This window comes from Scyliorhinus canicula, chromosome 6, assembly GCF_902713615.1.
Source record: "Scyliorhinus canicula chromosome 6, sScyCan1.1, whole genome shotgun sequence".
Lineage (NCBI taxonomy): Eukaryota > Metazoa > Chordata > Chondrichthyes > Carcharhiniformes > Scyliorhinidae > Scyliorhinus > Scyliorhinus canicula.
The window spans coordinates 35,367,044-35,806,512 of NC_052151.1; the positions used below are offsets into that span (position 1 = coordinate 35,367,044).

The window sequence follows — 439,469 nt, forward strand, 5'->3', positions numbered from 1 at the left end:
CTGCCCGATGGAAGAAGTTGGAAGAGTGAGTAAGCCGGGTGGGAGAGGTCTTTGATTATGCTGCCCGCTTTCCCCAGGCAGCGGGAGGTGTAGATGGAGTCCATGGATGGGAGGCAGGTTCGTGTGATGGACTGGGTGGTATTCACGACTCTCTGAAGTTTCTTGCGGTCCTGGCCCGAGCAGTTGCTATACCAGGCTGTGATGCAACCAGATAGGATGCTTTCTATGGTGCATCTGTAAAAGTTGGTAAGGGTTAATGTGGACATGCCGAATTTCCTTAGTTTCCTGAGGAAGTATAGGCGCTGTTGTGCTTTCTTGGTGGTAGCATCGATGTGGGTGGACCAGGACAAATTTTTGGAGATGTGCACCCCTAGGAATTTGAAACTGCTAACCATCTCCACCTCAGCCCCGTTGATGCTGACAGGGGTGTGTACAGTACTTTGCTTCCTGAAGTCAATGACCAGCTCTTTAGTTTTGCTGGCATTGAGGGAGAGATTGTTGTCGCTGCACCACTCCACTAGGTTCTCTATTTCCCTCCTGTATTCTGACTCATCATTATTCGAGATCCGGCCCACTATGGTCGTATCGCCAGCAAACTTGTAGATGGTGTTGGAACCAAATTTTGCCACGCAGTCGTGTGTGTACAGGGAGTAGAGTAGGGGGGTAAGTACGCAGCCTTGCGTGGCACCGGTATTGAGGACTATTGTGGAGGTGTTGTTGTTCATTCTTATTGATTGTGGTCTGTTGGTCAGAAAATCGAGGCTCCAGTTGCAGAGTGGGGAGCCAAGTTCTAGGTTTGGGAGCTTTGATATGAGCTTGGCTGGGCTTATGGTGTTGAAGGCGGAGCTGTAATCAATAAATAGGAATCTGATGTAGGAGTCCTTGTTTCCGAGATGCTCTAGGGCAGAGTGTAGGGCCAGAGAAATGGCGTCTGCTGTGGACCGTTGCGACAGTATGCACATTCAGTGGATCAAGGCGTTCTGGGAGTATGGAGGTGATGCACTTCATGATCAACCTCTTGACTGTAGTCAGGGCCACCAGGCAGTAGTCAATAGAGAGGGGCCTAGTCGAAAACTGGCTGCATTTTATTCAGCCTCAGACTGCTGAGTGCTGACAAATAGTGGGGAGATCCCATCTCCGCCCAGGGGCTGGTTTAGCACAGTGGGCTAAACAGCTGGCTTGTAATGCAGAACAAGGTCAGTAGCGCGTGTTCAATTCCCGTACCGGCCTCCCTGAACAGGTGCTGGAATGTGGCGACTAGGGGCTTTTCACAGTAACTTCATTGAAGCCTACTTGTGACAATAAGCGATTATTATTACTAACTGTTATGGGCCAGGATTTAGAGAACCCCAAAGTGTATCATGGAGTTCACTTGACCCACAACTTTTAATAGATTGTGGTATGATGAGCACATGGTCCACTCTACTGGTGTGGTAGAGCAGAAATGGAAAAGTATTTTTTAAAGCAAAACAATGTTTATTCTATGAACTCAAGTTAACCTTTTTCAAACATGCAGTGAACATCTTAGCAACCATCAATTCAAATACAACCAGCAAAGAATACAACACTAAGTAATCCTTAATAACTTCCCAAACAACATCCAGAAGACAAAAGAAACACCTTTCAACAGAAGCACATTAGGTTTACATTCACTACTGAGAACATTTACATTTCTGAATTCACCAAATGATCAAGAGATAGTCTTTTGATGGCAGAGAAAAAAGCAGTACACCTGCTTGGTCTGACTCCAACACTGAAAACGAAACTAAAACTCACCCTGCAGCAAACAGCCTAAAACGAAAGTAAAAAGCTGACAGACAGCCCAGCTCCACCCACACTCTGACATCGCTGATGTTTCTTCAGCAGGTCCATCAGTGGAGCAATCACGCTACAAAACGTTTGCACAAATGTTCGATCAAATCCACTCATGCCACAAAATCGCATTATTTCCCTTCGTCTTGAGGTACTGAAAACTCCTCAATAACTGTTGGTTTCACATCCCATGGGACCATTCGACCCTGTCTGATTGTATGGCCAAGGAAAGTGACTTGGGCTTTTCCAAATTCACTTTTGGCTAGGTTTACCACCAGATTCACCTCCTGAAATCGATCGAATCACCCCATCAGATGCTTTAAATGTTCTTTCCATGCCTGGCTGAAAATTACCAGATTGTCGATGTATACCGCACAATTGGGTAATCCTGAAACAACTTTGTTAGTTATCCGTTGAAATGTGGCTGGGGTGTTTTTCATGCCAAATGGCATAACTTTGAATTGGTATATACCTTCCATAGTCCACACACAACCGTTGGGTACCATTTGGTTTTGGTACCATCACTATGGGTGAGCTCCATTGACTGCAACCCACTTCAATTATGCCATTTTTCAGCATACTCGCAATCTCTTTGTTAACCTGTGCCAATTTTAAAGGGTTAAGTCTGTATGGATGTCCCATCGGTTCATCCCGGGGAACAGGGATGGGGATTTAGGTGGTGGCAAAGGGCGGGCATCAGCAAATTGAGGGACCTGTTTATTGGCGGGAGGTTTGCGGGCCTGGGGGAACTGGAAGATAAATTTGGGCTTCCCCAAGGGAACATGTTCAGATACTTGCAGGTAAAGGCGTTTGCTAGGCAACAGGTAGAGGGATTCCCTATGCTGCCCTCGCAGGGGACGATGGACAGAGTGCTTTCGGGGGTGTGGGTCGGAGAGGGGAAGGTGTCTGACATCTATACGGTAATGCAGGAGGTGGAGGAGGCGTCAGTGGAGGAGCTGAAGGCTAAATGGGAGGAGGAACTTGGGGAGCAGATAGAGGACGGGACTTGGGCGGATGCCTTGGAGAGAGTCAACTCTTCCTCCTCATGTGCGAGGCTTAGTCTCATCCAATTTAAGGTGCTGCACTGGGCCCACATGTCCGGGACTAGGATGAGTAGGTTCTTTGGGGGTGAGGACAGGTGCACCAGATGTTCGGGGAGTCCAGCGAACCACGCCCATATGTTCTGGACATGCCCAGCACTGGAAGAATTCTGGAAGGGGGTGGCGGGGACGGTGTCGAGGGTGGTTGGATCCAGGGTCAAACCAGGATGGGGACTCGCGATTTTTGGAGTTGCGGTAGAACCGGGAGTGCAGGAGGTGAAAGAGGCCGGTGTCCTGGCCTTTGCGTCCCTAGTAGCCCGTTGAAGGATTCTGCTACAGTGGAAGGATGCGAGGCCCCCAAGCGTGGAGACATGGATCAGTGACATGGCGGGATTTATAAAATTGGAAAGGGTCAAATTTGCCCTGATAGGATCAATACAAGGGTTCTATAAACGATGGCAGCCTTTTCTGGACTTCCTGGCTCAAAGATAGGTATCTTCGTCAATAGCAGCAACCCAGGGGGGGGGGGGGGGGGGGTGTTCCATATTGTAGGGTCTATTCTGTAACTTTATATTGTGTTAATTTGCGTTGTTGTTAAAATGCTGTGTTGTTCATGGAGGTGGGGCGAATGTTTATGATTGTTAAGATTATTGTTATTTTTGGTATTTTACTATGGTGCGTTATTGTTGTATAAATTCAACATTTTTCAATAAAAATTATTTCAAAAAAAAAAGTCTGTATGGATGTTTGATTTGAACAGCATTTCCCACCAAGCCTTCGACTATGATGCTCTTTCTCACTATCCTCATCACTATCAACCAACTGTACATAGCCCTTTATGTCTGCCAATTTTAACTGACTGTCTTGTTTCATGGCCATTTTCTGAAGTTCAAGCTCTCTCTTTTTATCTTTTTTCCTGATCTGTATCACCCTTTCTCTTTCTTTTTGTTCTGCTGGGGCTATTCTTTCTTTTCTCCTTTCTTCTCTCTCCCTTTCTTTTTCCTCTCTCTGTTTCTTTTTCCTCTCTATCACTTTCTCTCTCTCTTTCTTTTTCCTCTCTATCTCTTTCGTAATCAAGCTGCTTTAATTCTTTCTCATGTTCCATTTGTTTAATTTGTAACTCAATTTTTGCCATTTCAGATGTGTCAAACTGTATCTCAGGCAACTTTAAATGCTTAGCCACCGCCATAATTACCTCATCTTTTCGCCTTTTGTCAGGTAATGTTAACTGCAATGTTTTTGCCAAATCTAACAGTCTGCTTTTAGTCTCTGTCCGTAAGGTACGGCGTTTAACCGTCCCCACATCTAAAAACTTCTGAGCCTCTGAAAGAGCCATTGTCCACAACACACTCCCTACTTAAACTAGAATAGCACACCTGAAAAGCAACCACAATATGCTCACCCCTCACTGTCTTTAAGTTCCCTAAGCCAATCCAATAGATAGACTTTTATCCCCCTCAAGCCCCCAATTTGTTATGGGCAGGATTTAGAGAACCCCAAAGTGTATCATGGAGTTCACCTGACCCACAACTTTTAATAGATTGTGGTATGGGGAGCCCCCCCCCCTCCCAAAGAATACAACACTAAGTAACTTCCCACACAACATCCAGAAGTCAAAAGAAACACCTTTTAACAGAAGCACATTAGGTTTACATTCACAACTGAGAACATTTATAATTCTGAATTCACCAAATGATCAAAAGATAGTCTTTTGATGGCAGAGAGAAGGATGATTCAGCAACCTGCTAAAACAAGCATTGAAGTCCAAAGATCGAGGGTGGCATAGTTGTTAGCACAGCTCCCTCACAGCGCGGGGGACCTGGGTTCAATTCCAGCCTTGGGTGACTGTGTGGAGTTTGTACATTCTCTCCGCATCTGCGTGGGTTTCCTCCGGGTGCCCCAGTTTCCTCTCACAGTCCAAAGATGTCCAGGTTAGGTGGATTGGCCATGCTAAATTGTCCCTTGTGTTCAAAGATGTGCTGGTTAGGTGGATTGGCCGTGCTAAATTGTCCCTTGTGTCCCAAGATGTGCCGGTTAGGTGGATTGGAAGTGCTAAATTGTCCCTTGTGTCCAAAGATGTCCAGGTTAGGTGGATTGGAAGTGCTAAATTGTCCCTTGTGTCCAAAGATGTGCCGGTTAGGTGGATTGGAAGTGCTAAATTGTCCCTTGTGTCCAAAGATGTCCAGGTTAGGTGGATTGGAAGTGCTAAATTGTCCCTTGTGTCCAAAGATGTGCTGGTTAGGTGGGTTATGAGGAAAGGGCAGTGGGCCTAGGAATTAATTTTCCGAGAAAATTTACCATCCCAAGGAAACGGAAGACCGCCTTTTTGTCCTCTGGGGTCTTCATGGCGTTGATTGTCAGCGCCAGGTTGCACACCCTGCTGTGAAATGTGGTCACCCAGAAACTTGATAGCGGACCGACCAAATGAGCATTTGGCCCTGTTGAGCTGGAGGCCGTTTTCATGTATCCTCTGGGAAACCTGTTTGAGGCGAGCGATGTGATCCTTGGGCGTTGTGGACCAGATGATCACGTCGTCCACATGAACTCGCACCCCCTCGATGCCCTCCATCATTTGCTCTATTATGCGATGAAATACTTCGGAAGCTGATATGATACCAAAAGGCATGCGGTTGTAGCAATACCTGCCAAACGGAGTATTAAATGTGCACAGCTTCCGACTGGACTCGCCCAGCTGTATCTGCCAGAACCCACTGGAGGCATCCAGCTTGGTAAAGAATTTGGCATGAGCCATCTCACAGGTTAACTCTTCACACTTTGGGATCGGGTAGTGCTCGTGCATGATGTTGCGATTCAGGTCTTTGGGATCAATGCAAATGCGGAGTTCACCAGAGGGCTTCCTGACGCGGACCGTGGAGCTGACCCAGTCTGCTGGGTCTGTGACCTTTGAGATGATACCCTGGTCTTGGAGCTCTCGTAGCTGCGATTTCAGACGATCCTTGAGAGAAGCCGGCACCCGGCGCGGTGCATGGATGACTGGGATGGCGTTCGGTTTGAGCAATATCTTGTAACGATATGGGAGCGTGCTCATTCCATCAAACACGTTGTGGTATTACGTGAGAATGTCGTCTATCTCAGCCTGGAGATTTACATTGGGCGAGGCAGTCGCCGGTGTCGAGGACATGGCTTGGACGCGTTAGACCATATTTAGGAGTTTGAAAGGCGGTTTGCAGGCGCGGTGGAGGCCAGCTCGCGTGTGGTGATGATGCCCACCCAAGTATGGCGACTCGAGGCAGTCAGCATCGGGGTCCGTTGGGCTGTCGGGATCTGAATCCTGCATGCCTTGTTGTACGCAGCAGACATGTCTGCGCTGCAGCTGGGATCGCTGACTGTTGCTCGGTGGAGTGGACCTGCATAAGGCCGCGTAATGCCCAGGCTTTCCACACTGTGGGCATTGCCTTCCTTTGGCTGGATATTGCCGCTTTAAATGGGCGGAGCCACAATTTGGACACGTCATGACGCTGACGTCAGCGCGTTCCATGCGCCATCGTGCATGCGCAGTGCAGTCGGCCGACGTTCGCACATGCGCATTAGGGTCTTCGGCCTTATTGTCCACCCGGTCGTGGCACGCATGTGTAGGGACCCGGGAAAAGCGCGCAAAAAGACCACTCTCCTCGATGCTCAGGCCTTGCATTTTTGCGATGGCCTGCACCCTTTCTGCTTCATGGGAGACTAGTTTTGCATTTTCTGCCGCCCTGAAGCGGGAGTAACAATTCCTGGCATGCTCATGGACAACACATGTTTCGATGGCGATGGAGAGGGTCAGCTGTTTGATTTTGAGGAGCTGCTTCCGCAGGGAGTCGGACTGGACCCCGAAAACGATCTGATCCTGGATCATGGAATCAGCCGTCGAGTCATAATTACATGACTGCCCTAGGATGCGGAGATGGGTCAAGAAGGACTGAAAAGGTTCATCCTTACCCTGAAGCCTCTGTTGGAAGATGTACCGTTTAAAGCTCTCATTCACCTCAATGTCGCAGTGGCTGTCGAATTTCAGCAGAACCGTCTTGAACTTTGTCTTGTCTTCGACATCGGCAAATGTGAGCGAGTTGTAGATGTGGATGGCGTAGTCCCCCGCAGTCGACAGGAACAGCGCGATATTTCGGGCATCCGATGCTGCCTCGAGGTCGGAGGCCTCGATACAGAGGAGGAACTTCTGTTTGAAGACTTTCCAGTTGGCGCCGAGGTTGCCGGAGATCCGGAGTTGCGGGGGAGGTTGGATCTTTTCCATGCCGCTGGATGGCTGCGTGCTGGTTGTTGCAGATTCACTCGAGGTAGGTTCGTTAGAATTAATAGTTCCCTGGTACCATGACGTGTTATGTGAGTTGGTTCAAGGTTGACTGCAACTGGATGCAGTGAAACTAGAAACAGGCTTCCGACATAGGATATGGTCCAACTCTGTTTTATAGAACTAGCTGATTGCTGTACATAATCTACTGTGGGTTGACACTCTATTAACCTAACTGATAACCTCCTACTGGCTTGACCAGACTAGCTCTCTACCACATGGAGATGGTGCTCACTGGCTTGTGCACTCTAACTATCTCTATAGCTGTGTCCTGTGAGAGGGAGAGTCTTAATGCCCTGTGTGCTTTATAGTGGCGGTGTCCTATCTGGTGATTGGTTGTTCTGTGTCGTGTGTGTTCATTGGTTATCATGTGTGTCAATCACTGCCCGTCTGCATCTCATTATATACATGAGTGGATATTATGACAGGCACCATGCCTGCTGGGACACCCGAGCAGCAGCCTGGTCCATCCAGGCCCGGTCGCCCCAGAAGACAGTTGCCAGCGGGGACCCTTGCCGCAGAGCGGGTATCACAGCAGGCAGCCTCTACTGCTGCTATACCATCTGGGGATCCACCAAGACATAGTATTAGGGCCCATAAGGCCAGAAAAATAGACAGCAGTAAAGTTGGCATATGAGCAGGGCACAGTATAGAGATAGGGGCTGGGGCACAAACCTGTTTATATTTGTTCACATTAAATGCCTGTGCACAATGTTACAACCTGCCTCAGTGCTCTGTCAGAAGGGTGTGTGGGGTGGGCTGGTCTGGGCTGGCCATGGCTGTTCAATATTTCAACATTTTCCCTTCTCTTAAAAAAAATACAAATGCATCAATGTTTCTCAATCTCACCAGCTCTGTGTCAAAAAGTCAAATATTGAGCACCAAATAAAGACAAGAAACAGTAACTGTGACAAAAAGTTAAATAGCTGGAGTGGCAATTCTCCATTTTGTATGACACACTCCAGGATAGAGTGTTGGCCTGGTTATGACCAGGATGGGAGGGGGGGGCTGCATAATTTATCTCACCCCACGACTCGACAGGTCGCACCATTAGCTTAAAAGTTAAATTCACTCACCAAAATGGCCAATTACTTACCCTTGCTGCTCTGAGACCAAGAATAAAAGAGACTTTAAGCAGGCTTCTTTCAATAAGCTCAAAATTATTCATTTATTATACAATAAATCTTTTTTTAAACAAGTTGCAAGAACTGGTGCACACAAAATTCTACTCTGGAAGTATAACTATCTAACCCTTTTTTAAAATACTCCAGCACGCAAATGAACATTCACACGCACAAACCAGGAACAAACAGGTGGGGGGGGGGGGGGGGGGGGGGGCTCTCTGCAGAGATCCACTTTGGAGGATAGGCAATAAAACAAAGGATAAAGTTCAAAGGGTTTTGACATTGTCAATCTGGAGTGCCCATGTGTGATGACAGACCGCTGGTCTCATAGGAGCTGGTTTAGCACAGGGCTAAATCGCTGGCTTTGAAAGCAGACCAAGGCAGGCCAGCAGCGCGGTTTAATTCCCGTACCAGCCTCCCCGAACAGGCGCCGGAATGTGGCGACTAGGGGCTTTTCACAGTAACTTCATTTGAAGCCTACTTGTGACAATACTCAATTTTCATTCCATTAAATGTCTGGATGTTCTCACCAATGGATCTTCGGCATGGAGGAGGACATAGAGCTGGATCAATTCTTCATATCTCAGCTTTGCAAATTTCCAAACATAGACAAGTCATACTCAGATGGGGTTTCTCTGGTTGCAAGTTGGTAACTAAACACCTAATTTCAGGCAAGGCATGGAGTGAGGGAGTGATGGCAGCCTTCATTTTTGGCTTATTCCTCAAAACCGAGTTAAAAAAAACAACCGGGTAAATTGTGACAATTTAGAGATGGACAATTTGATGGATCATTAACAGGTCCATTGACCTGGGGCAGGAATTTCCAGTCCCAGAGCAAGTTGGGAGGGAATGGCCCATGGCCACACCAAAACATTCCATTCAGGCCTTCAAATTGCTTGGAGAATTTATTATTCGTACCTCTTTGACCAACAATGTGCTAAATAGGTCTGATTTCACACGATCAGCTTCCATCTGCGTGGGTAAAGCTTCCAGCCTATGCATTTACCTTACAGTGGCAACAGCGGTGGAGCAGAATGGCGGACCTTGGCGATGAATGCGAGGCACAGCATGGAGGATTAAAAGGGTGCAAAAAGAGAATGCCAGAGTCACTGACCTTACAGCAGCGGGAACCATCAGGCCCACCAACAGCGGCTTTTGGAGGTGACGTCACAATTCAGGAAGTGACACGGTCCCAATGAACATAGTCGATTGGTAAGTGAGGCCTGCAGAGTATCTTCCTACTGTATTCAAAATATAATATATTAGCTGAAATAAAGGGAGGGACTTTTGGTTACAAAATGAGTGTTTGAAATGAAGGACGGTCCCTAGATTAATTAGGTTTTCTTAAAGGAAGTAACTAGGGCAGCATGGTGGCGCAATGGGTTAGCCCTGCTGCCACACAGCGCCGAGGTCCCAGGTTCGATCCCGGATCTGGGTCACTGTCCGTGTGGAGTTTGCACATTCTCCCCGTGTTTGCATGGGTTTCGCCCCCACAACCCAAAGGTGGGCAGCATGGTAGCATTCTGGATAGCACAATTGCTTCACAGCTCCAGGGTCCCAGGTTCGATTCCTGCTTGGGTCACTGCTTGTGTGGAGTCTGCACATCCTCCCCGTGCGTGCGTGGGTTTCCTCCGGGTGCTCCGGTTCCCTCTCACAGTCCAAAGATGTGCAGGTTAGGTGGATTGTCCATGACAAATTGCCCTTAGTGTCCAAATTGCCCTTCATGTTGGGTTGGGTTACTGGGTTATGGGGATAGGGTGGAGGTGTTGACCTTGGGTAGGGTGCTCTTTCCAGGAGCCGGTGCAGACTCGATGGGCCGAATGGCCTCCTTCTGCACTGTAAATTCTATGATAATGATAATCTATGTGCAGGTTAGGTGGATTAAACACACTAAATTGCCCCTTATTTGGAAAAAAATTAATTGGGTACACTGAATTTATTTTAAAAAGGGAGTAACTAGCTTAATCTCGAGAGAAGTTAAACTAATATGCCAGGGGGGTGGGAAGCTATGCAAGGAGTCAGAGAAAGAGGGAGCAAGGACAAAAACAAAAGGTAGAAAAGTGAATTTAAAAAGTGATAGGTGGAGAAACCAAGGACAAAATTCAAACTGGGCAAAAGAGAAAAATATTTGGAGCAAGACAAACATTGTGAAAAAGACAAACTTAAAGGCATGTGCCTTAATGCAATTTGCAATAAAGCGGATGAACTAATCGCGCAGAAAGATATAAATGAGTACGATATATTGGGATTACAGAGACATGGCTGCAGGGTGACCAGGGATGGGAACTGAATGTCCCAGGGTTTTCAGTATTTAGGAAGCTCTGGCATAAAAGAAAAGGTGGTGGTGTGGCACTGCTGGTTAAAGAGGAAATTAACACAATAATAATAGCTTATTGTCACAAGTAGGCTTCAATGAAGTTACTGTGAAAAGCCCCTAGTCGCCACATTCCAGCGCCTGTTCAAGGAGGCTGGTACGGGAATTGAACCGCGCTGCTGCCTTGTTTTGCATTACAAGCCAGCTGTTTAGCCAACTGTGCTAATCCAGCTCCTTATAGTCAGAAAGGATATTAGCTCTGACAATGTGGAGTCTGTATGGGTAGAGTTGAGAAATACCAAGAGGCAAAAGACATTAGTGGGTTTCTTATACAGACCCCCAAACTGCAGAGGTGATGTTGGGAGTGGCATCAAACACAAAATTAGAGATGCATGTAATAAGGGGATCATGGGTGATTTTAATCTGCACATAGATTGGGCAAATTAAATTAGCCACAATGCCATAGAGGAGGGATTCCTGGAGTATATATGGGATAGTTTCTTGACCAATATGTGGAGGAACCAACTAGAGAGCAGGCCATCTTAGACTGAATACTGTGTAATGAGAAGGGAATCATTGCCAATCTGGCTGTACGAGACCCCTTGGGGATGAGCGACCATAACATGATAGAACTTTTTATCAAGATGGAGAGTGAAGTAACTGATTCAGAGACTAGGGTGCTGAATCTTAATAAAGGAAACTATGAAGATATAAGGTGTGAGTTGGCCTTGATAGAATGGGGAGAGTTACTTAAAGGGATGACAGTGGATAGAAAATGGCAAACATTCAAGGAACGCATGGGGGAACTGCAACAACTGTTCATTCCCGTCTCGCTCAAAAGCAAAATGGGTAAGAGGGCCAATCCATGGCTTACAAGGGAAATTAGAAATAGTATCCGATCCAAGGAAGAAGCAGACAGATTGGCCAAGAAAAATAATAGGTCTGAGGATTGGGAGCAGTTTAGAATTCAGCAAAGAAGGATCAAGGGATTGATTAAGAAGCGGAAGCTTACAGGCAACTTAAAGACTGACACTTAAGAGTTTCTATAGATATGTGAAGAGAAATAGATTTGTAAAGACAAATGTAGGCCCCCTTACAGACCGAAACAGGGGAATGCATAATAAGGGACAAAGAAATGGCTGAGCAATTGAATTCATAAAAGAGGACACAAATCAGATACCAGAAATGTTGCAGAATGAAAGGTTTAGCGAGAGGGAAGAACTGAGGGAGATTAATATTAGTGCTGGTAAAATTGAAGGTGGATAAATCCCCAGGGCCTGATAATCTGTATGCCAGAATGTTTAAGTAGATGGCTCTGGAAATAATGGATGCATTGGTGGTCATCTTCTATAGACTCTGGAACAGTCCCTGCAGATCTGCAAATCTGTTGGAATTCTTTGAAGATGTAACTAGTACAGTTGACAAGGAGGAGCCAGTTGATGTGGTATACTTGGACTTTAAGAAGGCGTTTGACATTGACCCATCTAAGAGATTATTGTGCAAAATTAAAGCGCATTGGATTGGGGAAAGTGTATTGAGATGGGTCTTTTTCAAATTGGCGGGCAGTAACTAGTGAGGTACCACAGGGATCGGTGCTGGGACCCCAGCTATTCACAATATATATTAATGATTTGGATGAGGGAACAAAATGTAACATCTCAAAGTTTGCAGATGACACCAAGTTGGTGGGAGGGTGAAGCATGATGAGGCTGCGGAGATCAGCATGATCTGGACAGGTTGGGCGAGTGGGCAAATCAATGGCAGATGCAGTATAATTTGGATAAGTGTGAGGTTATTCACTTTGGAAGCAAAAACAGGAAGGCAGATTACTACCTGAATGGTTGTAAATTGGGAGAGGGGAGTATGCAGCGGTGAGACCTGGGTGTCCTTGTGCACCAGTCGCTGAAGGTAAGCATGCAGGTGCAGCCGGCAGTAAAGAAGGCTAATGGTATGTTGGCCTTCATCGTGAGAGGTTTGGAGTACAGAAGCAGGGATATGTTGCTGCAATTGTACAGGGCATTGGTGAGGCCACCCCTAGAATATTGGGTGCAGTTTTGCTCTCCTTCTCTGAGGAAGGATGTTCTTGCTCTCGAGGGCGTGCAGCGAAGGTTTACCAGACTGATTCCAGGGATAGCAGGACTGTCATATGAGACGAGATTGACTCAGTTGGGATTGTTCTCGCTGGAGTTCAGAAGAATGAGGGGGCAATTTAGCGTGGCCAATCCACCTAACCTGCACATCTTTGGGTTGCGGTGGCGAAACCCACGCAGACACGGGGAGAATGTGCAAACTCCATGGCCACAACATTACTAGTGGACAAGAAATTTTGTGAAGACATATCGACTCCGATTGGGGACTTTATAAAATTTAATAAAACTGAGTCAATATCATCTTCCATGCTGTGAGACGTCCTTAAGGTGGTCGCCAGGGAGCAGATTATCTCCTATATTGGTGAAGATGACGAGGGCGGAGCTGCAGACGCTGGTGTACTCCATTCTTGAGGTGGACCACCAGTGCTCACTTGAAAATGAAATGAAATGAAAATCGCTGATTGTCACAAGTAGGCTTCAAATGAATTTACTATGAAAAGCACATTCTGGCGCCTGTTCAGGGAGGCTGGTACGGGAATTGAACCATGCTGCTGGCCTGCCTTGGTCTGCTTTCAAAACCAGCGATTTAGCCCAGTGTGCTAAGCCAGCCCCTGAGGGGAGAAATGGGGGGCTCAATGGAGGCCCCGATACGGGGGGAACCATCGGTTCGTCCCAGGGAGCATTGATGGCGGATTTCTGGGCTGGCACAGGGCAGGGGTTAGGAGGTTGAGGGACCTGTTTGTGGAGGGGAGGTTCGCGAGCTTGGGGGTGTTAGAGGGGAAGTTTGGGCTCCCCCCGGGGAACATGTTTAGGTACATCCAGGTGAGGGCGTTTGCCAGGCAGCAGGTGGAGGGGTTCCCCGTGCTGCCCCCACGAGGGGTGCGGGATAGGGTGCTCTCGGGGGTGTGGGTCGGAGGAGGGAGGATCTTGGACATATACCGGGTAATGCAGGAGGTAGACGAGGCCTTGGTGGAGGAACTGAAGGGGAAGTGGGAAGAGGAGCTGGGGGAGGAGATTGAGGAGGGGACGTGGGCGGATGCCCTGGAGAGAGTGAATTCCTCCTCTTCCTGTGCGAGGCTTAGCCTCATACAGTTCAAAGTGCTGCATAGGGCCCACATGACTGGGTTGAGGATGAGCAGGTTTTTCGGGGGAGAGGACAGGTGTGCTAGGTGCTCGGGGAGCCCAGCGAACCACGCCCATATGTTTTGGGCGTGCCCAGCGTTGGGGGAGTTTTGGAAGGGGGTAGCAAGGACGGTGTCGAGGGTGGTGGGATCCAGGGTCGAGCCAGGCTGGGGACTCGCAATTTTTGGGGTTGCAGTGGAGCCGGGAGTGCAGGAGGCGATAGAGGCCGGGGTTCTGGCCTTTGCGTCCCTAGTAGCCCGGCGGAGGATCTTGCTCCAATGGAAGGATGCGAGGCCCCCAAGCGTGGAGGCCTGGATCTCGGATATGGCGGGGTTCATTAAATTGGAGAGGGTGAAATTTGCCCTGAGGGGATCAGTACAAGGGTTTTTCAGGCGGTGGCAGCCTTTTCTGGACTTCTTGGCGGAACGGTAGGGAAATAGGGCGGCAGCAGCAGCAACCCCGGGGGGGGGGGGGGGGGGGGGGGGATTGGGGGGATGGGGGGGAGGGAGAACTGTGCACATGGGTCGGTGGAGGGTGCTATCTCTCTCTCTTTTTTTTTCTCTTTTGTATTTTTGTTTTTCTCTTCTTTCTTTTTCTTTGTTTTTGTTCTTTCTTTTTGTTTGAAGTTGCTCTTGAAGCTTGGGGGGTATTGTTCATGGTGGGTTACCACGGTTGTATGTCAACAAAGTTAAGATGTTTATATTTTGTATTTTGTAAAAATTTCAATAAAAATTATTTATTAAAAAAAAGCCAGCCCCTGAGATGTTGGCCAGTAGGAAAGAGCTGCAAACACAATTCGACAGCTATTATCGACAGACAGAGCAGTGGGCCAGCTGCGATGTTTGAGAGCCATGTTTTGTGAAGACAGGGAGAAGGCCAGTCACCTTTTGGTTCACCAGATTAAGTGGCAGGCGGCTTTCCGAGAAATCGCACAGGAACGCAACTCGAGCAGAAGCATGGTTTACGCCCCTCAGCAGATTAATACAGCTTTTGAATTGTTCTGTCGGGGTCTTTATATCGGAGCCTCTGGTGGAGGGGTGCGCATGACTGACTCTTTTGGGGGGCATCTTATCAATCCCAGCAGTGGAGGTGGAAAGGATCGAGGAGTTGGAATCCCCGTTGAGCCCAGATTAAATTACAAAATGCATTGTGTTGAAACACACTGGCAAAGCCCCTTGCCCGGATGGCTTTCCTATTGAATTCCATAAGAAGGTCACGGAGCAGTCGGTACCTTTAATTCTGGACATGTTTAATGATCCCTTATCGCTGATTCGTTGCCCTACATCCCCACACAGGCCTGGGTGTTCGGGAGCGGAGCGAGCGGCAGAAACATGAGGGGAGAGCCCCCCGGGGAGAAGGAGAGGAAGCCGCAAGGGACCGGAGCACAGAGTCTTACTCTATGCAGATGACCTGCTCCTTGTGGTGGTCACCACTGTTGTATTGTGTATACTGCATATGAGGGTATTACGGTAAGGCCCCTGTACTACAGGTATGGGGTAGATCCCTATCTGCTGGCTCCGCCCAGTAGGCGGAGTATAAATGTGTGGGCTCTCCGAGCTGCAGCCATTTCGGCAGCAGCTGTTGGAGGCTCCACATCTCTGCATAATAAAGCCTCGATTACACTCTACTCTCGTCTAGTTGTAATTGATAGTGCATCACTCCTCTACATCTCAAACCCATAAAGCAGCATGGACGGAATCATTGCGCTCCTGGAAGAGTTTGGCGCCTTCTCGGGCTACAAACTCAACATAAGCAAAAGCGAGATCTTCCCAGTACACCCGCAAGGGGGGTAGGGGGGAAGCACTAAAGGTGCTGCCGTTTAAACAGGTCCGACACAAATTCCGCTACCTGGTGATCCAAATAGCCCATGACTGGAAAGGGATCTACAAATGGAACCTCACCAGTCTGACAGAGGAAGTAAAAAAGGACCTGCAGAGATGGAACACACCCCTACTCTCCCTCACGGGGAGAGTCCAGACGATCAAAATGAACGTACTGCCCAGGTACCTCTCCCTACTTAGATCCATTCCGATCTACATCCCCAAGGCCTTTTTCAAAGCACTAGACAAACTAATCATGGCGTTCGTATGTGGGGGGGGTAATGTTGGATCCCAAAGAAGGTCCCACAAAAAACAAAATCAAGGGGGGGGCTAGCCCTCTCAAACCTACAATTCTACCACTGGGCGGCAACAGCCGAGCGAGTAAGGGGATGGATCAAGGAGCCAGAAGCCGAGTTGGTGTGCACGGAGGAGGCCTCTTGTGAGGGGACCTCCCTCTGGGCCCTCGCCACGGCAGCACTCCCATCCCCACCCAAACAACACTGCAGCAGCCCGGTGGTGATAGCCACCCTCCAGTCCTGGAACCCTCCAGTCCTGGAACCAACTACGGCAGCAACTTGGCCTGACCAAAATGTCAGACAAAGCTCCCATTTGCTACAACCATAGGTTCACACCAACACTGACTGATGCCACCTTCAAAAGGTGGAGGCAGGACGGGGGGACACTGACAGCCAGGGACCTATACACGGACGGCAGGATCGCAACACTGGTCGAACTGACAGAGAAATTCCAACTAGCCAGGGGGAACGAGCTAAGGTATCTGCAGCTTACAAAACTTCCTACAAAAGTATACAAGGACGTACCCACAACCGCCACGACAGACACTACTGGAAGACCTACTGGACGCAAGCATATTAGAGAGAGGAAACTGTAGCGACATGTACGGCCGACGCTGAAAGGGCCGAGACTGTACTGGACGCAACAAGAATGAAATGGGAGGAGGACCTGGGGATTGAGATAGGGTGGGGACTCTGGAGTGAAGCACTGCATAGGGTCAACTCCACCTCCACGTGCGCAAGGCTCAGCCTGACGCAACTAAAAGTGGTACATAGAGCCCACTTAACAAGAACTCGTATGATTAGGTTCTTCCCGGAGGTGGAAGACAGATGTGAACGGTGCCAAGGAGGCCCAGCCAACCACGCCCACATGTTCTGGTCTTGCCCCAGACTCGTGGAGTACTGGACAGCCTTCTTCGAGGCTATTCCAAAGTGGTGGGGGTGAGGGTGGAGCCATGCCCGATAGTGGCGGTCTTCAGGGTTTCAGACCAGCCAGATCTATTCCTGGGGAAGAGGGCGGACGCCCTTGCCTTTGCCTCCCTGACCGCCCAACATAGAATCCTGTTCGGCTGGCGGTCAGCAGCACCGCCCAGAGCTGCAGACTGGCTGTCCGACCTCTCGGAATCTCTCCAAATGGAGAAAATCAAATTCGCTATCCGAGGGTCAGACGACGGCTTCCACAGAACGTGGGAGCCATTCACCCAATTGTTCCAGGACTTGCTTGTGGCCAGTAAACAAGCAGAAGAATAGCCAGGTAGCCAAGAACCAGGGGAAAGCAGGCAAAGCATGAGAGGGTGAGATAGACCTGGAGGGGGGTGGGGGGAACAACTCAATCTAAGAGGCAGGACAGGCGAACCATGGAGGAGGGGGGGGGGGGGGGAAGGAGGGAAGAGACAGGGAACAATAGAGGAGAACCAGGGAGGTAGGTGGGGGTGGGGAGGCAGGGAAACGTTAACCAACTTGACATCCACAGGAACAGAGAATAAGGAGAATACAGGCGGAAGACGGGAGGACCGGCTGAATCAGCAGTGAACACGAGAAGACAACGGAGGCGAAATCCCTCCGGGAGAAGCGAGGGGCAACCCCGGCACCAGACCCATTCGAGGATTGCCCTCCGGAATTGTCTCGCCGGCACAAACAGATGCCTACTTATATATTTATGTATCATATCCTGTGTACATAACGGCAAATATACTCTGTTCAAAAATCCAATAAAAAACATTTATAAAAAAAAAATGGTTGTCGGTCAATAAAAGCCACCTGCTAAACGCTGTCCTTTTCCCTCCTTGGTGCTCAAACCGGAGATGATTATTTTCCTGGATGCCGAAAAGGCGTTTAATAGAATGGAGTGGGAGTATCAATTTCAGATACTTGCGGGGTTCAGATTTGGTCAGAAATGTATTTCCTGGGTTCTCTTCCTGTATCGGGCCCCCACTGCCAGTGTTTATACCAATGCTCTGATCTCCGGCTACTTCCCGTTGAACAGCGGCACGAGACAGGGGCGTCCAATGTCGCCACTGTTTGCTTTGGCAATAGAGCCACTCACTATAGCGCTGAGGTCCTCTGTTAATTGAAATGGGAAAAATCGGGGAGGAGTAGAGCATAGGGTGTCTTTTACACGATGACCTACGTCCCTATATTATGGATCCAATAACCTCCATGGACGAGATGATGAAGCTGCTTAATATGTTTGACTCCTTATCTGGTTACAAGCTGAACTTGGACAGAAGTGAATGTTTCCTGGTCAAACCCCCCCCCCCCCCCCCCCCCCCCCCCCCCCCCCCCCCCCGGGAGGAGAACCCAACCGGAGACATTACCTTACCCCCTTGCCAAGACTAGCTTTTGTTATCAGGTGGTCCGGGAGGCCACACAGGTTCAGCCCACACTTTCTTTTAACACTGGGGAGCTGAACTCAGAGATCGGGCCGCCATTTTGAAAGGGTGCCCCGATTTCTAACTGTGTTTGCCCCTCACCCATGGGCAATGTCACCCCCCCCCCCCCCACCCCCCCTCCCCCCCACACACACACACACACTCACACAAAGACACTACTACCCCACACCCCTCAAGTGAGGACATACCATTATAGGGTTCCTGGGGGACCCCCCCCTCTTCAGCCCCCCCCCCAAGCTCCCTTACTGCACCCCCTCCTTTCTAAGACCCCCACCCATCACCCACCCAACCTCCCAGAGGCTCCTACCTACCTCTCCTGCACGCCCCCACCCTTCAAATCCCCCCCCCACCCTCATTTTATGGGTATGGCGCCCCCTGCACCCTGACCTTTTGCAGTGCCACTCGGGCACCCTTGCACTGCCACCCTGGCACCCAGGCAATGCTCATGCTGGCTTGGCAGTGGCAGGGTGGCAGTGCCAAGGGGCCAGCTGGGCAAGTACACCATTAGAGGGTTGGCAGAAGGATTCTACCTAAGATGGCAGCCATTCATTTCCTTTTTTAAAGAGCTAGTCAACGTCAGCTGTTAGGGGGTTTAGTTTAGGGGTTTTTTGGGATAAATTTAATAAGCGGCGGAATTCTCCGTTCCAGCGGCTAAGTGCCGGCACCAACGGAGAATCCGAGGGTGGAACTGGATTACGACGGAAAAAATGTTGCAAACCCCTCACCAAACCTGGCTAGCACCGGCGCCACATGAACCACCCGCAGATCCCGTGGAAATCGGCCGGAGCATCGGAAGGTCCCGGGCCGCACCGGTCGTGTCAGAAAACGTGGTGCCGGCCATGCTGGAACCCTAGCCCGCCCACCCCAACCCCACAGCCCACCCCTTGTCCACTACCCCACCATTCCCCCTAGCTTTAGCAGAAGCCTCCCAGCTAGCAGCACTGATCCCGGACGAGTGTGGCAGCACTGGACATTGTACGCCACCAGCCTGCCGGCTTCTCGACCGCTGGGACCACATGTGGCTCGCGCCGTCTGGAACTCGGCCCATTGGGGGGCGGAGCATCGTGTGTGGGCCAGCTGAAGATGCGGCAACAGCCTTGCGACTGCATGCGGCACGCGTCCCAATGACGCCGATTTGGAGGGGGTGGAGCATCGCAAAAAAGCATGAAACTGCCGTCTGCCCCGTAACCAGCATCGGAAGCCATTCTCTACCCAATCGGCAATCCCGATTTCAGCGTCGGGCTACGGAGAATCCCGCCCAAGGTTTTTTGCTTGTTTGCCTCTTTCTTCTGCAGCGTATTTTTGGTTAATTGTTTTGGATGTTTTTGTTTAATATTAATGTGTTTTATTAAACATATATTTTTTTAAAAATCAGCACCTGTCAGATCTCACTCAAAGGCGAGAGTCGCCTATGGTCCTCTGGGACATTGCGACATTTACATTTATTTTGCTGTAACAAATTTGAATGGGAGATGTTCTTAACACAATACATTTTCATGCTTGGCCCTCAACAGGTCAAGTGGCCCTCCAGCCCACCCTTGATCGAAATGGATAGCTCCTTCACAGAGTAGTCACAGGCATGATGGGTAAAATGGCCTGCTCCTTTATAGTAACATCCTACAATATTTAAAGAACGCTCTCACACTTCCCTTCCAGCCAACATTAGTCACATTATAAATCTATATGGGATGAAAATTGTTAACTGCCTGGTTAATTCACTCGTGTGAAATTACCGTCCTGAGTTGTTTTGACAAGTTACTAACCTCCATTTTAAAAAGGTTGGTGCCTCAATCAAATTATGCAGATAGAAAGTTTAGATGAGAATGTTAATCAGTGTACCAATATTTTACATAACACGTTAATGGATATGCTAAAATAGTAATCAGATAGTAATCAGCAGAATCTCAAACTCTCTGCAAGAGTATCTGCTCACATTGGGTTGTTGTTTCAGGATTCGGACTGTACCGTAGCGTGTGGATTGGATTGGATTTGTTTATTGTCACGTGTACCGAGGTACAGTGAAAAGTATTGTTCTGCGTGCAGCTCAGACAGATCGTTCCATACATGAAAAAAATACATAATAGGGCAAATATAAAATGCACAAATACATAGACACAGGTACCAGGTGAAATATACAGGAGTGCAGTATTACTCAGTAGAGAAGATGTATGAAGTGATCAGATCGGTCCATAAGAGGGTCATTTAGGAGTCTGGTAACAGCAGGAAAGAAGCTTTTTTTGAATCTGTTCATGCGTGTTCTCAGACTTTTGTATCTCCTGCCCGATGGAAGAACTTGGGAGAGTGAGTAAGCCAGGTGGGAGGGGTCTTTGACTATGCTGTCCATTTTCCCAAGGCAGCAGGAGGTGTACATGGAATCAATGGATGGGAGGCAGGTTTGTGTGATGGACTGGGCTGAGTTCATGACTCTCTGAAGTTTCTTACCGTCTTGGGCCGAGCAGTTGCCACCCATACCAGGCTCTGATGCAGCCCGATAGGATGCTTTCTATGGTGCATCTGTAAAAATTGGTAAGAGTCAGTGTGGACATGCTGAATTTCCTTACTTTCCTGAGGAAATATAGGCGCAGTTGTGCTTTCTTGGTTGTAGCGTCGACATAGGTGGGCCAGGACAGATTTTTGGTGATGTGTACCCCTAGGAATTTGAAACTGCTAACCATCTCCACCTCGGCCCCGTTGATGCTGATAGGGGTGTGTACAGTACTTTGCTTCCTGAAGTCAATGACCAGCTCTTTAGTTTTGCCGGCATTGAGGGAGAGATAGTTGTCGCTGCACCACTCCACTAGGTTCTCTATCTCCCTCTTGTATTCTCACTCATCGTTGTTCAAGATCTGACCCACTATGGTCGTATCGTCAGTAAACTTGTAGATGGAGATTATTTCTCGGCCTTTTGACGAAGATGAGCGTGAGGTCGGGTGTAATGCCTGGATCTGGTATGTCTCTCTTGTGGAGACTATGAATTGGATTCAATTTGAATTGGTTTTTGCAGCAGGCAAGGAGCTGAGCTCTCGCTTTGTAACTCTGATAAAGTAACTTTAAAAAACTTGTAGATGGAGTTGGAGCCAAATTTAGCAACACAGTCGAGTGTGTATAGGGTGTATAGTAGGGGGCTATGTACGTGTGGCCTCGGTATTGAGGACTATCATGGAGGAGGTGTTGTTATTTATCCTTACTGACTGTGGTCTATGGGTCAGGAAGTTGAGGATCCAGTTGCAGAGGGAGGAGCCAAGTCCTAGGTTTTGGAGCTTTGATATGAGCTTGGCTGGGATTATGGTGTCGAAGGAGGAACTGTGGCCAATAAAGTAGGAGTCTGATGTAAGAGTCCTTGTTGTTGAGATGCTCCAGGGGTGAGTGTAGGGATAGGGAGTTAACGTCTACTGTGGACCGGTTTTTGTGGTATGCGAATTGCAGTGGATCAAGGCCTTCTGGGAGTATGGAGGTGATGTGCTTCATGACCAACCTCTTGAAGCACTTCACAATGATAGATGTCAAGGCCACCGGACGGTAGTCATTGAGGCACGTTGCCTGATTATTCTTTGGCACCAGTATGACGGTGATCTTCTTGAAGCAGGTGGGAACCTGACGGCTGGTCCGCTCAGGATCTGAGTGCATGACCAGGGACTCCGTCAGGACCAGGGCTTTCCGAGGGTTCACTTTCAAGAAGGCCGATCTGACTTTGGAAGCTATGACGGTGAGTATGGGTGTGTCCGAGGCTGCTGGGGCAGTTGACAACAGTTTGATGCTTGAGATGAGCGTAGAGGCATTAAGTTCATTGGGAAGGGGTTCGCAGCTGCTGGAGATTCTACACGGCTTTGCTTTGTAGCCCGTTATGTTGTCACTTGCCACTACTGACGAGAGTCCATGTCATTAGTGTGTGATTCTAGCTTAGTCTGGTATTGTCTTTTGGTGTCCCTGGTGGTTTTGCGAAGGTTGTACCTGGATTTCTTGTCTACATCAGGATCGCCTGTCTTGAACGCCTCAGTCCTGGCCTTCAGTAGGGAGTGAATCTCCCGATTAAGCCATGATTTCTTTGGCACACAATCTTCTACACATTTTCTGATGAACAACAAAGAACAAAAGAACAAAGAAAAGTACAGCACAGGAACAGGCCCTTCGGCACTCCAAGCCTGTGGAAGTCCGTGATGGTGGTGACATACTCGTTTAGGTTGGCCGCTGAGTTCTTAGATATGGCCCAACCGACGTAAGGCCTCCTCAAAAGAAAATCCCTCCATATCCAGGATCAACCTACTGAACCTTCTCTGGACTGCCTCCAATGTCAGTATATATTTTCTTAGATAAGGAGACCAAAACTGTGCACATTATTCCAGGTATGGTCTAACTAGAGCCTTGTACAGTTTTAGCAGGACTTCCCTAGTTTTATGCTCCATTCCATTTGAAATAAAGGCCAACATTCCATTTGACTTCTGAACTTGCACGCTAGCTTTTTGTGATGTATGCTCGGGGACCCCAAATCCCCCCTGTGCTGCAGTTTTCTGCAGTCTAGCTCCATTTAAATAATATTCCACTCCTTTATTCTTCCTCCCGAAGTGCATAACTGCACATTTTCCCACATTATATTCCATCTGCCAAATTTTTGCCCACTTACCTAAGCTGGCTAGATCCCTCTGTAGACTCTTTCTCACCATTTGCCTTCCCGCCTATTTTTGTGTCATTCGCAAACTTGGTAATTGTGCATTCTCTTCCCTCATCCAAGTCATTTATATATATTGTAAATAATTGTGGTCTCTGTACTCCACTAATCATATACTGCTATACTGCAAATTCCACACTGATCCCAACTCTGTGTCTTCTATCAGTTAGCCAATCCTCTATCCATACTCCCCCTAACACCATGGGCTCTTATCTTATTAAGTAGCCTATTGTTTGGTAATTTATCAAATGCTTTTTGGAAATATTACAGCTACTGGTTACCTTTCATCTACCCTGCTCATTACTACCTCAAAGAAATCCAGGCTGGAATTCTCTGTTCGAGAATCTGCACAAATGAGTAATGCTTACTGCCTCACTCTAATATGCAGATTTGCCAAAAACTGATCCCGCCCATTGTGGGCTGGATTCCCATTCCAACGTCTTGCGAGATTGTGTTGAATCTCGAGAGGCGTTGCGAGCCGGGTAGATGCAGGGAGCAGGGTCTCCCAGCTGTCACTAGCCATGCTGCACTGCGGCAAGATGATTTTCCTCTTCAGGCCCCCCCCAAGCCCACTTACAGCATTCCCTCCCTTCCAAGACCCCCACCCGCCACCCCACCAACCTCCCGGAGGCCCCGACTTACCTGCCCTGCACTCCCCCACCGTGGGCAGCACGGTAGCACAAGTGGTTAGCACTGTGGCTTCACAGCTCCAGGGTCCCAGGTTCTATTCCCCGCTGGGTCACTGTCTGTGCCGAGTCTGCACGTTCTCCCCGTGTCCGCGTGGGTTTCCTCCGGGTGCTCCGGTTTCCTCCCACAGTCCAAAGACGTGCGGGTTAGGTGGATTTGCCATGATAAATTGCCCCTTAGTGACCAAAAAGGTTAGGAGGGTTACGGAGTAGGGTGGAAGTGAGGGCTTAAGTGGGTAGGTGCAGACTCGATGGGCCGAATGGCCCCCTACTGCAATGTATGTTCTATGTTCAAACCCACTCTCCACTCTAATTTTATGGACATGGCTCCCCCTCGACCCCTGACCCTTGGCACTGCCACCCTGGCACCCAGACAGTGCTCCTGCCAGCTTGGCAGTGCCACCCGTGCACCTTGGTAGTGCCAGGGTGGCAGTGCCAAGATGCCAGCATTCCAGCGGGAGGGTTAGGGAGCCACCCTGAACTTATGCTGACCACCCAGGACTCTCTGAAGGCCCGGGAGACCCCCTGGGTACCGTTCCGCCTGGTCCACGTTTGTGCTGACCAGCGCCCGGCTGCAGCCTGGGGGGGCCGGAGAATCAACGCAGGCCAGTGGATCACGAGCAGGTAGGTCGTAAGTAGGTTTCCGACCGGCTTCCGCGAGCGTCATTTGGTCCCGTCCATTTTTAGTGGAGTTCTGACTCAAACGTCTCGCGAGACTTGGGCGAATCCTGCGATGTGTGGAAGCTGTTGAGAGGTCCGCTGGAGGGCTCTCCCGGGATTCTCCAGCCATGTTGTGGTCTCGCTTGAGCGCAATGCGGCAAGGGAATTGCGTCCTCAGTGTTGCCGCCGAGTCTGAATAGCATGCGATTTGGACTTCTGTTGGGGGAGTTATTCGATAAGCGAGTTTGGACATGCAAACGGGCTGAGTAATTCCTGGTCCTGTGGGCATTGTAACCGCGGAGGCTAGAATTAGCACCAAAGAGCCAGACAGCCGGAGTTGTTTTTCAGCTTTCCACTTACCACACATTCACTATAGCCACCAAGATCGCTCACAGACGTTATGCCCCCCACCCGGGTTTTGGAGTCTAAGTTGGACCCAGAGCTCCCTGAGGTGAGGTGGAACACCCTGTTAGAACCCACCTGACCTGCACACCTTTGGACACTTTGGGACAATTTATCATGGCCAATCCACCTAACCTGCACATCTTGAAATGAAATGAAATTGAAAATCGCTTATTCTCACAAGTAGGCTTCAAATTAAGTTACTGTGAAAAGTCCCTAGTCGTCACATTCCGGCGCCTGTTCGGGGAGGCTGGTACGGGAATTGAACCGTGCTGCTGGCCTGCTTAGTCTGCTTTCAAAGCCAGTGATTTAGCCCTGTGTCTGTGGGAGGAAACTGGAGCACCGGGAGGAAACCCACTCAGACACGGTGCGAACGTGCAGACTCCGCACAGTCCCCAAGGCAGGAATTGAACCCGGGTCTCTGTGAGGCTGCAGTGCTATCCACTATGCCACCATGTCACCCACTCCCCAGGGTGGGCCGCAAATTCAACCCTGTCCTCTTGAAGAGCGGCTGGGAGGTGGTGACAGACGCAGTCAACACTGCCAGCCTCACTAGGAGACGACAGCTGGTGGTCTTGAGGTATTGGGTGGGGTGGGGTGGGGGGGGGGGGGGGGGGCTGGGGGCTGGGGGCTGGTGATGCCGCTGCGCTGAGAAGGGCAAAGTAGCAGGGAGGTTTTCAAAGGCCACGGTGCAGGTATTCTTTGCTTGGGATGAGCTCTGCTGCTCCCCTGCTTCCTCTGCAGTGGGGCAGTGCTTTTGAGGTGTGCACTGGAGTGCCAACATGTGGTGGGCCCCAGACTGAGCTTGGCTGTGCCCATCCCTTTCATGAAACAACTGGGGTATGAGGGCATCCAGACGGGTGGCCTTGGTGGCCTCCCAGATGACCAGAGAGGCCTTCTGAGCAATCATCGGACACAGGCAGCACTCAGCACTGTGAGCAGCCAGGAGCCTGAGGGATGCATTTAAATCACATACTGCAGCGTTAGTGGCCAGAGCCAGGCCACCCCGATCCCGAGGGGGGGGTCACCCCAAATCCACCGGCTTGGCACCAAGTCGTACCCCATTACTGCCCTAGGCCCAGGCAGCCACCCCTCAGCAAGCCCAGTAGTTTTTGAGGCTCTGTAAGAGTTTTTTAGCCCTCCCTCTCCCCCTCCATAGCCATGGCACCCAGGGCCGACTTACACTAATTTCCACCTGCGAGACTCCTGCCTAAGAGGAACAGAGTATCACAAAGGGGTGGAACATGAACATAGAACAGTACAGCACAGAACAGGCCCATCAGCCCTCGATGTGCCAAAAGTGTCCAAGCTGCCAATTGCATTAAAATCCATGCAAATGAAGGTTGTAAACCTCGATATTGCCAGGCACAAAACAGGTTTTTTCCATCTTGCATAAATCCCCGCCCGATTCCAATACTTGCTTGCGCCATCGCAAAGTGGGGAATCCAGCCCCTGATAAATTTGTCAGGCATGATTTCCCCTTCATGGAGCAATGCTTGTTCTGCTTCATTATATTATGTATTTCTAAATGCTCTGCTATTACATCCGTTATAACGGACTCTAACATTTCCCCAATGACTCGAGGAAAGCTAACTGACGTTGGCAGTTTTCCAATCCTTTCGGACTTTTCCAGAGTTCAAGGATTCTTGGAAGATTACTACCAGTGCATCCACTATCTCTGCAGCCACTTCCTTTAATATCCTGGGATGCAGCCATCAGGTTGAGGTGACTTATCAGCCTTTAGCCCCATTACTTTGTCCTGTGTGTGAATTTGCTGTGAATCTTCAGAGATTCATGTATAATGACAGTGATGCACGATCGATTGTACAAAGACAGAGGTTGGATGCAACTGTGGCTTTATTGCAGTAAGATGTGTGGCCTCCCACAGCAGCCGGCGAACCTGTGGTACAGCTCCTACCTTACATCACCTAATACAGTTGTTTACCACATTCACCCCCTGTTAAAAATGAGTCCGGCGAGGGTGGTGGAGAGCTATATACAGTAGTGAATTTATGTACAGTGTTTTATCAGGGAAAAGAAAAAAAAATGTCCGTTGAAAGTCCAGTGCCAGTTAGAGATTCAACCGGTCTGGTGCCTTGACGTTCCACTGGGAGCGACGTAGCGGCGATATCGATGCTGGCGATGTCGATGCTGGCCTGATGTTGGATGACTCCGGACTCCGGGATGTGTCGAAATCCTCTTCATCCTCTGGCATGGGCAGGGGAAGGAGGGATGGAGTAACAGTGGTTTACCACAGACAGCTAGAGCGATGGACAAGTATAATCAGCTGGCCACAAAACCCAGTTTACGTATTTGCATGCTGTACGCACATTATTGCAAAACCAAGGCAACGGGTGTTGAATCAGAACAAATGATAGGAAATGGGAGCCAGAGTAGACAGCACGAACCTCCAGCATGGTCGCATTCAGTAAGATCATAGCTGAGCTTCCACCACTGCTACACTTTCCTTCCTGATTGCCATATCCCGAGATTCTCGTACGACCCAAACATCTGTCAGTCTCCGACTTGAATCTGTTCCATCACTGAGTATCAACACCTCACCTTGGCAGAGAATTCGAAAGGTTTGCAACCCTTTGAGCAAAGAAACTTCTCCTCATTTCAATTCTAAACAGACCACTCCTTATTTTGAGTCTGTGACCCCTAGTTCTAGACTCCCCAGCCAGTGAATAGACTGCCTCAGCAACTTTACCCTGTCAAGCCTCTTAAAACTTCTGTTTTTCATTGAAGTTGGTTCTCATTCTGAGAAACTCTAGTAAATCTGAGACTGTTCAATTGCCCCCCCTCATAGGGTATCCCCTCCGCAAACATTCGGGGAATACCCTGGAAGAAAGATACATGTTTCCTTACGTAGCACAACCAAAACCGTACAAACTACCCCATGTGCGGCTTTCAGTTATTCAGCGGTAGCAGCGAGAGCAGTAACCAGGGGGCTGTCGGGAGGGTAAGTTTCCCGCTTTAAAAACTTACCTTACAGGAGAAGTGGCCTTTGTTTTTTAACTAACTCTTTTTCTCGGAGTTGTTTCTGTTTTGTTTCAGAGCAGCAGGAAACCGGAAGTCGGCCGTGGGGATTTCTGGGAAGGTGTGTAGTACCTGTATATAAATTGGGCAGTTGCTAAACCCGAGACACTACACTTGTAGTGTCCCCCACCCTTCCACCTTCTCTAACCTAAGGGGTTGAGTGAATATCAGGTAAGCTCTTCCTTTCTTTTTCTTGTTTTGTCTAGAGGGGATGGCAGGCAAGGCAATACAACGTTCCTCCTGCAGAATGTTTGAGGTGAGGGACGCTGTCAGTGTCCCTGCTGATTTCACCTGTGGGAAGTGCACCCATCTCCAGCTCCTCAGAAACCGTGTTAGGGAACTGGAGCTGGAGTTGGATGAACTTCGGATCATTTGTGAGGCAGAGGTGGTCATAGATAGAAGCTTCAGGGATGTAGTTACTCCGAAGAATGAAGATAGATGGGTGACAATGAGAGGGGCTGGGAGGAAGCAGTCAGTACAGGGATCCCCTGTGGTTGTTCCCCTTAGTAACAAGTCTAAGATACTGGATACTGTTGCGGCCGGGGGGGGGGGGGGGGGGGGGGGCTTACCAGTGGTAAGCCATGGGGTACAGGTCTCTGGCACAGAGTCTGTCCCTGTTGCTCAGAAGGGAAGGGGGGAGAAGAGTAGAGCATTAGTCATTGGAGACTCCATAGTTAGGGGGATAGATAGGAGACCCTGTGGGAACGAGAGAGACTCGCAGTTGGTGTGTTGCCTCCCAGGTGCCAGGGTCCGTGATGTCTCGGATCGTGTTTTCGGGATCCTTAAGGGGGAGGGGGAGCAACCCCAAGTCGTGGTCCACATTGGCACTAACGACATAGGTAGGAAAAGGGATAGGGATGTAAGGCAGGAATTCAGGGAGCTAGGGGGGAAGCTTAGAGCCAGAACAAACAGAGTTATTATCTCTGGGTTGTTACCCGTGCCACGTGCTAGCGAGACGAGGAATAGGGAGAGAAAGCAGTTGAACACGTAGCTACAGGGATGGTGCAGGAAGGAGGGTTTCAGATACCTGCATAATTAAGGCTCATTCAGACCGAGGAAGCTCGCCATGTCCGATAGCCAGGCCTCCAACTTCGGGGGCTTTGAGTCCTTCCACACCAGCAGCATTCGTCGCCGGGCTACCAAGAAGCAAAGGCCCAAAACGTCGGCCTCTCTCTCCTCCTGGACTCCTGGGTCCTCCGAAACCTCAAAAATGGCCACCTCTGGACTCATCACCTCCCTTGTTTTCAGTACCCGGGACATAACATCCACGACTCCCTGCCAGTACCCCCTGACTTTTGGACATGCCCAGAACATGTGGACATGGTTCGCTGGTCCTCCCGCATATCTGGCGCACCTGTTCTCCAGTCCAAAGAATTTACTCATCCAGGCCACTGTCATGTGGGTCCGGTGGACGACCTTGAATTGGATCAGGCTGAGCCTGGCGCATGTTGCGGTCGCGTTAACCCTGCTCAACGCCTCTGCCCATAAGCCCTCTTCTATCTCACCTCCGAGCTTCTCTTCCCACTTAAGCTTCAGCTCCTCAGTCTGCGTCTCCTCAGCCCCCATAAGTTCTTTATATATATCCGACACCTCCCCTCCCCCACCCATCCACTGGACACTACCCTGTCCTGGATCCCACTGAGTGGCAGGCGTGGGAAGGATGGAAGCTGTCTGTGTAGAAAGTCCCGCACCTGCAAGTGCCTGAAATCATTCCCTCTTGCCAGCCCAAATTTCTCTTCTAACGCCCTCATGCTCGGTAAGCTCCTGTCTAGAACAGATCTCCCATCCTCTCAATCTCTGCCTTCCGCCATGCTCGGAACCCACCATCCATATTCCCCGGGGCAAACTGGTGATTGTCGCAAATTGGGGACCCAGCTGATGCTCTCACTTCCCCCCATGTGCCTTCTCCTTTGGCCCCAGATCCGCAGAGCCACCAACACTAAAGAGCTGGTGGAGTACCGTGCCAGCGGGAGCGGCAGGGGTGCCGTAACCAGGGCTGCCAAACTAGTCCCCTGCACGAAGCGGCCTCCATCCGTCCCCAAACCGACCCCGCACCCACCATCCACTTCCTTATCATCGCTATGTTAGCTGCCCAATAGTAATTACTGAAGTTTGGCAGCGCCATCCCCCCTTCCCCTCGGTTCCTCTCGAGCATCAATCTCCTCGCCCGCGGGGGCTTTCCCGCCCACACAAATCCCATAATCATTCTATTGACCTTCTTAAAAAAGGACCGCGGAATGAAAATGGGGAGACACTGGAATACGAACAGGAATCTCGGGAGGATCGTCACCTTAACCGTCTGCACTCTCCCTGCTAGTGTCAGTGGGAGCACATCCCACCTCCGGAACTCGACCCTCATTTGCTCCACCAACCGAGATAAGTTCAACTTGTGCGGACGGCCCCAGTCCACCTGTATCCCTAAGTATCTGAAACTGTCCCCGACTAACCTGAACGGCAGCCCCCTCAGCCGACCCTCCTGGCCCCTCGCCTGCACTGCAAACAACTCACTCTTTGCCATGTTCAGCTTGTACCCCGAGAACCGTCTGAATTCCCTCAGGATTCCCATGATTTCATCCATCCCAGCCACTGGATCCATGATGTATAAGAGCAGATCGTCGGCGTACAGCAAAACTCGGTGTTCCACCCCCCTCCCATACCAGCCCCTCGAAGCTCTCAGGGCAATTGCCAGTGGCTCGATTGCTAGCGCAAAGAGCAGTGGGGAGAGGGGGCTCGGTACAATCTAAAATAGTCAGATGTAGTCCTATTCGTCGTTACACTGGCCTCTGGAGCCTGGACAGCAGCCTAACCCAATCAATTACCCCCCCCCCCCCAAACCCAAATCAGCACCTCCCATAAATAGTCCCACTCACCCTGGTCGAAAGCCTTCTCAGCATCTATTGCCACAACTACCTCTACCTCCTTACTCTCCGGGGGCATCTTGATCACATTCAGCAGCCTTCTTAGGTTGGCCACTGTGGTGAATTATAAACATTAATAATGTGTCGCGTGAATTGATGGTCTCATCAGCCACCAGGTGCCTGCCCTTGACAAACCCGGTATGGTCTTCCATAATGACGCCTGGCACACAGTGCTCAATCCTAGCAGCCAAGAGTTTGGCCAGTATTTTAGCATCTACGTTGAGCAGAGAGATCGGGCTATAGGACCCACATGCCTCCGGGTCTTTGTACCGTTTCAGTATCAGGGAGATGGTGGCCTGTGACATCGTCGGGGGTAACACCCCTCTGTCTCTTGCCTTATTAAAAACCCTAACCAGCACTGGCACCACTACCTTGGAGAGTGTTTTATAGAACTCCGCTGGATACCCATTTGGCCCCGGGGCTTTACCCGATTGCATGGCCCCCAAGCCCACCAATATTTCTTCGGTCCTGATCGGGGCCCCCAACCCATCTACCAACCCCCTACCAACTTTTGGGAAGGTCAGTCCATCCAGAAAGCGTCTCATCCCCTCCCGCCCCGGCGGCCAGGGGGGGGGGGGGGGGGGGGGGTTCCGAGGTGTAAAGCTTACTGTAGAAGTCCCTGAACACCTTGTTCAGCCCTGCCGGATCCCCTACCAAGTTCCACCCCCGTCAACTACCTTTCCTATTTCCCTGGTCGCCTCTCTCTTCCTCAGTTGCTGTGCCAGCATTCTACTGGCTTTCTCCCCGTGCTCGTAAATCACACCCCTCGCCTTCCTAAGCTGCTCCACAGCCTTACCTGTGGACAACACCCCAAACTCAGTCTACAGCCTTCGTCGTTCCCTTAATAGCTCTGCCCTCGAGGTCTCCGTATATCTCCTGTCTATCTGTACGATCTCCCTTACCAGTCGGTCCATTTCTGCCCTGTCCGTCCTGTCCCTATGTACTCTGATCGAGATCAGCTCCCCTCTCACCACTGCCTTCAGCGCCTCCCAAAGCACTGCAGCTGAGACTTCCCCTGTGTCATTGACCTGCAGGTAATTTTGCATACATTTCCTCACCCTCTCACACACCGCCTCGTTCGCCAACAAGCCGACCTCGTGCCTCCATTGAGGGCGCTGAAAGCTTTCCTTGCAGACCTGCTGATCAACCCAGTTTGGGGCATGGTCCGAAATAGCGATCGCCGAATATTCTCCGTCCGTTACCCCCACTAACAAATCCCTGCTCATGATGAAAAAAATCAATTCAGGAATACACCTTACGGACATGTGAATAGAACGAAAATTCCTTCTCCGTCAGCCGACTAGCCCTCCATGGGTCAGCCCCCCCCCCCCCCCGCCCCATTTGCTCCATGAATCCCCTCAGTTCCTTTGCCATTGCCTGCACCCTACCCGTTCTTGAGCACGACCGGTCTAGGCCGGGGTCAAGGACTGTGTTAAAATCCCCTCCCATAATCAGCCTGTGCGAGTCCAGGTCAGGTATCTTCCCCAGCAATCTCTAATAAACTCCACATTATCCCAATTTGGGGCATTTACATTGACCAAAACTACCCACATCCCCTCGAGCTTGCCACTCACCATGACAAACCTGCCTCCCCCATCCGAGATTGTACTGCCCGCCTCAAATTGCACCCGTTTGTTGACCAAAATCACGACCCATCTGGTTTTAATGTTCATCCCCGAGTGGAAGACCTGGCTGATTCAGCCCTTCCTCAATCTGACCTGGTCAGCTACTTTCAGATGAGTCTCCTGAAGCATTATTACGTCCTCAGATGCGCAAACACACGCGTCCTCTTTACCGGCCCGTTTAACCCCGTAACGTTCCAAGTGATCAGCCTGGTTGGGGGGGCTCCGTGCCCCCCCCCCTCGCTGATCAGCCATCTCCTTTCTTGGGGCCGCCCCTAGCCCTTGTGTCGCACTTCCCCTGGCCCGCCTCCTGGCAGCCCCCCCGACCTCCATGTTACCAAACCCAAGTCCCTCCCTCGTTAGCAGATCAACTACCCACCTTCCCCCCCCCCCCACCCCCACCTAGCAACACCCTGTAACCTAACCCCTGCCATAAACTAGCTATGTACGCACCCCCCCCCCACCTGGCGTCCGAAGACCAGCTCACCCAGCTAGCCTGGTGACTCTTGGCTCTGGCGCCAACAAGTCTCCCACCTATTGTTTCCTCTGACACATCCCCCCCCTGCCCATCGCCACCACTTCCCCAAACCAGCTATCCTCGAGCAATTGCTTTGTAAACAAAACAAGGAACAAAGAAAACCCCAACACTAGTGCAATTCAAATAATACAATGTAAATAATAGGCACTTCCAACCACCCCGATCAGAACACAAAAAGCCCCCAGCACCAAATACATTAACTTCCTTCTTTTCCAATGAAAACTCGAATACAGAAGAAGAAGAAAAAAACAAGAAACAAGAAAAACATGTAAACATCGCTTAGTAACTTTTTAGCTGAAGTCCAAAAGTCCTCAGTTTGGAACCAGCCCTTCTCTATTGACGAAGTCCGTCATGTCCTCGGGCTCCTCAAAATAATGATGGTGTCCCTCGTGCGAGACCCAAAGGCACACCGGATATAGCAGCCCAAACTTGAACTGCTTCTTAAACAAGATCTCTTTGACTTGCCTGTAGCCTGCCCTCCTTCTGGCCACCTCCACGCTCAGGTCCTGGTAAATGCGCAAGGCCCTGTTATTCCAATTGCAGCTCCGCATGCGCTTGGCCCACTGTAGCACCCGCTCCTTGTCCAGGAACCTGTGGAACTGGACAACCATCGCTCGGGGGGGGGGAGGGGGGGGGGGGGGGGTGCCCGCTTACAGCTGCCTTGCGGGCACCTCCAATGGGCGAGGGAAGACATCATTCCCCAACAGCTTCTGGAACATACGCGGCGGCGTCCACTCCCTCAGCCCCCTCCGGGAGACCAACCATTCTCAAATTATGCCGACGGAACCTATTTTCCAGGTCCTCCGCCTTTTCCAGAAGCCTTTTTTGTTGGTCTTTCAGCCTCCCCATCTCCACCTCCAGCACCGTTTGGTGATCCTCCTGCTCCTCCAGCGCCTTCTCCAGCTTCTGGATCGTACGATCCTGAGCATCCAGCCTGTGATCCAGGCACTCGATTGATTTCTGAATCGGGTCTAAACTGTCCCGGTTCAGCGCAGTAAAGCCCTCTTGAATGACCTTCAACAGATGCTCAGTTGTTGGCTGGGCTGTCTGCACCGGGGTCTGGACATGGGCCATATTGCACTCAGCAGCAGCTTCTACACTGCCCTTGTTTGCCCACTTCTTCAACTGTTTACGATTCTTCCTGCTTCTTAATTCTATATACCTATATCTGGAGTCAGTGCCTGAGTGTCTATGCCTTCAGATCCAGCACTCAAAAGAACAAAAACGTCAGAGGAAAAGGTCCAAAAGTCCGACCGGAGTGAGAGCCACCAAATGTGCGACTTACTCCCTCGTTGCTGCCACCGGAAGTCAATAGCTTATTAGATCAAGGAGTAATTTGTCTGGTAGCCTCAACAAATAATGCCCCAATTTGGCCCATGAAAAAACCCGATGGATCTTGGCGACTGACAATCAACTACCGAGAACTTAACAAGGTCACCCCTTTAGCAGCCCCCACTGTTGCCACGAGTCCCGAGACCATGCTCAAGCAGGGAGTACAGGCAAAGTACTTCACAGTGCTGGACATCAGCAATGGCTTTTGGTCCATTCCGTGAGACATGACCTGTCAATATAAGTTCGCGTTCACATTTCAAGAGCAGCAGTATACGTGGGCATGCCTCCCGCAAGGTTTCCACAACTCCCCCTCCATTTTCCACCGACAATTCGCCAGCAGACTTTCCAATTTTCCCGCCCCAAATGCCTTATACAGTATGTGGATGACTTACTGCTACAGACGGGCACAAAGGAAGAGCATGTAAAGCTTCTTTCAGAATTACGAGGTCTTTTGCAATCCATTGGCTGCAAGGTCAACCCAAAAAAAGCCCAGACCTTAAAAGAAAAGGTCCTTTATTTAGGCACCATTATCACCCACAGGAAGAGAGAGATTGAACAGAAGCGAATTGAGTCAATAGTTAAATTGCCCCACAATGTCACTGCAGTCCGGCCATTCTTAGGATTAGTTGGATATTGTAGGAACCATGTAGATAGTTTTGCCACAAAAGCAGCCCCACTCTCAGAACTCCTTAAAAAGAACATGTGAATGGCTTCCACAGCACACAGCCATCAATTAATTAAAACGCACCCTAGGCACAGCCCCCGCTTTGCAAGTTCCAGACCCACACTCTCCCTATGCCATAGAAGTAGCGACCACCGATCGAACCCTATCAGCAGTGCTCCTGCAGGAAAGACATGACTGCTTAGGACCCGTAGCCTATGCCTCACGAATTTTGGATCTCGTAGAGCAAGGATTCACAGCCTGCGAACGGCACTTGTTTGCAGTCTTTTGGGCAGTACAGTATTTTGCATACATCACAGGCCTTAACCCAGTAACGATTCTAACCGAGCACACCCCAACGCAGCTTTTGTTAGATGGGAGCTTAAAGGACAGTTCAGTCAGCCAGATCAGAGCAGCTCGCTGGACACTGTTCTTACAAGGAAGGGACATTACAGTCAAACATACAAAGATCACATATTTCTAGCAGATAACCTTCAGTATGCAGGGTGCCAGATCATAGCAGCCCAACACCACACAGGACCCTTTATTCCAAAGTCACTGCACACACGAGCAGGCAGCAAAACGCAGAATCCCAACACCGTAGACAACATTTTAAAGATTTATGTAGACAGTTCCTCCACGATAGAAAATGGAAAGAGAATAACTGGTTGTGGAATTTATGTAGAAGACGCACAGGGACGCGCATTAGAAGAAATATTTTTTAAATTGCCCAGCCACCTAGGATCACAAGCAGCAGAACTGGCAGCCATAGCATTTGTAGTGCAGCACCCCAATTTCTTTCCAAGCCCCGCAGACATACATTCAGACAGTTTATATGTGTGCAATAGCTTGACAGAATTTCTGCCCCTGTGGGAATCTCAAGGATTCGTATCCGCTGATGGTAAACCCCAACCCTCAGCCCCATTGTTGAAACACATTCTTAGGACAGTATTATTAAAGTGAGAAGCCAGCATCGTTCCTCCCCACCCGGTAATGTAAAGGCAGCATCGTTCCTCCCCACCCGGTAATGTAAAGGCAGCATCGTTCCTCCCCACCCGGTAATGTAAAGGCAGCATCGTTCCTCCCCACCCGGTAATGTAAAGGCAGCATCGTTCCTCCCCACCCGGTAATGCAAAGGCAGCATCGTTCCTCCCCACCCGGTAATGCAAAGGCAGCATCGTTCCTCCCCACCCGGTAATGCAAAGGCAGCATCGTTCCTCCCCACCCGGTAATGTAAAGGCAGCATCGTTCCTCCCCACCCGGTAATGCAAAGGCAGCATCGTTCCTCCCCACCCGGTAATGTAAAGGCAGCATCGTTCCTCCCCACCCGGTAATATAAAGGCAGCATCGTTCCTCCCCACCCGGTAATGTAAAGGCAGCATCGTTCCTCCCCACCCGGTAATGTAAAGGCAGCATCGTTCCTCCCCACCCGGTAATGTAAAGGCAGCATCGTTCCTCCCCACCCGGTAATGTAAAGGCAGCATCGTTCCTCCCCACCCGGTAATGTAAAGGCAGCATCGTTCCTCCCCACCCGGTAATGTAAAGGCAGCATCGTTCCTCCCCACCCGGTAATGCAAAGGCAGCATCGTTCCTCCCCACCCGGTAATGTAAAGGCAGCATCGTTCCTCCCCACCCGGTAATGTAAAGGCAGCATCGTTCCTCCCCACCCAGTAATGCAAAGGCATTACTTAGCCTTAGCTAAGTCAGGATCACGCCACGTTCACTTTTGGCAACCTCCCGTACTTGAAACGATACAATCAGTCCGGGTTTCTCAGACCAATAGTGAGGATCTATCCCAGGCCCAAAAGGCAGACAACACTCAAACATGTTTTAGATGGTAACTTCGCAGCCCCCTACGACAAATGCAAGGACTCACTGACGGTAGGGGACGGTATAGTTTTGAAAAATGGAATTTATGTGGTCTGAACCCAGGACAGAAACCAGATAATTTACCAGTTTAATGATGGACACAGACATCAGGGGATAGACACCATTGCCCATTTAAGACCTTTGTGCTGGTGGCCCGATTTAAAAACCGACGTCACACATTATGTTGAGAATTGTTTAATCTGTGCATAGAACAATCCTGAAAGGTACGCCAAGAAGGGACAATTGAGACACACCTGACCTGTTAATGGCCCTTGGACAAATTTGCAACTCGACTACATTGGCCCCCTACCCCCCTTTGCAGAAATTGTTTCAAATACGTATTAGTGGCAATCGACACCTTTACAAAATGGGTAGAAGCATTTCCCTCACGGACAAACACTGCAAAGGCCACAGCTAAGATTTTGACCCAACAGATATTTACACACTGGGGACCCCCCGCAGCATTGAGTCAGACCAAGGTTCCCACTTCACCGGCAGTCATGCAAAATGTCCTAACAATTTTTGGAATCAAACATTTCACATCGCGTATCTACCCAATCTAGCGCCATTCTTGAGCGAATGAATCGCACTTTGAAAGCGACCATTAGAAAACTAGTGCAGCAGAATAATACCACATGGGACACAGTTCTCCCATTTGCCCTTATGTTTATTCGGAACACCGTTTCCAGTTCCACAGGATTTACCCCCCACACTCTCATGACCGGACGGCCCATGAAGGGAATTGAATATTTATTGAGTCTCGATTTGGCAAGCCCCACAGTCACCGCCCTCACCCACGAAAAAGCGGTCCAACAAGTCACAGAGAATATTAAAGCAGCACAGCTCGCTGCAGCTGTCCAACTAGGCGCTAGAAGGAAGCAGAATAAAGCCTGCTTTGACAAAACCATCCACCCCGTAGAGTACACAGTCAGTCAGCAAGTAATGGTTTCCCTTTACAATCCCAGTTCTTTTCTCTCCCCCAGAATTTGCAGGACCCTACTCCATTTTGGACAAAGTAAGCCCCTCTGTGTACAAGTTAACGTACCCTAATGGTAAAACTGGTTGGTTCCACATCAACCAGCTCAAAATCTATGGAACCCAATGTAGCCACTCCCACCACATCTCCCCAGTAATAGCAGATGATTCCGCCCCACCCATCGACAACCTAGTCCAACCCTCCCCCAGCCCTGACAGCACGTCCATACCCACAGACCCGATCTTGTCTCCGCCCGCAGGTACGACTTTCCACCTTGAGCTTGACTCCGACGACAGCGCCAGCCTCCCCAAATTGACCACGATCACTGACCACTGGTACAACCTCCCCGGCCCCAGTCACTCCAGCCCCGGTACCACGACCAAGACATGTTTGGCCCCCTATACCCCCTTCCACAGCCAGAGCCACTGCCACCGCCCGTCAACAGTAACTTTCCCTTCACTGCCACCGCCCCTATGCCTCATGACAAACGAACCCCTTTTTGGCACCGAGACAACTCTTGTAGACTGGTTAGACATGACGATTCGGATTCCACAACGTCCCACGCGGCCACGGCACAAAAACGGCAGACCCGAGTCTGGCAACCGGGAGATGGTGACGATTCAGATTTTGACTCTGGTTATAGTAATCCTTTTACAACGCTTTTTGATGCAGAACCCTGAGGTGTCCATATGATGAGAAAAAGACACCGCATAAGAATTACGGTATCCTACTTTCTGATGGAGCCTCCCTGTCTTTTTATTTTCCTTCTTTCTGTCTTCTGGTTTTACATGGTTTTAATTAATGTTGGCCTGACATCCAATTTCTTGATACAGTCATAGTTACTCTTCCGATGCCATTTACTGACCAATGGCCGTTAAGTGCAGCATAACGACCAGACAGACAAGTTCCAGACCAACGATCGCTACCAGACGGATGAGCCCAGCAGAAACAAAGCCACTTCTTCCACCCAGCCACGCAAGGTCCGGACAAAGGCTTTGTCCATCTGCATATAGCCAGTTGCCCTGAAGTTAAGTATAGGTTATTGTAGTTGTTAGGTGTTGCAGTGTTTTGTGTTGCATGTCGAAGTAATCCTTGTGTGTAAATAAACCATCTTTGAACTTTGAACTGACTAACTGGTTGTGTGGTCCATTGATCGATATCCGGTAAAGCCTTGTGGTGGTATCATCTGATACCTGGCGACTCGAAAGAGCATCATTATTAATTGGCAACATTAATTGGCAACTCCTGTGCCGATTGGCAACAGATTGTTGGTCTTGAACTTGGCTGTCTGGTCGTTATGCTGCAGTTGGGTTGGCATAGGCCGGGTCCAAAAGAGACTGAACACATGGCTGTGTCCCCTTTTATCCCTCTGGGATTTTGCGCTCTTTGGGGCGGTCCTTAATCTTGGACCCAATAATTCAGCAGGCTTCGATCACTGCCTTCGATTTTGGCCAATAAAGGGGCGGGTGCCTTGGTGGCTGGGCGGGTCCTTAGTGGTCATTGACCTTGGCGGTTGGGCTCACTGAGTAAAGGGAGTAGCGCTGATCAGTCTTTATCCGTATCGGTTTCTTGAGTGCAGTCCTATTATTCTGGGGAAATGGGCCATTAGAATGCAAACGATCAGGGGTTTCGATCAGGTCTAACTATCTGCTTTTCAAATACACAGAAGCTTTGTATCTGTCTGAGTCCTGGGTTGGCCATAATTCACATGGTCCTTTGCAGGTGACGATCTCAGATGGCTGCACCCCGAACAGGCGCCGGAATGTGGCGACTAGGGGCTTTTCACAGTAACATCATTTGAAGCCTACTTGTAACAATAAGCAATTTTCATTTCATTTCATTGCTTTATCTACTCCTGCTCCTACCTCTTTCTCTACTCCAGCTCCTTCTCTTACTCTGCTCCTATCTCTTTATCTACTCTGCTTCTATCACTTTATCTACTCTGCTCCTATCTCTTTATCTACTCTGCTTCTATCACTTTAACTACTCTGCTTCTATATCTTTATCTACTCTGCTCCTATCTCTTTATCTACTCTGCTTCTATCACTTTATCTACTCTGCTTCTATCACTTTATCTACTCTGCTTCTATATCTTTATCTACTCTGCTTCTATCACTTTATCTACTCTGCTCCTATATATTTATCTACTCCTGATCCTGTCTCTTTATCTACCCCTGCTCCTATATCTTTATCTACTCCTGATCCTGTCTCTTTATCTACCCCTGCTCCTATATCTTTATCTACTCCTGATCCTGTCTCTTTATCTACCCCTGCTCCTATATCTTTATCTACTCCTGATCCTGTCTCTTTATCTACCCCTGCTCCTATATCTTTATCTACTCCTGATCCTGTCTCTTTATCTACCCCTGCTCCTATATCTTTATCTACTCCTGATCCTGTCTCTTTATCTACCCCTGCTCCTATATCTTTATCTACTCCTGATCCTGTCTCTTTATCTACCCCTGCTCCTATATCTTTATCTACTCCTGATCCTGTCTCTTTATCTACCCCTGCTCCTATATCTTTATCTACTCCTGATCCTGTCTCTTTGTCTACCCCTGCTCCTATATCTTTATCTACTCTGCTCCTTTCGCTTTATCTGCTTTGCTCCTATCTCTTAATCTACTCTGCCCCTCGCTCCTTATGTACGTCTGCTCCTATCTCTTTAGCTACTCTGCTCCTATCTCTTTATTCTACTCCAGCTCCTTTCTCCTGATCTACTCTGTTCCTATCTCTTTATCTGCTCCTGCTCCTAGCTGTTTATCTATTCTGCTCCTATCTCTTAATCTACTCTGCTCCTATCTCTTTTTCTACTCCTGATGCTGTCTCTTTATCTTCTCTGCTCCTATTTTATTTGTGTTTTTATGTACACCTCTCTGCCTCACTTTACTCCTTTAAGACATTTCTAAAAATCAACCACCTTGACTCAAGTTTTGGCCATCTGCCACAATACGTTATGTGCAAGGACAAGAGGGAATGTGAAGAAGAGCTTTTTGATGCAGGGAGTAGTAATGACCTGCAACCTGCCGCTGACCTGGCTGGCGGAATGATTTCATAGGGACTGTGGATGGGCACTTGACATAAGTAAACTTGCATGGCTATCGAGTTACTGGCTGGATTGCTCTACAGAGAATTGGCATGCATTTGATGGGCTGAATGGTCCCATTAAGTGCTGTTATGACTCTATAGAATCCTGCAGTACAGAAGAGGCCCTTCAGCCCATCAAACCTGCACTAACAAAAACAATCTACTCTAATCCCACTTTCAGCACTTGGCCCATAGCCTTGAATGTTACGACATTTCAAGTGCTGACCCAAGCACTTTTTAAAGATGGTGAGATTTCCTGCCTCAACTACCCTCCCAGGCAGTGCTTTCTAGATTCCCACCACCCTCTGGGTGAAAAATGCTTTCCTCAAATCCCCTCTAAACCTCCTGCTGTTAACCTTAAAATTATGCCCAGGTTATTGACCCTTCAACTGAGGGGAACAGTGCTTTCTATCTACCATGTCAATGCCCTCATAATCTTATACACGTCAATCATGGCCCCTCTGAGCCTTCTCTGCTCCAAAGAACACAATCAAAGCCTGTCTTCATAGCTAAAATGCTCCACCTCAGGCAGCATCCTGGTGAATCTCCTCTCCACTCTCTCTAGTGCAATCACATCCTTGCTATAGTGCGGTTATCAAAACTGAACACTACTCTAGTTCTACCTCACGAAAGTCCTGTATTGTCATCTATGGGTGATAAAAATTGTGTTAGTATGTGCCTAGGATATTTTATTACATTTTAAATCATAAAAAAAAAATCTTTATTGTCACAAGTAGGCTTACATTAACACTGCAGTTAAGTTACCATGAAAATCCTCTCATCGCCACATTCGGGTACACAGAGAGGGAATTCAGAATGTCCAAATGACCTAACAGCACGTCTTTCGGGACTTGTGGGAGGAAACCACAGCACCCGGAGGAAACCCATGCAGACAGGGAGAATGTGCAGACTCCCCACAGACAGTGAGCCAAGCCGGGAATCGAACCTGGGACCATGGCGCTGTGAAGCAACAGTGCTAACTGCTGTGCCACCATACCGCCCATAAAAAATTGTTCATGGGATGTAGGCATCAACTTCAACCGAGTGTCTTCCTGGGTTATTTAAGGACAATATGGACCTGGAGTCACCTGTAGACCAGAGCAGGTAAGAATTGCAGTGAACCAGGTTGCATTTTGTGACAATCATGAAACTTTTAAATTCTGGCTTTTATTGGATGGAAATTTTACCATCCGGGATTGAGACCCTAGTCCCCTTTGACCTGTGGATTACTTGTCCAGCGACAATCCCACTCCACCACCCTAGCAATGCAGAGACCCAGACTAATGTTTTTTTTTATAAATGGTTTTTATTGAGTTTTTGAACAAAGTATATTTACAGTTATTAACACAGAATAAAATATATATATATATAGAAAATTAGAAAAAAAACTGGTAGGATATTGTGCACTAGCTCGACAACAGCAACTCTGTACAGTTAGCAATATTATTTTTAACACATAAGTAGGCACCTGTTTGTGGGGGGGGGGGGACTCTGGGGAGGTACATATACATTTGGGTGCCGGAGAAACTATGACATTAGTTCAGACTAATGTTTTGTCCTCGGTTTGAATCCCATGGCAGATGGTTACATTTGAATTCAATACAAAATCTGGAATTAAAATTTTAATGATGACCGTGAAACAGTGGCGTGCAGAGGGGGGGGCCGACGGTGCGCTGGCCCCGGGCATCGATTGGATGGGGGCAGCAGCGTGAAGAGAACGGAGCGCGCACCGCGGTCGGCCAGAGCGCGCCTGCGCACCGCGGTTGGCCAGAGCGCGCTTGCGCACCCCGGGCGGCCGGAGCGCGCCTGCGCACCGCGGTCAGCCAGAGCGCGCCTGCGCACCGCGGTCGGCCGGAGCGCGCCTGCGCACCGCGGTCGCCGCTGGTGAAGAGGCAGCTTTGCACTCGGCGGCAGGAGCGTGAACAGAAAGGGCGCGAATTCTTCTCCCGAATCAACGGCAATCAATGCCACCATGGGTGAGTTTTATTTATTCTTTATCTTTATCTTTTGATCCATTTTTAAACTCTTCTCTGCACCCTCTCTATAGCTGTCAACTTACTAAACTGTCGTGCCCAGAATTTGACATTTGGGCCAGGGGCACCCATATGGGACAGAACCAGTATTTTATGAAGATTCATCATGGCCTCTTAACTTTTGCCCTCTTACCCTTTATACTTAAAGCCCAGGGTCCTATAAATGGGAGATTCTCAGAGACAGGGGCAGCACGGTAGCATGGTGGTTAGCATAAATGCTTCACAGCTCCAGGGTCCCAGGTTCACTTCCCGGCTGGGTCACTGTCTATGCGGAGTCTGCACGTCCTCCCCGTGTTTGCGTGGGTTTCCTCCGGGTGCACCGGTTTCCTCCCACAGTCCAAAGATGTGCGGGTTAGGTGGATTGGCCATGCTAAATTGCCGGTAGTGTCCTAAAAAAGTAAGGTGGTGGTGGTGGGTGGGTGGGGGGTTGTTGGGTTACGGGTATAGGGTGGATACGTGGGTTTGAGTAGGGTGATCATTGCTCGGCACAACATCGAGGGCCGAAGGGCCTGTTCTGTGCTGTACTGTTCTATGTTCTACTTGACTGCAAGCTGCTGGAGCTCGGATCTTGAACAGAGCTTTATATCTGGATTTGGGGACCCTTTATGCACTGGCATAGTGCACAAACAGGCCCCACATGACCAGGGTTTTGTGAAGAAGGGATCTGGAAATGTGTCGACTGTGAAAATTATATTTGTGGAAATTGGGTGAAGTAATGCCGGTGTTTGATGAGACTTGGTGCTAAAGCTTTAGAGAAATGAAGATGGAATTTGATTTGAAGAAGTTCAACGTTTTGAAGGATATTGTGGCTGAAATGAATGCGATACGTGCTGAATGGGCTGACTGAGAAATGTGTGAGATATGTCTTTGTATCTGCTATGTGTAATTTATCGGTCATATTATTGCAATTTTCCTGTTAATTCATGTTTAATTTACGTTGATTTTGGTGTGATTGCTAATATAAAAGTGAAGTCTTGTATATTGGTCTTAGTTGGGTTGTTTGTAGTTTGTTTCCACAAGGGTCATAACAGTATTTCCATGACGTTGCTGCTCTTATCCTTCTCCATGGGGGTTGCAGAGGAGGGAGGCACAACTTTCGAGACATAACATCTCACCCATTGCTGCAAAGCAAAATGACTGAAGAAGAGAACAATATCCCTAGAATCCCAGCGCTAAGGGGAAATTGACTAACTCTTACAGCGCAATTTAACCTCAAGCAGCCGTCCTATACCTTAGAGATGACCTAGAGACAGCTTGGGGCCTGTCGTGAAGGTGAGTGAGTGCCTTTAAATTTGCTTACCTTTCACCGGGAGCAGGGTTTGAGGGAATATCAGGTAAGCTCTTCGTTTCCTTTTCTTCTTCTTGTTTTTTTTTAAATCTAGAGGTGATGTCAGGGAAGGCAGTACAATGCTCTTCCTGCAGAATGTTTGAGGTGAGGGACGCCGTCAGTGTCCCTGCTGATTTCATCTGTGGGAAGTGCACCCAACTCCAGCTCCTCAAAAACCGTGTTAGGGACCTGGAGCTTGAGCTGGATGAACTTCGGATCATTCGGGAGGCAGAGGGGGTCATAGATAGGAGCTTCAGGGAAGTAGTTACACCAAAGACTGGAGATAGATGGGTAACTGTAAGAGGGACTGGGAAGAAGCAGTCAGTGCAGGGACCCCCTGCGGTCGTTCCCCTGAGTAACAAGTATACCGTTTTGGATACTTGTGGGGGGGACGACTTACCAGGGGTAAGCCATGGGGTACGGGCCTCTGGCACGGAGTCTATCCCTGTTGCTCAGAAGGGAAGGGGGGAAAGGAGTAGAACATTAGTAATTGGGGACTCAATAGTCAGGGGCACAGATAGGAGATTTTGTGGGAGCGAGAGAGACTCACGTTTGGTATGTTGCCTCCCAGGTGCAAGGGTACGTGATGTCTCGGATCGTGTTTTCCGGGTCCTTAAGGGGGAGGGGGAGCAGCCCCAAGTCGTAGTCCACATTGGCACTAACGACGTAGGTAGGAAAGGGGACAAGGATGTCAGGCAGTCCTTTAGGGAGCTAGGATGGAAGCTCAGAGCGAGAACAAACAGAGTGTTATCTCTGGGTTGTTGCCCGTGCCACGTGATAGTGAGATGAGGAATAGGGAGAGAGAGCAATTAAACACGTGGCTACAGGGATGGTGCAGGCGGGAGGGATTCAGATTTCTGGATAACTGGGGCTCTTTCTGGGGAAGGTGGGACCTCTATAGACAGGATGGTCTACATCTGAACCTGAGGGGCACCAATATCCTGGGGGGGAGATTTGTTAGTGCTCTTTGGGGGGGTTTAAACTAATTCAGCAGGGGCATGGGAACCTGGATTGTAGTTTTGGGGTACGGGAGATTGAGAGTATAGAGGTCAGGAGCACAGATTTGACTTCGCAGGAGGGTGCCAGTGTTCAGGTAGGTGGTTTGAAGTGTGTCTACTTCAATGCCAGGAGTATACGAAATAAGGTAGGGGAACTGGCAGCATGGGTTGGTACCTGGGACTTCGATGTTGTGGCCATTTCAGAGACATGGATAGAGCAGGGACAGGAATGGTTGTTGCAGGTTCCGGGGTTTAGGTGTTTTAGTAAGGTCAGAGAAGGGGGCAAAAGAGGGGGAGGTGTGGTGCTGCTTGTCAAGGACAGTATTACAGTGGCGGAAAGGATGCTAGATGGGAACTCTTCTTCCGAGGTAATATGGGCTGAGGTTAGAAACAGGAAAGGAGAGGTCACCCTGTTGGGAGTTTTCTATAGGCCACCTAATAGTTCTAGGGATGTAGAGGAAAGGATGGCGAAGATGATTCTGGAAAAGAGCGAAAGTAACAGGGTAGTTGTTATGGGAGACTTTAACTTTCCAAATATTGACTGGAAAAGATATAGTTCGAGTACATTAGATGGGTCGTTCTTTGTACAATGTGTGCAGGAGGGTTTCCTGACACAATATGTTGACAGGCCAACAAGAGGCGAGGCCACATTGGATTTGGTTTTGGGTAATGAACCAGGCCAGGTGTTAGATCTGGAGGTAGGTGAGCACTTTGGAAACAGTGACCACAATTCGGTGACCTTTACGTTAGTGATGGAAAGGGATAAGTATACCCCGCAGGGCAAGAGTTATAGCTGGGGGAAGGGCAATTATGATGCCATTAGACATGACTTAGGATGTGTAGGTTGGAGAAGTAGGCTGCAAGGGTTGGGCACACTGGATATGTAGAGCTTGTTCAAGGAACAGCTATTGCATGTTCTTGATAAGTACGTACCAGTCAGGCAGGGAGGAAGGGGTCGAGCGAGGGAACCGTGGTTTACCAAAGAAGTGGAATCTCTTGTTAAGAGGAAGAAGGAGGCCTATGTGAAGATGAGGCGTGAAGTTTCAGTTGGGGCGCTTGATAGTTACAAGGAAGCGAGGAAGGATCTAAAGAGAGAGCTAAGACGAGCAAGGAGGGGACATGAGAAGTCTTTGGCAGGTAGGATCAAGGAAAACCCAAAAGCTTTCTATAGGTATGTCAGGAATAAAAGAATGACTAGGGTAAGAGTAGGGCCAGTCGAGGACAGTGGTGGGAAGTTGTGGGTGGAGGCTGAGGAGATAAGCGAGATACTAAATGAATACTTTTCGTCAGTATTCACTCAGAAAAAAGATAATATTGTGGAGGAGAATGCTGAGACCCAGGCTATTAGAATAGATGGCATTGAGGTGCGTAGGGAAGAAGTGTTGGCAATTCTGGACAAGGTGAAAATAGATAAGTCCCCGGGGCCTGATGGGATTTATCCTAGGATTCTCTGGGAAGCTAGGGAAGAGATTGCTGAGCCTTTGGCTTTGATTTTTAGGTCATCATTGGCTACAGGAATAGTGCTAGAGGACTGGAGGATAGCAAATGTGGTCCCTTTGTTCAAGAAGGGGAGTAGAGATAACCCCGGTAACTATAGGCCGGTGAGCCTAACGTCTGTGGTGGGTAAGGTCTTGGAGAGGATTATAAAAGATACGATTTATAATCATCTAGATAGGAATAATATGATTAGGGATAGTCAGCATGGTTTTGTGAAGGGTAGGTCATGCCTCACAAACCTTATCGAGTTCTTTGAGAAGGTGACTGAACAGGTAGACGAGGGTAGAGCAGTTGATGTGGTGTATATGGATTTCAGTAAAGCGTTTGATAAGGTTCCCCACGGTCGGCTATTGCAGAAAATACGGAGGCTGGGGATTGAGGGTGATTTAGAGATGTGGATCAGAAATTGGCTAGTTGAAAGAAGACAGAGAGTGGTAGTTGATGGGAAATGTTCAGAATGGAGTTCAGTTACGAGTGGCGTACCACAAGGATCTGTTCTGGGGCCGTTGCTGTTTGTCATTTTTATAAATGACCTAGAGGAGGGCGCAGAAGGATGGGTGAGTAAATTTGCAGACGACACTAAAGTCGGTGGAGTTGTAGACAGTGTGGAAGGATGTTGCAGGTTACAGAGGGACATAGACAAGCTGCAGAGCTGGGCTGAGAGGTGGCAAATGGAGTTTAATGTGGAGAAGTGTGAGGTGATTCACTTTGGAAAGAATAACAGGAATGCGGAATATTTGGCTAATGGTAAAATTCTTGGTAGTGTGGATGAGCAGAGGGATCTCGGTGTCCATGTACATAGATCCCTGAAAGTTGCCACCCAGGTTGATAGGGTTGTGAAGAAGGCCTATGGTGTGTTGGCCTTTATTGGTAGAGGGATTGAGTTCCGGAGCCATGAGGTCGTGTTGCAGTTGTACAAAGCTCTAGTACGGCCGCATTTGGAGTATTGCGCACAGTTCTGGTCGCCTCATTATAGGAAGGACGTGGAAGCTTTGGAACGGGTGCAGAGGAGATTTACCAGGATGTTGCCTGGTATGGAGGGAAAATCTTATGAGGAAAGGCTGATGGACTTGATGTTGTTTTCGTTAGAGAGAAGAAGGTTAAGAGGTGACTTAATAGAGGCGTACAAAATGATCAGAGGGTTAGATAGGGTGGACAGCGAGAGCCTTCTCCTGCGGATGGAGGTGGCTAGCACGAGGGGACATAGCCTTAAATTGAGGGGTAATAGATATAGGACAGAGGTCAGAGGTGGGTTTTTTACGCAAAGAGTGGTGAGGTCGTGGAATGCCCTACCTGCAACAGTAGTGAACTTGCCAACATTGAGGGCATTTAAAAGTTTATTGGATAAGCATATGGATGATAAGGGCATAGTGTAGGTTAGATGGCCTTTAGTTTTTTTTCCATGTCGGTGCAACATCGAGGGCCGAAGGGCCTGTACTGCGCTGTATCGTTCTATGTTCTAAAGGTAAAGAGGTCAGTGAATAGCTCTAGAACGGGTGCAACTACGTTCTCTATAGGTTTTTTGGTGATATTTAATGAAATATTTACGTGGGGCTTTGGGGCATACAATCAAGATTTGCCCCGGGCATCACAAGACCTCTGCACACCACTGCCGTGAAACCATTGTTGATTGTCGTAAAAACCCATCATGTTCACTAATGTCCTTCAGGGAAGGAAATCGACCAACTTTACACGGTCTGGTCTACACGTGACTCCAGATCCACACAGTGATGCGGTTGACTCTTAAGTACCCACCACTGAAATGGCCTAGTAAGCCACTCAGTTCAAGGGCAACTAGGGATGGCAGCGAGCAACACCCGCATCCCAAGAATGCATTAAATAAAATATGATTTAATTTGTTCTGTCACCCTGCTCTGCATTTCTCCTTCAGCTTCCACTCGCCCCCTTGTTTGTGGCTGCTCTGACCCGCCATCCTGCCCTAACCTGGCCCTCACCTTTACACAATGCGCTGTAAAGTAATACAGACCAAGAAGAGCAGCAGCAGTCGCTGAGCCTATCTAGCCAGCCAGCTCCAGAGCTCTATTCATCCTTTCTATCTAGCCACCCACCCCCAGCCAGAGCTCTATCCAGCCCCTTTATTGGATGGAAAGGGCTGGTTTAGCACAGGGCTAAATTGCTGGCTCTGAAAGCAGGCCAGCAGCACGGTTCAATTCCCATACCAGCCTCCCCGAACAGGCGCCGGAATGTGGCGACTAGGGGCTTTTCACAGTAACTTCATTTGAAGCCTACTTGTGACAATAAGCAATTTTCATCCATCCTTTCTACCCAGCCAGCCAGAGCTCGATCCATCCTTTCTATTCAACCAGCTCGACCCAGCCAAGCAGCCATGCCCAGCCAGCCAGCCAAATCCACCCTAGCCAGCCAGCGTTGCCTATCCAGCCAGCAAACCCTATCCAGTCAAGCCAGCCCTATGAGCCCTATGCAGCCAGCCAGCTGGCCCTATGCAGCGAGCCAGCCCTATCCAGCCAGTCTGCCCTAGTCAGTCCTATCCAGCCAGCCAGCCCTATCCCTTCTATCTATCCAGCCAGCCCTATCCAGCCAGTCCTATCCAGACAGTCAGCTGCAGCCAGCCAAGTCTATATCACCAGCAAGTTCCAGCTAGCCAGTCCTATCCAACCAGCCAGCCCTATCCTGCCTATCCAGCCAGCCAGCTTCAGCCATTAGCCTATCCATCCCATCTAAGAGGGAAAATCGACCATGGATATCTAAGGAAATAAGGGAGAGTATCAAATTGAAGGAAAAAGCATATAAAGCGGCAAAGATTGCTGGGAGATTAGAGGACTGGGAAATCTTTAGGGGGCAACAGAAAGCTACTAAAAAAGCCATAAAGAAGAGTAAGATAGAGTATGAGAGTAAACTTGCTCAGAATATAAAAACAGACAGTAAAAGTTTTTACAAATATATAAGACAACAAAGAGTGGCTAAGGTAAATATTGGTCCTTTAGAGGATGAGAAGGGAGTTTTAATAATGGGAAATGAGGAAATGGCTGAGGAACTGAACAGGTTTTTTGGGTCTGTCTTCACAGTGGAAGACACAAATAACATGCCAGCGACTGATAGAAATGAGGCTATGACAGGTGAGGACCTTGAGAGGATTGTTATCACTAAGGAGGGAGTGATGGGCAAGCTAATGGGGCTAAAGGTAGAAGAGTCTCCTGGCCCTGATGGAATGCATCCCAGAGTGCTAAAAGAGATGGCTAGGGAAGTTGCAGATGCACTAGTGATAATTTACCGAAATTCACTAGACTCTGGGGTGGTCCCGGTGGATTGGAAATGAGCAAACGTGACGCCACTGTTTAAAAAAGGAGGTAGGCAGAAAGCAGGAAATTATAGGCCAGTGAGCTTAACTTCGGTAGTAGGGAAGATGCTGGAATCTATCATCAAGGAAGAAATTGCGAGGCATCTGGATAGAAATTGTCCCATTGGGCAGACGCAGCATGGGTTCGTAAAGGGCAGGTCATGCCTAAATAATTTAGTGGAATTTTTTGAGGACATTACCAGTGTAGTAGATAACGGGGAGCCGATGGATGTGGTATATCTGGATTTCCAGAAAGCCTTTCACAAGGTGCCACACAAAAGGTTGCTGCATAAGATAAAGATGCATGGCATTAAGGGTAAAATAGTAGCATGGATAGAGGATTGGTTAATTAATAGAAAGCAAAGAGTTGGGATAAATGGGTGTTTCTCTGGTTGGCAATCAGTAGCTAGTGGTGTCCCTCGGGATCCGTGTTGGGCCCACAATTGTTCACAATTTACATAGATGATTTGGAGTTGGGGACCAAGGGCACTGTGTCCAAGTTTGCAGATGACACTAAGATGAGTGGTAAAGCGAAAAGTGCAGAGGATACTGGAAGTCTGCAGAGGGATTTGGATAGGTTAAGTGAATGGGCTAGGGTCTGGCAGATGGAATACAATGTTGACAAATGTGAGGTTATCCATTTTGGTAGGAATAACAGCAAACGAGATTATTATTTAAACGATAAAATATTAAAGCATGCCGCTGTTCAGAGAGACTTGGGTGCGCTAGTGCATGAGTCACAGAAGGTTGGTTTACAAGTGCAACAGGTGATTAAGAAGGCAAATGGAATTTTGTCCTTCATTGCTAGAGGGATGGAGTTTAAGACTAGGGAGGTTATGTTGCAATTGTATAAGGTGTTAGTGCGGCCACACCTGGAGTATTGTGTTCAGTTTTGGTCTCCTTACTTGAGAAAGGACGTACTGGCGCTGGAGGGTGTGCAGAGGAGATTCACTAGGTTAATCCCAGAGCTGAAGGGGTTGGATTATGAGGAGAGGTTGAGTAGACTGGGACTGTACTCGTTGGAATTTAGAAGGATGAGGGGGGATCTTATGGAAACATTTAAAATTATGAAGGGAATAGATAGGATAGATGCGGGCAGGTTGTTTCCACTGGCGGGTGACAGCAGAACTAGGGGACATAGCCTCAAAATAAGGGGAAGTAGATTTAGGACTGAGTTTAGGAGGAACTTCTTCACCCAAAGGGTTGTGAATCTATGGAATTCCTTGCCCAGTGAAGCAGTTGAGGCTCCTTCATTACATGTTTTTAAGGTAAAGATAGATAGTTTTTTGAAGAATAAAGGGATTAAGGGTTATGGTGTTCGTGCCGGAAAGTGGAGCTGAGTCCACAAAAGATCAGCCATGATCTAATTGAATGGCGGAGCAGGCTCGAGGGGCCAGATGGCCTACTCCTGCTCCTAGTTCTTATGTTTTTATGTTCTTATCTATCCAGCCAACTAGCCAGCCGAGCCTATCCAGCCTGCCCCAATCAGCGGAGTCTAGATTTAGCTTTATTGTCACATGCAACTAGGTTAGTTATTGTTCTAGGTTATTGTTCTGCATACAGTCCAGGCAGATTGTTCTGTACATGGGGCAGCACAGTTGCACAGTGGTTACCACTGTTGCTTCACAGCTCCAGGGTCCCAGGTTCGATTCCCCGCTGGGTCAATGTCTGTGTGGAGTCTGCACGTTCTCCCCCTGTGTGCGTGGGTTTCCTCTGGGTGCTCCGGTTTCCTCCCACAGTCCAAAGATGTACAGGTTAGGTGGATTGGCCATGATAAATTGTCCTTAGTCTCCGAAAAGGTTAGGTGGGATTATTGGGATACGGGGTGGATGTGTGGGCTTCAGTAGGGTGCTCTTTCCAAGGGCCGGTGGAGACTGGATGGGCCAAATGGCCTCCTTCTGCACTGTAAATTCTATGATTCTATGAAAAACATAGGGCATACGTTAAATACACAATGTAAATACATAGATACATAGTGGAAAAGATGCGTGAAGAGAAATCAGTTCAGTCATAAGAGGATCATTTAGGAATATGGTAACAGTGGGGAAGAAGCTGTTTTTGAATCTGTTCATGCCTGATCTGAGACTTTTGTACCTCCTGCCACATGGAAGAAGTTGGAAGAGTGAATAAGCCGGGTGGGAAGGGTCTTTGATTATGCTGCCCGCTTTCCCAAGGCAGCGGAAGGTGTAGATGGAGTCAATGGATGGGAGGCAGGTTTGTGTGATGGACTGGGCGGTGTTCACGACTCTCTGTAGTTTTTTTCAATCTTGGGCTGAGCAGTTGCCATACCGGGCTGAGCAGTTGCATTACCGGGCTGGGCAGTTGCCATACCGGGCTGGGCAGTTGCCATACCGGGTTGAGCAGTTGCCATACCGGGCTGAGCAGTAGCCATACCGGGCTGAGCAGTTGCCATACCGGGCTGAGCAGTTGCCATACCGGGCTGAGCAGTTGCCATACCGGGCTGAGCAGTTGCCATACCGGGCTGAGCAGTTGCCATACGGGGCTGAGCAGTTGCCATACCGGGCTGAGCAGTTGCCATACCGGGCTGGGCAGTCGCCATACCGGGCTGAGCAGTCGCCATACGGGGCTGAGCAGTCGCCATACCGGGCTGAGCAGTCGCCATACCGGGCTGAGCAGTCGCCATACCGGGCTGAGAAGTCGCCATACCGGGCTGAGCAGTTGCCATACCGGGCTGAGCAGTTGCCATGCCGGGCTGAGCAGTTGCCATGCCGGGCTGAGCAGTTGCCATACCGGGCTGAGCAGTTGCCATACCGGGCTGAGCAGTTGCCATACCGGGCTGAGCAGTTGCCATACCGGGCTGGGCAGTTGCCATACCGGGCTGAGCAGTTGCCATACCGGGCTGAGCAGTAGCCATACCGGGCTGAGCAGTTGCCATGCCGGGCTGAGCAGTTGCCATGCCGGGCTGAGCAGTAGCCATACCGGGCTGAGCAGTTGCCATGACGGGCTGAGCAGTTGCCATGCCGGGCTGAGCAGTAGCCATACCGGGCTGAGCAGTTGCCATACCGGGTGAGCAGTCGCCAGTCAGCGCGGCTGGAATCGCGGTTGCGCAATAATAGAGACCCAGCCAATGGCGAGCGGGGGGCGGGCGGAGCTGGATGTCAGCCGCCCTTCAACTCTCCGCATGGACCAATCAGCGTCCGCGCCCAGCGGGCCGTGACTAGCCAATGGGGTGTGAGGGAGGAGGCGGGACATCCGGCGAGCGCCCCGCCCCTCGGCTCCCCCGTTGATCTGGCGGCGGGGCCGGGCGAGCGCTGCTGCAGTGCAGCTGTTAGAGAGAGAGAGAGAGAGGGGGTGGGGCTGTGAGTGACAGCAGCGCCGGCTTTATAAACACACGGCCGCTCGCTGCCGCGCCGGGGTGAGCAGTGATGTGCCGGGCAGCCCGGAGGATGAGGCACAGAGGGAGCGGGGGCCATGGAGACGGCAACATGGACACCGGCAGTGTGCAGGCCTGCAGCCTCCTCCAGACCTGCTGCTGCCAATAGCCCCGGCAGCCCAGCCTGAGTCCCGGGAGCCTGACCGCCCCCCAGCAGCCCAGCCTGAGCCCCCCGGCCCCCCTCACACACACTCCGGAGACACCCAGCCCTGACCCCCCCCCCCCCCCCCCCCCCCAGCAGCCCACCCTGACCCCCCCCCCCCCCAGCAGCCCAGCCTGATCCCCCCCCCCCCCAGCAGCCCAGCCTGATCCCCCCCCCCCCCCCCTAGCAGCCCAGCCTGATTCCCCCCCCCCCCCATAGCAGCCCAGCCTGATTCCGCCCCCCCCCTCCTGGATATTTTTTGTGGGGGGTGTTTATAATCCCCCTCACCCCCCGCACACACACACACACACCCAGCCGGCGTTGAGGATGTTTGCAGTCAGGATTGTCACCGCCGACTACTACATGTCCAGCCCGGTCAAGGGTCTGGACGTCTGCTTCTCGGAATTCCGGGAGAGCGAGGTGAACAGGGTGCCGGTGGTTCGCATCTTCGGACCCACACCTGCAGGTAAGGCCCGGGGCGGGTTGACAAGGTGTTGTGAGATGTGTTAGCCTCGGGCTGGGTGGGTGGACCGCCCACCTGGCTGCCCGGCAGGCCGGCTGCCTGCGCTCTCTCATTCAGCGCTTGCCATTTTGTCAAGCCCTCGCTGCAAAGCCGCGGGCAGCCATGAAGCAAAGGGGCTGTGTGTGTGTGTGTTGTGCAACATATGGGGTATAATCGCGGTTTATATATTTGCAGACATGTATGAAATGTGCATGGCCACCCACCGTGCTAACCATGTTTGGGGAGGGGGGTTTGTTCGCGTTGTCAGAGCCTCCTCGTCTGTCTTCAACAGCCGTTTGATTTCTGCCGCAAACTATTTAACGGTCTGGACTGGACGTGGCGGGGAAGAGAGGAAGGTGCAGATCTTTGCATTTAACTGTGCGGAGAAACCCCCCCTCCCCATCGCCAACCTCTCTCGGCCCTAAATCAGTTTGTTTGAATGACCATGCCTGCGAGTTCCCTGATTGAACCGTTACAAAGAGTGTTGCACAGGCTGCCTTTTAGTTTTCAAAAATGGGAAGCTTAAAGGATAATAAAACAACAGGGGGGTGTCGTTGCCATGCCCCCCTCCCCACTTCTCTCAATAACACAAAACAAAACAGGTGTGGCACACATCTTCCTGAATTTAAAAAAAAAAATTACATACCGAAAGTGTTGACTTTTTATTTGCCATATTTACTGTAGGCAACTCATGATTTCCTGGTCAAAAACCCTGCCACGCTTATCAAATGTGGATCTGCTGCTGCAGATGTCAGTTGTACATTTACTGTTGATGAATTGAGGTGCTAATTCTCCCCTCGTAATGTTCGATCATATTTTATCGATTCCCCCCCCCCCCCCCAGGATCCTAATGAGGGGCAGTGATTCCTCCTCCTGAGGAAGGACTCTTATTTTTTTTTAATTGGAGAGACATTGAAGATGGGAACAACTTGCTGAAATCTGTACATTAGCGCTCTGCTCTGTTCTTGGCATTCTTTGCTTTCACCATGTGTATTGGACCTGAAGAAAATGTTAGCATCAGAAAACTATATCCAGCCAGTCTTACGGTCTACCTTGTGCCAAGTTGAAGTTTAGTTTATGAAATTCACAGCCACTGTTTAATTGATGGGTTGCATTCCGTTAGTGAAAGTAAATCTTTGGATCCTCCCTCCTTTAGAGAACATTTAATTATGCTGAACTTCACTATTATTCTATGCCTTTCAAATTGGTTTATAGTCTGAATAAGTGCAGTGTAAGATTACATCACATTTGGTGCATTTGTGTAAATTTCCTAAAACAGATAGTATGAAAATGTAGAATCTGAACATTGTTTCCTGACTGTAAATAGCAAAGTGAGAGTATGCTTTGGAGGTATCTTGTAATTTACATTGGTTTTAATATCTTGCTGATTATATTTGCTGTTGCTGTAATGCCATAACATTAACCTGAAAGCAGAACTTGCACAGGGTAGTTTGATGGTTCAGTGGCTAGCACTGCTGCCTCTCAATGCCCGAGACCTCGGTTCAAGTCCGGCCTTGTCTGTGGAGTTTACATGTTCTCCCTGTGTCTGCGTGGGTTTCTTCCGGGTGCTCTGGTTTCCTCCCACAGTCCAAAGATGTGCAGGTTGGGCGGATTGGCTATGCTAAGTTACCTGTTGGTGTCCAGGGATGTTCAAGTTAGTGTACGGGGATAGTGTGTGGTGGGTGAGAGTGGACCTCGGTGGAGTGCTTTTTTTGGAGGATTGGTGCAGACTCAAAAGCCCTCCAGAATTGGGGTTGACGTGTATGTCATATAAAAGTGAACTGCTAGTGTGGATGGTTGCCAAAGTAAACAACACGTGTGTCTTACACTCTGCGCACCTTTGCAACACAGCTCATGTTGCCTACTTGAACCCTTGTGCCCAAATATAAAGTGCTGGTAAGTAAAACCTGCAATTGTGGGGTGAAAAATTCCATCTGATATTGGTATAGCAAGCTGTGGTTAACCTATCCATAGAATCCCTACAGTGCAGAAGGACACCATTCGGCAACTGAGTCTGCAATCGGGTCTTCTGAAAAGCCACCCAACCTAGACCCACTCCCGTCCTATCCTGGCAACCCCAGATAACCTTCACATCTTTGGACACAAAGGGGCGATTTTAGCTTGATCATCCACCTAACAACACCTTTGGACTGTGGGAGCAAACCAGAGCACCCGGAGGAAACCCACAAAGGCAATGGGAGAATGTGCAAACTCCATACTGACCAGTCACCCAAGGCCAGAATTGAAGCTGGGTCCCGAGTGCTGTGATGCAGCTTGTGGTAGGAATTGGGTGTCCAGGCAAGTTTCTATGGCATTTCTAATTGGCAGCTAATTAGTTGCATTGTGCAGTCCTTGAGTGACTGTGGGTGAGGAATTTGAACAACTTTGTAGGAATATCATTTTTTTTTCTCAACCCTGTCAAAGAAATAAAATTTTGCCCATCAACGTCCCTTATCCAATCCTCCCACAGTCTGAACTGAGCTCTGTGTTTTTATGGACTTTTTGCTTGATGTGTATTTAGTTGTGGTTGGCCAGAAGGAGGCATGACTCAAATCGAATTGTGAATGTGCTCACTCGATACTGGTCTTGAAATATAGAAAAACTTGCAAATAGCATTTGGTAACTGCGACCTGACTGCCTAAAGTAGAGTGCAATGTAAATAGGATGCCTGGAATCAATTGATTGAATTTTCTGCTTGTGTTGCATTAGTATGAGAGGTCTTGTAACATTTTATACCTGTTTATTTTGCTCTCATTTATTTGTTGTTGAAAAGCCAATAGATAGGATTGTTCTTCATATTGGCCTTCCTTTGTCTAATCCTCCTGCTTCCCTTTCTTGAAAATTTTATTTTTGTTTATATCTTCTTCTGCCTTCCCCTAATTTTCATTTTGTTCTTAAATGTTATGACCAAGAAAGTGGTTTCCTGGACAGTGACTCTCTGACACTTTAACACGAGAGTATACACAAGTGCTTGAGAGTCTGTGTGATGTTTGTGAAAAAGAGTCCATGTCAACTACAAGACAAAGTTAGGTAGGTCAGTATTTAAGGGGATTAAAGATATATGAGATGAGACTGTATGTGTATGCAGGATAACACATTAAAGACTGTTTGGGTTAGATTGCTGTTTATGTATTGAAATTTCTTTGCAATTGTCAATTCTTGGTGAGTCTTGGCAATGAACACCAAACCCATATCATTACGACCACTCATGCAGGTTTTCAGCAAAGGTCACTGGGAGCTGAATCTTTTTGGTTGACTGTTTCTCCTTCCTAGCTTGTGGGCACTGAGACCTGTTTAGGCTCCCTATTGCTGCCATACTTGAGTACCCCTGGGATCAGTTGGGCATGAGACATACCTGGGCCTTCCTGATAAGGGCCTGGTTTAGCACATTGGCTAAACAGCTGTCTTGTAATACAGCACGGGTTCAATTTCTGTACCGGCCTCTCCGAACAGATGCCGGAATGTGGCGACTAGGGGCTTTTCACAGTAACTTCATTGAAGCCTACCTGTGACAATAAGTGATTATTATCATTATTATTTGCGGTGTCGAAATCAGGTCTGTTATATGGAATGGCACATTTCATTGCATAAGCACACTTAGCAGGCATAGTGCCAGAGAGATGGTTATGTAGTGGAACAGTAAGTTCTAAACAACATTAATTGTGGGGGAAATCTGTTCCTCAAAAAAATAACGTCATTCATGCAGCATTTCCAACAACCACCAGATGCGTTTAGAAGTGCTCTCTGTGGCCACTTGAGTGTAGTCGCTGTTGTAACATAGAAAACGCAGCAGCCAATTTTTGCACAGAAAACTTGCACAAAAAGCAATGTGATATTGACCACAATCTTTTTTTTGTAATGTTGATTTAAGGGATGAATATTACCTAGGATAATTCCACTGTGCTTCTTTGAAATAGTTCACCATCAGGCCTTGATTTAACTAATTTTCTAAAAGATAGTTCCTCTTGCAGTGCAGTTCTCTTAATGCTGCAGTGGAGTTGACCTTGATTTATTTGCTCAAGCCCCAAACTGGGACTTGTGATTCAGAGGCGAGAGTGCTACCAAGTTACGACGCGCTGTGATTGAGCAACAACTGAAACTGTCCTTGTATCAAGGCTTTAATGACCACAAAACCGTTGCTTTGCTTCCAGTTCAGCCCCTCCACTACTCCACCCTGCCATATGACTTCCGTGTATTAAAACCCTGCCTCATTTCCAGCCTTTCTTCACCCATGCCTTGTCTGAAATTTACCCCTCGCACATTCAGCTCCATTTCCACTGATCTCTCTGCCTGACCTCCTTTCTGGACCCCCATGCTAACTGTTGTCGGTGATTCTTTTCCTTTCCTGTCATTCACAGTGGGAGGTCATTCATACCAAGCTTGTGCTAGTTTTTTGAAAAAGCTATCTAATAATCCCACACCTCCTCAATAGCCCTGTGCATTTTCCCTCTTCAAGAATTGTCCTTCCTTTATATTTAAAAAAAATAGATCTTTCCTCCTCTGTTTTTTAAAATTGCTGTCGTTTCTGACCTACCTGTCCTCTTCAAAATAAATCCTTGAACAGAGTCATTGAGTTTTGATCTAATGCTTTCTCTGGGTCCGGGACGAGCATCAGTCAAATCTCTTTCGTGCTTCTCTTTTATGTTTTGAGATTGACTTGCACTACCAGCATATCCTGAAATGATGGCGTAACTCAGGGTTATAACAAAAATGAGCCCTTGTGCTCTGAATTGGATGTATGCGTCTTTCTTGCTTCTCACCACGACTACCATGTGCCTTTCCAAAATGTTTAAAAGACAGATGAGAAAATGCTTTGTAAAACTAGGTCAGTATTTACTAAGCTCCTTTATTGCGCAACAAGTGAACACACAAAACCGTGATGGTTAGAAACACACAATTCAGTTAGTAAAAACTATCAAAGAACAAAGAGAAGTACAGCACAGGAACAGGCCCTTCGGCCCTCCACGCCTGTGCCAACCATGCTGCCCGTCCAAACTAAAATCTTCTACACTTCCGGGATCCGTATCCCTCTTCCCGTCCTATTCATGTATTTGTCAAGATGCCCCTTAAAACATCACTATCGTCTCTGCTTCCACCACCTCTATCGGCAGCGCGTTCCAGGCACCCACTACCCTCTGTGTTTTTAAAAAAAAAAACTGCCTCGTACATCTCTTAACCTTGCCCCTCGCACCTTAAACCTATGCCCCCTAGTAATTGACCCCTCTACCATGGGTAAAAGTCTCTGACTATCCACCCTGTCTATGCCCCTCATAATTTTGTAAACCTCTATCAGGTCGCCCCTCAACCTCCGTTCCAGTAAGAACAAACCAACTTTATTCAACCGCTCCTCATAGCTAATGCCCTCCGTACCAGGCAACATCCTGGTAAATCTCTTCTGCACCCTCTAAAGCTTCCACATCCTTCTGGTAGTGTGGCGACCAGAATTGAACACTATACTCCAAGTGTGGCCTAACTAAGGTTCTATACAGCTGCAACATGACTTGCCAATTTTTATACTCAATGCCCCGGCCAATGAAGGCAAGCATGCCGTATGCCTTCTTGACTACGTTCTCCACCTGTGTTGTCCCTTTCAGTGACCTGTGAACCTGTACACCAAGATCTCTCTGACTGTCAATGCTCTTGAGGGTTCTACCATTCACTGTATATTCCCTACATGCATTACCTCACATTTGTCCGGATTAAACTCCCATCTGCCATCCCTCTGCCCAAGTCTCCAAACAATCTAAATCCTGCTGTATCCTCTGACAGTCCTCATCGCTATCCGCAATTCCACCAACCTTTGTGTTGTCCGCAAACTTACTGATCAGACCAGTTACATTTTTCTCCAAATCATTTATATAAACTACGAACAGCAAAGGTCCCAGCACTGATCCCTGCGGAACACCACTAGTCACAGCTACAAGACTTCTTCCCCACAGCTACAAGACTCCTCAACGACTCCCCTCGGACTGATCTGTTCCCTGTAAGAACACTATTCACGACGCCCTATGCTGCTCTTGCTCAGGTAACACTATGCTGCACTGTAACCAATCGCTGGTTGTCGATGTACCATTTGTCAATGTTCTCTGTTGATTATTCTCTTTGTGTTCTATGCATGTACTGTGTACGTTCCCTCGGCCGCAGAAAAATACTTTCACTGTACTTCAGTACATGTGACAATAAATCAAATCAAACCATTCTATCATGGCTGATCTGTTCCTCATCTGTTACCTACAATGCCGGATTGCAAAATCAGCCAGAGCATCTCCTCCCGAGAGCACATGAACTAGGAGTGGGAGTCAGCAATTCAGCCTCCCGAACCTAAACGCCCTCAGTGTGATCATGGCTGATCCCATCCTGGCCTCAACTCCACCATCCTGCCCATTCTCTATAACCCTTCAACCCATTACTAATGAAAAATCGGTCACAACCCTTTTGGAGAAGTAGTTTCTCAAATCTGTTTTAAATTTGCTACCTCTTGGCCTAAGATTATGACCTCATTTTAGAATGCCCCACAAAAGGAAACATCTGTTTCATGTCTACTATATCCATACATTTTAGCATCTTGTATACCTCAATTTGATCTCCCCTCATTCTTCTAAACTCTAGAGACTGTAGGCCCAAACTGTTTAATCTCTCCTTGTACGACAAACCCCATATCTCTGGAATCAATCTAGTGAACCTCCTCTGAACTGCCTCCAATGCCACTACATTTTTCTCAACTAAGGGGATCAAAACTGCACAATAATAAGGGGACCAAAACTGTGCACAATCTTGGTGTGAAGGTTCTGTCAAGGGCAATGCCTAGATAAAATCATGGACAGTTTTGGCATAGAAAGGAGCCACTTGGCCCATTGTGTCTGCATTGGCTGACAAACAAACCACCTAGCCTCAAGTGTTTTCTAGCATTTGGTTTGCAGCCTACAGGTTACAGCACTTGAGCTGCACATTCAGGCACCTCTTAAATGAGTTTGAGGGTTTCTGCCTCGACTACCATTTCCAGTGAGTGAGTTCCAGACCCCCACGACACTCCAGGTGAAAAGTCCCTTCCCATCCACTCTACCCAGATCTCTCAATTTTGTACATCTCAATCAAATCTCCCCTCAGCCTCCCTTGTTCTCCACAGCCTCAGTCTATCCAATCTTTCCTCAAAGCTGCATTTTTCCAGTCCTTGCAGCATCCTCGTAAATCTCCTCAGTACCAGCTCTAATGCAATTACATCCCTTCTGTGTGATAAGGTGAGCAGAACTGCGCGCTACTCAAGTTGTGGCCTAACTAATCATAGAAACCCTACAGTGCAGAAGGAGGCCATTCCGTCCATCATGTCTGTACTAGCCCTTGGAAAGAGCACCCTACTTAAGTCCACACCTTCACCCTATCTCCATAACCCAGTCACCCCACCTAACCTTTTTGATACTAAGGGGCAATTTTAGCATGGCCAATCCTCCTACCTTGCACATCTTTGGACTGTGGGAGGAAACCCAGCGGAAACCTACACAGACATGGAAAGAAAGTGCAAACTCCACACAGACGGTCACCTGAAGCTGGAATTGAATCCGGGACCCTGGAGCTGTGATCCAGCAGTGCTAACCACTGTGCCTCTGCCGTCTCTTTTTCTAAAGGATAATAGCGAACCAGATGGGTTTTTACGACAATTAACAAGGTTTCACAGTCATCATGAGGCTTTTAATTCCAGATATTTTATTGAGTTTAAATTCCATCACCTGTCAGTGGGATTTGAGCCGGGGTTGTCAGATCATTATCCTGGGTCTCTGGATTCCTAGTCCAACGACAATACCACTATGCCACCGCCTCCCTATTTATAAAGTTCCAGCATAACCTCGCTGCTCTTTTATGCCGGGGCTAACAAATGGAAATATTCCATATGCTGCCTGTTTAACCTCCTTATTGTCCTGTCCTGCTACCATCAGTGATGTGGACGTTCACTCCAAAATACCTCCATTCCACTCCACCTCTCTTTCCTCCTATTTATTGTGTAATATCTTTGCCTTCTCCAAATGTGTCACCTCACACTTCTCCATTCTTCTATTTGCCACTTTTTTGTCAACCTGACCAGTCCATTGATATCTTCCTTCTCCAACTATCCTCTTCGTTGTCAACCATGCGGCCAATTTTTGTGTTGCCTGCGAACTTTTGGATCATTCCCCCTACATTTACATCCAAATCATTCTGAATGACCTACCTCTTCAATTTCATGATCAAATATACAACAAAAAGCAGGGGACCTAGTACATTGGTTACATTTCTGGTTTTTGAGGCGTCCAACTTTTTTTATCCTTTGGGATTGTTGACAAAACGTCTTTTGTTCTCCTTGTTTTTACTTTCCAATATTCTTTCATGTCCTTTGTTGCTTTCCTAATTTCCTTTTTGATTTCAACCCCCTTTCTATATCCTTGGCCTTCTGTAGTATTGAGTTCTTGGCGTCTGACATAAGCTTTTCTTTTTCTACTTTCTTACCATGAGGCTCCTACACATAGAGGGAACTGTAGATTTGGCTGTCCCACCCTTTTTTTGTGGGGACATGTTTACAGTGAGCCCCTTGATCTCCCCTTTAAATGCATCCCACTGCCCTAACACTGATTTATCTTCAAATTTGCTAAATCACTTCTCGGGTTGATAAAATTGGTCTTTCCCCAATTTTGAATTTTAGCTCCGTTTTGTTTTTGTTTTTTTTTTTCATAATTATGTTCAAATTAACTGAATTGTGATCACTAAATACTCTCACATTGTCACTCCTTTCACCTGACCAGCTTCATTTCTTAAAACTAAATTCAGAACTGCACAGGCTCTTGTTAAACTTGCTACATATGGCCACAAACGTTCACAGTAAGAATTCTGCTCCCTCATTCCTTCCACACAAACTATTCCAGCTAATGTTGAGGTAATTAAAAACCCCTGATATTACTACCCTCCTGTTTTTGCACTTCTCACAGATTTGCCTACATAAACAAGATTAAGATTGTGTTTCAGTCTCTGGCCATCAAGGACGATGTTGACTTCCATCTCTGTTCTGGTATTGTGAATGTGGTTGTTTTTAGGCACTGTGTCTTGCAGTAGTCGGCCAGCTTTGCAATATCATTATTTACTGCGTTTTTGAGCTTGGATAGTCAGCAGCACCTGCATGTCACAGCAGATGTCATGTGTCTGGTTAAACATCCAGGATTGGGCTGGCGAGGTAGGTTGTTGAAGTAAAAGTTGTACATGATAGATGGGGGCTAAGACAGAGCCATGGAGTAGCCCATGGAGTCTGTTTCAACCAGGCGCTAGTCGTGTCATCTATATACATACCCTGAATCGTTTGTCTTGGGCACCGCTTTCAATGGAGTCAGTATCCCAGGGAGGGAGAATTCTTGATTTAAAAAAATAAATAAATTTAGAGTACCCAATTCATTTTTTCCAATTAAGGGGCAATTTAGCGTGGCCAATCCACCTAGCCTGCACATCTTTTGGGTTGTGGGGGTGAAACCCACGCAAACACGGGGAGAATGTGCAAACTCCACACGGACAGTGACCCAGAGCCGGGATCGAACCTGGGACCTCAGTGCCGTGAGGCAGCAGTGCTAACCACTGCACCACCGTGCTGCCCAAATTCTTGATATTTTGACAAATAGGCCAGTGTGCCAGACTGCATTGTACCCGGCAGTGAGGTCAAGAAAAATTTCCTCTTAAAATTCATTTTGAAAGTAATTTTCGCTGAAAGTGGTTAATACCACTGATCTCATGTGCTTCTTCCTTGCTGAAACCGCTGGAGGATGAAGCACTTGGTTAGCTTGAAATGTACTGAAGCAGGGACATTGGCCGGTAGCTTGGTAATTTTGGGCCTTTGCCAGGATTTGGGAGGCCTTTGATTTTAAGCATGGAGGTACTGCAATAATGAACAGGCTGCATGCATTCGCATTGCATGGCATAAGCAAAATAATTTGCCTACGCTCCTGCCTTTTCTATCTGAGCTCAGCCAAAGCTGTCAGTTGAGTGTCAGCAAACATGAAAGGCAGTATGTCAGACAGACTCTGCTGAGCACTAGACCCAGACACCTCCCAGTACAATGGGTGTGAGATGTTTATTGACTATTGAGGCAAATTAATAAATCACTTATTCCTTACTGAGGGAACAGAATTCAATGTTTAGCTCTCTACATCAGTATCTTCCCTGCCAAAAACATTTACCTTAAAATGCAACAGTTAAGCATTTAAGGGCGATCTTTCCAAATCCTTTGTAGGGAAAATGGTGAAGTTGTGCTGCCATTCCTCAAGATGTCGAATTTATTCTTACCACTTTACCAAAACAACTAATCAAAATCACAAACAATATTGTGGAATGCCCCTTTATTCGTTCATGGAATTTAAGTAGCATTGACCAGGCCAGCATTTATTACCCATTCCAAATTGCCCTCGAGTAGATGATGGTGGGCAGCATGGTAGCACAGTGGTTAGCACAGTTGCTTCACAGCTCCACAGTCCCAGGTTCGATTCCCAGCTTGGGTCACTGTCTGTGCGGAGTCTGCAAGTTCTCCCCGTGTCTGCGTGGGTTTCTTCCCACAGTCCAAAGATGTGCAGGTTAGGTGGATTGGCCATGATAAATTGCCCTGAGTGACCAAAAAGGTTAGGTGTGGTTTCTGGGTTATGGGGATAACAGGGATAGGGTAGAGGAGTGGGGCTTAAGTAGGGTGCTCTTTTCAAAAGCCGGTGCAGACTCGATGGGCTAAATGGCCTCCTGCACTAAATTCGATGAACTGTTGCAGGCCATGTGGTTTACGTACACCCAGAGTGATGCAAAGGAGAGAGCTCTAGGATTTTGACCTGGCAACAATGATGAACAGCAATTATAATCTCGAGTAAGGATGGTGAATTGCTTGGAAGGGGACTGGCAGGTGGTGGTGGTTTCCCTGTGTCTTCTACTCTCCTAGGTGGTAGAGGACACTGGCTTGGAAGGTGTTGTTGAAGGAGCCTTGGTGCGTTGCTGCAATGCATCTTTCTACATGCTGTACACTCTGCCACCGTGCACCAGTTGTGGTGGGACTGAATATTTAAGATGCTGTTTGGAGTGCCGCTCAAGTGGGCTGCTTTGTCTTGGATGGTGCTTTGTCTTGGGTAGCTCAAACTTTCAGTTTATTACACGTTGGTCGGACAATTGCCGTTGTCTTGACCTCCTCCTCTAACTCTGTACCGTCACCACCATCTACTCCGTACCGTCACCACCATCTACTCCATTCGCTGAACTAGAATGTGTGCAACCTCAGCATTCGTGCCAACCTGGAGCTGAGCATTTGATTCCCTATCAAAGAAAGCCTACTTCCACCTTAAACACTTCCTGCCTCCCCCCATTACCATACCCCATTTTCTGCTAAAACCTTAATCCACTCCAATGGCCGGCTTTCAATTCTCCACCTTCCAAAAATGTCAGCTCTTGAGACTGATAGCCATTTTCCATGGGACACGTGATATTTTGCCCACCTCACCAATGCTCTAAATCCATAAAATCTACAGCCACAGCATGTGTTGCATGGTTAGCACTGCTGCCTCATGGCATTGCAGACCTGCGTTCAATCCTGGCCCTGGATCACTGTCCGTGTGGTGTTTTCAGGTCGTTAACCTGAATGTATTAGCATAGCAGAATAGTCCAGGATGTTTTGCAGGAGCATTATCAAAATACGACACCGAGACAGGAGAGATTAGGGCAAATAACCAAACGCTTGGTGAAAGAGGTAGCCCTAAGGAATGTCTTAAAGGAAGAGAACCAGAGAATGCTTTGTGGAGGGAGTTCAATACTCAACTGGCAATTGAAGGCGAAGCTACCAATAATGAAGTGATTAAAATCAGTAATCCTCAAGGTGCCAGAATTGAAGTAATTGCCTGACAAAATCAAACTTGAACAATGTTTGAACTCCTCCATCCCTGGCTATGTCCTGCCCTACCGGCAGGACAAACCCACCAATGGTGTACGGTCTGGAGGGAGAGGACCTGAGAGACCTCAACAGTGACTCCAGAACAACCTATCACAGCTGATGAATCAGTGCTTTTTTATGCTGGAAGAAGCACTTAGGGTGGCAAAGACACAATGTACTCGAATGGGGACTTCAAATGTCTATTTATTGAGTGGCTCAGTAGCACCACTACAGTATTGACCAATCTGGCTGAGTTCTGGAAGACACAGCTGCTAGATTGCACTTACAGTAGGTGGTGAGGAACCAGAATGAGGGGGAAACCTAACTGACTTTACTTTTGCCAATCTACCTTTTGCAGATGCATCTGTTCATGTTGGTTTTAATAGCAATGATCACTGCTCAGTCTTTATGAAAACAAAACCCCCTCTTCACACCAGAGGATACTTTACTATCTATCATGATTTTTGGCACTACCACTGTGCTAAATGGGATCGATTCAGAATAGATCTAGCAGCTCAAAACTGAGCACCCATGAGATAATAATCTTGGCCATCAACAACAGAACTTAATCACCATCTGGAAGCTGATGGCCTGGCAAGCCCCTCAATTCTACCATTGTGATTAATCCTGGTTCAGTGAGGAATACAGGAGAGCATGGCATCAGGAGGCAGCGCAGCTTCAATACGGGATTTATGCACATTAAACACTGGAAGTGGCCTGTAATAGAGCAAAGCAATTCCGCAACCAATGGATCAGGTCAAAGCTCTGAGGCCCTGCCTCGTTCGGTCACAAATGGTGGTAGACAATTAACAGTGGTAGGAAACTCCACAAACATCAGTGATTGGGGGAAACCCTACACCCCAGTGTTTAACTGAAATAAAGGGAATTACAATGAAATGAGGACAGAGTTTGCTAAAGTGAACTGGGCGGATAGAGTAGTAGGAAATACAGTAAACAGGCAGAGCCAGACATTAAGGATGATATTCAAGACTCAGCAGAAATGTATCCCAGTAAGGAAGAAAGATTCTAAGAGGGATAAACCAATCATCACTGACCAAGGAAGTTAAAGAAAGTATCAAGTTGAAAGAAAAAGAATATAAGGAGGCAAACGCCAGTGATAGCCCCGATGATTGGGACATATTCAGAATCCATCCAAAGGAGAACTAAAAATATATGGGTAGCACAAGTGGCTAGCACTGTAACTTCACAGCGCCAGCGTCCCAGGTTCGATTTCCTGCTGGGTCACTATCTGTGCGGAGTCTGCACGTTGCGTGTGTGCGTCCATGAAACATTACCCTTGGTAACCAAAAAGGGTTGGCGGGGTTATTGGGGATAGGGTGGAAGTGAGGGCTTAAGTGGGTCGGTGTAGACTCAATGGGCCGAATGGCCTCCTTCTGCACTGTATGTTCTATGTCTATCACAAACGGGGAGAAAATAAACTAGGATGATAAACTGGGATTGCCAAATTGGGTGGGAGGGGGAGCTGTGAGGAGGATGCAGAGATCCTTCAGTGTGATTTGGACAAGTTGAATGGGTGGGCAAATGCATGGCCGATGCAGTATAATTTGGAGAAATGCGAGGTGATCCACTTTGATAGCAAAAATGAGAAGGCAGATTATTATCTGACCATAAATTATGAGGGGGGGATATGTGATGAGACCTGAGTGTTCTTGTACACCAGTCACTCGAGGTAAGCACGCGGGTACAGCAGGTGGTATGTTGGCCTTTAGAGCGAGAAGATTCGAATACAGGAGCAGGAATGTCTGCTGTAATTATGGGCCTTGGTGAGCCCATACCGGGAATATTGTGTGCAGTTTTGGTCTCCTTATCTGAGGAAGGATGTTGCTGTTCTAGAGGGAGTGCAGTGAAGGTTTACCTGACTTATTCCTGGGATGGCAGGACTGATGTATGAGGAGCGATTTGAATCTGTAAGGATTGTATTCACTGGAGTTTAGAAGAATGAGGGGGGCATCTCTTAGAAACCTATAAAATTCTAACAGGACTAGACAGGGTAGATGCAGGAAGGATGTCCCCGATGGTGGGTGTGTCTAGAATCAATGGTCAAAGTCTCTTTTCAAAAGGAGCACTTAGATATAGCACATAAGGCGAGTGGTATCAAAGGATATGGGGGAAAAGCAGGATTAGACTATTAAGTTGGATGATCAGCGATGATAATGAATGACGGAGCAGGCTCGAAGGGCCGAATGGCAGCCTCCTTTTTTTCTATGTTTCTAACTAGTGAGGGTTATAAAAACTGACAGTGAGGAGATAATTATGGAAACGAGGAAATGGCAGAGGAGTTAAACAGGTATTTTGCATCGGTCTTTACGGTGGAAGATACTTTGGACAACCCATTAATAGTAAAGAATATGGAAGAGAAAATAAATGCTGTCACCATTGCTTGAGAAGTAACATAAGACAAACTAATGGGGCTAGGCCCCCTGCCCTGATGGCTTGCATCTGAGGATCCTAAAACAAGTGGCTACAGAGATAGTGGATGCATTGGTTGCAATTTTTCAAAAATCCTTGGAATCTGGAGAATTACTGGAGGATTGGGAAACTGCCAATGTGACACCCCTATTCAAAATGCGAGGGAGACAAAAAACGTGCAGCTGTAGGCAGATTAGCCTAACATCTGGATAAAAGCAAATTACTGCGGATGCTGGAACCTGAAACGAAAGAGAAAATGCTGGAAAATCTCAGCAGGTCAGGCAGCATCTGCAGGGAGAGAAAAGGACTTTGACATAGAGTCATCGGACTCGAAACATTAGCTCTTTTCTCTCCCTACAAATGCTGTCAGACCTGCTGAGGTTTTCCTGCATTTTCTCTTTCATTAGCCTAACATCTATTGTTGGAAAAATGCTGGAATCAATTATTAAATAAGTCATAGCACATTTGGAAAATCATAATTTAATTAAACAGAGTCAGCAAAATTCATGAAAGGGAAATCGTGTCCGAGTGATTTATTAGAGTTTTTAAGGAAGTCTCAAGCAGAGTGGATAGAGGGGAACTAGTAGATTCCCGGCTGGGTCACTGTCTGTGTGGAGTCTGCACGTCCTCCCCCTGTGTGCGTGGGTTTCCTCCGGGTGCTCCGGTTTCCTCCCACAGTCCAAAGATGTGCGGGTTAGGTGGATTGGCCATGCTAAATTGCCCGTAGTGTCCTAATAAAAGTAAGGTTAAGGGGGGGGGTTGTTGGGTTACGGGTATAGGGTGGATACGTGAGTTTGAGTAGGGTGATCATGGCTCGGCACAGCATTGAGGGCCGAAGGGCCTGTTCTGTGCTGTACTGTTCTATGTTCTATGTTCTATGTGTAGTATTTGGACTTCCATGAGGCCTTCGACAAGGTACCTCACAAAAGGCTAACCCATAAGAGCTCATGATGTTGGAGGTAGTGTATTGGCATGGATAGCGAATCGGCTAATGGACAGGAAATAGCGAGTGAGGGTAAGGGGTTCATTATCAGGTTGGCGACCTGTAAATAGTAGGATCCTGCTGGGACCACAACTGTACAATATATATTAATAACTTGTTGGAGGAAGAAAGCGAGTGTATTGTAGCCACACTTGCAAACGACACAAAAATAGGTGGAAAGGCAAGTTGCAAGACGGAACAAATAGTTTGAAAAGAGATATTGATAGGTTAAGTAAGTGGGTAAAAAGTTGGCAAATTGAGTATAATATGAAATGAAAATCGCTTATCGTCACAAGTAGGCTTCAATGAAGTTACTGTGAAAAGCCCCTAGTCGCCACATTCCGGCGCCTGTTTGGGGTGGTTGGTACGGGAATTCAACCGTGCTGCTGGCCTGCCTTGGTCTGCTTTCAAAGCCACCGATTTAGTCCAGTGTGCTAAACCAGCCCCTAATGTGGGAAAATGTGAAGATATCCAGTGTTATTTAAATGGAAAGAACTGCAGAAAGCTGTAACACTGGGACTTGGGGAATCTTGTGCATGAAACACAAAGTGAGTACATAGGTGCAACAGGTAATCAGAGAGGCTAATGGAACGTTGGCCCTTATTTCAAGAGGGTTGGAATGCAAGAGTCGGGAAGTCTTGCTGCACCTGTATGTACAAGGTACTGGTGCGACCACATGAGCAGATTGGGTCCCCTTACTTAAGGGAATATATCATTTCATTGGAGGTGGTTCAAAGAGGGTTCAATAGGATTATCTCCCGCATTGAGGGGTTGTCTTAGGAGCAAAGGTTAAACCAGTTGGGACTCGACTCATTGGAGTTTAGGAGAATGAGAGGTGATCTCATTGAAACATAGAGGATTCTTGAGAGGCTGACAGGGTAAATGCTGAGAGGATGTTTCCCTCATAGTCTCAGAATAAATGGATGCCAGTTTTAAGACTGAGATGAGGAGGAATTTCTTCCCTTGAGGGTGGTAAGTCTTTGGGACTCCTTGACACAGAGAGCTGTGGGGGCAGAGTCCTTGTGTATATTTAAGGCTGAGATCGATAGATTCTTGATCAGTAAGGGAATCGAGGGTTATGGGGAAAAGGCAGGAAAGTGGACATGAGGAATCTAGGATTGGTCATGATCCTATTGAATGGCAGAGCAGGCTTGTGGGGTTGAATAGCCTACTCCTGTTCCTATTTTTTTTATGGTCTTGCAGACAGCCCTGATGCATTTTTAGCTACCTTCAGCCAAAAGCGTTGAGTGAATGATCTATCTCGGATCCACTGGTGCCTGTCTTCATTCACTCCCATGTGATATGAAGAAAGGGCTGAAGGCACTGGACAAAGGAAGGGCTATGTGCCAACGTCCCAGCTGTAGTACTGAAGACGTGTCTTCTAGAACTAGCTGTTCCATTACAACTACAAAACTGGCACCAACTGTCAGAAATGTCTAATTTTATGATTCATATATTTGGAAGTTTAACTTTTAGTTTTTTGGGAACTGAATTTTTAAATGAAAGAGGACCTGTGTTTTGAGAAACTGGTAAATACCACAAATATTTACAGTTCAATGGGTGGGAGAGTTAGGGGTGTGAAACAAAACAATGAACAACAGATTATTCTTGCTTAGCTTCATAATGGAACCTGTGATTTTCCCCATTAGACATTCACATTCATATCATGAGGTAGCATGGTGGTTAGCACAATTGCTTCACAGCTCCAGGGTCCTAGGTTCGATTCCCAGCTTGGTTCACTGTCTGTGCGGAGTCTGCACGTTCTCCCGGGTGCTCCGGTTTCCTCCCACAGTCCAAAGATGTGCAGGTTAGGTGGATTGGCCATGCTAAATTGCCCTTAGCGTTGGGTGGGGTAACTGGGTTATGGGGATAGGATGGAGGTATGGGCTTGGGTAGGGTACTCTTTCAAAGAGCCGGTGCAGACTCGATGGGCCGAATAGCCGCCTCCTGCACTGTAAATTCTATGATTTCCCCAGATCGGAGAGAGGTTTGAAATCCACTGATCTTATTGAACAAGTACAGGTCTTCAAGTATTCCTTCAGATCGTAAGTAAGGTGTGGAGCGTTGGAGGTTAGTTTTTAAATTTTCTATCTGGAACATTTTGGGTCTGGAACATTTTGGGTATGTCACATTGCTAGGAATAGGTTATGAAACCTATAGGTTGTTTTGGATGTATCTCATTTTGGTGTTCTTGCAGTGACTGGCAATCAAAGTCGGCGTGAAAGTAGCTTTAGGATGAGCGTAGAGAGAATCTACCAAGAGCTGTATATCAGTAGCAGAGGGCTATCGAAACAGAGGTTGTTTCATCAGCTACTGACAAGTGTGCTGGGGGTCATGCTTGAGCTGGTGAGAGGACCAGGGTCACAGTCATGAGGGGAGTTGGATAATTGCTTAGCTGGATGCTAGTGGAAGGACTCCAAGAAATCTTATACCTTGTAGAATAGTGGGAACTTAGAAGAAAGGCACTGGTTTGGTGCCAGGATAAGTGAACAAACCCTTGTGTAGAGGGCGACTATTGTTGGAAACAAAAGTTGAACCAGAAGTGGTAAATTGATATTTTCAGGTTTACAAATATGTTTACGAGTATGTTAAGTTAGTAGGACTTGCTTTGTTTAACTCTTATAAAGGTTTTTTACTTAAAAATGACAATTAAAAGAAAAGATAGACTTTATTAAAAATGACAATTCTTTCAGATAATTACTAGAGTTCAAATTTTATTTTAAGAGCTATTGGTCTCCTCAGAAATCTTAATGCCTCACATTGTGGAAAATTGTCCAGATATGTCCTATCCACTAAAACCAGGACAAATCCAAACCGACCAACTAATGCTCCATCAGTCTACTCTTGATCATTAGCAAAGTCATCTCCAAAAGTGCTTTCAACCAGCATTTTTACAGCAATAACTTGTTACTGATGTCCAGTTTAGATTCTGCCAGGGATGCTGAGATCCAGACCTCATTACGGCCATTGTACAAACATGGGCAAAAGAACTGCATTTGTGAGGTGAGTGTGACTGCCCTAGACATCAAGGCAGCATTTGACTAGGTAGGGCATCAAGGCATCCTGGCACAACTGGATTCCATGGGAATCATGGAAAACCTTCCACTGGTTGGACCCCTACCTAGCATAAAGGAAGATGGTTGTGTTTGCTGGAGGCCAATCATCTCAGCTCCATGACATCACTGCAGAAGTTGCTCAGAGTATGTCCCAGGCCCAACCATCTGCAGCTGTCCTGCAATGGCCTTCCCTCCACCATAACTTGGACAATATTCCGCTTGACGGTAGCACAGTGGTTAGCATTGTTGCTTCACAGTGCCAGAGTCCCAGTTCGCTTCTCGGCTTGGGTCACTGTCTTTGCGGAGTCTGCACGTTCTCCCCGTGTCTGTGTGGGTTTCCCCGGGTGCTCCGGTTTCCTCCCACAAGTCCCGAAAGACGTGCTGTTAGGTGAATTAGACATTCTGAATTCTCCCTGTGTACCCGAACATGCGCAGGAAGGTGGCGGCTATGGGATTTTCACAGTAACTTCATTGCAGTGTTAATGTAAGCCTATTTGTGACACTAATAAAGATTATTTTTGAGCTAATATGTGGCAACTGCCATTCTCACTACATAATTGCCAGGCAATCACCATCTCCAGTAAGAGAGATATAAACCATGTCCTCATGACCTTCCAAGCATACAATGTGGAAAAGTGTAAGATTATGCACTTTGGAAGGAGGAATTTAGGCATAGTCTATTTTCTAAATGGCAATGCTTAGGAAATCAGAAGCACAAAGGGACTTGTCATGATTCTCTTAAGGTTAATGTGCAGGTTCAGTCGGCAGTTAAGAAGGCAAATGCGATGTTAGCATTCATGTCAAGAGGGCTAGAATACAAGAGCGGGGATGTACTTCTGAGGCTGTATAAGGCTCTGGACAGACCCCATCTGGAGTATTGTGAGCAGTTTTGGGCCCTGTATCCAATGAAGGATGTACTGGCTTTGGAAAGGGTCCAGAGGAGGTTCACAAGAATGATCCGTGGAATGAAGAGCTTGTTGTGTGAGGAATGGTTGAGGACTCTGGGTCATTACTCTTTGGAGTTTAGAAGGATGAGGGGGGATCTTATTGAAAAATACAAGATACTGCAAGGCCTGGATAGAGTGGACGTGGAGAGAGTGTTTCCACTTGTAGGAAAAACTAGAACCAGAGGACACAATCTCAGACTAAAGGGGCGATCCTTTAAAACAGAGATGAGGAGGACTTTCTTCAGCCAGAGAGTTGTGAATCTGTGGAACTCTTTGTCGCAGAAGGCTGTGGAAGCCAAATCACTGTGTCTTTAAGACAGAGATAGATAGGTTCTTTGTTAATAAAGGGATCAGGGGTTATGGGGAGAAGGCAGGAGAGTGGGGATGAGAAACATATCAACCATGATTGAATGGCGGAGCAGACTTGATGTGCCGAGTGGCCTAATTCTGCTCCTATGTCTCATGGTCTTATTCCTATCACTGAATCTCCTATCAACATCCTAGGGGTTGCCACTGACCAGAGACTGCACTAGCCACATAAATACTGTGGCCGCAAGAACAGGGAATTCCGAGGTAGTTGGACTCCACAGATTCCTGACTCTTGTCCACCATCAAGGTACAAGTTGGGGGTGTGATGGAGTACTCTCCACTTGTGGATCTAGCAACACTCAGTAGGACAGGATGGTTCCCCTGGCTGTGGAATCTAGGTGGGGACACTGTTTCAGGATAAGGGGTTGTAGGCCATTCAGCCCCTTGAGCCTACTCCACCACTCAATAAGACCATGGCTGATCTGTGTGTGACCTCCGCTCCATATTCCACTTAAAATAATGGAGTCCCCCTTAGAATCTTGATTAACAATGGAGTCAATCTATTTCTGCCTTAAAAATATTCAATGAACCTGCCACCACCACTCTGGCAAAGAGAGTTCCAAAGGGCTATGACCCTCAGGAAAAATTTCTTTTTATCTCCGTCTCAAATGGGAGACTCCCTTATTTTAAACTAAATTAATTTAAGGATTGCGGTGAGGAGGATATTTTTTCACTCGAGGGTTGTGAATCTAGAATTCTCTACCCCCAGAGGGGTATGCTCCTTCATTGAATATATTTAAGGCTGGGATGACACAGCTTTGGTCTCTCAGGGAATCGAGGAATATGGGATGTGAATGGGAAAGTGGAGTTCAAGTTGTTGGTCAGCCATGAGTGTATTGGGCTATATGGTCTGGTCTGCTCTTCCCATTTCTTATGTTTTGTACACGTTATTTCATCATCATCTCTGTCTCCCTTGCCAGTCAAGGAGGATTTTTTTTTTCTCTAAAGCTAAGGCATTCCACATGTTAAATCTAGGAAACAGTAATAAAATAACATCGAATTATATTGAGTTTTGAATTATGGAGAAAGACTGGAAAAATAGGGACTATACTATTGACAGCAAATGGCTGAGGGGGAGATTTTGTAAACATGATGCTGAATGGTACTAATAGGGTAAATACGGCTAACTATAAACCCTGGTAACCTAGTAGTTAAAAGACTAGACTCACGACCCTGGTCAAGTTCAAATAATGGTAATGTAGGAATGGATCAGTAGCTCCTCTGCTCTGTTCTGCTATCCAATAAAATTGTAACTGATTTGTGACCTTAAACTATATCCCGTGTACCTTTTTGGTTAACACACGCACTTGTCAATCTCAGATTCAAAGTTTTTTTCCCAATTAAGGGGCATTTTAACATGACCAATCCACCTAACCTGCACATCTTTGGGTTGTGGGGGTGAAACCCAAGCAGACACGGAGAGAATGTGCAAACTCCACACGGACAGTGACCCAGTGCCGGGATTGGAACCCGGGCCCTCCGTGCCGCAGTCCCAGTGCTAACCACTGCGCCACAGGCCGCCCCTAGATTCAAAGTTAATGATTGACTGGCCTTATTGCAGTTTGCAGAAAAGAGTTCCAATCTTCTCAACAGTTGTGTTGAAGTGTTTCTGAACATCAACCCAGGAAGGTCTTCTGTAATGCCCCCAGCTCCAGGCTGTCCCAAACAGTGGAAATAAATTCTGTCTATGCTATCAATTTCCCATTGATGTCTTATGATTTGATAAATCAACTTATTCCTTAACCTTTTTAAATTCCATGGAATGCAAAAACATTGTGGCATCTCTTTTTGCCTTTAGAGTCTAGGTATCATTCTCTCAAATCTCTGCTCAAACCTTCAAACACCAGCATATCCTTCCTAATGTGGAATGCCATGAACTGCTAAAATAGCCCAGATTTGGTCTAGCCAGTGCTTTATATTGCCAAACATAACTACTCCATTATAGAAAGATAGAAACATTGAAAGTAGACTATTCAATCCTTTGCGTCTGCTCTGTCATTCAGGCTTCATGGAGAGCCTTTTGAGCCAGCCGTAGAATGCCCTACAAGACAGGGGGCGATACTTGACCTTGTTTTTGGGAAAAAATCAGGAGAGCGAAAGGGGTCATAAAAAAAAACACTGGCGGGCAAAATGAAGGAAAATCTCGAGGTGTTTTATAAGTATATTCTGGGAAAGAGTAGGGCCCTTTGTGGACCAAAGTGGCAACCTGTGGAGTGGAAGGCATGATTAAATGAAGGACAATGTAGACATCGAAAGCAGGAAGGGGGACTGTGATATAATTCAAATGATCAAACTGGGCAGCATGGTAGCATTGTGGTTAGCATAAATGCTTCACAGCTCCAGGGTCCCAGGTTCGATTCCCGGCTGGGTCACTGTCTGTGCGGAGTCTGCACGTCCTCCCCGTGTGTGCGTGGGTTTCCTCCGGGTCCTCCGGTTTCCTCCCACAGTCCAAAGATGTGCGGGTTAGGTGGATTGGCCATGCTAAATTGCCCGTAGTGTCCTAAAAAGTAAGGTTGGGGGGGTTGTTGGGTTACGGGTATAGGGTGGATACGTGGGTTTGAGTAGGGTGATCATTGCTCGGCACAACATTGAGGGCCGAAGGGCCTGTTCTGTGCTGTACTGTTCTATGTTCTATTAGAATTGAGAGGGAGGAGGTTTTAGTGTAATTAAAAATGGATAAGTCCCCAGGCCCAGATGAGATGTATCATAGGTTGCTGTGTGAGGCAAGATAAGGGATTGCAGGACCTCTGATGACTTTCAAATCTCCTCTGGCCGCAGGAGAGATGCCAGCGGACTGGAGGACAGCTCATACGACCATAAGATATGGGAGCAGAATTAGGACATTTGGCCCATTGCGTCTGCTCCACTATTTAGTCATGACTGATGTGTTTACGTAGAAACAGATATAGAAAATAGAAGCAGGATGAGGCCATTCGGCCTTTCAAGCCTGCTCCGCCATTCATTATCTCTCATCCCCCCCCCCCACCCCGCCAAATCCCTTTAGCCACAAGAGCTATATCTAATTCCTTCTAAAAAAAAAAAATTACACGACGTTTTGGCCTCCACTGCCTTCTGTGGTAGTGAATTCCACAGATTCACCACTCCCTGGGTGAAGAAGTTTCTCCTCGCCTCAGTCCTAAAATGTTGACCCCATATCCTCAAACTATGACCCCTAGTTCTGGACACTCCCACCATCGGGAACATTCTGAATCTATCCTGTCTAATCCTGTTAGAATTTTAAAATTTTCTATGCAATCTCCTCTCACTCTTCTAAACTCTAATTAATATAATCCGGAACTACTTAGTCTCTCCCATATGACAGTCCCGTCATTCCAGGAATCAGCCTGGCAAACCTTCACTGCACTCCCTTCATAGCAAGAACATCCTTCCTCAGAGAGAGTGTTCTCTTTAGAGGGAGAAAGAGAGGAGGAATATTATGAATTGTCAGGAAAAAAGGCCAGGTTGAAGCGAGTGAACAAGGTGTCAGCATAATTTGGAGGGGTAAACATCTCTGAAAAGTTAAAACCGAATATCCGTGATCTGCCTCTGAAGGGAGTGAAATGTTCTTCTATCAATGGTAACTTGGTCTGCCTGTTAGTTTTTGCGAAGAGCGAGGAGGTGTTTGGGCACTGAATATGAGAAACTAAGCTTGTTCTTGCTGCAAACTTCAAAAAAATATCCGTGTTCGTTTACATGAAATTTTAAATAAGCCACATATTGTGAACTCCAAATGAAACTCCCTGACTTCTGAAAATAATTTCTACCTTTGTCTCCACTCAGCAAGATTGGTCTCATTTCCACCCCCAACAATGGGGCTATTTAGGGCAGCACGGTGGCCTAGTGGTTAGCACAACCGCCTCACGGCGCTGAGGTCCCAGGTTCGATCCTGGCTCTGGGTCACTGTCCGTGTGGAGTTTGCACGTTCTCCCCGTGTCTGCGTGGGTTTCGCCCCCACAACCCAAAAATGTGCAGAGTAGGTGGATTGGCCACGCTAAATTGCCCCTTAATTGGAAAAAATAATTGGGTAATCTAAATTTATAAAAAAAAACAAACAATGGGGCTATTTATAATTGGATCTTAGTCAAATGAGTCTGTCAAATAGTAGAGCGTTTTGCTATTATTATGTGCAATGCAAGTAAAGGTTGCAGAAATCCTTCAAATATTTGCACGTTTTCTGAGCCAGTCTGTTCCTTATGCAAGCTTGGCTTTGAAAGCAAAAAGACCGACCACACTGCTCTTCGCGCACAATTGAATAACGTGCCTGGTGTAAATCTTTGTTTTTTTTTCTCTGTTGTAGACCCAGAGAATTTGGAGACCCAGAGAGGTGGGTTTCTCTCTGTGTTTACAACTGTTTACTTGCCCACGAGAGACAGAGTTTAGTTCTGACATGATCATGCTCCTCTCCAACAAAGGCATGGCTAAAACATCCTGTAAAAGGCTGTGGTGTAATATTTCTCAATTTTCATGGCAGTTTAAGGTGGTCTATAAGTTAAGCATTAATGGTTCTGACTTTTATAAGCTGTACTGCCTTGAACTGACAAGGTTATCGTTGAAAGTATATGGCAAGCAGGTGTGAGCACAGTGCATTTCAATTATGGGGGGAAATCAGTTCAAAGTTTGTAGCAGTCCCTCTGTAAATATACTTTAACTCCAAGTCTATAAATTGAAAACCCTCCTTTCATGACAAAATCAAACCTTGACCTTTTTTTAAAAAGTTGCCATCTTGACATCTGTTATCTAATGACTTTGTTAATGTTCATTTAACATTACAGGATAAGTGAGTTAAAGTTTGAATACAGAACACCTTGCAATTGATACAACAGCAACCATGAACCTCCTGCTGATTTTTAAAAAAAAACATGGTGGAGCTGTGGGTGGGTGTTTTTAAGGATGTGTATCCTGGCAGATATTTGAATTTAATAATCTTTATTATTGTCACAAGTAGGCTTACATTAATGCTGCAATTAAGTTATTGTGAAAATTCACTTGTATATTCAGTTATTTGTTCCCTAACCACGACTGTACTGCTATTCGCTCTGTTTAAATGGGGTGTGAGTTTGATGGATGCGATTTGATAGTGGACAAACAAGAGGAGACGTATAACAGTTAGTGAATTGTGGTCAGCAGCAGGAGTGAACTTCGGTGACTTGAGTTTCCTACTGAAGATCTAAAATCTTTGCCATGAGTCTGCGGATCGTTTTGCTAAAGCCTACTTAATGTCAACTGTAACACTTCGGCATCCTTGTTTGTCTTTCATTTTCATGTAAGACAAATACATGAAAATTAGTCTTTGAAAGTTATGTGGCTATGATTACATATCTTACCCCATGCTGTTGAAGCGGTTGAGTATTTTAGCTCTGGGAAATGATGATGACCCTTTGAGCCTGACCTGCCATTCAATTCCTCAACGCCATGTTACCACACTATCCTCCTATCCGTTGTCATTAATATTTAGAAATCTGTCAATCTCTGTCTTGAACATTCTCAGTGATTTGAGCTTCCACAGCCCTCTGGGGTGGAGAAGTCCAAAGATGGGCTGGATGGCCTTCTGCACTGTAGGAGTTCTATGGTACACCAATGGAATAACTTGACGCTAATGGGTGACCGTTTACTGATACTGATTGAAATGGTTGATATTGTACTATGGATGCAGCACATTCTATTCTTTACGCACTTGATCTCTCCACCCTGGCAAAGGAACAAACCAGCACTGCACCTTTTATCTCTCTTTACTGCACCTAATGTGTGTGCATCCTGGTGACTGGCTACCTTTTGTGCATTACCTGGGCTCCTGAGGATAACACTCTCAGTACCAAGAATTTACTGTGTGGAGAACTAAGCACAAAAGCTACACTGTTCAACTTGGAGGTACAGGGGCTGGTTTAGCTCACTCAGCTAAATCGCTGGCTTTTAAAGCAGACCAAGCAGGCCAGCAGCACGGTTCGATTCCCATACCAGCCTCCCCGGACAGGCGCCGGAATGTGGCGACTAGGGGCTTTTCACAGTAACTTCATTGAAGCCTACTCGTGACAATAAGCGATTTTCATTTCATTTTCATTTCATTTTTCAGTGTTTTGGTTCTGCCACATTTTCTTTGAGGAACATATTAGTAATATTACTATTGCTGAAAAGAGATCCATGTTGTCGAAGGTTTTTATCTTGCACTTGGGTCAAATGCAAGAATGCCAAATTTCAAACGATCACAATTTATACTACAGGAGAAAAGGGTGCTGATTGGTTGGAAAGTTGACAGTGAACAAAGCAGCTCTCCAAGCTACCAGGTACATAATGGGTGCAATAATCTAGCATATTCCTTTTTATCTACAGAGAATGATTCCTATGTATGTCACCTCTAGCATGCATAAATGAGCCACATTATGACTTGACTGAATGAAAAGCTGAAATTGGTTGTTAATGTAGCTTTTAGCACACTCTGGGTTGTTCAGAAAGTGCTGCCCATCACTGAATCACATCCAACAATGGATGTTTGATTTTGGGTTTTGCAAATGCAGGCTGGAAGCTGATATCTATTTGTAAAAGTTGGTTTCTATGTAACAATCTTCATTAGCTGCAGTTAGACCAACTCTTTAATTTGTTTATCATTTCCGGTCTTTTTCTTGGGTTAGTCAAGGAAATAAAAATTTGAAAAACCGATCGAAAGATCTTGATGCATTTTTTTGCACCAGATTTAAAAATAACTTCAATTTGTTTAAGTTAACAATCCTACTCTATAACATTTAGCATAGCTTGTTGTAATTCTCCACATTGTTAGTTACACGGAATCATCCATAAATAGCCTGAAAACATTAACACTGCTATTAGGTAATTAGCATTGTTATTGATGGAATATCCCAAACACATGCCATTCAAATAAATACTGAAACAACAGTGTCACAGAGTGCACATTAGTGTAAATTAATAGCATTTTGTTTTGTTTTTATATCTTGACATAAAAGCAAGTTGAGACTTATTCATTGGGTGCTTGTTTGTTTTTTTTAATTGTCTTTTGCAAGTCTTGTATTGAGAAATCTACAAAGGAAACTAGCTCCCACTTGTACTGTAACCCACTTGACAGGATAGAAATCAACTGGTTAATCAATAGGTGGTTTAAATATCTTAATGTTATTGTAACTTCTTACAATTACACGCTACTGCTTAATTAAAATAACTATCTCTCAGAATTGGGCCCAAAGGTGGCTGAGAGCACAAAAAGCACAGTCGTCTTGTGGTCTAATGTGCCAACAGCCTGGTTGTGTATAATGCATAAGCTTGATGGGTTCATTGGTTCACAGTTGAAACCCTAGGCATTGCACCACAAGGGAGGCAAACAAAAGGGCTGTTTTGTCTGATATGCCAGAAGTGCACATCTCCTGAGCATTGTCAAAATTGGCCTAGTGGAGTATGCCGTTTTATTTGATCACTCCCCAGAGGGAATTGGCTGTTAAAAGGGAAGTATCTAAATAGTCTAAATGCTAATTTGGGACTGGTAAATGGCACATTGCCACATTTGGATGACTTTCATTCTATGATCAGTTTAATTGATTTGTGAATCAACTTTTTCCTAGTTTCCTTATTCCTTGCAATGTCCCCTACCACAGAGGGCAGCCTGCTCCTATAACTGATTCATTTGCATGTGTATATGAGATCCAAGTTCCAGTTTATTTAAATTTTAAATTGCTATCCCGCCAGGTTCCTGAAACTGTCTCCACATACTTAATGAACAGAATAGTGGGCACCATTTTAGCTATGAAATAGTGGGCACCATTTTACCACCATGAAGCAATCTTTAAACGGACTGCTTTTCATTACTAGGGAGAAAAATAACCCCATAATCATTGCTGAACTGTTGTGTGTTCAAGTTCTTTGCTTGCAATTAGTGGGTTCTATGTACTCTTTATGCATTAGTGATAAATTAAACTTCGACATCGTCGGCTGCCTTGCTGGGAGTTGTGTAGATATGGGAAGTACTGAATGACTACACAGTTCAATAGGGAACAGTTCAATTGTGGTTGAAGAACAATAGTTTCTTGTCAATTAGACCGTCGAAGAGAATGAAGTAAATTAACATATTTTTTGTTTCAATTGATTATACCACTGTGTGTTCATTACACCAATCAAACCTTTGAGTAGGAGCAAACCATGGACCAGGAATGGTTTCCAGAAAAATGTGGGTGTTGCATTTTGAGCAGTGTCGATACCAGAAGCTTCTGCTAAAAATGGTGCATTGGGTCCCAATTCATGATTATGCGTTTAATGCCTAAGGGGATGATTACAAAACACTGCAGTTAATATTAATTTGATGAAATTGTTGCTGTTTGGATTACAGAAGTAACCTTGAATGCAGTACTGTTGAAGTTTTGCTTTTGCATTGTAGTATACATTTTTCGTTTTTAAAAATGATTTCTGCCCTATTTTCCAACTGGGCACTATCGGTCCCTGTGGGGAAATACAATTAGTAAACGGAAATTGGATCATCCCAGAGGAGCAAATTATTGATGTACCCGTACAGCTGGGATGGGCTCGTGGTTCTTGTTTCTCTATCTAGTTTGTTGCCGTGTTTGCTGTTTTTCTTTCCTCTCAGGTGCTCATGTCACAAGCTCTGACTGCGTTCTTGATCAGGAATAGGAAGGATGTGCTTTTCTTTGCTAAGAGAAAGGATATCATTGCACTTGGGATATTACATGCAGAACATCAGCAGCAAACAGTTCCGGTAAAGAGTTTAACACTGCAATGAAGTTCATGTGAAAAGCCCCAAGCTGCCATAGTCCGGCGCCTGTTCGGGTTCACTGAGGGAGAATTCAGAATTCCCAATTTACCTGACATGTCTTTCGGGATGTGTGGGAGGAAACCAGAGCACCCGGAGGAAACCCATGCAGACATGGGGAGAACATGTAGACTCCGCACAGACAGTGGCCCAAGCCGGGTCCCTGGCGCTGTGGTGCAACAGTGCTAACCACTGTGCTACCATGCTGCCCATGGAAAATGAAGCGCTCAACATGAGGCTTGAACCCACGACCCAGGTATTAAGAATCCCATGCACTACCGACTGAACCTGCCGGGCTGCCATTCGATCTGGATTGACATTTTTTTAACTTTCAATAAAAGATTACATTTTTGCAAAAATTTGAATGTCAAATATTTCGGTGATGAAGTAGTATTGTACAAAAGTAAACAAGGTGCTGAAATCTTGTACAGTAGGTTAAAAGCAATTAGAATAATTCTAGCATAATATCCATTATACTGTAACCTTTCATCCCGTAAATCTATTATTCGGAAACACCCCTAGCAAATATCCGCATCAGCTTGGATCATTTTTTGTACAATATTTCAGAAATAAAAACATAGAAAATACAGTATTTGGGAAAGTGAAATAAATTTGTTACTGTTTATAATGTTTTATGCTTCAGAAATGTTTTTATATCTAAAGTGTTTTCTGGTTCTCTGACTTGTTCTCATGGCATTCTATAATCCAGAACATTCTGCAAACCAGAAATTTCTTGGTCCCAAGCATTCCAGACCAGCGTAGCTATGGTGTAACTTTGAAAAGTAGTTTTTTTTTTAATATAAATTTAGAGTACGCAAGGGCAATTTAGCGTGGCCAATCCTGCACATCTTTGGGTTGTGGGGGCGAAACCCACTCAAACACGGGGAGAATGTGCAAACTCCACACGGACAGTGACCCAGAGCCGGGATCGATCTTAGGACCTCGGAGCCGTGAGGCAGCAATGCTACCCACTGCGCCACCATGCTGCCTCCCTTTTGAAAAGTATTTTAAAGAAGGAATAGATGTGGGAAGGGATTAGCTGGATAGCATTTCAATTCCAAGTACTGGCAGGATGGGCTGAATGACCATCTCTGCCCTGTCATTCTGTCCTGTACGAAGCATCTAAAATTGAAGACTTCCGCTTACGAAATTCAGCTGAGGGCTCAGCTCTGTTTAGTCACTATGAAAGCTAATGTCTGGCTTGGCGATTACTGCATGTTTTTTTTTATTTAAAAAAAGAACCTAATTTTTCTCCCTTATTCTGATCAGGGACTATAGACCTTTGGAATAAACATGACTTTGTCATTAGATTTCAGGCATTGTTTCATCCCAGTGAAAGACTTAGCGTGGCTGCAACTTCGGAAATCATCCATGTAACTGTTGCTAATTAGCAATCTTGTCTTTTATTGACTGCCTAGTCCTCTTTTTCATCTATTTTTGATCGCTCACCTCTATCCATATACACTCACTCTTATAGTTTTACTGTGTACTACATTCTGTAAACTTATACCAGTTCGGATTGAACACACTCTTGCTCGTGGTAATGAATTAAACAGACACCCACCTCACTGGGAGCCTCCTAAACATCGCAAACCATCTAATCTACCAGAAGCCGCCTTTGCGTACCTTGCTAACATTTTTAATAGTTGTGTTCTATGAGAAGGAAGGCCTGACACAACCCGGAACTTGCTAAACTCAATCGTTCCTTTTCACAGAATCATAGAATTTACAGTGCAGAAGGAGGCCATTCGGACCATTAAGTCTGTACCAGCCCTAGGAAAGAGCTCTCCAAAAGCACACCCTATTCCTCCTAACGCCATCCAACATTTTGGACACTAGGGGGCAATTTAGCGTGGCCAATCCATCTAACCTGTGCTTCTTTGGACTGTGGGAAGAAACCGGAGCACCACGCAGACACTGATAGAAAGTGCAAGCTCCACACAGACAGTCACCCGAGGCCAGAGTTGAACCTGGGACCCTGGGGCTGTGAAGCAACAGTGCTAACTGCTGTGCCGCTCGCCCCATAAAGATCTGAGGAAAACATGCGGAGCATTGATAACTTCATCGTGTTCGTCTCTCAATTGGAACCACGTACTTGGCAACCTCCTTCCTCCTTCCATGTATCTTGTGCCTTTGATTCTACCAGCAGCTGCCTTAGCACATCTGATTGAAACAGCGAGTCAGCAATGATATGGAAGTCCCTTATTTTAGAGGCAGAAAATATTAGATTTTCTCATCAGCTGGACTTCATTTGTTGCAGATCAATAGTAGATCATAAAAGCGATCAGTATGTGAAGCAAGCAAGCCTACCAATTTTCTAAAGTAGTTGGAGGCTTTAATGAATTTTCTGCAAAATGTTTAGTTGGATTTAAGCTTCAGGTCTGGCATGTCACAAATTCAACGAGTCTACAAATCAGCTGGAGAAACTGATGTGACAGATCAAAGGCCTTTAATGCAGCTTATCACCTGTGGCTGTGAAGATAAGACCAGTTAAATCAATAAGTAGTCATTTAAATGATGCAAAACAGATACTTTTTGAGTGATGAGACAGCAAAGTAGAGTTGATTTTAATAAGAGCGTCTAACAGCCATTCTAAGGCAGTTAAAACCTGGGAATTGGCTATTTAAATGCCTGAAGACTTATCAGAGGAATGAAAGGAGGGTTATAAGAAGAACTAGGCTTTTATTGCATGTTGTATATATGTTTAGAGCTCGGAAGGTAGGAAAGGAAAGTTCTGGAGAACACCATTCACATTTGTGATCGTTAAGATAGAGAGGTTAGAGGGCAGAAAATACCAATAAAATCTGGTATAACTGGATATTTTTAATAACAAGTCATTTTTTAAAAAATGTTGTAAATTTTAGATAAAGATGTTCCAGAGACTGTGGCTTCTAGTAAATAAACCACGCACAAGCTTCATAAACGCTACAGGTGCAAGGAATGTGCACGCAGCTGCAAATTGCTATTACTCTTCCATGTGGGTGGTGTTGAGATGAGTTCAAACAGAATGCCGTTATACATTCTGCAGCAGCCAAGTGAGTTGGATTTTCACGTCGTAAGATGCAGGGGACATTACCTTATGAGACGAGAGAAAGTAAGACTTCGACTGATTTGCCCATATGACTGGCTGCAGCTTTTATTTGGCCATGTAATGCAGCAGTTTGAAAATAGCTTGCTGGCTAATGCCCTGGAATGATTTTTGCCTTCCATAATGGCCATTTTTTGTTAGTTGGCAACACTAGATATAATAGCTGCAGTTTGAATGCATTTAAAAAAACGTAAATTAATTTCACAATTATTCACTTAAACTGCTCTTTAAGTAATATGAAAGTTACAAGTTGCTGAGGAACATCCATTTCTAGCATCTTTGGATTCATGCACCCCGGACATGAACCTATTGCGCCTTGTACCAAAATATGACTAACACAGTAGGCTGAGAATTGGAAGTGTTTAATGGAACTGTTAGGTGGGAAGATGTGTTTGCATCTCACGATAAACAACAGTGATGTGACTAAAAATACATCAAAAACTGTTGCACCTCACTGTGGGGGAAAAAAACCCCAAAATGACCTTCAAAAAGAGGAAAGAAATGACAAATTTAAAAAAAAAAGTTGAGCCATGTAGCAGACTGTTTAATGCTCTTCGAACAAAATCAAGTGTCACAACTGGTGTAGAGACCAGGCTTTACATAGATTCTGAAAAGGCGGATAAAGCAGAAAATCCCACCGTTCATATTGTGTAACTATTCATACTGCTACCTGCTAAAAATTTATCGGGAACTTGAAGCAGCCCAAGTGTCTTCATATATTTTGGCTTCACCCAAAAAAAAAGTATTGACTTCCTCACTTCATAAGAAAGTTGTACTAATTCGTCCCACGGGGTCTGGGCATTCTGGCTTAAAGCTGGTGCTGCCTCATAACCAAGCATAGGTTTCCACTTTGGTTAGTAACATCAGTAGTTTAATGGACCGATCCCCTATTTCCCAAATTAAGGACAAGGGTGGGGTTGTGCAGACAGGACTCCCTTCTGCTGCAAGAAGTTGTCTGTATTTTAAATTCACTACGTTTTTGCAAGCCTTCCAGAAAGTATTGCTCAGGCAATGGACTGTACTCATCAAAAACTTCAGTAGTGAGGGAATTGGTTGTTTTATTTTCTTAAACAATGTGAAGATGTATTTTGTGATGATAGTGGGGATTGTTAGTGGGGGAAATTTTTGAATCATTATCAAGGACTTAGCGGAACATCTAGAAAGCAGTGGCATGATCAGTCAGAGTCGACATGGATTTATGAAGGGGAAATCCAGTCGATGTGGTGTATTTGGACTTTCAGAAAGCGTTTGACAAAAGTCCCGCAGCATAGAACATAGAACAGTACAGCACAGAACAGGCCCTTCGGCCCTCGATGTTGTGCCGAGCCATGATCACCCTACTCAAACTCGCGTATCCACCCTATACCTGTAACCCAACAACCCCCCCTTAACCTTACTTTTTAGGACACTACGGGCAATTTAGCATGGCCAATCCACCTAACCCGCACGTGGGATTGGGGGAAGTGTATTGAGGTGGATAGAAAACTGGTTGGCAGAGAGGAAACAGAGTAGGAACTAATGGATCCTTTAAATTGGCAGCCAGACGGGGATCGTGCTGGGACCCCAGCTATTCACAATATATACTAATGATTTGGATGAGGGAACAAAATGTAACATCCCAAAGTTTGCAGATGATACCAAGTTGGGTGGGAGGGTGAACTGTGACGAGGATGCAGAGATCCTAAAGCATGATCTGGACAGGTTGAGCAAGTGGGCAAATCAATGGTAAATGCAGTATGATTTGGATAAGTGTGAGGCTATTCACTTTGGAAGCAAAATCAGGAAGGCAGATTACTGCCTGAATGGTTGTAAATTGGGAGAAGGGAGTGTGCAGTGGGACCTGCGTGTCCTTGTGCACCAGTCGCTGAAGGAAGCATGCAGATGCAGTAGGCGGGAAAGAAGGCTAATGGTATGTTGGCCTTCATTGCGAGAGGTGCCGAGTACAGAAGTAGAGATATGTTGCAATTATACAGTGCCTTGGTGAGGCCACATCGAGAATATTGTGTGCAGTTTTGGTCTCCTTTTTTGAGGAAGGATGTTCTTGCTCTGGAGGGAGTGCAGCGAAGGTTTACCAGACTGATTCCAGTGATGGTGGAACTGTCATACGAGGAGAGGTTGACTAGGTTGGGATTGTTCTCTCTGAGTTCAGAAGAATGAGGGGGGAATCTCATAGAGACTTATAAAATTTTAACGGGACTGGACACGGTAGATGTAGGGAAGGTGTTCCCAATGGTGGGTGTGTCCAGAACCAGGGGCCACAGTCTGAGGATTCTGGGTAAATCATTATGGACAGAGATGAGGAGACATATCTTCATCCAAAGAGTGGTGAGCCTGTGGAATTCATTACCACAGGAAGTAGTTGATGCTAAAACATTCAATATATTGGGGGGCTAGATATAGCACTTGGGGAGAATGGGATCAAAGGTTATGGGGAGAAAGCAGGATTAGGCTATTCAGTTGGGTGATTTGCCATGATCGTGATAAATAGCAGAGAAGGCTCGAAGGGCCAAAAGGCTTCCTCCTGCTCCTATCTTCTATGTGTCTATGAATGATGCTTTCATCTTCAAAACAGTTTTGGCTGTCAAACAGCTGAGGAAGCATGTTAAGCAACTCTGAGCCTGTCACATTATTTATTGGTCGAAACCAAACAATTTGGACTCGGTACCATCACTTGCTCTTGCTCATTTTGTAATAGGGTATTTACTGCCCATTGTTCTGCTCAGCGGTACAAAAATTACTTTCAGACCTTTTCCTTCTCTTCCTCATACTACCGAGCTGCCATCAAAGTTGTCACCTTGGTGGCACAGTGGTTAGCATTGCTGCCTACGGCGCTGAGGACCCAGGTTCGAATCCTGGCCCTGGGTCACTGTCCATGTGGAATTTGCACGTTCTCCCCGTGTCTGCGTGGGTTTTACCCCCACAATCCAAAAATGTGCAGGACAGGCAGATTGGCCATGCTAAATTGCCCCTTAATTGGAAAAAATAATTGGGTACTCTAAATTTAAAAAAAGTTGTCACCTTGAATTAAACACTGCTACTGTTTTATTCAGTGGGTATTCTGCTGGAAATATTGAATGAAATTCTATTCTATCTTAATGACGAGAAATACCTTTCTTTAACAAATCAATGGCAGCACGGTAGCATGGTGGTTAGCATAAATGCTTCACAGCTCCAGGGTCCCAGGTTCAGTTCCCGACTGGGTCACTGTCTGTGCGGAGTCTGCACGTCCTCCCCGTGTGTGCGTGGGTTTCCTCCGGGTGCTCCGGTTTCCTCCCACAGTCCAAAAATGTGCGGGTTAGGTGGATTGGCCATGATAAATTGCCCGTAGTGTCCTAAAAAGTAAGGTTAAGGGGGGGGGGGGGGGGGGGGTTGTTGGGTTACGGGTATAGGGTGGATACGTGGGTTTGAGTAGGGTGATCATTGCTCGGCACAACATCGAGGGCCGAAGGGCCTGTTCTGTGCTGTACTGTTCTATGTTCTAATGTCAAAGCTCATGTAACTTGTAGCAGTAAACTAATAGTGAGGTGCAAAAATTATAACTAATAGTGAGGTACAAAAATTATAGAGTAGGTAGAGTGAGTGACTTTAATTACCTAAATATAGACTGGGATAGCCGTGTAAAAGGCAGGGAGTTCAGTGTGTGTTCAAGAGAATTTCCAATAGTAACTCCTGTTTTTAAAAAAACTCGTTTGGCAAGTTTCTAGTCCAACGGGGCTACTAGACTTATTGGGGGATGAGGTGGATCAACTGTCAGTAAGAGACATTAAGAGGATAATGATCGTTTTATTGTAAGGTTTAGGCTAACTAAGAAAAGGACAAAGAACAATCCAGAGTAAGAACAACTGTGGAAAGCCAACTTCAATGGGGTCATGTAGAAGCCAGGTACTGTAGAAGCCAGGTATTTCAAATACACTTATATAGGTAAAAAGCTGTTTAAAGCATAAATATTAATTCCCAGTTTTAAAATGAAAGAAACATACAATTTCCAAACTCAGTCATGAGTTTGCAAAACACAGAAGTCTGATAAAAACATTACATTTTTTCCAAGGACAAGGGTTGAATCCATGGCAACGAGGAACGAATTGCATGATTCTCACGCCATTTCCGATTAGAGTAAATCACATCCCACGATTATAATAGCTGAAACATTTTAGACTGTGTTGCCTTGTTTTTAATAAATGGATAGTTAAAACATCAAATCAAATATAATGTATATATTTGATTCCAACATTAAAAGACAGTTTGAATTATATTTTCGGAATTATGCCTTGCATAGTATGATGAGATAACATAAGGTCTCCATTGTTGCAGACAAGCAACAATTGGAAGTAATATTACATCGTGAAGATGGACGGCTTGTTATCAAATCAAATGTGTTTGAGTCTAAATCAAACCAATTAGTATTATATTGGGGTGTGATCGGATCGCTTAAGACAGATATGAAATAGTATATCCATGGATGATTTGGCCACCATTTTAGACAGACAGAAAGGAAAGGAAAGGAGAGAGGCAGAAAGGAAGAAGAAAGAAGGAGAGAAAGATAGAAAGGAACAGCAGAGAGGTGGAGAGAGAGAGAGAGAAAGACAGAGAGCCAGAGCGAGAGACAGAAAGAGCCATAAAGTAAAGGAAGAGAATTAGAAAAGAGTTCTGTATTCATATTTCATTTTCATACTTTGACTTCAGACTTTGATTTTTAAAGTTTGTGTTCAGGCTACTGTCTCAGAAGATAATTCCTGTGATTCTTTGAAGAAAATCAAATTGTCTACAAACTACCTTTTAAATGATTTTCAAGTTGTAACCAATGAACTCCAAATAAAACAATTCTTATTTGCACCTGACGAGTTTTTAAACTTGATTTTCTACTGAGTTTCAGCAATGCTCGAGAACAACCGGTAACCCTGAATTGAATTGAATAAAAACTTCACAATCTCAAGATCCTTCAGGTCAGAATGGATCTATCTGGTCTAAATAAGTTGTGACAAACGGTAGCTGAATAATGGGCTACCTTCAAAGAAGTGTTCTTGCACATCCAAGTGTTATGGGCAGGGTTTAGAGAACCCAAAGTGTATCATGGAGTTCACCTGACGCACAACTTTTTAAATAAATTGTGATATGGGGAGCACACAACCCCCTCTACAGGTGCGGTACAGCAGAAATGGAAAGTATTTTTTTAAAGCAAAACAATGTTTATTCTATGAACTCAAGTTCACCTTTTTAAAACATAACAGTGAACATCTTAGCAACCATTAATTCAAATACAACCCCCAAAGAATACAACACTACGTAATTCTTAATAAATTCCCAAACAACATCCAGAAGACAAAAGAAACACCTTTTTAACAGATACACATCAGGTTTACATTCACTGAGAACATTTATAATTCTGAATTCACCAAATGATCAAGAGATGGTCTTTTGATGGCAGAGCGAACAGCAGTACACCTGCTTTGTGTGGCTTCAGCTCCAACACTCTGACATCACTGATAAACACATTTCTTAAAGGTACTCTCACATGACAGTTGTTTGTAGTATACATAAATGATTTGGAGGAAAATGTAACGGGTCTGATTAGTACGTTTGCGGTTGACACCAAGGTTGGTAGAGTGGCAGGTAAGTGCTGAGGATTATCAGAGGATACAGCAGGACATAGGATGGAGACTTGGGAAGAGAAATGGCAAATGGAAATTATTCCGGACAAATGTGAAGTGATGCATTTTGGCCAGTCTAACATATAAAGGGGAAATACACAGTAAATGGCAAAACCCATAGGAATATAGAACGGTAGAGATTTCAATCTTTGAAATTGGCATCACAAGTGGGCAAGGCAGTCAAGAAAGCATACGGAATGCTTGCCTTCATTGGACGGAGCATAGAGTATAAAAACTGGCAAGTATTATATAGAACCATAGTAAGGCTGCGCTTGGAATATTGCGCGCAATTCTGGTTGCCACACTACCAGAAGGATGTGGAGGCTTTGGAGAGGGTGCAGAGGAGGTTTACCAGATTTTACGTGGTCTGGAGGGTGTTGGCTATGCGGAGAGGTTGAATAGACTCGGACTTTTCAGTAGAAAGACGAGGTTGAGGTGTGACCTCATAAGAGGTCTACATGATTGAGCGGCATGGATAGAGTGGATGGGCAGGCACGCCTTGCCTGGGGAGGTGGTGGAAGCAGATACAATAATGACGTTCAAAAGGCATCTGGACAAATACGTGGCTAGGATGGGTGTAGAAGGTTAGAGCACAAGAAAGTGCTGAGGATGGGTATAGAAGGTTAGAGCACAAGGAAGTGCTGAGGATTTTGGCCAAGATTGGTATCATGACCGGTATAGGCTTGGAGGGCCAAAGGGCCTGTTCCTGTGCTGTATTGTTCTTTGTTCTAAATGTTTCATGAAATTTAATACAGTAAATCAAGAGTGTTATATCTTTTTAACCTTTTTATTGAAACTTTATTGCGTACAATGAGATTGTCATGGGCTATGGACAATGTATACATTTGTTAATCCTGATCCACAATGAATAGACAGTGATAATAGCAATCCTTGTTGAACCTGCAAGTCCACAAATTTCAAACTGGACAAACCACTGAGAAGATAGTATTGAAGAAAATAGAAACTGGCTTCCCTGAGCTTTATGGTGGCAATTGCTAACTTAACAGGTCATAGTTTGGACATTTCAGCTTTCCAGAGTACATTTAAAAAAATAAATTTAGAGTACCCAATTATTTTATTTTTATATTTTAAATATTTTTTTCCAATTTCTATTTTTAATTTTTTTTTTCCAATGAAGGGACAATTTAGCGTGGCCAATCCACCTAACCTACACATCTTTAGGTTGTGGGGGTGAAACCCATGCAGACACTGGGAGAATGTGCAAACTCCACATGGACAGTGACCCGGGGCCGGGATTCGAATCCGGCGTCGTAGTCCCAGTGCCAACCACTGTGCCACATGCCGCCTCAAGTACATATTTTCTAACTGAATGTAGAATTTATTCAATTTTGATCATCTCCACAAGAACTCTGCACTGTCTACTCTTCAAAGTACTGTTATTGATAGCTGCACCTAGGGTAGGTAGATTTGTGAAGATGGGGTTAAGTAGAGGTTTCCTTCTTGTTTGTTCCTTCATTACCCTAACCCTACTGCAGGGCCAGTCTGGCAGATACGTCATTCAGGACTGAACCAGCTTGGTCACTAGTGGTGCTGCCGAGCCACTCTTGGTATTGGACATTAAAGTCTCCCACCTAGAGTACATTCTGTGCCCTTTCCACCCTCTGGGCTTCTTTTAAAAAAAAACATTTTTTATTCTGACAAAATTTTCATTATACACAAACAACAACCACCCAAACCCTGTCTCCCCTCCCTCGACCCCTGTGGGGAAAAATATCAAACCTTGCACCAAAATACAGAGACACCCCCCCCCAATCCCTGACATTGTATCAAAAAGGGGGACCCAGAAACTAATGCGTATGGGGCAAGACCAAAACGTGTTTGCATGTTTCGCCGGCCCTCTGGAGCATCGTTCACGCCTATCCCCCACCCCTGTGAAGAAACCACTCCTACGTGCCCTGGTCAGTTGCACCCTGTACACCACCTTGAACTGGATCAAGCTTAACCTCACAAATGAGGAGGTGAAGTTGACCCTGTGAAGAGTTCGCTCCAAACTGCCCCCACCCTTCGAAGACCAAACCCAGCTCGCCCTCCCACTTCCTCTTTACCTCCTCTAACAATGTCTGCTCCATCGCCCATTCACATCCAAAATCTTATCCTCATCTAACTCTGCCAAGGACAGGACCCTGTCCAAAAGCGAAAACAACCGTTTTTGGTGAAGTTCCTTGCACCAAAAATCGGGTAGCTGAATGCATTCCTTGTCAGGAGCTGGAACCTCTGAAACAACTCGTCAAGGCTGGTGTACCTACCTTCCAGAAACATGTCCCGAAATATCTGGAAAATTCTTGCCCAGATTCAGCTTAGACCCAGAAAAGGAGCCAAACTTCTTCAGTAATTCCATTATCTCGGCCACAGTGGAGAGTGGGTCCGTGACTTACAGTAACAAATCATCTGCATATAACGACACTCTGTGCTCTTCCCTCCCCAAATGCTCTACCCCCTCCACTTGGTAGATGACCTCCGAGCAATGGCTTGTGGCTCAATTGCTAAGGCAAACAATAGCGGAGACAACAGACACCTCTGCTTTGTACCCTTCAGTTGGAAATAACCCAAGCTCAGGGCTTTAGTACACAAGTTCTCTTGGTGAGTTGGGGGGGGGGGGGGGGGGGGGGGTGGTTGCTGTGCAAAAGTCTAATCAATTAAATACATTTTGGTCCAAAGCCAAACTGCCCCAGGATCTCAAAGACGTACTCCCGACTCAACCCTATCAAATGCCTTCTCTACATTCCCTGGCTCGGTTCGGTTCCTAGGGAGGGCAACAAAACCACATTTAACAATCTCCTTATATTGGGCGACAACTGCTGGCCCTTAACAGATCCAATCTGCTCCCTGAGATCACCCCACGTAGGCAGGGCTCAAATGCATTGGCAGTACTTTACTCCACAACTTTCTGTCGGCGTTTAACAACGACATAGGCCGATACGACCCACATTTCCTGGGATTTTTGTCCTTCAGGATCAAGGAGACCAGTGCCTGTGCCAACGTGGTCAGCAACACCCCCGAGGAGACTGAATCCTAAGCATGTCCAGCAGAAGTGGGATCTGTATCTGACTCCACAACCTCCCCTGGCAATGCGTTCCAGGCACTCACCACCCCACGGACCTTAACCCATGCCCCCTGTGTGATGCTGTTTGCTTTGTGGCTGAGGATGGCTTTGAAGTGTAGTATCTCACAAAGAACATCAAGCTGTATTTCAAACAAAGCTTATTTTATTAACACAACTAACTAGATTCGAACCAACTTACTAAGCAACATATATTACAAAATATATTCGGACTATTATTCTATCTAAAGAGCTTCTGAAAACACGACGACCCTGTATCCCACCTACCCTGTATCCCACCTAATCACCTACTCCCAGAATCAAGGTATCACTTGATTCATGTGGATGCTGTTGATCTCCAGCTAGTGGTTGGAAGCATTCACATCAAATTGTTAACCCTCCTTTTACCATACAATATATATATTGAAACATCCCCCTTTCTCTGAAGTTGTTGGGAGAAAAATGCAAACACATTTACATGACCTGATTGTTATGTAAAGCTATACATTGTTTCGATGTTATTATCCAGATGTTAACGATTGTTTTTTTAATATAATGTTTACAGATTGAGTCTGTCCAGTTTCTTAGACGTGTGGACCTTCTCAGTTGTGTTTGTTCCACTGCTGCTTCCATTGTAATCGCTGCTGGAACAATGTCTTACTGATGTGCCTTTCATTTAAGTAGCTCAGTGTCTATTGTTATCTGTGGAAATGTTAGTAGAGTTGACTTCACCTTCAGAAGCGCTCTGCAGTTCCTCCTTAGGTTTCAACCCTCTTCTGTTACGATGATATATGTAATGAAGAACAAGGCTAGCAGCGTGGGTTCAATTCCCATACCGGTTGTGAGAATTTGGAATTTTCCCTCTGTATACCCGAATAGGCGCTGGAATGTGGCAACTAGGGGCTTTTCACAGTAACTTCATTGCAGCCTACTTGTGACGATAAAATATTATTATTATTATGTGCCATGCTCGACCAACCATTTGGAAGTTGTACCCATACCGCATCCCCTTGCTCTAGCTCCGCTAGATTTTTTCGCTGATCTGTCATAATAATGTTGCTGTTTCCGTCTGTTCTGCTTGATCTTTTGTATTGCATTGTTATTGTCAGGATTTGCTGTAGTTAGACACGGTAATGTGGTGTGTATTTTACGATTCATCAGCAATTGTGCTGCTTTGTATCCCGCTTCCAAGTGGTGCCGCTCTGTAGCTTAACAAAGCTACGTTTGGATTGCTTTTGGAATCCCAAACTTTTTAAAGAAGTTTCTTGTCTATATGTACCCCTTTCCCAGCCTTTCCATTGCATTATAATAAAGTGGGCTGGATGTCGTACTGTTTGGAGAACTCCGTCCAGTCGCTGCAGTCAAAACACGGTCCATTGTCACTCATGACGGTGAATGGGATGCCATGCCTCACAAACCTTCGTGGCCCTGGTGACTGCCTTTGAACTTGAGTTTGAACTTGCCTCCGGATAGTTCGAAAAGTAGTCTATGACTAAGAAATATTCATGACCTTGGAAGAAAAACAGATCAGTGCTTGCTTTTGACCATGGAGTTGTGACGATTTCATGCATTGTAAGTGTCTCCTTCTGTTGATGGACTGTTTTTTTCGGACACATATCGCACTGTGCCACGCGATTGCCAATCATTGACTCCTGCCAATACACGGACTCACAAGCTTGTCTTTTACATTTTTCTATTCCCAGATGGCCTTCACACACCTTGCTGAGGATTATGTTTCTTAAAAAAGTCGGAATAACAATACGATATTGCCTGAGCAAGAACCCATTTACACTGCTTAGTTCTGCTCGTATGTTCCAGTATTTGGAACAAGTTCCTTTTGAGCCAACCATCCCGCATGTACTTCACTCGTTGGATTGTTTCATCTTTTAGAAGTTTCTTCTTTAATGAGTTTTGACTTTTCTAGAGAGTCAGGTCGGTTTTCTTCAACGAGGGTCGCTTGAGCTTCAATGATCTGGACGATGCCCTTCGTCCCTGGATCATTTGCACATGATAGTGCATCAGTTACAACTAACTCTTTTCCTGACGTGTAGACTAACGCAAAATCGTGCCGTTGACGTTTCATAACCATTCTTTGTAGTCTTGGAGATATGTCATTCAAGTTTTGCTTTATAATGGAGACGAGAGGAAAGTGATTAGTTGCTACTGTGAATGTGGGTAACCTATAAACATAGTTATGGAATTTGTCCATTCCCGTGAGTAGACCCAAACACTCCTTTTCAATTTGCACATAGTGCTGCTCGGTTGGTATCATTGTCCTCGAGGCACATGCAACTGGTTGCTTGTATGCTGTAACAGCACTGCATCTATGCAATCTTTGCTGGTATCTGTCAAAATCTTCGTGTTACTCTTGGGATCAAAGAAGGACCGAACAGGTACTGTAGTGAGTGATTTCTTCAAATCAGACCACTCTCGATTGTGTTTCTCAGACCAAGTGAAATTTACGTTTTTTTTCTGATGAGGTTTATTAGTGCCATGGTGTGTGATGCCAAATTGGGTATTAATTTGCCCAGAAGGTTGACAACACTCAGAATTCGTAGTACAGCCTTTTGGTTGCAAGCTTTTCAGAGTCTGGCTGGACTCCTTGAGCTAATATTTGATCATGCAAGAAAATTAATCTGGAGATACCCAATTGGCTGTTTAGTCTTCGACCAAACTTTTCAATTTGCTTCATTACTTGCAGAAGTCTTGCATTATGTTCCTCTTCATTTGCTGACCAAATGATCATTTCATCAGTGTATACTCGTACACTTGCAATACCTTCAACTACCTGCTCCATAGCCCGATGAAAAACTTTGGAAGTTGAAATGATCCCGAAAGGCATTCGATTGAAGCAGTACCTTCCGTAAGGTATGTTGAACGTGCAGAGTTTCTTGCTTGCTTTAGTTGCCAAAAATCCCTGGATGCGTCTAGCTTGGTGAAGATCTTGGCATGTGACATCTCACTCGTGATTTCCTCTCTTGTTGGAATCGGGTGGTGTTTCCGCTTAATATTTTGATTCAGATCCTTGGGATCGATACAGATTCTCAGGTCGCCGTTGGCTTTCTTCACACAAACCATAGAACTGACCCAGTCAGTTGGTTCTTCCACTTTGGTGATTATCCCCAACTCCTGCATACGCTCAAGTTCTGCTTCTAAACGTTCCCTCAAAGGAGCTGGAACCCTCCTAGGTGGATGAATGACTGGTCTGGCATTCACTTTTAGCTGGATTTTATACCCAGTTGGTCGTGTTCCCATAACATGAAAAACGTGAGGAAACTTCTGTATAATGGCCTCAACCTGGTCATTGAAAATGGATGAGATCCTGTCCGAGCTGTAAATGCGTTGCACAAGTTGGAGAATCTCAAACCTGAAAAGCCAGTAGTGAAGATCGCTTTGGCTCAACGATCTTAAATTGAATCAGAACCTTTTCTTTGACCTCGACTGTTAGGTAGCAAATGTCCATTGTGGTTATCACATTGCGACTGTAATCCCGCAGCTGACGGTCATTGTCGTCAATTACTGGTGTAGTTTTTAATTTGGCTAGGTCTGTCTGATTAAATGAGATTAGAACATCGAACATAGAACAGTACAGCACAGAACAGGCCCTTCGTCCCTCGATGTTGCGCCGAGCCATGATCACCCTACTCAAACCCACGTATCCACCCTATACTCCCAACAACCCCCCCCTTAACCTTGCGTTTTAGGACACTACGGGCAATTTAGCATGGCCAATCCACCTAACCCAGTAGTGAAGATCGCTTTGGCTCAACGATCTTAAATTGAATCAGAACCTTTTCTTTGACCTCGACTGTTGGGTAGTAAATGTCCATTGTGGTTATCACATTGCGACTGTAATCCCGCAGCTGACGGTCATTGTCGTCAATTACTGGTGTAGTTTTTAAATTAGCTTTTGCTCTGGTGTCCAATTTCATTGTGGCTCCATTTATTATTAATGGAATTGTCCAATCATCATCATTTTGTACGACTGATATCTGTTTTTAAAATGTCCGCATTCATCGGAAGTTTCCTGTTACACTTTCTCTATACTTTCTACTGTTTTGACAAAGAATCTTTTAAATCAAATGCATCTTCCAGTGAATCAGGATTGATCGCTTGATTAACATGTTTGTTAATGCTTATTTTTTGTACAGCACTTCCCTTGTTCATAATGAACATCGCTTAGTTCGTTATGCGATGCATAATGATTCAATTTGTGGCACAACAAAGTTTTTCCAAGCGCAGGGCATATTTTTATTTGATGGCTGTTGCCACATTGTGTGCACGTCATGGCGCCCATGACATGTGCAAAATGGCTGCCATCTGGAGCACATTTCTTTTTTTTTGGTGCGCCACAGCAATAATGGCGTCTGCCGCATTGTTGGTTTTTGCTCTACTTTCATCTACCAACATTTCAGAAAACTGATTTCTGGCAAGTTCACTTGCTCTACACAGACTATTGCGCCTTCTAACTTTAGATCAGACTGTCTCAATAATCTTTCCTGCAACATATTCCTTTTTATTGCATAGACTATCTGATCGCGCAGAAGTGAGTCTAGGAGAATGGAAAAATTACATGTCTGCGCTTTAAGTTTCAGATCCGTGATGAAGCAGGCAAGCGTTTCACGTGCGTTTTACACTCTTGCCTGAACACATACAGTTCAATGTTTTTGTTTTGCTGCAACTGGCAGTAACTGGCTTATCGAATTTTTCAATGTCTTTACTGTATTTTTACGTTGTCCTCAAATCGGAACGAGTTGACAATTTCTCGGGCTTGCGGACCAGCCACTGTTGGAAACGGTGCTATTTTCCGCTGATTGCTGGCCGCTTCAAGGTCTTGGGCAGAGATACACAACTCAAACTGCTGCTTGAAATTGTGCCAATTAGCGTCTACTTTACCAAAGTACAAAATTGCTGTGGATTTGGAATTCCTCCATCTCACTTCGGCTAGGAAGTTCTTCGGCATTGTCAATGCAGTCAGAGCCTGGTCGAATCATTTTGAAGTTTTGTTTGGCGGAGATTTGTTTTAAACTGCTCTTCTATCGCTGAACCTTTCTTTCTGTCTTCACAACTACTCTTGGTACCATGTGATGTTCTTTGCTTTGTAAATGAGGATGGCTTCAAAGTGTAGTGTCTCACAAAGAACATCACATCCTGGTGACTGACCCCTCCACCACTATCCTTAACTTTGAGTGACATCGATCCCACACCCAACCTCTGCCTTGAGCTGTATTTACCAGACATTAGTCAAGCGAGGAGATCTTATTCCATCCAACTACACCAATTTACTCCAAACAAATTGCCCGTAAACTGGGCAGAAAGAGCCAAAACCAAGTATCCTGGCAGGAGCCAATGCGACTGCTCACCATGTTGAGTACTCCAGGGTCACTCCCTCCTGACTGTACACCACTGTGCTGCCATCTCTGGTGCGCCTGTCCTGTTGATGAACAGAATATACCCAGAGATGATGATGGAAAAGTCTGGACCATTGGTTGTGAGGTATTTTGTGAGGGGGCTGCTTTAGCTCAGTTGCCTGGACAGCACGTTTCTCTCTCACTCGCTCGTGCGGGCGTGTCTCTCTCTGGCGCTCTCTCTCGCTCTCTCGCCCTCTCCCTCTCCCTCCTCCCTCTCCCTCTCCCGCGTCTCTCTCTCTCTCTCTCTCTCTCTCTCTCTCTCTCTCTCGCGCGCGTCTCTCTCTCTCTCTCTCTTCTCGCTGCGCTCTCTCTCTCTCTCTATCTCTCTCGGCGCGAGTTCTCTCTCTATCTCTCCTCTCTCGCGCTGGTCTCTCTCTCTCTCTCTCTCTCGCGCCCCGTCACTCTCTCTCTCTCTCTCTCGCGCGCGTCTCTCTCTCTCTCGCCGCGCGCGTCTCTCTCTCTCTCTCTTGCGCGCGTCTCTCTCTCGCGCGCGTCTCTCTCTCTCTCGCGCGCGTCTCTCTCTCTCGCGCGCGTCTCTCTCTTGCCCCCTCTCTCGCGCGCGTCTCTCTCTCTCTCTCGCGCGCGTCTCTCTCTCTCTTCTCTCTCTCTCTCTCGCGCGCGTCTCTCTCTCTCTCTCGCGCGCGTCTCTCTCTCTCGCGCGGTCTCTCTCTCTCTCGCGCGCGCGCTCTCTCTCTCTGCGCGCGTCTCTCTCTCTCTCGCCGCGGCGTCCTCTCTCTCTCGCTGCGCGTCTCTCTCTCTCTCGCGCGCGCCCTCTCTCTCTCTCTAGCGTCTCTCTCTCTTCTCTCAGCGCGCGAGTCCTCTCGCTCGCGCGCGCGTCTCATCATCTCTGCGCGCGGCTCTCTCCCCTCTCTCTCTCTCGCGCCTCTCTCTCTCTCTCGCGCGCGCGTCTCTCTCTCTCGCGCGCGCGTCTCTCTCTCTCGCGCGCGCGTCTCTCTCTCTCGCGCGCGCGTCTCTCTCTCTCTCTCTCTCTCTCTCTCGCGCGCGTCTCTCTCTCTTCTCTCTCTCTCTCTCTCGCTCCGTCTCTCTCTCTCTCTCTCTATCTCTCTCTCTCGCGCGCGTCTCTCTCTCTCTCTCTCTCGCGCGCGCGTCTCTCCTCTCTCTCCTCCTCGCGCTCTGCGCGCGTCTTCTCTTCGCTGCGCGCGTCTCTCCTCTCTCCTCTCTCTCTCTCTCTCTCTCTCTCTCTCTCTCTCTCTCTCTCTCGCTCTCTCTCGCTCTCTCTCCTCTCTCTCGCTCTCTCTCGCTCTCTCTCTCTCTCTCTCTCTCTCTCTCTCTCTCTCTCTCTCTCTCTCGCGCACGCGTCTTTCTCTCTCGCTCACGCGCGCGTCTCTTCTCTTTCCCCCCCCCCCAAACAAAGTTGTTTATGGTCATCTGGGACTACAAGGATTTGACTTTGTGAGAAGATATTGGCATAGTGGCAATATCACTGGACTAGTAACCCAGAGAGCTAGGCTAATGCTGTGAGAAGACACTGGTTCAAACCCTAACATGGCAGATGGTAGAACTTGAGCTTGGTTAATAAATCTGCAATATAAAGCTAATCTCCGTAATGGTTAGCATGAAGCTATCTTTGATTCTGGTTAAAGCCATCTGGATTGGATTGGATTGGATTTGTTTATTGTCACGTGTACCGAGGTACAGTGAAAAGTATTTTTCTGCAAGCAGCTCAACAGATCATTCAGTACATGGAAGAAAAGGGAATTAAACAATTCAAGAAAATACATGAGAATACATCATAGGGCAACACAAGATATACAATGTAACTACATAAGCATTGGCATTGGTTGAAGAATACAGGATGCAGTGTTAATGAGGTCAGTCAATAAGAGGGTCATTTAGGAGTCTGGTGACAGTGGGGAAGAAGCTGTTTTTGAGTCTGTTCGTGCGTGTTCTCAGACTTCTGAATCTCCTGCCCGATGGAAGAAGTTGGAAAAGTGAGTAAGCCGGGTGGGAGGGATCCTTGATTATGCTGCCCGCTTTCCCCCGGCAGCGGGAGGTGTAGATGGAATCAATGGATGGGAGGCAGGTTCGTGTGATGGACCGGGCGGTATTCACGACACTCTGAAGTTCCTTGCGGTCCTGGGCCAAGCAGTTGCCATACCAGGCTGTGATGCAGCCCGATAGGATGCTTTCTATAGTGCATCTGTAAAAGTTGGTAAGGGTTAATGTGGACATGCCGAATTTCCTTAGTTTCCTGAGGAAGTATAGGCGCTGTTGTGCTTTCTTGGTGATAGTGTCGACGTGAGTGGACCAGGATAGATTTTTGGTGATGTGCACCCCATGGAATTTGAAACTGTTAGCCATCTCCACCTCGGCTCCGTTGATGCTGACAGGGGTGTGTACAGTACTTTGCTTCCTGAAGTCAATGACCAGCTCTTTAGTTTTGCTGGCATTGAGGGAGAGATTGTTGTCGTTACACCACTCCACTAGGTTCTCTATCTCCCTCCTGTATTCGGACTCGTCGTTATTCGAGATCCGGCCCACTATGGTCGTATCGTCAGCAAACTTGTAGATGGAGTTGGAACCAAGTTTTGCCACGCAGCCGTGTGTGTACAGGGAGTAGAGTAGGGGGCTAAGTACACAGCCTTGCGGGGCACCGGTATTGAGGACTATTGTGGAGGAGGTGTTGGTGTTCATTCTTACTGACGGTGTTCATTCTTACTGACTGTGGTCTGTTGGTCAGAAAGTCAAGGATTCAGTTGCAGAGTGGAGAGCCAAGTCCTAGGTTTTGGAGCTTTGATATGAGCTTGGTTGGGATTATGGTGTTTAAGGCGGAGCTGTAGTCAATAAATAGGAGTCTGATGTAGGAGTCCTTGTTTTCGAGATGCTCTAGGGATGAGTGTAGGGCCAGGGAAATGGCGTCTGATGTGGACCGGTTGTGACGGTATGCGAATTGAAGTGGGTCAAGGCGTTCCGGGAGTATGGAGGTGATGCGCTTCATGATCAGCCTCTCTAAGCACTTCATTACAACTGACGTCAGGGCCACCGGGCGGTAGTCATTGAGGCATGTTGCCTGGTTCTTCTTTGGTATCAGTATGATGGTGGTCTTCTTGAAGCAGGTGGGGACCTCGGAGTGAAGTAGGGATAGGTTAAAGATGTCTGTGAATACCTCTGCCAGCTGGTATGCGCAGGCTCTGAGTGCACGACCAGGGATCCCGTCCGGGCCCATCGCCTTCCGTGGGTTCACTTTCAGGAAGGCCGATCTGACTTCGGAAACTGTGATGGTGGGTATGGGTGAATTATGGGCTGCTGGGGCACTCAACAGCGGATTGTTGGTTACCTGCTCAAACCGAGCATAGAATGCATTAAGTTCATCGGGGAGGGGTGCGCTGCTGCCAGAGATACTGCTCGGCTTCGCTTTGTAGCCCGTTATGTTATTTAGTCCTTGCCACAACTGCCGAGAGTCTGTCTGTGACTCTAGCTTAGTTTGATATTCTCTCTTGGCATCTCGGATGGCTTTGCGGAGGTCGTACCTGGATTTCTTGTATAGGACAGGGTCGTCTGCCTTGAACGCCTCAGATCTGTCCTTCAGTAGGGAGTCAATCTCCCGGTTAAGCCATGGTTTCCGGTTGGGGAACGTATGTACTGCTTTCTTTGGCACGCAGTCGTCCACACATTTGCTGATGAAGTCTGTGACGGTGGTGGCATACTCATTTAAGTTAGTCGCTGAGTTCTTAAATATGGACCAATCCACTGTCTCTAAGCAGTCACGTAAGAGCTCTTCTGTGTCCTCGGACCAGCACTGCACAACCTTCTTAGCTGGATTCTCCCGCTTGAGTTTCTGCTTGTATGCCGGGAGAAGGAGCACAGTCTTATGGTCTGATTTCCCAAAGTGCGGTCGGGCGATGGAACGGTAGGCGCCCTTGATTTTTGAGTAGCAGTGGTCAAGAGTGTTGTCGCCCCTGGTGGGACAGGAGATGTGCTGGTGGAATTTTGGCAGTACACTCTTTTTTTTTTTTTTTTAATAAACAATTTTATTGAGGTAGATTTTGGCTTTATAAACAGTTACAGACATCACCAGAAAGAAAGCAAAAAAGGCAAAAATGTGCAAACATCCATGTACTTTCAATACTTCCATCGTAACATATTGCACAAGCCCGCTCCCCTCCCACCGGTACTACCCGCCATATTTTCTCTCCTACTCTACTCTACCCCCCCCCCACCCCCCTGCTGACGCTCACTCTCCCGCAAAGAAGTCAATAAATGGTTGCCACCTCCGGATGAACCCCTGCACAGATCCCCTCAAGGCGAACTTAATTTTTTCCATCCCCAGGAAACTCGACATGTCCGCAAGCCACCACTCAGTCTTCGGGGGCTTTGAGTCCCCCCACGCCAATAATATTCGTCGCCAGGCTATCAGGGAAGCAAAGGCCAACACATCGGCCTCTTTCTCCCCCTGGACGCCCGGGTCTTCCGAAACCCCAAAAATTGCCACCCCTGGACTCATCGCCACCCTTGTTTTTAGCACCTGGGACATGACCCCCGCAAATCCCTCCCAGTACCCCCTCAGCTTAGGGCATGCCCAAAACATGTGAACATGGTTCGCTGGTCCTCCCGCGCACCTAGCGCATTTGTCCTCTATCCCGAAAAATTTGCTCATCCGAGCCACCGTCATATGGGCCCGGTGAACGACCTTAAATTGGATCAGCCCGAGCCTGGCACATGTCGCGGTCGAATTTACCCTACTCAGGGCCTCTGCCCACAGCCCATCCTCCATTTCCCCTCCTAGCTCCTCCTCCCATTTAAGTTTCAGTTCCTCTGTCTGGGACCCTTCCTCCCTCATGAGCACCTTGTATATACCCGAGACTCTGCCCTCCCCTTCTTCCCTCCTAGAGACTATTCTGTCGAGGATCCCCATTGGTGGGAGGCGCGGGAAAGATGGGACCTGTCTACGAACAAAGTCCCGCAACTGTAGGTATCTAAAATCATTTCCCCTTACCAACCCAAATTTCTCCTCCAAGCTCCTCAAACTCGCGAAGCTCCCTTCCAGGAACATATCACCCACCCTTCCCGCCCCTGCTCCCCCCCCCATCCATACTGCCGGGGGCAAACCGATGGTTGTCGCAGATTGGCGCCCAGACAGACGCCCCCATCTCCCCCACATGCCTCCTCCACTGGCCCCATATCCGCAGGGTCGCCACCACTACCGGGCTGGTGGTGTACTTGGCCGGCGGCAGCGGTAGAGGAGCCGTGACCAGGGCTTCCAAGCTGGAGCCCCTGCACGAAGCCGCCTCTACCCGCTCCCAAATAGACCCCGTACCCACCATCCACTTCCTTATCATAGCGATGTTGGCCGCCCAGTAATAATTGATCAGACTCGGCAAAGCCAGCCCTCCCTCGCTGCGGTTGGCAGTACACTCTTGAGGTTGGCTTTGTTGAAGTCTCCGGCCACTATGAACAAGGCCTCTGGGTATTCTGTTTCATAGTTGTTTATGACATCTGGTTCACTAATGTCCTTTTTAGGGAGGAAATCTGCCATCCTTGCCTGGTCTGGCTTAGCCTACATGTTACTCCAGACCCACAGCAATGGGCCAGCAAGCAATTCAATTCAAGGACAATTGGGCCTGGGCAACAAATGCTGGTCGTGCCAGTGACCATACATCGCATGAAATAATTTAAAAAATGATTTGCTGAGTATGATGTTTGCTTCACTAGTACTGAAGCAGCTCTCCCAATTTTGGCACAAGCTCCCAGATGCTAATTAGGAGGACATTGCAAGATTGACGCAGCCAGGTGTGCAATTGTTATTCCTGTTGCCTAGATGGATTCATGGAATCGTAGAATTCACGGTTGTCAGTCCAGTTTTATTCTTCAGCTTTTCTGTCACGGTTTGATGACAGCTGAAGGCTGTGATTCTGGATTCAAATAGGCCATACCAGGTAAGGACAGCGGATATCCTCTGCTCCAGAACATTATTGAACCAGATGGTTTTTAAAAAATGATTTTGTAGGTTCGTGATCATTATATCAGACTAGATTTAAATTCCAGAGATATTAATGGAATATAAATTCCTGCAACTGTCTCGGGATTTGAACTTGTTCTTACCATTATGCTACAGTTATACTCCCGTCTCCCCAAGTAAGGTTTTCACAGGAAAAAGTGATCCTTGTTTTTCAGCCATGGGATCATCAGAGCCAGGCAGGGCTCGTCCTCAAAAGGATGTTTCCAGCAAGAGTGATGGGGACTTAATAATTAATTCCTACACCTCAAGGGCAGTAAATGAATAATTTGTATTCCATTCCTGTCTCCTGCTGAGATTGTGCAACTTGTCAAACCTGAAAAGGCAAACCCTGGACTTTCCACATCTTTATAACTTGGTAACAATTGGTATACAGTTCTGGGAAGTTGATATTTTTAGTTTACATTTTAATGAGGAAAGAGGGTAGGAGAAGAGAAACTTTAAACCTTCTGATGTTAAAAAATAATATTCAAATGACTGTTTCTAATTAGTGCGAATGTGAAAACTCCTAAATGGGAAGGATTAATCCCCATAGTAATCACCTTATCGCTAATCTAAAGTTTAGAAAACTTGTGGATAATTCGGAAATATTTGAAATGTGTTGAGCCTGTTTTGAAAGCTGGTGAAACTGCATTAATGTTACAGACCTGGTATGTTGGCTCAGACATACAAAAACACAAACTGATTCTCTTTTGGCAGCAATATGGGGAAGTATGATAGAAGATAATGGCAAACCTAGAAATGTGAAATGAAAATACATTCCTAGAAAAGCCCACCAGGCAGTACCTTGAGAAAAGACAAAGTTCAAGTTTGTATCTTCAGAACATTGAAGTGAAGATCAGCAGATTAATTTTTATGGCTCCTGATTTGGGAATTGAAGCAGGAGACAGAAATTTACTTCAGTATCAAACAGCATTTTTATGGTCGTGGGACAGAGGTAGGTTCTTTTTTGAAGTTGTGTGGGAACTTTTTCCTCCAATTTTATCTTTGGGCAGACTGTCTAATTAGTGCCACTTGATCAACCTGTACATGATCCAACCACAACTTTTAATCAAAATAACGTGTCTCAAAATGCAATGCATGTAGCTACAGTTTTGATCTTCTATTGACTACAAACTAGGAGCAGGAGTAGGCCTCCCGGCCCTGTGAGCCTGTTCAGCTATCCAGTAAGATCATGGATAATCTGACTTTAACCTCAATTCCACATTCCCCCCCCCCCCCCCCCCCCCCTCTCCCCCTACCCCTGGTGACCTTTCACCCCTTTCTTGTTAATCTAGAGTGCATCTACCTCTGCCATATAAACATTCTGTTTACACTACCTTTTTGAAGAAGAGTTCCAAAGAGACTCAACTCTGAGATAAAAGGATTCTCCTCATCTCAGTCTTAAATAGATGACTTCTTTTTTTAAACAGTGACCCCAACTTCCAGATTCTTCCACAAGAGGAAACATCCCCTCCACATCCACCCTGTCAAGACCCCTCAGGATCTTGTGTGTTTCAATCAAGTTGCCTCTAACTCTTTTAAAATGCAGCAGATACAAGCCTAGCCCATTCCTGGTATTGGTTTAGTAAACCTTCTCTGAACTGCTTCCAATGCATTTGCATCCTACCTTAAACACCTGTTAGTATCAAGAATTTGGAGTATCAGGTTTCTATGCATGGGTGAATGTGAGTAACAAGATGAGTGTTCTCTTTTTAGTTGTATTCCTAAATGACCTCACCTGAGAGGTTCATCGGAATTTGGTACTTTATTTTTCTGCAGCAAAGATTGCATATTTGGGCAATGCATTTTTACAGAATACAGCATGTCTGAGCATATATGTTTTCACTGTACCAGATTACTTTGCTACTCTTAAAACACTGCCGCTTTATCTGTGTTTCTGATTCTATTGTAAACTTCAATCTGCCTTTCTGCTCACTTGATTGAGTTCCTTCTACCATTTGACCAAACATGGCTTTTCTTTATCAGGCTTAAAGCCTGTGTTTCTCCTTCATGTAATCTTTTCCCTTTTGAGTCTGATTTTTTTTTTGCAAGATAAGGTGCTTTGTGATTAACGATATGAGCGACTGAGCCTTGGCAAGGGCAGCCTTTGGCTGTAAACATTTGAAAGACGAGCTGTTAATTTACCAAAATAAAAGGTTAAAGTCAGATTATCAGAGCTGGCTCATGGGGTCGGGGGGCCTACTCCTGCTCCTAGTTCGTATGTTTGTATTCAATCGAAGATTAAGACTATAGCTACATGCATTGCAATTTAGTTTTTATTCATCTGCTAAGCTAATTTTCTAACTTCCAAGTGCCATTCTGTTTCTTTTAGGCCCATGTTCCAATTTATCTGCTTTTTGTAATCTCCCTTTTACCTACCTGTGGGTAAATGTTAGTTCAATTCTCGCTGTTAGTTCAGCGTTAGCAAGACCTTGAACTAACGACCATTCCAGAACAGTTAAGAAATCCTAATTTATTTATTTTTAAAATACATTTAGAGTATCCCGTTCTTTTTTTTTCCAATTTAAGGGGCCGTTCCCTACCCCGCACATCTTTTTGGAGACACTGGGAGAATGTGTAAACTTCACACAGACAGTGACCCAGGGCTGGGAGCGAACCCGGGTCCTCAGCATCATGAGGCAGCAGTGCTAACCACTGCACCACCATGCCGCCCTGGAAATCCTAATTTAAATAGCATTTTCTTAATTTCTTCCTTTATTGAAGTTCAGGAAACTGTGGTCTGGTAAATGGTATACTAACATTTAACTTTAACTTTCCCTCAACAAGCTTTAATACTGAAAAATTATAAGTTGGTTACTGCATTTGACGACATCTAAGAGTGATAATAGTACAGTTGAGCACCTTTCAAGCAACGTGTGATAGTGAAAGCTACTGTTTGCCATATCATTAATAGATGATGAGCATGTTCATCTCTATCCTTTACCCATATTTATCCTGTGGATAATTAATTCTTACTCACTATTATTTCTCCCTAGCCATCATTCCAATCCAAAGTCTATATTCCTGATTGCATGCATTTAAATCTCTCCTTGGTAGGTACCACTGTTTGTCTATTCTAATTGCTGTTTCATTGCCTGTCTGAATGTCAGTTTCTCTATGAGTATGCGGCAGTGCCATATTAAAAAGTTATCTTTCTCTGCTGAGTTATATTAACCATTTCATGGCATGCTGTTTTTTTTCCAAGTTGCTGAACATGTTTGAGACCAGTTCTTTAGTGCTAATTTCCCTTGCCACGTTTCCACATGCCAGTGGCTTCACATGTAACAAATCACATCTCTTCATGAATCCTAGTGTTTCCCTGTCATACCACACCTACCATCTGATCTAATCTAAAGATGGGCAATATCTGTCTGGATCTCCCCCTAGATAGTCCCAATGATTTGGATAGTGACCAGGTTATTCAACACACTTTTTCTTAAGGTCATAGGCAATATGCAAACATTGCAAGAGAAAGTTAGCGATTTAATATTCCACATGTTCTTCACTTTCATAAGAATGTACATTGGTATCAGATCTATGGCTTTTGTGAATACGCCCATGTGATTTATTCCAGTTCCACCAAAAAGGTGATTTGAGTAAATCTCCTCTGGTGGAGTTTGTCTCTTTCTATCTATCTTGAATCTCAGTGGGACATCCCATTAATTAGCATTCTATCTCATCCATGGGCCCTGGAGCAATTTTACTGTTCAGTACAATATTCTCACATCTTAAACAAAAATTAAACATTCCCATATGCTTTAAGTTATTAATATTTGGTTTTTAGTTTATTTTGCAGTCCAGGTTTTTCCTCTGCATCTGTTAAATTAATCTGGATCCGGTTTCTGGGTACTTTATTAAATCGCTAATATTTGCCATCGCAGAGAATCCCGTTCTTGACCACCCTTTTTGAGAAAATAATTTGCAGGTTCTTAGCTGGTTTCCATTTGTTTCAATTCACTGTGATCATTAGTTGCTAATGCATTATCTGGGATCCCCTATTTTTGGCACTGATAGCTGCTTGAGTTCTGATCCACTTCAAAGAAATTCTGAACGTAGTATTTCCCATTCTTGTATCCCTTCTGGTACTTGGACCAATTAGAGTCACTTGCCAAATAATCATCACTTACTCGATAGTATAGGTTGTTGTATTTGTTTGAAATTTGTTATTCTTATATTTGTCTGATGAGTGCAAGAAACGCTTTGGCAACATGTGTCTCTCTCCTATTAAGCAACAGTTAACCCTTTCACAAGTGGGAACAGCTTCTCACTATCTACAGTGTGCAGACCCCCCCCCTTGATTTTAGATACAGGAAAACTATTCTAACTTCTTCAATCTATACCTTAGTTTCTCATTCCTAGGACTGTACTCGTGAATCTTTTCAGCGCTTTGTCCAATGCCTTCACATCTTTCCTGAGGTGCAGCACCCAGAGCTGGCCATAATCTCTAGCTGAGGCCTAACTTATACAAGATCAACACTAATTCCTTGCTTCTGTACTCCATGCTCCCATCAGTAAGTCTTTATGCTTTATTAATCGCACTCTCAACCTGTCCTGCTACTTTCAATCATGCACATAGGCACCCAAGTCCCTCTACTCCTGCATTCCCTTTAAAACCATACCCGTTTATTTTCAGTTCCCTCTCCATATTCTCCTACTAAAATGAATCATTTCACGTTTCTCTCCAATGAACTTCATCCGCCACCTATCCATCCATTCCACCAACCTGTCTTTTGAATTTCTTCACCGTCCTCCTCACAGTTCAAAATGTTTGAACAGTTTGTTCCTCCGGGTGCTCCGGTTTCCTCCCACAGTCCAAAGATTTGCGGGTTAGGTGGATTGGCCATGCTAAATTGCCCGTAGTGTCCTAATAAAAGTAAGGTTAAGGGGGGGTTGTTGGGTTACGGTTATAGGGTGGATACGTGGGTTTGAGTAGGGTGATCATGGCTCGGCACAACATTGAGGGCCGAAGGGCCTGTTCTGTGCTGTACCGTTCTATGTTTCCAAGTTTCATATTATCAGCAAACTTTGAAATCGTGCCCTATACATAAAGGTGTAGGTCATTAGGATACATCAGGAAAAGCAAGCGCCCAACACCAACCTCTCGGGAACTCTGATATAAACCTTTCTCCAGCCTAAATAACACTCATTAACCACTCTCCTCTGATTCCTGTCACTCAGCCTGTTTCTATGTTGCTACTGACCCTTCTCTTCCAATATAATTGGTTATCGATGAATATTAATTAGATCCTGCCGCGCATTCATCTGATTTGTTCTCCCACTGTTATACTCGCTCGACAATGCTACTTGGAGTAATCCAGAAATTGGCAGCGTTTGAGGTTCTGTTTGCTAGTTACTTTCCCAGCTCCCTAAAATCTAATAATAATCAAATCTGGCTGCAGCATCACAGCCCCCTTTCTACCTTTTGCCATTGGTATTGATTATGAATCACAACTGTCATTTCAACCTCCACCTTAGTGCTCTTTAGTCGTTCGGCAACATCCTTGACCTTGGCATCAAGGAGACAAAACATTATTCTGGCTTCACAGCTGCAGCTGAAGATTTCCTCTCTCTAATCTCCTATCACTATTGTATCCCCCCTAATACAGGTGAAAAAGTGGACTTGGCTCAGGTTGCACTCTGCAGAATAACCATCACTCTCCTCAGTATTCATTTGAATACTGGTCGGAGGGAGAATCATAGAATTTACAGTGCAGAAGGAGGCCATTCAGCCCATCGGGTCTGTACCGGCCCTTACAAAGAGCACTCTACTCGAGCCCAAGTATCTACCCTATCCCTCTAACCCCCATTTAACCTTTTTGGACACTTAGGGCAATTTAGCATGGGCAATCCGCCTAACCCGCACAACTGTGGGAGGAATCCGGAGCACCCGGAGGAAACCCACGCAGACACGGGGAGAATGTGCAGACTCCACACAGATCATTATCCAGCCGGGAATCGAACCTGGGACCCAGGAGCTGGAGCTGGGAAGCAACTGTGCTAAACACTATGCTACCGTGCTGTCCCAGAAACGTGGACTTGTTGGGGCGTGGGCTCTCATGTACTTCCTGCCTGGTTTCCCATGATTCTGCTTGGTGTTCATCTATTCTGTGTCGTGGAAATTATAATAAAGACAAATTCCTCGAGGTTCGATTTTAAGGAAATTTATTTACACAAATATAGTTGTGGAGAGAGAGTGTTCTGACTGCAAAGCCAGGCCACCGCATTCTGAGACACGATTGAAGGAAGCATATTTTTATTGTCTGAAATAACGGCTTGAAGTAAACAGCCATGTTTATATTAAATAGATCTGGGAAAGTACGCAAGATGAACAGCATGGTAGCATGGTGGTTAGCATAAATGCTTCACAGCTCCAGGGTCCCAGGTTCGATTCCCGGCTGGGTCACTGTCTGTGCGGAGTCTGCACGTCCTCCCCGTGTATGCGTGGGTTTCCTCCGGGTGCTCCGGTTTCCTCCCACAGTCCAAAGATGTGCGGGTTAGGTGGATTGGCCATGATAAATTGCCCGTAGTGTCCTAAAAAAAGTAAGGTTAAGGGGGGGTTGGTGGATACGTGGGTTTGAGTAGGGTGATCATTGTTCGGCACAACATCGAGGGCCGAAGGGCCTGTTCTGTGCTGTACTGTTCTATGTTCTATAAATGTGTCGAACGTATGTTCTTGCCCTTGGCTAAAAACAACTCAAGTACACATTTTGTTTTCTTTCGGAGGACAATGTGTTATCATAATAAGGCAGAGAACAAAATATTAAGCAATTTTTTTTTTTGTTACCTGACCTACTTATTTTCGTTCAAAAGCAGTGTTGAACTATAGTCAAGCATTTCCCAGCATGCTTCTAAGTTGGCAACTCATTAATTTCCCTTCCACAATTCCCTCCTTGTTAATCTTTTGATCAACACCTTTTAGTAAATTATCGTGTCCTCCGTGGAGAAGGGTGGTTTATAATGTAAGGGGAACGGACGTATGACAGTTCCCTGTGTGTTATGAGCCTGGTAGCAAGGAGGCAAGGCGGCTAGGGCTGTTCCCGTGTTCGTACATTAAAAGTAACTTGCGCAACATTAAAACTGTAACCATACGACAATCAAGATTACAATGGCGATTATAATCCAGAACACAATCCTCTGTCCTAACGATCCTACCATCCAAAACCAAAGTTCCATCCTGCATTTTCATGTAATCTTCTGACTTCTCTACGAATGTGATCCACCTGATTATCAATTTTCTCTGACTTATCAGGGATGTGTGCGCTACAGTCACTGCCAATCAGGGCACAAGTGCCTCCCTTTTCAGCTAACAAGAAATCAAGAGCCATTCTATTCTGCAGGGCAACCGCTCTTATACCAACCATCTCAGTTTCTATCTGGTTAACAGCTTCTGCAGTGTCATCAGCTACCTGCGCAAGGATGTCTCGTAGTTCCAGTAGTTCAATAGGCTATTCCTAATGGTGGTATCATTATTCCCAGCATTTGTGCCCATGTCATAACACTTTGTGTCGTCCTGTGATGGGAATGGTCCTACAATTGCTGAACATGATGCACATAAGGGACTATGTATCCCAAATATCAGGAGCCTTCCCAATTTTCTGGTATGGCCGCAGATAAAATAGGTGCCGTTATATTACGGTCATGTTTCCTTTACTATCAGTCATCATTAGTCTAATCGATCCCCTTCCCAGGAGCCTCCAGTAGTTTGATTTTCAACTCCTGACCAATCAAAGATGAATAGTCCTTTAGCTGTAAGGTGGAACATAGAGGGTTGCCAATTCAAGGTCTGATCACACTGACTCGTGCCTGCTGAGTGGGTCCCATATGCTTTATGATTCTTAAAGCATATACTTCCTTTTGGGACTCCAGTATAATTGGGAAGGATCAACCAGGGCGGTTGACATGTTACGTTAAACCTAGGCCACCACCATTCCTCAAACTTATTCATATCGTATCCAGCTAATCTCCAATCTAACATATTCTGTGTATCTTCACCACGTCCTGTACTATTTTGTCTTAGAGCCCATTCTGCTATCTCTTTATTGGTGAATGGGATAGGTCGCACAGGGAAGCCCTCCCCCAAGCATCTGGGAATTTGTATACAAATCCAATAACTGAATTTATTTACCCTCAGCGTGTGAGTGAGACATGTATATTAAGGTGTTAGTATGCAGTTTACCCTCACATGATGTTGGGTTAATATGATAATACATAAGAACAGTAGGGCCATCATTTTCTTCAGGTCAGCGTTTCGCTAGTACTCTCAATGTTCCGTATGATGTAGTTTACACGAGTTGCGTGGATCCCATCTGGCATTTATTTTAATTTAGTGGCTGTTCGGGTTGTTAGCAGCACTTGGTAGGGTCCATTCCACCTAGGAGAAAAAGAATCTTTGTTTAGTGCTTTCACATATACTTGATCTCCAGGTTTAAAGGGTGTGTATTTCCCTCTTTTGGCTGCATCTGAGTCTGTTGCACCTTTTCATGTTCTTTTTTCAGTGGTGTCACACAAGGCCTAGGCATATTTTAGTGATGTCTCATCTGCCCATATTGAGGCTACTGCTGCTGGAGTCATTGGTGGTTTAGTTCCAGTTGTCATGGGACTTTCCATTAATCTCTTATACGGGGTTAAACCCGTATTACGATTTCTCTGATTTCTCAGGGCATACATTACTATGGGTATGGCATCTGGCCGTAGCAGCCCATTTTGTTGACACACTTTTGTAACTGCAGTTTTAATTATTCCATCCGCCCTTTCCACTATTCCTGAGGATTGTGGCGGATATGGTATATGCAATTTCCAATCAAATCCCATGGCTTCTGTTAGGGATTTGGTCAATTTGCTAGTGAAATGAGTTCCCCTGTCACTGTTAATACCCATTGGTATCCCAAACCGAAGTATTATTTCCTTTAACAGAATATTTACCACTGTTTTAGCATCATCTCTTTTGGTTGGAAAAGCCTCTACCCACCGGGAAAATATGTCCACTATCACCGAATATTCCTTTGACAAATCATACATGTGCGGGCTACCTTTTCAGTTGTTACCATAATAACTCGAGCATACCATTGTTGACATATGGCATGTGTCATTCCTCCTTTGCCCACATGAGCATGCCCATGGGCAAGGCGACATAGTGGCAAAAGCAGACTTCTGGGGCATACTGCTGCGGGTATCTGGGTGGATCCAGATTTGATGATAGCAACCCACTTTTAGCCAAGAGTGATGCTCCTGTAGCGAGGCTTGCTCCTGTGCCTGTTTTAACTTTGGTTCAGTTATTGTGGATGGAAGTTCAACTGCAGCAGCTTGTAGTTGTGGCTGCTGTTTGAGAGCCACTTCCTTTGCTATTTTATCAGCAAATCTGTCTGCGGAAGTATGCGCGTCACACTTTAAAACGGCTATCTTGCTGGGCAGCTGAACAGCATCTAGTAAATTTATAACCAATTTAGCATGTTTAATAGGTTGGCCGGAGGAAGTTATGAATCCCCTGTTTTTCCATAATTGGCCAAAATCATGTACTACCCCAAAAGTGACCGGGAATCAGTATAAATATTGACTGTTTTATTTTTAGCTAAAATACATGCTTTAGTAAGGGCAAACTATTCGGCCGCTTGAGCAGACGTTCCCAAAGGCAGAGCAAAAGCTTCCACTATCTCGAATGGAAATACTATTGCATAGCCGGCCAGGAGGGTCATATCATTTGCTGACCCATTGGTGAAAAAGATAATGTCTGGATTTTCTAGTGGGTGACTCAATAAATCAGGTCGAGGGGTTGCGGTGGTTTCAACCAATTGTAAACAGTCATGATCATATATATATGTTCTGCTTCCGAGGGCGCGGGCAAGTGTAGCAGGGTTGACAGCTGGCGCTCTCTTGGTAAAATTGGTTTTATTTTGTACCCAGTGCATCGAGCCGCAGTAAAATGTTACGTTGCTGATGAATTAAGCAGCAACAAAACTGATTTTTCTACTATGGCTGCCGTGGCTGCTACTGCAATTTGGCATACCCTTTACCACAGCACATAGGGCCACCGAGTAATAGGCAAGGAATCTTTTCCCTCCTCAATGCTCTTGCACCAGGACCCTGTTGCAAATCCCCCTGCTTCATTCACATAAAGAGTAAAAGGCTTGCTGAAATTAGGAAGTCCCAAGGCAGGGGCGCTAATCATGGCTTGTTTCAAGTTACAAAATGCTTGCTCCCTCTCTGGGATCCAGGAAACAACTGAAGAGGCGTCCTGTAGGGTAGCCTTGCGCAGAACTGCGTCCATCTCTCTATAGTCTGGTATCCACTGCCTGCAATAGCCCACAATTCCGAGGAAGGGAAAGGTTTCCTTTTTCATGCGCAGAGTTGGAACCCTTGCTGCAGCCTGTATTCTTTCAGACCCAAGCCTCCGCTGTCCTTGCTACAGCTGAAATCCCAAATACTGAACTGTCCCCTGACAGAATTGCAGCTTGTCCATTGAGACCCTATGCCCCCTTTCTGCTAGATGTGATAATAACAAAAGGGTAGTCTGTTGACAAACTAGACCTCCCTCAGGCTATCAATAAATCGTCATCATATTGAGGGAATGTTGAGCCTGCAGACAACTGGCACCCATCCAAGTCTCTTTTAATACTGTTAATTCCGAAAGGTAAATAGATATTGACTTTCCAGGTGCAATGGTATGGACAAAAAGGCTGAGAAAGTATCCGTTGTTGGTGGTATAGAAGACCAAAAGACATTCGTGTCCGGCACCAATGGAGCAATAGTGCTAATAATTTTATTGATAACTCTGAGATCTTGCACAAACCACCAGTCGTTGGGTCTTCCTGCCTTTGGAATGGGGAGTATAGGAGTGTTACAGGGGCTTTGTGTGTTCTCTTCAGCATTCCTTGCTGTAATAGTGCATAGATCACTCCCCCTATCCCTTTTTCTGCTTCCGGTGCCAACCTGTATAGTTTTAAGCAGGGCAGGGCAACGTTCTTCTGTAACCGCACCCTATGTGCTGGGGCAGAATGTACTTTTCCAACATGATTTTTATGCTGGGCCCATAGATGTGCCAGTACCTGGGCAAGGATTGAAGGGAGTAAATGATGGCTCTCTCGGGGAGGTTGTCTTTCAAATGTAGCGGGCCATTGCTCCTCTTTCCAGGTCACTCTGCCCTCCTGGTTGCCATAAAATTCTATCAGGCAATTTTGTCCGTCTATTTCAATATAAATCCCATGTATTACTTTTTTCCTTTGGCCTCTTTGATCACTTCTCCTATTTGCTTTGCCTTAGCAGGATGTCTTACGGCCAATGTTAAATGTGGTTCTGAAGTTAAACCCATCCTAAAAAGGTCCCTCTGACTATGGGTCAACTGTACTAACATTCCTAATCCCACAACACCGAAAAATAAAAAGGAGTGATATGCAATGATGTCTGCTTTCCTAAGTGACATTGTGCTTTTAAATTGTATGCCTGCTCATCCTCATGAGCATACCAAACCGTGCAATGGGTCACTATCTTCTCTCGTCTGGACTCTATCAGGTGTTTTAATGGCTGTGCCCAAGGGGAAATCGAACCTGGAACCCTGGAGCTGTGAAGCAACTATGCTAACTACTATGCCCTGCAAACTGCGACCCAACCTGCACATCTTGGGACAACTTTGGTTAACTATGAAGGCCCTCCCTTCTCACCCTTGCCCCCTCGCCTGAGGTGTGGTGACCCTCAGGTTAAATCACCAGCAGTCAGCGCCCCCCTCCAAAAAAGATGGTGACTTTCATTTTCTAGGTTCGAGAAACAGAGGTTTTTCTCTTTGTACCAAAGAAGATTGAGTGGAGATTTGATAGTGTACAAGATCATGGCAGGAAAAACTGTTCTTACTGATGATAGGACTAGGGGCCGTTATTGGGTGCGAGATGTAGGCTGGAATATGGATGGCGGTGATGCCAGGAACCTTTTTACCCCGCGAGTGATAATGACCTGGAACTCATTGCTTATAAGTATAACGGAAGGGAGACAAAAGGAAATTGTATAGGCACTTGAGAGAAATAAATTTGGGTGGGGGTGGAATGTGACTGGCTGGATTGCTCTGCAGAACAAAATGGCTGTGTCCTGTTTCCTAATTTTATCATGGATGAGTGTATGAGAGAAGTATCCTACTTCAATACTTTTTCTATCCACCTATTGTATTTTTTGTAAGATATATAATCCATTGGTTTGTCGCTTGCCATATTTATAGTAAAATCCTTTTGAGAAATCGGGAATGAGCAAGGTTGGAGTCTGCGGGAGTGCGTTTCTAAACCTCAGTTATCAAGTGCTGTCTTTACCAGGGATATAAAGGGGTTGCTATCTCATTGAACTCCTGAATAAATTCTCGACAAAATCCCACAATTCCGAGAAAAGACTACAAAGCAGTAACTGCACAAAACCTTTAGTTCTGCCACAAATTGTACTTTGGATCAGGGGATTTTTCTCCCTGTTTGATTTTGGCTCTTAAAAAGAAGTTTGTTCCCTCCATAGGTACAGCTTTCTTTGATTTGATATCAAAATCAGCTAGGAATTTTCCCGAGAAGCAGATTATGCTAGTTTCCAATTGCACAATAATCATCAACATACTAAATCGCCTTATCAGCTTGTTAACGCGACCGCAGTGGGGAGGCATGGGAGCACAGTGGTTAGCACTACTGCCTCACAGCGCCAGGGACCCAGGTTCAATTCCAGCTTTGGATGACTATGTGGAGTTTGTACGTTCTCCCCCTGTCTGTGTGGGTTTCCTCCAGATGTTCAGGTTTCCTCCCACGGTCCAAAAATGTGCAGGTTAGCTGGATGTGCCATGCTAATTTGCCCCTTAATGTCCAATAGATTAGGTGGGGTTACGGGGATAGGGTGGGGTGTGGGCTTGGTTAGGGGGTGCTCTTTCAGAGGATCAGTGTAGACTCTATGGGCCAAATGGCATCCCTCTGCACTGTAGGGATTCTGGTGGCTATTTGCCATACACTGATGTAACAACATAAGCAAGTTATGAAATCCCTATAACAACTTTCCTTTTATATTGATGCCCACAGGACTGAAATTTATTTGATACCTGTTCTGCTCCCCACCCATATTGAGCACTGTTCGCACATGTATGAGCTCTTTATCCTGTTCCCTGCTGCCTAATTAGCATTGCACTGTTGCCAAACTGCATTCATAGTCTGCCTCGTGTTTGAAATTGCTCAAGATTGACGAGAACTTGATGACTGCCTTGCATTCCAAACAAAAAAAATGCAGGTTTGGACAGTGGCGTGTAAAGAATGTTGGTGAAAACGTGAATGTTTTCATCTCAGTTGCAGTGCTAATAATGGTCCACCCTGGGAGGCTCATCTTGGTAAAAGCATTGAATCTTGCCAGAATTTAAAAGCATACTTCAATATGCTAGGCTAAACTTTCCAGCAATATGGTGCTCATTTCCACCTTGCCAGGTGCTACCTCCTAAAGCCCCCATTTTCACCAACAGTGAGACAGAATAACTGCAAATGTTTGAAAGTACAAATGGGGCAATAGAACTGGAAAGACAACCCGATGTTTTTTTTAAAAAAAAGTCAAGCTCCCTTGAATCAAAGTTCTAATACAATCCTGTACCTGCAACCATTTTTATCCGTCTGATCTTGGGAATTGTTCAAACTAAAATGAGAAGTAGTTGTGTGACTTGAGTTCCTAACTTTTGTCAAAAAATTGTTTTCAACATTGTCACCGCTGCTGAGGCCTTGACCGGGAAACAGCTTAATCAATATCTTGTTTCGGGATGCTAGCCAAGGCCAAATTTGTGATTCGTTGATTATACTGTGCAACATAATTACGCTTCAATGTTGCAACCAGATCTGTACAAATTATCCTTGCTATTAGAAACATCAATTCAATCATGGTGAAAATCCAATGACCTTGCCTTCAATAAAATCACCGCACCTTGTCCTCCACCGTCATTGACCAGAGGTTGCACTGGATCTTATCATGGATGTGGCCATAAGATCATAGGACTTGGGGACACGAATAGGCCTTTTGGCACATCAAACCTGGTCCACCTTTCAATAACATCCTGGCCGATCTGATTGTGCCCTGAACTCCCTCATTGTGCCCTGAACTCCCTCATAGATCAAAACCTGCTTAATTCAGCCATGAATATATTAATGACCCAGTTTCCACTGTAGAAGAGAATTCCAAAGAGTAATGACCACCTGAAAGAAAAAAATCCTCCTCCTCATCTTAAATGGGAAACCCCTTAATTTTTAAAAAAAACTGTGCCCCCTAGTTCTAAAACCCCCCCCCCCCCCCCCCCCCCACCACCACCACCACGAAGACCATTTGTATGTATTTTGAAGTTGTCTCAACCTCCAACATAATTCTAGTTCCGTAAAGTGTTGTTGAAGATTGAACACAAAATCAGAGTTGATGGACTTTTCTCCTCCCACAGAAAAGCATGGTGTTGGGAAAGTTGGCTGAGAGTTTTAAAACCTAAATTTCCCTCCAGTGTTTTGTTGAAAATCAAAATGATTTGAAGCCATTTGATTCAAAATCCTTTATTTTGTCAGCATCCTGACTGCTCTGATCAGATTGTCCTGTGGCAATTTTATTTATTGTGTCATCTGCCATTGTCTTTCTAACCCTGTGCTGCTTCTGCCTGTGAGTTTTGTACTCCGGGTAATGTTTTGCGTATAATCACAGGATTACACCAGATTGCAAGTGATTTGGCGCAACTCCGGGTAGGTATTTATGCTGCACTCGAGCCTTTCTCATCTTTTCTCATATACCACATTCATGCCACTCTCTTGGCAACATTTTTTCAATAGATGGATGTTAGCTATGATGTAAAAAAAAAATAGTCTGAAGAAAACAACAATGGTCAGTTTTTATGCTTGAATTGATTAATAACAATCAATTAACAATACTTGTGAACTTTAAGCATATGCGATTTCCTTTGAGCTCCGGTGATGCCCAGGAGGCTGGACTCTGGGATGGGAGGTGATGTTGCAACACAAAATTTAAAATATTGCCCCAGTGCTCCATTCATCTTGTCATTCAGTTGGCCCCGTGCTCTTTAAACATATGCCTGCTCATTGCCTGTTTTGACCTGCTGTGTTTGTTGCTCTTGGCCACACTTTGCTAGTGTTGGATTTGGAGCAGGTTGATAAATGTGTGTCCAGACAGCTTGGAAGAGATGAAGAATCATGAAACAAACTTCTTTATGCTGTTACTGAAGTATTGTACAGCTGTCAACAGAGAACCTGAAGGGCAAATGAGACATTCCAGTTTCCTACATCACGTTCCTTGGATTTGGATTTTTGTTTATTGTCACCAAGGTACAGTGAAAAGTATTTTTCTGCGAGCAGCTCAACATATCATTAGGTACATAAAAAGGCAATACAGAAAATACATAATAGGGCAACACAAGGTATACAATGTAACTACGTAACACCAGCATCGGGTGAAGCATACAGGGGTGCAGTGTTAATGACGTCCATCCATAAGAGGGTCGTTTAGGAGTCTGGTAACAGTGGGGAAGAAGCTGCTTTTGAGTCTGTTTGTGCGTGTTCTCAGACTTTTGTATCTCCTGCCCGATGGAAGAAGTTGGAAGAGTGAGTAAGCTGGATGGGAGGGGTCTTTGATTATGTTGCCCCCTTTCCCCCGGCAGCGGGAGGTGTAGATGGAGTCAATGGATAGGAGGCAGGTTCGTGTGATGGCTGTGTTAATGCCTCTCTGAATTTTCTTGCGGTCTTGGGCTGAGCAGTTGCCATACTAGGCTGTGATGCAGCAGATAAGATGCTTTCTATGGTGTATCTGTAAAAGTTGATAAGAGAGTTAATGTGGACATGCTGAATTTCCTGAGGAAGTAAAGGCGCTGTTGTGCTTTCGTGGTGGTAGTGTCGAAGTGGGTGGACCAGGACAGATATTTGGTGATGTGTACAGCTAGGAATTTGAAACGGCTAACCATCTCCCCCTCCGCTCTATTGATGCTGACAGGGGTGTGTACAGTACTTTGCTTCCTGAAGTCAATGACCAGCTCTTTAGTTTTGCTGGCAACGAGGGATAGATTATTGTCGCTGCACCACTCCGCTAGGTTCTCCATCTCCCTCCTGTATTCGGACTCGTCGTTATTCGAGATCTGATCCACTATGGTCGTGTCGTCAGCAAACTTGCAGATGGAGTTGGAACCAAATTTTGACAGCGGTCGCGTGTGTACAGGGAGTATAGTAGGGGGCTAAGTACGCAGCCTTGCGGTATTGAGGACTATTGTGGAGGAGGTGTTGTTTATTCTTACTAATTGTGGTGATGTGCAGCACATTCCCCTCGATGCTCGTGTATCCTGTTTTGTAAAGTGCCTTTCAGTTCGCCTCCTGCAGTTATATGGTTCATGTATCCAGAGGAGATGCAAGACTGCAGACAGCAAATCTCCATTGTAGATGGTAGAACGTAGTTCCTGGAAACCACTTGTATTGAAACAAGGTTTCTTGTTTAAATGTATGTCAAATCAGGAAATGCATTCCCAACCCGAGATTTCCAGCACCGAAGTGTAACCTAAGCATGAAATGTGCGTTGCTTACAAGTTAAAATTAACACCACAATTCTGACGATGCATAATTCTCAAAAACGGATAACACTCATGGTCAATGAGATGGCTTTTCTTTTGTCTCAGTGTAGGTTTGAAGAATGCTTGAATAAATTTGCTTATGCTTTTTTTTTTGGTACAGCTCCCTGTAGCAGTGAATACCTTTTCTTTGAAATAAACCGGAATTTTTTAATACTCCGTCAATGACCTGGAAAACCTCTGAAATGTGTTGCAATATTAGTTACTTGTCTTCTGATGTTCCCTCTTCCTCTCTGTTGGAACTCACTCCTGCTCAAGCTGCATCAGCTCCTTTATTTTTCAGAACTTCGGAGGACTCCAGTACCTTCTTACTACTATCTTGGCCCACTTAGGAAAATCCTACCCTTCTGCCGATAGACACTATGCCTTAGAATAAATTCAATTGGCTTATGGAAGTTTTGAATGGCTTTAGGGAAAATCTTGCACCATACACACGTCATGGTTGAATACTTTACCTCCTCCAAAGCACTTGCAATATTGTTAATTGCCTGAACAATGTTATCGTCAAGTTTGAACCCGTGTACCACGCGGCTTTCCTTCATTGGTCTCCTTGAGTTGTACAAAATCCTGTTCAGATAGTAAACCTCAAGTCAGATAACCTCTGGATCCACAGGATAGATCGAGTATGTGGTGTTTTTTTTAGAGAGGTATTCTGCACGGGCTTCTTTGGAGAAGTCGTTGAGGTCCGAAGGATGTCCTGAGGCATTCTCCAAAAGTAAGAAAACTTGGGATGTTTTTCCAAGCATAATATTCCTTGACAGCTGGGGAAGAAATGTACTGAAAGCCACTCACATACTTTTGTTGTCATCTAAGCTTTCTTACTTAATCTCCACATGACAGGAAGATGTCGCTTACTGTAACCCCTCATTGCTCATGAATTTTGAGTGGTACACAAGTAGAGGCTTAATCTCAGTCACCTCCTGCATTGCCACAAATTCAAGTGATCCTTGGCTAGCTTGAATCCTGAGGCACTTTTCACTTTGACCATAAGACCATGAGATGTAGGAGCAGAATTAGGCCATTTGGCCTCCGTTAGTCAACCATAGTTGAGATGTTTCTCATCCACCTTCTTCCATAACCCTGATCCCCTTGTTAATAAAGAACCTATCTATCTCTGTCTTAAAGACACTCAGTGATTTGGCCTCCACAGCCTTCTGCAGCAACAAGTTCCACAGATATAACCACCCTCTGGCTGAAGAGATGTCTGCTCAACTCTGTTTTAAAGGATCGTCCCTTCAGTCTGAGTTGGGGTTCTAGTTTCTCCTACTAGTGGAAACATCCTCTCCAGATCCACTCTATCTAGGCCTCTCAGAATCCTGTAATTTTCAATAAGATCCCTCGATATCCTTCAAACTCCATCAAGTACAGACCCGCTCCTCATATGACCAGTCCCTCATTCCGGGGATCGATCTTGTGAACCACCTTTTTTTGTAATGCATTTTGGAAGGTGCAGCTGCTTCAGGCCATTACACAAACCCTCCTAGATTTTGTTTTGGATAGTAAGCATTTTAATGGGCACATTCCTTTGATTCTGGTTCTCAATCCACATGTTCAATAATTGCTCCATGTTTTCTTACAGATAATCTTCATAGCACTCCATTTGCACTTTTCACCACTTTCTTGTTCTTATTTCTGTACACAGTCATTAGTAGACACCCATGAGAACTCACTGGCTGCTGCTTCCTCATCAGTGTCGCCACGCCACAGCACTTCTCATTTTTGTTCCAAAGTAATGGTTTGTAGCCTCCTTTTTGGGAATAGTGCAGTCCTTGTCACTTAATGCATGATTACGGCCATCTTGCAGATTTTACTCCCGTTTTACAACGTCAAATTGAGAAGCAGAATAAGGCAACCCCCTGGGCAATCCAGTTACCTGTCTTCTGGGGCACTTTCCTGAATGAGGTACTGTGCTTGTTGAATACTGTCTGAAAGGCCTTCTCGAACTTTCCATGCATGTGCACAAAAACTTGTCGCCATCACACGTTTGGAAGAATTCCCTGAGCGTGTGCAGAACGTTGATCCAGCAGTTTCAAGTCTCTGGCTCCAGGCTTGTGCAGAATGTCGAGTGCACAAAGGCCGACTTGGGTGACCGAAGTGTGAACTGTGTCCATGTTTAAAAAGATTTGACAAACTTTTTTATCACGTGATAAACTGTAAACTAATAAATCAGTCATAACTTTTTAACTCCATAACACTACGCTAATTGGGAATACTTAAAACAGGATCTAGCTGCCCTCCTTGGAAGGGAAATGAGTGGGTTGTCTTCCCATTCACATCTGTAGATAGTAGAAAAGAGAGATCTTATTGTAAAGGTTTTGGGTAATCTGTCAGAAATCTTTTTGAAAGGACTATCAATGATCCTTTGTTTGTTCGGGTGCATCTTGAATAAGGGACAATACTTTCTGTTCTGGAGAAGTTGTTTGCATCCCGAGAGCTGACAGTACATGCCCTGAAGTCCAAATAGTGTTGGATTTAGTTGTTTGGTCATTTTTGAGTAATAGGCTGGAAAAGGAGAGAATGTGCAGTGCACTGCATTGAAAGAAGCCTCAGTTGGCAGCTAATGTGACTCCTTATATAGGGTAAAATTTAAATAAGCCGAATCACACAGCATATTTGGCCCATCGCTTTTGTTAGGGACCAAAGTGGCAGCCCATGTATTAAATGAGTGTGGTGAATCATAATAGCATAATTCACACTGTTATCACACATGTTGTACCATGCCTCTGTAAGCTCGGCACACGAGCAGTTGCGCGGCTCTGCCCCTAGGGGGTGGGGTGTACTGGGAATGTACCGAAGTTTGTACTGGGCTCCACCCGTGGCTCTGCCCATGACTCCTCTTTCCCCCCCCCTTAAGAAATCGTCTTAAGAAACCGTAAGGAACGACTATGGAATCAGCCCTCGAACCTGATCGACTGGAACTCGACCCACAGGATGCAGAGGTGAAAGAAATCTTTTAACATTGGCTCCGATGTTTTAAGCCCTACCTGGCTGAAGCAACCACCCCAGAAACGACGGAGGAGCAGAAACTCAGCCTGCTGCACGGAAGGGTGAACCATCGTGTATCTACTCCGTTAAATTGTACCGGCTGATAAACAGAGGCCCTGGCCCTACTCGACAAAATATACGTGAGGCCCGTCAATGAGGTCTACGCGCGCCATGTTTTTACTACTCGCCGCCAGCGCCCCACAGAATCGCTAGAAGAATTTCTAAAAGCCTTATCCCGGGACTGTAATTACCAGGCAGTAAATGCTGCTGAACATAGAGAACTTCCTGTCCGCGATGTCTTTGTTGCAGGCCTTAGATCGAATTATGTGCGCCAGTGACTGCTGGAGAAAGGGGCTCAATTTTGAAGAAACTGTTGAACTCATTACAACTATGGAGGTCTCGTTTCATAGCCTCACCTCATTTCCTGCGGACTCCGCGACCCCATCGTGGGCCCCCGACCAGCGACTGCCCCAGGCCTGCGCCGTGCGCCCGCCCAGCCACCATGCTGCCCCAGCCTGCCACTTTTGTCGCCAGTCCCAGCACGCGCGGCAGCACTGCCCGGCCCGCAATGCGACCTGCAGCAGCTGCGGGCGAAAAGGTCACTACGCCAGAGTGTGTCTGGCAAGGAAGGCCCCAGCCCCCAACCCTCCCACGGCACAAAGCAGCCGCACTCGCAGGCCCTGGAACGCTGCGGCCTATACCCCGACTCCGGGTTCCCACTCTGTCCACATCCAAGGTCACACCGTCGCGACTCTAACGATCCAAGGCGCTAGTTACTCTAATTTTCAACTATACGTTCTGCCCCACTCTTACTGGGACTCGATTTTCAGTGCAATCTCAAGAGTCTCACCCTCCGCTTCGGCGGACCTCTACCCCCACTCACTATCTGCAGCCTAGCCACGCTGCAAATCGCTTTCTCCACCACCCCCCCCCTCTACCCCCACTCACTATCTGCAGCCTAGCCACGCTGCAAATCTCTTTCTCCACCCCCCCCCCCCCCCCCCCCTCTCTACCCCCACTCACTATCTGCAGCCTAGCCACGCTGCGAATCTACCCCCCCCCCATATCTCTCTTTACCAATCTCACTCCGGACTGTAAACCCGTAGCCACTCGCAGCAGGCGGTACAGCCTACAGGACAGGGTGTTCATTCAAGCCGAGGTCTGGAGGCTCCTACGTGAGGGGATCATAGAGGCCAGTAACAGTCCCTGGAGAGCTCAGGTGGTGGTCGTCAAGACCAGGGAAAAATTCCGCACGGTCGTAGACTATAGTTAGTCTATTAATCGGTTTACGCTCCTCGACGTGTACCCCCTCCCCAGGATTGCAGACATGGTGAATCAGATAGCCCAGTATTGGATTTTCTCCACAGTGGATCTGAAGTCTGCATACCACCAGCTCCCAATCCGCCCGGAGGACCGCCACTTCACGGCGTTCGAGGCCGATGGCCGCCTCTTCCACTTCCTCCGGGTTCCCTTTGGTGTCACAAGTGGGGTCTCGGTGTTCCAACGAGCAATGGACCGAATGGTGGACCAGTACGGGCTGCGGGCCATGTTTCCGTACTTGGACAACGTCACCATCTGCGGCTGTGACCAGCAGGACCACGATGCCAACCTCAATCGATTTCTCCAGAAGGCCCAGAAGCTTAATCTCACGTACAACAAGGAGAAATGCGTTTTCCACACTACCAGACTAGCCATCCTCGGCTATGTCGTGGAAAACGGAGTCCTGGGTCCCGACCCGGACCGTATGCGCCCCCTCATAGAACTCCCTCTCCCTCATTGTCCCAGGGCCCTCAAACGGTTCTTTGGATTCTTTTCATATTATGCCCAGTGGGTCCCTCGATATGTGGACAAAGCCCGCCCACTCTTTAAGGCCACACTTTTTCCCCTGTCAGCTGAGGCCCGTCAGGCCTTCAACTGCATCAAGGAGGACATCGCCAAAGCGGCCATGCGGGCGGTGGATGAATCCGTCCCTTTCCAAGTTGAGAGCGACGCCTCAGAGGTCGCTCTTGCAGCCACATTAAATCAGGCAGGGAGACCAGTCGCATTTTTCTCCCAAACCCCCTCCGCTTCGGACCTTCGACACTCCTCAGTCGAAAAGGAAGCACAAGCCATTGTGGAGGCTATTCGTTACTGGAGGCACTACCTCGCAGGTAGAAGGTTCACCCTCATCACCGACCAAAGATCGGTTGCCTTCATGTTTGACAACTCGTAAAGGGGCAAAATTAAAAATGCTAAAATTCTGAGGTGGAGGATCGAGCTCTCCACCTACAAATACGATATTATGTATCGACCGGGGAAGCTCAACGAGCCCCCAGATGCCCTGTCCCGCGGCACGTGCGCCAGCATGCAGAGTGACCACTTAAAAGCCATCCACAATAACCTCTGCCACCAGGGGGTCACCCGGCTCGCCCACTACATTAAAGCCTGTAATCTGCCTTTCTCCACCGAGGAGGTAAAAGCTGTCACCAGGGATTGCCCGATCTGCGCGGAGTGCAAACCGCAATGTGTACTTCCTAAATGTCATCGACGAGTTCTCCGGATTCCCTTTTGCTATCCTGTGCCCCGACATGACCTCCCACACAGTCATCAGGGCCCTGCATAGTATCTTCACCCTGTTTGGTTTCCCCAGCTATGTACACAGCGACCGGGGTTCGTCCTTCATGAGCGACGAGCTGCGTCAGTACCTGCTCAACAAGGGCATCACCTCGAGCAGGACTACCAGCTATAACCCCAGGGGGAATGGGCAGGTGGAGAGGGAGAATGCGAGACCGTCCTACTGACCATCCGGTCCCGGAATCTCTCGATTCCCCATTGGCAAGAAGTCCTTCCAGACGCGCTCCACGCTATTAGGTCCCTCTTGTGTACCGCCACCAACCAGACCCCTCACGAGCGGCTCTTTACCTTTTCCTGGGGCACTACCATGGGGGTTTCGCTCCCGGCATGGTTGACTACACCGGGCCCAGTGCTCCTCAGGAAGCACGTCAGGGCACACAAAACTGACCCGCTTGTGGAAAAAGTGCTCCTACTACACTCGAACCCCCAATACGCCTTCATAGAGTTCCCTGACGACCGTCAGGACACTGTATCCCTCCGGGACCTAGCGCCTGCAGGATCAAACCCCACCACTACCACCGCCAAGGTACACCTCGCAGGGGCTGGTTTAGCTCACTGGGCTAAATCGCTGGTTTTTAAAGCAGACCAAACAGGCCAGCAGCACGGTTCGATTCCCATACCAGCCTCCCCGGACAGGCGCCGGAATGTGGCGACTCGGGGCTTTTCACATTCACTTCATTGAAGCCTACTCGTGACAATAAGCGATTTTCATTTAATTTCATTCACTACATCCCACCCAACTCGCCCTGCCCCTGCGCCTACCTGTTCGCTACATGTGTTCCGCGCGCCCGCACTCTCAAGCTCCCAGCGCCCCCAGTCGAACCAGACGGGTACGAAGCTCGGACAGAATCACCCCCGGAGTCCGCCATCGTACCCCGACCGACCGTGATCATCCAGCCACCAGAAGAGACTGTAACCCCGATGCTCCGCCGATCACAACGGACAACTCGACCACCGGACAGGCTCAATCTGTAAACCATCACCCTCGCCGGACTTGATTTTTTTTTTTTACAGGGGGTGAATGTGGTGAATCATAATAGCATAATTCACACTGTTATCACACATGTTGTACCATGCCTCTGTAAGCTCGGCACACGAGCAGATGCGTGGCTCTTCCCCTGGGGGAGGTGTACTGGGAATGTACGGAAGTTTGTACTGGGCTCCACCCTTGGCTCCGCCCATGACTCCTCCCCCCCCACTGGTTGTATACAGCTTGGCAGTCGGAGCCTGCCTGCCAGTTCATCTGGAGTTCATCTCTTCACAGGCAGGCTCTGTTGTAAGACGATTAAAACCACTGTTCATTTCTAACCACGTGTCACGTGAATTGATGGTCTCATCAATGAGTTCTTTACATCTGTGTTTGCTATGGAGAAGGATAATGCAGGTATAATTATGTAAGTGGTATAATTGAACAAACTAGCATTGAGAAGAAGAAGGTGTTAGTGGTTTTAGCAGGATTGAAGGTTGATAAATCTGCAGGCTCAGACTTGTCCTAGGCTGCTAGCCAAGACTACAGGGGCTCTGACATTAATTTTTAAATCCTCTCTGGCCACAGGAGGGGTGCCAGAGAACTGGAGGACAGCAGGGATTGGTGCTGAGTCCCTTGCTGTTTGTCGTGTGCATTAATGGTCTAGATGGGAATGCGGGTGGTATGATGAGTAAATTTGCAGATTACACAAATTGGTTGTGTGATTAATGGCGAGGAGCAAAGCCTTGGATTACAAGGTGATGTAAATGGGTTGGTTAGATGGGCAGAACAGTGGCAAATTGAAGCTGATGCATTTTGGGAGGACTAACAAGGCAAGGAAATAGACAGAAAGGTAGCATGCTCGGACATAGAGAGGACCAGAGGGACCTTGGGTGCATTTCCATTGGTCCCTCAAGACAGCAGGATAAGGTGGTTAAGAAGGCATATGGGATACTGAAGGAAATAGATAGGATAGATGCGGGCAGGTTGTTTCCACTGGCGAGTGAAAGCAGAACTAGGGGGCATAGCCTCAAAATAAGGGGAAGTAGATTTAGGACTGAGATTAGGAGGAGCTTCTTCACCCAAAGGGTTGTGAATCTATGGAATTCCTTGCCCAGTGAAGCAGTAGAGGCTCCTTCATTAAATATTTTTAAGGTAAAGATAGATAGTTTTTTGAAGAATAAAGGGATTAAGGGTTATGGTGTTCGGGCCGGAAAGTGGAGCTGAGTCCACAAAAGATCAGCCATGATCTCATTGAATGGCGGAGCAGGCTTGAGGGGGCAGATGGCCTACTCCTGCTCCTAGTTCTTATGTTCTTATACTTGCCTTGATTAATTGAGACATAGAATATAAGAGCAAGGAGGTTATGATGGAGTTGCATAAAATGCTGATTCAGCCACAGCTAGAGTACTGTGTGCAGTTCTGGTCACCACAGTATAGGAAGAAAGTGATTGCACCAGGAGATTCACCAGGATGTTGCCTGGGCCTGAGAGTTTCAGTTATGAAGAGAGCCTGGTTAGGCTGAGGTTGTTCTCCTTGGACTGGACAAACCTAAGGGAGACCTGACTCGGGTGCACAAAACCATGAAGGACATAAAAAAGGTAGATAAGACGGAACTTCCCCTTCGTTGAGGGGTCAATAACCAGCAGGATTTAAGGTAAGGAGCAGGAGATTGAAGGGATTTGAGGGAAAGCTTTTTTTTTTACCCCGAGGGTGATGGGAATCTGGAACTCCCTGCAAGAAAGGGTGGTGGAGGTGGGAACCCTCAACATTCAAGAAGCATTTAAATGAGCACTGAAACGCTACAGCACTACAAGGCCGTAGACCAAGTGTTGGAAAATGAGATTAGAATATATAGGTGCTGGACTCTGTAAGTTACATTTCACAATACTTGTGGGTAAGGTGAAGGAGGATTTGGGAAAATGAGATGTCTCCCTTTGTCGCTGGGTGCAGGCAGTCAAAATGAATATTTTGCTGCGGTTTTTGTTTTTGTTCCAGTGAGTACCCATGCAGACGCTCCCAAGAACGTGCAAATTCCGCACAGACAGTCACCAAGCGTGAATCGAACCTGGGACCCTGGCGCTGTGAAGCAACAGTGCTAACCACGGTGCTAAGGTGCTCCAAAGGGGCGACGGTCGGCGGGCTTGGCTCTTCGAATTTGTTGTACTATTACTGGGCGGCAAACACTGTGTGGGCTGGAGTAAAGAGACTGAGGCTTTGTCGGTGCGGATGGAGGCAGGGTTCTGCAAGGGGTCGGGACTGTGGACGCTAGCAACGGTGCCACTGCTGCTCGCGTTCGCCCCTGGGGAAGTATTCTGGGAATCTGATTGTGGTCGTCACACTGAAGATTTGGGGGCAATTTTGACAGCGCTGAAGGCAGGGTCAAAGATCAGATAAATCATGGGTTTGAGCCAGTGAGGATGGATGTGAGGTTCTGATGATGGGAGGAGAAGGGAGTAAAAGAGATGAAGGATCTGTTTCTGGAAGGGAGATTCACAAGTTTGGAGGAGCTGGGAGTGAAGGAGGGCTTTAGGTATATGCAGGTGCAGAATTTAGCAAGAAAGGCTTTCACAACTCTTCCAGTGGCACTATCCTCGTTGGAAAAGGTGCTATTGGTGTGGGGCGGGTTGGAGAGTGGGGTCATTTCAGCGATCTACAGTAGGGTCATAGAACAGACAGTGCAGAAGAGGCCATTCGGCCCATCGAGTCTGCACCGACCCACTTAAGCCCTCACTTCCACACTATCCCTGTAACCCAATAACCCCTCCTAACCTTTTGGACACTGAAAAGGCAATTTAGGATGGCCAATCCACCCAACCTGCCCGTCTTTGGACTGTGGGAGGAAACCGGAGCACCCGGAGGAAACCCACGCACACACGGGGAGAACATGCAGACTCCGCACAGACAGTGACCCAGCGGGGAATCGAACCCTGGACCCTGGCGCTGTGAAGCACAGTGCTAGCCAGTTGTGCTACCATGCTGCCCTAAAGGAGGAGGACAAGGAGTCTATGGAAGGAATTTTTTTTAATTTAGAGTACCCAATTCATTTTGTCCAATTAAGGGGCAATTTTAGCGTGGCCAATCCACCTAGCTTGCACATTTTTGGGTTGTGGGGGCGAACCCCACGCAAACACGGGGAGGTGTATGGAAGGAATTAAGGCCAAGTGGCAGGAGCTGCAAATGGGAGCGGGGCAGACGTTTTAGCCTTTACCTCATTGATTGCTCTCAGGTGGGTTCTGTTGAGGTGGAGGTCAGCTTCTCCCCCTAGTGCCTCGGTGTGGCTGGGGGACCTGCTGAAGTCCCTATACTTGGAAAGGGTTAAATTTGCTCGAAGATGGGCAGATGAGTGGTTCCACCAGAGATGGAGTTTGTTCATTTTACATTCTGGAGACCTGGTTGCTGTCGAGGGGAGTGGGGGACTACTGTTGATGTAAAAATGTTACAATTTTGAATAAAAATATTTTTCAAAAATAAAAGAGGTGCTTGATGGCTGACAGGATGGGCGGAAGGGCCTCTTTCCGTGCTGTATAACTGACTGACTTTTCATGAAGTTGATCAGATTTGACGGAAGTTTTAATTGATTGCATGTTATGCTATGTCAAGCCAATCTGAGCTGGTAACTAGTTATAAGATAAAACACCTACCCAGATTCTTGACATTTCTGTAAGGTACAAGAGTAAAACAGATGCACGGTGCTAGCCATGATCATCATAGTTTGATGTTTACTTGAAACCTGTAGTTGTACTTCGTCAACATTTTGGCTTGATTTTTTTTTTCTTCGTGTCCATTTTATGTTTCCAAGAAACTTTGGAAACTGCTTTGAGATGAATAATACTCACCCTTGAAATTTTTCATCAACATTGAGTCAATTTGTTGGATCTTTTTAATTAAAATGGAAGCCCTGAGTTTCCTACTTATGTCCTGGAGCTCAGTGTTTGTGTTCACTAAGCAAGGATGAACTTTTATCTGTCATATGAACCCTTGAGAGTTTGACGACAACAATGTAGTCTAGACAGATCTCTGATTCCTTCAGGGCTTGGGGTACAGGTGGAGCCTGCAGAGATCATCCTATTCTGTGGGAGGATGATTCCATTTCAAAACATAATTAGTTGAAAAGCAGTGCACCAAACTATAATGAGTCAGTCCCAGCTTTTGGGAGTAAGGATTTCAATAATCACCATGCGTCTCAGCTTCGATTCCCGGCTTGGGTCACCGTCTGTGCAGAGTCTGCACGTTCTCCCTGTGTCTGCGTTGGTTTCCTCCCACAAGTCCCAAAAGACGTGCTGAGGTAATTTGGACATTCTGAATTCTCCCTCTGTACCCGAACAGCGCCTATACTTCCTCAGTAAACTAAGGAAATTTGGCATGTCCACATTGATTCTTACCAAATTTTACAGATGCGCCATAGAAAGCATCCTATCTGGCTGCACCACAGCCTGGTATGGCAACTGCTCAGCCCAAGACTGCAAGAAACTTTTGAGAGTTGTGAACACAGCCCAGTCCATCACACGCCTCCCGTACATTGACTCCATCTAAACCTAGCACTGCCTGGGGAAAACGGGCAGCATAATCAAAGACCCCTCCCACCTGGCTTACTCACTCTCCCAACTTCTATCGGGCAGGAGATACAGAAGTCTGAGAACACGTACAAACAGATCCAAAAACAGCTTCTTCCCCACTGTTACCAGACTCCTAAACTATCCTCTTATGGTTTGACCTGATTAATACAACCCCCCTGAAACCAAGGAGAAAATGCTTGAAAATCTCAGCAGCTCTGGCAGCATCTGTAGGAAGAGAAAAGAGCTAACGTTTCGAGTCCAGATGGCCATTTGTCAAAGCTGAAAAGATATAGAAAGTAGGAAATATTTATACTGTGGTGTGAGAGAATGAAAGATGAGTCATAGCCACAGAATCCAAGGGAACACATTGCCAATAGCCACAGAAACGAAGGGAAAAGATTGCTGATGGCAGTCCCCCAGAGAGAACAAAAGGTGCGAAAGACCAAACCGCAGAGAAACTAACATCAGAGGATGAACTGTGACAGATGTAGATGTGGGGGGAGGGGGAAGCAAAAGGGAGAAAAGGTAAGGAATGGGGTTGGGGGGGTTTGAATATATATAAAGAAAGACAAGAAAGAAAGAAATGGTAAGAGACAGTTAAAATGAAATGGGATAAAAACAAAGGGGTCGGGATGGGGTAGAGCTAATCATCTGAAGTTGTTGAATTCGATGTTGAGACGTAAGGCTGGAGCGTGCCTAACCGGAAGATGAGATGTTGTTCCTCCAGTTTGCGTTGAGCTTCACTGGAACATTGCAGCAGGCCAAGGACAGGCGTGGGAGCAGGGTCTTTTGTTAAAATGGCAAGCAACAGAAAGGTCAAGGTCCTGAATGCACAGAGGCCAAAGGTGCTCAGCAAAGTGATCACCCAGTCTGCGCTTAGTCTCTTCGATTATTGGTAGCAGCGAATGCAATAGACCAAATTGGAAGAGGTGCAAGTGAAACACTGTTTAACCTGGAATGAGTGTTTTAGGCCTGGGAAATTAAGCATGGAAGACTTAACGGTGCAGGTGTTACAACTTCAGTGCTTGCATGGGAAGGTGCCAGAGGTGATGGGAGAAGTACTGGGTATGGTGGAGGAGTGGACTAGATCATCTCGGAGGGAACGATTTCCGCGGAATGCTGACAGGGAGTGAAGGGAAGATGCGTTTGGTGGTGGCAACACACCGGAGTTTGTGAAAATGCGGAGGATTATGCTTTGAATACAGAGGCTGGTGGGAAGAAATGTGAGAACAAGGTGGACTCTATCCTTGTTCTGGGAGGGGGCGAGTTTAATGGCCTGGAAGATGGACGTACACTGAGGGCCCTCAACAACTGTAGGTGGGAAATCACGGTTGAGGAAGAAGGAACATATTTTCAAAGCATCATTTTGGAAAGTGGTATCAGCGGAACAAATGCGACGGAGGCGAAGGAGTTGAGAGAAAGGGATGGAGTCCTTACAGGGTGTAGGGTGCGAAGATCTGTAGTACAGATAGCTGTTGGAGTCAGTGAGCTTGTAATGGATATTAGTAGATAGTCTATTGCCGGAAATGGGGACAGAACGGTCAAGGGATGGAAGGAAAGTGTCTGAGATGGACCAGGTGAAAGTGATGGAGGGGTGGAAACTGGAAGCGAAGTTGATGAATCTTTCCAGGTGTGGACAAGAACATGAAGCGGCACCAAAATAGTTATCAATGTATCGGTAAAGGAGTTGTGGCTGGGGACCTGGGTAGGTCTGGAATAAGGAATGCTCCACAAGCCCCATAAAAAGGCAAGCGCAGCTTAGACCCATGTGGGTGCCCATTGCTCCACCTTTGATTTGGAGAAAATGGGATGAGTTAAAGGAGATGTTGTTGAGAGACTTCTCCTTTAACTCATCCCATTCGATGTGGCTGATCATCCAACTCAGTAACTTATTCCAACTTTCCCTCCCATTATTGTTGACTGCTTTACCTCGAGGGCTATATTGGACGGACACTGAACACCATTGCAGCAGCCGATAAGGCAGCTATGGGTGTCTCCCCAGGACACCCTCCTAGTACCCTCTGGCCCCAGCCGAACCATCAACCGGATGGGTGCTTCAACTCAATCCGTGCCATTTTATTTGCTGGGTTGTGTGTGTGTGTGGGGAGTGCCGTATTCATAGCGGCTGCAGCTTGTCGTCAATCCTGACCCTGGTTGAATCCGCCACCGTTTTTTTTTTGGAATCGATTGTGTTCCACGTGGTGCCGTTGCTAGCCCATTAATGGTGATGAATTCCTCCGGGACCGGTGCCAATTTTGCTGTCATAGAAGTCCATCGAAACTGTCCCGGAGTCAACACTTAGTCTGTGAAATGGAGAATCCTGCCCAGTGTTTTTGCCTCAACTGCTTCCTGTCGATAGCAAGTTCTACAGGCTCACCACTCCCTGGGTGAAGACATTTCTCTTCATCTCCGTGCGAAATAGTCTACCCTGTGTCCTCCGACTGTGACCCCTGATTCTGGACTCCCCCAACATCAGGAACACCCTTCTTGCATCTACCCTGCTTAGCCCCGTTAGAATTTCATAGGTTTCTATGAGATCACCCCCCCTCCTCGTTCTTCCAAACAACAACAAATATAATTCTAATTGACTCCATCTCTGTGACCACTGTCACTTTGGCAAAAGGGCACTTTGATTTTTGAGGGAGCTTTGCTATTAATCTGCCCCTTGTCTTCCCTTGTGGATGTCTAATGCTTCACAGTTATTATTGCTGTCCATAAAGTGGATATTTGGGCATTTATCCACTGCAATACGGTATCTAGTTTATTTCATTACCTCTTCACATTCTGATTGAATACAGGCAACTTCTCTAGGAAACTGATTTCATTTCTGGTTCCTACTCTTCATTTTATTTTTGGTGATTTCTGTGCTTATCGAGGTGAGGTGTGCAAAGTGCAACGCTTTATTCCATCAAATATTCTCAGTAGCTTCCAATTTTTGGACCAGATATAGCACTGCTGTTAAATAAACTATAAAATAAACCTCCCTTTACTTTTCCCCGACAGCGTGTTTCAATTGCAGAAGAGACTGTTGTACCTATGCGGTATTTTTCCACTTCTCTCACCTGACTTCCTGTGGTTTGAATGTGGTTACCAGTCAATGCTAAATTAGGTTGTTTATTGTGCATGACCAACGAAGATTGTCCACACTGGTTTCAAGTATGGCCTTTATAACCAGACAATAAGAGAGACTTCAGTCAGTCTCTGTTCATTTGGAAACTGGGCCCCAAAAGGAAGCCCAGTAGACCATCTTGCCCCTTGTTCAATGAAATACACAGTCAAAAATCCTCTGGCATTTGGCTGTAACCATACATGAGCATAAACCTGCCTAATTTTTGAAACAATTATTTTAGAAGGGGTTATGCCTTCATACATCAGTCCTCTTTAGTTTGAAATGGGATCTGTCATTTGAAGCAAGTTGTGACTTGGCTTTTAATGTATTTTATAAGCCATAGCAAGTTCTTGCTCGCATACCTTTTAAACAAAGGATTCTTTTAAAAAATATTTTTTTAAATACATTTTAAAATAAAGTTAGAGTACCCAAATTATTTTTTTTTTCCAATTAAGGGGCAATTTAGCGTGGCCAATCCACATGACCTGCACATCTTTGGGTTGTGGGAGTGAAACCCACGCAGACACGGGGAGAATGTGCAAACTCCACACCAGCAGTGACCCAGAGCCGGGATTCGAACCCGGGTCCTCAGCGCTATAGTCCCAGTGCTAACCACTGTGCCACATACCGCCCCCAGAATTCTTATTAATGGAAGCACCGTGTCGCTGGGAGAAATCCTTGTTTTGCCTCTTCTATTCTCGAGGAGGGAACTTTGAGCTAATTGAAGCACAAGTTAGTCATATTGTTTTGATTAAATGATTAGGAATAACTTTTTAAATTTCAATTAAATAACTTTTAAATTTGCCAGATCAAGAGGGATGAATACTCTGTTTTAAAAAAAATCTAATTAAATAGTACACGGGGATTGGATTTAATCTGACACAAAAGCATCTCGCGAAAGTTTAATTTCAAAGGTTTAATTTAAAGGAATAATTCATGGCAGCACAGCTCCAAGGTGTGGTCTGCTCCTCTTGCTCCATGTGGCAGGCTGGGGACAGTTCCAGTCCCCAAGGTCAGCGTGTCTGCAGGAAGTGTCTCCAGTTGCAGCTCCTGGAAGCTCAAGTTTCAGAGCTGGAGACACTGTGGAGCATCCGTGAGTTGGAGAGCATTGTGGATAGCACGTATAGAGAGGTTGTCACACCGCAGGCTCAGACTCCGCAGGAAGGGAATGGGTGACCACCAGACAGAGCAAGAGAATGAGGCAGGTAGTGCAGGAATCTCCTGTGGGCATTCCCCTGCAGATCAGATACCGTTTGGATACTGTTGAGGGGAATGCCGCAAACAAGACTCCAATATGGTGTGTTGCCTCCCTGGTGCTAGGGAGGCAACTCCGTGCATCCCAGAGTGCTAAAAGAGATGGCTAGGGAAATTGCAGATGCACTAGTGATAATTTATCAAAATTCACTAGACTCTGGGGTGGTCCCGGCAGATTGGAAATTAGCAAACGTGACGCCACTGTTTAAAAAAGGATGTAGGCAGAAAGCGGGTAATTATAGGCCAGTTAGCTTAACTTCGGTAATAGGGAAGATGCTGGAATCTATCATCAAGGAAGAAATAGCGAGGCATCTGGATAGAAATTGTCCCATTGGGCAGACGCAGCATGGGTTCGTAAAGGGCAGGTCATGCCTAACTAATTTAGTGGAATTTTTTGAGGACATTACCACTGCAGTAGATAACAGGGAGCCAATGGATGTGGTATATCTGGATTTCCAGAAAGCCTTTGACAAGCTGCTACACAAAAGGTTGCTGCATAAGATAAAGATGCATGGCATTAAGGGTAAAGTAGTAGCATGGATAGAGGATTGGTTAATTAATAGAAAGCAAAGAGTGGGGATTAATAGGCGTTTCTCTGGTTGGCTCCAATCAGCAGCTAGTGGTGTCCCTCAGGGATCAGTGTTGGGTCCACAATTGTTCACAATTTGCATTGATGATTTGGAGTTGGGGACCAAGGGCAATGTGTCCAAGTTTGTAGATGACACTAAGATAAGTGGTAAAGCGAAAAGTGCAGAGGATACTGGAAGTCTGCAGAGGGATTTGGATAGGTTAAGTGAATGGGCTAGGGTCTGGCAGATGGAATACAATGTTGACAAATGTGAGGTTATCCATTTTGGTAGGATAACAGCAAAAGGGATTATTATTTAAATTATAAAATATTAAAGCATGCCGCTGTGCAGAGAGACCTGGGTGTGCTCGTGCATGAGTCGCAAAAAGTTGGTTTACAGGTGCAACAGGTGATTAAGAAGGCAAATGGAATTTTGTCCATTGCTAGAGGGATGGAGTTTAAGACCACGGAGATAATGCTGCAATTGTATACGGTGTTAGTGAGGCCACACCTGGAGTATTGTGTTTAGTTTTGATCTCCTTACCTGAGAAAGGACGTACTGGCGCTGGAGGGTGTGCAGAGGAGATTCACGAGGTTAATCCCAGAGCTGAATGGGGTTGGATTATGAGGAGAGGTTGAGTAGACTGGGACTGTACTCGTTGGAATTTAGAAGGATGAGGGGGGATCTTCTAGAAACGTATAAAATTATGAAGGGAATAGATAGGATAGATGCGGGCAGGTTGTTCCACTGGTGGGTGAAAGCAGAACTTGGGGGACATAGCCTCAAAATAAGGGGAAGTAGATTTAGGACTGAGTTTAGGAGGAACTTCTTCACCCAAAGGGTTGTGAATCTATGGAATTCCCTGCCCAGTGAAGCAGTTGAAGCTCCTTCATTTTAAGATAAAGATAGTTTTTTTGAAGAATAAAGGGATTAAGGGTTATGGTGTTCGGGCCGGAAAGTGGAGCTGAGTCCACAAAAGATCAGCCATGATATCATTGAATGGTGGAACAGACTTGAGGGGCCAAATGGCCTATTCCTGCTCCTAGTTCCTATGTTCCAGGATATTGTCGACTCCTCAACATGGCTCTCAATCTGGCACTCATAAGGCATTACAGCTGATGACTGCTGATATTAAAATGATTGACAATAAACCTGGCTTATTGGTGTAGAATATCAGTGCTCATGTATTTAAACTACAGAATACTAGTACGGTTCGATGAATTGGTGATGGAAATTTTACTGTCGAAAATGTAACTTCCTCAGAGAGGCTGACTTGCAAAATTAACTATGTGGTTAGTCCGAAATCCTGGAAGATCTGGAGACCTGAGGCCAGAGGGAAAGTGCCCGGGTTGTCAATTTTCCAGTAGAGGTGGAGGATACACTCCCTATTAAATTGTTTAAGAGCTGGCTACCATGTTTTTTTAAGCTGGGCGTATAAGTTAAAAAGGATGCATCATTGAGGCCTCGAGACAATCCACATCCCTGGCCCATAATGTTTTGTTTTCATACCTTTGGCGATCACAGAGTATTGGAAGCAGTGAGGTGTAATGGGGCCTTGCTCTCGGGGTAGGGCGGTCTCTTTTCGCCCAAGATTTCTCGGCGACGATGCAATGGAAGTGCAGAGGCTTCATTGAGGTTGGAAAATGACTCCAGACTGCCAGAGTTAATTATGTCCTGCTTTATCCTGCTACATGGAGGGTGGTATCTGATAATTCTGTATAGACATTTGCCACTCCAGCTAATACTTCGAGTTTTGTGAACTCTGTGGAAGGCAATAATAAGCTACAGTTCACTAAACTCTGGACTCTGTTCCTTGTCATTATACTTCCTCCCTAATATGATGTTGTTTATTATGCTACAGGGTATGTGTTGATAATTGAGCACTGCAATGAATGTTTTATCCTTAAGAATATCCGGGAATTCCAACTGTTTTGAATGGAAAACACACCTCTGCATACTCCTTCTAGCGAAGGGGTACACGGTGTAGGTGGTATGGTATTTTCTTATCTGTGCCTTTATGATGGTGGTCTATGCTTTATGGTCTCCTTGCCTTAATCATGATAAATATGAGTAGTGTAACTGCTGGGAGATTGGCGAGTGGTTAGTCCTAATGGGTGGGATTAGAATGTGGGAAGAGCACTCCGTAATACTGCTGTGGCGTACCGTATCTTGTTTTTGAGGGGAATGACTCTGGAATGATGTAATGATGGAAAGTTTGTTGGGATATCCCTACAGGTATGAGGTGAGGAATACCCCCTTAGAGTTGGCGGATTTAAACTTTGGATTTAAAGAATCGTGGTTCTTGCAAGGGTACAATTATGTATCATTGGTGCCTCTGGTATAATTGGAGTTGGGGGAAGTATGCCTTGCACCTGCTTTTGGTGGACGAATTACCAGTAACCAGAAATATCCCTACCCAACAGGCAAGGGCCTAAGCATCGGTTTGCGAGGAGGTGGGGTATTTGGATGTGTGGAGAACACTGAATCTTAAGGACAAAGATAAAAGCGAATTACTGCGGATGCTGGAATCTGAAACCAAAGGGAAAATGCTGGGAAAATCTCAGCAGGTCTGGCAGCATCTGGAGGGAGAAAAAAGAGCTAACGTTTCGAGTCCAGATGGACCTTGGCCAAAGCTTTGACATTGACAAAGGGTCATTGGGACTCAAAACGTTAGCTCTTTTCTCTCCCTACAGATGCTGCCAGACCTGCTGAGATTTCTCTTTGGTTAAGGATGAAGAATCCACTTTCTTTTCTGCTCCCCATCAGTGCCATACCAGAATTGACTGTGTCTTCACGCCATAAACAATCCTACACTGAGTGACTTCCTGCTCTATAGGTAGTATTGTTATTTCCGACCATGCTCATGTTTCCAGGAATTTCTATTCCACCCCCGGTATCCTTGCTCAGGATTGATTGATTTGATTTATTGTCAGATCTACTGAAGTACAGTGGAAGTATTTTTCTGCGGCTAAGGGAACGTACACAGTATGTACATAATAGACAGAAAAAGAATACTCGCCAGAGTACATTGACAAATGGTACATCGAAAAACAATGATTGGTTACAGTGCGGAACAAGGGGCCAAACAAAGCAAATACATGAGCAAGAGCAACATAGGGCGTCGTGAATAGTGTTCTTACAGGAAACAGATCAGTCCGAGGAAGATTTAAGACTGCATTTCATCACTTCTACTCGGCCAATGAACTCCCTCTGTAGCTCCTCTATCCTGTTCGAAGCCTATGAGGCTTGTATGAAGTGGCTAGTCATTTCATATACGCCCAACAAAAGGCATAAAATGCTGGAGCGACAGTTTCAGTTGGAAGTAAAATTGGCTGAAGCAGAGCGGGAGTATCGCAGGAACCCTAACCGTTTGATGGTGAAAGAAGTTAATGTAATTCAAATGGCGCTAGATGCCATGATTACTTAACATGCTGGGAGGAGTTTAAAGTTTTCCAAACAAAAGTTGTATGAGTTTAGGAATGGAGTAGATAGCTGGCTTTTCGTATCTTATGAATGTATAAGGGTTATGGGCAGGACAGTGGAGTCAAGGCCAGGATGAGATCAGCCATGATTGATTGGCGGAGCAGACTCTATGGGTCAAATGGCCTAATTCTGCTCCGATATCTTTTGAACTAGGAAGAGAGCTGACTCTAGGGCTATTCCCTCTGTGCTAGACTCCAAGCGTAATAGTGTGTTTAAAACGGAAGATATCAACAAGATATTTAAAGGTTTCTTCATATAAAATAGACCAATCTGGGCATGAATTATGGAACGTTTCTTCTCCCTTAAACTTCCAACAATCTCTGAAGACCAAAGGAATGCTCCCATTTCTAGAGGGGAAGTGGCTCTTTCCCTGAGGGAGCTTCAATCTGGAGTAAGACTCTAGGGCCCGATGGTTTTGGATGTGAATTTTGTAAGGAATTTAAAGACTTGTTAGTGGATCCACTGATTGGCAAGGCCAGTCACTCATTTGAAGCTGGTCTGTCGGCGCAGATGGTCTGAAGTAAATATTTCCTTAATTCTGAAGGCAGGCAAGAACCCTGGTGTGTGCATTCTATAGGCTAATCTCGATCCTGAATGTAGATTTGAAATTGTTTCCCAAAGTATTAGCGCAGCACCTAAAAGGAATTCTCACTATGATCATCTAGGGCAATCATAATGGCTGACATTCGTCTGACAATGTCATTTGGGTCTTTCAAAAGTAGGCGTTAGATGGGTTGGTGATTTCATGGAAAGATTTTGATGGGGAATAGAATTATTTATTTAATACCCTGCTGAAGTTCTGGTTTGGTGGGGAGTTTGTTAAGTGGATACAAGTGTATAAAAGCCCATTGGTGGCAGTGCTTGCTAGCGGTTATAAAAGCCCATTGGTGGCAGTGCTTGCTAGCGGTTATAAAAGCCCATTGGTGGCAGTGCTTGCTAGCGGTTATAGCGGTTATAAAAGCCCATTGGTGGCAGTGCTTGCTAGCGGTTATCGATCTAATTTTTGTCTCCAGCAAGGGACTAGGCAGGGTTGCCCGTTATCCCCTTATTATTAGCAATACCTATTGAGCCTCTGGCTGGGGCAATTAGACAATTGTTTTGGGCGGCACAGTGTAGGGATGCAGCATACGATTACGCTATACGTGGGTGGTGTGTTGCTATTTGTATCTAAGCCAAGTGTTTCTATTCCACTATTATTCATGTTGGATTTGGATTTATTGTCACGTGTACCGAGGTACAGTGACAAATATTGTTCTATGTACAGTCCAGATAGTTTGTTCCATACGTGCAAAACAGGACATACAATAGATACACAAGGTAAATAGATAGACATCGGGTGAAGCATACAGTGTAGAGCTACTCCATACAGAAGGTGTGTGGAGAGATCAATTCAGTCCATAAGAGGGGTCATTCAGGAGTCTGGTAACAGCGGGGAAGAAGCTGTTTTTGAATCTGTTCGTGAGTGTTCTCAGACTGTTGACCGTTTCGATCCCAACAGCGTCGCCAATACCGTTGCTAATATTAATGATGATGGTGAATCTCAAATCTTCCCTTATATTGATCAAATGACCACACAACCAGTTAGTTAGTTCAAAAGATGGTTTATTTACATACACAAGAGTTATGTTGTTGACATGCAACCACAATATCTACTATGAGTTAAACTACATCTATCAGCTACAATAACCTACACTTAACTTCAGGGCAACCGGCACTGTGCAAATGGATAAGGCCTTTATCTGGATCTCACTTGGCTGGTTCGAAGGAAGTGGCTCTGTCTCTGCTGGGCTCATCTGTCAGGTAGCAATCGTTGGTCTTGAACTTGGCTGGCTGTTCCTGCTGCAATTGGGTGGCACAGGCCGGATCCAAAAGAGACAGAACACATGGCTGCACTCTCTATTATCCCCCTGGGATTTTGCGCTCTTTGGGGCGGTCCTTAACATCGGACCCAATAGTTCGACAGGGCTCTGATCTCTGTCTTCGATTTCTGCCAATAACGGGGTGGGTGCCTTGGTAGCTGGGCGGGTCCTTAGAGGTAATTGACCTTGGCAGTTGTGCTTTCTGAGTAAAGGGAGTGGTGCCGATCAGTCTGTGGCTGTACCGGCTGCTTGATTGGAGTTCTATCGTCCTGGGAAAATGGGCCATTGAAATGCAAACGAGCGGCGGTTTCGATCAGGCCTGGTTACCTGTGTTTCAAATACACAGGCTCTGTATCTCTCTGAATCCTGGGTTGGCCATAATTCCCATGGTCCTTTGCAGGTGGCCAACTTAGATGACTACAAGACTTTTGCATCTCCTGCCCGATGGAAAAGGTTGGAAGACAGAATAACCGGGTGGGAGGAGGTCTGTGATTATGCTGTCCACATTCCCAAGGCAACAGGAGGTACAGAGAGATGGTGGGTAGATTAAGCTTTTTCTTGGGTTCATAGAATCATAGAATCCTTACAGTGCAGAAGGAGAGGAGGCAATTTGGCCCATCTGGTCTGCAACGACCTTCTGAAAGAGCACCCTAACCAATCCTCTTTCCTATCCTTGTAACCATACTGATGAACAATTTAGCATATCCAGTCCACCCAATCTGCACATTTTTGGACTGAAGGAGGAAACTGGTGCACCCGGAGGAAACCCATGCAGACACAGGAAGAACGTGCAAACTCCACACAGTTGCCTGAGGTTGTAATCGTACTCTGGTCACTGATGCGATGAGGCAGCAGAGCTAACCACTCACCCCCAAAATGTAGTTATCAACAGGAAATTTCAGAGGGCGAGAAGTTGGTTGGGGGCGGGGGGGGGGGGGGGGGGGGGGGGTGTGTGCTGGTAGTGTGCTGGAAATACGTGCAGCATAACTGTCACTGAGCCACTCACTGGCGGAGGAGGCTCCACAAATGATGAAGGAGCCCAGCACGTCAATGCGAAGGACAAAGCTGAAGCATTCACAATAATCTTCAGCCAGAAGTGCCAAGTGGATGATCCATCGCAATCTCCTCCAGGGCCAGTCTTCAGCCATCTCGATTCACCCTACGTGAAATCAAGAAGTAGCTGAAGGTACTGGATACTGCAAAGGCCATTGGCCCTGACAACATTTTGGCAACAATACTGAAAGCTTGTACTCCAGAACTTTCCGCCCCTAGCCAATCTGTTCCAGTACAGCTGCAACATCGGCATCAACCTGGCAATGTGAAAAATTGCCCAGGTATGTCCCGTACACAGAAAGCAAGACAAATCCAACCCAGCCAATCACCACCCTATCAGTGGACACTCCGTCATCAGCAAAGTGATTGAAGTGAATATCAACAGTGCTATCAAGCGGCACTTACTCAACAATAACCTGCACACTGATGCTCAGTTTGGGTTCCGCCAGGGCCACTCAGCTCCTGACCTCATTACAGCCTTGGTTCAAACATGGACAAAAGAGATGAATTTCAGAGTGACTGTCCTTGACATCAAGGCAGCATTTGATAGAGTATGGCATCAAGGAGCCATCACAAAACTAAGCCAGTGGGAACCTGGGGAGAAAACTTGTGGTTGGAGTCCTATCTCGCACAGGGACCAGTTTAGCTTACTTGGCTAGACAGGTGGTTCGTGATGCAGAGCAAGGCCAGGAACGCGGTTTCAATTCCTGTACCAGTTGAGATTATTCTCAATCTGATCCTCAGTTTAAATCACCACCAGTCAGCTCTCCCCTTAAATGGGGAAAGCACTCTATGATCATCTGGGACTAGGTACTTTTCGTTTACCTAGCACAAAGGAAGATGGTTATGGTTGTTGGAGGTTAGTTATCTCAGTCCCAGGACATCACTGCAGGAATTGCACAGGGTAGTGTACCAGGCCCAACCCATCTTCCTGATTCCCCAAAGCCTTTCCACACTAATGGAGTTCCTAACTTGCATAATCTGTTCAAAATAGGATGCGTTCTAAATCGGATGCATTCTGAAACATGTGGGACCTCTATCTCAAATATTTGGAAGTCTTACAACACCAGGTTAAAGTCCAACAGGTTTGTTTCAAACACGAGCTTTCGGAGCACGGCTCCTTCTTCAGGAGCCGTGCTCCGAAAGCTCGTGTTTGAAACAAACCTGTTGGACTTTAACCTGGTGTTGTAAGACTTCTTACTGTGCTCACCCCAGTCCAACGCCGGCATCTCCACATCAAATATTTGGGTTCCACAATGTCTGAATTGCTCTTACTGGGACTAAAGGAATCGAGGGATATGGGAGAAGGCAGGGCCAGGGTATTGAATTGATCAGTCATAACCATACTGAATGGCAGAGCAGGCTCGAAAGGCTGAATAGCCTCCTATTATCTATGTGAGGTTTTCCATCCGTTATACAGCACTGTCTTGAACTCGCTACACATGAAGGGGTGCATGATGATACTATGTTCTCATGGCTTTATCTTGTCTGCCACCCCCCCCCCCCCCCCCCCCCCCCCCCCACACACACACACACACAACCTTCTTGCTTATCCTTTTACTGGTTTTCCTTGTATAAATTGGGGCACTGAGTCTGATTATTAAGCTGCCTTGTTTTTTCTGTATTCGGGTATTGAGAAGCATTTATGCCGTACTGTATCAGGTTTCAGGGTTTGTTGCATTACTTGTAAAAATGAAGAAATGCTCATAAAAATATATTTTAAAAGATGTTTTAATCTTTGGACTGTGATCCAATGTAGGTCAGCATGCACAGTGTTGTTTGGTGAATGCGAGTTTGAGCGAGTTGGGCAAAAAGCTGGAAAAAGTGGTTTGGGTGAACTCCAGTTCAGAAAGGGTGCCGGAGGTGAGGCTGGCCAGGATGTGTCGACGATGATTTCAGAAGCAAATGAGCTGAGGCAGAGATGGAGTTGGTTACTAAAGCAGATTTGTGACCGTACAAGGATCGAATTGAGCCCTTTTAGAACAGATGAATTTGCTCCTTCCTGTTCTAAAAAACTAATTTTGGAGATCTAAACCTGCTGACTGAATGCGTAAGAGGTAGAGGTGTTGCTTTCAAACCCTCAACGTTGGATGACAAGAGTTTCTGCATTTAGTTTAGACCCTTGCAGATACCATTGTTGAAAGGTATTGGCTATTTTAGGTATACACTGATTCTTAACTGACTCAAAACTCTATGGAAAATTTATCATGGTGTTTAACACCTTGCCTTGTGGTTTGAAGAAAACAAGAGTTTTGCTACTATTTACTGGCCAAAAGCCGTTGCAGCTTCCTGCTGCTCAAGCCTCAGAGTTTACAAATTGTATGTGCCAGTCTCTTAATTATCTGTAGCCATCTACAATAGTTGCTGAAGTATTGAAAAGGTGGCCTCTTGTCTGTTCTTTAATGGCATTTCTATACTTTTCAAATCTCTTCCTCATGATACAGACTTTTGTTTGCATTTTAGATCACAGTAAAAGAAAACATTTGTGTGATTACCAACCTCAACCGATTTCTCTTCTCCCCCCCCCCCCCCCCCCCCCCCCACCCCCGGTTACAGGTGTGGTGGTAGAGGGCTGGTAACGGTATACTGATGTTTAAAAAGGGATGGACCAAGTAATTGCAGGCCAGCCAACCTGGCCATCGCTGGTGGGCCAATTAGTGGAGAAATTCTGAGGGACAGTGTTTCGTTAAGAAAGGCACAGGTTTAGGGCAGCACAGTGGCGCAGTGGTTAGCAGTGCTGCCTCACTGCGCCGAGGTCCCAGGTTCGATCCCGGCTCTGGGTCACTGTCCGTGTGGAGTTTGCACATTCTCCCGTGTTTGTGTGAGTTTCGCCCCCACAACCCAAAGATGTGCAGGGTAGGTGGATTGGCCATGCTAAATTTCCCCTTAATTGGAAAAAACGAATTGGGTCTCTAAATTTCAAAAAAGAGGGGCACAGTTTTATCAACGTCAGGCAGCAAGAGTTTAAGGAAAAATCAGATTAACATGATTTGAATTTTTAAAGGAACCAGATTAGTCAATGAGGAGAGCACATTTCATATAGTCTACTTGGATTTTGGCAAAGGTTTCGCCAATGTTCCATATGGCAGTCTGGTCAGAAAAGTACAAGTCCATGCCATCTCGGGGGCAACTGGCATGTTGGATGCAAAATTGGCCCAGTAACAGGAACAAAGGGTAATGTTTGGGTGGTGTTCTGATGGCTGAGTGACTGCGTCCTGTTTTCTTTCCTCTTTCTCCATTGTTAGCTCATCTAATAGCCTTGTAACCACCCTGTTGGCCAGGAGGCATGCAGTAATAGATCCCTTCCTTTGTTATTGGAGTGTTTGATGGGACAGATAGAGGAAGTTTTATTTTATATTTAACCCATGCTATATACCACCTCTGGGAGATTTGGGACTGTGTTGATAGAGCTATACTCCGAATCTAAATGGTGTAATATCTGCTGTTCAAGTGTTTGGTACAGTTCCTCTACACCGATCTGGTTATAACAATAGATTGGTGGTTCTCCTTGGCGAGTAGTTCAATACAGTTGTTCAAAATCATGGGTAGAGTAAATGGGGAGAAACTCTTCCTTCTGGTGGAAGGGTTGTGAACCAGAGGGCACCAATTTAAGGTCCAAAAGGACCTGAAAGAACATGAGTTGTGGGTAGCACCTGTAGCTCAGTGGTTAGCACAGTTGCTTCACAGCTCCAGGGATATAGGTTTGATTCCCGGCTTGGGTCACTGTCTGTGCAGAGTCTGCATGTTCTCCCCGTGTCTGCGTGGGTTTCCTCCGGGTACTCGGGTTTCCTCCCATTGTCCAAAGATGTGCAGGTTAGTTGGATTGGCCATGATAAATTGCCCTTAAGTATCCAAAGTAATTAGGTGGGGTTACTGGGTAACAGGTATAAGGTGGAGGTGTGGGGTGTTCTTTCCAAGGGTTGGTACAGACTCGATGGGCAAAATGTCGTCCTCCACTGTAAATTTAATGTCAATGAGTTAAAATATTTATCCGCAATGAGTGAGAGTTATCTGAGGAGAAAGATTTACAGTGCTATGGGGGAAAGGGAAGGGAGTGAGACCCAACTGCATTGCTCTTGAAGAAAGCCAGCACAATGGGCCAAATAGCTTCCTGCTGTTTTTGCGAGCATTCTGAGATTCAGACATTAATGTAGGGGCTTGATGGAGAAGTTTGCTGATGGGAAAATTGACCATGTGGTTGATAGTGAGGAAGAAAACCTCTGGCAGCCTATGGCCATCAGCAAAGTGAAAGTTTGTGCTTTTGGGGAGGGAAAATAAGGCAATGGAACATACGATAAATATAAGGATATTGAAAGGACCTTAGGGACCTTGAAGTCTATGTCAGTAGATTCCTCGAAGGTAGCAGGGTAGGTACATAAAATGGTTATGGAGGTATATGGGATATTTTCCGTTCTTGGCTGAGATATTGAAGAACAAAGAGATTATGTGAGAATGATCTAAAATGCTAGTTGGTTCATAGTTAGAATAAAACATAGAATTCTGGTGACAGCGTGATCACATTGATACAGAAGAGGAAGATAAGGGAAGATTGGCTATAAGGGAAGATTGAGTCAGCTGGGTTGTTTATTTTGATCGGAGGAGGCTGAGGGGAGATTCATTAGTTTGAATAAAACTTGGGGCCTTCACAGATCTATTTCCCTTCACAGTGGGCCAATAATGAGGGCTTCAGTTGAAAGTAATTGGCAGATGGATTAGACGGGAGTTGAGGAGAAACATTTTTACCCAAAGGACTGTGGGGGCTCTGGAACTCTCCGCCCAAAAGGCGTTTGAAAAAACACTTTGTTGTGCACTTGAGCTCCTGTAACCTACAGGGCTACAGACCATAGAACATAGAACATAGAACAGTACAGCACAGAACAGGCCCTTCGGCCCTCGATGTTGTGCCGAGCAATGATCACCCTACTCAAACCCACGTATCCACCCTATACCCGTAACCCAACAACCCACCCCTTAACCTTACTTTTTAGGACACTACGGGCAATTTAGCATGGCCAATCCACCTAACCCGCACACCTTTGGACTGTGGGAGGAAACCGGAGCACCCGGAGGAAACCCACGCACACACGGGGAGGACGTGCAGACTCCACACAGACAGTGACCCAGCCGGGAATCGAACCTGGGACCCTGGAGCTGTGAAGCATTTATGCTAACCACCATGCTACCGTGCTGCCCATTGCTACCGTGCTGCCCATGCTACCATGACGGGGATTAAGCTGGCTTGGTCTATTTTGGCAGATTGAGAAAAGATGGACCAAGTGGCTCCTCTCTGGCATACGTTTTCTTTGCCTCTTTGTTTCTAACGTACATTTATGTGTAATACCTTTCATGCGGCAAAACATCCCAATTTGTCTAATGAGCATTATCAATCGAAAAAAATCTTTGTCAAAAGTAGGTTTTCAAGGTGTATCTGGGAGGAGAAAGGTGATGAGGTGAAGTTAAAGGAGGAACTTTTCGAGCTTGGCCAAGGTATGTGGAAGCAGGGTTGTCATTGGTGAAGTAAACTGGAAGCGTGCAGGCCCCTCAAAGGCTGATCAGGCTGCAGAAGGTATTTCTTATGAGTTTTAGGAGTTAAATCATTGTACTTCAGAATAAAGCAAATTGCTGTGGATGCTGGAATCTGAAACCAAAAGAGAAAATGCTGGAAAATCTCAGCAGGTCTGGCAGCGTCTCTAGGGAGAGAAAAGAGCTAATGTTTCAAGTCCAGATGACCCTTTGTCAAAGCTAAAAGTCATAGAAAGTGGGAAATATTTATACTGTGTAGGGTGAGGGAATGAAAGAGCTGCGGCTATGACTTATCTTTCATTCCCCCCCCCCCTCTCCTTCTTCCCTTCTGGCTGCCCTCTGTTGTTCCCCATCTCTCTTCTCTTTCCCCCCCCCCCCCCTTTCTTCTCTGCTACTCCCCTTTTTCTTTCCTGCTATGTTTGGCTACTCTCTCTTGCTCCGCTCCATTTCGCTCTACCTAAAATGTCTGCGCCCAGTAGTTCGTCTAGTAGTGTCCGTCACAGTGGTTACAGGAAACGCCATGAATAACGTCCAATTAATTAAAAAGGACTTGGTGATATAGAGCAGGATGAATCTAAGTAGGAAGAGGTACCTGAGCAGCATGTTCATTTTGATCATCTGCACTCTCCCTGTGAGGGAGGGTGGGAGTGTGTTCCATCACTGCAGGTCCTTTTTGACTTCCTCTGTCAGGCTGGCCAGGTTCCGCTTGTGAACCCCTGCCCAGTTGTGAGTTTGGGTCCCCAGGTAGCGGAATTTGTTGAACTTGTTTAAACGGCAGTCCCACCAGTGCTGCCCCTCCCCCTTGCGGGTTCACCGGGAAGATCTCACTTTTTTGCTCATGTTGAATTTGTAGCCCGGGAAGGCACCAAACTCGTTCAGGAGCGCGATAATACCCTCCATTCTGCTTTGTGGGTCTGAAATATAGAGGAGCAGGTCATCCACATCGAGCAAGACTCTGCTCTCTCTCTCTCTTCTTTGGATCCCCCTCCAGTTCTTTGCTGTTCTGAGTGCGATCCCAGGGGCAACGGACATCCCTGCCTGGTGCCCCTGTGCAGCTGGAAGTACTGGAAGTACTGGGAGCTGGTGTTGTTTGTCCGTACGCTTGCCGTGGGAGCTTCACCCTGGAGGTGAACCCTGTTTCCACTCCAGTACCTCTGTCGAAGGCCTTTTCTGCATCCAGGAAGACAATCATCTCTGGTGTTTTCTCCCTGGATAGGGTCCTTCAGGAGTATTTAACCAAGGCTCTGTACAGTCAACATAAAGCACAATTTCTTCAGCCTTTTAAAAATTATTTTATTTATTCAAGGGGTGTGGCCATCACTGGCAAGGCTAGTGTCTTTTACTCTTGTGAAGGTGGTGATGAGCTACTGCTTTGAACTGCTGCAGGCCTTCTGGTGTATGTAAATGTACTCAGTGCTGTTCAGGTAGAAGCTCCAGGGTTTTTGTACAGTGACCGTGAAGGAATGGTGATATGTCTGCGTCAGGATGGTGTGTGGCTTAGGAGGGAGCTTGCAAGTGGCGGTGTTCCCATGCACCTGCTGTCTTTGTCTGTCTAGGCAGTAGAGACAACAAAATTAATCATTGCCTTCATTGTGCCCGGTCAACCGTTACTGGCTGAGGAAGAGAGTATTTGATTTTCACCCCCTCCCTCATTTTCATCTACCAGCCTCCCTGAACAGGTGCCGGATGTGGCGACGAGGGGCTTTTCGCAGTAACTTCATTTGAAGCCGACTTGTGACAATAAGCGATTTTCATTCATTTTCCATAGCAAGAGCATCCTTGCTCAGATAAGGACACCAAAAGTGCACACAATTCTCCAGATGTGGTCTTACCAATTCCCTATGCAATTGCATTAATACATCTCTCCATTTCTATACTCAAATCCTCTCGCTATAAATGCCAACATACCATTTGCCTTCCTTACTGCCTGCTGTACCTGTGCATTTATTTACTTTCAACAACTGATGCAAGAGGACCCCAAGATCTCGCTGAGTAACCACCTCTTCCAATTTATACCTATTCAAATAATCTGCCTTTCTATTTTTGCTACCGAAGCGGATAATCTCTCATTTATCCACATTATACTGCAGGTGCCCACATAGCCTATCCAAATCATGCCGAAGCATCGCTGCATCCTCCTCGCACCCAACTTTGAATCATCTGCAAATTTGGAGATCATACATTTAGTTCCCTCGGCCAAATCATAATGTGAACAGTTGGTATTCTAGTACAGATCCCTGTGGTACCCCATTAGTCACTGCCTGCCAATCAGAAAAAGACCCATTTATTCCAACCTTTTGCTTCCTGTCTGTTGACCAGCTTTCTATCCATCTCGAGACACTACCTGCAATCCCATGCATTTTAACTTTACGTAGTACTCTGTTATGTGAGATTTTGTCGAAAACCTTCAGGATGTCTAAGTAAACCACATCAACCGGTTCTCCCTGGTCAACTTTACTAATTACATCTTCAAAGAATTCCAGTAGATTGTCGAGCATGATTTCCCTTTCGTAAATCCATGTTGACTTTGTCTGATTTTACCACTGCTTTCCAAAAGCTGCTATTAAATCCTTGATAATGGACTCTAGCAACTTCCCTACGACTGACGTTGGGCTGACTGGTCTATAGTTCCGTTTTCTCTCGTTCCCTTCCCACTCTTGGGTGCGCTTCTCCCTGGCCCAATGCAAAACCCTGCCCACAAATTTGTGGAGTCTCACAATCACCACCTGCAGCGTCTTCCCAGCTCTAAGCTTCTGTCTCAGGGACCTATGCGCTCGGTCCACTTCAGGGGCCTTATCAGCACCCTTTCTGTCACCAACCCTGCCAGCATCTTTGAAGCGTACCCCATGCCACTCACACCTTCCATTCCTTCAAGCAGGCCCACAATTCGCAGGTTCTACCTTCCCAAGGTATTCTCCTGCTCCTCCACCTTTGCCCTCAACGGTTTACAGAGGTCGCCTAGGAGAACCACCCCACCTCCAGAGCCACCACACGATCGCTGTGATCCGAGATCACTCCTTCGAATCTGCGACCCCTGCACCTCCAAACACTACTCCATCCGTTCCAACAAACTCTTCAGGGGTGCCACTGCTCCTTCGAGTGATCCTCCCGCATTTCCTTCCTCGGTTGGTGAAATTCCTCCTTAATAAAAGTCATCAGTTGTTCCACCTGGGCCTTTCCACTTTGCACCAGCCCGTCCCCCTCAGCCATCTTTACACTGGCTGCTGCTGCATGGCTTTCTTCCAGCTCTTTGGCCAAGTCTCTCGTCGTCTTCTGTCGGGTTTAGTAACCAGCGGACATACCACCCCCGGGAGAAACTACTCCTCCAACCTACGCCTTTTCATCAAAATTCCATCCAGTAGCGGGTAAAAAGAGCTCCTGTGTTTTAAAGCAGGAGCTGCCCTGTGTGCAACCACTCACACCAAGGCTGCCACCAGAAGTACTACCCCCCACCCCCCCTACAGATTTTTAATGATTTGTGAACTTGGGGCTCCCATCTCATTATTCTTTGAGTAGGTAACTAAGATCGGAGAGATAAATATGTGGGGTAAATATGTGGTGTTCGAGAAATGGATTCCAATTGCTGGGGCATTGGCACCAACACTGGAATTGTAATATTGGGACGGTCTTCACTTGAACCGTGCTGGCACTACTGTTCTGGTGAGTTGTATTATGAGGGTGGTTGAGAGGGTTTTAAACAGTGGGAGTGAGGGATTATGAGGGAAAATGTGACAAATGAAAGAGGAGAGGCAAGACAGCAAAAGGGAAATGGTAATCAGTGTGGCAGAACAGGGCGTACAAACATGAATGTGTCAGCAGATGAGGCGAGATGAAACTAATCTTTTAACAACCATCTGGAATGAAGCCCAAAGCAAATATTTTGAATCATACTTACCTATTTTTGCATTAATGGTTGCTCCATTTAATATAATAAAAATGCCACCAGGTGCTTCACAGGAGTGTTTGGAAGCAAAATGGACACCGAGATACTCTGCGCAGTTAGGGCAGTTGGCCAAATGTTTGCTCAAGTAGGTTTTTACGAGTGCCTTCAGGAAGGAGAGAGTTAGTAGCAGAGGAGTTCAGGAGGGAAGTCTGGAGATTCTGGCATGGGCAGCTGAAGCAATTAAACCAGGAATGGTTAAGAGGCCAGAATTAGTTCAGTGCAGATGTTTTGGGTGGGTTATTGAAGTGGGGAAAATTAGAGATGGGTGAGGCTGAATTTAAAAACCGGGATGGGAATTCTAAAATCAGACGTTCTTGACCGGGAGCCAATGTAGTAGGTCAATGAGCACACGAGTGATTTGTATACAGGATTTGGTGTGAGTCAGGACTCGGGCAGCAGATCTTTCACATAACCTCGAGTTTATGGAGGGTAGGATGTGGGAGGCCGGCTAGGGGTGCAATGTGGTTTGGTCGAGAGGTAAGAAAGGCATAGTTGAGAGTTTCAGCAGCATGTGAGCTGAGATGGGTGAAAATCAAATGTTGTTAGAGTAGAAATAGGTGGCCTTGGTGTTGATGCGGCGATGTGGTTGAGAGACCGTCTCGCGGCCATTTATGACACGAAGATTGCAATTGTCTGGTTTAGTCTTGGGCAGTTGCCAGAGAGAGGAATGGATGTGCGGCTATGGAAAAGTTTAGAATGTAGGCTGAAAACAATGGCTTCAGTCTTCCCAATATTTAATTGGAGGATATATTTCAGTTCATCCAGCGCTAGATGTCAGATGAGCAGTCTGATAATTTAGCAATAGTAGGCGAGTTGAGAGAGGTGATAGTGAGGTAGAGCTGGCTGGGTGTCGCCAATGTGCATGTGAATACTAATGCTGTACGTTAGTGTTACTGAGGGACAGCATGCATGAGAACTGGAGGGGCCAAGGATCCTTGGGCGGACACCAGAGAGAACCTTCAAGAAGAGAAAGGAAAGCCATTGCAAGTAATTCCCTGATTACGATTAGATAGTTGGCAATGGAGCCAGCTAAGGGCAGCCCAAGCCAGCCGGATGACAGTGGAGAAGATTTGGTGGAAAATGCAGTGGGTCAATTTTGTCAATAGCAGCAGACGGGTCAGAAGGGCAAGGACGGAAATGTCACCTTTGTTGTAGGGTGTTTTCTGTGACTGGTGGACAGAAACTTAATTGGCGGGATTGAGACATGGAATTCTAGGAAAAGGACGGCACGATGGCGCAGTGGTTAGCACTGCTGCCTATGGTGCTGAGGACCCAGGTTCAATCCTAGCCCTGCGTCACTGTCTGTGTGGAGTTTGCACATTCTCCCCATGTCTGTGTGGGTTTCACCCCCACAACCCAAAGATGTGCAGGTTTAGTGGATTGACCACGCTAAAACTGTCCTTTAATTGGAAAATAATAATTAGGTATTCTAAATTTATATTTAAAACAAAAAGGAATTCCCGGAAAAATGGCAGTGGAATTTGGGAGCTGACGACTTGTTCAAGGCACTTTGGAGAGGAAAGAGAGGTTGGAGATGGGTCGGTAATTTGCAATGATAGTGGGGGTCAAGGGACAAATATCCAAACAATGCATGTTCAATGAAGATCTGAAAAAAATATGTGCATTGCATTGTAGCGTATCAAAAGGTTAGCTACAGATGTAATATTCATTCAGTGTATAATTATAATTTCAAATTATGTCCATTAGCATTTTATGTTGAAACCCAACCTGTGGAATAAATTCCGTGCAATGGCTGTTGAGTGGGTTAAGGGAGGAAGTAGCTGGGGCAGTGGCATAAATTCCCCTCTGGCCACAGGAGAGGTGAGGGAGGACTGGAGGGTAGCCAATGTAGTACCATTATTGAAGAAGGGAAGAAGTTAGTCTGACCTCAGTGGTGGGGAAACTATTGCGAGCAATTCTGAGAGCCCAAATAAATCTGTATTAGGCGTCGCAGGGATTAATCAAGAATAGTCAGCGTGGTTTTGTTACAAGGTGGTCATGTCTGACCAACTTGATTGAATTTTGTGAAGAAGTCACCAGCTGTGTTTGAGGGCATGTGTTTGACTTAGGGCGGGGTAGAAGAATCCAGCCCAAAGTCTACTTGGACTTCAGCAAGGCTTTTGATAAGGTCCCACGTGGGAGACTGATAGCGAAGGTAAGAGCCATGGGAGCCAAGGAAATTTGGCAAATTGGATCCAGAATTGGCTGAGTGGCAGGAAGCAGAGGGTGATGGTCGAGGGGTATTTTTCTGATTGGAAGCCTGTGTCCAGGGAGGTTCCGCATGGATCAGAGTTGGGGCCCTTGCTGTTTGTGGTTTATATAAATAATTTACACATGCATGTAGGAGGGGTGGCATGGTAACACAGTGATTAGCACTGCTGCAGCGCCAGGGATCCGGGTTCAATTTCAGTCTTGGGTGCACTTTCTCCATGAATGCAATTCTAGATACAATTCTAGATTCTGGACCTGGTTTGGGGGAACAAAGAAGGGCAAGATGGTGAAGTTACAGTTGGCCACCAAATCGGGATAGTGATCACAATTCGATTTGATTCAGTATTGTCATGGTAAAGAACCAAGATAAAGCAGGAGTAAAAGTTTTGAACTGGAGGAAGGCGAATTTTGTGGAAATGAGAAGGGACTTGGCTGAGGTGTACTGGCCATCATTGCTAGAGGATAAATCAGTGGAAAACCAGTGGGAAGCAGTAAAAAGCGAGATCCTCAATGTACAAAAGTGACATGTCCCCTCCAGAAATAGTGGTAATGTCAAATCTAGACCCCTAGATGATTGACTCGGGGAATACGGGGGAAGATCAAACAGAAAAAGTGCACGATGAGCACAAAGAACTAAGCACTGCAGATAGTCGAGATGAGTATAGGAAATGCAGGGGTGAAGTCAATAAGGAAATCTGAGAGGGCATGAAAAAAAGATTGGCAAGTAAAGTTGAAGTAAAATCCAAAAGATGTTTTACTAAATATATTAATGGTAAAAGGTTAGTTGAGGAAAGTGGGGCCTATCAGAGATGAAGGGAACTTGTGTGTAGATGCGGGGGCTGTGGAAGGGTTTTAGATGAATATTTTGTCTGTGTTTCAGGAAATGAATGATGCCGATTATAGGAGTCCGGAAGGAACACAGATATTGGGTGGGATAATCACTGAGAGGAAGTACTAAGGGTTGCAATCCTTGAAAGTTGATAAGTCGCCAGGGCCAGATGGATTGTTTTGAGGCTACTGAAGGAGGTCAGGGAGCAGATGGCAAATGCTCTGAGGATGATTTTCCAATCCTCACTAGATACAGGAGAGGTGCAGGTGGACGGCAAACGTGGTTCCATCGATTAAAAAGGATCAAAGGAAATGCCAAACAATTGTAGGCCAGTTAGTCTTGTGTTGGTGGTGGGCAAATTAGTAGAATTAATCTGGAGATGTAGGATTGACTGTCACATATATAAAGGCATGAACAAGTCAGGTATAGTCAGCATGGATTTGTTGAAGGAAGATCTTGCTTCACAAGTTTGATTGAATTTTTTGAGGAAGTGACAAGAAGGGTTGATGAAGTGCAGTGGATGCTCTGCATATGGATCAACGATAAGCAAGGTGTTTGACAAAGTCTCACATGACACATTGGTCTAAAAAGTAAAAACTCATGCAGGGATACAGGCAAATGTGGAAAACTGGATAAAATGTTGGCTTTGTAACAGTAATCAAAGGGTAATGGTCGATGGCTGCACTTTGCAAATGGAAAAGTGTTTCACAGGGTTCAGTGTTGGGATCTTTACTGTTTGTGATATATATTTTAACGATTTGGATGTGAACGTGGGGGGCGGGGGCACGATTGGGAAATTTGCAGAAGGCACAAAGGTGGACAGTATGGAGGATAGCTATAATCTCCAAAGTGATATTAATGGATTGATGGAGTGGGCAAAGTGGCAGATGGAATTCAACACCGAGAAGTGTGAGGTCATGCATATAGGGAGTATATAATAAATAGGAATATACTAAGAGGGGTGGATGAAGTGAGAGATCTTGGCGTACAGGTACACAGGTCCCTAAAGGCAGCAATTTAAGTAGACAAGGTTATAGAGAAAGTAAATGGAATGCACTCCTTCATTGGCCGAGGTATATAATATAACAGTAAGGATATAATGGAATTGTGTAATACACTGGTGAAGCCACAACTGAGTGCGCTCTTCTGATCACCACAGTGCAGCTCGGTAGCACAGTGGGTGGCACTGTTGCTTCACAGCTCCAGGGTCCCAGGTTCGATTCCCGGCTTGTGTCACTGTGTGGAGTCTGCACGTTCTCCCCATGTCTCTGTGGGTTTCCTCCGGGTGCTCCGGTTTCCTCCCACAATTCCCGAAAGACGTCCAGTTAGGTGAATTGTACATTCTGAATTCTCCCTCTGTGTACCCGAAAAGGTGCCGGAGTGTGGTGACTAGGGGATTTTCACAGTAACTTTATTGCAGTGTTAATGTAAGCCTACTTGTGACAATAAAGATTACTATTATTATTATTACAGGAAGGACGTAATTGCTCTAGGAGAGAGTGCAGAGGAGGTTTACAAGAATGTTGCTAGAAAAGTGTAGCTGTGAGGAGAGATTGGATAGGTTGGGGTTATTTTCTTTGGGACAAAGAAGGCTGAGGGGTGACTTAATTGATGCGTACAAAATTGAGAGGGAAGAGCTACAGTGGGCAGGATAAAATTATTTCCCGTGGTGGAGAATTCTAGAACCAGGGGACATAGGTTCAAGATAAATGGCAGAAGGTGTAGAGGGGGCATGAGGAAGAACCTTTTTACACAGAGGGTAGTGGGAGTCTGGAATTCACTGCCTGAGTTGGTGGTGGGAGCAGAGACCCTAAACTCTTTTTTAAAAAAGTACCTGGATCTGTATGTTGGGTGCTATAAGCTACAGGCTATGGAACGGGTCACCTGGGTGTCCCTAGGCTGGCATGGACAAGATGGGTGCAATTGCCTAATTCTGTGCTTTAACTTTTCTTTGGTTCTGTGGATATACAGGTTGGTTACGGGGTTTGGGCAGGAAAGTGGGCCTAGGTAGGGTACTGTTGAGGGTTGGTGCAGACCCGATGGGCCGAATGCCGCCCTCCACTGTAAATTCTATGGTTGATCAGTAAATACGCAGATGATGCGGAAATTGGAGGGTGGTAAATAGTGAGGAGGATAGGCTTCGATTACAGGGGGATACAGACGGACTGCTCAGTGGCAAATGGAATTCAGTCCGGATAAGTGTGAGGTGATGCATTTGGGCAGGACAAACAAGACAAGGGAATACATGATAAACGAAAGGACCCTGGGAAGGATCAGAGGGACCTTGGTGTGAATGTACACCAGTCCCTTAAGGTAGCAGGACAGGTGGGTGCTGTGGCTAAGAAGGAATATGGTATACTTTTATTAGCCGAGTCCAGAGTTCAAGTGCAGGGAGGTTATGCTGGAACTGTATAGAACATTGGTTCGGCCACAGCTAGATAGAGTAGACCGGAAGAAACCTTTCCCCTTGGTGGAGGAATCAATAACCGGGAACATAGATTTAAGGTAAGTCGCAGGAGGTTTAAGGGATGTGAGGAAAATCTTTTTCGCTCAGTGGGTGGTGGGAGTATGGAACTCTCTGCCTAAAAGGGCGGGGAGGCAGAGACCCTATTTAGATGTGCACTTGGATGTCAAGGCATACAAGGCTATGGACCAAGTGCTGGAAAATCAGATGAATAATTAGCTGGATGTTTTTGACCGGCGCAGACGCAATGGATCAAAGGGCTTTTTCTGTGCTGAAGACCTCCATACCTGCCGTACACTATTTGGGAATGACTTTTAACTCGCTACGCTACTGTACACTGATTGATGAATGCCATTCTGTTTTTTGGGGATAATGGTGCAGTGTGTTATTCTACAGTGATGACAACTCCCAAGCACAGAATTTTCAATTATTACTGTGTTGCTGTGGGCAGATGCTGACTGCAGATAGCCTGGAGCATCTCCTTGGAGCTGCCTCATGATGGTCTTGGATGGAGCCTGGACGTAAGCACGGCGAGTGATATGGTCCAGCGATACCAAGGAATAGGAAACTAAAGTGGTGTTCCTCAGATTGAAAAATACTGATTTTTCATAGCTTCTAAAATATAACATGCTCACTATGCTGATGTTTTAGACTAGCTTGTTAAGATATTTTGTATTTAAGTACTCTTATGCAGTTTGTTTTCCAGTGAGTGTTTGATGGATTGTTCGTTTTTATTAAAATGTATCATACTTTTCCCTTCCCCTCTCTCTAGGTCAAAAGACTTGCCTCCATTTGCATGGCTCATTTCCATACCTTTATGTTCCGTACGATGGTTATGGACAACGGCCGGAGCGGCATCTTCGTCAGCTTGCTTTCAGCATCGACCGAGCACTAAATGTATCATTGGGAAACCCTTCCTCTGGTGTCCAGCATGTGTTCAGGGTATCACTTGTATCTGGAATGTAAGTAAAGCCATTACAATAAGTGTTGTATACTGATGCATTGAGCTTGGGCAGAGTGAGTGTGGCAATGTGAATGTAATTGCTTGTGTGCTTTTCCTTTGCTTTTGATAAAATCAGTAATACAGTTCTCAGTTGTGTCTGTGCTAATGATTTTTTAACTTAAAAACACTGTGCTTATAACTGTTCCAGGACCTTTTTTAGTCGTCTTGGGACCATTGAAAATAGGAGTAGGGATCAGCCATTCGGCCCTTTGAACCTGCAACAATATCTACCTTATTCTCTAATGTTCAGAATAACATGAGCTACATATGAATTAACAGGGGAACTAGGGTGGAACACACTACACTACACAATAAGTGGAAGATGTGACCAAGAAAGATCCCATGGATTTCTCAGTAACCTACCCGCAGTTTGTTTGGCTCGGCACAACATCGAGGGCCGAAGGGCCTGTTCTGTGCTGTACTGTTCTATGTTCTATGTTCTACCAGGTGTTGGTATCCTCTGAATTACATAATCTTGTTAAAACTTGTCTCCCTCCAGGCAGCATGGTTTTGTGCAGGGAAGGTCATGTCTTACAAACCTAATAGAAGTCTTTGAGGAAGTGACAAAAGTTAATTGATAAGGGAAGGGCTGTAGATGTCATCTACATGGACTTCAGTAAGGCGTTTGATAAAGTTTCCCATGGCAAGTTGATGGAAAAAGTGAAGTCACATAGGGTTCAGGGTGTACTAGCTAGATGGATAAAGAACAGGCTGGGCAACAGGAGTCAGAGAGTAGTGGTGGAAGGGAGTGTCTCAAAATGGAGAAAGGTGACTAGTGGTGTTCCAGAGGGATCCGTGCTCAGACCACTGTTGTTTGTGATATACATAAATGATCTGGACGAAGGTATAGATGGTCTGATTACCAAGTTTGCAGATGATACTAAGATTGGTGGAGTTGTAGATAGCAAGGGGGACTATCAGAGAGTACAGCAAAATATAGATAGATTGGAGAGTTGGGCAGAGAAATGGCAGATGGAGTTCAATCCAGGCAAATGCGAGGTGATGCATTTTGGAAGATCCAATTCAAGAGCGGACGATACGGTCAATGGAAGAGTCCCGGGGAAAATTCATATACAGAGATCTGGGAGTTCAGGTCCATTGTACCCTGAAGGTGGCAACGCAGGTTGATAGTGGTCAAGAAGGCATACAGCACGCTTGCCTTCATCAGACGGGGTATTGAGTGCAAGAGTCGGCAGGTCATGTTACAGTTGTATAGGACTTTGGTTAGGCCACATTTGGAATACTGCGTGTAGTTCTGATCGCCCCATTCCCAGAAGGATGTGGATGCTTTAGAGAGGGTGCAGAGGAGGTTCACCAGGATGTTGCCTGGTATGGAGGGTGCTAGCTATGAAGAAAGGTTGAGTAGATTAGGATTGTTTTTGTTGGAAAGACGGAGGTTGAGGGGGTTTTGATTGAGGTTAACAAAATTGAGGTATGGACAGGGTGGATAGCAACAAGCTTTTTCCAAGAGTGGGTGTGTCAATTACAAGGGGACACGATTTCAAGGTGAGAGGGGGAAAGTTTAAGGGAGATGTGCGTGGAAAGTATTTTACGCAGAGGATGGTGGGTGCCTGGAACGCTTTGCCAGCGGAGGTGGTAGAGGCAGGCACGATAGCATCATTTAAGATGCATCGAGACATATATATGAACGGGCGGGGAACAGATTGAAAGTAGATCCTTGGAAAATAGGCGACAGGTTTTGATAAAAGATCTGGATTGGCGCAGGCTGGGAGGGCTGAAGGGCCTGTTCCTGTGCTGTAATTTTCTTTGTTCTTTGTTCTCCATCCAGTCTTCATCTAAGATCTAGCCTCTGAGTTACCCTCAAAGGTCTCTGATTTATGACTGCTCGCCTCCCAGGGTTTCAGTTTTGTTTTCCGAGACTGTTCCCCTGGACTTCCAAGTCTGCACTTTAGCACTAACTCCCAGGCACAACTTCAGCTCTTCGGCTTCACCGAGCAGAACACCATTACTCCAGCGATTTACCTTTAACCCAATATCTCACCACAAAGAGTTGCAAACCTTCCGGTGTCCTTTCAGGTCTTCAGGGATTTTCTTGAGCCCATGCTACTTGGAGCTTTTCAACTGCAGCACTTTTACTACTTGGAGCCTCTTTCATTGCCCTTGCTCCTGCAGATGTTTCTTTTCAGTGGTCACCCCCATCTGGTGCAATCCTCCCTATCTATGGCTCCTTCCCTGGTCCTCTTGCTCATTCTACTGTGATTGGGCTTTCGTGCATTTTTTCCCCTAATGCAGGCACGTGGCCACTTGTCCCCTCCCTGAGGTTTGCTCAACCACGAACTGTGCGAGTGCGGAAACCGCCAAGGCATGGTGGAACTTGTAGTTCCCAATCTCTGCTCGGGAATTGGCTAAGTCGGGAATCTTCACAAATGGAGTAGGCTGCTAAAGTTGCACACACTGTTTGGCTCAGCCTGAGATTATGGTCAGGGACAGGAATGAGACTGGCGACAAGATTAGAGTTTGTGGTCCAGCAGAAAGACAGTGGACTGCATTTTATGTGTTTGCAAGGGAGCAGGTGCAGGTGGGCACTCAAATAGGGCACCCCCAGCTGATGGGTGGATGTCGGACTGCCTAATTAGCCGCCCACCCCACTTGTAATGTGTTGCCCAAAGATTTCAATATTACTAATCTTTAATTGGGCAACTTCGCAGCTTCCCTGAGACTGAAGGTCTGGCAAGCAAAATGGTAGCACAGCGGATTTAAAGAGCATCAGAACCCCAAAGATTTAACACTAACACCACCGCAGCTGCCTGATCTGCCCATTTACTGCAGTTTTTAATCTGATTTTGAGAATGCACAATATTTTGCGTTTGCGAAAATCCAGAGGTGGATGTTAACATACAATTGGAAGCCAATGCTATGTTTTGGATGTGTTGCAAAGTGAAAGCATTTAGATGAGGGAGAGGAGGGATTCAAGGAGTGATCCTTGAAGGACTGCAACATTAACTGTGTAGGAACAAGAAGTGAACCTTTGCTGAAGATACTCTTTATAGGTAAGAGAGCAGCCAAGGGTGGTCCTAAAGAGCAGGACATTAGACAAGTGGCATCAGAGGAGAGTGGTATGGTTATTGAAGGCTTCAGAGAGTTACAGGGGGTGTTCGAGTACCACGGTCACAGAGGATGTGCTTTGTAATTGATCCAGGCTGTTTTTTTGTGTTGCAGCAGATACCAGAGTGAAAGAATTAAACATCTAATTGAGAGAGAAATTAGCATGAGCGTAAGAGATTATTTCACATTCCAAGATTTTGGAGAGGGAAGAAAGGCTGAAATGGAGATTGTGATGGCTGTTTTGAATGGGGGGGGGGGGGGGGGGGGGGGGGGAAAGAGAAGCAGTTTCTGCCGAAAGAGCCGTTTTGAATGTCACCTAGCTTTGGAGCCAAATTAGAAGTGTGATTGTAAGTGATTGAAAGCAAGGTTATTTTTAAAAGACACAGATCTTCTTTAAAATGCAAGTTTTATGCCTGTAAAGCATATGAACTGGGAGGTGGTAACTGATGTACATTTAAAGAGTTGTAATTTTACAGATTATCGAAACTACTTTGACAGTGTTATACGTTAGTTCAATTGATGTGCTCTTAAAAAAAACTTGAGAAAGAGACTGGATAAAATATTTTGAGCTGTTGGTTTATGGCAGAGACGTAATTCTTAAATGAAGCAAGAAACTACATCTGGTGTTAGCTTCTGCACTGGGCTAAAATTCCATTTAGTATTGTGGTTTTTGATGTGTTCAACCACAAAATGTTCCATTTGTGATGTACAGTGAGATGGAGTGTAATCTATTTATTTCAAGCGGTAGGCCTGACCGATTTTGGAGGGCCATTTCACATTTCATTAATGATAAAACTGGTTATTCTTCTCGTATTCCCCTTTTTGTACCACTTTCTCCTCCCTCTTGTCCCCACATATCTCTCTCTCTTCCCCCCCCCCCCCCCCCCCCCAAGAATTTGTAATAAACGTTGCACATTACTTTACACAAAAATGGTTAAAGTTGTACTATTGTGTTGCAGGCCTTTTTATGGTTTCCATGAGAAAGAAAAGCAATTCATGAAGATTTATCTGTACAATCCTCTGATGGTTAAAAGGTACAGTAAAGTTAACTAGGTATTTACTTGTTGCTTTCCAATTGTCATAAACTCTGAACTTATTTACCCAAGACACGATAAGGATCGAGTTTGGTCTATTATGCAACTTCTCTGATAGATTGGTAGAATGATTTAATGGAAGTGAGATATTAGAAAAACTTCTGTCATTTGATATCTGCCCAAAATGATACCTTTTACTTTGATTGGAAGAGATGAAACAATGGAGCAAGTCTTCCCACCATTGAGCATAGTGTCCACATGCTGCTCCTTGCCATACAGAGAGTGAACTGTCTTGCACACCACTCCTGTAGAAAGCCTGGTTGATATTCTATTCCACCTTTCTTGTCCATTTTAATAAAAACCATTCAATTGAACTCCATTTAAGACTGTAAAATCTCTAACCTCATGAGACAAATTCATTGCACATGAATCTGTAACCAAGACGTGTTCCCGATTCCTATTGGGAGATGGAAATTTAGCCTTCCAGTGAGTTTGTGCACTTCTAATTAATCAACAATTGTTACAGCACTAGTAGGATTTTTATTTAAAAGTAATCTTGAGTAAAGTTCAAGTTCAAAAGTTTTTTAAAAAATGTTTCCAATTAAGGGGCAATTTAGCGTGGCCAATCCACCTACCCTACACATCTTTGGGTTGTGGGAGTGACATGGGAGAGAATATGCAAACTCCTCACGCACAGTGACCGGGGGCCAGGATCAAATCCGGGTCCTCGGCGCCGTGAGACGGCAGTGCTAACCACTGCACCACCATGCCGCTCCCTGAAAGCCTTGATTCATAATGTTTTGCTGCTGGTTCCACACCTTCCTGACTGCATGAAGCATCATCTTTGTGATATTAACGGGCTATTGCTGCATTGATTTGCTGCTGACTGCTATTGAGTGATGTCAATGTCATTGGAAGGTCTATGTTGGCTGTCTGCTTTCTGAAGGAGTTACTTTCTTCTAAATTCTCTTAAATATTTATCACCTTTCGGGTCATAGGACACTACCACTTTCTTAAAACTCTAAGCCTCGGTTTAAAAATAGAATCTTTTGATGTCCTCCTTTGTTTTTTAAATTTATGCCTCCTGTTGATGACTGTCCAGTGGAAATGTTGCACTTTATAAGAACTGTTAATTTTGAATGCCTCAATGGTTGTGTAGCACTTTTCACACAAAATATTTTGTGGCTCTTCATCAGAGTATAATCCTACAAAAAATTAACATTGAACCAAAGCAGGCGATATTAGGATGGGCAGCGAGAAGTTTTAAAGATCATCTTGAAAATCGTCATTCAGAGATTTAGGGATGCAATTTCAGAGCATGGGATATTTACAGTTGATGGAACAATGTAGAGATACGTGAGGTTAGAGTGGAGAGTTCAGTGTGATGCAGGGCTGGAGGAACAGAGGACAAAAGAAAAGTACAGCACAGGAGAACAGTCCCTTCAGCCCTCCAAGTCCGTGCCGATCATGATGCCCTAACATTTAAAAAAACAACCTTCTGCCCGTACTCAGTCCGTATCCCTCTATTTCCTCCCTATTCATGCACCCATCCACTCTCATCTTAAATGTTGCTAATGTGCCTGCTTCCACCACACACTCTGGCAGCGTGTTCCAGGCACCCGCCACTCTCTGTGTGAAGGTCCCGGAGATGGGGAGAGATGAGCCCATGAAGGGATTGAAACATGATTGAGAATTTTAAAACTGGCCTTTGTTGATCCAGGAGTCCCTGTCAGCAAGCACAAGCAATGTGTTACTTGGATGGTCTGATTAGGACATGGCCAGCAGAGGTTTAAATGCAATTATGAAAGGTCGCAAATGGGTGAGTGCCCAGGGGAGCATTAGAATAGTCAAGTCTGGAGGTAACAAAAGCATGGGAAAGTGTTTCAGCAGTATGGATGGAGATGAACAAAATTGCCTCGGTGGAAGTGACTGGACTTTGGTGTGCCATGGCTATGGGTTTGGAATCTCGGCTCTGCTAATTAGGATGCCAGAGTTGTGACGGTCTGATTCAGCTGAAATGGTGGCCAGTGAAAGAGATGGAATCAGTGGCAAGAGTCCAAACCATGCCTGACCAATGTTTAATTGGAGGAAATTGCAGCTCACCCAGAACTTTTTTGAACAGGGGCACGACATTCGCCACACTCTCCAATCCCCTGGTACCGCCCCTGTTGACAGCGAGGACGAAAAGATCATTGCCAACGGCTCTGCAATTTCATCTCTTGCTTCCCATAGAATTCTTGGCTATATCCCGTCAGGCCTGGGGGACTTGTCTATCCTCAAGTTTTTTAAAATGCCCAACACATCTTCCTTCCTAACAAGTATCTCCTCGAGCTTACCAGTCTGTTTCACACTGTCCTCTCCAACAATATGGCCCCTCTCGTTTGTAAATACTGTACTCGTTCAGGACCTCTCCTATCTCGTCAGATTCAATACACAATCTCCCACTACTGTCCTTGATTGGACCTACCCTCGCTCTATGTGGAAAAGGCCTTGGGGTTTCTACCCGCCAAAGATGTTTCATGCCCTCTCTTAGCTCTCCTAATTACTTTCTTCAGTTCCCTCCTGGCTATCTTGTATCCCTCTAGCGCCCTGTCTGAACCTTGTTTCCTCAGCCTTACATAAGTATCCTTCTTCCTCTTAACAAGACATTCAACCTCTCTTGTCAACGATGGTTCCCTCACTCGACCATCTCTTCCCTGCCTGACAGGGACATACATATCAAAGACACGCAGTACCTGTACCTTGAACAAGTTCCACATTTCAATTGTGTCCTTCCCTGACAGCCTATGTTCCCAACTTGTGCACTTCAGTTCTTGTCTGACAGCATCGTATTTACCCTTCCCCCAATTGTAAACCTTGCCCTGTTGCACGCACCTATCCCTCTCCATTACTAAAGTGAAAGTCACAGAATTGTGGTCACTATCTCCAAAATGCTCCCCCACTAACAAATCTATCACTTGCCCTAGTTCATTACCAAGTACCAAATCCAATATGGCCTCCCCTCTGGTCGGACAATCTACATACTGTGTTAGAAAAGCTTCCTGGACACACTGCACAAACACCACCCCATCCAAGCTATTTGATCTAAAGAGTTTCCACTCAATATTTGGGAAGTTGATGTCACCCATGACTACTACCCTGTGACTTCTGCACCTTTCCAAAATCTGTTTCCCAATCTGTTCCTCCCACATCTCTGCTGCTATTGGGGGGCCTATAGAAAACTCCCAACAAGGTGACTGCTCCTTTCCTATTTCTGACTTCAACCCATACTACCTCAGTGGGCAGATCCTCCTCGAACTGCCTTTCTGCTGCTGTTATACTATCTCTAATTAACAATGCAACCCCCCCCCCCCCACCTCTTTTACCACCCTCCCTAATCTTATTGAAACATCTATAACCAGGAATCTCCAACAACCATTTCTGCCCCTCTTCTATCCAAGTTTCCGTGATAGCCACCACACACAGTCCCAAGTACCGATCCATGCCTTAAGTTCACCCACCTTATTCCTGATGCTTCTTGCGTTGAAGTATACACACTTCAACCCATCTCCCTGCCTGAAAGTACTCTCCTTTGTCAATGTTACCTTCCCCACTGCCTCACTACACGCTTTGACATCCTGAACATCGGCTACCTTAGTTGCTGGACTGCAAATCCCTGCCAAATTAGTTTAAACCCTCCCAAAGAGTACTAGAAAACCTCCCTCTCAGGATATTGGTGCCCCTCTGGTTCGGATGCAACCCATCCTGCTTGTACAGGTCCCTCCTTCCCCAGAATGCGCTCCAATTATCCAAATACCTGAAGCCTTCCCTCCTACACCATTCCTGCAGCCACGTGTTCAACTGCGCACTCTCCCTATTCCTCGCCTCGCTATCACGTGGCACCGTCAACAAACCAGAGATGACCAATCTGTCTGTCCTGGCTTTTAACTTCCAGCCTAACTCCCTAAACTCGTTTATTTCATCCCCACCCCTTTTCCTACCTACGTCGTTGGTACCAGTGTGCACCAGGACTTCTGGCTGCTCACCCTCCCCCTTAAGGATCCTGAAGACACGATCCGAGACATCGTGGGCAGCACAGTAGCACAAGTGGATAGCACTGTGGCTTCGCAGCACCAGGGCCCCAGGTTCGATTCCCTGCTGGGTCACTGTCTGTGTGGAGTCTGCACGTTCTCCCCGTGTCTGCGTGGGTTTCCTCCTGGGTGCTCCGGTTTTCTCCCACAGTCCAAAGACGTGCAGGTTAGCTGGATTGGCCACGATAAATTGCCCTTATTGTCCAATAATGGTTAGGAGGGGTTATTGGGTTACGGGGACAGGGTGAAAGTGAGGGCTTAAGTGGGTCGATGCAGACTCGATGGGCCGAAATGCCTCCTTCTGCACTGTATGTTCTATGTTATCCCTGGCCCTGACACCCGGGAGGCAACATACCTTCCGGGAGTCTTGCTTGTTACCACAGAATCTCCTATCTGTTCCCCTAACCATTGAGTCTCCTATCACTAATACTTTTCTATTCTCCCCCCTTCTCTTCTGAGCCCCAGAGCCAGACTCGGTGCCAGAGACCTGGCCGCTAGGGCCTTCCCCCGGTAGGTAATCCCCCCCCCCCCCCCCCCCCCCCCCGATGGGGAACAGTCACGAGGGATCCCTGCACTGTCTGCCCGTTCGTTTTCATTCCCCTGACTGTAACCCAGGTACTCCTATCCTGTACCTTGGGTATGGCTACCTCCCTGTAACTCTTCTCGATAACCCCCTCTGCCTCCCGGATGATCCAAAGTTCATCCAGCTCCAGTTCCCTATCTGCCTCTGAGGAGCTGGAGTTGGATGCATTCCCCACAGGTATCATCAGCGGGGACACCGGTGGTATCCCCCACCACCCACATCCTACAGGAGGAGCATGCAACTGCCCTAGCCTCCATCCCCTCTTAGCTTACAGAATATAGCTGCACTGTGGACCAACTGGAACTCCGCCCTCCGACTCTGCTCCCAGTCAGCTGCAGTCTCTGTAAACTCCCGGCTCCCTTCACGCTCTTTGAGGAAATGTTGGAAATGAAATGAGCACCGTACTCCCTCCTCACCTAACTCCATCAGTCACTAAACTCTCACTATAGCACTCAAATGCACCAAATTCAGCATTCAGTGCAAAGCCTGCACTGTAGCTGGATCACCTTTATACTGTGACTCTAGCCGCTGAAAACTGGCCTAATCCAATTAACTAATTAACAAGCTCCAGCTGAAAGTAGCTACAAGTAGAACCTTTGTTTAAAGCTGATTGAAAATTCACCACCTTCTCAACCAAACAGCAACACTTAAGTTAATTAACTAAATAAAAGAAAGACTAGACTTAGATAAAAATGAACCCTTAATATCCCTCAGTCACCAAACTCTCACTATAGCACTCAAATGCACCCAAATTCAGCACTCAATGCAAACAAAGTCTGCACTGTAGCTAGCTCCTAACAATCTCGACACTATCTGCAACTCCCCCAACCTTCGTGTCATTGGCAAACTTACTAACCCACCCTTCCACTTCCTCATCCAAGTCATTTATAAAAACCACAAAGAGCAGCAGTCCCAGAACAGTTCCCTGCAGGACACCACTGGTCATCAACCTCCAGGCGGAATACTTTCCATGCACTACCACTCGCTGTCTTCTTTCGGCCAGCCAATTCTGTATCCAGACAGCCAGATTTCCCTGTATCCTGTGCCCCCTAACTTTCTGAATGAGCCTACCATGGGGAACCTTATCAAATGCCTTGCTGAAATCCATGTGCACTACATCCACATTGACCTTCATCAATGTGTCTCGTCACCAGAGTGCAGCTTGGGGTCATTTCGATGCTGTGGCCGGAAGAGTCATAATTGTTCGGGGAGGGGGTATCATGGATTTGATAGGTGATAACATGTTTACAATATCAATGAGCATGGGAGCCACAAAGGAGAATTAGGTGGTTTGCATCAGATCTCCTCAACCTTCTCCATTAAAAGAAACCCAATATTCTCCAGTTTTTCCTTAAACACCTTTATCCTCAGTGCCTTCTTCTCACCTTTATCCTCAGTGCCTTCTTCCCACCTTTATCCTCAGTGCCTTCTTCCCACCTTTATCCTCAGTGCCTTCTTCCCACCTTTATCCTCAGTGCCTTCTTCCCACCTTTATCCTCAGTGCCTTCTTCCCACCTTTATCCTCAGTGCCTTCTTCCCACCTTTATCCTCAGTGCCTTCTTCCCACCTTCATCCTCAGTGCCTTCTTCCCAAGTGTCTTCTGAAAGTTCTCTGATTTTGAGAATTCCTGAGTAAGGTACCCAAAACTGGGAACTATATTTTAACTGTTGTCTCACCATTGTTCTTGTTTGCTGTTATTTCTTTCATGTTCTTTTAACAGTGTTATCAGCTTGTCCTCTTTTTTTTTTGTCATATCGTGATTATTTCCTCCTCTTTCATTAAAAATACACTGCATCATTTTGCATCCCTCCAGTCTGAAAAATATCTAGAACTGCTTTCCATCCTTCAACCAGCTTTGTATGTGTGCATCCTGTAACACTGTGCACACCTTCACTTCAACAAATCACCTCTTGTGTGCCTCTTATCTATTTTGAAAATGTGTACAATTATCCACAGCATTTTCTGTATCGGTGTGGTGCACTTAATGCATGCTTTTTGTTTTGCCATGCATGACTAATTCTTAAATCCATCAAATATTTAAAAAGATTTAGTTGAACTGTTTTACACAATGCATGTAACTTTTAATTAATTGTTAAATTATTCAGATCTGACACGGAGCCAAAGGTGAATTGCATCATTACCTAATGATGAAAATAAAACAAATGGGTTGGTGCCTGAATTGAGCCTTTGAGACTTGGGTTTGGAACCGACCCTGAAAGATGCCAAGAATATTCCTCACGTTTGTTTTGAGGCTGCTGTGTGAAATGACGACTTCTCCACAGTCTTCAGTCTACTGCACATACTTTATTGTATTGATTTGGGTGTGACCATTCTGATTGGAGAAGCTAGCTGGAGAAGCTAGCGGGATAGGTAATGTGGAAAATGGCCATGCTGGCGGATAGCGGGTGTTTCGCTGTAGGTTTTTGTAGTTAGTGAAAGTCGGAAGGAGTTGGGAGGTGTTTTAGCTGCAGCACCATATTCATAGAGGGTGTAATTTGTGACTTTGCTCGTCACTGGGGAGATGGTCATGGATTTGGTCGTTGATAACACATTTGCAAGATCAATGAACGTGGGGGCCAGAAAGGAGAGTTGGGCGGTTATCATCTCTTTAATCAGATACCCTCTTAATCTTCTCTGGTAAAAGAAACCCAATATTCTCCAGTTTCTCCTCAATTAACCACCTTCGTCGTCAGTGCCTCCTTCCTAAGTGTCTTCTGCAAGTTTTTCATCATTTTGACACCCTTCCCGAGTAAGATCCCAAAACTGGGAATTGTATTTTAACCGCTGTCTCACCTTTGTACTTGTTTGCCGTCAGTGTTCACAGGAAACGTTTCCATTTCCTAGAACTTTAACAGTGTTTACAAAAATAAACTTCTCTGGCAATATGCTGTCAATAGAAAGTAATACTGAGATTCCAAGTGCATGTTGATCATTTTGGATAGACTATAATAAAAAATGTTGTGTTGCTTCATAGGGTGTGTGAGTTGTTACAAGGAGGAGCTGTCATGAACAAATCCTACCAGCCCTATGAAGCTCATCTGCCTTACCTCCTGCAACTCTTCATTGATCATAATCTGTATGGAATGAATCTTATTCACCTTGCAGCAGTAAAATTCAGAAAAACCCGAAGAAAAGGTAAGTTACAATCAATGGCATTTAGAAAAGAGCCTTGGGCTGAGCATGTGAGATAGCGAAATCTAACCATTGCCCCATGACATTCATTGGCATTAACATGGCTGTGTCTCCCATTGTCAACATCCTGGGGGGGGGGGGGGGCCATCGAGCAGAAACTGAACTTGACGAGCCACATAAATACTATGGCTACAAGAGCAGGTCAGAGTGCGGTCTTTCCACCCTTCCCCACGGGGACATTGAAACATGTTGCGCAATATAAGCTTCATACTGCCTGTCTGGATAAAAAGAAAAAAAATGTACCAAGAACAATATTGTGCAACGGTTTCATCCCCTAAATGGCATTAGTAAAGCCAGTGGGTTTTTACAACAATCTGGTACTCTTGTCACCAATGGTTCCAGAATTTTAACCTAGTTTTGTTCAGTTGGCACTTATTCAATGGGTCCAGGATGCCTTTTATTTTTAACATTAAAAAAAAATTTTTTTTTTTTAGAGTAGCCAATTCAATTTTTCCAATTAAGGGGCAATTTAGCGTGGCCAATCCACCTACACTGCACATCTTTGGGTTGTGGGGGCGAAATCCACGCAAATACGGGGAGAATATACAAACACCACACGGACTGTGACCCCGAGCAGGGATTGAACCTGGGACCTCGGTGCTGTGAGGCAGCAGTGCTAACCACTGCGCCACCATGCTGCCCTCCTTTTATTTTTAACCTGAATGCAAAGTAGTTTCACCAGAAATCCAAAGATGTGCAGGTTAGGTGGATTGACCATGCTAAATTGCCCCTTAATTGGAAACAATTAATTGGGTACTCTAAATTTATAGAAAAAAGGATTGACAGGTCAGATGCCTTTCATGGGATGGTGCAGACTCAGTGGGCCGAAGGGCCTCTTCTGCACTGTATTTTTCAATGATTCTGATATCATGCTTCATTGCTGTGCTCAGTGTCGTGTTGGGTACATTGATATAACACTGGCTGCATCTGGATGCAGCTTAGATCAGAAAGATGAAATGAAATGAAAATCGCTTATTGTCACGAGTAGGCTTCAATTAAGTTACTGTGAAAAGCCCCTACTCCAGACCTTGAAGTTAGTTCAATCAGGTTTATTGAACTAATAGCACAGTTCTCTGTGAGTTTGACTCTCTGCTAACTTAAGTGTGGTTACTCTGTCTGACTGAACCAGACTAGCTCTTAGCCACGTGGTGGAGGTGTGAGATTGTAACAACACCCTTGACTGACTCTCTAGATGTTCATCAGTGGAAAGAGGCAGAGTGTGAGTGCCTCGTGTCTTTTATAGTCAGATCCCACCCCTGAGTGTCCTGCCTGCTTATTGGTCATGTCCTGTTCCCTGTGTCCATTAGCTGCTTGTCTGTGCCTGCCTGTATATCATTGTGTGTGTCTGCATATCATGTCACTCAGTAGAAAACCTGACCCCACAATGGGACATTTCCGTCTCCTAACAAAACCCTCTATTTCCCAATATTCAAGCTCATCATGAAGTGATTTTAAAACTGGTGTGATGAGAGATGGTAATCCTAGCACAGCAGAGTGCTGACCAGCATGGTGCAAGACGGTGTCTACATTTCTTGCAACAAACTCCACTCTTGCGTTGGCCCCATGGAGAGGGTGCAAACAGCGGTATTAGCCACAAAACCGCGGAGGGATGAATGAGCAAATTGGTCATTTTTATATGCATTTCCGCGTGCCCAGTCAGACCACATCTAGCTACCTGTGCATCCTGTCAATCCGTTAGTATTTAATCTTTGCATCTAATTTTGTGTGAAAGGTCAGTCAGCACACCTATACTGTGTTCAAAGACCCTGTGACCACACTACAGGAATACAGTGTTATAGTTCAGAAAGCCAGTTGGTGAAGGATAGTACTGGAACCAGTCTTTTAGTCAGCCTAACTTGTTTATAGAGTGAACAAGCACAAACCTCCTACCATACCGCAGTTTGTGTTTCCTTTATTTAGTTGAAACACCAGTTAATACTGTCTACCTGCTTATAATTAAACACAACTGATGTGCAATTAACAAGCAGTTTACACCATTAGTTTTCCTCCGTGGCCATTCCCGGGAGAAAAAAGCTGTTATGTTGCAATCTGAAAAATATGGGAGTGATCTGTGTTGCGAGGGAGTAGGAGACGAGCTTGTTTTCCTCTGTTTGATAAAGTTCAATGGGATTTGATTTCTAACCACAGGTGACCAATACGGAAAGTGCCCTCCTGAAAATGCCTGTTCAAAATCGAGCAACTCCAGTAGCAAAGAGAATGAAAAGTTGTGGAAAAGCCCCATCTCCACCAAGACAAAGGGATCACCGACATCAACGGAGAAGTCCTTTACTTGCCCCTTTTTAAGATGGGAGGAAGATGACATACCAAGGTTAGCTAGCAATTAAAAATGTTTTGCTTTTCGCCTTTTAAAACCCAAATTCGACTTTCAGCTTTGGATTTCTCTTCGTACTGATTCCAGTATTAATCTACGCATGGTTAAAACATTATTTTTCTATTTGAAGTGGGCACGGTGGTCATGTTACCGGTCTAGTCATCCAGAAACCTGGACTAATGATCCAGAGACACAAGATCAGATTGCATCATAAATTCAATTAAATAAGTATCTGGAATTAAAAACTAGCATCAGTAATGGTGACCATGAAGCTACTGAATTGTCGTTGAAAGGTATTTGGTTCAGTAATGAATGCCCTTTCAGGGAAGAAGGTCTGCTGTTCATATCTATGTGACTCCCATGTAGTTTTAACAGCTCTCTGAAGGGAACCGACCAAGTCACTCAATTGTGTTTGAGAATGCGTCACGTCACTTTCTCGCGGGCAATTGGGGATAGGCATGGTATTATTGAGAACCCTGTTTTTAACAAAAATTAAGAATGGTTTTGGAATTCTGAGGTGTCCAATGGATGTGGGTAATATCTCCAGATTTGCAGATGGGTGGGAGGGTGAGCTGTGAGGAGGATGTGGAGATGCTTCAGTGTGATTTGGACAAGTTGGGTAAGTGGGGATATGCATGGCAGATGCAGCATAATGTGGATAAATGTGAGTTTATCCACTTTGGTAGCAAAAACAGGAAGGTCGATGATTATCTGAATGGTTATAAATTGAGAGGGTGATGTGCAACGGGGCGGGGTACACAGTCACTGAAGACTAGCATGCAGGGGCAGCAGGCGGTTAAGAACATAAGAACTAGGAGCAGGAGTAGGCCATCTGGCCCCTCGAGCCTGCTCCGCCATTCAATGAGATCATGGCTGATCTTTTGTGGACTCAGCTCCACTTTCCGGCCCGAACACCATAACCCTTAATCCCTTTATTCTTCAAAAAACTATCTATCTTTACCTTAAAAATATTTAATGAAGGAGCCTCACTGCTTCACTGGGAAAGGAATTCCATAGATTCACAACCCTTTGGGTGAAGAAGTTCCTCCTAAACTCAGTCCTAAATCTACTTCCCCTTATTTTGAGGCTATGCCCCCTAGTTCTGTTGTCACCCGCCAGTGGAAACAACCTGCCCGCATCTATCCTATCTATTCCCTTCATAATTTTATATGTTTCTATAAGATCCCCCCTCATCCTTCTAAATTCCAACAAGTACAGTCCCAGCCTAGTCAACCTCTCCTCGTAATCCAACTCCTTCAGCTCTGAGATTAACCTAGTGAATCTCCTCTGCACACCCTCCAGTGACAGTATGTCCTTTCTCAAGTAAGGAGACCAAAACTGAACACAATACTCCAGGTATGGCCTCACTAACACCTTATACAATTCAAGGCAAATGGTATTTTGGATATGGGGGAAAAGTGAGAGCAGGGTAACGATTGGGTGATCAGCCCAAAGGCAGGCTTGGTACCACAGTGGTTAGCACTGTTGTCTCACAGTTCCTGGGACCCAGGTTCAATTCCAGCCTCAGCTGAGTCTGGAGTTTGCACTTTCTCCCCATGTCTGCGTGGGTTTCCTCCGGGAGCTCCGGTTTCCTCCCACAGTCCAAAGATGTGCAGGTTAGATGAATTGGCCATGATAATTGCCCCTCAAGTTCAAAATGAAGTTAGATAGGGTTATGGAGATAGGGTGGAGGTGTGGGCTTAAGTTGGGTGCTCTTTCCAAGGGCCGGTTGGGACTCGATGGGCCGAATGGCCTCCTGCACTGTATGATCATAATGAATGGCGGAGCAGGCTCAAAAGCCCTATTTTCTGTTTCTACGATTTCACCTCTGACTATGGGCGGCAGGCTGGCACAGGGGTTAGTGCTGCTGCCTCGGCGCCAGAGGCCTGGGTTGTAGTCTGACCATAGGTCACTGTCTGTTTGGAGTTTGCACGTTCTCCTGTGTCTGCGTGGGTTTCCTCCAGGTGCTCTGATTTCCTTCCACAGTCCAAGGATGCGCAGGTTAAGTGGGGTTACGGGGATAGGGAGGGGCGGAGGTATGGTGCTCTTTCAGAGGGTCGGTGCAGACTCGGATGGGCCGAATGTCCTGCACTGTAGGGATTCTATGGACTTATCCAGATAGTTTATTCTGAACATAACCCTGTTACTGTGGATGAAATTATGCTGAGAAGGTGGGAACTTGAAAGTTACAAAATAAAAGTTCATCTTGTGATCCTTTGTTTCATTAATGATTTCTGATATATTGAACACACATTTGTTTAGCTCCATGTACTTCCAGCAATAGACCAGTGGGTTTCTTCCTATTGAAAGTGTTTTTGTTTCAAGCCATTGAACTGAAATGTTAACTCTCTTCCGCCACAGATACTGCCTGACCTACTCTTTCCCATGTTTTCTCGATTTATTTCAGGCTTCCAGCATCTGCGGTACTTTACTTTTTTTATTGGGAGTTTGTTAGCTGCTCTGGACAACCCCTTACTGGAGATAACCCCACTTTGCCTTCTTTGCTTATCTCCTATTATTTGAAGCTGCTAACTGTTTTCTCCAAAGGTTTTTTGTTATTTAAACTGTTCTATAATTGGTCGGTTCCATTTGGTGGTGCTTCAAATTGGTATAACCCAGTTGCACTTTTCTTGAAGGGAGAGTGGTTTTGCTCGGCCTACTTCCATTCACCAGAAGTCCAATTTTAGAACTTGTGTCGTCCAGATTGTGTAGCTCTTGGAAACATAGAAAATAGAAGCAGGAGGAGGGCCCTACGAGCCTGCTCCACCATTCATTATGATCATGGCTGATCATCCAACTCAATAGTCTAATCCTGCCTTCCCCCTCCCCCATAGAAACATAGAAAATAGGAGCAAGGGGAGACCATTCAATAATTTCCATCTTCATTGGCTTCCACTATCTTCCTATCCTCCGTGCATAAATTATTAATTTTTCCATGTTACAAATTCATCCAAAGCACTAGCTATTTCACACTCCCACCATCTTCCATTCTTTCAACAATGTCCCTCTATGCATGGCTCCACTTTCCTACCTTTGTGCCATTTTCAATGCTACTTTCATGGCCCTGCAGTTTAAAGTCCTCTTCCCTTGCACCTCTTATTAAATTTCTTTCCACCGCTAGAGTCCTTTTCAAAATGTATGTTCCATCTATGCCTTGCCACCTATCCACATTTTCGAACTCTGGTGCTTTAATGTAATTCCTCCTTTTCCTGCTGTTTTGTTTTTTTTAAATTCCAGGGTCCTTTTGATGTGCTAAAGGCATTTTATTGATGAAAGTTGACCCAAGACTTGTTTGGCGTTTGACATTTCATGTTCATTTGAAAACGATTAGTCGAGACTTGACTCTGTTCTGTTTTGAGAAAATGTCTTCGATCCATCGTTTATCATTTCCCCAGTTTGTGCTCCGAATCGGAGAAACAAACTTTTAGTAGGGTGCCTGGAGCAAGCCAGGAGTGGGAGTTTTGTAAAGTTCTGTCAATGAACAACCTGGCCAGGAATTTTGCTAATGCGAGAACCTTCAGTTCTAGACTGCAGCCCTATTCACGCTTTTCCAGCTATGAATGGGCCATTAGAACATAGAACATAGAACAGTACAGCACAGAACAGGCCCTTCGGCCCTCGATGTTGTGCCGAGCAATAATCACCCTACTCAAACCCACGTATCCACCCTATACCCGTAACCCAAACAACCCCCCCTTAACCTTACTTTTTAGGACACTACGGGCAATTTAGCATGGCCAATCCACCTAACCCGCACATCTTTGGACTGTGGGAGGAAACCGGAGCACCCGGAGGAAACCCACGCACACACTGGGAGGACGTGCAGACTCCGCACAGACAGTGACCCAGCCAGGAACCGAACCTGGGACCCTGGAGCTGTGAAGCATTTACGCTAACCACCATGCTACCGTGCTGCCCTCAATTAGGAATTGTGTTGGGCGTCTTTCTCTTGCATTTTGTGCCTGAATCATACTTCAAGCCAAAGCTTTCCTTTTGCGTGCCTAGAGCTAAATTTGAGAATATCAACCCCTCTTGTCTCCTCCACCCTCTACCTTTCCAAATGGAAGCCTTCATTATATTTACTCTTCTAATTTGGAGTATTGGGGGGTCAGTGACCGCCTAGTTTGAGATGATCCGACAAGAGGAAACATCCTTTCCACAACCACCCACTCAGGATCTTGTAGGTCTCTCCAACCATACAAGACAACACACCCACTTCATATTATTAGTTTGGTGAACTTTCTGTGAACTGCAACGCATTTAGATCCTTCCTTAAATAAGGAGTCCAATACTCAGTACTCCAGGTGCAGTCTCCCCAGTGCTCTGTACAACTGAAGCATAGCCTCCCTACTTTTGTATTCCAATCCCCTTACAATAAATTATAACATTCCTAATTACCAGCTGTACCTGGATAATAGTATTTTGTGATTCATGCAGTAGAACACCCAGATCCCCCTGAACCTCAGAACTCTGCACTCTTGGCCTACTTACGACGTTCCTAGCATAATTTTTCCATGCTTTTTTATTGGGAACTCTATCTTCACAACTGTCCAAATTAGTACTTGAGTGATTTATAACTATTTCTGTTTGAAAATGCTACATTTGATCAGTTTGTACTCCTCCTAGTGTATGTGAATGATGTGCAGTTTTATTGAATGAATGAATAAGTATTCTCATTTGCACAAGGCATTAATTCAACTCTTGGTTATGCTGCAGTTCCTTAGTGCTCGAGGACATTGATCGGCAAAGCACCTGTGAACTTGAAGTGGACGCTGTTGCAGCTGATGTATTAAATCGTTCAGAAATTGAAGGTATTATAAACATAGGATAATCTCTAACTTCTGTCTTTCTCGCCGTAACATTTGCTTTGTGGAAACAGTATATCATTTGCATCTTGTGAAAATGTAATTTTATGTTGAACATATTTGATAGGCGGAAACTGGTTAAGCAACATGTCCAAATATCTTCAAGATTTTGAGTACAGTGTTTAGAAGGTGAATACAAATAATGTACCAAGGGTGTATGTTCCAATTTAGGGTTTAGAGGTGGTGTTCAGCTGGAGTTTGACTATTTTCCTTTTTGGTTTTTTTCTGTAGCTCAGGTCGGCAGAAACCCTGGCTTGCAGGCCATATGGGATGATGAGAAACAGCGTCGTCGTGACAACAATATGTCCTCTCAGATTGAATCACCTGATTCACAGGGTAACTACTGTTTACATGCTGGATGCTTGAGGTGATAATAAAAACATAAACCCAATGGAAGGTTTCTTAGGAACAGAGAGTGCGGGTTGTAGATACCCTGCCCTGCTTTTCCGTCATGTGTGCTGAACGTGTAAGAAAAAGGAAAATCCCTGTTTTGTAAAATTTGTGAAACTTCTTGGTTATTGAGTTTGAATATTTTTCCCAGTGAGAAATCATTGCTCTAGTGGTTTAAGGACAGTACCAGGATGAAGTTCTTCCACTCGTCTGCCTCTTATTCTGAGATTGTTTCCCTGGTTGGATAAGCCTCCCACCCCTACCTCTCCCCGGCAGCCAGGGAAAACATCCTTCCTGTATCTACTCTGTCAAACCTTTTTAAGAATGGCGTATGATTCAATGAGATCCAATCTCATTCTTCTGAGCTGTGGAGAAGACAAGCCCAGTCTCCTCAGTCTTTTCTCATTGGGGAACCTGCCATCTCGGGAATCAATCTGATGAACCTGCTTTGCATGCCTGTGGCAAGTGTGATGATCTTGGGTGAAGAGCCCAAATCTGTGCACACAAGTAGTCTCGCCTAAGGCTCTATAACAATTGCAACCGGACATCTTTATCCTGTACTCAAATCCTCTCGCAATAAAGGTCAACATACCAATAACCTCTCAAATCTTTCAACTTATTAAATAGTCTAGATTCCTTTGAGCAAGTGGAGGATTTTGACAAGAGACTTGCATGATAACATTACAGCATTAAGGAAGCCGCTGGCCCATGTTACAGCCAGTTGATGATGATTTCCCATGTTCTCACTACAGCAACCTTTTCACACCTTTTCCTGTTGACATCAATGACTTCTTTGCAGTCCCAGGACAGCAAGTAGTTGGGGCCATGTTCATCATTAACAATCTGTAGCCAGCGAAGTAGTTTTCCCCACATATGCCCAGGTCAGGAAGTTGATCTATTTGACTTGCCTAGAGTTCAGGTGAATTATATTTGGGCCAGCCTTTGAAGATGGGGCTGAGGCTTTCTGTTGATTGATTTTTTTTTCTTTTTCCTTTCCCTCTTAATGTTAAACCAGGATGGGAAAATACTGGGGGTGAATTTCGACTTGGATGATATCACTTCTGCTCATTTTATGCCCTACCTTCTATTATGTTTACAGCTGTAATATCACCAGTGTTGTATTCCTGCTCAAGGCAAAGTCTGTTACTTCGTCCTTCATGAGGAATTTTATAGAATCTTAAGTTTCTCCCCTTTAAATTTCTTAAGGGTAAATTTGAAATGGTCTGTAGCAATTTGTAAAACCCTGAAAATACTGATTATTTCAAAAAGGTATTAATGCATGGGGCTCTTACTGATACTTAAATTTACTAATATATGAAACTTTTAAGCTTATGCAATGTTCATGATTATCCATATTTAAACAATTGCCTTGCGAGGCTCCAACTTAGTTTTGAGAGCTGACATTTCTTCTTTAAAAATGCAACCAAAGTCTGCAATTTTCTTCAAAGATGGTCAAAAAATTGCATTCAAATTTTCATATGTAGCCCCAGATGTAAAGGTGGATTGAGAACCATAGTTTGTGTTGAAAGGCCTTGGTCTTGTGGTTGTCGTGAGGCATAGAACATAGAACGTACAGTGCAGAAGGAGGCCATTCGGCCTATCAAATCTGCACCGACCCACTTAAGCCCTCCCAGTCCACCAGTCCACCGTCTTTCGACTGTGGGAGGAAACCAGAGCACCTGGAGGAAACCCACGCAGACACGGGGAGAACGTGCAGACTCAGCACAGACAGTGACCCAAACCGGGAATTGAACCTGGGACCCAGGCTCTGTGAAGCCACAGTGCTATTCACTTGTGCTGGCAGCACGGTAGCATAGTGGTTATCACAGTTGCTTCACCGCTCCAGGGTCCCAGGTTCAATAAGGTTGATTGTGTGGAGTCTATCAAACCTGAAATTCTGCACCTTTCAGTATGGTGTTTGGAAACTAGCTGTACACTCCCAAATGGAGAAGCTTTTTCATCTGTTCTGAAACTGCTTTGTGTCATCTCAACATTTAGCCTGGTGGATAATTAAATTCTATTGAACTGAGCAACAATGTACCTGGGCTAAGTTCATAGGTCTGCTTTTAAGTAAATCTATTTAATCTCTGGATTGGATTTCCTGGCCGATCCCACCGGTGGCATCTTCTAATCCCGGAGGCGGATGGTGTGGACAACGGGAAACTCCATTGACAACGGCAGGACTGGACAATCCTGCTGCCGGCCAATGGTGGGCCGCTTCCGCTGCCACAGTACATGTTGTTTGGGGGTGGGGGGGGGGGGGGGGGGGGGGGGGGGGGGAGGTGGTGGTATTGGAATGTCTTAAGTAGAGGCTCGATAAATATGTGTGGGACATTTAATTTTGATGGTCAGGTGAGAAAGGATAGGAGGAAGATCAAATGGAGCTTAAATGCCAGCGTGATCTAGTTGAGTCAAATAGCTTGTTCCTGTAACAAAAACAGAAAATGCTGTAAAAACCCAACCGGTCTGGCAGCATCTGTGGTGAAAGAGAATTAATGTTTCACGTTTGTATGACTTGTATGGCACAAGTGGCTAGCACTGTGGCTTCACAACGCTATGGTCCCAGGTTCGATTCCCCGCTGGGTCACTGTCTGTGTGGTGTCTGCATGTGCTCCCCGTGTCTGCGTGGGTTTCTTCTGGGTGCTCCGGTTTCCTCCCATAGTCCAAAGACGTGCAGGATTGGCCATGCTAAATTGTCCTTGGTGTCCAAAAAAGAAAGGTTGAGAGGGGTTATTGGGTTATGGGGATAGGGTGGAAGTGAGGGCTTAAGTGGGTCGGTGCAGACTCTGGGCCGAATAGCCTCCGTCTGCAATGTATGTTCCATGTTCTTCAGAGCTTTTATTTTGGCCTGTTTTATGCTGGATGTTTGAGGTGATTTAAAAAAAGACATCATCCCAATAGAAGGTTTCTTAGGGACAGAAACTGCGGGTTGTAGATACCCTGCCCTGCTTTTTCCATAATTCAGAAGATTCTGTAAGCATCTTCCTTCATTCTCTGAGACCTGGCAGAACTAATTGCATTCTCTACCCATTACTAGCCAAGAAATTTGAGAGTCCTGGTCATTTATTAGATGTTTTCTGCTAATCTTTTTTCATATGGTTCCAACAATTTCATTTTCATTTCATTTTCATTTTCATATGGTCTTCTGTTCCTTATGGAGAGTGACTTTTTTTAACCATTTAAGAACCTGGTCTTTAAATAATAAAAGCTGCATCATGGAGGAAGTGAATAAATTCTCACTGTTAGGACTAATACGCTTGAAGAACAGTGAGAAGAAATCCTCAAAATAGTACGGCAAGGGATAAAGGTGTCAAAAATATTTAAAGCTTGTACTTGTGATTTTCTTCACTATGGATCCAATTTTTTCTTGCACTATTCTACATACTGTTTTGTAGGCAAAGACAAATAATATTTTTCATGTATTTTTTCTTTGAGAGGGTATGTGAAATATAGTGGCGATGAGATCCTGAGTGTGGAGACAGACAAGAAGTTGGAGCAGAGGGCACAAACGGATCAGTCTAGATCTTGTGGAATGGGGGAGGAAGCTCCAACGGCCAAATGGTCTATTTGTGCTACTATGTTCCTATGACCCAAGGTATTTCACATGGAATGAATGATTTTGTAGGCAAAAATTCTTACAATGGGTTTTGTACTTTTCATTTACAGATCGTGGGTCTGTAAATGTTACTGAGAGTGAAAGGATCTTCCAACGCAGAATAAAGGAGATTCTACAGCAAAATAACTATTCAGTGTAAGAAGCTTCTTATTGCCTCACTTATACACGTTTTTATTGTTTTGATCAAGGTTTTAAAAAAATTCTTTGCTGTTTTAAACTAGGTTTTTGTCACAACCTGTGGAGGAAAGCGAAGAGTTTGAAATGTTACCGTCTAACTTGACATTGCATGTGGATGTAATGTCACCTGAAGCCCTTGCCTGTACGCCAGCTAATCTGGTTGAAATACATAGTGATGCAAAAAGTAAGAAATATTGAATCTGAACTCTCATTTGTTGGAACCTGTGTCCTTAATTTACCTGTAATGCCAGACTATAAAAATGGTACGAGTCCTGCCCATCTGTTAATTTATTGGAACGATGTTTCACTTTCACATTGCTGGTGAATCTTGTCGTTTTCAAATTAAAGGATGTGGAGTCTGGCAGTCGTATCAGAGGTGGAAAAGTGATAGTCACTATAGGGTCAGGAAAGCATGAGTCAGCAGAGAGCAAAACTCCCTGTACTCTGGATAATCTACCTTAATAGGAAAAGTTTTATTTTTACAACAGTTGGCCTAAAATCCTCTTTCAGAACATAGAATATAGAACATAATTCCCTTTAATTCCCTTTTCTTCCCATGTACTGAATGATCTGTTGAGCTGCTTGCAGAAAAATACTTTTCACTGTACCTCGGTACACGTGACAATAAACAAATCCAATACAGTGCAGAAGGAGGCCATTCGGCCCATCAAGTCTGCATCGGCCCACTTTAAGCACTCTCTTCCACCCTACCCCCATAACCCAATAACTCCTCCTAACCCTTTTGGACACAAAGGGCAATTTAGCATGGCCAATCCACCTAACCTACACGTCTTTGGACTGTGGGAGGAAACCGGAGCACCCAAAGGAAGCCCACGCAGACACTGGGAGAACATGTAGACTCCGCACAGTGACCTAGCGGGGAATCGAACCTGGGACCCTGGTGCTGTGAAGCCACGGTGCTAACCATTGTGCTACCGTGCTGCCCTGTAAAAGGCTGGGTACTTCATCCTTTTATAGTTCTGATCTGTGACTAAATCCAAGGTAAAGCGATTCTAAACAGTAAGATAGCTTTCTGAATATTGACCACTCAAAACTGATTTTAATGTGGTATTCAAACAATCACATTCATTGACTCTTAGTTAGGAGGAGGGCTGTTGTTTAATAATTAATCCTAGTTCAACAGAAATGCATATTCAAAAATGTGGGAAAGTTGTCAAAGTTTTTTCCTGCACTTTGTGAAGATCAAAGGTATTTCAATCAAATTATCTCATTTCAAATCTTTAGTGCAAATGTGATGTGGAATTATAAGGTATACATTTATTCTAAGCAACAGATTTATCAGTTAAGTCTTTAAAGTTAGCTAACAAACATTTATTTCATTTTTTAATTGAAGTTTTCTTCCCCCCCAAAAAACGCAGGGGTGAGTCAAGGAAATGCAGAGACTGAAGAAGCAATAGTTGATGAAGGAACAATTCTAAACATGATGGATAGCAGCCAGACGTTCCACTCCTCATCTCAAAGGTTAATTCAGTCTCCAATTCTCAGTGAGTATGTAAGATTTAACGTCTGTTTTGTTCCATTGACATTTTAGACAAAATTGAAATTCACTATTGTGGAAATCTTCTTTGTTAATGTAGAGGAAAAGCATTGTTGCAACAGTGGTTCTGAAAGTCGTTCCTCTCCTGGTGCTGGACCAGAGATTAGACCCAGCACTGACAGAAGTTCTTGTGATATTAAACCACTCTTACGCAGACTCTGTTGGCTAATACATTCTATTTGAGCACACAGTTGCGGATCCGTTCTCCATAAAGAAAGGGGTTGGGAAGGAAGGGGGATTGTTCCCCCTCACTTTTTCCATCTTTGCCTTGCAAGTCGCTGCCCATAACTTGTACCTATTTTTACGTTCCTCTCCCATCTATCCTCGTGTTCTCGCTGATTTAATTTCCATGAGATCCACCTCCCCTTGGCACATTCCCACTTTCTGGCCGACGATAAGGACAAGTAGGTAATTCAGCCCAACAAATCCACTCCGCTATTCAATGAGATAATGGCTGATCTGATATAATCCTCAACTCCACTTCCCTGCCGTGCCCCATAACCTTTGATTCCCTTCCTGATTAAAAATCTGTATCTCAGCCTTGAACATGCTTAATGACCCAGCCTCTACCGCTCTCTGTGTAAAGAACTCTTCAGATACAATACCCTCTGAGCGAAGAAATACCTCCTCATCTCTGCCTGAAATGGGCGACCCCTTACTCTGAGATTATGCCCTCTGGTCCTAGACTGTCTCACAAGAGGAGTCATCCTCTCAGTATCTACCCTGTCAAGCCTCCTGAAAACAATCCCATATGCCTTAATAAGGTCACCTCTCATTCTTCTAAACTCCAATGAGTACAGGCCCAAACTACTTAACCTCTCCTCATAAGAAAATCCCCCCATACCCACGATCAACCTAGTGAACCTCCTCTGAACTGCCTCTAATGCCAGTATATATTTCCTTAAATTGGGGGAATAAAACTGTTCACTACCCAGAGCGCGGTTGATGCTGGGACATTGAGTAAATTTAAGGATGAGATAGACAGATTTTCATTAATGGGATGAAGGGTTATGGAGAACTGGACAGGAAAGTGAGGTTGAGGCGGAGATGAGATCAGACATGATCGTATTGAATGGCAGAGTAGGCTCGAGGGGCTGAATTGCCAACTCCATTTCCTAGTTCATATGTTCTATGTATTTCAGGTGTGGTCTAACTAGTGTGTTGTATAGTTTTAGCAGGACCTCCCAAACTTTATACTCAATTCTTTTTGAAATAGCATTCCATTTGCCTTTTCAATCACCTGCTGAACTTGCATGCTCGCTTTTTGTGACTTGCGCACAAGGACCCTTAAATCCCCTTGTGCTGCTGCTTTTCTGCAGTCTTTCTCTATTTAAGAAATATTCAGCTCCTTTATTCTTCCTACCAAAGTGCATAATGTCACATTTCCCAACATATTTCATCTGACAAGTTTTTTTCCCCACTCGTCTTGTCTATATCCCTCCTTACGACTTACCTCCCTGCCTATTTTTGTTTCATTCGCAAACCTGGCGTGGGTTCCTTCCTTCGTCAAGTCATTAATATCTATCGTAAATAATTGTGGCCCCAGCACGAATTCTGTGGCACTCCACCAGTTACAGGTTGCCATCCTGAAAATCCCTCTCTTAAACCAACTGTCTTCTATCAGTTAGCCAATCCTCTAACCATGCTGATATGCTCCCCCTCCCCCCAACACCGTGGGTTCTTATTAAGTAGTCTTTGTGTGGTACCTTATTGAGCGCTTTTTGGAAATCCAAGTATATTACATCGACTGGTTTCCCTTCATTTAACAACATCAAAGAACATAACATAGAATTTGCAGTACAGAAGGAGGCCATTCTGCCCATCGAGTCTGCACCGGCTCTTGGAAAGAGCACCCTACCCAAGCCTCCACCCTATCCCCATAACCCAGTAACCCCACCCAACACTTAAGGGCAATTTTGGACACTAAGGGCAATTTAACATGGCCAATCCACCTAACCTGCACGTCTTTGGACTGTGGGAGGAAACCGGAAACCCACGCACACACTGGGAGAATGAGCAGACTCCGCACAGATAGTGACCCAAGCCGGGAATCGAACCTGGGACCCTGGAGCTGTGAAGCAATTGTGCTAACCACAATGCTACCGTGCTGCCCATTACCACCTCCGGGTCCTAATAAATTTGTCAGCCATGATTTCCCCATTGTGAAGCTATGCTGACTCTCTTTGATTATAATATGCTATTCTAAATGCCCTGCCTTTACATCCGTTATAATGGATCCAGCAGTTTCCCAAAGACAGAGGTTAAGCTAACTGGCCTATGGTACTTACTTTTTAAATCCTCTGGGACTTTACCAGAATTTAAGGATTCTTGGAAAATTCTTACCACTATCTCTAGCTACTTCCTGTAATTGTTCTCCATGCCCACTCTCTGTGCCCCTCGTGTGCTTATCTGAATCTCTCGTGTTCCTCACCCACTGGCACTTGCACACTCGGCTTCTCTGTCATTGTGTTCGTTCTTCATATATCACCAATCCTCCCTCTCCTTAACCCTTACTGCTCTCCTCCCTCCTGGTGTTGTCTGTCTTATTTGTTTCAACTGATATGTCAATATTGAATCTTTGAATCCCTACAGTGCAGAAGGAGGCCATTCACCCCATTGAGTCTGCACCAACCATCTGAAAGAGCACCCTACTTGGGCACAATCTCCCACCCTATCCTCAGAGCCCCACTTAACTGTTGGACACTAAGGGGCAATTTAGCATGGCCAATCTACCTAGCTTGCACATCTTTGAACTGTGGGAGGAAACCGGCGCACCCGCGGGAAACCCACGCAGACACTGGGAGACAGTGCACGCTCTACACAGGCAGTGTCCTGAGGTCATAATTGAATCCGGGTCCCTGGTGCTGTGAGGCAGCATTGCTAACCACCGTGCCACCCCAAATTTTCTGTTTTTGTTCTGCCACTTGTCTGCCCATTTGACCATCGCATCTATATCTTCCTGTAACCCAAGACACTCAACTCGCTGTTAACCACTCTGGTAATCTTTGTGTCATCTACAAACTTACTGATCCTACCCCCCACATAGTCATCTATGACATTTATATAAATGACAAACAACAGGGGGCCCAGCACAGATCCCTGTGGTCGCCACTGATCACTGGCTTCCAGACACTAAAGCAGCCATTTATCATCGCCCTCTGTCTCCTACAGCTATGCCAATTATACATCCGCTGTATCAAATCATCCTATCCCATGTGCATTGCCGCCTTAATAAGTCTCCCATGTGGGGCCTTGTCAAAGGCTTTGCTGAAAACCATGTAAACTGCATCAATTGCACTATCTTCATCTATACACTTGGTTACATGCTTAAAAAATTCAATCAAATTTGTTGGGTATGACCTCCCTTCGACTATCCCTGATCAAACCTTACCTCTCCAAGTGGAGATGGATTCTCTCCTTCAGAACCCAACCACTGGCATGAGACTCGCCGATCTGTAGTTTCCTGACTTTTCTGTACAACTTTTCTTAAATAGTGGGACCACGTTACCTGTTCTCCAGTCCTCTGGCACCTCCCCCATGGCCCAAGAGGAATTAAACCTTTGGGTTAGAGCCCCGTCAATCTCCTCCCACAGGGGCCTGGGACACAATTCTTCCACACCTAGAGATTTGTTCACTTTTAAGCCCACCAATATCTCCAATGCCTGGTCACTCCCTATGACAATTCACTCAAGAACCTCACAATTTCTCTCCCCAAGTTCCATAACTACTGATATGATGATAGCTACTTTGAAATTACCTCAAGGTACTTATATTTGTAAGTGTGTGAAATTTAATGCTTGCAAACTCCAATATTTTCAATATGTAACTGTTCAAATAGATGCCAGTCAGGACGAGGCAATAGTGCAACTCTTAGCTGGGTTAGAGGAAGACGGATTTGGGAATGCAAGATCCCCGTTTGCGCCGGGTAGATCTTCACAACAACAATCTGCAGGAAATTGTAGCTACCAGCAGAATAGTGATGATGAAGAGAATGAGCCGGAAATTCAAAAGGAAGAGTTGGAACTCAGTTTAATAATGTCTCAGCGTTGGGATGGTGATTTTCCAGATAATGTTGGGAAAATGAGGTGAGAAGTTTTTTTTCAGAAAATATTTTATTGAAGCATTTGTTAGTTTCACAGTTTACAGTATAACACTTTAACATTCCTTAAACAACTGCGCGGGCCGACATACGCAAAAACCTAAGAGGTAAGAAGTTTATACATCAAGTGTATCAAAGTCTTGGAAAAACACAGTTCTTTCTGGGAATGATTTTTGAATACTTTTATTCCTGTCCATCTGCAGGCAATATTTCCTCAATATTGAACCAAAACAAGAACAGTATGGTATAAGCCTTGGCTCTAATATTAGCACTCTACCAGCAATACACCAATGTTCTCATGTTATCTGCATTTGTTACTTAATTGTTGACTTACAATGTTTCACAGTTTTAGTCAACCAATGTTAGGTTGACTTAAACCATCAAACTTTTCTCGCCACCCTCTCCACCTCTATCTTTTTGCTGAATCGAATTGTTTGCAATCTCTGCCCTGTCCAGTTGATCTGCTGACCCCATATTCCTCCATTCCTCTGACTCTCAAGTGAGAGGGAGAAATTTTATATTGAAGCCAGAAACTTGTTGAACCTTTGCATTAAAAATCTGCTTTAAAAATATGTATTGTACAGAAATACCAGTGCTGATTCCAAGTTGTTTAATTCACCCATGTTGGACAATTTAAATTGTCTAAAAGGGCCTTGCATAATTTAATTTTGATTTTTTTTTAAACTTTGAATTATCAGGAGTAGTTCATTATGCTGAATAATGCTATTAATTGTGTTAAATACAGTCCTCTTTGTGAAGACATTTCGCTAAATTCTGTAGTGCCATGACACCAGTGGTTAAATATAAATAAGAATTTACTTTTCTGCACCTGGTGCCTAGACACTGAACAGCAGATATCTGGTAACTGGTCCTTTCTCTCTGACAAGGCATGTAGGTGAGGTGCAGACATCCAGTGATTTACATAGCCTGCAGTTTTATGGAAATTCTACTAGTCGATTGCAATCATTTTACAATTTAACTGGTTTTGAAGGGAGGGGACTGAGTTTATTTTCATTCTTTCAGCATTTGAGATAACATTGACTCTGGGGAACCGTGGATTTGGTGAGTCAGGTCATAAGAAAATATGGAATAGGAGCAGACCATACACCCCCCTCAAGCTTGCTCTGCAATCCAATGCAGATTTGTGATTGATTTGCCTCAACATACTTTGCTGAAGGCTCCCGGTATCCCTTGATCCTCTGAATAAGCAAACGTCAGCCTTTCCCAGCGTATGTTATAAATGGTGGAGCATCCACAATCCTCTAGGGTAGAGAATTCCCAATATTTGCAACCCTCTGAGCGATGAAATCTCTAGCTCACCGAGCTAAATCGCTGGCTTTTAAAGCCCGTACCAGCCTCCCCGGACAGGCGCCGGAATGTGGCGACTAGGGGCTTTTCACAGTAACTTCATTGAAGCCTACTCGTGACAATAAGCGATTTTCATTTTTTTTTCATTTCAGTCTGAAATGCTCTACCCCTTTATCCTGAGACCATGCTCCTGTATTACACGTTCCCCAACCAGGGGAAATGGCTCTTTGTGTTCTCAGTAAATCTGGATGCAGTACGTTTTCCAATCCAATAGGATATTGTTGATGTTGAATATGTTTGAAGCAATGAATATCTTCGGTGCAGAGTTATTTGAAAGAAAGTAATGTTTCAGATTTTCAGAGAAGAATTTAAGTGACTGCTCATCAGAGGAAGATAACGCGTTTTCTGATGGTCAGATGGAGTGGCGAGGAAATCGGAACATGATGGATAATCTTTCTATTCCTCAGCTTGATGGAGCTGCAGATGAGAATACCGGTATGCGTCTTTTTTTGTCTTGTGGTGTACCGAATGTCTCGATCAGATACATGGCATGCAGATATTTCATGTACTGGGGGGAAAATTGCATTCGCGATGCAGTGGTTTCATTTCAGTCTATGGCAAGATTGAAGATACCCTTTAACTGCACTGCTTGTTACATTCTTGAATCAATAGATTTGTTAAACAATTGTCCTAATCCAGAAAGCCAGGTAATGTAGGATAGAACTAGAGACAATCATGGCATAATATTATTGGTTTTTATTTACAGAGATTTGCATTACAAACATGCTCCTCCTCACCCAAACCACCACTGTTTCGATCTGTTTGTTCTGGTTTATAAAAGCACAAGTGTATCCCCACTTAATGACCACCCTCTGCAAATCATTAAATTCAATTAATATACAAATAACGATTTCCTTCCATAAAGCAATGTTGACTCATTGTAATTTTCTCCTTGCCCTAACGCTTACTAGATTCCAGCATTTTCGTGGCAACTGGCGCAAGGCTAACTGGCCCTCAATACTGTTTTCTCTCTCCCTTCCTTTCTTGAATAAAGTTGCATTTGCTGCCTTCCACACCCTGTGATCCTTCCACAATAGAGGGAATTTTTGATAGTTACACCAATGTGTCAACTCTGTAGCCACCTCTTTTAGAACCTTAGGGGCGTAAGTTGTCAGGTCCAGCGGATTGGTTAGCTTTTCGTCACATTAATTCGTCACAAGCACTTTATTGACTCCTTAGAAGCTTGGTCCTTTCTTTCCCTGCTTTTTAATATGCAAGCAACATGCTCCACGACTTTCTGAATGGTGAGATGGCAAGAGCCAGGCAACTATTGGAATGCCCAAAGCTCAACTTCAGGAGTGTTTACGAGCATGACAGGAAGGCTTTAAATATCAATTGTCACACCTGACTCTCCAGGAAAACGATGACGCCTCCTGTGGGCTGGCATGCATCACCACAGTGGCCAGTGGCTTGGCAACAGATGCCATTGCTGAACACTACAACCCACAGTGACACTTGGAAGCTTCCTGTGTGGCAGAACCTGCCTCTTCAACACCATTGAAGGTGTGCTACAGGCAGGCACTCCATCTGAAATGGATAATTTGCAGGTCTAGGACGACTCATCGCCGCCGACTCATCGCCAGCCCAACTCATCGCCAGCCCAACTCATCGCCAGCCCAACTCATCGCCAGCCCAACTCATCGCCAGCCCAACTCATCGCCAGCCCAACTCATCGCCAGCCCAATAAAAACAGTACAGTCAACAGACTTCTTAACAGCGCTCTGGAGTGAATGGAATCTATTTAAACAATTTAAACCTATAGAAAACAAAGGACGGCTTTGACATTCGGCTCCTCTGATCTAATTTAAGCTGCTGCACAAACACTTTTATTTATGTGGTGACTCTGCCCAAGTTCAGAGAAGAGTTGAAGAGAATGCTGAAATACCCGTTTATGTCAATTGTTCCATACGTTGATTAAGACAACAGTTTATAGCAGCCCGACTATTTAGTGTGTAAGAGAGTAGAGGGGGGGGGAAAGGCAATTATGATGCTATTCGGCAAGATTTAGGATGTATAGGATGGGGAAGGAAACTGCAGGGGATGGGTACAATCGAAATGTGGAGCTTTTTCAAGGAACAGCTACTGCGTGTCCTTGATAAGTATGTACCTGTCAGGCAGGGAGGAAGTTGTCGAGCAAGGGAACCGTGGTTTACTAAGGAAGTTGAAGGACTTGTCAAGAGGAAGAAGAAGGCTTATGTTAGGATGAGACATGAAGGCTCAGTTAGGGCACTTGAGAGTTACAAGTTAGCCAGGAAGGATCTAAAGGGAGAGTTAAGAAGAGCGAGGAGAGGACACGAAAAGTCGTTGGCGGATAGGATCAAGGAAAACCCTAAGGCTTTCTATAGGTATATCAGGAACAAAAGAATGACTCTAGTAAGATTAGGGCCAATCAAGGATAGTAGTGGAAAGTTGTGTGTGGAATCAGAGGAGATAGGGGAAGCATTAAATGGATATTTTTCGTCAGTGTTTACACTGGAGAAAGACAATGTTGTCGAGGAGAACACTCCGGTTCAGTCGACCAGGCTAGATGGAATTGAGGTTCAAAAGGAGGAGGTGTTAGCAATTTTAGAAAATGTCAAATAGATAAGTCCCCTGGGCCAGATGGGATTTATCCTAGGATTCTCTGGGAAGCCAGGGAGGAGATTGCAGAGCCTTTGTCCTTGATCTTTATGTCGTCTTTGTCGACAGGAATAGTGCCGGAAGACTGGAGGATAGCAAATGTTGTCCCCTTGTTCAAGAAGGGGAGTAGAGACAACCCTGGTAATTATAGACCTGTGAGCCTTACTTCGGTTGTGGGTAAAATGTTGGAAAAGGTTATAAGAGATAGGGTTTATAATCATCTTGAAAAGAACAAGTTGATTAGCGATACTCAACACGGTTTTGTGAAGGGTAGGTCATGTCTCACAAACCTTATTGAGTTTTTTGAGAAGGTGACCAAACAGGTGGATCAGGGTAAAGCTGTTGATGTGGTGTATATGGATTTCAGTAAGGCGTTTGATAAGGTTCCCCACGGTAGGCTATTGCAAAAAATAAGGAAGTATGGAATTATAAGAACATAAGACCTAGGAGCAGGAGTAGGCCATCTGGCCCCTCGAGCCTGCTCCGCCATTCAATTAGATCATGGCTGATCTTTTGTGGACTCAGCTCCACTTTCCGGCCCGAACACCATAACCCTTAATCCCTTTATTCTTCAAAAAACTATCTATCTTTACCTTAAAAACATGTAATGAAGGAGCCTCAACTGCTTCACTGGGGAAGGAATTCCATAGATTCACAACCCTTTGGGTGAAGAAGTTCCTCCTAAACTCAGTCCTAAATCTACTTCCCCTTATTTTGAGGCTATGCCCCCTAGTTCTGCTGTCACCCGCCAGTGGAAACAACCTGCCCGCATCTATCCTATTTATTTCCTTCATAATTTTAAATGTTTCTATAAGATCCCCCCTCATCCTTCTAAATTCCAACGAGTACCGTCCCAGTCTACTCAACCTCTCCTCATAATCCAACCCCTTCAGCTCTGGGATTAACCTAGTGAATCTCCTCTGCACACCCTCCAGCGCCAGTACGTCCTTTCTCAAGTAAGGAGACCAAAACTGAACACAATACTCCAGGTGTGGCCGCACTAACACCGTATACAATTGCAACATAACCTCCCTAGTCTTAAACTCCATCCCTCTAGCAATGAAGGACAAAATTCCATTTGCCTTCTTAATCACCTGTTGCACTTGTAAACCAACCTTCTGTGACTCATGCACTAGCACACCCAAGTCTCTCTGAACAGCGGCATGCTTTAATATTTTATCGTTTAAATAATAATCCCGTTTGCTGTTATTCCTACCAAAATGGATAACCTCACATTTGTCAACATTGTATTCCATCTGCCAGACCCGAGCCCATTCACTTAACCTATCCAAATCCCTCTGCAGACTTCCAGTATCCTCTGCACTTTTCGCTTTACCACTCATCTTAGTGTCATCTGCAAACTTGGACACATTGCCCTTGGTCCCCAACTCCAAATCATCAATGTAAATTGTGAACAATTGTGGGCCCAACACGGATCCCTGAGGGACACCACTAGCTACTGATTGCCAACCAGAGAAACACCCATTTATCCCAACTCTTTGCTTTCTATTAATTAACCAATCCTCTATCCATGCTACTACTTTACCCTTAATGCCATGCATCTTTATCTTATGCAGCAACCTTTTGTGTGGCACCTTGTCAAAGGCTTTCTGGAAATCCAGATATACCACATCCATCGGCTCCCCGTTATCTACTGCACTGGTAATGTCCTCAAAAAATTCCACTAAATTAGTTAGGCATGACCTGCCTTTAACGAACCCATGCTGCGTCTGCCCAATGGGACAATTTCTATCCAGATGCCTCGCAATTTCTTCCTTGATGATAGATTCCAGCATCTTCCCTATTACCGAAGTTAAACTCACTGGCCTATAATTTCCTGCTTTCTGCCTACCTCCTTTTTTAAACAGTGGCGTCACGTTTGCTAATTTCCAAGGTGATTTAGCGGTTTGGATCAGTAATTGGCTAGCTGAAAGAAGACAGAGGGTGGTGGTTGATGGCAAATGTTCATCCTGGAGTTCAGTTACTAGTGGTGTACCGCAAGGATCTGTTTTGGGGCCACTGCTGTTTGTCATTTTTATAAATGACCTGGAAGAGGGTGTAGAAGGATGGGTTAGTAAATTTGCAGATGACACGAAGGTCGGTGGAGTTGTGGATAGTGCTGAAGGATGTTATAGGATACAGAGGGACATAGATAAGCTGCAGAGCTGGGCTGAGAGGTGGCAGATGGAGTTTAATGCGGAAAAGTGTGAGGTGGTTCACTTTGGAAGGAGTAACAGGAATGCAGAGTACTGGGCTAATGGCAAGATTCTTGGTAGTGTAGATGAACAGAGAGATCTCGGCATCCAGGTACATAAATCCCTGAAAGTTGCCACCCAGGTTAATAGGGCTGTTAAGAAGGCATATGGTGTGCTAGCCTTTATAAGCAGGGGGATTGAGTTTCGGAACCACAAGGTCATGCTGCAGCTGTACATACCTCTGGTGCGGCCACACCTGGAGTACTGCGTGCAGTTCTGGTCACCACATTATAGGAAGGATGTGGAAGCTTTGGAAAGGGTTCAGAGGAGATTTAGTAGGATGTTGCCTGGTATGGAGGGAAGGTCTTACGAGGAAAGGCTCAGGGACTTGAGGTTGTTTTCGTTAGAGAGGAGAAGGCTGAGAAGTGACTTAATAGAGACATATAAGATAGTCAGAGGGTTAGATAGGGTGGATAGTAAGAGTCTTTTTCCTCGGATGGTGATGACCAACACAAGGGGACATAGCTTTAAATTGAGGGGTAATAGATATAGGACAGATGTCAGAGGCAGTTTCTTTACTCAGAGAGTAGTAGGGGTGTGGAACGCCCTGCCTGCAATAGTAGTAGACTCGCCAACTTTAAGGGCATTTAAGTGGTCACTGGATAGACATATGGATGAAAATGGAATAGTGTAGGTCAGATAGGCTTCAGATGGTTTCACAGGTCGGCGCAACATCGAGGGCCGAAGGGCCCGTACTGCGCTGTAGTGTTCTATTCTATGAACACAGTCCCTTTGGGAGCAGAAGTCTGATAATTGGAAACAAGCGACAATTTGCGAATTTCTCTGCAAACATACCTGTGCGTCTCTGTCTGAGAATCTATGTATGGAAGCGCGTGACAGTGTGCGTGCGTCTATAATTGTTGCTTGTTTCCATGCCTTTCATTTATGTCTGAAAGGTCCACGTTTTGATTTGGTGAGGAAATTTATTTCTCCGTTGGTGTGATGTGGTGAGAATCGAAGCAGTGGGTGTGGAGGAGACGATTAATCTGCTGTTTGCACTTCCGTCCTAATGTGAGCCGCTGTGACTCCGTTTATGACAACTTTATGCACCCTTACATTAGATTCACTGACTTCATGTTTGCGTGCAGACCTAATTTCAGCGGTATAGTTCTGGTGCCCGGCTCTGTCACCTGCCGCCGTATCTCTGATTTAGTCGTACGGATGCACAATTCTCCAGACAAATTCATTCGAGTCCTCCCGGGTTCACACCTTTTTCCTTCTTTCCTTTTTTTTAAATCAGACTTCTGCTCCCAAAGGGACTGTGTTCTACTCTCTTACACACTCTGTGTTTCTACTCTCTTACACACTAAATAGTCGGGCTGCTATAAACTGTTGTCTTAATCAACGTATGGAACAATTGACATAAACGGGTATTTCAGCATTCTCTTCAACTCTTCTCTGAACTTGGGCAGAGTCACCACATAAATAAAAGTGTTTGTGCAGCAGCTTAAATTAGATCAGAGGAGCCGAATGTCAAAGCCGTCCTTGTTTTAATAGTTGTTTAAATAGATTCCATTCACTCCAGAGCGCTGTTAAGAAGTCTGTTGACTGTACTGTTTTAGTTGGGCTGGCGATGAGTTGGGCTGGCGATGAGTCGGCGGCGATGAGTCGGCGGCGATGAGTTGTCCCAATCCCTAATTTGCTGCATGCCCATCATCTTTCCTAGATGGAAGGATGCAGATGATGAATATGAAAATGGTCTCTGCCGTTTCCTTATTCCCCAATTAAGTTTTCCTGTCAGTTTTTAAAGAACCCACATTTACTGTTCGTACTGTCTTCATTTTTATGGTAACTCTTTAACAATTTTGCTATTTCATTTGCTTTTCTCCCTCTTTGAGGTACTAATGGACTGGAAGCCAAATTAGGTCAGGTGAGCGTAAGGTAAATGTCTGAGTGGAGCTTGGTGTGTTCTTGGATATGAGCAGCAGAGTTTTCGAATGAATGCAACTCCACAATTTAAACAGAGGCAGTCCTGCAGTCGGCTCCAGGGAAGAATGTAGATGGTCCAAAGTGAACTTGGGAAAGAGCCTCAATTATTTGGCAAATGCATTTCATAGTCCCGTCTCCCCCAGTATCACCAACGTGACTCGATAATTTATTGGGGCAAAGGGTTGGAGACGTGAAGAGCACATGCAGCGAAAGCAGGCAGGAAGACAGGGAGGCTGTTGAATCTAGGTATAGCAGTGGCAGGAGGGCAATAGCCTATTGTATGTGGAGTCAGCAAAGAGGCTGCAGATTGGTGTTGGTGGAGAAGCAGATTCCAGGCAAGATATGAACCAGCAAGTGGCGCTTTCAGGGGTCCAGGCAAGTAGCAGATTGTGGAAATTAATCTGTTATGTAGTGTCTCTGGGTCAATCAACATGCAAGAATGGAAGTAAAGTTTACATAATTCCCACCTATTCTGAAAGATTTGCAGATCTAAGGGAAAAGAAGGAAAAGATGACTTGAGCTCACTTGGTAGATGCGATTTCTTTCAGGAGTCACTATATCAGAAAACCGATGTACAAGATAAAAGTTTCAATCACATACCTGCATCAGCTCTGTGTGAAGGGCACACTGATACCCAGACCATTGGATAGTTTGGCTTCTTTCAATACTGACATCTTTTACTGTAGTGGGAATAACTCGGGAGCTAAATTGGGGGAGGGGCGAGACATCACAGGACAAGGAGACGTTGGATAAATATCCCGGTGTGCTTTTAATTTTAAACTAATTGACTATGAAGTAAAACTTGATCCAGTAATTACTATATAGACTAATGCCAATTTGATCATTGGATGGGGTTGGAACTGCAGTCATCCAGGCAAGTGGAGAATATTCCATCACAATCTTGACTTATGCCCTTTAGATCGTGAACAGATTTTGAGGAGGCAAGAGGTGAATTTCCACAGAATTCCCAACCCTAACCTAATATTGTAGTCAAGATATTTATGTGACTAATCCAGTTCGGTTTCTGGTTAATGGTAACCCGCTATATGTTGATAGTGGGGGATTTAGCAACCGTAATGTAATTGAATGTCATGGGGAAATGGCTAGATTCTCTCTTGTTGGTGATGGTCATTGCCTGGCCCCTGAATGGTGCAAATGCTACTTATCAGCCCAAACTGAATTTTGACCATGTTTTGGAGACAGACCGCTTCAGTATCTGAGGAGTCACGAATGGTGCTGAACATTGTTCATTCATCAGCATGCATCTCCATCTCTGAACCAGTTATGGAGGGAAGGTCGTTGATGAAGCAGCTGAAGATGGCTGAGCTTCGAACAGTAATAGGCTTGCCAGTAAAGTTGAAACCCATGGAATAAAAGGGATGGTGGCCTTGTGGATTTACATACATAGATACGTAGAAGATAGGAGCAGCAGGAGGCCTTTTGGCCCTTCGAGCCTGCTCCGCCATTCATCACGATCATGGCTGATCCTCCAACTCAATAGCCTTTCTCCCCATAGCTTTTGATCCCATTTTCCCCAAGTGCTATATCCAGCCGCCTCTTGAATATATTCAAAATTTTAGCATCAACTGCTTCCTGTGGTAATGAATTCCACAGGCTCACCACTCTTTGTGAGAAGAAATGTCTCCTTATCTCTGTCCGAAATGGTTTACTCTGAATCAGACTGTGACCCATGGTTCTGGACACACCCACCATTGGGAACATCTTCCCTGCATCTACCCTGTCCAGTCCTGTTAGAATTTTATAAGTCTCTGAGATATCTCCTCCCCCCCCCCCCCCCCCCCCCCCCCCCCCCATTCTTTTGAACTCCAGCGAGAACAATCCCAACCTAGTCAATCTGTCCCCGTATGACAGTCCCGCCATCCCTGGAATCAGTCTGGTAAACCTTCGCTGCACTCCCTTGAGAGCAAGAACATCGTTCCTCAGAAAAGGAGACCAAAACTGCACACAATATTCTCGATGCGGCCTCACCAAGGCCCTGTATAATTGCAACAACACATCCCTGCTTCTATACTCAACCTCTTGCAATGAAGGCCAACATACCATTAGCCTTCTTTACCGCCTGCTGCACCTGCATGCTTACCTTCAGCGAATGGTGCACAAGGACACCCAGGTCCCGCTGCACACACCACTCTCCCAATTTCCAACCATTCCGATAGTAATCTGCCTTCCTGTTTTTGCTTCCAAAATGAATAACTCACACTTATCCAAATCGTACTTCATCTGCCATTGATTTGCCCACTCGCCCAACCATGTTGTGGGACCCCTGCATCCTCGTCACAATTCACTCTCCCGCCTAACTTGGTATCATCTGCAAACTTTGAGATGTTACATTTTGTTCCCTCACCCAAATCATTAATATATATTGTGAATAGCTGGCTGAGTGACTGGAAACAGAATAGTGGTAAATGATTAAAACAATGTATAAAAAGATATGTCATGCAGTTGATAGTGAAGAGGATAGTTGTTCTTCAGAGTGATATCAATGGTTTGGTTGAGTGGGTGGAAAAGTGGCAAACTGAATTAAATCCGGAAAAGCGTGAAGTTATGCATTTGTGGAGACCAAACAAAGAAAGGCAACACTCATTAAATAGGAGGATTTGAGAGGGTTTGCAGAAGTGAGACACGTTGAAGTGCATGTCCTTGAGGTTGGCAGGATAGGTGGACAAAAAATCATATGGAATGCCTTCCTTTATTGGGTGAGATGTTGAATACAAAAACAGGGATGTAATAATGGAACTGTATAAAATGCTAGCTAGGCTGCTGCTGGAGGTTTTGTGCAGTTCTGATCATCACATTACCGGAAGGACAAAATTGATCAGGAGAGTGCAGAGGAGAGTAAAAACAAATGTTCCCGGAGCTGGGTCAGAGGGGTTGATTTTCAGTTGGTCAGAATGGAGGAGAGTTTGGGTAGGGGCTCGGGATTGAAAGCACTAGCAACAGCGCCGCTCCCGATAGCCCTGGGGAAATACTCAGGGAGTCCGGTAATAACAGCTTCATTGAGAATTTGGGGGCAGTTTTGCCAAAACTTCAGGTTGGGGGCAGAGCCAAGGGAAATGCCGATTCGAGGGAACCACAGATTTGAGCCCGGGAGGTGGGATGGAAATTTTTGGAGAAGAAGGGTATTAAGACACTAAAAGATTTGTTTCTTAGGGGTCGGTTGCAGGATTGAAGGAGCTGGAAGCGAAGTATGGGCTGGAGCAGGGGAAATGTTTAGATACATGAAGGTTCGAGATTTTGCCAGAAAGGAGATGCAGAGCTTCCCGGTGGAGCCGGCCACATTGCTGGAGGAGGTGCTGACGACAGGGGGACTGGAGAAGCGGGTAGTGTCGGCGGTTTACGGAGCTATTTTGGAAGAGGAGAAGGCACCACCGGAAGGGATCAAAGCAAAGCGGGAGGAAGAGGGTATGGAGGAGGGGGTTCTGGTGTGAGGTGCCCCGGAGAGTGAATGCCTCCACCTCGTGCGCGAGGTTGGTATACAGCTGAAGGTGGTATGCAGAGCACACCTCACGAGGGCGAGGATGAGCCGATTCTTTGAAGGAGTAGAAGACGTGTGTGAATGTTTGGTGGGGGGGCGCCGCTAATCATGTTCACATGTTTTGGTCCTGTCCGAAGCTAGAGGATTATTGGAAGGAGGTTTTTAGGATAATTTCTAAAGTAGTGCATATGAAACTGGACCCGGGCCCCCGGGTGGTCATATTCGGGGTGTCGGACCAGCTGGGGTTGGAAACGGGTGCGGAGGCAGATGTTGTAGTCTTCGCCTCGTTGATCGCCCAAAGGCGGATCCTGATAGGTTGGAGAGCGACCTATCCACCCTGAGCCCTGGCGTGGCGGGGGGGATGGAGGGGTTCTACAATTCATGGGTATTATTCATTATGCACTTGCAAGAACTGGATAATATCGAACATTAGTTGGGGTGGGAGGGTTGTGGGGAGGGGGGGCTGTGTATGCTAATGGCGACTATGGGTGATCCCCAATTCCTTTTTGTCATTTGTTTGTGAACATGCGGGCTAATGTTTGGGTTTTGGTGGGAGGATGGGATTGTTGTTATTGATATGGGGATTGACATATTTGTTACTGATTATTGTTTATTGTTGGTGGGTGTAAATCTGGGGGGGAAATGTGAAAAAGGAGAAGAATAAAAAATATTTATATAAAAATAAAAGTTCCCAGGGCTGGAAAATTGCAACACCAAGGAGAGATTGGATAGGCTAGGGCTGTTTTCCTGGAAACAGGAGTGACCTAATTGAGGTGTACAAAATTAGAGGGGCCTAGATAGGATACACAGAAAAAACATTTCCCCTAGTTGAGGGCCCAATTACCAGGGGGTTTGGATTTAAGGTGATTGATAAAAGGATTAGAGAGAACATGAGGAAAATCCCTTCCACCCAGAGAGTTATCTGGAATTCACTATCTAAGCTGCAGTTGAGGCTGAAACACTTGGGTACCAGGATATGCACTGAAAATGGTGTAATTGGCAAGGCTACGGACTCGGTGCTGGAAAGTGATTAACATGAGTGACTAGGTTCTTTATTTGGCTGATGCAGATACAATGAGCTGAATGGTCTCTTTCTGCACCTTAATTTATGGTTCTATGGTATACAGTGGGGTTTCCTCAGGGGTCAGTATTGGTACCATTCCTTTATTAATGACCTTGACTTGAGTGTGCAGACCACAATTCCAACCTTTGCAGGTGTCACACAACTTGGAAGCAATGTGAACTGTGAAAATGATAGTGATAGACTTCAAGAGGACATAGGTGTGCCGGTGGAAAGGGCAAACACATGGGAGGCAAAAGTTTAATGTGGAGAAGTGATTAATTTTGGTACAAAGAATGAGGAAAGGCAATACAAAATACAGGCTACAACTCTAAATGTTGTTCAGGAGAAGAAGAACTTGGAGCGGTTTCAATGTTCTGAGAGGGGGGAATAATGTGGAGGGGGGGGGGGCGCTGGGGGAAGACCTTCCAACAGATATTAATCTGTTTAAATGTACGGTCCGGAAACGTTGGGCACGATTTAATGGGAAGGTTTCGAAGTGTTATCTGTGGCAGGTTTGCTGGGAGTTTCCTGATGGTTCTGCTGGTGAGTTCCCCACTGCTATCTAAGGACACTTAGTCACTTTTTAGAGCCTTACGAGGTTTCTCACCAGATTAGCTCACACTTAGAATTTTTTTCAGCACCAGGAAGCTGAACTCCACTCGGGCCGCCATTTTTAAAGGGTGCCCCGATCTCTAAGTGAGCTTGTCCCTCCCACCCATGAGCAATGTCACCCCCCACACACTCAAAGTGAGGACACCCTGTTATGGGATGTGTTCTCCTCTTCAGCTCCCCACCACCTCCATATCAGGAACCTCACCTGCTCCAACCTCCCAGAGAACCCTTCTTACCTGCCATGCACCCACCCCATCCTTCATATCCACCCTCCTTTCATGGGCATGGCCCCCCTCGGGCCCTGAACCGTGGCAGTGCCACCTGGGCACCAATCCACCCTGGCAGTGCTCCTGCTGGCTTGGTAGTCAATTGGGCACCTTGGCAGTGCCAGGGTGGCAATGCTAAGATGCCCACGTTCCGGGGGGGGCAACCCTGCTCTATCGCTGGCTACCTAGGGGATTCCGACGTCCTGGGAAACCCCGGGTGCCATGGGCCAGTACTAAATGGCGCCTGGCTGCAGCCTCGGTAGAAGCCCAGAGGCTGGTTGATACCGAGAAAGTAGGCCGTGGGTATTTATCCCCCCACCCCCCTTGTGTCTCATTGTGGTAGAAAACTTTATCAAAGAAATGAAACCATCGGATAGGGTGAAGAAAAAGTTAAGAAAATGGATCTGGGATGAGGATTTTTAGTTACATGGATAAATTGATTTAAAACAAAAGGTGAGTTAGTTCTCCTTGGAGATGAGAGGGTTGAGAGGAGATTTGATAAGAGGTGTTTAAAATCATGAGGGTTCTGGACAGAGTAGATAGAGGGACACTGCTCCCATTAGTGGAAGGGCTGCGAACAAGAGGACACAGATTTGAGAGCAGCACGGTAGCACAGTGGTTGGCACAATTGCTTCACAGCTCCAGGGTCCCAGGTTCGATTCCCGGCTGGGTCACTGTCTGTGGGGAGTCTGCACGTTCTCCCCGTGTGTGCGTGGGTTTCCTCCGGGTGCTCCAGTTTCCTCCCACAGTCCAAAGATGTGCAGGTTAGGTAGACTGGCCATGATAAATTGCCGTTAGTGTTGGGTGGGGTTACTGGGTTATGGAATTTCCAAGAGCCGCCGGTGCAGACTCGATGGGCCGAATAAACCGCCTTCTGCACTGTAAATTCTATGAGAGGATTAGCCAAAAAAAAGCGGTGAGGAAATACTCTTTTATGCAGTGAGTGGTTAGGATCTGGAATGCAATATCTGAGAAGGTGGTAGAGGCAGATTTCAATCGTGGCTTTCGGAAGAGAATTGGATTATTATCTGAAAAGAACATTTGCAGGGGGCCACGGGGAAATGATGTGCAATTGGAATTAGAATCGCTCTGTTGAAGAGTGAGCACAGACTTGACAAGCCAAACAGATGAACTCCTGTGCTATAACTGTTTTATGATCCTGTAACTGCATGGGGGTTAATTACAATAATAGAATGCAAGCAAGTAGCTATTACGAAATCTTTCATTAACACTTGAGAAAATTCAGCACATATACATTGTCATTTAAGGGAGTAGGAATAACCTTGTGTACAGTTGTACTATTAGCAATGTTTATATTTTAGTTGGTATCCAATACGATAGCAGAATAAGTGTATTGGAGTAACTTGAAAGCAGCTCGGGCAATATTTCTTTTGAGAGTGAATCAGTCGAGTCGCTCCCTCCTTTAATCTGTTGCCAATGTCAATAAAACAAGAGCTGTGGGTCACCGTGTCTGCGAGTCAGTTGAGATAAAGCTCCTGTTTCTTTGAAATGAATCACATGAGTGTAGCCAGCCCCTGTTACCCCCCCCCCCCCCCACCCCCCACCATCATTCTCTTTCTCTTTCTGCCCACCCCCACATACGCTTCCCGTTGCACCTCCTCGCCTCCATGCCAGCAGCTCATTGGATTTGTCAATTCCCTTGGAGCAGAAATGTGAAAAACACTATTAATTTTCCTCAAAAAAGCAGAAACGGCCTGACTTGACACAGTAGTGAAGATCGATTCGATAAATTCCCGAGGGCGTTAACTGATACTTTACAATCCCAATTTGCACCTTTTATACCTTTGTTGACTTTGTACCAATTTACTACCTCACCAAGATAAATTTGTAGATGGTTTGGCTGGTTACATTTTTTTATATACAGAAGTGCTTCTATTGCTTTTCAAGGAGGGGGACATGCAAATAAGGAAAAAACTATTTAAAAAATAATTTAGAGTACCCAATTCATTTTTTTCCAATTAATTTAATGTAGCCAATTCACCTACCCTGCACATCTTTGGGCTGTGGGGACGAAACCCACGCAAACGCGGGGAGAATGTGCAAACTCCACACGGACAGTGACCAAGAGCCGGGATCGAACCTGGGACCTCGGCGCTGTGAGGCAGCAGTGCTAACCACTACGCCACCATGCTGCCCCTGAGCAACAAACCTTAATTTATAAAGTGCATCTTGAGGCATCCCAAAGGTCATCACAGGGTTAATTACTTGATTTCCCTTTGATTTAAACTGCTGAAGGGCCTTGGGGCACTTTCAGATTAGGCACTGTACTTACACAGTTCAATAGACATTCAGTTGTGGAGATGATATTTATGAAACATGAAACCTCCTTTAACAGTAGCAGCATATTGAAAGTGTCTGGAAATCCCTTTTTTAATTGTCAAGCACCCCAGCATGATGCAATTCATGTCAAAGCAAAGCCCTATTTGTATATGACACGACAATAACACTCCCCTCGTCACCTCCAGTTATTGTTGGGATGAATTGTCTGCTTTATTTCCAAGTTAAGAAAATTATACAGCAAGTTTACACATGGGGATCTGAGATGAGACTGTTTTTGTGCTTTGCCTGCGATAAACAACTCTTTCCACTTCTGGCTGTATGGATCCCATCAGTGTTGTTGGAATATAGCTCTAAGATATTGTGCTTAGCCAGAAATTGTCACAACTCATTTTCCACTTCCATGCAGCTTTCCTACAGCATTTTTTTTGCTCCTCTTGGCTTCTCTGACTGCATACCACATCTATAAATGGACATACTTGAAAAGGAAAACACTACAGGGTTTTAGGGGAAGAGCAGATGATTGGGCCTTTGCAAGAGCCTGTGCAAGCACGAAAGGCCTGAATGGCTTTGTGCTGGCCGATTGATACGCGAGGAAAGCCAGCAAATTACTTAGTCAGTGGCCTTTGTTAATGCTTTTTAAACTTGCAACATGAGTGATGAGTACAACACCAAGAGTGACTTGCCGTTACCTCTTGTCGGTAGGTGCCTGACATAGCGCTAAGTGTAAGTTACCCTAAATGAGTGACTTCGAATTTGCTGATCATGGGTTTGTTGCAATTGCTTTAAATTTGGTACCTTTACTTGGTTTGTTTTGGGGTGGGAAAGGCAATTGTATAGTGAGTGCTTTGAATGCATTTTAAGTCAGTGAGATGCTGATGTGTGAAGATTTTTCCCATTTGAACTAGCCCTTGCTTGGATACAAGTAACTAGCATGGGAAGAGAGAGGGAGAAAGGTGGTGCCAGTGTACTTTTAATGTTACAAAATCTGCTTGCTTTTATTGTGTCAAGCTGAACTATTTTCATTTTCTCTTGTCCTTCAGTAATTCCATGACTATCTTATTGAACTTGTTGAATTTTAGATAACACTTTAAATGAAGATGGTCCAAGAGGTCATTCCACGTTAGCAGTCCGAGACAAAGTGCCGACAAAGACGACATTTCACAAAGAGCCTGTGATATTAGAACTGCCATCATCTGATCATGTTGGACTACAGTACAATCATGCAAGTACCGCACCTCACACACTTGATGGGTTGAACTCTACAGAATTGCCCTCGTATCAAAATTCATTCATCGCCAAGAAGCCTGAAAACTCAGTTTCTAATTTTTCGAATGAAGCCAGTTATGATTTAAAATACAGTGCACCTACTGAGGAAATTGGCCTTTGCAATGTGAAGTTTGTGGATGCTGAGATGGTAGATAGATCTGCAGATTCGATCTGTGAAAGCAAACATATAACCAGTGACTATGAAAATCATGTGCCATCACACACTGACAAACTTCAGAGGGTAAAGCATTACATCAGCATTAACTGTGAAAAGAATTTGTCATTTACGCACCAGAGAAATCTTACAAGTGAAGATGAATTTCATAGTAATTCAACCCTCAGTTGTTTAGTGGGGAGGAGAGCTAATAAAGTGCCTCTTGCGTCCAATAAAAAAGAAAACAGCATGTATGATAAACCTTTGGCTCCCCTAATGGGCATAAAGAATGGGGTTCAGCTTTTTGAAGAACATGCAGCAGATGCTGAAGGCAACATTGAGAAAAGCCGTAGTGAGCTTAAAATTAGATATGAAGACTTCCAAGCAACCCAAAGAGAGAAAACTGTCATTGATCAGCATGAGGCTCAGTACACATTTTTCCCTAGCGTGGTACTTCCCAATTGTCTGAAATGTCCAGAAAAAGCCTTCAACAGGCCGTCTAAACTTCAGAAACAGGATGACCGCAGGCTAAAGCTCAAGTTGAGTAAAAAGAAATCAAATGGGGCCCAGTTGAGAGAAAACCCTACAGCTGCAAAGATGAAAAGTCCCCAATTCACCGAACTGAACTCTTGTAGCAACAGAGTACTGCAAAATGAAGGATCATTGGATCACCTTTCGATAAAGTCTTTAGATAATGGTCTTCATTTGGAATCCCAAATCTTTAACCAGGAAGGATCTCCAGAAAATGGCCTAGAGGGGCAGTCGTTTCGGTTAGCATGCAGTAAGTATACACTCCGAACAAAGCGGAAAGTAAGCTATGAAGCTGAAGACAGTGAACATGGCCAAGGTTCAGAAGTCTTTAAGACCAGTCCAATTCGGCCAGAATGTTCGAAAGCCAACGCTAACAGTGCGGATCGTACTCAGCGATCACGCAAAAGGAGAAGGCTCAACAAGAAGGAACCCCCTGTGATTATAAAATATATTATTATTAACCGATTCAAGGGTAGGAAAAATATGCTGGTTAAGATAGGGAAAGTGGATTCGAATGAAGACCATATTGTGCTTGATGATGATAAACTGCAAAAATATCACAAAATTTCACCATTAAAAGACTGGTGGCCCAAGGTCACTGAACCTCCTCTTGTTATCAAACCTTTTGCAACACCTACACCAAAGAGAGGAAAAAAAGCAAAAGTTCAGTCGAGCTTAAAAAAGCGAGCTGGAAGATTCAAAAAGCTACAAAGAAAGGGGAAACTGAACCTTGCTAGCCAAACCTCAGTAAAAAGAAGTACTTTTACCACAAAGAAAATTGAATTTTCATCACTTTCCCCACCTTCGCCTTGTTACAGTGCCGAGGCTGATGACTGTTCAACAGAATATAAAGACGTAATGTATAAGCTTGGCTTTATGTCCGAGAGATTGCCAAGTCCTTCGAAACCATCGCCACCTCGATGCTGGTCACCAAGTGAAATGCAAGGGGATGGAATGCCATCCATTGAATCAACTGAAGATGACGTACTAGTAAGAGACAGTGACCCCTGTGCTTTGAACAATTCTGACCAGGTGTTGCAAGGCAATAGAAATGGTGGAAAAAAGCAAGGTTTAAAATCCAGGAAAAAGTCTCCCTGCAATGCTGGCACCGCAGCTAAAAAGAGGAGAGTATCCCAGAAAACTAAGCAAGTGACCGAGGATGAAAAAGATGAACAGCAGTTAAAGCAGCGCAAGAAAACAAGGAAAAGATGGACGCGGAAACAAAAGAATACCGTTCCGTACTCTGCTGAAAAGCAGGGAACACTTGAAATTTCAGAAACTCACGAGCAAAAGAGAAGCTCTGAGCTCATCGGCGCTGAACTGAATTCATCCTCTAAAGATAAAGCCATAAATAGGTTTTGTGGAAATTTTGAAAACGTGCACGTTGCAGAATCAGACCCCATTTCTAAGACTGATGAGCAGCCCAACATTCCTCTGAGCATCTGTTCAACAGGGCATCTTCCTTCAACTCAACCCTATTCTGAAGAAATCCAAGGCGATTCTGGGGGTTACTATTGTTCTTTGTTGGAAGCCGATGACAACCCAAACCTGCCTGACTTCTCTTATCCGCCAGGTGAGCAAGTCTCAGACACACTATCCCAATTGGGAACATGTTCTCAGTCTCAGTTACATTCCAGCCTGCCCTTCAGTCTCAGTAAAACTGGTCCTTCTTGCGGACGCTCAGAGTCTATTTACATGTTGGATAACAAAACTCAAATGACGGATAATTTCCAATTGTCAATGGGCACGAGCCTTGTATCACAGGCAGCATTGACCCTTCATCAAGGTGAGCATTGCTTTGATCACTTAACAGCCCCTTCCACAGATCAACCTCCTCCACAGTCTTTACAGTACTCTCACCTGCCAGTTCAGTCAACTGAAGACATGTTCAGACTACAGAGAAACAATCCAATGCAGCAGAGGCCGCAGCTTATGAGCCACACAAAAGCTGGCGGTGGACCACATGTCTCTGAAGCCAGAGAGAGGCAAAATGGAGAGGGCATGCAAATGTATAAATCTGACCAGAAGTCTGCATTTTGTCAATCGGAGCTTGAGATTGATGGCAAAGTAAATTATCCATCCCAATCATTCCAACGATCCAAAGCTCATCAGCAATCAAAACCTACTTTACTTGTTTCTGAAGTAAATCAACATTCACCATATCCACAAACAAATAGTGTCATAGATTTACCTGTAAGGATTTCTACAGTCACAAGTGAAAAGGATGGCCAGGGTCTTAATCTTACTCCATGTAGCCACAATAACTTGGTGAAAAAGGTTTTGGAAAGGGAACAAGAAACTGGCAACATTTTGGATATATCTGATTTCACACCTCCTAGAATAAAGCCGAGATCAGTGTCGGAAACCTTCTTGGAAACAAATATCATGCCTCTAGCTCAGAAATCTGAACTCAATCTAAGGATAGATGGCCAAGTACCTGCTGGTAATGGTCAGTCTAGTCTCACCGTTTTGAGAGAGTTGCTGCAGAAAAGGCAGCAGAAAGCACACCAAGGAAATGTTCAAGCTCCTTCACCAAAAGCACTGTTTCATCGAAGTATTTCTTGCCCAAATGAGCAAAATGAACTCCATAAAAGTTCTGCCAACACAGATTTTTCTGGTTTTCTCCCGGCTGCTCATTCAACATCCCCAAAGGATTTCGGTTCAAAAAAAACCAAAAACCCGAGAAATGCAAAGATTGCACAGAAGAAAGCCAAAACCTCCAAAAGGGATCTCACCAAGAAATCTCATACTTCTCAAACTAAATGTCCCTTTTCTGATGACAGCCCCGTTTTTCATTCAGACGCAGGCTTTGATAGTTACAGCTTTGAGAGTTTATCACCTGAACTCCCCCCATCTTACAATTTTGATATCAATACTGTTGGACAAACCAGATATTGTACCATATATTCTGGGTGTCAATTCATGCCAGCAGCTGAGCAAAATCTGCCTCAGAAGTTTTTGAGTGATGTTCAGGAGTCTGTTCCAGCCCAGGCAATTATGGAGCCTTGTGCTTACAAATCCCAGAGCAGTAAAATGCAACACTCTGATCAAGTACATCAGCCTTCAGAAAATACCGAGTGGGCTAGGTCTGGCTCAATCAGCCCTGACCTGTTTGAAAAGTCCTTTTTAGACGACGGAGACAAATTGAAGCAATTCAATAAAAACTCTGATATGCCAATTCAGAATGTTCTGTCAAGCTCTTCTGAGTCATCTTGTACCCATTTGTCTGGAATGTCAACTTTGGAGCTGAAGGATCAGACCCCTAATCATTGTCATGATTCTTTGGAGAACGAAACCGCCTGTAGCCCTGTGAAGTCATCCATGGGCCAAATAATGCTGCTGGATGAAGGCAGTGGTAGGGAATGTGACAGATCTGATGTTTGTCTGTCTGCCCTTTCAACTGGATCAAGTCCAAATGGAGCTTTGGGATTTATTGGGGAAGACATGGCGGCAATAAACTGTGAAGATCCAGAGCTCTGTGCTTCCAAATACAGCAATGGTTCCCCTGCGACATCTCACAGTTCTCCAGCATCCGTTTGTTCCCCATTACAAACCAAAAACAGCTGTTACATCAGCCGCACATCAGGTGCTCACATTTTAAAGCCTTTAATGTCACCGCCAAGCCGAGAGGAAATAGTGGCAACTCTGTTTGATCATAACCTGGCTGAAACTGTCTACCAAGAACCATTCTGCAGTGATCCTTCAGATGCTCCGGAAAAACCCAGGTGAGAAGTCTATCTGTCCCTCTAGCAATGTAAAACCATGAAAGTATTAACTTACTAAGAGAAGTCCTATTTTTGAATTAAGTGTATGATGCTGCACCATGATCAAAACATTTGTTCAACCTATTTTTTTCTTGGAAATTGATAAAGTTATGACATAATATTTTTCTTGTTTTTGTGCAAATATTGATGCTCTGAAACCGATTCTTCCCAAATAAAACGGGTTCTTTCCAAAAGATATTAAACAGATACAATCTCGCCACCCTCAGAAATGCACTCTTTCAGCAGCTTAGATTAATCCTTAACGATCTGGGATCAAGCTCTGATCTTTTAATCCTTCTGCCAACAAATTTCCTGTTGTCATAATTACTGTATTTTGTTTGTTTAGCAGTTTTATTAATTTTTGCACAAGTAGATTATTTTAGGAAGTAGATTGAATCACCATTTGGCACATTTGAGTCCATGCTAGCTCTGAGCAATTTAGCTATTCCCACTCCCTGCCTTTTCCGTGTAGCCCTGCAATTCTATTTTCCTTCCTGTGAACCATCACTGTATTTGCCTCAACCACTAGGGCAATGTGTCCCAATTGCTGTGTCTTAAAAAAAGAAAGGTTCCTCCGGTTTCATTTGATTCTTTGGCTCATCACCTTCAATTTGTCCTCTGATTTTTGACCCTTCTGACATGGGGAACAACCTTTCTCTCTCTACTCTGTCCAGACCCCTCATGATTTTGAAAATGAAATGAAATGAAAATTGCTTATTGTCACGAGTAGGCTTCAATGAAGTTACTGTGAAAAGCCCCTAGTCGCCACATTCCGGCGCCTGTCCGGGGAGGCTGGTACGGAAATCGAACCGTGCTGCTGGCCTGCTTGGTCTGCTTTAAAAGCCAGCGATTTAGCCGGGTGAGCTAAACCAGCCCCTATCTAATCTCATCTCTCCATGAACAGCCCCGCCTTCTCCCATCTATCCTCAGAACATAAGCTCTTCATCCTGAACCATTCTTGCAAATCTCCGCTGTACCCTCTGTAAAGTTTCATGTTCTTCCTAAAGCACTGTGCTGCAGCAGATACATGGGAATGCTGCCGCCGACAAATTCCCCTCCAAACCCCACACCATCCTGATTTAGAACTACATCGCCATTCGTTCACTTTTGCTGGGTTAAAATCCTGGATTTCCCTAACAGCGCTGTGGGTGTACCTGCATCACATGGACTTCAACGACTCAAGAGGCAGCTCACCATCACCTTCTCAAAGGCAATTGGAGACGGGCGGGTAAATCATGCTGTCCTAGCCAACGACATTCACATCCCATGATGATACCTGCGCTCTAAAGAGACCCAAAATGTGTTTTCTATTGCCAATCATCCAAAAATGCGGCCAGTTTAGTCAGCCTGAAAGATGCATATTCCCTGATTCCAATATAGAAATACTGCAGGAAAATAACACCGATTCAGTGTTATTGTGGGAACTCAGTGTAACAGAATCTAGTCATCCATTAGTATGCAGTACTTGCCAAGTCTCCTTACCCGAACAGGCACTGTAGTCTGGTGACTAGGGGCTTTTCACAGTAACTTCATTGCAGTGTTAATGTACGTCTACTTGTGACAATAATAAAGATTATTATTTTTATTATTCAGTAACTGTAGGCAACTATAGGAAATCAGTCATCCCTAGCAAAGGGATCATTTTGAAATGGGAGGTATTGCTGTTTCTCTCAATGGACACATTTGCTTAAATGCCTGGTGTGGTTACGATGCCATCTCCTATCCAAAGCCAGATAATTCTAATTCTTCATTGCATAGCTTTTATTTAAATTTTGGGCTGCTGTGGATGAATGTTTTTTGTATTTTAAACTCTAACTTTGTCCCATTGCCCCAAATTCATGGATCGAAATCTCACATGAATAGGTATATAACACCTTTTATTGGTTGCGCCGTTGCCACTTCTTTCAGTGGTAGTCTGCGTAAATCTCCTCTTTGGAAGAGGGAGATTGCTCACAGGCAGTGGTTTAATGGAACTGGTCAGAGCAGACATGATCTTGGGGTTGCCACTATGGATTCCTGATGCCAGGAATCCCATGTTTATTATTGTATTTGTTTTATTGTCGCATGTACCAAGGTACATTGAAAAGTATTGTTCGGAGTACAGTGCAGACAGATCATTCCATACATGAAAAAAAAGCAGAGGCATACATAAATACACAATGTAAAATTATAGACACAGGCATCGGGTGAAGCATACAGGAGTGCAGTACTACTCAGTAGAGAAGGTGTGTGAAGAGATCAGTTCAGTCCAAAAGAGGGTCATTAAAGAGTCTGAGAACAGCAGGGAAGAAGCTGTTTTTGAATCTGTTCGTGTGTGTTCTCAGATTTTTGTATCTGTTACCCGATGGAAGAAGTTGGAAGAGTGAGTAAACCGAGTGGGAGGGATCTTTGATTATGCTGCCTGCTTTCTCCAGGCAGCGGGAGGGGTAGACGGAGGCAATGGATGGGAAGGGCCCAATGAAGGGATAGCAATGTCAATCAAGCTCATTTAGTGTCACATAAAGGCAATTATCCTTGAGCCCACCATGAATTAATGGGGCTATTGAAAACCATCCCCCTGCTTTTCCATCATTACTCCTTACTAGCGACCTCCTCCAGCCCACACTACTTGGGTTTCCAGGGATCCCTGGTGAAAACTTCAGCAGTATTGGCAGTGGACACTTGCTGGCCTAATTAGCCAGCAGCTCTTGGGATTGAAGTTTCTGCCTTTGAGGGACCTTGATGGCGTGAAAGACCCCGATGCTGGTTAGTGAAATGCCAGATTGCACAGGAACCCGCGCTGCTGGCCTTGTTCTGCATTACAAGTCAGCAGTTTAGCCCACTGTGCTAAATCAGCCCCATTAACAGCATTATCATGCAGCACTTGCTTATCAATAAATCTGCTCACTGGATGCTCAGTTTGGGTTCCGCTGAGGTCACTCGGCTCCTGGCCTCAATACAGCCTTTAGAGTCATAGATGTTTACAGCATGGAAACAGGCCTTTCGGCCCAGCTTGTCCATGCCGCCCAGTTTCTGTCACTAAGCTAGTCCCACTTGCCCGCATTTGGCCCATGTCCCTCTATACCCATCCTGCCTATGTAACCGTCTGTTTGTTAAAGGAAAAAGTAGTACCTCCCTCTACCACTGCCTCTGGCAGCTCGTTCCAGATGCTCACCACCTTCAAACATGAACAAAAAAGCTGAATTCAAAAAGTTAGGTGAGAATGACTGCCCTTGCACCAAGGTGGCATAGGAAAAAGTATGGCATCAAGGAGCCCTAGAAAAACTCTGGTCCATTGGAATTGGCGGGAAGGGCGGCAGGAGACTCTGATGGAGCCATCCCGGGCATAAAGGAAGATGGTTGTGATGGTCGGAGGTCAATCATCTCCACTCCAGGACATCACTGCCGGAGTTCCTCAGGATAATGTCTCAGGCCCAAACATCTTCAGCTGTTTCATCAATGACCTTTTTTTCATGGAGGGGTGATCGCTGGCTGGGCCAGCATTTATTGACAATCCCTTTTTTTTTCCTTTTTAAATTTAGTGTACCCAATTCTTTTTTTCCAATTAAGGGGCAATTTAGCGTGGCCAATTCACCTACCCTTCAAATCTTTTTGGGTTGTTGGGGTGAGACCCACGCAAACACGGGGAGAATGTGCAAACTCCACATGGACAGTAACCCGGGGCTGGGATTGAACCCGGGTCCTCAGTGCCGTGAGGCAGCAGTGGTTGCCACTGCACCACCGTGCTGCCCTTATTACCAGTCCCTGAGGGCATTTTAAGAGTCGACAGATGCTGTGGGTCTGGAGTCGCAAGTAGGCCAAACTAGGTAAGGACGATCAATTTCTTTCCCTAACGAACGCAAGTCGGGTTTTTACGACAATGAGCAACGATTTCATGGTTATTGCTGAACTTTTTAATTTCATATTTTTATTGAACTCAAATGCCACCATTTGCCATGGTGGAATTCAAACCCAAATCCCCAGAGTATCCCTGGGTCTCCAGATTACTAGTCCAGTGACAATACCACTACGCCACTGCCTCCCCACATCATTAGGTCAGGATTGGCAATATTTGCTGATGTTCAACACCAATCACCATTCGAGACCCCTCAGATATTGAATCAGACCTGGACAATATGGGGCGGGGTGGTGACAGTGGTTAGCACTGCCGTCTCACAGCGCCAGAGACCCGGGTTCAATTCCCCTCTTGGGTCACTGTCTGTGTGGAGTCTGCACATTCTCCCCGTGTCTGCCCACTGGGTGCCCCGGTTTCCTCCCATAGTCTAAAGATGTGCTGGTTAGGTTGGTTGGCCAGGCTAAATTGCCGTTGATGTGCAGGTTAAGCTATAGGGTTACGGGGATAGGGTGGAGTCGACCAGGGAATGTAAATGGGCAGCTCATTCAAAAGGGTCAGCGTAGACTCGATGGGCCAAATGGCCTCCTGCACTGTAAGGCTATACTATCCAGTACTCCCGTCATACCTATGTAATTGACTCTGTTTAAATTGAAGATTCTTGCTTATAATTGGAGTATATCACTTTCAGATTTAATCTGGAATTCACTTGGTACTATGATCACTTTTTCTCCGTGATCTTTAACTGTATTATTAATTAACATTACACAATACCTGATCCTAAATAGCTTCATCCCTAGTTGGTTCCAAAACACTTATTAGACCAAGAAAATGTCTCTCATGTTCTGCAAACTCACTTTTGAGATCACACTGGCCAATTTGATTGTCCCAAGCTTATATGAAGGTTAAAGTCCCCACAATCATTACAATGATTTTGTTACAAGCTCTAGTGATTTCTTGTTTAATGTTCTGTCCAACAGTATAACTACTGCATGATACTTTTACAATAAACTATTTCCAGTGTTACTGGACGATGCCAGGGTTAAGGGAGCCTGTTGAGGAACTTTGGGAGGGAGGACCTAGTTGTTGTCTTTGTCTATGTGGGAACCAATGGCACAAGTAGAACCAGGTGAAGGGAGATTTAGAAAGGTCAAGGCATCAGAGGAGTACAGTAATGTGGTTAAAGACATGCACAATGGGACAGGAATGGACTGAGCTTAACAAAGAACAATACAGCACAGGAACAGGCCCTTTGGCCCTCCAAGCCTATACCGGTCATGATACCACCCTTGGCCAAAACCTTCAGCACTTCCACGTGCCGTGTCCCTCTATACCCATCCTATCCATGTATTTGTCAAAATGCCTTTTGAACGCCGTTAATGTATCTGCTTCTACAACCTTCCCTGGCAATGCATTCCAGGCACTCACCACCCTCTGTTTTTTGCCAGTCTGGCATCTCTGACTTTGTATTTATAAATGTTTCTGGAACATACCTCTCCATTTACCTGAGGAAGGAGCAGTGCTCCGAAAGCTCGCGTTTGAAACAAACCTGTTGGACTTTAACCTGGTGTTGTAAGACTTCTTACTGTGCTCACCCCAGTCCAATGCCAGCATCTCCACATCATAACATCCAGACCAGACAACATCCTGGTAAACCTCCTCTGCACCCTCGCCAAAGCCTCCACATCTTGCTGGTAGTGTGCCGACCAGAATTGTGCGCAATATTCCAAGTGAAGGTTGGGTTAGGTTCTATGCAACTGTAGTATGACTTGCCAGATTTTATACTCGCTGCCCCGTCCAATGAAGTGGAGATGCCGGCGTTGGACTGGGGTGAGCACAGTAAGAAGTCTTACAACACCTGAGGAAGGAGCTGCGCTCCGAAAGCTCGTGTTTGAATCAAACCTGTTGGACTTTAACCTGGTGTTGTAAGACTTCTTACCGTCCAATGAAGGCAAGCATTTTCTGATCTTGCTGTTTCCAATTTCTACCCATAGTGATTCTTTTCATCTTTTTGAGGCAAGATCCGTGTTCTCTATAGTAATAGAAGGACTAACCCAACTCACTTGCGATTCTGTTTTTCCAAATTATTGTGCACCAGGAATATTTATTTTCCAACCTTGTAACCATGTCTTTCCAATGGCAATCAGATCTAAATCATTTACCTCTATCAGGAGTTCATTTGTCTTATTGCTTTGTGTGTTCAGGTAAAGAACTTTAATTTATTTTTTTTAAATTCTGTTCCCTGCAATCACCCTGTTCATTGTGCATTTTTTGTTAACCTCTGACCCTTCCTGTCCCATTGTGCTTATATTTACCAACATTCTAGAATCATAGACTAGAATAGGATTCTTACAGTGCAGAAGGAGACCATTCGGCCCATTGAGCCTGCACCGACCCTCCGAAGGAGCACTCCTCCAACCAGGCCTAATCCCACCTAAACTTCTATTTTTGGACACTAAGGGGCCACCGTGCTGTACTTGTCTGATGCCTTGACCTTTTTTCTTTGGATTTTTAAATCTTCCATCACTTGGTTCTACTTTTCTCATTGGTTCCCACATGACAACAACTGGATCCTCCCGCTCTAAATTCCTGTCAGTCGTGAGGCCCTCTTCAGTTCTGAGATGTCCTGAACATTGGGCAGGCAATACAACTTTCGGACCTCCTGGTGATGGCTCCAGAGAACAGTATCTATCCCCCTCCTATCATTACCACGTTGCCCTTTGGTGCCCTGCTTGAATGGCATTATTCCACTGTGTGCTGGAGCCCATTACCTGCCTGACTTGCACTCATCCCCTCCTGTCCCTGACCAGTGACCAACTCTAAACATCTGCCTAGCCTAATGGGTATGACCACCTCCCAGAATAAAGTGTCCCAGGTAATTTCCCACTCCCTGATGTATCAATGTCTGCAGCTCAGTGATTCTGAGCCAAACCTCCTGAAGCTGCAGGCACTTACTGTGGGCGTGTTTAGCCCTGGATCACGCTGGTGTCCAGGAGCTTCCACAGTCGCAACACCTCACCTCACCTGCCATCTTTCAACGAATTAATTTTCTAATAAACCCTATTACTTCAGTAAGTTTCCCTACTGCCACGACAAAAACCTTGCTACTAATAAAATCTTGGGTACCGATAAATTCTACCAGTTCTTAAAAAGATAAATGAACAAAATATTCAAAATTATTTACCTGGTTTTCTGACATCGCACTTGATTTTTTCTGAATGTGGTCAGTCCACAGGCTGAACCCCACTAGCAGCAGCAGCAACATGTCCATCCACTGTCTCGCCCTCTTCCATGCGGATTTTGAAGCCTCCCTAGAACTGCTCTAAATCTGTCTCTCACCTAGCGTGCTTTTTGAAGTCTGTGGGTCAGCTGGATGGTACTGTGTTGGTAAGGTGCATTGCATCCAGAATGCTAGCAGATTCAGTGTTTGCCCCCTCGTAATCTTTGATTTTGAAAGGCGAGCTCTGGAAGAAACTGTTCCTTCTGGACTATAACGTTGTGATTCTTTGGTTTATTCTCCCTGGTCCTGATATCTGAATATTGATATTTTGACCACTCACTTATAATACAAGGAAGGTGGACTGGGCTGGATATGCCTTCGTTGGCGATCACTTGCTAACGAGTATGATTGTCCATCTAAGGTCATGGGTTTTGTGGGTTCTTGCATGCCGATGAGCCCGATCCTGGATCTGCATCTTCGACCGCACACTTGCCAGGTGTTTCCGGGAGATGGGAATGATACTGATTCTCGGCTTCCTTTTCCCTGTCTCCTCTTGCCATCGGGTGTTCTCTGAGAATTATGTCCCTTGAATCAGGAGGTTCCTCCAAGTAGGTCTCTTCTGAGCAGGGGTCTCCCAGGCGATGTTGCATTTCTTGAGGTAAGCCTTCAGCGTGTCTTTGACGCACTTCCTTGATCCTCCTCTTGTTTTGAAGCCCCCTTTGAGCTGGGCAGAGAAGATTTGCTTTAGCAGTCGGGGCTATGATATCCTAAGAACATAGTAGCCCAGCAAAGCTGGCTATGCAGTGGGCCGCTGAACATAGCTTTGTGCTGGTAAATTTAGTTGGTTAATCTCCTGTAGTTGGCTAACCTCTGCTTAATCTCCCAGATTTTGGTGAGATGTGCGTAGCCCGATAAATTTAAATTGTGAGCACTAAAATCTGGCAGGTAACCTATCTTTGATTTTGTAGTATCCTGTTTGGTGATCAGTACTTTCTATAGACGGCCACAGTGTCATTTTGAGGCATTTACCTTGGTGGTTTTCGAAGAGTGGTGGTGAAAACCCACATTAGGTCTTAGAAAACCTGGAGCAAGTGCTGAAAAATCAACAGGAAATTGATGCTGTAAAAATTTCCAGCGGTCCAATCTAGTTTCTTTTGAATGGGTGAATGCAACACCTCACCCATCATTTCCTGCAAAACAAATATGACCGCAATTGTTTCCCAATTTGGACATTCTGCTTGAGTGCTGGATGCAACATTTTATTTGTAAAGAATGCACCAAAAACGACAAAAAAAAAAGTCTCTGAAGTGAGATGGGTTTTATAAATATTTGCAATCATAACTTTATCTATTCAATTCTTCAAAACGAAGCAAACTCTATCTTCCTTGACTTTAGGGTGGTCATCTCACTGATTAGAATAGTAGAGGTGATCATGGGGCTGGTTTAGCTCACCAGGCTAAATCGCTGGCTTTTAAAGCAGACCAAGCAGGCCAGCAGCACGGTTCAATTCCCGTACCAGCCTCCCCGGACAGGCGGCGAAATGTGGCGACTAGGAGCTTTTCACAGTAACTTCATTGAAGCCTACTCGTGACAATAAGCGATTTTCATTTTCATTTTCATTTCATCTAGAAGTGTCAAACAGTAAGAATTTTTTAAAATCACTCATGCATAAGATGCAGTAGGATGTAACTCACAACTGTGTGGCTTTGAATAAAAAATTAAATGAGAATTGTCCAGCTGACTAAATCATTTTTTCCTTCAATGATAGGGAAATAGGAGGACGGCTGCTGATGGTTGAAACCAGATTACCCAATGAATTGCCGGAGTTTGATGGAGATTTTTCACTGGAAGGGCTGCAGTTCTGGAAGACGGCCTTGTCGGCGATGACGCAAAATGCTAGACCTGGCTCCCCAGCTTTTACCGGGAATAGACATTCTACCGCTCAAAGGTTGGGGCTGAGCCTCGGAGGTTCTGAAGACCGAAAGATTATAATCCTGCCATGTAAAAGCCCACCCAGTTTACAACGAGTGCAGTTATGGCTGCAGGCCAAAAGAGAATACGAGCAGTCAAAGAAACGCTCAAAACATCGGCCTGGTCTAACTGAAAATACCAACCAGAATGCGTGCATGCCGCCTTCACCAGAATGTGGGGCTTCGCCAGCTGAAGAGCTGACTGAGGCAATTTCTGCAGTTCTGGACCAAGGACAAGCTGTAAAGCATGCTGAGCTAAGTGAAGTTCCCTCCTCTCCTGAAACACCACTGCTAAAAGAAGTCCCAGACCAGAACAATGTGAAACCTCAGTCTCCAGCAAACCAACCAACCAAGGTCACGCAGCCATTTGAAGATGATGATGATTACTATCGTGGGTACAGTTCTCCTGATTCACCACTTTTATCACCATGGCAGCAGCCAGCTTCTCCTAATGCAAGGCAGTGGGAAATTGATGAAGAAAATGGGGACATCATTAAGCCAACACCACCCATCAGCACGGAGACTGCAGCAGAGGATTGTCCATCATTGACCAGCAGTAGCGTGCCTTCAAATACTGGACAGTGTGATGAGCAGCAGCTGGAAAGATCACCCCTTCAGCCTAAAACAAAAACGGCAGAGAATTCAGCATCTGTTCTACATAGCACACCTTTCACACCAAGGATCAGAAGTGATGGAATTCCTGATGTTCTTTACTGCACTCCGATACAAATGGGTGAGCATTCATCTCCAGGTTTTAAACTGTTGATGCAAAATTAGATATCACTAATTCTTAAATCGGCTACTGATTTCATGTTGAAATTTCAATATAGTATCTTTTGTATAAGTTTGAGTATTACCCCCTCAAAATAATGCTCACTTTTAATAATTTCTACAAGATTGAGTTATCATAGACTTGCTCAAGGGCACCACGGTGGTGCAGTGGTTAACACAACTGCATCACAGCACTGAGGTTCCAGGTTCGATCCCGGCTCTGGGTCACTTTCTGTGTGGAGTTTGCATATTCTCCCCATGGTTGCGTGGGTTTCACCCCCACAACCCATAGATGTGCAGGGTAGGAGGATTGGCCATGATAAATTGCCCCTTAATTGGAAAAATTAATTGGGTACACTAAATTTATAAAAAAAAACATAGATTTTCTCAATGAGGTGTTCTAAAGAGCAGCTTAAAAGAGAAGGGGGTGGTATCAGGATGGAGGTGTTTAAGGAGGTGAAGCTCACTCTATCACTCTCTTGGTAGTGCAGTATTTTAACTTGTTAGTTATTCAACTAAACCTGTAGCTAGTGAAGCGTTTCATAGGTTCCTCTCAATGGTACTATTGCCTAACTATTTTAATGCCCAGAGACAGATGCACCAAATAATGTATAATGGCTCCTACACAAATACTGGATGAGCCGCACAGACCACATGGAAGTTGCAGCATTGGGAATGCTTTAATTCCATTCAGCATAATAGGTGATGCTTAGGGTTTACTGTGATCCTCGGTCATGTGTCAGCTTGGATTTAATAGTGTTATGGACCCGGGTTTAGAAAATTCCAAAGTATATCACGGAGTTCACCTGACCTTCAACTGTTTATTGATTTGGGTTACGAGGAGCACAAGGGCCTACCTTTCGGGTGTTATTCAACAGAAGCCGTAAGCACTTTTAATCAAAAACAAAATTTATTCTACAAATTTAGTTAATTTTATAAACATGCACAGTAAGCATTTTGATCAACTACCAACATAAATGCCCCACACAGCTACATCAATCTATGTGTAACCCTTAATAAATTCCCCCTTTAAGCTGTCCCAATTTAATAACAAGATCCCATAAACCAGAAAACAAAGGTGTGGCCCAGCACACAGCACTCAAGACCTGGTATAGGTACTATTTGTTTCCTGTCCAAAACAGCAGGTTTGGCTTCCTTCCAGAAAACAGTCATCATTTTTACGTTATCACGTAATCTGGAGACACCTTTTAAAATGCAGTGAGAGACTCCAAGATCCTTGTCTGTCTGAATACAGCGGCCAAATGTGGAAAAGAAAAAGCCAAACAACAGCTCCCAGCTCAAAAACGAAAGTAAAACTCAGCCACAGCCCAGCTCCACCCACACAATGACATCACTGAAGCCATTTGATAAGACAAAACATTTCTTAAAGGGACACTACCATGACAATAGCATCTCCTCACTTATTTACCAAATAAGTATCACAAGCTGCATCAGAGCTTGGTATGGCAACTGCTCTCAGCCCAAGACCCTAAGAAACTAGAGAGTCATGAACACAGCCCAGTCCATCACACGAACCCGCCTCCCATCCATTGATTCTGTCTGCACCTCCCGCTACCTTATAATAATAATCCTCTTTTTAAATTTGGAGTACCCAATTCTTTTTTTTCCAATTAAGGGGCAATTTAGAGTGGCCAATCCACCTCCCGAAGCAGACATGGGGAGAATGTGCAAACTCCACACGGACAGGGACCGGGATCGAAATCGGGTCTTCGGCGCCGTGAGTCAGCAGTGCTAACCACTGCACCACCGTGCCGCCCGATAATAATAATAACAATAATCTTTAATAGTGTCACAAGTAGACTTACATTACACTGCATTCAAGTTACTGTGATAATCCCCTTGTCCCCGCACTCCGGCGCCTGTTCGGGTACACCTGAGGAGAGAATTCAGAATGTCCAATTCACCTAATAAGCACAGACTTGTGGGATGAAACAGGAGCATCCAGAGGAAACCCACGCAGACACTGCGAGAATGTGTACCGACTCTGCACAGACAGTGACCCAAGCCGAGAATCAAACCTGGGTACCTGGCGTTGTGAAGCAACAGTGCTAACCACTGGTACCGTGCGGGCAGCATAATCAAAGACCCCACCCACTCCTGTTATTCTCTCTTCCAAGATGACACAAAAGTCTGCGAACACGCACAAATAGATTAAAAACAGCTTCTTCCCCATTGCTGCCAGACTCCTGAATGACCCTCTTATGAACTGAACTGATCTCTCTATGCATCTTCTCTACTGTGTAGCACTACACTCCGTGTGCTTCACACTATGTCTATGTATTTACACTGAGTATCTATCGTATGTCCTACGTTTTTCATGTATGGAACAATCAGTCTGGGCTGTACGCAGAACAATACTTTTCACCGTACCTCTGCACATAACAATCTAAATTCTGGCCCGAGTTAAACTCTATACAGCCTACGCCTCAATATAGCCTATGCCTCAATGAACTTTAGCAGTTTGGACTTGTGATTTATTTTTGTTTTGATGTGCAAATAATTTTATATGTTCAGAGCCCAGGCTTCAGAAGACAAGTCAAAGAAGGGCAAGTCACTCTGATACCTTGAGGAGAGTGCTACTGACGACTCAACTTAAGGTAATGCACAAGCAGAAGTTCCATGCATTGCAGTGTTTTTAAATATGCATGAATGTGCAGCCTTTTTCCCCCCGCAGACATCTTAAAATGCTAAATAAATTCAACAAAAGGCTTAACCTGCCTGTCCATGCCTTGGCATTCTTATGTTTCTGGTTTGTTATTAAAGTTTTGACATATGTGAGACTGATTAAGATGTTGCCTAGAGCATGCGATGAGGAAGGAATAAATAAAATGATAAATTTTCCACTTAATAATTTTGGAGGAAAAACTGATTTCAGGCCAGGAGTGCGAAAATGATCAGACATTTATGCAATGGTGCGGAGAACTAAATTAAGTAATTGGGATCTCACTCTTACCTAGGGGCTCTCCTTAGTGATGACCTGTAAAATTGAGAAGTCACGGTTGTGAAAGGAGAGATGTTGCTGAAACTTTCCTCCTTGCACTCACCAGGGCAAACACAACGCCAAATGCATTGAGTGCAAGGTGGAAAACCTCAGCAACATGTCTCTTTTCAATAATATTCAGGATCTGTACAACCAATTTGACTGTTTAGATACCTTGGACGGGATTCTCCTTCCAAGCAGCCGGCCCATGGGGTTTCATTTGTGGTCACCCCCATGCCATCAGGGAAATCTGCGAGTGTAAGTGTGGTGCCGGCAAAACGAAGGATCCCACCGGTGGAGAATCCAGCCTCTTACTTTTACATCCAGAACTGTTCTAAAATTTATTTTTATTACATTTTTTAAGAGTTTTACAAATTTATTATACAAACTATATCATTTGATAAATTTGTTCTAGTTATATTATGTAAATATATTATATCAACATTTTCAGACTATTGTGTCACAATATCAGCTCCTAGTTATCATTCTATCTATTAAGCGAATGCCCCAGCCTCGAGCACTTGCCATTTTTTCTCAATCCTCAGTCCCAAACATGGAAATTGAGGAAGTTAGGAGCTTGTGGTTAGCTATCTGAAAAAAGGAAACAAGTAGAGTTTCCACACGATGGGTCAAGATGGGCGGGGAAGTTTCATTTCCTTTAAAAGGATGTACCAGGAGGTAAATTAAGAACAACTGCCAGACTGAGAAATTATTTCCAATTGGAACAAAATCTTGGGTCGGAGCATCCACTACTGAGCCAGTGTTATTGATATGTGTACATGCACTCAATTTGCTGCCATTGCTTCGCAAGGCCGCAATCGCCAGGATGATGAGGGCGTTCTACTGGTGAAGGTACCTCTTTCTGGCACAACATAGAAAGTAGATGCAGGAGTAGGCCATTCGGCCCTTTGAGCCTGCACCACTATTCCATATGATTATGGCTGATCATGCAAGTTCAGTATCCCATTCCCGCTTTCTCTCCATACCCCTTCATCCCTTTAGCCACAAGGGCCAAGTCCAGCTCCCTCTTGAATATATCCAACCAGCTGGCCCCAACAGCTTTCGGTAGAGAATTCCACAACTTCACAACTCAGAGAGGTTCGTCCTCATCTCAGTCCCGAACAGCTTACCCTGTATACCTGCAGCAAGTCACCCTTACCCCTGCACTCAAATCCTCTGGCTACGAAGGCCAGCATACCATTAGCTATCCTCACAGCCTGCTGTACCTGCATGCCAACCTTCAGCGACCATTCCACCGTGACACCCAGGTCTCGTTGCACTTCTCCTTTTCCTAAACTGCCACCATTTAGATGATCTGTCTTCCTGTTTTTGCCACCAAAGTGGATAACCTCCCATTTGCTCACATCATATTGCATTTGCCAAGTATTTGCTCACTAAGCCAATCTGTCCAAGTCACGCTGCTTCCTCTTTGCATCCTCCTCACAGCACACACTGCCACCCAGCTTAGTGTTGTCTGCAAATTCCGAGATACTGCATGCAATTCTTTCGTCCAAATCATTGATGTATATTGTGTCTACGTTCAATAACGATATCAGGCGGTACCGCCCACACTGCTCTCGCTTCTTGCCCTTTTTCTTTTTCAAAAAGAAAATTGAGTATCCAATTCTTTTTTTTCCCATTTAAGGGGCAATTTGGCATATCCAATCCAGCTAATCCGTTTTCAATAATAATCACTTCTTGTCACGAGTACTATGAAAAGGCCCGAGTCACCACATTCCGGCGCCTGTTCGGGGAGGCTGGTACGGGAATTGAACCCATGCTGCTGGTCTTGTTCTTCATTACAAGTCAGCTGTTTAGCCCACTGTGCTAAACCGACCTCCAATATCAAAGTAGGAAGCCTGCGACAGTGTAGAGGGGTATTTCCCCCTCTCCCGAGCCTTGTTATACGCTCTCACCACCAGGACCCCGCCCAAACATTGAATAAAACTCCTCCGGAACCTCGTCCATACCTGGTGCCTTCCTTGCCTGCATCGCTCCATACTCTCCATCACCTACCTCAGTCCATTTGGGGCCCCCCAATCCCTGCACCAACTCCTCCTCCACCCTGGGAAACTCCAGCCCGTCCAGGAACCATCCCCTCCAGCTTCCCACTCACCATTATTATCGTCACCCTCTTATTCACCAGCACCACCATCTCCCTCGTCGTCATATTCAAGTCACAAATGGAACGCCTGTCCCACCCATCCTTTCCTCAACCTTGTCTAGTCCCCTATCTTTAAATGCGTCTCCAGCAAAAAGGCCACTGCAGTCTGTGTGCTGCAGTTCTGCTAGGAAAGGTTTTGATCATTCAGAATCAACAGGCCAGGGTGCTGTGTGGCTCGGAGGGCAACTTACAGGTCGTGGTCTCCTATGGATCTGCAGCCTTTGTCTTTCTACTTGGTAGAGGTTCAGGGATTTAGAAGGTGCTGTCGAAGGAGCCTTGGCAAATTGCTGTCGTGTAGATGGTTCACACTGCTACCACTGTGCAGCGGCAGTGGTGGAGAGAATGAATATTTGTGGAAGTGATGCCAATCAAGCCGGCTGCTTTGTCCTGGGTGGTGTCGAGATTCTTGTGTTTTGTTGGAGCTGAACTCAGCCAGGCAAGTGGAGACTATTCCATTACACTCCTGTCTTGTGCCTTGTAGATGGTGGACAGGCTTTGGGGAGTTAGAACATAGAACAGTACAGCACAGTACAGGCCCTTCAGCCCACGATGTTGTGCCGAAATTTATCCTACTCTAAGACCAACCTAACCTACACCCCTTCAATTTACTGCTGTCCATGTGCCTGTCCAAGAGTCGCTTAAATATCCCTAATGACTCTGACTCCACCACCTCTGCTGGCAGTGCATTCCACAATCCCACCACTCTGTGTAAAGAACCTACCTCTGACATCTCCCCTATACCTTCCTCCAATCACCTTAAAACTATGTGCACTCATGACAGCCATTTCCACCCTGGGGAAAAGTCTCTGGCTATCTACTCTGTCCATGCCTCTCATCACTTTGTACACCTCTATCAAGTCACCTCTCTGCCTTCTTCGCTCCAGTGAGAAAAGGCCGAGTTCCCTCAGCCTTTATTCATAAGACATGCCCTCCAGTCCAGGCAGCATCCTGGTAAATCTCCTCTGTACTCTCTCCAAAGCATCCACATCCTTCCTCTAACGAGGCGACCAGATTGTGTCCAATATTCCAAGTGTGGTCGAACTAGGGTTTTGTAAAGCTGCAGCAAAACCTCGCGGCTCTTAAACTCAATCCCCCTGTTAAGGAAAGCCAACACACCATACGCCTTCGTATCAACCCTATCAACCTGGGTGGCAACTTTCAGGAATCTATGTAGCTTTTTTAATGTAAAATGGATATTGCAATAGACTTTAACAGACAATGCCTACTGCACCTCCTCGTTCGCTCCCTTTTCCCCAGTAACATGGATGTTTAATGCCTTGGAGATACTTGAGCCAAGGAGCTGAATAATATGTGAATTATCTTATCCAACAGCTCCTCAAGCACTAATCTCTGTGGAACTGTCAACTTAATTTTTAAACTCTTACACCTGACCGATTGTCCGATTTACTGCTACTCTGTTGATTAGCAGCATGTCTGCTCAATGTACAATTCATGTGCTGGGTATATAAATTTACTGTAAACTTAAAAGCAAAATACTGCAGTCACCAGGGACCTGAAATAAAAACCAAAATTGCTGGAAAAAAACAGCCAGTCTGGCAGCATTTCAAGTCTAATATGACTAACGTTTGATAAGGCAGAACTTGAGTTGCTGAAAAAGTGCACTTTGTCTAAACTTTTTGTCTTGCACTGATCAAGACAATCACAAGAATACCAATTTCAGAGGAAAAAGTTACTTTATACTGCATGAGAGGAGGGTGCAGATTGGTTGGCAAGTGGACTCTATGCTGTTGCCATGGTAAATGCACCAGTTGATGGTGATAAACAATTAACTGCCAAGCATAATTTGGTATTTAAACCAGACAGCTTGACTCTGGTCAAGTTTCTGTGGAATGAACCAGCAAATTACTATCATTTATTTTGTTTGGCTAAAACAGGCATAATGTGTGTACATGATCTTTGTCTGCGAAGAACAGAACCCTGTGTACTAATGTGTAGCTCTCAGTACAGACGCATACATTTTGTTTTCATTTTGCCACAGTATAATCCTGACTGACGATCTTAAATTGGTTGTCAACTTATTTTTTAGCACACTGAGGATTAGTTAGCATATCCAATAGTATTTATCAACAGCAAGCCCCTCCCAATGTTTGCAAAGGACAAAATACAGCCCATGCTGGCAAAAACAATATCCAACATTAGATAGGATTCTGCAATCGGCAACTTAATTGCTAAATAACCCTCAGTGAGCTAAAAGTTAGGCTGACAATTGATTTAAATTTGTTAGTCGGGGTTAGTGTTGAACATTTGCATGTAGTAATATTAATAATAATTGCTTACTGTCGCAAGTAGGCTTCAATGAAGTTAGTGAAAACCCCTAGTCGCCACATTCCGGCGCCTGTTCGGGGAGGCCGGTACAATAATTGAACCCGCGCTGCTGCCTTGTTCTGCATTACAAGCCAGCCGTTTAGCCCACTGCCAAACCAGCCCCAACATTTTTTTCCTCTGAAATTGGTATTCTTGTGATTGTCTTGATCAGTGCAAGACAAAGTTTTGACAAAATGTACTACTTCAGCAATATTCAAGTTCTGCATTATCAAACGTATGTACTGAAGGCTACATATATTAATACACAGGGCTTGTTCTTTGCAGACAGAAAGAACATGTATACATATTGCGCCTGTTTCAGCTGAACAAAATAAGTGATAACCATTCGCTGGTTCATTCCTCAGGACAGTGCCTTCTCCAATCAAAGTAAAGTTGCCTGATTTAAATTTCAAACAATGCGTGTCAGTTAACTGTCAGTCACCGTCAACTAGTGCACTCTCCATGGCAATGTTCAGAGTCCAATTGCCAACCAATCAGCACCCTCTTCTCATACAATATAAAGTTGTTGCTTCCCCTGACGGTAGCACATTGCTTCACAGCACCAGGGATCATGTTCGATTCCCCACTGGGTCACTGTCTGTGCTGAGTCTGCATGTTCTCCCTGTGTCTGCGTGGGTTTCCTCTATTGCTCCGGTTTTCTCCCACAAGTCCCGAAAGACGTGCTTGTGAACTGAGCAAACATTTTCCAAACCAAACTAATTGTGACTGAAGTTTCTTTGATTTGTTGCTGGACCATGCTTTTCTTATTCTGATGCTAAACCGTTCTTTGGAGCTAGCTAGATTGTTGGTTACAGTGGTTATTTACACACATCCCAATGGTTTTACATGATGCATTTGCAAAAAGAGCTTTATTTTGCATAGCATCTGAACTTGTGTTGCTGCAGTAACAAGCAATGTCTCACAAACACTGTCATTTGATGAACATTTGCTTTAAAGCAGCAGGTATACAAATGTACAGATTTATGACAACCAGTTCATTTCACATTGATGTAATTCAAGGTTCTCGTATTAGCGAGCAAATATCTAGAAACACAACTGCAATTACTATATATCAAAAACAATCTGTTTTGGAACTTCACAATTGTATATGATCATCTTTGTGCATTTTCCAGAACCAGTTTGCTTTTCAACCTTCGAAGAAAAGTGTGTCTCAGATAGAAGGGCCAACTCTAAACAACTCTTATGGCTTCAAAGTCAGCCAACAAAACCTCCAGGAGGCAAAAGCTTTGCATGAGGTATTGTGTTTTCTCTATGCAGGTCATTTAATATGCAGGTTACGGTCATTTTATTTTTTTTTAATAAAGTAAGAAAAGCGTGGCTTCGTTTATAAAAGGATAGAATTGAAAGGAAGTTCTGTTTAACTTGTATAGACTTTACTGCACCTAGGATTTTGTGAAAATTGCTCGCCTCCAATTAAAGGAAAGAATTTGGAGGCATTGGAGAAGGGTAGCATGGTGGTTAGCATAAATGCTTCACAGCTCCAGGGTCCCAGGTTCGATTCCCGGCTGGGTCACTGTCTGTGTGGAGTCTGCACGTCCTCCCCCTGTGTGCGTGGGTTTTCTCCGGGTGCTCCGGTTTCCTCCCACAGTCCAAAGATGTGCGGGTTAGGTGGATTGGCCATGCTAAATTGCCCGTAGAGTCCTAATAAAAGTAAGGTTAAGGGGGATGTTGTTGGGTTACGGGTATAGGGTGGATATGTGGGTTTGAGTAGGGTGATCATGGCTCGGCACAACATTGAGGGCTGAAGGGCCTGTTCTGTGCTGTACTGTTCTATGTTCTATGTTCTATTATCAGGAAAGATTGAACAAATTGGGACGCTTTTAAATGAGAATGTATAATGGGGAGATGTGGCATAGTGGTAATGCCATTGGAATAGAAATCCAGAAGTCCAGGCCATGATCCGAGGACATGGGTTCAAATCCAACGATTCATAAATCTGGAATAAAGAGCTAATATTGGTAGTTCTGACTACAAAAGCCCACCATTTTTTAAAATAAAATTTCTATAAATTTAGAGTACCCAATTATTATTTTTTTTCTAATTAAGGGCCAATTTAGCGTGGCCAATCCACCTAACCTGCAGGGTTGTGGGGGTGAAACCCATGCAGACACTGGGAGAGTGTGCAAACTCCACACGGGCCGGGATCGAACCTGGGTCCTCAGTGGCGTGAGGCAGCAGAGCTAACCAATGTGCCACATGCTGCCCCTTAAAAACCCATCTTGTTCACCAATGCCCTTTAGGGTGTGATCCCAGCCCATTAGCAGTGTGACTGCCCTCTGAAATGACCTCATTCCAAGGGTGATTCGGAATGGGCAACAAATGCTGACCTTGCCAGCGACGGCCACATCCAATAAAATAATAGTTTGTTAGGTTGGACATGGGACACCAGAACTAATGGCAGTAAGTATACGCTAATTAATAAATGCAAGTGCAAATTCAGGGGAAACTTCTTTAACTCCAGGAAACTCTACTACAAGTAGAAGTGGAGGCAACAAGCAAAGATGCGTTTAAGGAAAAACTAGATGAACGTGAGAAAGAGAAACGGAGGACTTTAAATGAAGAAGGGTTGCTTTAATTTTAAGATTATGCCCCCTTGTCCAGTACAAAGAGACACCTGAGACGATGGCATAGTGATAATGTCACTAGACTAGTTATCCACAGCTGATAGGTCTACAATTTCATGGTAAGCCAGATCAGGAAGGTTAAAAGTACTTTTTGGTTAAGGGTATACAAAGTTTAGAACACACCATCCCAAATTGATTAAGGCGGGTATTCTCCGTCGGCCGACGGCAGAATCGGGGGAAGCGATTGGGCGGAAAATTGGTTTTGACGCCAAAATTGTAGCAGGTGCTGGTTTCACGCCAAATTACAAATCTTCAGTGCCTTAACACAGCGTCAATGCGTTCCAGAGCGAACGTATGTCATTGGCCTATCATTAGCAGGCCTGACTTGATATTTTTCACGGCCTCCGCGATCCTCCGTCTCCACGGGGACGAATTCCCAATGGCGAGGTTCACTTGTGCTTCTAAAAATCGTGAAACAAGGGCAGCACGGTGGTGCAGTGGGTTAGCCTTGCTGCCTCATGGCACTGAGGTCCCAGGTTCGATCCCGGCCCTGGGTCACTGTCCGTGTAGAGTTTGCACATTCTCCGTGTCTGCGTGGGTTTCACCCCCAGATGTGCAGATTAGGTGGATTGGCCACGCTAAATTGCACCTTAATTGGAATAAAATAATTGGGTGCACTGCATTTATATTTTAAAAATTGTATGTGCAGCTGGTCAGCCTCCTGAGTGGCAATCACGGACCTAGCGAATCCCACACCGTTTCTCATTGGAATCAATTGTGTTCCACGTGGCACTGGTGCTAGCCCCTCCCCGGTCGCTGAATTGGTCCAGGTGTGATGCCAGTTTTGAATCCTCCCCGGTGTCAACACTTGTGTCTGAGGAATGAAGAATCCCGCCGTTAAACTTTGATTTTGCATGCCAGATTTCACGTAGTTTTTTTGAAACTTTTTTTAAAATCTGCATTTCGCCACAAAAACAAAATGCCATGGGTGTTGGAAATCTGGGGGGAAAAAAACAGGAAATGCTGGAAATATTCGGGAAGTCAGGCGGCACCTGTCGAGACGAAAACAGAAATAAAATTTTGGGTCTGTGAAGAAAAGTTGCAGACCTTTTCTGTCCAAAGATGCTGCCCCACCTGCTGAGTATTTCCAGCATTTTCTGTTTTCAGTCATGATTTCTATACCCTCTGCTTGGACTAACGTTTACGACAGTTTCATGATTAAGAATTAAATGTGATGTGCATTAGTTCTCTGACCCATTTCTCTTTTCAGGTGCAGTACCTTGTACTCATGAGTATGGAATTACATGCTCGTTCCAGACGTGATTTGGAGCCTGATCCTGAATTTGACCCCATCTGTGCCTTATTCTACTGTGTTTCTTCTGATGCACTGCTACCACAAACAAACAAAACTGAAGTTATTGGTGCTATAATAATTGATAAGGACCATATCGGCTCCAACAAAGGTGCCTCGCCTTCTGGTAAGCAATGGGGCAAATAGTCACTACATTAATAATTGTTGGCAGTAATTGGTATACTTGTCAGCATACTGTCATAATAATTCATTAATATATCATTAGCATAAATGACATGGAGAATGCAGAAACTGCTCAACAAGCCACACGTTGCAATCGCACATTACCACCCGAATCAGAGGCCTATTGTGTATTCGCTGTGCTAATATTCTGCATGTTAAGGGAGGGCAAACCACTTTTGTTCATATTTGTTTTGTGAAAATAAATGTTCACTCGGGTGACTAAGTGCGCTCCAATATTTTCATTTACTCAGATTTGCTGCTGAATTCCACTCAGCCAGCACCTCTTATGCTTTACCTGTTTGAAAATATTTATGGTTAAATGGAACGAGGTAATTGCTATCTTAATTTACTACTGATTGCTTCTTAAATTAATCCATAATTTGTTCTCTTTGACCCACTAAATAAACCCTGTGTACCAGAAAGGTTATACTACAATAACAATCTGAATTTATATTGTGCTCTTTAATGTAGAAAGATATCCAATGACTGTTTGCTATTTGTAAATGGGCTATGATCGGTTTTGAAAGTACTGCACTTTCACTGCACAGGCGTTCAAATCTTGCTCCAAGTGTTGACCTCGAGCATAACAGTTGTAAAATGTAGAATCTCTGTGGTCTGCAATTGTTGAAGAAGGTGTTAACTTGAGGTTATATTTACGTCTATACTTGTAAATCTTTCTAATTCACCAAATTGCTGAAGTAGTCATTCTTGTATTAAAAGGACATCGCAGCAGTGACCAATTCTGTCCTTGCCCAACATGAGTACTTTCTAACTGCGGTAACTGCATAACGGCAAATGGGTTTCCTTTCTTTCCTTCCTACACAAGACCAGTTTCAGTGCCCAGCTGAAGTGCAGTGAGGGAGACTCCACGTTAATACTTGGATACCAGAAAAGGACACCTTTTACAATTTTAGAGTACCCAATTTACTTTTTTCCCCAATTTAGCGTGTCCAATTCACCTTCCCTGCACATCTTTGGGTTGTGGGGGGTCAGACCCACACAGAGACGGGGAGAATGTGCAAACTCCACGCAGACAGTGACACATCTTATCATTTAAAAAAAATTTTTTTAAGAGATTTTCCATTTTACAATAAATTTTACAACAAAAGCCATATTACCCACAGCAGATGATTCATAAAACCAGCAAAACAAAAACCCCACCCCATCCACCAAGAAAAGAAAGAAAACCAAAAACAAGCAAACATAACAAATCCCCACCCAGCAACTGACAGTGACTAATTCCTTAAAGCAGGTGATGAATGGCTGCCATCTCTAGTCAAATTCTTCAACCAACCCCCTAACAGTGTACTGGACTTTCTCCAGGTATAAGAATTTCATTAGCTGACCCAACCATGCCGAGGCGCTGGGCAGAGTGGAAGGCTTCCATCCCAGCAGAACTCGCCTCGGGTAATGAACATGGTGAAGGCAAGTCCAACACCCCAAAAATGGCCTTCAGACGACAAGGCTCCAATCGATATTCAAAATTGCTGACATGGTGCTGAAGGAGACCCAAAAGCTTACCAGTTTGGGGCAAGACCAGAACATGTATGATTGGACCCCAGAACACTGCTGGCACCTGTCTTCTACCTCCAGAAAGAAACCACTCATCCTAGTTTTGGTCAGGTGCACCCAAGCACCAGTTTAAGCTGGATTAGACCAAGCCACTCACATGAAGACACGGAGTTAACCCTACGAAGGGCCTCGCGTCAACATCACACCTCGGCATCCAATATAGTTCCCAACTCCCTCTCCCGCTTTGTCGTCACCCCATCCACCACTCCAAATTCTTGGACAAAATTTGCCCATAAATACCAGGCGTGCTACCCTCCTCCAATCCCGTCAGCGAAAGGATCCTTCCCAACAGAGACATCCACGGAAAATATTGGGAAGGCCACCCGTACAAAATTCCTGATCTGGAGGTACCTGACAGAGTTCAACCCCAAGCTTCACTGACAATTCCTCCAAGCTGGCAAACCATCCTCGACAAACAAATCCCCATATCTCTCCAAACCCTTCCCTTTCCACACCCCAAATGTGGAGTCCAGTCGCGCTGGCTCAAATAAGCGATTCGTACAGATAGGGGCCATCCTCTATATGGATTGTCTCCATATCCTTAAAGTGAACACGACCACCGGGTTAGAGGAGAAAATGGAAGGGAGGCTGTCACCCATGCGCAAAGTCAAGATCCCCTACACGACCTCACCCCTATCTATCCCCATATGGAAACTGGGTCACTGCACCTGCTCGTCATTGATCGCCCAGTAATGAAGCAAATTCAGCAATGCTAGGCTCCAGCAACTGCCTATCCCTTTGAAGAAGTACCCTACGGAACCTCAGGTTTTGCCTGCCCATATAGAGGATGAGACCAACATATTCTCTCAAAAAAGATTTAGGAAGGAAGACCAGAAGACATTGAAACATATACTTTTGAAGAATATTCATTTAATAGACTGGACTCTGCCGCCAAGGACAGGGAACGGTTGCCGCATTTTTGTAGGTGGACATAACCTTGTCCACCAGACTTGCGAAGTTCAATTTGAGGCCGGGCCCAATCACGGGCCACCTTAATACTCCGATACCTGAAGCTAGAGCTGGCCAAGTGAAAATATAGCACCCCCAAGTTGGCTCCCCTCCTGGGGTTGATCGGAAAATATTCGTTCTTTTCCAGATTCCATTTAGAATTCGAAAATGAATCTCGGTAGCTCTATCAACCATAGTGGGGACCAAGTCCGTAACAGAAAGCAACAGATCATCAGCATAAAGGGACAGCCTATGTTCCATCCCTCCACTCTTTATTCCCTTCCACTTACCCGAACCCCTAGATATGGCTAAGGGCTCAATTGCTAATGCAAATAGGAGGGGGAGAGAGACATCGGACACACTCTTGTCTGGTCCCCCTATTCAAATGGAAGTACCCTGAACTTGAGGAATTAGTATGAACACTAGCCAAAGGGGTCCTATACAACATCCGTACCCATGAAATCAATTTTGACCCAAGACCAAACCCCTCCAGAAGGTCGAACTGTTATCTCCACTCCACCCTGTCAAATGCCTTCTCGGTACCTAAAGACACAACCACCTCCGGCTCAGCCCCTCCGGCCGGGAGAGAACAACATTCAACAGCCTCCGAATATTGGCTGACAATTGCCAGCCTTATCTGCCTGTCTGATCCTCCGCAGTCACCTCCGGGAGACAGGGCCTTACTTACCATCAGCACCTTAGCCAGTATCTTGGCGTCCACATTTAACAGCGTGATAGGCCGGTATGCAACACACTCTGTTGAGTCCTTATTTTTCTTCAACAGAAGGGAAATCTAGACCTGCAAGTTTGTAGCAGGCAGAGATCCCTGGGACAAAGTCATTAAACATCGACTGGCAACAGGACCAACTGAGCCACAAATTGATTCCATTGGAAACCCATCAGGCCCAGGAGCTTTACCAGTTTGCATCTGCCCATTATCTCTCAAAATCTCCTCGGGGCCTTGCTCCAAATCTTCCCCTCTCTCATCCCTCACCACCGGAAACGCCAACCCATCTAAAAATGTCAACATGTCCAACAGAGGGCTCCGACCGATAAAGGTTCTTATTATAAAACCCCAAATGCAGCATTAACTTTATCTGGGCAGAAACCAACCTCTCACTTGAGTCCCTAACCCAAATAATCTCTCAGGAAGCTGCCTGTAGCATCAGTTGATGAGCTAACCGACAGCTGGCCTTCTCCCCATAATCGTAATGACCCTCCTCGAATGCCACAACTGTCTCACCGCCTTTCCTGTCAACAACAGATTGAATTGTGTCTGCAGCTTCTCTCTGCAGCCACCAGAAAAAAGGTGATCCCAGAATACATTTTCTGTACTGGAGGGAAGAACGACAATTCTTCACCCCTGGGTGCCGGAACCTCCATGGACCAGCCCCCCCCACTAACGATTTGGCCTAGAATGGTATAACTTCTAATTTAGCACGCCATGTAAATCATCTCCAAAAATTAATTGGTGTGTATCCAGATCCGGAATGGAAGCCAACAGCTTCCTAATAAATGGTGCATCATCCCACTTCAGGACATATACGTTAACTAATACCACCAACATGCCTTACCTGCCAAAGACCCTGTAACCATTACGTACCAACCGTATGGGTCCACCACAACCTTGTCCACAGAATAAAGAACTCGCGTTTATTGATTAAAATTGCTGCCCCTGCCATCTTCGCCCGAGTGAAAGACCTGGCTCATCCATCCCCATCGCAGTCAGATCTGGTCCCTCACCTGAGTCTCCTGCAAAAACACCACATCAGCCCTCAAATTCTTCAGGTGAGTTCAAACTCGACCTTTTCACTGCCCCCCCCCCCCCCCCCCCCCCCCCAAATCCCCTTGCATTCCAGTTGACCAACTGAATTGGGGGTCCTCCGCACCCCACCCCCTTCCAAATCTGGAGTCAGCCATTTCCACCGTGAAGGATTATCAAGCGCCTGCCTGGAGAATGTAGGCCTAAGGCCCACCCAAGATGGCCACCAAACCAACCCAAAAAATGAAACCAAGAAAAGTCCATGATCCCCATCGGAAAGCTAGCCTCCCACCCCTTCCCTTGAACCAAATCCCACTCAAACATCCATATTAACTGCATTCCAAAGAACAATAACCCCATTTTATATGCTTTTCTCTCTATGATCATCTTGGAAAATATGTTAACCACTGGTTTCATTTGAATGAATAGCAGAGGCCCTGGTTTACTCCAGATGGCCTGAGCTGATATGCTGTTGGGTAGCATTTTGCAGCATCAAGTGTTACTCTGAATTTTGCAAGGTTGGTTACGTTTTGACATGAGTGAATTTGTATTGTGTTTATTCACTATTTCAGGACTAGGGCGCAAAGCCCCATTGCTCGTTAGATCTGCTGTCACAGGCCTTCAAGTTTGTTACGTGAATGATGAAAAGGAACTGTTTCAGGAACTCATTAATATCATCAGAAGGTAAACCATGTTGCACCCACTATCTCTCTTCTCCTCTCCCTCCGATCTGCAATGACCATTGTGAATATTCCACTTGGGGACGAATAAATGCCTTTCTTGGGGAGCGAATTACAGTGGTGTCTTAATGCTGATGGGAATAACTTTAGTACCAGTTTTGTGGGCCCACCAGAGTAATGCTGAGACACTGTGATCTGCAGTTGGCATAATGTTGCTGCTTTTTGTCTAATTGATTTTTTTTGATTAATCCGTATTCTGTGGAGGGAAAAGCTACTATTCTTCTTCACTTGGGAAATGTTGCACTCTGAACAGAAGTGGAACAATGAACTATCTTTAACATATGCATATTGGAACAGTGGTAGGCCACTCAGCCCCTCGAGTCTGTCCCACCATTTAGTGAGGCCATGGCTGATGTGTGGCCCAACTCCATATATCTATCGCATATCCCTTAATATTTTGCTTAACAAAAGTCTATCGATCTCCAATTTCAAATTAACTGTTCTAGCTGTGGGAGTGAGTTCCAAACCTCTCCCACCCTATGAGTGAAGAAGTGCTTCCGAACGGTCCATCCCAAATGTTTACACGATGCCCCCTAGTTTTAGAATCTCTAATCGTTGGAAATAGTTTTTCTTTATCTACTGTCTTTCTCTGTTATCTTAAATACTTTGATCAGATCACCCCTTAACCTTCTAAATTAGGGGATGCAGAGGGCGTGGCTGGGGTGCTAAATGAGTAATTTGCATCTGTGTTTGCCGAGGAAGAAGGAGGTGTAGGAGACACAGTGAAGAAAGAGGTAAATGAGGTACTGCATGGGCTAAAATTGATGAGATATTAGGGGGGGGGGGGAAGTAAGGGAAAAATTTGCAACAGCATTGGCCGTTCCAATCCTCCTTGGATACGGGGCAAGAGCGGAGAGGAGAGTAGTAAAATTAACAGTCACTTGGACAAGGGTAGTTAGATAAATAAGGGAAACAAGCATGATTTGTGAAATAAAAATAAAAACAGAATTGCAGATGGGCCATTTAAACTCAAAACGTTAACTCTGTTTCTCTCCGCAGATGCTGCCAGACCTGCTAAGTTTTTCTTTTAATTTCATATTTCCAGCATCACAGTATTTGGAGTTAGTGGATTTGTTAAAGGCAGATTGTGCTTAACTATCTTGACTCGGTGTTTTGAGGTAGCAGAGGTGGTCGAGTGTAAAGTGGTTGGTTTGTTGTGTATGGGCTTCCAAAAGGCATTTGAGGAAGTGCCAATTGATAGACTTGCTAGTAACATTTGAGGCCCATGAACTGAAAGGGAAGTTGGCTGAGTGATGGAAAACATAGTGCGCAGCCGGCAGCTGATTAAGACTGGAGGAAGGTATAAAGTGAATTTGCCTGTGGTTGGTATGAGGACCACAGCTAATCATCGGATCCCTACAGAACAGAAGGAGGCCATTCAGCCCGTCTAGTCCGCACCAACCCGTCAAATGAACACTCTTTGCCCACTCTTCCGCACCCCCACCCAAATCTCTGTAACCCCATAACCTAACCTGCACATCCCGAGACACTTAAGGGGCAATTTCTCATGGCCAGTCCACCTGATATGCACATCTTCAGACTGTGGGAGGAAACCCATGCGGACAAAGTGGGACAGCAGTGCAAAGACTCTGCCACCGTGCGGCCTAATGACTTGGGGATACGGAGAATAATTTCAAAATTTGCAGGTGACACCAAACTTGGAAGTGTTGTAAACTGTGAGGAGGGTGGTGATGGACTTTGAGGACTTAGGCTGGCAGAATGTGTGAACACTTTGGAGAGCAAATTTAATGGTTGAGCTCATGGCCCCAGAGCATTAGCCAGGGCCTCTGGATTACTAGTGCAGTAACATTATCACTGCCCCACCGTCTCTGAACTTTTTTTTGCACTGAAATTGAGTGGAGGCACTGAATGATCTGTTCTGAGTGCACAGTGGATACTTTTGGTCACAGGTTTAGATTTGTATATGAGCGTTACCATTTTTATTCACTACTTTCGTTGCGAGTTTTAAAAGTAAATCTATTTGTACGGATATTTGGGATAAATCTGAGGGACATATGCTGTTGAATACGGAAAATCTGCTTGAATATGGCAAAGCGATTTATCGCGTTGAAATACGCAATCCACTGCAGCCTTCTGCCAAATCCAACCTGACACGCCACTGAAGGAGAGCATTTAAGTGAGGAGTTTTTTTTGGGAAGGAAGGAAAAAAATATTAAGAGGCATATAAAGGGCTGGCCGGCTTTGTGGGGTCGAGGGGCAGGAGGGGAGGTGGGAAGTGGTGCTGATTGGCAAGTAGCAGTGAATGCATTCCTCTAGAAACGCTTCGATCGGTTTCCTTGGCAACGACTGCTGGAAGACAGGGCACCGCGCAGAGGCCCCACCCCCTCTCATCTCCGCCCCACACACTATAGGGCGCGTGCGTGCCATGTGATCATTTGCACAGTCTCGCGTCGAGGTGCCTGTATTGGGATTTTTAAAAATCACTTTTGAGGGTCGACTGCAGTACACAGTCGCAAGTGTAGATCATCTACATCATCGAAGGCCTGTACAGCATCGGAAATTGTATGATGTGATGCAATTTATAAATGTTTGATATTTACCTTTTGGTTCTGCTGTGCTCTGTGTGTATCCAGATTCTATCCTTAATAATTTAAAAACACAGATGGGTAATTTAAACCCTGCTGCATTGTTCTCTGTGCAGTATTATAGAATTTTTCATTATTAGATTTACTGAATGTTTGAAACTTAATTTGATAGCACCCACTCGTTCATCTATGTAACAGCGTTAGATTTGCATTTTCCATTCGTGTTTTAGATTTGTACTTCCGATTGACGGGCACTTTTTCTTTGAAATGAAAATACTGATTAGGTATCTGGGATACAGATTTCTGTTGGGAAAGGTTGGCAGCTCTGGATGAAGCAAATGTTGTTACACCAATGCCCATTTCACTTGTGCCCCAAAAATATAAGTTGCTTTGAAAAAGCATCATTTAAATTGCCCAAGTCACTTGGAAAAAAAAGAAAGTAATAGTGCTGAGCCTTGAGGATAGGGAAGAGGAGCAATGAACAAAAGCTGGGTTTACAAGATTAATCCGGAGAGAGTTGGGTGGAGGACCAGAGTTCTTGAGAGTGCGGCGATTGTGGAATGAACGGAAATGACCAGTTAGAAAGACTAAGGGCATTAGGGTGGTGCAGGTTCCAACTCCTTGACGAGAGACCATGAAGGAATTTAAAGACTTGATTTCACTGAAGAAAATAAAGACTTTAATTCATAACCACTGGATGTCGCAAATAAACTTTCAGACAATGAAATACCTTTTGAAGTGTAGTCACTTGTCATGTAAGAGATGTGGCACGTCAATGTGTTTCCTTTGCTGATTCCTTTTCTTTTAATCCAAGAACAGTTAAGAACTGGAACTCGAACAATCTTCTCCAAACCTTTAATCTCCATGCCATCTAAGGACGCATTGAAGGAAATTTGATTGAACTTTTTAAATTAATGTGACCATTGTGTACGTCCGGTGAAAATTTCTTGTTGGAAGACAACAAAATTTTATCAAGTACCAAGCTCGTTTGCAAATTCTCACATACAGCAATGTGATAATGACCAAATAATTGTTTTTATGATGATGATTGAAGAATCAATATTTGCCAACTAACTGGGGATTTAATAAACCCCGCCATATCGTTGACCCAGGCCTCCACGCTTGGGGGCCTCGCATCCTTCCACTGAAGAAGAATCCTCCGCCGGGCTACTAGGGACGCAAAGGCCAGAACACCGGCCTCTTTCGCCTCCTGCACTCCCGGCTCCACTGCAACCCCAAATATTGCGAGTCCCCAGCCTGGATTGACCCTGGATCCTACCACCCTCGATACCGTCCTTGCTACACCCTTCCAAAACTCCCCAGTGCTGGGCATGCCCAGAACATGTGGACATGGTTTGCTGGGCTCCCTGAGCACCTAATACACCTGTCCTCGGTCCCAAAAAACTGGCTCATCCTTGTCCCGGTCATATGAGCCCTATGCAACACCTTAAACTGTATGAGGCTAAGCCTCGCACACGAAGAGGAGGAGTTCACCCTTTCTGGGGCATCCGCCCACGTCCCCTCCTCAATCTCCTCACCCAGCTCCTCCTCCCATTTATCTTTCAGGTCCTCCACCGAGGCCTCGTCTACCTCCTGCATCACCTGGTACACTTCCGAGATCCTCCCCTCTCCAACCCACACCCCCGAGAGCACCCTGTCCTGAACCCCACGTGGCGGCAGCAGAAGGAACCCCGCCACCCGCCTCTTGACAAACGCCCTTACTTGCATGTACATATAGGTGCTCCCCGGGGGGAGCCCAAACTTCCCTTCCACCTCACCCAGGCTCGCAAACTTCCCGTCTATGAACAGGTCCCCCAGCCTCCTGACACCTGCCCTGTGCCAACTCAGGAACCCGCCAAAGGCCTTCGGGATAAGGATGGGGAGGCACTGGAACAGGAACAGAAACCTCGGGAGCACCGTCATCTTGACTGACTGCACCCTACCCGCCAAAGACAGCGGCAGCATGTCCCACCTCTTAAACTCCTCCTCCATTTGCTCCACCAGCCTTGAGGTTTAGCTTATGCAAGGCCCCCCCAGCTCCTGGCCACCTGAACCCCCAAGTACCTGAAGCTCCTCTCCGCCCTTTTCAGTGGGAGCCTCCCAATCCCCCCCTCCTGGTCCCCTGGGAGTACCACAAACAGCTCGCTTTTCCCAAAGTTAAGCTTATACCCTGAGAAATCCCCAAGTTCCCGGAGAATCCCCATCACCACCGGCATTCACCCCACCGTGTCCGCCACATACAACAATAGGTCGTCCGCAAAGAGCGACACTCGGTGCTCCTCCCCACCCCGGATCAGCCCCCTCTAATCCCCCGACTCCCTCAACACCATAGCCAGGGGTTCAATTGCCAACGCCAAAAGTAGGGGGGACAGGGGACACCCCTGCCTCGTCCCTCGGTATAGTCAAAAATACTCCGACCTCTTATTCGTGGCCACACTCGCCATCGGAGCCTCATACAACAGCCTCACCCAACTGACAAACCCCTCCCCAAACCCGAACCTTTCCAGCACCTCACACAAGTACCCCCACTCGACCCTATCAAAGGCCTTCTCCGCATCTAGCGCCACCACTATCTCTGCCTCCCCTTCCACCGCCGGCATCATAATAACGTTCAAGAGCCTCCATATATTAGTGTTCAGCTGCCTCCCCTTCACAAATGAACGATGGCATTTCCGACAGTGCAGCACTCCCTCAGTACTGTACAGGAGTGTCAGCTTTGATTTTTGTGCTCAAGCCTTGGAGTTGGAGTTGAATATGGAAGCATATGATTCAGTGATTCAGCGGTGTGTGCGCCACCAACTGAGTCATGACTGATACTTTATAGAATTTGGCACTTGTGATTGTGTGTCAACAGAGAACAGTGGGCTGAGACGGATGATGCTGCAGTGGTGAAAGTTGGCAGCATTTATTGGCGGAGATATGGGATCAGGGGCTCAGTTCGCAGAGTGGTAAGCAGCTGAGATTGTTAAAAGTTGAGTCCAGCATGAGATGGTGGCCAGGGAAGGGGATGGAACTGGTGGCAAGGGAATGGTGTTTGTGGTGCTTCTGAAGACAATTGAGAAAATTGCAGCTCATCCAGGTTCGGATGTTAGATGAACAGCCTGACAATACAGACAGGAAAGGGGTCAAGAGAAGTGGTGGATAATTGAAGCTCTCAGCAGTGAAGTCATATTCCTGCCGCCATGTCATCGGAAGATATCACTGTGGATGAGGAATAGGAGAGAACCACGGTTAGAACCTTGGTAGGGTCTCTGGAGATAGCTGTGGGGAGAGGTGAGAAGAGAAGATATTGCTGCAAATGCTCTTTCCCCCTCCTTTGTACTTGTGCTGTCTTGCGTTCTTCGAAAGAATTGAGCGAGGGTACACACACAGACACCATGTACGGGGCAAGGTGCAAGAGTGAGTGTAAGGCTGAGGCTGCTGAGAGCATCTGAGAAACAGTGGGTTGGATTCTCTGTTGTCAGGATTTTCCATTTTGCTGGCAGCCTGGGGGTTTCCTGACAGCGTGGGTCTGTCTCAATGGGAAACCCCATTGACCAGCCGGTGAAATGGAGTAACCCGCCCAGTGCCTTTGAAGTTTACTCTCTCTGAAAATATAACTTTCCAAATGATCTGTGCACCATGTATTTTAATCTTTCTGCGCAAGCAGTGAAACTGAATAGATAGCTGATTCTTAAATAATCTTCTTGAACTTGTGTTAGGTACGATCCTGATATTCTACTGGGATATGAAGTTCAGATACATTCTTGGGGCTACCTTTTTCAGCGAGCTGCTGCGTTAGAATTTGATCTTTGTCGAATGACCTCCCGTATTCCAGGTAATACTAATTTAAAGTTGACAAATACACTTTTTGAGAAAAAAGAAGCAAAGGCATTAAATAGTGTACAAGGGATACCTGTTAATAAGTCGCCTTACATAAAATAACAGAATTTGCAGCATAGAAATGGACCATTTGGCCAAGCAGATCTGTTCCAGCCCTTCTGCTCCACACAAGCCACCTTCACCTAACCCTATCAGTATATCATTCTATTTCTCTCTCTCCCTCATACTTATGTGGCTGACCCTTGTTCTAATAATTTCAGCATAACAACACCTTTTGACATTTAGCATGCAACTGGGAGACAAAGAGACTTGCTGATGGGAGAGAAAAACTGAAGTGGTGGGTGGGTGTAATTGAGATTCATAGAAAGTGCAGAAGGCGGTGAGTATTCCAGAGTCATATATGGTGTCAATCGCTAACTCTCTTACTGCATCTGCAGGTGTACAGCAAATAGAGATCACTGAACAGACTAGCATAACTATACACCGATCAATCAAACCAATGAACACTATCAGGTATTGCAAAATGATATTGTAGAAACTGAAATATACCAGCCGTAAAAGTTCACACAATAAAGGGGAACCGTTTGATATTTAGAGATCACAGTCCTTGAGCCTCTTTGAGCTGACCATGTCCATTCCTGTCCATCTCCCAAGCAGAGTTTAATGTAGATAACGGGGTCTCCCCCGTGGTGTCACTATTTGGGGAAGAACCGCTGCATTAAATAACAATCAGTCACTTAACTGGACAACAGCAGGCCTTTCCCAGGATCAAGGACCCGGAGGGCAGAAGTCCTCCTATCTGAGGCTGGCAGCTCTTTGTTGCTCAGCAACGCAATATATATGCAATCCTGTAGGGTGGACCGTTTGGCTTGTTAACCTGTGAACCTTGGAAGTTTTTAGTTTCAGCATTACACACTTTATACACATCAGCACACTATAGCTTCTACCTATACCTATCACCAGGAAGGCACTGGCTGCCGACAAGAATGCACTCTGCCCAGGATCAACGAGTGGCTCAGGCAAAAGGTGAGTGGTGGGAGTGGGATTGCAGCATGGCAAGTCACGGGAGGTATGGGTTTGGCATCATGGGTAGGAAGTGGCTCTTAGCGGCCATCCCCTGCCCTTGATGGATCCCTCAATCAGGCTGAGAGGCACCCCCCCCCCCCCCCCCCCCCCTCCCCTCCCCCCCGTCTCTCAGCCTTATTCCCACTATGTGGCTCAGAGATCAACTTCTCTACCTGGCCCTATACTAGGTGATCCCCCTCCACCCGCAGAGTTTGGAACAAATTGCATCTGTGCTAAAAAAGGGAATGATAAATTACCACACAAGCTTTAAAGCAATGTTTATCTTGGTTTCACATTAATGATTGAGTCCCAGTTAAGATCTATCAAAGTTGTAGTTATGTTAAAATACTCAATCAGGCATTACCATTATTACGTATACTGGTGATTGGCAAACATTTTAAGACTTGTACAGTGGTACAAGGAAGTTATAAAGAAAATTGAAAGTGTGTATTGAAATTCTCATTTCTTCTGTTGATTAGATGATGATAAAGAGAATCGGTTTGCTCCAGAAAGAGATGAATACGGTGCGACTGCCATGTCTGAGATCAACGTTGTGGGACGGATCATTCTGAATGTATGGAGAATGATGAGGAGCGAGGTAACTGCTCACTTTTGTGATGGATAAGTGGCACAAACTGAGTAACTTTGCATTAGCTGATGTAGAAACTATATCAACGATCAAGATTAGTTGGATGATTGAAAGTAAGAAACTGAAGGGATGTTGAAATGGGTAAATGATTGATTTCTATTTGTCCAAACACTGTTGAGGATTGGTTGAGCTGAGCCCTGTTATCTTGTCACCTATGAGTTTAACAGGAAATGGTGTCCTGTGCATTGTGTCATAACAATACACTAAAATAACCTTGCAATAAATGATGTCGATGATCAACAGAAAACGTGCATTCAAGTTTAAAAGCGTGTATGCTACTATCTCTCTCACTTGTACTGGGGAACCAATGTTTAATGTGCTGGTCTCCATTTTAAACAGGTTTCCAAAGAGTTAAAACAATCCTGCATTGGCTTATTTTATACTGGCAATAAAATCACAAGCAACTGCTTCCTGTGCTTTGTTTGCACTTGGTATTCATAACGTGTGCAAACAGTGACATTCCTCTAGTACTAAAGTGGTTCTGAAAGAACAGTTGTCCTTTTGTTGGGGGAATGAGACAGGTTTAATCTTCAAATGTAAATTTAAACAAATTATCTTTTCAGGCAAAAGACGTTCTCCTAAACTGTGCTGTGTAGTAACATTTCCTAAATAATCTCTTTTTCTTTCAGGTTCTGAAGTCTCTGTTGCAACTTCCTGAATGTTTTAATTAGGTTCCATGGCTTCTAATCGAACAGTCATTGGAATTTCAGCTGAAATGACGACGAGTGCTTGGTTACGCATCCTTTTGGGACACATTGAGGGACATTTTGAAATAACTTGCAGCACAGGCCAAAACTGTCTGGGGAACATTGGTGGCATTAAGCAGTGTTCCTTACTCTTTATATGTTATGTAAATGTCCTTCCAAAATTGGCAAATTTGGACAGAGCGAAAGGAAGCATGAATATCATTCTTGTATTTGTTCACAAGCTTTCTCTCTTTTACTATAGGAACACTGGCTGTATTTAGATTTTATTCATCATTCATTTTAAAAAAAAATATTTGAGGTCCCAATTTTTTTCCAATTAAGTGGCAACTTAACGTGGTCAATCCACCTATTTGGTGGTCAATCCATCTTTTTGGCTTGTGGGAGTGAGACCCACGCAGACACTGGGAGAATGTTCAAACTCCACACTGAGCCAGGATCGAACCCGGGTCCTCGGCACCGTGAGGCAACAGTGCTAGCCACCGAGCCGCACTTAATCGTTCATTCATGTGAGAAGCAGTTTATAATTGATAAACAATTTTTTTGCATTTTGGCCCACACTGCGATTTTATTTTGAAACATTCTACATAAATATTTTAAGAGATTAGGATGTATAAGCAAACACTTGTCGGCACTTCAGCTGAATCCTTAATTACTTTTCTTAAAAGGAATCCATGCCACCCTGCACACTCCTACTGCCAACTACAATGAAAGACTTTAGAAGCTGAATGAAAAAGGAAGCTCGTTAGTACACTCGCTACTGAGTATGGTTCAGGGGGAAAACATTGATCTTCAAAATATAAGGGAGAGTTAAGAAGAGCGAGGAGAGGACACAAAAAGTTGTTGGCGGATAGGATCAAGGAAAACCCTAAGGCTTTCTATAGGTATATCAGGAACAAAAGAATGACTAGAGTAAGATTAGGGCCAATCAAGGATAGTAGTGGAAAGTTGTGTGTGGAATCAGAGGAGATAGGGGAAGCGTTAAATGGATATTTTTCATCAGTGTTTACACTGGAGAAAGACAATGTTGTCGAGAATACTCAGGTTCAGTCGACCAGGCTAGATGGAATTGAGGTTCAAAAGGAGGAGGTGTTATCAATTTTGGAAAATGTCAAAATAGATAAGTCCCCTGGACCAGATGGGATTTATTCTAGGATTCTCTGGGAAGCCAGGAAGGAGATTGCAGAGCCTTTGTCCTTGATCTTTATGTCGTCTTTGTCGACAGGAATAGTGCCGGAAGACTGGAGGATAGCAAATGTTGTCCCCTTGTTCAAGAAGGGGAGTAGAGAAAACCCTGGTAATTATAGACCTGTGAGCCTCACTTCGGTTGTGGGTAAAATGTTGGAAAAGGTTATAAGAGATAGGGTTTATAATCATCTTGAAAAGAACAAGTTGATTAGCGATAGTCAACACGGTTTTGTGAAGGGTAGGTCATGCCTCACAAACCTTATTGAGTTTTTTGAGAAGGTGACCAAACAGGTGGATGAGGGTAAAGCAGTTGATGTGGTGTATATGGATTTCAGTAAGGCATTTGATAAGGTTCCCCACGGTAGGTTATTGCAGAAAATAAGGAAGTATGGAATTGAAGGTGATTTTGCGGTTTGGATCAGTAATTGGCTAGCTGAAAGAAGACAGAGGGTGATGGTTGATGGCAAATGTTCATCCTGGAGTTCAGTTACTAGTGGTGTACCGCAAGGGTCTGTTTTGGGGCCACTGCTGTTTGTCATTTTTATAAATGACCTGGAAGAGGGTGTAGAAGGATGGGTTAGTAAATTTGCAGATGACACGAAGGTCGGTGGAGTTGTGGATAGTGCTGAAGGATGTTATAGGATACAGAGGGACATAGATAAGCTGCAGAGCTGGGCTGAGAGGTGGCAGATGGAGTTTAATGCGGAAAAGTGTGAGGTGGTTCATTTTGGAAGGAGTAACAGGAATGCAGAGTACTGGGCTAATGGCAAGATTCTTGGTAGTGTAGATGAACAGAGAGATCTCGGCATCCAGGTACATAAATCCCTGAAAGTTGCCACCCAGGTTAATAGGGCTGTTAAGAAGGCATATGGTGTGCTAGCCTTTATCAGTAGGGGGATTGAGTTTCGAAGCCACAAGGTCATGCTGCAGCTGTACATAACTCTGGTGCGGCCGCTCCTGGAGTACTGCGTGCAGTTCTGGTCACCACATTATAGGAAGGATGTGGAAGCTTTGGAAAGGGTTCAGAGGAGATTTACTAGGATGTTGCCTGGTATGGAGGGAAGGTCTTACGAGGAAAGGCTCAGGGACTTGAGGTTGTTTTCGTTAGAGAGGAGAAGGCTGAGAGGTGACTTAATAGGGACATATAAGATAGTCAGAGGGTTAGATAGGGTGGACAGTGAGAGTCTTTTTCCTCGGATGGAGATGACCAACACGAGGGGACATAGCTTTAAATTGAGGGGTGGTAGATATAGGACAGATGTCAGAGGCAGTTTCTTTACTCAGAGAGTAGTAGGGGTATGGAACGCCCTGCCTGCAACAGTAGTAGACTCGCCAACTTTAAGGGCATTTAAGTGGTCACTGGATAGACACATGGATGAAAATGGAATAGTGTAGGTCAGATAGGCTTCAGATGGTTTCACAGGTCGGCGCAACATCGAGGGCCGAAGGGCCCGTACTGCGCTGTAATGTTCTATGTTCTATAATTTAAACATTGTTACATATTCGCAATATCATGCCATAATTAGTAGATTGCATACTACCCACCTTTAAAGGAATGATGGAACGTTTACAACTTCTGATCGGTTCAAGTAACTGACAACTACAAGCAGTCAGCTTCCCACTCTGAACCATAATCTACATTTACTATGCATGTTGTCTTTCTGGCCCTCAAACATATCTCCACAGAGCAATTTTCAACATGATCATTATTCGGTGATACCTTTATTTGACACACTCTTGATTACCATCATGTCAGGCTTCAGTTATTCTGGGCATTGGTGAGGCCACATCTTGAATACTGTGTGCAATTTTAGTCTCCTTTATTGAAGGAAGGATGTTAATGCTTGGATGTGGCTCATAGGAGGTTTAGTAGCTTGATACCTGGAATGAGTGGGTTGTCTTATGAAGGAAGGTTACACAGACTGGGTTTGTTTCCACTGAAGTTTAGAAGAGTGATGGGTGACTTAGACCATAAGACATAGGAGCAGAATTAGGCCACTCAGCCCATCGAGTCTGCTCCGCCATTCAATCATGGCTGATATGTTTCTCATCCCCATTTTCCTGCCTTTTCCCCATAACCCCTGATCCCCTTACTAATCAAGAACCTATTATTCTCTGTCTTAAAGACACTCAGTGATTTGGCCTCCACAGTCTTCTGCGGCAATGAGTTCCACAGATTCACCACCCTCTGGCTGAAGAAATTCCTCCTCATCTCTGTTTTAAAGGATCGTCCCTTTAATTTGAGATGGTGTCCTCTGCTTCTAGTTTTTCCTACACGTGAAAACATCCCCTCCACATCCACTCTAACCAGGCCTCTCCGTATCCTGTAAGTTTCAATAAGATCCCCCCCCAACCTTCTAAACTCCAACCAGTACAGACGTAGAGTCCTCAACCGTTCCTCATACGACAAGCTCTTTGTTCCAGGGATCATTCCTGTGAACCTCCTCTGGACCCTTTCCAAGGCCAGCACATCCTTCCTTAGATACAGGGCCCAAAACTGCTCACAATACTCCAGATGGGGTCTGACCATAGCGCTATTGTGATGAATGTTATCATTAGCTGATATAATGGTACCTTACCTTTAATGCATTGGCCCTTTAAGACCGGGCTTGGAACCCTGGGGGACTCCGCCTCTGGCTCCACCCCCAGGAAACGGTATATAAAGATAAGGCTCACTCAGGCAACATGTGATGAGCACATTTCTCGGCTGCTGTACAGTTCTCAGATGATTAAAGTCTTTGAATCATCTATCTTCTCTCCTGTGTCGTGATTGAGGGTATCTCAATTTAATCATCTGACACATCAAGATGGACAGCACTCTAAAGCCGGAGAAACTCAACCTGGACGCTCGGTCTCTGGAAGCCCCGGAAATGTTTAAATATTGGCTGCGGTGTTTTGAGGACTATATTGACTCCTCAGTGACTGATGTCGACGGCGCTCGCAAGCTGTGTTTACTACATGCGGCCAACTTTGAATCCCGACACGTGCGACCGACGGCGGCGCCCATTTTGTGACTCCAGGTGACCATTTTGTGAGTCCGACTTAACCGAGGGCTCTGACTACCCGCAACTAACAGCGATCACGCTCGATCAATCGCGGCCGAAACACCTGCGTAACTCGATGATGCGGGTGCGAATCAACGGCCACGACACTCCCTGCCTATTCGACTCCGGGAGCACGGAAAGCTTTATCCATCCAGACACGGTAAGACGCTGCTCCCTGCGCACCCACCCCGCCTCCCAAACTATCGCCCTCGCCTCTGGGTCCCATTCGGTCCAAATCACGGAGTATTGTATCGCTGACCTCTCAATTCAAGGCGCTGAATACTCCCGTTTTAAACTTTACATCTTTCCTCAACTCTGCGCCTCCCTGCTGCTCGGTCTGGACTTTCAGTGCAGCCACCGGAGCCTGACACTGAAGTTTGGCGGACCCCTGCCCCCACTCACGGTATGCAGCCTGGTGACACTCAAAGTTGCGCCACCCACTCTCTTCGCGAACCTCACTCCCGACTGTAAGCCCGTTGCCACCAGGAGTCGCCGGTACAGTACCCAAGACATGACTTTTATCAAGTCAGAGGTTCAGCGGCTACTAATAGAGGGCGTCGTAGAGGCCAGCAACAGCCCTTGGAGGGCTCAAGTATTGGTAGTCCGCTCCGGGGAAAAGCAACAAATGGTAGTGGATTATAGCCAGACCATAAACCGCTTTACGCAACTCGATGCTTACCCACTTCCCCGCATAGCAGAAATGGTGACTCACATCGCCCAGTATCGGGTATTCTCCACGGTCGACCTAAAATGGCATATCATCAACTTCCTACCTGCCCAGAGGACCGCCCCTACACGGCTTTTGAAGCAGCCGGTCGGCTGTTTCACTTCCTCAGTGTCCCTTTTGGTGTTACAAACGGAGTCTCCGTTTTCCAGAGGGCGATGGATCAAATGGTGGACCAGTACGGCTTACGGGCGACCGTCCCGTACTTGGACAACGTCACCATCTGCGGCCATGACCAGCAAGACCACGATGCTAACCTGAGGAAGTTCATCCAGACTGCCCAGGCCCTCAACCTCACGTACAACAAAGAGAAATGTGTGTTCCACACAACCCGGCTAGCCATCCCCGGCTACGTCGTGGAAAATGGGGTCTTAGGCCCAGACCCCGACCGCATGCGTCCCCTTAAGGAACTCCCCCCTCCCCCGTAGCCTCAAGGCACTCAAACGGTGCTTGGGGCTTTTCTCCTATTACGCCCAGTGGGTCCCCAGATATGCGGACACTCATTAAGACCACGGTTTTTCCCCTGAAAGCTGAGGCCCAGTCGGCTTTAAACCGTATCAAGGCCGAGATCATCAAGGCCGCCATGCACGCGGTGGACGAAGCCATTCCCTTCCAAGACGTCGCCCTGGCTGCTACCCTCAACCAGGCGGGCAGACCAGTAGCGTTCTTCTCCCGAACCCTCACCGCCTCGGGAATTCGGCACTCTGCAGTCGAGAAGGAGGCACAAGCCATAGTGGAGGCCGTGCGGCACTGGAGGCACTACCTAGCCAGTAGGAGGTTCACCCTCGTCACCGACCAACGGTCGGTCTCGTTTACGTTCAATAACGCACAACGGGGCAAATTAAAGAATGACAAAATTCTGAGGTGGAGGATCCAGCTCTCCACCTACACGTACGATATTAAATCGATATTAGCTCACACGGCTAAATCGCTGGCTTTTAAAGCAGGCCAGCTGCACGGTTCGATTCCCGTACCAGCCTCCCCGGACAGGCGCCGGAATGTGGCGACTAGGGGCTTTTCACAGTAACTTCATTGAAGCCTACTCGTGACAAGAAGCGATTTTCATTTCATTTCAAATATCGCCCGGGGAAGCTCAACAAGCCCTCCGATACCCTGTCCCGCGGCACGTGCGCCAACGCGCACAAAGACTGCCTGAGAGCCATCCACAATGACCTCTGCCACCCGGGGGTCACCCGGCTTGCCCAGTTCATCAAGTCCCGCAACCTTCCCTACTCCACAGAGGAGGTCAAGGCCATGACTAAGGCATGCCAGATCTGTACGTAATGCAAACCGCAATTCTATCGACCAGACAGAGCCCGCCTGATAAAGGCCTCTGGGCCCTTTGAGCGACTATGTGTGGACTTCAAAGGGCCCCTCCCATCCACCAACCGCTACATCTATTTCTTCACCGTCATCGATGAGTTCTCCCGCTTCCCTTTTGCTGTCCCCTGTCCCGATATGACCTCTGCCTCCGTGGTCAAGGCACCGCACAGCATCTTCACACTGTTTGGTTTCCCCACTTATATACATAGCGACCGGGGTACATCGTTCATGAGCGATGAGCTGCGTCGATATCTGCTCAGCAAGGGGATCGCCTCGAGCAGAACGACGAGCTGTAACCCACGGGGAAACGAGCAAGTGGAGAGGGAGTACGTGACAGTTTGGAAGGCCGTCCTCCTAGCCCCACGGTCAAGGAGTCTCCCAATTGCCCACTGGCAGAAGGTCCTACCCGATGCCCTACATTCCATTAGGTCGCTCCTCTGTACGGCCACGAACGACACCCCTCACAATCGGTTGTTTGTCTTCCCCAGGAAGTCCACCTCTGGGGTCTCACTTCCACGTTGGCTGACGACTCTGGGACCAGTTCTACTCCGGAGGCACGTGAGGAGCCATAAATCCGATCCCGTAGTCGAGAGGGTCCAACTGCTACACGCAAACCCTCAATACGCCTACGTCGAACACCCCGACGGCAGGCAGGATACCGTCTCCCTGCGAGACCTGGCACCCGCTGGCTTGCCCTCCGACCCCGACACTATCCCCCTCCTACCGACTCTCCCCTCCCTGACCGCCGACCCCGACAGCGCCCCCTCCATAGCGCCCCCTGCCGTCGCCGGCACCAATCATCCTACTCATCCCGGATATCCCCCCCCCCCCCCCCCGCTCCAAGGCAGGCAAAGGCTCAGTCAACCGTGCTCCCGGATATACCACCATCAATACCGACCGTATCCACGGCACCACCACTGGAGCAGAGAAAGTCAGCACGGACAGTCAAACCACCCGCAAGACTGAACTTGTAACTCCACTTCACCCCCTACGGACTATGTGTTTTTTTTAAAATAGGGGGTGAATGTGATGAATGTTATCAGTAGCTGATATAATGGTACCTTACCTTTAATGCATTGGCCCTTTTAAGACCGGGCTTGGAACCCTGGGGGGCTCCGCCTCTGGCTCCGCCCCCAGGAAACGGTATATAAGATAAGGCTCACTCAGGCAACATGTGATGAGCACATTTCTCGGCTGCTGTACAGTTCTCAGATGATTAAAGCCTTTGAATCATCTATCTTCTCTCCTGTGTCGTGATTGAGGGTATCTCAGTTATATAGCCTCAGAAGTACATCCCTGGTCTTGTATTCTAGCCCTCTCGACATGAATGGTAACATTGCATTTGCCTTCCTAACTGCCGACTGGACCTACAGTTTAACCTTAAGAGAACAAGGACTTTCAAGTCACTTTGTGCTTCTGATTTCCTAAACATTTCCCCATTTAGAAAATAGTCTGTGCTTCCATTCCTCCTTCCAAAGTGCCTAACCTCACACTTTTCCACATTCCATCTGCCACTTCTTTGCCCACTCTCCCAGCCTGTCCAAGACCTTCTGCAGCCCCCTGTCCCTGTCCCTCTACAGATCTTTGTATCATCTGCAAACTTAGCAACAGTGCCTTCAGTGAAAAGTTATGGTCCCATCACCGACCCCTGAGGCACACCACTAGCCACCGGCTTCCATCCTGGAAAATAACCTTTATCCCCACTCTCTGCCTTCTGCCAGTCAGCCAATCCTTAATTCATGCCAGGATCTTACCCTTAACACTGTGGGCTCTTAACAGTCTCCAATGCGGCACCTTGTCAATGGCCTTCTGGCAACCTAAATAAATCACGTCCACTGATTCTCCATTGTCTAACTTTCTTGATCCCTCCTCAAAGAACTCCAACAGATTTGTCAGAAGTGACCTCCCCGTGATGAAGCCGGGCTGACTCAGTCCTATTTTATCTTGCACTTGATTGAAATATACAAGATCCTGACAAGATGGCGATAGAAAGGATATTTCCTCTTACGGGGAATGTCCAGGCCTAGGGGGCACTGTTTTAAAATTAGGAGTAGGCCTTTTAGGACCGAGATGATTTTTTTTTTCTCAGGGTTGTGTGACTTTGTCTCATAAGGCGGTGGATGGGGAGGGCCGCTGAATATTTTTAAGGCAGAGGTAGATAGTTTCTTGTTTGGTAAGGAAATGAAAATCAATGCAAACAGAACAGCCATTATAGAACATAGAACAGTACAGCCCTTCGGCCCTCGATGTTGTGCCGAGCAATGATCACCCTACTCAAACCCACGTTTCCACCCTATACTCGTAACCCAACAACCCCCTTAACCTTACTTTTTAGGACACTACGGGCAATTTAGCATGGCCAATCCACCTAACCCGCACATCTTTGGACTGTGGGAGGAAACCAGAGCACCCGGAGGAAACCCACGCACACACGGGGAGGACGTGCAGACTCCGCACAGACAGTGACCCAGCCGGGAATCGAACCTGGGACCCTGGAGCTGTGAAGCATTTATGCTAACCACCATGCTACCGTGCTGCCCCCAATCACTATTTTATTGAATGGTGGGATCAGGCCCAAGGGGCTGAATGGCCTACTGTACAATGTTCGGAAACTGTACAATGTCTAGACTTGTGTACGAATGCAGTGATTCTTGTGCAATATTGTCTTTTTTTTTTCTTCCTACAGGTTGCTCTCAATAATTACTCTTTTGAGAATGTGGTCTTTCATGTTCTTCATCAGCGTTTTCCACTCTTTTCCTTCCGCGTCTTGTCTGACTGGTTTGATAATAAGACCGACTTGTACAGGTAAATCTTTGCCCTGAAGCTGCATTTTAATAGTTAACTTGCATGCTTGGATCTGGTTATATTTTGATTTCCAGATTACAACTGTTTGACTCCTAGTCTAATAATAATAAGGTTCAAATGTATTCTTTACTGTGATGGATCATCATATTCTATAGTTTGTGATTTACAGTAATATTATTAAAACCTAGGTTCAAATGTTTAGAGGCACTATGTCTGCTCGAGCTGTAATTAAATCGCTGATTTTGCAGGCTGTCTGTTTTGCTAATAGATATTAACAAATATTACCTGTTTGCAGATAGAGAGCTAATGTAATGTTGCAACAGTTTGAGCCTGGCTAAATAAATCAAGGCATATCTTGTAACAAGAGACAAAAGAATAGTGTGAGATTTGAGTGCAACTGGTGTAGTTGATGGGAGGGACCAGGTCTGTCTGGGCAAAGGAGTTGCTTCCAGGGCTCTAAGATGAGCAAAAGCTTGGTCCTAAAATAAAGGTTTCTCTCTAAGGACACTGCACTAAGATAAGCAAGTAAAACCTGGTTGTTGACTTTATACATAAGCGTTATTTGAAATATTTGGGTTGCTGAATTGGAATGTAGAGGCAGGTTTTATATTTGGGTTGCTTAATTGGAATGTAGAGGCAGGTTTTAGATGGCAACTTGAGTTGTTTTGCCTGTTAACTGTTAAGCTATTTCTTTGTTGTTAATGTGCTTAATTTTATGTTTAAAGTAAGTTTGTTCTAATATAAAATCTGTCTACTGGTCAGTGTTCTTACTCCTGTGGTACAGTAACATTTCCTCACAGTTTTACCAAATGGAAATAGTTGGGTTCTATTTTGGGATCTTAACCAAAATTGAGGTTCTGTTCCAGATCCATGACTATACTCAATTAGGTTACTCAATCTAGGTATATTTAAATATACCTTTAGAGACGAAGCAACCTGATGTTGATGCACCAAAATCCAGTAGTATCAAACATGGAACACCAACAAAGTAAAAATACTGGCTACTTTAATTCCATAATCTAAAAATATTAAATTTGATTTAAAGATCAGATATTACAAATTCCATGCATGCTCATCTCCACCCCAAGCGTCAGGAGGACACAAACATGCCTGCTTGGAGCTCATCAGCTCATACGTATTCACAGGCAATGGAGACCATTCAGCAGCAGCAACCAAGACCATGTGTGTTGTTATCCAGTTCTGGGTGCCATACTTGAGGAAGGATGCAAAGGCATGGAGAGAGTACAAAGGAGACACTCAATAATTATTCCAGGGATAGCATGAGGATAGATTAGAGATGTTCGGATTGTTTTCGTTGGAAAAAAGAAGGCTAAGATGAGACTTGTTCGAGGTATTCAAGGTCCTGAGGGGTATGGGCAGGGTAAATACTGAAAAACTGTTTAGATTTGAAAGCATCAAGAATTAGAGGGTGCAGATTCAAAACAATGGGCGAAAGGAGTAGAAGTGATGAGGAAAGCTTTTTTCACTCGAGGGTGGTTGGAGTCTGGAACAAAACTTTCCGAGGCGGTGGAGGCGGGTTCAACCAAAGTATTCAAAAAGGAATGAAATTGCTATCTGAAGAGAAACAATGACCATGGTTATGGGGGATAAAGCAGGGGAGTGGAATTCGGTAGAATGTTCTTGCAGAGAGCCAGTGCAGACTTGATGGGCCCGGTGGCCTCCTTCTGCACTCTCGTTGGATGCCACGTTAGTCCATATTGGTGTTCATGTCCGTCATGATCTGGAGTCAGCATTTGGAGTGAGATATCGTGGGCAGGATTCTCCGTCCTGCTGCACCCGTTTTCAGGTGTGGTGTACCCCTGCCACAGCAGTGGGATCTCCGTCCTGTCAGCCAGCCAATGGGGTTCCCCATTGTGGGCACCCCTGTGTCGTCGGGAAATCCGTGGGCGTGATTCCGCTGCCGGCGAGACGGAGAATCCAGGTGTGTATTTATATGCAACTGGCAGTATTATCACTGTCATACGATTTGATAAACTAAACGATCAGTGGAACTTATGGACACTGTTCGTAAGTGTGACTGCTATGTTTCTGAATGTACATATTATATCCTGAAATTGAGATTGTACCCCATTTCTCGGTGTTTACGTGCTCTGCCAGCATAAACAGAAAAGACTGAGGTTGGATTTATTCTCTTTTTTTATTAAATGACGAAGTACATTTCTCCATTCAGCAAAAATAAATTTTGAAGAATATCTTCTGTTCATGGCTTTCTATCGATACAAGTGCGAATTCCTTTGTAGGCATAATTCCAGAATAAATCCATTAACCTCTGGTGTGTTTTGGTGTTGCCGAAGTTTAGGAATTTATTTTATTATTACAGGTGGAAGATGGTTGATCATTATATTTGCCATGTACGTGGAAATCTACAGTTGCTGGAACAGCTGGATTTAATCGGAAGGACAAGTGAACTGGCACGATTGTTCGGTATCTTGTTCTATCATGTGCTAACCAGAGGTTCACAGGTTAGTGGTTCAAGCTCTGTGCCTGCTGCAGGAATGCTCCTGTTGTTTGCTACAATTACAACTTCATTTTTATTGCATTACCCAAGTAGAATGTAAACTGGTTTAGAACATGTTAAGCTAATATCGCAGTATATTTAAAACAAATACTGATGGCATCTTTAATCTTTTCCTGTGGCATTTATAATTTTCAAATATTGAAATTGTCATGAACGGCAAAAATAGTGAGGAAACTCTTGCAAAGCTTTTCTTTACTTTTATCACACACGCCAGGAAAATGGATGACATTGCTGGCACCATATCTTTTGACCACAAATAGAGTTCTTAAAAATAATGCTCAGTTGAACATTTTGCAGTGAGTCAATGATTTTATGGAAGCTAAGGACAGGCCGCAGCAACAAGCCCATGCCCTGGACTGCCTCTCATCTAATCATTTTCCAGCAATTCAGTTGTCTGAAATTCAAGTAGGGGCTGGTTTAGCTCACTCAGCTAAATCGCTGGCTTTTAAAGCAGACCAAGCAGGCCAGCAGCACGGTTCGATTCCTGTACCAGCCTCCCCGGACAGGCGCCGGAATGTGGCGACTAGGGGCTTTTCACAGTAACTTCATTGAAACCTACTCGTGACAATATGCGATTTTCATTTCATTTTTCATTTCAAGTAGAACTACTTTTTGGAAATCTTTTTAACACAAGGGGAAAGGAAGGTGTTGGTTTAGTGGTAATGTCACTGGGCTAGTAGTTGAGAGGCCCAAAGCTAATGCTCTTGAGGGCACGGGTTCAGATCCCGCCATGGTAGCTGCTGGAATTTGAATCCATTAATAAATCATGAGTTAAAAGTTTATAGTAGCCATAAATCCAACTGATGACCTTTGGGAAGAAAACCTGCTGTCTTTACCCGGTCTGGCCTACTTTCAGATCCACAACTCTTCAAAGCCCTCTGGCCTGGCATGCAACTCAGTTGCATCAAACTGCTGCAAAGTGTAATAAAAGGAATGAAACCAGACAGCCCATTCTGCATTGACCTAGAAAACAACAATGGCACACCCAACCCTGCAAAGTCCGCCTTACTAACATCTGGGGCTTGTGCCAAAATTGGAAGAGCTGTCCCACACAGATTAGTTAAGCAACCGCCTGACATGGTCATGGAATCACACATACATAATCCTAACAGCACTATGGCACCCACGTCTCGTGAACAAATAACATTTTTAGTACGCCACATAAGCCATCTGGATTTCTGTGTGTTTTAAAACAGTGACCACATTGTAAATCTTCCGCCTTGCATAGGCTCATTAGCCAGGACCATATTAACATTTTATACTAAAAGGCTCAGAAGTGGCATTTGAACCCATGCCCCACAGAAAAAAACCTGGGCCCATGGATCACTAGACCTTTGACAGTCCCACTTCTGCACCTCCTCGCCAATAATAAAGTAATTAAAATATTTTTGGCTGAATAAGATGTTTTTTGCTTTGCAAAGCAGTGAACTGTATAAATTATACTGTTTCACCAAAGGCCCAGTGGAATTACTGTTTGTTCTTTGTAATCGTAACCGTGGCAAATAGTTATGTTAATAAACTTTACCTTTGTGGGTTAAAAGGAAAAATTGAGAGCTTCATGAAAACTCATGAACAAAAAGAAAAATTAGGCAATATAATGTTTTGCAGAAATGTTTACTCCGATGTTTCAATAATCTTATCTGATTAGAAAGTTTACTCTTAGTCAGCACTTCATGGACTCCTAGTACCTGTTATAATTTAGCTGGAAAGCTTCAGATGAATTGAATGATAGAATTTACAGTGCATAAGGAGGCCATTTGGCCCATGGAGCCTGAACCGGCCATGGAAAGAGCACCCTACTTGAGCCCATGCCTCCACCCTATCCCAGTAACCCAACTTAACCTTTTTGGACACTAAGGGCAATTTATCATGGCCAATCCACCTAACCTGCACATCTTTGGACTGTGGGAGGAAACCGGAGCACTCTGAGGAAACCCACGCAGACACGGGGAGAATGTACAAACTCCACACAGGCTGGAATTGAACCCGAGTGTCTGGAGCTGTAAGGCAGCAGTGCCAGCCACTGTGCCATCCACTGTGGCGTGAGGGTTGAAGTTGATGAAATTTACTCTAGAGTTGATGTATAAAATATTGCCGCCTTGCTACAAAGTGGATGAAATAATGAAAGTGCCCCTTACAATTACAGCAAGATGGCCCTTTTTCCCGGTAAAGCTAATGATGATCATGCATCTGAGTTTCTCGTGAGATTTGGGGATGGGTTACCATTAACTTCCCTGGTCCATGGAACGGCATAGTGGTTAGCACTGCTGTGTCACAACGCCGAGACTCTGGTTCGATCCGGCCCCAGGTCACTGCCTGTGTGGAGTTTGCACATTCTCCCCGTGTCTGTGTGGGTCTCACCTCCACAACCCAAAGATGTGCAGTGTAGACAAATTGGCCACGCTAAATTGCCCCTTAATTGGAAAAAAGAATTGGGTACTCTAAATTTATAAAACAAGAGAAAAAAAATTCCCTGGTCCTACCTAATATTCTGACAGTGGCATCTGGCCAGTAGCATTTATAAAGGGAGCCATGATTAGCTACGCTGACTGCTGGGTTAAAACCATCCCTCTGTTCATTGAATTTACAGGCCATATGAGAAATTAATTGTGACAATGTCAAACTCCGTTTTAGTGGATGTGTCAAACTACGTTTTAGTGGATGTGAGTTCACGGTAAACATTTACTCTGGGAAAAAATGTTGCATTGATCCACCGCCCCCTTTCATTAGTTGAGCAAACTGAACCACATTGTTGGGTCGGGGGGGGGGGGGGATAACTTTATTCTGCCGTGTCCACATTATCTGCCTTGGAAGATTATCTTTTAAATTCTTGCCTCACCTCTCGAGTACAGAACTCTCCACGATAAAATAATAGTTAAACAAATAGAGGGCCCCACTAATGGCTTGCTGTGTAAACTTGCTTCCAAAACTGGTACTGTTGCTGGATTGAGCAATGTTCCAGTCTATAGTTATTTGACCTTCCCTTTGGGGACAGTGAGATCAGCTGTTGGCCCCTGAATACTTAAGAGCAGGATAAAATCCTCAGGGTTACCCCAAAAGCTGCCTAATGGCTCCTTGTGGAAAGGGCATGTATGTAGACATTAACAAAGACATAATTGAGCTTGTGATCTAACATTCCTACCCCTCTCCTGTGGTTGAATCATCTGCCAGCACACATGGCCCAGCTTGTTATAAAGAATATCACCAGACAGAAATGAGGCCAGGTCAGGTTAGTCAACACTTGCAGGATGAAAAAAAATGGGCGATGCAATAAAGAATGAAAATGCACAGAACACGTTATATTTGCCCAACAAACATTCTTTGTAACGCTTTGCTGTTTTTCCAGTATCGTGTGGAGTCTATGATGTTGCGTGTTGCGAAACCAATGAACTACATTGCTGTAACTCCCAGTGTCCAACAACGATCCCAAATGAGAGCTCCTCAGTGTATTCCCCTCGTGATGGAGCCAGAGTCTCGCTTCTATAGCAATTCGGTCCTGGTTCTGGATTTTCAGTCCCTGTACCCTTCCATCGTCATCGCTTACAACTATTGCTACTCCACGTGCCTGGGCAATATAGACTACCTTGGAAAGTAAGACATCTTTCTTTTCTAATTGTAATTCGAGTTGTGATGATCACTGACATAGCAGGAGGGCCTCCCATGATTGGGGCGCCACCTGGATTGGAGCAAAAGAGATTGTGATGGACTAGGGATGGTGGCGGAGTCTTGCTGCCCACTATCCCACTTGGGACCGGAGGAAGCCGGTATCTACTGATTAGCCTTAATGGCAATTGAATTGAAATGTTCAAAAAAATAAAATGCCGTTAAAAATTGGGTAGCCTTTTGAGCAGCTTAAATTTTATTCCATTTTGGGCAGTAACTGATTCTAGTGCAGCTAGCTGCTCCTCACATTCTATTAAATAATAAATAACATTCTGTAAAATTGCATGCAACGATACGGTAGCAATGTTTATTTTCTGCTGATGACAACTTAACAGGTGATAAAACCAATGTAATAGTGCAACAAAGGTCAGGGGCAGGGGGTCGGAGATTCGGCGGGGGCCGGTGTGAATCCCGCCCCCAAAATCTCAGGCACCAGAGATTTGGCGAGGGCGGGAATCGTGCCGCACCTGTCGCCGCGCCCCCCCCCCCCCCCCCCCCCCCCCCCCCCCGGCGATTCTCCGGCCTACGATGGGCCGAAGTTCCGCCGCTGTCATACCAGTCCAGCTGGCGGGAATCAAACCATCTACCTTGCCGCCGGGACCAGGTGGTGGTGGGGGGGGGGGATCTGGCCCCGGGGGGTGCCCCCATGGTGGCCTGGCCCGCGATCGGGGCCCACCAAAGGGCGGGCGGGCCTGTGCCGTGGGGCACTCTTTTTCCTCCCGCGTTCGCCATAATCTTCACGATAGCGGACGCGGAAGTGACCCCCTCCCCGCGCATGCGCGAGGATGACGTCCGCATCTGCTGACGCTCCGGCGCATGCGCGGACTTCCGCCGGCCGGCGAAGTCCTTCGGCCCCGGCTGGCGTGGCACCAAAGGCCGTTCCCGCCGGCCGGCGGGGCTCCAACCACTCCGGCGTGGGCCGGGCCCCTCGAGGTTAGGGCTTGGCCCCTAAAGGTGCGGAGAATTCCGGCCCGACGCCGGAGTGCTTCACGCCACTCCATCCCGCCAGGACTCCCCGCCCTGCCGGGTAGGGGAGAATCCCAGCCCAGGTCACCTTGTAGAAAAAAGTGATGATTTGCTATATAACTGAAAACACACTGGGGGCGATTCTCCGAGCTGCGGAGAATCTGCACCATATGTGCCGGCGTGTTTGGCGCGGCGCTAGCTGCGGGCCGCTGGAATTAGCGGAGCCGCTGATTCTCCGGCCCGTATGGGCCGAGCGGCAGCTCTGACATGACAGAGTCCCGCCGATGCCGTTCACCCCTGGTTTCTGCCGGCGGTAACACTGCGGGAATGCTCTGGGGCGGGGGGGGTCTGGCCCCTTACCCCCCCCCCCCCCCCCCCCCCCCCCCCCCCCCCCCCCCGCGGACTACTTACCGGCACGGATGGCCCCTGAACACTGACCCCATGTTGGATCGGGGCCGGCGAGCGTAAGAAGTTCCCCGCACATGCGTAGGATGGCACGGCCCAACTGCGCATGCACGGGGCGGGTAAGGAGGCTGGAGCGACGTGAACCTCTCCAGCGCCGTGCTGGCCCCCACAATAGGTCGTGCCATGGCCCTGTTCGCGCTTCCATGAAACGCGACAGCATTCACGACGGCGCGAACATGGGGCCTCCATATCGGAGAATCGCCCCCCCATATGAAATTGTCTATTTGAGGGGTTTTAAACATGTGACCATGGTCAGTTGTCCAGCTAAAAGTGGCAGTAGTGCCTTTTCAAATATGAGCTTAAACTATTGGAACTGTACAGCATAATTCTTGCCCATGTGTCTCATTTTCATCATTACCGCAAAGGTACAATTCATCCTGTACTTTCAAAGTAATCAATTGATTGCAAAATACTGTCTTTTAACAGTTTTTTTTTGGGTTGAGTTCCGGCCTGAAATATGTTTTGATTTTATAAGAATTTGGAAGTTGTCTCAAAGGTGACATCAGTCTCTAACCACTCTGCAGTGTCAATTGCTCCTAACCAGGAGGAAAACAACATGGGTTAGTGTTGCCGCTCACCAGCATCCTGCTGTGTTTCAGTGCTGATCACAGTCTGCACTCAAAACTCACATTTGATGCCTCCTTGTAAAATAAGGAAGTAGGCAGTTGTGAAGATGCAATTACTTTGTCATTCTGGCCAGCATCCAGAAGACAGTCTGCTAGGGAAAGTCTCGTACTATATTGATAGCACAAGAGATGGGGAGAGTCAAACGTTATTTAATGTGGTATTTACCTGGACAAACAAAACAAAACATTGTCCTTCGTTCTTTTTATCAGAGAGGAAGAGTTTAAGTTTGGCTGCATTTCCCAGAAAGTGCCTCCAGAATTACTTCATCGGCTTTGGAATGATATCACGATATCACCAAATGGAGTGGCCTTTGTTAAGGTACGAATTAAAGTCAACTCTATAGTATTGACGGTAAAACTCGTACACGGATGTTTTAAAATCATTCCAAGAATATTGAAGCTTCTCTATTATTAGGATTATTATAGTTTGGAGTACGAGGTTGTAGGGTGCTGTAGATAATATGCAGTGAACTAAGCGCAAATCACCTGTCTGGTTCACATTAAATAGTGGGACTAAGTTGAGCAGAAAATTTTATTGGCGGCCCAGTGTCAGAAAAAGTGACCAAACACAATTCTCATCTTGTTTGTATATTGTTGTTCCTCAATTTTATTTTGAAGACTTCTACTCCAAAAGCCTTTACGGTGATGTTGGAGGTTGAACATTAGGGTTTGAATGTAAAGAGTTCATTTTACCTCTTCCCAAACATCAATGAAGAAATAGGCTGAGATCTCTTGCATGTTTTCCCAAGGAATCCTGTTGAGGTGTGAGTCATCTCTGGCGTAGCCTTGCAATGTACCAAGGACGGGCATTAAAAAAATCAGTGGTATCTCTGCCGGCAATGGAAATAGCTTTCCTTAGTCTGGTAAAGACTGAATAGGCTGGGACTCTTGCGTGAGAAGTTACAATTGAGGAGTGATTTGATCAAAGCCTTTTAACATCCAGAAAGGGTTTGGTAGGGTAGAAGAGGTGTTGCCACTTGCGAGGAGTCTTAAAACCAAATAAGAAACTTTATGTACACAAGATTAATTATAATCAATTAATAATCTTTATTGTCACAAGTAGGCTTACTGCAATAAAGTTACTGTGAAAATCCCCTAGTCGCCACTCTTCGGCACCTGTTCGGGTACACTGAAGGTGAATTCAGAATGTCCCATCTTTGTTCTTTGTTCAATTCCCCAAACAAGCACGTCGTTCGGGACTTGTGGGGGGAAACCGGATGAAACCCACGCAGACACAGGGAGAACGTGCAGACTCCATACAGAGAGTGACCCAAGACGGGATTCGAACCTGCGACCTTGGCACTGTGAAGCAACAGTGCTAACCACAGTGCTACTATGCCGCCAGTCGTTAGAATGGTTAGAATGTTAGAGTGGTTAGAATGTGGAATTCACAACCACATGAATAGACAAATTGAATTTTAAGATGTAGCGCGGTAAGAACATGTGGAAAGGAACAGAAAGATGTACAGGTTAAATGAAGAGAGGTAGGAGGTGCAATAGCACTGGTATAACCTATTGGCCTATGTCTGCTGTACATCTCTGCATCAAGTTCACTTATCTCTGGGCTGATTCAAATGAAATAAAACTGTAAAATAGAGATTGGCCTACACTTTGATAAATGTTTTTTTAAGATGCAACTTTTTCCACAACTTGTTTGTTATTGCTTTTGTAGCCAGCTGTGCGCAAAGGTGTGTTACCAAGCATGCTTGAAGAGATACTGAAGACCAGAATTATGGTGAAACAGAGTATGAAAGCCCACAAGAAGGACAAAGCACTAACAAAATTGCTTCATGCTCGGCAGCTAGGTCTAAAGCTTATCGCCAACTTCACTTATGGCTACACTGCTGCTAGCTTTTCTGGAAGAATGCCATGTGTTGAGGTACTTGAAAGACATGTCAAATACACATTTTTCCAAAGTGATATTTTCTCAATAATTAATGAATTAAAAGCCTTCAATTTAATCAAATGTGGGCTGTCTTTTAAAAATTAAATCTATTGCACATGTATAAGTATGCACACATGGTGAGTGACTTTAAGCTTTGTTTGGGCCTGTTTCTATGCTGTAACTTGTATGCAAATATAGAGAAATGGTTGTTTATTGTAGGTAATTATTGTTGCTGAAATGATAAAGCAATAAATAAGTTTTGGGAGGACACGTTAGTGGACTGGGCAGACGGGACAGATGTGACTTCATGGAGACAAGCACATGTATCAGCTGATACATTTGGAGAAGAAAACCAGGAATGGGAGTGTACATGGAATGGAAGCATGTGGCTGGAGAAGCCATGTGATGCAATTACACGATTCCAATCAAACAATATTTTGAGGATAATAACTAGAACACAGTAGTCAAAGAGGTAATGATGAATATGTACAATGGATTAGTTGGGCCAGGTGAGACTTGGGCATCCTAATTTCTCTTAAATAAACGTTTTGAATTTATGGCACTGGTCACTGAAATTGCAAATCGGAGAAAGCAGTTCTGATTCGCCTCATCAACATTTCAAAAACCTTCTTCATAAATTCCCACTTCCATTAAATGTAAGCTGGGCTTTCTCTGCTCCAGTAGAAATGACTCCTGCATTTCAAGTTTCCCACCCCTGTCATTCTAATGAACCTATGGATCTCTCACCACTGGTCCCATTCAAAGGCCAAGGATCTGAATCTCAATTTACCTTAGTACAAAGAAATGTTAATCCACTTCAGTATGGCTAAATTTTAATTTCCTAAACTCTGGTATACATTAATGATCTAGATCTTGGTGTACGTGGGCAATTTCAAAGTTCGCGGATGATGCAAAACTTGGGAAGTATTGTAGACTGGGGAGGACAGCGAGGAACTTCAAAAGGACATAGACAAGTTTGTGGGATGGGCAGATAGATGGCAGATGAAGTTCAATGGAGAGAAGTAATGCATTATGGGAGGAAGAGCATAGAGCGACAATATAATTTAAGGGGTACAATTCTTAAGGGCATGCAGGAGCAGAAAGACGAGCTGTATCTGTGCATAGATCATTGAAGGTGGCAGGGCCAATGGAGAGCAGTTAATAAAGCATATGAGTATTTTGGTCTGTATTAATAGGGACATAGAGTATAAGAGAAAAGGAGTTATGCTGAACTTGTATAAGACACTAGTTAGACCTGAGCTGGAATATTTTGTACAGTTCTGGGCTCCACACTATAGGAATGTCGTAAATACATTGGAGAGAGAGCAGAAGAGGTTGAAAAGAATGGTTCAATGGATGAAATGAAAAATGAAAATCGCTTATTGTCATGAGTAGGCTTCAAATGAAGTTACTGTGAAAAACCCCTAGTCGCCACATTCCGGCGCCTGTTCAGGGAGGCTGTTACGGGAATCGAACCGTGCTGCTGGCCTGCTTGGTCTGCTTTCAAAGCCAGCAATTTAGCGTTGTGCTATCAGTTTGGAGAGGGTGGGACTGCTCTCCTTGGCGAGTCCCAGCCTGGGAAAACGATCCAGAAAGAGAAGATCTGTGGATTCTATGGCTCAGATTTAAAATGATTTGCAAAAGAAGTAAATGTGATGGCAGATAAAACTTTTTCACGCAACAAGTGTTTCAAGCCTGGAACGCACTGCTAACCACTGGCACTGTTGTGCAGGAGGAATGGCACTAAGTCATAATGCTGATTTGGAGAGCTGGTGCAGATGGGATGGGCCAAATGGCCTCCTCCTTCACCATAACAATTCTGTGATACTCTGAAATGTTTGAAATCAATGGATAAATTTAATGTTTTCTACTTTTGTTAAAACACATGAAAGAATTTTTCTGTATCGAGTAAAAAGTGTGTCAGATTGGGTTGTAAAATATATCTGATTTGTACTGAAGAATAATTTTTGAATTTTCTTTGAATATAGATTGGTGACAGCATTGTTCTCAAAGCAAGAGAGACCCTTGAGCGTGCAATAAAGTTGGTCAATGAGACAAAGAAGTGGGGAGCCCGTGTTGTGTATGGAGACACTGATAGGTATCAACAGTTATCATAGATTATCATAGAAGTTAATCATACTATAATCAAGTACTAAATAGCTATTTGATCGTTAATGTAGCCAATACAAGATTTCCATGTAGTTGGCAAAGGTCAGAAGCAAACTATAAATGTTGGTAATCTCTCCTGGGAATATTAGAAATGATTGCTGATTAACTTCTGAAAGAGGGGGTGATGTTTTATCCATTTCACCCTATCAACTTTCATTCAAACTGATTTTTAAAAAATAAATGTTTTTTATTGAGTTTTTGAACAAAGTATATTACCGTTATGTACACAGGATAAGAAACATATATATTTATATATATATTATATACACATACATATATAGAAGAGAAGGGCACACCCAAACATACCAAAGAAAATAATAAATAATAAAAAAATACAATAAAAAAAATAGAATAACTGGTAGAGTATTGTGCACCAGCTCAACAGCAGCAACTCTGTACAACTGGCAAAATTATTTACAACACATAAGTAGGCGACTGTTTGTGGGGGGGGAGGCGGGGTGGGGGGGGTTTGGAGACTGGGGAGGTAAATATACATTCGGGTGCCGGAGAAATAATTACAGTGGGCAATACTCAAATAGGTTTGGTGTTGGTGTTGTTGCTTGCTACTCCCGGACGGGTCTCGCGCTCACTTCCACTTCTGCCGTTCCTCCTGTCTTTCGTCTTTGTTCTCCTCGTTCCCTGCTCCTGGAAATGCCAAGTTCGTTATTGTATCCCGTGCCCTTCTTCCGGCTGTCATTGCTCTGCCTCCCCCCCCCCCACCTCCCTGGTTTTCCTCTCTTGTTCCCTGTCCCTTCCCTCTTCACTCCTCCTCTCTCCCCCCCTCCCCCCTCCTGTGGTTCGCCTTTCTTTCCTCTTAGGTTTAGCTGTCCTTCACTCTTTCCACCCCCCACCCAGCCCCCATTTCCCGGTCTATCTCTCCCCCTCATGCTTTGGCTACTTACCCCTGGCTATTCTTCCGCTTGTTCATTGGCAACAAACCGGTCCCGGAACAATTGCGTGAGTGGCTCCCACGTTCTGTGGAAGCCGTTGTCTGACCCTCGGATGGCGAATTAGATTTTTTTCCATTTGGAGAGATTCCGAGAGGTCGGACAGCCAGTCTGCAGCTCTGGGCGGTGCTGCTGACTGCCAGCCGAACAGGATTCTATGGCGGGCAATCAGGGAGGCAAAGGCAAGGGCGTCCGCCCTCCTCCCCAAGAATAGATCTGGCTGGTCTGAAACCCCGAAGACCGCCACTATCGGGCATGGCTCCATCCTCATCCCCACCACTTTGGACTTTGCCTCGAAGAAGGCTATCCATTACCCAGCAAGCCTGGGGCAACAAACTGATTTTCATATGAAAGCCTGATTACTAGGCTTGCAGTAAGTCCCTGCAAATAGGGAGCCCAGGTTTTGACTGACCATTCCGAATTGAGTAACCCACATGGGTCTAATTGGCTGACCTTGGACAGAATGTTTGGAAAGCATAGAAAACTGGATAGTGAACTGCTTTGGAAATATTGATCTTGGAACATCTTGCCTCAGTGGCTGTGAAGGATATTTGCATACCAATGCATGAATCAACCAAATTTCCTAAGTACGTGAATGTGCCTGTGAAAAATCTGTCACAACAAATGTATTCTGACCGTATACCCAGACCGTGACTAAGGCAATTTCCACATCTGTAGGTCATCTGATTCCACTTCTGCTTCAACCTGTCTGCTGCTGAAGCTCTCATCCATGCCTGTGCTACCTCTAGACTTGGCTATTCCAACACTAACTAACCTCCTGCACTCCCCCTTCCATAAGCTTGAGCTCACTGACCTACATGGGCTCCTGGTTAAACCACACCTCATCGGAACATATGAGCCATTCAGCCCCTCAAGCTGGATCCATTTAACTGGATCTTGGCTGATCTTTTATCTCAAAACCATCTACTCGCACTATCCCCATGTCCCATGATGTTACTGGTATATAAAAATCTATCGACCTCGGCTTTGAACATACTTAATGACCGAGTTTCTCAGGATGGAGAATTCCAAAGATTCACCACCTGTTGACTGAAAAAGTTCCTCCACATATCAGTCCTGAATGGCCTACCTCTGGTTTTGAGACTTGTATCCCCTCGTTCTAGACACCCTGTTCCCCCAAACCAGGGGAAACATCCTTCCTGCACCCACCCTGTCGAGCCCTGTGAGAATTTTGATCACTTCAGTGAGATCGCCTCTCATTCCTCTAATCTCTAAAGAATAGGGGCCTCACGGTAGCATGGTGGTTAGCATCAATTCTTCACAGCTCCAGGGTCCCAGGTTCGATTCCCGGCTGGGTCACTGTCTGTGTGGAGTCTGCACGTCCTCCCCGTGTTTGCGTGGGTAATAGAGACCGTGTTTCCTCAATCTCATCTCATGGGCAATCTCGCCATCACAGGATTCAATCTGGTGAATATTTGTTGCGTTCAGTCTGTGAACAGTATAATTCTTAAGTAATGTGACCAAAACTGTACACAATACTCTGGGTGTGGCCTCAACAAGGCTCAACACAACTGCAGCAAGACCTTCTTTCTCCTATAAAGCCCACAATGACATATGAACAAGGACACCCAGGTCCCTTTGGACATCAACATTTCCCAATCTCTCACTATTTAAGAAACGCTCTGCATTTCTGTTTATCTTACCAAAGCAGATAAACGTCACTATCTACCACACTCTTACCCAGTCATTCAGCCCTGTCTAAATCCTCTTCAACCCTCTTAGTATACTACTCACAGTTTACATTCCCATCTCATTTTGTGTCTTCGGCAAATTTTAGAAATTTTACTTTTGGTCCTTGCATCCAATTTTAAATTAATCTTACAACTGTCAGCCTATTTTCAAATTTTTATATGCCCTTGTCCCTCCTTTGGGTCATTGTGGTAATTACTAACTCTTAATCTGGAGGCCCAGGCTAATGCTCTGGTGACAGGGATTCAAGCCATGGCTGCTGGTAAAAGTTAAATTCAATTCATAAAATCTGGAATTAAAAGCTCAGTAATGGTGACTGAGGGTCATTAATTGTCGTGGTTCACTAATGTCCTTTTTAGGGAAGGAAATCGGCCATTTTTACCCAGCCTGGCCTATTGTGACTCAAGACACACATTAATATGGTTGACTCGTGCGAATTAGGAGCAGGAGTAGGCCACTTGGCCCCTCAAGCCTGCTCCGCCATTTTGTAAGATAATGGCTGATCTGATTTTAATTTCAACTTCACGTTCCCACTTACCCCCGATAACCTTACACCCCCTCACTTATAAAGAATCTAGCTACTTCTGAATTAAAGATATTTAAAGACTCTGCCTCAACCATCTTTTGAGGAAGATAATTCCAAAGTCTCAACTAGCTGAGAAAATGTTTCTCCTCGTCCGTCTTAAATGAGCAATCCCTTATTTTTAAACAGCGGCCCCTAGTTCTAGATTCTCCCACAAGAGGAAACATCTTCTCCACATCCACCCTGTTGAAACTCCTCAGGATCTTGTATGTTTCAATCAAGTGATCTCTTACTCTCCTAAACTCCAGCCTTTGCTCATAAAACAACCCACCCATTCCAGGTATTAATTTAGAATTAGAATTAGAACAGCACAGCACAGAACAGGCCCTTCGGCCCTCAATGTTGTGCCGAGCAATGATCACCCTACTCAAGCCCACGTATCCACCCTATACCAGTAACCCAACAACCCCCATTAACATTATTTTTTAGGACACTAAGGGCAATTTAGCCTGGCCAATCCACCTAACCCGCACATCTTTGGACTGTGGGAGGAAACCGGAGCACCCGGAGGAAACCCACGCACACACTGGGAGGACGTGCAGACTCTGCACAGACAGTGACCCAGCCAGGAATCGAACCTGGGACCCTGGAGCTGTGAAGCATTGATGCTAACCACCATACTACTGTGGTGCCCACCTTAGTGCCCACCAATTTAGTAATACTTCTCAGAATTGCTTCCAATACATTTACATCTTTCCTTAAATAAGAAGTCCAATACTGTACACTGCACTCCAGTTATGCAGGACATTGGTGAGGCCACATCTGAAGCATAGCCTCCCTACTCTTTTATTCCATTCCCCTCACAATAAACAGTAACATTCTATTAATAATAATAATCTTAGTATCACAAGTAGGCTTATATTAACAGTGCAATGAAGTTACTGTGAAAATCCGCTAGTCGCCACACTACGGCCCCTGTTCAGGTGCACAGAGGAAGAATTTAGAATGTCTAATTCACCTAACAAGCGCACCAACATGGGGGAGGAAACTGGAACACCCAGAGGAAACCCACACAGACACTGAGAGAACATGCAGACGCCACACAGACAGTGACCCAAGCCGGGAATCGAACCTGGGACCCTGGCGCTGTGAAGCAACAGTACAAATAACTGTGGTACTGTGGCACCCCAGCTTTGCTAATTGCTGTACTTGCATACTAACCTCTTGCGATTCATGCCAGATCCCTCTATCTTACAGCCCTATAATCTCTCACCATTTAGATAATATGCTCCTTTTTTATTCATCCTACCAAAATGATGAACCTGACATTTTTCCACAATATATTCACTTGCCTATTCACATGCCTAACCTATTATTTTATAGCCGTCTTGTGTCCTCTTCACAACTTACTTTCCTACCTATCTTTGTGTCACCAACAGATTTAGCACCCGTACCTTTGATCCCTTCATGCAAGACATTTTATATATATATATAGTCAAAAACTGAGGCCCCAGCGTTGATCCCTGTGGCACTCCTCACATCTCGGTTTCATTTTACAAAACCATGTTGACTCTGCCTGATGACCTTGAATTTATTTAAGTGCCCTGTGATACATGGCTTTTAAAGTTTTCCCTATGATAGATGTAAAGCTTTTTTTTATAAAATAAATTGAGAGTATCAAATTTTTTTTCCAATTAAGGGGCAATTTAGCGTGGCCAATTAACCTACCCTGGGTTGTGGGGGTGAGACCCATGCAGACACGGGGCGAACGTACAAACTCCACACGGACAGTGATTCGTGACCGGGAACAAACCCGGGTCAGCATCGTGAGGCAACAGTGCTAACCACTCCACTACTGTGCTAGATGTTAAGCTAACTGACCTGTAGTTTCCTCTTAATTGCCTGCTGAAATGGCCTGGCAAGCCATTCAGTTCAAGGACAGTTAGGACCATTTCAAATTTCCTTGTGCTCCCACAACCGAGATAACTGCAGCCCTCTAACTCTGGTCTCTTGAGCATCCCTGATTTTAACCCATCTGCCATTGATAACCATCCCTTCAGCTGCCTAGGCCCTAACTTCTGAAATACACACTCGCTAATTCTCTCCACCTCTTTACACCCTCATTCTTTTAAGATGTTCCTTTAAACCTCACTCAGCGCTGGGTCATCTACCCCAAAATCTCCTATGGCTCAGAAGAGGTATATAATTTTGATGCTGTTGGAAATGTAAATAAAATGTTGTTACTATTTGTTTTGGTTTCTGAGTTTATTTTGTTCTTGTGCAGCATGTTTGTGCTGTTGAAAGGAGCCACCAAGGAACAGGCCTTCAAGATTGGACAGGAGATTGCCGATGCTGTGACTGCCAAAAATCCAAAGCCTGTGAAACTAAAATTTGAGAAGGTGAGGTGTCTCCTTTCAATAATGGAGAGAAAGTAGAGCACAAATGTAGCAGCTACATTGGTCTGCATTTCCTGATGAGCAGGTTTGTAAAGATCTTGCCAACCATGTCGCCTGATCTTGATCATCTGATTTTGAAGAGAAATTAACATATTGAAGATGAAAATGAAATGAAGTAGGCTTCAAATTACGTTACTGTGAAAAGCCCCTAGTCGCCACATTCCGGCGCCTGTTCGGGAGGCTGGTATGGGAATTGAACCTGCGCTGCTGGCCTTGGTCTGCTTTACAAGCCAACTATTTAGCCCACTGTGCTAAACCAGCCCAGATCAAGTAATACCTATAACTTTCTACAGTAAGAAGTCTTACAACACCAGGTTAAAGTCCAACAGGTTTGGTCCAACAGCGTTGGACTTTAACCTGGTGTTGTAAGACCTCTTACTGTGCTCACCCTAGTCCAACGCCGGCATCTCCACGTTATAATTTACTAGGCACTTTTCAAGTTCCGGTTACTTTGGAAGGTGTGCACTGGCTGTTTGTGAGTCTGCCTGAGAAGTGGTGAATAAAATCAGGAGTTGTGGGAAGTTTCTGAGATTTTGTAGGAAAGTTATACATTTTCAACATCCTTGACCAAAGTGTCATAAGATGCTGCATTTGGAAATTATTAATAATTTAACTGTTTATCCTGAATTAAAAGGGACATTCTGTTCTTGGTAAGGTGTTTGGCAAAACATTACTTAACGTACAACATAATGGTGTAAAATGAGTTGTGGCTTATTTTACTCGTGCACATCATCCCAATATGATGAAAATCAAGAAGAGTTCTTCACATCCTCAATGTTTCATGAAAATACTTTGAAGCAATTTCATCAGCCTCAAATGAATCATATTTTACTTTCTTTGTGATGTTCTATTGCATAACCAAAAATCTCAAACTCTGAAGTGTTGTGTGATGGATGTTTTGTTTTGTTCTAATAGGTTTACTTACCATGTGTTTTGCAATCGAAGAAGCGGTACGTTGGTTATATGTATGAGAGTTTAGACCAGAAAGATCCTGTTTTTGATGCCAAGGGAATTGAAACTGTGCGGCGAGATTCCTGTCCTGCTGTTTCCAAGGTATGACTTATTTATGTGTCTTTCTTATTGATGCAAACTTACAAGTTCGGAGCAGGATTAGGCTATTCGGCTCCTCAAGCCTACTCCACCATTCAATAAGACCATAGCTGATCTGATTGTAACTTCAACCCCACATTCCTGTCTACTCCTCATAACCTTTCACCCCTTGTTAACCAAGAATCTTTCTAGTCCTTCCATAAAAATATTCAAAAATTCCACTTCTACTGCCTTTTAGAACCCTCTTGATTCTCAACCCTCTCCTCATCCCTGTCCTAAATGAGCAACCCCTTATTTTTGAATAAGTGATCCCTAATTCTATATTCTCCAACAAGAGGAAACATCTTTCCACATCCACCCTCAATACCCCTCAGGATCTAAGGGCAGCACGGTGGCGCAGTGGTTAGCACTGGGACTGAGGCGCTGAGGACCTGGGTTTGAATCCCGGCCCTGGGTCACTGTCCGTGTGGAGTTTGCACATTCTCCCCATGTCTGCGTGGGTTTCACCCCCACAACCCAAAGTTGTGCAGGGTAGGTGGATTGGCCACGCTAAATTGCCCCTTAATTGGAAAAAAAAATAATTGGGTATTCTAAATTTTTTTAAAAACTGATCAGGATCTCAAGTTTTGATCAAGTTGCCCCTTACTCTTCTTTACTCTAGCGGGCACAAACCTAAGATCTCCAACCTGTCTTCAGAAGGCTTGTATTAGTCGTAAACCTTCGCTGAATTGCTTCTAATGCATTTACATCCTTCCTTAAAGAAGGAGACCAATAAGTAGTGAGTATTAATAACCTCACTACTTTTGTAATTCCCCTCATTCCCTCCAGTCACTGTACAGTTTCCCCATATTGATCACACAATTTAAGAAAATAGTTTCCAAGTTCACAAACATTATTTTGTCTCCAAAGCTCGATGTTTTGGTGTTAAAATAATCTTGCAATTATCTTAAACTGGTTTTACTTGAGTTTGGCATGAAGGTTTCTATATCATACCCCACACAAGTGGAAGCAGAGCTTGCAAATCTGATTTGATGACTCCAAAATACAAAACTGGTCTTCAGGAGGAACACATTTCTCAGATCAGCTATCATCCAGAAATAGATCTGCATATAATAGGAGAATGTTGTCAGCCAATTTAAACACTGCCTACTCTCAGATAAAGCAAATGAGAAACCACCAGTTAACTTGTTTCTGGAGTTTATGGGTTGACTGTTTTCCTGAACATTGGGAAAACTATCTACTCTTTTACGACCGCCTGCAGTCAGTTCCAAGAGGCAGATAATGTAGGTTGACCCATGTAAGATAATCAGTCAGGATCTCAAATTTGTGTGGGGAACGGTGGTTCCCTGGCCCATTTTCCAAGGCAACTTCTTGATCAATCAGCTGGCTTGCCAACCAATAAGTGTCTCGTTTCTCATGGAGTATAAATTGTTGCTCATTTTGAAATTTGGCATTCTTACAACTGCCCTAATGAGTCCAAGATGAAAAGCATCAACAGCATGTTTCTTTTCTTCAGCAATATTCATAATCCAGATTGTTGACATTTTACTGTCAGCAACGCTGATAAAATGGGATCTCAACCGAATATCTTGCCTGAAAATAATCAAATACCAACCGAGGTTCTGTAAATCTTGTCTAGCCTTCTGATCGAATACAGAGTTCGACCCAAATCAGCTGACATTGTAATTTGAAATTAATTTGGCTGCTTTAGCACAGGGTAAATACTGCATGACCGAACGTCAACTGCTCCATAACGTCTTAAGCAAGCGACAGACATCAATGGATTTTAATAGAGACGGTGCACTACTGTGAAGCAGGTGGGATGCATAATTCTTGGCTGACCTGGTTCTATCGCTGAATGAAGCAACTTCTATTCTTTGTCTGAAGTCTCTTTGAAGATATTTGGAATCCGAGAAATGAGACCTATGCATATGAAAGGCTTTCCGGGAATCCCAAAAGTGCAGAAGGAGGCCATTCACCAGATCGAGTCTGCACCGGCCCACTCCCCCATAACCCCACCTAACCTGTACATCTTGGGACACCAGGGGCAATTTAGCATGGCCAATCCACCTAATCTGCACATCTTTGGATTGTGGGAGGAAACCGGAGCACCTGGAAGAAACCCATGCAGACACGGGGAGAACGTGCAAACTCCACAGTCACCCAAGACTGGAATTGAACCCAAATGTGGGCGTCTATCCCTTTCATGCAGAATAAGTCCTCTACCACTTGAGCTAATTTCCCCCCAAGTGGAAGGTATGTTCCAAACTTATCCAGAGGTGTCATGAATCTATTAATGTGGTGTTATTTTAATGGGATTATGATAGTTAGTTTTGAGCCAAATGCAGTCTTGCTTTGGGTATCACAGGAATGTCTGCTGCTGTTTCATTTGTGAATTTTTCTACAGATTCTAGAGCGCTCAATAAAGCTGTTGTTTGAAACAAGAGACATCAGTCAGATCAAGCAGTATGTTCAGAGACAATGCACAAAGGTACTGGAAGGGAAAGCCAGCATGCAGGATCTGACCTTTGCCAAAGAGTACCGTGGGAGTAATTCATATCGGCCTGGGGCATGTGTCCCTGCTCTTGAACTGACCAGGTGAGTGGTGCTGATGGAGCCAAGTAGGTTTCTGAAGGGATGATTGGACGAAAGTATGTTGGTTCAGTTGAGTGGTTTGAATAATAACATTGAATTCAGCATTTCGGCTGATATAAACCTATGGAAGGTGGGGAAAAAGTAGCTCCCTGGTTAGAACAAAGCTTCCACAGTGCTAACCAATGCACTGTGGTAAATTGCATTTCACAGCTGTGTCTCATTCCCAGGAGTGTTTGCAAATCTCCAGGAGCATTTGCAAATCTTATCTGGATAAAAACTTTAATTAAAAGTTTAATTAGACTAGTAATAAAATTAGACACTCATTTAAGTACCGGCTCGGGAGTGAATGAAAACTTATTAGCACTATTGAATAAAGGTAGAAAAGTTGAAACGTTAAATTAACATTTTATAGCCGTATCCTCCAGGATATTGCTAACTTGTGGTCCAGTTTCTATCGTGTATTCAACATCCTCCTCCAACTTATGACAACCAACAAATCCCCATGGCTACAAAGTGTGTACAGAATTGTTGAAGAAAATAGGTTACATATAAGGAATATATTGGCAGATTCACCAGTGTTGGTGAGAGTAAAACGGGACTTGACACCGGTTGAATGATGTAATTGAAACAGTTGTTCAGAAGGCTTATAGGATCCTTGGGTTTATAAATAGAGGCATTGAGTATAAAAGCAGGGAAGTGAAGCTACACCTCTACAAATCATTGGTCAGACCACATTTGGAATATTGTGTTCAGTTCTGGGCACCTTATTTAAGGAACTGTGTTAAAGCCTGGAGAGTGTGCAGAGGAGATTTACTAGAATTAAACCAGGAATGAGGGATATTAGATACAGGGAATGATTGGAGAAATTGGGCTTGTTCTCCTTGGAGCAGAGAAGATTAAGAGGTGACCTCGATGAGGTGTTCAAAGTTCTGAACAGTTTTGACAGGGTAAAGAAGGATATTCTGTTTCCACTCGTTGGTATGTCAGTGACTAGGGAGCCACAATTTCAAGGCGGTCAGCATGAGAGCTCGGAGTTGTTGGGATTTGGAATGCGCTGCCTGGGAGAGTGGTGGAGGTGGATTCCATAGGAGGTTTCAAAAGTGAGCTGGATATATATTTGAAAGGAAATTAATTCAGAAGGCTATGGAGAATGGGACTAGCTTGGTAGTTTTTTTGCGAATGGGTCATTGAACTTATTCAAGGCAGAGTGAGACAGATTTGTGATAGACAAGGGAGTCAGATTATTGGGGGGGGGTCCAGTTAGGAAAGTGGAGTTGAGACCATAACCAGATCAACCATGATCTTACCAAATGGCGGACAGGCTCAAAGGGCCGGATTGCCTACTCCTGCTATGATGTTCCCAAGCAACTACAGGGCTCTTAGCCTAACAAGAATAAATCGGCATAGGGGTCGGATTAGACCAATCACTCACAATGAATAACAGCAAGCACGTTATATTGTACAAAGAACAATACAGCACAGGAAAAAGCCCTTTGGCCCTCCAAGCCTGCGCCGATCACGTGTGACCAACCCGCCTGTATCCCTCTATACCCCGTCTGTTCATGTGTCTATCTAGATAAGTCTTAAAAGTCGCTAACGTATCTGCCTCAACCACCTCACATGACAGTGCATTCCAGGCCACCACCACCCTCTGTTTAAAAAGAACTTTCCCCGCACATCTCCACTGAACCTTTCCCTCCTCACCTTGAACTTGCGCCCCCTTGTAATTGTCATTTCCACCCCTGAAAAAAGCCTCCATCTGTTCACCCCATCTCATAATTTCATAAACTTCTATCAGGTCGCCCCTCAGCCTCCGTCTTTCTTGGGAGAACAATCCCAGTTTATTCAATCTCTCCTCATAGCTAATACCCTCCATACCAGGCAATATTCTGGTAAACTCTTTCTGTACTCTCTTCAAAGCCTCCACATCCTTCTGGAACTGTGGTGACCAGAATTGGCCACAGTATTCCAAACGTGCCCTAACCAACATTCTATATAACTGTTATATAATTTTGAAAACTTTGACACTTAATGCCCCTTCTGATGGCAAGCATGCCATATTTTTGCTTTGCCACCATTTCCACCTGTGCTGCCACTTTTAAAGATCTGTGGACCTGCACGCCAAGATCTCTGTGTATCTATGTTCCTGATGGTTCTGCCATTTATTTTATAGCTCCCACCTGAATTGGATCTACCAAAATGCTCACCTCGCGTTTGTCCGGGTTAAATTCCATCTGCAATTTCTCTGCCCAATTTTGCAGACTATCTATATCAGGGGTGGGCAAACTACGGCCCGTGGGCCGCATGCGGCCCGCCAAAGGTCTTTATGCGGCCCACCAAGATCAAGTCATCAAAAAAAAAAAAAATTTTTAATAATTATTTTTTTTTTAATAAGGTTAATGGGGGAGCTGTTGGGTTACTGGTATAGGTGGATACGTTGACTTGAGTAGGGTGATCATTGCTCAGCACAACATCGAGGGCCGAAGGGCCTGTTCTGTGCTGTACTGTTCTATGTTCTATATGAGGCGCCCAGAATCATAACCGGGTGAAGCACCATTTTTGAAAAGTAGAGAAAAAGAGGGCTACAGGCAGGATGCCGCCGGGGGAAGCGCTGAGGTATATGCCGCACGCTAATTGGTTACAACCGGGACTATTAATTAATATACTATGCGGCCCTTTAAAATTGTGAATTTCTGAATGTGGCCCTTGCACGGAAAAGTTTGCCCACCCCTGATCTATATCCTGTTGTATTCTCTGACAACCTTCATCGCTATCCGCAACTCCTGCAATCTTAGTATCATCCACAGACTTGCTAATCAGACCCGCTACGTTTTCTTCCAAGTCATTTTGTGTGTGTGTGTATTATATATATTACAAACAACAACACCACTAGCTACAGACCTCCATTTGGAAAAATACCTTCCACTGCTACCCTCTGTCCTCTATAGCCATGCCAGTTCTGAATCCATCCAGCCAGTTCACCCCTGAGCCCGTGTGATTTAATCATTTGCACCAGCCTGCCATGAGGGACCTTGTAAAATGCTTTACTAAAGACCATGTAGACAACATCACAGCCCTTCCCTCACCAATCATTTTTGACACCTCCTGAAACTCAATTAAGTTAATGAGACATGACATCCCTCGTACAAAGCCATACTGTCTGTCGCTACTACGAACATTCACTTCCCAATATGCATAGATCCTATCTTGGAATCTTTTCCAACAATTTCACTATCACTAATGTCAAGCTCACTGGCCTATAATTACCCGAGTTATCCTGGCTACCCTTAAACAACGGAAAACATTGGCTAACCTCCAATCCTCTGAGACTTCGCCTGTGGCCAACGAGGAAACAAAGATTTCTGTTAGAGGCCCAGCGATTTAATCTCTTGTCTCCCTCAGTAATTTGGGATAGATGCCATCTGGCCCTGGGGATTTGTCTACATTAATGCTTTTTAACACACCTAACACCTCCTCCCTCGTAATAATGACATATTCCATTATGACTTGAGACACCACCAATCAGCATGTCCCTCTCCTTTGTGAATACCGATGCATAGTACCCATTAAAGATCTTCCTTTGGTTCTACGCATAATTTCCCTCCTTTGAACTTTCTCCAGCTACCCTCTTGTTCCTAACATATGTATAAAATGCCTTTGGATTCTCCTTAATCGTGTCTGCCAAGGATATTTTGTGACCCCCTTTTTGTCCTCCTAGCTCCCTGCTTGAGCTCTTTTCTACTTTCCTGTTTTCAAGTGCTTTATCTGTTTTCAAGTGCTTTATCTGTTTTTAGTTGCCTAGATTTCATATGCATCCTTTTTCTTTTTGACTAGACTCACCGTTTCCCTGGTCACCCACAGTTTGCATTTCCATCAACTGCTCCTTAAAAGTCTCCCACATGCCAAATGTAGATTTACCTTCAAACAGCCTCTCAAACAACAGCCTCTAAATCCTTCCAAATCTGGTTGTAGTTAGCACCTTAACCCTAAGCCAACTCTCGTCCTTTTCCGAGTATCTGAAAGCTTACGGAATGGGGCTGGTTTAGCTCACTCAGCTAAATCGCTGGCTTTTAAAGCAGACCAAGCAGGCCAGCAGCACGGTTCGATTCCCGTACCAACTTCCCCGGACAGGCGCCGGAATGTGGCGACTAGGGGCTTTTCACGGTAACTTCATTGAAGCCTACTCGTGACAATAAGCGATTTTAATTTTTTATTTCAATTGTGGTCACTTGTTCGCTACATGTTCCCCCACTGCAACCTTGAAGATCTGGCTGGGCTCGTTCCCTATTACTAGGCCCCCATTCTCGTTGGACTATCCACACATTTTTCCAAAAATCCTCCCTGGACACAGTTAACATATTTCTCACCATCCGGATTTTCAGTTAATATGAGGGAAATTAAAGTCTCCCCTACAACAAACCTATTATTTCTACACCTATCCAGAATCTGCTTACATATCTGTTCTTCAACTTCCTGTTGGCTGTTGAGAGGCCGGTCGTACACCCCCATCAGAGTGACTGCCCCCTTCCTGTTTCGGAACTCTACCCACAGTGCCTCGTTACTTGATTCTTCCAAGATGTTCTCCCTCAATACAGCTGTAATCTGTTCTCTAACTAGTATTGCCACTACTTTTACCTTCCTCCCTGTCTCACTTAAACACCTATATCCTGGAATATTTAGCTGCCAGTCCTGTCCCATTTTTAACCAAGTCTCCGTTATAGCAACCACATCCAAAATTATTCAAGGCTCTAAGTTCATCTGTCTTACCTGTTATACTGATGCACTCCAGACCTCCCGGCCCATGAGTTCGACCTGCCCTTCCTCATAGCCAGCCTGACCCTGGTATCATGCTCGTCCCCAGCCTCTACATTTGCTGGCTTACTGTTCTGATTCCCATCCCCCTGCCAGAACAGGACAATCCTGCTCAAACAATATTAAGATAGCTTGGAATAATGTTGCACATCCAGAATCCCAACCCTTTTAATCCTCCCAGTGCAAATCCATCTAGTCTGTCCCACCGAGGTGTGCTGTCTTGTTTATCACGTTAAAATAATGATCTTTATTAGTGCCACGAGTAAGCTTACATTAACACTGCAATTAAAGTGCGGCACGGTGGCACAGTGGTTAGCACTGGTGCCTCACAGTGCTGAGGTCCCAGGTTCGATCCCGGCTCTGGGTCATTGTCCATGTGGAGTTTGCACATTCTTCCAGTGTTTGTATGGGTTTCGCCCCACAACCCAAAGATGTGCAGGATAGGTGGATTGGCCTCGCTGAATTGCCCCTTAATTGGAAAAAATGAATTGGATACTCTAAATTTTTTTTAAAAATGTTTTAATTACTGCAACAAAGTTACTGAGAAAAGCCCCTAGTCACCACATTCCGGCGCCTGTTCGGGTACACAGAGGGAGAATTCAGAATGTCCAATTCACCTAACAGCGTGTCTTTCGGGACTTGTGGGAGGAAACTGGAGCACCCGGAGAAAACCCACACAGACTGGGGAGAACGTGCAGACTCTGCAGTCAGTGACCCGAACCCCGGCTCCTGGCGCTGTGAAGCAACAGTACTAGCCACTGTGCTAAGGTGCTGCCCAATTTCCACCTTCTCTGAGCCATGTGATCTTCCAGGAGGTTTTAAAAGTCAGACCTGTTATGGAGTTGGATTGGGCTGGGGGTGGGTAGGAGGGACCTGGAATATGTTACCATTGCCCAACCCCATTTAGCCAAACAAAACGAGTCCAGACTGTCATAGTGGCCCTGATATATGGTGCGTACTTTTAGCAAGAGATAATCTCTGCCCCAGGCAGGAATGATGTGGCTTTTTCTTGGAGGTAAACAGTAAATCAGCATTCACCACACAAGCCCATTCCAATATGTCATTCTTCTGTGGGCAAAGAAGAACTGCCTAATACCTAACCTAATATATAAATTGTAAGCATAACTACTCTTCCTCTAACCTATCCGATTGAAATAATTAGTGTCCATAAAATGATATTTTCCTAAATTAAACATTGTTTGCCGTCGGTGGTAATCAGCCAGAGATTTTGTTACCCATGTTTGACCTGATGCCATGTGACTTGATGGGGTCCGGAGTCGATGTTGAGGACTTGCAGGGCTCCTGTCTGTATACCACTGTGATGCCACCTCTGCTGGGTCTGTCCGGTGGAACAGGACGTACCCAGGAATGGTGATGGAGCAGTCGGGCATATTGGCTGTAAAATATGATTCAGTAAATATTACCACTTCAGGCTGTTGCCTCCCAATTTTGGCAGAAAGCCCCCAACGTTAATGAGGAGGACTTTACAGGGCTGGGTGTGCCATTATTTCCAGTGCCTAAGTCGATGGCAGGCAGTGTCTGGTTTCCTTTTTGACTTTACTGAAGCAATTTGGCACAATTGAGCTGGGCAATTGCAGAGGGCAGTTAAGAGACAACCACATTGCTGTTGGTGTGGAATCACATGTAGACCAGGTAAGGACAGCACATTTCCTTCCTTAAAGGGCACTAGCGAAGCTCCCAGACTGGTTTTTAAGGCAATTGATAGCTTCAAGGCGCATTATTGAGAGCAGCTTTCGATTGAATTTAATAATCAAATTAAAATTCTGCTAGCTACTTTAGTGGGATTAATACCATCTCTATTCAGTGAGGTCTCCACTGCATGTGACTGATTCCCTCATGACTGTTCTCTAATTCCTTCCTTTTAGACATTACAGAGTTAATATGTTGCATGGCTCTCGCCACCTATCAGCTTGGAATGTCAGCTCTTGTGTCTAATTTAATATCACTCCCGTAAAGAACTATGTCAATTGTCCGTTTTTTTTTATGTTCTTCAAATATATTCATTACGATGAGGAAGCTCTACTAGATCCAATTTTTTTTTTTTTAATTGCCTATGGTTGATGAGGCTAAATTCTGTCCCTTCTACATTGGGCTACCATTGGGTTATTTTCAAATGGTGTGTTTCCACCTCACACCTGACAGTTGAGTAAATTTGTTAATGAGGTGACTTTAATGGGCCTGTCACCCTTGGGCTTACATCTGCCACTCTTTTTGAGTTTGGGACAGGATTTGTCTTTGTCAGTGCTGGCAACCTGTGGCTCCCTCCGAATGACAGAAAGCGCTGAATACTTGTGCTTAATTTTGATCACAGCGCGGTTATGTTACGGGGAAACCAGGAGAAGGTTGCAGGAAAATCAGACGCACAACATAGAAAATCAATAAAAAGTTGGCTATGGGATGAAGACCACAGTGTATTTTTTTTAAAATGGTGTAGATCCAGCAAACCTAGAACATTGCTTCAAAATGCCTCACCCAGGATCAGAGAACATGAATTACACTTAATACAGCTACCAGAAAAAAATGTATTTGTTCACTGCGCTGAGAATTTGAAACACTTGTCCAGGTAAGGGAATGAAAGTATAAAGATGAGGATTTGTCAAGTACAATTAATGTACTGTCAGACGTGTAGGTTAATGTACCATCAGGATGGGCTCTGGCTGAACAACTTTTGTCTCGGTCCCAACTCTAGTTTATGCTTTGAGAGTTTACTTCATAGAAAACTGTTGTTGCTGATCAAGTAAGGGTGGGCTGCGGGTCACCCCTGCTGCTTTTTACAGGTGAAAATGCATCATGGACTTGTGGCCATTTGTGGACAGCATTCTAGATGAAGCGTGTGGTGGGGGTTGCTGCTGCCTCCTGAGGGAGCTGAGACACCAAAAGGCAGGCATTCTGATGCAGCCCTGCTAATGAGGCAGGGAGGGCAGATTTGCTGGCACCTGAGGAGAATATTGTTCCGTCTGCAGTCTTGAACACGCTTTCTTTGCTTACCGCACATTGCTCAGTGCCACAAAGAAAGCCAGAAAGTTCCAGCGCCACCTTGACAGTAAAAATGGGTCAGATTCCGTTGAAAGTAACCTGTTTTGGCTCTACTCTTGCTGAAGAATAGCTGCTGTAATACCTCTGCTCACCCTTTTGGGGTTGGAGCATCAGAAGATATCAAATCAAATCCAAAAAAAAGGAAAGACTGTTCCGGGGGCTGTTATAAATTCCGACATAAACGCTGCATGAGATGTAGGATTGCATTCTGATGTTTCCTTTTGTAGAAACAGTTTTGAAATTTTCTGATGCAATTTTCTAATGGGCAGCACGGTAGCATTGTGGATAGCGCAATTGCTTCACAGCTCCGGGGTCCCAGGTTCGATTCCGGCTTGGGTCACTGTCTGTGCGGAGTCTGCACATCCTCCCCGTGTGTGCGCGGGTTTCCTCCGAAGCTCCGATTTCCTCCCACAGTCCAAAGATGTGCAGGTTAGATGGATTGGCCATGCTAAATTGCCCTTAGTTCCCGTACCAGCCTCCCCGGACAGGCGCCGGAATGTGGCGACTAGGGGCTTTTCACAGTAACTTCATTGAAGCCTACTTGTGACAATAAGCGATTTTCAATTTCATTTTCATTTTCAAAATGCCCCTTAGCGTTGGGTGGGGTTACTGGGTTATGGGGATAGGGTGGATGTGTTGACCTTGGATAGGGTGCTCTTTCCAAGAGCCGGGCAGACTTGATGGGCCGAATGGCCTCCTTCTGCACTGTAAATTCTATGATCTATAAGTCATTTGGTGGCGGGGGAATATTGGTCCTTTGCATTCCACGCAATTGCACTGCTTTTGTACTTATGGAGTGCAGATTTATTATAAACTCTTCTGTTGCTTTTTCATCCAAGTTCACATCCCTTTTACCTTGTAACCTACAGGAGAGCGATCCCAAAATGAGTGCCTGCTACTGTGTTCAAATTGTCATTTGTATCATTTCTGTTCCTTCCAGTTGGAAAATAGAGACCCAAGTCAATATATTCCACTTGCGTGGACAATATAACAATGTGGGAATTTGTCCTTTAAAAATGGCTCCTGCTTTTTTTAAAGTCTCATTTTGGTGGGTCTGGAATTAGACCTGACCAGCCTCGTGTTCATCTGCTTTGTACCTTTATGCTGTTCTGTGCCACGCGCTGCTGGGATTTGAACTTGTGCCAAGTTGATTGTCTGTACAATAGCTCAACGTGTTTAAAGTGGGCCAGAAAAGGAGCTGGTTCCACTGATAGACTAACATAGCAACAGATCTGAATGGTTTCACCTCTCTCCGATGTACTCCAGCCCCAATTTGCCAGGCCCTCTGGATGTTCAGGCTATTTTGTTCCTCGCTCCCAGTGACAGCCCCTTTTGGCCCTTGTTGCATCCTTTTAAAAAGCCCTCCCTTGCATTTTGTATAATTGAATTATAAAATCCTGACAGTGCAGAAGGCGGTCATTTGGTCCAACAAGTCTGCATGACCCACCAAAAGAGCACCCTGCCCAGGCCCACTCCCCCATCCGATCTCCGTAACCCCACCCACTAAGGGGCAATTTAGCATGGCCAATCCACCTAACCTGCACATCTTTGGACTGGGAGGAAACAGAGCACCCGGAGGAAACCCACGCAGACACGGAGATAACGTGCAAACTCCACACGGTCCCTCAAGGTGGGAATCGAATCTGGGTCCCTGGCTCCGTGATGCAGCAGTGCTAACCACTTCTACCATGCCACCCCATTGTCAAGCACCAGGTCCGTTGTCTGTCAAGTTCTGAGATGCCTTATGTGCTATTGAAATATAAGTTTTGCTTAGCAACACTGAAAAGTGTGTATGTTTAATTAATATTGTAAATCATTTTCAGCTTGTGGCTGAAGGATGCTTCCACATGGTGCCACCTGCTGGTTAATGCAGAATCTGCAGTGCCCAGTGGAGCTGCATTGAAGCAGTTTGAATGGAATATTTTAACACTTTTGTGCATTAATATAAAAGGGCTTTCAAATCGCACCAATGCAATCTTCAGTAAATCCCGAGAGTGCATCCAGGTAGGGGAATGGTGTGAATCAGCTATTGAAATAATAGTCATTTTTCCACGTGCTATTTGTGATCTTTATCAATGACTTGGAGGAGGGGACTGACGGGTGGGTCAGTAAATTTGCTGATGACACCAAGATTGGTGGAGTAGTGGATGAGGTGGAGGGCTGTTGTAGGCTGCAAAGAGACATTGATAGGATGCAGAGCTGGGCTGTAAAATGGCAGATGGAGTTTAACCCTGATAATTGCGAGGTGATTCATTTTGGTAGAAAAAATTTGAATGCGGATTACAGGGTCAATGGCAGGGTTCTGAGGAATGTGGAGGAACAGAGAGATCTTGGGGTTCATGTCCATAGATCTCTGAAGGTTGGCACTCAAATGAATAGAGCCGTGAAGAAGGCTTATAGTGTGTTAGCGTTTATTAACAGGGGCTTGAGTTTAAGAGCCGCGGGGTTATGCTGCAACTGTACAGGACCCTGGTGAGACCACATTTGGAGTAGTGTGTGCAGTTCTGGTCACCTCATTATAGGAAGGATGTGGAAGCATTGGAAAGGGTGCAAAGGAGATTTACCAGGATGTTGCCTGGTTTGCAGGATAGGTCTAATGAGGAAAGGTTGAGGGAGCTAGGGCTTTTCACTTTGGAGCGGAGGAGGATGAGAGGCGACTTAATAGAGGTTTATAAGATGATGAGGGGGATAGATGGAGTGGACGTTCAGAGACTTATTTCCTCGGGTGAATGTAGCTGTTACAAGGGGCATAACTATAAGCTTCAGGGTGGGAGATATAGGAGGGATGTCCGAAGTAGGTTCTTTACTCAGAGAGTGGTTAGGGTGCGGAATGGACTGCCTGCTGTGATAGTGGAGTCGGACACTTTAGGAACTTTCAAGTGGTTATTGGATAGGCACATGGAGCACAGCAGAATGACAGGGAGTGGGATAGCTTGATCTTGGTTTCGGACAATGCTTGGTACAACATCGAGGACCGAAGGGCCTGTTCTGTGCTGTACTGTTCTATGTTCACGTTGATACAGTATTAACTCAAATTGCTAATGCTTGTCTTGTTCCCATACAGGAGGATGCTGTCATATGATCGGCGTTCTGAGCCCAGGGCAGGCGAGAGAGTTCCTTACGTCATTGTGTACGGAGTGCCGGGTGTGCCCCTCATTCAGCTCGTCAGACGGCCGATTGAGGTGCTGCAGGATCCCAGCTTGAGACTGAATGCGACCTACTACATCACCAAACAGATCCTGCCACCTCTCAACAGGGTTTTCTCCCTGATTGGTGTAGATGTCTTCAGCTGGTACCATGAGCTACCCAGGGTAAGAATCACGTTGGATTTGTATCACCTTGTTTAGTTCTCATTCACCTGGCCACTGACTCGTGTCTAAGTTCTTGACTATCAGGAGCATCAACAGAAATGCATCGACGTGAATGCAAAGGAGCTCCGAAAAGGCGGATGTTCTCAAGTGTTTTATGTTGCGCTGTTGCAGTGATTACTCATGTAGGGAGACCCAGTTCTCTCCCACTTGCCTCTGCTGTGGCTGCATTGACCTTGGGGCTGCATGCTCCCTCTTGGTCAAGGAGCCACTTGGTCAGACACTGGCCTGTTCCAGCACAGCAAACACAACATAATGATAGATAATTGATCGTGATGAAGGAATGTTGACTCGAACGCTCCCTACTCTTACAATGTTTTAAACATTTAAAAAAGTCGAGCTGCATAATCTCTCTGTCCCATCTTCAGTTTGAAAGATGGAAGGTCAGCGTTTTCTCAGTGATCCAGTAACTAAGTTTCTCGGTACTTTGGGTTGGCTGTGAGTTTTCACTTCCTGCACGGCCTGATTTCAGCTATGGAAATAAGAGATCTGCTGTTGATTTGGCTTCTGCTTGCCCAGGTTAAGAATGGAAGGAAGTTAGTTGGTAATCTAGCTGGTGGCTGTTATCCAGTGAGCCCAGTTGTTATAAAGTGTGCACTTGTGATAATCATAGAACCCCTACAGTGCAGAAGGAGGCCATTGGGCCCATTGAGTCTCCACTGACCCTCTGAGAGAGCTCCCTACCTTGGCCCACTCCCCTGCTCTATCCCCACAACCTGCACATCTTTGGACACTAAGGGGCAATTTAGCATGGCCAATATATCTGACTTGCACATCTTTGTGAGTGTGGGAGAATACCAGAGCATCCGGAAACCCACACAGACAGTAAATTCCGCAGTCAACCTAGGTTGGAATGAATCCCTGGTGCAGTGCAAAGCACCCTGTCACCGTGCTGCCCAATGTTTCGCCAATGCTCCAGGCACACCCATGAAGAATGGTGACTCGGTCTGGCTGCTGGAGAGTTATCAGTAACTCTGAAATACCCTCAAGGCCAGTTATTTACTGTTCTAACCCCCATACCATTCAGCTGCACACACTTTGCGGTCCTGGATACAGTTTTCCTCAGATCCATGTTGAAAACTGGTCACTAACCTGCTATTAATTGGCGTGGACAATTGATCTACCTTTTCTCCAGGCTATTGGATGGGGTTATTTGACTGTGGTGGGGAATGGCCAGTACCATCAGGCGGACACGACTGAAAGGCACCTTGTTTTCAGGAGGTCTTGAATTCTGTGGCCTGACAAAAAGGATTGACTGATGGTGATCACAATCTGAACCAGGGTAATGAGGTGCATTTGAAATGCAGAAATAATCTAAAGTTTGGAATTTATACCTCATTATAAAGATATTGAGGGCTCAAGCCTCAGAATTGGCCACAGTCTGCCCTTTGGCTAATATGGACGTATGAAATAGGAACACAAGTAGGCCATTCAGCCTTCGAGCCTTGTCCACCATTAAAAACATCATGACTGATCAGACACTCACTAAATCTACTTTCCTGCCTTATCTCGAGAACCATTAATTCCACAACTGGATTTAAAACCGCTCTGTCTCAGCCTTGAAAATGTTCAAGGACTCGGTCACAGCTTCCTGGGATAAAGAATTCCAAAGATTCACCGCACTGAGAGAAGAGATTCTTTCTCAAATCCATCTTCAATGAACTCTCCTTATTCTGCAACTAGGCCGTCTTGAGTGGAAACATCCTCCCAACATTTACCCTGTCTGATGCCTTCAGAATGATCTTACCTCTCATTCTTCTGAACTCCAAGCAGTACAGACCCAGCCTGTTTAATCTGTCCTTCCATAACGGGGATCATCCCGCGTAAAGCTCCCAGTACTGCCTCCTGTGATAATATACCTTACCTTAAATAAGGGGACCAAAACTCTGCATAGTATTCCAAATGTGGCCTCACTCGTACCTTGTGCTGGACAACACCTCTTTGCTTTCATACTCCAACTTTCTTCAAATATAAACCAGCATTTAACATTTGCCTCCCTGTTCCCTCCTGCACCTGTATGATAGCTTTCTGGGTTTCGTGAACACGGACCAGAATTAAACCTTCTGTGCTATAGCTTTCTGCATTCTCGCTTAACCTGTCAATAACTCTGTAAACTGTTTGTTTATATATGACATAGGAGCTGAAGTTACTGTGAAAATCCCCTAGTCACCACATTCTGGCGCCTGTTCGGGTACACAGAGGGAGAATTCAGAATGTCCAGTTCACCTAACAAGCCCGTCTTTCGGGACTTGTGGGGGGAAACCGGAGCACCCGGAAGAAAACCACACACACACTGGGAGAACGTGCAGACTCGACACAGTGACCCAAGCCGGGAATTGAACCCGGGTCCCTTGCGCAGTCAAGCTACAGTGCTAGCTACTGTGCTACTGTGCAACCTATTCCATAGAGTCTGCTCTGCGGTTCAATCGTGGCTGATGTTTCTCATTCCCATTATCCTCTTGCCTTCTCCCTATAACCCCTGATCCCCTTATTAATCAAAAACCTATCTCTGTCTTAAAGACATTCAGTGATTTGGCCTTCACAGCCTTCTGTGGCAATGAGTTACACAGATTCACCACCCTCTGGCTGATGAAATGTCTCCCCATCTCTGTTTTAAAGATCGTCCCTTCAGTCTGAGGTTGTGTCCTCTGGTTCTAGTTTCTCCTACTAGTGGAAACATCCACTCTATCTAGGCCTCTCGGTATTCTGTTGTTTCAATTCGATTAGCCCTCATCCCTCTAAACTCCATACAACCTGCCTTCGCTCTCATCTTTCATCTAAACTGTGAAGAACTGCGGGCCTAACACTGATCCCTGTGTTACTTGTTACTGCCCCCCAACCTGAGGCAGACCCCTTACCGCTGCTTCAGAATTCATCAGAATCGGCACCCGTTTAAAGCAGAGCCAGCTTTGCTGCTGGTTGCAGTTCAGATGCGCCATTCCATGGTTAATTCCACCTTTCTGCTCCAAACCATGGGGAGCACGGTGGCACAAGTGGATAGCACTGTGGCTTCATAGCACCAAGGTCCCAGGTTTGATTCCCTGCTGGGTTGCTGTCTGTGCGGAGTCTGCACGTTCTCCCCGTGTCTGCGTGGGTTTCCTCCGGGTGCTCCAAAGACGTGCAGGTTAGGTGGATTTGCCATGATAAATTGCCCTTAGTTTCCAAAAAGGTCAGGAGGGGTTATTGGTTATGGGGATAGGGTGGAAGTGAGGGCTTAAGTGGGTCGGTGCAGACTGCTTCTGCACTATGTTCTATGTAAACCACCTGCTCAATCTGACCCTGTATCCTGTTCTCGTTTGGTTTGTCCATCATACCCTCAACCTGATTTCTTTCCAATAATAAAATTACCTTCCAGATCCGTTTAATGTTTAAACTATTAAAACTGGTGTGTCTCTAATTGTAAGTAGTTTGCAATTTAAAAGTTTGACCCACTTGGATGAATGGCTGCACGGAACATGGACACAACAGGAACAATGCCAATGCATGCGAGCTTGGAGTATAATCGGAGATTAGAAATTATACTGAAAATGGTTCATGCAGAATGTCAGCTTCATAATTCAGTACAGATTCAGTACTGAACGCAAGCAATACAGAAAAGAGCTGAAAATGGGGTCAGGAGAGCATATGAGAAAGATTAGTAACTAACAAGAAAGGAGTGCAAAAATGTTTAAAAGCATGTCAAATAGTGAAAAGATATTCGGGGGGGGGGGGGCGGCAGAGTCGGACCCAACAAGCAGATCATCGTGTGGAGGCAGATGATGTACTAAATTAATACTCTGCATCTGATCCCAGTAAAGCACGGAGCACTGGAAAGGAGAAGGCAGCAGAGGGGCTGGATAGGGTACAAATAGGTTCGAAGCATTGTTCGAAGAAGAAAAGTCAACCAGCCTGGATGGGATGCCTTGGTTGCTGAGGGTAGTAAATGTGGGAAGTGTGGTGGTCCTGGCTGGAATTTTCCATGGATTTGGGAGTGATGCCACAGGCCTGGAGGATTGCAAATGTTTAAACCCCACTTCAGAAAAGAGAGAAGGTCAAACCCAAGAACTACAGCCTGGTCAGCATAACCTCAGTGGTGGGGGAACTTGGAGAGAATAGTTTCAGACAGAATTGTCACTTGGAATAATACGAGCCAATAAGTGAAGGCAGCATGGATTTGTTGAAGACTTATCGTGTTTAACTAGATGTTGTGGAACGGACTTTTAAGAGATAGTTGAAGTGCTATAATGGGCACTTTACCAAGATTGAAACCATGGGGTTTAGATATGAAATTGGCTATGGGATAGAAAGTAGTGTGTGGATTTGTTCTTGTCTGGAGGGGAGTGTAGTGGCGTCCCCCAGTGGTTGGTGTTGGGATTACTGCTGGTTTGTATAGCGTGGATTATAGTGATCAGAGCAATCCAGTTCTTAATTCCCAACAGTTATGTACCTTCTGTAAAATGTGACGTTCAGCTTTCACTTGAAGGAATGCAGCAAATCGAAACTGCACCAAATGACATAGCAGTCTGTTCTGTGGTAAAGAATCACCACCTAACCAAGACGGTAAAATTGTAACACACCATCTCTCTCTCTTTCTCTCCCTCCCCGATCTGATTCATTGGAACACATTTCAGCCCTTTATCATGTTGCAAATCGCAATCAAATCATACCCAAGTTTCCACTTCTGTAAAGTGCAGAATTCCAACTGTTTTAGCCTATCATAACTCGTAGAATCATATAACCCCCTACAGTGCAGAAGGAGGCCATTCAGCCCATCACGTCTGCACCAACCCTCTGAAAGAGCACCCTACCTAGGCCCAATCCCCCACCCTATACCTGTAACCCCACCCAACCTTTGGACACTAAGGGCAATTTAGTATGGCCAATCCACCTAACCTGCACATCTTTGGACTGTGGGAGGAAACCGGAGCACCCGGAGGAAACCCACGCAGACACGGGGAGAACATGCAGACTCCACATAAACAGTCATCTGAGGTCGGAATTGAACCCAGATCCCTGGGGCTGTGAGACAGCAGTGCTAACCACTGTGGTACCGTGCTGCCCCAAGATGCTTTAAACTGGGAATTAGTGGTCTCCATCCCATGCACCCTTTCCAGTGGCTCTATAACTTGCCATGTGTGGGAACCAACAATAGACACTATTTTAAATGAGGGTTAACTGAGGTATAGTGTACTGTGTCTTATAATTAACTGCTCTGTGAACGCACCCCAACACTTTCGTCTCTCCATTAATCATTTCACAGCATAGCCCACGTGTTGCTGCGTTTGTGCACTAAAGCTGTCATTCTTTGATGTCAGCAGGATCTTCTCTTGCCTTGGCTGAAACCCAGGCGTGGTACATTTCAGTGATAAGATAATATTGCTGATATTTCAGATTTCCGAACATCCGCAGTATTTTGCTTTTATTGCTGATAATCTGTCCTTGTTAAATTCCATCTAATTTATGGTGCGTCCTTCCAGAGTACGGTAATATAGTTAATGACTCGACATCGGCAATGCAATGTACAGCAGTCAGCAGTGCGAGAGGATTTTTTTTGATCTCTCTCCCGCTACCAGCTGTACAAATTGTAAACTCGCTCTTTTGACACCTGGAGCCGTCTGTCTGTCTTCTCACTTGATATTATCGGAATACTTAAGAAACCGTCTTTTACACTGTAAACTTACTATCCAAAAATGAACAGGAGTCCATTCCAGTTGTCTTACACTTTTTGCTTACTATTTATTTAGATCCAGAAGGCATTTTCAACGGCTCGCAATGAACAGGATGCTCGTAAAGGAACCATCTCCCAGTATTTCACCACCCTGCACTGTCCAGTCTGTGATGAGCTGACCCAGCTAGGTATCTGCAACAAGTGTCGGAGCAATCCTCAGCAAGTGGCTGTGATCCTTCACCAGGAGATTGGAGAATGGCAATGGAAACAGGCTGGGCTGCTAAAGGTACATGTGCTCAATTATTAAGTCGCTGTTGCTCTCCCTAAAAAAAATCACAGGCTGAAACAATAACAATGGAACTAAATGGTCTACTATTTATAATTCTCTGAATGAAGGTCACCAGCAATTTTATCCAGAAATAAACTGAACATTTGAGGCACGATCTTCCTCCCTGTTCTACCCCAGAGAGCAGAATGTCTGATGTTGATGCCTGCTCCTGCCTCCCTTCCCCAACATAGAACACAGTGCAGAAGGAGGCCATTCGGCCCATCGAGTCTGCATAGAGAACATACAGTGCAGAAGGCGGCCATTTGGCCCATTGAGTCTGCACTGACCCACTTAAGCCCTCAGTTCCACCCTATCCCTGTAACCCAATAGCCCCTCCTAACCTTTTTGGACACTAAGGGCAATTTATCATGGCCAATCCACCTAGCCTGCATGTCTTTGGACTGTGGGAGGAAACCGGAGCACCCGGAGGAAACCCACGCAGACACGGGGAGAACATGCAGACTCCACACAGAGAGTGACCCAAGCCAGGAATCGAACCTGGGACCCTGGCACCTTGGCACTGTGAAGCCACAGTGCTATCCACTGTGCTACCATGCTGCCCTCAATTTCTCTCCTTCAACCTCAATTTCTTTCCTTCCTCTTTTTCTCTCTCTCTGTCTCAGTCTCTCATTCTCTTGCTTTCTCTCTCTCTCTCTCTAGTTCCAATCCCAGTTGATGATGTAATTGGATGGGAAGATCCCAGAATGGAACTCTGGCTCAAAAGATCTTATCTTTTATTTTTTTATCAAATGCTGAGAAACAGTATCACAGAACTACTAATTAGTTTTAACAACAAAACTTTTGTTAAAGCTGGAGAGATTGGATTATAATACAATACTCCTTCAGTTACTAATTACACAGGTTTTTCAGATTAACACAGTTGACACATTTGAAGATACGATGGTCTCATTCGCACAAAGTCCTTGTTTAAAACCCCCAATTGGCTGTGCTCAAACACGCACTGCGCTCTGAATCAAAGTCAGTGTCGGTAAATTTCTCCTCTTAATCCTCCCGCGATATGAGAGTTTCCAAACTCCCTCTTTTAGCTTTCTAAAACCAGTGCCTTTAGTAGAGTTGTGGATTTGTTCCCTCGCCTGCGGTCAACCTATAAACTGCTGTAGCTTCCAGCTAAAACAAAGTCCCTCGGTCTCGCCTCTCTATCCCCCCCCCCGCCCCTCTGAAAGGAGGAAGTGCTGTTTAACCTGCCGGATGGGGTTGATATCTGACATTCCAGTTACTGTGAGGCACCCTGAGGGACGTTGCCTGTATAATATATGGAGATTTACAAAGACTGCTACCAGACATATTCTAAATGCCAGTAATGTGCATCAGTTGTGAAGATTTAGCTGCAGAACTGACTGTATTGTCTTCATGCTGTTTGCTAACTAAAATAAATCACTGATTTTTCTGCCTATAATTAGCTAATGCTTGGTGTCTAATTAAAAAGTTATGCTAATTCAGTACATTATCTTGTTGAGCCCTCTCAAAGTGCAGTGGCTGGAAGTAGGTAGAAACCATTGTACACCAACCGGCTGAGAGTTTGTACTGTTGGCACTGGTTAAGGTGCGATGTTGTGCAGGACATCGGAATTCCCTCTTCATCATTGTCTAGTACCAGGAAATATTATAGTTTTACAAGCACCAGATGGGTAAAGTGCCTCTTCAAAATCCCATATAAACGTGGCACCTCTGGCCATGCGGCACCTCCGGGAGTGGTAACAAAGAAAAATACAACACAGGAACAGGCCCTTTGGCCCTTCAAATTGTTACCGCCAATCCCCTGGTAAGAACCCTGGGTCCTATTTGGAAGAAATAAGCTCATGGTGTTAAGAACAACCTTTATCTAATTCTCCACGATAGAAATGTCAGCAGTGTTTCACAGAAGTGTGGAATTTGTGGTGGGGGAGGGGCGGGGGGGGGGTGAGGACTGAGCTGGAGAGACTAGGGCGGATTCATTGAAAATCGGCATTAATGGGATTTAGCAGGGGAACGCCCGGTACAGGACCGAGCGGGGGGGAACGCCCGGTACAGGACCGAGCGGGGGGGAACGCCCGGGACTGGACCGAGCGGGGGGGAACGCCCGGGACTGGACCGAGCGGGGGGGCATGGCCCAGGCCAGACTGAGCGGAGGGGGGACGGCCCGGGCCAGACTGAGCAGGGGGGATGGCCCGGGCCAGACTGAGCGGAGGGGGGACGGCCCCGTCGGGCTGGCTGCTCTGCAGTGAACTGGCAATAGTCCTAACAGCACCAAAGAAGGTCACTCAGCCTGAGGAAATTCTGAAGAGGGGTTTAGGGAGGAAATTCCAGAACATGTGCTGGTGGGGCAGTGGCCAAGTCGAGGAAAATAAAGTGGGGAAAAAGGGAGGAAAGTATTTCTCGAGTATTTATTTCTAGTGGTTACCTATAGAGTCTGTGGACTAAACTGATTTCAAAGACTTATTTATACAAGGGATGTCGAAAACAAATGTCTGGGATTGATGAGGTTTACCTCGGTGTGCTGGTGAACATTCTGAAAGATTAACAATTCTGGATTCATGTTTGAGAGAGCGCCCTCTGTGTATTGGCGGTTGACTTTGCAGTGACCAAATTTCAAATATAATTGGTTGTAGAGCGTTTTGGGATGTCTGCAAGAAAGTTGTTTATTTCTTGTCGTCTTCTGTCCACTGTCTCCTTGTCCCATTTCCCTCTTTCTCACCCCCTTCTGTGCCTTTTTGAAGCCTGTGCATGTGTGTATTCCTCACCTCCCTCTCTCTCTCCTCCATATCGCTTTAACTCCTCACTTTGAAAGCCAAATGCACCAGGCTTATGGAAAGAGGCTAACCTAATTTGCATGAGTTGCATTCTGGGGCTGATGTCGAGCACCATTCTAGGGCTGGTTTTCTGTGGATGCCTGATGCCTAACAGCCTGCAGATGTTAGAAAGTCATTGCTGTCTTTTGAATTACTCACGGAAGCCTTTTGTTTTTAGATTTGCAGGAATTGCTCCGGCTGTGTGGACAGACAAGTTCAGTGTGTCTCATTGGATTGCCCGGTCCTGTATAAGCTGTTCAGTGTCAGTCGTGACCTTACAAAGGCCCCATACCTTCGTCAATTGTTGGACCAGTTTTAACAACTCTAATCCACTCGAGGCATTGGCTGGTGCGCGAGTCAGTTTTTGCTCATCTGCATTTTTATTGTGTGTACAGAAATCCTAGTCACGGTGAGTTTTGCCATGACTCCAAAAGCTGAGCTTTTCTGGCCAACTCCGTTGAAGCGTTTGCCATAACTACATTTGGTGTGAACATTACGATATCTGTTGCAGTGCAGAGGAAGGGTCTATTAGGTAATCGTTTCACTCGTTGGGAGATCCTTTTTTTTTTAAAACTAAAATTGTGAACCTGTGTCATTTCCATGGTGATGGATGATTGAACAGCCCTGTAAATAAGTGTACAGTAATATTTCGTATGCAATTATGCTAAATGGAGTTCTGATCTATGGGCACTGAAATGTGGGTAATTAACAACTATGGTGCAAATTTCAAGCTGCATATGTTTACAGATGATTTTCTACTATATATTGAAGTTTTATGTGTTGTATGTTTTAACAACTTTTTTCAATTATATATATTTTTTTGTTTACCTTTTTGATAGTTGCTTTCTCTCGTGTGCACCGTAGTAAACTTGCAGTACAAAATGTAGCAGTTTGTTAAGAGCACTGTCACGTTGATGGTTCTGGGTGCTTTGCTACGAAAACAATCATGGCTAGACAAGATTTTGGAAACAGTGCTGTGTGGGGTTGTTGCAATATCTTGATTATTTATTCGGATTATATATTATGGCACTTCATGTCCTTTTTAAAAGTTTATATTGTTTTCAAAGAAAAGCTGAGCAGTTTCTCATTGCGTCAAGTCTGATTTGCCAAAATTTGTACAAATGAGGCACTTTTTTTCAATGGTTGTAAAGTTGTATGGAAATATAAAGGAATTATATGATCCTGTTTGTTTTGTAGCTTCTGATTTTTGTTGGATTTCTAACCATCCTAAACTTGGAACTTTTTCTTTTAAAAATATTTTTTGACATTGTCACCAAATTAGAATAAATCAGATTATTGAAAATTGACCTTGTTTGAAATACGAGGTGGTCTGTTTTGGGGGAAATCGGCCAGTGTGGGCACCCAGTCTGGCAAAGACCGTGACAACTTGAACTCTAGAACTTCTGGACAATTCTGCAGAGAATCCGTTTTGCTACACAGCGTATATGATAAAATCTGACCGGGAGAGAATTCCTGAATTCAGGATATTGTTCCGAGACCTATTTCTTCAGCTAGCCAGTTCAAGATTCTCAGTAGGAAAAATATCAGTCGGAAAATCACAACTTTAAAAGAAATGTGATGCAACTCGAGATGGATATTACTTTGTTTTCTAGCTATAATAACTTTAACAGCATTGTTATTTATTTGGTATTGTACTGTCAGAATCTCTTGAAACTTGTGAAAATCCTGGAAACGGATCAAGGTCGCAGTGCAGCTTTCCTGTGTTGGTAGGGTCCAATGCGTGGTTGGAGTACAATAACCCAGGAACACACCAATTGGTGTACAGGTTAAGATCTGTGCTGTACTTTTACATTGACTGAACGATACAAATCTATCTGTAAATACAGAATTCTTCCCAGGTGGAGAGGCTTTAATTCATTGATTTGCACTGGGATATGGATTCCCTTTTACAATGGGCATAACATTTAAAAGTTGCATACAAAGGTACAGAAAGCAAGAAAATGAAAGGAATTGTCCAATATTCTCATTGAAGAAACAAGTACACATACCCCCAGTGAAATAACAAATGAAAATGTAGAGGAATCTCCAATTCCAGCACACTGATGCACACAGTTTACATAATTTTGAAGCTTCAAGTTACCTTCTGGAATGAGGATTAATAAAGCCTCTATTCTGCCATTGAGAGCTTTTGAAGTTAAGTAGGTGATGCAATAAATTCACGTTCTGAACAGTGTAAACGGCCAGGAAACTCAGCCACCCATTGAAAAGCAAATTAGTGTAATTGCTAAGGAGGGGCTTCTGCATGTCTCCTACCAAAATCTGTATCAAAAGAACAGGCACTCTCTTTGTGAAGGCAAGGTAAAGTCGCCATCGTTCCAATTGACCATAGGATGCTTTCCCCTTTGAGGAGGGAGAGTTGACTGGTGGTGGTTTAACCTGAAGATCATCACACCTCATCATGGACAATAACTAGTTCACCATCATCCAGCAGGTTCAGAATTATTACATTGCAGAAAAGACAACAGCACAGCTCTCACTGCTTTTGTGAGGGTTCTGATAAATGTGATGAGATTTATAAAACCTGATTTTATGGCAAGTTGTAACAATGTCCTGGTGCAGCAGAATGATCACAAAATGCACAAGCTCACAGTAAGGCAACTTTCCTCTTCAGCTTCCACTCCGCTTAGTCCAATACTGCAAAATGATCATCAGTGTATTATTCACTACCTATGGCATGACATAGAAACCCTACAGTGTAGAAGGAGGCCATTCGGCCCATTGAGTCTACACTGGCCCTTCAAATGAGCACTTCAGATGTGTCCACCAACCCCATAACCTAACCTGCACATCCCTGGACAAGGGGCAATTTATCATCGCCAATCCACCTAGCCTGTATGTCGTTGGACTGAGAGGAAACACGCAGATACAGGGAGAATGTACAAACTCCATACAGTGACACGAGGCCGGAATTGAACCCAGGTCCCTGCTAACCACCGTCACCCCATCAGCCACGTAAAGCAAGTACACTTACAATGTTTGCATTTTAAGTACTTTAAAATTTAGTTTAAGGAGTTAATGACCATCCCTGGTATATTTATGATAGCATTTCACTCACTGGCCTAGTCTAAGGACCTATCAGTGAATATTGCACCGAGGCCTAGTCTAAGGGCCTATCGATGAATACTGCACCGAGGCCTAGTCTAAGGGCCTATCGATGAATACTGCACCGAGGCCTAGTCTAAGGGCCTATCAGTGAATACTGCACCGAGGCCTAGTCTAAGGGCCTATCGATGAATACTGCACCGAGGCCTAGTCTAAGGGCCTATCAGTGAATACTGCACCGAGGCCTAGTCTAAGGGCCTATCGATGAATACTGCACCGAGGCCTAGTCTAAGGGCCTATCGATGAATACTGCACCGAGGCCTAGTCTAAGGGCCTATCAGTGAATACTGCACCGAGGCCTAGTCTAAGGGCCTATCAGTGAATATTGCACTGAGGCCTAGTCTAAGGGCCTATCAATGAATACTGCACCAAGAAATGCAAGGCTGCCAGCTTGATTCTTTTGTTCAGACTGTCCAAACCCATAAAAAGTAATGTCCCTTTTTCTTTTGTTGATTGTGCTTTCCTGCAAACATATCTAACTGTACTGATGGAAAGCACATTCATCAAGCTGCTGCTGAGGCTGAATTGTGAAACTGATGAGCAGCTGTCTTATAAATTCACAAGTGTTGACCAATATTAATATTGATATCTGGAAATAAAACATATTAGGTTGGGGATGGGTGTACAAACCAAACTACATTTACAATAAGTTACAGTAATACATAAAGCAAACAAACCTTTCAGATTGTTTCTTTTATAAAATATCAAGTCGCTATTTATTCACATACCAGTGACTAATTTTCACCAGTATATAAAACAATTTCCAGTTCCCCGGTATTCCAATGTGACTATTCAGCACAATATTCAAATCCCCCAGCAGTCACCGCTTGTGCGGTCAGTTCACAACTTATACTGAGAATAAAACATTCCAAATGCTCCAATAAAGGATGAAAGCAAAGTACTGCGGATGCTGGAATCTGAAACCAAAACAGAAAATACTGGAGCCCATTTCCAGTTCTGTCCAGCTTTGACAAAGAGTCATCCAGACTCTTTAGCTCCCTTCTCTCTCCACAGATGCTGTCAGACCTGTTGAGATTGTCCAGTATTTTCTGTTGTTGACCCCCAACAAAGGAACTTTTTTCACATTTTCAGTGGTTCTGGAATAAGATAGTTACCCTGGATGGCATACAGCATCAGTTACCAGAACTCGTAGTACTGCGACTTAATCATTTATAATAATGGAAATTTAATTTTAATGAAGTCACTGATGTATTTTCAGACCACCGTTATCGCATTTCAAGGTGTCCAAACCAAACCACTGAGAATGCAGTTTCTATTCTCCTCCCCTGCCAACCTCCAACTGCGCAGCCTTCATCCCCTCCCCCCGCCCCAGAGAGTGCTTATTTTGCATTTTAAACCACAGCCATAGTGCTGTCATGGATTGAATTTGCTTCCAAAAGTGACCCATGCTTTCTCGAGACATTTAAAAGTCTTTGATTTCTCGTGTTTGTTGTGTCAGCCTGCCTGTCATTAGCCGTGCCACAACCAGTGAGCTTTGCTCAGATCATTCACTTCACAAATGCAATTCAGCCCCACGGGCTGTTCCAAATACTAAAAAGGTATTTTATTGAAGATATAAAGCTTATGGAATCTTAGGATTATACAGAAGGTGGCCATCAGTCCATGTTTTCACTGCACTTTTTTTTCTTCATACTGTTAATTTTTTTATTTATTTTACAAGTAATTATAGTTGATTCCAGTATGTTTTACACACACAGCACCCGCACAAAATCGGGTATCCAAAAACATTTTACATTCAACCTCCCCCCACTATCTTCCCCGCATCCCCTCAAAGTGGGACAGGTGAATTACAAGGAGAATGTTTGCCACACGATGCTCTTTCTAAAATCGGTTCTGCAGCCCAATGATCACGAAGACAACCAGATGAAGATTAGGATTAAATTCTGACAGATAATCAAATAGAGGAACAATACAGAGCACAATAAGAATGGGTTTGCCAGACTGACATCAGTCTATAAACCAGCTTTCAGCAAGACTTCCCAGCACCCAGCCACAAATTGTTATGCAAATATTTTAAATCCTTTTCAGACATTAAAATCAAGATAAAATTTACTCGCATTTAAACCAATGAAATGATAGTCACAATTACAAAGTGATCTGCTTACGTATTCACATTTTCATAGATTGTTGTTTTAAAAACACACGAGGATCAAATGCTTCAATGCAGTTCAAGCATAGTCACCTTTAATTCTTCTGCTGATACACCTGTAAACATACCCAGATTTCTGCTTAGTTTTTGAAGTGTTCAGTCATTTTTTTCTCTCTCCAAGTTGAGTAATTTCTTTTTTGGTGAGCCACCTAGATAGACAGGGGAGGAAAGTGATGGAAAAGAGCTGTGTTCTGGAGAGAATTGGTCCGGGGTTTTTGTGGCAACATTTCCAGCTGGAGTCCTGTCTGTGTCATTCTTTACATCACTCATTTCGATCACTTCAAAATCCGCATCATTCCAATCTTCTGGTGGGTCATCGTTGTTTTCATCTTCATCAGGCCCTGACCCTAACAGAGCTTTCTGGTCATCGCTCTCGGGTTGGACGCCGCTCGGCGATGAAGCCAGTTTGTACATCACCGGGAACAAGATGGCCGTCATGGCAGATGTTACCAAAGCAGTTAGCATCAGTATTGGATAATGCTTGATGGCATTAACGCCTTGAAGGAATCCTACCAAAGCTGGGACCACCATCTCGCCCAATGCGGCTCCGAAAACAAACAGAGCAGCTGACTTCCCAGTGGTGTTAGTGTACTGCTTGACCCAAGACACACCACTGGGAAAGGTGGCTGCCATAGAGATTCCATAAAGACCAGTGCCCAGCCACAGAGAGATGATATTGGTGTTATAGAGTGCCAGGAGCAGGGAGGAAATGGTGCAGCCTATTAAACTGAGTAGGATCATAGTTCCAGGGTAAAGGCACGTGGCTAAGAATATTGCAATTCCTCTTCCCGTGGCAAACGTCCCCCAAAAGAAGGAGTTTAAGCCTGCGGCCTGATTGTCATTAAAGTGAACAAATTCTTTTGCGTAGGTAAAGATATAGGATCCATAGGCTACCTCGGCTCCAACATACCAGAAGAAGAAGAAGAACAGGAGGAACAGAATGGCATTGTGATACCTTGTGAATGAAGCCTCCGGTGAAGAATTACCAGCCCTGTTTCGACTTGGACCATTCTTTAAATAAATAACGAAGAACGACATAGAAATTAAAAACACAAAACTTCCAATTACAAGGTACGTCCAGGTAAAAGGGTCAAAGGCCGAGACAGTTGTTTTCAGTATGTCCACCAATCTCGCCGATTTACTATGCAAGCTGTTTTTAGTGTTGGCCAAGAGGCTATTCCCGCTCCCGTTGATGGTCTTTCCTAAGTTGCCCAACAGTGGCTTTGCTAGGATCGGAGCCACAAATGCACCTAAAGCAAAACTGAAGTGCAGGGCCTGCATATAGGGTCCAACCTTCTTGCCCCAGGTAAGCAAAATCAGCAAATTTCCACCTGTGGACAAACAGTGAAATTGATTATTTTCAGCAACGGTTTCAAACCTCAGCCAAGGTGACCTCTTCTCAGTTATCTGGAAAAACATAAGATGTATAATTACAAAGCAACAGCTATCACTGCGAGACATACAAAGCAGCTTTGTAAAGAGTGAAGGGTAGGTTATTTTTAAAGATTTACTTGAGCCTGACCAGGCCAGAATTTATTGCCAACCCCAATTGCCCTTGGGTCAGTGGTGGTAAACTGCAGTCCCTGTGGTGTAGGTGCACCCACAGGGCTGTGAGGGAGGGAGTTCCAGGAATTTAAGCCAGTGACGGTGAAGGAGCGACAACATATTTCCAAGTCGGGATGTGTCTATGTTCTTCTAATCTAGGTGACAGGGGTCGCAAGATGCTGGCAAGGAAGCTTTAGAAAGTGCAGATATCAGCATTTGGTCATAGTGGAAATTCCTCAGGATCACACATGGCCCTTACTGGTGAAAGAGCTGGGAGGTGGGGAAAACATTCAGAAGTATTAATACAAAGATAAATGGACAACCTTTGGAAACACAATCTTACAATGGAATCTGGAGTTGATCTGAATCTTCAGTATAGCAGGGAACTGTACATAAAGAGCATCTTAAAATGTGTCAAGTGGATGTAGAATCTTAGCGGAAAACCACTTTTAGAATAAAGACAAAAATAAATAGGAATACTTTCACAGAGTAAAGAAAGTAACTGTTGGGATGTGTCACACTCAGCCTCGTGTAGCAAAAGCTGCAGTAACTAAAATGTCAGTGGAAAATGTAGGAGAGGTGGTGGTGTCAGCGAGTGAGTAATCCAGGGACTCAGGATAACGCTCCAGGAACCTGGGGTCAAATCCCAGTAACAAAATTAAAAGATTAATGATGACTATTGTCTAAACAACCCATCTGGTTCACTAATGCTCCTTTAGGGAAGAAAATGCTCCTTTGGGGCAGCACGGTAGCACAGTGGTTAGCACTGTTGATTCACAAGCCAGGGTCCTAGGTTCGATTCCCCGCTGGGTCACTGTGTGGAGTCTGCACGTTCTCCCAGTGTCTGCGTGGATTTCCTCCGGGTGCTCCGGTTTCCTCCCACAAGTCCCGAACGACGTGCTGTTAGGTCATTCGGACATTCTGAATTCTCCGTCAGTGTACCCGAACAGGCACTGGAATGTGGCGACTAGGGGATTTTCACTGTAACTTCATTGCAATGTAAGCTACTTGTGACAATGATTATTGTTATTATTATTAAAATCTCTTGCCCATTGGGTCCATTGACGTCCTATAAATGAATAAAGAAAATAGGACTCAGAGGGCAGTTAAAGGATTCAGGATAGTTCAAGTGGACTCTGGTGGGGGTTTTAAGTAGCAACTCTGCATTAGTCATTACCCTATCAGCTCTACATTTATCAGTATTGGAGTGTGTTGTTAACATAATGTTAAAATAGCAATCTGATGAAACTGCAGATCCTGAAGTCGTTCATTTGAGGTTTCTTTAAAAAAAAAATCTGGAAGCTGCAATGAGTGAGTTCTTTGCTCAATGGTTCATTCCTGATGACTGGAGGGAGGTTTATATTACACCCAGTATCAAAAAGGGCAAAAAGTCAGAATGAGGGACTGATCAATTCATTAACTTCTCTTCAGTTGTGAGAAGGGATTATTCGGGTTGTTCTATACAGAGCAGGAGTTATTAGCAGCTTGCAGTATGGCATCAGGTCTAACCAAAGTTAATTTTTCAAGGGGATGACTAGGTTAATAGATGAAGGTAGGTAGCACTGTAAATGTTGTATATTTGGACTTCCAAAAGGTTTTTGACAAGGTGTCACAAAACAGGTTACATTGCAATCCTATAGAACTGGGACGCAGATAGTGATGGATAGGGAATCAGATGTATATCCTACACGGGAGGGGGGGTTGTCATTAACGGTAACAACTTTGCGTGAAGACCAATTACAAGAGAGGGCACCAAATGCTGGCCTAGCCGGCGACCTCCACATCCTGCAGAAGGTTTTTTTTTTTAAAGTGCTGTTGAGGCAGTGTTACGGCCATTATTTTTCACCCTCTGCCCTGGCTGAAGACATTCAAGATATTATCCACAAGTTCACAGATGAAAAGAAGAAAAAAAACATTTGGGGGCAGCACAGTAGCACAAGTGGATAGCACTGTGGCTTCTCAGGACCAGCGTACCAAGTTTGATTCTCTGCCGGGTGCTCTTGTTTCCTCCCACAGTCCAAAGACGTGCAGGTTAGGTGGACTGGCCTTGATAAATTGCCCTTAGTGACCAAAAAGGTTAGATGGGGTTATTGGGCTATGGGGATAGGGTGGAAGTGAGGTCTTAAGTGGGTCGGCACAGAGTCGATGGGCCGAACGCATGTTCTATTATAATCTGGTCTAACTGCAATGGTGGAGGCGGGGCATCAATTATGCATGTGACATCTAGTACAATGCACGTGGGCAGGAGTAATGCCAAGCATAGGTATACCACACTAGATTGAAAATCAGAGTCTTCTGGTAGCAAAATATAACGGAGTTATAGTGAACAAGTTATCAAATGTCCACCACTAGAGTCGAAGGACTATAATAAAAACAAAGAACGATAGTGTCTTTGTACAAGACCTTATTTAAGTCCCACCTAGAAACTGCATCCACTCGCAAAGCTGGGTGGTATATTCGGGCAGGAAAAGGCTCGGGAGAGGGTCCATTGATTAGTACTTAGTTTAGAAACCCTTTGCTCTCACAGCAAGTTCAGGAATCTGGGTCTTTGCACATGGGAAAAAAAGAATTTGAGACTTCCGGAGACGGGATGTGTTGTGTACACGCACGAAAGGTGACTGTCCTGGAAGTTGGAATTTGGCACGATTAGCCCAAAAATAGGCTACTAAGTTTGTGAACAGCCCCCCCCCCCCCCCCCCCCCTCCTCCACCATCCTCCTTCAAGATCACCGCAGGTACTGAAAAATGGCCACAAACAATTCTCGGAGCCAAAGATGGCAGGATCAGTAAGAGCGAAGGACGAGGTAACGATGAACATGCAGAGTGGGATGGAGTCGGTTGCACCCGAATAGGCCAGGTCACCGAGACACATGGCAGACTACCCACCTATAAGAGAGCGGATGGACCTCGGAACACAGGAGCTCCTAAAGCACAGGGACGCCATGAAACTAGAGAAGATGGCAACAGTGAAGGTGACGGTCACAGAAACCCTGGCCCCCTTCAAGGTGGCGATCGGAAAAAAAAAAACAGAGCAACGGCTGGAGGCCCAGGAGGCAACCATCAGGGAGCTGGAGAAAGCTGAGACCAACCAGATCGTCTCAATGGGGATGGAGATGGCAGGATTGGCGGTGACCCAGTGAACGCTGAAAAAGAAGGTCGAGGACCAGAAGACCCAGTCACGTCACCAAACTCACTGCATTGTGGGCAGACCCAGGCCATCATCACGAATCTGCATCGGTACCAAGACAGGGAGAAGATCCTGAATTGGGCAAGGCACACACGGTCCTGTAAATGGGAGGGTCACTCAATCCATGTGTACAAGGACCATGTGTAATCAGGAATAATAAGGCGAAAAAGTCACTGATAGGAGTAGTCTATCGGCCACCAAATAGTAACGAGATGGTGGGGCAGGCAATAAACAAAGAAATAACTGATGCATGTAGAAATGGTACAGCAGTTATCATGGGGGATTTTAATCTACATGTCGATTGGTTTAACCAGGTCGGTCAAGGCAACCTTGAGGAGGAGTTTATAGAATGTATCCGCGATAGTTTCCTAGAACAGTATGTAATGGAACCTACGAGGGAACAAACAGTCCTAGATCTGGTCCTGTGTAATGAGACATTTAATGAAGGAGCCTCAACTGCTTCACTGGGCAAGGAATTCCATAGATTCACAGCCCTTTGGGTGAAGAAGTTCCTCCTAAACTCAGTCCTAAATCTACTTCCCCTTATTTTGAGGCTATGCCCCCTAGTTCTGCTTTCACCCACCAGTGGAAACAACCTGCCCGCATCCTGGCAAATCTCCTCTGCACCCTTTCCAATGCTTCCACATCCTTCCTCGCTCATCCATCCTTCTTCGCTCTCGAGAGTGATGAACCTTTGGAATTCTCTACTTCAGGGGGGCTGTGGAAGCTCAGTTGTTGAATATGTTCAAGGCAGAGGTTGATTGATTTCTGGAGGCCAATGACTTCAAGGGATATGGGGATAGCACGGGAAGGTGTTGCTGAGGAGATGATCAGATGGGATCTAACTGAATGGTGAAGCAGGCTTGAAGGGCTGAATGGCTTACTCCTGTTCCTATGTTCCTAACCCAGCCTTATCACACAGTTTCTTATGAGGGTGATTTTAATTTAGTATGTGGTTTTAAAAAAAACATATTAGAAGCACTAAACAAGGGACAGTTGTGTACCTCAAAGATTTTACCAACCTGTATCCAGGAAGCCCATCGAAATTCCAATGAGGGACATCAATGCGGTCAGCAGCGCTGCATTTGTACACCACGGAATAGCAAACATTCCCAGCGCAGTCATCAACATCGAAATCCCTGAAGAGGTTTCCATAGCAACAGCATCAACTACTTTGATCAGAATTCGTACGGAACAAAAGCAGCAGTCTCAGCTTTCAATCAACGTTAAAACTAATGAAAATATTTGTGCCCAATGTTAAAATCGGAGTTAAAATACCTTCCTATTCCCGTCACCTCATCTCAAAACAACTTCTGTTTCAGGCGGAGCCTTCCTCACCAGCTTTAATTGCTCAGCTGTTCAAGAGAGGGCAAAAAAATGTTTTTTTTATTTTATTCTCTCAAATAATCCGTGTGGGGCGGGGGTGACGTTGGGAATCAGTGCCAAGTTCCCTGGAGTACCAAGTGTGCGGAGTGGGGAGAGAAAGAGTTGCAGAGGAGACTACAGTCAATATTTCACGGTGACCTTAAACAACATAAAATTGCAGAGGACTTTAAGGCGGTAACGCTAATTCTCGTGGTCTATTTAAGCCTAAATTTACCGACCCAACCACCTATAGTGGGCGTGTCGGTGTTAATATAATTAGCTCAGTATACATGGCAAACGGAGTAACCAAGCTTGAAAAGCATCTGGAAGCTCCTTGCTAAAGCGACTGCTCATTAAGGAGCTGCAAAACAGACGATGGAAACAGCTTTCAGGACCCAACATGGGCTCAAATCTGCCATTTAATATCATACGGCATAAGAGGCCCCTCACACTAATAACAGTTCTTTGAAAGTCCAATTGCTCCCATTCACCGGCTCTTTCTCTGTCGATGCAATTCTTCCTTTGAACAGATTTCTATAATGTAAATACTTATCGACCTGCCTGGAATAATCACAACTGTTAATCAACTGGCAACTTTGGACATTTGTGGCAATAGAAAAAGTTGGTGCCGTTTACCCAATAGAGCATGAATGATGAAGCTGCTTCTAAATTAACATGAAACGCTGCCGCCTCAAGTCACTGTGACATTCAAATGTTAATCCAAAATAGGCACCCCGGTTAAAACAAATATTGTTACTCAACACGGACGGTGAATATTTTGCATTGTTCACTGTTCAGACTCTGATCATTTCACATAGGGACATAGGAACAGAAGTAGGCCATTCAGCCCCTCGGGCCTGTCCCCCTATTCAATGAGGCCATGGCTGATCGGTGACCCAACTCCATATACCTGCCTTTGGCTCGTATCCCTTCGTATCTTTGCTTAACAAAAATCTATCTACCAGGGCAGCACGGTGGCGCAGTGGTTAGCACTGCTGCCTCACGGTGCCAAGGTCGCAGGTTCAATCCCAGCCCGCTGTCCGTGTGGACATTCTCCCCGTGTCTGCGTGGGTTTCACTCCCACAACCCATCTTTGTGCAGCGTAGGTGGATTAGCCACGCTAAATTGCCCCTTAATTGGACAAAATGAATTGGGTTCTCTAAATTTATATTTTTAAAAATCTATCTGTCACAGATTTAAAATTAACAACTGATCTTGCTTCAACTGCTGTTTGTGGGAGAGAATTTCAAATCTCTACCGCTAATTTTTACAATCTCCAACCAATGGAAATAGTTTATCTTTATCTACCCTGTCTTTCCTAGTTAATCCCTTCTTCTCTCAGATCACCCCTTTAGCCTTCTAAATTCCAGTGAAAACAGGTCAAATTTGAATAATCTCTCCTCGTAACTCAACCCCTGTAGTCCAGATATCATATTTTGTAAACCTACGTTGCCCTCCCTCCGAGGCCAAAATATCCTCCCTAAGGTGTGGGGCCCAGAACTGCTCACTGTGACTCCAAGTGGCGTCTAACCAGGGGTTTGTATAGCTGCAGAATGACCCCGGTGTCTTTTTACTCCAAACCTCTAAATATAAAAGCCAGCATTCCATTAGCCTTTTTGATTATTTTCTGCACTTGTTCCTGGCCTTTTAAGGATCTATGCACCTGAACCCTTCAGTCTCTTTGGACACCCACTGTACCTAACATCTTCCCATTTAGAATATACTCTGTTCTCTCCTTTTTCGGTCTGAAATGGTTAACCTCACATTTGCTACATTAAATTCCATCTGCCACAATTTTGCGTAATTCACCTCGTCTGCTAATATCTCCTTGCAATTTTCTGCTATCATCTAGGCTGTCTACAATGGCACCTAACTTTGTATCATCCATAAAGGTGGATACATGACTTTCCATGCCATCATCCGAGTCATTAATGAGTAGTGTGAATAATTCAGACCCCAACACAGATCCCTGTGGTACACCATTAGTCACCTCCTGCCAATGATGATCAGAGGATTAGATAGGGTGGACAGTGAGAGCCTTTTTCCTCGGATGGCGATGTCCAGCACGAGGGGACATAGCTTTAAATTGAGGGGGAGATAGATATAGGACAGATGTCAGAGGCAGTTTCTTTACTCAGAGTAGTAAGGGCGTGGAATGCCCTGCCTGCAACATTAGTGGACTCACCAACATTAAGGGTATTTAAATGATCATTGGATAAACATATGGATGATAAGGGAATAGTGTAGAGGGACTTTAGAGTGGTTTCACAGGTCGGCGCAACATCGAGGGCCGAAGGGCCTGTACTGCGCTGTAATGTTCTATGTTCTATGTTCTAATGAGAGTAATTATCCATTATTCCCACTCGCTGTCACCTGCCACTCAACCAGTTTCCGAACCATGTCAATAATTTACCCTCAACTACATGGGCTTCCACTTTAGTCGTTTTTTGTTGTTTTTAAACTATTTTATTGCACAATCCACAAATGAAACAAACAAAAGCAGAAGTAAAATTATACAATGTGCTAAATAATCCACTCCCCCTCCTCTCCTGCCATATCCACTCCTTCCCCATTTTACCCCACTTATTCCCCTCCCGCCCCTTCCTTCTCCCTCTGCTGACACCTCAAACCTCCTTAAAGAAGTTAATGAACGGCTTCCACCTCTAAGCAAACCCATCAACTGACCTTCTCCAGCCTCAGGCATTCCACCAGGTCACTCACCCACACCCCCGCTTTCATTAGCTCCGGGTCCTTCCACCCAAGCAAAATCCGTCTCCGGGCTGTCAGGGAGGCAAAGGCCAATACATTGGCATCTCTCTACCCCCTGGACTCCTGGATCTTCCGACACCCCAAATATCGCTACCTCTGGACTCAGGGCACCTTGACCCCCAACACCTCGGACATCACGTGTGCAGCTTCCACTTTAGTTAATAGTCTCTCGTGTGGAACTTTGTCAAATGCCTTCTGGAAGTCCATATAGATGACCTCCAGACAGTCCCCTGTCCACTACCGTAGACACCTCTTCAAAACATTCAATAAGATTATTCAGGCATGACCTTCCCCTCACAAATCCATCAAGGTGTTCATTTACCCCATCCAGGATTAGGAACTCTAGCAATTTCCCCACCACAGTTAGGCTAACTGATCTGTAATTTCCTGCTTTGCCCCGTTCACCCTTCTTAAAAAGTGAAGTGACGTGCAATTTTCCAATCCAGAGGGAGTACTCCTGAATCTAGGAAACTCCTGAAGATTATAGTTAGGGCATCTACAAGGTGCTCCTCTACTTCCTTCAAGGTTCAAGGTGAAAGGAGGAAAGTTTAGGGGAGATGTGTGGGGAAGGTTTGACACGCAGAGGGTGGTGGGTGCCTGGAACCCGTTGCCAGTGGAGGCAGATACGGTAGTAACATTTAAGATGTATCTTGATAGACACATGAACAGGCGGGGAATGGAGGGATACAGATCATTTGGGTAATAGTGGTAGGTGTAAAAAAGGAATCTGGATCGGCGCAGGCTTGGGAGGACTGGAGAATAGCCAATGGTGTTCCTTTGTTTAAGAAGAGTAGCAAGGATAATCCAGGGAACTACAGGCCGGTGAGCCTTACGTCAGCGGTAGGGAAATTACTGGAGAGAATTCTTCGAGACAGGATCTACAGGAAGCAAATGGACGTATTAGCAAGAGGCGCACGGTTTTGTGAAGGGGAGGTCGTGTCTCACTAACTTGATGGAGTTTTTCGAGGCGGTCACAAAGATGATTGATGCAGGTAGGGCAGTGGATGTTGTCTATATGGACTTCAGTAAGGCCTTTGACAAGGTCCCTCATGGCAGACTAGTACAAAAGGTGAAGTCACACGGGATCAGAGGTGAGCTGGCAAGGTGGATACAGAACAGGCTAGGTCATAGAAGGCAGTGAGTAGCGATGGAAGGGTGCTTTTCTGATTGGAGGGCTGTGACTAGTGGTGTTCCGCGGGGATCAGTGCTGGGACCTTTACTGTTTATAGTATATATAAATGATTTGGAGGAAAATGTAACTGGTCTGATTAGTAAGTTTGCGGCTGACACAAAGGTTGGTGGAATTGCGGATAGCGATAAGGATCGTCAGAGAATACAGCAGGATTTAGAATGTTTTGGAGAGATGGCAGATGGAGTTTAATCTGGACAAATGTGAGGTAATGCATTTTGGAAGGTTTAATACAGGTAGGAAATATACAGTGAATGGTAGAACTCTCAAGAGTACTGACAGTCAGAGAGATCTAGGTTTACAGGTCCACAGTTCACAAAGGGGCAACACAGGTGGAGAAGGTTGTCAAGAAGGCATACGGCATGCTTGCCTTCATTGGCCAGGGCATTGAGTATAAAAATTGGCAAGTCATGTTGCAGTTGTATAGAACCTTAGTTAGGCCACACTTGGAGTATAGTGTTCAATTCTGGTCGCCACACTACCAGAAGGATGTGGAGGCTTTAAGAGAGGGTGCAGCAGAGATTTACCAGGATGTTGCCTGGTATGGAGGGCATTAGCTATGAGGAGCGGTTGAAAAACTTGGTTTGTTCTCACTGGAACGAAGGAGGTTGAGGGGCGACCTGATAGAGGTCTACAAAATTATGAGGGGCATAGACAGAATGGATAGTCAGAAACTTTTTCCCAGGGTAGAGGGGTCAATTACTAGGGGGCATAGGTTTAACGTGCGAGGGGCAAGGTTTGGAGGAGATGTACGAGGCAAGTTTCTTTTACGCAGAAGGTAGTGGGTGCCTGGAACTCGCTGCCGGAGGAGGTGGTGGAAGCAGGGACGATAGTGACGTTTAGGGAACATCTTCACAAATACATGAATAAGATGAGAATAGAGGGATACAGACCCAGGAAGTATAGAAGATTTTAGTTTAGACAGGCAGTATGGTCAAGGATAAAGACAAAGAAAATTACAGCACAGGAATAGGCCCTGCGGCCCTCCCAGCCTGCGCCGATCCAGATCCTTTATCTAAACCTGTCACCTATTTTCCAAGGTCTACTTCCCTCTGTTCCCCGCCCATTCATATATCTGTCTAGATGCATCTTAAATGATGCTATCGTGCCCGCCTCTACCACCTCCGTTGGCAAAGCGTTCCAGGCACCCACCACTCTCTGCGTAAATCTTAGAAAAAGCTTGTTGCTATCCATCCTGTCCATACCTCTCATAATTTTGTAGACCTCGATCAAGTCCCCCCTCAACCTCCGTCTTTCCAACGAAAACAATCCTAATCTACTCAACCTTTCTTCATAGCTAGCACCCTCCATACCAGGCAACATCCTGGTGAACCTCCTCTGCACCCTCTCTAAAGCATCCACATCCTTCTGGTATTGCGGCGACCAGAACTGAACGCAGTATTCCAAATGTGGCCTAACCAAAGTCCTATACAACTGTAACATGACCTGCCGACTCTTGTACTCAACACCCCGTCCGATGAACGCAATAATGCTGTATGCCTTATTTATTGACCACTTATTGGCCACTCTATCAACCTGCGTTGCCACCTTCAGGGTACAATGGACCTGAACTCCCAGATCTCTCTGTACAACAATTTTCCCCAGGACTCTTCCATTGACCATATAGTCCGCTGTTGAATTTGATCTTCCAAAATGAATCACCTCGCATTTGCCTGGATTGAGCTCCATCTGCCATTTCTCTGCCCAACTCTCCAATCTATCTATATTTTGTTGTATTCTCTGACAGTCCTCCTCGCTATCTGCAATTCCACCAATCTTAGTATCATCTGCAAACTTGCTAATCAGACCACCTATACCTTCCTCCAGGTCATTTATGTATATCACAAACAACAGTGGTCTGAGCACGGATCCCTGTGGAACACCACTAGTCACCCTTCTCCATTTTGAGACACTCCCTTCCACCACTACTCTCTGTCTCCTGTTGCCCAGCCAGTTCTTTATCCATCTAGCTAGTACACCCTGAGCCCCATACGATTTCACTTTTTCCATCAACCTGCCATGGGAAACTTTATCAAATGCTTTACTGAAGTCCATGTATATGACATCTACAGCCCTTCCCTCATCAATTAACTTTGCCACTTCCTCAAAGAATTCTATTAGGTTTGTAAGACATGACCTTCCCTGCACAAAACCATGCTGCCTATCACTGTCTATTTTCTTCCAGATGTGAATAGATCCTATCCCTCATTATCTTCTCCGACAGTTTGCCAACCACTGACGTCAAGTTCACAGGTCTATAATTCCCTGGATTATCCCTGCTACCCTTCTTAAACAAAGGGACAACATTAGCAATTCTCCAGTCCTCCGGGACCTCACCCGTGCTCAAGGATGCTGCAAAGATATTTGTTAAGGCCCCAGCTATTTCGACCCTCGTTTCCCTCAGTAACCTTGGATAGTTCCCATCAGGTCCCGTCATCCATGGTTCCCTAATCTTGCCATTTCTATCCCTCATTTTCACAGGGACATGTCTGTCCTGCACTCTAATCAACCTTTCCTTAAAAGACTCCCACATTTCAAATGTGGATTTACCCTTAAACAGCTGCTCCCAATCCACATTCCCTAGCTCCTGCCGAATTTTGTTATACTCTGCCTTTCCCCAATTTAGCACTCTTCCTTTCGGACCACTCTCGTCCTTGTCCATGAGTATTCTAAAACTTACAGAATTGTGATCGCTATTCCCAAAGTAATCACCAACTGAAACATCACCCACCTGGCCAGGATCATTCCCCAATACCAGGCCAGTATGGCCCCTTCCCGAGTTGGACTATTTACATACTGCTCTAAAAAACTCTCCTGGATGCTCCTTACAAACTCTGCTCCATCTACGCCTCCAACACTACACGAATCCCATTCAATATTGGGGAAGTTCAAATCTCCCATCACAACCACCCTATTGCTCCTACATTTTTCTATAATCTGTCTGCATATTTGTACCTCTACTTCATGCTCACTTTTGGGAGGCCTGTAGTAAAGTCCCAACAATGTTACTGCCCCCTTCCTATTTCTTTGCTCCACCCATATTGCCTCAGTGATCGAATCCTCCATAGTGTCCTCCTTAATCACAGCTGTGATATCATCTCTGATTAGTAATGCAACTCCTCCCCCCGGCGCAGGCTTGGAGGGCTGAAGGGCCTGTTCCTGTGCAGTACGTTTCTTTGTAGTAAGAAGTCTTACAACCCCAGTTTAAAGTCCAACAGGTTTGTTTCAAACACTAGCTTTCGGAGCACTGCTCTTTCCTCAGGTTCACCTGAGGAAGGAGCAGTGCTCCGAAAGCATGTGTTTGAAACAAACCTGTTGGACTTTAACCTGGTGTTGTAAGACTTCTTACTGTGCTCACCCCAGTCCAATGCCAGCATCTCCACATCATGGATACTTTTCTTTGTTCTTTGTTCTTAACCAGTAAAATTCTGTAGTTTTGCTATTAGTTGCAGTTCATGAAGTTAGGTTCCTGACTATTTCTTTACTTTCTGAACGGTTACTTGTTTTTGGAGCTGTATTGAGTTCCCCACAGGCCTTCTCCTCCCCCACTTGCTAGTTTAAAGTCCATGTGACCACCCTATTTATCCTTTACGCTGGAACACGAGTCCCAGATCGGTTCAGGTGGAGACCATCCCAAGGGTACAGATCCCTCCTGTCTCGATACGGATGCCGGTGCCCGATGAAATGGAACTCCTCTTTCCCGCACCACTCCTTTAGCCATGTGTTTACTTCCCTAATGGGGGCCGGTTTAGCTCACTTGACTATAACAGCTGGTTCATGATGCAGAGCGAGGCCAGCAGCGTGGGTTCGATTCCCGTACCCGGCTGAGGTTATTCATGAAGGCCCCACCTTCTCAACCTTGCTCCTCGCCTGAGGTGTGGTGATCCTCAGGTTAAATCACCAACAGTCAGTTCCCCCCCTCAAAGAGGAAAGCAGCCTATGGTCATCTGGGACTATGGTGACTAAACCTCTCTAATTTTCTCATCCCTATACCAATTTGCACGTGGCTCGGGTAATAATCCAGAACCCTTGAGCACCTGTTCTTTAATTTTGTTCCTAGTTCCTGATATTCCCCAAACAGGTCCTCTTTCCCAATGTGACCCACAACAATCCCCCCACTCCAACATCATTCTCTGTTCAGACTTTTCACCTCATTCTCTGTTCAGGCTACTGCTGGAAGGCTTGAACTTACCAATCAGCAAGTGAGGATTTGTGCAGTCAAACAGCAGCCCGCCTACCAGTGAGCCCCCGACATAGCCCAGCGACCGGCCCACAAAGATGTAGGAGATGTCACTGATATTTCTGTTAACGTTGGTTGCCAACTCCTTAAACGTAGGCCCCAAAATGGCAATCGTCATCCCCTGAGAACAGAGAGAGAGAAAACAAACAGGAGTCACTAAACAGCATCGGCCGCAGGTAACACAAATAAGCAGCTTTCAGGCAGCACTAAGCGACTGCTCCAGGATCCTGCATTTTCTACCTCAAAAGGAGGCAGCTTGATATTTCCCCCGCTGTTCCACAGATGCTGTACCAAGAGACGGAGTGTCACTGAGAGGGTAGCCAAGCCCCCGGCTACGCAGAGGAGCAAATTCCTCTTCTAACTCTCGGATCAGGAGCAGGAATGCCTGTACAGGAAGCTCAAGGCTGACCTCAGCTGTACCAGCAAACACCCTGAGGCAACACAGGCACCAGGGATGAAAGCTTGGATCTTTCTGACCTTGTGCAGCATCAGCATCAATGGAGCCCACCCAGGAGTCCAGTTTTCTTTCTTTGTCTACAGGTTATCAAAGGGAAGGGCCGGGACTTTCTCTGCATTAGACAGAAAGCCGACGTCAGCAAAACCTGACCCAGTATGTGGTTTTGAAATGTCGTGTTGACAGCCTAGATATACCCGACCAAATGACTGGTTAGGTCACAGCCAAAGTATGGTGTATAATCCTGAGCACCACACTTTAGGGAGGATATCAAGGCCTTGAAAAGGGAAGAGGAGGGATTTACTACACTGACGCCGGTCATGCGGTGAGATTTAGCTACGATTGTGCTCCTCACACCAGGGAAAGTGAAATGAAATGAAAAAATGAAAATCGCTTATTGTCACGAGTAGGCTTCAATGAAGTTACTGTGAAAAGCCCCTAGTCGCCACATTCCGGCACCTGTCCGGGGAAGCTGGTACGGGAATCGAACCGTGCTGCTGGCCTGCTTGGTCTGCTGTAAAAGCCAACGATTTAGCCCAGTGAGCTAAACCAGCCCCTAGGAAGGCCTAATCGAGGTATGTCGGATTGTGATAATTAGAGAAAGATCGAGGGATACATTTCTTCACACAAAACGTTGCTTCAGATTTGGAAGACATCGGCTGTGAGGGTGACAGGATCAGGTTCCGTAGGAACTTTCAAATGGCAATGGAAGAGGTTGTTGAAATGAGCTAACTGTCAGGCCTGTGGGAGAACGCAAGTGTGGGGCTGTATTGGACAAGTCATTCATCGAGCCAGGACAAGCATTGTGGGCCCAAAGGCTCTCCCCCCCTCCCCCGCACCTGGTGTCTCTCTGGTAACTGGACTGTGATTGGCACAGATGACTTCAAAGATTGAATCACGTAAAATTGACTGAGAACAAATTGATGTCTCAGGCCCAAAAATAAACAAAATGCTTAAATTCAAAAATCTTTCGACTCAATCAGCAAAATAATTCTGGAGGAAAGAAAAATAGGATAACTCAGATAATTAATACTTAAAAGGAAAACATGCATTTATATGCACGTCTCACGTCTCCAAGTTCCCTCATGCTCCTTCATAGTATTTGAAACATCGGCCCAAAACTTTCGGACTCCCCAACGTTGCATTTATGATGTGCTGGGGAATCCCTCTCGGAGATGTTTACGTAAGGGTTAACCCGGCAATTGCCCAGGGGCAGCACAGTAGCACAGTGGTTAGCACTGTTGCTTCACAGCTCCAGGGTCCCGGGTTCAATTCCGGCTTGGGTCACTGTCGGTGCGGAGTCTGCATGTTCTCCCCGTGTCTGCGTGGGTTCCCTCCGTGTTCTCCGGTTTCCTCCCACAGTCCAAAGATGTGCAGGTTAGGTGGATTGGTCATGCCAAGTTGCCCTGTAGTGTCCAAACGTTATGTGGGGTTGCTGGGTTACGGGGATGGGGTGGAGGTGTGGGCTTAGGTAGGGTGCTCTTCTAGGGGCCAGTGTAGAATCGATGGGCTGAATGGCTCCTTCTACACTGCAAATTCTACAGGTGCTAACTTCCTCTGGATAATTGTACTGGGCGGAGAACCATCTGACTGAACCGACTCCCTCCATCCCGGACTGACCCCCCCTCCCAGACGGAACATCCTCCATCCGGACCAACCCACACCCCTCCATCCATCGGGTCCGACCCCAAGTGGGGCTTGAACCCATCATGACCTTTTTGCCTGAGAGTGCTACCACCAAGTCAAGCCGTGAGGAGTTAATGGACATTGTTATTGACACCCACCCTCAGCTCCTTTCCCCAGCCCACCAGAGTATGTTAATACTGCCTCTCACGAATGGACCATTCAGCGACAGGGCCTGCAGATTAAGGCATCTTAATCTACTGTTGGGTAGGCTTTGGGTCTGATCCATGAGCAGCTGACGAGAACCTTGAGCGGTGCAAGCACAGGTTTAGACTTTGAAGGGGGTAGTGGAGGCCTCGTCACGGAACGAGGACCGGTTTGCCTCGCCAGAAGCGGAGTTGCTCCTGGCGGCGATCAACAATAATTTTTTTAAAATAAATTTAGAGTACACAAAAAAAAAGAATTTCCCATTAAGGGCCAAACCACCTACCCTACCCTGCACACTTTTTTCAGGGGTGTGGACGTGACCAGACACCGGGAGAATGTGCAAACTACACACAGTGACCCGGGGCCGGGATCGAACCCGGATCCGTGAGGCAGCAGTGCTAACCAATGCGCCATCATGATGCCCTTCAAGTGCCGCCCTCCACCATGCTGCCCCCCCCCCCCCCCCCCCCCCCCACGCCGTGCTGCCCTTGCGGAACGTAATAAAGGCCTGAGGTCCAGAGAATAGGTCACGGCGGCTCAACCTCAGGTTGGTTGGGCTGCCAGATGGAGTGAAGGGCTTGAAACCAACCCAGTATTTCACTGAAATGTTTTCTTGTTGGAGGGGATGAAGTGTTCGCCCTCTGGGGCTGGATAGGGCACATCGGGAACTACGGCAAAAGCCAAGGCCTAGTGAGCCACCGTGGGCGGTGATTGTCCGTTTTCAGTTATCGAAGGAAGGAGAGGGTCTTCGAGTGGGCAATGAAGATTCGGAATATCGACTGGGACACGGTGCGGATATACCAAGACATTGGTACTGAGCTCGCGGTGAGGCAGGCTGCTCTGTATGTTGGGGGGGGGGGGGGGGAGTTCCGTAGGGTGCAATAGATCATGCAGTTTGTGTGTATGATGAGGGGGTGGGGGAAGATGTGGAGCCAGGCAGTCTGTGGGCCTGGAGGCGGGGTGCAGGGTGAAGGGAATAATGGAGGGGGGGTGAACTAACAGTGACCAAGGATTTTTCTTTGTCTCATCCTAGAGGTGTGGCTGGTGGTCATCCTAGGTGGGCCTGGGACCCAGGAATTGTGGTAGGAATATTACATTATGGTGCAGGTGGCTGACTCGAGGGGGAGGGGGTGAGAGACACCCGACAAGGTTAATCCCTGAAAGAACGTCAGCTGTGGGTGCAGGTCCAGATCAGGTTGCAGAAAGCCTGGGGGAGCCAGGCCTTTCACTCTGGGTTTGACAGTAGGGCAAGGAGGTGGGCATTCTGGTCAGCAGGAGGGTTCGATTTCAGGCAGGGATGGCAGAGGCTGATCGGGGTTCATTATTTGATTGTTGCAGGTTGGCTGGAGGGGCGGGCCGTGGTGCTGGTGAATTTGTACGCCCCAAATTGGGACGTCTTACATTTATGAGACGGTTGTTGGCTGGTATTCCAGAATTAGATTTTAGGAGGGAATTTTAACTGCGTTTTGGATCCAAAGTTGGAGCATTGCAGGCCTATATCCCTTTGGGGATGGCGAAGGTGCTAGCAGCATTCATGGAGGAGATGGGGGGAGGGTTGGATCCGTGGCGGTGTATCACCCAGGACACAAGGTGCATTCAAGGATCGACGTTTTTGCTATGGGTAGGACGCTGGTCATGGGCAGGGAGACCAGGAGGGAATGTCGGGGGGTGGTGGATGGGGTTCTGGGAGTAGATAGAGAGTATGTGAACCACCCAACGCCAGGGCTGTGGGCAGGCAGGAAGAAACTGTAACTGCAGTTTGACCGATTACCGGGTCGGGAGGTGCGCCAGCTGCAGTGTTTAAAGGGGACGGTATCGGAGTTTGGGGAGAAGACTAGCCGCCTGTTTGCCCATCAGTTTAAGTGACAGGGGGCTGCCTGGAAACTGGGGGATGGGCTGGTTCCTGCCCAGGAGAAAGTCAATGAGGCGTTTCGGTCCTTTTATGAACGGCTCTATTGGTCGGAGCTGCCAGTGGATGAGCAGCGGATGGTGGAGTTCTTGGAACGTTTGGAGTTTTCTCAGGCGGGGAGGAGTTGTGAGAGAAAATGGAGGCGGCAATGGGGTTGGAGGTCTGCAGGGCTTTGGGAAAGATGCAGATGGGGAAGGCGCCAGGACCAGATGGGGATGTGTAACGACTCACTGGCGTGAGGCTAACTCCCAGAGACACTGGGTAAGGCGCCAGGACCAGATGGGGATGTGTAACGACTCACTGGCGTGAGGCTAACTCCCAGAGACACTGGGTAAGGCGCCAGGACCAGATGGGGATGTGTAACGACTCACTGGCGTGGGGCTAACTCCCAGAGACACTGGGTAAGGCGCCAGGACCAGATGGGGATGTGTAACGACTCACTGGCGTGGGGCTAACTCCCAGAGACACTGGGTAAGGTGCCAGGACCAGATGGGGATGTGTAACGACTCATTGGCGTGGGGCTATCTCCCAGAGACGCTGGGTAAGGCGCCAGGACCAGATGGGGATGTGTAACGACTCATTGGCGTGGGGCTATCTCCCAGAGACACTGGGTAAGGCGCCAGGACCAGATGGGGATGTGTAACGACTCATTGGCGTGGGGCTATCTCCCAGAGACACTGGGTAAGGCGCCAGGACCAGATGGGGATGTGTAACGACTCATTGGCATGGGGCTATCTCCCAGAGACACTGGGTAAGGTGCCAGGACCAGATGGGGATGTGTAACGACTCACTGGCGTGGGGCTATCTCCCAGAGACACTGGGTAATGCGCCAGGACCAGATTGGGATGTGTAACGACTCATTGGCGTGGGGCTATCTCCCAGAGACACTGGGTAAGGCGCCAGGACCAGATGGGGATGTGTAACGACTCACTGGCGTGGGGCTATCTCCCAGAGACACTGGGTAAGGCGCCAGGACCAGATGGGGATGTGTAACGACTCATTGGCGTGGGACTATCTCCCAGAGACGCTGGGTAAGGCGCCAGGACCAGATGGGGATGTGTAACGACTCATTGGCGTGGGACTATCTCCCAGAGACGCTGGGTAAGGCGCCCATCTCCCTCCTTTTGAAAAAGAACAAGCACCCCACAGAATGTGGGCTGGACAACCCAATTTCTCTCCGTAATGTGGATGTGAAACTTTTGGCCAAGGTCTTGGCATTGAGGTTTGAATTTTGCCTCCTGGAGTGGGGGAAGACCAGACGGGATTTGTGATAGGCAGAAAACTGTCGGCTAATGTGAGGTGGTTACTTAACGGAGAAGGATGAGGGGCGACTTGACAAGAGGTTTATAAGATGATCAGGGGAATAGATAGACAGTCAGAGACTTTTCCCCGGGTGGAACAAACCATTACAAGGGGACATAAATTTAAGGTAAATGGTGGAAGATATAGGGGGGATGTCAGAGGTAGGTTCTTTACCCAGAGAGTAGTGGGGGCATGGAATGCACTGCCTGTGGAAGTAGTTGAGTCGGAAACGTTAGGGACCTTCAAGCGGCTATTGGATAGGTACATGGATTACGGGAGAATAATGGAGTGTAGATTAATTTATTCTTAAGGGCAGCACGATAGCATTGTGGATAGCACAATTGCTTCACAGCTCCAGGGTCCCAGGTTCGATTCCGGCTTGGGTCACTGTCTGTGCGGAATCTGCACATCCCGTGTGTGCGTGGGCTTCCTCCGGGTACTCCGGTTTCCTCCCACAGTCCAAAGATGTGCAGGTTGGGTGGATTGGCCATGATAAATTGCCCTTAGTGTCCAAAATTCTATGATCTATGATTAACCTAGGACAAAAGTTCGGCACAACATCGTGGGCCGAAGGGCCTGTCCTGTGCTGTATTTCTCTATCTATCTATCTTAAAGTGGTTCTCACACTGACGTTGGTTCGGACTCGGAGAAGCATCGTGTTTCTGGATGTAGAACATGGGATGTCCCTATACGTGGATGATTTGCTGCCATACATGAGGAATCCTGGGACAGTTTTGGGGGATATATTGGGAATATTAAAGAGGTTGGCACTGTCAAATCTGATGTATTATTATTGGGCGGCTAATGCGGAGAAGGTGTTGGGGTGGTTTGGGGATCAGGAAGTTATTTGGGTGAGGATGAAGTCGGGGTCTTGCAAAGGGACGGGCTTCGAGGCGTTGGTGATGGCAATTGGTCTGGTGAAATAGTCTTTGAACCCGGTGGTAATCTCCATGTTAAAAATGTAACGGCAACTCCGTCCGCATTTTAAGTTGAGGACGATGTCAAGGTGGGCGCCTATCTACAGGCGAAATTAAACGCTACATTTGGGGGATGGACAGGCAAAGGGCAGGAGAGGGTGAGGGACTTATTTCTGGAGGGGCGGGTTGCCAGCTGGGAAGAGTTGAAGGAGAAAGCAGGGCTTTGGGGGAGGTTGGAAGCGTTCAAGCATTTTCAGGTGCAGGTTTTGGTGGAGGTAGTGAGGGCCAGGTGGGAGGAGGAGGAGGTGTGGAGTGAGTCTATCCGCAGGGTGGATGCGATGTGATCCTGCACAAGATCGAGTCTGATTCAGTTAAAGGTGGTGTTTCGGGCGTACCTCACCGAGGCCAGGGTGAGTCGATTTTTTGAAGGGGTTGAGGATAAGTGAGAGTGGTGCTCGAGAGAGAGAGCCTGCTCACCACACAGATATGTTCTGGTCCTGCCCGAAGCTGGTGGGTTTTTGGAGGTCTTTGATTTAGCACCATATCGGAAAACCTGAATGTGAATCTAGAACCATGCCCGTTAGTAGCTGTATTTTGGGTGTCGGACCAGACAGAGCCAAGGACAGGGGTCGGGGCGGATGCACTGCCACTCGCCTCGTTGCCGGCCTGGTGAAGGATTTTGCCAAGTTGGAGGCAGGCGGCACCACCCACTGCCAGAGCCTGGCTCGGTGATTTGATGGCGTTCTTGTACCTTGAGAGAGTCAAGTTCACAGACAAGCGGTCAATCCATGGGTTCTATCGTAGGCGGTGGGCATTTATTTGGTACTTTTAAGGAGTTGGTCACTGTTAATGGTTAGTGGGGGGGGAGGGGGGTGAGAGATATTGTTCTACTTTGTTTTTGTGTTGCTATGGTTATTGTATGTGCTACGATTTGTCTAAAATGATAAAACCTCAATTAAAACATTTTTTGAACTAATGGACTCGGCACCAACACATTCAGTCCCACTTCATCAGAGAAATTGCTTTCCTTCAGATTAGAAGCACAATTTTGGAATTTATCCAAATGAGGATTATCAGGTTTAATCAGATTGAACTGTAAACTGAAAGGCAAGGCGTCAGGCTGGCAGAGATAATTCACTCTGCAGTCACGGACTATTGTGAGCACCAGAACCTGGGTGTCAATATAACTCGGGTTCTCCTCATTTAGCTTTAACAGGCGACCTTTGTGTTTCTCTGTTGAGGGGGTGGAACAGGTTTAATGTTGATGCTGTACCTATGTGGCCTCCCAGCACAATTCTCCCACCTGAAGACAGTTCGAAAAACAATCACATCAGCACCCTGTGGCTGAAATAGGCTCTGATAATTGACTGGAAAAGCAATGGATTAGAATCCAAATCGACTCAGTGTAAGTCTACATTTGTATTTCTCGATGCCCTGATAGGACTTGCAGGGAAGAAGAAATGTCCATCTGGATTCTGTCATCATAACCTCTCCCCCATCATCACCTTGCCAATAATAGCCCCCAGCCCCCAGGACAATCCTGGCCCGGTGACCTTCCAAGACCCCAACCATCTCACCCAAAGCTCCAGTGGTCTACCTAATGCATTACATTAGGGGCTGGTTTAGCACAGTGGGCTAAACAGCTGGCTTGTAATGCCGAACAATGCCAGCAGCGCAGGTTCAATTCCCATACCAGCCTCCCCGAACAGGCGGCGGAAGGTGGCGACTAGGGGCTTTCCACAGTAACTTTCACATCGAAGCCTACTTGTGGCAATAAGCGATTATTATTATTACATCCTCTCAGTCTGGCCCTGGGTTTTTTTTTATCGTTTCCAATTCCATTCAACTCCGCCTTCTCTGCACTCTGTTGCACACCAACACTACTCGGTGGGAAGCAGTGGGAGGATTATTTGGATTTTAAATCTGCCTTCCCTCAACCACAATATTTGTTCAATCAGTGAACACTCGCTCGCTCAGCTCCAACGAGACCAACATCACCATTGTTCCCTGAACCTTTCAGAACGCACCAATGTCCTTCAGGAGGCACAATGGTCCCATATAGTCCCAACTCTAGACGTATACTACAAGACTGGATTGAATTCTAGTCAAAGAATCCACTCTGTTACTCAACGAGACTTGACAACAGCTTCATGTGGACTGGAAATCTGCAGTGCACAGTCACAAATCAACCCAATTTTCCTAGTAATCCATCTCTTCAACATGGGCGGCACGGTGGCACAGTGGTTAGCACTGCTGCCTCACAGCACCAGAGACCCGGGTTCAATTCCGGCCTTGGGTGTCTGTGTGGAGTCTGCACGTTCTCCCCGTGTGTGCGTGGGTTTCCTCCGGGTGCTCCGGTTTCCTCCCACAGTCCAAAGATGTGCAGGTTAGGTGGATTGGCCATGATAAATTGCCTCTTAGTGTCCAAAAGATTAGGCGGAGTTACGGAGATAGGGTGGGGACTTGGGCTGAATGGCCTCCTTCTGCATTGTAGGGAATCTATGATTTCATGTACACGTGCCTTGATCTGACAAACATCACTCTACATTAGTCAACATTAAAATCCATCTGTTATTCCTCAAACCTAACCTAAGCAAGAACAGCATTCAACTTTCTTTTTCCCCGTTAATCATTTCACTTACAGTACGTGCCAGTCTAGGAACCAGCTGTCTCTTTTCACATCGTTTCTAAGTGTTGACGGCAGTAGATCATCTTGTTTAAGGCCCAGGTGGACAGGGAGGAACAGCAGCGGCTGGTAGTGGACATTCTGGAAGTGATGGAAAGTGAGGAGAAACAGGCAATCTTTGACCTTCTGTCCACAGGAGGAAAGGGGGTTCGGCAGTTTGAGGGGGGCGAAGGAGGCTGTGTAGTAGTATGGGGGAAGCAGGCCAGCCGCGTGCTGGTGGGCCCGCTCTGCTGGCAGGCAGCTCAAGAGAGAGATTGTTCGGGTAAGGGGAGTTGGTGGTGGCACCGGAGAAGGTGAACAAGGCATTCGAGAAGTTTCATAGAAAGTTGTAAAAGGTCAGAGCCTCCGGACGGCGAGTCAGACATGAGGGAGATTTTGGGGCGGTTGGAGTGTCCTAAAGTAGGAGAGGGCAGGGTTGGAGGAGCCAGTGGGGAAGGAAGAGGAGTGGGTGGCACTAGGGAGGATGCAGACGGGTAAGGCATCAGGGCTGGATGGTTTCCCTGTAGAGTTGTATGAAAAGTCTTTGGATGAGCTGGTGCCGCTGTTGGTGGAGATGTTTGAGGATGCGGTGATTAAGGGGGGGGGGGCAGCCAGAGACAATGGGACAGGCATCCATTTCATTGCTGCTAAAAAAGGATAAGGACCCGGTGGAGTGTGGGTCATATAGGCCAATATCTCTGCTGAATGTGGATGCCAAGACTTTGGCTAAGGTGCTTTATAATAATCTTTATAATCTTTATTAGTATCACAAGTAGGCTTACATTAACACTGAAAGACGTTACTGTGAAAATCCCCCCGTCGCCGCACTCCAGCGCCTGTTCGGGTACACAGAGGGAGAATTCAGAATGTCCAATTCACCGAAGGGACTTGTGTGAGGAAACCGGAGCACCCGGAGGAAAGCTGGTGCTTAGGTTGGAGGAGTGCCTCCTAAAGATGATTGGGGTTAGACGGAGTTCATAAAGGCAGGCATCTGACATTGAACGTGCAGCGTCTGCTGAATGTGGTACTTTCTCAGGCAGAAGAGAGGGTGCCGGTGGTGCTGTTGGCGCTGGATGTGGAGAAGGCGTTTGAGCGTGTGGAGTTGAGCTATTTATTGTGGTGTTGGAGAGATTTGGGATTGGGCCCAGGGTTGAGGCCTGGGTTAAATTGCTGTATGAGGAACCGAAGCTGAGTGTGCGGACGAATGAGGTGAACTCTCCGTTACATAGGGGAACGAGGCCGAGGTTCCCCATGTCCCTCCTCCTGTTTGCACTGGCGATGGAGCCCTTGGCCATTGCGCTGAGGGACTCAGATAAGTGGAAGATGATAGTGGGAGGAGTGGGGGGGGGGACATGGAGCATATTTTTTCTCTGTAAACTGACGTTTCACTCTGAAGATTCCTGTGAAAAAGTGGAGCCGATTCACTGACCTGCAGGAGGCTAGCAGGGACCCAGAGTATTTCACACAGCTTTAGCTGCGGATACAGACCCCTGCACTTCCGGTTTTCTGTCCTCGCATGCGCACTGCGGCAGTCTCCAGCGGTCATACCGAGCACCATGGTGGACCTGGACTGCGGAGGCAGATGAAAAATGTAGCCCCCCGATCGGCCATGCGTCCGAAGATCCGACCGCCCCAATCTGTCCCTCGGCCGCCTATAAGCGCCCCCCCCCCCCCCCCCCCCCCCCCCCCCGCCCCAATGTCCAATTCCCCCGCCCCCCACCAGGGCGGCTGCAGACTGAATCTGCAGCCGCCACGCGAGCATCCCGACCAGCGACAGGTGGTTAGAACCACGTCGGGAACTCGGCCGGTCGGGAGCGGAGGATCACTAGGCGGGCCTCCCCAGCCACGCGGAGTACTCCGCAAATGAGCCGATTCTCGTGTCCCAGAGAATCGGCAGGCTGGCGCCGGGCCCGATTTCGGCGTGAAATTGGATTCTCCGCCCCCCCCCCGCGCTGTGCCTCAACCTCGTGTGCAAGGCTGGGGTTTATACAGCTAAAGGTGGTACACAGGGCGCACCTGACAAAGTCGAGGATGAGCGGGTTGTTTGAAGGCGTGGAGGATGTTCTGGTCCTGCCTGAAGTTGGAGACATTTTGGAAATCGTTCTTCAGCAGCATGAGGGTGATCTTGTATTAGGATTTAGAACCCAGTCCACTGGGGCCCACATTCAGGGTATCGGACTTGCTGGAGTTGCAGACAGGTGGGGGGGGGGGGGGGGGGGAGACAGATGTTTTAGCCTTCACCTCGCTGATTGCTCACCTGTTCGGTGGAGGTCAGCTTTACACGCTGTGCCTCGGTGTGGCCGGGGGTTCTAATGGGAGATTTTGTACCTGGAAAAATTTAATTCGCGGTTTGTCTTGGTTTTCTTTGCTATGGTGTGTGTTCAAAATGTTAAAATATCAAACACCTGAATAAAAATATATTTTTAAAAATGTTTAACATAGTTCCTTCATAAAGTGATTCTTCGTTTACAAAAGGCAGTGCCTCCTGTCAAATGGCAGAGTTGAAAGAGCATCGGAAGAGCATCCACAGGAGATTCAAATAATGAGCCTCAAATTTGGGAATCTGCAAATAACAATGCGCAGGGGCGTAATATATTCTCTTGGGTTCCGATGACCAGCTTCACTGTCAAGACTGCTCATCAGTATATCCGCTAAACCTTGCCGACATGCAAGTTGGAAAAACGGCACACACCAAACAGGGCGCCCAAAATGTCTCTCTCAAGAAATGAAATGAAATGAAAATCGCTGATTGTCACAAGTAGGCTTCAGTTAAGTTACTGTGAAAAGCCCCTAGTCGCCACATTCCGGCCCCTGTTCGGGGAGGCTGGTACGGGAATCGAACCGTGCTGCTGGCCTGCCTTGGTCTGCTTTAAAAGCCAGCGATTTAGCCCAGTGTGCTAAACCAGCCCTAAGAAGTAACCCCAGAGCGTTCACAGGGCCTTGTGTATTCCCCAACACTCCTGCCTGAATGAAAATCCTCTCTCTTACCTACTCTGCACAACGAGACACTAACAAAGAGATAGAGGGAGCGAATTCCACAGGCAGGGTACCCAATAGGTGACATTAATCTCTGTTGGCATTATGCACATTTGGTAGAGAACACAGATCTGATACTTGCCATGTGCATAGCTCCTAGATGGTCGGTACGGGAACAGCAAGTGTTGGGGAACATACTAAAAAAACGTCATTGATCAGATTCCCTACATAGTTAGCACTTCATTTGTGCCGGATTGTAATACATACCCAACCAGTTACAATTATTTGGGCAAGGGTTTCCAGAAATTGCCCGTATGATCTGCCAATTAAATGCAGCATGGCCTAATTCAGCCATTATTTCAATCTAAACGTAAATCTGCTTTGGAAGTCACAAGATGGCAGAACGGGTGATGAGATGAATGAAATGAAAATCGCTTATTGTCACAAGTAGGCTTCAAATGAAGTTACTGTGAAAAGCCCCTAGTCGCCACATTCCGGCGCCTGTTCGGGGAGGCTGGTATGGGAATCATGATGAGATCAGCCATGAGCATATTGAATGGTGCAGCAGGCTTGCGAGGCTAAATTGCCAACTCCTGCCCCTAGTCCTGATGTTCTAAGAAATAACTATGCTGTCTAATTCCACCTTCTAGCTCGTAGTCTGTAGCCCTGAAGGTAACAGCACCTCGAGCACAAATCTGGTGTTCTTGATGAATAAGGGGACCAGGGGTTATGGGGAGAAGGCAGGAGAATGGGGATGAGAAACACATCAGCCATGGTTGAATGGTGGGGCAGACTTGATGGGGCGAATGGCCTAATTCTACTCCTTTATTTTATGGAGTGAAGTTAAGTGAAATCAAGCCATGCACAACAGCATTGCCCTGTATCCCTGCTGCCTCACATTAACACTGAAGAAATCGTCAAACTGGCCAGTTGATGGCCCAGCAGAGATTAATTCAGCAGTGACTCGACCAAGCTCCTTCTGGTCTGTATGTCTTTGTGCTACACTATGTAGGAGTATGAAGCGCTTTGACCCACTCAGAGAGCCAGAGAAAATTGTCATTACCCGGGGTTAAGCCGGTCATGGGACATTTATGAGACTGGGGGATTGATATTCCCAAAGGAGGGAATGCACACTCCCCCACTGAGGGGTGCGTCACCCCTTTCTGCATCCTGTATAAAACCCGAGGCCCATGAACTGTGAGCTGGCCCCTGTATTAGAGTAACCGCTCTGTACTCTTGTTCTGCTGCATTAAATATTTTTCCTTTGACTCAACCTGTTTGGCTCAGTGTGGACTCCTTTCCGGAAGAAGCACAGATTGATAAGAGCCCCACCCAGACACTGGACTGGAGCACAGTATGTGCTTGCAGCCTGCTGACACCCAGCTTCCAGAGCGCTTTCAGGAGCTGGGTGTCAGCAGAGGTCAGGGGCAGAGGGGATTACTTTTATCTATTACTCATTCTTGGGATGTGGGTGTTGCTGGTTAGGTCAGCATTTATTGCTCATCCCTAGTTGCCCTTGAGAAGATGGTGGTGAGCTGCATTCTTGAACTGTTGCAGTCCCTGAGGTGTAGGTACCCCCACTGTGCTGTTAGGGAGGGATTTGATCCAGTGACTGTGAAGGAATGGCGATATATTTCCAAGTCAGAATGATGAGTGACTTGGAGGGGAACCTTCAAGTGGTGGAAGGGATGCCAATCAAGCCGGCTGGTGTCGAGCTTCTCGAGCGTTGTTAGAGCTTCACTCATCCAGGCAAGTGGAGAGTATTCCATTACACTCCTGACTTGTGCCTTGTAGATGGTGGACAGGATCTGGGGGTCAGGAGGTGAGTTACTCGCCGTAGGATTCCTAGCCTCTAACCTGCTCTGGCAGCCACAGTATTAATGTGGTTAGTCCAGTTCAGTTTCTGATCAATGGTAACCCCAGGATGTTGATTGTGGGGGATTCAGCGATGGTAATGACACTGAATGTCAAGGGGCAGTGGTTAGATTCCCTCGCATAGGAGATGGTCATTGGCTGGCACTTGTGTGGTGCGAATATAACTTGCCACTTGTCAACCCAAGCCTGGATATTATCCAGAACTGGCTGCATTTGGACATGGACTGCCTCATTATCTGAAGAGTTGTGAATGGTGCTGAACATTGTGCAGTCATCCGCAAATATCCCCACTTCTTTTTAAAAAATAAATTTAGAGTACCCAATTCATTTTTTCCAATTAAGGGGCAATTTAGCGTGGCCAATCCACCTACCCTGCACATTTTTGGGTTGTGGGGGCGAAACCCACGCAAACACAGGGAGAATGTGCAAACTCCACACGGACAGTGACCCAGAGCCGGGATCGAACCTGGGACCTCAGCGCCGTGAGGCCGCTGTGCTAACCACTGCGCCACCGTGCTGCCCTAATATCCCCACTTCTGACTTTATGATGGAAGGGAGGTCATTGATGAAGCAGTTGAAGATGGTTGGGACACTACCCTGAGGAACTCCTGCAGTGATGTCCTGGAGCTGAGATGATTGACCTCCAACCACCTCAACCATCTTCCTTTGTGCCAGGTATGACTCCAACCAGCGGAGAGTTTTCCCCTGATTCCCATTGACTCCAGTTGAGCTCGGGCTCCTTGATACCAAACCTGGTAAAATGTAGCCTTGATGTCAAAGGCAGTTACTCTCACCTCACCCCTGGAGTTCAGCTCTTTTATCCATGTTTGAACCAAAGCTGTATTAAGGTGGGGAGCGGAGTGACCCTGGCAGCTCCCAAGCTGAGCGTCAGTGAGCAGGTTGCCTAGCAAGTGCCGCTACAGTAGCTGCTGCCACCAAGAGGATGGGGCTTTGGGTCAGGGGTCAGAGGGGATAGAAAACTTGGTATGATTTGAAAGTAAGGGTCAGTTGACAGAACAGATAAACACAAATACTGTGGGTCAGTTAGTGTAAACTAGAAGATCTCCTGAGCCTTTATCAGCAAGAATTCATCAAGGACAACACCCAACATATTATTTATTCACTAAAGCTTGCAAATCATTGAGAAAGATGTGACATTGACATGCTTCGGGGCAGGCCAAACATGGGAAACCAGTTCGATGGCACCAGCTGCTTGCTAATATTTGCATTAGACACCCTTAAATAAAAACAGGGGGAGAGGAAATTAAATTTGACCTGACTCAGCACAATGGTTCAGCTGAAATTCAGAGCATTGAAGCACTATATAAAAGGTCATAGTACAACAGTCTGATGACAAAAGAAGGCTTCACCAGTATTAATCAATCCCTTTTTCTATGGGTGCGATTCTTCCTAAAGGTGTCTCAGTGTGGTAGCGAGTGGGAACTGCCACGGGCTTCCACGGGCACTCGACCCGGCAACATCCTCGCTGCAACATTTATTGGTCCACTTAAGGAGCCCCCACAGCCTTCACGCCACAAATCGTGGCTCGCCAGCCGTTTTGCACACTCGTCAGCCCCCCCCCCCCCCCCCGCTTACAAGGTCGAGCAACACTTAAACAGTACTTACACAGCCACCCCACTCAGCTCGCAGGCATGACGCCAGAACCACCCGCCCCATGATTCGGGAGTGCAGACCTGAGGAGGCTCCTAGCGGCGGCCGAGGCCAGGAGGGATGTCCTGTTCCCCCGGGGGTCCCGGAGGGTGAGCCAGTCCCTCCTGGGATGAAGATGCTCGGTGAGCAGGAGGATCATCACCCTGTGCTGTGAGGGCAAGCTACACCGGCCGCACAGATGAGTTGGCATTGGCCCACCCACCCCAACGAATCTGCACCTGGCAACGCCCCCTCCCAGCTCCATCTACCCCCCCTCCCAGCTCCATCCCCCCCCAGCTCCATCCCCCCCCCCCCCCCCATCCCAATCCCCTCCAACCACGCCCCCTCAGAATCGCCCTCTGTGTCTCCGCGGGGGAATCTGACCCACATCGTCGGGAGGGAACCCAGACTTGCAGCGGGGAATCCTCGCCTTTGGGGAACGGGCCCTGGAGGTTACGGGAGTAGCCGAGGACTGAACGGTCACCAACATGAAGATCGGCACATGCGGCAGGGGGGAGGATCCACCGGACCCCACCCAGATGGACTGTCACACCATTGTTATTATTGCCTTACAGACTGACTCATCGCTCCCACTGACCACATGTTCATTCTCCTGCAGGTCCTCCATCCCGGATTGTTTCCCCGGCTCTGCGTGAGACCACCTCGGGGAGAGCTCTGTGGATGCCACTATCCACACCTCACAACGGTCACTCCCATCCTCCACCTGCGCAGAGTCACATACCTCGATCGGCAACGTTAGTGGACAGGCTTCTGGGGCACATTCTGGGGAGCACCTCACAGTTGCAGAAAGCTGATTGGAGGAGTCCCAGAGGCTACAGGTGCAGGAGATGTCGCCGGCAATGCTTGGCACCGAGGCCAACACTGCTCAGGTTAGCGAGGGCTGTGAAGAGCCTGGTGCATGGCGTCAGCAGCATTAGTGGAGGGGTCCAAGGCGTGGTGGAGTCAGTGAAGGCTAAGGCTGAGGGTCTGTCTGACTCGATGGGGGAACGTGGCCCAGTATCAGGCTGACGTGGCTGTCGCTATCTAGCGTGCAGCTCCCTCCAGGGGCATCGAAGGCCACGGGATGTGGTAAGCAGCCAGCTGCCTCCACCTCTAATGTGCAGCCTGGGGGCACACCTAGATGCAGCGGCAGAGGTAGGAAGGTTAGGCACATGGTGGATCACTGAGGGAACGGGGGGGATGTTCCTCATCCCCCACTTCCAGCTCCCCTCAGGGCAGCTTCCTACAAAATGTGAGCTCAGAATTGCAGAAACTCAAAATCACTGTTAAATAGAGATGGACTATCTGCCTGAAGATGTACAAATCCTTTATCCTGTAACCAAACAGACAGGGCAAGAGGAGCAGCAATGTGCTACAGAGTCTCCCAATGCAATTCACATCATCAACTGCAAATGTCAAAGGATTCTCAAAGATATTTTAATGGAGATAGTACCCTTCCGAACCATTCTGCCTAACTGATTTAGTTACAACAATATCACCTACCTTAAGTAAACTCCTCACTGTCAAGGTAGAGTGCATTGTCCCAGTATCTCTAATACAAACTGGGAGGAACAGTCTCCCCGAGGACCAGAACAGGCACCATGCAAAGGGACTGTTGGTCCTTGCTCATTAACCTCACTCCAAAAATATAGTGCAGTAAGAAGTCTTACAACACCAGGTTAAAGTCCAATAGGTTTGTTTCAAACACGAGCTTTCGGAGCACTGCTCCTTCCTCAGGTGACTGGAGAGGTTATTTGACGCAATCCCATTGTTTATTTTTTACAGCGTGCTGTATTGTAAGCAAACTGGTTACATTGCAGCTGTGACTGCACGTCGGGAACTTCACAAAAATTATTCCATTGCCTGCAAACCTCTTTCTGATTCACAAATCCATGCCTATCTCTGTCTTCCAAATAATTCCTACATTGGGCAGGAGGGTTTGGCGGGGGCGGGGGAGGTCATTCACAAAAACAACTTCCAGGTAACTCGCCCTTCCATTTTTGAAGTAAAAGGACAAACTTTGGACCATGGCACACCATCATAGAGTTAAATCATTCTTCGCTGGTTAAGAGCTCGTCATCCGGCAGGTAGGGTGCCATAGAATGCAACGCACATGGGTGACCAGACTGAGTAAAACTTTACAGGGAACAGAACTCTTGGCTTTTGCGTTTGAGTGTGGAGACTGGTTACAGCAGAGGAGGCCACTCAGCCCATCATGGCTCTCTGCAAGAGTCATTTAGCTAGCCCCACACCCCCGACCCATTCTTCAAAGCTCTCTATTCTTTTTCCCCTTGAGGAGCTTATGGCTGTTCCCTTTCGAAAGCCCCAATTGCATCAGTTTGAACCATGCTCTCAGCCTGTGCATTCCAGATCCGAACACACTCGCTGCGTAAAAGATGTTACCCGTGTCGCCTTAACGTCACTTTACATCAACACCCTCTGCTTCTCCATCCATTGAACCACCAGCCGATGTCATCATTGTCACGTGGGAGGTACCTTTACGATATGGGTGTTTATAAATGGGTATGTATATAAATATCTGTAGTGAGTGTACCTTCAAGAAATGGGTGTTTACTACTGCAGTGATGTCAGAGAGTGGGTGGAGCTGGGCTGTCTGTCAGCTTTTTACTTTCGTTTTAGGCTGTTTGCTGCAGGGTGTGTTTTAGTTTCATTTTCAGAGCTGGATAGCTGCAGTCACAGCCAGAAGGTGTATGAATCTTTCTCTGTAATCTAAAGACTGTAATCGATCCTGGTGATTTAAAACTAATAACAGTAGTGACTTTAACCTGATGTGCTTCTGATAAAAGTTTTGTTTTTAAGTCGTATAGAAAGGAAAGCTTAAAGGATTACTTAGTGTTGTAGTTTTTGGGGGCTGTATTTGAATTAATGGTTGCTAAGATGTTCACTGTATGTTTTAAAAAGGTTAACTTGAGTTCATATAATAAACGTTGTTTTGCTTTAAAAAATACTTTTCCATTTGTGCTGTACCAGATCTGTAGAGTGGGCCGTGTGCTTCCCATACCACAATCTATTAAAAGTTGTGGGTCAGGTGAACTCCATGATACACTTTGGGGTTTCTAAACCCTGGCCCTTAACAATCACAAAGTTTAGAACATAGAAGAACATAAAACATACAGTGCAGAAAGGAGGCCATTCGGCCCAACGAGTCTGCACCGAACCCACTTAAGCTCTATCCCCGTAACCCAATAACCCCTCCTAACCTTTTTTGGACACTAAGGGCAATTTATCATGGCCAATCCACCTAACCTGCACGTCTTTGGACTGTGGGAGGAAAATGGAGCATGGGAAACCCACGCAGACACGGGGAGAACGTGCAGACTCTGCACAGACAGTGACCCAAGCCGGGAATCGAACCACGGATCCTGGCGCTGTGAAGCCACCGTGCTAATCACTTGTGCCACCGTGCTGCCTTGGAAGTTCACAGTACTTCCAAGCCCAAGTCATCTGCACATTTTGAAATTATTTCCCTGTGTACGCGGGTCCGGGGGAGAGGGAGCTGGGCTGACTCCAAAGGCCTTTAAACACAGTGGGGAGGGTCTAGTTTTATACTGGATAAATATGTACCTAGTTGTATACTGGATAATATAGGAGGAATATCCAAGGTAGATTCTTTACTCAGAGAGTGGTTAGGGTGTGGAATGGTCTGCCTGTTGTGATAGTGGAGTCAGACACTGTAGGAACTTTCAAGCGGTTATTGGATAGGCACATGGAGCACACCAGAATGACAGGGAGTGGGATAGCTTGATCTTGGTTTCGGACAATGCTCGGAACAACATTAAGGGCCGAAGGGCCTGTTCTGTGCTGTACTGTTCTCTGTTCTCTCTACACGGGATAAATGTGTACCTAGTTGTACACGGGATAAATGTGTACCTAGTTGTACACGGGATAAATGTGTACCTAGTTGTACACGGGATAAATACGTACCGAGTTGTAGACGGGATAAATATGTACCGAGTTGTACACGGGATAAATATGTACTTAGTTGTACACGGGATAAATATGTACCTAGTTGTACACTGGATAAATATGTACCTAGTTGTATACGGGATAAATATGCACCTCGTTGTATACTGGATAAATATGTACCTCATTGTATACTGGATAAATATGTACCTAGTTGTATGCGGGATAAATATGTACCTAGTTGTATACTGGATAAATATGTACCTAGTTGTATACGGGATAAATATGTACCTAGTTGTATACGGGATAAATATGTACCTAGTTGTATACTGGATAAATATGTACCTAGTTGTATACGGGATAAATATGTACCTAGTTGTATACTGGATAAATATGTACCTAGTTGTATACTGGATAAATATGTACCTAGTTGTATACGGGATAAATATGTACCTAGTTGTATACGGGATGAATATGTACATGGTTGTATACTGGATAAATATGTACCTGGTTGTATAAGGAATGAATATGTACCTAGTTGTATACGGGATAAATATGTACCTAGTTGTATACGGGATAAATATGTACCTAGTTGTATACGGGATAAATATATACCTAGTTGTATACTGGATAAATATGTACCTAGTTGTATACTGGATAAATATGTACCTAGTTGTATATGGGATAAATATGTACCTAGTTGTATATGGGATAAATATGTACCTAGTTGTATACTGGATAAATATGTACCTAGAACATAGAACATAGAACGATACAGCGCAGTACAGGCCCTTCGGCCCTCGATGTTGCACCGACATGGAAAAAAAAAACTAAAGGCCATCCAACCTATACTATGCCCTTATCATCCATATGCTTATCCAATAAATTTTTTAATGCCCTCAATGTTGGCGAGTTCACTACTGTTGCAGGTAGGGCATTCCACGGCCTCACCACTCTTTGCGTAAAAAACCCACCTCTGACCTCTGTCCTATATCTATTACCCCTCAATTTAAGGCTATGTCCCCTCGTGCTAGCCACCTCCATCCACGGGAGAAGGCTCTCGCTGTCCACCCTATCTAACCCTCTGATCATTTTGTATGCCTCTATTAAGTCACCTCTTAACCTTCTTCTCTCTAACGAAAACAACCTCAAGTCCATCAGCCTTTCCTCATAAGATTTTCCCTCCATACCAGGCAACATCCTGGTAAATCTCCTCTGCACCCGTTCCAAAGCTTCCACGTCCTTCCTATAATGAGGCGACCAGAACTGTACGCAATACTCCAAATGCGGCCGTACTAGAGTTTTGTACAACTGCAACATGACCTCATGGCTCTGGAACTCAATCCCTCTACCAATAAAGGCCAACACACCATAGGCCTTCTTCACAACCCTATCAACCTGGGTGGCAACTTTCAGGGATCTATGTACATGGACACCGAGATCCCTCTGCTCATCCACACTATCAAGAATTTTACCATTAGCCAAATATTCCGCATTCCTGTTATTCTTTCCAAAGTGAATCACCTCACACTTCTCCACATTAAACTCCATTTGCCACCTCTCAGCCCAGCTCTGCAGCTTATCTATGTCCCTCTGTAACCTGCAACATCCTTCCGCACTGTCTACAACTCCACCGACTTTAGTGTCGTCTGCAAATTTACTCGCCCATCCTTCTGCGCCCTCCTCTAGGTCATTTATAAAAATGACAAACAGCAACGGCCCCAGAACAGATCCTTGTGGTACGCCACTCGTAACTGAACTCCATTCTGAACATTTCCCATCAACTACCACTCTCTAATCCCGGCCCTGGGTCACTGTCCGTGTGGAGTTTGCGCATTCTCCCCATGTCTGCGTGGGTTTCACCCCCACAACCCAAAGATGTGCAGGTTAGGTGGATTGGCCATGCTACATTGCCCCTTAATTGGAAAAAAATAATGGGTACTCTAAATTTATAAAAAAAAACAAAAAAAAAACTACCACTCTCTGTCTTCTTTCAACTAGCCAATTTCTGATCCACATCTCTAAATCACCCTCAATCCCCAGCCTCCGTATTTTCTGCAATAGCCGACCGTGGGGAACCTTATCAAACGCTTTACTGAAATCCATATACACCACATCAACTGCTCTACCCTCGTCTACCTGTTCAGTCACCTTCTCAAAGAACTCGATAAGGTTTGTGAGGCATGACCTACCCTTCACAAAACCATGCTGACTATCCCTAATCATATTATTCCTATCTAGATGATTATAAATCGTGTCTTTTATAATCCTCTCCAAGACCTTACCCACCACAGACGTTAGGCTCACCGGCCTATAGTTACCGGGGTTATCTCTACTCCCCTTCTTGAACAAAGGGACCACATTTGCTATCCTCCAGTCCTCTGGCACTATTCCTGTAGCCAATGATGACCTAAAAATCAAAGCCAAAGGCTCAGCAATCTCTTCCCTGGCTTCCCAGAGAATCCTAGGATAAATCCCATCCGGCCCCGGGGACTTATCTATTTTCACCTTGTCCAGAATTGCCAACACTTCTTCCCTACGCACCTCAATGCCATCTATTCTAATAGCCTGGGTCTCAGCATTCTCCTCCACAATATTATCTTTTTCTTGAGTGAATACTGACGAAAAGTATTCATTTAGTATCTCGCTTATCTCCTCAGCCTCCACACACAACTTCCCACCACTGTCCTTGACTGGCCCTATTCTTACCCTAGTCATTCTTTTATTCCTGACATACCTATAGAAAGCTTTTGGGTTTTCCTTGATCCTACCTGCCAAAGACTTCTCATGTCCCCTCCTTGCTCGTCTCAGCTCTCTCTTTAGATCCTTCCTCGCTTCCTTGTAACTATCAAGCGCCCCAACTGAAACTTCATGCCTCATCTTCACATAGGCCTCCTTCTTCCTCTTAACAAGAGATTCCACTTCTTTGGTAAACCACGGTTCCCTCGCTCGACCCCTTCCTCCCTGCCTGACTGGTACGTACTTATCAAGAACATGCAATAGCTGTTCCTTGAACAAGCTCCACATATCCAGTGTGCCCAACCCTTGCAGCCTACTTCTCCAACCAACACATCCTAAGTCATGTCTAATGGCATCATAATTGCCCTTCCCCCAGCTATAACTCTTGCCCTGCGGGGTATACTTATCCCTTTCCATCACTAACGTAAAGGTCACCGAATTGTGGTCACTGTTTCCAAAGTGCTCACCTACCTCCAGATCTAACACCTGGCCTGGTTCATTACCCAAAACCAAATCCAATGTGGCCTCGCCTCTTGTTGGCCTGTCAACATATTGTGTCAGGAAACCCTCCTGCACACATTGTACAAAGAACGTCCCATCTAATGTACTCGAACTATATCTTTTCCAGTCAATATTTGGAAAGTTAAAGTCTCCCATAACAACTACCCTGTTACTTTCGCTCTTTTCCAGAATCATCTTCGCCATCCTTTCCTCTACATCCCTAGAACTATTAGGTGGCCTATAGAAAACTCCCAACAGGGTGACCTCTCCTTTCCTGTTTCTAACCTCAGCCCATACTACCTCAGAAGAAGAGTCCCCATCTAGCATCCTTTCCACCACCGTAATACTGTCCTTGACTAGCAGCGCCACACCTCCCCCTCTTTTGCCCCCTTCTCTGAGCTTACTAAAACACCTAAACCCCGGAACCTGCAACAACCATTCCTGTCCTTGCTCTATCCATGTCTCTGAAATGGCCACAACGTCGAAGTCCCAGGTACCAACCCATGCTGCCAGTTCCCCTACCTTATTTCGTATACTCCTGGCATTGAAGTAGACACACTTCAAACCACCTACCTGAACACTGGCACCCTCCTGCGAAGTCAAATCTGTGCTCCTGACCTCTATACTCTCAATCTCCCGTACCCCAAAACTACAATTCAGGTTCCCATGCCCCTGCTGAATTAGTTTAAACCCCCCCAAAGAGCACTAACAAATCTCCCCCCCAGGATATTGGTGCCCCTCAGGTTCAGATGTAGACCATCCTGTCTATAGAGGTCCCACCTTCCCCAGAAAGAGCCCCAGTTATCCAGAAATCTGAATCCCTCCCGCCTGCACCATCCCTGTAGCCACGTGTTTAATTGCTCTCTCTCCCTATTCCTCATCTCACTATCACGTGGCACGGGCAACAACCCAGAGATAACAACTCTGTTTGTTCTCGCTCTGAGCTTCCATCCTAGCTCCCTAAAGGCCTGCCTGACATCCTTGTCCCCTTTCCTACCTATGTCGTTAGTGCCAATGTGGACTACAACTTGGGGCTGCTCCCCCTCCCCCTTAAGGACCCGGAAAACACGATCCGAGACATCACTTACCCTTGCACCTGGGAGGCAACATACCAAACGTGAGTCTCTCTCGCTCCCACAAAATCTCCTATCTGTGCCCCTGACTATTGAGTCCCCAATTACTAATGTTCTACTCCTTTCCCCCCTTCCCTTCTGAGCAACAGGGACAGACTCCGTGCCAGAGGCCCGTACCCCATGGCTTACCCCTGGTAAGTCGTCCCCCCCACAAGTATCCAAAACGGTATACTTGTTACTCAGGGGAACGACCGCAGGGGGTCCCTGCACTGACTGCTTCTTCCCAGTCCCTCTTACAGTTACCCATCTATCTCCAGTCTTTGGTGTAACTACTTCCCTGAAGCTCCTATCTATGACCCCCTCTGCCTCCCGAATGATCCGAAGTTCATCCAGCTCAAGCTCCAGGTCCCTAACACGGTTTTTGAGGAGCTGGAGTTGGGTGCACTTCCCACAGATGAAATCAGCAGGGACACTGACGGCGTCCCTCACCTCAAACAATATGTACCTAGTTATATACTGAATAAATATGTACCTAGTTGTATATGGGATAAATATGTACCTAGTTGTATACTGGATAAATATGTACCTAGTTGTATACTGGATAAATATGTACCTAGTTGTATACTGGATAAATATGTACCTAGTTGTATACTGGATAAATATGTACCTAGTTGTATACTGGATAAATATGTACCTAGTTGTATACTGGATAAATATGTACCTAGTTGTATACTGGATAAATATGTACCTAGTTGTATACTGGATAAATATGTACCTAGTTATATACTGAATAAATATGTACCTAGTTGTATACTGGATAAATATGTACCTATTTTTACTGCAGGTCCCACTGTCAGCAGGAGGAAGGGGCACGGTTCCCAATCTCAAGTGGAATGCCAACAGCAGCTGGACCATCTGAAATGTGGGTTCAAACAGACCCCATTTCCCTTTTCCATGGGTCCACAGTGTCAGGGTCACAAATTGGTGGGTGGGGGGCTGCATTAATACTCTGAAAGGGCAGATCACACTGTTCAGGTGGCATGATCGGAAATTATGTCAATTCTCTTTAAACACGAAAACATAAAACAGGCAGCAGCTGTCAGAATAAATCCCACACACACTTGGTGCAGGATTGCGCAGCTGTACAGGCTCCCCTACCCCCAGCTCACTCACCAGCCCCAGGAAGGCCCAGCACACCAGGAAGGTGTCCACACAGCGGCCGCTCTGTCCCCGGGCCGGGCGAAGCCTCACCCCGGCCTCCCGCTCCGGGCCCAGACCTGCCTCGAACAGCGTCTCCTCCTCCTGCTCCTCCTCCGCCGCCAGCAGCTGCTGCAGCGGCCGCGCGAACCGCACCTGCTTCCTCCCCGCGGCCGAGGGGCCTCCCGCCCGGGCCGGCATCACCGGCTCCCCGAGGCCCGTCTCCCCGCAGCCCGGCTCCCGAGGCCCGGCTCCAGCTCAGCAAGTGTCGGGGGGAAGGGCTGGGAGCGACACTCAGCGGGGAAAACACAGCAAATACAACCCAGATATACACCACACACACTGTCTGAGATATACACCACACACACTGTCTGAGATATACACCAAACACACTGCCTGAGATATACACCAAACACACTGCCTGAGATATACACCACACACACTGCCTGAGATATACACCACACGCACTGAGATATACACCAAACACACTGTCTGAGATATACACCAAACACACTGTCTGAGATATACACCAAACACACTGCCTGAGATACAGTATACACCAAACACACTGCCTGAGATATACACCACACACACTGCCTGAGATATACACCAAACACACTGTCTGAGATATACACCAAACACACTGCCTGAGATACAGTATACACCAAACACACTGCCTGAGATATACACCACACACACTGCCTGAGATAAACACCACACACACTGCCTGAGATATACACCAAACACACTGTCTGAGATATACACCAAACACACTGTCTGAGATATACACCAAACACACTGCCTGAGATATACACCACACACACTGTCTGAGATATACACCACACACACTGTCTGAGATATACACCACACACACTGCCTGAGATATACACCACACACACTGTCTGAGATATACACCACACACACTGCCTGAGATATACACCAAACACACTGTCTGAGATATACACCAAACACACTGCCTGAGATATACACCACACACACTGTCTGAGATATACACCAAACACACTGTCTGAGATATACACCAAACACACTGTCTGAGATATACACCACACACACTGTCTGAGATATACACCACACACACTGTCTGAGATATACACCACACACACTGCCTGAGATATACACCACACACACTGTCTGAGATATACACCACACACACTGCCTGAGATATACACCAAACACACTGTCTGAGATATACACCAAACACACTGCCTGAGATATACACCACACACACTGTCTGAGATATACACCAAACACACTGTCTGAGATATACACCAAACACACTGTCTGAGATATACACCACACACACTGTCTGAGATATACACCACACACACTGTCTGAGATATACACCACACACACTGCCTGAGATATACACCACACACTGTCTGAGATATACACCACACACACTGCCTGAGATATACACCAAACACACTGTCTGAGATATACACCACACACACTGCCTGAGATATACACCACACACTGTCTGAGATATACACCAAACACACTGTCTGAGATATACACCACACACACTGTCTGAGATATACACCAAACACACTGTCTGAGATATACACCACACACACTGTCTGAGATATACACCACACACACTGCCTGAGATATACACCACACACACTGCCTGAGATATACATATACACCACACACACTGCCTGAGATATACACCAAACACACTGTCTGAGATATACACCACACACACTGTCTGAGATATACACCACACACACTGTCTGAGATATACACCACACACACTGTCTGAGATATACACCAAACACACTGCCTGAGATATACACCACACACACTGCCTGAGATATACACCAAACACACTGTCTGAGATATACACCACACACACTGTCTGAGATATACACCACACACACTGCCTGAGATATACACCACACACACTGCCTGAGATATACACCACACACACTGCCTGAGATATACACCACACACACTGTCTGAGATATACACCACACACACTGTCTGAGATATACACCACACACACTGTCTGAGATATACACCACACACACTGTCTGAGATATACACCACACACACTGCCTGAGATATACACCACACACACTGTCTGAGATATACACCACACACACTGTCTGAGATATACACCACACACACTGTCTGAGATATACACCACACACACTGCCTGAGATATACACCACACACACTGTCTGAGATATACACCAAACACACTGCCTGAGATATACACCACACACACTGCCTGAGATATACACCACACACACTGTCTGAGATATACACCACACACACTGCCTGAGATATACACCACACACACTGCCTGAGATATACACCAAACACACTGCCTGAGATATACACCACACACACTGTCTGAGATATACACCACACACACTGTCTGAGATATACACCACACACACTGTCTGAGATATACACCACACACACTGCCTGAGATATACACCACACACACTGTCTGAGATATACACCACACACACTGTCTGAGATATACACCACACACACTGTCTGAGATATACACCACACACACTGCCTGAGATATACACCACACACACTGTCTGAGATATACACCAAACACACTGCCTGAGATATACACCACACACACTGCCTGAGATATACACCACACACACTGTCTGAGATATACACCACACACACTGCCTGAGATATACACCAAACACACTGCCTGAGATATACACCAAACACACTGTCTGAGATATACACCACACACACTGCCTGAGATATACACCAAACACACTGCCTGAGATATACACCAAACACACTGCCTGAGATATACACCAAACACACTGTCTGAGATATACACCACACACACTGTCTGAGATATACACCACACACACTGCCTGAGATATACACCACACACACTGTCTGAGATATACACCACACACACTGTCTGAGATATACACCAAACACACTGCCTGAGATATACACCACACACACTGCCTGAGATATACACCACACACACTGCCTGAGATATACACCAAACACACTGCCTGAGATATACACCAAACACACTGCCTGAGATATACACCAAACACACTGCCTGAGATATACACCAAACACACTGCCTGAGATATACACCAAACACACTGCCTGAGATATACATCAAACACACTGCCTGAGATATACACCAAACACACTGCCTGAGATATACACCACACACTGTCTGAGATATACACCAAACACACTGTCTGAGATATACACCACACACACTGCCTGAGATATACACCAAACACACTGTCTGAGATATACACCACACACACTGCCTGAGATATACACCACACACACTGTCTGAGATATACACCACACACACTGTCTGAGATATACACCACACACACTGTCTGAGATATACACCACACACACTGCCTGAGATATACACCACACACACTGTCTGAGATATACACCACACACACTGTCTGAGATATACACCACACACACTGTCTGAGATATACACCACACACACTGCCTGAGATATACACCACACACACTGTCTGAGATATACACCAAACACACTGCCTGAGATATACACCACACACACTGCCTGAGATATACACCACACACACTGTCTGAGATATACACCACACACACTGCCTGAGATATACACCAAACACACTGCCTGAGATATACACCAAACACACTGTCTGAGATATACACCACACACACTGCCTGAGATATACACCAAACACACTGCCTGAGATATACACCAAACACACTGCCTGAGATATACACCAAACACACTGTCTGAGATATACACCACACACACTGTCTGAGATATACACCACACACACTGCCTGAGATATACACCACACACACTGTCTGAGATATACACCACACACACTGTCTGAGATATACACCAAACACACTGCCTGAGATATACACCACACACACTGCCTGAGATATACACCACACACACTGCCTGAGATATACACCAAACACACTGCCTGAGATATACACCAAACACACTGCCTGAGATATACACCAAACACACTGCCTGAGATATACACCAAACACACTGCCTGAGATATACACCAAACACACTGCCTGAGATATACACCACACACACTGCCTGAGATATACACCAAACACACTGCCTGAGATATACACCACACACTGTCTGAGATATACACCAAACACACTGTCTGAGATATACACCACACACACTGCCTGAGATATACACCACACACACTGCCTGAGATATACACCACACACACTGTCTGAGATATACACCACACACACTGTCTGAGATATACACCAAACACACTGCCTGAGATATACACCACACACACTGCCTGAGATATACACCAAACACACTGTCTGAGATATACACCAAACACACTGCCTGAGATATACACCACACACACTGCCTGAGATATACACCAAACACACTGCCTGAGATATACACCAAACACACTGCCTGAGATATACACCACACACACTGCCTGAGATATACACCAAACACACTGCCTGAGATATACACCAAACACACTGCCTGAGATATACACCACACACACTGAGATATACACCAAACACACTGTCTGAGATATACACAAAACACACTGTCTGAGATATACACCACACACACTGTCTGAGATATACACCAAACACACTGTCTGAGATATACACCAAACACACTGCCTGAGATATACACCAAACACACTGCCTGAGATATACACCACACACACTGCCTGAGATATACACCACACACACTGCCTGAGATATACACCACACACACTGCCTGAGATATACACCAAACACACTGTCTGAGATATACACCACACACACTGTCTGAGATATACACCACACACACTGCCTGAGATATACACCACACACACTGCCTGAGATATACACCACACACACTGCCTGAGATATACACCACACACACTGCCTGAGATATACACCAAACACACTGCCTGAGATATATACCAAACACACTGCCTGAGATATACACCACACACACTGCCTGAGATATACACCACACACACTGCCTGAGATATACACCACACACACTGTCTGAGATATACACCACACACACTGTCTGAGATACAGTATACACCAAACACACTGCCTGAGATATACACCAAACACACTGTCTGAGATATACACCAAACACACTGCCTGAGATATACACCACACACACTGCCTGAGATATACACCACACACACTGCCTGAGATATACACCACACACACTGCCTGAGATATACACCACACACACTGTCTGAGATATACACCAAACACACTGCCTGAGATATACACCACACACACTGCCTGAGATATACACCACACACACTGCCTGAGATATACACCACACACACTGTCTGAGATATACACCACACACACTGTCTGAGATACAGTATACACCAAACACACTGCCTGAGATATACACCAAACACACTGTCTGAGATATACACCAAACACACTTCCTGAGATATACACCACACACACTGCCTGAGATATACACCACACACACTGCCTGAGATATACACCACACACACTGCCTGAGATATACACCACACACACTGTCTGAGATATACACCAAACACACTGCCTGAGATATACACCACCCACACTGCCTGAGATATACACCACACACACTGCCTGAGATATACACCACACACACTGTCTGAGATATACACCACACACACTGTCTGAGATATACACCACACACACTGCCTGAGATATACACCACACACACTGCCTGAGATATACACCAAACACACTGCCTGAGATATACACCAAACACGCTGTCTGAGATATATACCAAACACGCTGTCTGAGATATACACCAAACACACTGCCTGAGATATACACCAAACACACTGCCTGAGATATACACCACACACACTGCCTGAGATATACACCACACACACTGCCTGAGATATACACCACACACACTGCCTGAGATATACACCACACACACTGCCTGAGATATACACCACACACACTGTCTGAGATATACACCACACACACTGCCTGAGATATACACCACACACACTGCCTGAGATATACACCACACACACTGCCTGAGATATACACCAAACACACTGCCTGAGATATACACCACACACACTGCCTGAGATATACACCACACACACTGCCTGAGATATACACCAAACACACTGCCTGAGATATACACCACACACACTGCCTGAGATATACACCAAACACACTGCCTGAGATATACACCACTCATACTGCCTGAGATATACACCACACACACTGCCTGAGATATACACCACACACACTGCCTGAGATATACACCACACACACTGCCTGAGATATACACCACACACACTGCCTGAGATATACACCACACACACTGCCTGAGATATACACCACACACACTGCCTGAGATATACACCACACACTGCCTACGATATACACCAAACACACTGCCTGAGATATACACCACACACACTGCCTGAGATATACACCACACACACTGCCTGAGATATACACCAAACACACTACCTGAGATATACACCACACACACTGCCTGAGATATACACCACACACACTGCCTGAAATATATACCACACACACTGCCTGAGATATACACCAAACACACTGCCTGAGATATATACCAAACACACTGCCTGAGATATACACCACACACACTGCCTGAGATATACACCACACACACTGCCTGAGATATACACCACACACACTGTCTGAGATATACACCACACACACTGTCTGAGATACAGTATACACCAAACACACTGCCTGAGATATACACCAAACACACTGTCTGAGATATACACCAAACACACTGCCTGAGATATACACCACACACACTGCCTGAGATATACACCACACACACTGCCTGAGATATACACCACACACACTGCCTGAGATATACACCACACACACTGTCTGAGATATACACCAAACACACTGCCTGAGATATACACCACACACACTGCCTGAGATATACACCACACACACTGCCTGAGATATACACCACACACACTGTCTGAGATATACACCACACACACTGTCTGAGATACAGTATACACCAAACACACTGCCTGAGATATACACCAAACACACTGTCTGAGATATACACCAAACACACTTCCTGAGATATACACCACACACACTGCCTGAGATATACACCACACACACTGCCTGAGATATACACCACACACACTGCCTGAGATATACACCACACACACTGTCTGAGATATACACCAAACACACTGCCTGAGATATACACCACCCACACTGCCTGAGATATACACCACACACACTGCCTGAGATATACACCACACACACTGTCTGAGATATACACCACACACACTGTCTGAGATATACACCACACACACTGCCTGAGATATACACCACACACACTGCCTGAGATATACACCAAACACACTGCCTGAGATATACACCAAACACGCTGTCTGAGATATATACCAAACACGCTGTCTGAGATATACACCAAACACACTGCCTGAGATATACACCAAACACACTGCCTGAGATATACACCACACACACTGCCTGAGATATACACCACACACACTGCCTGAGATATACACCACACACACTGCCTGAGATATACACCACACACACTGCCTGAGATATACACCACACACACTGTCTGAGATATACACCACACACACTGCCTGAGATATACACCACACACACTGCCTGAGATATACACCACACACACTGCCTGAGATATACACCAAACACACTGCCTGAGATATACACCACACACACTGCCTGAGATATACACCACACACACTGCCTGAGATATACACCAAACACACTGCCTGAGATATACACCACACACACTGCCTGAGATATACACCAAACACACTGCCTGAGATATACACCACTCATACTGCCTGAGATATACACCACACACACTGCCTGAGATATACACCACACACACTGCCTGAGATATACACCACACACACTGCCTGAGATATACACCACACACACTGCCTGAGATATACACCACACACACTGCCTGAGATATACACCACACACACTGCCTGAGATATACACCACACACTGCCTACGATATACACCAAACACACTGCCTGAGATATACACCACACACACTGCCTGAGATATACACCACACACACTGCCTGAGATATACACCAAACACACTACCTGAGATATACACCACACACACTGCCTGAGATATACACCACACACACTGCCTGAAATATATACCACACACACTGCCTGAGATATACACCACACACACTGCCTGAGATGTACACCACACACACTGCCTGAGATGTACACCACACACACTGCCTGAGATATACACCACACACACTGCCTGAGATATACACCACACACACTGCCTGAGATATACACCACACACACTGCCTGAGATATACACCAAACACACTGCCTGAGATATACACCAAACACACTGTCTGAGATATACACCACACACACTGCCTGAGATATACACCACACACACTGCCTGAGATATACACCACACACACTGCCTGAGATATACCCCACACACACTGCCTGAGATATACACCACACACACTGTCTGAGATATACACCACACACACTGCCTGAGATATACACCACAGACACTGTGTTATCCAAAATGCATAACCTCACAATTTTCCACGTTGTATTCCATATGCCACTTCTTTGCCCACTCACCTAGCCTGTCCAAGTCTTTCTGCAGCCCCCTTGCTTCCTCAATACTACCTGTCCCTCTGCAGATCTTTGTATCATCTGCAAACTTAGCAACAGTGCCTTCAGTCCCTTCTTCCAGATCATTAATGTATATTGTGAAAGGTTGTGGTCCTAGCACAGACCCCTGAGGCACACCATTAGTCATCGGCTGCCATCCTGAAAAAGACCCCTTTATCCCCACTCTCTGCCTTCTGCCAGTCAGCCAATCCTCTATCCATGCCAGGATCTTACCCTGAACACCATGAGCTCTGAACTTATTTTACAATCTCCTATGTGGCACTTTGTCAATGGCCTTCTGGAAATCTAAATAAATCACGTCCACTGTTTCTCCTTTGTCTAACTATCTTCTTACCTCTTCAAAGAACTCTAACAGATTTGTCAGACATGACCTCCCCTTGACTAAGCCGTGCTGACTCACTCCTATTTTATCATGCACTTCCAAGTACTCCGCGATTTCATCTTTAATAATGGACTCTAAAATCTTACCAATGACCGAAGTCAGGCTAACTGGCCTATCATTTCCTGTCTTCTGCCTCCCTCGACTCAACACCACCCACCCCTGCTACTATGTCCTTTGTGATTAATAAAGTGATCAGGGATTACGGTGAAAAGGCTGGAGAATGGGCATGAGAAATGCATCAGCCATGATTGAATGGCGGAGCAGACACGATGGGCCAAATTGGCTAATTTTGCTCCGATATCTTATAGTCTTCTGCTCCAATAACACACACTAGCAACAATACTGTAATTAAGCAGTACAACATTGTAATACATAGCAATAAGACAGTAATAATTTGGCAACACAGTAATATCACTGCAAAACAACAATAACAATAAGTTGGACAACTTCACTGAGCTGGGAGCCATCCTACCAAATGATTTAAATCACTAACTTCAGATGGTTCGCCCAGTGTTTCATTAGTGTTAGATGACTATTTTGTAATATGAATATTACTCTTTTTGTCTTGCTGAGCTGTGTTGTATTCTGATGGGGAATAATCAAAGTATTCCAGATGATTACAAAAATGTTTACTGAGTAATATATAATAAACTAGTGAGTTCTTTCACATCAGTACTAAACTAGTAAAACAAATAAGTAAGTTTATATTAAGTTAACAATTGTAATAATACATTGCACTCTGATCTTGACCATGCATTAACACATGAGATCACTACAATTAGAGTGAGAAGATGGGCGACTCGGTGGCGCAGTGGTTCGCACTACTGCCTCACGGCGCCAAGGACCCGGGTTCAATCCCAGCCCCGGTCACTGTCTGTGTGTGTGATGATATGCCTGTCAGCAATACCATAGATGGCTGGTGGTGCGACCTCCAACCAGCAGGTGGCGGTACTGACGCACCATGTGATCTCAAGACAGTGGTCATGTGACAAGGCCCTCAGATATCAGTGCTGGCACATCCGGTCACCAGGAGATGGTTATAAGGCGTACAAGTGAACAGTCGCACTCGGTGTCATTCCAGAGGAGAAACTTTCTTACCACGTGTGATTTAATAAGGATCCTGGTTTGGACAAGTCTCAAGTCGTTTGGTAGATTCCTTGTTAGACATCGAACACCAAAAACAACAGTGTGGAGTTTGCACATTCTCCCCGTTTCTGTGTGGGTCTCACCCCCACAACCCAAAAAGATGTGCAGGCTCGGTGAATTGGCCACGCTAAATTGCCCTTAATTAAAAACATTTTTTAAAAAAAATTTAGAGTACCCAATTATTTTTTTTTCCAATTAAGGGGCAATTTAGCGTGGCCAATCCACCTAGCCTGCACATCTTTGGGTTGTGGGGGTGAAACCCACGCAGACACGGGGAGAATGTGCAAACTCCACACGGACAGTGACCCAGGACCGGGATTCGAACCCGGGTCCTCGGTGCTGCAGGCCAGCAATGCTAACCACTGTGCCACCGTGCTGCCCTCCTAATTTAAATTTAATTTTAAAATTTTTAAAACATTAGAGAGAGAAAAAATTAAACCTCTTCAAAGTTCAACATAATTATTTTAAACACCCAGACAGAATCCACACAAGAAAACACCCACATTCACCCTGACATGACCCCCCACCCCTATGACCTGACCCCCTATCCAACCCCCATTTCCCCCAACACGGCCTCCGCCACCCTATCCGGCCATCACTCCCTCGACACGACCCCCACCCCCACGACTTAACCTCCACCCCACTATCCGACCATCACTCAAGTGAATTCAAATCCTGACCCCAACCCCCTACCCTCTCCAACTAGGCACCCCCCCCCCCCCCCCCCCCCGACCTGACCCCTACATCCCAACTCAACCCAACCCTCATTCCCCCAACCAGACACCATCCCTGCAACTGGACTCGACCCTTCCCCGACCCCAGCCCCACCCTCTCATCCAACCCCCACACCCCCACCCCAACTCCCGATGAACGATCTTGAATTGTATCAGGCTGAGCCTGGCACATGTTGTGGACGCGTTGACTCTACTCAACGCGTCCGCCCACAGACCCTCCTCTATCTCTCCTCTTAACTCCTCTTCCCATTTCTGCCATAAGTTCCTTATAAATGTCAGAGATGCTCCCCTCTCCCACTCTCCCTTTGGAAACTACCCTGTCCTAACATAAGAACATAAGAACTAGGAGCAGGAGTAGGCCGTCTGGCCCCTCGAGCCTGCTCCGCCATTCAATTAGATCATGGCTGATCTTTTGTGGACTCAGCTCCACTTTCCGGCCCGAACACCATAACACTTAATCCCTTTATTCTTCAAAAAACGATCTATCTTTACCTTAAAAACATGTAATGAAGGAGCCTCAACTGCTTCACTGGGCAAGGAATTCCATAGATTCACAACCCTTTGGGTGAAGTTCCTCCTAAACTCAGTCCTAAATCTACTTCCCCTTATTTTGAGGCTATGTCCCCTAGTTCTGCTTTCACCCGCCAGTGGAAACAACCTGCCCGCATCTATCCTATCTATTCCCTTCATAATTTTAAATGTTTCTATAAGATCCCCCCTCATCCTTCTAAATTCCAATGAGTACAGTCCCAGTCTACTCAACCTCTCCTCATAATCCAACCCCTTCAGCTCTGGGATTAACCTAGTGAATCTCCTCTGCACACCTTCCAGTGCCAGTACGTCCTTTCTCAAGTAAGGAGACCAAAACTGAACACAATACTCCAGGTGTGGCCTCACTAACACCTTATACAATTGCAACATAACCTCCCTAGTCTTAAACTCCATCCCTCTAGCAATGAAGGACAAAATTCCATTTGCCTTCTTAATCACCTGTTGCACCTGTAAACCAACTTTCTGTGACTCATGCACTAGCACACCCAAGTCTCTCTGCACAGCGGCATGCTTTAATATTTTATCGTTTAAATAATAATCCCGTTTGCTGTTATTCCTACCAAAATGGATAACCTCACATTTGTCAACATTGTATTCCATCTGCCAGACCCTAGCCCATTCACTTAACCTATCCAAATCCCTCTGCAGACTTCCAGTATCCTCTGCACTTTTCGCTTTACCACTCATCTTAGTGTCATCTGCAAACTTGGACACATTGCCCTTGGTCCCCAACTCCAAATCATCTATGTAGATTGTGAACAATTGTGGGCCCAACACGGATCCCTGAGGGACACCACTAGCTACTGATTGCCAACCAGAGAAACACCCATTAATCCCCACTCTTTGCTTTCTATTAATTAACCAATCCTCTATCCATGCTACTACTTTACCCTTAATGCCATGCATCTTTATCTTATGCAGCAACCTTTTGTGTGGCACCTTGTCAAAGGCTTTCTGGAAATCCAGATATACCACATCCATCGGCCCCCCATTAACTACTGCACTGGTAATGTCCTCAAAAAATTCCACTAAATTAGTTAGGCATGACCTGCCTTTATGAACCCATGCTGCGTCTGCCCAATGGGACAATTTCTGTCCAGATGCCTCGCTATTTCTTCCTTGATGATAGATTCCAGCATCTTCCCTACTACCGAAGTTAAGATCACTGGCTTATAATTTCCTGCTTTCTGCCTACTTCCTTTTTTAAACAGTGGTGTCACGTTTGCTAATTTCCAATCCACCGGGACCACCCCAGAGTCTAGTGAATTTCGGTAAATTATCACTAGTGCATCTGCAATTTCCCTAGCCATCTCTTTTAGCACTCTGGGATGCATTCCATCAGGGCCAGGAGACTTGTCTACCTTTAGCCCCATTAGCTTGCCCATCACTACCTCCTTAGTGATAACAATCCTCTCAAGGTCCTCACCTGTCATAGCCTCATTTCTATCAGTCGCTGGCATGTTATTTGTGTCTTCCACTGTGAAGACCGACCCCAAAAAACCTGTTCAGTTCCTCAGCCATTTCCTCATTTCCCATTATTAAAACTCCCTTCTCATCCTCTAAAGGACCAATATTTACCTTAGCCACTCTTTTTTGTTTTATATATTTGTAAAAACTTTTACTGTCTGTTTTTATATTCTGAGCAAGTTTACTCTCATACTCTATCTTACTCTTCTTTATAGCTTTTTTAGTAGCTTTCTGTTGCCCCCTAAAGATTTCCCAGTCCTCTAATCTCCCAGCAATCTTTGCCACTTTATATGCTTTTTCCTTCAATTTGATACTCTCCCTTATTTCCTTAGATATCCATGGTCGATTTTCCCTCTTTCTACCGTCATTCCTTTTTGTTGGTATAAACCTTTGCTGACCACTGTGAAAAATCGCTTGGAAGGTTCTCCACTGCTCCTCAACTGTTCCACCATAAAGTCTTAGCTCCCAGTCTACCTTAGCTAGTTCTTCTCTCATCCCCTTGTAATCTCCTTTGTTTAAACACACAACACTAGTATTTGATTTTACTTTCTCACCCTCCATCTGTATTTTAAATTCCACCATATTGTGATCGCTCCTTCCGAGAGGATCCCTAACTATGAGATCATGAATCAATCCTGTCTCATTACACAGGACAAGATCTAGGACCGCTTGTTCCCTCATAGGTTCCATTACATACTGTTCTAGGAAACTATCGCGGATACATTCTATAAACTCCTCCTCAAGGTTGCCTTGACCGACCTGGTTAAACCAATCGACATGTAGATTAAAATCCCCCATGATAACTGCTGTAACATTTCTACATGCATCAGTTATTTCTTTGTTTATTGCCTGCCCCACCATAACGTTACTATTTGGTGGCCGATAGACTACTCCTATCAGTGACTTTTACGCCTTACTATTCCTGATTTCCACCCAAATGGATTCAACCTTATCCTCCATAGCACCGATGCCATCCCTTACTATTGCCCGGATGTCATCCTTAAATAACAGAGCAACACCACCTCCCTTACCATCCACTCTGTCCTTCCGGATAGTTTGATACCCTCGGATATTTAACTCCCAGTCGTTACCATCCTTTAACCATGTTTCAGTAATGACCACGAAATCATAGTCATTTACGATGATTTGTGCCATCAACTCATTTACTTTATTCCGAATACTACGAGCATTCAGGTAAAGGACACTTCTGTTGGTTTTTGTACCTCTGTTTTGAATCTTAACATCTCCAGTTTTATTCCTTTTGTTATTACTGGGCCTATTCACTGAGCTCCCCTCAGTCACTGTACCTTGTACTGTCGCCCTTTTAGATTTTTGACTATGTCTTCTCTGCCTTGCACTTTTCCCCTTACTTCCTTTTGCTTCTGTCCCTGTTTTACTACCTTCCAACTTCCTGCATCGGTTCCCATCCCCCTGCCACATTAGTTTAAACCCTCCCTAACAGCTCTAGAAAACACCCCCCCAGGACATCGGTTCCAGTCCTGCCCAGGTGCAGACCGTCCGGTTTGTACTGGTCCCACCTCCCCCAGAACCGGTCCCAATGCCCCAGGAATTTGAATCCCTCCCTCTTGCACCATCTCTCGAGCCACGCTTTCATCCTATCTATCCTGACATTCCTACTCTGGCTAGCTTGTGGCACTGGTAGCAATCCTGAGATTACTAACTTTGAGGTCCTACTTTTTAGTTTAACTCCTAACTCCCTGAATTCCGCTTGTAGGACCTCATCCCGTTTTTTACCTATATCGTTGGTGCCTATGTGCACCACGACAGCTGGCTGTTCACCCTCCCCCCCCAGAATGTCCTGCAGCCGCTCTGAGACATCCTTGACCCTTGCACCAGGGAGGCAACATACCATCCTGGAGTCTCGATTGCGTCCACAGAACCGCCTGTCTATTCCCCTTACGATCGAGTCCCCTATCACTATAGCCCTGCCATTTTTCTTCCTGCCCTGCTGTGCAGCAGAGCCAGCCACGGTGCCATGAACCTGGCTGCTGCTGCCTTCCCCTGGTGAGCCATCTCCCTCAACAGTATCCAAAGCGGTATATCTGTTTTGGAGGGAGATGACCGCAGGGGACACCTGCACTGCCTTCCTACTCTTGCTCTTTCTTTTGGTCACCCATTTGCTATCTCCCTCAGTAACTTTCACCTGCGGTGTGACCAACTCGCTAAACGTGCTATCCACGACCTCCTCAGCATCGCGGATGCTCCAAAGTGAGTCCATCCGCAGCTCCAGAGCCGTCAAGCGGTCTAACAAGAGCTGCAACTGAACACACTTCTTGCACGTGAAAGAGCCAGGGACAGTGGACGTGTCCCTGAGCTTCCACACGAGGAGCATAACACGGGTCTGGGATCTCCTGCCATGTCTTAAACCTTAGGTAAACTTATACAACAACAATTTCAAAATAAAAATAAATAAATTAGACAATGAAAAGAAAAACTACTTACCAGTCACATACCAGGGTTAAAAAGCACCTCCTTCCACTCTGCACCGAATTACCTCACTGCACCAAATTACCAAGTTGCAATCCCACTCTGGATGAGTCTCCTGGAAAAGTGCGAGCTTACTGAGTGCGCTCTCTATCTGTCTTTTATGCAGACCGCAGCTAATCGATGACTCAAAACATACCTTAACTTCAAAGAGAAGAATACAATGTGGCCCTAAACAGGCCTCAGGTGACTGACAGATAACTGCCTCTCAGCAATTAGGGTGGAGGCAGCTTCAACTAATCAGACACTAAGCTACACACTGCACCTTTAACTGAAAAACAGCAGAATTAGATTTTCCACTTACCTTCCCTGATTTACCTCACTGCACCAAATTACCAAGTTGCAATCCCCCACTCTGGATGAGTCTCACTCAGAATGTGTGTCCTTGAAAAGTGCGAGCTTTTCCTCCCTAGACTAACCTCCCTAGTCTTAAACTCCATCCCTCTAGCAATGAAGGACAAAATTCCATTTGCCTTCTTAATCACCTGTTGCACCTGTAAACCAACTTTCTGTGACTCGTGCACTAGCACACCCAGGTCTCTCTGCACAGCGGCATGCTTTAATATTTTATTGTTTAAATAATAATCCCGTTTGCTGTTATTCCTACCAAAATGGATAACCTCACATTTGTCAACATTGTATTCCATTTGCCAGACCCTAGCCCATTCACTTAACCTATCCAAATCCCTCTGCAGACTTCCAGTATCCTCTGCACTTTTCGCTTTACCACTCATCTTAGTGTCATCTGCAAACCTGGACACATTGCCCTTGGTCCCCAACTCCAAATCATCTATGTAGATTGTGAACAATTGAGGGCCCAACACGGATCCCTGAGGGACACACTAGCTACTGATTGCCAACCAGAGAAACACCCATTAATCCCCACTCTTTGCTTTCTATTAATTAACCAATCCTCTATCCATGCTACTACTTTACCCTTAATGCCATGCATCTTTATCTTATGCAGCAGCCTTTTGTGTGGCACCTTGTCAAAAGCTTTCTGGAAATCCAGATATACCACATCCATTGGCTCCCCGTTATCCACTGTACTGGTAATGTCCTCAAAAAATTCCACTAAATTAGTTAGGCACGACCTGCCCTTTATGAACCCATGCTACGTCTGCCCAGTGGGACAATTTCTATCCAGATGCCTCGCCATTTCTTCCTTGATGATAGATTCCAGCATCTTCCCTACTACCGACGTTAAGCTCACTGGCCTATAATTTCATGCTCTCTGCCGACCTCATTTTTTAAACAGTGGTGTCACGTTTGCTAATTTCCAATCCACCGGGACCACCCCAGAGTCTAGTGAATTTTAGTAAATCATCCTCACCCTCTTTCTACCGTTTTTCCTACAATTTCCTGCAATTTCCCTAGCCATCTCTGGGATGCATTCCATCAGGGCCAGGAGACTTGTCTACCTTTAGCCCCATTAGCTTGCCCATCACTACCTCCTTAGTGATAACAATCCTCTCAAGGTCATCACCTGTCATAGCCTCATTTCTATCAGTCACTAGAATGTTATTTGTGTCTTCCACTGTGAAGACCGACGCAAAAAACCTGTTCAGTTCCTCAGCCATTTCCTCATCTCCCATTATTAAAACTCCCTTCTCATCCTCTAAAGGACCAATATTTACCTCAGCCACTCTTTTTTGCTTTATATATTTGTAAAAACATTTGCTGTCTGCTTTTATATCCTGAGCAAGTTTACTCTCATACTCTATCTTACTCTTCTTTATAGCTTTTTTAGTAGCTTTCTGTTGCCCCTTAAATTTTTCCCGGTCCTCTAGTCTCCCACCAATCTTTGCCACTTTGTATGCTCTTTCCTTCAATTTGATACTCTCCCTTATTTCCTTAGATATCCACGGTCGATTTTCCCTCTTTCTACCGTTTTTCCTTTTTGTGGGTATAAACCTTTGCTGAGCACTGTGAAAAATCGCTTGGAAGGTTCTCCACTGTTCCTCAACTGTTCCACCATAAAGTCTTTGCTCCCAGTCTACCTTAGCTAGTTCTTCTCTCATCCCATTGTAATCTCCTTTGTTTAAGCACAAAACACTAGTATTTGATTTTATCTTCTCACCCTCCATCTGTGTTTTAAATTCCACCATATTGTGATCGCTCCTTCCAAGAGGATCCCTAACTGTGAGATCATGAATCAATCCTGTCTCGTTACACAGGACAAGATCTAGGACCGCTTGTTCCCTCGTAGGTTCCATTACATACTGTTCTAGGAAACTATCGCGGATACAGGGCCGGTGCTAGGAATTGCGGGCCCAATTAGAAATGTGATGGCGGGGCCCCTACTCTACAAAAGTAAAAATTTATGTATGTTTATATTTCGTGTAGCATGCTCGTCTTTAACCCAAAAAAACCATTAAATGCTTGATATACTAAAATTTTGAAACTTACTTACCCGGGCGGAAGGATTTGGCAGCGCAGGGCTGAAGGATTTGTCGACGGTAATGCGGTGCGTTCCCCAAAAGTAAAAACTACCCTATAGTTCTTCTTAGAATACAGAAAAGGCTTCAATCGGTAACTCTGTCGCCGCTGGCGTGGGGCCCCCTTAAGGTGCGGGGCCCAATTTGATTAAATTGGTCAAATAGGCTTAAAACCGGCCCTGCTCGGATACATTCTATAAACTCCTCCTCAAGGTTGCCTTGACCGACCTGGTTAAACCAATCGACATGTAGATTAAAATCCCCCATGATAACTGCTGTACCATTTCTACATGCATCAGTTATCTCTTTGTTTATTGCCTGCCCCACCATAACGTTACTATTTGGTGGCCGATAGACTACTCCTATCAGTGACTTTTTCGCCTTACTATTCCTGATTTCCACCCAAATGGATTCAACCTTATCCTCCATAGCACTGATATTATCCCTAACTATTGCCCGGATGTCATCCTTAAATAACAGAGCAACACCACCTGCCTTACCATCCACTCTGTCCTTCCGAATAGTTTGATACCCTCGGATATTTAACTCCCAGTCGTGACCATCCTTTAACCATGTTTCAGTAATGACCACTAAATCATAGTCATTCACGATGATTTGCGCCATCAACTCATTTACCTTATTCCGAATACTACGAGCATTCAGGTAAAGGACACTTCTGTTGGTTTTTTTACCTCTGTTTTGAATCTTAACATCTCCAGTTTTACTCCTTTTAGTATTACTGGGCCTATTCACTGAGCTCCCCTCAGTCACTGTACCTTGTCCTGTCGCCCTTTTTGATTTTTGACTATGTCTTCTCTGTCTTGCACTTTCCCCCTTACTTCCTTTTGCTTCTGTCCCTGTTTTACTACCTTCCAACTTGCTGCATCGGTTCCCATCCCCCTGCCCCCTGTCCTGAATCCCCCTTGGCAGTATGAGTGGGAAGGTTGACACCTGCCTGTGTAGTAAGTCCCGCACCTGCAGGTACCTGAATTTCTTTCCCCTCACCAACTCAAACTTCTCCTCCAGCGCCTTCATACTCGAAAAGCTCCCCTCCATAAACATATCCCCCATCCTCTCAATCCCTGCTCTCTGCCATATCTGGAACCCCCCATCCATACTTCCCGGGGCAAACCGGTGATTATTACAGATTGGGGATCAGACCGATGCTCCCTCTGCTCCCACATGTTTCCTCCATTGCCCCCAGACTCTCAGGGCTGCCACCACTACGGGGCTGGAGGAGTACCATGCCGGCAGGAATGGCAGAGGTGCAGTTACCAACGCCCCCAGACTGGTGCCCTTGCATGAAGCCGCCTCCATACGCTCCCATGCTGACCCCTTCCCCACCACCCACTTCCTGATCATGGCTATATTCGCCGCCCAGTAGTAGTTACTAAAATTTGGCAGCGCCAGCCCGCCCTCTCCCCGGCTCCGCTCAAGCATTACCTTCCTTAGCCGCGGGGTCTTCCCCACCCAAACAAAGCCAGAGATCACTTTGTTGACCCGTTTAAAAAAGGACCGTGGAATAAAAATGGGGAGACATTGAAACACGAACAGGAATCTCAGGAGGACCGTCATCTTCACCGTCTGCACCCCCCCAGCTAATGACAGCGTCCCATCTCCGAAAATCGTCCTTCATTTGGTCTACTAGCCGAACCAGATTTAATTTATGCAGCTGGTACCATTCCCGCGCCACTTGAATGCCTAGATATCTAAAGCTTCCCCCTACTAATCTAAATGGCAGCTCCCCCAATCACCTCTCCTGTCCCCTAACCTGGACCGCAAAAATCTCACTTATCCCCATATTTAGCTTATATCCCAAAAAACGGCCAAATTTCCCCAGAATCCTCATGATTTCTTCCATCCCCTCTATTGGGTCCGATACATACAGAAGCAGGTTGTCTGCATAGAGCGAGACCCTGTGCTCCACTCCCCCACCTCCCGAACCAGCCCCTTCCCCAGCCCCGAGGGTCTCAGAGCAATTGCCAGCGGCTCTATAGCCAGCGCGAACAACAGTGGGGAGAAGGGGCATCCATGTCTCGTCCCCCGGTGCAGTCTAAAGTAGTCCAATGTTGTCCTACTTGTCCGTACGCTTGCCACAGGAGCCTGATACAGGAACCTGACCCAGTCAATAAAGCCCCGCCCAAATCTGAACCGTCCCAGCACCTCCCACAGATAGTCCCATTCTATCCGATCAAAAGCCTTCTCTGCGTCCATTGCGATCACTAACTCCACCTCCCTACCTTCCGAGGGCATCATGATCACGTTTAACAACCTTCTTACATTGGCCACCAACTGCCTACCCTTAACAAACCTCGTCTGGTCCTCCCCAATAACGTCCAGAACACAATCCTCAATCCTGGAGGACAAAATTTTGGCCAGCAGTTTGGCATCCACATTCAACAGGGATATCGGCCGGTAGGACCCACACAGCTCTGGGTTCTTGTCCCACTTCAGGATCAGCGAAATCATGGCCTGTGACATAGAACGATACAGCGCAGTACAGGCCCTTCGGCCCTCGATGTTGCACCGACATGGAGAAAAAAAAAACTAAAGGCCATCTAACCTACACTATGCCCTTATCATCCATATGCTTATCCAATAAATTTTTAAATGCCCTCAATGTTGGCGAGTTCACTACTGTTGCAACTCCAAATGCGGCCGTACCAGAGTTTGGTACAGCTGCATCATGACCTCATGGCTCCGGAACTCAATCCCTCTACCAATAAAGGCCAACACACCATAGGCCTTCTTCACAACCCTATCAACCTGGGTGGCAACTTTCAGGGATCTATGTACATGGACACCGAGATCCCTCTGCTCATCCACACTACCAAGAATTTTACCATTAGCCAAATATTCCGCATTCCTGTTATTCTTTCCAAAGTGAATCACCTCACACTTCTCCACATTAAACTCCATTTGCCACCTCTCAGCCCAGCTCTGCAGCTTATCTATGTCCCTCTGTAACCTGCAACATCCTTCCGCACTGTCTACAACTCCACCGACTTTAGTGTCGTCTGCAAATTTACTCACCCATCCTTCTGCGCCCTCCTCTAGGTCATTTATAAAAATGACAAACAGCAACGGCCCCAGAACAGATCCTTGTGGTACACCACTCGTAACTGAACTCCATTCTGAACATTTCCCATCAACTACCACTCTCTGTCTTCTTTCAACTAGCCAATTTCTGATCCACATCTCTAAATCACCCTCAATCCCCAGCCTCCGTATTTTCTGCAATAGCCGACCGTGGGGAACCTTATCAAACGCTTTACTGAAATCCATATACACCACATCAACTGCTCTACCCTCGTCTACCTGTTCAGTCACCTTCTCAAAGAACTCGATAAGGTTTGTGAGGCATGACCTACCCTTCACAAAACCATGCTGACTATCCCTAATCATATTATTCCTATCTAGATGATTATAAATCGTATCTTTTATAATCCTCTCCAAGACTTTACCCACCACAGACGTGAGGCTCACCGGCCTATAGTTACCGGGGTTATCTCTACTCCCCTTCTTGAACAAAGGGACCACATTTGCTATCCTCCAGTCCTCTGGCACTATTCCTGTAGCCAATGATGACCTAAAAATCAAAGCCAAAGGCTCAGCAATCTCTTCCCTGGCTTCCCAGAGAATCCTAGGATAAATCCCATCCGGCCCCGGGGACTTATCTATTTTCACCTTGTCCAGAATTGCCAACACATCTTTGGGGCAGCACCCCTCTTTCCCTTGCCTCATTGAACATCCTCATCAATAACGGTCCCATGGCCTTCAGACCCTCCACTGTCTCGTCCAACCCGATCAGGGCCCCCAGCCCTTCTACCAGCTCCCCGTCCACCTTTGGGAAATTCAGCCCCCCTAAGAAGTGCCTCATCCCCTCCGGCCCCATTGGGGGTTCCGACCTGTACAGCCTACTGTAAAATTCCCGAAACGCCTTATTTACTCCTGCTGAATCTCAAACCAGGTTCCCATCTCCGTCATTTACTTTACCTATCTCCCTGGCTGCCTCCCTCTTTCTAAGCTGCTGTGCAAGCATTCTGCTGGACTTCTCTCCATGCTCATAGATCGCCCCCCTCGCCTCTCTCAGCTGCTCCACCGCCTTCCCTGTGGTTAACAAGCCGAACTCCGCCAGTTCCCTCAAAAATCCTGCCCCTAGGGCAGCACGGTGGCCTAGCGGTTAGCACAACCGCCTCACGGCGCTGAGGTCCCAGGTTCGATCCCGGCTCTGGGTCACTGTCCGTGTGGAGTTTGCACATTCTCCCCGTGTCTGCGTGGGTTTCGCCCCCACAACCCAAAAATGTGCAGAGTAGGTGGATTGGCCACGCTAAATTGCCCCTTAATAGAAAAAATAATTGGGTAATCTAAATTTATAAAAAAAAAAAAATCCTGCCCCTTGGACTTCCGCTGTCAGCCAATGGGGGAGCAGGTCGCACATTTGATAGCTCCCGCCTGTAACGGACTTTTGGACTTTTTCCCCCAGTTCTTTCCAGATTTTATGGGATGAATCGGTGAAGAGAGAGACAGTGAGGAGAAATCCCCCTCCGGTATATGGAGAATTGGACCAGAGGGGCAGCAGGGTAGCATGGTGGTTAGCATAAATGCTTCACAGCTCCAGGGTCCCAGGTTCGATTCCCGGCTGGGTCACTGTCTGTGTGGAGTCTGCACGTCCTCCCCCTGTGTGCGTGGGTTTCCTCCGGGTGCTCCGGTTCCTCCCACAGTCCAAAGATGTGCGGGTTAGGTGGATTGGCCATGCTAAATTGCCCGTAGTGTCCTAATAAAAGTAAGGTTAAGGGGGGGAGTTGTTGGGTTACGGGTATAGGGTGGATACGTAGGTTTGAGTAGGGTGATCATGGCTCGGCACAACATTGAGGGCCGAAGGGCCTGTTCTGTGCTGTACTGTTCTATGTTCTATGTTCTAAGTGACCATGTGAGAAGACAGAGTCCTATAAGGGAGATGCAAGCAGAGCTGGTAACATGGGACAGCATGGCGGAGAGCAAGGGCCGTGGGGAGACGGCACAGTGGTCGACGGAGCAGCTGGTGAAGTTTTTTGAAGATTGCTTCGCCAAGCTGAAGAAGGACACACTGGACCCGATTAAGGCTTCGATTGATCAAGTGGTTCAGAATCAAGAAACCCACGGGAGAGCGATCTAGGAGGTCGAACAAAAGGTGTCCGAGCACGAGGAGTACATAACCGTGCTGGAAAGCAAGGTGGGGATGATGAACGACCGCCAGAAAAGAATGCAGGAGAAGCTGGAGGACCTGGAGAACAGGTCCAGGAGGCAGAGCCTCAGAATTGTCGGCCTCCCTGAAGGTAGTGAGGGATCGGATGCGAGGGCTTATGTGATGGACATGTTGGAGAAGTTGATGGGGGCAGAGGCGTTACCTCGGCCTCTGGAAGCGGACAGAGCCCTCGCGAAGAGGCCCCGAGCGAATGAACCGCCGAGGGCCATGGTGATACGTTTTCACCGTTTTATGGACAAGGAACACGTTCTGCGGTGGGTCAAGAAAGAACGGAGCAGCAAGTGGGAGAACTGAGAATTGTGTATTTATCAGGATCTGGGCGCGGATTTGGCCAAGAGGCGAGCTGGGTTAAATTGGGCAAAAACGACCCTCTTTAAGAAGGAAGTGAAGTTTGGGATGCTGTACCCAGCCCGTCTGTGGGGCACACATGAGGAACAGGACTTCTTCTTCGAAACACCAGACAAAGTATGGACTTTGATTAAAGAAAAGAAGCTGGAAGCGAATTAAAAGACACTGAAGCCTTGGAGAAGTAATGTGGCGGCGATTTGTTGTGCTGGGTTGTAAAAATGTAAGTAGTTCAGTGTGAAATAATGGGCTTTTTGGGTCACTATTTGTGGATGGTTAAAGGTTGTTTTGTCTTGCAGAGATCTTGTTTGAGGGGGGATGGGCTTTGAATTTAGTTCTGCTTTTTGGGTCACTATTTTTCTAAAGTGTTTGTTTCTTCACTGTTTTTTTTCTGTTGTATGTTTACTGAGAAATGTGATGCTGTTAAAATGTGTATTCATGTTGGGGGGCGGGGAGAGAGGAGTGAACAATAGGGAGACAGACTGCTTGGTGCCGGGGCGGGCACTATCAAGTCAGCATGGGTCAGCTGACTCTCAGAAGCGCAGTGGGGGGGTGGACAGGTGTTAAGCTGGAACTTGACTTGGGGGATTGGGTTTTTAGTGTTGTTGCAAGGGGGGAGGGAGGGGGAAGCTGCTTTGCTGACAGGGGAGGAACTGTTATTAGGGGACAAATGGGAGGTCGGGAACGGCGACAGCCTGAGAAAGCGAGCTCGAGGTTGGCCTAAAAAGGGTGATGGCTGGTCGGCAGGGTTGCGGGGGGGGGGGGGGGGGGGGGGGGGGGGGGGGGTTGGAAGCCCCTCGTCCAGGCTGATCACATGGAATGTGAGAGGACTGAGTGGGCCGGTCAAGAGGGCTCGCGTGTTTGCGCATTTGAGGGAACTGAAGGCGGATGTGGCAATGCTACAAGAGACGCACCTAAAGGTTACAGACCCGACGAGATTGAGGAAGGGGTGGGCTCGCCAAGTGTTCCACTCAGGACTGGACTCAAAGACCAGGGGGGTAGCGATCTTGAGCAACCGAGTGGTATTCGAGGCAGGGAGAATCGTGTTAGACAATGGAGGTAGGTACATAATGGTGAGTGGGAAGCTGGAGAGGGTGCGGGTGGTACTCGTGAACATATATGCTCCGAATTGAGATAATGTGGAATTTATGAGGCGGGTGTCAGGTAAGATCCCAGACTTAGAGTCACATAACCTGATCATGGGAGGGGACTTCAACACAGTCATTGATCTGGAATTGGACCGGTCAATGTGATGATATGCATCACTGTAAATACACAAGGGGTTAATGTAGATACACTGGGACTAAGTAAACACTAGAGGGAGCACCAGAGATGTCATGACATGCAGCCATACAGCTAATGAACACATAGAATAGGACACAACCAATGGGCAGTCAAGACACCGAGAGGTGACACTACCACAAGGGGGCATTACACAACCCATATAAAAGGACAGGGCACACATGCTCTTTCTCTTTCCATAGGCGACACTCAGAGAGACAGGGGCAGATCAGAAGCATCACACCCACCGCATGGCTTAGAACAGACTGGTTAGTTAGACTGAGTTGGTATAGCAAGATCAGTAGGAGAGTCGAACTCAAGTAGGAGAATTGTTAACTGTTGAATAAATGTGTTAAACCTATCTCCAAATCTGAACCTTCCTTTGTCAGAGCATACTTTTGTGAGGGCCACAAAGAATCCAGCACGAGTTTCAGGATACAAAGAAATAACCAGCAGCGGCAACGGCAACGGCAACGGCAACGGCAACGGCAACGGCAACGGCAACGGCAACGGCAACGGCAACGGCAACTTCCCTTGCTGCTCACTCTGCTCTCTCTGCTGGTTGCAAACTGGCCAGCTCTATTTATGCAGGGAGTTTGCTAATGATTTCTCCGCCCCCCCCCCTCATTGGGGAAGCTCATACTCCCACAGGATTGTGGGATTGTCATTAGTCCCCAGCCAGTGGTAAGCAGGCAGGTTATAACATCCCTCCCCCCCAAAGTCCAAGGAATCCACCGAAGACCCTGGCGAAGGAGGGCGTCGGACACGTTTTGCCGCAGGCCGGACACCATTTGCACAAGGCGCTGGATTGGGCGGCGTGTAACGAGATGGAGACCGGCGCTTCCGTGATGAACGGCGTAATGGTTGTCCATCCACGGCCCGTGGGCCCGAGGATTCCCCCTCTGAGGTGTCTTGTGTCTCCATCTCGGAGTCTGAGTCTGCTGCCTCCGTCATCTCGGCGTCTTTATCTCCACGCGGTTCTGTCACGACCTGCGCAGGCTTTGAGTGAGGCACCAGAGGAAGATTGTGAGGAATACTTTCCATTGTGTCTGGTCTCTGTGGCTGTAGGAATGAGCTCCTGGGGCGGGGAATCTTTGGCAGGGATAGTCTTCTGGACCGAACATGGTCTACATGTTAGCGCTGGAGACAACCCTGGGCTTGTACCTGGTAAGAGATAGGGCCCGTTTGGTGAAAGATTACGCCAGGGACCCACTGGGCACCACCAGCAAAATTCCGAACGAACACTGGGTCACCGGGCGTAAACTGCCGAATCGGCCGATGCCGAGAAAAACCATGTCCCTGCCGTTCTTATGTGCGGCGTACTGTTGCGCCAATGTCCGGTAAAACCACGCTAAGGCGGATGCAAAGTCTCCGGCCCATTAGGAGTTCTGCGGGAGCTACCCCAGTCACCGCATGGGGGGTGGTCCTATAGGAAAACAAAAACCGAGCCAGTCTCGTGTCTATCGACCCGGGAGACTGCTTCTTTAGGCCTCGTTTGAATGTCTGCACTGCACGCTCCGCCAACCCATTTGAAGCCGGGTGGTATGGAGCGGTGCGGATATGGCGTATGCCGTTCATCTTCATGAACCTCGCAAACTCCTCACTTGTGAACGGAGTGCCTTTGTCCGTGACCAGCACCTCGGGGAGCCATGCGTACTGAAAGACAAACGCATCTCCTTGATTGTTGCGCAGGATGTTGTGCCTTCCATCTTATGCTCCTCGAGCCATTTAGACTGGGCGTCGATTAATAGAAGGAACATGGGGCGAGATTCTCCCAAAACGGGAGAAATCATAAAGCTGCCGTAAAACCCGGGCGGGTTTTACGGCAGCGCGCCCCTTCCCGACGGGGGACCGATTCTGGTCCCCGGTCGGGGCTAGCAGCCCGACGCCGTAGGCTCCGGCAAGACGGGCTTAACGAAAATCGTTAAGCCCGCTTGCCGGAGTTAGCGCCGGCTGACGCGTCATATGACGTCAGCCGCGCATGCGCAGTTTGGAAGACTCAAACCCGCGCATGCGCGGGTGACGTCATCGCGTTTTTGCGCGAAACCCGCGCATGCGCGGGCCGGGTTGCCCCTCAGCCGCCCCGCGAATGGATACTGCGGGGCGGCGGAAGGACAAGTAGTGCGCGGGCATCGGGCCCGCTGCCCGCGATCGGTGCCCACCGATCGCGGGCCCATGGCACCCTTGGTACGGCCGTGCCAATCGGTGCCATGGTTATTAATAGCGAGTTTGTGACGCCGTTTTTACGAACGGCAAGACCAGGTGTGTTTGCCGTTCGTAAAAACGGCGGAAAGGGCTGGGACTTCGGCCCATCTAACAGCTGAGAATCGCTGCCGGCCGAAAAAAACGGCGGCAGCGATTCGGGTCGGGACTTCGGCGGGGGGGCGGGAGAATAGCGGGAGGGCGGCAAAAATGTCGGGAAGGCCCTCCCGCTATTCTCCCACCCGTCGTGGGGGGCGGAGAATTTCGCCCATGGATCCTTGAAAAGGGCCGGCGAAATCCGCCTGCAAGCGCGCCCAGTACGCCGCACACAAGAACGGCAGGGACATGGTTTTTCTCGGCATCGGCCGATTCGGCAGTTTACGCCCGGTGACCCAGTGTTCGTTCGGAATTTTGCTGGTGGTTCCCAGTGGGTCCCTGGCGTAATCTTTAGCCAAACTGGCCATTCCCAGTGATACAGGGGCGCGGCCGGCGGAAGCTTCTGATGCTCCTGGCAAATGGAGCAGTTTTGGGCCACCTTCTCAATGTCGGTGTCGAGGCCTGGCCACCAGGCATAACTCCGGGCCAACATTTTCATTTTGGTCACACCTGGATGCCCATTGTGCAAGTCTCTCAGTATCAGCCCCTGTCCTTTTTCCGGGACAATCACATGCGTCCCCCACAAAAGGATGCCGTCTTCCACGCTGAATTCGGACAGCTTGGAGGAAAATGCCCGCAACTCGCCTGGGAGCTGTCTATGCTGCCCACCATACAGGACTATATGCCGAACCTTTGACAGGATTGGTTCCGTCTGGGTCCACTCACGGATCTGTGATGCCGTGACAGGCAAGGTGTCCATAAAATTTAGGGTTGCAACCACCTCACCGGTCGTGGGGGTCGACATGGGGCCGGTCGATAAAGGCAATCAGCTCAGAGCGTCGGCATTCCCTATCTGGGTTCCTGGTTTGTGCTCCAGAGAATACTTGTATGCAGCGAGCAACAAAGCCCAGCGCTGGATCCGTGCGGAAGCAATGGGCGGTATTGGCTTATACTCTCTGAAAAGTCCCAGCAGAGGCTTATGATCAGTCACGATAGTGAAGTGGCGGCCATATACGTACTGGTGGAAACGTTTCACCGCAAAGACCACTGCCAGGCCCTCCTTCTCGACCTGCGCGTACTTTTTTTCCGCTGCAGTCAATGTGCGGGAGGCGAAAGCTATCGGCCGCTCGGCCCCGTTCTCCATCTTGTGGGACAGGACGGCCCCAATACCATATGGGGATGCATCACATGTGACAAGCAAAGGCTTTCCAGGATCATAGTGGGTTAGTAACCCAGACGACGACAATTGTTGTTTTACCCGCCGGAAAGCGGTTTCTTGCGGCTGACCCCAAACCCAGGTGTGATTCTTCTTTAGCAGAAGGTGCAACGGGGCCAGCGTAGTTGCCAGATTGGGGAGGAACTTTCCGTAATAGTTTACGAGGCCGAGAAATGAACAAAGATGCGAAGTGTCAGTCGGGGCGGGGGCCTGTTGAATCGCGCGCACCTTCTCTGCGACGGGGGGCAAACCTTCGCGGTCCACCCGATAACCCAGGTAGACTACTACCTTCGCCTGCAAAATGCACTTTGTGCGACGTAAACGGACTCCAGCCTCCGAAAAGCATCTAAGGACAGCCTCCAAATTTTCCAGATGTTCCTCCTCCGACGTCCCTGTGATCAAAACGTCATCTAAGTAGACAGCAACACGCGGTAAACCTCTCAAAATGCCCTCCATAACACGTTGAAAAATAGCGCAGGCAGAGGATACTCCAAAGGGCAAACGTGTATATTCATACAGGCCCCGGTGTGTATTAATAGTTACATATGGCCGGGAGGCAGGGTCCAGCTCCAACTGCAGGTAGGCGTGACTCATATCTAATTTTGTGAACGAGAGTCCGCCTGCAAGCTTCGCATAGAGGTCCTCTATGCGAGGCATTGGGTATCGGTCGAACCGGGAAGCCGTATTCACTGTAAGTTTATAGTCGCCGCACAAGCGAACTGTGGCATCTGGCTTCATCCCATCCTCGTCGCCAGTTTTGTGAGGGCCACAAAGAATCCAGCACGAGTTTTCAGGATACAAAGAAATAACATTTATTTACAATAACATATATATACAACAACAGCAGCAGCAGCAACTTCCCTTGCTGCTCACTCCTCTCTCTCTGCTGGTTCCAAGCTGGCCAGCTCTATTTATGTAGGGAATCTGCTAATGATTTCTCCGCCCCCCTCATTGGGGAAGCTCAAACTCCCACAGGATTGTGGGATTGTCATTAGTCCCCAGTCAATGGTAAGCAGGCAGGTTATAACATATACATTAAGGAAGCAGCTTAGACTACATGAAGAAGCATAACACAACAATCAATATCCAGATAGGAAGGAGGCCGGCTGCGGCAAAGGAATTGAAGGGGTTTATGGAACAGATAGGGGGAGTAGACACATGGAGGTTTGCACGGCCGAGGACGAAGGAGTTTTCCTTTTTCTCCCATGTCCACAAGGTTTACTCTCGCATCGACTTTTTTGTTCTGAGCAGGACGCTAATACTGGGGATGGTGGATACCGAGTACTCGGCAATCGCAGTGTCGGACCATGCCCCGCACTGGGTGGATCCACGGGTTAGTATGGAGAGAGGACAACACCCGCTATGGAGACGGGATGTGGGGTTGCTAGCGGACAAGGCGATTTGTGGGCGGGTTAATAAGTCCATCCAGAGCTGCCTGGAAACAAATGATACGAGGGAGGTCTCTGCAGCAATGGTTTGGGAAGCTTTGAAGGCAGTGATCAGAGGGGAATTAATCTCGATACGGGCCCAGAGAGAAAAGGCGGAACGGGCTGAGAGGGATAGGTTAGTTGAGGAGATACTCCAGGTGGACAGGAGATACTCGGAGGCCCCGGACGTGGGGCTACTGAGGGAGCGGCGGAGGTTACAGGCGGAGTTTGGGCTGTTGACCACAGGGAAAGCGGTGGAACAGTTGAGGAAGGCAAGTGGGGGCGATCTACGTGTACGGGGAAAAGGCAAGCAGAATGTTAGCGCACCAGCTCAGAAAAAGGGAGCGGCCAGGGAGGTAGGGAGATGAAAGAGTAGAGACAGTAATACGGTCCTGGACTCAGCGGGGGTGAACGAGGTATTTAAGGATTTTCAGTCAATTGTATAAGTCGAAACCCGCGGCAGGGGTGGAGGGGATGAGGTAGTATTTGGGCCAGTTGAGGTTCCCGAGGGTGGAGGAGGACCTGGTGGAGGGGCTGGAGGACCCAATTGAGATTGAGGAAATAATCAACGGGCTGGATGGCATGCAGTCGGGCAAGGCCCCGGGGCCTGACGGCTACCCGGTGGAATTCTATAAGATGTTTTCAGAGATATTGAGCCCCCTGCTGGTGAGGACATTTAACGAAGCAAGAGAGAAAGGAGTCCTCTCCCCAACAATGTCACAGGCCTCGATTTCATTGATCCTGAATCGGGAGAAGGATCCGGAGCAATGCGGGTCATTCAGGCCAATTTCTCTCCTGAATGTGGATGCCAAAATGCTGGCTAAGATACTGGCCACAAGGATGGAGGATTGTGTCCCGGGGGTGATAGGGGAAGACCAGACGGGGTTTGTAAAGGGCAGGCAACTCAAGGTCAATGTTCGAAGGCTTCTAAATGTTATTATGATGCTCTCAGAAGGAGAGGAGGTGGAGGTGGTGGTCGCGATGGATGCGGAGAAGGCTTATGATCAGGTGGAGTGGGATTACCTGTGGGAGGCACTGGGAAGGTTTGGGTTTGGTGACATTAACTGGGTGCGGTTGCTCTATTAGGCACAAGTAGCGAGTGTGCGTATGAACTGGCTGAGGTCGGGGTATTTTAAACTACACCGAGGGACGAGGCAAGGGTGCCCCCTCACCCCATTACTGTTTGCTCTGGCCATAGAGCCTTTGCCCATGGCGTTAAGAGCCTTTAGGAACTGGAAAGGGCTGGTTCGGGAGGGGGGCGTGGAGCACCGGGTCTCGCTCTTATCAGATGACCGTTGGAGGGGTTGGGGGAAGTCATGCGAATCTTGGAGGAATTTGGCAATTTTTCAGGGCATAAATTGAACTTGGAGAAAAGCAAGATGTTTGTGATCCAGGCTAGAGGACAGGAGAAGAGACTGGGAGAGCTGCTGCTTAGAATGGTAGGGAAGAGCTTTCGATATCTGGGAATCCAGGTGGCCTGGGAATGGGAGGCACTGCACAAGTTAAGCCTATCCCGGTTGATAGAACAAATGGAAGGGGACTTTAAGAGGTGGGACATGCTCCCGCTGTCACTGACGGGGAGGGTACAGACTGTGAAAATGACGGTCCTCCCCAGATTTCTGTTTGTCTTTCAGTGCCTCCCCATCTTCATCCCAAAGGCTTTTTCAAGCGGGTGAATAAGGTTATTTTGGGCTTTGTGTGGGTGGGTAAAACCCCGCGAGTGAAGAAAGTGTTGCTGGAGCGCAGTCGGGAAAGGGTGGGTTGGCGCTGCCGAACTTCTGCAATTACTACTGGGCAGCTAATAGAGCCATGATTAGGAAGTGAGGGAGGGGTCGGTGTGGGAGCAGATGGAGGAGGCGTCATGTAAAGACATCAGTCTGGGAGCATTGGTAACGGCACCTCTGCCGTTCTCGCCGGCCCGATACTCCACAAGTCCGGTGGTAGTGGCGGATCTGGGGATCTGGGGACAGTGGAGGTGATATAAGAAAGTGAAGGGAGCATCGATTTGGACCCCGATTTATAACAACCGCAGGTTTGTACCGGGTAGGCTAGATGGTGGGTTCCGGAGGTGACAGGGGCCAGGAATCAGAAGGATGGGGATCTATTCATAGATAGGAGCTTTCCCAGCTTGAAAGCTTTGGAGGATAAATTTGAATTGCCAGCAGAGTTTAGGTATCTGCAGGTGCGCGACTTCCTGAGAAAACAGGTGCCGGCCTTTCCGCTGCTGCCGCAGGATACAGGATAGAGTAGTCTCCAGTACCTGGGTGGGAGAGGGGTAGGTATCGGATATTTACCAGGAATTTTTGGTGGCAGAGGAAACTCCGGTGGAGGAGCTTACGGGCAAGTGGGAGGACGAGCTAGGATGAGAGATAGAGGCCGGTCTATGGGCGGATGCCCTAAGCAGGGTTAATACATCCTCATGAAAATGAAAATGAAAATCGCTTATTGTCACGAGTAGGCTTCAATGAAGTTACTGTGAAAAGCCCCTAGTCGCCACATTCCGGCGCCTGTTCGGGGAGGCTGGTACGGGAATCGAACCGTGCTGCTGGCCTACCTTGGTCTGCTTTAAAAGCCAGCGATTTAGCCCAGTGTGCTAAACCAGCCCCTTGTGCCAGGCTTAGCCTGATACAATTTAAGGTAGCCCACCGGGCACACATGACAGTGGCCAGGATGAGCAAGATTTTCAGGGTAGAGGGTAGGTGTGCGAGGTGAGCGGGAAGCCCAGCAAATCATGTCCACATGTTTTGGGCATGCCTGAAGCTCAGAGGGTTTTGGGTTTTGCTGAGGCAATGTCCATGGTTCTAAAAACACGGGTGGTGTCGAGTTTGGAGGTGGCAATCTTTGAAGTGTCGGAAGATCCGGGAGTTCAGGGGGCGAAAGAGGCCGACGTCCTGGCCTTTGCCTCCCTGGTAGCCTGGAGACGGATCTTATTAATGTGGAGGGACTCGAAGCCCCCGAGTGTAGAGACCTGGGTTAGTGACATGGCTGGGTTTCTCAGTCTCGAGAAAATAAGGTTTGCCTTAAGAGGGTCGATGTTAGGGTTCACCCGGAGGTGGCAGCCGTTCGTCAACTTTCTCAGGAAAATTAAAATGTCAGCAGAAGCAGAATTCCAAGGGGGGGGGGGGGGGGGATTCGGCTGGGGGCTGGGGGGGGAAATGTTCATTTTGCCATGTTGATGTCATTGTTTATGTTTAAAAAATAATAATTTTTATTCAAATTTTCACATTTTCACAAAAAAGAAAACAATAACAGAAAATTCTAAGAACAAAAAAAACACAGAACCCCCCCCCCCCCCCCCCCCCCCGTAAATACAAAAGAGAAACAATAAATTAACGTCCATCATTGGCAAAAAACAGATATTCAACCCAAAACAAAAACAAAGAGACCTCCCCCCCCCCCCCCCCCCTCCCCCAGGGTTGCTGCTGCTGCTGACCTTTCTCTACCGTTCTGCCAGGAGATCTAGGAATGGTTGCCACCTCCTGAAAAACCCCTGCACTGACCCCTTTAGGGCAAATTTCACCCTCTCCAATTTAATAAACCCCGCCATATCGTTGATCCAGGCCTCCACGCTGTGGTGATCACAAGTTAACCAGATGCAACACAACTGAGCGACCACTAGAGGGAGCACGGGAGAGCCATATAAATAGATCAGGACAGGAAGTGAGGACACACTCTTCACAGCAGGGGGGCTGGTAAGCAGGACACACAGCAAGCAAAGCTGGTAGTTAGCACTGGAAGGTAGTTCTAGGTCGAGCTCTGGAAACTGAACGAACCCACAATAAAGCATCTTCTCCACACTTGAGACTGCGAGCTTTATTAAGACACGAGGAACAACACATGGTACCAGCAGTGATTTCAGGACGCTTACGACAGGACAACTCAGCTGCAGATACAGAAAGCACAACACGAACCAACTCGTGGTAGATGAATCCAACCAAGATGATTTGGTTTTCAAAGAATACTACTCAGACATGGCTGAGTCAGTCGGATATGCTTATCACAGCATCAGCGACACGGTCGCAAAGTTCAACACGAATCAATTCGTGGTAGAAGAATCCAACCAGGATGATTTGGTTTTCGGAGAATACTACTCAGACACAGCTGAGTCAGTCGGATATGCTTATCACAGCATCAGCGACACGGTCGCAAAGTTCAACACGAATCAACTCGTGGTAGAAGAAGCCAACGAAGATGAAATGGGTTTCAAAGAATACTACTCAGACATGGAGGAGTTATTTGGACATGCTGATCACAGCATCAGCGACACCGTTGCAAAGCTCAACACGACTCTACTCATGGTGGATGAATCCAACACCATGGTGCCATGGCAGCTCGTCGATACATTGGATGACAGCAATACCCAAGACGAAGACGACGCCACACAGAGAGCACAGGAAGACTCCACGGAGCGAGCGATGACAGGCTCCACAGTGCGAGTGATGAAAGACGCCAACAGGGATGCAAGCAAACACTCCCGGGCGGACACCAAGCATGAACAAGACCATGAAGGTAAACCCGCTGTACCTGAGCAACCGCAAGCAGACTATGAAAGTCTACCAAGCTCACAGGAACAAGAAGAAAGAGCGGACTATGAAAGTCCAACACGCTCACAGGAACAAGAAGCAAGAGCAGACTATGAAAGTCCAACACGCTCACAGGAACAAGAAGAAAGAGCGGACTATGAAAGTCCAACACGCTCACAGGAACAAGAAGAAGACAATGCACCTCTGCCCACTGCATGCGAAGACAGTGACAAGGTGATCACACTCAACGTACAGGATCACAGTGAGACTGACAGTTCTCAGCTTGTCTGTACCGAAGCACAGAGCGAAAACAGTGACAAGGTGCTCGCACTCGACGTACAGGATCACAGTGAGACTGACAGTTCTCAGCTTGTCTGTACAGAAGCACAGAGTCGGGCCACCCAACAGTCCAGAGAGACGATGCCGAAAGAAAACATGCAGATTTTGACTCCAGAAGAGGAGCACCTGGAGCCCAGAGAGACAACGCCAAAAGAAAACATGCAGATTTTGACTCCAGAAGAGGAGCACCTGGAGTCCACAGAGACAATGCCGAAAGAAACCATGCAGATTCTGACTCCAGAAGAGGAGCACCTGGAGTCCAGAGACATCAAACAAAAAGAAACCATGCAGATTTTGACTCCAGAAGAGGAGCACCTGGAGTCCAGTGAGATAACATCAACAGAAATCATGAAGATTTTAACTCCAGAAGCGGAGCACCAAGAGTCTAGAGAAACCACGTCAACTGAAATCATGCAGATTTGGACTCCAGAAGAGGAGCGCCGAGAGTCCACAGACACCGCGTCAAATGTAATCAAGAAGACTTTGACTCCGGAAGACGAGCACCAAGAAAGCAAAGATGCGGAATCCAATTCTCCACAACTGATTGATGTCACCTGCACCGATGCAACATCAGATCATTCGCACCACTCGCGAGACGGAATGCTCAATGACTCAAATTATCCACTCGGGACACTCATAGAGTATAACAAGAAAAACAAAAGTCAAAAGAAACACAGCAAGAACAAAAACAACATGAAGCGCGACAAGACCAACAACAATAGCAAGAAGCACAGCAGAAACGAGAACGACAACAGCAAGAAGAAAAGCAACATGAAGCGCGACAAGACAAACAACAATAGCAAGAAGCACAGCAGAAACGACAACGACAGAGGCAGAAACAACAAGAAGGGCAACAAACACAACAAAGTCAGGAGCAAAGATAGCGACAACAACAAAGACGGAAACGACAAAAACAGCGACAAGTACGGCAACGGAAACAACAAAAACAGGAACGACAGAAACAACAGCAATGAAACAACGACTTGTACACAATGGCACTACTTGGCACATGATGGACGATGCCACAGCACACTGCAAAACGATAACAAGACTACAAACATGTCATGGGATGACAACGAATCGCACAAACTCACGTCTGCTCCAGAACAAGCAAGCACACCAGCATCCAAGGCGGATGAGACAATAAATCAACACCACAAGCAAAAAAAAAAAAAAAAAAAGTCCATGCCAGTCAACATCAGTGATGTGACCATGCAAACACCTCGGGATGACGCATTGGGTACTTAAGATAACAAGGAACACCAACAACATTCACAGCGGACTTGCAATATCAATATCACCACGTCATCAACAAAAAAAAAAAAAGCTCTGAACAAATTCATCAAGTTTGGACTCATAAATGTGTTTATTAAGTTTGGACATATAAATACATTGGCTTTGTTAACCAAGGCAATAGCATCATCACTTGTATAGATACGCATATCATAAGTTACTGTTTTGTATAATTTTCCTTAATGATGTACAGAAACTATGTAATGAGAAAGAGGGGGATGTGGTGATCGTAGATTGACCAGATACAAAAACAACAGAGCAAACACGAGCGGGAGAGCTATAAATACACTGGGACAGGATGTACAATTTTCTTTAACGATGTTCAGAAAATATGTTAAGAGAAAAAGGGGGATGTGGTGATCACAAGTTAACCAGATGCAACACAACTGAGCGACCACTAGAGGGAGCACGGGAGAGCCATATAAATAGATCAGGACAGGAAGTGAGGACACACTCTTCACAGCAGGGGGGCTGGTAAGCAGGACACACAGCAAGCAAAGCTGGTAGTTAGCACTGGAAGGTAGTTCTAGGTCGAGCTCTGGAAACTGAACGAACCCACAATAAAGCATCTTCTCCACACTTGAGACTGCGAGCTTTATTAAGACACGAGGAACAACACACACGCTTGGGGGCCTCGCATCCTTCCACTGAAGAAGAATCCTCCGCCGGGCTACTAGGGACGCAAAGGCCAGAACACCGGTCTCTTTCACCTCCTGCACTCCCAGCTCCACTGCAACCCCAAATATTGCGAGTCCCCAGCCTGGATTGACCCTGGATCCTACCACCCTCGATACTGTCGAGGGCAGCACGGTAGCATGGTGGTTAGCATAAATGCTTCACAGCTCCAGGGTCCCAGGTTCGATTCCCGGCTGGGTCACTGTCTGTGTGGAGTCTGCACGTCCTCCCCGTGTGTGCGTGGGTTTCCTCCGGGTGCTCCGGTTTCCTCCCACAGTCCAAAGATGTGCGGGTTAGGTGGATTGGCCATGCTAAATTGCCCGTAGTGTCCTAAAAAGTAAGGTTAAGGGGGGGGGTTGTTGGGTTACGGGTATAGGGTGGATACGTGGGTTTGAGTAGGGTGATCATTGCTCGGCACAACATCGAGGGCCGAAGGGCCTGTTCTGTGCTGTACTGTTCTATGTTCTATGTTCTACTGTCCTTGCTACACCCGTCCAAAATTCCCCCAGCGCTGGGCATGCCCAGAACATGTGGACATGGTTTGCTGGGCTCCCTGAGCACCTAATACACCTGTCCTCGGTCCCAAAAAACTGGCTCATCCTTGTCCCGGTCATATGAGCCCTATGCAGCACCTTAAACTGTATGAGGCTAAGCCTCACACACGAAGAGGAGGAGTTCACCCTTTCTGGGGCATCCGCCCACGTCCCCTCCTCAATCTCCTCACCCAGCTCCTCCTCCCATTTATCTTTCAGCTCCTCCACCGAGGCCTCGTCTACCTCCTGCATCACCTGGTACACTTCCGAGATCCTCCCCTCTCCAACCCACACCCCCGAGAGCACCCTGTCCTGAACCCCAAGTGGCGGCAGCAGGGGGAACCCCGCCACATGCCGCCTGACAAACGGCCTTACTTCCATGTACCTGAAGGTGTTCCCCGGGGGGAGCCTGAACTACCCTTCCACCTCACCCAGGCTCGCAAACTTCCCGTCTATGAACAGGTCCCCCAGTCTCCTGGTCATTGTTTATGTTAATGTTATAACAATTTTCAAGTACCTCAATAAAAATATTATTTAAAAAAAAGCAGAGTGTTTATTTTGATACGGTGACTAGTTTGCACACAGCTATACAAGCTGAAGAGAGGGAACCAGACTTGGGAGGAATCCCTTCAGGTCACAGCTTCCACGCTGTCTGTCAAGATTCCAAATGGCAGGAAAGCTTCTGCATCCAGTCAAGATATTTGGGGAGACGCAAGTTTAGTGAAGACATTTATGCAAAACAAAAATAAAAGGCCCCTTATAGTAAAACCCGGTGAAGTATAATTTATCTCTCTTCTCACTGCAACCAGGCCCAACCGCATGGGCACTTACCCTGACCGTATCACAGGAAAGTGTTGGACTCTCTCTACCATCTGTTTCCTTTGCATGTTTATCTAGTGAACAGGGTATCGGAGGGCAGTAATTGGTGATGTTAACAATATTCCTGGGGATTCGGGCATCTAAGGGAGAGATGAGAGTTGAGAAACGGAGAAGCTGAAAAGAAGTATTGTGACCATCTGAGGATCAAAGGCAAAACTTTTGGGGGTTGAAAATTAATAATAATCTTTATTGCCACAAGTAGGCTTACATTAACACTGCAATCAAGTTACTGTGAAAATCCCCTAGTCGCCACATTCCGGCGTCTGTTCGGGTACACAGAATTCAGAATGTCCAAATTATTTTTAAAATGTATTTTATTACAAACATGTATCAAAACAGGTTACAGCGATAAACACCCCGGGGAACATACTTCCCAACAATCAACTATACAGTCTGTACAGATTTTTCCCCTTTTTTACCGCTCCCCCCCGTGACGAACAGTCCCTCAAACATGGTCACAAACATCCCCCACTTTTCCTAAAACCCCCCTGAAGAGCCCCTTAACTCATACTTTATCTTCTCTAATCGCAGGAAGTCGTACAGGTCACCCAACCAAGCCACTTCCCCCGGTGGCAATGCCGACCGCCACTCCAGCAAAATTCACCGCCGTGCAATCAGAGAGACGAAGGCCATGACATCGGCCTTCCTCCTCTCCATGAGCTCCGGCTTCTCTGAAACCCCAAATATCGCAATCTAGGGAACCCCTTCCAGACCTTTCGTACAAAGTCCCTCACCTGCAGATACCTGAACTCACTCCCCCTCGGCAGCTCCACCCTCTCCCTCAGCTCCTCCAGACTGGTAAACCCTTCCTCCAAATACAGATCCCTCACCTTGACCAGCCCCACTTCCCTCCACCTCCTGTATACATTATCCATTCCCCCCCCCCCCCCCCCCCCCCAACACAAACCGATGATTCTCGCACAGCGGCGTTAGCACCAACATCCCTTCCACCCTAAAATGCCTCCTCAGTTGATTCCATATCTTCACCGTGGACTGCACCACTGGGCTCCCTGAATACCTACTCGGAGCCATTGGTAATGCTGCTCTCACCATAGCCCTCAAACTAGACCCCTTACAAGATTCCTCCTCTATCCTAACCCACTCTACCCCTTCTCCTTCCCACCACCGCCGCACCTTGTCCATGTTCGCCGCCCAATAATAATGAAGCAAGTTCGGCAACTCCAACTCTGCCTCTGTAGCAGGGTCTTCCCCACCCTGGGAACTGTCCCTGTCCACACAAAGTCAGAAATGATCGTGCCCACTTTCCGAAAAAAGGCCTTTGGTATAAAGATCGGGAGAGCTTGAAAGATAAACAAGAACCTCGGCAGAATATTCATTTTCACCACTTGGACCCTCCCTGCCAGCAGGGTAGTGCAGTGTATCCCACCTCTTAAGATTCTCCTTAGCCTCCTCCACCAGCTTCATTAAGTTCCACTTCTAGAGCCCCGTCCATTCCCTCGCTACCTGAATCCCCAAATACCTAAACCTATCCCTCGCTACCGTAAATGGCATTCCGCCTAAATCAGCCCGCTGTGCCAGCTTATCAGAATGTCCAAATTACCTAACAGCACGTCTTTTGGGACTCGTGGAAGGAAACCAGAGCACCCGGAGGAAACCCACGCAAACACGGAGAGAATGTGCAGACTCCACACAGACAGTGACCCAAGCTGGGAATCGAACCTGGGACACTGGAGCTGTGAAGCAACAGTGCTAACCACTGTGCTACCGTGCCACCCATTGGATTGTAAGTGACTGGCTGGTAGGGGGGTTGTGGGGGAGTTTCCCTGGGCTAGGGGCAGACTGAAATGGGTTGGTCAAACCTGTTCAACGGTAACTGATACCAGACTGATATTTCGAGTCGTAATGCAAACCCAGACACTTCCAGCGATGACCATATACTGCTTTCCTGGGGTTATTGGCCTGTCATGAGCTGTTAGTTGTGGTTTTCTCTGTGTTAATGGTACGACGAGGAACTCCGGAAAGTGGAGCAGTGAAAAGATTGGTGCTTGCTGAATAATTTTGTGGCTGAGTGCACAGGCATCGCAGTGACTTAGTGCCAGATAAGACCAGGAGATGAAGGGATAAATGTTGGAAATTTTAAATAAAAACAAGCGATTGGTAGTTACAGCCTCCCCGAACAGGCGCCGGAATGTGGCGACTAGGTGCTTTTCACAGTAACTTCATTGAAGCCTACTCGTGACAATAAGCGATTTTCATTTTCATTTCAGCAGATCTGTCAGCATCTGATGTCATGTGAGAGTACCTTTTAGAAATGGGTGTTTATAAAAGGGTGTGTATATAAATATCCGTATTGAGAGTACGTTTAAGAAATGGGTGTTTACTACTGCAGTGATGTCAGAGAGTGGGTGGAGCTGGGCTGTCTGTCCGCTTTTTACTTTCGTTTTTGAGCAGGCTGCAGGCTGCGTTTTAGTTTCGTTTTCAGTGTTGGAGCTGAAGCCAGACAGAGCAGGTGTACTGTTGATCTCTCTGCCATGAAAAGACTATCTCTTGATCATTTAGTGAATTCAGAATTAGGGGCAGCAGGGTAGCATGGTGGTTAGCATAAATGCTTCACAGCTCCAGGGTCCCAGGTTCGATTCCCGGCTGGGTCACTGTCTGTGTGGAGTCTGCACGTCCTACCCCTGTGTGCGTGGGTTTCCTCCGGGTGCTCCGGTTTCCTCCCACAGTCCAAAGATGTGCGGGTTAGGTGGATTGGCCATGCTAAATTGCCCGTAGTGTCCTAATAAAAGTAAGGTTAAGGGGGGGGTTGTTGGGTTACGGGTATAGGGTGGATATGTGGGTTTGAGTAGGGTGATCGTGGCTCGGCACAACATTGAGGGCCGAAGGGCCTGTTCTGTGCTGTACTGTTCTATGTCTATGTAGAATTATAAATGTTCTCAGTAGTGAAAGTAAATCTAATGTGCTTCTGTTAAAAGGTGTTTCTTTTGTAAGTCTTCTGGATGTCAAAAGGACAGCATCAGCATTACTTAGTGTTGTATTCTTTGGGGGGGGTGTATTTGAATTGATGGTTGCTAAGATGTTCACTGTATGTTTTAAAAAGGTTAGCTTGAATTCATAGAATAAACATCGTTTTGCTTTAAAAAAAAAACTTTTCCATTTTCTGCTGTGCCACACCTGTAGAGTGGGCCGTGTGCTCCCCATACCACAATCTAGTAAAAGTTGTGGGTCAGGTGAACTCCATGATATACTTAGGGGGTTCTCTAAACCCTGGCCCTTAACACTGATCAGAATTAAACATCTTTCTTTGATGATACCGGCTAATATTTCTGTACACCTCTAGGTTTTTGTAGCACTGAGCTCTTGGTATCCGAAATAAACTCTTTCCTCCTTAACCTACCTTGTTTGGCCCTTGACGTCCGGGGGAGAGCGCGAGGGTCTAGATTTGAGTGTCCCATCCTTTTTCATTGCGATATCTGTGCCAAAGCCCTTTTCACTTCTGGTTGAGTGCCTCCCACTGCAAACAAGTGGTCATTTCCAGCCAATTGACCAATCTCATCACAGCTCAGTAAAACTGATGGGTGGCACGGTGGCGCAGTGGTTAGCACTGCTGCCTCACGGCGCCGAGGACCCGGGTTCGATCCCGGCCCCGGGTCACTGTCCATGTGCAGTTTGCACCGTCTTCTGTATCATGTTTTAAATAAAAGTTAGGCTACCCAATTATTTTTTTTCCCAATTAAGGGACAATTTAGCGTGGCCAATTCACCTACACTACACATCTATTGGGGTCCGGGGGTGAGACCCACACAGACACGGGGTGAATGTGCAAACTCCACACAGACAGTGACCCGGGGCCAGGATCGAACCCTGGTCCTCAGCTCCGTGAGGCAGCAGTGTTAACCCTCCCCCCACCCCCAATCTGCGTGGGCCTCACCCCCACAATCCAAAGATCAGCAGCGTAGGTGGATTCCCCCTTCATTGAAAAAAATAGAATTGGGTCCTTAAATGTATTTAAAGAAAAACTAGCTCTTCCCTTGTTTAAAACTTTTATTCCAGGTCTACCAATATCCCTTTCTGTAATTATTCCAAACCGGACTGAATTATGATCGCTACCACTAAAATGCTCTCCCACTGAGACCACTGCCCCCTGCCCAGATCCCTTTCCTAAATCCGAGTCCGGAACTGCCCTGTCTCTTACTGACCTTCCCAAAAATCAACAAAAGATGCCTCTGACTAAGTTCTAAAGAATTCTGCACCCTCTTTACCTTTTTCGACTGAATGTTTCCCAGTTAATATTACGGTTCACATATTTGATCCTCTTTCTCTGTCTGACTGATCGGGACTCCCTTTACTTCCTCCTCGTTGATTGTGCAAAGCAATGCTTCTTTGGAACTTTAACCATGTTTTAGATGTTTTTTTCCTGATCGGTACACAAAATAACAGTCACTGTTCGCCAGAGTTCATCTAATATTGTACGTGACTGAGTTCCCGCGTGCATTTGGCCACTTCTCAAAATGAAGTCTCAGTTTCACCTTTTTAACTGAAAACCTGTTTTAGTCGTCATTTCCATGGCTCTACTTCCCATCGTTGTTGTTTATTAACGGCAAGTTCCAGCACTGGCTTGTGCACAATGGATGCTGTTGCCCTTTAACACAGCTGTATGTGTACTTGGGTGAAAAGGTTCCTAGAATTCCTTTTCTTTGTCTTGGCAGGTACCAGATAGCCTGATGATTGAGGATGATTACTGCTGGGTATGAATTTGAAAGGGCAGGCTTGGGGGCTCTGCCTTCAGCCCGGAGACTGAATTTGGCAGAGATCGGATGTGGATCCTGTTTCACGCTCAGTGCCTGATTCTGGCAGGGCTGCAAAATTAAATCCGAGAATGCTCAGCAGGTCAGGGACAGAATCTGTGGAGACAGAAACAGAGTTATTTTTTTGAAATTTAAAGTACCCAATTCTTTCTTTCCAATTAAGGGGCAATTTAGCATGGCCAATCCACCTTACCTGCACGCAAACACGGGGAGAATGTGCAAACTCCACACGGACTGTGACCCGGGGCCGGGATCGAACCCGGGTCCCGGTGCCATGAGCCACCAGAGCCGCCCATGAGAGAGATGACCTTAGGACAAAAATAATACTGTGTGTGTGCTGCCAAGACAAAACCTTTTCAGCATGCACATAGAAGACCAACTGTTTACTAGCACTTGTCAACCTTGATCGGCTGGTTCATAGGTCATCAGAGAATTTACAGTGCAGAAGGAGGCCATTCGGCCCATCGAGTCTGCACTGGCCCTTACAAAGAGCACCCTATTGAAGCCCACGTATCTACCCTATCCCTGTGACCCAGTAACCCCCACTTAACGTTTTTTGGACACTAAGGGCAATTTATCATGGCCAATCCACCTAACCTGCACGTCTTTGGACTGTGGGAGGAAACCGGAAACCCACAGAGACACAGTAGAACGTGCTGACTCCACACAGACAGTGACCCAGCGGGGAATCGAACCTGGGACCCTGGAGCTGTGAAGCAACTTTGCTAACCACTGTGCTACCGTGCTGCCAGGAGCTGAGGAATTTACACATCCTTTATTGTTGCAACGTATCAGGGATATGAACAAAGCAGTAATCCAATTTTTGTAAAAATGGGTTAAATCAATTCGTTAAATGTAGAAGCTGACGTAAAACCGTATGTGGAGTTTTGGAAAGAAAGAAACTCGTGTCAATTTTCATCCCCTCTCCCACAGCCCCTTGTAGGGACGAGGAAGATCACATCGTGGCTATTTCTGGTGCTTTGAGAATACGTACACTTCTGTTTGGCAGAAGCCATCAGAATGACTTATGGTAGTCCTGATCTATAATTCCCAAGGGTACAGTCAATCACACCCAGTACTTTATGAATGCCTGGAGGAACATACAGTACTTGGCATGGGCTGACTGTTCTCTCTGTGTTAAGAGCAGCCGCTGAACCGTTGGGTCGCTACTTCTATGGCCATTGACCCTCTCCTTCCTTTTAAAAGCTCCTCTCCTCCAACCATACTTTCCTACCCACAGACACTTTCTTCCCTCTCACCCTGCCCTATTGTCCACTTGTAGCCTGGTACCTGTAAAACAGAAGCTTTTCTCGATCTGCAGAGGTGTGGGGCAATGAGAACACCATCCGTCCAAAATATAGAAGGCTGAACAACAGGGCAGGAGGGGGGGAGGAAGCACATGTCTCCCTCCCCCACCCCCCCCCCACCACCACACCCCTCAGTGTGGAGCCAACCTGCCCCATGGGATGGGGGGGATGGGGGATGGGGGAAAGGGGGGGATATGGGGAAAGGATATGGGGGATGGGGAAGGGGTGATGGGGAAGGGGAAGGCGGAATGGGGATGGGGAAGGGGGGAGAGGGAAGGCGGGATGGGGGATGGGGAAGGGGATTGAGCAAGGAGGGATATGGAGGAAGGGGGGGATAAAGGGAAGGGGTGATGGGGGAAACTGGGGAAGGGGGGAATGGGGAAGGGCGGATCGAGTAGGGGGATGGGGAAAGGGAGGATGGGAAGGGGGATGGGGAGGGGGATGGGGGAGGGGGATGGGGAAGGGGGGATGGGGAAGGGGGGTTGGGGAAAGGGAGGATGGGGAAGGGAGATGAGGAAGGGGATGGGGAAGGGGGGAATGGGGAAGGGGGATAGGGGAAGAGGGGATATGAAAGGGGGATGGGGTTGTCATGTAAGAGTACCTTTAAGAAATGGATGTTTAAGCAATGTACCTTTAAGAAATGAAGCAGTTGATATTACTGAAGTGATGTCAGAGGGTGGGGGGAGCTGAGCTCACTTCTGCTTTTAGTTCCAGTTTGAGAGAGCAGCTGAAAAGTGCCTGGCTGGTTTGCTGAGGGCTGCATGAAGAAAAAGAGCTTGGGTGTGTCTGTGTTTGCAGTGAGCTGGATCTGCGATGATCGCTGCCATGACAGACTATCTCTGAATCATTTGGGTGATTTAAACTCATAATAGTAATGTCTTTAACCTGATGTGTTTCTGTTTAAAGCTGTTAAGTCTTTTGGAGGTTTGAAGGAACATTTTGAGGGATTATTTAGTGTTGTATTATTTTTGGGGTTATCTTTGAAATAAGTGGTGTTAAGGGATCCAATGTTTATTTAAAACGGTTAAGTTGAATTCATGGAATAAACATTGTTTTGTGGTTAAAAACCCACGTGTCCATAATTGTAGTACCACACCTGGAGACCAAGCCGTGTGCTTCAAAAGCAACAATACATTAAAGGGAGAGGTTGGTTGAACTCCATGATACATTTTGGGGTTCTGAAAACGCCGCTCCCATAACAATTGGGGGCTCGTCCGGGATACAAGTCTATCTATTGGATTGACTTTTTTGAACTTACAGACAGTGAAGGATTGTTGCTTTTCCGGTGTGGTATTTTAGTTTAAGTGGGGAGAGTGTTGTGAACAATGGCTCTTTCAGAGGCTCAGAAGTTTTTGGGTGGTGGAGAATGTCACACGCAGTACCTTACGGACAGAGATGAAAAGCGGACTGTTAGATTTGGGAAAAACATTGCAGTTAACATTACCTGACAAAATGCAAAAAGATGAGGTAATTATGGTGGCTAAGCATTTAAAGCTGCCTGTGATAGAGTCTGACTCATTGGAAATGGCAAAAATTCAGTTGCAAATTAAACAAATGGAATATGAGAAAGAATTAAAGCGGCTTGAATACGAAAGACAGAGAGAGAGGGGAAAAAGAAAGAGAGAGAGAGAGAGGAAAAAGAAAGCGAGAGAGAGAGAGAGAGGAAAAAGAAAAGGAGAGAGAAGAAAGGAGAAAAGAAAGACTAGCCCTAGCAGAACAAAAAGAAAAAGAAAGGGAGATACAGACTAGGGAAAAAGATAAAGAGAGGGAGTTTGAACTTCAGAAAATGGCCATGAAACATGAAAGTCAATTAAAATTGGTAGACACAAACGGAAAGGTACAGTTGGATGATAGTGATGAGGATAATGAGAAGATGCGTCATAGTCGAAGGCTTGGTGGGGTTCTATTTAAATATGTCCAAGCATTGCCAAAGTTTGACGAGAAGGAAGTGGAAGCCTTTTTCATTTCATTTGAGAAGGTAGCTAAACAAATGAAATGGCCACAGGACATGTGGGTATTACTAATTCAAACAAAGCTGGTAGGTAGGGCTAGTGAAGTGTTTGCATCACTACCGGAGGAGGTATCTGGGACGTATGAGGAGGTGAAGAAATCCATCTTAAGTGCATACGAGCTGGTGCCTGAAGCTTACAGACAAAGGTTTAGAAATTTAAGGAAAGAATTTGGTCAAACACACATGGAGTTTGAAAGGCTCAAACAGAGTAATTTTGATTGGTGGATAGGGCTTTGAAAATAGATCAAACGTATGAACCTCTCGGAGAAATTATACTTTTGGGGGAGTTTAAAAATTCAATTCCTGACTTCCGGTTGCGGTGATGCGGAGCTAGGCCGCACGTTCGGCAGCTCCCGCTATTAAAGGACTTTCGGGCCTATTTTAGGGCCCCAAACGGCGCTGTTTTGACAATTCCCGGTGGGGGAAGGTGTTTGAAGGAACATTCCCCATAATTTATGGTGCTTACCCGGAGTGGGGCAAAGGAAAAAGCTGCAGCAGCTCCCTAGGAAAAGCGGGGGAAGGAGGACAAAATGGCGGCCGGCGGAGCACCCGAGGACTGGTGGCAGTGGGCGAAGGAGCAGCAAGCTGCTCTTCTGCGCTGTTTTGCGGAGCTGAAGGCTGAGTTGCTGGACTCCCTGAATGCGACAACCAACAAGCTGCTTGAGACCCAGACAGCCCAGGGGGGCGGCCATACAGGAGTTGCAGCAGCAGGCCGCTGATCGGGAGGAGGAGGCCGTGGTCCTCGTGGGGAAGGTAGAGTTGCACGAGGCACTTCACAAAAAGTGGCAAGACCGCTTGGAGGAGCTGGACTTTCGCACGAGGCGAAAGAATTTGAGGATCCTGGGCCTTGCGGAGGGGCTGGAGGGGTCGGATCTTCCTTCTTATGTGACCACGATGCTGAGCTCGTTGATGGGAGCGGGGTCCTTCCATCTGCCCCTGGAGCTTGAGGGAGCCTACAGAGTGATGGCCAGGAGGCCCAAGTCAAATGAACCCCCGCGGGCGGTGCTGGTGCGGTTCCATCGATTCAGTGACCGGGAGTGTGTGCTGCGCTGGGCCAAGAAAGAGAGGAGCAGCAAGTGGGAGAACTTGGTAGTGTGAATCTACCAGGACTGGAGTGCGGAGGTGGCTAAGCGGCGGGCCGGGTTTAACCGGACGAAGGCGGTGCTGCATAAGAAGCAGGTTAAATTTGGAATGCTGCAGCCTGCGCCTCTGTGGGTGACATATAAGGACCGGCATTACTACTTCGAGTCCACGGAGGAGGCGTGGGCCTTTGTACAGGCGGAGAAGCTGGTCTCGAACTAGGGTCTGGGGGCTGCGGGGTCTGGTGCACTATGGTCGCTGCTGTTTTTGCTGTTGCTTTTTTGTGTAATTTTGACATGTGTTTTCTATGCTGGTTTTTTGCTCTGTTTCCGGGTGGGTTTGTCTGTTGGGTATGGTTTTGTGTTATGTGGGGAATGTTGGGGGTTTGTTTTTTATTTTCTCTTCTGTACGGGGCTGGGGGATGGGGTGGAGCTGGAATTTGGGGAGCTGCGTCAGAAGGGTGGGGTGGGGCAGTGTGAAAGCGCGGGCTTTCCTCTGGTTTCCCGCGCTGCGGGGCGGGGGGGTGGAGCTGGCGGTGGGGGCATGGCCTCTACTGGTTTTTTCCCGCGCTGGAGCGGTGCCAAGGAGGAGTGGCAGGAGGGGGGGATGACCCCATGTCGGGAGGGGCCGGGTTTTGGCGGGAGTTGCCGGGGTCAGCAGGAGTCAGCTGACTCACGGAAGTACCATGGAGGGTGCGTCGCGGCTAGGAGGGGTCCTAGCCTGGGGGGGGGGGGGGGGGGGGGGGGGGGGAGGGTGGGGGGGGGGGGGGGGGAAATACCGGGTTGCTGCTGGAAGGGCCAGGAGAGAGCTGATGTGGGCCGGGGGGTGGAGGAGAGGCGCTATCGTCATGGGGAACGGGTCGGGCGGGGCGTGCTGGCCTGGGGCGAGCAGTCGATGAGCTATGGCTAGTCGGCGGGGGAGGGGGGCGGGGTGCCCTCTGATCCGGCTGATCACCTGGAACGTGAGGGGGCTGAATGGGCCGGTTAAGAGGGCTAGGGTATTTTCTCATTTGAAGGGGCTGAAGGCGGACGTGGCTATGCTCCAGGAGACCCACCTGAAGGTGGCGGACCAGGTTCGTCTGAGGAAGGGGTGGGTGGGGCAGGTTTTCCATTCAGGATTAGACGCGAAGAACCGGGGTTGGCGATTCTTGTGGGGAAGAGGATGGCATTCGAGGCGGCTGAGGTGGTGTCGGACAAGGAGGGCAGATATATTATAGTGAAGGGTAGGCTGCAGGGAGAGAAGGTGGTGCTGGTTAATGTGTATGCCCCGAATTGGGATGATGCTGGCTTTATGAGGTGCTTGTTGGGCCGCATTCCGGACCTGGAGGCAGGGGGCCTGATCATGGGGGCAGACTTTAACACAGTGCTGGATCCCCCACTGGACCGGTCCAGTTCAAGGACGGGTAGGAGGCCGGCGGCGGCCAAGGTGCTGAGGGGGTTTATAGACCAGATGGGAGGGGTGGATCCCTGGAGGTTTGGGAGGTCGAGGGCGCGGGAGTATACCTTTTTCTCCCATGTCCATAGGGATTATTCCCGAATAGATTTTTTCGTCCTGAGCAGGGGATTGATCCCGAAGGTGCAGGATGCAGAGTATTCGGCCATAGCAATTTCAGACCATGCTCCGCACTGGGTTGATCTGGAGATGGGGGAGGCACGGGACCAGCGCCCGCTGTGGCGCCTGGATGTGGGGATGTGGCTGATGAGGAGGTGTGTAGGAGGGTCCGGGGAAGTATTGAGGGGTATCTTGAGACCAACGACACGGGGGAGGCTCCGGGTGGGGATGGTCTGGGAGGCTCTGAAAGCAGTGATCCGGGGGGAGCTGATTTCCATCCGGGCCCATAGGGAAAGGAGGGAGAGGAGGGAGAGGGAGAGACTGGTGGGGGAGCTCCTGGACGTGGATAGGAGGTACGCGGAGGCCCCGGATGAGGGGTTGCTGGGGGAACGGCGTAGTTTGCAGGCCAAGTTCGACTTGTTGACCACCAGAAAGGCGGAGACACAGTGGAGGAGGGCGCAGGGCGCGGTATATGAGTATGGGGAGAAGGTGAGCAGAATGTTGGCTCATCAGCTCCGCAGGCGAGATGCGGCTAGGGAAATTGGTAAATTGGCAGTGTATGAGGACTGGGAAGAAGACAAGTAAGCTGCTGGCCCATCGGTTGAGGAAGCAGGAGGTGAAAAAGGTGATTGAACACAGAACATAGAACATTCAGTGCAGAAGGAGGCCATTCAGCCCATCAAGTCTGCACCGACCCACTTAAGCGCATACTTCCACCCTATCCCTGTAACCCAATAACCCCTCCGAACCTTTTTGGTCACTAAGTGCAATTTATTATTTAAAAAAAAAAGAAATTTAGTGTACCCAATTTTTTTATGTTTGTTTTCCAATTAAGGGGCAATTTAGCATGGCCAATCCAGCTAGCCTGCACAGCTTTGGGTTGTGGGGGCGAAACCCACACAAACAGGGGAGAATGTGCAAACTCCACACGGACAGTGACCCAGAGCCAGAAGCGAACCTGGGTCCTCGGCGCTGTGAAGCCACAGCCCTAGCCACACGTGCTAGTCAGGTAGTGATGGACCCGGAGCAGGTGAATGGGGTTAGCACTGTTGCTTCACAGCGGTAGGGTCCCGGGTTCGATTCCTGGCTTGGGGGGGGGGGTCACTATCTGTGTGGAGTCTACATGTTCCCCCCTGTGTCTGTGTGGGTTTCCTCCGGGTGCTCCGGTTTCCTCCCACAAGTCCCGAAAGACGTGCTGCTAGGTGAATTTGGCATTCTGAATTCTCCCTCTCTGTACCCGAACAGGTGCCGGAATGTGGTGACTAGGGGTTTTCACAGTAATTCATTGAAGTGTTAATGTAAGCCAACTTGTGACAATAAAGATTATTATTATTAATATGCCTGTACAGTGTATGTCCCTTATGGTCATAGACATGATCATGATATGCCTGTACAGTGTATGTCCCTTGCACACAGCTCATTGTGCCTCCTTCATGGGGTTGCCCCTCTGATCATTTGGGCTGTTGCCAGCCTATTTGAAGACGGGTTTATCTGCCTGTCTCTTGCTTTGTATCCTTTCCACACGATGCCTTTTGAAGGCCTGTATCCTTGATGGCCACACATGCGTCACCAGCTTTTTCCCTTTTCAGATTCCTCCCACGACGCTGTTTGCAGCTTTGTTGTCTGTTCTCTGTCTCTGACTCGTCAGTCACGATATTGACATTTTCTCTTTTGTTTTCATCAGTGGGAAAGTGCTCGCTCTCCCACTCCTCTTCCTCTTTTCCTGTTTTCATGATCATCTGGTGAGTGCTTTGCTTTTTGCGTTTGGGTTTGGCAATCCCTGTTTTGGTGCTGGTCTGCACCCGGTACATAGATGTTTGCGGATCCTCAGTTGGGACCTTTGTCACCAGCGTGCTTCCGAGGGATTGTGCAGCCTCGCCTAATTCTCTGCCCTCAACTGGGGGTTGGAGAGGCTCACGCTCTGGTGCCTGGGTGGAAGTCACATCTATAACATCAGGTGCCGTCCCTTCTTGACTTGTCGGAACAATGATCAATGGCTCATCACTGGAGATCACGATACAAACGTTCTCTGGCCCTGACGATCCAGGTGATGGGTCGTCCTGGTCTTGCTCGAGTATGTGTGATCCATGGAGCTGCATAGCAATAGAGTCATTGTAGTGATCTTTGTATGTGCATGTACATAAGGGGTTAATGGGCAATTGGAAGATCACTAGGGGGCAGCACTGGCGGGTATAAAAGTCAGACACAAGCAGCCCTCTCTCGATGATTAGACTGTGACGAGAGCAGAAGCATAAACTAAGCTCAGAGTGATTAGTGTGGTCAGACATAGCTACCGTATATACACTTTGTAACCTTTCTACTGGTATTGATCTTAAAGTAAAGAACTCACGCAATTGTTAACTTAGTTACTCAATGGCTTCCGGTTGCGGCTATGCGGAGCTAAGCCGCACGTTCGGCAGCTCCCGCTACTTAAGGACTTTTGGGCCGATTTGAGGGCCCCAAACGGCGCTGTCTCGACGAATCCCGGTGGGGGAAGGTATCTAGAGGAGCATTCCCCATAATTTATGGTGCTCACCCGGAGTGGGGCAAAGGAAAAAGCTGCAGCAGCTCCCCAAGAAAAGCGGGGGAAGAAGGACAAAATGGCGGCCGGCGGAACACCCGAGGACTGGTGGAAATGGGCGCAGGAGCAGCAGGCCTCTCTTCTGCGCTGTTTTGCGGAGCTGAAGGCTGAGCTGCTGGACTCCCTGAATGCGACTACCAACAAGCTGCTTGAGACCCAGGAGGCGTCCATTCGGGAGTTGCAGCAGCAGGCCGCTGAGCGGGAGGAGGAGGCTGTGGTCCTCGTGGGGAAGGCGGAGTTGCACGAGGCACTTCACAAAAAGTGGGAAGCCTGCTTGGAGGAGCTGGACGTTCGCACGAGGCGAAAGAATTTGAGGATCCTGGGCCTGGCGGAGGGGCTAGAGGGGTCGGATCTCCCGGCGTATGTGACCACGATGTTGAGCTCGTTGATGGGAGCGAGGCCCTTCCATTTGCCGCTGGAGCTTGAGGGAGCTCACAGAGTGCTGGCCAGGAGGCCCAAGGCAAATGAGCCCCCGCGGGCGGTGCTGGTGCGGTTCCATCGATTCAGTGACCGGGAGTGTGTGCTGCGCTGGGCCAAGAAAGAGAGGAGCAGCAAGTGGGAGAATTCGGTAGTGAGAATCTACCAGGACTGGAGTGCGGAGGTGGCTAAGCGGCGGGCCGGGTTCAACCGGACGAAGGCGGTGCTGCATGCCAAGCAGGTCAGATTTGGAATGCTGCAGCCTGCGCGTCTGTGGGTGACATATAAGGACCGGCACCATTACTTCGAGTCCCCGGAGGAGGCATGGGCCTTTGTACAGGCGGAGAAGCTGGACTCGAACTAGGGCCTGGGGACACGCTATGGCCGTTGCTGTTTTCGCTGTTGCTGTTCTTCAATTTTGACACGTGTGTTTTTTATGCTGGTTTTCTTTTTGCTCTGTTTCCGGGTGGGTCTGTCTGTTGGGTATGGTTGTGGGTTATGTGGGGAATGTTGGGGGTTTGTGTTTTATATGTTCTCTTCTGTACGTGGCTGGGGGTTGGGGTGAAACTGGATTTTGGGGAGCTGCGTCAGAAGGGTGGGGTGTGGCAGTGTGAAAGCGCGGGCTTTCCTCTGGTTTCCCGCGCTGCGGGGCGGGGGGGTGGAGCTGGCAGTGGGGGCGTGGCCTCTACTGGTTTTCTTTCCCGCGCTGAAGCAGTGCCAAGGAGGTGTGGCAAGAGGGGGATGACCCCATGCCGGGAGGGGATGGGTTTTGGCGGGAGCTGCCGGGGTCAGCAGAAGTCAGCTGACTCACGGAAGTACCATGGAGGGTGCGTCGCGGCTAGGAGGGGTCCTAGCCGGGGGGGGGGGGGGGGGGGGGGGGGGGCGGATACCAGGTTGCTGCTGGAATGGCCAGGAAGGAGCTGGTGTGGGCCGGGGGGGTAGAGGAGAGGCGTTATTGCCATGGGGAACGGGTCGGGCGGGGCGAGCTGACCTGGGGCGAGCTGTCGATAAGCTATGGCTAGCCGGCGGGGGAGGGGGGCGGGTTGCCCTCTGATCCGGCTGATTACCTGGAACGTGCGGGGGATGAATGGGCCGGTTAAGAGAACCAGGGTATTTTCTCATTTGAAGGGGCTGAAGGCGGACGTGGCTATGCTCCAGGAGACCCACTTGAAGGTGGCGGACCAGGTTTGTCTGAGGAAGGGGTGGGTGGGGCAGGTTTTTCACTCAGGATTGGACGCGAAGGACCGGGGGGTGGCGATCCTGGTGGGGAAGAGGGTGGCGTTCGAGGCTTCTGAGGTGGTGGCGGACAAGGAGGGCAGGTTTGTTATGGTGAAGGGTAGGCTGCAGGGAGAGAAGGTGGTGCTGGTTAATGTATATGCCCCGAATTGGGATGATGCTGGCTTCATGAGGCGCTTGTTGGGCCACATTCCGGACCTGGAGGCAGGGGGCCTGATCATGGGGGCAGACTTTAACACAGTGCTAGATCCCCCACTGGACCGGTCCAGTTCAAGGACGGGTAGGAGGCCGGCGGCGGCCAAGGTGCTGAGGGGGTTTATGGACCAGATGGGAGGGGTAGATCCCTGGAGGTTTGGGAGGTCAAGGGCGCGGGAGTATTCCTTTTTCTCTCATGTCCATAGGGTTTATTCCCGAATAGATTTTTTCGTCCTGAGCAGGGGATTGATCCCGAGGGTGGAGGATGCCGAGTATTCGGCCATAGCGATTTCAGACCATGCTCCGCACTGGGTTGATCTGGAGATGGGGGAGGCGCGGGACCAGCGCCCGCTCTGGCGCCTGGATGTGGGGATGCTGGCTGATGAGGAGGTGTGTAGGAGAGTCCGGGGAAGCATAGGGGGGTATCTTGATACCAATGACACGGGGGAGGTCCGGGTGGGGATGGTCTGGGAGGCTCTGAAAGCAGTGATCCGGGGGGAGCTGATCTCCATCCGGGCCCATAGGGAAAGGAGTGCAGGGCGCGGTAGAGCTGGAGGAGCTAGTCAGGGGGATTGGACAAATGCAGTCAGGTAAGGCCCCGGGGCCGGACGGGTTCCCGGTGGAATTTTATAAAAAGTATGCGGATCTGGTGGGCCCCCTGTTGGTGCGAGCCTTCAATGAGGCATGGGAGGGGGGGGGGCTTTGCCCCCGATGATGTCGCAGGCGCTGATCTCTCTGATCCTAAAGCGGGATAAGGACCCCTTGCAGTGTGGATCATACAGGCCTATCTCGCTCCTCAATGTTAACGCCAAGTTGCTGGCGAAGATCCTGGCCACCAGGATAGAGAATTGTGTGCCAGGGGTGATACACGAAGATCAGACAGGATTTGTCAAGGGACAGCAGCTCAACACGAATGTGCGGAGACTGCTCAATGTTATCATGATGCCGGCAGTGGAGGGGGAGACGGAGATAGTGGTGGCGCTGGACGCAGAGAAAGCGTTTGATAGAGTTGAGTGGGGGTACCTGTGGGAGGTGCTGGAGCGGTTCGGATTTGGGGAGGGATTCATCAAATGGGTGAGGCTGCTCTACACGGCTCCGATGGCGAGTGTAGTCACAAATGGAAGGAGATCGGAGTACTTTAGGCTCTACCGTGGGACCAGGCAGGGGTGCCCCCTGTCCCCCTTGCTCTTTGCATTGGCGATTGAACCTCTGGCTATGGCGTTGAGGGAGTCAGGGAGATGGAGGGGTCAGGTGCGGGGTGGGGAGGAACATCGGGTATTGCTGTATGCGGACGACCTGCTGTTATATGTGGCGGACCCAGAGGGGGAATGCCGGGGGTAATGGAGCTGTTAGCGGAATTTGGGGGCTATAAGTTAAATTTAGGCAAGAGTGAGGTATTTGTAGTACACCCGGGAGATCAGGAGGAGGGAATTGGGAGGCTCCCGTTTAAGAGGGCAGTGAAGAGTTTCAGATACCTGGGGTGCAGATGGCCAGGAGTTGGGGGACTCTCCATAAGCTTAATTTTACCAGGCTGGTGGAACAGATGGAGGAGGAATTTAAAAGGTGGGACATGGTGCCGCTATCGTTGGCGGGTAGAGTGCAGTCCGTCAAAATGACGGTTCTCCCGAGGTTATTGTTCCTCTTCCAGTGTTTGCCCATCTTTATCCCTAGGGCCTTTTTTAGAAGGGTGACCAGCAGCATCATGAGCTCTGTCTGGGCGCATGGGACCCCGAGGGTGAAGAGGGTCTTCTTGGAGCGGGGTAGAGATGGGGGGGGCAGGGGAGGGGGGGGCTGGCGCTACCCAATCTCTCGGGGTACTACTGGGCGGCCAATGTGTCGATGGTGCGCAAGTGGGTGATGGAGGGGGAGGGGGCAGCATGGAAACGGATGGAGAGGGCGTCCTGTGGAGATACAAGCCTGGGGGCCCTGGTAACGGCACCGTGGCCGCTCCCTCCCACGAGGTATACCACGAGTCCGGTGGTGGCAGCTACCCTCAAGATTTGGGGGCAGTGGAGGCGACATAGGGGAGAAGTGGGGGGCTCGATGGAGGCTCCGTTAAGGGGGAACCATAGGTTCGTCCCGGGGAACATGGATGGGGGAATTTCAGGGTTGGTACAGAGCGGGCATCAGACAGCTGAGGGACCTGTTTATTGATGGGAGGTTTGCGAGCCTGGGGGAGTTGGAGGAGAAATTTGGGCTCCCCCCGGGGAACATGTTCAGGTATCTGCAGGTAAAGGCGTTTGCTAGACGGCAGGTGGAGGGATTCCCTTCGCTTCCCGCGAGGGGGGTGAGTGACAGGGTGCTTTCGGGGGTCTGGGTCGGAGAGGGGAAGATATCTGATATCTACAAGGTTATGCAGGAGGCGGAGGAGGCGTCAGTAGAGGAGCTGAAAGCTAAGTGGGAGGGGGAACTGGGGGAACAGATCGAAGACGGGACATGGGCTGATGCCCTGGAGAGGGTTAATTCTTCCTCCTCGTGTGCGCGGCTTAGCCTCATCCAATTCAAGGTGCTGTATAGGGCCCACATGACTGGGACAAGGATGAGTAGGTTCTTTGGGGGTGAAGACAGGTGTGTCAGGTGCTCGGGGAGTCCAGCGAACCATGCCCATATGTTCTGGGCATGCCCGGCACTGGAGGAGTTCTGGAAGGGGGTGGCGAGGACTGTGTCAAGGGTGGTAGGATCCAGGGTCAAGCCAGGCTGGGGACTCGCAATGTTTGGGGTTGGGGTGGAGCCGGGAGTGCAGGAGGCGAAAGAGGCCGGTGTGCTGGCCTTTGCGTCCCTAGTAGCCCGGCGAAGGATTTCGCTACAATGGAAGGATGCGAGGCCCCCAAGCGTGGAGACCTGGATCAATGACATGGCGGGTTTTATTAAGCTAGAGAAGGTCAAATTCGCTCTGAGAGGATCGGTACAAGGGTTCTTTAGGCGGTGGCAACCTTTCCTCGACTTTCTGGCTCAACGATAGGGTACTGGGACAGTAGCAGCAGCAACCCGGGGGGGGAGTGGGGGGGAGAGGGAGGGAAAAGGGGGGGGGGGGGGGGTGGGGATGACTATGTTTGTTTAATTAATTTTAATTCATTTTTAAGTTCTCTTGTTGGGGTTGGGGGGGGGGGGGAATATGATACATGCGTTGATACGGTTTGGGGGGTGTTACAGTTGTTATGGGTTACTTTGTTGCATTTCATTGTTTGTTGTTATATTTTATATTTTCTGTAAAAAATTCCAAAAAAAATTATTTTTAAACAAAAACTTAGTTACTCAATAAACCTTTCAATACCTCTGGACGACTTTGAGTTTTTTTCATCAAGATACAGAAAACCTAATCAGCAACTGGATTGAGTAACGTATGTTATTCACAGTAGTGCTACAACACACACTACGGTAAAGTAACAAAAGAGTCATCAGCTTCTCTAATTCGTCTTCCAGGTGGAGTAGCCTCAAGGAGCAGGGAGTCGACTATCGGAACCACTTAAGGGACCCGAGACGATTGACCATGCGCCTCTGGAGCCAGTTTCTCCAAGATTGGCACAATGTCTTTTGTTACCAGCTTAGTCGAGAGCAGTTCTTCTTTCGGAGTGCGTCATCTCAGAGCTCTCGCACGCCTTGGTGTTCTGCGCGGTCTGGGCATCCCTTGTAACCACCTCGTCATTCCTGCCAGACCACCAGAGCAGCACTCCTCGGGCCCCTTCATCGAGCTCGTCATTACTGCTGCGAAATATGTTTACAAATATTCCATATTCGTCTTTATTTGCTCACCTTCCAATGGTCGCAGTTTACCAATTTAACTTCACCTTTTCCACTGTTACCCTCAAATCTTCAACACTTCTGGTACCATGTTGTGTTCTGTAATCTTGTCTTGCAGTAATTCTACAGCACTGCTGGTGACTTAGCCAGAACGCTGCTTTATTAATGTACACGTGGTAAGGTCACGATCAGAATCTTATACAGACCAAGTTATCACAGAGTTAGACTCTCCTGGAACTACACTTATGTGCGACTGTCCTCGTGTACGTCTTACAACCTCCCTCTGCTCGCCGGATGTCACCTGACTGATATTTGACGCCATCTACTGGTGGGAGGTCACACGGCTGGATACATGTAACATTATCTACAGGCATATCCCCACACCCTGCACATCTTTTTGGGGCAAGTCCCATGCAAACACGGGGAGAATGTGCAAACTCCACATGGACAGTGACGTGGGATTGAACCCGGGTCCTCGGCGGCATGAGGCAGCAGTGCAAACCACTGCACCGCCATGCTATCCTAAAGTTAACAGGCATTAATTGCTCTTTAGCTCTTGATGGAGCTACTTAAAACATTGCCCTGGATTTTCCCGCTGGCTTTGGCTGCTCGGTGTCAGGATCAAATGCAGGTCCCAGCCCACACTCAGCCGGAACATGCATTGAAGGGGCAGCGTCGGCGTGTGGGAAGGGGCCTCTTCATCGCAGGCAGAATGCCAACAATTAGCTGCGCAATCGTCCCATAGCAGGGCCTCGACCAGCGTAATTGACTGTCCATCACCAGGAAAGTCCCATGGCACTGGTTTGGAACTTTCCCGACGCGGTTTCCACCTATTTTCTTTCGCAACAGCCCCGCGTGCTCCACCAAGAGCATTTCTACGGGGGCCAGGGAAATTCAGCCGACTGTCAAAATCCTAGAAACATTTTCACCACTAGATGGCGGCTATGAGCTGCCTGGAGTCTTTATGAGATTGAAATGGTGGGACTCCCATTCTCCAAGCACATACAGAATGAACAACAGAATGAACAAGTTGAATGGGCTTAATTGAATTTGGGAACCTAGTGTGTAAAAATTGCACCTTTAGAATAATAATGATTATAATAGCAACTGGGGCCCAATAGTGGGAATCTTCAGGGTATCGGAGCAGCCAGAGTTACACATGGGGAAGGGGGCCAACACCCTCGCTTTCACTTCCCCAATGGCACGCCGGAGAATCCTGCTCGGCTGGCACCACCCAAAGCTGCAGACTGGCTCGCTGACCTTTGGGAATTTCTCCACCTGGAGAAGATTAAGTACGCCACCCGAGGGTCAGAGGAAGGCTTCCTGGATACTTGGGGGCAGTTTGTCGGCCTGATCCAAAACCTGTTCGAGGCCAACAACGAGGAGTAAGCTAATAAGAGTTTTTTTTAAAACACCAAGATAGATGAGGTACCAAATGATTGCGCAACCCGGGCAGGGCGGGGGAAGGGGGAGGCGGAGGCGGAAGGAAGGTGGGGAAACCACGAGAGGTGAGGGTAGGGGCTACTCCCCCCTTTTTTCTTTTTTTTCACCACTCTGTCCAGAAAATAAAAGAAAATCGCAGCCCAAGCCGGGGGTGGTGGGGGGGGGGGGGGGGGGGGGGGGGGGGGACAACGGGGAAGGGGGAGGGAACCACAGACCGATCCAGAGGGCAACGAAATGCACATAGGGTCAGTTAAACAAAGCACAAACTAAACCTCTCTGTATAATAAAGTAAATTAGCGTGGGCGAGAAAAATGTGATATGTATATGTACAACTGCTTATAAATATGGAAAATGACAATAAAAAGATTCATAAAAGAAAAATAATAGCAACTGGGTAAATTTATAGACAGGTAGTGTATTAGGTAACTGTAAACATTGTCCGTCTCCAGTCAATCTACAATCCATTGTGTGCTGCAAATGGGTTTTGAAATACACCGGGTAAATGTGCATGCGGTTTATTTCCAATTCTATAGAGAAGTGAAACTTTGCCCAGTTTCCTGTGTTGAAATACTTATTTTATACCAGCATGATGATGATGACCATCAATTCACTAGAGACACGATGGAAATAAACTGTGGTTTTAATAGTCTTACAACTGAGCCTGCCTGCGACCAGAGGAACTGAGAGCAGGCTCACGGCTGCAGCACTTTATACTTCCGGTAGTGGGGGGGGGGGCCATGGGCGGAGCCATGGGCGGAGCCAAGGGTGGAGCCCTGTACAAGCTCCTCATCTCCCCCTATGGGCAGAGCCGCACAACGGCTCACAGACAGAGCCCACAAGGTCATAATATAATGCAGTGCAATACAGTGTGAATTACAATACAGTATGAATTCACCACATTCACCCCCTGTAAAAAGAATCAAGTCCGGCGGGGGTGACAGGTCTACAAGTTGAGCCGGTCCGGTGCCCGAGTCATCCTTTGGGATCGGCGGAACACCGGGGTTGCAGCCTCTTCGAGTGGCTGGGTGGTGACGATAAGTGTGGGTATGAGGATGGACTCCGGCGGTGTTTCGGTCCGAGCTTCATTCCTGACCGGTGTGACGGGCGACGGGGGGCGCAGGACAACCATAGGCGCAGGGGGCGCCGAGCGTGGGCAGGGAACCTATAGGCGTGGGGGCACAGGGCGTGGGCAAGGAACCTATAGGCATGGGGGCACAGGGCGTGGGCAGGGAACCTATAGGCGTGGGGGCTCCGAGCGTGGGCAGGGAACCTATAGGCGCGGGGGCGCCGAGCGTGGGCAGGGAACCTATAGGCGCAGGGCATGGGCAGGGAACCTAGAGGCGTGGGGGCGCCGAGCGTGGGCAGGGAACCTATAGGCGCGGGGGCGCCGAGCGTGGGCAGGGAACCTATAGGCGCAGGGCATGGGCAGGGAACCTAGAGGCGTGGGGGCGCCGAGCATGGGCAGGGAACCTATAGGCGCAGGGCATGGGCAGGGAACCTAGAGGCGTGGGGGCGCCGAGCGTGGGCAGGAAACCTATAGGCGCGGGGGCGCAGGGTGTGGGGGGTTGGGTGGGGTGTAGTGTGAGGGGTACCTCGGCGGTGGTGGTGGTGTTGGATCCTGCAGGCGCCAGTTCCCGGAGGGAAACGGTGTCCTGACAGCCGTCGGGGTATTCAATAAAGGCGTATTGGGGGTTCGAGTGAAGCAGTAGCACTGTCTCTACTAGTGGGTCCGTTTTATGTGTCCGGATGTGCTTCCGGAGGAGAACCGGGCCCGGTGTCCTCAACCAAGATGGGAGCGAAGCTCCCGTGGTAGTGCCCCTAGAGAAAACAAATAGTCGTTCGTGAGGGGTCTGGTTAGTGGCAGTGCACAGGAGGGACCTAATAGCATGGAGCGTGTCGGGGAGGACCTCCTGCCAGTGGGAGGTCGGGAGATTCCTGGACCGTAGGGTCAGTAGGACGGTCTTCCAGACCGTCGCGTTCTCCCTCTCCATCTGCCCATTCCCCCTGGGGTTTTAGCTGGTAGTCCTGCTCGAGGCGATGCCCTTGTCGAGCAGGTACTGACGCAGCTCGTCGCTCATGAAGGACAAACCCCTGTCACTGTGTACATAGCTGGGGAAGCCGAACAGGGTGAAGACACTGTGCAGGGCCCTGATGACTGAATGGGAGGCCGTGCACGGGATGGCAAAGGGGAAGCGGGAGAATTCATCGATGACGTTCAGAAAGTACACATTTCGATTGGTCGAGGGAAGTGGCCCTTTGAAATCGATGCTCAGGCGTTCAAAGGGCCGGGATGCCTTTACCAGGTGGGCCTTGTCTGGTCTATAGAAGTGCGGTTTGCAATCCGCGCAGATCGGGCAATCCCTGGTGATGGCTTTGACCTCCTCGGTGGAGAAAGGCAGATTTCGGGCTTTGACGTAGTGGGCGAGCTGGGTGACCCCCGGGTGGCAGAGGTCATTGTGGATAGCCTTCAGGCAGTCGTCTTGCGCGCTGGCGCATGTGCCGTGGGACAGGACATCTGGGGGCTCGTTGAGCTACCCCGGCCGATATATGATATCGTAATTATAGGTGGAGAGTTCGATCCTCCACCTCAAGATTTTATCATTTTTAATTTTGCCCCTTTGCGAGTTGTCGAACATGAAGGCAACCGATCTTTGGTCGGTGATGAGGGTAAACCTCCTACCTGCGAGGTAGTGCCTCCAGTGCTGTACGGCTTCCACAATGGCTTGGGCTTCTTTTTCGACTGAGGAGTGTCGAAGTTCCGAAGCAGAGAGGGTTCGGGAGAAAAAGGCGACTGGTCTCCCTGCCTGGTTCAGAGTGGCGGCGAGAGCGACCTCTGAGGCGTCGCTCTCCACCTGAAAGGGGACAGATTCATCCACCGCCCGCATGGCGGCTTTGGCGATGTCCTCCTTGATGCAGTTGAAGGCCTGGCGGGCCTCTGCTGACAGTGGGAAGAGTGTGGTCTTAAATAGTGAGGGGGCTTTGTCCGCATACTGGGGGACCCACTGGGCGTAATAGGAGAAAAATCCCAGGCACCTCTTGAGGGCCCTGGGACAATGAGGGAGAGGGAGTTGTAAGTGGGGGCACATACGGTCCGGGTCGGGGCCCAGGACTCCGTTTTCCACGACATAGCCGAGGATGGCTAGTCTGGTAGTGTGGAAAACGCATTTCTCCGTATTGTAGGTGAGGTTGAGTTTCTGGGCGGTTTGGAGAAATCGGTGGAGGTTGGTGTCGTGGTCCTGCTGGTCATGGCCGCAGATGGTGACATTGTCCAAGTACGGAAACGTGGCCCGCAGCCCGTACTGGTCCACCATTCGTTGGAACACCAAGACCCCATTCGTGACGCCAAAGGGGACCTGGAGGAAATGGAAGAGGCGGCCATCGGCCTCAAACGCCGTGTAGTGGCGGTCCTCCGGGCGGATTGGGAGCTGGTGGTATGCAGACTTCAGATCCACTGTGGAGAATATGCGGTACTGGGCGATCTGATTAACCATGTCTGCAATTCTGGGGAGAGGGTACGCATCGAGGTGCGTGATCTGGTTAATGGTTTGGCTATAATCAACCACCATTCGGAACTTTTCCCAGGTCCTGACGACCACCACCTGAGCTCTCCAAGGGCTGTTACTGGCCTCTATGACTCCCTCACGTAGGAGCCGCTGGACTTCGGCTCTAATAAATACCCTGTCCTGCAGGCTATACCGCCTGCTGCGAGTGGCTACGGGTTTGCAGTTAGCAGTGAGATTAGCGAAGAGTGGAGGGGGGTCGATTTTTAGTGTCGCTAGACTGCTGATAGTGAGTGGAGGTCGGGGTCCGCCGAAGCTGAGTGTGAGGCTCTAGAGATTACATTGGAAATCGAGCCCGAGTAAGAGTGGGGCGCAGAGGTCTGGGAGTACGTACAGCTGGAAATTAGAGTAGCTGGCGCCCTGAATCGTTAGGGCCGTTGCGACGGTGCGCCCTTGTATGTGGACTGAGCGTGAGCCCGAGGCGAGGGAGATAGTTTGCCGCGCAGGGAAGATAGGGAGTGAACAGTGTCTTACCAGGTCAGGATGTACAAAGCTCTCGGTGCTCCCGGAGTTGAAGAGGCACGGCGTCCTGTACCCGTTGATTTTAAATTCATTGATTTTAACGGACGTCATCGAGCTCCTGAGGTGCTTCGGACGCGACTGGTCCAACGTGACCGTGTTGAGTTGCGGGTAGTCGGCGCTCGATCAGCTGTGCTGGAGTGGCCCCGTGATGACTGTCCGCTGAGGTCGTAGTCGTCGAGGTGAAGATTGGTTGATGGCCAAGATGGCGGCCCCCGTTGATCGCACGTTGCCGGCCGCGTGGAGGAGGGTTACCAAGATGGCGGCCCCCATGAGTCGCACATGTCGGGTGGAGGCGGAGTCGGCAGACACTCTGCAGCATTACGGGGTCTGCGGGCCTGTGAGTTTGGGATGCGAGTGCTCTGGACTGCGGGGCAGTCGCTGGTCGGGGGCCCACGATGGGGTCGCTTGGTCCGTGGGGAACGAGTTCAAACTGTGGAATGCGACCTCCATAGTCGTAGCTAACTTTACCGTGTCCTCCAAGTTCTGGGCCCCTTTCTCAAGTAATCGCTGGCGCACATAGTTAGACCTGAGCCCTGCAACGTATACATCACGTACAGCGAGTTCCATATGCTGGGAGGCTGCTACAGCCTGAAACTTGCAGTCCCAAGCAAGAGCTTTTAAATCGCGCGGAAAGTCCTCTAGCGACTCTGCGGGGCGCTGGCGGCGGGTAGTGAAAATGTGCCGCACGTAGACCTCGTTAATCAGCCGCACCTACAATCGGTCAAGCATAGCCAGGGCCTCAGTATATGAGGTGGTACAATTGAGTTGCGTAGAGATACGATGGCTCACCCGTGCGTGCAGTAGGCTGAGTTTCTGCTCCTCTGTAGTCTCAGATGTGCTTGATTCAGCGAGGTAGGCCATGAAACATCGAAGCCAGTGTAGGAAGATTTCCTTCGCCTCTGCAGCCTGCGGGTCGAGTTCTAGTCAATCAGGTTTGAGGGCTGATTCCATAGTAGTTTTCTTCAAGTTTTCTAAGACTATTAAATTGATGTGACCATCAATTCACTAGAGACTCGATTGGAAGTACACTGTGGTTTTAATAGTCTTACAACTGAGCCTGCCTGCGACCAGAGGAACTGGGAGCAGGCTCACGGCTGCAGCACTTTATACTTCTGGTAGTGGGCGGAGCCATGGGCGGAGTTACGGGTGGAGCCCTGTACAAGCTCCTCATCTCCCCCTATGGGCAGAGCCGCGCAACGGCTCACAGGCAGAGCCCACAAGGACATAATACAATGCAATGTAATACAGTGTGAATTACAATACAGTATGAATTCACCACAACAGGTTAATTCATCCTCAAAATCTCCAGCCTGCATTCTTACAGATCCTGAAAGTAGTTTCCATACAGCACCGGAGAGACTGAGACAAGGGCAGGAAGTGAAATCAGTATAAAGACTCCGTACACAGAGTGGCAAAGTTAGTTTCACTTTCAGGACTCACTCTGCCTGAAGGTTAACCCTTTGATGCCTCCATTAGCAGTTCACAACCAGAATCTGAAAAATGGAATTGTAATTTTACAATCTGGAGCCAGAATACAGCAATCTGAGCTCAGCTAACACAGAGCCAGAACTAATCCCCTCATACCAGACCCAAAATAGCTTAATGAATAAATGAAAACTGCTCCAAACAGGAAAAATAATCTTTACAAATCCTGCAGAGAGGAAGGTGAAGGAGCTCCCTGGGAGGAATAGAAAAATATACAGAAAATGGTAAAGTTTCATCAGAGGGGTAAAGAGAGATGTGAGAAAGAAAATCAGAGGTCATAAGTCTCAGTAAATTCAACATCAAACAGCACAGAGCTGTAACAACAGACAAATAATGTTGGGCTACAAACCCAACACCTCCCCACACCCGCTCCGACCTCCCTAACCCCAGCCCTGGCCTGCCTACCCCCACCCTGGCCTCCCTCCACACCCCCCACCTTTCTTCCCCCCCTTCCCTACCCCCTCACCCCTTCCCCACTCCCCCACCTTCGCTACACCACCTTCCCTACAATCCCTTTCCACAGCTCACCTCCTATCCTGTGACCTCTAGTCCTGTCATAACCCATTCGGGACTACTGTTTAGTGGCTAGTACTGTGGCTTCACAGTGCCAGGGTCCCAGGTTCGACAGGGTCACTGTCTGTGCGGAGTCTGCACGTTCTCCCCGGGCGCGATTCTCCGCTCCCCACGCAGGGTGGGAGAATCGCGGGAGGGCCGGGCGCCTCACAACACGCCCCCCTGGCGCCCCCCGCGATTCTCCCACACCCCGCTCGGAAGAATCGCCGCTCGCTGTTCTTCACGCCGACTGGCGATTCTCCAGCCCGGATGGGCCGAGTGGCCTGCCGTTGCGACCGTTTCACAACGGCGGCAACCACACCTGGTCGCTGCCGTCGTGAACATGGCGCCAAAAGCTGGTTTGAAGCTTGTGGGGGGTGGAGACGGGAGTGAGCACCACGGCCGTGCTCGGGAGGGGACTGGCCCGCGATCGGTGCCCACCAATCGTCAGGCCGGCGTCTCAAAGCGACGCACTCTTTCCCCTCCGCCGCCCCACAAGATCAAGCCGCCACGTCTTGCGGGGCAGCGGAGGGGAAGACGGCAACCGCGCATGTGTGGGTTGGAGCCGTCAGCCGTCGTGACTTCAGCCGTGCATGCGCGGGTTGGAGCCATCTAACCTGCGCATGCGCGGCTGACGTCACTTAGGCGCCGCCGTCGCGTCATTCTCGGCGCGCCGCCTTGACACAAACATCAAGGCCCGGCGGCCGAGAGTTACGGAGCACCGCTCCTAGCCCCCCAGGTGGGGGTGAATAAGGAGAGAGGAGCGGCCTCCGAGGCCGTTGTGAAACCCGGCCGAGTTCACGACGACCCTCCCGATTTTTCACGGGAGCGGAGAATTCCGCCCCCCTGTCTGTGTGGGTTTCCTTCGGGCGCTCCGGTTTATTCCCACAGTCTAAATACGTGCAGGTTAGGTGGATTGGCCATGTTAAATTGCCCTTAGTGACCAAAAAAGGTTAAGAGACATTATTGGTTTATGGGGATAGGGTGGAAGTGAAGGCTTAAGTGGGTCGGTGCAGACTTGATGGGCTGAATGGCCTTATTCTGCACTGTATGTTCTATGTTTTAACTCATGATGACCAATTAGTTTGACAAGTATGAGTCTCAGGGATGGTCGAGGGCACAATTACTCTGTGAATCAGAGGCTAATAAGCACCATTCCTATTCAGGCTGCTTCATCCCGAGATTCCACTGCTGTCAGCACCATGATTCCTCAATGCTCAGCCCCCCCCCCCCCCTCCAAACAAGGCTGTCCATCATCCTGCCTTCCTCCACAGCTCCCCCCCCTCCAAACAAGGCTGTCCATCATCCTGCCTTCCTCCACAGCACCCCCCCCCAAACAAGGCTGTCCATCATCCTGCCTTCCTCCACAGCTCCCCCCCTCCAAACAAGGCTGTCCATCATCCTGCCTTCCTCCACAGCTCCCCCCCTCCAAACAAGGCTGTCCATCATCCTGCCTTCCTCCACAGCTCCCCCCGCCCTCCAAACAAGGCTGTCCATCATCCTGCCTTCCTCCACAGCTCCCCCTCCAAACAAGGCTGTCCATCATCCTGCCTTCCTCCACAGCACCCCCCCCCCCCAAAACAAGGCTGTCCATCATCCTGCCTTCCTCCACAGCACCCCCCCCCCCAACACCCCACCTCCCTGCCTTCTTCCCCGTTCCCCTTGTAGTGATTGGCATAAGCAAGTGCATAGACACGTGCTTTGAGATATGAACAGTGGTTTTAATCTACTTACTGCAGAGCCAGCCTGTTACACGTTGAACTCTCGATGAACTGGTCGGCTGGCTCTGGGCATCGATATTTATACAGCAGTCCAGGGGGAGGAGCCATGGGCGGAGCCAAGGGTGGAGCCCTGTATAAACTCCTAAGCATTCCCAGAGCTACTCCCCCTAGTGGTCGGGCAACGCAACTGCGCTTACAATCGCACGGTCTCATATATATATCACAGCGTGAATTACAGAGTTACATTCACCACATTCACCCCCTACAAAAAAATCAAGTCCGGCGGGGATGATGGTTCACAGGTTGAGTCTGTCCGGTGGTCGAGTCGTCCGCTGCGATCTGCGGAGCACCGGGGTTGCAGCCTCTTGTGGTGGCTGGATGGGTGTTGTGGGTTGGGGTACGATGGCGGACTCCGGGGGAGATTGCGTCCGAGCTCCGTACCTGTCTGGTTCGACTGGGACTGGGGGCGCTGGGGGTTAGCCGGTGTGGGTGTGTGAAACAATTGTAGTGAGCTAGTGGGCTCAGGAGCGCGAGGGGGCGGCTGGGTGGGGTGTAGAGTGAGGGGTACCTCTGCAGTGATAGTGGGGGTGCTGGATCCAGCGGGTGCTTGGTCCCGGAGGGATACGGTGTCCTGACGGCCGTCAGGGAATTCTACGAAGGCGTACTGGGGGTTTGAGTGAAGCAGGCTCACCTTCTCTACAAGGGGGTCAGCTTTGTGAGCCCTGACCTGCTTCCTGAGGAGTACAGGGCCCGGTGTCTTCAGCCATGCCGGGAGTGAGACCCCCGGGGTAGTGCCCCTGGAAAAACTAAAGAGCCGCTCGTGAGGGGTCTGGTTGGTCGCGGTGCATAAGAGGGACCTAATAGCATGGAGCGCGTCTGGGAGGACATCCTGCCAATGGGAGACTGGGAGATTCCTGGACCGGAGGGTCAGTAGGACGGTCTTCCAGACCGTCGCATTCTCCCTCTACACCTGCCCGTTCCCCCTGGGGTTATAGCTGGTAGTCCTGCTCGAGGCGATGCCCTTGTCGAGCAGGTACTGACGCAGCTCGTCGCTGTGTATGTAGCTGAGGAAACCAAACAGGGTGAAGATACTATGCAGGGCCCTAATGACTGTGTGGGAGGTCATATCGGGGCACGGGATAGCAAAGGGGAAGCGGGAAAACTCGTCTATGACGTTTAGGAAGTAAACGTTCCTGTTAGTTGAGGGGAGCGGCCCTTTGAAATCGATCGTGGGGCGTTCAAAGGGCCTAGATGCCTTGACCAGGTGGGTCCTGTCTGGTCTATAGAAGTGCGGTTTGCACTCCGCACAGATCGGGCAATCCTCGGTGACAGCTTTTACCTCCTCGCTGGAGAAAGGCAGGTTTCGGGCCCTGATGTAGTGGGCGAGCCGGGTGACCCCTGGGTGGCAGAGGTCGTTGTGGATGACTTTCAGGCGGTCGTTCTGCGCGCTGGCGCACGTCCCGCGGGATAGGGCATCTGGGGGCTCGTTGAGCTTTCCCGGTCGATACTTAATATCGTAGCTATAGGTGGAGAGTTCGATCCTCCACCGCAGAATTCTATCGTTTTTAATTTTGCCCCTTTGCGAGTTGTCAAACATGAAGGCAACCGATCTTTGGTCGGTGATGAGGGTGAACCTCCTACCTGCGAGGTAGTGCCTCCAGTGACGAATAGCCTCCACAATGGCTTGTGCTTCCTTTTCGACTGCTGAGTGTCGGAGTTCTGAAGCGGAGGGAGTTTGGGAGAAGAATGCGACTGGTCTCCCTGCCTGATTTAATGTGGCTGCAAGAGCTACCTCTGAGGCGTCGCTCTCTACCTGAAAGGGGGTGGATTGGCGATGTCCTCCTTGATGCAGTTGAAGGCCTGGCGCGCCTCAGCTGACAGGGGAAATAATGTGGCCTTAAAGAGTGGGCGGGCTTTGTCCGCATATTGAGGGACCCACTGGGCGTAATACGAAAAGAATCCCAGGCACCGTTTGAGGGCCTTGGGACAATGAGGGAGAGGGAGTTCTAAGAGGGGGCTGGTTTAGCTCACCAGGCTAAATCGCTGGCTTTTAAAGCAGGCCAGCAGCACGGTTCGATTCCCGTACCAGCCTCCCCAGACAGGCGCCGGAATGTGGCGACTAGGGGCTTTTCACAGTAACTTCATTGAAGCCTACTCGTGACAATAAGCGGTTTTCATTTTTCAAAGGTCTGGGTCGGGGCCCAGGACTCCGTTTTCCACGACATAGCCGAGGATGGCTAGTCTGGTTGTGCGGAAAACGCATTTCCCCTTGTTATAGGTTAGATTTAGTTTCTGAGCCGTCTGGAGAAAACGGTAGAGGTTGGGGTCATGGTCCTGCTGGTCATAGCCGCAGATGGTAACGTTATCCAAGTACGGGAACGTGGTCCGCAGCCCGTACTGGTCCACCATTCGGTCCATTGCTCTCGTTGGAACACCGAAACCCCATTAGTGACGCTGAAGGGAACCCGGAGGAAATGGAAGAGGCGGCCAATGGCCTCGAACGCCGTGTAGTGGCGGTCCTCCGGGCGGATTGGGAGCTGGTGGTATGCAGACTTCAGATCCACCGTGGAAAAGAGCCGATACTGGGCGATCTGATTTACCATGTCTGCAATCCTGGGGAGGGGGTATGTGTCGAGGAGCGTAAACCTATTAATAGCCTGACTATAGTCTATGACTATGTGGAATTTTTCTCCGTTCTTGACGACCACCACCTGAGCTCTCCAGAGGCTGTTGCTGGCCTCTATGATCCCCTCACTGAGGAGCCTTCGGACCTCCGATCGGGATGAACACCCTATCCTGCAGGCTGTACCGCCTGCTGCGAGTGGCTACGGGTTTACAGTCCGGGGTGAGGTTGGCAAAGAGAGGAGGGGGGGAGATTTGCAGCGTGGCTAGGCTGCAGATAGTGAGTGGGGGTAGGGGCCCGCCGAAACTGAGGGTGAGACTCTTGAGGTTACACTGAAAATCAAGGCCTAATAAGAGTGGGATGCAGAGTTCGGGCAGGACGTAGAGCTGGAATTTGGCATAGCTAGCACCTTGGATTGTGAGCATCGCGGCGGTGCGCCCTTGGATCTGGACAGAGTGGGAGCCCGAAGCGAAGGAGATAGTTTGCTGCGCAGGGAAAACGTGGAGCGAACAGCGTCTTACCATATCTGGGTGTACGAAGCTCTCAGTGCTCCCGGAGTCGAAAAGGCACGGCGTGCTGTACCCGTTAATTTGGACCGTCGCCATCGAGTTTCGCAGATGCTTCGGGCGCGATTGGTCCAGAGTGACTGCGCTGAGTTGCGGGTAGCCGGCGGCTCGATCAGCTGTGCTGGAGTGGCCCCATGATGACTGCTCCCTGAGTTCGTTGTCGTCGAGGTGAGTTTCAGAGTTTGAAAGGGATAGATCCCAAGATGGCCGCCCCCATGAGTCACACATGGTCGGCCGCGTGGAGGAGGATCGCCAAGATGGCTGCCTCCATGAGTCGCACATGTCGGATGGGGGCGGAGTCGGCATACAGGCTGCAGCATTTCGGGGCCTGCGGGCCTGTGAATTCAGGGAACGAGTGCTTTGAGCCGTGGGAGGGTTAGAGGCTAGGGCGGAACGAGTGCTTTGAGCGGTGGGAGGGTTAGAGGCTGGGGTTTTCTTCGCCAGACACACTCTGGCATAGTGTCCTTTTCGCCCGCAGCTGCTGCAGGTTGCGTTGCGGGCTGGGCAGTGCTGCCGCAAGTGCTGATTCTGGCCGCAAAAGTGGCAGGCTGGGGCAGCATTGTGGCTGGGCGGCTGCACGGCGCAGGCCTGGGGGAGTCGCTGGTCGGGGGCCCATGATGGGGTCGCGGGGTCCGCGGGGAACGAGGTGAGGCTGCGGAAGGAGACCTCCATAGTGGTAGCAAGTTCAACAGTCGCTTCAAGATTTAGGGCTCCCTTTTCCAGCAGTCGCTGGCGCATGTAATTTGACCTAAGGCATCGCGTACAGCAAGTTCTCTATGTTCTGCCGCGGTAACCTCCTGGTAATTACAGTCACTAGATAAAGTTTTAAGCTCTCTCAGGAATTCTGCGAGCGATTCCGTAGGCCGCTGGTGGCGAGTAGTGAACACATGTCGTGCATAGACCTCACTAACAGGCCTCACATACATTTTGTCGAGTCGCGCTAGGGTTTCAGTATATGAACCGGCACAGTTTAGTTGAGTAGAGATTCTGTGGCTCACCCTCGCGTGCAGCAGGCTCAGTTTCTGCTCCTCTGTTGTTTCGGCTGTGCTTGCTTCCGCCAGGTAGGCTTTAAAACACCGCAGCCAATGAGAAAACATTTATTTGCCTCTGCATCCTGTGGGTCGAGTTCCAGTCGCTCAGGCTTGAGGGCTGATTCCATGATGGATCCTGACTGTTTCTTAAGTAGATTAAATTGATGAGACCATCAATTCACGAGACACGTATATATATCACAGTGTGAATTACAGAGTTACATTCACCACAAAGTGTAGATGTAAATATGTATAACATCCGACAAGTAGGTGTCAGGCAAGTAGCAGCATGTGACACTGTAACCTGGGGGAGCCTGAAGGAGAATCCATCACGGTTAGTTGTGTTAGTTCCAGTTTGTTAGCATTCGTTTCCTACTTACAGTTTATTTTACGATAATAAATCCAACCAATCTTGAACTAGATGCTCTTTCGTAATCTGACTCAGTAATGTCTCTGTACAAGAACGTAACCCCCCCTCACTGTCTTGGCCCCTCCACGCCCCCTCCCCTGCCCCCCTCACTGCCCCCCTCCTCCCCTCCCCCCCTCACTGTCCTGGCCCCTCCCCTGCCCCCCTCACTGTCCCCCTCCTCCCCTACCCCGCTCCCCTGCCCCCCCTCTGTCCCCCTCCTCCCTCCCCCCTCACTGTCCTGGCCCCTCCCCTGCCCCCTCACTGTCCCCCTCCTCCCTTCCCCCCTCACTGTCCCCCTCCTCCCCTCCCCCCTCACTGTCCTGCCCTCTCCCCTGCCCCCTCCCCTGCCCCCCTCACTGCCCTGCCCCCTCCCCTGCCCACCCCCACCGTCCACCTCCTCCACTGCCCCCCTCACTGCCCCCCCCTCCCCTGCCCCCCCCTCACTGTCCCCCCCCTCCCCTGCCCCCTCCTCACTGTCCTGGCCCCTCCCCTCCCCCTCACAGTCCTGCCCCTCCCCTGCCCCCCTCACTGTCCCCCTCCTCCCCTCCCCCTCACTGCCCTGCCCCCTCCCCCTGCCCCCCCCCCACCGTCCCCCTCCTCCCCTGCCCCCCCTCACTGTCCCCCCCTCCCCTGCCCCCCCCTCACTGTCCCCCCCCTCCCCTGCCCCCTCCTCACTGTCCTGGCCCCTCCCTTCCCCTCCCCCCTCCCCTCCCCCTCACAGTCCTGCCCCCTCCCCTGCTCCCTCACTGTCCCCCTCCTCCACTCCCCCCTCACTGTCCTGCCCTCTCCCCTGCCCCCTCACTGCCCTGCCCCCCCCCCACCGTCCCCTTCCTCCCCTGCCCCCCTCACTGTCCCCCCCCTCCCCTGCCCCCCCTCACTGTCCCCCTCCTCCACTCCCCCCTCACTGTCCTGCCCTCTCCCCTGCCCCCTCCCCTGCCCCCTCACAGTCCTGCCCCCTCCCCTGCCCCCCTCACCATCCTGCCTCCTCCCCTGCCCTCTCACTGCCGCCCCTCCTCTCCTACCCCCTCACTGCCCTGCCCCCTGCCCCCCTCCCCTGCCCCCTCACTGCCCTGCCCCCTCCCCTGCCCCCCTCACTGTCCTGCCTCCTCCCCTGCCCTCTCACTGCCCCCTCCTCTCCTGCCCCCTCACTGCCCACCCTCCTCTCCTGCCCCTCTCACTGCCCACCCTCCTCTCCTGCCCCTCTCACTGCCCTGCCCCCTCCCCTCCCTCACCGTCCTGCCTCCTCCCCTGCCCCCTCACTGCCCCCTCCTCTCCTGCCCCCTCACTGCCCACCCTCCTCTCCTGCCCCTCTCACTGCCCACCCTCCTCTCCTGCCCCTCTCACTGCCCTGCCTCCTCTCCAGCCCCCTCCCCTGCCCCATCCCTGCCCCCTCACTGCCCTGCCCCTCCCTGCCCCCTCACTCCCAAGCCCCCTCCCCTGCCCACTCCCCTGCCCCCCTCCCCTGCCCACCCTGACCGTCCTGCCTCCTCCCCAACCTCATCCCCTCCCCCTCACTGTCCTGCCTCCTCCCCTACCTCCTCCCCTCCCCCCCTCACTGTCCTGTCTCCTCCCCTGCCCCCCTCCCCTGCCCGCTCCCCTGCTCCCCCCCTCACCGAGGACGTGGAGACGGAGGATGACTGCCTGCAGCTGCATTGTGTGGCAGCTCCCCGTGTGGCCCCCATTAAAGTGACAGTACGGGTCAATGGTCACCCGCTTGAGATGGAGTTGGACACTGGCGCAGTGGTCTCCGTGATCGCCCAGAGGACATTCGACCGCATCAAGCAGGGTATACAGACCCTTTCATTAACTGACACTCAGGCCAGGTTGGCCACCTATACGGGGGAACCATTGGACATTGCAGGAACTACGATGACCCCTGTTGTTTATGGATGCCAGGAAGAGCGTTTCCCACTTATCGTGGTGCGCGGCCATGGGCCCAGCCTGTTGGGTCAGGACTGGTTGCGCCATTTGCGGCTGCATTGGCAGCACATCATCCAAACAGTTTCTGGAGGGTTGACTGAGGTGCTAGGACGATACCCAGATGTATTCCAGCCCGGTTTGGGGAAAATAAAAGGGGCTGTAGCCCGTATCCAAGTCAAACCAGGAGCCACGCCGCGCTATTTCCGGGCGCGCCCGGTGTCTTACGCCTTGCTCGAGAAGGTAGAATGGAAGCTCACTCATTTGGAGACTTTGGGTATCATCAAGCCCGTCCGTTTCGCTGACTGGGCAGCACCAATTGTACCTGTAATGAAGCCAGATGCCACAGTTTGCTTGTGCGGCGACTATAAACTTACAGTGAATACGGCTTCCCGACTCGACCGATACTCAATGCCTCGCATAGAGGATCTCTATGCGAAGCTTGCAGGCGGACTCTCATTCACAAAATTAGATATGAGTCACGCCTACCTGCAGTTGGAGCTGGACCCTGCTTCCCGGCCATATGTAACGATTAATACACACCGGGGCCTGTATGAATATACACGTTTGCCCTTTGGAGTATCCTCTGCCTGCGCTATTTTTCAACGTGTTATGGAGGGAATTTTGAGAGGTTTACCGCGTGTTGCTGTTTACTTAGATGACGTTTTGATCACAGGGACGTCGGAGGAGGAACATCTGGAAAATCTGGAGGCTGTCCTTCGATGTTTTTCGGAGGCTGAAGTTCGTTTACGTCGCACAAAGTGCGTCTTTCAGGCGAAGGTAGTAGTCTACCTGGGTTATCGGGTGGACAGCGAAGGTTTGCACCCCGTCGCAGAGAAGGTGCGCGCGATTCAACAGGCCCCCGCCCCGACTGACACTTCGGATCTTCGTTCGTTTCTCAGCCTCGTAAACTATTACGGAAAGTTCCTCCCCAATCTGGCAACTACGCTGGCCCCGTTGCACCTTCTGCTAAAGAAGAATCACACCTGGGTTTGGGGTCAGCCGCAAGACACCGCTTTCCGGCGGGTAAAACAACAATTGTCGTCGTCTGGGTTACTAACCCACTATGATCCTGGAAAGCCTTTGCTCATCACATGTGATGCATCCTGTATGGTATTGGGGCCGTCCTGTCCCACAAGATGGAGAACGGGGCCGAGCGGCCGATAGCTTTCGCCTCCCACACACTGACTGCAGCGGAAAAAAAGTACGCGCAGATCGAGAAGGAGGGCCTGGCAGTGGTCTTTGCGGTGAAACGTTACCACCAGTACGTATATGGCCGCCACTTCACTATCGTGACTGATCATAAGCCTCTCCTGGGACTTTTCAGAGAGGATAAGCCAATACCGCCCATTGCTTCCGCACGGATCCAGCGCTGGGCTTTGTTGCTCGCTGCATACGAGTATTCTCTGGAACACAAACCAGGAACCCAGATAGGGAATGCCGACGCACTGAGCCGATTGCCTTTATCGACCGGCCCCATGTCGACCCCCACGACCGGTGAGGTGGTTGCAACCCTAAATTTTATGGACACCTTGCCTGTCACGGCATCACAGATCCGTGAGTGGACCCAGACGGAACCAGTCCTGTCAAAGGTTCGGCACATAGTCCTGTATGGTGGGCAGCATAGACAGCTCCCAGGCGAGTTGCGGGCATTTTCCTCCAAGCTGTCCGAATTCAGCGTGGAAGACGGCATCCTTTTGTGGGGGACGCATGTGATTGTCCCGGAAAAAGGACAGGGGCTGATACTGAGAGACTTGCACAATGGGCATCCAGGTGTGACCATAATGAAAATGTTGGCCCGGAGTTATGTCTGGTGGCCAGGCCTCGACACCGACATTGAGAAGGTGGCCCAAAACTGCTCCATTTGCCAGGAGCATCAGAAGCTTCCGCCAGCCGCGCCCCTACATCACTGGGAATGGCCAGGGCGGCCTTGGGCGCGCTTGCATGCGGATTTCGCCGGCCCTTTTCAAGGATCCATGTTCCTGCTATTAATCGACGCCCAGTCTAAATGGCTCGAGGTGCATAAGATGGGAGGCACAACGTCCTGCGCAACAATCGAGAAGATGCGTTTGTCTTTCAGTACACATGGCCTCCCCGAGGTGCTGGTCACGGACAACGGCACTCCGTTCACAAGTGAGGAGTTTGCGAGGTTCATGAAGATGAATGGCACACGCCACATCCGCACTGCCCCTTACCACCCGGCTTCAAATGGGTTGGCGGAGCGTGCAGTGCAGACATTCAAACGAGGCCTCAAGAAGCAGTCTCCCGGGTCGATGGACACGAGACTGGCTCGGTTTTTGTTTTCCTATAGGACCACCCCCCATGCGGTGACTGGGGCAGCTCCCGCAGAACTCCTAATGGGCCGGAGACTTCGCACCCGCCGTAGCATGGTTTTACCGGACATTGGCGCAACAGTACGCCGCACACAAGAACGGCAGGGACATGGTTTTTCTCGGCATCGGCCAATTCGGCAGTTTACGCCCGGTGACCCAGTGTTCGTTCGGAATTTTGCTGGTGGTGCCCAGTGGGTCCCTGGCGTAATCTTTCGCCAAACGGGCCCTATCTCTTACCAGGTACAAGCCCAGGGTTGTCTCCAGCGCTAACATGTAGACCATGTTCGGTCCAGAAGACTATCCCTTCCAAAGGTTCCCCGCCCCAGGAGCTCATTCCTACAGCCGTAGAGACCAGACACAATGGAAAGTATTCCTCACAATCTTCCTCTGGTGCCTCACTCAAAGCCTGCGCAGGTCGTGACAGAACCGCGTGGAGATAAAGACGCCGAGATGACGGAGGCAGCAGACTCAGACTCCGAGATGGAGACACAAGACACCTCAGAGGGGGAATCCTCGGGCCCACGGGTCGTGGATGGACAACCGTTACGTCGTTCATCACGGAAGCGCCGGTCTCCATCTCGTTACACGCCGCCCAATCCAGCGCCTCATGCAAATGGGGTCCGGCCTGCGGCAAAACGAGTCCGACGCCCTCCTTCGCCAAGGTCTTCGGTGGATTCCTTGGACTATGTGGGGGAGGGGTGTTATAACCTACCTGCTTACCATTGGCTGGGGACTAATGACAATCCCACAATCCTGTGGGAGTATGAGCTTCCCCAATGAGGGGGGGCGGAGAAATCATTAGCAGACTCCCTGCATAAATAAAGCTGACCAGTTTGGAACCAGCAGAGAGAGAGGAGTGAGCAGCAAAGGAGGTTGCTGCTGCAGTTGTATATATATATATATATCTCTTTGTATCGTGAAGACACGTGCTGGATTCTTCGTGGCCCTGACAAAAGCTGGAAAAATCTAATCAATTCACAGCCTACAGGCCTCAAGACAACACGGAGCTGCTGCGGCCCCTGTCCAGGAGGAGACTGTAGCCACCTGGGGTGGCCACGTCCCGATTCCAAATGGACACTCGCAAAGAGTGCAGGGAAAAATGGACAGCACTAGAGAAAACAAGCAGGTGCAAGGTTTCCTGTGTATTAAGATCTGCAGAACCCAGACAGAACTGAAACCAATAGCCATTAGCATAGTAATGAGCTATCTCCGGGGACAAAATAGAAACATTGAAACAATCGGTACCAGGACAGACTTCCCGGCGCCAGTGGGAGCTAAAACAAAGGCAGGCCAACGGTTACATAGGGCCCACCCAACGATCAGGGAACAACTCCGGTATTGGAGAAAATCAAAACGAACCCCTGGGGGCTATAAAACAGAGTCCCCAAGGTCAGTTCGCCCTCTTGGAAGCTCGTGGAAGATCACTTCACCTTCACCTTGGCTTTTGGCTCTCAGCAACGAGAGGCCCGCCAAGCACCAGCCAAGTAAGTCTAAGGTCAACGCACGCTACGAGAAAGGCGCTCCTAGCTACTATTCCATACCAGTTCGAAGCCAGCAGTATCAGAACCGGACAATGGCCATTGTTCCTCTGACTGATTGGGCCACTCGAAGCTAAGTATAGGCTTTTAGTAGTAGTTGTAGTTTAGCGAGTAGAGTAATAATTGACTGTGTGTGTAAATAAATGTGTATTGATTTCAAACTTACTAACTGGTGTATCGAATCATTGATCAGTATTCGGCTTAAAACCTTGTGGTGGTATCAGAAAGATACCTGGCAACTCTTGAGCAAAAACAGAGCAAATTAAGGGAAAGCATAACAAGCAACAAGACCCAGCATCCCCCCTCTACCCCCATGGCCCTAATGCCCCCCCCCCAACTCATCCTCACCCCAAACCCTGCCTCCTCCAACACCCTTCACCCTTGAACAACCCCCCCCCCCCCCTCCCACGAGCCAAGAAAAAATGTTTTATCTTATCATAGAATTTACAGTGCAGAAGGAGGCCATTCGGCCCATAGAGTCTGCACAGGACCTTGCAACGAGCACCCCACGACTCCACCCTATCCCTGTAACCCAACCCAACCTTTTTGGACAGTAAGAGGCAATTTATCATGGCCAGTTCACCTAACATCTTTGGACTGTGGGAGGAAACTGGAGCACCCGGAGGAAACCCACTCAGACACTGGGAGAACGTGCAGACTCCGCACAGTGACCCAGCAGGGAATCGAACCTGGGACCCTGGAGCTGTGAAGCGACTGTGCTAACCACGGTGCTACCGTGCTGCCCCACATTCCCAAATATGTCTTTCACAACACTTGTCTCTCCTTCGTCTATTGTAACCTACAGGTGTCAGGGTTTCACAATCCAAATGGGAATCTCACATCCAAATGGCCTTTACCTCCATTATGACTGGAGCAATGTCCAATTGCCCCTTCAGCCTGCACTGAGCCCGCTGTGCAGAAATACTTCACCTCAGTCAAGAGGCAACCAATTAGCCCACAGAGTCACAGGTTACGGAGAAAGGGACTTTTCTGCTTCCTAATAATATCCAGCTGTGAGGTTGCTTATTAATGGCCGTATTTCTTCCACAGACCTTTGCCAAGTGCTTTGTAAGATCCGTTAATTGCCTTTCCCAATACCACTGGAGCTTACTGAGAACCACAGTGAACCTGCTAATGACTGCTTCCATTTATTTAGTGTTTAGAATCGGGCAAAGAGTCTAAGGTGTCACACACAAACGCACAGATACAACTCGACACTGAACGACAGGAAGAGATATTAGTGAAGAAAGGCTTGGTCAAAGAGGCAGGATTTAGGGAGTGTCTTAAAGGAGAGAGAGAGTGAGAAAATGATTTTTAACGGAGGAAAAGTAAAGAATTGCTGACTTTACAAACCTATTTACTGTAATTGGGTGTCCCAGAATGACCACGGGCTAGATTCTCCGATCCTGCGGTTATGTCCGCGGGATCTGTTATGACCAGACTGTCGGCGCCAATCATCCGCCCGGTGGGGGGCTAGCAGTGGGGGGCTAGCAGCCGTGCAGTGTAGCCCCGGCTTTACCTGCGGATACAGCCTGAGAATGGCTGGGACTGTGGCTGCGCATGCGTACACAGGTGGCCTGCGCCAGCAATGCTCAGACCCGCCCTGCCAAACATTGCCCCCCTGTAACCAATCTTGCTATCCACCCACCAGCCCCCCCCAGCCCCCCAGAAACGCCCCAGCCAGCAGAATGCCCCCCCCCCTCCCGACTGTGACGGTGCTGGACACAGTCCGCAGCCGCCGCGTGAGGTGTCCGAAAGTTCTGAGGACCGTGTCCCACGAGGCAGAGCTTCGTGGGAGGGCCTCAGGTGTCATCCTGAGGTAGTCCGGACAGTGTAATCCCTGAGTACACTGTTATTGGGGGCGCGGAGCGTCGCAAAAACTGCGCTGCCCACGATTCCGGCGTAAACGGGTATTCTCCAGCTGATCGCCGAACCCAATTTTGGGGTCAGCGATGTGAGTATCCAGCCCCATTACTACAGGAGCAAAAGGGATGGCCTTGCCGTAGGCCCTCCTATCCCTTCACTCTGCCGACATAATAACATCTTGGGCGGGAATCTCCGTTAGCCGAAGCCGAAATCGAGAAAGGCGATTGGGCGGAGAATCAATTCCGACGCCGAAACCGCGGCAGCTGTCGATTTAACACCAAATCGCAATGCTCCATGACCTCTGTTGTTCGTTCTGGGTGAGTGTGCTTAACACTCAGTTGGCTCTGTTTTATTCCTTAGCTCTAGAGTCGCCAAGTATCCTTATGATACCGCCACGAGGTTCAAGTTCAAGTTCAGATCAATGACTCAATACACCAGTTAGTAAGGTTCAATCAAACACATTTATTATTACACAGTAAATCGATACTCATGCAACTAATACTAACGGACTAAACTATTCCAACCACTATAAGCCAATACTTATCTTCGATAAGGAAACACACTGGATCAGGGAATAATGGCCTCTTGTTCTGTCCTGAGACTGCAGGCTTCCCAGTTGGTATGGGCTAAGGGGTCAGGTGTGTCTACTCTCGTAGCGTGCGTTGGTTGGACACTTACTTGTCTATGTAGCTGTTGGCCAGGCCTCTCCTTCTCACGTTCAAGTTCTTAGAGAGCTGCTGCAAAGGTGTTCTGCTAGGAGGGCCGGCTAAGAGAGAGAGCTGGACTTAGGATCTGTCCTTTTATAGGTCACAGGGGTTTCGTGCCCATCTGGGCGGACCCTATACCTGCTTGCAATCGATTGGACCTCATACCAATCGATTGGTTTGAATTCCCCAATACTGGGGCTGTTTCCCGATCACTGGGCGGTTCTTGGGGCTGTTTGTATCTTATTGTCCGGGACTCCTGCTGGCGCCGAAGAGTCTGGCTTGACCGTTGTTATTCTCGATTGTGTCCATTGTGCCCGGGAATCGCTCAATTAGTATGCAAACTTGTTAGTTTCAGTGCTGTCTGGTTTCTCTGCAGACAGAATACACAGAGAGATTCTGCAGCCTGCTTGTCTTTCTGACATTGTCCAGTTTTCCCTGCATGCATTTCAATTCTCCATTTTATGTCGGGAAGTGGCCAACTTCGGTGGCTACACCTCGACGGTGCTTTCCGGAACGCACGTAAAGTAGACAATGTTTGCATACCATAAGTGGGCCCGACCCGGTATTCTCCAGTTCTTCCTCGATGCTCCGCCTCCGATAGGCCGAGTTCCCGACGGCATGGCTCACTGGTGCTTTTAAAAGTCATGAAATCGGCGCAGCGGCTGCTGAGGGAGAGAGAAGGGGTACAGCTGGCCGGGGGCTGCTGACAGGGCCGGAGGGAGTAGCGGGGGGGGGGGGGGGGGGGGGGCAGGAAGTAGGCTATGGGGTCGGGGTGGACGGGCACGAAACACCATTGCCGCAGCCGGCAAGGCAGCCATGCAGCTGCGCACACTGCTAACAGCTCGCTTTGAACTTAGGCTTAAAGGTGCCCTCTGGCCCCAGCCCACCCATCAGCTGTATGGGCACATTCCAGCTCAACCAGTGCCATATTGTTGGCTGGGATGAGTGTGTGTGGGGAGTGTAATGTGTATCTGTGGCTGCAGATTGTCAGCTTCCTGATGCACTGTCAATTACCACAAAGACGAGAGTAGTGGAATAATCCCGGCTTTATTGAGCAAAGATGTTGTGCCTCCTGTAGCTGCTACCAGAATGGCTGCAGCACCGGCGAGCACACACATTTATACGCCGCCTACTGGGCGGAGCCAGCAGGCAGGGATTTACCCCTGTACCTCTAGTATATGTGTCTTACCGTAAAATATATAATACAGCTAGTGGTGACTACCACATTCACCCCCTGTTAAAAAAGAGTCCGGCGGGGTGGTGGAAAAAAATTTACAAGTTCAGTCTGTCGGGGGCCTTGATCCTCCTCTTTGATCGCCTCAGTCCTGGTGGTGATGTGGGCGCCGACTTGGTCACCTGTGACTCTGGGAGCCTGTTGTCCTCATCTTCGTCAGCCCTGGGTGGAACCAGTGGGAGGACGGATCCTCCTGGGGCGGGGGCTGCGATGAGGTTTGCTGGGGGGAGGGTGCGTGGCACAGGGGTGAATGAGGCAACCGGAGAGGGGTTTGGGGGGGTATCAGGTCAGGGGCCGTGGGTGGGGATCCAGCGGGTGCCAGGTCCCGGAGAGAGACTGTGTCGTGGCGCCCGTCGGGGTGCGTCACGTAGGCGTACTGCGGGTCCGCGTGTAGGAGGTGGACCATTTCGACCAAGGGGTCCGACTTATGGGTCCGCACATGTTTGCGAAGGAGGACGGGTCCAGGAACTGTCAGCCATGTTGGGAGCGAGACCCCGGAGGTGGACTTCCTGGGAAAGGCAAAGAGACGTTCATGGGGGGGTCTCATTAATTGCGGTGCAGAGGAGCGATCGGATGGAGTGGAGCGTGTCGGGGAGGACATCCTGCCAGCGGGAGACCGGGAGATTTTTAGACAGCAGGGCCAGCAGTACAGCCTTCCAGACCGTCCCATTCTCCTGCTCCACCTGCCCGTTTCCCCGGGGGTTGTAGCTGGCCATCCTGCTTGAGGCAATGCCCTTGCTGAGCAGGAACTGACGCAGCTCATCGCTCATGAAGGAGGATCCCCGATCACTGTGGATATAGGTGGGGAAACCGAACAGAGTGAATATACTGTGGAGGGCTTTAATGACCGTGGCAGAAGTCATATCGAGGCATGGGATAGCGAAAGGGAACCGGGAATACTCATCGACCACGTTCCGAAAGTACTTATTGCGGTCGGTAGAGGGGAGGGGCCCTTTGAAGTCCATGCTGAGGCACTCAAAGGGTGGGAGGCCTTCACCAGGTGCGCTCTATCTGGCCAGTAGAAGTGCAGCTTGCACTCTGCGCAGACTTGGCAGTCTCTGGTGACAGTCCTGACTTCCTCAATGGAGTAGCACAGGTTGTGGGCCTTGATGAAATGGAAGAACCGGGTGACCCCAGGGTCGAACGTAATGTCCTTTCAGGTGCTCCATTGCTTCAGAGTAAGTGGACGCATCCTGGATGAGAGGAAAAATGTCAGGGCTCACCCGTGAATACAGGACTTGGAGCTTCTGTGCGTCCGAGGGTTCTGCAGTGGATGTTCGGAGGTAGCTTTTGCAGCAGGCTAGCCAGTGGTCAAAAGCAGACATAGCGTTGGCTGCTTGAGGGCTCAAGCTGCAGGCGATCAGGCTTGATGCGAAGATTCATTGTTTTAAAATCTTTGCTCAATAAATTGATGCACTATCAATTACCACAAAGACGAGAGTAGTGGAATAATCGAGGCTTTATTGAGCAAAGATGTGTGGCCTCCCGTAGCTGCTACCAGAATGGCTGCAGCACCGGCGAGCACACACATTTATATGCTGCCCACTGGGCGGAGCCAGCAGGCAGGGATTTACCAATGTACCTCTACTATACGGGCCTTACTGTAATACATATAATACAGCTAGTGGTGACTACCACACTTCCAGAGTGTTGATCACGGACCCAGCGAATCCCACAACGTTTATCATTGGAATCGATTGTGTTCCACACTGCACCGGTTCTAGCCCCTGCGCAGTAGCCAAATTGGTCCAGATGTAGCGCCAGTTTTTCAGTCGTAAAAGTCCACGGATTCTGCGTTGGCGACAACACTTAATCTCAGTAACGGAGAACCGCACCCTTATATTTATTGAGCATCTTTAATGTGATGTTCCATCCCAAAGCATTATAAAACAGCATAAAATACAGAAGATAATTTAAATTCAATGAGAACCTTGATTAAACCCCTCTTTAGCCTTTCCTCTCCCTGCCTGTGTCACCTCCTCCAGGCCGATTACCCTCCGAGATATCTGTACTCTCTCAATCTGCCCACATATACATTCCTAGAACATAGAACATAGAACAGTACAGCACAGAACAGGCCCTTCGGCCCTCGATGTTGTGCCGAGCAATGATCACCCTACTCAAACCCACGTATCCACCCTATACCCGTAACCCAACAACCCCCCACCCCATAACCTTACTTTTTTTAGGACACTACGGGCAATTTAGCATGGCCAATCCACCTAACCCGCACATCTTTGGACTGTGGGAGGAAACCAGAGCACCCGGAGGAAACCCACGCACACACGGGGAGGATGTGCAGACTCCGCACAGACAGTGACCCAGCCGGGAACCGAACCTGGGACCCTGGAGCTGTGAAGCATTTATGCTAACCACCATGCTACCGTGCTGCCCTAATTCCTGATTTCTAATTGCTCCAATACAGCCAGTGCCATCAGTTCCTGTGCCCCAAGCTGTGGAATTCCCTCCCTACACCTCAGCGCCTTGGTCTCAACCTTTCGGAGACTCCTTAAAACCTACCTCTAACAAGAACATAGAACATAGAACGATACAGCGCAGTACAGGCCCTTCGGCCCTCGATGTTGCACCGACATGGAAAAAAAAACTAAAGGCCATCTAACCTACACTATGCCCTTATCATCCATATGCTTATCCAATAAACTTTTAAATGCCCTCAATGTTGGCGAGTTCACTACTGTTGCAGGTAGGGCATTCCACGGCCTCACCACTCTTTGCGTAAAAAACCCACCTCTGACCTCTGTCCTATATCTATTACCCCTCAATTTAAGGCTATGTCCCCTCGTGCTAGCCACCCCCATCCGCGGGAGAAGGCTCTCGCTGTCCACCCTATCTAACCCTATGATCATTTTGTATGCCTCTATTAAGTCACCTCTTAACCTTCTTCTCTCTAACGAAAACAACCTCAAGTCCATCAGCCTTTCCTCATAAGATTTTCCCTCCATACCAGGCAACATCCTGGTAAATCTCCTCTGCACCCGTTCCAAAGCTTCCACGTCCTTCCTATAATGAGGCGACCAGAACTGTACGCAATACTCCAAATGCGGCCGTACTAGAGTTTTGTACAACTGCAACATGACCTCATGGCTCTGGAACTCAATCCCTCTACCAATAAAGGCCAACACACCATAGGCCTTCTTCACAACCCTATCAACCTGGGTGGCAACTTTCAGGGATCTATGTACATGGACACCGAGATCCCTCTGCTCATCCACACTACCAAGAATTTTACCATTAGCCAAATATTCCGCATTCCTGTTATTCTTTCCAAAGTGAATCACCTCACACTTCTCCACATTAAACTCCATTTGCCACCTCTCAGCCCAGCTCTGCAGCTTATCTATGTCCCTCTGTAACCTGCAACATCCTTCCGCACTGTCTACAACTCCACCGACTTTAGTGTCGTCTGCAAATTTACTCACCCATCCTTCTGCGCCCTCCTCTAGGTCATTTATAAAAATGACAAACAGCAACGGCCCCAGAACAGATCCTTGTGGTACGCCACTCGTAACTGACCTCCATTCTGAACATTTCCCATCAACTACCACTCTCTGTCTTCTTTCAACTAGCCAATTTCTGATCCACATCTCTAAATCACCCTCAATCCCCAGCCTCCGTATTTTCTGCAATAGCCGACCGTGGGGAACCTTATCAAACGCTTTACTGAAATCCATATACACCACATCAACTGCTCTACGTCTCGTCTACCTGTTCAGTCACCTTCTCAAAGAACTCGATAAGGTTTGTGAGGCATGACCTACCCTTCACAAAACCATGCTGACTATTCCTAATCATATTATTCCTATCTAGATGATTATAAATCGTATCTTTTATAATCCTCTCCAAGACTTTACCCACCACAGACGTTAGGCTCACCGGCCTATAGTTACCGGGGTTATCTCTACTCCCCTTCTTGAACAAAGGGACCACATTTGCTATCCTCCAGTCCTCTGGCACTATTCCTGTAGCCAATGATGACATAAAAATCAAAGCCAAAGGCTCAGCAATCTCTTCCCTGGCTTCCCAGAGAATCCTAGGATAAATCCCATCCGGCCCCGGGGACTTATCTATTTTCACCTTGTCCAGAATTGCCAACACTTCTTCCCTACGCACCTCAATGCCATCTATTCTAATAGCCTGGGTCTCAGCATTCTCCTCCACAATATTATCTTTTGAATATGGTGGATAGGGAACAAGCCACTAGTTAGACCGGCCCAGGAATTCTGTGAACAGTTTTGGTCCCCTTTTCTAAGGAAAGACAGACAGGCATGGGAGGTAGTCCAGAGAAGGTTTGCTAAATTGATCCCGGATAATGGACGGGTTTTCTTATGAGGAGAGGTTGAGTAGGTTGGGCTTGTACCCTTTGGAGTTTAGAAGAATAAGGGGCGGGATTCTCTCAGCCCATCACCGGGCCGGAGAATCCCGGCGACCGGCGCCCTGCCACCCTGACACCGGCACACAATCCTCCACTCTGCGGAGAATCGGCACCATTGGTGCCGGCGTGGTTGGCACGGCGCCCGTCACGGGCCATTCTACGCATTTCTGCTGTACCACACCTGTAGAGTGGGCCGTGTGCTCCCCACACCACAATCTAGTAAAAGTTGTGGGTCAGATGAACTCCATGATACACTTTGGGGTTCTCTAAACCCTGGCCCATAACAGAAGCATAATTACAAAGTGATACAGGTACTGATAGAATAAGGGTGGACAAAACAGTGGTAAGTGGTGAAATGGGCGGGTAAGTGGTAGATGGAATTTAACCCTCAAAAGTGTGAGGTGATACACTTTGGAAGGAGTAATTTAACAAGGAAGTATTCTCTGAAAGGTCTGACACTGGGAAGTTCCGAAGAACAAAGGGACTTGACATGTTTGTCCATAGATCTCTGAAGGCAGAAGGGCAGGTTAATAAGGTGGGGAAACAGGTATATGGGGCACCCGCTTTTATCAATAGGGGCATAGATTCAAAAGCAGGGAGGTCATGATGGAGCTTGATAGAACTTTGGTGAGGCCACACCTGGAGTACTGTCTGCAGTTCTGGTCACCACATTATAGGAAGGATGTGATTGAACAGGAAGGGGGAGCAGAGGCGTTTCACCAGGGTGTCGCCTGGGATGGAACATTTAAGTTATAAAGAGAGGTTGGATAGGCTTGGGTTGTTTTCACTGGAACAGAGAAGACTGGGGGCGACCTGATCGAGGTGTACAAGATTATGAGGGGTATGGATATGGTGGATAGGGAACAACTGTTCCCCTTAGTTGAAGGGTCAGTTACGAGGAGACACAAGTTCAAGGTGAGGGACAGGAGGTTCAGTGGGGATTTGAGGAAAAACATTTTTACCCAGAGAGTGATGACAGTTTGGAACGCACTGCCTGAGAGGGTGGTAGAGGCGGGATGCCTCACATCCTTCTGTGATGGATTTCAATGCAGGCAAATGTAAGGTCAACGCTTTGGTCCTCAAAGGAGAAAATAAACTACCTTCTGAATAATGAAAATCTAGAAACAGTGATGGTTCAAAGAGACCTGGGGTCCAGGTACATAGATCAGGAAAGTGCCATGAATAGATAAAGAAAAATAATCAAAAAGGATAATAGAATACTGGCATTTATATCAGAGGACGAGAATACAAAGGGGGTAGAAATCATGCCTCAGCTGAACAAAGCCCTGGTTCGATCCCACCTGGACTCCTGTGAGCAGTTCAGCAGGAAGGTGTCTCGGCTGAGAGCGAGGGCAGCACACATTTAACAGAAGGTAAATCCGGGCTGCAAGGATTGAATTACAAAGAGAGAGCATAACAAATACGAGCAGGTGTCGACCACATAACTCCTCCAGCTCCCTAAATCCCAGAGAGATCAAAAGTCTGACTGTCTGAGGAAATGGCAGACGTTAAACAAATATTTGTGTCTGTCTTCACGGTAGAAATCACGCATGACGTGTCAGAAACAGAACGGAACCAAGAAGCTAACAAAAGTAAGGAACTTAAGGTACGCAGACTTACCCAAACTAGGATAAAAGCAAATTACTGCGGATGCTGGAATCTGAAACCAAAACCGAAAATACTGGACAATCTCAGCAGGTCTGACAGCATCTGTGGAGAGAGAAGGGAGTTAATGTTTCAACTCTGGATGACTCTCTGTCAAAGCTAGAGAGAAGTGGAAATAGGGTCAGATTTACACTGCAGCAGGGGACGGGGTATTCCTTAGAATTTAGCCGGTTAAATGATGACATGATTGAAGTTTTCAAGATAATAAGGGGAACAGTCAGAGTTAGAGAAACTGTGTCCCTTGGCACGAGAGTCTAGGGTTAGAGGAACATTGTCTAAATATCAGAGACAGACCTTTTCTGGGCAAAATTAGGAAACACTTCTCCACACAAGGGGTGGTAAACGTTAGAACTCTTCTGCAAATGGCAATTGATGCTGGACCAATTGTCGTCAAGTAAAGAGAGGCAATCTACTGGCCACATTGCAGCCCAAAGGCAGTGCAGAACAACATGTAGATGGCAGGAGATCCCTCTTCCGGCATCTACCTGACTCACCTCACCAGACGGGATCTATCGCAATCTCGCGAGGCGGCAAGATCTGAATCCCTCCCACTGTGGGCAGGATCACTAAATCTGCATATTAGAGTGAGCCCTCTTTGCCACGGATTCGCTCTCGGGTGCCCACCACCCAGTGCTGGGCCCCACAAATGGGGACCAGACGGAACGGTGCTTGTGGGGGTAAAAGCAAATTACTGCAGATGCTGGAATGTGAAACAAAAACCAGAATGACCATTTTCTGTTTTTGTGGCGCTTGGAGGGGGTGTGGTCATTTTCAAAATTGTACTGCAGTCAAACCTCAGGACGTCTGTTGTTCGCGCCAGACTGTCCATCACCCAGTGTGTCTACTGTTGCCTTATATGGGAACAGGTCATGTGTAGCCCAGACCACCAGAGATGGGACACCTTGGGGCGGGCCGAGGTGGCCTGTCAAACAGTCATCAACCGGACCATTGACTGCTGGGACGCCCCTCCCCAGACCCCATTGGCCGGAAGCCAGAGATGTTTCTGGAAAAGCGAGTGGGTGGGCGGGGATAAAAGTAGGCATCTCAGAGACACCGGAGGCAGAACATAAGAACATAAGAACATAAGAACATAAGAACATAAGAACATAAGAACATAAGAACTAGGAGCAGGAGTAGGCCATCTGGCCCCTCGAGCCTGCTCCGCCATTCAATTAGATCATGGCTGATCTTTTGTGGACTCAGCTCCACTTTCCGGCCCGAACACCATAACCCTTAATCCCTTTATTCTTCAAAAAACTATCTATCTTTACCTTAAAAACATGTAATGAAGGAGCCTCAACTGCTTCACTGGGCAAGGAATTCCATAGATTCACAACCCTTTGGGTGAAGAAGTTCCTCCTAAACTCAGTCCTAAATCTACTTCCCCTTATTTTGAGGCTATGTCCCCTAGTTCTGTTGTCACCCGCCAGTGGAAACAACCTGCCCGCATCTATCCTATCTATTCCCTTCATAATTTTAAATGTTTCTATAAGATCCCCCCTCATCCTTCTAAATTCCAACGAGTACAGTCCCAGTCTACTCAACCTCTCCTCATAATCCAACCCCTTCAACTCTGGGATTAACCTAGTGAATCTCCTCTGCACACCCTCCAGCGCCAGTACGTCCTTTCTCAAGTAAGGAGACCAAAACTGAACACAATACTCCAGGTGTGGCCGCACTAACACCTTATACAATTGCAACATAACCTCCCTAGTCTTAAACTCCATCCCTCTAGCAATGAAGGACAAAATTCCATTTGCCTTCTTAATCACCTGTTGCACTTATAAACCAACCTTCTGTGACTCATGCACTAGCACACCCAAGTCTCTCTGAACAGCGGCATGCTTTAATATTTTATAGTTTAAATAATAATCCCGTTTGCTGTTATTCCTACCAAAATGGATAACCTCACATTTGTCAACATTGTATTCCATCTGCCAGACCCTAGCCCATTCACTTAACCTATCTAAATCCCTCTGCAGACTTCCAGTATCCTCTGCACTTTTCGCTTTACCACTCATCTTAGTGTCATCTGCAAACTTGGACACATTGCCCTTGGTCCCCAACTCCAAATCATCTATGTAAATTGTGAACAATTGTGGGCCTAACACGGATCCCTAGGGACACCACTAGCTACTGATTGCCAACCAGAGAAACACCCATTTATCCCAACTCTTTGCTTTCTATTAATTAACCAATCCTCTATCCATGCTACTACTTTACCCTTAATGCCATGCATCTTTATCTTATGCAGCAACCTTTTGTGTGGCACCTTGTCAAAGGCTTTCTGGAAATCCAGATATACCACATCCATCGGCTCCCCGTTATCTACTGCACTGGTAATGTCCTCAAAAAATTCCACTAAATTAGTTAGGCATGACCTGCCTTTTACGAACCCATGCTGCGTCTGCCCAATGGGACAATTTCTATCCAGATGCCTCGCAATTTCTTCCTTGATGATAGATTCCAGCATCTTCCCTAATACCGAAGTTAAGCTCTCTGGCCTATAATTTCCTGCTTTCTGCCTACCTCCTTTTTTAAACAGTGGCGTCACGTTTGCTAATTTCCAATCCACCGGGACCACCCCAGAGTCTAGTGAATTTCGGTAAATTATCACTAGTGCATCTGCAATTTCCCTAGCCATCTCTTTTAGCACTCTGGGATGCATTCCATCAGGGCCAGGAGACTCGTCTACCTTTAGCCCCATTAGCTTGCCCATCACTCCCTCCTTAGTGATAACAATCCTCTCAAGGTCCTCACCTGTCATAGCCTCATTTCTATCAGTCACTAGCATGTTATTTGTATCTTCCACTGTGAAGACCGACCCAAAAAACGTGTTCAGTTCCTCAGCCATTTCCTCATCTCCCATTATTAAAACTCCCTTCTCATCCTCTAAAGGACCAATATTTACCTTAGCCACTCTTTTTTGTCTTATATATTTGTAAAAACTTTTACTGTCTGTTTTTATATTCTGAGCAAGTTTACTCTCATACTCTATCTTACTCTTCTTTATAGCTTTTTTAGTAGCTTTCTGTTGCCCCCTAAAGATTTCCCAGTCCTCTAATCTCCCAGTAACCTTTGCCACTTTATATGCTTTTTCCTTCAATTTGATACTCTCCCTTATTTCCTTAGACATCCACGGTCGATTTTCCCTCTTTCTTCCATCCTTCCTTTTTGTTGGTATAAACCTTTGCTGAGCACTGTGAAAAATCGCTTGGAAGGTTCTCCACTGCTCCTCAACTGTTCCACCATGAAGTCTTAGCTCCCAGTCTACCTTAGCTAGTTCTTCTCTCATCCCCTTGTAATCTCCTTTGTTCAAACACAAAACACTAGTATTTGATTTTACTTTCTCACCCTCCATCTGTATTTTAAATTCCACCATATTGTGATCGCTCCTTCCAAGAGGATCTCTATGAGATCATGAATCAATCCTGTCTCATTACACAGGACAAGATCTAGGACCGCTTGTTCCCTCGTAAGTTCCATTACATACAGTTCTAGGAAACTATCGCGGATACATTCTATAAACTCCTCCTCAAGGTTGCCTTGACCGACCTGGTTAAACCAACCGACATGTAGATTAAAATCCCACCTCCCACCTCCTGGTCCCACCTCCCCCAGAACCGGTCCCAATGCCCCAGGAATTTGAATCCCTCCCTCTTGCACCATCTCTCGAGCCACGCATTCATCCTATCTATCCTGACATTCCTACTCTGACTAGCTCATGGCACTGGTAGCAATCCTGAGATTACTACCTTTGAGGTCCTACTTTTTAGTTTAACTCCTAACTCCCTGAATTCCACTTGTAGGACCTCATCCCGTTTTTTACCTATATCGTTGGTGCCTATGTGCACCACGACAGCTGGCTGTTCACCCTCCCCCCCAGAATATCCTGCAGCCGCTCCGAGACATCCTTGACCCTTGCACCAGGGAGGCAACATACCATCCTGGAGTCTCGATTGCGTCCACAGAACCGCCTGTCTATTCCCCTTACGATCGAGTCCCCTATCACTATAGCCCTGCCATTTTTCTTCCTGCCCTGCTGTGCAGCAGAGCCAGCCACGGTGCCATGAACCTGGCTGCTGCTGCCTTCCCCTGGTGAGCCATCTCCCTCAACAGTATCCAAAGCGGTATATCTGTTTTGCAGGGAGATGACCGCAGGGGACACCTGCACTGCCTTCCTACTCTTGCTCTTTCTTTTGGTCACCCATTTTCTATCTCCCTCAGTAACCTTCACCTGCGGTGTGACCAACTCGCTAAACGTGCTATCCACGACCTCCTCAGCATCGCGGATGCTCCAAAGTCAGTCCATCCGCAGCTCCAGAGCCGTCAAGCGATCTAACAAGAGCTGCAACTGAACACATTTCTTGCACGTGAAGGAGCCAGGGACAGTGGACGTGTCCCTGAGCTCCCACATCGCACACGAGGAGCATGACACGGGTCTGGGATCTCCTGCCATGTCTTAAACCCTTGGTAAACTTAAACAACTAGAATTTCAAAATAAAAATAAATAAATTAGACAATGAAAAGAAAAAGAGAGACTACTTACCAGTCACTTACCAGGGTTAAAAAGCACCTCCTCACACTCTGCACCGAATTACCTCACTGCACCAAATTGCCAAGTTTCAATCCCCCACTCTGGATGAGTCTCACTCCGGATGAGTCTCCTGGAAAAGTGCTCGCTTACTGTATGCGCTGTCTGTCTGTCTTTTATACAGACCTCAGCTAACCGATGACTCAAAAAATACCTTAACTTCAAAGAGAAGAATACAATGTGCCCCTAAACAGGCCTCAGGTGATTGACAGATAACTGCCTCTCAGCAATTAGGGTGGGGGCAGCTTCAACCAATCAGACACTAAGCTCCACACTGCACTTTTAACTGAAAAACAGCAGAATTAGATTTTCCACTTACCTTTGCTGATTTACCTCACTGCACCAAATTGCCAAGTTTCAATCCCCCACTCTGGATGAGTCTCACTCCGGATGAGTCTCCTGGAAAAGTGCTCGCTTCTCTCACTCCGGATGAGTCTCCTGGAAAAGTGCTCGCTTCTCACTCCGGATGAGTCTCCTGGAAAAGTGGAGCAGAAGAAGCAAAGTGAAGACTCGTAGCAAAGACTCGGTGGGGGAGGTGACCCTGACCAGACCAGAAGGAAGGAAGCAAGCCAGAAACAGCCAGTGATGGACAGCAACACGGTGGCGCAGTGGTTAGCACAGCTGCCTCACAGCGCCAAGGTCCCAGGTTTGATCCCGGGTCACTGTCCATGTGGGGTCTGCACATTCTCCCCGTGTCTGCGTGGGTTTCGCCCCCACAAACCAAAAATGCTATGGTAGATGGATTGGCCACGCTAAATTTCCCCTTAATTGGAAAAAAAATGAATTGGGTACTCTAAATTTTAAATAAATAAATAAATTTACAAACCTGGTGACTGTAACTATTGGGCCGCCAAAGACCAAAGACGTCAGGTATGTTTCGAAGAATTATTGGTTCCTTCAATTATGTTGTGACTCTGGGTCAGGTGGGGCTTGAATTGACCGCGCCCTAGTCCAGGGGGTTCGTAACACTTCAAAGATCTAAGCATGTGAGCCCCCAGCTTCCTCTGTCCCTACATATTCTTTCGAACTGTGCCATTTAGTCTCCATTGCCTCTCCTCACCTTTTCTTTCAAAACGCATCGCCTCACATATTTGCCAGTCCAGCTCGTCTATTTAGGATAGGTCTGACTGATATTATCCTCACCGTTTGCCTTTCCTCCAAGCTTGGTATCAATGGCAAATGTTGACATTTTATTCTATACTTCTATACTATTGACTTATCAAAGAGCAGTGGTCCCAATACTGATGCTTGGGGAACCAGCCTCCAGGCTAAAAATACAACCATTTACAGTGGTTTCTGTTTTTCAGTCAATTTCTATCCAACTTGACCCTGGCCCTCTGTTTCCATGAGCCTCGGTGTTAACCAGCTCTCTGATATGATACTTTCTCAAGGTGACATCCATTTCATTTCTGTTGTCAACCTTATTTGTTACTTCAGCAAAAATTTCGATTTATTAATCACAATCCGTCTTTTACAAATCTGCACTGGCTCTGCTTCATCAACTCAATCCTCTCCAAGTGTATGTTAATTTTTTCCCCCCTGTTATTGTTTCTAAAACCTTATTGATGTAAAATTCACTAACCTAGAGTTACTAGGTACGCCCTTAAACCCTGTTCTTGCAACAGGTATCACATTTCCCAATCTCCAATTGGTTTTATTTATTCACAGCATGTGGGTGTCGCTGGCTATGCCAGCATTTATTGCCCATCCCTAAATGCCCTTCAGAAGGTGGTGGTGAGCTGCCTTCTTGAACCGCTGCAGTTCATGTGGTGTAGGCACACCCACTGTGCTGTTAGGGAGGGAGTTCCAGGATTTCGACCCAGCGACAGTGAAGGAACGGCGATACATTTCCAAGTCAGGGTGGTGAGTGACTTGGAGGGGAACCTCCAGGTGGTGGGGTTCCCAGGTATCTGCTGCTCTTGTCCTTTTAGATGGTAGCGGTCATGGATTTGGAAGGTTCTGTCGAAGGAATCTTGCTGAGTTACTGTAGATGGTACACACGGCTGCCATTGTTCGTCGTTGGTGGAGGGTTTGAATGTTTGTGGGAGGGGAAGCAATCAAGCCGCTGCTTTGTCCTGGATGAGCTTATTGAGTGTTGTTGGAGCTGCACTCATCCAGGCAAGTGGAGAGTATTCCATTACACTCCTGACTTGTGCCTTGTAGATGGTGGACAGGCTTTGGAGAGTCAGGAGGTGAGTTACTTGGCGTACGATGCCTAGCCTCTGATCTACTTTTGTAGCTATACTATTTTTATGGCTAGTCCAGTTCAGTTTCAAGTCACTGGTAACCCCCAGGATGTTGATTGTGGGGATTCAGCAATGGTAATGCCATTAAATGTCAAGGGACGTTGGTTACATCCTCTGTTGTAGAAGATGGTCATTGTCTGGCATGTGTGTGGCACGAATGTAACTTGCCATTTGTCAGCCCAAGCCTGGATATTGTCCAGGTTTTGCTGCATTTGGACATGGATTGCTTCATTTTCTCAGGAGTCGCGAATGGTGCTGGACATTGTGAATATCCCCATATCTGACCTTATGATGGAAGGGAGGTCATTGATGAAGCAGCTGGAGATGGTTGGGCCTGGGACACTACCCTGAGGAACTCCTGCGGTGATGTCCTGAACTGAGATGATTGACCGCCAAACACCACAATCATCTTCCTTTATGGCAGGTATGACTCCAACCAGCGGAGAGATTTCCCCGATTCCCATTGACTCCAGTTTAGTTAGGGCTCCTTGATGCTATACTCGGTCAAATGTCGAGGGCAGTCACTCTCACTTCACCTCTGGCATTCAGTTCTTTTGTCCATGTTTGAACCAAGGCTGTAATGCGGTCAGGAGCAGAGTGACCTGGCGGAACCCAAACTGAGTGTCGGTGAGCAGGTTATTGCTGAGTAACTGCTGCTTCATAGCGCTGTCGATGACCCCTTCCATCACTTTGCTGATGATGGAGAGTAGACTGAATTAGCTGGGTTGGATCTGTTCTGTTTCTTGTGTACAGGACATGAAGGGGTCGGACAGAGTAAACTTGGGGAAATTGTTCCCACTCCTAGAAGGATTGAGAAAGGAAGGACACAGATTTAAAGTAATTGGGAAAAGAAGCAAAACTGATCTGAGAAAATAAAATTTCACATGAGAGTTTCAGATCTGGAAGGTAGAGCCTGGAAGTGTGGTGGACGCAGGTTCAGACTAGACATTCAAGAGGGAATTGGAGGATTATTTGAAAAGAAGCAATATGCAGGGTTATGGGGAGAAGCAGAGGAATGGCACCAGGTAAAACGCTCATTCACAGAGTAGGTGCTGATGGATTGAATAGCCTTTTCCTCTGCACCTTAACAATTCTGGGATACCCCAGCTGTTCGCCTGTATTACGAAAGGACCTTCCTTGGCTAACAAGTCCTGAAGTGGGACTTGATCCCAGAGTTTCTATCGCAGAGGCAGGGACTCTACCGACTGTGGCACAGACCTCCTTTGCTGTAGATGCTACAGATATGTCAATGATTAATCCATTTGGATTATTTTTTGATGCTACAATGATGTGTGCATACATCATACCAGAGCAGGCTTGTCCAGCGTATGGTCCACAGGCCGGGATATGGCCCACTGACCCCTGGAATCAGTTTTCAAAATGCTGGTCAAACAGGAATGGAAGATTCCGGAAAGAACTGCTCCTCCAATCACAGGCCGGTCACTAAGCGAGCCTCTCAGCAGAAAATGTGAGAGAGAAACAGGGCCCGGATGTGACCAAATGGGAGCAGAGGCCCATAGTGAGCATGCTTAGCTGCGTGTTTCCCAGTGCCCTAGTGCCGTGACACACCCCGCAATCTAATGCCCACCTGGTTAGATACGGGGCCTCAGCGGGGAATGTGCCCCCGAGGCCGCACTGAGCCCCGTTTTACTGCTTGCCGGAACTCCACAGCGCAGCGAGAGATCGGGGCGCCATTTATAAATAGCCCGATCACCTCCGCATGAAAAATGCCAGCTTGGCACTGCTAGGGTGCCAGGCTAGGAGTGCCAGGGTGGCACCAGCAGTGCCAGGCTTCCACCCTGCCCAGAGGGAAAGCATAAAAGCAAATTACTGCGGATGCTGGAATTTGAAACCAAAGAGAAAATGCTGGAAAATCTCAGCAGCTCTGGCAGCATCTGTAAGGACAGAAAAGAGCTAACGTTTCGGGTCCAGATGAACCTTTGTCACTATTTTGCAAATCTGTATATTAGAGTAAGGCAGCTAGTCTTACTCTAATGTGCTCTCCCATGACATACCCGAGGCCTGGGATCTATCCCCTCCTCGCCATGGAGTGGCGTTCAGTGCTGGTCTCCATAAATGGGGTCCAGGCGGAATTGCACGTGGGGTCTCCCAGGAGATCTGAGGCCCCCAGGTGCTTGCCCCCTGGGCAGGATGCCAGCCTGGCACTGCCACCTGGGTGCCAGCCTGCATGCACCCCGGTGGCACAGCCGGATGGCAGGGGCACTTCCACGGTGCCAGGGATTGGACCTGGGAGTGCCTGAGCAAACCCCTTACAGGTGAGTGGGGGATTTGGGTGAGGGATGAACGATTGGACTGCCATGTAAAAATCTAATGGGACTAAGTGCGGCCTTGTCGGGGCGTTCCCCATTGAGGGCCCAAATATAACCAGACTCCCGGTAGACAGCCTGCTGTTTCTTGGCACTGCAAGAGCCGGGGAACACCCGGCTAAACGTGCTTGTTCCCATTCGGTTAGATTGTGCTCGGTGTGTGTGGGGTGGGGAATGTGTATGTGCGTGTGGGGGTGAGAGTGCGTACAATTGTGTGTCTGCCTTACTGCTCTCTCACTCGCCCTGACCACCACACACGCTCACACACACACACACACTCAGTGAGCGAGCGTGAATGAACGGGCACACGGAGACTGGGAGTGGGCCTGACCATCTCACTCGCTGGTCAATTTTAGTAATTACTCTATTTGAACTGAACTTATTGCTATGACAGTGCTTTCTTTTTGCTCAGCAATTGTTGTTTTTCTTAATGGCTCAACTTTTCTAAAATTTGCTCTTCGGCCCCTCGAGGGAGAAAGAAATGGAAATGTTCCCGCCCAAACAGAAAGGGTGGCCAAGTCTGCACTAGGCAGCAGTTAATTCCTCAAGTTAACTGCAGTGTGAAGGGGGTTCCTCCTTACAGTTCTACAATGTTCAAGTTTTAATGTTACCAGGTTGATCATGAGTCTGGATAGAGTGGGAAAGAGGAAAACTGTCGGCATTAGTGGAAGGATGGAGAAGAGAGTAAAGATTTAAGGGAATTGGCAGAAGAAGCAGTGGGCACACTAAGATTTTTGTTTCACGCAGCATGTGGTTGTGGTCTGTAAGGCACTACCTGTGAGTGCGGTGGAGAGAGGATCGGTTTAACTGGATGGGCAGCCCGGTGGCACAGTGGTTAGCATTGCTGCCTATGGCGCTGAGGACCCGGATTCGAATCCCGGCCCTGGGTCACTGTCCGTGAGGAGTTTGCACATTCTCCCCGTGTCTGCGTGGGTTTCACCCCCACAACCCAAAGATGTACAGGGTAGGTGAACTTGCAGGTGGTGGTGTTCCCATGTATCTGCTGCCCTTGTTCTTCACAGGTCACAGGTTTGGAAGATGTGGTTGAAGGATCCTTGGTGAATTGCTGCAGTGTCTTGTAGATGGTACCCATTGCTGCCCCTGTACATCAGGAGTGAATCTATTGAATCCCTACCGTGGAGAAGGTCATTCGGCCCATTGAGTTTGCACTGACTCTCTGAAAGAGCACCCTACCTAGGCCCACTCACCCACCCTATTCCTGCATCTCCACCTAACCTGCACATCTTTGGACTGTGGTAAGAAACCAGAGCACCCGGAGGAAACCCACGCAGGCATAACATGCAGACTCCACACAGTCACCCAAGGCCAGATTTGAACCCGGGTCACTAGCGCTCTGATGCAGCAGTGCCACCCACTGTGTTACCCGTGTAGGGAGTGAATATTTAATACTGGTGGATGAGGTGTCATGTTTTCTGAGTGTTAGATCTCCCCTCAACCTCCTAAACTCCAATGAATATAATCCCACGATCCTCAGACGTTCATCGTATGTTAGGCCTACCATTCCTGGGATCATCCGTGTGAATCTCCGCTGGACCCGCTCCAGTGCCAGTATGTCCTTCCTGAGGTATGGGGCCCAAAATTGCTCACAGTATTCTAAATGGGGCCTAACTAGTGCTTTATAAAGCCTCAGAAGTACATCCCTGCTTTTATATTCCAAGCCTCTTGAGATAAATGACAACATTACATTTGCTTTCTTAATTACGGACTCAACCTGCAAGTTTACCTTTAGAGAATCCTGGACTAGGACTCCCAAGTCCCTTTGCACTTTAGCATTATGAATTTTGTCACCGTTTAGAAAATAGTCCATGCCTCTATTCTTTTTTCCAAAGTGCAAGACCTCGCACTTGCCCACGTTGAATTTCATCAGCCACTTCTTGGACCATTCTCCTAAACTGTCTAAATCTTTCTGCAGCCTCCCCACCTCCTCAATACTACCTGCCCCTCCACCTATCTTTGTATCATCGGCAAACTTGGCCAGAATGCCCCCAGTCCCGTCATCTAGATCGTTAATATATAAAGAGAACAGCTGTGGCCCCAACACTGAACCCTGCGGGACACCACTTGTCACCGGTTGCCATTCCGAAAAAGAACCTTTTATCCCAACTCTCTGC

At 46.9% G+C, this 439,469-nt stretch overlaps 2 protein-coding genes across 2 annotated transcripts; one reads left to right on the plus strand and one right to left on the minus strand.

Moving 5' to 3' along the window:
* The first annotated feature begins 53,748 nt into the window (after positions 1-53,748).
* Positions 53,749-298,287, plus strand: rev3l (REV3 like, DNA directed polymerase zeta catalytic subunit). The gene is made up of 32 exons (XM_038799147.1): positions 53,749-53,946; positions 160,378-160,567; positions 164,634-164,708; positions 172,336-172,496; positions 174,702-174,882; positions 179,602-179,696; positions 179,982-180,086; positions 183,807-183,891; positions 183,978-184,117; positions 185,313-185,438; positions 189,330-189,576; positions 191,251-191,393; positions 206,579-211,175; positions 220,035-220,969; positions 223,543-223,625; positions 229,631-229,753; positions 232,353-232,560; positions 237,471-237,582; positions 243,886-244,001; positions 245,551-245,669; positions 255,390-255,508; positions 257,850-257,991; positions 261,394-261,638; positions 263,978-264,086; positions 265,440-265,646; positions 267,641-267,750; positions 273,286-273,400; positions 274,373-274,510; positions 276,915-277,105; positions 288,036-288,282; positions 294,063-294,272; positions 297,281-298,287. Exons 1-32 carry the CDS (start codon positions 53,808-53,810, stop codon positions 297,419-297,421), a joined length of 9,954 nt encoding a protein of 3,317 aa, XP_038655075.1. The 5' UTR covers positions 53,749-53,807; the 3' UTR covers positions 297,422-298,287.
* Positions 298,288-301,767: 3,480 nt separating this feature from the next.
* On the minus strand, positions 301,768-342,121 carry mfsd4b (major facilitator superfamily domain containing 4B). The gene is made up of 4 exons (XM_038799148.1): positions 341,678-342,121; positions 316,642-316,810; positions 308,149-308,265; positions 301,768-303,726 (listed from the first exon to the last, which is right to left on the minus strand). The coding sequence occupies exons 1-4, from the start codon at positions 341,900-341,902 to the stop codon at positions 302,492-302,494; spliced, it is 1,746 nt and encodes a 581-aa protein (XP_038655076.1). The 5' UTR covers positions 341,903-342,121; the 3' UTR covers positions 301,768-302,491.
* Between the last annotated feature and the right edge of the window lie 97,348 nt (positions 342,122-439,469).

What these genes read in the sequence shown, in the direction of transcription:
- rev3l (XM_038799147.1), top strand. Translation starts at nt 53,808, where the DNA reads ATGTTTGCAGTCAGGATTGTCACCGCCGACTACTACATGTCCAGCCCG. An exon ending in AATCCTCTGATGGTTAAAAG is followed by an intron (nt 164,709 to 172,335) that starts GTACAGTAAAGT and finishes GTTGCTTCATAG; the next exon opens with GGTGTGTGAGTTGTTACAAG. An exon ending in ATGGAGTGGCCTTTGTTAAG is followed by an intron (nt 264,087 to 265,439) that starts GTACGAATTAAA and finishes TTGCTTTTGTAG; the next exon opens with CCAGCTGTGCGCAAAGGTGT.
- mfsd4b (XM_038799148.1), bottom strand. Translation starts at nt 341,902, where the DNA reads ATGCCGGCCCGGGCGGGAGGCCCCTCGGCCGCGGGGAGGAAGCAGGTG. An exon ending in GCTGGGCCTTCCTGGGGCTG is followed by an intron (nt 316,811 to 341,677) that starts GTGAGTGAGCTG and finishes CTCTGTTCTCAG; the next exon opens with GGGATGACGATTGCCATTTT. An exon ending in AAATCCTCACTTGCTGATTG is followed by an intron (nt 308,266 to 316,641) that starts GTAAGTTCAAGC and finishes AAACCTCTTCAG; the next exon opens with GGATTTCGATGTTGATGACT.